The sequence below is a fragment of the Ciconia boyciana genome, chromosome 1 (assembly GCF_034638445.1).
Source record: "Ciconia boyciana chromosome 1, ASM3463844v1, whole genome shotgun sequence".
Classification (NCBI taxonomy): Eukaryota; Metazoa; Chordata; class Aves; order Ciconiiformes; family Ciconiidae; genus Ciconia; species Ciconia boyciana.
In genome coordinates, this window is record NC_132934.1 from 59,949,705 (window position 1) to 60,476,835 (window position 527,131).

A 527,131-nucleotide genomic window follows, 5' to 3' on the forward strand; every position below is an offset into this window, starting at 1 on the left:
GCAGTAGCCAGGCAGGAACTTGGAGGCTTAACGTATCTGTTTGCTGCATCATCTCCTAGGGGAGACATCCAATACCATATTATTACTATTGGACTCAACTTAAGAGGCACTTTTGTCTCTTTACAGTCAGTTATTTCTCAGAGGTGGCTTGACTTTCGCCATGTAAGAACCAATCCATACAAGACTCATTAGCATTGTAACTGCAGACAGATTGCACCTTTGTCATTCTTTGCTTAAAGATTTGTTCTGGGAAGAAGGAGGTTTGCATTTAAAAAAAAGCAACCCACCTTCACTTGGGATCATCATCTCTCCTTTACTCTAGCCAAGTCAGTAGCCAGAAAACAGAAGTTAGGTGGCCAGGCCATGCTAGTAATAGAATGGCATTTGCAGAAATATGAAAACCATGCTGAGCTCCACATCTCAGCCACTGAAACAAGGGAAGTCTCTGCTGATAGTCTGCAGTCTCAGTTAGAAATTATGGCTTAGGACCGAAGCCTCCAGGTGTGTAACCCATTGCTCAAGCTGATTTTCTGACTTGTGAGGCAGTGTGGTGTCCAGACAGGTCCTGGGTCACAAGCCTGCTGTGCTGGCAGCAGAGCTGGGGAAACGCCACAGTGCTGCACTGTGCCACTACGTGAGAATTGCAGAGAGGGTAACACAGGAGTCCACTTCCTTGCAAAACCGATCCGTCTGAAGTTGCAAGGAAATTACCTTCCTATAATAACTGGTCCAGGACTGTAGGAAGTCGGAGTCCCACCTTAGGATTTGGCATGGAAAGGATTTCAGGATATAAAGAGCTGCCCCCTGTAAGAAAGGGGAATTGTGCAGATAGCTGAAGAAGTTGGCAAGCTCCCCTTGAGCTGTTTTGGATTCAATGAGTTTGGCAGAGCTCTGGGAAGCAAGAATAATATGGGGAAGAAATATTTATAAGGAATCCACTTAGTCTTTAACTGCAATCTGGATTTCAGTTTGTTTGACTCGGATATTTGGGGGAGATGTGGAAGGAACATTAGAGTTCCCAACAGCAAAACCTGGGTACCAGAAAACATCTATGGGAAAGGCTTTCTTTTACTTTGCTACGAATCACTTGGCACAATCTTCTTTACATGCCAGCCTGAAAGAGCCTGTCTCTCATGCCTCTGATCCCAGTTTTAATTAAACTCTACTCAAAACTCAGTCTCAGTGGTCCTCACAGGAGGCAATGCAGCAGCCTGCAAAAGTGATTCAGGGGAGAGGTGAGGAGCAGGAGAGTGGTGGAAGTCTTGCTTCTATCTGGGTTATTTTTATACTGCTCTCATCAGCACAGTACCAGTATGCCTTCCGCTAGCACAACAAGCTGCACAATTAGCATCTTGTAACTGTGCCTCTTCCTCCTCCCTCCCACCCCTCTATGCACAGGGGGATTTTGTTTTTAGCTAAATACTTTATATGCAGAACTATAAGTTTATAGATCTTCAGTACCTGCTACTGAAGATGGTGGGTTGCTAGTGGCTAAGCCAGAAGCATTCCGGCAATGTGAAACATCTTCACATGTAACACTTATTTCTTCTTTGAAAAAAAAAAAAAATACTGAAAGCTGCCAGCATAGTCAGTGATGGCAGAGAAGATACAGGAGCCATTTCCTAACAGTGCTGCAGGAATAGCAGGCAACCATGTCGGTATGATAGGTGAGAGGTAAAGGCCAGGAACGTGTGTTTGATGAGTGGTGGTGGTGAGTCTGCTCCCAAGGACTCTGTGTACCCCACAGCAGCAAGGCAGACAGGGAAGTGAGGCTGAAATATAGCAAAACGAGAAGTGAGGCTACAATGTACAATTAAGGAGAGCTTTTGTCCTGGGCTGTGAATAGGGGCAATACTGTAGGCCTCGCATGCCTGCCTCCTTCGGTGCCATTTGATCTCTAATTGCTGCAGCAGCTTTGATGGGCTATGATCCCCACTGTGGCTTTGAGACAAAGTAAAATATGGGCAACGTAGGAACTCATCGATTCTGGTACATAATTCATAAAACTTCTGTGTAAAAGATCCAGTTCATGAATTCCAACTTGATGAAATATTCAAAGGATGATAAATATATTTGCAGGTATTAGACTCCCTGGCACTTAAAATCTCTCAGGACATTGTGCCGGAGAGTTCCCAGTCACTTTAATCACGCTGTGCTGTGAGTAACCCGCTGCAGAGCACGGACTCTGCCAGCTGAGGAGAGCTAGGAGAGCAGGCAGCCAGAGAGCCACGGATGGCACTGGTACCACCACGCAACGGCTACCTGGCCAGGGGCTGGGAAGGGGATGCAAAGCCTCTGAGGTAGACATGTTTGTCCTCTGAGGGTCTAGCCCCAAAAGTCACCAGGGTCTGAGGGCAGCTTGGTGCATCTTATGCACTGCTTTGTGAGAGGACATATGACAAAGTGAGAAGTCTGGGAAAGCCCCTGGAAAATGTTTCCTCTGAGTGGAGCTACTTGGCTGTGCTGGACTTCCCAGGGGCACACTGGAGTGTGTGAGCCATTGGAGACCGGGCGGACAAGGCATTAGCAAGGTCCTGAGTGGGCAGAGGAGGGCACCAGCCTCCAAGTAGGCATCTGCTGTCAGTGATCTCTCTGGTATGTTCTCACAGCCATCATCAAAGGCCCTGTGGGGAAGCTCTCTGGAAGGGTGGTGGTGGGATCTCCCCTCCCCATGCACCAGGGACCTGGGTTGGCTGCGGTCACCACTGCTCTCTCAGCACTCACATTTCCCAGCCCAGGAGAGGTGCACCTAGGTCCTGCTACCCTCAGCTCCCAAGGACATCACCTCTGACATCCCAGAGTCCCTCATGGCATCAGCACCCCACACCCCCCACAAAGCATCATCATTGAAGACACAGGTGCATACAGTTTCTCTTTTCAGGGCAACAGTCTTTAAGGCCTTGCCATGATAATCAAGTCTGGTACACCTCACTCACCAGAAGGTTGTATCAGTGTTTAGAAAGTGTCTACCTGCTGAAATATGAGGGAATTTTGAGCCAATAGAGCTTGTGACCACGTCTTGTTTGTGTTGGACTAGGCAGTCTCATTCTGTGAGCTGGGGGAGGAATGTCGTGCCCTCTTTCCAAAACTCTGGTGGGAGACCTGGCCAAACATTGTGTCTGACAGGGTCTGAGAGCTCTTTTGCATACTAGACAGGAAAGTCAGCCAGATGCAAGATGAGAGGGAAGAGCAGAGGCCATTGAGCTGCAGCCTTTGAGGAGCTAGAAAGCAATATGTCAAGAAAGTGTCTAAGGTTCAACGATCCAAGGACTTCTTGGTGTCGTTCAGTTTATGAACTACCCTATGCTCAGAGATGTAAAGGAAGGAAAAATTTAGATCTTCCTGTGCCTGGAATAAAGGTTCCTTCCCTTGTCCAATTTTTATATTTATTTTAGCCTTATAGCTCAGTTTCTCAAGATTGTGCTTATAGCTGTTTTCTGATTGCTCTTTTTGGATGGGAGTTAAAACTTAGGAATATATGACATCAAAATGCAAGGACGAGTCCCTGCACTGATGACCTCAATGCAGTAGTATCCTAATGGTTATAATAAGCATGAACTTCTTACTCAGGAGCTTAAGTGGGTGACTGAGAAAACAGGAGTCACAAAACAGAAACTATGGGGATTCAGCAACACTACAGGAGCAAAACAGTTGAAGAAAGGTTTTGCAGGAATCATCACTGATCAGTAGTTTGTCCCAATAACATTTAAGGAATTGCTTCTTTGTAGGTTCCCTAAACAGTGCTGGAAATGGCTTTCCACTGGAATTCTGGGCAGAAATCCACCGAAGTCTTGGAGAGGTGTCCATATGCTGCTAAACAGTCATAGGAGTATACATGTAACTATAAAGCTAAACCAAACAAACACATTTGGTGAGCCAAGGAAGATGTGCTCTGCCCCTAACAGCCACCCAATGCCCAGAGTGATGGGAATCAGATCACCCTTTCTTCTCCAGATCTGATACTGGCTGAACCAGCTGATATTTGGTATAGAAATGGGATGAATTTCCAATAACTTCACTGCTGATTGGGAAGATTATAACATTTCTATGAACTCTGTTTTCTACATATATTTTTTCAAGTGTGTTTTTTTAAAGTTAAAATTCTCATTAAACTTATTTTATATGTCAACCTCCTCTAATCTTCAGATTCCAGCCCTCAGGAGAGGAAAAGCTTTTATAAGGTCAAGAATCAGCTGTAACAGAATTGCAATCAATGTCTTCAGGAAGACAAAGTTGCTATTTTCTCCTCTTTCATTATTAATTCAGCTGATGGGCCTAGGGTAAAGACAAATAGGAGCAGAAAATATTGTTGCCAAACATCTTAAAAGGTTTTCATCTGGAGTACTGAGAGTTATTACATTTCCAGAGAGCACAGAATAATTTGTTTATCTCTTCAGTAGTTATAGTCTTTCATTCAATGCAGTTGCGAGTTGTTTTATATATTATACTAGTGCCAGCAGATCCATAGAGAGACTATTTACTTTCAAAATGTAGTAACCTACGTGTGTACATTAAGATATTAGCATGCAGACTGCAGGGTACTCCTAAAGGCTAATTTAGGTAAAAATAAAGGAAATCAGTCTGCTCAGCCTTTTTCCATAGTCAATGAAGGGAGAGAGTTCTAAGCAGGCCAACTCATGGCATTTAACATTAAGTATAACCATTCCCTCTCCACAGGCTATAAAGTGAGGCTGGCCCACCCATATTAGCATTATTCTTGTAAATACTCCCATGACTAGAGCGTTTGTTGACACAGTGACATTGAGGAAGGTTATATCCAGCTTTAACAACCAAGTGCATTTATAGTGGCTTAGTTAAACTGCATTAAATCCTTGCACAGCCTCTGGAAAATGGAAGTGAGTAAGCTGAACTGAATAAAGGCTGCATTTGTTCTGAAGAAGCATCCATCACCAGGTCTGAATGCAGTCAAATGGGCTTTAAAATGAAATGCGGATATTTATTTTTTCTGAGTATCACTGTATGGACAATATTCCTATAAGCGTTAGCACAAGGTAGATCACCTGCTGTAAGTTTATACACTGCTTCGCTGTGCACTACTTTTTCCACGGACAGATCTTGAGAGTCTAAAGCCTCTGCTCTGGAATTGCTAATCTGATCTCTACAAAGCCCTAGCTATTGCAGTGAAAATTGCAGAGGGATCTCAGTTGCCAGACCTTGCTGACTAGCCTAGTAAGAGCCAGAGAGGTTAATCAATTATCAAGTGAAAGTGGTCAATTTTTTTACCTCTCTTTTTACTACATTCAGAAGGAAACACAGTATCTTCTTGTTTGGCAGACTGTGCCAGGTGATGTTTGTCTGCATTTGCCTCAAGAAATGGATTTTACTTAAGCAAAACTTTTCCGTTGTTGGTCTTCATATCTGGTCTGGAATCAATCGGTAGGTGGAGACAACAGTTATCTCAATATTTCACTTGTGACTTTACAAGAATTATGGCTTTGACTAAAAATACAAAGAAACAGTATCAAAGACCACTGCAAGTGGTCCATGGAGAAAGCTGGTTTTGAAACAGACTTAAGCTGGTATAATTGCAGAGGCTTTCCCAGCTCAGAAATGTGGTGCATCATCAGAGCCATGAGGCATTGTGCAGACATGGAAAAGGAAGTGAAGTTCTGGTCACTGGCAGATTATGGTCACAGTTGCTTGCTCACAGTTTGCTTGATGGTATTCATCTCTTGTCTTTCCTTCCTTTGGCAATCTGGCTTTGGAGAAGCATACAGATGTTCACTGTAATATTTACAGAAGCAGTTTTGCTCATCTTAATCTTCTTTGAAAGCTCTCTAAATTGCTGTGGAGAGGAAAAACGCTATTCAAAAGGAAACTGATTTAGGATGCCATAAGGTAGACTTTCTTCCTAGTACATTCCACATCCCTTTATTCATCAGAAAAATGTGGTCCATGGATAAAACACAGAAAACACTCCTGCTCACAGAATGGGAGTTGATAGAACAGATTTACCTGCACAAGACTGCAAGTGGAGAGGCTCTCTTCAGAGTTGAGAAGCAGAACCCAGGAAACTTCTATAAAATTAATTTAGTGCTGTTGTCTGACTGACACTTGAGCTGGACTTAGTATTAGTGGCCAGCATCTCACCAATAGATGTGCAAAATGCAGCTCACAGCTGATCACTCACTGTTGCAGATCTGGACTTCTCCTGAACAGAGAGGGTCTCTCTGTTTTGCTTCAAGTTGTCTAATTCTATGATGGGCACAAACAAGGCTTAGGACAGAACCATCACTCTGACACAATGGGATACAGAGGAGGATTGAAGTCAACTATCTTGGGATGAACAGCTACAGCATCAAGGGCCCACACTGTATCAAGGGCCCATCTTGAAGGAGATTTTTTGAGATTAGCTAAATTTTACAAAACAGAGCACTGATCAGTTGCATGCAAATAAATAAAGCAGCAAATCTCCTTTTAAAAAATGAAACTGGTAACATGATAAAATATTCAACAAGGCAAACAGGACAAGTTTTAAAGTGAAGAGGAAAAAGCAAATTATCTCATGAATGGCACTGCACCAGCTCAGCTCTTTCACTTCCACACCAGACATGACTACCTCATTAGGAAAAGGCAGAAGATTGTATCTATACAGACTGGAGGAAAGGGTATTTAATAGGAAGTCAGGTGAGAAAAAAAAGTGTGACCTGGTTAACTATGTGGTTAGATAGAAAAATAATATTTCTGAGGAACACTAACATCAGTGGACCTAGTAGTTTAACATCTTGCCCCCCGCTATTATGGCCCAGGTCTCCATATCCTGTGTCTGACATTTTGTGGCACATCCACAAACGTGGCTGCCCAGAAATAGCTAGATTCACAGACAAAGCAGAAATTACACAAAAGGATCAAATACGGCCTTCGTTTTTGTGCCAGCCTTGATGATGTGTTTTTATTTTCATAGTGGCTTTGTTATAACCTTGGGGAATGTCATGCTGCTTCTAATTCTACACAGGATCGAGATGAGCTGTCAGTTTCCACCACAAGACACTGTGAATAGCTTTAGAGGGAAAAAGTTCCCACTGCAAATTTGGAAGACCAGCCAAGCACAAAATCTACTGTTTTATGCCTAAATACTGGGGAAGGAGACATTCTGGAGGGATTCATCTCACCTAACTTTCATTTGACTAAAGAGCAGTCTCTACAACGCAGTTGGATATATCTGACTTAATGACCTTGGCTCCCCTTCGTTGCTAATCGAGACCTAGTCAGTACAGCCAGTGGAGACTAGATAGCAATTCTTCCTCTTCCCACTTTTTCACAGAATATTTTCCAGTAGTCCCAGAAGCCTCTGCCATGAGGGGTATTGGCCATTCTGAATAGACATGTTCAGAATCATTCCTTGTCCCAGAGAATTTCTAGTTCAGTTAGTCAAGACAGAAAAAAAGTGGGAGAAAGGCATTATTATCATGTACTACAACTGTGTTATTTCTTTCCCCTTGTTCCTAAGTGATGCAAACTGCATACAAATTAAATTCAAACCAGGGAGCGTCAGGAGGATGTGAAATAGCATTATTTGGAACAGAGTTCTGAAGGAAAGTGTGCAATGCATCACTAACTGCGGAGAGATACAGCCAGACCTTCAGCTCACCTTTCTTCCAGGGGCAAACACACATCCAGCTTCTTCATGGAAAAATGCAGTGCATTTCTTTCCAGCAAAACACATTGATGGTTCATGCAAATGGTCACATTTCCACAGTGAAAAAATATTGTGGCATGGCAGATGCCATAAAGGTCCACACTTGAGCACTTAAGCTTATGGCTAATGCAGTAAAAGTAGACTGAGCTCCATCATGGTGCTGCTTTTTACATAAGGTAAGGACACACACACAGAGAGTTGCAGATGACTGACAATTCAGTAGGCCAGCAAAAGTTGATCATGTGCCTGAAAATTGAGATTTATGAGGAATCTCATTTTTCCACTCTAATCTGTGCCTATTGCCGTTACTTTGCGCAGAGTAGGTCTTACTCCATGAGTGATCCCATAAGGCTTGGGTGCAAATTTTTCCCCCATTGGAGCAAAATATGCAAAATATGAGCAGAAAAATGAAAAAAAAAAGAAAACGTTGCTCGGCCTCTGTGGAGCAAGTAAAATTGCTTACACAGAAGATAAGACAAGATGTTCTGATGATTCCTAATGGCCTTATAATCCATGAGACCTGAACATCGGAGAGGGATAAAAAAGATAAAAATCATAAAGGAATGTAGGACTTTGCTCATTAGTCTTGACAAGTTTAATTGTCTTTTATATTTGGATGACAATAACTTCCCGTGTGGCCATCAGATAACTCCCACTAACATAGTATTTTTTGCTACAGTGAAGGTTGGATGTAGCTGAGAGTATCTTGTCTGAGCTCCGGCAGTAAAAGTGTCAAACTGACATTTTTTTCAGCACTTTTGATACATCTTTCATAAAAGCCAGCAAACAGCAGTGGGAATAGAGTAAAGATGGCAATCCCACGTTCCTTTGGCCACAGCCGAAATTAATGTTTCACGAGTTTCTTGCTGATGGAGGTGAACTTAAAGAAAATAACTTTTACTATTTACATTCATAGTAATAAGCTCAAGTGCCAGAGATCTAGCATGAAAATGTTAACACCTGAAAAGGCTTATGGGTATATATTTTTAAGTATACATGTATGCGTGTGTGTGTATATATATATATATATTATTGGAATTAGGGGTACAGCTACTTTATGGAAGAGTGTAGCATTAGACCGAAACACCATACCCTTAGATGGTGTTTTTGAGAAGACTAACTCTGTGCTTATTTCTAGGATGAGTCTTTGTTACGTTCAGATGAGCTATAATTATATAAAGAATATATTAAAAGGTAGAGACAAGAGGTGCATGTCTTCACTCCTTGAATTTATGCCTTATGAATCAACTAAAACAAATCTTTTAAAAATGTTCCAGCATGCCAGCACAAACTTTATAACCTGGTTATCTTTACCAAGAGAATTCAGGAACCTCTGTTCCTTTGACACTCAATAAAGCTTAATCTCTTAAGTGCCTGTTATTTTGAGAATGGGACTTAACTCCAGATCCTCAAAGATATTTAGTCCTGTAACTTCTATTCATTTGAATGGAAATACCTTTGAGGACATGAACTCTAAATCTAAGCAAGCACATGTGAAAATGTTACTCTAAATACCTAGCATTAGGGACATATCTCCAGCTGAAAGTTAATTCAGACTAAAGTAGCACATACATTTGAACTCTAGGAAATATTCTGGAATAAATCTGTGAATGCAAGTACATGATCCACCACCAGCAACCTGTGGTAGTTTAACAAGTCACTGACTTTTGGTCAAGCCACACTAAACCTCTGGTGGGGCAGTTTGTGCTCTTGCTGCTTGTAAGGTAATGAGGCTTAATATTGAGCATCAGCTATGATATGAAAATTAGAGTTTTTCTGCCCATAACCTGTATGTGGATATGCTTACTCAGTGTCCACATATAGTGCTTTACTTCCATTCAACTAAATCCACTGTCCAAGCAGATTACATTAAAGTGAAGCAAGGGACTGTTACTCTTGAGTAGGTCTGTACCTAAGTCAGTCTTTCAGGTAAAACTAGGCAGTTCAGCTAGGCATCTAGGTTAACTTAGACTTCTTCTATAGCCTGTAAAAGTGGTGGAGAGATATAGCCATGCCCAAAGGCAGTTCATCCTGTTCTAAGACAGCATCTAAGAGAGTTGCTATTGGCTAGAGAGCAAATCTAGGCAATCAGGCTGCAGAAATCACTTACTGTTTAGAAGGCAAAGGTAAGAAAGATTAACCCTGTCTCAAATGTCCAAATACAGAGCTGTTCAGAAATTGTGGAATAGATTTTTCTGAGTAATTCCATGCACAGGGTAGCTTTAAATCTTCATAAACTAACCACAGTGATATGTGGAACACCAGATATGACATCCAGTGCCTTTTATTCTAAAATCATGAAAAGAAAAAAAAAAGGGAACTACTGTGGTGCTCTTGCCTACCATGTAATCTATCAGGAATGAAAATAACTGAAATTATTTAAAATTTGACAGTTTGGATTCTAGAGTTTATTTCCAGGAAAGTTCGACATGTCTATTATAATGCAAAGATTAGGATGGGGGAGGTGAGATGACATGTTACGTTTATCTCTCCACGATTTTCTTGCATGCCAAAACACTACATTTTGGGGTGGAGTTTCTGAAAAGGTGGCTGAAAATATCATCATACAAAATAATTTACTGATGATATTTTCTCATTTACATAGTGTTGTATTTCGTGCTTCAGGCTATGAGCCTACAAATGGATTCATATGAGTAGATTTAGTTTTCTGAAATGTCTAGTCTGTGTCATGTTTTTATCCTGGGATGATTCACACACATTTGTTACCTAACTGAAAAGTATGTCTTTCATTAACAGTTAAGAAAGGTTAAAAGCTCTAGAGCTAAGGTCTTTGTTTGAGGGGTCAAACAAATACTTAAACTCTAACTGCAATTCATTACAGCTGCTGTCTTTTTTCCACCATATGAAAAACAGAAGTCAGTTCTTTTAAATTCTGCTCATCTACAAGAAGGAATTTATGTTATTTTTATCACTAAAAAATCAGCACTGTGTAATATTATGGGACCGCACTGAATTTCACAGTGACCCGATAGCTTCTGTCACATGGTCTTGGAGCAGTTAGGAAGCAATCTAATGCATTTGGCCAGTTGCATCGTGCTGTGTATGAAAGGCCAGAACCCTTCCTGACCCTGTGCCGATGAGATTCAACCTCCTTTTTATTGGGTTAATAAAACTATAAATATTGTCAATGGCCCTAAAAACATTCATTCCTTTTTAAAGTCCACTCACTGCATTTGGTTTGATGACCTTGTCTGGGAATAAACTAGCTCTACAGATTATTAATTATTATCAGGAAACCTTTGTGTATTATTTCAAAGGTGTGAATAATGCCTCACAGACAGGAAAAACACAAGGAGAGAGATTCTGGCCCCATGATTCCTGTTCTTTTTTCTCTCCTGCCATGCTGCAGGGAATACCTGGCAGGGAGGGGGACAATATCCATGTACTCTTCACCATGTTGACTCCTGTAACTCTAGCTTTGGGAAAGCACCTGCCTCTGTGGGCATGTGTGGGGCACACACGATGACTGCTGCAATGAGGCCTGTACGCTGGCTCCCCTTGCAAGGGCAATTTAAGGCTCTCTAGCTGATACTAAGGGACAAGTGCTGGCTCGTCAGAGCACCAGAGGTGGGTGAGTAGATATGGGATGCAGCTGGCTGTGCCCACTGTTGGGGATCTACATTGGGCTGGGCTAAGTGAGAGGAGCCCCAGGAGCAACAAGCCCATGGTCTCACCCAGCAGACTTCACAGCAGCATGGAGATCGTAAGCCGCCTCTGCTGGAGACTGTGTGGAAAATTCAGCCACTTTTATAAGAGGAGGTGGGGCACATTAAAGGCCTGGGAAAGTTTAAACCTACGTGCTCCCTCCCTGCATTGAGTGGGCTCCCTGTCTAACCATACTGCAAGCTCTTCATCAGCTCCTGGGATCATGGACTTTTCCCACTAAGCAGACATGCACCAAGGGATCCTCTGGGCTAGTGGTGGTCATATGGCCTCTGCATGGCTTTTCTCTATTATCCACTCCCAAGCCAAGCTGAGGAATCCCATGGTGAAGGGCCTGACTGAGCCTCTGGTGTGCAAGGCTTTCCACTGGGGTACTGGGTACTCTGAGGTTGGGCAAGGAAGCGGCCTATGTGGCTCACACCATCTTTTGGAGCAGACCACACTGATACTATGCAGTTACCTTGAAGTCACCCTCAGCTCAAAGCAGGTCTTGAAGGCAAAAGCAAGTAAAAAGATATTTATTTACAAAATCCAAAATAGACACTACAGTTACAAAGATTTATAAAGACATGGGTGACAAAATGGAAAGAAAACTACATTTAATCTACTTATCCTGAGATTAAATCTAAAGGTTGGTCTTTTCCCTTATATCTAGCTGACAAGCTGTTAGACACTTATTTAACCCACGTGGATAGGGAATCAGTCCTCAGGGACAATCTACATCTTAACTTAACATTTGTAGATATCCTTGAGCTATAAAAGCACGTTAGATTTTATATCTAATTATTCCCTTAAGGTTTCCTTGCAGCTACGTGTAGATTCTTAACTCCGTTCCTCTCTTCATTTCCTCCCCTCAAGGATTATTGATCCTTAATTTATTTCATTTCATATAAATATGTAAAATGACACCCGCATTTTATACAAACAGACTTTTTCTGTTCCTTATTGAGCCTAGACATAAGACTACCCAATTACAGAGTGGTGATGGCAAGTCTGGATGATTGATCTCCATTTCTGTTTTTATGGGATAAGGAATAGAACCACTTTTCTTCTTCATGTATCTTCTATTGTGGTGGTTGGGCTAGAATAGCAGCACCTTTTCTTTTGTTTCAGTTTATGGGAAAAATGAGAGTTTGTGTCTAGTGTATCCCTGTTAACATGACCTACAAGTTTGTGGCCAACCACTGCATGCAGAATGAGAGCTCACCACTGCTGCTCAACCCACGGTTCCCCTCTGGTGCCCCTTTACCTTGGCTCTAGGCTGCAGTCCTCCTCAACAAATGTGAGCTTAAACACTGCAAATTACACCCTTGTTTACAGGATGGCCACATGGAATGGAAAGAGTTGTGCTTGCAGGATCATCCCTGGTTTAGATATTGAATATTATGACATGGCCTGGAGAAGAAGTTATGATTTTCCTTCCTTTCAGTGAGCTACAGTATATCGTTCCTTTGGTTTGGAGTTAGTTAGAGACATATCAGTTGCCATATGTGGAAAAGAGAGTAGGGAGGTAAAATAGCATATGCCAATTCCTTGCACAGAGGCCTCCAAACCAGCTTAAGGAGGAAAGGCTCCAGGGCTCTGTTCATTTCTCTCACTGCAGACATCTAAAGCCATCTGGGATGCCCTACAGTATTCTGCCTGGCTTTCAGCTGCTGCTTCAGGGTGTCCCGTAGGTCCTGCGCCATGTCTGCCAACCCTCTGTGAATGTTTCAGATATTCCCGGGGCATTTCAAATGTTCCTGAATGCTTATGCTCGGGGGAGTGAATGAAGTGTTCAATATCTATCATCATATGCACTCACTCAGAACAATGACCTTTTATTATCTATATGCTCCTCTCATCCCTGTTGTTCTGCTGTTAGCCAAGGACCTTCACCAAAATCAGAGCCTGTGTGTGCTGGGAGCTCTGCACAAAGCTAATGAGAAACAGTCCCTAACCCAAAAGGATGGGGAAAAAAAATGGTGACATGTCTTGCCCAAGCTTATACAAGGGAATCTCTTGCAGAAAAGAACCAAATTCACATCTTCTGAATCCAGACAGCAACTACCCAGTCCAGACTGTCCTTTTCTAAGGTCCTTTTGCAATATCTGCATTATCTTGTCTGCAAGAAATCTAACACCTTGTGACCCGGAGGGACAGTGAAGGAGGCCTGAGTCCGAGTCTGTAAAATAAAAGCTGAATTAAGACAAAATAAGTCCTGAAATGCAATTATCCCTTTTCTGTTCCTTGAAATATCTCCACTGTCCCTGCCTTTCCCTACCTTCATTTCATGCCACTTGGAGTAAGATTTATTTTCAAGCAGAAGCAGTGAATTATGGTCACGGTGCTGCAGCCTCTCAGACCCTATATATCACAGAAAGCTCTTTACCGGCGATGTATTGCTAAGAGTATTTTTGCAATAACTTCAGCTACTCCATGGGGATTTCTTTACACCACCACAACACAAGAAGCAGTTCAATGTTATGGTCCTTGTGTAGGTGTGTATATCTTCTCCTTGTTTCTGCTCGCTCTGTTCAGACTGGAGGATGTATTTTGGGGACCTAACGGGTGCCAAACGAGAGTGGATTTCTTGGTAATGACTCATAATCCCTGACAAGCAGGAATTTTGAACAGAAAGATTTTTTTCTACTCTGAGAACCATTGAGGAAACAGCCCAACCCTAAATCTCAAATAACTTTGGAGAGTCCCTCTTGGATGCCCCGATGTATCTTTGTGCCTTGGTTAAGGCAGAACTCTACTGATTCACTTCCCAGTTTCACAAGGGAAAAAAGACAACGTATGCATAAGACACTGCCCTGTTGGGCAGTTGTGACATTCACGTTTAACGCTGTGACTGTCAGGGTTGCCTACCTGCTGGCAACCACTTTGCCCTGCATCATCTGGCTTTTGTGGCACAGAAGGTCAAGCTCAAGGAATAGCAGCTCTCCGCAAGGGTCTGAGCTTACCTCACATCGGGTCAGGTACTCGGATGAACGGGCAGTGGTAGCTGAGCACTGCAGGCTAAGGGCCTTGCCCAGCAGAAACATTCCTGACACCCAAACCCATCACTCCCATCATCATGTAGCATACTACACAGATGAACCATGGGACATAGATATTTCATCTTGGTCTGTTGTTGGCTTTTCCACTGACTGCTGGATGTAAGCCTCCTGCGGGATTCCACTGACAGCAATGCTGGCCAGACAGCTGCCTGCTGTGTTTGGATGGCACACCCTTAGTGCAGCAGCAAGCCTGAGCTCTGCCCTTGTCAATGCAGAGGCTCCACGTGCTTCTGTTTTCATTTCCCTCTCAGACTACGGGCTCAGAGACACGGCCTTTGTCTTCGACTCACTCACTCATGACTGGGACATGTTCATGCACAGGTCTAGCCACCCAGCACATCCAGCCACTGCTTCCATAGTGAGAAGGAAAGAGGCTGAAAAAGAGAAGGGAAAAAAGTTATTTTATTGGGGAAATGTGGAGAAAATGCTTCAGAAAATTATAGAGGCAGGTAATGAAGGCCGAGGAAACAGGATTTTAAAGTGTGGGACACTTCTGCCCTGTATTGTGCAAACCCAGACTTTTCTTACTTTTTTGCAGGCTGCAGCAGAGTGGTAAATCATATCCTGAGTTTCTAGCTACTACCAACTAACCAAGCACCTTGCTTCACTTCAGTTTAACTAGCAGCACTTGATGAAATGTTCTGAAAGGTTCTTTTTCCCCATATTGAGAAGAAACAGGGACAGGGAATAACTTGGAGAGTAGTAATATAATGCCAAACCTTTTACCTCCACTTTGTTTTGTTTTATCACCACTTTTAACTAGCTCAGTACTGCAAAGACTAGGAATCAATGACAGTTGCACACTGGCTTGCATTGCCCTAGTCAAACTTGTAGCGGAAAGACATCCTTGCTACGAAAGACCATGATGCAGATTGCATTTCTGCTGAGTTCTCAGCAGAAAGAAGAAGCTGTTTTTGTAGCCTACTCATTCTGAGACATGGTCCGATCAATGAGATATTGCTGGGAAGTGCTGACAAAGGGATTCTTGTGCTGCATAATGGAAAGTACTCTATGGACACAGCAATTAGCCTGACATCTTCACCAGCATATGACTGCCTATAAAGCACATTTCCAAAGGAGTTTGGCTGTCTGTGCACTGTAGTGTTGTGAAGTTCTGGGTATTTGTTGTAGTGCTTCAGTGGGAAGATAACCTACTTTGGAAAAAATCTGGTCCTATAGATTTAGTCCTTTGAGTATTTGATTCTGGCTCTTGGAAATATCTGTAAGTAAAAAAAAAAAGGGGGAAGGAAAAAGGTTGTCTGATGATGCTGCATATCTGGAGAATGCCCAGCAGGGAGTCACAGAAAGATGCATATCAGATTCTTTTTAAAAAAAAACAAAACTCAAAAGAAAGATATTAATAATTGCAAATCAACCTCAAAAAGCCGAATTGAAAAATCAACCAACTGCAAATCAATTACATACAAATGGATAAAGCAGACACAGAAAGATACTGGTCGGCTGGTTGGTTTGTTTTGCTTTACTGTCTCCTGTCGCAGTGGATATGACATGCATATTAGCCCCAGATGAATTCATAATGATCAAGGAAGTCATTACATGACATGACAAATGAATTATTAATGACAGAGCACAGAGTAGAAAGCATTCCCTGAGCCAAGTGGTGGGTGAGGGGTTCAGCACGCTGCATTGCCAGGAGGAAAGAGGTTACGAGTTACCAGTCCCAGTCTCTTGCTCCCCAGAGATCAGGAGGGAGGATGACCCAGCATTGCTTGGTTACTGTCTGCAGGGAAGGCAGCTCTTGGCACCATTTAGAACAGCTTTTCTGCCTAACTGAAGACTGGCATTTTGTGGCTTCAACTAGTGTTTGCATCTTCATGATTCAGAATAATGCCTTTGAGTTGTAAAGTGTCACGTAGAGGAAAATGATGGGATAGGAGCTCTGAGCTCATTAGCAGACACTCAAGCACACCAGGAAAGACAACCCAAGCAAAGATACCTGGTATGTCAACCACAATCTTAAAGAAAAGCAGGCGTTATGAAATGAGCAGTTGGTTATCTGCTGCGGCAACCCAGGTCCTTCACCGGATGCAAGAGCTAAGGCAGCTCCCACCTGCTCTTCCAAACCAAGTCTACCACATCTCCTAAGCTGGCTGTTGCCAGTTGGATTCATGGGGCTTGAAGTTCTGCTTTCACTGATCCCTACCACCACCTGTGGTATGCAAGTATTTTTGTACTGTGAGGCTTTTAGTGGCTCTAGAGTTAGCTCAGAAAATGTTCCCAAGGGCCACCAGGCAACAAAGACAGCTCCATTTTCAAAACAAGCAAGGACTTGTAGAAGGCCAGCAGAGACAAGTCTGGGAGTTTTATACTGTCCCAGGCACCAGTGTGTCTTCTTCCTTGGATGAGATCTTCCTCCTTCCCCTTCCCAAGGGAAGAACTTAGGAGTGTTTGGAGAACAGTGGGGGCAGTTGAGTGCCTTTTAGTTGTTTCTTTGTTGAAGAAGTTTCTGCTGGGACATCCCTTCTGCTTTCAGCAGTGGTTGTATAAGGCAAGGAAAACAGAGATGCTGTCATCCCACAGCTCGCCTCCCTTGTGCGCATCGGACTTCCTAGAGCTGTGTCAGGAAACAGTTTAGGGTAATTTGTTTAATTTATATCTCATCTCCTGGTTCTCTAAGGATTCCTGAGGTTTAGGTTTCCTGAGTTCTCAGTAAGCAAATGAGTGTTCTGGCTTTTTCTCTTTTCCCATTAGATTAAAAAAAAAAAAAAAAAGATAAAGTGTCTGTAATGCATGGCTTTCAATAGGTAGGAAAGGCAGTCAGTTGAATTTGCTTTATTAGCCACAAAAAAAAGGACAATGGATGATGCTGTGCAAGGGCACTGGGATTGACCTGGGAAAATGCAAGAGAGGGGAGAAGCCCAGAGGGCTTGGGAAGGGAAGGGAAGGGAAGGGAAGGGAAGGGAAGGGAAGGGAAGGGAAGGGAAGGGAAGGGAAGGGGGGGAACTATGCCCACAGCGGGGGTGGGGGGAAGGGAAAGACAATGGCAAGGCCTGGGGGTGGGATGCAGACTGGGAACTGTGGGGGAGCAGGGCTGCGTCTATGGCTCAAAGTCCTAAATGAAGGGACTCACATGTTTCACTTAAATTGGAGAGAACAGCAGTTCTGTTGCCAGTTAGCTCGATACAGACATACTGTCAAAGGAATATTTGTGCTCATGGAAAAGCCCCAGTGACGGCTGCAGCTGCGTTTTTAAACAGGGCTCTGTTTCATCGGTGTGAAGGCTGGACTCGGCATGGAGGGATGGCATAGGCAGGGAAGATTCAGTTCAAAGGCAGTGGTGTCTCTCACTCCCTCTCTGACTTGTGCCTGGCTTAACCTGTGTGCAATGCTGTGGCCTGGGGTCACAGGCAGCTGCCCCTTTCCTCCCCCATATGGGAGTCCTGCACCCCAGAGACTTAAAGCTCAGCAAAGAGCAGCTTTGCTTTGTTTAATTTGCACCCCACTGGCATTAACAAGAGCATAATTTGCATAGAGCGTTTGCCTTGCTGGCCTCCAAACCGTCTCTGGGGCAGAGGCACATGATGTGCATGGGGAAACATGCATCAGGAGGGCAGCACACTCAGCCCAAGCAGCAGATAGATAGATTAAATCCAAACAGGGGGGGGAAAGGGCAGCACTGTTCGAGTGGAGACTTCTCTGATGTGGCTACCACTGGTGTCAGGTCAGAAGGACAGGTCTGACAAGAGATGAGAGCAGGGGGTGTGCAGCTACTCCCTTGTCTCCACACCCCCTGAGACCAGGCAACACGAATGGGGGAGACAGCTCCTCAGAAACCTTCACGACCCCCCCAAATCAGTATGGTTTCTTTTGCATGTTGAAGCAGCAGCCTAACTACTGTGATCTTTCCCCTGGCTTTTATACATCCTGTGGGTAGGCAAGAGAAATTATTAAATGCTGGGCGAGTGTGCTCCACTGTTTAACTCTTTTCTGGCTGCACTTCCACCTCCACACAGCAACAGGAAAGGCAGGGTTGGAGCAGAACTGACCAGGCAGCTTTGAGGACCAAATGCCGAGAGCTTTCCTGGGAGCCACGCGAGCGTTTACCACTGTGACGGGGTCTCGTAGCTCACATCTCACAGACAATGTATTTTTCCAAGAAGGAAGACTCCAGACACAAGCACTTACAAGATGTGCTGGGTGGCTCAGGACACTTCAGGAGATGTGAAAAGTCGCTCTTCCATTCTGTCCTTAATTCTGCTGCTGCTGTTCCTTGGTGCCACCTTGCAAGGGCCAGCTGGTTCTGGGTCAGTTGTCCTGGAAAAGGTTTGAAGGAACACACCAGGAAGGTGACAAGGACAAAATAGATGAGACCCCCTCAGTCTTTGCATGGCAGCTACAGCCCTTTCAAGTCAGGGAGGGTGAGACAGGAGCTAGGTCAGGCCCGCAATGCTCCTGGGAAAGTTCAAGGGACAATCCTGTGTCATCTTGTTCTGTCTCCAAAGCTCCTGAGAAACCTGCTGCTGCTGCAGCCGTTTTCTCCTGGCCAGACTTGGAGGAGTTAAAAGGATCCAGCAGGGCAGAGAGAGGAGTCCCACGTTACCAACAGCAGCCAATCCTGCACGCCAGGGTCGCAGGAGAAACTCGGAGTTACTGCCAGTCAGTTCAAGAGGGAGCAGCAGGCAGTCATTTTACTGCCTTTCATCTGGAGCTGTTTCGGTATTTGTGTTTGTTGCTTCACTTTCCTTATGTCTTTCTCCCTGTTAAAAAAAAAAAAGAAAAGAGGAAAAAAAAAAGAAAAGGGGATAAAAGGGAACAGCTCTTGTCTTCTGTTAAATTTGAAGGTAAGGGAATCAGGATGCAAATTAGCAATAACACATCAAAACAGAAATGATGATAACATCTAGTTAAGGCTGTTAAATTGCTCCTTCGGCTCTGACGGTAAGAGAGGAGTGTGGCAGTTTAGGAGTCTGAAAAGAAGCTAAGATTTGTATTTAACTTACAACTAAACAGCAGCAAAAATAAATACTCAGGAGACACTTAACTGTACCAGTGGAGACGTATGCTAAGGGCTTGAGCTGAGGAAGTGACAGGAGGGGCTGAGGGATACCCCAGAGGCTTCTTTCTGTGGGTGCCCCCTTTCTCCCACAGGTAGAGACAGAGGAGGGAACATGATTTTTTACTGTTCAAACTTTTAACAGTAATGGGAAAAACTCATAAATCTATCCAGGGTATTTCACCCTGCCGTGAGCTCCAATTAAGCTTCCAGCCCCTCCATCACTCTGTTGTTCACCCTGTGCAGCATGCATTGATCTGGGCTTCAGGTGCCGACAAATGATCACTCTGCCATCCCCAGCTTCTGGCTGCTGCCGGTGCCAGGGCTGTCTCATTATTGAACTCTCTTTCTAGGTGCTCAGAGATGGCTGAGTTGCCTACTGCACCATTATGAAAGCCACAAATCAAGAAAAAATATTGTGCTGAGCTAATTCCCCCTCCTTTAAGACCTATTTTCTCTCTTTGTTTCTATCTGTCATTTACTTCAGCTACTACTGAGTTGCCAGTACATTGTCTCTTCCCTGTCAAAGATAATCTGCATTCTTATTGAACTGCCTGTTTCTTTCCATTTCTCATTTATCACTTTTACAGCTGCATGGCCAGCAAGAGACATGTTTCCATGCCCAATATCTAGAGCAGCAGTTTTCAACTATTTGGCTTATGGATTCCTAGCAGTTCTCCAGTAGATGTACAAGCTGCTTTAGAAATTAAATTAATGTTAATTTCCTCCACACCTTTCTTTTAATGCCTGTGAAACAGTCTGCAGACAACAGAGATTTTGCAAAACATAGTTGAACACCACCTCTCTAGAAAAAATCAAGTCCCCTTCCAGCCTCTATGTTTCACATGTTCCCTTTTTCTCCTCATTTTCTTCCCTTTTCTCTTCTTCCTCCTTCTTCCACCCAATTCTGTTTCTTTTGACTCTCTTATACCTACTCTTTTCCATACCTACTGATATCTATCTTTTTGTTTTAGCTTCAGTGTCCAAATGGTGGAAACACTCCTCAAAAATGCGATTACTTTGCTGGTAAGTGTCTTCACTCATTGCCATGCCAGGAGTGCTCCTGCTGCTCTGAATATGTATTTTCCATGCTGCAGGGAGAGACTAGTAACATATGCTGAACCTTGTGCCTAAAGCAGCCCAGATCACACTAAGCAACACTGATCCTGGAAGGGCAATAACTTGCACCATTCAGTCCCCCATGCAGAAATGGGCCAAGCAAAAGGGTTTATCTTTGGGAGGGATTTTTAATAGGGATATTGTTTTTCCTGGTGATAATGCCAACCATTTGTGGGATTTCATTAAGCTCAAAAGTGAGACAAAGGTGTAAGAAGAAAGATTTAAAAGGAGAATCTGATTACTGCTGAAATTTCTTCTGAAAGACTCATGTACATTAATATTGCACAGTGTTCAGTTTGTCTACTTGGGTAAATGTAGGTCCGGATTGAGGTCCTCAGGGCTTTCAAGCTACGAACTTCACAGCAGCAAAGGCTAATCTAGATGCAATGTTGCCAGTCCAAAACATTCGGGAAAATCACATCAATCCCCCAAAACCATGAGGTGAACCTTAAAAAAAATCTTACATCTACACACATAATTTGCAGGTTTCTGTTCCTTTGAATTGCAAGCAGAAAGTAGGAAGAAAGCTCAGATGTCTATCCAACAGGATGCAGTCTGAATGGGAGATGCTCAGCAAATCTGCAAGTGAATTGCCTCCTATAGAGGCATGACTGGAAAGGGGATTTGGCACCCGAATCTCTACCACTGTACTCGGCTGCTCCCCCCATGTCTCGGCTAACAGTTGCGTGCAGGCTAGGTCTGCAGAGGTAGATTTATAAGTGTATTCAGGATTATACCAGGTCAAGCCCAGAGCCTTGTTAATATAGCCATGTAGTTTCCAAACTGGAGCTAGCCTGCACCCACACCTTTGGGCACAGCCAGCTCAGCTTCTCCGCATTGGTGTGTGTAGATGTGCCCAGTGATGCCTACACTCCTTCAGCCATCCCACATGAAATATTAGCAACCCTCCCTTTCCTGCCAGCCATGGGAGATGTTCTGATGTGCTTCACTCCTGCCTTCTCTCTCCTTTGTATATTTTCTGTTCATCTGTTCTGTGTATTTTTTGCCTTTTTGCCATTAGATAGAGCCTGGCATCAGAAGTGAGTATGTTCATTTCAGGGGAGCTCCCCACAGATCCAGAGGTCCCCAGCAAAGGGAATTTCACAAGGCTGCAGCACTTGGCCCGTGACTTGTCAAAGACTTACCTGTATGTATTTAACTTTAGGCACTCAGAAGGCACACTTTAGGCAGCACTGAAGGCAGCTGAACTGCTCACAGAGCACAAAGAGCAGTGCATGCTTAATACATTGCATGATTGGAGCCTGAGGCTGTAGACACTCTGGGGCAGGAATTTTCTCCTTGCAGTTATTTCTATCAGAATGATATCCCACTCAGACTATATGTGTTTCCCCAGTTCCCAAAGCACTACAGCAAAACATAGTCTTTCAGGACATAAAATGTTATTTTATTCCATGAGTGATCCAGCTCAAGAAGCAAGCCAGCAGTCTGGGATGCTGGGCCTTAGCTTTGCCGATATTACACATCATGTCACTGCAAAATGGCTTCTGTCGCTGTCAAAGCTTGGGAATGCCTGTGGTAATTAAAAAAAAAAATATTACATTAGATTTCACAAGTCTGTCCAGGAGACAAATGTTTCTTATCTGTTTTGGGTTTGGGTTTTTTTTTGGTCGTCATTGTTTTTTTTTAACTGAACAGCCCTACAGCTGCATCAAGCAAAAGGTGGTTGAATTTTCATCTGTTTTTAGAACTGCTCTACAAATTGATAACCCTTTTTCTCCCTATCCCTCCCAAAAATGATTTATATAAAATAAAATAAATGCAGGAGGCAGAGGTCCTCCCTAGAGATATAGGAATAGAGCCTGCCTTTTCCTTTGCAAGTCTGAGCAGATGGTATTATCTGAACATACAAATCAGAATTATTATGCACTTTATAAAAAGGTACATCTAGTCTATGAATAAATTTAGCATAAAATTCACTGTTCTCTTGAGACTTCAGGAATTAGTAAAAATTCACTTGCTGACTCCAAACAAATAGTTATTATAGGTTTCTAAAGTGGAGACTATGTTCTCTTGGTGAAGTGCCAGGTGAAAAAAACCCTAGCTCCTTTGTCCTGCCGCTTGGAGTCATAATATTCCTACCATACTGAAAATCTTTTTAGGAAGGAATTTGGGTGAGAATGAGAATCTAGGTATGATTTCATGTACCTTCAAGAAAAATATTTGCTGCATTGTCATGAAGTTGGTATTGCCACATTCAAGTAACCTAAAGTTTCAGGAAGCCCCAAAATCATGGATTGGATTAAAAATGCCCTGAGATTTTTAAAGGGAAAAATAATTTCGTATTTGCATTCCTTTATTTTACTGTCTAGTTATTGAGCTCTTCAGGTTTCTTTTTCAGGTTTCATCTCAGCGTATGTGACAGGTTTTTTGTACGATGGCTGGGATTCACATGTAATACAACAGTCCAGGGAGCTAGGGTTTGATGAAAAACAGCAGGCTTTTCCAAAAGTTATCATTGCTCTGTCATTTGACAAGCTTTGCCAGCAGGTTGAGGGAGGTGATCCTTCCCCTCTACTCAGCAATGGTGAGGCCACACCTGAAGTACTGTGTCCAGTTCTGTCTGAGCTGCCCAGTACAAAAGAGACATGGACATACTAGAGAGAGTCCAATGAAGGGCTGCAAAGGTGTTTAAGGGAAAGGAGCATCTCCCAGGTTGCCCAGGGAGGTTGTGGAGTTTCCATTCTTGGAGATAGTCAAAAGCCATTTAGACATCGTCCTGGGAAGCCTGCTCTAGGTGGCCCTGCTTGAGCAGGGGGGTTGGACCAGACAACCTCCAGAGATCCCTTCCAACCTCAACCAGTTTGTGATTCTGTGATTCCCCTCTATTTTTCAAGATGTGTTCAGTGGTATCTGTGCAGCACACAGGGCCTCCTTCCTCAGGCATCTTTTGTTCAGACAAGGCTCGTGCTCACAGAGGCTAAAACTGTATAATTGTCCTTTGGTGCATCCTAGAGATTGCACTGATATATTAAAAAATACTGACTCTTGTGGGTACACTTGTGCCAGGGCAGAATCTTTGTACAGGGCAGTCCTCAAGCTGCAACAAGAACAATATTTTTCTTCATAGTTTTTAAAATTGTCACTTCTCTGCCCCTTTTGTATAAAGTTAAAAGGACATGATACACACTGATTCTTCTAAGTCATTCTCAATTCTGCCAGCACTGGCAGCTCCAATTTCTTAATCAAGACAATAAGTTCCAACCAGTTTTGAAGCAACTAGAATTAATGAGAGGAGGGGAAAATAACTCTGATGTTGAAATACTACAACATTAAAAAAAAAATCATCATAGAACTACTAATAGTGAAAAACCAACATAACACCACCTAAACAGTCATGCAGTACAAGGTCTATTAGCTACAGCCTCAAACTCAATCAAACAGCTCTCAGAGAGAGACTGAGTTAACAAATAAAACCTTTTCTAGCTCTGGGTTGATGTCATTGATGACCTATTTAGTCTCATGGTCACACATCAAAAGAAAAGTACAAAATAATAAGGGGTCTGGTTTGCTCTCAGGCTAAGAGAATAACTCAGGTTTACTCAAGATTTATGCTAGTGGTGGGAAGTTGAATCTTGCTGTCTGAGCTGAGACACACTAAATTATCTGTGTCCTGGAAAATTAGACTAGTATGAAAAATTCTATAATCAATGTGTTTCCTGTGTCAATGCTCTTATAGAAAGCCCATTGCTTTCCTATGGACATGCCTGTCATTGCTGTCAGCAGACTGCAATAGGGTATCACTTTTGTGTGCCGTTCATCTACCTTTTATAACAGAGTAATTCTACCAGAGTCAACAAAGGTACCCAAGAGAATCCACGGATAGGACCGTGGTATGTGAAAATAGGACCTGCCTGTAACCTCTGCATTACGGACCTGTCTGTAATCTCTGTCCTACAGGCTTTCCCAAGAATTATGAGGACAAGCGTAACAATTACAGTACGTTGAGAAGAACTGGCAAGGGAATATTAATTTTAAAGAGGAAACCTGAAGATAGGTTTAGAAATTAATGCTGAAGCACAGACTGTTTGTGCACAGACAGTGGAGTCCATGTATGCATCACTGGCCAAAGAGGATATGGCTCAGAGGGCTTATTGGCCCTGTGAAAGGGAACTAGAAAACAGGTCCTGCTTTCCCCTTTCCTGCTTTTCCCTTCCTCCCCTACTCCAGCTTCCAACTCTAACTGAAACTATCCTAATGATGACAGAAAACTCATTGAGAAAAAAAGAAAGTAGCTACCCTTCCGTCAGTTCAGTGAGCTGAATCAGCTTGCCGATGGCTTGGAGGAGAGCTGGAGAGGGCACAAGGAAAGAAAATGGTCAGGGACAAATGGGACCATCCCTTTGGCAGAAGCCGTGGGATCACCACAGCCATTTTTGCCTACCACATCTTCATTACAAATCACTTACCTGCAATCCTGCCTGCGCTGATACCAAAGCACCATCAGTGCATATTTCTAAGGCACCCATCAGTACCTTGTGGGTGGGATTACCTATTACCTACCAATAGACAGACTCATCCTCTCACCTCCATCATTGTGCTTACTGGAAAATATTTACTTCAAGTGCCACACTCAGTGAGCAACAGGCCTATTATTGTAGCTAATTGGAAATTCCCTGCTTAGTTTACTTTTTCCTTCCTGCAGAAGAACTGCCTATTCATCAAAAATAAAACTATTATTTGAGACAGTTTAATTGCAATGAAGTTACTGTGAAACCACTAATAGGCTTCGAAACCTGCCTGAAAACTTTGCCTGGCTTCCTACCAGCCCACCTTCCCAGCTGGAGATCAAGAAGACCCACATTTTGGACTCCCCCCTGCTTGACAGTTTGCTTCCATGGCAGGCTGATGAGGGATGGAGAGCCCAGACCCTGTTAGATACCGAGCTCCCAAACTTCAAAGTCTCCAGGTCCCCAGCTCCTGGCTGTCACAAGGTGTTTAGGCTTCCATTGCTCCTGGCCTTTCGCATGCTGGGCTGCAGCTCAGCAGTGGAGCTGACAAGGAACTGGGAACCTGGAAGCCCTGAAACTGGCAGTTTCCAAACTCTGAGTCTCCTTATTCAGCAGATGTTATGAATGATTTTTTTGTTGCTTCTCCCCAGCAGAACTCAAATTCCAGTGGAAGTGGGATCATTCTGGTTCCTGATCCACTCACTCACCTCAGGAATTTGAAAACCTTTTACTTTCTATGTTTAAAATGAAAACAGCCTCCAAACCAGCATCCGAACTCTGACTTATCATTTCTGTGTAGAGCTCTACCTACTAGTATCCTATGTAACTAAACAATACAAAAATACAAACTCCCAGAGCCCCTCAGGTAGAAGTCTCCAACATGTCAGTGATTGTTTTTAGGAGTATTACAGTCCCACAATAATAATAATAATAACAATAATCATAATCATGTGTTTAAAGAAGACAGAATTCCTTTTGGAACCCACAGCTATTTTGCCAATAACTGACTCATTGTGTGTCCTGCAATGGTATTATTTTGCATTCACTTTTGTCACAGCACAACACTATTTATTGCAATTGCACAACTTAGGAAAAAAGCCACGGGCTTTCCAGTTACTTAAGGGCTTATTTTATTCTACCTTAATTTCTTTTTCTTTGATGTCACTGTGCTGTTAACAAAAATATAGTGTTATTACAGCTTAAGCAAGACTCCTCTCCACAAGTTCAGTTAACAATAGCAGACAGCTCAGATATGTCTAGAGAGTATTTTACCCTAATTACTGAAAAGCTAACCTTATATGAAAATCAAGTGGATCAGAGCTAAACATGTGCAACCTGAGCACTCCCCAGAGGGTTGTCTACCTTGAAAGATGTCATGGTATCATCTGTATTATGCAGAAACATGTTTGTTCTCTAATGGAAACTCCATTTTCAATTCTTTAATGTATCTAGAGAAAATATCTGCACCTAGAAAGGTGTAATCAGATCAACATACAATCCCAATACAAACCTATTAAAACAGCTGAAACAAGAAAGGCTTTGTTATTTCTATTCAATTCCATGCCAATAGCCCCTAAGACACCTGGATCCATGGACAACTCGAGAATTCCAGCCCAGCCAATATCACTCCTTGTGTGAGGTTGATTGATCCATATATCTTCAGAGATGGCTGCCATGAATACCAGTCATGTAGTGACAACACAAGTTATGTCTCTGACAGCAAATGCTTCAATATAGCAAAGACTGAGGCATAATGAAGCTTTTGAAAAGACTGAGTTTGAACATAGGGCTGACAGTAAAAGTTTATAATGGAAGTAAATTGCAAATCAGATTCAACACATCAGAAATGTTAGTACAGTAAGAACAGAGAAGCCTCAAAAAGTCCTTCTTCTGGGTCTGAGAATAATTTCACCTTTGCTGTCACTTCCTCTTGTAAAGAAAATTTCCCCTCCCTTCAGACTTTGCAGCGTGGGCCAGAGTAACAGATTTTTCATTCTGATGCCTTAATTCTTCTTTTTCTCATTTCTGTCTAAGCTTTGGTTTTCACTGCCATATCAACTTTATCATTTAAGAAGAAGAAGTAGGCCACATACTACCATGTAGGGACTTATTGCCCTCTGCTAAGACAGAGATTTCTGCACTGTGCTCCATTGCCTGATATATGTTAATCATCCTGGGTCCGTTAGACTGAACAGAATACCAGAAGGCAGTTGATTCAATTGACTCGGGGAGTTTGCTGGAAAGGGTGGAGACCAATCTGAGGGGCTGACAGCAGCCTCTGTAGCTAAGAGCTTGAATATGAGATGGCTGAGATCCAGCTGCAGTGTAATGAAAGTATGAATGACTGAGGTGACCAATAACATTGACCATGAGGACCAGATAGATTCTGCTACCCAGGCAGAGATATTGAAAACAAATCACAAATGTCAGTATAGGGCAGTTTAGTACCACAAGAGGCATCCAAAAATATGCCTAAATTGTTAGCTGAACTGGTCAATCATGGGTGTGCACATTCAACTCCAGTGACAGCTGCTACTGTAATTTGCTACAAACTCAGCAAAATGATCTCTTTTCTTGATTAGAGCCTGTCTTACCTGAGCCAACATGCAAAGAGCTGTTTGAAAATACAGCTAACGCTTGACCTGGGCAATGGGCAGTAGTGTAGTCATAAGTGTTAATAGTTGGAGAAATACCTGCATCCCGGTGGCACCTGAGTCTGCCCCACATGACCACCAAATTGGCTGCAGGTGGATTTGAGAAGCAACAAAGACAGTTGACACCTGTGGTATCTCTGACCACTGAGTGTGGATCTAGCAATGGAGAGAAGCACCATCTTGGCAAAATCTTGTGATACTATGTCCATCATAAAGGCCAGTAACCATTGACTAAAGATGAGGAATGAGGACCACTGGTGGCAAAGAAATGAGGCCGGATCACTTTCTGCAGCAAGTTCTGTGCTTGGAACTGTCACAAACTGTTTTGCAGAAAAACCAAGGGTTTGCAGAAAAATATTTATTTGCTGAAACAGAATTTTCCTTTGTAAGAACATCAGTATTCCTATGAAAGTTTTATCAGGAAGGTTTCCTAAGCCCAGGGTAGGATTTTAGGTCACAACCAGAGGTGGAGACAGACTCAAAAGCCAGTAGTTGAGCCCTGATGCAGATGAGGAAACAGAACGTGCATCTTTGATATTTTATGATTTTTTATGAACGAGTTTCCAACTCACTTTTCCTCATGAATTTTTAATATCTATACAAAGTGGAACACAGGAAAGTGGAACACAGTGGAACACAGTGGAACAAAGTGGAACAGGAACTGACTTCATACTGTCGTTAGCTGGGTATTTTTCTGGGTTAGTCCAGTTTCATATCCTTATTCTGAATTGGATGGAAATAGAGGACTTGACTGTTGGTGTTCTGGTTCTTGGTGTTTTGGGGAAATTCTAGTTCTCAGAATATTTTGTGAGGAGCAGCCAAAGCAGTCATGGACTGCTTTGAGCACCACCACTCTCTCCTGGATAAAACTGGAACTGCACAAATAACATCTGCAAACATAGTATTACTAATTGCAAATTAACTTTCTCCTGAGCACTTTGATCTGTGCATATCCCAAAGGTGAGCTATGAATGCTCTGAGAAGCATGGTATAATGACAATTTTTAATTCCTTAGTGGAAAACTTGCTTCATAATCCCTGTAAATGTTAGCTAATAACTATGTGAAACAGCTATAATACTATTACTGTTTAAGAGAGGACATGTACTTCTTTGTTCTGTCCTATCACATAAGCTGTACTGCTGTGAGAGAGGGACTCAAGTTACCACTCACATCCAAATGTTGGAGCAGATACAGTTTAAGAACAGTGGTCAGATCCTTAAGCTAAATCTGCTTAGCTTGACCTACATCCTCAGTCATGAATCATTTGCTCAGATACAGAAGTCTGCAGACTACAAACAGAAGGTTTTTATACTGCTTTGTCTTGTAAAATGAAGGATGAGAGAGAATAACTACGTCTCCGTCTCCAGGCAGGCAAAAATCAGGTCCCTGTTGTCACCAAGGACTGGAGATACTTGGTTCACATCATGGTACCTTAGGGTGTCCATTCCAGCTCCTCTGTGTGGTCCTCTGAGGATTGTCTAATCTGTTACACCAACAGTGCCTCTTCCCTCTGTGGAGACTTGCTCACAGGCAAATGATTTACGTTCTCACGTTCTCTTCAGCAGCTAGAGTTCATCATCCCTGCCATTTCATCCTCATTAGTATTACCTTTCGTTAACCTTGGAGATATAAATTTGATAAAGCTTCTGGAAGATGTTATGTCACAGATATGATAAAAACTTGGACAAAGCTTATCAGCTATAAAAATATTAAGTCTTCCTCATGCTGCTTGCTGTGCTCTGCACATAAAATTCACCCAGAGCTTAGCCCTCAGACTGAGAGTGAAGATGTTCTCTACTGACACCAGAGTCAACCTGTTTCATCTCATAGCTGTGGCGGCTGCCAAGAATCCTTTATTTAGATGGGTATATTTTTCTCCCCTTTGATACCTCTGGGCTGTGCCATCTTCATAAACTATGGAAGTAAAACGTGTCTTGATCCCTGGAAAAGGTTTAAAGGAGAGATTCATGAAGTGTTGCTAGTGGCTTATCTTCATTTATCATACAAAGAAAAGTTGACTCCATGGCAAGTTACTGCAGTTTGGACCGTAGCTGAGCAGAGGGATGTTAGCCATGCACAGCTCTTCTTGTGAGCATCCCTCTTCTTTCCAGATGCAGGAAGGACTGGGACCTTGCTGGAGCTGCCTCGTTTTCTCTCCTAAAAACCAAGGATGCCAGGTGAGCACGTGGCTCTCCTCTCTCTGATTCTTCTGACAGGAGGAGCTGTCATGGGTCTCTTGGTCTCTCAGTTTCTGTTCATAGGTTTCTTGGCTTTTCAGCTCTGGTTCCCTTGAAGCTTAAGCCTTCACTTTTGTGGCAAAGCAAGTATTTCCGATGAAGATTACACTTAGTGCCTTGTTAGAATAATGAATGGGGTAAACAGTGAGAGATAAGTTATGCAAAGGGGGTCGTTGTGTCAGTCTGAGGAAACCAAGGAAAACCTCAAGTGTGTTGCCCTTCAGACTAATATATCTTCAAGTCTTTTCTGTTATTATATTTAAATGCATATTATGAATTAATTTTTACCTTTCTTAGAGAGGATGTCCTTTGAAAGTCTGCACCTCTGTATATATTCCAGGAAACGGGTAACTTATGTATTATTAAGATCTTTGTATCCTATAAATACTAATTCTGTGTCATATAATGAGGTCCTGACTGGGTATTTACATAAAGCCTAGTTCTGCCTTTTGGCACCTCTACATAGTAGTTTACATTAACGGCAGTGTAAGCCCTTCACATCCATTCAAGACCTTAATATAGCCCTAGGCAGTATCACATCATTTCATGGTAAATTATTTCTGTCTTTTAAGGCACAGAGCAAATTGCAGGTAAATTATTAATAATAATACTTAGATCTGATCTTCAAAGCACTTTACTAACATTAATTAATTCCTGTGCTCCTCTGAGGTAGGTAGGTGCATTATTACTTACATTCTTTACAAAAGGAGAAATTAAGACAAAGGCAGGATGAGATCTGCCTGCAGCTGCTGCTGGCTATGGAATGCTGACTACCAGGTGGAGGCGGACGAGAGTCCAGGACCAGCTAAAATGCTTCCTGCCTCCAGCTATTTGCTATCTTTTGCTGCAGGTCACTGCTTCTTTGACAGACTGAATGACAGGGTACAATGTGAGACCCTGCCCCAGCCCCTTCTTTTTGAAGTCTGGCATCTTAAGTTACACCTGTCAGTGAAGTGTGTTGGGGGAAAGGAAGCAGTGGGTTAAGCTAAGTTTGTTGAACCTTGCTCTGAGGATGGTTATCTGCACCAGTGGAAAGGAGAAGGCAGCTGGGGCACCATAGTTTTAAACCATTACAGCCAGATTTATTGGAGGTTTCTTACCTGCAGCCTCAATTTCAAATCTGGAAGTAGAATTCAGGCCAAAAGAGGAAAAAATTGGACATTCAAAGAGAATTGTTTGGAATTTTTCCAGTATTTCTTATCTGGCTTTCAAAAATTGTTCTGAATTTTATGTAGGTTTTAAAAATTGTTTGATATTATTAACATGATATAACATTGGTTCTTACTGCTACTGGTATATCAAAGTATGACAGCAACTGGTCATTGAAATATTCTAGTATTTGTCTGTTATTTTTTTCAATTATTAAGGGCAATTACTACACCAACCTAACTAGAGTATCTTACCTCTTTTTGTGAATCAGATTGAATCCTGGTTTCATTGATATCCAACAGGTTGCTTTATTGTGCTAAAATTGAGAACATTTCAACAGTGATGTCATGAAAGAATGCATACACAGAACAGAAATATGAAAAATGCATAGAAAAGTAGTACAGATACATTTTAAAGTTTCAAACCGAAATTTTGAAATGGGATCCTAAATTCCTTTTTGTTTTAAAAATGTTTTCTCCTGCAGAAATTCCACAGAACTTGATATGATCTTCAAAAACTAAAAATGAACTTAATATAAAGACTTTTTTCTAATGAAAACTGTCTAAGAAATGTTATCTAATCAGCCTGACTACAGATAGCTGCCATGATTCTGCTCACCTCTACAGCAAGCTTTGTTCTCTTTTGCAATTACATGGCCCTGTATCACCTCTTCCCGTAATGAAACCTCTATTAAACAGCCTCAGGAAAGGAAATCTACACAGCAGTGCCCTCAGAGAATTATAGTATGCCCACAACTCAGAGCTAATCTACTGGTAGGGCTGGATTTATACCCCCAAAACTCATCCATCAGCAGGTGCAGAAGCAGAGCTGCTGTGTTCTGCAGTCAGGAATGCTGCTGCACCCGTTGCCCTCTATGATCCAGTTCACTTACATCCCAGCCATGGGCTGGAGATGCCTAGCTCTGTCCTTTGGCAATGAAAGAAGCCTTGGACAACTTTGGTGGCCCAGTTAAGTGCCTAAATTTGGGGCAGCTTTGCTGTAGTAGCTGCGCAACTGAAGCTGTTCAGCTCTTGGCTGTGACCATGGAGAGAATCTAGAAAGTCTTCCCTGAACTAGCAACGGATGTGGCCCACCTGTTTAAAGGGCTCAGAAAAGTGTTCCAGAGAGTCTAATTGCTGATAGATATCTGCTAATTAGTTATGTTTCTGAGGGTCAGCAAACTCAGCCAAAATAAATGGAGAGGTTCCCACTGGAACACCAATAATTAAGGATCTAAGGAGTAGCTTTTTTCAGATATTATTGCTTTGTGGTGTGTGATCTGCTAGTTGTTCCAGTTCTAACTAGGGAAAGCACCAAGCACCTGCCTAAATCCATCCCTCTCCAGGTCAGGCTTCAGTCCATGCCCAAAAAGTGAAGGGCTATCTGTTTGGAAGGAGGCATAATAAGCAAAGCCAGCCTGGTAGCAGCTAGGAGACATCCCTCATCTCCAGTGTCCCTGGTCCAGACAGCATCCCAGGACTGGAGACTGATCACTTTCAGCAGAGGAAATCCAGGGATCTGGGATCAGGCCAAGCCAGTCCCTGTCCCATCTACCTGCACCCCAAAAATGACCTAGTAGCAAACCAGACAGAGCTGTGCCTGATCCCTTAGCAGTTGTTCCAGTCCCTGTTTCACTGGAGTCCAGGCTGCAAGCAATGAAGAGAATACAGCCCTACTGTTATTGTAAGAATGTTATTTTCTGGGGTTTTTTTCTGTTTTTTTTTTTTATTATTATTTTACTTTTTCAGTTTTTATGCACCGGGAGACTTTCCCATACTTTTTATTCCCTCATTTTAAGGGGAGAGCATGTGACTGTGTGCCTGCATATACACTCAGTGCCTATAACTACCACTGGGAAAGAGCCAGGAATTGAAAAAAAAAAAACGACAAAGTTTTAGTTTCCTTGCACTCTCAAGCAGACTTTAAAGAGTATTTTTATATGACAGGATTTAGGACTGTTTAAAGCCATCAGCTACAGATTGTCAAACAAGGGCAGTGAAATTTCAGTTTCCCCGTGAGCCCTGCTAGGGCCTCTGTTGCAGCAGTGGGAGGGCAGCCGCCTACACAAAGCACTTTATGTCCATGTCTAGATAGGTGATTCAGACACCAAATGAACATAGTTTTGGCGTCACCATCTTCACCAGCTCTAAAGTTTAGTTTCATTACATACTTTTTGCTGGTGTCTACAGCCAATCATACCATTGTCACCCCCTCCCCTTTCCAACAGTTTTTAAGATAGGGAATATCTTGTGTTTGCTTGGTGATTGCACAAATGGGATGATTAAATACTGCTTCTAATATTGAAGCTGGATTGTTTAGCTCTGGGCTTCTCATAATAACACCAGCTGAAATGAAAATCAAGCTTGGTAATGTGTAGTCCTGAATTTATTTTTGTTTGCCCAATAGCTTTAAGACTGTGTACAAAATCCATACCGAATCATATTTACTTCTCTGTGGGTGCCGAGCCTCTGAGGAGTGTGACAGATCCCAGCCAGACAACCCAAAAGCCTGACTAGCTGTCCACCTACATACTCTCAGATTTTTACAGGGAGGAATAAAGACAGACATCCATCTATATTGAAGCTGAGGCTATGTAAAAAGCTTTATGAATCTGTGTAGCTATCCCTCAGAGTCACTTCAAATTTAGTAGTACCCGAGGTATTAAAAGCCAGATTGGTACTTTGAGTCTCAAACAAGCCAGCAAAAGATAAATTGCTGAGATGTGAATCCATATAATCTCCATTTGATGCCCAGCATGTGGGCTGCTCTTGCATGGCATTGCAAAGAGAAATAGCAGTCATGTGAGAGAGAGAGAAGTAGAGGCACATGGTACAAGGAAAGGAAAACATCCCCAACCATGCTTCAGCCTTACATTTATGTTTTGGGGGTCCATATGCATATGGGAGTAAGTTTGCCTGGAAAAGGCCCTATTCTTACCAGCCCCTTCTGTGTAGCAGCTGCCAAAAAAAGCCATGCAGAATTGGCTATTCCGCATTGCAAGCCGTGGTCAGAACTCCGATTTGTCTCCTGTTCCCAATCTCAGTCCAGGCTTGGGTGCCCTGACTCCTGCACAGGCAGCTCAGACCTCTCAGGTCAGCCCAGCTTCAGCGAATGAGGGTGTGCATGGGGAGGGAGAGGGAAGAGAGGGCAGCAAGGACAGGCTCCTGCCACACTCAGGCAGGATGCTCTGAACCGCTCCCTGGCAGCTGCGATCAGCTTGGGCAAAATAGCAGGGTGTGTGGAGCCAAAGCCCAGGGCTCAAGCCTAGGATGAAAATACAGTGTAAATATAACCATTCAGAGCTGCTGAGCATCTGGTTTGCTCGGGAAATGCCAATGGCACTGCACTGCACAGTGTACAAAATCTCTGAGTGCAAGTATTGGAAACATTTCAGGGGCATTAGCTGTGCTCATGCTGAAAAAGCAGGGAAAATTAGGTCAAGTAGAGCTCCTGCTGGAATGAGTGAACCGCTTCTGGTGTCAAAGCCAGTATAGGCACTTCTGAATTACACTATGCTGTGCTACATGGTGGTTTCAATGTTTTGTTGCCTTGTTGAAGATGCAGCCTCACACTAGCAGCCCACCAAACCTCAACAGAGCAGGGCAGCAAAGAATGTGACCCCCTGAAGCCGCCATAGGAATAGTCCTTTTCCAGTGATCCTACAGTCTACAAGACTTCCAGCACTGAGTGTTATAAAACATTCCTTCAAGTGATCAGGACAAACAGAAGCTACTCAGTGTCCATCAGCTTAGCTACATTAAAATAAGTATTTGAATATATGTGACCAGGCATCACTAGTCCTTTCCACACAAGCTTGAATCCAGTGTTTTTATCAAGGGTATTCAATACAGGCTCAAAAAAGGTAGATTATTCCCACCAGCTCCACTTTAAGGCAGGAAAATGAGACAAAGATTGATGACATGACTTGGCCCAGGTCACCCTGCAGGCCAGTAACAGAGCTGAAAGCAAAGCTGTGATCTCCTGAGTCTCAGTTGGATCTGTCAAACTACAGCATCACAATGCACAAGGCAAAGTATTCATCTTGTTTAAACTAGGAAGACAGGCTCAAGTCAAATGGCCAAACACTCTGTCTTGACAGAAAAAAAGAAGTTGCTTCAAAGCCTAGAAGAAGAGAACCATCCTATAGTAAAAAAATAATTAACTTTCCCAGAAGGCTTGTCTTTCCCAGAGTCTCTGTTTCTCTCCACTCCTTCACATGCCTGATCAAGACTACAGCCTTCCCTCCCTCTTACATCCCTTGCACTTCCATTTATATAAATATTCCTCTCAACTGTCTTACGTAAGAACTTATTTTTTAGCTCAGGCAAGTTCCTATTTTCAATCATGTCTGGGTCCTTTCACTGCCATAAAACCATTCTGATCAGAGAGACATTAATAAAGCCACCTTCCTTTGGTTTATTTGCTTTCCTCTTCTGGCTTGACAGGGTGCATTGGGCTACATGATAAACATTTACAGCCAACATTAGTAAAGAAATGAGGACTGTAATAGAGTCTCACTTTTTGTCTTTCATTCACATTTAAGACTGCAGCAAATATAATCTGGGCTGCAGGAAACAGAAACCAGGGTACTTTGGTGGATTGGGTCCCAAGCTCACCTTTACTTGGTCTCTAGCTAAGGTCAGCCCCATACTGTACCACCAGTGGTACAGAATCTCTCACCTTCATTTCCAAAGCCACACGGAGGTGGAAGAGGCCCTGTAGGCAATGAGTAAAGTGGGGGGAGACATCCAGTTCTTACCTCTGGTACATACTAACTTTATTCCTCTCTTCAGTTCATCCACCTCTATTGCACCTGCTCTTCAATTACATTCCTCAAGTTTCTGAATTGCCCTCAATTCCCAGGTTTTGTTTCACGGCACCCTCCAATGTAAAAGGGGATTAATAATGACACACCTCTGACATTTACAGCTGATGTTAACTCCTGTGTTGTAAACACTAGAGAGGACAAGCAATGACAGAAGGGAATGGTGGCAGGGGCTGGCAGGGCTTTCTGAAGAGCAGCCGGCAAAGAGTCAGTGATAGTTTTCCCAATGCTCAGTACCCATCATCACCTCCTTCTTCAGCTCCTGGTGGGTGTGAAGGGTCAGGAAATGAAGGGAGGCAGGGGAGCACAGCCAGGACAAACAGTAAAAGCAGTTTCCATAGCTTCACAATAGATTTAGCTCTGAGATGATAATGACTATGTCTAGCAGTTTATGAAGCTGGAAAAGGGAAGTGAGTAATCTCCAAGCGTGTCCCTAAGCTTTGGGAAAGAAGCTTCATTCAAGGTGGTTTCGTTTGTTTTCTTTTCTTATTGCTGTGGGATTAGGAGCCTCAGTATTTGCCGAGGAATAATGAGAATAATAGTCAAACAACAACAAAGCGATTAGATCTGACTTGGGGAAATGCAGGTGATTATGGTAGGGCAGGGAATCATCCATGATGTTGGAAAAGTATTGGAGACAAGAAATCAGACAAACAATAATGCCAAGTGAAGCTTAGAAGGGACAGTGAGCTGTGGGTGCTATCAGCATGCTGGGGCAGAGGGGGCACTTAAAACTGCTGATGGACCAAAAGGTACTCAATGGTGAAGTGGGAAAGGGCCCTCTAGTGGGACCAGGTCTGATGCTGTTAATAAATCACTTTTGCTGCCCCCCAAGGTTAGCTAGCCACCCTGCATCTCAGAAGATGCTCTAGCAATTTTTCTCTGTTTCAAAAACTGTCTCTCAATGGTGGGGTACTACTTTCACTTTTAGAGACTGTTTCCTTCACTCAATAGTAGAGTTGGAAAGGCTGTCCTGACTATGAAAGAACTATATGATATGGTGATAGCAAAAAAACCCCAAACTTCCAAAGATCTTAAAAGTAGGAAATATCTGAGAAGAGATGGAAGATCACACATAAAACTCAAGGTCTCTTTATCATTAGTGTGCCCTAGCAGAAACTGGGAAGAAATTGCACCTGGACTGAAGACCAGGGACATTATATTATGATTTTTTTTTTTCAATTATGAGGAAATGATGAGGAAAATGGTAGAAACCCTATCATTTGGAACTACTTGAATAAAGTATTAGTTAATGAACCAAGAACAATCCTACATTAGGAAGATGTACTGGGTAATTATTTAGTCTCTTACATCTGTCTTTTACAAACTGCTTGAACAGATATGTTTGTTCTTTAACCTCTTGGCTCTACAGAATCACCTCTCCACCTCTTTTAAACTGCTGTAGTATTATTGATTTCAGTGAAATTAGGCTGATTTTTACCATCTGGATTGGCCCATGACTACTTTTGAAAAAGGATTTCTTGTCTTAAAGAAAAAAAAATCCAACCCAGGATTAGTTTCCAAAAGTACTTTTCATCGTATATATATGAGGTTCATGTGCTGCTCTCACCTCGACAAAGAGCAAAGATGAGAAACAAGTCTGCATATGCACAGTTAAATCAGAGTGCTACAACCTATGGGGCAAAGTCAAGAGTGGAATAACAGCAGAATTCCATTCTGGCATAGGTAAAGACAGAGAGGGGACAAAGATACCCTTAGACCCATGGCTGTGATAGCTGCACAGTAAGAGGCTGCTCTCAGGCATATTTGCAGCTGTAGGTGATCGAATGATGAGTGAAGTATATCCATTAACTTGGAAATTGTCTTCATCTTTATTTTAATTACAACCCATCAGCTGTTCTCCACCTGTCCACTTGGTTTCTTTTAAACCCCAGTCAGCACTGAGACAAGGATGTGCAGAATTCAGGCAGAGATCAAGAGGAAGAAGGGCTCTGCAGGGCACACGTTCTGTGACACCAGAGGTAAGTGTGAGGACAGACTGCTCAGCAGCTCCCTGTACAGCAGTTCCCTGTGTTTACCCCTGAGAATGATTAAAACCCATCAGGCCCTTGGATAGCATTAAATGTACATGATTTAGGAATATGGCCTTCTTGGCACACAACATCAATGAGAAATTGAAATAAGGAGAGGCTAAAGGCATTCTTAAAGCCTTAAAGGACTATTTCAAGTCCTGAAGACAAATCCCCTATGGAGAAAAACACTTTAGGTGTTGCTCTGACATCTGTTCTAATAACTCTCCGAAATTTCCCAGTTTTCTGTAGTGAACTTGTCTTCTTGGAAAGCCTTGCTGGGAAAAGACGAGCTGCAAACAGTGCAAACCAACCCCCGCCAGCCCCAGAGAGTGCATGGGAAGCTACACCATCAGTAAGTAGCACAGCATACTTTGAGTTCCTACATACCAATCCAGCTAGCATTACCCTCTCCTCCAGAAAGCAACAGGAGGGGAAATAAATGGGAGGAAGCAGAAATAGATCTCCTTACTGAAAAAAACCCAGCATTTGAGAAGGTTTCAAAACCTCCTTAGAGACACAGAAGAACCTCTTTGAAATTTTAAAGGAGAGATGTCTCCAGGCTGGCACCTGCTATTTACATGTAGTACCTGCACATCCCATTAATGCAGATAGTGGAAATTCAGTGTATAATATTTTGTCACAAAGCAGAACAGGCAGCAGGCTTGAAATTCTTTGAGCCAGCCATAAAAGTGTAAAATTGGCAGCTGGAAATAGAGTATTTTCATAACTGCATCACTGCTTGCAAAGAATTGGTGGCTTTTCGTCCAGCACTTAGAAGACCAAAGATGATACGCACCACAGCAATCCCCACCGTTGTGGAACTGAGCCTTGTTGGGATTTTCCATGGGAATCACACAGAGCAAAGGGAACCTGCACACAGAATCAAACATGCAGGAGAAATATAAAATTGCAAAGGTAATTCAGAAGACTCTCTGCTCAGGGTCCTGTCTTCTCCCATCCGCACCTTTCCTTCCTGTGTTGCCTTGTCCAGATCATAAGAACGCCAAAGAAAAACCTGCTATTATAGCTCTCTGCAGAATTGATTCCACTGGTTTGGGGCTTCTTAAATGCAATGAGAAAATCTTTTTACTGCATCTACTTTAATAGAGAGGCCATATATTGCCTGAGCTCCAGGGATTTCATTTCCCACTTGCCCTCTGATGGGCAATGGAATAAGAGAAGACATAGGAGAAGATTTTACTATCCTCTGTAGATAAATAATTCTCCAGGGCTATTAAGACAGTACCTTTCACTGGAAGCAAATTCATGAGTTCATAAAGTTTGCTTTTTAATATCCATTTTGTAGCCACTTTTAGAAATGGTAAGACTATAGAGAGGAAGTAATTGAAATTGTGTTTTCCAAAGAAGGGCCATATTCAATCAAGCTGACATCCCAGCCTACCCTTCCCCAACATCTCAAGCTCTGAACACACTCCCAGTACTTCTGAGAGAGAAATACCCTCAGGCACACAGTCATTTTCCCACATTGTTGCAATATGAATGATTTGGACAGTGTGGTGGGTTGGGGGAAGGTCTGACAATAACAGTCAAGGAATTTCATAGCTGAGACCCTACCCCTGGGGTGGCAGAAGCAAGAAACCCTGCAGTGCCAGCACAGGGGGGGAGTCTCTCACAGGTGCCTCTCAGCAGCTTGCACATGCTCCTCAGGCCTTTGGCTCTCCTCAGCCACATGGGAGCAGATCAGCCTTGCCCTCCAAAAATTTTAAAACCTGTGCTACAAAATGTACAGTAACTGTATTATTAGGTTGTTTTGACCCTGTGAGTTTTGAGAACTTCAGTTGAGACCTGAACCCTGATGCACCTTGAGACAACTCTCCTAGGATTCATCCTTCATGTTTCTTTTCCAGGTTTTGCTGTGCAAGTTCAGATATACAAACCCATGCCAGGTCAAGCATGTGAACTCAACAATCTCACATGAGATCTCAGGTGCAACCTTTACTGTAATATGCATGTTTTTCTTATTCTCCTGCCTCCACAGTTGAAATTAATCCACCATTTAAAGTTCTCACTGAGCTTATGGCCAAACAGGCTCAAACAGCCACATTATCAGATTTAGGAGTTTCTTCTTTTTCCTCCTGGGATATTGCAAGCAGGGGATTGAGCTGACAGGTAGATACAATCTTATAAATGGTTCCCTTACCCTTTTCTTCCCTTCTGGTCAATTTTAGGTCCTTTCTGCATGGACTGAACTGTCCTCCCCCAAGTAGCCAGGACAACGTCTAGGAAGGTCAGCTTGTAACTGTGGCCGGCAGTGGAGAGGTTAAACAGACCAACAGGGAGGTGGCCAAGTCTGACTGAGACTCTGAGGCAGAAACCAGTAAGGAGGACTAGCACCAGGACTGAAGTGAAAATGAAATATATTTTAAGATGCTGTTTTTAAACTCCTATTCTTTGAACTGATGTGCATTTTAGTCAAGCTGAAATTGGTTATAAAGTTATACAGAAGGGGAAGGGGGGGAGAATTATTTACTTACTTAAATGCAAGAAAAGACACATATCTGCAGAGTTTTCTGACTCTGCACTCTGCCCTGTGGGGATTGTGTCTACAATATAATTTGTTGGGAAAGAGGGCTCCTGGAAGTGGACACAACACAGCTGTCTCCTCCACTCAGGTACAACCTGGAAGAACGGATCACCATAGTACTGTAAGCACATGTGTGTGAATACTCGGGTGCGTTGCACAGCGGTGCTTTGTGCTGTGCAATGTCGCTCTCATTCATTTTGTTCTTCTTTTATTTTAATATACGACCCTCCACTTCCTCCTAGTGAGCCGCCCATGAGGACTGAAATGGGATCTCCCATAACAAAAATAATGAGTGAATCTATTATTGAGTAGGAGTTAGCGTGCCCCTGGAGTTAACATCAATCTCTTGTTTAGGTCATCCTGTGGCGAAAGGCAAAGACCTTCCCTGTGTAGTAACACTACTGACTTACCAGCTTGTGGACCCAATTCTTCAGGCTCCTTTATGGATGCTCTTGTACAAGTAGTCCTTGCTCACTCAGTCCAATGGAAGTCAAGAGCACTGTCTGGGAAAGTGATGCGCATCCATCCACAGAAAAAGCTACAGCATCAGCCTCATCGCTGCTAATGCACCTCTGGAATCTGTTCAGCAGCCTCATCCATGTTTTACCAGTTGGGTGGGCTTTTCTCTTTGCTCTGTTCCCAACTCGTTCCCCATTCTTTCAAATGCTCCTCTCTAATCAGGAACAACAAAGCTGTACTGTGCCAGATGCTCAGTACTGCACACTGGCTGGTGGGGCAGTTAACACACCAGCCTATAATTAAACAGCTTTCAAAGCCTTGCTTTTCCTTCTGTTCCTTTCCCATCCTCCCCAATAAAACCACTCTCCCCTTTCTCACTGAGGGGGACCAGAGCTGTCCTCCAGGCATGCATTACTCCCCATTAGTGTTAGTGGGAGTCACAAGAGCGCATCAGGGGAGGAACAAATCCTTAAGGGAAAGAAACCTTTGACGAAATCCAGCCACCCCATGCTAGGGCTGTGTATGAATTCTAAGCAGTTGGATCTAAAGGAAATGAGGGCATATTTGCCCAAGAACTTTTCTGAAGTACAGAAATGTCTGTTTTAGTCTGTTGGCTCTGTATGTGATAAAAACTTCAGATAAGGCTTGCTTATGAGTAAAATGGCATCCTTATTCTACTCCTGCTAAAAACTGCACAGACTGTAAAAGATGCAGTTCGTCCCTTTCCTGGGGTTTTGTTTTATTAACAAATTTAAAAAATAGTTGAACTTCTCATCTGAACTACCTTGCAGTCTTACCTGTTCCTATGGTTACTCTAATAGGCCTTCTGGGTACTAGGCTCTATTTTCCTTCACCCAGGCAGTGATTTTTCTCTGCTATAGCCAGAATGAAGTGTCCTAGTCCCACCAAGTTAGCAAATGATAGGCTGTGGCCTTTTCTTGCTTTGGCTCCAACACCTGAAGGAGGTCAGGTCACAGAAGACTATGAAACAAGCCAGCATTGCACTAATGGAGAAATATGTATACAGTTATAGTCAAAGGAATAGTCCATTGAAATTTGTAATTCATTTTGGAATGGGAAAAAGCTGCTTAAAATGAATATATCAAGCGCACCCTCAGTAAGTTTGCAGACAACACCACGTTGGGTGGCAGTGTTGATCTGCTGGAGGGTAGAAAGGCTCTACAGTGGGATCTGGACAGGCTGGATTGATGGCCCAACTCTATGAGATTCAACAAGGTTAAGTGCTAGGTCCTGCACTTCGGTCACAACAACCCCATGCAACACTAAAGGCTTGGGAAAGAGTGTCTGGAAAGCTGCTTGGTGGAAAAGGACCTGGGGGTATTGGTCAATAGCCTGCTGAATATGAGCCAGCAGTGTGCCCAAGTAGCCAAGAAGGCCAATAGCATCCTGGCTCGTATCAGAAATAGTGTGGCCAGCAGGAGTAGGGAAGTGACTGTCCCTCTGTACTTGGCACTGGTGAGGCCGCACCTCGAATACTGTGTTCAGTTTTGGGCCCCTCACTACATGAGAGACATTGAGGTGCTGGAGCGTGTCCAGAGAAGGGCAACGAAGCTGGTGAAGGGTCTAGAGCACAAGCCTTATGAGGAGTGGCTGAGGGAACTGGGGTTGTTTAGCCTGGAGAAAAGGAGGCTGAGGGGAGACCTTATCGCTCTCTACAACTACCTGAAAGGAGGTTGTAGTGAGGTGGGTGTTGGTCTCTTCTGCCAAGTAACAAGTGATAGGACAAGAGGAAATGGCCTCAAGTTATGCCAGGGGAGGTTTAGATTGGATATTAGGAAAAAGTTCTTCACCAAAAGGGTTATCAAAGCATTGGAACAGGCTGCCCAGGGAAGTGGTTGAGTCACTTCAAATACACATCTTTTAAATACCCTGGAGGTATTTAAAAGACGTGTAGATGTGGTGCTTAGGAACATGGTTTAGTGGTGGACTTGGCAGTGTTAGGTTTACGGTTGGACTTGATGATCCTAAAGGTCTTTTCCAACCTACATGATTCTATGATTCTATGAATTAGCAAGCTGGCATATGGACCCCAAGAAGCACTGCTTATGTGTCCGTGAATTATTTTGCATCACCAAAATGATGCTGGAATTTGGAGTTGAGGTTTCAAAGCATGCTCTGAACACTTGAGCTCACTCAGGTCATCTAGCAGTACCAAAAAGGGGTCTGCAGCATGAACACACAACAAGGAGGAGGAAGAGTGGTTCAGGGCAGGGTAGCGCTGTATTTTCCCCCTTTCTTTCACAAAAAAAAGGAAACAAGCTTTATACCTTCTTATATCTACTTTATACCTTATACCTGAAGTAACTTTGTACCTAAAGAATGCCTACATTAGCAAACTTTTTGCTTAGAGGCTCCTACATGAGAAAAATAGGCCTTTCAGTTTCAAAACAATGAGGAGGAATTATCCAAGGAAGAAGCACTCAGACTTCAATCCTAAGAGACAGGAAAGCTCTCTTTTCATTGTATTTGCCATTTCTTAAATGGAAAAATCCTGTTTTTTCCCTATGGAAGACAAAGTTTAAGTTCTGCACCCTGGTGAGCAGGTTAAACATAGCCAGACTTGTGTAGGCAACAGCAGCCTAATTAACAGCCTAATTTGTGTCTGAGTGAAACATTCACTTTCTTGATTTATGTATGTTACTAACTGAACACTGAAGTAATCCCATCCCCCTAATTACTTCTGGTTCCTAATTAACAGAAGAGTAACAACCTCTGTATGGAATGACAGGGAAACAAGGGCCCCTCACTCAATACTCCATCAGGAAGGGGCCAATGATCCAAGCGAGAAAGCCTCATTAGCTAAACCACACATTAGTCGGTTTTCAGTCATGTGCAGGGTCCAAAGGGAACCAACCTCATAGCCTCTCTCCTCCCGAGAGATAGATCACACAGTACTTTGTGGGTTTCCTTACTGCATCACATCTCTGCCGTCTTGTGCCAGAGACTGGATAACTCCCTTCTTTGGAGTTCTTCCAGATTTACATCACACAACTTTGGATCTCAGTGCTCGTTTTCTGGATCAAATTGAACATCACTTCTGATATTCCTTTGTTTCTTTCATTAGAAGAGGATAGCTTTGTTGTGTAATTAACGTGCCAGTAATTAAGGATTCCAAGATGATGTACTAATTTCTCTCTCACACACACACTCTTTCAAAATTTTTATCAGCAATAATTGCATTAACATCTTTTCTTTTCCTGTTCCCTTTGGGAGTTTATTAGGCTTTCATTTAGTCTTTTTCTCATTTCACAAATATACACACATTTCCTTTGCTCCTCTGAAAATTCGCTACAGACTTGAAAACTTTGAGCAGCTTGACACCCCTGTGCAAACACAGGGGAATCTTCAGTGCCCTTCATTTTTTTCAAACTGTTTTAAACAGAAGGTGAAAACTTGCAAGTGATACTCTATTTTTTTACCATGGATACAGGTCCAGATAATTCTTGTGATAGCACGATCATTCATGTAGATACACCAAGTCAGCTGAAATTGAGATGGATTTAGGACTGTGGATTACTACCATGGAACTCTAAGAAAGTCTTAAAATCATGCTAAGGACAGTTTATTGCTTGCTGAGCACTTCTTTTTAGTGACCTCAGCTCAAGCTGTAGAGGACTGTAAAATAACCAATGGGTTTTTTCCAATGTGATGAAATGCATAAAACAGGATAAGTTAGGAGACAGCAGAGGATGGTTCATCTTAGTTTTTATTCATTTTCTGTCTATCATTCCCTTGGCTTTTAAAAATATTTTGTTCCAAGATAAAAGTTTGAGCTCTGTGGCTGAAAGTTACCATGCAGAGCTTACTCTGAGTTGCCAGTGGGTTGAAAAGCTGAACCAGAAGACTGTAATTTTTGTATTCAACCTTACAGCAGTAGTCCCCCAACCTTGGTGCCTATGCAGCAGCAATGCTGCAATGGTTATAAGTTGCAAGCAACATAGTCTTTTGCTCTCACTGTTGGTTCTAGCTTTCTCTCTTTTCCATCTGTAACACATGCCTAGGACACCTACGTTAGGGATCCAGCCCTGGTAAATCCTTGGTGGGCAGTTGGGCACCTTCCTCTAAGTTCATTAAGATGTAGCCTCACTTTGTTTCTTGCAGTTTGAATATGTGTTAGTCACTTAAAAAATAGCCCTAGCTTCTAAGCTGAAATATTAATATTTAGTGTTGCCCTACTGCCCCTGCTTTTTGCGGGGGTCAGCTGTGAAGAGTGAGGAAGAAACATGATCCAGACGTTGAATCATAATCCTGACTCAGGTATTGACCTTGACCTGCAACTTCAGCTTGTCCAAAGACAATTCCCAGTTCATGCCTGAGACTGAAAATAATAGCTACCCATTCATCACCACACCCTGACAAGAGTACTCATTCTTTTTTCCTATCCCTTCACTTTCTGCTGCATTTTATCTTTCATCTGCATTTATTAGCCTGTCTCTCTTTGTCTGGGGAAAACAAATTTGCTGAAATCTACGACCATAGTGGTAAAATCACAGTGTTTGGTTGCAAGCCAACTTGATGCTGCTTAAATGATAAAAAGGACTGGGAAAGAAACAACTAGGTTTGCAGCTCCCTTATGTGCATAAGCTTAAAAAGGAGTAAATCTGCATTTTTCCTCTTCTATGACTTAGAATCGAGCCTGAGACCACAAAAGTGATCCCTGCTTATGTTCCAGGCCAGAAGGAAGGAAGGAAGAGCATCCAAAGGCTGCTGTCACTGCCAGAGCAAACCCAGGATTCTGTTTCTGGCAAATGAGATTTTGCTGTAGGGCTGGAAGGATAAACTTGAGTCAGCTGCAGCTTTAGATCTTTGCTGAGAATGCCTACCCTGTACAATCTGGTAGAACATAGACATATCCAAGCTATTTCAGGGTTGGAAGTGGTCCAGCTGTGGTAACGTAGAGCTCCAGGCGGGCTAATGCATGCTATATGCTGTCTCTGTGCTTGAGGTAGGAAATAACTCATGCCGTGGTAAACTTGCGTTACACAAATATTTATGCAAACTATTTCAAGTGCTTGGGCGGTAATAAATTGCTATCGTTTGGTCTGTTAGAGCCTGATGAACAGCCTGTTGTTTTGTCAGGCTAGATATCTGGTGCTGATGCAAACAAGAAAAATAAACTCAAAGCTCTGCTTGCCCATGCTGCCCAATGGAGACGAATCTTTCCACTTCCACTGATAGGCTGCAATGGGAACTACATGCTAAGCTGATATTTGGTTGCTCCTTTTTCACATCGAAAAGTTTCATCTTCAGGAGCAGACTGATTTCCTTGGGAGGGTGGAAGGATGGGACAGGTAGTGTCAAAATATTATCTTAACTGAGCCACACAAGGTGCCTATAACTAGAGGAGAAGATCAGTTCTGGGTCATGGGAAAACCCAAAAACTGGTATAGAAAAGCTGGATACATCAAAGGAACACATAGTTTGTCACAGAGGATTAAGTTATTAGTCCTGTAATTTGTCTGTTGTGTATTTTATGCTGGTTATCCAGGAGTAAGACTCTCCATGGGTCCAGTCAATTGAAATAAATGCTGTATGCAGGACAGCGGGTCTCTCTGTTGAAGTAGAGAGGGAGGAGGGAGACAGTCTATGATGAGAGCATATGGAATTTTTAGTCTGAATGGAAGAGGTAAGCCATTGCCTTTGAGGCAGCCTTATTTTGTTTACTTTTATGCAAAGCACAACGTGCCGTCCATTAATGTGATAGGCATGGGAGATTTCCATGGAAACAGCAGGACTCCATTTAAACTGTGATGCCCGATTTCCTTGTCAAGCGGAAATCAATGTGTTGGTAACAGGAGAAGCGTTCAGAGTATCGCTTAGGGACGTTGCCTGTGCAAAGGTCTCTGGAGGATTGCAGTGATCTGCCCTATCCCATCACTGTTCACCTGAGCAGGATCCACCACTCCACACTTCTTCTTTCCTTCCTTTCTTCTATTTAGTCAGTACTGTCCTCAGTTTCACTGCTCACTTTCTCTGCCTGACCTCACACACAATTATTATCCTCCCTGTCTGTGGGATTATACACAGAGAGAATTGGCAGTGCCTGGGTTAGTGCTCCAGCTCTCTAATCTCCACCCAGAATCAGGGTCATTCGTGTAACCGCAAAGTGAGGCTTATTTATAAACTGAAAAGAAAAAAAGTTCTAAAAAACTGTGAAAAGCAGCCAGAATTATTTAGAGAGACACTTTTTCATGTGCAGCCAGGTGAAAAAAAAAAAAGGACAGACCACAAATTCCTTGCAGCGCATCATAGCCCAGCTCTTTTCTCAGTTTATCTTCTCACATGCCTTAAGCAACTACCTTTTTTGTCCAACAAGAACTGGTCAAGATCTTTAGGGGTCCTTCTGTGGAGCCCACTAGGTAAAGGTATACATGGTTCCCTGCGTGCTTCATCCCAGTGCACGGGCAGACTGAAAGAACATTGCTCCCACGCCTCTCCTCAGCTGTCCACCTCCCACTGAGGCACTGGAACATGACCAGTGCTCTCCACTACTTCTACCCACCTCCAGATGTCAAGGTCGAACCCCACTCGTGCTCCTCTGTCTCCAAGGTATGCTCCAAAGCTAGAAAGGGCCAGGGAAGGAATAGAGGAAGAACTAACTGTTGGTGTAAGAATGGGAAGGGGCTGTGAGACAGGTCTGATGAAGGTGTTAATATTCTACAGGGTGAAAAGGTCCCTTTAGAAAGCCCCATAGCTTTGTAAGAGGAGGCCACAGGGAGGGCATCACTGTGGGGTTGCAGGAAGACCACCACCCCAAGATTTCTTTCCTTGAAGCATTCCCTCTGATGGCAGAAGCTGGGGACACAGACTTTTAGTGATGGTTCTTCCTCCAAGGCTGTGGGTCTTAGTGTCATGTGGGGGCATAGCAGCCCCACTAGAAACTCACCTCAGTAGCTCCTGCACATGGTGCTCTCCCTCCAGCTAGATATTCCCCTGCTACCACCTCTACGCAGGCATGAACGCAACTCCTCTCCCCTTGCCTTCATACATGCTCTTCACCTACACCCATGTAGTTGCAGAAGTAGCATAGCTCTTACCAACATTTTTTAGGTGGCCGCTGGATTCTGCAAAGGTGATGCCATACAAAACAGCACCTTTTGGCCTTCAAAGCCTGCGAGGCCAAGGTTAATCACTTAGAAGGGCTTCCGGAGTGATACTGGGGTTTGATATTCAGAGTGTGAGCTTTTTCAGTAATGCAGTTTATCCAGACCTTGTCATCAGGTTTTTCTTTCTCCTTTTTCTGGGCTCTTTCCAGTCTTTAATATATTTTTAAGTGTGGTCATCAGTGGAAGGCATAAGTAATTCAGACGATGGTGGCAGAAAGGGAGCTGTTTTACTTTAGGGGTGATGGGAAAGGGGACACAGGTCTGGGAAAAGGGGAAGAGGTCTGGGAAAGGGGACACAGAAGGAGAGAGATGTATTGGGAGGCTAAAGGATACACCCTAAATTAAAGTAATTCAGTATAGATAAGTGTAGGACCCTGGAGTCTTGGATTCCTGGTCCTGGCCTTTAATCAATGCATATCCTCTCTTGTCTTAAACTTGAAGTAAATCTTAGGCTGCAGATAAAGGTTTCAAACTAATGATAAATTACTGTCAATGCTTCCCTTTGGCTGGGATAATGGCACAAGTACACACACCCTAATCTTCCTAAAGGCTTTTTTGAAAAGACACTTAATATTTAAAACTTTGTTTGTCTTCTCCGCATATGTATCTTACATCTTTCTCTGGCTGCTGGCTAGTGGAACCTCATTCTACCTGCTCTGACTGCGTACTATGGGAAAACACAGAAGTCCTCTTCTTGCATAGCTAAAACAATGGAGAAGCCAGATCAATTTATCTTTTAACATAGTTGCAAAGCAAAAAAATCAGACTGCTAGTTTATTCCTGTCAACCTCACTTCAACATTACAAATTACACTTTCTGTCTGGCCTGTCAATCAGGAGCTGTAATGCATATAGGAAGGTGCTTTCTCTTGATGAACAAACATTTCCAGGATGGGAGGAAGCGGGAGGAACCTGACCAGCCTCACAATCAGGCTGGGAAGATTTCACCCAACAAGGAAGTCATCACCTCAAGACAATGCAGTGCCAAGGACAGTCAGGAACAGAACAAACTGGAGATAATGCTGAAGAAAACTCCACAGAGACCACTGCTAGAGTCCAGCTGTGCTTTGTATTGCAGAAGGCCACTGCTTTTTGTTTACTGTGACCACCTGCAACAATGCTAGGGAAAGCCCTTTGCATGCCCTCTGCAATCCCCCCATGCCCCATCACTGCCATGTACAGCTCTCTGAGCCCGTTCCCAGCAGTGGCATTTCCTGCGCTGGGGAATGCATCTCTGAATATTTTTCCCTAGCCACTGAAACTGTCTGTGCCTGCTGCTGCCATCACATAACCACCACCCCTAAAGAAGTTTGTGTTTCCTCTGTCTTCCCAGGCAGCCACAAAAGGTGGGCAGATGTGCTAAAATACACAGGATCATCAGACCTGACGTCTGATTAATCTGGTTAAGGAAAGTTATCAATATTAAATAGGTAGTTCAAAGAAACCACTAAGTAATTTTCTGAACAATGTGCTAGCTTCCTGAAACTCTCAGAGGAAAGTCACAGAAACCATATTGCCTAAACAGAAAATGCTTTGAGGGGTTGTCTTTTTGTGATACTTTTCTTAGAAGGATGGTTCTAACATCAGTCTCAATAAAAGAGGACTTCTGACACTTGATGATCGTTGCTCTGTGTGTGTGCACGTGTGTGTGCAGATAAGCCAAGGATTTTCCTATTAATGACAGATAACTAAAAGACTCTGAACACCTAAGGCATCCCTAAACTAAACAGCCACTTTCCAGAACCATGCAAGCATGAAATTTTAGATCGGGAATGTTATGCGATTAATCCTGAAACTATTTCTCTGTACATTTCCATTTGAATTTTGCATGTAACAAGCTGCGTCATTTTGACATGCACCAAGATGTTTTTATGTGACCTCTGTTGGCAAAGCAGAGATATTGGCTACCACTGGACCATCTGTAAATTGAACAGACTATCTTAATGAACACCAGTATCACCTTTGATCTGGGAGTGACTGGCATCTTGCTATATCTGGCATTCAGATGGAATAAGATGTTTCAGCTGGTGTTGATAATGCTACGTTGCACTTACGGCTGGCAGCTAACTGCTGTCTTCCAGTGTGTTAGATAAAGCTCATAAGGTTGTTGATTTATTTATAATGGTTTAATTAACCTGATAATTAGATTGTTTTTGTTTATATCAAAGTAAATTAAAATAAATTGGGTTAATATTTATTTTATGTTATGCTTCTGCTTAATTATTTGATTTAGCAATTAAAGTGCATAAAATCGGAAAACTGGAGGACTGGAGGATGGTTTTTTTTCTCTGTGGAAATCAGGACCAGGTCTCTGAGGAATTCTGGAGTAGATAAGATCAAGCAATTGTGTGTCCCAATGACTGCAGATACATTGAATCATTGGTTACTCTAACACCTGTGACACCCACCTACAGAGGAAAAATGGGCCAGGTTTCTAAAGATGCTTTGGTACCTAACACTGCATGATGAAATTTAGTTTTATTTTTCAAAACTATGTACACTTGTCTGCATCTTTAGGCACATTTGAGGTGCAACACCTTTAAAACTCCAGACCAAATAGCTTCTAAGAATGTCAGAAAGCCTGGGACAGAAATACTGGGGAGAACAGTGTTTCCCAATTAGAGGAGGTAAAATTTATCACATTTTCAATGACATTTTTAATTTTGAAAGGGGAAAAAAATCTTTCAACTTTTCCAACCTGAAAGATTTGGCAACTACCCTTTTTTCTTTATATTTTATAGCAGTTGCCAAATAGGCTGAATTTTCAAAGTGTTAATACTTGGGGGGAAAAAAGAAGTCTGTTTATATTCTCGGCCAGCTTTGATGCAATCCCACTGGTACAAGCATGCATATCTGCTATATTTCAGATTTGTAACTTCCCCCCTCATACCGATAATGATTATCAGTATGGGGCTATATATAGAAGTATATATGCATATATAGAGACTCTTTTAGATATATAAGTATGTAGCTGTAGGTGTCTAAAAATACTTATGGATGTGTTCCACAGCCTGCACAAGGGAGATCAAAGAAAGCCCACAGAAGTGAAAGAGGAACGCTCATTCAGCAACTCCATTATACCATCTGACACACCTCACCCACCAGTGCTCACCACCCCTCAGCAGTCAGAAACGCCACTGTTGTCTGGGGCCGGGGTGACCCGAGGCACCGGAGGAGCTGATGGGATGCTACAGCCAGAGCTCGTGGCAGTGCCAAGAGCAGCGCTTGTTTTCCTGGCTCTGGGTTTGTCTCCTGACAAGGCTGTTGCACCTTCCCAAAGCTGGATAAATGATATTCCACAACAAAATGAAAACAAACCTGCAAGTGGTAAATAAATGTTGTGTGACCCTGCAGGTATATGCTCTGCTTGCTTTCCAGATATGTTCTGGTGATTTAGTTAGCACAAATGTTCTGCCAGACGGCTGCAAGGGAATATTACATAATGGTTACGAAAAGTGAATTTTGAGCTCTCTGGAGACCTTCATCCCGGAGTTATATTTGCCCAGCACAGGAACAGAAATACCCCCTGGTAACCAATCAATATTTCTGTGAGTCCCTCCGCACCACACGTGCGCAGTCGCTCCCGCAGCAGCAGGGGAAATGGCTTTGGAGAGAAACAAGAGGACATTTCATCTCCAGCTCTGTCCTGCCCTCTTGTTTGCCCCCAAGGGTAATTAGTGCCAGGTGGTGTCTGGTCCTTTGGCTGGTTTTAGAGAAACAGGGAGGCAAAGGAGGGGACTTGAGTGTGTGCCTGGCCAGTGATAGGGCTGCAGCTGGGAAGAAGTTTGAGCACATCAGGCTGAAGCCTGGGCATGAGTGTAGCCATGCCGAGACCTCAAGCTGAGCCGAAGGGTCCCAACCTGCATAGTCAGCAGTGGACAGATGTGAAGGAGCCAGAGGATTTGGGCCTCCTGGGAGGCACCAAGGCCCTGGCTTGCAGACTGGACTCCATGCAGCAAACACAGGGTGCATCTGTGTTGTGGTTTAACCCCAATGAAGCACCACACAGCCGCTCGCTCACCCTCCCCTCTCCCGGTGGGATGGGGGAGAGAATCTGAAGAGCACGAGTAAGAAAACTCATGGGCTGAAATAAGAACAGTTTAATAACTGAAATAAAATATAATAATAACAATAATGATGATGATGAAAAGGAAAATAACAAAAGAGGGAGAGGAACAAAATCCAGGGAAAAACAAAAAACAAGCAATGCAGCCACTCACCACCTGCCAACTGATGCCCAGCCAGTCCCTGAGCAGCAATTGCTGCCCCCTGGCTGACTCCCCCCAGTTTATATACTGAGCATGATGTCATATGGTATGGAATATCCCTTTGGTCAGTTTGAGACAGCTGTTCTGGCTGTGTCCCCTCCCAGCTTCTTGCGCACCTGGCAGAGCCTGGGAAGCTGAAAAGTCCTTGACAAATGTAAACATTACTTAGCAACAACTAAAACATCAGTGTGTTATCAACATTATTCTCATACTAAATCCAAAACACAGCACTATATTAGCTACTAGGAAGAAAATTAACTCTATCCCAGCTGAAACCAGGACAATCTGGCATGCAGCTTTGATTTTGAATGCTCCCCAGGGGACTGCCCAAGGATGAACTACACACGGAGCATCGCTCACAGGAAATATTCAGGGAATAATGTATGACTGCGAGGATTACTTGATTGGTTCTCAGACAGCCTGAGAATATGGAGGAGAGGAGAAATTTTGGCAAGTGAGTTATTCATCATAAAACACATTCTTCCCTCCCCCCCAACACACACCAGAGTTTATCCAGAAGGTGGCTATTGCATGTGCAAGAGAGATGGAGGCTCTAAGGCCTTTCATCAACGCAGGGCTGCCTTATTGAGTCATCCTGATGATGAATGCTTGAAGCCTGCATGAAAGTGCAGTGCAATTACTGCTGAGTAATAGCAGCAGGTGGAGCTTTTCAGCTCCAGCTGGGATGTAAGAGGCGATGGTGAATCAATCAGTGTGGAAGAGACCTTGGTTTGGGGGGGAGGAGGAATACAGGGGACAGTTTTTCCTTCAGTAGCCCCTGAATTTAGGGAAGAGAGAGCTTAAATTGGTTAAGAGTGTTATGGGTGACTGGAGTTAAATTTATTGTTCACTAAAGCTCCACCTGAAAGGAAATATATCTGAGCTCTTTGGAGCAAAGTGGTAACTATACCTGATTAAACAAGGAGGCGATAAAAGCTCTGACAGGGCAAAAGGAAGAAGTGAAAGACAGTTGAGCACAGATGCTAGAATAACCCCGAATAATTACAGCAAGTCCAGTCTGCTGATCTTTCCAAGAGCTCTGGGACTTTTGGGAAGGCTGCTTTGGGTGGCATGAGCTCTGTCAAGGTGAAGTGCCAGAGAAGGTGGAAGGCTGGGCTCTGATTTTGTTTCAGTCAGGACAGTATTGGATGTTGTGTGCTGTTTTCTGCTTGTTTTATGGAGAACATGCCTTAACTGCTTAGTCTCTGAAAGCACATCACTGTCTACAATAAAAAAAGCTTAGTTTTCAAGGCTTGGCTGGTACTTTCATGATGAAGAATTGCCCAGCTGTGACCCACACAGATGTACCAGGGAAGAAAGGCAATTAAAACACTGTAGTTTGGGGTTCAGGAAGGGATTTTTATTATATGCTTGAGCTAACCACTGAGTTCAGCCAAGGTTGTATGCAACCAAAGGAGCAGCTGAAGCCCAGCCTACAGCGGTCGGTGTGTTGAGGCTATCCATGCTCCCTTCCCACCCCACAGCCCCTACTAGAGAGCAGGAGCAGAGAAGGGCTAGGACTAGTGGGCTGAAACAACCCCTGAGCTGCTCTACCCTTCACATACTCCACTGGAAGAACTGCGTGTCCCTGCTTTGCTGGTAGCTGACGTACCGTGTGTTGGATGGGCTAGTCTGGACTGACAGAAAGCTCGTCAAAGTCAGATACTGGGGTAAAAGATAAAAACATATTCGAGGAGGGAAGGAGAGAGACTGTGGATAAAGTTGATGCCAGGCCTTATCAATCTTCTGCTTGAAAATGACAGGTGGTGCCTATGAAACCTACTCAAAGTTCCTGTGTGTCATAGGGAATATTTTTCCAGAATCTTGAAAGAAATTGGGCAATTATATATTTAAAACAGATTCTATTTCTGGTCACCTGTGTTTTAGATGTATGAGCTATGCATGTTAGATGATATGTCAGACAGAAACAGCAAATGGATTATTTATTTCCCTGCAGGGAAAAGGTTTGGCCAAAAGCAAAGGAAGCAGAGGCTCTCCACTGCTACGGTGCTGACTGGCAATGAGGAATTAAGTCCCACTTGTCGCTTTGCCTGGTGATGGGCTGCCTTAAGGAGGGTGGCTCTGTGCTCAAAGCACCAGTTTTGGAGCCTAGAGACCTGTGCCTTGGTCCTGAGTTATGCCACAGGCTATGAATGACTTTGGGAAAGTTGCTTCAATGCTCTGCAACACTGCTTTTTTGTATGTAAAAGAGGAGAACTGATAGCTAACTGCTTCAGAAGGTTATTCCAAGGTTAGGCTAGTGCTAGTGAATCACTTCAGTACCTTATGATAAAAGTTACTATAGAAATGCTTATTATCATAACCTCAGTCTTCTTCAAAGGTTAATACTAGCAGAACATAGGGAATGTGCCATCACGAATCAAGATGTTCAAATTTAGGCAGGCCTACTGAAAGATCAGGCTTGCATCTTGCATTAATTTTTCATTAATTTCCTTTTTTTCGTTCTTTTGCCAATAGGGAAAAAAATAGGAGGTGGAGGAACGAAGAAAGAAAGTCTCTTCTTTGTCCCCACTCCACTGCCCTCTTCAGTTGCTCCCCTCTTCACTGCCAGTCTGCTACCTAAGAAAAGATGTGCACAGTGACCTATTTTAGAGCATATATTCTTACTCTGGGGAAGATGCATAAGACAGCAGGAATACAGGAGCTCTCTAAAGTAATTTCAAGCAAGGCATGAAGAAGCTTATAATGGTGCAACTAGCGCATGTGGACGGAACCATTTATTAATCACTAATGTTTCTCTTTTTTTCTAGCATGTAAATAAGCCAGATATGTATTAATAAAGGGATAGGTGAGAGAACAGGCCAGATGGACAAACTGGAATTGAAATGGTTCACAGCACACCTGGCTCTGGCTGACTGGAAAGACTCCTTAGTCTTCGTGCTGACACTGAGTGAATGCAAAGCAGCTTTCTTCCTAACAAAAATGTGCTATAAAAAACCCAGAAGATTCATGGTAATGACAAAGTTAGAATTGCATGGTCTCTCTTAAAGGGAACACTGACCCTAAATCACTGCCCTTTACCTCCAACCTGGCTGGAAGGAGAATGGCTCATTCTGCCTGGCTATGATTACAGCTCTGGGATGAGAGGTCTGCAGCTGCAGAGGGAGCCTGAGAGTCTCACAGTCCGGCACTCATGTGAAATTCCCCCTGACTACTACCTTCCTGGGAAAAACAAGACCAAAAAGACACTGATCTTCAGTGCTCTTCTTGATGTGCAGTGAAAAGAAAAAAGAACAACAACAAAAAAAGTCCTCTGCAACTTTGTGTGTGTTTTGTTCCTATATTAATACCCATTGTGGGAATGGATAGAAGAGGATTAACAGTGGCTATCCTCTCTTCAATCTAATCTCCTATTGACTGAGAAACATCACATAGGGACGTCTTGGAGGAATTAACACAAATCCTTTTAAAACTCTTCAGTGTTTTCTCCCTTCTCTTCCCCCCTCCCCTTCTCTCTGTGCCCCTTGGTGTTGAATTTGTAGCGGAGGACGTGGTCAAGGAGGATCATGGGTAATCAATTAAGATGCAGACTTTTACCATTTGAGATGCATTATCATGGTCCCACTGACACATCCTGAAACACAAACTCAATCTATCACATTGCAAATGAATTCAAAGTGGAAGATTAAAGAGGCAGAGAGGCATACAGTCTCACCATAGAATTCAATTAAAAAAAAACAAGGGGAAGAAAAAACCATGAAAGCAGGAACAACAGAGAGAAAGCTGTCTCATCTGTAGCCAAACTTTACCCTCCATTCTATAATTCTTCCAATGGAGTCAGATCGGCAGGGATAGTTTGGGGTAGTCTGAACCACGGCTTGAGTGTAAATAAAGGGGGTTTTGTCAACTAGAGATGGGATGAAAGCACTTACTTACACAAAAAGATATTTCTCTGTTTTCTCTTTAGCCTCCCCAAAAGAACGTCTCAGGACCAAATGGATGGAATGCAGGTGTATTTGTTTGTTACCTGTGGTCATTCCAGGCCAGCAAAGCACCTCACCAACAGTCAGGCCAGGGTGAGCACCAGGGAACTACTAATATTCAGTTCACCTTATCTTCCATGTTCATGAGTTTCTGAAGTACAAACTGTCTACTCTTCTCCAAGGTGGGCTGGTGCTTGTCAGGACTCATCTCCCTGGCTTCAGAGAAGGTAAATCCACTGCAGGCTGAAAGCAGAGGTGAACTCTTGTACTTCAGGAAATTTCTCAGAATTAGAGTAGATGTTTTTTCTGCCTTGTTGCTTTCATTCTCATTGCCCCCTTGCCCTCCTACAAGTGTCGAGATAGGAGATCTTTCCCACTCTGTCCAGCACTCCTCAAAAAGTGCTGGCATAAAGAGTAGTAAAAAGTAGAAGAAATTTTTAATTACACAAGGCCTTTCCTTCTCCTCTCTCAATGTTTTCTGCAAGTTTTCAGAAGTCTTTGTATTTCTGATACCAGTACAGTAAAGGCATAAAGATTTGGGATGAAAACAGAATTAATTCAACTAAAAACAAAACCATGCATAGGCATGTCAATATGTAGCCAATCCACAAATAAGAGCCCACTGATCACATTCCCCATTTATATCCTTGCTCCCCAGGCCAATCCCTGGGGCACATCCAAGTTCTGGGTGTGCAAATCAAAGGCCACATAAGATTGAAGGCAGGGAATGAAGATGAAGTCATCTTTTGGATGAGCTTTTACCAACTCCAGCAAGGGCATTGACTCCTACCCTAAAAAACACTGTCTGCTAAAACCTGTCTGTCATTTCTATCTTTCTCTATAAGAAGCGTAAGGAACGGTGGTGGGTCTGCCGAGGAACTGCACTAATTACACAACTGCCAGAAACATATGTGTCCTCTTTCTTTAAAATTAAATTGTCATGTAAACCCCACCATTGGGAGCTTCCATGTGTCACAGCCTAGAGCAGTTGAGGCACCAGAGGGAAAGACGACTGCTAGATTCGCTCGCTTCCCATCTGTTTGCTCACAGAGAGCTGGTTAAGGAGCCCTTCTAGCGGAGACAGGAGACAGACGCACGTAGAAGGTAACAAGGACATGTTGTGGATTCTTTATCAGCCATGGCTCGATTTGAGATTTATTTTAGTGCTGGGATTAATTTGATGCTTATGAAAGGGACAGGCTGTCTGCACTGACAAAAGCCTGCCTGACAGCCAGGAGGCACTGGGTGAGTTTTATGTACACAGCATTTGCCTGCACCCCTCATTCATGATGTGCAGCACCACCTGCCCTGGTCTCTGCCCCACTGCCACGCAGCCAGCACCAGTCCTGACCACCACGCAGGGCAACAGGCACATCCGTGCAGCGCTCTTACTCAACTCACGGTGCCAACACAGCCTACGAGCTGGGATCAAGTTACAGATATCGTAGGGGTATCCCAAAGAAGAGGAAACAATTTGGAAAAGTCAAAGCTGAGCTACATTATTAACTCTTTTTTCATTTCCTAACATTTTCAGTAAGGAACTTGATCAACCTTTATTGATAGAAAGAGTGGAGGAGGGGGGAAAGAAATAAAAGGAAAGTGTTACACAGCCTGGAAATGAAAAGAAACAGTTCTTCTGAGCTGCCAAGGAAGTTCAGCAGTCCCAGTGCCTTCACGTGGAGTCCCCGGTTTAGTGACTGGGTGAGCTATCAGTCATTGCAGGCAGTGTAACACCATAACCAGAATTATTCTGTTTTGCTGGGGCTCTCGCTTAGAAAGTGACGCTGACTTGCTGGGACGAGACATTCTGAAAGAAGGTGCTGAGGCAAAGCGCCTACATATGTGCTGTCTGAACTATGAAGTTATTTTTGTTTCCTGCTTCTGCACTAAGTAAATATTTCTACACTGTGCAGGGCAAAACATTTTTGTTGACTTGTTGTAAAAGAAATTTCTTGTGTACAGAAAGCCTAAAATGCTTCATCAGACAGCTGTAGTTTAACCATTTTAGAGTGGTTTTAAAGAGCTTGCAACCTTCCAAAGTAAACGCAGTGCTCAAAATTAGCCTGAAATATTGTACTTCATATAATCCACTTTGGAAAGCTCACTCATTACTACAAGAAATGGCAGATTCTCGCAGCCTCTAGGGGCATATGCAAAATCTTAAACAATGCACATCATGTAATGACAAACAGCCATTTATAGAAACCTCAATCCAAACGTCAGTTCTTATTCCTCACTAGCATCCCCTCAAGGACTGATGCCTGATTTTACTACCTTTACTTGTGGAGAGGGCAGAAAAGACTCTCCCAATGAATACCCCCATCAGTAGTGACTTATGGATCAGGAACCTGTGAGGAAAGATCAAGTGTCCTCCCTTCCCTGTCCTCTCCCTGCCTTTCTGGTTCAGTCTCAGCAGGTTAAAAAGAGGAATATATAGTATTTTTCCATATTTTTTTGCTGAACTTTCACAAATATTACAGAAACACGTGGAAGATTTTCATGCACTGTGTTTTTATTTAAAAACTGTTGTCAAGCAAGACATGAAAAGGAGCTGGGGGTGTTGGTCAACAGCCGTCTGAATATGAGCCAGCAGTGTGCCCAAGTAGCCAAGAAGGCCAATAGCATCCTGGCTCATATCAGAAATAGTGTGGCCAGCAGGAGTAGGGAAGTGACTGTCCCTCTGTACTTGGCACTGGTGAGGCCGCACCTCGAATACTGTGTTCAGTTTTGGGACCCTCACTACAAGAGAGACATTGAGGTGCTGGAGCGTGTCCAGAGAAGGGCAACGAAGCTGGTGAAGGGTCTAGAGCACAAGTCTGATGAGGAGCGGCTGAGGGAACTGGGGTTGTTCAGTCTGGAGAAGCAGAGGCTGAGGGGAGACCTTATTGCTCTCTACAACTACCTGAAAGGAGGTTGTAGTGAGGTGGGTGTTGGTCTCTTCTGCCAAGTAACAAGTGATAGGACAAGAGGAAATGGCCTCAAGTTGTGCCAGGGGAGGTTTAGACTGGATATTAGGAAAAATTTATTCACCGAAAGGGTTGTCAAGCATTGGAACAGGCTGCCCAGGGAAGTGTTTGAGTCACCATCCCTGGAGGTATTTAAAAGACGTGTGGTGCTTAGGCATATGGTTTAGTGGTGGACTTGGCAGTGCCAGGTTAACGGTTGGACTTGGTAATCTTAAAGGTCTTTTCCAACCTAAAGGATTCGATGATTCTATGTTTTGTTTAATAGTCTCTTTGGTCAACAAACCCCATTATCAGTTAAAACATTAACTGTTTCTGTTAAGTACCTACTTAGGTTGATATCTGGGCTGTGAATGTTGGTGGGGGGAAGAGAAGAAAGGGGAGAATATTTTTACGCTGCCTCAGCAAAGCAGCAGAGAGGAAATCCTACTGCAAAAATACAGGCATAATCCAGCTTTTCGCATCTGCAGTGATGCATCTGAAAAATAAAGGGCTAGCAAATGAGTTTCTTTACAATGAGAGCAATTCATAAGCTGGGCCAGATGCAGCCCTGAAGTGGAGGCACTGGCTGCGTGGCAGTGCGATACCTCTCCTGTCTCGCAATCAGGAGCACACATATTTCATCAGGCAGTACTAATGAGGAAAGAGAGAGCTACATCCTATTTTTATTCTACCCCTGTGAACCTATTCCCAGGAATACTGATGACCCTCCACAACCCTGAAAGAAGCATCCTCTGGCCAACAGAGAGGAGAAAAGCATATAGGAATAAAAAACACATTAAAAACAAAATTACAAGCTTGAAATACATCAGACCCCTGCCACGCTAGCACACAAGGACATCCTGACTGCAGAGCTCTGTTTTCCTGTGATGGAAACTGCAGAGCAATGGAGTTTGGTTTTCTATCTGCTGCTGGGTGCATTTCCATTTCAAAAACAATACCCTGGCACTTTGTTTTGTTTTCTCAAGGAGGCCTTCACACACCTGAAATCCTTCCATCATCCCAGAAGTGGAGAGAGAAGAAAAAGAGTTGAAGGATACATATTTGTGTCAATCCAGGCCTGAGCATGCAGATTGGTAATTAAATAGACACAGAACTACACAATACATAAAGCTGAAAAGCACATACAGAGAAGATAGTGATGTATTCCCTTACTTTGCTCCCCCCATTCCTTATACATGTGTCTCCTGCTAGTCATATATCACATTCTGATGAAAGCAGATATGTAAGAAGGATCTTATCTCTATTGAAGCTTGTTGTATTACGTTAAGTCATCCCCAAATTTCAAAAACAATATTCCATGCTGGCTCAATCTATCATTCCCCTCAGCATGTAAAATTTTTCACTTCTTGAATACTTGGCTGCAATTTCAACTCAGAGACCAGCCTTAACACAAAAAAAAAAAAAAAGAAAAAAAGAAGAAAATGAGCTTGGAAATGCAAAACACTACAGAGATTCGAGGTGGGATTTTGAAGGAAAAAAATACCCAGAAGTAGGCCATTGGTTTCAGAAAGGCTGGGAATAATGCCAGCTGCATGCCGAAAACACACACATGCGTGTGGAAGCATCACACTGAGACATTTAGTAGTTCAGCTATTTTGAAAAGCCTGCTCCTAATTTAATTTTGAACAGAAAGTTCTTCAAACAAACTGACTTTTATAAAAATTGGAGCCACTGAGATGGGATAATTACTTTTCCTTCACAGATTTTAGACGTCGTGTATCCTGCAGAGATGACTGCAAGGTCTGCTGTGACAGATAGGTAAATAACCGTGAAAAGATGCCCCCCACACCTCCTCCCCAGCCTCTGATTCTAACTGGTCATGTATCCTCCTGCTCTTCCTTCTGTCTTTTGGCTTTCACACCCATGCCCTTTACTGCCTGGCCAAAGAAGACCCTTCCTTTAGAGTCAGCTTGACCCCCCCCCCTTGCTGCTGGACAAGTCAAGGTAGCCATAGTAACTTAAAAATAGCTACCAAGGCCTCATTTCAGATAGATAGAAGAAAACAGTCACTTAAAAAAAAAAAAAAGATTTTTAAAGCTAGAAGATCATCTAAAACCATAATAGTGTCAAGCAACTTTAACACCTTTAAAAACATTTGAGTGGTCACTTCTCAAGCCCGGGCTCCCTGAGATGCCGTGCTATCACATTTTAGATACATTTTTTTGCTGCCTGAGGAGTCATAGAGAGCATCTCACAAAGCCAGATGTCTCTCGCTGATCAGAAAACTCATCCATCCTATTTACATCTGGCAGCACAGATTTCTTTTTATGAAAAGGGTCTACCCTTTCCCTCTACCTCCTCCTGCAAAGTTATCACCTCCCTGCAGTGTTTAATGCTCCCTTTACAAAATAACATTATTTCCCAGCCTCAGCAGCCAGTCCAAAACATCAGGGTCTTGCAGGTTATTGCTGTCAGGAAAAGAAACATTTGGATTATGGAAGCCAACGCCTTTGAACACACTCTTGTAACTACAGTAGGATGCATTACAGTCCTGCTGCTGTAGAGGCAGGAGGAAGCAAACCCTCAGAGTTTATCTCTGAGTTAATGGCACCAATGCCATTCTGCTGTGCACCTTCTCAAAACCAGTCCTGCACTCCCTCTCTCTTCCCTTTCATGTTTTCTGTAGACACTTTTTGCCTGTTCTTTAGACCCATTTTTTATACAAAGAGATTGTGCTTGATCATTTCCTGTGAGTTTTCCTGAACTCTCTCTTCTTGAGCTGTTCCTCCTAATTATGCACGTGTACCTGTCCTCTCAGCAAAGCCTTTCTAACAAAAAAGTTCAAAATTCCTCAGCTGCTTTGCATTTTCCCCCACTCTGGGTGACAATGTGTGCTTGCCTTTCTGGTTTGGAGATTGCAATCATTGCCAAAGCTCCCTGCTTTCACAAGAAGGTTTAGGGATCCTCTCAAGCAAATAATTAACCAGTTAGACAAAAATTTGGTAGATGTAATGCCCAACCTGTGATAATATTTTCCATTTTAAATTTCCAGAGGATTTACTCAGCCTAAATAGGTTTCTAATCCCTGTGTCTTTCATGATCCTAAATTGAGTAGAATGTATATCTGTATGGGGAATTAATGAAACAAAAGGGCCAGCAATTGTATTGTGCTCAAAGCCTAGAAGGAATAATACCCATTTAATGGGATGTTGTGGTTTAACTTGGCAGGCAGCTAAACACCATATAGCCATTCGCTCACTCCCTGTCCTCCCAGTGGGGTAGGGGATGGAATGGGGGAAAAAAAGTAAAATTCGTGGGTTGAGATAAAGACAGTTTAATAGGACAGCAAAGGAAGGGAAAAAAAATAATAACAATAATAAAAGAATATACAAAATAAGTGATGCACAATGCAATTGCTCACCACCTGCTGACCAATGCCCAGCCAGTTCCTGAGCAGCCATCACCGCCCCCTGTCCAACTCCCCCCAGTTTATATAATGAGCATGACATCATATGGTATGGAATATCCCTTTGGCCAGTTTGGGTCAGCTGTCCTGGCTGTGCCCCCTTCCACCTTCTTGCTGTCAGGGCATGAGAAGCTGAAAAGTTCTTGACTAGTGTAAGCGCTACTTTACAAAAAATAAAACATCAGTGTGTTATCAACATTATTCTCATCCTAAATCCAAAACACAGCACTCTACCAGCTGTTACGAAAAAAAAATATATACCCCAATTGAAACAGGACAGTATCCACCCCTTATTCTGTATGATCTACGTCATGCTCGGGTCCTACACTTTCCAATGCATTCCAATTAATCACCACCAGTTTTCCTATCTTTTGATATATACACACAGATATTCCCTTGGTCTATGGGCCATCCCTCTAAAATGTCCATTGAGTTCATTTAGTCCATGACTTTGTTCTCCATCTGTCATAACAGTCCTTCAGGGCAGGAGAGATGGTGTGTGGTGTGGGATTGTTGCATGGTGAAGCCAATTCTGATTCCACTATCACTGCGCTTGTCCGGTTCTATCATCGCTGCACTTTGCTTGGTTTCATCAAAGTTCATTCTTCATTAATCCGCGTGATTCTTGCTGTAATACTGTTGATATGGCATATAGCAACCATAGAAGTGATGACATACAGTATTACATAGCAATTAACATCATACAATTCAGTTCATTGACTATTTTCACGCAAAATCAAATTCCCTTGAGGTACACATCAGACTTCCCCATTCTTCCACATCACCCACCAAGTTCACCCAGGTCCTTGAGCAAAAGCAGTCCCACAAAGGGGTGTGCCTTAGCCCGAGGCAGGAATAACCCAGACTGTGTTCCCTAGCATATTTTTTATATGTGCACTACAGGGACTTTATCCCCTTCTACAGTACGTAAGGGTTTTGATTGGGCAGGGCCAGCTCAATTGGTAGATCGCCTAGTGTTGACTAACCAGGTGGCTTTTGCTAAATGTGTATCCCAATGTTTGAACGTCCCATCATCCATTGCTCTCAGTGTAGTCTTTAGCAGTCCATTGTATCGTTCAATTTTCCCGGAGGCTGGTACACGACAGGGGATGTGATATACCCACTCAATGCCATGTTCTTTGGCCCAGGTGTCTATGAGGTTGTTTCGGAAATGAGTCCCGTTGTCTGACTCAATTCTTTCTGGGGTGCCATGCTGCCATAAGACTTGCTTTTCAAGGCCCAAGATACTGTTCTGGGTGGTGGCATGGGGCATGGGGTATGTTTCCAGCCATCTGGTGGTTGCTTCCACCTTTGTAAGCACATGGTGCTTGCCTTGGCGGGTTTGTGGGAGTGTGATATAATCGATCTGCCAGGCCTCCCCATATTTCTATTTCAGCCATCGTCCTCCATACCACAGAGGCTTTAACCGCTTGGCTTGTTTAATTGCAGCGCATGTTTCACATTCATGGATAACCTGTGCAAGAGTGTCCATGGTTAAATCCACCCCTCGATCGCAAGCCCATCTACGTGTTGCTTCTCTTCCTTGATGGCCTGAGGTGTCATGGGCCCACCGAGCTATAAATAATTCACCCTTATGTTGCCAGTCCAGATCCACCTGAGCCACTTCAGTCTTAGCAGCCTGATCCACCTGCTGGTTGTTTTGATGTTCTTCAGTGACCCGACTTTTGGATTAGTGAGCATCTGCGTGATGTACTTTTACAACCATGTTTTCTACCTGACCAGCAATATCTTGCCATAATGCGGCAGCCCAGATGGGTTTGCCTCTGCTCTGCCAGTTGTTCTGCTTCCATTGCTGCAACCACCCCCACAAGGCATTTGCCACCATCCATGAGTCAGTGTAGAGACAGAGCACTGGCCATTTTTCTCATTCAGCAATATCTAAAGCCAGCTGGATGGCCTTCACCTCTGCAAACTGACTCGATTCCCCTTCTCCTTCAGCAGTTTCTGTGACTTGTCATATAGAACTCCATACAGCAGCCTTCCATCTCCAGTGCTTTCCCACAAGATGACAGGACCCATCAGCAAACAAGGCATATTGCTTCTCATATAGTGGCAGTTTATTATACAGTGGGGCCTCTTCAGCATGCATCACCTCCTCCTCTGGTGATATTCCAAAATCTTTGCCTTCTGGTCAGTCCATGATCACTTCCAAGATTCCTGGGCAACTGGGGTTTCCTATTCAAGCCCGTTGTGTGATCAGTGCGACCCACCTACTCCACGTAGCATCAGTTGCATGATGTGTAGAGGGGACCCTCCCTTTGAACATCCAGCCCAGCACCGGCAGTCGGGGTGCCAGGAGGAGCTGTGCTTCAGTACAAATCACCTCCGAAGCAGCTTGGACCCTTTCATATGCAGCCAATATCTCTTTCTCAGTTGGAGTGTAGAGGGCCTCGGATCCTCTGTATCCCTGACTCTAAAACCCTAGGGGTCAACCTCGAGTCTTGGTGCTTTCTTCCAGAGGCTCCAGGTAGGGCCATTCTCCCTGGCTGTGGTGTAGAGCACATTTTCTACATCTTGTCCTGCCCAGACTGGCCCAAGGGCCTGTTTAATTTGTTCAAAGGCTTGTTGTTGCTCAGGGCTCCTTTTGAAATCGTTCTTCCAGGTCACTTGACAGAGAAGGCTTACAATCAGACTGTAATTTGGAATATTCAGTCTCCAAAAACCCACAACGCCTAAGAAAGCTTGTGTTTCCTTTTTGCTAGTTGGTGGAGAAATGGCTGTTATTTTGTTAATCACATGCATTGGGATCTGACAACATCCGTCTTGCCATTTTATTCCTAAAAACTGGATCTCTTGTGCAGGTCCTTTGACCTTACTTTGTTTTATGGCAAAACTGACTTTCAGCAGAATTTGATCTATTTTCTTCCCTTTCTCAAAAACTTCTGCTGTGTTGCCCCATACAATGATGTCATCAATGTATTGCAGGTGTTCTGGAGCCTCACCCTGTTCCAGTGCAGTTTGGATCAGTCCATGGCAAATGGTGGGGCTGTGTTTCCACCCCTGGGGCAATCGATTCCAGGTGTACTGGATGTCCCTCCAAGTGAAAGCAAACTGTGGCCTGCACTCTGCTGCCAAAGGGATTGAGAAAAACGCATTAGCGATATCAATTGTGGCATACCACTTGGCTGCCTTTGACTTTTAAAGTTTCCACACAGGCATGTTTTAGAAATAAAAAAGAAAAGAAACAAAACACCATTATTGAAGATCTCTACAGAAAAAAAAGTATACATTCAATTTTCAAAATTAAGATCGAATGTATTTATAAAGAAACAGATATTTTATTGCCAGATATTTATCTCCCCTTTTTCCTTCTGAAAAGCAAGAAAAATTGCAATTTCATGACCTATCTTTCTTTTTTTTTTTTTTAATGGGGCAATTTATTAAAAAAGAAAAATCCTTGTTTTGGTCCAAAAATCATTTTTCATTGGAAAAAGCTTCACAATGAAAACCCGCTAATCCCATTTACATTTTAAAACAAGTAATGTGAATATAAATCCATTATTAGTTACAGCAGACTTCTCAGGACAAACCAGTTCTCAGAGTAAAATTTAACCCTATTATGAACCATGGAATTTAATGAGGTGAACTAAAAATAAATGTGGAACTCATCTTTATTTTGCATTTTTTTAGCAGCAAGACAAATGGCATGAATCCACACCTAGCTGTCAGCAAGAGACAGACTGGAAGTGTTGAATTTTATTTTTACCTGTATTTTGTACTGAGGGGGAAAATACTCTATTTTTAATCATAATTTCTCCCACAGCGCTTCCTTTTTTCCTATTTTAGAAAGGACTGGCATTTTCCAGTGCAGCCCCTCTATCCAGGTAGCTGTAGGACACTTTAGACCAAGAGTTCAAACATGCCACAGGCTCTGCAGTGACCAGCTAAACGAATGCACACCTCCCACAGAGCCAGCACCTTTAAAAGTACATATGAAACCTCTGACAATTCAGTGCTTCAGACTGTGAGGCTTCTTCAACATTTTCAAGGCTGAGACTGTAAAAGCATCTTTTCAGAGTTTTTGCAAATAGCCTATTGACCTTTTCCCAAGTATTTTCCCAGCTTCTCTGTCACTGTGCGAAATAAAACCTTTCCTTGTAGATTCTGCAACCCCTGGCTCAGAGGGGGATTATAGAGCACGCAGATCCTCTCCGGACACAGAACTGCACGGTGCTGATGCACCAACACAAGCTGCGATAACTTATGCTTTTAAGTGCAGTGATACCCTGGTTCAATTTGCAGTGCGTTGATTGAGATGGCAGTTGTCATGACAGACAGGACTTCCCCTGGTGACACACCGATTTCGGGCAGCAACAGGGACACAGGGGTAAAGCTTTGTGTTTCAGTCCCATAATGAACACAGAATAAATAGCTTTTCTGAGCAGGGACTCGGCTTCGTTCTAGCTTCAGGCAAAGACAGGCTTTGCAGTGCCGTCTGCCTTTCCTTGCTAGTGGCTGCCCACTGGTGTCTATGATTCAGATACCACTGGACCTTTGAACCTGTCAGCATGGGACAGCAGTGTCGAAAACGTAGGGTGCCTCTATTGAATGGCAATGACTAGATACCTGCCAGCTGCAGTGCTTCCTTACAAAGTCTACTTTTTCTCATTATGTGTATTAAATAAACTAATTTTGTTTTGCTTTCCCCCTGTCATAGGAAAATTGGTCACATGAGTTACGTACCACACAGTTTCCACTGTCTTCAGAATAGGTCTTTTGAAATGTTTAAATCAAGATCTTTGGTCCCAAGAAGAGACTTCTGTCATTGAATTGTTGACAAAACAGTTGCTTTCTCCAGGGAACAGCTGCTAAATAGGGATTTGGCTCACAGGTAGTAAATTAAATGATAATTTGCTAGGCAGCAGGAGGATATTGGAGATCAGGATTCATGGGTTTACCCTGGGCATGGGAGGGAAGTATGGTGTAAAACTTACAGACAAGACTGAGAACATCACACTTGATTTGAAAGGCAGCAACCGACATTAGCTAAAGCAATCTACAAGGTGAAGGATCTACGTTGAACCCCCAACGCAGCCTGAACTGACTTTATCCATAAAATGACTTTACAAGAGAAAAAACCTAAGTAATAGGGCCTGACTGCTGGGCAGGTTCGAATGTGCAAGATTTTGGTCAACACGAAAGGCTGCAAAGGGCATGGAAATAAAAGGAGTGATCCATGCAGGTATTAACCACCCAAGACAAGACACGGTCATTACAGCATTCTGGATGGGAGCTCTCGCTGTGCTGCAATTGTAAAGCACTGCCAGCCTTACCAACGCTGCAGGATAAACAAGTTCATCAGTCAGCCTGTGGTCCCTTGGGCAAAACTGAGACACATGTGAAGGGGTTCGTTATCCAGACACTTTCCCAGCAGTTACAGGAGATTTATAAGAGCATTTGTGTAGCTGACGTACTTCTATGTCTGCGTAATGTGAATTCACACACACTACACTTACACAATTGCAACACGCACTTGATTTTGATAAGTCCCTTGAAGTCTAGAGTAATGTGGTGATGTCCCTTTAGCTAGCCTGTTTTGTCTTCCTATCACCTTTGCTGTATTTTCCATTTCAAAAGCCAACAGTCCATAGTTGTACATATGTACAGCCAGGCCCCATGCTGTTGTACACTGCAAACAAACATGGGCATTTGGCTCCCACTGTGCCCAAGAGGTTCATTCTCGTGCTTTTTGAGGGAAAGAAACAATACTCACTCCCTGGAGGAAAGCAACAATCTCTGAAAAAGCACCAAGAGCCATGGCAGGCTCGCACTGCCTGGGCAGCGAGCCCCATCCACAGGCCGTGAGGAAGCCCACTCCCATGAAGTGCTAAAATGCTTTAATTGACAGAAAGGCCCCACAAGGCAGTTTAGAAGTAATTTGGCTGTCCTCAAAATGAGCAGCCTCTCCCCGTGCTACTCTGCAAAGCCTTAGGAAAAGCAATCGCGGAGAACTGAGTGCCAGTTCTGGGCAGTGGTCGTAGGACTTTTGGTACCAGCTTCTGCCTGGAAGAGATGGTTCAGATTTATTACACATTTTTAGTTTTCTTCTCCCTGGAAAGATGACCTTACCAGCTTAGCTTGTTGAACTTTTCAGCCTTTCAAATTACATTGTGTTTTCAATATTACTCTTACCAAAAACATTTTAGCTACAAGTTCTAAGATGTATTCAGAAATAACTCAATAAGCTTCCACATATTGCAAAAGAGTTCAGTTGAGTCTTGAAAAAACAACAGGCATCAAAGAAAACAGGACTTTTTCATATTTTTCAACTATCTGCACCTTTAAGGGAAAGGTACGAGTATCAGGAAGGAAGGTCTTATTTTCTCCAAAGTAATTAACATAAAGATACAGAATGATTGGACATTGACTTAGATGAGGAGCTCTAAAGAATTTGTATGTTTAACATCAGCATGAAGGTCCTGATTTTTCAGGCATGCAATTCTTACTGCTATTGCCATTTTGCCATGGGCTAAACTATACTTCCAATGAGTTTTACTCATTAACTAGCACAGGCCTAAAATATATCCTTAACTAATAAACTGACAGGCAGTTTGGACTGCAAATTCACACAGCCTTTCCCTTGTCTTAAGAGACCAAGATTAAATACTCTACTATGAGAAAAAATAAATTGTGCGTGATATCTTCATCTGAGCTCCCTACTCACAGATAATTGATCACCAGAAAACCCCATCAAATTCTCAAATATTTGCAATATCTAAACACAGGGAACAGAGGAACACAGCTTAGCTGGTGATGAAAGGCCAGCGAGTAAAAGGAAGGCTGCTTCAGAGATGAACGCAAAAAACATCAGTTGTGTTTTATGTCTGGCAGGAACACCGATGGGCTCTGGGAGGAAGGACATAGAGGGGCCCAGTCTGAGCACATAGGTTGTCAGAAAACAGGGGAACCAACCTGTGTGCCCCAACACAGCAAGGACACAGCCTCTCAAACTGCTATGCTTCTTGCTCCCTTTAGGTCTTTTTAGGTAAAATGGACATCTTAAGGCTGCTTATCTCATTTGCTTCTGGTATGCAGAGAAAGGTGCCTCCTACTTATTTGTATGTGGCCAAATGATGGATGAGGATGATTTACACAACTGCAGGGCTACTCCTGAAATTTCTTTGCTGCCACTGTTTCCCTTCAAGAGATGTGCAATATCACATCTGTGAAGTGGTACTCGAGCTTGGGATCCAGCTCAGAACTGGGTTTTATTTTTCCCTTTCCCGCTGCTAGCCCTCTATTTTGTCATCAGTGTCTGATTACACAGGTGTTTTTGTTTTCTGTCTTTAGGTTCTTACAGCCAAGTGAGAATAATACAGTAGAGAAAGGGGTATATAGTTTTTCCAGCCGCCACAAAACTATGCTGACTTTACTCCAGGGAACTTTTTCTTTTTTTGGAGGTACTCAGTGTGGGCTGTCTTTAAATTGACAGATATTGCTCATCTGCATGACAAGTCTTTATTTCTTCAGTGTCACTGATGTTTGAGGCCTATATAAAGGAATCTTTAGCCCCTTTCTTGAATGTTTTACTGGTAAACAATGTGTGTAACTCCTTGTAATCATGTTTTTTTTCTGTATGACCTTAGGATTCATCAGCCTGGTACGTGTATCTCACCTCTGCAAACTGCCTCCTACACTGGTGAAAGACACAGGATATGTCTTGTCCTAGGCTTCTTATTCTAATAGCCATACTTACTTTCTCCAGGATTTTATCCTGAGCAGCAGTGGCAGCAGTCACAGTCTGCCTTTCATCTGCCACCAAACAGGTTTTAGGCTGCTTTCTGAAGTGAAAAAGCAACCATACTTATGCAATCACACTCTGCGTGTCGACTTTTTAATTCTCTCCATGCATCTAGTACGCCTAACTTTTGAACTCTCTGGTTGATTTCAGCTAAATTAACAGAGAATCACTCATCTGAAATATTTTAAACTCATTTCAACTGTTGTTGATAGTCCTGAAGAAGAGAAAGATACTGTTAGTATCCAGACAAGAGATAAACATGAAGAGTGTCACCTCTAAAGAGGAAGTCAATTGACCTTCGCACCTTTACAAACAGATCCACAAGGTTTCATGGGTAACCAGACCACCTTTGATCTGCTGCTTACAGAAAGACTTGCTGAAGGCAGACTTGTCTTTGTCCCCCCATGGAGCTATGGGATAGGGCCCCAAAAAAATTCAGCATCTCTGGTCCCCCTCTTCACCCTTTACATTTGCATCCCTAGTCTATTGTGCATTTATGCACAGTAGCACTCTCAAACTGGTGATGCACATAGCTAGGATAAAGATGAGTTTCCCCATGGCAACTGCCTCACCCAAGGGTCTTTCTACCTTTTGTGTCCTTGCAGGCTTGCAGGTGATGATTTCAAATGACCTGTACGTCTCACTGCGTTAGCTTTCCTCCAAGGCTAAAGGCTTGCAGAAAGCCTCCCTCTTTTCTAGTTAACTTAGGCTCTTTTGATCAGCTGTAGCCAGGAGCTCTGGCTCTCTCCAAAGTTGCCAAAGGCCCCTGGCCATACTTTTCTGCTGTTTTTCCTCAGATCTAAATGTTATCAGTATGGAACAGATTTTATTGGAGAGTCTGTTTCCCAGGGAAATGCCCTGGGTGCCCAAAACATGCCAACTGTCAGTTTGCCAAAACCATACCCTAAGGCAAGAATTAAATGTAGGCAAACGTAAGTGCCCTGAGAAATTCAGGCCAGAAACAGAGCTGACACAGCAAGCAGACAAGAAAATATTTGATGCAACCAAGAAAAAAGATCTCTGTTTCTAAGTGATGGGAAGTGTTTCCATTTTAATGGAAACTTGTTTTATGTGCAGATGTAAATCCCAAGGCTTACTCCTTCCTTGGTTGACATGTGAATATGGCCTTTCTGTCAGCACTTCTGCTCACCTGAGTTTAAAACCCTTCCAGGATCGTTTGGCTTTACAGGAGGAGAGAAAACAGTCTCAAAAGCAATAATGATGGGGCACTTGGGGTCCTTCAGCTTTAACCTATGCTCAAAGCTTCTCTGTGCCCTGAAGACATTCTCAGGTGTAACCATTCTGGCCTCCTGCCCTTGCCAGTATGATTGTTCATACATTTATCCCTGTTATTAGATAATCACCATCTGGTATCTTAACAGGAACATCATTAATTCCCATAAATTGTAAAAATAGCTCTCTGACCCTAGATCCTCTTGAGATCTTTCACCTGCATTTTGCATTTTTAAGTAAAAAATATATTTACTCATACATTTTATTTTTAACATGAGAATATGCACATCCGTATTACAGTCTCAAAATCAGCCACCTCTTCAGTTAAAGTTTTAGAAGCGTTAAATATTTGACAACAGACTATTGTCAAAAATATAGCAACCATGTAATTTTTATCAGCTTTTGCCCATCGCTTTATGTAAAGCAAAGCAGAATTCAAACATGTACCTTTCATCTACGTTCCCAGTATTTTAGCACTGTGGTGATTTTACCTGCTCCACTTCACAAAGAAGGACACACCTCCGTTTTGTTTTAGATGTGGTATTCAGAAATCCCTCGGCACCGAGCGTTTGGACAGCCACTGTTTTGGGAAAGCTCTGTGAACTGTGTACCTGTTTTTGAAGCTTAATAGATCAGCATGTCAGAACTTAAGCTTCCTCTTAAACCCAAATGCACTTTTTTCCTGCCAAAGTCCTCTTAAAGACACAGTGCCCCCATCAGGGTCATCTTTTCTCGTGCTCTTGGAAAAACTATGAAGCATTCCCCATCAGTGATACCTTTCAGTATTCCTCCTTCCTAGATAAAAGGAAGTCCTGCAAACAGTAATCCACTGACTTTCTTCAGTTTTTCAGCTAGCTCAGTAATATTTAAACGCTGTACCTCATCATTTCCAGTTCCCTGAATTAAGGGTTTTCATGCTATCTTCCAAAGTAGCAAGTAGGGAAACCTAAGGCCTTTGTCAGCGCTGGATTGTGAAGAAAGGATGTTGTCTAGAGCAACTGAAGTGTGTTTCATCATGCATTTTTCTGTCTCCCTGGACTACTTCTACCTTTTCCTTTGGTCAAGTCTTTTATCCACAATCTTATTCAATCCTTTCTGACCATCCTAACACATAGCATCTCAGGGAGCTTTTCGTTTTCCTTCCCCAAGCTCTTATGTGCCCTCTGCCCCATAGCTCTTCTAGCACTCTCCACAGTTCCTGTTTCAGGAGTGGATGTTCTCTTCCCCATGCTTCCCGTTCCCTAGCCAGCCCCACAAACAGTAGCCCACAGGGCTGTCTCCCAAGGATAGTTTCAGTTTTCCCCAGCCCACCACTACCTGGTACCATCCAGATTGTCTTCAAGGACAGGGATTTCTCTTGAAGCACCTCTCTCCGGTAATTCTCTCATTTCCCTCCACTGGACCAGATACCTAACTAAGGTAGGAATTCCCTCTAGGTGCAGCTAGATTATACCATTAGCTTCTGACAAGTCTTTCACTTACCACTCAGCTCCACAACTCACCTTGATAAAAGCCAGCAAGTACCTCTCCTTTTTTCATCACTCCAAAAGTTCAAAAACACCCAATCCAGCAGATGGACCTGTATGTCGACACCAGTGAGCTGATCCTTGACCACCCTGCCAGCAAAGCAACCATTCTGCCATTATTAGCATTGAGCAGTGAGGAGGCATCCCCCAGTTAAACACTGAAAAACTAATATTGGGCTTTCAGAAACCACTTCTTAATGATCTTTCACAACCCTCCAGAAAAATCTCATTAGCAGCAGCAGAAACCCTGGAGCTGTGCAGAACGCATCCAGCATGTGTCGAAGGAGACCATTAGTTTGCCTCCTGATGAAAGAGGCCCATGAGTCACAGTGCAGGAGTCACTTGGGGGCCAGCAGAGATTTTGAGAATAGTGGGAAAGGACATCTAAGCAATCTAAATGGAAACCCAGCAGCAACAGGGAAGTCACAAAAAGGGTAGCTGTAGACATTCTGAACTGAGAACAAACAAGCAGAGTGTCAGGTTTAATATTTTTCAGCTTTTGAGGCAGAATGCCAGTTTAAGTTAATTTGGAGGAAATATCAGCATGCAGTACAAAATGATCTCTGCTACATGAGACCTCTTCACAGAGAAGAGTTCAGCACCTTTGGTATGAACTTGGCCAGAACTTGTTCAAAGTTATTCTCTTTCTCTTTTGCAAAAGCAATGATTTTACTTTTCCAATGAGCAAAGTTCAAGCAGGAATTATTCTGCCCTCATCTCCTCAGTGCAAAACTAAAACATCCAAATGAATGGATGTTGAAATGTCTTCAGGATGTTGTAAATACTTTTCAAATTCTTCTGTCTCGGACTACATCCAAATAATGTAGCTAGAGATGCTGCACCAAGAAACTGGCTTTTACCTCTGCAAAATCACACTTGAAGTTTTGACCTAGGTGTCTTTTACATTTACATTCCTCAGGCACCCTTATTTTTAATGATGCTCAGGAACATTTAAGAGATTCAGCTGCTTGTGTGTCTCCATTCTCACCCTCTACTTCTCTGTCAGAGTCAGCCTTCATCTTCTCCAGGGAACCAATTCTTGCAAAGTGCCAGGTATGCTCAGCTGATATTTAACTGAACAGAAATAGGGGCTGCTCAGCATCCTGAAATATCTGCTCAGATCTTTTTAGGACTTGCCAGATGTACTGATCTATGATGTGGGCTAATTGGAATTGGGACAAATCCTCACACTGATTTTGTTTGAGCTAAGCTGGAACAAGAACCAAGTTCTTCAGAGATGATGGCTATCCTGAGGCTCCTTGCTACTAATTCTCCTATCAGACACGCACATTTCTCCTGGTATCTAGTTTGTTTTTTTTTACATAAAAGCTGCCTTTTCCGCAGTCAAAAGAGTGAAATTAAAGCTGAATATTGCACTGCCCAGTGTCAAGATTTTATAAAAGTCTCATATTCTGGTTTCTTGTCATCTTAGCTAGCTTTCAAACAAGAGAAGAAAAAAACAATGCTTACGAAATCTAAATGCCAGAAAGGCAAATGAAAGGAAGCCCCACCTTATTTTCATCTCAAAATTCAGTTGCAAGATGTTCAAAGAGCATTTAGGACTGGTGATATCTGCTGGCCTTCCCTAGCTGTTTCCTTGTGCAGTCTGGTCCTGTAAGTGAGCAACATTCCCACAGATCCACAGAAGTTATCCTTGGTCATTTATAAAGTGGTGTTCACCTCCCAAACTTGCCTGTTTGCAGATGCAGAAAGTGAAAGAAGAGGGTATGCACAACAGCAGCAGAATGTTAAATAAACCACAAGTCTATACCTTAGATAGTCCATGCCCTTTTCATCTGAAGAGGAAAGCATAGGACACAAACCCGATGTGTACCTTCTCCTGTTTTCATTCTGAGAAGCTATTTGAAAGTCCAAAGAAGGGCCCTAATCCTGCCAATGGTAATTAAATGTTTTCTGATCCCCATATGCATCTCTGTCTATGCCTGATGAGAAATACTGCTTACCTTAGGATGATCTTTCATATTACGAGGTTGTTGCGAACACAAGTGGAACTCTCCCTTTCACAGAGAGACTGAGGCCATGACCTCTTTTGCTCTCCACTACGTCTTTTAGCATGAGTAGGTCAGACTCCCCTGCCGTGAACACGGTAAGTTATGCACTTACCAGGCTGTCAAGAGAACAAAGGAAAGACAGAGTAAATCATTATCTCTGCAGTTGCCAGGGTTCCTTGGATGCTTTGAATGGAAGGCGGTTTATGCCTTGCTCAAGCATGGCTGACATGGCTTTCATGTGCTGGCAGGGGCTAAGGGGTGTACAATGGCACGCTGTATCAACTCTGCATGGAAGATACTTCTGCCAAATAAAATAAGGAGTCTATTATTGAAATCTGCATGATCACTGGTGCTTCCTCCATGAACTCCCTCTCTCTCTCCTTGCCACCCACGCTGGATTTCCAGGGTAAAGCTGCTGGCAGAATAATTCTACCTGATTTATCACCTCAGTCTGTTAAAACCCTAAATATGGATGGAGGCAGGCTGAGGGAGAGCAAGTATCCAGCATCAGACTATGAGGCTTCATTTTAGCCACCCACACAGCATGTGCCTGAGGAAAAACAGAGAATAATGAGCAGGGCAGCCTTGTTTTAAGGGTTTTTTGCTTCCGTAAACAGAAATTAGAAGGAAAAACAAATCCCTGTTAAATGTTGAATGTTGTACATCCCTCTGCATTTATGTTTCTGAACATCTGGAATGTCCTGTGGGAGCTTTTGTAGCTCCGCTGTAAGTGGGACAGAAAGGAAAAGGAAAAGAAAGTCACAGAAATCTCAATGCTCCAGGAATTAGATGCCAAATACTCATAAAACAGCCACAGCATCAAGGCTCAGAAGAACAGGATACAGATATTTCTTTTTCTGGATCACCTGGAAGGTCCCCATCTACTCAAGCATCTCCATCTCACCAGGTTCTGGAATATCCCCATGCTCCATCCTCTCCTCTCCGAAGTACCACAAAACCAGATGCTTCTTTCTATGCATGACATTCTGAATCAAGGACTCCTTCCCAGGGATGGGACCACTAAACTGTGAATGGAAAAGTTACAGGACCTCTATAAAACAAAGCTTCCTGTGTTGCCACTTCTTGCACTCTGTTCCTTGGGAGACTGAATTAGTGAATGTATACAAACTCTTTGGCAAATAAAAACTTACTACATGTGGCTTCTGTGTATACAAATGCTAGCTTTGTGCAGACAAGTGATAATATGTGAATGCTGAACATGTAGGGATTTGCATGATAAGAAAGGGAGAATGCTGTGCAAATACAGATGTGAGCATCTGAGTCCATGACTTCTGTGCAGTTACTGAATGTTGCAATGGTGTGGAAGAAAGCATGGGTAGGATCAAATGACAAACAGTGAGGGGACAGGCTGCTCACCAGCATGAGACAGAGCTGGACACTGAGAAGAAGAGACATGCTAACACAGAAGCTAAAGATGGGAAGCAAACCAGTCTGTCACAAAAGGGAGAAGAGGGTGCACAGTGGCACAACATTGCATAGTACTGCAGAGGTTTGTAGAGTCTGAGAAGTGACGGTGCCATTAAGGGAATGTCCTGTTTGTTGGAAGAAAGTGGAGTCTGGGTCCATTTGCCTGACATGTCTTCTGCTTCCTTACAGAATTTAGGATAGCTGTCTCCAACACAAAACTTCAGAGTACAGAATGATTTTTCTTTAAATGAGAAAATTAGCTAGGAACAGACTGAAAGGAAAAATAGAAAAATTGAAATTCATAGAAGCTGTATGAAGCCAGTTTAGAAGTATTTCATTAGAAGTACAGGAAGTCTGTGGCACACATTTAAGCAGGCAAGGGGAAAACCCGTATACACTAATGGTAAGGTATGTGAAGATACATGTAAATATATTCCAAAAACTAAACCAGACAGGACTGGCAGAATTAATGAATGGAAATTAGAGCCAGCACCAGGGGAAAGCATTGTGGTCTTGATATTACTTATATGCTGTTCAGCCATACACAGACATACCTAAGCACATGCTTAATTCTTTCAGCAAAACAAGATTAAAACATTGCCATTGTCCATTCAAAGAGAATCTATAATTAGAACTGGATGCCCAGGATAGCAGATAAGCGTGAAAAATTTTCTGTGTCTTCTTTTCCATCACACTTCTTTAAAATAAATTACTCAGATGAGTTTAATTTACATGTCACAGACAACCTGATCTACATTCAGAAAGAACATTATGTCCTCCTCAGATGTCACAATAATTTTCTCTCTCACCCTGAGTTGGAGTCAGACATAAAGGATGCAATGCATGTGGCTCCCATTAAAGTGTTAATCTGTAACACCTGCAGTTCACAGAAGTTTCTATATTTTGAAATAAACTGAAACTTTCCTTTCCTATTCCACTGGTGTGCAGTGCTTACTTGCAAATTGTTTTTCTAATTTGGCTTCCAATTTAAAAAAAAATTTGCAATTTAGACTTGCTACCTGGGAAACTTAATTCACTTTCCTGCTCCATCACAGGTTCCCTGTGTGTCTGTAAGGAAGCCACACAGGTTGATATTTAAGAGATAGGTTGGAGCTTTGCTTCCCTTGAAAATACTTTACAGATCTGGTCTTAGTCTCTATGGCTATCTATAATATATATACAATGATACGGACATACAATCCTCTTGGAAGTAGCTTGTGGTGGATTAAGATTTTTCTGCTTACCAGCTATTCATTATGGGCCCTCTCCTGTCTTTGTAACCAACCTGCATGATGAGGTTGTATGAGCATTCATAGTCCACTTAAGTACAAAATCAGCTAGTTTAGCCTGAATTGTTACTGAAGGTGGCCTGAGTTATTGGCGTAGCTCAGGGATCTGAGGGAGAAATAATGCCTGGAAGATGGTTAGTTCATTAATAAACAGTGGAAAAAAGGATGGGCCAAGTAAGAGCTTGAACAGCTATACTTCTACCTATATGCAGAGGACATCCCTGCCTTTTAGACATAGTCATAATCCTCGGTACCAGAAAGGCATAAGCAGGATGAGGGTAGACAGGTTAGGATTACAGTACACTGGAACAAAGTACAACCAAGTTGATGTCTGGCCTGGAGAAGATGGAAGATGTACCTAGCTGGCGGTGTCAAGAAGGGACACAATCAGAAGCTAGTGTGTCTGTCAGGGTGTGGGATGGAAGAAGATGAGGGCAGACAAAGCAAAAGGGCATTGCAAGAAGATAGTCAAAGGCTGGGACAAAGATGATGAAGAGGCATTTGCGATGATGAGCGGGCACCACAAGGATGAGAACCATGGCTAAGGGTACGGGTTGGGCAAACAGGTGCTGGTTAAGTGGCTTCATACAGTAGATCAGGCTTAGAGACTACTTTTCCTTTGGTGGGGCTTCAGTCCCCTGGAAGCACAGTTACTGCCAGGCACCAGCTGCAGAACTGGATTGCCCCTGCAGGGTCCAGTAGAAGGGCAGCTCAGCACTATGGCAATGAAGCCTACATAAGCACCATGCTGGAAGAGCAGTTCCTTTCACAAGAAGGAAACACATTCCTGGGAGAAAAATCACTTCTATCAAGACTCTGCAAAATAAAGACTATTTCTGAGAGATCTTCCTTGTGTTATAAGCAGCTGACTCTCTTCCCAGGCCACCCAGAACTATTTGGTAGGTATGTGACATTGGTAGATGGTGCAAAAAACATCCTTTGTGGGATTTTGTATCAACATATTAATTTTCAATCAAAGCAGCAACAAGTGTTCCATGTTAGAAAAGGGATCTATGTTAGAAAAGAAAACAACAGATACTTCCCATTCTAATACATTCTTCCCTAAATATTTTGGATATCAGGAACTCAATTTTTGATGTATCTGAGATGCCTCTTACACATTACTGGCATTTTAGTCAGTCCTTCCTCTCCTCTCCTCTCCAAATGATAAGGTGTGTTTGGAGTCACAGATTACAAGTAAGTGGCCTGCTCTTTCTGACAAATCTGACTTCCAATGAACTCTCATACTCGTAAGCTGTGTTTTCTTTAATGAGGTCGTTACACCAAGCATAGGGACTGCTTCTGAAAAGTGCTTTTAATGAGGTCACTATTACCACACAGCATTTTTTTGGCCCTGTGGGAATGTAAGAATGAGCTCTAGTGCTGCAATATTACCAAATCTCTTGGTACATATCACAAGTGTCATGGAACCTGGTGTCTCACTTCGTTCTGCAGCTCCTGGAGGTTTGTGACCATCTGGGAATTGCAATTTGCATAAAAAAGAAACCAGTTCTGGTAACAGCAGAACTAATGATGACTGGTTTTCTACTTATTTACATCCTGCATCTATTCCTCTTTCTGCCTGCTCCTACTGCAATTATCTCAGCCACGCCTCTGCACACCCCCAACTCCCTCCCATGTCCCCTACCTTCAGGGCTATAACTGTATGCTCCGTTAACAACAGTGGTTAGTTCAGCCCATCCTTATAGCTCTTGTGCCTGTGCTGAAGCTTTTGCCTCAGTGACAGTATTAATCTGAGGCTCCCTTTTTTTCACAGCTGCCAATTTTTGTGAAACTTGTCAGACCTTTGTAACTTCAAGATCTTTTGCCTTTTTGCTGACTCTGGTAGGATCAGCCAGCTTGTTCAAGAGGGTCAGGCAGGCAAAGAGACTAATGGACACAGATTTCACTCACTTTTCCTCAAAGAGCCAAGCCTTTAACGAGCCATTATGGTCATCAAAGAATGCTCATAAGATCCCTAAAGCTTAAAAATTAAGTTGCCAAAAAAGCATCTCAAACCTGTTTCATAGTATCTCATGATTAATATAGATTAATATATATCTCATATATAAGCTATATGTCTTTGTGACCTCTTTTAGTCTTTGAGACGGCTAGCTTTCTACTGGTACATATCTTTTTTGGAGAGATGTGATTGATGTCACTGAAGGCCCATTCTTGTTAATTTGCTTCAAAATTATTTTCCTAAACCAGAGGAAAAAGAACACACCTTTTGCTCTCCAATCCCATAGGCTGTACAGTGTATAATGGCTACTAGTCCCTAACTGACTAGGAAGCTGTGCAATGCAGTTTTACTCCTCTCAACAGAAGGTAAAATAAAGTAGTTTCTTTTCCTCCATGAAATTACCCTTATTCTAAGGGTTTTAATCTTCCAGGTTTAAAGGTGTTCTCCATGGCTCCCTCACTTATATTCAGCAGTGTGCATTGGTGTTTAGCTTTGTTCTCCCTGCCACTTCCATTTATGCATTAGTGCTCGCATTTGAAATAGAAAAATGACTGGGAAACTCCCCCTGAAGGGGCAGCTGATGTTTCCCACAGATACATCTAGTGCCATGCCACTCATCACCCTGCCTGCCTCTCGGGTGCTGGTGTGCATGTGAGGAGGGAGGCACAGCATCTCATCCTGCCCCAGAGGTTGCTCACATTGATGCCAGGGGCTATCTGAATCAGAACAAAGCGTGCAAGTGGCTTATAGCCACCCCACTGGGACAGCAGGAAAGGGAGCTCAAGCACTTTGCTACTACTGGAAGGAGAGCCTCCCTTAGCGCTGCCTTCACAGTTGTCTGTGCCCCCCAGGAAAGCTGCTGGCCCCCGCAATGTGTGAGAGCCTTGGGGACTGGCATACAGCCAGCCTGACACTCCCCCACACCTGCCCCTGCCCCTTCGCGCGGCATATGAACCCACAAGCGTGCCTGCGTGCATTATTTTAGCTCAATCCCAGGCTTAGTCACCAATGCGAGTTGGAAGCAGCAGAGGCAGCCCAATAAGCTTGCAAGCAAAACCTGCTCCTCTTCACCGTGACACCAGCCCGTAGCTTCGAATCCCATTGCTGCCAGCCCAATGTCTGTGATTCCTTCAGACACACTGCACCCTGTTTTTATGAATGACTTTCTCCTCTGCACTTTTGCTCTGGGAACGATCACTGCCTACCAGGAAATCAAGCACTGCAAACTAGCTCGCAACTTTGTGAGCCAAGCCCCAGGAAAACCGCAAGTGTTAGGACTCCTCTCCTGCCCAAAGAAAACAGTGACTCTGCCTGTGCAGAGTCCTGTCAGGTACATACCAGCCACAAACCAGAAACAACATCTTCTCCTGTGTCTGTAAAATCAGTCAGTTTGAGTCTCATATGCAACTTCTGTCTAACTCCAGCTGCCAGTCCTGTAAATCAAAAAATACAGGCTAAAATGACATAGTTACCTTATAAATCCTGATTTGCTTTTTACACCTTTTGAGTCGATTTAGCTTCTTGCAGTGTTTAGGGTACACTGACATTATGTTTTCCAGCTTCTCTCCGTAAAACAAAATGATGAGAAACTCTGGGCTTGCCAGTGACACTGGAGGGGCTGCCAAGGTTTCTGCTCTTGGCACAATGGGCAGCTGAGCTTCTCCTGTCATTTACAGGCACAGCCTAAAGCCTGACATTTTATGGCAAAGCAAAATCAAGCTATAAACTGCAATGGTTCGGGATAAGCTTCATGAGCACTTCAGCAGGAATAGGGGGTGGGAATATATAACCTCAGCAGCAGCCTGCGGGAAAAATTTCCTTTTCATTATCTCTTAGTTCACTAAAAGTGGGGGGGAAATCAAGTAATTGCAAAATTCAGGAGGCTGATACGAGAAGACGAAATAGCTCCAGACAGCTAAATGGTTTTAAGATTCACAATACTCTTTAAATTTGGAATCCCTTACTATGCTCATGCTCTCACCTCCCTGATGCCTGAGAACCGCCTCCAGCCACGAATCAGGATAGGGTTGTTCAGATAACACAGTGTTTGAAGTGTCACACAATGCTAGTGCCTATTGAAGATTTTCCATATGATGTCTATGCATAAACTTTCATCATTCATTTTGACCTGCGTACATGATAGGTTTGCCTTGAAAAACTAATAAAAAGAGAGGTGGGGGGTTTTGTTGACCAAAAAAGAACATCAGAAGTCAGAAGCCAGTGGAAGAGTCAGTGACTTTTCCAAAGCATTACAGCAAAAAGAGAAGAAAATTTAAAAGAAGGATTTTGCTGAAAAGCTAATGATGAGCATGTTACTCCTTGATATTCATATTCTGCCTAGTGTCATATTTTGGCTACTTAAAGAAGAGATCTCGCTTTTCCATTTTTAATATCCTATTTACCTAGAAGTGAAAAATAGATCATTAGCTGAATTTCCAATTGCCCTGAGGCTCTTTCTGTTGCCCTGGAAATAGAGACGTGTCCTCAGAAGGAGTGGAAAGGGCGTGTTTCCCTGAAAAGGCAGTGAACCCAAGGCAGAGTGGAGGCCTTGCTCTACCTGAGCATCCACAGTGATGCAAGGGGACACCTCTCCCCTCCGGTCCATGGGCCTGCTCCTACGCATCCTGCTTCTCCAAGGCTTCACTTACGCCTTCTGAACTGGGCAGGCCACAGGAAAATGGAACAGGAGCATTTCACATCACATCATGGACATGCTTGGCACTGGGGTATGAGTGCATGTGAGGGCTGCTACCTTAGTCAATATGTCTCAGGCTGTGCCAGGGAGCTTCATAGCTAAAACCAAGAGCTGGTAAAGCTGCGGTTAAGGCTTTTCAGACATAACAGATTCTTGTACAAGTCAAGTATAGTGAAGTGCAGAAGATTTAGTATCTTCCCTAGGGTTTAAAGGCCCATTAAGACTTACATGTACTGCAAATAGCTTCTACTATGCAGTGCCTGGCATCAGCTTTTTTAACAAATGAAGTATGACCTGGTGATCTATAACAAGATAACATGCTCATATCTGAGGACAGAGAGACAGGAAGATGCTGCAGGAGGTTTCCACTGGTCTTTTTGTGAAAGTTCTGTCTTTTTTCCACATTCTGCCTACAAACACCTGTGTGATATATTTTCTTGTCAAGCTCAGAGTTCCAGAGGTAATTAGGAAAACACTGCTTTATTCTGCTGTCTATAGGATATATTTTTATTTTTATTATGCTACTCTGTATTGTCACTTGATACTAACACCATAGCTGTCTCTAGCTTCTTTAATTCATATGCTAAGGCCAGGTCTGACAGCAACATAACTGGAGTTAAACAAGTACTTAACTGATCCCTCAGGAATCAGATCGTTTAACATTAAAGAAGAAAAAAAAGATGAATAATAATGATTTGAAGTTCCTCTGTTTCTCAGTGCCTTTCTTGAAATACTTAAGATAGGCTTGATTTTTTTTACTGGAGAAATTCAAACCACCAAGCATAAATTAGCACATATTTAAATCCTCACAGAACTAGGACCTAAGTAGGTTTCACTGTGGAGAAGTATTTTGTAGTAATTTAGACATGTTTCATTAAAAGTAATTAGTAATTAGCTAATATTCCATTGTGGCTTTCCTGTAACTGCTATTAGAATCTTTTGAACACAACAGAACATGAGATAACAGGCAAAAAATAATTCAGATTGGAAGATGGCAACAAAAACTGAACAGGCTAATGCAATCCACCTGAGACAATGAGGCCAAATTTCTTGCTGATAATAATTCCATATAGGAAAAACCATATGTGAAGGAAATGCAGCAGTTACAGCACAGGGCAAAGCTATTAGCAGGAGTGCAGCTGTCTCATGTTCAAAGCAGTCATTGGAAAGATAGCTTCCAATAACTGTCTAGGCATACTCAAAGAAAATAGAGCATGTGGACCCAAGATCAAGCAACTCAGCAATGAGAATTTCCCTGATGAAGGTCAAAAACTGGATTACCATTACCCAGTATTTTACAGAAGATCATTTTATCTTGCAGATGAGAAAAGGAATTACTGCTACTATTGTTGTCAGAGAGATTTTGGTGTACCGTGGAAATGGTGTCCTCATCCCTTGAAGTCAAGAGGAGTTTTATAGTTCATTCTGATAGACTCTGGGCTGGATGCTAAACCATGCCAGAGCCTGCTTGCATCCTTGTTCAGCAGAGCTTGGCAGAACACAAAAAAGTACTTGCAAAAAGTCTTGCCAAAGCCCACTTCCAAACAATTAAATGGTGATTTTATTATTATTGTTATTATTATCATCATCATCATCATCATCATCATCATCATCATCATCATCATCATTGCTACTATGAATATCCAGTGGATCTTTTGCAGATACCCTATAAGCACCTGTACTAGAAGAAATGTTGCTGAAAAATTAACATAATTTTGTGGCTTTAGTAAATTCTTAGCAGTGCAGACTTCAAGCATGTCTGTACCAGGAATTCAAGAGTAAATTTTCAGCACACAAAATCATATTGTGTGTCAAATTTAAGATGTTTCAAAGGGCCCAATTTTCCAGATGACCAGTGCTCAGCTCTTCCTCAGAAATGCTTTAGGATGTCTTATATTCACTACTCACTTCTGAAAATACAATCCCAGATTCCAAGAGTTAGGCTTGTTCAGTCAGGGATTAGAAACTATTTTAAAAGCATTTGCATTTCCCAAGTCTGAATACCTAAAGTTAAAGGCCTGGTTTACATTAATATTTCAACATCTTAGTAAGTTGCCTAGACCACAGATTGCCTAGTTCACAAAGTCTTCAAGTAGATGTGGGATGCTTCTTCCCCAAAATGAACCCAAGAGACCATGCTAGAAATCAGAACCTTCCAGTTTCTCTGTGTAATACACGTGTGACTTCAAGAGTGCATTTCATGGATGCAAATGAGAACAGAGATGTCATTTCAACTCTACAAACCTCAATGGACACATTTGTTTTGTCTCCCCTCTCCTCCACTCTTCTCCTTTTCCTTATTACTTTTCCTTCCTTCCTTTCTTTCTTTCTTTCTTGCCTTTCTTTACTTCTTTTCTTTCTCCCTTTCTGCCTTTCTTCCTTTCCTTTTCTTTCTCTCTCTCTCTCATTTTTCAGGATCTGCTCTCAGTTGAAAAGTTGCTTTGTACTCTCTGAGATGATGATTTTTTTTTTTTTTTAAAGGCAAAATATCAAGACCCTGAGGAATCTCTTAATGAATGAGACTTGAAACAGTATTTTGTCAGGCTAATTGCATACTGTAAAAGATTTCAGGTTAAATATTAAAATATATGTGGCTCGAGGTTGCAGTGTTATGGATGAAACCACTAAGAATGTCCTTCTTCATTATTACCTGGCTTATTTCTTTGAGCAAATAATAATAGTCTAATCATTGCCCTTGGATATATGCATGCAAGCCGCAACAGGACTTTTGCATACATATCCCAGGGCAAGGTTTTGCCCTATATTTTCAGTGATAAAAGAGTATTTTAAGCCTATTTGTAATTAATAGTTCACCAAGAGTTCTTTTTATTTTTTTCTTTCTTGTGGATAAACTAGTAAAAATGTCTAATGTAATAGTGGAATATGTCATTCTGGCTGGCAGCAAGGCCAGTTTAGCAAAAGTGACAGGCTATTGTTGCATTTCTTATTCATTATGAACATGACTCTGCATGCCGTTCATACAGGTTTAGCTGTATGTCATGGGCACAGTATGGTGATATCCTGTTGGAATTTCGTTTGTTCCTTGAGTATGTAACAAAACTGAAAGATTTAAGTTGTATGTAACAAATCTGTGCAAGATTTTCCTTGCTGTGCAAAGCACGCTATAATTTCATAGTAATAAGAGATTCAAAACCCCTGTTATTCACTGCATTACCTGTCTATCCTTGGAGTCTTTCCCACAGTGCATTTGCTGAGGTTTTGATAGCTTAATTTTAAATTTCCTAAGTGATAGGACATCAAGACTTCCCTTCTGCCATAACTGTTCCACAGTGTAAGTGATCCCAGTGTCAGGAACTTTCTCTGGTATAAAATAATGTATTTTTTTCTTTTCCATCGTTTAGTAACGTTACATGTATATACAATCCTGTACAACCCTATCACCTGTGTGGGTACTCTTCAAGTGCTTATAGGCTGTAACTGTACCATAACGTACCCTCAAACACAGCTTTGTATCTCATTTGAGTGCCCACCCTTGCCCATGGCCTATCCCTGACCCCTGGTTGCTGCCCAAAGCCTGGGTCTGGGGCTGCCCCCAGTGCCCTGCTCCCTGGTTGGAGCTGTGGGATGGGCCCTGTCCTGCCTTATGGCTGTGCCATCAACAGGTCTCTTCATCTCATAGGTTCAGTCCATCTCTGTATGTTCTTGTCCTGTTATTAATGCTAAGTGTAAGAGAATGGGATAATTACTATATTGGGGGTGACCTCTTACATGGGTTTGTTGGCCTGTTTTGATCTTCACATGAGATAATGAGACGACAATTGCTGTTGGACAGACTCCTGCTGTGGGTCAAAAATTACAGAAGCAGATCAGAAACCTGGATTGTCAACACTATCAGGCAATGGCAAAACAGAGAGAGACCAGGTCTGCTGTACCTGCAGCGTGCTCCCTCACACTCACAGCCCAGAGGGACATCTGCTCCTGGATGGAGGAGAGCTGCTCCAGGGCTGTGCTGCTCTGAATTTCATGAAGATAATGCAGGAACAGCTCAATTAAGAGAGAAAATTAATTAGAGTATTTGCCCGTAATTACACTTCCTGAGACAGCTGCACTCCCTTTGCATGGTTACAGCCATTCCTTCATCCTCTGGGGTGGCAGAAAAGATGGTTTTACTTCTCACATCACCTCCAAACAGGCCTTCATATCAGGTGTTGATCAAGGAACATGGGCAATGAATCAGTCCCACTGTGTTAATATTAAACACTAGGAAGAGAGGATGACCAAAGCAAACTGCAGTATTGTCTAGTGGAAGAAAATATTTCAGTGGAGATGAGGTGAGAATTTCTGAAAAGACCTATCAAACTAGAAAAATTGGCAACACAAGGGCAGATTAGATTCATTTTAGACAAGTGCAAGGTAATGAACACTGGAAGGAACAATTTAAGCTACCGATACATACTGATGGATTCAGAATTAGCTGTTATTTCTTAGGAAAAGAGTTCTAGGCATCATTACAGATCATTCAATTAAGACATCTGCTCTGCATGCAGAAGCAGCAAATAAGATGTTTGGCTGCATGGGAAAGGAGATGGTGAATAGCACCGGCAAAATGATATAATGCCATTGTATAAAACCTGCTGTAGAGCATGTCCTTACTTTGAATACTACATTTACTTTTGGTCATCTCAGCTCAAAGAGGCCATGAGAGAAATTGGAAGAGATGTTGAGAAAGGCAAGTGAAAATTATTAGAATCACAGGGGGATATTTCAAGTAGGGACAAAATATAAAAGAATCAGATCCATTAATCTGGTTAGGAGAAAAGTGAGGTGTGGTAGGAGAGAGCTCTCTAAAATACTATATGGTGTAGAAAGAAAGCAAAGCATATATTATTGCCTCAATTTTCCTATAATATGGGTATGCTTAAAGAATGGTCTGTGAAGAACAGCAGGTTCTAAAAGGACATAGTGAAATATCATTGTATACAGAGTAAAATAGCCTGTAATGCCCTCGGATGCAGGATGAAATTGCAGCAAGAGGATTCAGGCCCTTATTAGCCATTAATAATAGTGACTGTCATTTACAGGAGGGTCCCATAACCACTGCAGGAGTGCTCTGAAAGTGCCTTCCTATAAATAAGAGTAAGTCCCTTATAAGGAAAGGTGAAGAGACAGATTGGGCTAAAATTTTCTAAATTCTGATAAAATATCAAGGTCTATAATATCCACATGCCTCAGGGCACTTGCACTAACCCATTGCTGTTGACAAAAGGGAGAGAATGACACTGTGACATACAGGATCTTAGAGTTTTGTTAATGTAAAATTTTAGTCTGCAACACTGAGCATCAGCCCTCCCTGCTAGACTAGCTCCTGGATCTACACAGATATCACCAAGAAGCCGTAGCACCTCTGCCCCTCCATGAACAGTGCTCACTAATCTCTCACTGTGGGACATCCTTCCACTGAGAATCAGCTTCATGCACTGTATTTTAATCCACAACTGAATTTAGACAGTTCTCCTTCTTCCCAAAAACTGGCAAATGAGGCTGAGGACAGAGGGGAATGAATGTCTGGGACTTCACAGAAACGTGGGAGCAGAAATAAAGGAAAAGAGACATGTGCATGTGATGGGAAAGGGATAAGTCAAAGTAAAAATCCTCAAAGGAATGATATAGGGAGAAAAAGGTGAAACATTTGAGAGACAGGAAGATACAAGGAAACAAAAGAAAGGGTGAAGACAAAATGGAATAGAAAGAGACTGAAAGGAAACAGGGTGAAAGGAAAGATTATAGCACAGATTATTCAGAGGCCAAAAAGAGTAGGGAATATAAAGGCATATAAATTGGAGGGAAAAGGAAGGTAGGCATGTACAGGAGAAGAAGCAGAGAGAAGAGATACAAGGAAAGAAGACCTAAAAAGAATTTTTTTTTCTGAAAAAAAAAAACAGGAACAAGATGTGAAAGGACAACCTGAAATATGCCGTGTAATAAGTAAGAAAGACTGTTTCCATAGAAATTAAAATCTCAGCAAAGGATGCTGAAAGGCACGTAAATGACAGAAAGCAGATAGACTGAATTGAGGATGTATGGAAGGTGGAATTTGAGAGAGAAGACCATGCAGATGCACTACCAATGTACTACCAATGACTTCTAGTGCGGGACAGAGAATGAACTCTGCCCCAGCAGCTACTTCCGACTCAGAGTTTCTTCTAGGATTTCTGTGTAGGGTCAAACTGTAAGATATATGAAAATACAATACAATGAGAATATCTTAGTGGTATAAATGTTGGACAATTCATAACACAATGGAACGAAGAGCAAATTCTGCTAACCATCTTAGAAGAAATCACATATTTTCTATATACTATTGCTAATCCCAGGGGAAAATGTACATTTTGCAGAAGTACTAGAAAGAATGGACCAGCCCATTATCTGTGTTCCTCCACAAAAATGGAAAGCTAATGGCCTTGTTAAAGTAAGTTCTATTGCACTGCTAGCAGGGAAGTAAAATTATAATCAATTAATTTTAGATAACTCTCAAAATTCTTTAAAAGAGCTTTTCTGTACCTAATAATGTTCTGATTTTAGAATATGACTGTTACTCAGAACATGAGAACAAGTTCTGTAATCTCATTGGATTTCCACTCCTTCTTGACACGTGGTTTTACAATGCAGTTCCAAAACTGGATGTCATCCACTCTGGCTATTTCATACCCATAGGGGAGAGAGATTCAAAGACAAGTAAGCCTGATATCTGTCCTCCTACCATTTGCTTCAATAGGCAAGCAGGCTGGCAGGGCAACAGGTGTTAATGGGTAGATCTTGGGACTTTGGCCACATTCTTGGGAGATATCACTGACTTTTGTGACCTTTTACAATTATCAGTATCAGTGTTTCCTCCCTTGCCTTTTGTTTGCCCATTTAGATAGTAGTTTAATGCAAGGTATTCTACAGCGTACAGTGTATAAAGACTTCAGGCCATACTGTAAGGCAAGGGTAATAATCTACTAAACATAGTTACTGCACTGACCTTGGCTGTTATTTGCAATCTGCTTAGGTATTCATTGCTCTCACTACACATCCCTATCCTGGTCCAATAGAAGCACAAACATGAGATGTTAGTTATTTTTCTATGCATTTAATCTAAAAGAATAAGCATTTGGTTTTTTCCCTCATCTCTTAGTGAGCTTGTGATGGAGACTAATATTGTAAATAGGTTGTAGTTAGCAGCTTGCTACGAGTCTTTCAGCTTTTTCATTTTCCTGCAGGTTTGGTCACTGTCAAAACCTCACTTTCTAGAGATTGTCCTTTGGTTCCTGAAGATACTTCAGTCATCTCTACAATCTTTTTTATTTTGCTTCATTTAAATTTTGCAACTAATTTTCAGATTGGAACAATGAATAAACTTAGGACTGGAGGGGTGTAATAAGGGTTAAGAGGCTTTTTTATTTCTATCAGATCTCTTTTCTATTCTGATTAATTTTCAGAGGTAGCAACCCCTCTTTGAGTTTCTAGTGTTGATGAAAAAGATAAAAAAAAAGAAGGGTGGAAAAGACAAAAAGATGGAAGAGAGAGTTTGTTCAAAATGCATATTAGGAATGAAGTACTATCTATAATTTAATATTACTTAGTCTTTCTGCTCACAAATTTGGAAGAGTGATTTGGCCTAGGCAATCTCTTATAAATCTTTGCCCGTGATGTCAGAGTCAGGACTTTACTGCTTCTTGTCCATTTCATCTGGGGCTGCCTTCTATTCCCCTCCTTTTTATATCCTAGACAGTAACTCTGCATCCCGCATTCTGTCCCCACACCTTGGCAGAGCAACACTTAATGCAAATAAAAGTGATAATGGGATTTACCTCCCCTACAATATTTATTTATCCATGAGACCTACAGCCAGGCTCATCTCCCTCGGCTTCCCCTCAGTTACCCTTGACCATCTGGGTTGAACTCTTGGATTCCTGTCACAGCAGCTCTGTGTACGGTATTCAGCTTAGAAAGGGATTTCTGTTGTTGCTCTCAGCAGTGGGGTATCTGATGCCCTGTGAGTCCTGAATCATGCTTACCAGTGGGGTGGGATGCCCAGATCAAAGCAAATCCTCACTGAGAATAAATTCATATCCACTGAAGTTAGCAGAGCTGCATTAGTGCTTATAACTTCCTATCCTTTATCTGCACTCCACTCACAGCATTATTACAACTGGTTTTGTGGCTCATTTTATATATGCTTGTTTATCATACCCAGGAACAGTTTGATTTCATTCTTTTAAGACCACTCTCCTCTGGCATTTTCCCATTCAGATTAGCCATTTAGTACTCATGGCTTCAGTTCAGCAAAGCACTTAAGCGCATGCTGAAGCAAATGCATTTTAAACATGCAGTGACATATGTTGCTGATATATCATTAGGACTTAATATTTATATGGACACAGTGCCTAGCAACCCAGCCCTGTTCCAGGAGTTCTGCTGCTGCTGTGTATTGTACGGCCATACAACAAAAAGACAAACATTGTTCCCAGAACCTTCCAGTCCTGAGCTTTATATACTGTACATTCCTTGAATGCGTTACAAATATTAACCTGTGTAACCACTGCATTATGCTGAGGGTTAGATGAGCTAAGGTAGCTCCCATTTGTTGATAGGGAAAATTAAGCAGCAAAACAATTGTCAGTGTCAGCCTTTCAGCACTGGCACTGTCAGCTTATCCCATTACCCCTCATGGGCTTTATGCTAGGCCAGATGTACTTTGTATTCCTCCATTCTTCTGGATTTAGGTTTGGCAACTATACCAAAGCACTGCTTCCAGGGCTAGACACGTAAATTGAACAATTTGTCAATCAAGAAGAAAACGTATCTATATGCTATATTGATTAGATGAGCATAGAGGATTTGCAAGCTCTTAAATATGTGCAACAACAGACAATGAATCAGTATTACAAAGAAGACCAACCATTATATTAAAACACCCATTTACATCGCAGCATAGTTTTGTCTTGCATGGTTTGGTCTACTACGGATTTCTACTACCTTTTTGTCAGTTAATCAGTCTCTTCTGGGTTTGACAGTTGCTCTGGAAAGCTTGAAGTTAATTCTGTCCGAGATGGGTTGAAAAGGTCATATTTCTGTTTTGTAAATCCTCACAAACTGGGCTTTAGAGATGCAAAACTAAAATCAGTGTGTTTCATGTATGTTTCATCTTGTGCTCTCCTGACACTGAAAAGGCAGAGAAACAATTTTAGATGCAAGATGTAAGGTGGATTCCTCCTCTCGCCCTCCTTCCCAGGTTATAATCATTAAAAGGGACTGGTTCTGCAGGACCATTATTCTGGGACAGCTCTGCTCCTAATTCGCTATATCCAAACTGCCTCATACACTCCAGCATTAAGTCTGTCTGTAGTTGTTTGAAAGTAGGCTGATACCAAGAAGATATTCTGCCCACTCTGGAGACCTCCACACATCTCTCTGAGGTCATTATTAGAAGCAGATCAGCAAATTAGAAGGTTTATGGGTTTAATCCACTGTATAAGCCCCCTTATTCAATTACAAGGATTTGATTGTGACCAGTCTCATGTGATAATCTCCCATGGCCCATCTGTTGAACACCCACTAGTTGTTACTACGAAGAAGTACTTGGACTGTCAGGGCCTTTGGCTAGTTATGGTAGGGACCACACTCTGGTCCAGAGACAAAGGCAAATCTTGTTTTATCTTGACCTGCAGATATTTTTCAACAGATCTACTCAAAACCCTGCCTATATCTTTGTGTACACTGTGACACATACAAGGAAATACCTCATTAGGATACTTAAGAAGAAGACATCCTCCTGTGCCTAACTGAAGGATAGTGTTGTAGTCTCTCTGCCTCACTTTGCTTCAGGTGTACTTCAACCCTGCCAAGACAGTGACTGCTCCCAAATCTTTGCTTGCAGAACACCTAGCACGGCTTGCAGACACCGCAGCCTTCCTGCATCAGTACAGCACACACAATAAACCATAACGCTGGTTCTCAAAGGCTAGTTCACATGTGACTGGCAGGCAATTGCTTCTCTTCCACCTTCCAGGGATGAATTCCCGGCCGCGGCTGCCGCTTTCCCCGCCAGCACCATGGACAGAAGCCGTTTCTCAGGCACCCCCCTCCCCAGTCCTATCTGCTTTTGCAGATTCTGATTTTTTTTATCAAATGCCTAAACTTATAAGCAGTCTTCGGGTCTCTGCAAACGTGTGACTCAGTGGCTAAAGTCAGAAGTTAAAGCAAGACAACCACTAAGTGCAAGTAATGTTTAAACTGAATATTTTTGTCTTACCACCACCCCATGATACCTCAGGTTTGGTTCCTTTTTATCCTTTAAAAAAGGGCACCAGACACTTTTTTTTTTTTTTTAAATGCTGACACAAATGAAAGAAACTGATGGGCTGTGAAAACAGAAGCAGCAAGGAACCCTGAGAACAGAGTCTGGCATTCAACACAAAAGGGAATGTGCTATAAGAAGTGCAACAAGAGCATCCAATTCACCAGAAGACTTCTTCCCCTTTCCTTTCATCCAGAAGTAGCCAGTAAAGGCAGAATAGCAAAGAAGGCCTGGAGAAGTATACTGACCACAGCAGCCAAGAATCCCAGGGAAAGATTTTTGTCAGAAATAAAGATGAATTTGGTGTCTCCTCTTTAGCCTTTCTTTACAAAGCCTGAGCCATAGGCATTTCTCAAATGGATAATTATCTACTAACTAAAAATGCAGTTTGAAAATTACTCAAGCTGTTTGCAAATTCAGGTTGGATTTGCAGACTGCTTTAGCCAAAATGAATAAAAGGAATATGTAAGGGGGAGGGTGTGTAAAGCTGAAATGTTTCACTTCAACATTTTCCCCAAAAAAATGTTTTGGGGTTTTTTTTAATCTTGAAGACTGTTTTGAGATCAAGTGGAATAAAATTTATTTTATTTCCCCACTTTCATTTTCAGTTTAAATAAAATGATAGTTATTGAATGTTTTATCTGGATGGAGAGGAAAACTAAGAGTATGTTTTGGCAAGAACATTTTCCTTGTTAGTTTCAAGTTATCATCCTTAGTAAAGTAGTTTCCTTCCTTCTTTCAGTTACAGTATCAAAAATTGTTTGTGCTGCACTAGAGCAAACCACAAAATGGTTTTGTGCAATCAGCAACTTTGCTTGGCAGAGAGAGAGGACTAGAATAGCAAAGGTAGAGGTATTTACTGATAGAGGTCTCTGGGGTTATGTCTGGGGCTTGAACTTGGGGAGCTTCAGAAACAGTGGTACACAGAGGAGAGACACAAGACTGGCATGGCATAAGCAACTTAATATCAGATAGGGAACAGTACATTAAAACAGAGGCCAGCATAACAAAAGTGGTTCTGGCAATCAAGATTAAGATGACCTGACAAAGCTGAACCAGATCAGCTGGTATAAAACCCAGAGAAAATCAAAGGTAACTGTCTGTGGCTAAAAAAACTAACATGACAAACCTAACAGTACTTCTTTGCTTGTGACCAGAAGGTCGAGGGAAGTGATTCTTCCCCTCTGCTCTGCTCTCGCGAGACCCCACCTGGAGTACTGTGTTCAGCTCTGGGGCCCCCAAAATAAGAAGGACATGGACCTATTGGAGAGAGTCCAAAGGAGGGCCACAAAGATGATCAGAGGGCTGGAGCACTTCTCCTATGAAGACAGGCTGAGAGAGTCGGGGTTGTTCAGCCTGGACAAGAGAAGGATGTGGGGAGACCTTATAGCAGCCTTCCAGTACCTGAAGGGGGCCTGCAAGAAAGCTGGAGAGGGACTTTTTACAAGGGCATGTAGTGATAGGACAAGGGGTAGGGGGGGATAGGCAGGGGATAGGGCAACTGAAAGAAGGTAGGTTTAATTAGATATAAGGAAGAAATTCTTCATTATGAGAGTGGTGAGGCACTAACAAGTTGTCCAGAGAATTTGTGGATGTCCCATCCCTGGAAGTGTTCAAGGCCAGGTTAGATGGGGCTTTGAGCAACCTAGTCTAGTGGAAGGTGTCCCTGACCATGGTAGGGGGGTTGGAACAAGGTGATCTTTAAGGTACCTTCCAACCCAAACCATTCTATGATTCTATGATTCTTGCAGACTTGATCAAGGACCGTGCAGGTTTCATGCGATGTAGAGCTAGTGCCACCAGCTCCTTGCTTGTCTGGTACCTTAGCAAGCTTGCTTGCTCCCTGAAACCCATTGAGGTGTTAGTTGTTTGGCCCACAGCAATAGCCTCACTCCTTGTTGTGCAGTTAATAACCAGCTCCTGTGGCATCAGCATTAGCTGTCAGCGTCACAAAACAGCAATAAAATCTGGGTCTGAGAGTTGTTTCTCAACAACTACTTGTGCCCTGGCAGGAAAGGTTTCAGTCTCCACACTTTGGAGCCTCTCTGATGCATTTTATAGTTTGAGTCTTGATCTTCTCTACCTAACAGGACATGGTTTCAAAGTCTTTGTGCCCTCTTCCAGGACTTGAGGAGGAGAAGACAGAAATGACAGATGTAGCTATAGGAGTTAGAGGAAGAGAAACTCTGTGTGATACAGCAGAGACTGCTGAGGCACATATTTCCACACTTCCCAGCCACTGGCCAGCACAGCTGGGAACAGTCTGTTTCTTTGAACGTAGTGAGTAGATCATGAGCAGTACTAAGATTTCACACAGTATTGGCAATTTCAGCAGATAAACCCTTCTATGTCACTTCATGTTCAGTGCAATTCTGGGATAACTCTAGAGCTGACACATCACACCACAGTCTCTCTGTGTTCAGCAAGCGACTGGCTGTCCCCAGACTTGCACCCAGATCAGCATCTGCAGGAACAATTCTCCAGGGATAGGTGGGAAGAGCATCCTGTGAGTGAATGCACTGCATGCCCCTGCTCAGGAGTCTCAAGTCCTTGTAGGGTTTTTTTGCCCACAGTGATTGCTTTTCCAGCTTAGGCAAAGAGAAACCTCTTATGGTTAAATATTTATATGACTTCAGTGGGAAAATGTTGCTGCTCTTTGCATACATTAGGCTCATCTTTTCAATAGAGAATGGAAAAAAAAAAGTTCAAAATCCGTAAATGACTTGCCTTAATACCTTTATCCCTGTTACCACATGTAGAACATAAAGATTCAAAGATTCACTGGGCCTTTTTCAAAATACGTATAGGTTGTTCCTGAGTTTCTGTAAGAAGGACCACTCAAGAGAAAGTGTATAATAACTGCTGGGAAGTCTGTATACTTAAAAAAAAAGTAAGAAAGAAACCTTACATCTTCAGCTTAGAAGATTCACTAGCTTACCTATGTGGCTGCATTTAACACTTTGATATAAAACTTGTAATAGAATGAGTACATTAAGAAGTCAGGCTCTGTTCTACAGATCCTGTGTACCATATAGCTGTAGCTCACTGACTGTGATTTTACTTCAGATCCTTGTTGGGACACAGAAGAGGAAAGAGTGGACTTCGCGTGAGAAACAAAGAAGTGGAAAAAAGTAGAGTAGAGAAAAGGAAAGGAAGGAGGGAAAAACAGTAGAAAAGAAATGTTTGGTGCTGCATTTGCTATCTTTAATTGAGAAGGTAGAAAAGCTGTGCAAAATCACATTCTTTCCTTATCCTGAAGGGTTAGGGAAACTGAAGATGTGTTTGTAGCTGGGTAGGAGGAATATGACTCCAGCACTCTGCAGGGTTCAAGGAAAAATAAAAGACCTGCTCCGTGCAATCCAAATAGCTCCTGGTGCTGCTCAGAGCACCTCCAGCAGCAGCTCCTATATGCAGCTAAGATGCTGCTGGATTTACCACAACCCGGGATACCATTTAGGTCTTTTAGCCTAAGCTGCTGTGCTGGTGATGTACTAGTTCCAGGTCCTTCTGATCCACCCATGCAGACCACACTAGAAGCAATGGATCCTTTACATCAGCCAGCCTGTGAATTTCTCTGATTAGAAATAGTATGAAAGGCACACCATGAGAGGGAGACAGTGCCATATGAAATGTGTGTAGTTCCAGCTTTTTTTTACTCTTAATATGAACCCAGGGATTTCCCTGCATGTTTGCTTACTGTTATTGTTTTTACTGCATACTGACATTCAATTGCCAGAGTCCTATTTCAAATTTAGTAGGTGATGTTTCCTTTGCTGTTACTTTTCATCCTGTCAATAATAAGTCCAGATCAACTTGTCATTGAGAAAATGGGCTCCAGTATTTCACAACTTGTGTAATTGCTTCCCTTCCTTCCCCTTTTATCTCTGCCTTTCTACAGCATCTCCACTCTTTTGCCTTTTTGTTTTCCTTTATGGCATATCCAGGAAGAATGAAGGAGCATAAAGGAGTTGGTGAAGATAAATTAATATGTGGCTGTGGGCATGCTTGCATCTGATGATGATGAAATACAGGGAAAATCATCTACATACAGCAAATCTGACAGCAGTAGAATTCAGCTAGGCTTCCCTGAAATAATCCAGGTCTTCATTTGGCCTATCTATTACCTTTTGGCAAAGCAAGTGCATCTTTGCATTTAAATTAAGCAGGTTGAAGGGTGGAATACGAGTGGCATTTATGTGCAACACTGATGTTTAGAAAGTCAGTCTCAATGCTGGTTCATCCATGGGTGATGAAGCCCAATTTGGATTATGTTCCCATCTGGAGAATGACATCTAGGGACCCCTCCATAGTACGAGGCAGTGATTGCTAGGGAGCAGTGTTCAAATAGTCACTTAGCAGACTGGTGATGGGGCAATGTAAGTTTATAAGCCCGAGGAGACATGGAAGTGTTATTGCTCCCCACAGGAGACAGCTGGTGCCTGCTGGATGAGTGTAGGAACAGTTTTGCAGTTCAGACTACATTGTCATCCACCCCTGAGCTCTGCTTTGACTCTTTTCCTTCCCACGTGTGGTTTCCAACAGCCCACTGCCAGGCTGACATTTCTTCTCACTGCTGCTGGTGGCTGGCTTCCTTGCTGTTTGGAAACCCCAACAGGCATTATGACTGAGCCATGTCAGTGTGATTGACAGGTTTGTACACACAGTGGGCTGGGGCATCCAAGAAGCACTGATGACAGCTCACAGACATGTGAAGGCAAGAGAGCAAGTGGATTTGGCAGGCTGAGGAGCAAGCAAAACAGGCCTTGGCTTCAGCCCATGAGCTTTGGGGAGGCAGTGGGGCCAGTGCAGAGTATGAATTTGGTGCATGGGGTTACTGAGGTGCATGAAGGGAAGGTAAAGAAGGATGAACAGATGAACAGCCATGGGAAAAGAGGGACATTAGATAAGGGGGACGATACAAGGGAACAGGAAGCAGAAAAAAACCCCACAAAACAAAAAAGAAGGAATACTATATCTCCTTCATCAAAGATGCTTGCTGTGAGCCTTGCTCTTCCTTCCTACCCTGCCCCACCTCAGGAAAGAAATTACATTTGTCTTTCAAGCTGTTATCACTAGCCTCCCCATAAGGAAGAACAGCCTGTTGAGTTTGCACATTCACAGAGCAGACCAAATTTCTTTCCTGGCTCCATCAGGAGATTCCTATCACTCTTGCTAACCTTCCTAACAGAACAGATCTTATATAGGTCTTATATTTACTGCAAGCACAAACAGGAGGTCCTCTGCAGCAGTGCAAGCATCCACTGCTTTGACACTATCCCACCAAGTAAATGGATAACATGATTGACCCTGAAATCAAATCATTGTGCTGCTAATTCAGGAGGATAGGCTGAGTACCCAAGTCTGCCAAAGACTCTACGAAAGCTATTGACTCTCTTTTTTTTTTTTTTCCATTCCCCACCGTAAAATGGAAAATAGTGACACCTGCTTTATTCCTTATTTGATGGGACCACATACATCGGTAGGCCCAAGAGATGCAATCACTCCTCCTCCAGCTGGAGGAGGAAACCTGTGGAATGGAAACCAGAAATTTCAAAATGGCTGCCCAAGGGTAGCCATGAAACTAGCTCGGCCAAATGTTTCCTCTTGGTGGGAGAAAATACTGAAGGGGCAGCCCAGGCAACAGACTTTTGGTCCATCTTATCTAATCAGGCTGTAACCTCTTGGAGGAAGGGATAGGCTACCACTATGGGTTTTACATATTAAGGAATTATGATCTCAGTTTTCTCTCTCCTCCCTATTAACTTTTCCTCCTCCTTCTTGCCCCAAGAGCTACCATTGTGGATTTCACAATAGTTTCTCAGCAGCCTCTTGTTGTGGTTTAGCTTCAGTCTGCAACTAAGCACCACACAGCCACTTGCTCACCCTCCCCCCTCTTGGTGGGATGGGGAAGAGAGTTGGAAGAGCAAAAGTAAGAAAACCCATGGGTTGAGATAAGAACAGTTTAATAATTGGGAAAAAGAAAAAAAAATCATCATCGTATTGTAATGAAAAGGAAAACAAGAGAGAGAGAGGAACAAAACACAGGGGGGAAAAACCCAAACGAGTTATGCAATTGCTCACTATCTGCTGACTGATGCCCAGCCAGTCCCCGAGCAGCAATTACTACCCCCCGGCCAACTCCCCCCAGTTTATATACTGAGCATGACGTCATATGGTATGGAATATCCCTTTGGCCAGTTTGGATCAACTGCCTTGGCTGTGCCCCCTCCCAGCTTCTTGCACACCTGGCAGAGCATGGGAAGCTGAAAAGTCCTTGACTTAGTGTAAACATTACTTAACAACAACTAAAACATCAGTGTGTTATTAACATTATTCTCATACTAAATCCAAAACACAGCACTCTACCAGCTACTAGGAAGAAAATTAACTCTACCCCAGCCGAAACCGGGACACTTCTTTTGTTAGTTTTTTTGTTTGTTTTATTTTTTTTCTTTGTCATCAACAACATCTAAAGACTCACCTGGAGTTGAATATGCACCATGAAATTTTCTCACATTGAGAGCTGTCTTATGTCTGTGTTTTTAGCAAGGTCAGACCTGAGAAAGGATTGTGATTTGTCTCCTCTCATATGCAAGCTTTGTCATTTTGCCATTTGTCTGTGCTGTTCACTGAGTTTCACTGAAAACTTAAAGCTTTCTCCCACTTCTTAACAAGGAGAATGAATATGGCAAAGGAAAAATCTACTTTCTTTTCAGTTAGGTGTTTGTATCTCATTTATTTCTTTGTGTAGACCTGCTTTTGCCATCAGATTCAGCAGAGCCCTTGTAAATGCAGGCATGGGTAACATTAAACTGACTACGAGTCAGACCAGATAGGGACCCCCAAAATGATCCATCAAACTTTCTGTACTGACTTCTAGAGCACCTTCAATGCCAGCATGTGAGAAAATTCTGTGTTGGACCGAGTGATCAGATAGGGTGTCCGTGGCTAGGCTGGGAATGAAAGCATCAGCACAGCCTGGTTTATGTTGGCCTGTAGTGACATGGGATTGCAAATCAGGGCAGTGGCCACAGCACTGCACTGTGCATGCATGAAATGCTTGTGTGTCTGTGGGGATGGGAAGCAGAAGCCACTCCTTTATGGCTTGTGTTTGATCTAGCCCTGCTATACCTTGGACACTAGCCCTTCCTTGAGTGGGGTCCTGGATCAGGTGACATCCAAGAGTACCTTCTGACCTAGGCTTTTCCCTGATCCCCTTGTTATGCATGTGTGTTGGTGAGACTGTCTGTAATATGCAGAATACCAGATAGCCCTCATTCGCTCCACTACACTTTTTTACAGGGAAAGTCTAGGAGTTTCAAAAGTCAGTGACCAAAGTTTGGCTCTTACATTCCAGTCAACATAACTAAATAAATAGATCACATACAAGGGAACCATCTGTTACTGAAGAAGTGAATCAAGGCCACTTATTTATATATTTCACTTTAAGCAACCATTTTGAAAATCTTAGCATCCTTGAATACAAATGTTATCTGTTGACACAGCTGTTACTCTCTTGCTATTGTCTCTCAACCTTCTTTCAGCCCCATACAACACCACAACACAGCTGAGGGCATTGCTGGCAGTAGTGTATGAGCATTCTCAGCTCCCCTCTTTCTTCCCATGCAGTCAGAGTCCAGGTAATTGCTGTGCATGGATTTATGTTATGCTGACTGTTAGGGAACTCTGGCTAGAGAACAGGTGGGTAGATTCCCAAAGACTGTAGCATCTGCTTTAGGCTTCCTTATTTAAATGTATGCATGGATTGGAGGTAATTTTGGACCCACATCCAGATTCAAAACTCAACACACATCTTGAAGATTTACTTGGGTCCAGAGATCTCCTTTTTAAGCCATTTGGATCCAAACTAAGCTTCCTCCAAGTTTCACAGCTGTGTAGATTTATGTAATAAATAGTGAGGGAGCGGGTGTGGAAAGAGTCTGAGAGACTATAAAACGTGGAGGCAGAATTATAGTTCCAAATAGGATGTCTTTCATGGTTTAGTATGGGGCTCCTTCAGGGGTGATAAAGTTCAGATTTGTGTGTTCCAGGAGAGTCATACCTTGCTGATACTGCCAGCGATACTCCCCTTCTGCTTCCATACCCTGTGCAGCAAACCTCCATGATAAGACATTGTGTTGTCCAACTGGAAAACTACTAATGAACTTTTTATATTGAGAAAGAAGAGAGCACTGACTTGGACAACAGAAGATGAGGGGGAGAGAGAGAGAGAAGGTGGTTTCAATTTTGCAATAAAAATAGAAATAATTATGCTAAAAATGACAATTTCTTTTTTTAAAATTTTGGTTAAAAAGCACTGGAAGAGGTTTTTCTCTCTGCTCCTTGACATTTCCCTGTTCCTGCAGGAATTCCTGTTTAGCCTAATTAGGCTCTGCTTCTCCTTCATTTGGACTCCATAACTCATTAGCTTCCAGCTGGGCAACTCATGATTCTAGGATGTCTAATTACCTTCTTCTAGCAGATATCCTGATTGCCTCTGGTCAAAAAGTGCTGATCCAGTCCCTTCAGCTGATCTGAACTGATCTCAAAATGCGTTGTGTCATTAGCCTATTCTAATTTCATCCATTCTTTATACTTATTCCCTTTGGTCAAGATCAACATCACATATGACCTGATATGACAGAGAACCAAGAATATAATACAGTCATTATCTTAAAGAGGAACACTCACTAACTCTATTGGTCTGCATTCTTTTGATAATATCAAGAAGTTTGGTTTGAAGTTCCTGAGGCACACACATGGGTAAGTATCTTCATCTATTTCAGCTAACCACAGAGGCCAGCTCTGTTTCTCTTCTTTCCAAGGGTGACATTAAATCCATTTCAATCAGTTATGAGACCTTAATTCAGTTTTGACTCTTTTCTGGGACTGTATCCAAAGTTAATTTGTCACAGTCACATTCAAGTTTAGCTCAGTCAGATTCAAAGCAAAGTTGATAATATTCTTGTAAATTTGGATAAATACATCAGTGTGGACCCAGACTTTAGTAAGAGGTTCATTCCATTCTTTTTGTGGTTCAGTTTATTCAGGTTTAATTGACTGGTTTTCTTTAAAGAAAAAAAGTCTTCAGTTGCAAGGACTGACCCTGATTTAGTGGTCTACACAGATTATATTTTTTGTGTATAATAAATGCTCCAGTCACAAGACATCTGCTGCAGCAGGGAAGAATCGCACAGTTCGCATTGTTAAAACAGATCAGGACTGAAGTGTTTTGTTGATTTATTAATGACAGGTAGTTAAATGCCAGTCAGCAAAATATACGTTCAGGATATAATGTCAGCAATACAACAGATAAACTAGAAGACCAAACTCTTACAAAATGTTGTTGTACACCTACAGCTTTCTAAGCATCCTTTTACAACTAGTCCAAAACTTCTAATTCCATAGATATACACACACAGAATTAATTTTCCAAGGGTGGGCTGTGCGGGTACCTCCACACTCAACTATCAGAGAGCAACAGATTATCAGTAGTTGGGAATACATGGGTGAGATATCTACAACTTGACCTCTTATATTTGTTCTAAATTGTACTAAATTGTGTTCTCTCTTTCCAGTAGCCCCTTCCTGTCTCTCTTTCCCAAGCTTTATATTGTAATTTCACTTGGGCTGCAGGGAATTTTGAAGGCACTCCATAGAACCATTTCCTTATTTCTCATTGCTGTAGACTATTGTTTCCAGACTAAAGACTTCAGCTAAAGTGTCATTTTCCTATGTGAAAACAAGAGAGACATCCTCTCCCTAGAACAGGAGTGTATGCCTATTGTCTGTCATCAGTAAAGGCTGCTTTATTCTATTATACCCTCACTAATTACAGAAAAGTTCTGTGCTGATATTCTGCCACTTACCACCAGTATGCAACACACTGGTACTTCAGACACCTGGAAGTGATGGGTATTGTGCTTCAGCTGTAATTGAGACAGTCCTTCTAAATCACTGCTCCGTAGTAGGTCACTCTGAGTACTGAGCTGTTACCACCACCATAAAATCCTTGTTCTGACTGAGATGCTTATGGATACAAGAGGTCGAGAACATGTGTTATGTTGCCGTTACCAGAGTAGCATTAGTATTTCAGGCAGAGCTCTGCATTTATGTAGCACTGATATCTTCAGCATGTCAGGGACACAGCAGTGAATTCATGCTTGTGGTGTCACCACAAGCACATCAAATCTGCTTTTCAGCTGTGGAAGTTGATACCTGGAACGGTGACTTGCTCAAGGCCACACAAACTAGGTCAAATAAGGGATTAGACTCTGGAAAATGTGTTTAACCCAAGGGACTATGCTATTTTTCCTGTCAGGATTCTGGATTTCCAAACTGTGATACATTAAACAGATGAAGTTCAAATTAAAGCGGTGGGGCTGATGTTAATTTTTAAGGATTTCCACACTGTGGACAGTTTATTGACTTCATTTTCTCATTACTTCACCAAATATTTTGATATGCAGTTGTGAAATTGAGTTTCCTCTGAGCTGTTACATTTCCCCATGAAGTGATACTTTTTCATCTGTCATTAAAAACTGTGTCATAAAGACCCTGGCCATGGTATAGAAAGAAGATGCCATTCTGAGGATGAAATATTTTGCTTTTGCAGCAACTGTGTTGTCAAAAATCAGTTTTTTCCCTTCATAGCACTTTTGATGGAATGTTATTTCTCTTTTGCCTACTTATTATAACCTGTGCCTTATTGGTTTATTTTTAGTGGAGATGGCTAACTCCCTGGCTTAGGCATGTTGACCACTTTATGTAAGTGCACACGAGTTTGTCAGGCATGCAATGTATAAAGTATTTTTGCTGACATAGATGCAACGTTGTGCTTCTTTCCATAAATAAAATGACAGATTCTGCTGCTAAAAGGATCAGCTGATGCAACACACTTCATTATTTCAAAAGAATAATAACTTCATAAGAATAAATAATGTCTCTCTAAGAAGTTACTGCTGCCTCTTTAGGTGCATGTGAATGTGCTCCCTCCCCCTCTCACTCCAAAACTGGGTTAGCTGATATTTCGCCCTGATGTGCCAACAATAGGATAATATGATAGATTAAGCCAAGGCAGTCACAATTAATTCCTAAACAGTTTTAATTTAATTTTCCTTTTTAAATAAACCCAATTTACCTCTGTGGAGGTGTGACACGTCTGATTACACACAGAGACGCTGGGAGCAGCCATGCTTGGAGAGGGAGAGGGAGGGAGAGAGAGACAGGAGTGAGCTCTGTGCACGATGTGATAAGAGATCAAAGCTAACAGAGCTCCTCAATATTTCTATTAGCTATAATTCAAATGAACCTGCATTTCAAATGTCCCTCTGTAACTGCTTTAATTGCAGAGATAATAACTCTGAATCCTCATAAAGGAAAAGAGTCAGGGGTCAGTCCTCTAAGCAGCAGAAATTATGGAAATTAGAAAGGCTAGTTAAGGTAAATAATCCTCGTAGCCTCCTGCTTCATCCTGGTTTCAGAGTACTTGGTTTTCAGCTCATGTGAGAGTAGCTGAGCTGTGGATGGTGATGTGGGTTGGGCCTCTTGCAGGAATGTACTTGCAGGAATGTTTTAAAATATACTTTAAACTCTTCCACGGGCCTTCTGTTTTGCCTTCCTTTCATGACCTGCTATACCAGCTCCAAGAACAAACTTCCAAAGCTTTTTAAAATTTTCCTTTCCCTTGGTAGTGTAGGCTTGGTTGAGCATGTACATGTATTGATGTGCGTGTGTGTGTGCCCCTCTGAGAGCCTATTGCTTTGTAGTGATTTCTAATACTTTAAAAGCTCATGGGCCACCTTCCCAAAGCACAGTCTGTTTAAATCATTTCACTCAACTGGAATTAAATATTTCAGGAAATTGGGAGATTTAGCAGCAATGGTTCCTTTTAAAGACTTTAATGTATTTGAAGACAAGACCTTTCATTGTGACTAGGTTTACCCCATGTGAATTTTAAGCAGGTGGTAAAGCCCAGCACACCGTCTGTTCCTTGGCTGTTACAACACCCCAGAGTGAGGGTTAGAAGACAGGAGACTAACAGTCATGAGTGGCTTTAACTGTCCAAGACACATAGCCAGCACAAGGGCCTAGCATGGTGAGAGACTTTTTGCTGAAAGAGAAAAGGCTTGCACGGAAAAGTAATCACAAAAGTGACACCCAGGCAGGGATATGAAATCAGAGGCCAAATGGGAAGGTTCATCAGTGCTGGCATCCCAATAGGTGTTAGGATACAAAGACATTTTTAAGATATTGAAGAATTTAGATCCAAAAAATCAGACTTTGCAGCCCAGGTGCCTGGTTGTACATCCAAAGATAAGCCTGTGTCACACTGCAGGCTGGTTCTCACTGTACTGAATGGCTTTGACCTTCCAGGTCTCAGGTATCCAAACACACTTTCTGACAAGTACCTTGGAGCTCATATGAAGGGTTTTTGCCAGCCTGAATGCCAGGGAGTGAGGATGGCTCACTGTGAGCTCCTCTCTGTTTCTCATGGTCTCTGGGAAGGCAGAGCAGCCACAGATCTGCTCTATCACAGAGCAGAGCCTCAGGAAGCCCCTTGGTAGTTTTAGGGATATAGGGCACAGGAAATTATTTTGAAGCCATCATTGTCAAATCCCTTCCACCTTTTTTCCATATCCCACAACAGCAGGAAGGGAGACCCCTGTCCTCTCGTAGGTACCTGATTCCCATTGAAGTCAGTGGGAATAAGGCACTGAAATACCTTGGGGAATACGGCAGTGAGAATCTTGTTTCTTGGTTGCATCTGTGTGAAACGCTCACTACTAAGGTGTGCATTTCTTTGGCAAGGTCATTTCTAACACCCAGTATACTGAGTTCAAAGCTAGCTCAAGCAGCGTTACTCAGCACTCAAGTCAGTCTTGTGAACACCATGCAGACAGTGTGAATAAAATCCTGATCCCATTAAATTCCACATAGTGGCCCATACCATAGATTTTTAAAAGTCATTATCACCAGCCTAAAGTACAACACTTTGAAAGATGACAGGCACCAACCCAGAAAACCTATAGGAGCTAATGGCTATGGTCAGACTGTGCAGTTCCATGCTCAGGGCCACAGGTAATGATTTGCTGGCTTTCAATTTGGTCATTTCTGAATCCAGAAGCTACATTTAATTCTTATAATTCTCCTGTGCTTTTTATCTCTAAGCAGTAACCAGGACCAGATCAAATTAGGAATCAAGTTTTGGGTCTATTTGGCAAAGATCAAAAGCTATAGTTGTTTCTCATCTGTTCTCTTTCCAGTTATACCATCAAAATTTCTAGATGTTTTAGAGATGATTGCACTGATCCTCAGCTTTCTCTATCCAAACTCCTATGAATGCAGAGTTCAGGTTGGCTGGAGAGATCTTTCTCTCATTGATTTGATTTCTTCTACTCACACTACTGATCTAGCTTAGATCAATTTTATTAATAATACAACTAAATTTTTCTATGGTGCTTTTCATGTCGGCTGTGAGGTTAAAGTGTTAATTTGCCTGTTTTCTCACAAATTTCATGTTTCTAGACACTAAGAAAAACCTACCTTAATTGCTTCTGTGCCAAGCACTCTGTAGTTTGACTGTGTTCATTCAGTTCCATCCTTTAAATGTGTTCTGAAAAGCTGAAGGTTGAGAGATATTTAACGTAGCTTTTCCTTGAAGTGGGGTATATGATTTTTTTTTTTAAAGCCCACATGCAAGAAGAATACCAAATATTTTATCACATTTGGATTTTGCTTCACATTCGCTATTTCTATTGATGTCTCTCTGTTCAGCAACTTGGTTATCCCGTACTGTTTCTGTGTCAGTAATGTCTATCCATCATGCTTGACTGGCATTTATCACTATTCTCTCTTAGAGCCTTGCAGTTTTCATTTTATACTCCATCTTATGCACCTCTTCAGCAAAGGAGAAGTGGATTATCCTGAGACAAACAGAAAAGTGGTGACAAAAACAGGGAAATAAAAATGAAATATAGAGATGCCTACCCCATCCTAACTTCTTCTGGGCCATTTTGCAGAGCCTTGCAGAGGTAGAAAAGAATCTTTTTAGTGAATTATGATGAGCTGTAATCAAATAGGGTATTTACCTGTCTTAGGTACCTGAATTCACAGTCTGAACCCAGTTCAGAAAGTCTTCTCCAGGTCACCTTTCAGAATCTTTGCTGATTGCATTAAAGGTTTAGAAATCCATTTGAACAGTGGAAATTGTCCCCAGGAAGCAGACAACAGCCTTGTTCAATATTGCATTATTATGACATCCTACCCTTCGCCTTTCATTTAGAAGGCCAGGTTTTCTCCCGGATACCTTTCTAATGCATATTTTCTTTAACTGATGTCAGCTTTCCTAAATTCTCCCAGTAGTCCCTCCACCATGAGCATATCCAGGCATAAAATGGAATCTTAACTCATTAATCCAAGGTTTGGCTTTTCTTAATTCTGTGGCAAACGTCTACAATTGCATTCATGAGGAAATCCCAAGGGCTTGTTCTGTTCTTTTTAAGACCAACTGTAATATCTATGGCTCTAATCAATAGCATATGGTATTTAGTAGAAAGACAAATAAATGAGAAGTATATACACAGCATTTGCATCCAGAGTTCTGAATGGGAAATAAGAAAATTTAAGGTAATTAGTTGTAGGGTCCTATGCATTCTACACTTTATGAGGCTTGACTTCCTGCTCCTTTAATGAATTTGTTTGAAAATTTAGAGAAACAGTACTTGTGTTTGCCTCATGCCATGCAATGGGTAGTAGTCTTTAGTCACCAGCTCTCATGAGGAAAGAAAAGGGCACAGTTTTTTACTCAGTATATGAGTTTACTAATAGCAAGACCATCATGAATCTTAGGCTCAGAGGCTGACCTCCTGTGAAGGTAACCAAGCTGGTGATTGGAAGCTCTTAATTATAATAATTATTTCCCCATTAGGCATCGGGACCCTGCTGCCTTCAGTACTACACAGTAAGGCAGCAAGGTGACCCTTGGCTCGAAGAGCTGTCTAAGATGTCTGCAAATGGCTGCAACACGCACAAGAGGGAGCACAAGATCAAATCCAGGCTGCTATGGCTGTGTGACCAGATAAGCACAGGGCCTCCACTCAGTTTGCCGGTATTGTCCAGTGCTGCATGGCAGGCTGCTTCTGTCCCCAACTACTGAAAATCTAGTAAGTATGTGGACATGGAGTCTCAGCATGCCTCAGCACTGCTCAGCTCATTTGTTATTGCTTATAGTCATGGAGCTCCTGAGGAACACCAGAGAGAAACTGAGACACGGTGCTGCACATTGCAATATGCTCAGTAGTCTTCTTCCCCAGTCTCCATGTATTTTTGCTCCTCAGCAGCTGCCACATAAGATTTGCCACTAGTACGGCAGTGCTGCTTCCATTTCATGTTGCTACAACAGACCTAAGATGGGATATAGCAGCTGAATCTAATTTTCTACAGCCAACACCCTTAAAGGTTGGGACAGTCCCATGGAAGGAGCAGGAATTTCGTAGGTGAGACAATTCTAGTATAGGTATAAGAGCAAGAGAAATATCCCTTTGAGAGTAAAAAAGATAACTATTCACTTAAGCAGATGATACTTAATGAGTAAAAACCTAAATAAGCAAAGCACCAGCCGCTCTTTTTTTGCTGCTCCTAAACACAATGTTTTTTGCTCCCTCTGGTGGCTCTGAAATAGCAGATCAGCAACATCTGTCTGCCAAAGCAGTCTGCTAGCAGGACTGGGGCACAGTGCGCAGCTGGTGTAGCAGGGGATGGCCTGCAGGACTAGCTGCTGGCATTGTTGGCATTGTACCCTCCCTCCCCTTCAGAAAAAAAAAAAAAAAAAAGAAGAAAAACTGGAAGCACATATCTGATAACAAAGTCACAAGAAATAATGAATATAGCATTTTACAGTGTGCATCAGGCTTAAAAATTGAATCACTTCTCACTTCAAGGCAAAACTAGTGAAAAAAGAAGATGAAGTTTACTCTCAGTTCACACAGAAAATATTGTTGTGTAGCATGAAAACAGGCGTAAGAATCTCAAGTAATTAAACACTACTGCTAAAATAATTTCTCAGTTTTGGGATTTAATCTATTCAGATCTCACCATGGCCATTTCTTCACTGAGCAGTTATATCCCTGATCCAAAATAAGGAGTCAACTAATTACATTCACAGGTGATACAAAATCAGGAGGTGTTGCAAATCCCAAGGAGAACAGAGAAGTAATGTAGATTGCATTTAATTCCATGTAGCTTCTTGTACTTGCCCCGTAACTGTCAAAGCTTAGAAAGAAATAGAGTTTGAAAATAAAACAAAATTAGATTCAGCCTGGGAAAATGCACACAGGGGAAAACTCATCTGAAACTAAATTTTTTTGGAGGAAAGGGAAATACTTGAAGAGCTGACTAGTGAGAGATGGATGGTGAGAATGAATAAATGAGTTACGAGTCTGCAATGCAATGTGCTGAAGGGAAAAGCCAATGTGATTACAAGTTTCTTCCACCTGAGGTTATGCAGTCATGCAGGAAAGATTAAAAGATCTAATTTGGCAAAAATCAGGCTGTTGGTTTTGATGGGGTTCATTTTGGCCCAAATGTGTGCCCCAGCATACAGAGTTTGGTTAAACCATGGGGAAAGCAGCATCCACCAAGCATGGACAACTTTCCTGATCCTCTGCATCACATGACTCAAAGCTTCAGGTGGTCACGATCAGCAGCACATGTTCCTTGTACCTTGCAGAGCACAGGGTGGGGAAGAACTGGGAGGGGACCACAGACAGCTGGTGATAGGGTTTTCCCAGGGATCCTGTTGTGGCACTGCAAGATGGAGGATGAACGTGGACCAGGCTCCCAGATCCAGAATGAGAGGTAAATTTGAAATGCATAAGAGGTGCAGGTTGGCTACCCATGGCTAGTGTATCTTTAAGCAAAAAAAACATCCAAAAGAGAGGGAGAGCTGAATCCAAAGGGTGCGTGACTTTAAAGAAATGACAGGTAGGTGAGCATAGGATTTGAAGGACAATTCACATGTTGAAAATGTCCTAGTAGTGAGCTCTAATGGACTGTTGAATAATCCCAAGGGAAGCAATAGAAACAGTTCAGATATATAAAACTCTCCAGGTCAAAGTACTAATGAATGGAAAATAAAGGACAATCCTGCAATGGCTGCAGAGAGAAGACAAGACAAGCTGATACTGTCTCTAACTCACATTATTCTGTATCAAAACATCACTGAGCACTCAGGAAGAGGAGTGGGGCCAAATTTAGCCCTGGTAAAAGCAGATTAATCTGTTTAACAGACAGGAGATGGTATATCATGGTGATATACACTGAGCTCCTGACAAACATTATCACCCAGTAATTCCTGAATCATACACATGCATTTTAGTTCCTTTGGAGTATTGACAGAGAAATTCAGAATGCAGGATGCCCCTCAGTTGGTGGAAAATGTGTTATGTCTCTTGATAAGCTAATTCAGCGGTTAATTATCCTGATTCTTTAAAACATGCACTTTGCCTCCAGTTTGATTTTTTTCCCCTGTCTTCTAACGATTGGGCTTCGTCATGCCTTTGCTAAAGAGCCTTCAAACACTTTCCTCCCTGCATAGGCAATGCAGCCTGCAAGCTAATCTCCATGAAGTCAAATTAAGGCATTCAATCCCGAAGAGAGACGTGATTTAAAACTCATCCCTCCTGTTGTTTTCTCCTATTGGCTAATTTAAGTAGCTCCCTTCTCAGCATGCTGGCTCTAGTGAATTCTGTTCCTTAGCACCCAACCCTCCAAAGTGTTATTAAATCAGGAATGAAGGGTTTGAAAGCCAGGCACTGCAATGTTCAGTGTGGCAGTGGAAATACTCTTGTGGATTTGTGCCCCAGGCTTTGCAACTCTAAACAGAGCAAACCCTAACTATACATACAGATCCTACTATATGGATCTTGGCATGTCCACACCAATATTTCAGGAGTGCCGTATTACCTCTGCTACTCCTTTCCTCTAAATCTGAGACCTTACGCTGCGCAGCATCCCATTGCAAGTTATATAGAGGGTATTTAATGCCACTATTAACAGCTGTTCTAATAGATTACTAGATAGTAACCCATAGATCGGAGCTAATGGATTATGAAGAGAAGAGGGTAAAGTAAATTCTGACATGTTATGAATGGATGCAGTGGCATCAGGTTCATAGAAATTCAGTTTTAAATCACTGACAGGTTGGGTTTCTGAATATTTTGTGGATCCCAGTGAAGAACTGCTGTTTTGGGAATCACCACAATGTGTAGTAAGCCACCAAAAATTGACAGGGCCTGCCATGGATCTGCCAGATGGGGCAAGAGTGGGTCATTAACTGAACTAATAGCCTAGTCAAGTGGAAATACCTTAAGAGAATTATTTGACTGAAACCTGCTAGGAGGACTAGTTCCTTCATGGCTCTGCAGGGGGATGAGGCAGACAGCTGGAAAACCTCAGAAGTAAAATTAAAGAACCAGGAATTCGTGGTGGGATATATAAAGTCAAGCAATTCACAGACAGGCCAGTAAGCTTTGGGTTAGAGAGAGAAAGGAGAACTGCAGGATTTTGTAGACAAGGTTTTGATTAACTGTGGGACTAACCAAGCTCAAAAGAAGCTAGTCTGGATGCAGTTCAGAGGCACCACAGTTGGGAGGCTTAGCCAACTGGTCAGATTGATAGACAGCTCCAGGGAGTGATTCAGCCCAACTAAGATCTGATTCACCCTCTGGAAGTGCCAAGCTTTTGATTTAGATCTTAGGTAGGACTGACTCACTCCCTGAAGGTGACTTTCTCCAAAGGCTATAGAGGACCCACAGCACAGCGAGGGCTAAAAGCCAACTGGAAGAATTGGGTCTGACCACAGCTGCTTTTCATTGGAACCTGCCCCAAAGAGCTGAGCCTGAAGTCAAGTCATCCACAAGATGGGACTCTGGGAAAGGGTGTGTGCAGCTGCTGAGTGAGAGAATGTGGTGCTTTCCTGTGAGACAAATCCATGGCAAGGGAAGGTCCAGAGAAGCTGGACCCCAACAGAGGGAAGCACGTGATGGCAGTTTGCTGGTGCCTAAACACACCAGCCTGCTGAGACTCCCACTAGGAGCAGATTACAAGGAATGCATGAAAGCCAAAATCTCCATGTGCATTTGGCAATTTTACAGCTATTACTAAGCATGTGTATTTCAGCTGGCTCTGAGGAGCCAACCTGGAATAGGTCATACCTTGTTAAGTCCAAAAACAATTATAGGTATTTATTCTTCATTTAAGGAAGAACTATTTAGTTGTTTTTAACTATTTCAGAGATCAGCATTTTTTCCTTTACATATCTTTCTCTCTTGATGCTATGTTTTCTTGAAAGCTATCAGTTTAAATATGCACTGCAGGATGTGGAAACTGGATCTTCCTACTTTTCCCTGCCCTTACTATAGCAATGATTATCTATTTCTTAATGCTATTGTGAAACTTGTTTTGTTATTGCTTATGAGGTGCCACAAGACTCTTGGATGGACAACACAATGACCTTGTAAAAATTATTGTTTTGTTGATGTATAAACTATACAGATGACAGTCAAGTCCAGGGATTAAATACTGCCTTTTACCTGCTCCATGAAGAGAGTTACCACACAAAAACTATTTCCTAATTATTTCTGCAGATAAAACTCATTATGGCTTTCTCAATTCTTAATCAATACTTTAAAGGCCTTCTGTTTTATAGAACAGTTCATCAATATTTTATTTATTTTAATAATTTATCCTTTATTACAGAACCAGATGGAGCCTGCGGCACACTTGTCCTCAAGAAACCAGAGCAAAGAAGAGAAGGTGCCCAGAATCCACATCACCTGGGACTGAAGACTAGCATTTTCCTCTTTCCTGTCCATATGTCTGCTATGTCTTGGGTTCAGTCACAGGGACTAACCATACCCAGTGGCCCTGCAGCCACGATGTAACCTTGGAATGGCAGGGTTGTGGAGGGGAGGTTGTTCTGCTCTCCTTAATACTGATTCTTAACTGTGGGAGATGCCATCTGTCCCTGCTGATGGGCTCACAGCTCTCAGGAGACCCTGACATCATTTGCCAGGAGATTTCCCTGGGTGCTTTCTGGACTTGGGGGAAAGGAATTAAATGTTATGGTGAAAGGGTCCATCACATTCTTTTCTCTGGAGCTGGGAAGCAGAATTGTGAGTGACAGTCATCTCAACTGAAGGGTCTTGTGTGCATGGCTATGCAAAACTGCCCCTTGCCCTCTTTATGCATGTATTTGTAAATATATATGATCCCAATCAAGAAAAGGGATTTTTTTACCTGAGATGTAGGTCTGAACTGAGGAGTGGGTAAAACTGGTGAAGAAACTACTAAGGTACTTTTACTGAGAAACCACCAGGGTTCAACTGAGATATTATTTCATGTCATCAGATCAAGATTATATGAGGTGGTATTTCCCAGGTGTCTAGCCAGGACAATAGTAGGATTAAGGTCACTTTACTAATGCCAGTAGATGGAATATGGTTGCAGACAGTAGCTTGAGGAAAAGATTTTTCAGGATCTGGAAGAGGCATCAATCGCCTTTGTTCACATTTTTTGTACTGGTCTGGGAAAAATTGAGAGAACTTTTGGATTTATGGTTATTACTAGAAACTCAGCCAGCAGTGGTGTCTAGGAGCACTTTCTTTCACTCTGTGTCTGGCTAAGAAACATGGCCTTTCCCTCTGGAAGCAGTCTTTGCCTTGGCAGTCTGTTCTCACTTGCTTTCTAGACTGTCAGGTGATGTAGGACATGCTGGGCAGCCTGCTGCATTGCTTCAGCCACCGGGCATGCATTACACCATTCTCCCGTACATGCACATATCTGAGGCTTAACACTTTGTGGTCCTGTTTTATAGTTGATGGCTTCCTTCTCACCTCCAGTTGCAGTTCAAGTCTTTGATTTTGTTTACAAAAGTTTCTGTCTCTTGGTTTTGGTTACTTGAGTGACCATCTTTCATCCTGTGATACCATGGTAGATGGTGTTGGCTGAGTTACTTAGTCCCTATTTTTCAGTACAGGTTGGGTTGGTGGCAGGATGTCATCAGTAAAAAACACCGGATTATACAGTTCTTTCCCCAAGTTTGACTTGACAGAGCCTGCATTGGCCTTGAATATGGATGACAAAACTTGTCTCTCTTCTTCCTACCCTGGAAGATCATGCTGATGGGAGAGGATTTTTTGACATATACTTTTGCCATTGATGAAAAGTAAATTACTGTGTAAAGGGAATAGGAATAAATGCTGCTGTTCATTGATACAATAATCTAGGACAACACGATGACCAGAATGGGTACTGATTTCAGACTTGTTGACACCTGGAAAAGGTTTTCCTTTGGGTGGAGATTAAGCCAAAGAAAAGGGATCCAGATCCCTCAGGATCTGGACATGTGTGCAGACAGGGAGTTAAGCAGGAGAAAAGGGGGATAAGGATGTAAAGGAGAGAAAGAAAGCAAAGAGAGATGATAGAAGACTGACAGGAGGGAATGAAGAAGATTATCCATGTAAGAAAAATATGAAAGGTAGAAAACCACTGAAGACAGAATAGGAAGAAAGGATTAAAGATAAATAGAGCAGCAAAAGAGAGTTGGAAATAGAAAGTGCAGAAGAAAACAAAAAAAAACTAGACAGGTTGCTAGAGGTAAGATGTTGAGAGAAATATGTTCAAACAGTTTTATATCACAAAGTCAGATTAAATACAAAGACAGTAGGGTAAGGAAGAAATAGTATTGTATATAATGGGAGCAGACATAAAGAAGGAAAAAAAGTAAGGGGAAGGAAAAGAAAGACCTAAAGCAACTGAGGCAGAATAAGCACATCACTTTTGATTGTTTCACAATACAGAACAACTAATGTCGGTTCCTTGTAAAACAGGCAAATAGGCAGACAAAAGGGTAAGGTTGGACAGTTTGCTTCCCTCCCAGGCTCAGATTCATCCCACTGGTAGTTAGATGCCTGACTGTGCTCCCTAAAGCCTGGAATATCATTGCCTTAAAATCACTCTGTAATCAATGGCTAGTGAGAGAGTACCTACAGGAGGGAATTCAGACTGTCCATCTCCTGCTATTGACTGGAAGGAGTCCAGGGTGATGAGAAGCCAGGTCTCAGTCATGTGCCTATCTCTCAGGCAATCTTCTTTACTACCAGACAAGCCTTAACCTCCCTGTTCCTCAGATTATTTATGCACAGAGCTCTAATCTGCACATTCACAGAAATTTCTCATCCTCAGAGCAAAGGCTGCTGCAGAGCCCTTTGGCAGGGCACAATGGAGCTGCTCATGCTGCTGCTGCCCCTATTGAACCTTTTTTTGTGAAGAAAAATAAGAATTCAGTAGGTGGATCTGCTGATACATCTCAGTCCCAACCTAAGAGATTCCCCAGTTAGACCAATTCAAGTCTGCTCTAGAGCAGAGAAGGCCACATACACCCAACTCTGCTGCAGCAGGAGGGTTGTAATCAGGACTAGGGGAAAGCAAGTCAGCCCCCTGTGCTTTCTGAACTTGTTCAGGATTTAAGCAGTTTCCAGCAGTGAAAAAATGTAGCTGCCACCAATCCCACTAAGTTCAGGTATTGCACATATTACACATGCTTCCCCTTCAACAGCTCCATCCCTTTCAACAAATCGCTTCATTAGTTATTGAGCTTAGTGGAGCAGCAGAGTTATTCTTTCACTTGTCCTTTCCCTATCCACTGCCTGAGCCTCATAGCATTTTAAGTCACAACACATGAGACCAGTCACATAGTGACATGGTTTGACAAGCTTTGCTTCTGTGGCATCTCCTTTGTTTAAAATCCTGTCGATTACGTTTTCTTCTAAAACACAGGATGATTTCCAACTTTATGCCCACAAAATGATTCATCTGACTTCTGAATCGTCTGAAAGCTTATGAATATCCCTTCCCAGCATCCCCTCAAAGGGAGGAGGGTAAAAAGGGGGTGAACATCTTTATTTCTTTTGCTTCCAGAATTTAAGGACATACTCAAGCTTGATAAAGGCTCTCCTTGTTCTTAGTGGAGAGTTTATTAAGATGGAGTAATTGAAGTCAATGTTCAATTTAGTCTTAATAATGCAGATGTCTTCCAGTTCCCTTGAGACCTGCCATACTAGCAGCAGATGATAGCAGTGGTTTTCACAGCACCAAGGGTAAATGTATGCAAATCCCTACATCATTCAGATTAGTCCAGTGCTGAGTGGAAGCCAGATGGGTTCTTCTAGGTATAATTTTCACAGAAGCAAAGAAAAGATCCATGAAGACAAAGGTTCAGTTCTTCTAATAAGAAAAGGGCCTGGTGACCCAGCCAAGATGCACAACTAACCACCTGTTCACCCATAAGTTTACCCATTACACATAGAAAGGATTCCTTTGCTTTAGTGAAGAGGAAGCTCAGAGGAAAAGATTCATAGCCACAGAAAAGCTTGTCAAACAAGTCTATCTATAGAATATCTGATGTTTACAATATGTCTGGCTAAGGACAGTACACAGACAGAAAGGAAATCCCTGCCCCAAAGAACCTACAGTCTAATATTGGTACTTTCATGGCTAAATATTTTTTAAAAAATCTCTATGGTAACAGAATTTCACAGCTTTAAAGAACACAGTGAAAGTGTAGTGCCTAAATCTATTTATAGAGATGTGTAGGAAACACAGTTAAGGAGAGAGACAGTATATTAATGGGAATGGCTTGGCTATTGAATTTCTGAAATTCAGCACTGAAGTGAAAGAGCCTTGAGGGAGAAAAGGATCAGTAATGCAATAAGGACTGAAGAGTTCAGAGGGGCATGCAAATAGTACCTTTTACTCAAGGGTAAATTTCATCCACACCGAGACTCATCCATACCAAGACATTTCCACTCCAAAATTTCCTTCCCTAACCTTACTGTTCAAAGAGCTTCTGGAATGACACCTTATTCTGTGGTTTGGTGAGTTACACACACAAAGTGAGGAAATAACATATGCATGCAGTCTGCTGATTTTCTATAGAGCTTTAGCACTGATGGCCATTTTCAGACTATGTGCTGTAGGTATGTAACTTATGCATTACAACTACCTCAGCATCTGATTTCAAGAGAGAGATGAACAATCCAGACTTCCTATCATTACGCAGGGTTGCTGAAACATGCCTTCCTAAAGACTCAAGGAAGAACAGAAATTCTAACATCTAATTTAAGCCTTTTAAAAAACAATCTGAATGTGGGCCCAAGTCTCTGAGATGCTCTGAGCTCTCAGAACTACAGCATCGTTAGTTTTCAGGGTGTGAGTGACTTTATTTACAAACCTTGATGGTAATTCTTAGGAAGACAAGAGATAAAATCTGAATCGGAAGGAATTAGATCTATTGGCCCTAGAAAGAGAAAGATTTTCAGTCTTTGAATTCTCTTGACACTATGAAAAAAAAGGGACTTCCTGTTCCAGATGAAGATGGGACCTGTACCAGTTCATTCATGTGTTTTTTTGGCCACAATGATACTGCTCTCCTAGGATCTGGCCTGACCTAGAGGTTCACTTTCAAGGGGCACAGTAGCAGTAACATCATACGAAAATCAGCCACAACCAGAATTTCTCAACCATCAAGCACAAATGTGGCAGTATCAGTCAAGTGTGGTGAATTGGTTGATCTTGATCAATGTGCTGTTCACAAGGAGTTCAAACAGGTCTTTGCCAGGGCTATATGACATGACTAACAGGGAGAGGCAGAAGGGAGAATTACTGACTCTCTGGCTTGTGGATTATCTGAAAGGAGCATAGACAAGTAAAGCCAGTATCACTGGTCTACCTGGGATCCAGCTCACTACTCACAAAGAAATGGTGAGATGCCCTGTGAACCACCCACCTGTGAGCTGCTTTTGATGTACCCTTCTACTCCAGTCAGTCCTCTGTGAGCTGTAATGTGTGTCAGGACATAACAAAATTCTGCAGTGTAGCTTGCAAGATCAGTGAAGCTGGCCCATCTCTTGTGGTCTACTTCACAGAACAGCCTCAGACTCTACCCCCTCCTGTTTCCCTGGACATAATGCTCTTGTAGTTGGCAAAAGGAATGAAAATTAAGAGGATTTAAAGGAGAAGGGCGAGCTGCACACAAGTAGACATGACTTCAGGAGAAAAAGGGAAAAGACTAAAAGGTTACAATAAAAACAGGACCATGAGAGTCTAAGAGAAAGAAAATGAGTATCTGTGTGGTCGAAATGGAAGAAGATGCTACTGCCCGGAGCTCATCCCATACCCTCCTTGGAGTCTGGCTGTCTGGGCTTGGGGCCAGTTTTGATAAAGCAGCTCTCTGGACTTGAAGATGTGAGTGAGCTGTTTGAGAAACCTTTGTGGGGGCCTGCCATGGCCCATCGTCATGTTCTTTGTGGCCAGAAACTTACTCACAAGGTTAGAAAAGATACTTTCCCCCTTTTCCAATACAATGAGACAAATGGTTGATTTAATGATGCAATGCCATCTTCCAGGGTGGGAAAAATGGCCTCTAAGTAATGGATATGTATAGAGAAGTGTAAATTTGTAATTGAAAAAGTTTTGATAGAAAGTGCTATTTTCACTGCAGTCAGAATATTTACCTAAAGAATCACTGTTAATCAAATTCTCTTAAAAAGAAATACAAGTCAACAAGCTAATTTTTTTCATATGAATTGTCTTTTCCAGAGAAAAATGTGTTCCTTTTTTATGAAAAAGCTTTTGTTTTAGCTTGCTTCTAATACATTGTTTCCAATTTATAAACTCCCTTTCTGTAGCAGAAATTCTTATATGTCCCTAAGCACATGATGTTTTATTTTAAGGTAGTGACTGTCATCCTGTTTCTATTATTTCAGTCCTTAAGGTTAGCCACTTCTCCCTGTAGCATTGCTTTCTTCTTCTGTATATTGAAAATATTTCCCAGCTTTGTATCATCGAGAAATTTCTCCTATGAAGTAGAAATTCATCACTTGGGAACAACGGAGGATGACAAAGACCTATGTGGTAAATCAGTCACAAGGTAACCATGCCTAACAAATGTGATCCTGTGATACATCGGTTGCAGTATGCCCAGTAAGGAGATGGAAATACTTCTGCCATTGTATGCAAAAGTGCTGAGACTCCATTTATCACCTTCACTATTTTGCAGTGAGCTGCTGAAAGAAGTTAAGAGAGAGCAGACTAGCTCTACCATTAAAAGATGCAGTACTGAGTCTTCTTTACAAAAAACACCAGGACTGTATGAAAGTGGGCCAGAAAAAACAAAGGTATCAGATACAGAGGGGAAGAGAGAAAGAAAGCATGTTTTTACAACCTGTGAAAAAAATGTATGTAAAATGGAAAGAGATTTGAAGGAAGAAAAATCAGTGAAAAGGGGGAGATAAACAGAAAGAGAACAGTAAGACCTATGATGGTTTAGGATTGTATCTACTGTAACATTTTGCCACAAGAAAGAAGTGTTTGAGAGCAGCAGGGAAGAGGCAAAACGCTGCCTTGGGAGTGAAACACCTGGGGTCGGCTGGGCCTTCCAGGGAGGCTGCTGTCTGCACCTGAGGTGAGCAGTTTATAAGTAGAAAATATCTTCTTACATTGTGAGTAGGGCACAGAGGTATTTTTCATTTGCACCTTCTTTTATTTTTCCCCACTGATTCAGTTGCACTTCAATGTCTCACAAAATCACTTGAGAAAATGAATACAGAAGTAGAAAGTTGAAGCAGTGTGTCTTGGCATTTTGTGAATCAAATCTTTGATTTTTTAATTCAAAAAGTGCTTTTGTTTGGAATATTCCTTACATTTTTTCTAAAAAGGAGACAGGTTTAACTCCCAAATGTAACATTCAGCTTGATCCAAGATAAAACTTGCATTCTTAGAAAAAATGTTTGCAGGTGTTTTTGGCACCAACAGTGAACCCATAATCTGCTGCTCACACGGTCTCAGATCCACATGCTGTGTGGATAGCAACATGGCAGTGAGCGCTTGTGGGACTGCATGTCTTCTCAGAAGTGATAGCACATTTAGCAAAGAGGTATATCAGCAGCAGACAAGCCTTGTCCTCGATGCCAGGAATATGGTCCCTCTACATGAAAGCACAGGACAGAATTCTTAATATGCCACCTCCCCCATCTAGTCCCAGTTCCCTTATTTGTAACCTCTTTCCATCTCAGCACTATCTCAAGAGACTCGCGTACTTGTCTTCCTGAGACGTTTCCTTCATGCCACCCAATTTGACAGTGTAATTTTCTATACTTCCCTCACAAATATCTTCTGAGCCTGAGAAACTGAAGATAAGTGAACTGAAAGACAAGAAAACAGCGTGGGTGGCATGGACAGAGCGGGCGAGAGGCTTCAAACCCTTTCCAGTGTTCCTCAGACAAATTTAAGGTTGAGGGGCTGTTGGGTTTATTGCGTGTGTTTTTTCCCCCCTGGTGCTCTCCTTTCCCTTGTGGTAGCAGATGCTTAGTGTAGCGGGCATGTAAATTACAACTCTGTCAGGACACATTTAGGCAGGTTAAACAGGCTCTGAAATCCAAAGGGGTTACAAATGCAGATGTCAGGTGCATCTAGGCAGAAAGAAACTTTCTCCCAAGTCCCTGCGCTCTCGCCTCTCACATGGCACGCAGAGGGCCACCATGTCCCCCCACCCAGTGTGCAGACACCTTCCTTCCCAGGGAAGAGGCAGCTCCAGGCGTGTTGCCCTCCCACCCCAGCAGTCTGGCTGGCAGGATGAGACCACACCCCATAGGGCTTCCCCATCGTCTCCCTGTCTCTGCTGGCATTACCTTCACCCCAGGCCCTGGCTTCTCAAGAGGGGAGACAAAACTGCGTGTTTTTTTCAGCCCATGGATGAATTACATGGCCTGTGCCAAAACCAGACTGTTCCTGCAAAGGGACTGAGCCTGTGGCAGAAGATAATGAGGTGAGACAGAAAGCCATGGAGAAACATGCTTGGTTTCTCTGGCTGGAAAGAGTTAGGAGCAGTGGTTTACTGACCCTAGATTAGGTTGCTCCTTCTTACAACACAAACCCTTAGTCTTTCCTTTATGGCAACAGAAATGGCCAGATAGATTTGCAGATCTCTGGACTTGCTAAAACAAACAGAGGGGCCATGGGCAATAGCCATTATTATCTGTGGCTGGAAACCACCCCATGCCTCACTCTCTGCCCACATCACACACGAACAAAGAAATTTTTCTGACTCTTCCTCTCCCCAGCCTCTTCTGCGGACTTCCTCAAGGGTCAGGTGTAGTCCAGTCCTGAAAACAAAGGAAGAGATCTGTTCTCTCCTGGTCCCACTCCCTACCAATTGAGACAGTCTTGTTTCCAGGGCAAGATGAGGAAGACAGTCTGAGGACACTCAAGAGCTCCAGAGTGCTTTGCAGCATCCTGGTGCAGATTTTGCTAGGAAAGCACAGTTTCCAATAGATTTGTGAATTGCATCTGCCCTAGGCAGAGGGGGTTACCATAGAAAGGATGTTGACACAGTTGATGGGGACATGTGAACGCATTCCAAAATGGGAGGCAAAGCCACAAATGAACAAGAGGAGGATATGAGGGAGGAAGCCACATGGAAGTGGACAGCCATGTGTGAGGTATGAATGAATACAGAACAGAGAAATACAACACCTCTGTAGGAAAGGAGCTGGGAGTTACAGCAGATCACAAACTGAACATGAATCCACAGTGTCCTGCTGTTGTGAAGAAAGCAAACATCCTGCTGAGCTGTCTAAACAAAAGCATAGTTTGCCAAGCCCATGAAATAATCCTTCCACTTTGCTCAGAGTTGTCAGTGAGCCAACCTCAAGAGCTGCAGTTATGTGTACCACCTTAGGTGGCAAATTCTAATAGCGCTCTAATAATCTCCAGGACCATAGACTTTGTTTAGATATGATAAACTTCATTGAATGGCAGCTTAGTAGCAGTAATTATGTTCTTAATGCCAACAGCCTCGCCACTGATGATAAATATATTTTTGCATTATAACACTTTACATAAGCGTTAAGTATTTATTAGCTAAAAGGAGAGTTTAATACAAGGCATCTAACAAATTGTGTTCCCTGTTCAAAAGTACCATAATCACATAACATAATATTTTCTCTTGCTTAAAGCATATAGATGCTTTAAAAACTGGGAATATATATTTCAAGCAATATATTAATTCTCCTCTTCCTATTCCAAGTTTTTCCTGAAATGATGATGAATATTTTCCTCTTCTCCATGACTTGTTTGGCTAGCGCAGGTTTAAAGCTGGCACAACTCTCAGACATGGCATTCAAGTATACTTCCCTAGTTATCAGAACACTGAACTGAATTACATTTCCTAAGTCCCAGAATTGCTGGGGGTGTTGGTGACCAAGTCATCCAGCCCACATTCATTAATATCAGTTATTCACCCCTACCTTGACATACTGAGCACGAGTTCACAGTGCGGAGATCCTCACCAAAACCCTCCCTGAAGGTTTGCACACAGCGCATGCTGCATTTGTGTTGTATGGTGAAAGCTGATTTGAGTCAGTTCCATCCCTTTTGACACAAAAAAGCCTGATAATGATACTCATGGAGATCAGACACTCCGTTTTTAAAGTCAGCAAGGTTCCCTGTCACTTCCAAAGAAACTGGGTGCAAGCTTCCACACTTCTGCAGTTTCAGAAAAAAAAAAAATTCCATTGTTTATCTTTGTTCCCTTCACATAAATATTATGTCTCACAGGTTTACCTTATTTGCAAGTGTACCAAAAGTGTTGCTGCCTGGTTGGGCATGCAGACCAGCCAGTGGTCTGTGTCTATGAGCCTGAAGGATCAATGCTGCTTTACCTATACCATTGAGTCTCACTCCAGTCTGCATTCCAGTTTTCCACTGCATTTTTGAGGGAGACTGTTGTTAACCCAAGTCAGTGCAGAGGATACCCATCTTCAACACTAGTTGTACAGTCAGTACACTAACTGATTTGTACGCATCATTTGAGAAGTTAAATTTCTTCAAGGATAGATTGAAAGAATTTGGTTTATTTATTGTAAAGACGAGAGGATTGAGCAAAAACATAACTGTCTCCAGATATATAGAAAACTGCTGGAAAGAAAGGAATTAAGTTTTGTCCATGTCCATAGTGGCTACAGTGAGAAATAATGGGGAAAAACTTAAAGCAAGATAGCATCAGATTAAACATTAGGGAAACTGCTAGCAGTAAGGATAGCAAAACATTGCAATAAGTTTCCTCCTTCACTGCAAGTTTTCATTGCAATAGGTTTCCTCCTTCACTGCAAGTTTTCGTAGAATTATACTATTTTGTAAGAGATTTGGAGAGGACTTTCCCACTCCTGCAACTTTACTGAAAGGCTATGAAAATTCATAGTTAAAAGTCTTCCTTAACAACAGACCAAAGTTGGAAGACACGATTGTGTCTGATTTGGAAGCCTCTCTCTCCTTTGTGAAAGCTAAGTTCCTCATTGATATATTTTCTTTGAAAAATCACCTCCTAACCCATATCAGACAACACTGAGGGCCTTAGAGCTCTCTGTGCCTTTGAAAATTTCTTCCTCAGACAGATGGTCCTGAGGTCCTTAGCAGAACTGAGGCACTTAACTTGCTTCAGTCTCAATGAATGTGGCGTTCAGGCCTGCAGTCTCATTCAACGTCCAGAGACATTCATCTCCCAAGGTTCAAATTTCTAAAGGCATTTAGGTTTTCCAACACAGTTTTACACAATCCAAATGACTGAGGCACCTAAGGCTTAATTACAAAAATAATTTAGACCTAAAGTCCTAAAACTAAAGGACTTTGAAAGAATACCTTTTAGGCCCAGATCCTCCAAGATGAGAGGTATTTAATCTCCAATGACCTCACTGGAATGGAATGCTAAATGCCAATAATATTCTGTACCTAAGTGTCTTTCAAAAATAAGACTTTGTTTTCTAAATCACGTATGTGCTTTTGAAAATATGTCCACTGACCTTTATTTCAATGCCTTCAAAAAAATCCTCGGAGTGTTTTATTTTTATCAGTCAGCTCTGTTAAAAACCCTGGAGCTTGCAATAGCCTGTGTAGTAACTCAGAACACAACTCAGAACATGCAGAACACAACTCTAGTGTTAGCTAGAGTTTTGGTTTTTTCTTAAGCTTTGTTTGTTCTCCAGGTTTTATGGAATTTATCAGAATTTATGTTCTTCTACTTGTAAATAAACACCCTGCTGCCATGGCAGTAGATGGTCTACAAATCAGGGGAATAAATAAATAGAACAGGCCTGATTCACCAGGATGAAGGCAGCATATGAAGGTCCTGGGTGTTTCCTCTTATTTTAACATATCTTTTGGGAGCATCACTTAAAGCAGCTTACTTTGCCTTACACAGTGAGTATAAAGGGTTACAGCTATATTTATCTTTTTTTTTTTTTTTTTTTTTTTAACATTCTAGTCTTCTCATAGCTTTGGAGCATCCTGCTGGGATTGCTTGGAAACAGTAAAACTTAGAGTGGCCTCTAAGCATTCTGTTGTCAATTGCTTCTCCAGCTTAGGGAGTATCCATCAACAGGAGCACAGGTGCAGGAGCAGAAGAGCAAAGGACCTCATAAGTCTGCTGGTGCAGAGTCACTTCCAGCACAGGGTGTCCAGTGGCATCTCCATGAATGATAATGTAAATTACCATAGTCTCAATTTCAAAAAGGTTATGATTGTTTTTACCCATTGCATAACTATTTTCCTGTTCACTCCTCTGTGTTCTGTTGAATCGAGGCTTGCTGCTGCCTCCCAGCAGCTATTTGTTCCCATCTGCTCCCTTGAACCTTAGCATCCCTTCCAAATCTGGGAAACCATTAGTGTGATTGTTCAGATACTCATGCTTGCACTAAAGCAGCTGTGAAGGAAAAAGCCCTTGTAGTGTTGTTGTTGGTTTTTGTTCGGTTGGGTTTTTTTTTTAACAGATCTGATTATTAACTCTTGTGGAGGGCAGATCACATATCTTGAGTGTGGGAAGTGATTTACAGTTTCCATCTACTCATTACTGTGAAATGCTGACCTGCAAATTTTGCAGGCGTTCCCACAACCTCTGAAGAACTACTCCAGCAGGATATAAATACAGCCATTCTCTCTGCTGTTTGCGGTATTGGAGTAGCTTTTCAGCTTATCGGCAAGGAAAGCAGTGTACATGTTGGGGCACTGGGAGACCAGAGATCTCATATCTTCAAAATTATACACACTTGCATGAAAATTACCTAGACCAGGACTAAAATTTAAGGCCTGTTTCCTAGTTGGACTTCATCTATATAATCCAAGGGTTTAAATGGGATTTTGCTGAGCCTGTGCTGACTCTTTGGTGTAGAGAAACTTTCTGTGTGACTCAGCTATTACTGCTAGCAGTGATTTTGTCCTCTAGATATTGAGATTTATCTTATCCATACTGGCTCAGATACGTGTCAGATTCATAATGTGCTGGTGTTGCATCCTCATGGCGAGTCTTGAAATAATAACAACATGCTTGAGCTAATCAGAGGAATAAAACTCCCTTCAGCAGTAGCAGAGTTAAAGCGAAAAGGGCAGCATGGTAACTGTCTCTGTTCTTTCAGTGACACTGGGTTTTTTTCTGTCTATGTTACCATTTCTGATAAACACCTTTACACTTTTCCCTGCACGGCACCTTCAACTTTCAATAAGTTCTCATTAAAATCCACAGTTACCTTTACATTATTTTCCTCCAAAATCACGTTAAGACCATCAGTGCTGTGACACCCCCAAAATCCTTGACTCACGCACAGCAGCTGCTGCGTGTGCTCTGGCCGTTGTTACTGAGCTCTTCATTGCTGTCTTGCAACCCTGCACACTCAGGGTAAGAACCGTGGTTTTCTTTTGTGTTTGTACAACACTTAGCACAGTGGAGTCCTAGTTCAGAATTAGGTAGGATGGATAGATCCTCCCACGTTACAAAAAACAACTAATAATGACATTGAAAAGAAGGAAAATGTACAGCAGAAATAGCTGCATTGCCAATCGATGCAAGTCAGAAGGATGGTATTAAATTTAACCTCCTACAACATTCTAGAGTTAATTTGGGGTCCGTAGGATTTTTAAGAAGAAACACGGCCTACTTTTCTGAATAATTAGACAAAAGGATTCTTGCTAAAATGTACTAAACATGTATAAAGAAGAAAAAAATTTAAAGATTAAAATTTCCCAAAATTAAAAGCTTGAATAAGCATTTGGGAGGAGGAGAGAGAATCTCTGCTCCTCCTGAATTTGCATAAAACCTTTTAATTAAGGCTTTTAATTAAAGCCCCAAGGTAACTCCAAATATTTTCTTTGGGAGAATGAAAGAAGAAGTTAAAAGCTGAATTCTGGCTCTGTGACCATCTTTACTGAAATTAATCCTGGTTTTTATGACAGACACAGCACACACACATATGTAGTTGAGCACAAGGAAATCTGAAAGAGCTGAGAAAGACCAGGACTGCGACCTCTGAGGGCACTTCAGGGATATACCCTGCACTGGGCACCAGGGAAGCCCCTTCACTCATCCTTTGTGTCCCGGCAGGCTTTTTCTGCTGCAAAGAAGAACAGTTGGGTTTGCCCTGGGTCCTTTTTTTTCAGTTCTCTCTCCCTTTTCCCAGTGCAGGTCTGGGAAAGAGAGCTTTATCTGTAAAGTCCTTGAGTGTGAAGATCCCTGATCTGGCTTTTTGGGAACCACCCTAACTAAAACTGGTGAATGAAACTGGAGTGAGAAGGACCTCCTCCATCCTTGTGTGAGGGCCCTGCTCAAGCAGGAGGCACCGGTGGCCACGAGGGGATCCCGGGAGGATGCTGGTGAGACAAGACAGTACTTGCCAAAGGAGAGCTCCAACCTTTGGCCTCTGCCTGAATGAGGTTTAGCAGATGTGGTAAAGATGCCACATGGGCTTGTACTGTAGGGCATGAGACTGATCTAATGACTCCTACAGAGGCTGTTATTTATTGTTCCTAAATATAGGCTGTTTTCATGCTTTTCAGGCTTATACTGTGTTTTGTTTTTCTCTTTCTCACCCGAGCTTTGTGAAAAGAACTCACTGAAGCAGAAACTGAAACTCCAATTGCTCCTGGCTTCCACAACAGACAGTTATTCTTTCCCAGTGAATATTTAAATATATTTCCTTGTAAAGGAAGCAGATCCAGAAGAGGCTGTGAGGGAGTGTAATTCCTGAATACCCTGTAGCCGAGAGGTAAGGGCTGGGCTGAACATCCTGATCTGAGGAGGGAATGGAGAAAGTCCCTGAAATTAATTTCCTTTAGGAATATCCTTTTCACTGAATCGCCCTCCATGAATCCTGTTAGATCTATTCCATTTTGTAAGAAATGGGGTCCATAAATGGAGATGCAGAACACACATTCAGGCCAAGTGGAAGGAAGACATAGTCTAGCCTTACAGCTGAAACACCATAAGCTCGCATGTCTAGCTTGATAGCAAATCAAACCCATATCGCCAAAGTTTGGAGCTACAGGCAGGATGTGTAATGGCCATGGGTAGCACTCCTGCTGAACCCTCAAGAGACATACGTGCTGACGCAAGAGGTAGCTATTAAATTCCCCATGTTTAGGGCACAGAGCTCTGGCATCTGCCAGGTGAGGTCCTGAGATCTCTGCTATAAGAAACAGGGTAAATAAGCATGCTCTAAACTCTGTTTTCTGTGGCTAGACTCTTCTGCCACCCAAGCTAGTTTCCCTAGTAATGGTCATTCTGATATCTCTACCCAACACCACCAGCACACCAGTATCAGCACCGTAAACATATCTTCTGTAGCAATGTGCTTGCAGAATCACATACTATACAAACGAAAAATTCATCTTGCTTGAAGTATGGCTCTGTAACACCATATCTGCGTTCTTACGATGGCCCAAATTGCTCCCTTCTCACATAGAGACAGACATGAGAACTGTGTTCACACCAGCTCAAGTCCCTGCAACCGGATAGCCAGATGTGCCCAGCACCATTCCCAGGCTAGAGTGGCCAGCTTCTCAGCTGTCCCCAGCTCTCTTCTGCCACTTCCAAATCTGATATTGACTTGGAAAGTGCTTGCCCTGCACTCCACTGTTTTATGTACACACCTCCTGTGAAAGACAAGAAGAGAAAAAGAAGGATCTGAGCATGCAGGAAGATAAGTTGTTCCTCAAATGAAGCTTTCACTACAGCAGAGACATCAGTAACAGCTTTCTCCAGTCGATTTAACAGCTAATAAGAGAGGATGGAGGAGCCAGCACTGCTACCTTTGTGTGGTTAAAAAGCCAGTCAGCCTCTGATGGAGACTGGAAGCCAGGCTGTGGTTATCTAGTGCTCATGAAACCTTTGGCTTGCTAGAGAGCTGCTGACCAGGGGCACAGTGAGAGCTGTGAGCAGTACCACTCTAGCAAAGCAGCATCGCTTAAAATGCAAATACTGAAACCTAGCTACTGTGTCTGTAAGTACATATCCTGGGCTTTAAGAGACTCAGCAGCTTCAGGGATGGGTTCCCTGGGTTAATCCAGGGTAGGGGTTGCTGGTTTGTCTGCCAAATAATGTGGGGAAATTCCTTATAATGCTTTGCCCCGTGGTCCCAGCTGTGAGATGTGCCACTAGGGTAGGTTGGATGGAGGTGGACAAGGCAGAGTCATGGTATTTGCCCACAGAGCACTAAATTACTGCAGTATCATCATCTGACAGAAATATAAAGAGATGTTCTTCTGTTACAGCAAAGGGGGAGTGGATAATTGCACTACAGGGACACCTCTGGGATCCAGCCATTTGTAGTTCATCAGAATTATTCATCTGTTTGGTAAACTTTTATTTCTTTTATGACAAGAGGAAAAATTGACTCAGGATGCAGCCAGGAGATACAGTAAACACATCAGCCTGGGAGGCCTGTGGATGCAAGCTAAGGAGCATGCAAAGGAATCATTTAGCAAGCTTGTTTTCATGTGGAAATGCTGAGTGCAGGAAGTCTGCTGCTGCTCTTAATGTTGAGACTGGTCAATGCATCTCTCACTATATCCCTGAGATGGATTGTATTTTAATAGGCTTGGCTTCCATAGTGAGCAGCTTAATGCTCCACCTGACAGATGATGCTTCGCTGGAAGGCTGGCAGCTCCTGCCAGGGCAGCATCTTGCTGAGGTAGAAGTGTGGTGTCAGCAGCAGCGAAGAGTCCAGCTCAAGGTGTCCATCTCTCTTGTACACACACACAGAGCCTGTCTTCTGAAAGTGTTAGCAGAAGGGAGGAGGAAAGCAGCAAAGACCTACTTAAGAGGCACAGGTGGCCAGTGCTACAGCTTTAGCTCTTCACAGCCTAGCTGCTGCAGCTGGAGTTTCAACTTCAATGAGGATCATGGTGGAAACTGGCCTCCTCTGTCCACACAGGCATTTGCAGGAGTGGCTGAAATCGGGACAAAGCCAAAAGCAGAAGGGGCCCTAGAGTCTCCATCTGCCCTGCAGGACATCACAGCCGGTTACCCAGCTGGGCCCATTCTCACCTGGAACATTTTCTCTAACCTGATGGTGGAGTTCCCTCAGCAGTAATCGGCTGTATCGTGCCAGGAATAATATTTTCTCATTACCCTAGAGGGCGTCCATGGACCAAAGGGAATAAGCCTCTGCTGAGAAAGGAGGAGAGATTGTTGATCCAGCATGTGGCATTCATGACCTGCAGTGTGAATCATGGGCGTGTGAAAGACCATCCATCTCTCCTGCCTGCTGGGCAGCACGTACCCTGTTTATTTCCCCTCCCCAGAACTGAACTTCCTTGCTACAGGAGTTCGGAGGGAAATAGCAAAGAGAAATCCAAGAGTTGCCAGGTTAACTACCTTTTGTATTCTTATGATAGACAGGTTTATGAAATACTTCTAGCCATCTAAGAAGCCCAGAGCAAGGCTCTTACAAGAAGTGTTATTATGTGGAAAAAAAGTAAATTAATCTTGCTCATATAATCACAAAGACCTGCAGCCTGACTCTCAATTATTTATTTATTATCCTCATTTCCTGAGGAAACAAGCCTTATGAAATTGTCCTTCTGCCTGCTGCTTCCCCACCTCCTTCCCTGCATAGCTTTAAGTCATTGCCTAATTTCAACCAACCTTTAAGGAGGTTTCAGAGATATGAAACTCCTATGCCCTTGTAAGAATTGGGGATGGATAGAGGAAAAGGATCCAAATCAATGTCACCATAGAAGGAAAGGTTTCAAAGCGAGCTCTACAGTTATCTGCTTTGCTCAACCCGCCCATGCAGGAAGGGTTGCAAGAACATGCAAGAACAATCTTCCCTCTGCCTAGCTGCCGAATTAGGGACATGGGAGGGGGATGCGAGTCCCATAACGCAGCCAAGGGGGTGGGCAGGCTATGGAAAGTCTTGCAAGCAATGACATTGTATAGGAATTGGGAAGACAGGGAGTTAGGGGCGGATGCATAGGAGCAGGGGTATAATGCAGGCGAAACAGGGCTTTACTAATCCTGCTGCTCTCAAAGCATGATATTGCTGGTGGTGTCAGCAGCACTAGCTGCATCCCAACCATAGGAGCACAGTCTAAAAGACAGCCCCTGCCCCAAAGAACTGCCCACCAAAAGCTTGTCTGCCATTTTTGTGGAGTCATTTAGGCCTTCTTCCAATGCAAAGTTTAAGCTTATTACCGATCAAAATCATTTGAAGAAACCTATTGGCTTCAGCTGGACTGTTTCCCAAATCAGGCACAAGGTTGCATACCTTGTTGAATCAAAGACTTCCAGAGTGAAGTGAGGAGTGAGGTGGCATTGTGGTAATTACCCCGCACAGGCATAAGTGGCCATTAAACCTATTTGGATGCCTTGGGTAGCAAAGCAAGCCTGTGCAGTTAAATAGCGTGTTGATAGTTCCAGTAACAATTTAGGGAAGTACAGGGCAATATTTCAGATAATGAGGCAATCTTATCTACTTGTCAAAAGTAAAACCTGAATATTTTAAGGACCCTATTGTATTTTGCCTGAAAGAAAAACGGAGCTAGAAGAGACTTGATTGAGGTATTCATAATTATATGAGAAATAGTGAAAACTAATCAGTCTGTGCTTTTTATATTGTCACATAATGCAAGAACAAGGGGACTCTTAAAATGTAAATTAATAAGCAGTACATTTAGCGTTCAAATGTATTTAGTGAATCGTGTTACAATTACAGTATATATAAATAATCCACCAATTTCCATAAAACTATCTGATAAAATTCACCCATAACAATAGTTCATTTCCCAATTCACTTTTCATTATTCGAAAGCCTTTAGAAACCCAAGGGAAGCTGTGGGCTGGGGATTGTAAAAGGCTGTATATTTAGAACAAATCCGAAGAGCGGACTGACTTGTGCAGCATTTACTCCCCTTCAGAAATTCACAGACCTAGGAAGTTAAGGACACTAATGCAGAGGCTGGCTAAAAGGAAAGGAAAAAAGAGCCCACACTGGATAATTTTATGACCATTAGTAACATTTGTATCTATACAAGCTAAGATAATTATAATGGTAATCATATCTCATGCTTCAGAGCCTAAAGTGATTGCCTGCAGAGGCCAGGGAAGCCTTGGAGAGTTTCCATTGAAAGGAAGATTAGAAATGCCTAAGATTATTTAATTTGGTCATATTGGACATAGCAGAAAGGAGATACTTATTTCCCCTTTTAAAAGCTTTTCCCTTCTCTTTTCTGAATCAGTTTCTTCCCTGTTGGCTTGACCTGTAACCTGGTATCCCCATTGGCATCTTCACTTTTTTTTGCCTTTCCCATCTATTTTGTGCCTGAATCTTGCTGTTTTCCCCCGGATCTGTTTCCCAGTGTTTCAGCCCATTCCTCCCTTGTGCTTGTCTTGTTCATCCCCAAGGATATCACCCCTCCAGTGTGAAGAGGATATCCTTGCACCCAGTGTCCTTGACCAGACTTCATTAGCGATCCCTGCTCTGACTTTGTTGCTCCCCAAGTGGCATCAGCCTGTCTCTTCTCTTTGCATGCAAGCAGCTCCCTCCATCACAGGAGCCTTTAACAACCAGGTTCTCCAGGCTGTCAGTATTTCTGTATCCCAACCTTTCCACTAAGACCCATAGGAATTATGATACTAGTATCAAGCAGGACACTCTCGTTTTACAGATTATCCACTGTTTTAAAAACTGAAAGAAGTGAATAAAGAATCAGAAATGCCTTATGTTGCCCTTTAACCATTGCAAAAGTTGCTGTGGCATCTGATCACTTGATCTCCTCCTCCTTTCCCGTCCTGCCTTTTTGCACCTTCATTGCACAATGATCCTATGTGGGGCCAGATTCAGATAACCTCTCACAGAGAATTTTAGATGCCTCCACAAAGTGAGGTCTCCACTGATTTCAGTGAACCAACATATGTAATAACAGGTATGAGAGAATGTCAGAAATCAGCCTCAGGTGAAGATATGGTCACCCTCCACACTTATGAAGAAAGGAGATAGGAAAGAAATGGTGTCCTTTTATTACTCTGTGCCACCTGCTCACAGCAACACAGTGAAGAATAATTGACAACAAAGGGCTGCTATTTCCCTCTCCCTGCAAGGAAGATGGAAGTATGGACAGAGACTTTATTGCTTCCTGCCATACAATATCCAAGTTTTCTGAGCCTGTTACAGAAGGTGCTGTTGCAAGGAAATGCCTGCCTCTGGTTACTCCCTTGCTAGAAGCAACAACCAGGTTGTGACTTTCTGAGGTTGTGTGTGTAGAGCAAGACAAAGGAGCAGGCCATGAGCACACTGAGCCCTTTGAGCCCTTTGCTTTCTGCCTATGATAATAGCTTTTAGCTAAGGTTTCTCAAAGGATCAGCTCTGTGTTTAGGAGCAGAAGAGCTGGTGATGGGCCTGGATCATACTTCATGCACTTAAATCCCCTGAAGAGGAGCTTGGGCACACACTGAGGTGCTGAGCATGCCTGAGGCTTCTCCTCTTCAAACCGTGGTGTCAGCCTCTTCATGCAGGTCTGCAGGCGTGGATGATCGGCAATGCTGGTCTGGAAAGAGGGCAGGGGTGACAGCTTAGCTGATAGCATATACGTGCCCTGGGATGTTACCAAGCTCTTGGTCTGCTCCTGCATGCATCGCTCCTGAGCTGGAGTTTATGCCAAAGCTGTGACTGAGTCCTGAGACCAGGCGCTTAGGAGAGCTCTGAGAAATTTATTTTCCCTGTGAGTGAGGTAGTTCACTTTAGGACACTTCAGAAGAAGGAAAATAATTTGAGAACTGAAGGCAGCTACGACAAAGGTATAGAGAGTTATGAATGGCAAAAGGAAGGCCGAGAAAGCACTGCTAGCCAGCCTTTTTGGTAATAAAAAATAAATTGGCAGCCATTGAATGAAATTACAAAGCAACACATCATGAGTGGGTGAAAGGTAATGTTGTTTACAAAAGGTATAATTAAACCATGATATTCACTGCTCCAGAGATTGAGAGGGATGGCTCTCCAGGTTCAAGAAGTGATTCAGCATTTATATAAATAAGAAGAACATCTGCAAGGACACTAGCTAAATACAATTACAAAGGCTATCAATCCTCATGCTTCAGGGCATGGCTACCTGCTGAGGTCAGGAAGAAATTTCTTCATGGTATAGCACTAAAAAGTAAAATGCATTATTGGGCATTGATGGGTATTGGATACCTTATTAGATGCTCCTTTAATCTGTTCCACTATGCCATTCTTTTGTTCCTCCATATCACAAATCAGCGAAGCATTTAGGTGTGTGCTTAGATTCCATTTTGAAATCAATAGGACTTAAACATGCATAAATGTAAGTGCACAATTAAGTGCTTTCCAGAATAGATATATTAAGCAGCTACTTAAATATTTATATGTATTGAAGTGGGGTTTGCTTCTGGACTGATGTTTCAGTGCCCAAATCACACATGCAAAACCAGTAGAACTTAATGTTTCTCATATATTATCAACTGACTTTGCAGAAACTCCATACGTGTTGCCAGTTCTAAAAAATTTCAACCTTTCATCTCAAAAACCCATGAATTTGTGACTATAGCTCTACAGTTCATTCATGCAGATAATCCAATATACATATAGACATAATCACACTGGTCTAAAATAGTTAGTGTCTTCATCTTTGGGCTTCCTTTGGTGTGAATAAAATGAGCTTTGCCACCTGCTATAGTCTCCTCCCTTGTATTTGTGTCCTGCTGGTTCATCTTGCAGTTCTAGGTAGGGCAGCAGCTAGGCATTGAAGATCTCTTTGAAGATTTAAGTTTCCCTTTAAACTTTGAAGCCCCTCCCTTTTTATCTTCCTTTCTTTTTAGAGGAGATATCACTCAATCCTGACACTCTTTCAGGGTCAGTGGCAGGGCTCTAAATACAGGGGAAATGCAGTGCCAATCTGATCTCTCTACAGAGTCGGGACATAGCAGACACTCCCCATGTGGAAAGAGGTTTCATCTGGAGAAGGCCATATGGAAGTATAAACAGAAGCTTGAGTGTTATTCACAGTCCTTCTCAAATGTTGCTGGCAAGTGGTTGAAGGGTTTGACAGATACAGGAGACCAGGGCAACTGATGCGACTGAAGGACAGATGTTACCAAAACCCCAGGTTCTGGCAGCCTATAGTGTTATTCAGTTAAAAGGCTACTTAAAATATTGCCATAATAGGGGGAGAGGTTCCTCTCCTGTGGGTCTGTCTTCCCTGTTTTTCCCCTGTTTTCCAGAGGGGCTGCGGCAACTCACCGGGGGTGGCTGGGAGAGCTTCAGCGATATGCAGCCGGCAGTAATTCTTTCTTCCAGAGGCTGAGTGTTCAGCCTGAGCAGCGCTCGTAGGGACCTACACGCTGAGATCAAGGGAACATTTCCAATGACTTATGGAGGAGCTGGAACTAGGCCGTTATGGAATACTAAATAATTAAATCAGACCTCATGTAGAGGCGAAATAGATCTCTAACACTCAAGAATCAGCACTTAATAGCACACAGAAAGGCATAATTTTCAGTCTGTATAGGTAGATATTATAGATCTGTGCTAATAAGGAAAACCATAAATTGAGGGATTTTTCTTAAACAGCTCTTTTCTTCCCCTGATCGTTAAACATAAAAGTAAAGATGTTGTCTGGTGTAGTCAAACGTCTTGAATTGCTATTTGCTTCCAGCTTCATTTAAGATAAAATTTAAACTGCTTAGTTTAAATGCACAATCTTAGATACCTATAAAAGACTGACTTGCAGGAAGTGCTAAGCAGATGCTCTCTGCAAATCTGTTCTACTTAAGTCATTTCTAGTTCAGTGTTCAGAAGGTACCCAGCCTGATGCCTGACCAACCTGATAAACTTCTATGATGAAACAGCTGGCTTGGTAGATGAGGGAAGAGTAGTGGGTATTGTCTGCCTAGACTTTGGTAAGACTTTCAACACTGTCTCCCATAAGATACTTGTAGACAAGCTATTGAAGTATGGGTTGGACGAGCAGACAGTGAAGTGGATTGAAATCTGGCTGAATGGCCAGGCCCAGAGAGTGCTGATCAGTGGCACAAAGCCTAGCTGGAGGCCAGCAACTTGTGGCATACCCCAGGTGTCAATACTGGGTCTGATCCTGTTTAACATCTTCATTAATGGTCTGGATGATGGGGCAGAGTGCACCCTCAGCAAGGTTGCAGGTGACACAAAACTGGGAGGAGTGGCTGATACACCAGAGGGTTGCGCTCCCATCCAGAGCGACCTTGACAGGCTGGAGAAATGATCTGACAGGAACCTCATGAAGTACTACAAGAGACCCGAGGCACCAGTAAATGCAGGAGGAGGCCTGGCTGGAAAGCAGCATGGCAGAAAAGGACCTGGGGGTCCTGGTGGACATCAAGTTGAAAATAAGCCAGCAATGTGTCCTTGTGGCAAAGAAGGCTAATGGTATCCTGGGCTGCATTAGGAGGAGTGTTGCCAGCAGGTCGAGGGAGGTGATCCTTCCACTATACTCAGCACTGGTGAGGCCACACGTGGAGTTCTGGGTCCAGTTCTGGGCTCCTCAATACAAGAGAGACATGGACTTACTGGAGAGACGCCAGTGAAGTCCACTAAGATTATTAAGGCACTGGAGCACCTCACATATGAGGAAAGGCTGAGAGAGCTGGGACTGTTCAGCCTACAGAAGAGAAGGCTCACGGGGGGATCTCATCAATGTATATAAATACCTGAAGGGAGGGTGCAAAGAAGATGGATCCAGGCTCTTTTCAGTGGTGCCCAGTGACAGGACAAGGGGCAATGGGCACAAACTGAAACACAGGAGTGTCCCTCTGAACATCAGAAAACACTTTTTTACTGTGAGGGTGACTGAGCACTGGGACAGGTTGCCCAGGGAGATTGTGGAGTCTCCATCCTTGGAGATATTCAAAAGCCATCTGGACATGGTCCTGGGGAACCTGTTATAGGTGGCCCTGCTTGAACAGGGGCATTGGACACGATGACCTCCAGACGTCACTTCCAATCTCAGCCATTCTGTGATTCTGTGGTAACCAAAAGCCACAAGCACAATTGCATGTCTTAGCCTAGGCTCTTTGTTTAAGCCACCAAAAAGGGGGTTAAAACCCTTCTAAAGAAGTTTCCATGTACTGGATGATTCCCTTTATCCTTTGGGAAGCTCTAGGAATAGTATGTTGGGAGCTCCCTTGCACATGTAATGTTCTCTATAGTCTTTGTAATGTGTTCTGGCTCAGGATTTCCTGAACTTCTAAACCATTAGCATTTCCTACAGGATAGTATGTACACTTATGATTTCCTTTTAATATGGGATTTATAAGGACAGTATCAAAATGTGTACTCACTGCTTCTACAGTGTTCATGTTTCTGCATCTCCACTCTGTTCCCATCAGACAGAGGTCTACACCCCTTTCCTCCTCAGCTGTCATTTTGTGAGAAGGATGCAGAAGTTCAGCACTCTCTGGGTTAACGCTCAACACAAGTGAAAATCTTTATATCACAGTGTGTGGGACAAAATAGATTTTAAACAGCTACAAAGGGTCATCAATTCATCAAATGGACATAGCATGAGTCTCCCATAAACTGAAACATAGCCGATGCTGCACAGATTCATCTGGAGAGCTTATTATTAGGGAACTGGGGGTGTTTTCAAACGCAGGGATGTAATTTATCATGACTAGGTTTTGTTAGCAAGGAATTTAGACAGTTTCTGTTACTGCAACCTAATAAGTCATTTTATCAGCATATTTATTTCCTTGGCTACTGACACCTCAGCAACCCTTATACCCTCTTAGTATCACATGTCAGGAAAACAACTGACAAATAAAGAGAAATCATTGGTTGTGAACTCACTGAAATTGCATATTCTATCTGGGAAGCTTGGATAATGCAGTTCAATAATAACACAGAGTCCATTAAAGGTATGCAGGCCTCTTGCTGTCTCTCTGTGTCTCATCTTATACCGTATATAGAAAGAAGAACTTGTAACCAAGGGAATACATAATGAAATCCTACCCAGCTGCCTAGCCATAGGAGAAACAGGCAGCAGTGTTTTGGATACAGAACAGGCAAGGGTCCTAAGAGGAAGCCCACAGTAAATGACAGCAGAGCTGGGCCTCCTTGCTTTACTCCCTCCCCAAACATTGGAATACTTGCACAGATATCTACCTTACCCTAGTTAGACCTCTAGACCTCTGCATAACCTGGGGTCGCAAGCAGCTGCTTGCTCCCCTTAGAAAAATCAGCTCCAATTAGGTCTTGCAAGATCAATTTCTCCTGGTTCAGCTCATCTCTGCTATTGCTAAATAATTAACCACTTATTTGGCAAGTACTTTATATCTTTTCCTGTCCCTGCATCTCCAACCACACACACAAACAGGAGGGCAATTAAAAGTGCATTTACCTGTGACCCTCAGGGATTGCCATATGCTGTGAGAGTCAATATATTTTGCTTCTATTAGACTAGCAGAGAAGCAAATTCCAGGGTTTAAGAGCACCAAGGAAAAGTAATATCCAGCCAGAATAGCCAGATCTCCAATGTGGACGCTATATGCAGAAAAGCCCAAGCTTTTTGCAAAGGCTGTATTGAAAAAAACCAGTCTTAGGAAGGGAAACCACAGCCCACAGCTGGAAGGGCTTTGTAAATCAGAGACAACTTCTCAAATTGTTCCTAAAAGCTATGAGAAAACTGCACAAGTACAGAGGGGATCTTCCATTTCCTCTGACAACCACAATGGAGTTAGCAAGCAGCCATGCCCTATCCCAGACAGAAACAGCTTGGCAGGACAGCCATGAGGGAAGAAGAGGAAGAATACCTGTTATAAGCACAGGGCCAGATTTAGTTGGATGTGTAAGGAGGTGGTACCAGGCCACGTGGCGGACAGCCATCCTTCGTACCCCTCTCGTCGCTCCCCATGTGCTGCAGGCCCTGTCTGCAGACACCAGCTCTTCTAGGACCAGATTAAAATTTTCCACTTAAATATTTTTGTACTGGAAAAATCACAGTTTGGGTCAGTTCGGTTTATTTTAATGAAAGAAAGAGAGCGGGTAGAAAGTGAATGCTTTCCTTGAGCTTTACATTTCATAGGTCAATCAAACTCCAGGAAAACTGAAAGGCTGTCAAGGAAGGAATCAGTGAACTGGGTGAGATAATTTTGTAATTCTGATTACTAAAATGGAAAGGAAAATATTGCCAAGAGGAAGAAGAAAATTTTTTTTGTAAGTTCCTAGGAGAATCCTCATTTCTGGAAAACTTGTCTTTGGAAAGAGAACTAGAGGTACTTTTACAGCTAGCACATCTGCACCGCAGCTGTTTTATGTTCTCTCTGATCACATATGCAGACGACAAGAGGGACAAGCCTGGACAGCTGGGGAATGCCCCTGAAGGTCATTGACACCAATGATCAACTGGCTGAACGTTTCTTTGCTGCTTATTAGGAAAGAAGGAAAGGAGCTACTGAAGGACAGTCCCTGCCCATTCTTGTCAGGATCAGTCAGGACACAGCAGCAACATGGTCTCAACAAATCAGTATAGAAAAATGATCTGCCATCTTTGTTAAGAGGCACTAAATTGGACAAACCAGTGAGGTCTCAAGTACTGAAAGTTATTTTGCAAAGGGTGAAATATTTACAGAGCCCCAAAGAGCACCCCAGTCCCTCTCTTCCATCTCTCTATTCATCTTTCCCACAAAACCAAAATCCAAGGGCTGAGGGGTATGCATATGACTTCAGTATATACACACTGTGAACAGTCTAATCTGCAGGATACATCACTTTCCTAGTGTCTAAAAACTTAAAAAGAAAAGCCAGAAAGAAAGTCAGCCTGGAGAAGACATAACATCTTTCTGCTCTTGCACAGCCAGTCCTTTCATCCCCACTCTGAGGCTACTTGTTCAAAGACTAGAACTGTATTAGAAAGGTACCTGTTTCTTACAAGTAGCACCTTGGATTTCACAGCAGGTTAAGTATTTATTTCCACTGGTCAAAGCCTCACAGGGATTATGGCCATCAAGAAGTAAAACTCTTCGTAGCCTTGAAACAGCCAAAGCAAAATATTTCCAAACATTGCACCCAAGCCCTTCTTCTTGGTCTGAACATTGCTCTGCGAAAGCAATGAACAGGTGAAGTCCCCAAAGGAGCCCTTCTGGGTGGCAGACCCTCTGTGAGGCTGGGTCAGCTGGAGGGATTCTGGTTCAACACTAGACTTAACTTGTTTAGCTTCGTTGACTTCAGTGAAGTTACTGCTGGTTTTACACCAGCAAAAGCAGAGTTGGAGGCAGTGTGAAAGAATTCAGCAATAATGGGAAGTGATTACTCAATCTGCCATCCAGTGGACTTCTACCAATGAATAACAGTTGTGTGCATAGGAATGCTCTAATATAGTTAACAAAGCCATTTACTACTAATCATACAGTACTAGTTATACTGTAATATTAAGTATTAATAAATAAACAATTATTTCTTGCTGTGCTTTGCAAAAAGCTTCTTGCTTTTCCTTCCAGGTTGAAAGTTGACTGGTCAGAAATCCTTGTTTCTCGTCGTTAGGCTCTATCTGACACTCTTGGTGTCATTTCAGTTTTAAGGAAAGCATCTGTGCTGAGCTACATTGCTTAGGCTACAGGATAGCCAGAGAGAAGAGCAGGAAACAAGTGGACTGTGTAGGTTATATCCACCTGCCAATGTAAAAACTAACCCTAGGCCAGCCTTATTTGTCTTTTCAAACCACTTCATGTCAGATAGCAGGACTCAAGTCAGAGCACAAGGACTCCTGCAAGGAACAAACAGGGGAATTAATGTTCTCCATGTGGCAGGGATGGGAAAGGGTGGTATGGCATTTGTGACAGCTTCCCTCATCCCTGGGAATTCACAGCACAGTTTTATATCAGTTCAAAGTGAAAACTAAGAACAGTAGGAGAGGCAGAGCTAGAAAGAAGCCTTGGCTTTGGGTGCCCGTATCTGAAGCCAGGATATTATCCTTGCAGAGTATTTACCATGTACATAATTAAACCCCTAAGTGCCAGCTGAACTGGAAATCATGCTGTGTGGTGCCTCTCCTACCGTCTGAATGACTTAGACAGTTGGCTCTGTTTTGACACAAAAATGCGGTCCATCATAGGCCCATTCATCTGTCATCTGTTGCCTGCTTGTCTCTTTTCCCATTTAGTTGTGTACAAGATGAAATGTTTTCCTCCTGCTGCTTGTCTGTTTCTTTTACACTTCATTTTCTTTGCTGTTTTTTATGTACCCACAATGAAATAGCCACATAGAGTCACATTGCCAGCCATAATCATGGATTGAAGCTATATTGGCTTAAGAAATAAACAGCCATCTTCATATTTTTCCTTTCTCTTTCGCATTACAAAGCTGAAATGAACATATTATTAATTAGACTTCAGTCTCTGCCCCCCTCCCTTCACTTTAAATGACTAGTAGAAGAGCAGGGGGAAAGTTACCAGGCATTGTTATACATTCATTACTGTGACATATTAAGCAGAGAGCCAAAGTAATGATAGAGTAATGCAGCCAAAGAAAATTACCTGTATTATATTGTCATAGGCGATTGAGACACAGTCAGTTACATGTATACAAAACACAGGAATTGTTTAAAGAGCAAGTAATTACAGGGCCAGGGGACAGGATGTTTTACATAAATACTCTCATGAATTATTTACTGTAAGACTGTGGAAGGTTTTTTCCTGAAAATAATTGCAAAAAGTAGCCACAAATCAGGCTATTTGCTGAGCTGGTCTAAAGTAATGCATAAGTATGTATATATTTCTGTGCTGGACTGTGCCAGAACTGTCTGACCCACTCTGGCAATGACAGAAGTTTTCATTTTGTCTATTTTTACACCTCAGTGCTGAAGAAAATAAAATAAATGTTTATCCAGGAATTTAACCTCTATGTGACCCTCTTGATTTGCAAGGACAAAAAACTCCCAAACCTTGGAATATTGCCTTTTGCCCTCCTGGTGTGTTTTTACATACCACATGACAGCTCCTGAAGCCTGCCTCTTCCTATGAAACTTTCTCCTTTTCAGACAGTGAAAACGATGAAGAAATTTCTGAGAGCTCCTAGAGTACTCATGATTCATCATGAGTCATGATGCCTTAATTTTGGAGCACCCTAAACATGAAGGTTAAACTCATCTTTTGTTTCTTTAAGGAAATAGCTGGGACTGGATTTGCAAATATTTTTAGGCATCAGAAGATTCAAGAAAATGCTTAACAGGATTTTTAAAAGTTCTTGATGTAGCTAGGCACAGGATTCATATCACAGACACATAAAAATTAGGCACTTAGTTTAAGCACATCCTCCAGTTCATTTGGTCATCAATGGACCAGAGGGCTCCCTCCAGAGGAAAATTCAGTCCATCAAATGAGAGGTGAGAAGAACATCCGTGTCTCTCCAATAACAGGAGATGCCCATGTTTCTCTGAGGTTAAGTGTCCAGCTCCTGTAGGAAAATCTGCCCCTCAGCCACTCTGGCCACAGCAGCTCTGAAGCAGGGGTGCCTCTGCCCAGCTGTAAACCAGGACCATGCACTCATCCTGCACTACCACATATCACCCTGAGTGGGATCAGTTTTGGAAAGAAACAGGAAACACCCAGCTGATGTGTGTTATGGGATGCCCTTCCTTTAAAATCACTGGGCCCGGGCGCAGCTGCAGTAGTGTCAGTGCGTAGCTCCCATCTGGGTCATGGCCAAAGCCAGTCCTAAGCAAAATGTTTCTGCACAAACCAGTCTTGCCATCTCTGGTTTCCTCCCCCCCAGAACCAGTGGCATTAGAGGCCTCCATCGCAGTATCTGGGAGGCACCTGAGCAGGCAGACCTGTGGCAGGCTTCAGTGGGCACCTTGATGGGCACCTCCTGCTCCTGACAGTCACAGCCAGACATCCCTTGTGTCGTGCTCATCATGGCACATCTTCTCTTCCCTCCAGTCTCTCTATCTGCCAGTGAGATCGTACTTCTGCAAAATAACGAGAGTATCCTCTGGCAAAAATGAAGTAACTCAGTAAAAAGGGAAATAATTAGGATTGGGCACAAGCAACTCCTGCATGTTCGTTGTGCTATGGGCACGGATTTCCTGGGGGAAATCTGTATATAAAGATGAAGGTGCTATCTCTTAGAGATACTCTGATGCAAGGTTCATCAAAGCTTGAAAAACCACTACATTGCTACCAAAATTTATCAGACTGCATGCCAAACTCCCACTGGCTCTCACCCAGATTCCAAGCTACCTGAGAATTATTAGTTTAAAAGCTTCTTTAGATCTTGTCAGCTGCATCTAGCTCACCATGTGTGTAGATAAGATTCACACTTCCTGACAAAGGAGATGGGATCTGACTCCAGGGTTCCCTGTCCTCTTTTAATAATGCAAATTGTTAATGTCTGTAATGAGGGTTGGTCAGGGGTTTGTTTGCTATTAAATATATTGAACTGAAAATTATCAGAAAAGATTTTTTTATTTTTGTAACAAAAGATGCAAGCTAAAAAAAATTATTCAAGAATTTTTCAGTGAAGGAGTAGGGTCACAATACCAGGGCTACATAAGAGATAATGCAGTCAAAATCAAATACAAATATTTTAAAATTATTAAAGTGAAATATTTTTCTTTCACTTGAACTAGTTTTTGTGTATGGGGAGGGTTTCTCGCTCTGAACATTTTCAAGAGATTGATTTCTTTGGTTTTGCTTAGGTTAGGAAAAAACCTGAAATTTCAAAAAATATTATGGGATTTCAGGTGTTTCCCACTCACATCATTAAAGACAAAAAAGCAGAATTGATTTACTCATATGTAAATTGAGCAACATAAACTTCAGATACCTCTGCCTTCACTGACCAAAACACCAACACGGTGATTTTACCTGTTCTATTTCTTATGACACAGTTAAATTTTCCCAAACTGGTATTTAATGCTCTACATGGGACCTTGCTAATGGTCTTGATTAACTGTCCTCTGAGAGTTCCTTGCATGCACATTGACACTACTGGTATATGACATTTCAGGCAGTTAAAATATGTTTTTATGAAACAGCAAAAAGACAAATCTGTGACTGTGTGAAAGAACAACAAGCTTTTAACTTTCACAGATTATGAAAAATTAAAAAAAAAAAAAAAAAGAAAAACCTCTCTAGGGTTTGTCTAACAAGCCTAACTCAACAGATAAAACAAGTATTCTACAAAGGGAGCTGTGTTCATTACAGTATTAGTTCATTAGAGGTGAGGTGGCAACACTTCTGCCGCACGCAGCTGAATCACGCCCCACAGCCTCCACAGCTATCAGGCAATTGCTCACTCATCTGCCTCTTCACTGATGAAGCAGACAGACATGACATTTGAGCCTGCACATCCATTAATGAAAGCAGGGCAGCTCTGCTCCACTTGAGGATGCTGAGCCTCCCTGCAGGTTGTCTCCTTCTGCCATCCCACTCCTCCCCTGCCTGGCCCGCCCGGCCATGTTGGGTTATCCTGCTCCTGTGTTTCTACTGTAGCTCAGACCCGATCCCCCGATGGTCCACATCCTCCTGGGCCCATGGTACCTCGCAAGGGCTGCCTAGACGATTGCACGGATATTGAGCTGGAGCAAATTGGCATAGTCCCGCTTCCCCTGCTCCTGACTGCAAACCTGTCACAGAGGATCTGAGCTGCTTAAGCACTCTCTAATCCATCAGGGATGCTGGAAGCACAGGCTCAAATTCCTGTTTCTTTCCCAATTTCTGATATTTTACAAGCAGCATTAGAAACATCACTTACCAGGGTTTCCTGACACTTCCCTTCATAAGTCTTTATTTTCAACTTTTACTCAAGCTTTACCTGCACAGATATTTCCCATGTGGGATTTTTATCTCAGAATAAGCATACGCACTTTTTAAGTTTTAACAGAAATTGTTGAAAAATTCCCCAAAATGCGACTAAGGGAAGAGACAGCACTATTTTGCCATGACAGCAAGTAGGAAAAACTTTATTTTAGAAACTGTAGTGCCCCCACCCTTTAGAGGATGGACATAATATTTGGTAGAGCTCACTTTTCCCCCTTTTACTATTGCTACGGAAAACTGCTTTTACTTGGCAAGGTTGAGCATTTGAAACATTTTATTTGCGCTCATTACAGCCTTGTTAGAGCTTGGCTGATAAATGTTTAAGAGGGTTGTAGGGGCCAGCTTGGATCTGTAAGCATTGCCCTTGAGGAAGGCCTGGGCAGGCTCCCTCTGGGGCAGGAGAGGCTGAGCAGTGCTCCAGGCAGATGAGCAGGAAAGCAGAGGGCTGGAAGCCTGGTTTTCCTGCCTTCCCAGCATGGAGCCTTCTCCAGCAAGGAGAAGGAGAGAGCAGTGTGGCATACTGTGCAGGTGGGAGAGGAGTTTATGGGGCTCTAGGGGGAATAAATGCATAGACAGAGGAGCCTGAAAGCCAAAGAGAGAGGGGAGGGAAGTGGGGAAAGAAAAGGGGAAAGGAAGGTGGTTATCTTCTTCTGAGAGAAATCTCCCTGGCCCTCTTCTAGCTACTGAGAATGCTGCTGTCTTTCCTAAATGCATTATGCTTTTCTTTAGGGTGTGGAGGAAAAGTTCCAAAATGGCATAAGGTAAGGGCAAACACTTGCTTCAGAATAACAGTAATATCAAAAAACATATGCTGTGTTATGTTATCACCAATTAGCAATTGCTTCCACTGTGGCAAATGGTCTCTGAATCACCATACTTCCCGGGTAAGGAATACGTAGAAAGTAATTGTGAGTTACGTACATCTGAAGTGTTTATGTAAATGCTTATTGTTAATAATAACAACAACAATAATGACAATAGAGAATCCCCTGTTTTGCATGGTTGTGGTTGCTCAGAACAGCTGTTTTAATGAGACATCTGCCAGTGAAACAATTTAGCCTGAGGATAATGAATAACTGTTACTTAACTGAGACAGTATTAGCATAAACTCTGCTTAATGGGGACACATTTGGCCAGTGAATAGTGATTTCTTGGTACTTATCTAGGTGTTTAATAGTGAAAATTACGAGCTTGTGCCAAAAATAAATGAATGAATGAATAGTCATATACTGTGATTTTTCTGGTTGCTTTAGTTTGAAATACCTTAAAGGGATCTTGTCAGAGTGTGAATTATTCAAAACTTAGGGAACCTTTGTGGTGGGTGCTTGGAAATGCTGAAACACTGATGATCACTGAGAGTCTTGGTCTTTCTCTTTTACTACAGAAATTATTAAAATATGAAGACACAATCATTTGTATCCCTATTTTATGGCATTATTTTCTCTCATCTGAATCTTTCCATATATACATTATGCAGGTATATACACATATGCATGTTTAAGACACATTACTCTGGGTTGTTTCAAAGCTGGGTAAACCAAACATCCAGAATGGCATTTCAGGTAGGGAATTCTGTTCTGATAGACTCTGCTCAGCAGAATTCCCAATTTTTTCTAGTTCCTATATAGATGTGTTTCAGAGTGCTGAGGCAACTGCATAAAAACTTTATGCCGTGATGGGCAAGCACAGTGATATGTTGTGATCAAAGTTATAGACATGATTTTTGTAGACTACTCATTGTTCATGCAAGAGGTAAAAGCTTGCTTGCAAGTGATAACATTATTTGCTTTCAAGGGAGATGGACTCTGTGTGTGTGTGTGTGTGTGTGCGTGCGTGTGTGTTGGCTGTTATCCCCTGGCTTTAAAAAAAAAAGCTAGCAAAGACTATGTTCTTTATGGAATAAACTAGAATAATGAGGTTAAATGAGGGACCAGTGCAGTGTGATTAAATTTATTTGGCCAGACCTATGAATGAAATGAATATGAACCATGGGACCTTTGAATATTGTGAAAAGCTATCTGTTATTTCTCTTGAGGAAACTAAATGAATCCTTTCTCGGATAAGATAAGAGAGACTGTTACCATATTAGTGAAAGAATTTACCAGAATTAGAAGAATGCCAGATAGTCCTTCCTCTCATATTTATAGCTGCCTTTTCCTGGATATAAAAACTGCAGTTCCTGTCATGTGGCGAATCTAAAGGTAGAAGAGAGTCCTTGGGATCTGGAAGATGGAGAAGACTGTGGTGACCTGTAAGTAACTGATGTCTGGAGCTCTCCAGAGAAATACACACCATTTGGTGGGCAATCCTGACACTTGCCTTCGCTCTGGAACCGAGAAATAATGAAATTCCCATCTGGGAAACGTTAAGAAAAATTGACAATTATTCTGAATGTATTGAAATATCTTGTTTCATTGTATTGATTACTTGATATATTGATATAGCAACGTATATGTACTATTCCTACAGTGGGTCTAGTGTTAGAAATGTCTGGTGAGATTCATTCGTAATAGAGACATGTATGTTTGAGCAAGGCAAGTAGACTCCCTTTTAAGCAGGAATTTTAGGCTGTGATTCATTTGACCTATTTTAGACACCTACACTAAGACAAGATTAATTTGGAGAAGTGAATCATACCCATCATGTCTATACTGCTCTGGACTCTTGTTGAAACTGCAGCAGAGTTTCTGGGGGCTGCTCTAATTTCCCTAAGTTAGAGCACCCCAGTAAGATTCTCCAACAAGTAACAAGAATCAGAGCCGCCTTTGGAGTTTGCTAGCATAGCTATGTTGCTTAGAAAAGGGAAAGAGTCTTGCTGCTGACGGTTTTTCCAACAGCAGTCCTAAACTCTGTTATATTGGCAGTTTGGTGGGACAGCAACAGTGATTTTAGAAGGTAAGACAAGCCCTATAGTCAAAAGACTTCTTTACAAGGACAAGCCTTTCTTGTGTACACTTAGGGTCCATCATGAGCAGAGAACTACTATGCCTTTCAGCACCTGAGGTGAGACTGAGGAAGCTTTGAAATCTACAGGAAGGACACACTTTTGTCTGGCTGAATGTAGGTGACTGCTGTTTGTCCAAGAGCTGAGAACAACACTGACAGAGGATAGTGTCCCCGCTCCATAGCACTCCACCTCTCATCAAACAGTTGTGTGAGTGAGCTGGAGTGACATTCTTTGGTGGCCTGGCCACCTCTACCCTAACTCTAATGAATTAAGGCAGTCTGCTTTTAATTCCATTTGACATCATGCTCATTGTCATGCCTGGCTTGGGAAAAATCACAGAACACTTTAGATTGGAAAGGATCTCAGTAGGTCATCTGGTCCAACCCTCTTGCTCTAAACTGACTTCAAATTTACATCAGGTTTCTCAAGGCCTTGTCCAGTCAAGTTTTCAGTATATCTGTGGATGGAGATTTCAAGCAACAGCTCTATTCAATATAGAGACTGCAAACTTTGCTTACTTCTGTGCAGCCACAGGCTGATTTCAAGTAAAGGGCTGCTTCGTGGCCTGGTGCAAAATCACAGATGAAATACGCCAACGTACCTTTAGCATGTAACAAAGCACTAGCAAAATGATATACAACTAAAAGGTACAAGGACAAATGAAAAGAAGGTGTTGCCCTGTATAGAGAAAGCACTAGGGGAACTTGCACAATACAGCTATTTGGGGAACTGGCACTGAATTGAACTCTTACTTGCTCCAACTTCACAGACTTACTCTTGGCCAGATAGCTAAACCATTTGGCTCAATAGCATTGCAGAAACAGCCACATTTTCAAAGTGATGCAACAGGGAAATAAATTACCTCTATTATGTGAAAAGCAATGGGTGTGCAGTCTCTGAGAAGAAGGAATTTTGTGAGCAAGAGGCTGAATTTGTCTTGGAAAACTCAGATACCAATAAACACAAGTGATTGTGCATGCACTAATTATACACACAGGCTTGAGCACAAAGTTATATCCAGACTACATGAGTATTTCATTATGGCTTGAAGACTCTTTGGACAGCTTTGAATTTCTAGCTGGAATTTAAAAACTAGTGCTGTGGCTGGCTGTCTCAAAGGACAGCAAGTCAGACATAAGTTGTCAGGGTTGGTATGAAATATTTTAGCCTTAGTTATTTTAAGAACTAACTAAAAAACTTCATTTTATTGTTTCCTCTTTTGGCTAATGCCCCACAGCTCCTCTGCACCCTTCAGAAACATTGATGAGAACTGATTTCATCCAGGACATGGTTGTTCCTTTGTCATGTCCTAAGGTACATGTGCTTGAATCAGAGGGTTCACACTAATGGCTTTCACTGTCCTTGCTCTTGGAAGGACATCAAACTTTTGCGTACGCTTGTGTACATGAAGATTCTACAAGGGAGGCTGTGTTCTCAGAACCGAGCTCCCACCCATAAACCTCTTGTTCCAGTCATAGAAAGATCACACAGCCGGTGAAATTGCTTTAGCCCTCCCAACCTCTGGCTGGTGAAAGGCTCATGTACTTTGACCGTGAACACTACTGAAGTCCATTAATGGCCTGCTTTTATTACATTCTTTCTCATCTACAGAAGTAATTACCAGAGATGTGTACTTTCTCTGTGACTCTTCCCACTTGAGCTCTCCCCAGAGCCAGAAGGAGAGTGCATATTCATATTGAGGAATTAAGATCAACCTTTCATCCTCTGCATTTTCACAGGCATTTTTGGAGGTAATAGGGAGGAACCTTCTTCATAAATTTAAAAAAAACAAAAAACCTTTAGTGAGGGGTCAATAGTTTCTTATTCTGTGTCCAGCCAAGGAATATACTTATTGTGTGATCCTCTTTGTAAACTAGAAACATTTTTTTGGCCTGATAATTGCTCTGTGTAGTCTCCTGAAGAGCTGTAAGATCTCCTACTAGGGGGCAGTGTGGGATTATTTGTACAATTGCTAACAAAATGGGGTTCTGATCTAGAAGTGGGATTCTCAAGTGTGCTCATGTTACTGCTAAAACAATAAGAAAAGTCATCTAGAAGGATTGCTGGAGGTGCCTTAAAGGAGCTCTCTTTTGACACCTCTGTTTATGAGTAGAAGAGCTTCCTTTTCTAGATGCACACACACAATTTGGGGAGCATTTTCTCTTTTTTTCCCCCTCTGATTGAAGTAACCTTTCTACTATGTGTGTACTCTATAAGTCAACAATCCTTCCTGTGCTGCAGGAGCTCAATTCATTGCTTAAGGGAAGAATAAAACAGAAACACACACTGGATCAAAAAGAAACAAGACTGCAGGTCTGAGAGAGACTTGCCCTTGGCATTTCCTCTTGCCCTGCTCCCACAGGCAAGCAAGACTATAGGGGCCCTCTGTCAGTCTTATGGAAATACATTTCATCTGAAGTAAATGTTACCGCAGTCCACAGATGCCATAAAGAAAAATGTTGGTCTTCTAAAGTTTAAAGGAGTGATCTCAATTGTGGAAAAGGCAGTGGCAAGTTTGGGGAGGCTTTGTTTGACCTCTCTTGATCTGGACTTTGCTGATAAATGCACACAAAGTGGCCCAACAAAGAATCCAATTATAAAGCGATTAAGAATGCTGAACCCAACAGTCCCCTTGGCTGGCCAAATGTGTGTGCCCTGACTGTGTGAAACAGAGGGGCTCCTGCTCACACTGTGCTGTGGGTGAATGTAAAACAAGATTTTGGGGACTTCAGCTTCCACTTGGGCAAATAAGAGGCTTCTGGCAAGAGTTGTGGCCATTGTACAGTTAGTCCTTCACTCAAAGGAATCCATTTCAGGGATGAGTTTTAAACATGTCAACAAATTATAGCACCGATGTATTTTTTTTTAACATTGGTTCACCAGTTTTTCACATGCTATACATTGTCACTACAGTTTTACGATAATGGCAAATCAGAATTGAATATACAACGCTCCTTCTCCAGCAAGTCAGACTACATCTATTCGAGCTAAAGGAAAACCTGTGTAAACTACCAGTGACAGAGAACTTTAACACACATATGATCATCTTTAGTTCTGCCCACTGTTCAGTAAAGGGTGTGGACAATACACTAGAAAATATGTAAGCTTATTGAAAGTTACCTGTTTTAGCCCGTTCACTATTTACATGCAAAAGGAAATTGCTGACAGGAGCACTCACACCTAAGTTTACTGTTTTAAAAGTATTTTTAATCCAAAACACTTATTTATTTTTAGCTTTTTTTTTTCCTCAAAGATGTGTCTTTGGTAAGCAAACATAATAAAATGCTCTCCTGAATCTTCTTGAGCACCCTAACCTTGGGCATTATTGACCCAAAATTCCTCAGGCCTGGCATGCTGACACCTTTAAGATTTTTCAGAAAGGACAAGAGAGACTTGGTGAATAAGGAGAGCTCTGAAAACCCTCTTCTGACTATTTCTCCACAACAGAAACAGTGGGAAGAAAAACTTCACAGCAAATATCTCTGCCTTTCTTCTACCCTCCCACCGGTCATCACCATATGGGAAGACCCTCCTATTCCAAATGCAAATATCTCTGGAAAGCAAAATACTGCAGAAATTCCAGATTTTAATGGACAAGACACCAGATTCCCGTGTCTTAGTCAGCAACACAGCTCTAAAATCCCATAAAAGGTTACAAGAGATCTCCAAAGCTCTATGTCAGAGCAGCCAGGACTCCAGTTATGTACCAAGTACCCCAATTTCTCTGTGTGTGTTAATCCTGCCACTGCCCTGGAGCGTGCGGGCTGACAGAAGAATTTCCATGGAGGCCCACCTGGAGGTGACTGTCACATTCAGGATGTGAAAGAAACAGGCTTAAACTGAACCCGGGGAAGCATGTTCTGTTGACGGCTAAGTCCTCAGTTATTAAACAAAATATGCAATAAGCAAGAGATATACCCCCGTGCTTCCATTGCATGGGAACAGAAGGGGCAGCTCTGCTTGCCAGAGATGCTTACAGAAGTAATAGAGGCTTGCTGGCTTCCAAGGAGATGTTTAATGTAGTGTCATCATCAGTACCCTGGGGCAGGAGTGCAGCAGGAACTGTCAGCAAGACCTCTGCACAGGTAGAGGGATCAGTGCATGAAAACAAATGGAAGTGCTCAAGAATGTCAGATCTCATTTGGAAAGGAATTTTATTGTGTGGTTTCCAAGGTGTTACTACCATTCCAGTGTGCTGGTTTTGGTTGGGATAGAGTTCATTTTCTTCCTAGTAGCTAGTATGGGGCTATGTTTTGGATTTGTGCTGGAAACAGTGTTGATAACACAGGGATGTTTTCGTTACTGCTCAGCAGTGCTTACACAGAGTCAAGGCCTTTTCTGCTCCTCACCCCACCCCACCAGCGAGGAGGCTGGGGGTGCACAAGAAGTTGGGAGGGGGCACAGCTGGGACAGCTGACCCCAACTGACCAAAGGGCTATTCCCTAACATATGACGTCATGCTCAGTATATAAAGCTGGGGGAAGAAGGAAGGGGGGACGTTTGGAGTGATGGCATTTGTCTTCCCAAGTAACCATTGCACGTGATGGAGTCCTGCTTTCCTGGAGATGGCTGAACACCTGCCTGCCCATGGGAAGCAGTGAATGAATTCCTTGTTTTGCTTTGCTTGTGCACGTGGCTTTTGCTTTCCCTATTAAACTGTCTTTATCTCAACCCACGAGTTTTCTCACTTTTACTCTTCTGATTCTCTCCCCCATCCCACCAGGGATGAGTGAGCGAGCGGCTGTGTGGGGCTTAGTTGCTGGCTGGGGTTAAACCATGACATCCAGCTAAAGGAAAAATATTCTAAATTGACAGCATCCTTTTAATCCCATATCTTAATTGGTTGAGAGGAGTATCTGCCAGTGCAAAGAGGAGCAACAGACTTTTAGAGTAATAATGAAATTACCTGCCCCTACTGAGCTTTTCATCAGTAGATCTCAAAACACTTTACCAGAGGAAGTCAACTTCACTATTTCTATTTTACAGAAATAGTCCATGCAGTTGATATTACACGCTCCTGTTGTGCCTTCATACACTAGCAAAGGATTTTGTAATGGAACAAACTGTCTTTTGTAATGGGTAAATCACTAGTATTTAATTAAGCTAGCAATGGGATGATGCTCATCAGCAGTTTTAAAATATTCCTGACTCCACACCTTTGGGAATATCACTTTTATAGTCAAATAAGAGAATACACAAAATGTAAGATTTGCATGGGCGCTTTATTCTATTTCCATAACTACCACTAAAGCCTTTCCTCCTGGACAAGGAAGCATAATACCTTCAATGAAGAATGTGCAAAAGTTCAGTGAAGTGGCAGAATTATCTAATGGCTAATTTAGGGATGCATATAACCAGAGCAAAGAGGTGACAGTTCTTTATACTAGCTGAAGTTGCATTTCCTGAATTCCTCTTCGGAAGCATGGTGTGTGTCTTTGATCACGGTACTTCACTTCTCTGAATCTCTGATTCTGTTGGGGCAATGATCTGTTAAAAGTCTGAAATTTTCAAACACAGAAGAAAAGCATCTTGTTGCTAGTATTCCAAGTATTATCCTCATTTGAGAAAGTAGGCTTGATATTTTATGTGTGCATGATACTGTACAGCATGTATGGGCACTCAGAATTTACTGATCCTGAGGTGGATTTCTTGGTTTTCAGAGAGTACATTTACAAGGGGTATCTGGTACCTTGAATAGGTATCTCTCTTCTTGTAGGATGACAGCAGCTTTCTCCTTCAGTTCATAGCTGTTCAACATTAAAAAAACAAAACCAAACCCAAACCAGATACCTTCAGAAATCATCTCTGCTTTATTGTGAAACACTCTCCTTTGACATTTCTAACATTGTAATCTTGTAATTAAGAAACCTCCTGACATACTTTTATGTAAACTGTAGGTAAAAGCATACTGGAGGTGATCCCACAAGTAGTCACAGCCTCATCCACTGTTCTGCTGAGCAGGCTTTCCAAACACAGCACGTGATCTTGTGTTCTTTTCCTAATCCCCAGGGTTAATTCATTAAAACACAAAAAGAAAGAGTTTGCTTCCTTAATTCATATTATTATTAAACAATGCATTTTAAAAAATGAAAATTTAGTTTTCTCCCCTTTTGAATGCGCTATTTCTCCCACTTAGTGAGTCCTGTTGGCTCAGAGCATTACTTGCTCCACTGGAGTGGTAGGATTTCATACAGGCATACCCATGCTAGTTTTGGACTCTATCTCTCCGATACCCATAGCAGTACAGAACTCAGCCCAGAATAAATATTTGAGCTTGTGATATCTCAGGCCAGTTTTACTGTCTGCTCTAAACTTACCACTACTATTGCTATGCTGATAGAAGTTTCAATGGGTCTATATGAGCTGTAGTTAGAGCTATGACAATGGTTTAGTAAATCGTCATTTTTATTTTTTCTCAAAACTTGTTTTCATCCAGATACTTAGTTTTCCTTGATCAGGTTTTTATTTATTTTTTCCCTGTAATATTGGGGCAGAAGCAGAGCACAATCATGCTACAAACCCATATGACGTATCTTCTAGAAGAGTGTATTCTGTAATTGCTGGTGCCACTGGAAATGTTGGTGATTTCGTAGCAAGTCTATTAGTTGTCAGTGATGCTGCTGGGGAAGAAGCTCCAGAAGAGGGTGGCACAGAGCAGTAATCAGGGAGGACAGGCCAAGGCAGGCTGCTTGGACAGCGAGGTAGCTCTCCTATTCCTCTACCATATCTGCTAGGCTAATGCCAGGAAACTAATTCCTTTGGCATAGACAGTAACCTCCCAAATCCCAAGAGAGCACACGGAAGCTGTTCCAGAGCACCCTGTGCCTGCCAGCCCAGAGAAACGTGTGATGGGATATGGGATCATGAATCCAGGGTGAGAAACCGCAAGGATGTATCATTCATTACCACCACCCACAGCATGCCTGCAGATGTGGGACCTGAGAACAGAGTGCTAGTGTGGAGAATGTCAGGATGCAGAAGCGTGGTAGGCTGCCGTATGTTGGCAAGCGCAAGATTACCTAACCCATGGTTAGCATGCAGTGTAGGCAGGTTTTATTAGCAAAGTTCAGACCATGATGTGCTAATTAAAGAAGAGGTTGTCCTAGTTGCTAAGGAAATGAATGCTTTCTGTATTGCTGCTTCTGCCCCAACAAAGCATGTTCTCAGCTGTCCCTCTGGTTGCGTGTGTTTGCCAGAAAGAGGGGTCAGGGCTTGATATTGTTGCTTCTGTGATTACAGTGCTCCTGTGAGCTGATTTTCAGGTCAAGAGTCATAGGTGAAAGGGATGGCAGGGGAAAGTGGTTTAAAACACTCCTTTATCGGGTACCTGTCTAGTGACAAGCTCCTCCTAAAACTAGTGGTTTCAGGGTATATTGTTTTGTTTTTTAAGCTCAGTTCTGCTTCTTTTGGGAAAGATGCAGTCCAGACTAGGAGATTTGTATGCTTTAAAATTAGTCTAACTGTCAGCTCTTCTGTAAGGCAGAGGCTGACTGAGTGTTGGAGCCAGTCCTAGAATGAAGGAGATGTAACGGTTTGAATTTTTTATTAGTAAAGAAGCTGACTACCACCAGACAGGCATCTTGCTTAGCTTAGTCTCATGAGAAAGCATTCTGTGATTCGTTATTCCTCTACCGTAATATGCACTGTGCATAGGCAGCTGCTAGAAACATAAGGATGCATCAACATCAACAGGACTGAAAACTACATATTGTGAAGTTAGTGTGTAAGTGAAAAACTGTCTCCGTGGGGTGGTCCATTGCTGTCTGCTAGTCCCACAGCAAGTCTGTCATCCTTCATTCTCAGGGTGAGATTTACGTCAGTCCCAGCTTGAAACTTAAATGATTGTGTACACCATCTTCAAAGCATTTTTTTTTCTTTCCCCTCTGCATCCTCCATGGAAACCCTGTCACCAGCACTACAAACCTTTCTCCTCTGTCACTCTCTGGGGCAATGACTGTCTGGCTGTAACTTTGTCTCTGTGAGATCCCAGAGCCATGATCCTCCTGTGTCATGGAGATGGGCAACAATAATAAAATTCTCATTAGGAGAAAATTGTCTCTGCCTTTGGGAGACATTAACCTCCAGTTTCCAGTATGCTGGACCACTGTATTTTTTTCTTCTTATGCTTTTATTTTCTGAAGTAATGTTCCTCTAGCTGTCTATTATACCAGAACACGTTCCCTTTACTTCATCTGCTCCCCTCCTACCTCAATGCAGACATTGTAGCATCTGGCATCACCACCCCCTACCAGCTGGTTCATTGCTGCATTCTCCAAGGAATAAGCTGCCATTTTCCAAAGACCCTTGAAGTCACAGAGTTCCACTTCTAACTTTCTCTCTCTGAGGACTCTAACCCCAATGCAACATTTATTTGTCTTTCTCTTAAAAATGCTCCCTCTGCAATTTTATCAGGTCTAATTTTGCACTGCAAACTCTGCAATATCCTTTTGCTAATTCAAATGTTTCACCTGTGTTGCATTCTGCAGAAAGGGGCTGTGAAATCCTCATAACACAAAAATCTTTAGCTGAACTTCAAATTGGACTTGACAAATGAGTCAAGTGACTCTATGACTTCGAATACTTGGTAGAAAGTTCTGAGAGATGGAAAGCTAGCAACAGCTGAGCCTAAGTTCTTGCCCTGAGTTACTTTGCTTTGGTGTTTTGGTTGTTATCTGGTTGGGTTTTTTTCCAAACAATCTTTCTGTTAATAAAGCTGGAAGCAGAAAGGATGAGACCTTGGTGCTATGATGAAGGCAGCATTTTCATTTGCATTTTGATGGGGGCTTCATCAGTTTACAGGGAGAGACAAAAGCAGCTGCAAATATTCTTAGTGTCTGTTGTGTGAAGAATTGTGAGTGCCCATGTGGGAGAAACATTTGCCATAATTAGGTATAATTAGTCTCAGTGGTCAATGTTCATCAGAAGTTCATCCTGTCTGACAGAGTCTTGGTCTGTGATGAAGTCTAGTGCTTCAGTCCTTGCCAAATTAACAGGAAACCAAGATAAACAGACATCTCTAAAGACCTTTGCTGCATATAAAATGTACCAACCATTTTAAAAGCTCTTGGAACAATCTGCTTGGATAAGATGTTAATGCATTTATTGGAGATGCTGACATTTAATAGCAGAATTTACTTTCAGCATGATCCATATTGGATAGTAAAAGGGGGCCAGAGTCCTTGAAAGATGCAAAGAACTCTTAAAAAATTAGGGATTGTTCTCTACACTGCATTTATAAATCAAATATATCAGTTCCTGCTGAAATTCTAAGTTCATTGGTAGTCAGAGTGGATATTCATAAAATGCTCTCTCCTTTTTATACGAGATCAGATTGGGATAGACTCGGTCCTTTTGTCTTAACTTTTGCTTTGGTATGTTACATTTGGAGACTGACTGACTACACCCCTTTAGTGCACAAGCTCAAAGTGGGCAAGAGCCAACATAGCTGTTTTGTCATTCCCATTTAACCTCTATAGGATTATCATTATTTTACTCATTAATGTTCCGCTGCCTGTCATCACATTCACTGGTCTCTCTATTCAAGTCGGTTACTGATGGGACAGTTGGGCTCAATAGTTAATTACTTGTCAAATTAATCACTACTTCCACTTGTGAGACACATCTTTAGTGGTATAGAAAGTGTACTGCATTTCCAGGGAGGAGGTTACAAAATTAACTAAAGGTATTTTGAATGTTCCACAAATTGGATGAGATTTGTTGAGCTAGCCATTCAGCACACTGGGAAATCTGTGGGCTGCAGTTCAGAAGATGTTTTTAGTCTTCTCTGCTTCTTCTCTATGATTTTCTCCCAGATTTCATTTTAATTACTTCCTTCAGTTCTCTGAAACAGCAGTCTCTTTTTCCTTCTTCCTTTGTGTTTATTTTTGCATAGGTCTCTGGCTCCATTGTCCACCTCCACCTTTTCTTTCACCATGCTGCAATCTCTTCTCCCTGCCATACCCCTCTGCCCCCACCCCCTCTTTTTTCCCCTCACATGTTTTTAATGCTTATTTTTATTTACTCACTTTTGGGGACTTGCATTCTAAGACCATCTTCTTGCTCAAACACTTCCAACTTCCTCTGGAGGCCAGGTATCTGTCAGTGTTCCTAATCCTTCACCAACCTGTCCCTGCTTATGGCTGGAGCATTGGCTTCTTGTCATAGCTGTAGAGGAAGGAGCAACAGTGACTCTTTTACTGCTGGCAGCCATCCTTTTTTCCCTCTCATGTGCTCCTTCTCATCTAGCAATACCCATCAGTTCTGGACAATCCATGAAAAAGTCATCAGGCTAGCAATTTTACGTTTTCCAGCATGCCGTTACCACCAGCATCTTAGGAGTTGAGTTCTAAGTTAGATACCAAAGATACCAAATGCGTATTAAGATTACGTCATGTTCTAATCAGGTTGTGTCTTCTTGCTAAAGGAAAAGATCCTCTTATGGGCATTCCCTATGCTTTTTATAGAATAGCAGTGTAAAAAAAGGTTGCTAATTTTCAGTGCCTACAACAGTATGAGCATTTAAATGTATATATTCCCAGATGAGAACCACCATTAACAGCGAGTTACAGCTTTTAGACTGTAAATCCCACCAACGCAAGCCATAAAGGAAAAAAAAAAAAAGAAACCAAGAAATAAGAAGCAAAGTCTTCAGTGCCTTGTCTGTGCTCCACAGAATTGTTCTTTATTCTGGCTACCTTTTACTCCATCCCACTGCCCACATGTTTCCACTTGCACCCATGAATTACTGCTTTAACAAATCAAGGGAATCTGGAAACATATGAAGTGAATAGATCACAAATTTAGAAAAGACGTTCTTATAACTACAGAAGTACAGAAGTCAGGTTCATTTCTTTTTTCCTCTCTGAAGAGAACATGTGTCAAACTGAAAAACTAGCTCTATATCACATACAGATTACTACTTAAGAACTTATTTCCCAAAGCAGTGTTTTCACACCAGTAGTAGATTCCACCTAACTAGTTCTTCTTTACTACTGCGTCTTTTGGTCCTCTCTGAAACAATTACTTATGCAACAATCAATTCAGACTGTTTAATTCTATTTTTCAAATAAAGGGACTCGTAAGCGTAGGAATAGAGCGGATTCCTGCCAAAATCAGTGGAGAGATTCAGTGCCTGATGAGACATACCTCACGTGCATTTTTAGTGGAGACCCTGCAGTTCTGGGAGGGGATTCTGCATCACTCATTCACCAAGTCTCACAGTTCAGAACACAGTGAGACCCTTATTTTGTGTGTATGTGAATGTGAGATAAAGTTTTAAAGAATTTATGGATCTGTCTACTTGGGATGGGGGATTGTTTTGACTGTTGCTTTTAGAAGGTGGTGAGTTTAGTTGTATGGAATGTGAACAGCACTGTATGAAATTACTTATCTCATGCAGAACTACTAAGAGTAATACCTTTAGGTAGTATTTCTTGATAGAGAAAAACACAGTAAGCTTTTCCTAGAATTAAAAAAAAAGTATTTAAGTGTACAAAGATATGTAGCGATCCTACCTAATAATCTCTGGATTTCTGGTATACCTGTAAGCCCCAGTCCTGCAAAGCAGAGCCAGCTCAACACTTCTCACAACATATGCAAAATGCAATGTTTCTACTTCAAAGCAGAGGGACTAAGGATGGGGCTGCTATTGCACACGGGAAAGGAGTTGGAGAGAGACAGGCTGTAGACCATGTGGAAAGTGTCCACCTCCAGCAACTCTGAGGGTGGGTAGCATGTTGCTGGACACAGCACTGCTGGAGAGGCCTTCGAAACCCAGCAGGGGACATCACACTAGACATCCTGCCTGTTCTCTGGGTGGTGACAGCTGCAGTCACAGCAGCCAACTTGGTTTTCCACGGCCCTGGCATAGCGAAAGCAGCCTGCTGGACCACAGCTTACCTGGTCCACACCTGGGGCTAGTCTGCTGCAAAGGTTTACATATTCCTATAAAAGCCTTCTTGATTTCTCTGGGGAAACTGGCAGCATGCAGTGTTTAGCATGTCTGTACAGCTTTTTCAGAGTTGTGATCTCAGCACCCATAGACTTTGGTGACTCACCGAGACTACAGATGGGATCTTCAATCTTGTCCCAAAGAGTCTCAGACCTCCACTGAGCCACAGCACTTGCAACAAGCTCTGGAAAATTCCTGAGCTCCTGCAGCTTGACATCACAAAAACATGTAAATGTAAAGAACCTATTTGAGATAATTTGCAGTGACTGCTAAAATTCACTTGTAATTTCCTCTCCCTCTGAGTCCTGTTTATTTGGACTCATGTTACACAGCATGTTCAGAATCCCATCTAATTTCCATTTGTTTGGGGCATAGTTTTTAACATGCATCCAATTAGAAGCTATGTAATTTTTCTCATTACAGCCTTAACCAGTCAAAAAGACATTTGTGCCCACATTTCCATCAGTTACATTCCAGCCTGGTGTACTGTTGTGTTCATTTCACCTAAACTTTATAAGTACATGATGCAACTCTTTGGTTCCTTCCTCTTTGCTCACTGCCCCCTCCAAGTCCACTCTGTCAGCGTTATTTATGGTGTCTGGTTTGCTTTGATGCTGTCATCCCCCATGTTTAAATAGTCAATGTACTGCTGACATGGTTGATCAGGCACTAATACCTCGGTCTCAGGAAAGCAACAGGTTTGAGCAGCAGTACTGGAGGCAGAGCTGGTAACAGCCATAGTAGCTACAGGAAGAGGCTAAGGAATGAAGTGTACACTCTACCCATCTGCAGAATGGTTTGGTCTACTACCCATCTTAGCCTTGTCAGGCTGACAACGTTGTGTAAGGTCCCCAGGCAATTGTTGTGATTGTTTGCCCTCAAGTAGTGCTGAGAGTCATTTGGGATTTTGACACTCAAGTTGGCTGTCTGGTGTTGAAGAATGGATCCATCAGAAATATGGTAAGGTTTCAGCACCATCTGCCAACATCTGCCAGCTGAAGATTTGGTGCTCAGTACCCAGGAGACAGATGAAGTTTTGAAAGCTGAAGATGGAAATTTCTTTTTTCTCCTTCTTGCTCAGAGAGGAGTAGGTGTGAATTTAAACTGGTGGGGACAGGATATTTTTAGTATTGTATTTCTTAGTGATTTCTATTAACTACTTGTCCTCCTGCATTTACTCTTCCCACTTCATCCAATTGTAGAAAATAAGTCCATATCTTTCTGTCCCTGGTGAAATGACACACACCTAATGGAAGCATGCCTATTGCTTTCAGAGTCCTAGAATTAGCAGCCTGCTAAGAAGTTGACACATCATTTTGAGATAATCATCTTCAGTGTTCAGAGAAAGGCAGATGCCCCAGGGTCTGCAAACATTCTCTTCTGAGTTTTAAACTTTTGTTTACAAAAATAATGGAAGAAGAAGATACCAAAAAAGAAACGGTATCTATATGTTTGCATCAAAATTAATTGTCAAGTACAGAGCTATGGGGCTACTGACCTTGTTATGTAATCCTGTCATTCAAGGGATGTTAATCAGTCCAATATACATTAAGATTCTAGGGTAGAAAGTGTCACTTTCTCACTAGACTTGGTGCTGAACTGCACAACTACCTTGTGGACAGGCTGGAGACTGGGTCTACTGAAATTCTCTTCAAAGGATGCCTTTGAAGTAGCATGTTAAGTATCGGTTATATCAGAGATGTACACTATGCTGAAACTCCATTGCACTGCATATTTGTGAAGTCCCAAGCTCTCTGGCCAACCCAAATATTTTGTGACAATTGGCTTCAAGCACATCCTTCTTCTGAGGCTATTCTTTGCAGCAGAGGAAACTGAAAATTAGTATTTTCCCAAAGGCTACCTCCTTTCCTAGCAGAAGGAACATAGGTCTAGAAAATCAACTGGAACATAATATTAACTCAGCTGGTGTAATTCCTCTTTCAAATCAGCCTTCTAATGTCTTAAGACAGTATGCTCTGCTTGCACCTCTGCTGTATTTGACATTTTGTCACCTGAAGTTAGTTATATGGACATTCTGCTACAAGTTAGTGCAGGAAGGGTAGGCCACAACTTTCCTTGTTTTGTGTGTAAATCTGCTCAACAGTAGTGACAGAGATTATCAAAAGAATCATTGTGTGCACCTGATTACTAGTATATAAAGCAACTGATCTGCTGAGGTAATGGGGCAGATTGATGGAAATCAAGCAATGACAGCTGTACCTTCTAGCATCCAATTTGTCATGCAGGTGTCACTTGCATCTAAGCCTTTACCACATGTATGCTGGTGGATAGGATTGTCTTCCTGTTCATGTCCTGTTACACTGATGCTGTCAAAATATTCTTCAAAAAATGTAATTCATTAGCGCCCCAGTTTCTTCAAAAACGCTCAGAAGGGAGAATACCTGTTGTGAGTATTATTTCAGGGAGCAAACCCCAAATCTGATGGCGGAATCCTATTCTAACTGTACGACAAATACAAATGGTTTGGGCTGTCATAACATTCTGAGACCTTCAATGGCATAAAAGACATCTAGGCATCTGACTCTTATTTGTGCCTATTAGGTTTGTTTTTCTATAAATGTCATCACTAGAAAGAAACAAGGAAAAAAAGCTTCCTGTTCATATAGGCACTTGTGAGCAATGCAGTCAGTAGAAGCTTGAAGCAAAAAAAACTTCATTAAGACTCCATCTTCTCCATTCTTTTTCTGTAATATCCAGCCTTACACACAAAAGCTACATTAATAGAACATGTCTGTGGTTGCAAACTCAAGTACACAAAGTTAGGAAATGACAACTAAATTCTCATATGCAAACAGAATTTGATACCTCCTTTTTTCAGATTATGATACAATTCCTAATGACACAATTACAGTGACTTCTACCAGACCCTTACTTTATTTGATGTGCAAAAAGGTCAGGTGCAGACTTCATGGCACTCTTTAGTATCCTCATCTCTCTTAGCAACATCCGATTTCTTCATCCAGACAATCCTGGTTTTCATCTTGTATCCCAACTCCCCATCAAATCTCTTTTGTTCTCCTTCTGTCTCCTATGGAAGAAATAAACTCACCATTGTTAATTCCAGTACCCATCCCTACCTGGGCTTGAGTAGAGAGGGATAACCAGTTCAGAAAATCTCAGCTTTGTCCCTGCAGTGGTGGATAGAAAAGAAGAAGAAGACAAAAATAATTTTAAAAAAATTTGTTTCCTGTCAGGGATCAGCAGATGCAAAGCCTGGTAACAATTCAAAGGAGAGTGAGCTTTCTTAGCTGCTGTGTTAGACTAGTCAAGGAAGAAGAGGTCTGAGCTCACTTTATGGGTATAGATTCTTTAAGGATGCAGCTCTTCCCTTTTATCAACTCTCTACTAAGCACATATGGATTTTTAAAGCCTTACATAAGTAAAACCCTTTTTTTTTTTTTTTTTTAATGCTCACACACTGGTGGCATTGTTCCCTAGCAGAATTCTGAGAGGATTTCTTAATCCATCATTAGTTTTGAGGCTCCAGTTGCTGACCACCCAGTAATATGTGGCCCACCACCTCTCAAACTTGTCACAGATTATCCTGCAGAAAGAGGACTTGCAATTAGTCCTTCCTTTCAATGAGCTAATTGATAAAAACAGGGTAAGACTCCTATATTACAGCCTAGTAATTGCCATAGCAAAGCTACCACTGTATTTGACATAAAACCTCTTCTCGATGAGTGGTATCTTTTTCACCTTGATCTGGGAGAAGGTAAGGAAATACAGTACCTCCTGCTGATGATCACTTGTCTTGGCTGCATCTATGTTGCGTTTTGTTATGCTGAGTGGAATAAAGTGGGAAAAAGTTTCAAAAAGCCATTAGCACCAAGTCTGATACTGGAAAAATCTCTCAAGTTATTCCCTCTCATTGGAACTGCTGTAATATCAAGCTGGCATAGAAAAAATATGGCAGCACACTTGGAAATATTGTCAACATGGGCAAAGGGCACCATGCCAGTATAATTTCCGATTCCAGCACTGAGATCTCGTGTGTTGGTTGGAGAAGTGATGTTTAAAATTATTTTCCCTCTCCGTAGATGAAATTCTTCTTTTAACTGACTTACTTAAACACATGCTGATTTCATTGGAAACTTTGCTCAGTCTGGTCATTTATTTTAGGTGCTGCAGGAACTGTGAATTCTGATGCCATCCATGGTAGTAAAAGCTTATTCCTTTCCTCAGTACACAATTGGATACAGACTGCAATTGTAGAGTAAGTAGCAATGCCAGCACCTGTGTGGCTGCCAAGCTCAGAAATGCAAGTACACACAGAGAGTGTAAAATATCTGTTGAATTGGTTGGGCTTTTTTGTATCTGTTGCTGGATTCCTTCAATGTCACCTTCAGACTTTGAAGGACTGTCCTTTTTTGGGTCTGGCCTTGTCTGCTTGGCCTCTACTATGTCTGACAGCTTTAGTTGCACCTCAGAATCAATGGAAAAAACCCTACCGTGTCAAGATACAGTCTGAATCACAGAATATTGAAGTGTTAAAGTACTTCTCTGAAAAAGAGGTGTTTAATGTTGACAGGTTCATTGGCACTAGTACTGGTCTTGCCTTGTTGCTTGACCTTAGCATCAACTTCCCTGTAACTGCTGTTGAGACTGACAAGGATTATCCTTTTGTTACTGACAATTTCACTGCTGAGATGGGGAGACCTTTCCTATTCTTTTGCCAATGTAGCAAGTCCAGAGCATAGTTCACAACTTCTCAAATGCCAGCAAGAACACGGAAACTTTCTTTAGCATTGACAGTCTTGGCCAGAGAGCTGGATACAGCTCGCAGTTGCATCTCAGCCCCAGCAAAGGAACATTTTAGTTTATTCACAGTACACTTCTGAGATACACAACCACTTGTGGCCACTAAATGAGCTCATGTTTGTATGCTTGGCTGTTCAGACTATGCTCCCTGTTTATATTCAGAAGTATGTACATATATTGCTATTGTGCTTTTGCTGACAAGGACATGAAAGTGGACTTTCTTCTGTCAATTTTGTTAAAACACCAGAAAAGATTCATATTGGGCAGTCTTACTGTTGTGATGGCCAAAAAGCAAATAAGCCCGAGTCATTAGACAGGATCTGGGTTTTACTTTACCCTCCCTTCATTGGATAGTAGCAGCTATAATGCTTTTCTGCTTTCTAGAGAAATCCTCTAGAAAATATTTAAAAGAATAGCCCTCATTGGGAAAAAATATGGAAGTTCTAGGGTCTAACTGATAATTATGGTCATTTATTTTTGGTCAAAAATATTCCTATTTGACTCATTAGGTAGTGATTCTTATAAGTAAGTTTAGGGTAATTTCCTTCCCCACAGTGCCTATTTTTAATTCAGGGGTTTTTTATACAGATTCTAAAGGCCTGACCATTGATACAAAACTTTTTTAACAAGTCTTGATATCATGCATTAACTTGTAATAAGATCTATTGTTTTTATCATTCATCTGTCTGTTTTAATTTGGTTTACATTTTATATTTACACTAACTCTTTAGTCCTGTATAGACTTTTTTGGTCATACTTACAAGAGCTTTAATATAAAATCAGCATAAATGTGATGAAGGCCAGACGCGTTACAACAACTGACACTCTGGCTGCTTAAGGAAGCAATCCAAGCGTTCATATGGCACCCTTCAAACATGCATAACCCACCAAGTTAGGGACATTGGAGATGACAGATGATGCTGGCCATAAAGGACATTGCTTGGACTGCATGGAACTTGATGGACATCTTAACGTTGTTTACTTAATCATTATTAGGCTTACTGTTGTTGATTGTCTGAAGAGGCTATTTGACTGTGGGAATAACTCATTTGTCACAGGTATTCTCTGAGTTCATATAACTGGCAGTTATTCCTACTTTCTGGCAGAAACACTCCGTCAATGATTGAATGAGCCTTCCTGCTCTCTTAAAGAAGACACAATTCTTCAACTACTGTAAGGCCAGTTTTCCTTCTAATTAGCGTCCTGGCTCTGGGGAGGCCTGTATTGGTAACACTTTCAGCAGTTAATGAAGCTATTCTGAAAACAATTAAACCTTCCATGTATAAGACAGGTGCTTTTAATGGAAACAAAAGGTCTTGCTGTGATCAGGTAGAGTATCCTCTTTTTCACCAGAGTAGTGAAAGGTGTCCTTAGATGAATTAAAATCTAAATGTGTAAGGCTAAGAGTGGAGGAGTGATACATCCTGTGCTTTAATACTTCTAGAAAGGATAGCAGATATTAATTATACAGGTCTATAATTCATTTAAGGCTTTTCATAATCTTATTTAGCATTCATACTGCAGGGCAATAAATGGAGAAGTGTAACAAAAGAAACAGAGTAACAAGAGAGAGACACTATATCCACTATTTGCTTGGGAGTGAGGTGAAGTGGTCAAATAGAAACAATTACTAAAAAAGAACTTCAGAAAAGTGTGTGTCTATGTATATATGTGTCTATATATTTTCCCAGAACGAAGACGGGGTAGATTGAATACCCCTGAAATCAGTGCAGTTGCTCCACTGACTTGATACCTTGATTTAGGCTTATGAGTACCTGGGTCAATTTCACCTTCATAGACAGTGAAGTTTAAAATTATTTTAAAGTTTGTACAATGCTGCTTTTCTTTCCTAGAAGATTCTGTAAAGGGAATGATACATGTTAATACAGAACAGTTATGCTACTGTACATTATACAGAATTTCACTGCAAACAGCATAGGTGTGAAGATTCCTTTGTAAAAAAAAAAAAGGAAACTTCAAACACAGTACTTGTTACCTTTTTTTTAGGATGCAGTTACACATTACTAAGAGCTCTGGAAACATTGGCATTGACTTTATGGAGTATGAAATAAAGTCTTTTCTGAGTTATATAAGTTATATTAGCAAAATAGTAATCAACTATTTCTGTAAGTAGAAATACAGGATTGACTTGACCATGGTAGGTCCAAACTTAAAGAAGTACTATCAACCTGAAATCAGATTAACTTCATAAAATTAAAGTTGCACCATATTTATTCTGCATATCTTCACTAGTTTTTATGGTTTTAAAAGCATTATTCCTTAAAAAAGACCAACCAACCAAACAAACAAACAAAAAAACCCCAACTATTCTCTAAATGACTGAGTCACAACAAATAGAAAGTAGTAATTGGCAGCAATGAAAAAAAAAATCCACAGAAAGTTCTGTCAGAGATATAATGTAAACAAATAGGAAAATACCCCTTTCCTTCAAGTTTTCTTTGATATAGGGCATAATACTATCTAAGACTCTAGTACGGATGTTTACCTTTTTGCTTCTAGAAGTACAACTGAATTCTGGGAGAAACCCATATGAAAATCAAAATAAGTTAACACAGAGCAATCAGTTTATTGTCTGAAAGCTATTGTGGCATAAAAGAGAAATAATTTCTGTTTTAATAACCTAATTTCCTTTACATTCTGAAAGTTTTAGGTTTTCATGATGTTCTCTAGTTATTTAAAGGCATTCAGTTTACCAGTCTTTATTTTTTTCCAGTTGCTATAACCCCAGGGAATCTGGATCTTACTCTGACTTTCTTGGGTTTTGTTGATTTTTCTTTTTTCTGTACATGCGCAGGAAAATCTCCATTAAATATTAATTTATTTCCCATTGTGGACAACATATGTTACAGAGCTTCCACTTTACACTCAAGAACTGGGAATTTATTTTTCCAGAGTAGATTAAATTTAACTTATTTCTTCTCTGAAAGCCCTTTCCTACTACAAAAGATGTTAGGCAGCCTGTTCTGCAGTAGTCCTGTATTCATTGCAGTGGCAGATGATAACAAGAATTAATTCAAGGGTTAGGACTTGCTTCAGACTTTTGGTCTTGCTCTTCACGCTCTGATACTATTAACAGTTGTGCAATTTAGCATCTAGAAGTTAAGAGTGGCAATTTATAAACAAAGTCACAACCTTCTGTGTTGAAGTGGATCAGTTGACACAATCCAGCCAGCCTGCTAAATCGGATTTGAATTTCTGTTCCCCATAAGAACACCCTGAATAGTTGATTTTATGAAAAGTAGCTATTCCATCAACTCCACACAAAAGCAGGTCATGGAGAACTTAGCTTTGTCCATGCACATCCCATATCTTGAGTGTGACACAGCAGCATCAGCCTCACTAGGTATGTAAAATGCTGATTAACCAAAGGAGTGTGTGTGGAGGAATGGGGACAGAACACTTTCCTGATTTTTAGGAATATTTTAGCTTCTGGTGCAGCTGGCACATAATGCACTATTAGAGTAGTAAAGCACTTTTCAGTCACCCCCTGAACAAAGCACTGTCTTTTTCCTCAAAAGACCTCATAGTGGTTGAATTCAGCTAGAATAATGAAGCAACTGTAATAATGTAAAAAAGACTTCAGTGGTGTTAAATGGGAGATGAACTTCATGCACTTTTATAAGTTTGAATACTTATGGGCCTTACACCTCCCTTTCACATAAAATCGTTATATTGGAAATAATTTTGTTCTTTTCATCAAAACCCAGATAATCTGTAAGTGTTTGGGGTCTTATAAACAGACTTAATCCTATTTTACTTGCTGATGTTCTGGTGTAGTGAAAGTACCATAAGCTGTTTGAAGTTGTGTACTGTTACGCCTTTATCTCTTGTTCCAATAAGGAAAAAATGAGACCATTGTGTAGTAATTTTACATCAGTACAACTTGATCATATAACACTATCTCAAAATTGACATGTATCCTATTAAAAAAAAAAGGTCTGGTTTACATAATTTTTTAATAATATGACTGTTAAAGCTTTGAGATTTTCAACCTTATATAACTGATAATTTTTAAAAAACTATATACTTGACATTACTATAGATTTTGCTTTTTTGTTTTTTTAAATGTAAATAGACATCTCACTCCAGAACCTGTGTAGCTTCTAGAGAAAGCTTCCTTCTGGCTGAATGAAATCTGAAGTGCAAATATTTGCATCTAATTTCTTCTACCTGTCCTTGGCATAAGGATCCTTTCGCATTGCTTGTTTACTCTATGTCCAAAGCAACTGCCACTACAGGATTTTCAAGGACAAAGATTGATGGAACGATTTTATGATGAATATGAAAAGATTACTCACTTATAAACACAATTTCTGAAAAACTCTATCTTCATAGGTAGTCACTCCTCCTGTCCCTGTTAGTTTTTGTAACCTAGTGGTAATCATGCTTGGCTAGAGCCTCTGACAAGTGCTGCTCTGGGTTTGGACAACTGTTGTCCATTTTGTGAGTAGGTCACCAACCTCACAAATGCAGAGTAATTTTAAGTAAGACATTTTGTTTCACTATGAAGTTCCATCATTTGTCACGTATAGTGGTACATCAGATAATCCTAATAATCCATGCTGCTCTTAAAACCTAAGAATTTTTGTGGGTGCTGAGAGTTCCCAGCTCTAATAGCACATTAGAACATTAAGAACCGTCAGAAATTGTTCAATACTTTGTAGGATCAGACTCTGACAATTTACTAGGTTTTAAGACATAGCATGAGACTAAAAAAAGTGAAACTGCTGAGAATTCCAGTAACAGGCAGGAGACAACCTGGTTTTATTAATAATGAAGCCATATACACAATCCTGTTTCCTCCTCCATACATCCCCAGCAATTCGTTCATTGTGACTGTCACCAAAGCAGTTACAATCCTTCAACAGTGCAAGAAAACATTATTACATGAAGGCTAATCCTTTAGCTTCACTTAGGAGAATGGGCAGAATAAGTCACTTCAGTATAGCTTATTTCTGACTTTGCTCATGAAAATAACTAGCACAATGGAGACCGATCTGCATGTTACTGTAGCTTCTCCAGAAAATCATTCATATCAGAATTAAATTATTTTTACAGATATGCAGAGGGTTTTTTTTTTCCCAAAACCGCGTTCCTAGTTGTAATAATACGTCAAAATTTGCAGTTAGTAACACTTACGTGATATCACTGGCATGTTCAACTTCATGATTTACTTCAGTTCATCTGATAACCACTCTTGACTAAAGCACCAGGGGAAGTGGGCGCTGCTGGTGGCAGAATACTAAGCTTGATGGACCAATGCCTTAATCAAGTCTGGCAAATACTATCTCACCATGAATAACCTGTTCCAGAGTTCACAATATTTTGGTGCAGCATACTGCAAAACACAGTTTCTGCCCACAATAAATCAACTTCTGAATAAGTTATAGCACTTAAGCAGTTCATGTAACAAGAGAAATTAGCATCTGTGGTGTCTTTTATGGAACAACATTTTTCTCTTAAGCCATTCTGGAAGAAGAAAACAGTAAGAACTGAATAGTATCCCCATTATAGCTACTTCTGATTATTTGCATTGTTACTCAAAGCACGTGTATACTTTCCTTCCTCTTCCATTCTAAGAATGGATCAATGCCTTTTTAAAATCGGATTGTATGCACATTTGCTCCCCACCTCTAATTTCTGTTCTTGCACGCCTCTTGAAATTTCAGGCACCCTCTCCACGCATACACAGTTTATCATACGGTCCTCTTAGTATGCTAATGTATTGCAACAATCCATTTTACACCGCTAATGAAGTGAAAGAAAGATGATGAATAAAAATAACAAAGAAGAGCGTTGATGGTTGTTCTACGCCCACGGCAGGGGAGAAAAAAAGGTGTATTTATCACTTCACTCTCAGCAGTTACCAGCACGCAGGGAAACAACGCAGGGACACGCTCCGCCGCATTTAAGCGAAAAGATGTGGTATTCATTCGTGACGTGTGGTGGAAGAAAGTTGGGTCTTCCACCGCCGAGCGCTCACGTTTGAAGGTTGGGCGCCGCTTCGCCTCTCTGACGGGCACCCCGCCGCCAGGGCCTGAGGCGAGGGCCGGGCCGGCCCGGGCCGCCCCTCGCTCTCCCCTCACTTACCACAGCGCGCTCCGGCGGCTCGCCGGCCGGGACGGCGCGCTCAGGTGCGGCGCTTGCGACGACCGTTAGGAGGGCGATCGCCGGCGGCTGGGACGACCGTTAGGCTGGCGGAGGCCGGCGGGCGGGAGGCTGGCGGCGGCCCCCCCCGCGCGGAGCCGGCTCTTCCCTCACAGCCCCCTCCCGCGGGCGGGCTCGCTCTCACGGCCGCGGCGGGGCGCGGGCGGCGGCCCGGCCCCCCTCCGCCCGGGCCCAGGTGTAGCGGCCCGGGGCGCCGCGCGGCGCGGGCGGGCCGCGGTGGCGGCCGCTGCTGGTTGGGCGCTCGGCGCCTGTCGCTGGGCGGCGTGTCAGCGGGCTGGCTCCGCCTCGGCCCCGCGCCTCCGCCCGCCCATGCACAGACATGACACAGACACACAGTCACTGCAGCTGCCGCTGAGCCCGGGGTAGAGCGGCGGCGGGCACCCCGCTCCCGGCACCCGCGGCCGCCCTCCCGCCCGCCTCTGCCCGCCGGGCGCAGCGCCGGCGGCGGGCAGGCTCGGCACCGAGACCCGCAGGGGGCAGCCTGGCACCGGGCGCCGGAGGGACCCGGCGGGGGAAGGCTGGCAGCGGGGAAGGGGCGGGAGGCAAGGAAGGAAGGAAGGAAGGAAGGGGAAGGGGAAGGGGGCAGCCTGGCACTCACACTCGGAGGCGGCCGCCGGGCACCGGCACGGAGCGAGCCCGGGCGGAGCGCGGCACCCAGCGGCCGCTGAGGCCGGGCCGGCAGCAGTAGCAACGGCCGCGGCGGTGCCAGAGGGAGCTTCTCCGTGCTCGGCTCCTCGGTGCCGGTGACCTTCCCGGGGCTGGTCGGCGCCCGCCAGGCCGGGGCAGGGCCTCCTCTCCCTGCGGAGAGTGTGCACCAGGCCCCGGGGAGAGGACAGGAGGCCGGGCCGGAATCCCCCGTCGCCCCCGGGTCCTTCTGGCCGCCGACAGGGCCTGTGCGCCGCGCGGCTCGCCGCCGGGGAGAGGGGCGGGGGAAGGCGAGCGGGACGGACGGACGGGGCCGGGCTGCACCTCAGGACAGTGCGAAGCAGGGAGCGGGCAGGCCCTGGAGAGAGAGCTGGGCGGAGGAGGAGGCAGCCACCTCGCCGGCGCATCCCGGGAAGAGTGGGGACCTCCCCGCCGCCCTCCTCCTCCTCCCACCGTCAGCAGTTCCTCGTCCCGCGGAGAGTGGAGCCGCCGGTGCCGCCCCGGCTGGGACCCGCCGGCTGACACCTCCGGAGCGCCGGGCTGCGGGGACGGAGCTGGAGCTGCCCGCCTGGAGCGAAGGAGGGGGAAGGACCGCTTGCCTGGGCGGAGAGGCGGGCGCTGAGCGCCCGTCCTGGCGGCCCGGGAGCCACCCGGGGAAGGTAAGTGCCTCGTCGGGTCGCGGCTGCTTTTAGAGGCGAGGGGCGGGGGAGGGCAAGAAACAATCGGTGAGTGTCTGCCTTCCAGCAGCCCGGGGGAGGGGGCATCTGAGTCCGGGAGGGCTGGGGTGGTGGTTTTATCTCCTGGATTTTAATCCCCAGTAGATCCGGAGTTGAAGAGATGCTCCGGCGGAGGCTCGCTTGTCGCTCCCCTGGCACAAAGGGGCACATTCCCCCGTCCCCCCAGCCGAGGGAGGTTACCCCGCCTGGCTCGCACTCCGTTCCCCCCGCGAGTCCGCACTGGCGGTTGTTTACACCGCGCCCCACGCCCCTTTCCTCCGGCCGGGATGTGTTCCCGCTGCGCGGGGGCTCCAGCCGTGGGGCGGAGGGGGGACGGGGCCGCCGTCCCGCCAAGTACCGCCGGCTGCGCGGAGGAGTCCAGGAGAGCCGGGGGCTGGTGGCTGCTGCCGTGCGGGTGGAAGGGTGTCACGCCGTGGGGCGTGAACGCCTTGCCCCTCGGCGTGCCGGCTCCGGCAGGCAGCCTGCCTGAACGGGACCAGCCTGCCCGCTCGGGGCGAAGCTGGAGTTTCTCCGGGACGCTAAGGTGGGGAGGGTGGTTTCCCCATCCCCCTCCAGCCTCTCCAGCAAGCCTTCAGCCCAGGAAGCTCTCCTTTGGGCAGGCTTCTGCTATCACCTCCTGTCACCTCCTATCCGAGAATTGTGTCATTTAGATCATTAATCCCTGCTCACCAGGGGGGCAAAAATAGCAACTTGCGGCCTCTGTGGAGGTGACATGAAGTTTGACAATGCCTTATGTAACACTTTTTGGAGAGATTCCTAGCTCTTCTGCTGTGCCCAGTTTTGTTTTAGAAAGCAAGTGATTTCTCTTCTTTGTAGAGCATCAGACAAGTGATCTTTGTTTGTGTTTTCACCTGAGTACAATGTCTTCTGCTTTGTTCAACTTGGAACAGGGGTACTGTTAGACAGCAAATAAAGCCTACTTTTTTCCAAAATGCATTTTTTTAACTGAAAATTAGCCTGAGGATGCATCTGAACAGTTGTTATAAGGTCTTACCTTTTTGTGTACGTATTGCACTTGGTTTTTATAGCACTCTTAAAATTACTACAGGAAACATTTTCACAGCACTGCTTGTCGTTTATGTATTCTGGAAGGTATGGGTGTCAGGATGGAAATGACAATGAATTAAATGTCTTTTAAACATTGTTAGCTTTTTTAATACAATTTCAGTCCTAGAAGGAACAGAAAGCACCGGGCTAAACAAAGTGCTATGTTAAAACCAGACCTGGCAATTGCCAACAGGTCAGCACATTTTATTTAATGAAATCTTCTGGATACAGATTAATTTTCTTTGTACAACATTTATTTTTTGACTTGTTCAGAAATAGAAACAGCAGGAAATTAGATAAATGGATTGAAAGGTTGCCTGGTTTCCCTGCAGTTTCTGTAAGTGGCTATGTCTTCTACTAAAAAAAAAAAAAGCTACTTTCACACAAAAAGACAGGGTAGTGATTTGCCACATATTCTTTAGGCTCCTACTGCAAAGGTACACTAGGGGGACTAGTTTGGGTAGGTTTTTTTCCCCATTCAGTGGTGAAAATGCACAGACTATTGTAATAAGACCTATGAAATGAAGGCTTTTTTCCTCACCTTATAGAGCTCCATTATTATACTGTAAGCTTAGAGGAAAAATTGCATGTATAAACTCAGGCAATGAGTTCAGGGCAGGGGGAATCTTCTAACAAAGTCATACTGCTCCCTGCTGCAAATGGAGATAGGTTAGCAAAGGTTAGTTTACTTATAAGAACAGAATAAGTTAACAACCCCCCCCACCGAGTGTCCTCGCTGTGTTGCAGTTTTTTAAAATGGAGAAATGACCAAGGTGGAACAGGTATCCCTAGGCTTCTTGAAAACTGTGAATTGCTGATAAGTGTTCCAAGTTTGAAATGTGAAATTCTTATTGCTTAGGTGTCCTGTGACAGCCCTTGATCAGCAAGGCTGCAAGTCATGTAGAAGCCGCAGTAACTGCAGAGTCTCTGATGGATAATTGGATTGGTAGGTTGTTTTTGATTGGTTTTTTTTGGTCTTTTAATTGCCCGCTGTGGTAGCAGGTTCCTTTTCTCCATCCTGTTGATGTTTAATTCTCACAATTTTTGATTTATGTTGTGTGTTGCATCTTTCCTGTTAGTACATACCCCCTTCTCAGTTGCTGGTAAGGAAAGCATAGCTTGGAGGTATTTGGATGGCAGTATGTAGGAAGATTTTTTTTTCTTTTTTTTAATATGTGAAATATGCATGACAACTTTTTTTCTTCTCTGTGTATGTGACATAAAAAGATTATAAGTTTTCTCAGGTCTGGAGAAATATGCACTGGTTTTCTTTGAAGGAGCATGGAAAACAGTATTACTAATATGTTGAATTCCCTGTGCCAGCTATTCAATCTACAGGAATTCCAAAGTACGGTCCTCAGAAAGCCAAAGTGCAGAGCAGTGGTGAATGACTGCATGTCTGTTGGCAACCTTAAGATCTGTCAGAGGCTTGATCTGAAATGTCAGTGTGTAGGACTTAATATTAGCAAAAGTAGTATTCCTTCTGAATGAATTATTTTAGAAAACTAGTAAAACTAGGCATCTCCAATCTGCACTTAAATTGCTGAACTGAAATGTTCTTAAATACAATGATTTTGAAGGAACAGTCCTCCAAACTATTACTTGTGTGACTATTTCTTGCTTAAATGTGTATTTTTTGTTTTTACCTGGAATAAATGATCAGTTGTCAATAGACCCTTACTGGAATACTCTCCTCTTTCATCCTCTGTCTGATTTCTTTTTTGTATGTGTGCCTTTATAAGAGCAATCTTAAACCAAACACACTCATACACAAAACCCAAGCCATTTTGCCTGATGTTTATAAAGGCTAATAATGGGTAAAATTCACAACCTCACTACAAAGTCTTTGCACTATATGCTAAACTTGATCTACATGCAAACTCCTATCGATGTTGATGGGAGTGCTTGTCTAGATCCAGAACAGCATTCCTTTTTTTTTTTTCTTTTCTTTTTTTTTCCTGGCTTGTACGAAAGCCTATGTTAATGAGCTCTTGCCAGCTTTTATTGAAGACCTTTCATCATCTGCATTAGAATAAATTAAAAAAAAATACATTTTAAGGATATGAGATTTCTGGTGTATCTATTTTTTCCTATAACCTATGTGTGCTGATAACATTAAGATAAAGACTTGTGTGAGAAGGGGACATAATGACCAATGCAAGTTTACAGTTGGTTATTCTTCATGAGTTTGTCTCCATTCTCTCCAGAGTTAGCTGTATTGGTTATTTGCCTAATTCTGTGGCTAAAGAACTTCCTGAAAAGTAGTTTTGTATAAGGAAACCTACACACACAAGCATACGCGCTATTTTTGCTCTGTTGGTTGTCTGGGTTTGGCTCATCTTTCTTTTTGTAGTGAATGCTAGCTTTAAAAAACAATCATTGTTCATTATCCCACACTAGGCATAATTTTAGGGCTGGCGAGTCAGAACTACCATCAAGGAAGATAAATTTACTTTTCCTTTTTTTGCTCTTTCATTGGATCACTAATTTTCTCTTCCTTGTGGTACACCCACCTGAAGATAAGGGTTAAGAAATGAGCTTTGTACCTTGTAGGGATTCATGAGTCTCTTTGGTGTCACTTGGCTCAGTATTTGAAGGTCTATCCTGTGTCTTGTTAAAGCTTGTTCAATGCATGGCTGTAGAAGGGGAGTAGCAGATAACAAATTCTATTTTATATGGAAGTTGGTGGCTCAAAAATCATGGAGAAAATTGCTAGAAAGGATTATCCTGGCCTTGGCACTGACTTTGAAGCAAAACTGCCAAGGCTGGAATCCTTGTTTGAGTGCCATCTGTGTCAGAATTAGAAGCAAACTGTGTAAAATAGTTCCATTACCTGTTTTAATTTGCAGATCAGACCAGGTCTGATCTAACAATGCTTACAGTAATATCCACATCACTGTTCTTTCTGGGATATAGCTACTATTTCTACAACAATGGAGTTAACTGGGTAGAAGCTACACTTAAAATTGTCAAGAACCCCAGCAATGTCTATCCAATGCTACAGCAAAAAGCTGGATCTAATCACATAAGCCTGATGATGGAGGAAGCTGGAAATCTCAGACGGTGCAGGCAGAACGCTGTCTTTGTCGCTAACCTCCACATAAGATAGGTACGCTTGAAAATAATAAAAAGAAATAGATGACTTTTTAAGGATAGAGTTCCCTGTCCTTACACCTCCAATCTCTTGACCAGTGTTACGAGGAGATAGATGCCACCGCCACTCTACTCTTGTCCCATGCATTTTTGAGTATTGATGAGTCATTTCTGTTACTCCATGTCTATACCAGTTTTCTGTCCTCAGGGAATAGTTGCACATGTTGACCCAGACCCTATGCATGCTGCCTGAGGGGCAGCTAGTCAAGTATCACATCAATTAACAGTGGCTGACTTGACTGTTTACCCAGGTATCTGTGAAAATTATAGAAATCATAACAATTTTTGATCTGCTGCTGTTTGGCAAAACTGCAAGTAGCAGTGCTAACACCAGAACCATAGCTTTCTTAAATCAGAAGGACAACATCCATATCAGTTTAAACCTGCTTTCACATTCTGGCACTGATACACTTTTACAAGAAAACTTCTGTTCAGCAAAACCCTTCAGCAAAAAGCTTTTTAAGCACCCCCCCCGCTTCCTTCACTAGAAATTTTCCAGGGAAGTTGAGTTGCAGCTTTCAATAGTTCCTCTAAAGTTTATCACAGAATGTAATATTTACATGCAAAATGCCATCATTTCAGTTGTATCATTAGGTTTTGGATTTTATCTCCTGGTAGGCATTTGACAGCTAAGACTTAGGACGAGGAGAAAACTAGAAAACTATGTTATTGAGCAACCTTCATTTAAATACAGAGAAGAAGAATGAAGGATTTTGTTTTGGGGGGAAGGAAAAGAAGAGAAAGGGCAGAGAAGTAAAGGAAAGGAATTGTGGAATTTGATTTAAAATTTTTTTTTTTTTTTTTTAAATATGAAGCTTTTTGTTTTCTTACAATTTCCAGATGGACTTTCGTAACTGTTTAGGGACTTGGGAATGAATTTGTCTATTTGGAGAAAAGAATGCTTCTCATCCCTGAATAAAAAATGTTATTGAATGGTGAAATGGGGGGAGCAAGAAGAATTGTGAACTGTTCAAATGAGATGAAGATTCCAGCTGATATTCAGGCTTCTCAACCCAGCTCCTCCTGGCTAGGTTTCACTTTCCTCCCCTCTCCGACTCCCCTGCTGTGCCCCTGAACCTCAGTCACCTCAGTACTAAATTCCCTTGGTGATTGTTTTCCCTTCTGTCTTCAGTTAATGCTGCTGCTAATCAATACTGCAAATGGAATTTTATGTTCAGAAATTACTGGACTTCAATGTATGAATCTGCTTAATTTAATATTTTTCAGGCCGAAGGTACTAGGAATGTGTATGCCACTGGATAGAAATAAGAAATTAAAACCAATCATTCTAGCATTATTAAATCTCCAAATATATGTTCTTTAGATCATGTTGTCCTTATGAATATTAGCTTTCATTTGTTTTCTAACAGAAAGGAGTCCTAGGCTTCCTGTTTTTTATAGAAAATGAACTGACATTAACTCTGAGGCTCTGCAAGCAGTATTGAAATTTTGTATTTCTGCAGTCTTATCTTTTTTCAATCCTAAGACTGGTTCTAGAGTGTGACTCAGATTTAAACACAGGGAGGTTATCATTCATATACGGCAAGTCTTCTAAGATAAAATATTGGCTGGCATGCTTGAGAATTCTTAAATAAGATAAAGGTGGTTCCTACCATTTTAAAAGGGTACAACTGTCTGTATTTTTGGATTCTTCAATGTTGAGTGTACCGTATAACTAGATACTGTTTTATCAAAGTAGAGAATTGGAGCATTGAAGAATGAGGTCCCTGTAAAGGTGGATATTTTCTGTTGTTATTATTGGAATGCTTTATAATGTTTACGTCCTTGATCTTGGTCTTCTAGAGCTCTTTAATATCAACTACATTTATGAGAAAACTACCTCTTCAGTGACTCTTCCAAGTAGTTGAAATCAGTAGGTGATGATGCCGTAAACAATTTTTAGTACTAGGAAAGTTGCATGTTGACATTAACTTCCACAAAGCAAAAAATGATCAGTTTAAAGAAATGGTAGAGGCTTTTAGTTTGGGACATCTTCCTTCATTGAGATTTATGTTGACAAAATGCAGGATGCTACAAATGGAGAAAGAGGGAAACAAAATCAGTACTGATATTGAGTCCACTGGAAGATAGGACCCGCCAGTGGCTAAAACAAACCATTTGGTGATGTTATGTTGTTGATTTTATACCAAGCTTTTCAGACTACTATCCAGAATGCAACCAAACCAATAATTTGGATGATACTATTACCTCAGAGAGCAACAATAAAATGTACAAGCTGAGAACATTTGAGATGCAGCTGTCTTCAACTCATTGTCCAGCAATCGTCTTGAAGTTTACATGACTTTAAGAAAGAACCAATGTGTATGAGAATAAATTCACATCCTTCCATAGTTGCTCTCAGACCTCAGGTGTGAAGAGGAGAATATACCAACAGTGGCTTAAGTTACTACATTTCCTTCCAAACATTGCAGTCTGCCTCCCTTTTCTCTTGTTCTCACTATAATGCTAGTGCAGCTTCAAGGCTGCTAGATTAAAATAGTGGCTTCTAGCAAACTTCTGGCATCAAACTCACATTGTTTAGATTAGCGATGCAGATCCTTTATCACTGGAAGACATCCAGTGATGTATGAAGGCATTCCTTTGGAAATGATTTCTCCGTGGCCAAAATCAGGTCACTTTCCAGCTGGTTTGGACAGTGGAGAACCATGCACAGTACTGCTTTGCAATGTGGTTATCAATCTTGGAATTTACATCTCTATTGTTGGTACCCAGAGCCTTGCCCCTTGCTTTTGCATGGCCTGCTGCGGCAGTTGGACGTAAAATCTCAACTTGTTCATACTGCCAGTGGCCACTGCTCTCACACCAGGGCTCATACCTGGCACCTGAGGTATATCAAACTGCATCATATACTGGAAACATCTGAAATACTGTACACTAAACTTAGATCTTGATTTATGTTACAATCGCAATGTGAGTAACTGTGCACAGTTGCTGAATGGGCTCAGAAGAAATATGTTCCTAACATTTTTTTCTTCATCAAGATGAGCAAAACCAGTAATATTGTGCCACTAGTATGTAAGGAACTGAAATTGATGACAGTATTTTTCATATGCAGAATAACTTTGCCAATTCTCTAGTCTTGGGCATGTTGTGGAAATAAATCTATAGGTTCTTGAATGCTTTACAGAGCAGGTTAGAGTGAGGAAAAGGACACTGTAGAAAGATAAACTGATGCACTGTAGGTGAAGCGATTTGAGCAAAGTTGCCCAAGTGATTAGTCAAAAAGCAAAGAGCAGAACTCTGGTTTCTTGAAAGAGTCACTGTCCTGTGCTTTAAGCATGTGAAAGCACCACTGTCTTTAGCAAGAACTATTGCTTAATATAGTTGTGCCTTAGATGATGAAACCAAGTAGCTGATGATAATTCTGCATATAACAATTATTTTTATGTAAATATACAGAATATATGTGCATCTTAAAACAAACAAACAAACAAAGTTAATTGACAACTGGATAAATGACAGAATAAAGCTATCATGGTAGAATTTACAGATACTCTTTGTTAATTTAGAGGCAGTGCTCTGAGCAAAGGAAGAAAGGAGTGTGTTTTACTTCTCAAAAATAGAAAATAGTACAACATTTAAAGGAGAAGGATATAGGAGAATGCTTGAAGGAGTAAATAAATATATCTTGGTCTTTAAAGGTTGTAGGTTAGTGTTGTTTAAATGTATGGAGTTTTATCTATGGCCAGGTGGTGCTAACAACCTGGAGAGGGAAACTGGCACAGGCCACTGCTGTTTAGCAGAAGTCACCATAAATGAAAGTTAAGGAGACCAGAGTCTCCACTGAATTATTGACACATGCTAACTGCGTTAAAAATTTGGCACTTTTATTGATCACATCATTTTATATCAGTTTTGACCAGCAATAAGCAGGGGCAGGCACAGCATCTGCCTGAATAGAAGGCTACTGCCACGTTTGTATGGCTTGTATCCCACTGTGCTGCTGGGCAAATTTGTTAAGGGTGAAGGGGTGGAGAGAAATGAGGAAGAGAGAGAAACAAACAGCACTGATGTAAATCTGTATTCAGCAGGTGTCTGAAGGTGGTGTAGTGTGATACAGAACAAATTTTTCAGATGTCCTTCTTTTTGTCCTAAAGTTCTTCAAATTTTTCATAGGTGAGGTTCTTCCCTTTCTGTTCTCAGACTAAAAAAATACTGTATTATACATCAGTAATAAGGATTTCTGGACCTGCAGTTAGTATCAAGAATTCTCTGAAATATCTAATTTTGCAGCATATTTTATTTTCTGTGTTTGGGTTTTGTTCCTTAGTTTCATTTGTCCTGCAATTGGACATTGGTATATTGAGAAAGGCCCGAGTTTGGTTTTTTTAATTTTTTTTTCTTCTTTCTTTCTCTTCTTTCTTTTCCTTTTGTCCTAGGCTTTCCTATTTTAAGTTGCTATATGTGAAGGTAATATGCTTTTGGAAAAAATCTTGACTTTTCTGGTTGAAATAGTGAATTGTGAATGTAGTATAGAAAGCAGTTATTTATTCATGTTACTAAAATGCCTAGAGGCCTTGGTTGAGAGAGGGCTCCCTTCATGCTGGGTGAAGTACAAATACACAGACTTTGTGTGTACCTTAAGGGTACTTTGTGGAATAGGAAGGCTGGTATAAAACAGCAATATAAACACTGGTGCGTGGCTGCATGTTTTCTGACACAGCAGTGCTTTCAGAGAATCACAAAATGGTTAAGGTTGGAAGGGACTTCTGGAGGTCATCTGGTCCACCCCACTTGCTCAAGCAGGGCCACCTAGAGCAGGTTCTGCAAGACTGTGTCCAGATGGCTTTTGAATATCTACAAGGATGGAGACTCCACAACCTCTCTGGAAAACCTGTGCCATTGCTCAGTCACCCTCACAGTAAAAAAAGCATTTCCTGATGTTCAGAGGGACCTTCCTGTGTTTCAGTTTGTGCCCATTGCCTCTTGTCCTGCCACTGAACATCACAGAGAAGGATCTGGCTCCATCTTCTTTACACCCTCCCTTCAGATACTTATTTTTGACATCCCTCACCAGTTTCAGCTCCAGGTGGGCTCTGGCTTTCCTGACTACATTTTTGCATGCCCAGGCAGCGTCTCTGTATTCCTTTCAGGTCACCTGTCCCTGCTTCCACCTTTTGTATACATTCTTTTTGTGTTTGAGTTTTGCCAGGATCTCCTTGTTCATCCATGTAGGCCTCCTGGCATTTTTGCCTGACTTCCTGCTCATTGGGATGAATGGTTCTTAAGCTTGGACGAGGTGATCCTTGAGTATCAACCAGCTTTCTCGGACCCCTCTTCCCTCTGGGGCCCTATCCCATGGGACTCTTTCAAGCAGATCCCTGAAGAGACCAAAGGCTGCTATCCTGAAGGCCAGGGCTGTGATCTTGTGTTTTGCCCTGCTCCCTCCTCTCAGGATCCTGAATGGTTTAAGTCCCTTGAGGACCAGGGCCTGTGAATGTGAGGTTGCCTCTACCTCTCTGTAGAGGGCCTCACCCACTTGTTCTTCCTGGTCAGGTGGCCTATAGCATATGCCCACTACGGTGTCACCCATACTGGTCTGCTCTTTAATCCTTACCCATAAGCTCTCAGTTAGCTCATCAGCCGTGCCCAGGCAAAGCTCCATGCATTCCAGCTGCTCTCTCACATAAAGGGCACTTCCACCTTCTTGTCTTTCTGACATGTCCTTCCTAAAGAGCCTGTATCCCTCCATTACAGCACTCTAGTCGTGCAAGCCATCCCACCATGTCTCCGTCATCCCAACAAGATCATAGCCATGAAACTGCACGCAGATCTCTAATTCCTTGTGTTTATTATCTTTGTGCTTATTCACGCAAAAAAAAAAATCCACAAATGATGGAAGCAATTCAGATAAAAGCACTGTTTTTGCCAGTATAACTGTGACTACTGTGGCAGCTTCTGCTAGCCAAGTTACGTCAATCAACAGTCACTGTTCACACCATCAACCAACATAGCTGGGGTGTCAGAAATTCCCAAAGCGAGAAACCATTCCTGCCCAAAAGAGCTTACAAAATACAGCAGTAAGAGTGTGCTGAAGTGTTTGAAAACTGATAGTTTGTACTTTCCTTTTTTTAAATTTATTTTTAGATTGTACTGTTAATCTCAGTAATTTGTCAATTGAGTAATACTGGCTTATTTATCGATAGTTTTGTTTCCAAAATGACATTTCCAAAATGTCTTTGGGAAAAATAAAATCTGTATTCCTGTGTTGTGATCCACTGGAAGCAGCAACACGGGACAGTTCTGAGAAAATTCACTGTAGTTCTGGGACACAACTGGTTTTCTCTGTCTCAGGTTACATTGTTTTGTTAACTGATGTGGTATTTTAAATATATTTTTATATTTGACTTGAAAGTGCTAAAATAAAATATTACAATAGTATATAACACCAATTTTTGGGACTAACCAAATAGAAACCTTTAGCAGGATGGAGACAGATCCCACTGCACCTGCCATGTGATGGTAATTTATGAAGGTGAAATGCATCTAACATGGCAGGAACTGAGTCATTCATCACAGATAGCAAGAAATCCAAGTTCCCTTGTGTTTTTGTGTCTTTTTATTTACATGTATTCACCATGCATATCTGAGTTTGTGATACAACTTTTTTGATCACCAAGAACTCATTCTATTTGTTCTGTTTTGAGTCAGGTACAGCTATCATTTTTAGGACTTAGTATCTTTGATTAATCAGAGCAAAATGGAATTTCTGGTGAAGTTTTAGTGGATTGAGCACTGGTATTCTAGCAGGCCAGAGATAACATTATTAAGAGTGAGGAGCATTTTCAGGAGCTGTTTGTAATGCTGACTTCAATCTTTGTAGTGAGAAATCACTCTCTAATTGTTCAGGTTGTCTCAGGTCCATTTTCAAATCCTCTCTGCTTTTAGCCAAGGAGATGGTTAGATGATACCCTCTAATGTTTTCAGTTAGATATTCCTGTCAAATGTTGACCTGGCAGCCAAATTCCATGCTTTTTTTGCTGACTGGAACTCTTATCTTAGTTGACTGTGGTAATCTGGTGCAAATTCCCACTAGTAACCAAGCCTGCTAAACCAGGCTGAACAATGGGAGGACACGACACCTGTGCTTCTTGCTCTTAACTAGTTTCTATTCCTTTCTCTATCCCATTCAAGCCCCTAATTTTTCAAGGCCCTGCGCAAAACCCCAGTGGGAATGTTTCTGCCAGGTTCACAGGGCTTCAAGCTGGGCCCTGAATGAGCTGAACATTAAATACTGAAGTGAAAAACTTTGCCATTTCTATTTTACTTTTCCTGTGAGGTGTCTCACTGAAGTCAGTGCTGCTAATAGTGGAGTGAGTGAGGTACTGACCAATATAGATGAGGATCTGTCAGAGTCCTGCTCTGAGAGATTGGCTCTCAATCCATCAGCTACCAGTGTTTGCTGTGGTGGAATACTGGCAAGCATACAGTGATGCTTCTGGATGGCATGGAGTTCTCAGTAGAGATCCCAGCATTGATCTACATTAGTAGTATTAAACACCCCAAATGAACGTGAATGTAGCAGATAATGCTTCGTGATGAATCTTTTTGCATAAGTCTTTCCTGTTAGCTGTGGCAAAAGAGCCATAAAGCACCCTAAAAAAAGATAACGGAATTCAGCAGGGCATGTAATGGACAAACTTAAACAAATTACAGCTTTGTATCTAGCATCTTGACTGTGCTGGGCATATATGCCTTTGGAAATGCAGTAATGGGAACTGCAAAGGAAAAACACTTTATTCTCAATAAGGATATAAAACCTTTTCTTATGTTGGTATAGAATAGAAAAAATTTGCAGTCTTAATTTAAGAAAAGCAACAGGAATTTCAGTTGGAAAAGTATTAGTGTTGAAAGTAACCCAGGTCTACCAGGATCTTTCAATATACAGTAATTTTCCTTTGTAGTATTGTAGTATTCCTTTGCTGTTCTAGTACTGCAGAACCTGTTTTAATGCGTCAGTAAGGTGGGAATGAAAGTACAGTATACAAAACTGAAGTATCAGCCAGCCATCTGTCCATTTTGCTACCAAATTCTGCATCCTCTCTTCTTGCTTCCTTTCACTGAAACAATGGTTCTCTTATGTCTTGGCACGTTAATATTTGCGAACTGTTTTTGAAAGATGAAATGCACCAGAAAGGTGCTAAGTATTCTTGCTTTCATTTAGAACTAATTTTCATTCAAGATGTTCTTGTCATGGCTTACACTTGGTGTGAAAACTGGAGGGGATGCTGTGATTTTAAGAATTTTTGGGCTTGCTTGTTTTGCTGGCAGAACACAAATATAGATACGCAAGGTTTTGCTCTAATTCTGTGGCTCAGGAGTAGCTTTTTGATGCAGATGAGGATCTGTATTCTAGAAGCTGCTTTGCTAAGGGCTGGCATAGAAGTGTATCTGAAATTACTTGTTATATCTAGAATGCAGATTGGGATGCACTCAGTGCATTTAATTAATCTCTGTAAGCATCACTGAATGTCCAAGGTGCTGTCATACTTGCAGGGTTTTTTCTTTCATCTCCCTGCATGTCTGTAGCTAACAGGTAGACTGAAGTTTTGGATTCTTAGATATTTATTTCTTTAAAAACACTGAATATTCAAATAAAGGAGAGATTGTCTACCCGGGCTTGGCACAGTTAGTGCAAAATTTCTTGCCATTGTTAAACTACAGATGGGAGGAAGAAGTTCTGCAAGAACCTAATTAAAACACTGACACATCTAACTGTCTGTCCCATGTTTATATACAATAAACCAAAAATTAGTGGATGCTCTGGATCTATTAGGAAAAACTTCCTTTGGGGTGAAGATAAGTATGGAATCTTATAGTCAAAATTCTCATCTTTAAGGTCATTAACTCCTATGAAATTATTTAGAATAAATGGTGATCTGTAGAGAGTTTCTAAGGTTCTTAGTTCTTGATTTACTAGGAAATGTAGACTCAAATGTTATTTTTCCATCTGCATGTACATCTGTAAAACATTCAGGGGTTCACAAACTGAAACCACTGATTTGAAATAAAGTGTAAACTGATACAGGTCTAATTTCTGTAAATACAACTTAGGAAATTGTATTAGGCATATTGCAGAGCCATTGAGGCTTGCTCCAGCTATATAGGAATGTAATGGCATGACGCCTGTTGGCTTGAATTTTGGAACAGGACTTGAATACATGATCCTAAAAAGCTCCAAGAACTGTTTTCCTTGGCTCTGAGTGGTATTCATTACCTCTTAAGTTTTGCCTTCAGTAGTTGTCTTTATTCAAGTGCATATTTACTTACCATAAGAAGTGATGGCTTACTTCACAGGACAAATGAAAGACTTAGATGGTATTATATCTCCATGCGTCTTTTCAGTATTATGGGAAATTTCATGTCATAAGAAGCACATTTCCCCCTGTACAAATGTGAAATTATGTTGTAAATGAAATCTCTTAATTACTGCTCAGCTTTGCTAAGCTTTTTACTTGAGTCAGCAACTGCCTTGCTGAAAAGTACCATAATTTTGAAGTAGAAATTTAGGACTGAAGATTTTAAACCAATTTCTTTCTTCCTCATCATTAGGAGAATAGTGGCTAAGAGAATAGTCAGGAAGAAGAGCATTCTGGTTTTATAAACAGTATTCAAGTTGTTGTATTAGTAGATTAGAACAGCATGTTCACGTTTCTCCTCCACCTCCTCGCTGGCTCTCTCACTTCTGGTTTTGCTTCTAGTTTTTGGACCCTACCTTTCACTTTGGAGCTGCAAAACTAAACAAGTTTTGATCCACATTTTGGGTCAAATGTGTGTATGTGTCTCTGGGAAAGAGGGGTTGCCTTGAGACTAAAAGTTTGCAGTTGCTGACTGCAAAAAAGAAACTTGATGGTAAGCTAGGTGTTTGGGCATTTTTTTTTTTATTTATGCATAAAAGTATTCTGAAAAGCATTCTTAGAAACTGAAAAGTGTGTGTGTGTCGGTAGTGATGTCTGTAATTTCAACAGAGGTCAGGTGGCATGATGACTTGTATAAGATTTGTGGGCTACTTGGTGAAATCTTTTAATTGTCTGCTTAGGGTTGCACAGAGCATCAATTTCTCATTTTATCTGGAGTCCAGGTTAAAATTCTGATTTGTACTATGTGCAATCCTAATTTGTACTATGTATAAATTGAGCAATTTCCCTTAACTCTAGTCTTAATTTTGCATTAGACTGTGAGGTATTTACACACTGTAGTCTGTAATGAAAGTTCTGAATATTGTCAGTGAAACCGGTGGTGTTATTTGAAAGTGATTACTCCCTTGTTGCATCCCCAAATGTGTGATGACCGCTGATTGCTATACTTGCCCTGTTTCCTCTATGCTTCAGCTATATTTCCCTGTTTTAGCCACTTGTTTTCCTTAATCGTACCTTTGGATTGTGTGAGTACCTTGGGACAGGCATAGTTTCTTTGTTAGGTATTTGCACCATGGTTAGCACAGCAAAACCATGGGTCTTTGGTGGTGCCTGGAAACCACAGTCCATAATGCCCAGTATAGTGCTCAATAATTAAAGCATTACACAGTTGGACAAGACTGGCAGGACTCATTAAAACACACTCTCATCCTAAGGTTACTGAATGTGCCTTTAAAGTATACCCTAGATTCTCTCTTAATAAGTGAGAGGGTTTTTCTGTTTGCCATTCATAACTACACAGGACTCTAGTCTTCAGATAGCATTGGTAATAATAGCTACTATATTAAAACAAAGATGGAGGTACTAAAAGCAAAGAGGCAGGATGCAAAAACCATTCTGTAATCCTCTGGGATAATGGCCTTAAGCCACATGTCCTTGTGATTTATGCACTTATTTTTATTTGTCCTCTTCGACAGAAAGCTTTGTCACTGAAGAGATTTGATAATAGCCTGTTCAGTATAATTGTAGTCTCTTGTATTCATGTAATAAAACACATAATTTTGGACCATTTATGGGTTTAGTCATTCTTGCTGTATGCATTTCACCTCTGATTTCACCTTCAATAGCTTAGATGGAGCTAGATAAGGACTTCCTGCTCACTTAGGTCTGTCCCATGGTAATACTACATAGAAATGTCTTCCACTTTGTAAGAAAGATATGCATGTATACTTGCAATGTATACATGTGTAGTTGGTATATGCGAATATAGGATGGTAGAATTTGCAACTTTGGGTACGTTCAACAAATATTGCAACCAGTAAAGGCCTATATTAAGATAAGCAATCTAAAGCAGAGGAAAAAATCGGAAAAATAGAATTTATTTCTTTAACTTGCAAACTTTACTGCAGCCTCAGTTTTACAGTAGTGAATGTTGCAGTGATAGAATCTATAAAGGATGGAAGTGAGTTTCAGATCTTAGAAAGCTAGCTTATTCCAAGAGCCATGCACTTGAGCAGCTGAAGAGAGCATATGTGGAAGAAAGGTAACATGTTGGAGCAGGGAACTAAGAGATTAAGCCATTGCTGATCTATTTTGCTGTTTTTGAGGTGGAAAATCTATCTGAGAGGAATTTTTCTGGAAAGGAATTTCTTCTGGAAAGAAATACAAATTGTGCTTTTACCTTGCTTCTTCTGTGACTGTGCATCTTCTCACTACATTAAAACGTCACCTTTGTTTTTTATCCATAACCTTGTAATGAAAAAAGTTGTTCTAGAGCTAGTCTTTTATGTCCTCTAAACTGAGTTGGCTTCCCTGCTGTGACTTCAATAATGCATCATTTCGTAAGTTCAGAGGATTTAATGTGTTTTGGGTGAATTTGTGAGTTGCTGTTAGATGGTTAAAAAGAAAATAGCTATAATGGATTGGATGCAAAGCTGCTTCCCCAGCTTCTTTCCTATCCCACCCACTAACATGCAGAAGCATCTGTCTCTCATCTCCTTTTTGCCTGGTGCTATGTGTGAGTGCATTTTGACAAACATTTTATGAACAGAGATCTTTGGAAAACCTATGAGACGAAATAACAGTGGTGCGAAATGCAAGTCGTTCTGTCTTACTAGATAGCTACTGGTGCAATAGAGGGTGATGCTATAGCAAATAAAAATATTTCTGTAGTAAATGTTACCACAGCAAATGAACCTGTCTTCTCTAGCTCTACTGAAATATAGCATCTCTGAATTTATAACTGTTACTTACAACTTCAAAAAAATGCAGGGGATTTTGGCCTATATTCTTCCTAGAAGTTAGAAGATGCTTTTCTTTTTGTAAGGTTTCATGAATATATATTCTGTCTTTTGAGTTATCTGAATGCTGTGTAAAGGAGGAATTTTTTCAGTTAAGACACCTTCAAGATTATGATCATGTTGTGACAACTCAAATGGCTTTATTTTTTAAATTTCAGACTTTGTATATTTGCAGATAGGAATTATGACTGAAATCTTTTCCATATCTGGAGGAAAGATTGATGGTGTACAGAAATTCGTAGTAACTTAGAGTAGTTTTCCAAGCATGCATGATACATGTATTGCTTCACTTCTTGGAATATGTGTGTATGTGGTGCTTCCAGCATGGGAGGATAAAAGGGGTTTGAACTCCTACATTTTATTTTGTTATGTGAACTTGCTGCAATGATTTTACTTGTTACTTATTCTGCTGGTGTAAGGAGTTTTTTAGGTAACATTTACAACTGGAAAGAATGAAATAGCGTGCTCTGAAAACACTCCCAAACCTTTTATAAGTAATGCTACGATTTATAGCATAGATGAAGCCTTAAATGATTTTGCTAGCATCATGCAATTGGAGGATTGTACTCATTTGAATTGGATCTAATGGCTGTCTGTGTCTGGCAAGGAACTGGCAAAAAGGAGAGCCAAGCAGTACTGGGGAATTCTGGAATAATATCTAAGACATAACTAAGTTGGCCGTTGGGTGCTTAGCTTATGCATGAGTTGATGTGAAATGTATTCCTGGCCTAATAGGGTAAACCAGTATGAATTCTTACTGGTTTCTTCTGTATCCACTTGGTTTGCCTATATCTGTCCAGATTTTCATATTTTCAGCAGCTCACAGGCAAAAAAGTTTGTAAAGCTGAAGTGGGATGAGAATGCTGGGGATGTAGAAACTTTTATATAGGGTATGAGTATGTTCTGCAAGTTGCATGCTGCTCGCTTCAGAAGGGTTTTTTGAGCACGGGAAATAGTGAAACGGTAAGAGAATGGCAGCTGTGTAAAACTAAATGCTTTTTTTCGTTCCTCGATGAGTGTCCTTTTGCATTTCTATACCAGAAGTATGTTATTACTCTATTTATATTTTAAATCAACCCTTTGCTTGTTTGTACTGTTATAATTCACCTTGAGGTTGGAAAGAGGTGCTATGTAAATTCAATCACAGTTAAAACCAACCAAACAAAAGAAGTTCATGGCAATAAAACTCATCCTCTGTCAGGTACCTGGTAGACCTGTTTATTGTGAGAACTCTGTTAACTTCTTGGGAAGGTTCCCTCTGCACCAGAACCCCCCATTCAGTTTCAATCGCAACAGGCAATAGAGTTTCTAGCCACACAGCTCCTGTGGAACCAAAAGGCGTCCAAATAGATAGCTGAGCTATTCAAAGCCCAAGCATTTCATGTAACTGGCTAGGAGATCTGACTTGCAAGTTTAAAGGACTTCATTTACAAATCTGTCCAAACCCCTGTAACTTAATAAAATTACTCTCCCTTGTTTCACTGACAGGCTTGCAAGGTTCTTTAGTGTACAACTGACTCCTGGTAAGAAGAAACGTTGCCATCCTACTGAAGCCTGGGGAGAACATTTGTGGATGTCTCTAAAACGCTGTAGTAGTAGTTTGGTTTAATTGACTTCATACTTCTGTGTTAAAAAAAAAAAGATAGTTGTCTGAAGGTTTGACCACATTAATGTGATTAAACTTTGATTGTTTGAGGGGAAGAGTTGTTTGTGATTTGTGATTTTTATTTTTTGCAAATGTACTTCTTTACTATTGTGTCCATGTAAGATGCTTTTTGTTTTTATTAATTGATTTTGATACTTTTTTTTTGCATTCAGTGTTATTCAAATTGATCCACTTCTGTTTTTCTGCTTCTTACAATTGTAATATTAAAACTGACTGTTATCCGGAGTGTATTTCCTTTTGTATTGTTCATCCTTCAAAATGTTAGCCTGACAGTAAATAGTGCAGTGTGATGTTTTCCCCCAAGGGTAGTTGCAGAGATTACTAGGACAATGAAATAGTAGGGGAAAGCATCTGGAAGGTAAGACTTTCCAGATGGATATCCTATTGAGATATAATAGGGGATGTGCTTAGTATTTTTGTTTTGTTTTGTTTTTCAAGAGAGTAGGGTGCAAAAATTTTGCTCTTAATTTCTTAGTCTTTTCATTTTTCTTTTTTCATAATGAGATGTTTGCTAATGCCAGAGGAATTAATCTGATCATCTAGCCTGAGGGAGTCAGGCTGTAGAATTCCAGCAGCTATTCCTGGCTCCAGGAATTAAGAGTCCATAAATAATGGTTAAGCTATATCTAACGCTGAGATTTTCAATCTTTATTTTTAAGATTTTGACCCACTGATTGTTTTATCTTGTATTGTCTATTGTGTTTCCTGGTTTCTTCCCCAGGTATTTCTGTAGGAAGCCAATTGATCAGTACAGACTAAAAGCACAGACCATTCAGAAAATATAGTGCACAAGTGCCCAGCTGACCTTGAGAAAATATTTAAAGAGCATGAATCAAAACAAAAATTATGGGAACTCAAAAGACTGGATAGCTATACCTATACTGAGGTTAGTAGTAGCAAATCTTAAATGGCACATATGATCACGATTTTTCAAAGAAGCTTAAGAATATGGTAGCACATTTTATTAGTAGCTCTCTGAATACAGTAGGTCTGTTGGAATAAGAAAATACTTCACATTTCTCAACAAAACAAAAGATAGTGACATCCAACAGACGTTCAAAGAATGGGAGCCAACGAAAAGTTTCAAATTAACTTCTCTAGCAAGATTAAAAACTATACACTACTTGGAATTCTTCTTCCCTCCCCTGCACTTCTAAAATTCCTTGTTGCTTTTTGGCTGGCCCAAGATTTAGTATTACCAGTAAAAGAACATTATCTTGCCACAAGATTACTTATAATGGAAGGAAAAGCACAGGTGATGCTTCAATAACAGTTCTTAAAATCTCTTTATTGAGCTTTAAACTAACCTGTCCTATCTCTGGAAATAAGCAAATTCTTTTTCCCTGTAAGGCTAACCCATTTCTTCTCTAACCCAAGCAATAACCTGATATTTTTCTGAACAAAGTAAAAATCAATAACTGAACTCAGACAATCTGCTCCCTTGATAACTGGAGAGTCTGCTGTTACTTTCCTGCATTGACAGCATTAAACTGCAATACAGGTCCTTTTCTGGTTATAATAGAAGATCTTTTATAATTTCAAATGAGTTTTTGGGAGATTTTATGATAATTGATCACTTCATCTATGTGGTTGCCTGAATGATTTTTATAGGAGCACGAGATAAATGAGGGAGAGGAGAAAGAAGGAAGACTACAAGACTGGCTAGATCCCAAAGCATCTCAGACTTAAGTGTTCTGTTTTTGGGGTAGGCATCTGACTAGAGCCACCCCCAGCTGACATCTGCGGAGTGTGTGATCAGCTTTCAGCTATCCCTGAAACTCACTACTGAAGCACGGATCTAAGTCAGCATCAATCTCAGAACATCAGTACTCATGTGTTACCCTCAAGAGATTTAGTAGTAGGTAAAACTGCACTAAGGCACATTTCTGTGAAATTCTCTTCAGATCCACCGACACCATTAACTACTTCCTAGCACTGTTAAAAACTTTAAAGTATAGAGGATTAAAAAAAACACAAGTTCCTCCTTGAGCTTTTCATGGAGTGGTCTGTTATGCAAGTCTTTTCCCTGTCCATCTTCCTGACACACATGATTTTTGGTAGTGTTTGGGAGTCGTCTTCTAAACGAGCTGTGTGAGTGTTTTCTAGGAATGGCAGTGGGTGATACCCTTTAATAGAGAGGTTTTTTTCCCCAAAACTGATCTCCTTCTGATCTAAACAGTTGCACTGTTCATGTTCATAAAAAATTGTATTTAGTTGCATCTGCATGTGAATGGAAAACTGCAGTTCACATCTGCACGTGAGCTGGTTTTTGTTTTGTGTTTAAAACTTTAAAGGGCCAATGAAGGAATAAGTTTGTTTTGGAAATGGAATAACTCCTGGACCAAGCCAAAAATACTCTTTGGCACACATTTTATCGTCATATAGCGTGTGCTAGAGCCATTCCGTGTATCGCCTCTGTCATGAGAGATGGTATACTAACTTACAGAATGAGGATTACTTTGCACCTTCTCTATTAAATTTGCAAACACAAATGAGGGGGTAGGGGAGGAGATTAGTCGCTTCATCTTAAAAAGAAGTTTAGATCCTCAGTGGCTGGAAATTACCGCTTTTTTCTTTCCTTTTTTTTTTTGTTTTCTTCTTTTAATCTGATGTAGGCTTAAAAATATTTACTTAGTCCAGACTTGTGAATTCAAGAACAGACTGCTGCATTAGCATGTTTGGCCATGTTTTGCTTTCTCTGCCAAGAATTGTTTTTCTATCGTAATTGGAGCTGTCGCTGTGCATGCTGAAGTAATAGTGATTTTTACATGCAGAACCAGCATAACAATCAGTAATTAGCCACAAGTGCAAAGTTCTACCCCCTAGTGTATTGGTAAAGGTTCATGACTAAAGTACTGCCTTCATCTCATGGACTCTATTTCCATTTCAAGTTGATATTAGAAGTAGGAGATAATGCATTACTACAAGTTCCCTTGCAAGTGGATATTAGACCCAAGTTGATAAGCACCATACCTTAAAGGAAGGTGGTCTGCTGGGGTGACAGCTGGCCTGGACATTGAGTGTGTAAATATTCCTTGTGTTCCTGAGTGGGAACTTCTAAAGGATTCTTGTAAAACACAAAAGAAAGGGTATGCTTAGTTAATTGTGCATTTTTCAACTATTGATAATATAAATTTCATAAAGTTGATACCTGGTGCTGTTAAATTGTAGACTGAGTAAATTCAGTGATCCTGCTCGGATGACTGAAGTGTTGTCCTCTTGGACAAGCTATCTTTACTAATTTACTGAAAACACTGGGACTGCTGCAGGGGAAAGGCAACAGTTTGCACATGTATTTATGCCCAGAGGAAATCTGAGGACAAAGCAAAGTGGTTACTGACTTCATACACTTTAGATTAAATTATTTTAAAATCATGGTCAGACTGCCTTTATGATTATTTCAGGATTGTTAAAAACTCAGATCCATCTGTCAAGACTGATGAATATCAGTGCATGTCCAGAAAGTGATAGATAGCAGCACCCTTAGACAGACTTGACCACTGCTGCTGTAGAAGTGGAGAATTGTAAAAGAAATACTAAGATTTTATGAATGCAGTATGAGTGGAAATGCACATGTGTGTAAGCACCAGAAGAAACAGCCAAACAAAGCAAAACAGTTAAAAGCATGGCCTGTATTGATAATGAAGAACACGATTCCCAGGACAACATTCCTAGCAGTAAAACTGAGGAGTGTGGTTTTCAAGACCACAAGACCTGCACTTTGATAAAGCCAACGCACAGGTGGCTTGTCCGCAGAAGACCCTCCATCCTAGCACGAGGAAGGTGGAAAAAGGCTTTGACATACCATGTATACCATTCCTCTTCCTGTTAGGTCACAAGGAAAACAGGCATATATTCCAAGTGAGGAAAAAAACAGACAGGCGGTAGCAACTGGCCTAAGATTTTTGGAAATTGAATTTAGCAAGACTTTGAGACTGAGAACCACCTCATAACAGCTGATGATGCCTAAGTGGTGTAAAAGAGTCTGTCTGAAAGCTGGCTTGTCAGTGAAGAGGAACCTCAGAGACATAGTATGGACTCGACAGCTTTGATCTTGTCTTCTCTATGCAGACTACTTGGGCACATATATCTATCTTGGTGCTTGTGAGAATGTAGGCTTGAGCATGTAAATGAATGAAATCTATGAGAGAATGAGTGTTAGTGGGTAAACCCAACTTATTTAAAGACTTTGTAAATAAATACCACCTTCCCCTTCCATGAGTTCTTGTATTTTACAGTAATTTCTTTGTATAGAATATTCAAATTGAAAATTTCCATCATTAGAGCAGTTGTTTCGTACTGGTTTATTAGCTAAAAGAAGTTGCGGTAATTTCCAAGAAGGCAGCCTGTGCCAATGGAAGAAGAAAAATCTGCAGAACTTGACATTGCTAAAATGAGTGCTGCATTTGATAAGACTGAATTGTTATTTTTCAGACACAGAAACAACCTGTTTCTGTGGCTACTATTTTTGTCTTGAAATTCACCTTGGAAGCTTTTGCTGATTTCAGTAGAAATTTTAAAAAATAGTTAATTTCCTTTCATTTTAGAGAAATTTAAGTTTTTGTTTGTTTCCTCACTCTTGGTCATTGTAATCAATCCAACTGTTTGTGAACTCTTGACCATCCATATTATGCAAGCCAGAAAATATGGCAGACAAGGGCTTGCTGTGTTGAATAGCTTGCTTTTGTAAATTTTGTGTGTGTCGCTCAACATTTTAATCTAATCTTTGGACTTTTTGTGCTGCCAGTCACTGCTGTATGTAAACATTCTTGAGGGTGATGCATCTGTGTAATGAAGTCTGTTAAGAGTCTGTCTGGAATTTTTGTGCCTTGACCCTTCCTTGGTTTAAGAAAGGGGGGGGGGAGTCTGTTGGGTTTTTTTTTTGTCTCTCGTGTGTGTGGTTTTACATGTACAGCCCCTTTTCAGGTATCTTGGGAAGTGTTATAAAGGCAAAATCAGTGCAAACTCTTTTGGATGCCTTGTACAAAGCTGATTCCCATGAATCCCATGAATTCCTATGAATGTTTTATTCCTGGCTGTTGTTACCTTGGGTCTTTTTTTGAAATTTCCATTGGCTGGAGGAAATCCATTTTTTTGGGTAGACCATGACCAGCTCAAGGATGATGAAACAGTCAGTGGTGGAACTGTGTTTGCCCCACTGACAGTCCCACCAAGACCTTGAGGCAGCAGCAGAGGCAGGTTTGGGGGACTCTGTGAGAGACTCCCTTGCACCTGGGCTGTGAACTCACAATAGGCAAGTCTCTTGCAGGCAGGAAGGCTGATGTGTTCTGCCAAGCTGGAATAGAGATTTTGGAGAAATTGCTTCCATTTTCTGACCTAATTACAGTTAATTACGATAATTTTGCCTGGAAGTGATTGATGCAGGGACCAACGTGATGTGGCCATGTTCTCATCTGGGAGAAAAGGCTGACGTTTCCTAGTATGCTAGAGGTTGTGTAAAAGGTTTCTGACTGCTTGTGTGTTTGACTGGTATGTTCTTTAGAAATTTTTGCCCTTTCAGAACATGAGACCCGCTGCTCTAGATCATTAGTTTTTCTGCTAAATCTCTTCACACTTTCCAGTAGTTCCAGCATGCACTGTCTGAGAGTTTTCTTAGTTTATTCCTTCAGAAATGCAGACACAGATGGTGGGAGAAATACACCTATAGCAATTGTTCTTTCCTTTAGGCATTGTAAGAGAGGGCGCTGTTTGAGCCATGGGGCTATATGCAGCTCCAGGATATCTGTTCCCTCACATTTCATGTTATGTGACAGTGATGCACCCCCATGTTGCAGGAGAAAATGCATGTTCCTCAGCTTTGTATAGCAACTTTGATTCTCTCCAGATTTCTGCACAGGACACACACAGCTTGAGAGATAATGTAGGTCCATGTTACGGACCTCTGAGATCCCAGCACTGTGGCTGACAGTCTGAGCCAGAATTGTGCTCTACTGGTAGAAACTGCTATTGAAAAAACATACCGACGTCAAGCAATGAGAGAGGAAGAATCAGTTAAGTGAAAGAGGGAAATCAGTGTTGAAATTTCTTGGATATTTTTCTCTGTTTTGTGATTTTGTTATTAATATGTACTGAAATTTATACAAAATAGAGAGTAAAAATGACAATCCCCTTTTCCCTGGAGTGTTTATGTCAAATTTAGCACGGTGAAATTCTCACCTTTATTGGAACACTTTGGTGCCACTAAAAGAAAATTAGTGAAAAAATAAAACATAGGTATTTAGGAATCTAGTAGTAATAGAGGTACTGGATCTTAACTGTTGAACTGTTAAGTTGCTCAAAGATGCATCACACAGAAAACATGCAAGACCATAAAATTGAAAATGAAGCACTCTAAGAAATGGCAGAATTAAGGTTGCCTATGCAGCTGTTAGTTAAACTGGTTGTGGAGATAGGAAGCAGATATTTTACCTTACAATATGACTTGACTTGACAGCTTGAAACTTTAATGGAACACGCTGTTCTGAAGAATGTTTTGACACTTCAGAATCAACTTCCATAGTACTTCTCAATCGGAAATGTAATCTTCTATTTTACATGCCGAAATGTTTCATTTTGGGCATTTGGGTGGCTGTGACCCTAATCCATGTCTTTCCTTAAAACATCTTGAGACACCTGAAAGATAGGCATGTTGATTGACCTCATTGGTTAGATTGCATGTTGTGTGATGCGAAGTGGTCATACAAATGCTTGTTGCTCAGTGATTCATGACAGGAGATGTATAAAGCTCACTCAGTAGCAATGAAATTATACAAGTGATCCCCTTGTGCTAGATTTCAAATTGCAAAGCATGGTGTAACAACCTGAACAAAATCAACATGCAGGGAGGCAGACAGCATAGAAAACCCCTCAGATTTGAGGGTTTTGGCAGAGGTATGAATGAGTGGAAACAGGACCTTGCATTAAAGGTTGTGTGATACTTTCCAACCTAAGAGTCACCATGTGTGCTCTCTATAATTAGATAAGGAAGCTTTTATCGCTGTCTTTTGCAAAAAAAAGTTATTGTATTTATCACATTTTCTCTTCTTTCTCATTGTTTTAAACACTGTTTAAATACAGAATTAGAATACTAGCTGGTCCTGACTGATCACTCCAGACCCAAGCCTCTTCATGGGTCTGGCATAGTAGGAGAGTTTCTCTTTCTGCTAATTATACCGAGCTGTCTAAATGAACTGTAATAGTGTGCAGAGTATATCACTAACACTGGGAAAGAGCTAAGTAACCAGCTCGGTGATTCCTACATCAAAAATTTTTTCTTCTATCAGAGATATGTAAAAGTTGTTCATAACTAAACTGAAATGCTTTTTTTCTTTGGTGATGGTGTTAGTAGGGTGAATGGGAAGAGAAGGAATAATGGAAGTGGTAAAATAAAAGTTAAGGTAGCTGTTTAGGGAGGGCTAAAGCTTGTGATCATCTTGATCTACAGGGCTGCACTTGAGAGCTGAGCTGTTTTGCAGTATTAAATACACTATAGCATTTTGAGTTGTCCTGGAAGATGCATCGGTGACAGTGGGAGCCCACTGAGAGAGGAGAAGTTGAGTCCACTTGCTCCCCATATTCACGCAGTACCAAAGTATGATTATAAATACTTTTAAGTCCTACCTTGAAAATTCATTTTTCTATGTTAAAAATTTGCTTGACTTTTTTTCAAGAAGTCTGGGATGACACCCATTACTCTACAGATGTTTTTGAAGATTTTGCCCATAGTTCAAGACTGTAAAACTTCAGTGCACAAGTGGGAAAAAATGGGCCCAATACATCTACAACTTCTCAAGTCCTTGGGGTCTGTATACCAGGGATTTCTATCAGCCATGTCAGTATCTAAGTGCATGATACCAAAAAGTGGGTTCTGTTGCCAGCATTTGTGCTTTTCCCATTCGTAAGAATCAGTAGGCATCACACCATCTTTTTTCCTAGGCGGTCTTAACAGGAATTCTTTGCAGCTCTTGACAGTGTTTCTCGTAATGAGAGAATGCACCGAAAGGCTTTAGCTTACTTCCTGGAGTAGGCAGGAATGCTTCCTACATCTCCAGCAGACTATTAAAGAATTAGTGTCATCATTCCTGCCAGTTTGCCCATTTTCTGGTGGGTGATAATTGTGTTTAGTGAATAATAAACACTTTAAGTTGTGAATTTTTTTTTACTGCCCCTAACTCGGTAGACAGCTGCCAACTTCATCTATCCTTAAAGTAAGCCAAGAGAATATGCAAGCTTTAAAATGAGCCTGTATGTAAATGCTGTAAAAGAAGCTGTTTTCCTTAAAGTAAGAAGTACAAAAGCCCATAGAATTGTAAAAAAATTGCGATGGTGATAAACTTATTTTAGAGGACGACAAAATTGTTATTGCCTGAAACCCAAACACTGCCACACTGATGATATGAAAGTTAATCTGACTTGACTGAGTTTCATTATCCACCTTCAGAGACAAGCAAAGAGCAAGAAATGGACTTTTAAGATACTTTAAAAAAAATATATTTATCTTGTGAGTTGGCCTTAGATTAATAAATTTTTTTTGCAACAGATGAGTAAGTCAACCTCATCATTTTAGTTAGACAAACAAGTCAGTAGTAATGCTGATTCCGTTGTTCCTTTATGGCTTCCCGAATATAAACATAGAAGTGCTGCCCTTAAAAAAGGGAGAAGGAAACTATATACCACAATTTTGTATCGTATTTGAATATACTAACCATGACCCACATTTCCACTGTCTTTCCTGACAGCTGGTTTTCATGGCTTGAAGGGCGTATGTTTCTCTGTTCCTTTCTTGTCTCAAAAGTTCAATCCAATGTCTTTACCTTTCGTGGAATTTCAAAATCCCTTGAGTCTTAGCTCTGGGCTATAGTGCCTCTGGTATTATTCCTTCTTAACCACTGGGTTGAGCTAAGTTCTTGTACTTTGATTCTTTTCTTCAGAAATGTGTGACCAGTAGTGTATATAATGTTTTCTTAAATTAAGTACAGAACAAAAGTAGAAGGCAAAAAGCATTTTTAAATTAACTAGTAGTCTGCAAACCTATTTGTTGTTCCTAAGCATCATGTCTAGATAGATGCCAAGCTGTATGTATCTTTACCTACCAAGCTATATGTATCTTTCTGTCAACCCGGTGAGACTCCTGGAAGAGCTTTCCTAAAACTGCCTAGTCTTCCCTTCCTCCTGCAAAGCCATCTGGAAATCGCTGTAGAAATGTTGATTGTCTTGTAATCCCAGGTCTCTAGATGTCCAACAGCAAATCTTATGACTCCCTTAATGTTTATCATCGATTCTTTGAATAATTCAGGTTGGAAGGAACTGCAGGAAGTCAGCTAGTCCCACCTCTTGCTCATGGTACAGCTTACATTGAGCCAGTCAGAAAACCAGCCGTTTTGCTAATTGAGTGCTAAGTCAAGACTGCATTAGACACGAGGAACATTTTTACAGCAAAATCCCTGTAAACTTTTAAAACACATCTTAAAAAATGTTTTACTTTTCCTCTGTTGTATTTTATGGGCCTCTTTCTCTTCCCTTCCTTAATTTTCTCCCCTTTCAAGAAATGCTTTTTTGAGTGTTCTGTTTCTGTGATGGATTATTCTGTTTGCAGCGATGGAAAGTCATGCTTTTGCCTAATGACTTTTATTAAGTTGCAGGCAGCTGGAACCATGGTTGCCTTTCTCTGCCAATATTGATAAACAGGGGAGCGGGGTGCAAGACTGTGGAAAATGAAACAGAGAAGGGAGACAGGAGATATTGAACTCATGTAGCATCTTTTTGCATTGCAGTGCGTTAGGTACCTTTTCAAAATTTATTTGGGAGAATTGCATTCAGTAGTGTATGCTGGCAGAGTGTGGTAAGATTAAAGATTTAGGCTTGCAGTATTACAGCTTGAAGAAGGTAACTCTAGCAATGAGGGAAGGGGAAGTGCTGCCAGCTACAGGACACTTGGCAGCTCTCTAAAAGGTGGATTTTTTTGTTGTTGTTCGGAAGTGAAAGTTACCTGTAATGTTTTAAAGTGTGTGTGAGGAAGTCGGCCTGATGTCTTTTCACAGTGTACTTAGATTTTTCAGCACTGCTGCCTCTTTTATGAGCACTAAAACTTGCTTCTGCTTTAGAGGAAACCAAGCGAGATGTTTTAGTATTTCAATTACTAGACAAAGCAAAGTTGCCAGTATTCATAGTAAAGAAACTGCTTCCACAGAAGCCTAAAAGGAAAAAAGGAACGTGGCTCATCATCTGTGCCATTGAAGTGATGTTTGTCAGTAAAATACTTTTAAAAGATTCAGTATTTGGTCAGCTAAGCTGAAGTGAAAAGCATTACCTGTATACATAGCACTCTGTGAAGCTTTATAATAAAGCAAACAGGACCAGAAATAATTCCTAATCTTGGAGCAATATGTGACATCTAAAGGAAGGATTTAACTGGTACTGTGTGATTCATGGCAGTGGCAAAGGAAGGGAAACTAAGGAAATAATTGTGGGAAGCTTCCTGATTTTACAATGGATTCTTAAAGTAGCATGCAGTTTGTTTTAACCAGGGGAAAAAAAAAAAGTGTTTTTTCCACCGTTGGGGATGCTATGCAACCTCCCCTCTCTCTGGGGCCAAGAGATATGAAATATTGATGCAGTGGGAGATATTTCTGTAACACCTTTGACAGAGTACTGTGGGGTAGGTCCTTTCATCCCTTTTATGTCTGATGTGAGTTCTAAAGTACTGTCCTTCAGCCAGCCAAGTTGAGTTCCCTTAGGAAGTAGAACCTTCATCAAGTACTGGTGGCCATTCAGTTAAATACTCTAATTCAGGAGATTAAAAGAGGAGCTGAAGCTTTGTGAACGTTGTAGGCCTGTGTCTGATTTGAAAAGGCAAAGCTAGGCTGCTTCAATAAGCAAAAAAAGTCCCTCGCACCTCTTTCTTTCTGTTGTCTTAGGCTGCCTTTCTAGCTTCAGGGAGTGACAGTCTTACAGCAGGGCTTAGAGTATCTTTGCAACCTTATGAAGTATGTAGATGTGTATGTAAATGAAAGTTTAAGATTTGCAGAAGGCAATAAATCTTGTGTCCATTTGCCTTGCAAAATTTCTTATCCACAGTTGGTGAGTGGGAGAGCGTATTTGTTACTGGCAGAGCCTGTCAGATCTATAATACACAATTGTTTTAAAGAAAGTGATATTATAATCCAACTTTCTAGAATGTTTCCCAGTACTAAAAGTTTTAAAACAAATGCACTTAGTTTAGACTGAAGATTTTGCCAAGATCGGTTTTCCTGTCTGGGAGCTGGCAGGGTTATAGCTGTTATTAGATATTCATTATACTGACAGTATAATGCAAAGTTTTTTCAGTCACTGAAACTATTTCTTCTGATCCGTTTATGTGGAAACTTTTGATCTGCCTTTCTAGCGTGCCTGTCTTAGCAGTACATGATGTAACTTTTTTATTCAGATCAAAGACAACCTTTCTGGATTTTTTTAAATATATATTTATTATTATTTTTATATTCAGTGTCAAATTCATTTTGGGAATGTGCGGTGATCCTTGTTTTCAGGATGAGCTGTTATTCTTCCCTCCTACCTTACACCTCCAGTGTGTATGACTTGTGAGTAAGCTTCCATTTCTGCCCTCTCTTCTTCGAAGCTGGCAACCTTATCTGTGCTTCGTCCTATGCATATGTACATAGCTGCAGTGTGCGTGTGCTGTAGAAGCTGTTTACCACAACTTCTTCCAGGGGAAATTATTTATGTTGATGGTATATAACACCAAGGAATTGTCTCACAAAATGAAATTTCTTACCATATATACCTATCAAATATGATTGTCTGCAGACGATCAGACAGTCCCGTGTTGCAATTCTTTTTCATTAATGTGAAGATTTTGTATTTATTCATTGCTTCAGGAGGGCATCAGTGTGTTTTCAGTGATAAAGCTTAACTCTGTCCTGTACAGCTAGAAATGGTTCACAGAATGGTTCATTCATTCATAATGAATTAGTGATATTAATGATATTAGTATATCATTTTACCATGCCATAAGCGTCAAAAATGAAAAGGCATTTGTTTTTCTGACCTGTGATGGCTCCGTTACATCTTGGTGAGTTTTATAATTTAGTCCTATGACTAACCATAGTAGTCAGCAAATAGTTTGCCTCATTTTGATCTACTTCATTGATTCCTAGAGGAGGAAAATATAGTCAGTAATTCACCTGACTCTCAGGATTTGGAAAGGTGCCTAGCAAAATGGTTGTTCTGTACCTTGGACTACACATGTGCCTTCATAAAAGGTCATATATTGTATTTTTTCTACTCTGCTCTATTACTATTCCTTATCCTATTGTAAACAGGAGGTTTTACATCAATTGTATTTTGGCTTAAGTAACAGAGAGTTGACTTGAGTTTACTGTCCCGTTTGTAAAGGCAGTATCAACATGGAAGTTTGCTCCAGAATTTTCTTTTGATAGTGGTTTATTCCAAATGAATACTACTATTAATTCTTTGTCAATGAATCCAAGTTGCCCCATGATCTTTTCCCTTCTCCCCCCACAAAGGGATGCCTTCATTATAGAAGGGCTGGGAGCGGCTGGGGAGGGGGGGGGGATTTGTTCTTATTCTGAGAATACTCTGGAGGTCTGCATTCAGTGCAACAAGAAGAAGACAGATAAATTTAACTGTCTTTTCTCAGCCACAGGTGAATTTTGGAAGAAGGACAGCTGTTGTGCATAGGAACTGAGTGATACACCTTATTAATGTGAGCCCTTTTGGGGACGTATGTAAATGGCACATTTTTAGTAAAATGTTGATAGGAGAATGTTACTAGGACTGTTTAGGTTTTGGGGGAGTTTTCAGCCTACATTATATGTAATGCTGAAAAGTTACAACAGGTAACTCTTAACAGAAGCTCCAAAACCAGCTGTAGGTGGGAAGGATTCTTTTGGAAGAATGTTGGTATGTGCATACCTTAAACAAGTCCAATTCAAATGTATCTCCTTGTGTAACAAAGGTTTTTCTCAATCAGTTCCAGAGGCATGCAGTTCTTTACCATGTGTGGAAGGCCTGCCCTAGTAAAAGATCTGTGTTTAAACTGAGAAGATGTGTTTGCTTCTCTCACTGATTGCTTAAGCCGTGACCTGGCAGCACTGGATGGCGAGTGCCTGAACCCTAGCTCCTCTCTTCAAGAGAGATGCTGTAGCAGTAATGACACTGTCACTAAGAGCAGTCAGTGATCCAAATATGACCCTTAGTGCCTAGACTAATGCTGTCTGAACTAGATTAGTGCTCAGACGAATGTTGTTTTAGGTTCTTGCTTAAAAATCTTCACTGAAATTATGTAAAGATACTGGCCCCAGACAGGAGGCTAATTCCCAGTGACTTTCAGTAGGAAAGTCTTCAGTAGGAAATGAATTCCTGATTTATGTCTATGGCTTTGAAAATTTCCCCTGTCCAAGCTTAAAAGTGCAGTGTTTCAAGGATGAGATTTTTTTTTTTAAACTACAGAATCTAATTAAAAACCAGGATAAATCACTAAAATAGAAGTTCTTTAAAATAATGAAAGAGGATAATTAACAATCAAATAGGTAACTGTCATTCTGGTAGTTGGAAATGAAGTACATTTGAAAGAATTTCCTTGTCCTTTGTATTAATATAGAGGAAGAAAAATCAACTTGTTGGGAGGCAAATTTGATTAAACCTGCTTCTTTGCCCTCCCCTCCAATCATATATGAGTCTTGAATCCATAGTTATATTTGAGAGAAATACAGGATTCATTTGTCATCTAGACTCCATATTGTGAGGCTTGAAATCTCTCTGGGAGAAAAAAAGGTAGAACTGAAGGTGCCACTGTGATCGCCATGCTTGCAAGCACACATACATATATAAATAGATTAAACGTAAGAATGTACATGTTTTCCAGTCTTTCACATCCAAGCCAACATGTGAGAACATAATTTGGCTCTTCTGGCTGCATATGGAAATTGCTGGGCAGAGCCTTAAAGAATCTGAAACACATACAAGTAATTGCATGAGTGAAGTTATGCAAAGCCATGGCAGATATAAGCTACAGTTAGGAGGTGTGATCGCAGCTTCTGCGAATAAACAAAACCTAGATTTAACCTAGCTAGTGTAGGAACTAACAGAGTGTAGCCTGGGGGTTTCACCAGTGATGACACTGACCAGGGGTCCTTGTTCTTGTGTACTTGGCCACTAAAACCTGAATGTGCATGTGACCCATGAACATCAGTCACTTTGCTACAAGCATGTTGCATCTGTTTGCAGGGCAGTTAAGGACTGTTGCAACCCACATGGATATTTTTTTGGTGTAGGTTTTTTTTTTTCTTCTGGAGGTACAAATCTTGCTGGTGTTCTTTAGCTAAGCATGGTGGCTGGATGTGAATTTTATTCCCATTCCATGAGTTCCAATTCCATGTCCTAAATCAGTGAGCAGTAAAGTTTAGGCAATTAGCTTATGAGCATCAAATATATCTCTCTCTCTCACAATTAGAGACTCACCTGAGAGGCTTCATATAGTGGACTGCAGTTTGTTTTAATTTCCAAGCAATGAGTGAGAATTCTTCATTACTTTACTGGGTTTTATTCTGGGAGCTATAAATCAGAACTCTAGAACATGGGTTTAACAAAAAAGTATCCCCTTGAACCGAGGCTTCTATAAAGATTTTGTATGTGAAGTCAAGGATTACATACATGGAGATGCTGGAAAATTGAGCTGTATTATTAAACATGTCAATTTTAAAGGAGTTAGTTTAACTTGATTAAATCTTCTACCTGGACACTTTCTCTTCCCAATATAATTACATCAAATCAAGTAGAGCTCTCCTGATTCTGAGCAAGGGTGTTCACACAGCCTCTAAATGTAGTCTAGCTAATCTACTTGAATTCCACATGTGTAGTTAACATGGATTAATTTTCCTGAATGTCCAGTCTTACTGACTCTCATCTGTTTACTGCTGGCACTGATTCTTGGATGCCTGTCTGACAAGTACTGAGGAAAGTTAGTGTTTCTTCTGTGGACAAGGGCTGGTACAGAGTACAGAAGTTAACCAAATGAAAATCAGTTACCCTTTATCTTGCAGCTGTCAAATTTTTCTTTAATGTGGTGCTCAGCTGAGAATACCAAATTTGCTTCCATGCTCACTGACATTTCCTCATCAACTTCCCAGGATAAAAATGGGTGGTGAAAGGGTAGATGGAAGATGCAAAGTAAACTACTGCAAAGTAAATGTATCTATTGGGTAACTACTTTCTTAATGTACTTTATATAAGTGCAGGCACATGCTTTAAAAATAAACAACATGATCATGAGAGATTCTTTGAAGCACAAAGAGAAACAAAATCCTGTTTGATATATTTACAGAAGTATGATTTGCAGCCCACACAATACCTGATTGCTCTGGGACTGAAGGCCTCCCATATGGAAGTAGGGGGGAAGAACAGCACAGACTCCTTTTTGCAAATGCTGCATTTGTGTTTTTCATTAAGTTATGCCTTTTTTTTTCCCCAGTGTGGGCTTTTTCTTCTGCAGTAATTCTAAACTAGATTTTCATGGTGATATCAAGGACAGTATCTATATGTGAGCAGGAAGGAGGAGAGGATTTGAAGAAATTGTTTTATTGGTAAATATCTTCTACAAAGGCCAATTTTGAGAAAATACCCACTATTCAGTATTTGCATCTCATACATTGAAGTTTGTCAGATTAACCCTTGGGACGTTGTGCTTTTAAGGAAGGGGAAGAAGTTTGGGACTTTCTTTTGTTGTTACTATTTTTTAATTTCTGTTTATTTTATTATTTTCAAGTGCTGAACATAACACTGCTTCATCAAGGCTTCTTTGCAGTTGTGTTCTTAAACTGGTGGTTGGTTTTGTTTTTAAATTAAAAAATAGAGAATATTCTTTCTCTTCATACAGTGAGGTCAAAATAGAAATTTAGAATCAGATTTGCTTGCATAAAATTATAAAATGTGGACCCATTTATACTACATTTTCTTAAATAAAAGTGGTGAGAAGCTGAAACCCAGAACTCTACAGTGATGAATGTTGATTGTGTAGAATTGACAAGAGAACCACGAACAGTGGCAGTAATGTGTAATTGGCACTGTCCTTACTGGGCTTCATTTGTAATGCTTTCTTCAGCAGTGTAAAATAACTTTTCCCACTTTTTTCATTTCAGATTGTGTCTTTTCCTCATTCATTTGACTGTGTTTCTGTCCCTCGTTTATCAGAAATAGAACTTAATGTGGCATACAATGTGTTTATGTTTGTTTCTTTTATTTGCACGTGATGATCACCAACTATCTCAGCAAAGATCTGGGAATAGTTTTTTAGCTGCAGCTGCAGAGGAAGTAAAAAAAAAAAATGTATTTGCGTGTGTCCTATGTAAACGGGCTTTTAAAAAATTCCATTTCTCAGCATATGTTATAACAGAAGAGAATTATTTTATTTTAAAAGCAGATTTCTGGAGTCTGGAAAATTTTCCCTGCTGCAACTTTTTTACAGCTATTATTTGTGCTATTTAAAAGTGGTGCTGTTTTAACCAATGCTTCCTGTATTAGTTGTGAAAGGGAAGACTTTATCAATGACCACTATAACAAGCAGTGTTGTCAGATAAGTGCAAATGAGCAAGTGCCCAGTGCTGCAAATTTGGGGCAGAATGAGTTACAGACTTTCTGCAATTAAAGCATTGGGCATGTTTTAGTTTTTGCCTTGGTTAGATTAGTGATGGAAATGTAATTAATTTGGTAGTTCAGGAAAATACATGCTGATTGTACAGTGGTTTGCTGTAGCAGGTATTGTTCTTTGGGCTATTTCTTGGTGTGAATTCTAGGCTAGATTAGTCGAGGGTGCTACAGCAAGGCAATTGGATGCATTGATAAAGTCCTACCCTCCATATACTGCTAACTGAACTTAGAGTCTCTGTACTTTGCATTCTTCAAAGGACTGCATTCCCTTCATCCTGCTGATATGTGGACTAGTATTGGAATTGCCTTGCTAGGTTAGAGAAGGGGCATGGAGTTCATTTGATCACATGTAGATGTTGATATTTGGCTTTATTGAAGTATTCGAAATGTCCTTCGGAATGTTAGAATTAGTGTTGAAAGAATAATAGAAGAGATCAACTTTTGTGTCTTCTAAAAATAATTACATAGTTGAATCAGAAATGGTAATACATATATAGTAATATATACAATATATAGTATAAAAACAGGTGATCTCAAGTCTATGAAGTCAGCGCGTGCAGACTGTAATAAGACATTTCTCTGAACCTTTTTGTTGAGGCAGGGGCTCTCTAAACAAAATCCCATTTAAGCAGTGCTGTGCTATGTGCCAATCACCTTATTTTTAGATGCAGCTCTTCTGAAAATAGAAAGGGAAGGAGGGGGAGAATAGGAAAAAAAACCAGTAATAGTACAGATTGCTTCTTGGCTCCCCCTGTTATGAGCATTTTGCTGACAGGTGGTCACTGTGCTCTCTGTAACACAGATGAAGTTTATTGATCAAAACCAATTGTAATTATATGTGTTGTGACTTTCTTCTCAATTCCACTTCCAAATAATGTTTAGATACTGTACTATTGCAGCCACAGACTCTTTTGGATCATTATGACCACAGTCAACACTTCAGTTTACTACCAGTCTTTTAACTGTGATACACAGTTTGAAACCTGCTGATCATAACAGTCAGAAATCCCAACCCAAATCTGTGTGCTGTCCCTCTACAACCATGTCGTAAAAACAGTTCTTGCCTGGAAAAGTTAATGACTTAATAAAAAGGAAAGTTAGACCAAGAGTTAGGGGAAAGCTAGTATTATCTCATTATATAGATGGGAAACTGAAACAGTTGTGATTTGACCAAATTGTGTAGGTCTTGACCCAGAGTTATAGATAGAACTCGTATCTCCTGAGTCATAGCCCATTGCTTTTCCTGGAAAACCATCATTGTTTTTAATCTTAATCTGTCAGTTAAGAAAGTTAACGAGGAGTTTCTGTGCCACTGAAAGTTGCACTAAAGTATAATTGTAAACACTATGGAAGATCAAACCAGAGAAGGAAGTGCCATTTTAGAGCTCTTTTATTTGAATTCACTGCTTGATCATTGTAGAAATGTCTATACTTTGGTGCCCAAAGCTGTGCTTGTTCATTCACCTGGTCAAGCAAGCATTTCTATAATCATCGTTGTCCTATCTAAGTACTAGATCAAACAGTAGCGGTTTAAACCTTTTAATGTTATATTTGAAATTAATTTTGTCTTTTTTTTCATCGGTAATCCCTCCTGATTGATTACGCATTTCTGAGTGTTTTAAAGCCATGTACTAACTTGTCTGTATAAATACTTCCCATTAGAAAATGCTTTAAAAGTTCTGAATTATGTTTGTTGCCATAGCAATACTCATTTAAAGATTCATAGAATAGCTTTTTATTTTCTTCCTATCATAGGGGAATTCACAAGAGAGATTCTAAATCTATTTCAAATACAGGAGATTCAGCAGGACTGTGTGCATGGGATACTGTGAGGAGAAAGGGAAGGAAAAAAATTGTCCAGAGTTTAAATATGTTTCTGGAGCACTGAAGGTATCTACAGCAATGGGAAGGCTTATGGCTTTTGGTTGTATCCTGTATCTGGGTTCCAGGGGAGCTTGTCTAAAAGCTAAAACTGATATGGAAAAGAAGCACCTGCAGAAGAAATCAGTTTTCTTTGTCCATTCTTGTTTTACCACCTAAAATACAATGTGCTTTTCTATTTCTTCATTTGATCCCTAAGAACTTGAAATGGTGCCACTCTTCTTGGGATTATGAAAGACGAATGGGCAAAAACTAGGCTCCGAAATTGTCATTCATTGCTAATATCTCATCAGCTGTCTTCATAAATCTGTTTTGAGTAGTCCCCTGTCAATATTTAAATTTTTGTTGGAGTGTCAGCAATTGCAGCCTTAGTAAACAACGGAAACCCCACATAAAGCTAAATTTTGAATAGCTCTGATTAAGTTTAATCTGAGTTCTCTTCCCAGTTTCAAGACTAGTAGGAGGCCTTGGAAAAGTTTGTCTCGAGTGTGTTCACACTCTTTTGCTGAATATTTCTAGACTTGGCTGGTCACAGAACGCTGGACAAAAAGAGTCTTGATTAACTGTGTGTGATGTTTCATATTTTGTTATTGAATACTTAATTTGACAAGTGTGGTAATTTACAATGAGATCTCAGTATTTTTGTTTCTTCTATGGAGGATTCCACCTCTTGAAGTCTAAAAGAGCTGTTTGAATTTCATGTGGTCTCAAGAGCAGCTGTTGTTTCCACATGCCCAATGAACTGTAGTGTAATGAAGTGGGGACAGTATTGGATTTAGGGGGAAATAGCAAGTCAAGTTCAGTATTTTGTCTGTTGATTACAGAAGTGTAAAATAGTGTAATATAGGGTAATGTATGTTTTCATTTTTTTTGATTGGAAGAGGTAAAGTTTGAACAAATATCACCATAAACCACACTTGCTTTTGCTCCTGTTCTAGTGGTGTATCTTTTCTTCTTTTTTAATTGAAAAAAGAAACACAACTTCCCATTGTGCTAGGAAATTCTAGTTAAGGTTTTGCAATGTTCTGTTTATTTGAAGAGTTAACAGGGGCTGGGGGAAAATATTAAATATTACACTTCATGGAAGTTCCCCAGCTGCTATCAGAATCCATGTGCAAACTGAGAAACACGATCAGTCCTTGGAGCACACTCTTGTGTCAGTTTTAAAATCAAAAGGTTGCTAAAGAACCATAGAATTTTTAAATAGATTCTTCTTATTTACATCTGGGGTTTTGAGCTGTTATGGTTCAATTCTTCAAGCTCTTAAAGCTCTTGTGATTTGGAAGAAGAAAAACAAATATCAGGCAACTTGTAGTAATTGCAAGAGCTGCAACACTGAGATAACAAAATATTCAGAATGCAGTTCCTCTTCACTTGGGCTGTAGTTCTGCAAACACATAAACCATGCATTCACTTTAGTAAAACAAGTAATCCTGTAGAGAATGGACTACCCTTGGTGATGGAGTTAAGCATTTGCAAATGTGTTGTCAGGATCAAAGCCGTAGCTATCTAGCCTTTGGTTACAAGGGCTTGTGGGTATTTCTTTAAGATACCAACAATTTGGTGTACTCTGAACTGATGGAAGACCTCTTGTAACATAGGAAACGTGGGAAATTTGATATTTGGTTTGTGTCTTGAAAGTCCAGGAGAACTGTTAAAACAATAACCTCATTTAAGAATGTGTAAATCTACAGTAAGAAATGTGAAGAATAAATGTTGCAAAGAGCAGACAAATCCAGAAAATGACTGTAAAAGTTATATTAATGGGTTTATACTTTTTCCCTAATGAGTTCTAGAAGTTTGTTGAGCTTGGAAGTTAGTCAATGTAAAATACAGAAAAAATTCCAAGGTGGGATCTCAAAGGTCAAGCTGTGTTCTTCCTGGTTGATGTATAGCTAGATATTCTTTCAGTTTCCTGAAGTCATCAGTTGGAACCAAAGCTCCCATCCTGCTATAAACTGTCTGTGGACAATTCCACATTGCAGGAACGGAGTCTTATTTATCTCTTTGCCTTGAGTTAAGCAAAAATCCAGTTTGCTACAAAACAATTATCCCTATCACCTAAGTCTGCAGACGTAATTCTTACTGCAAGGCAGCAGTAGTCTTGATGAGCAAAAGTGTTGCATTTTTCTTTTTACAGTGTTACTGTCAATTCCAGAATCGCAGATCAGAATCGCATCCCTGCTTTGTCTCCAAAAAGCAAAGATGGGATTCAAAAGCATGGAAATAAGCACTGGGCCTTTATTATTTGCCTTCTTTTCTTAATCTTTTAAGATTCAAATTTTTATGCTTTCTTTGCTGTAGTAAAGGCTAGAAGTTATTTCTCGATAAAAGTATAGATCTTCATGCAGTGGTTTAGTGCAGTGATTTGTAGAAACTGAGTATCAGCGTTGAAAATCACCACCACCTAGGAGACTTAGGAATAATATAAATGCTTCTCTAAGTATGACACTGGAGATGTCAAATAACAATGTGATCTTTGAAGTATAGGTACTTGTTTGTTTCAATTGTAGCTCTTTCTTATGATACCAGGAAGGAGGTTTCTGATTCAGGGCCCATGCTTGAGGGCAAGAGAGGTCGAAGATGGGGAGGGAGGAATAAAGACTCTTCTGGATTCTGGTTGTTTCTGTTCTGGTCAAACCCCAGAATAAGTTGAGTTTTGACCTTTCTCAGGAATGAGAAAACGCTGTGGCTTATTAAGTACTTCTACCGGACTTGTGGACATAATCTTGGAGTGGCTGGGGGAGATCATATAAAGAAAAAGATAGGTGTAATGGGAGGTGGAGAGAAGAGGGTGAAAAAGTGACTAGACCGGGCAGCAAATGAAAACGGGAAGGAAGAAGGATAGAGAAGGGCAAATAGAAGGCACTTTTAAGTTAGCAAATGTCCCTCCTTCTGGCATCTATAAATTATTTTTGAGAAAAATATATGGTCTGCAGACCTCTCTTGTTCTTTATTCCTTTAGCCCTTGGTGCAGCTCTCATGCATTTTTCTTATGATCAGCTAGTTTAGAGGTAACACTGTTAGATTTTGCTAGGGTATGTGAACTCCTCATCAACTGTTCTATGCAGTATGCTACATCAGTAAGTTGCAAGGGTAGAACTGGTAAAGAACATGGTGAATTGAAGACTGGCATATTAAAATTCTTTTAATGAAATTTCTCCACTAACGAGTTGTTGTGAGTTTGTGGTGGTGTTTTAAGGAGGTAAATAAAACACGATGCTGGAATGGGATTCTATGTATTGTGAATCTCCTTGTTCTGAACGGTAAAGGCTTGCCCAGTCATAGGTGCTGCGTAGTGTATAAATGCTGATGACAATAAAATATTACATAGAAATTAAATTGCATAAATATTGATAAGATAACCATTTGTATCTTAAAAAATGGCTAAATTCAAACAGCATAATTCTAATGGAATGAAATGTGTGACATGGAACATCATGGAACTGATTTTGAAAGCACAAGCGGAATAAGAAAAATTTTTCAGTTTTCAAAAAGTTTTGAAAGACTGTTAAGTAGTCTCAGTAGCTATACTACCTAATTATTATAAACTTAAGCGGAATATTCTTCTGCGGATTCCGTGCAGTGTGTGCAGGTGCATGTTTGTGTGTGTGTATATATAATGTGTTTGTGTGTATGCATGTATGTACTTTCCTTTACTACAGCTCAGTTGTTAAAAAATATTATTATTGAATCACAGAAAATAAAGCTTGCTGTAGCATCCACACAAAATTTGTGCTCTTTCTGCTGGCATATTTAACAAATGTGAATTCTAGAGCGATATCACTCATAGAAATAGGTAGACATTTATTGTTCTGTGTTTGATATAATCATTTTGGTGAGCATGAATGAGGAAGTATATAAAATTGAGCTGAGTTAATTTCAATCTTTATTACAGGTACTAGGGAGAAAAATAACTTTGTCAAAAACAAAAGAATAAAATTGGAAAGAGAAATAACCACTTGTGTTTCATCCTTTAAAGCTGATTTATGAATAGTGTTTCTGAAAATCTGGACTCTTCTATTTTTGAAGCTTGTTATAGTATGCTAGTAGATGATGGGTAAGTATGGCAAGGAGTTTTGACCTATTTGCCTCAGTTGGCTGAGGCTCAGCTTCCTCAGCTGGTGACTGAGGCAGCAGTTTGTTGGCAGTTGGTGGCAGCACTTTGGATGCAACTTTGTCAATCGCATTGGGCCCTCCATCTCTGTCATGTCGCTTTCTTTTGAAGTGTACTGTGCCAAACTCCTCAAAGGCAGCCTTGCTTCCATTCACAGAAGTTTTGCAGAAATGGGAAATTTGAAGTAAGAAGGAAGGCAACACTGCAGTTCTTGGTGACGGTTCAGTTTCAGATTGGATTAAACTGATTTAAGATTGCAGCCAGTATTACCGTGATAACCATTGCAGAGGAGATTGTTTCTCTTTGCTGTACCAAGAAGGGCCTATACCTTTGGATTTCTCCCTGGTTTGTGTCGCTCTTTTCTGAGGTGGGATGCCTAGGTTTTATTTCCTACTCGAGTGGAAGTTGAACTACATATGCGAAGTAAAACAGCATCAACATGGGATACTCTGGTATATTAAATAGGTGTGTGCAACAGGAGCCGAATAGTCAGATTGTTTCAACTGAAGGAGTGAGCTGAGAGTGTCTCCAGCATCCTAGGTGAATGCACTGGCCTACTGGACAAGAGGGCTCCTTTTTTTTATCTTCTCCTACAAGTATGCAGAAGCATCAAACGTACCTTCAATTCAGTGTGACCTTTTCAAGTTTTTTTTTCTTTGATCTCAAGTGAACTTTTTTCTGAAGCTCAGATACTTAAGTAAGTATCAATTATTTACACAACTCTTGTTACCAACACCAGTTACTTAAAAAATTAAAAATAATGAGTCATACCTTACGATATCATGTGGGTTTGTTTGTTTATTTTTAAAGCAGGCTGCATTTTATTTTTCTTTTAGTTCAGAGCCCTTATGGGACATATGGGTTACATTTTCATGATATGTTCAGAGTCACACCATATAGATATTTTTAAAAGCTGAGATTGTGCATTAACCCAACTGCTTGAATTTTTTATGTTCAAGAAAATAAAAAATATTTTGAGATTTTCAATAAAGCCATGATTTCAATGATTTGTCTTGGGCATCTTCCCCTGTTTACCTCTTGGTCATCTGCCACTACCACCACCCTGCTTCAGGCCCATGCTCTGGATTTATTGAATACCCTTTCAGTATACCTGATTTATAAATCCGATTGTCCTAAAAAGAGGTGATAGAAAAAGGCAAGAAAGAAAAAATTATATTTTACAGCTGCAAAAACTGAAGTAAATAAATCCCACCTAGTATTACATGAGTTAACTCCCATCTTGGAGAGGCAAGTGCACTTGCAGACAGCAATAAGGATTTCTAGGAAAAGAGGCCAGGCCACATGATAGACCAGTTGTCAGTTGTCTTGTGTATGAAGTTGGGTGAATTATCAGCAATCCCAGAGGGAAATACAAGTTAGCAAGTCAGTAACAACACCTTATTCTGCAGTACAGGAGGTGGAAAACTTTTTGTAGGGTAGGAGTAAAGAACCCAAGTGAACACATGAAGAGCTCAACAAGAGCATAAGGAATGTTAAGAGGATCAGTTTGGTTTCCTCAGTGTTAGTCATGAATACCTGTGTCTTTTACCTTTGTTTAAAAATTTTCATCCTAGTCCTGAATTGTATCCCTGATGTTCTGTTCTTCCCAGCTGATAAATTTAGAAAAGGCAGTGCCTTAACGGACACTATTGAATTCGGTGATTCTTAGCATACCTGTAACTAACTGCCTCTGACAAAACTATTAGGCCAGCTGGACCTTGTAGGCTATGCTCAAAGCCACTTGCTTTTACTTAAAAAAATCTTTGAAGGTTTCTGTTGGCATACTTTCGAATGTAGGGAAACTGAATACTGAGTGGCATTGTATTAGTATTTGTCTATTTTAGGGGTCTGACTATATTTGGAATTGCTCAAAAATTTGGGGCAGCTGGAGGTGTGACAAGTTAGACTAGCTCATGGGGTGGCCAAACACTAATTACCATTTATCAGGAATGTGTTTCATTTTCCATATTTTAACCCTCTATGATTCATGACCCTAGGAAGGAACCTACTCTGAACTTGAAAGACTGTAAAAGAGCTGTGGAAATGCAACTTAGGTTTTGTGGTTTTTTTTTTTTAATCACCTAAAACCATTCCTGTATCCCAGCCCAAAGGAACTTTTGTAGTTGTGACAGAAAACAGGTGCATTGTTATGTGTTGGTCCTTGTACATCTATTTCTTACACATTATCTCTTATCTTGCAGAAAAAAATTGCCTGGCAGGTCAGGAAGTTTATTTCCTTACTTCACTGACATGACCTGTTCATTCCTATTTTATGCAGTGATTACATTATCTTCTTGTCTGTCATTCGCAAGGGAAAGTTTCTGGTTGACTAATTATGCCCAGGAGCATATGGTAGTAGAGCAGCTTCATGCATGTTTCTAGTATCCTAGGCTTTGAAGCAGTTAAACAGCAGTATTCCCATCTCCTGGGAACTTGTTCTGGGGAATGCACATTATTTCTTTCTGTGTTACCGGCATGAGAATGTTTTGTGTGCTCAGGAGGGCCCTTGGTTAGTCAGGTGGCAGTCTGATTCTCCCATGGTAACTATTCATGATTTTTATTTTTTTCGGTGAGAAGGAAAAGAGGAGAATTCTTTATCATGTTCATTGTTTATGAACACAAGAAAAACGCAGTGTTGAGAGTAAGAAAGATGAATCAAGAAATGAATATTTGTTCACCTGGGGCTTTCTGGAAAAGTTGGACAAACGGGCAAAATATAATTTTATCTTGTGCCTGGATGATTTTCCATTTGGAATTGTATTTCAGGATAGAAACTGGTTCTGGGAAACTACATGATTCTGGATAGCAAGGTGGGAAAATGATTGGCTGACCTATGTAAGGTCTTTCTTACTTAACAATATTTGGTTATAATACAGGAACATCTGCTTGGCATATTCGGTCCATCTAGGATTACTGGGGAAATCTGTCATTTTTCTGAATGCAGGTATGGTTTTTATTTTAACCTTAGGAGAAATAGCAATCTCTAGAAAGTCCTGCTGCCTGAATAGCTGCAAAACTAGATAGTACAGAGCTACTAAAAGAGACTATTATGCAGAACAGCAACTAGGAGCTCAGCTATATCTTGGAGTGAGAAGCAGAATTATTCTGGGAAAAAAAATTGTGGACAAGCAAAGGACTTGTCTGTGCTCATAAAATGGTAATCAACATAGTCAGTGAAGTGGGATGTAAACCACTGCGGGACATGCCTACAGTACTTTGCTTTGCATGTGATAATTTGCAAAACAGAGCTTACTTCTTTATCACCAATTCCGTCATACTGCATTTAGCAAGAGAAGGCAATTTGACTTTCTCTTATGGATTGAGTTTCCCTGCCAGATTCCGGATCCAGGAGTCCTACTTTCCTTTCAGGGGGATTTTCCAGTATGCTCTTAATTTGTTTGAAACCATCCAGCCAATTACGACTGTTGCTGTTTATTAGATCTGCTGTTTGTGTTTTTAATGAGGATAGTCAATATACCACATTTTATCCACATTTAGCACATTATCCAAATTCTTTTATAATGGGGATTGATTTTTAACCAAAAAGCTAGTCATAGGGATTTCTCGTTACTGTCAATTTATCTAGTAATATGTTGTGATATTTAAGTTTATGCTGTACTAGTTTATAAAGTCTGTAATCATTTGGTTTGTAAATACTGTTGAATCCATTATAGCATTATCAGTAATGCATAAGATAATGAGCGAAGGAGAACATTTTAAATATTGCTCCCTGTTTTCATTTACTCATACGTTTTCAGGAAAACATGTTTTGTTCTTCATTGCTTCTTACTAGGTGACATTTCTTAAAATGTTTCAGTTATGTGACTGTTTTAGTTATGTGTTGTGACTGGACAGGGTGCTAGATAACCTCATTTAGGCTCCCTTTCTGACAAAAGTTTGGACCAGATGATCTTTCAAGGTCCCTTCCAACTTGGGCTGTTCTGTGATTCTATGATGCTATGTGAGTCTTAATAAAAACATACTTTTTTCCACAGTTAAAAAGCAGAGTAGAAAGTACAATATATTTTCATCTTTTCTGTGTGGGTAACAAAGAGATGGCAGATGTTGGCATGAGGAAGATGTTGGCATGTTGGCTTGCCGAGGTCTGTGTATATAACCAAATTTGGAAAGAAGGGCTATAATAAAATAATGAAAAAAGGGAAAATAAGTTTTCCATGTTTTGTAGGCTTTCACTAAGCTTTAGTTTCTGTTTCTGTACTTTGAAGGACTTAACTTCTGTGCCTTCTAGTAAGTAGCACTTCATCACCTGGATAGTTTGCATGGAAATGTCATGAATTTCTAAAGAAAGCATAAATACAGAATACTTTAGAAGTATCCATTTAGGGTTAAACATTTATTTTTTTTTCCCCCTCTCTTTTATTCCATGAAGTGTAAGTACAAGCCACCCAAATCCAGTCAGTAGCCTTCTCCAACTCAAGATTGTTAAGGTATTGGATTTAAGAGCCCAATTTAACCTTCTTTAAGAGCATGATCATTGCACAGACTAGCTCAAAAAGTGTCTGCTCGGTGGATTGTACACCAAGAATTTTAGAACAAAAGTGAGCTTTCCAGCATACCTTGGACAGTGAGATCTGGGAAAACAGGAAAGAAAATCCCAAAGGGTGAGAAAGAAAATCCCCTTAGGGTGAACATCCTGCATATACAACCTCTCTTGTGTGGTTAACTGCTCTTTAGAATAAGCAGAGGTTTGGTTGTCTAGAACTTTGTCTTCCAACATCAGCAGGCAGGAGAAATATGCTAAATACGCTCAGTGGTGAAATTTCCGTCTCATCTGTGAGTCTGTTTTATGTGATTTACAGCAGCTTGATCCAAATGGCAGCTCATGGGCCATACTTGGCCTGTATCATGCTTCCATTCATCCTCCCACCTTCTCCTCACAGAAGATGGACAGTGACTCTTTGGGGCTTGAAAGGCAAATGACTCTCTTTGTGTCTGGGCAGCTACGTGGAGCAAGACCTGTCACCACAGCAACACTGTATAAAAAGTAATGGGAATTAAACAGTGGCATGTCTCTTGCTATCCACATCTTGGGTGTCGCAGTTGCAGCTTTCCCACTGACACAGCTCAGAACTGGGGCCTAGGAGTCTCATAGTTGTGATCTGGATGTATAGCCACAGAAGTTGGATCATGCAGATTTAAGTTATGATTCTGTAAAGTGTGGCTTGCACTAATCTAATCTGAAAGCAATAGTGATGCAGGTAAGGGAAGGAAGGTCTTTACCTGAATAAAGAATAACCATCTGGCTTTACACTGGAGGCAGTTCTGCAAGACTTTTGAACAACCTCCTACTTTCTCTTTGGATAGGTACCAGTGCGGGGAAGTGTGGTCTCAATTGAAGAGTCACTTGTGATGTCTTCTGGTTGGTTTCCACCTCATTCATATATCATTTATTTTATGCTTAACTCCAAGTCCATGAATAGTCCCACTGAGGTAAAAATAACAACTGTTTGTGTGCTGAAGTACCTTGATTATTGAGCTAATTATCCTCCATGCTCAGAGCTACCCAACCGTCATTAAGACATTTGACAGCAATACGCCAGGATGCTGGCAGTAGTCTTTGCCTGTACCTTTAGTCTCCCTTCTTCTCTCCCTCCCTGCATTGCAGCCTTATTGTAGGTTCTTCTTTCTTATTATCCTCTTTTTTCATGCTGACCCTTATGCTTAGAATTTCTCTCCTAATGCATCAGGAAGCTGTTCTTACTTTATACATATTTGCAAACAGTAACCTGTTTTTCTTGACTGAATTCCTCCTTAAAACTCACATCCTCTGCAACCCCCGTCACTGTGTGCATGAAAGAAAAGAATAATGTTACATATATTAAACTAAAATCTATCAATTTCACTGCCTGTACTGTACTGAATACCTAATTCATATTCTCTCATTTTATTGCATGTTTTAAGTTTGCTTGGACAGAGGTCACCTCTTTCAGTGGTTTGCCAAGTGTCATGTAAGTTGATTGTGCTTAGTAAATAGTAATAGGATCCTGTTAAATTTTAGCTTTTGCCTTTAATGCTATAGCTTTCTTTGGGAAGGGATCAATACAGCAATATTCAACTCCAAGAGAGGCTCCAAGTGAAAGAGTTAGGTGTTCTTATCCTGTTGGACCTCTTTTCTCAACCCCAATCTGCTGTGCTGTCTGGCATAACTGAGGACCCCTTTTCAAGGGAGATTGGTAACTTAAATGAAGAGTTATTGCACATCAGAACAGAGGTGGCTTGGCAAAGCTGGGTGCGATTAGCATACTGCAGGCTTTTTTCTTTAGCCAATGCTGCAGTTTCCTCATTTTGTGTAACTCGCAAATCAATTTAAAGATAAATAAATAAGATCTTTAAGTCTTGGTGATTACAGCATTGTTCTTAGAATAATTTTGATGAGTATTTACTGGGGATTTTGCACTGTTTTTGACCTGGTTCACTAAATTTGGGTTACATTAGCACTGCTGTATTCCTCACTGACAGTACTTCTCCTTCCCAAACAAGTAATCTTAAACAAGCAAACTTAAGCCTGTAGACAGTACATCCATTCTTCCCAGTTGCCTTCTTTGAATGGCTTCAAATTAGTCCACATGTTCCTGGGGTGTCTGCTACAGGGTGTTTGGATGACAGTGTGAAAGACATAAGAATTTTCCATAATGGTACTTTCTAGACGGTGAAAGATACTTTGGGAATGGGGAAAAAAGTTATGTTATACTGATTTTATGTAGGTTTTCTCTTGTGTTATGGGATCCCCTGAGTAATTATCCTGATAAATAGGGCACCTTTTTTTTTTTACATGCCAACTGTAGAGGTCTGAAGACTATACAATTAGTGTATAAAGCTATTATGTAAATCTTCTTTGCCCCAGTTTAAGTTAATGCTCTACATATGGCACGCCTGGTAGGGTGAAAATTCATATTCGCTCCTTACCCAAGCGATGCATAGCAGTGCTGCTCTTGGTGTGTTGCTAGAATAGGAGAGCTGGTCAAGGGGTTTATAAGTACTGAAGCAATCATTTTAGTTTTTCATGTACAGGATACAGATGACTCACTCCTTCTGTGTTTTAGCACTGACATGAGACTGTTCTGTAAATAGCACCTGTTCAGAAATAGGACACCTCCCACCCCCATTAGCTATGAAATCAAGGTAATGTAGCTATTTGATTTTAAAACAAAAAGCAGGAGCAAATTTCAGCACTAGTAGCACCTAGAATTGCATTCTGAGATAAGGGACCAAATTTATTTCTGCTTCCTGACAATAGGCCAAATTACTAGTCGTCACTTAGGAGGTAAGGGAAAATAAAGAAATAAGGATGGCTAAGACAGAATGCCAAGAAGACTGATAGTAGATGGACAGAGGGTTTTCTTTTTTATTTTTCTCTGAACAGCATTTCAAGATCTTGCAATAAAACCTGAGAGTTTCTGAAAGGGAAGAGTAAGATTGGTAAAAGTAGTCTACAGGGCAGTGCGCTGATAGCTGAAGAGTCTGAAAGAAGTGTATGAATATGCTGTATGAATGAATTATGCTGTATGAATATTTTGTATAGAATAGTCATGTTGTGACTAAGAATTCCTTGATTACAAAGTTGAGAAAGGAGGAGAGGGTCACACCTCAATCTCTCCCTTGGAAATTCTGGATTCCTACCATATTTGCCTGTGGCTCACAATCTGGATGCAGAGTGGGAAATAAGAAAGAACCCAAATCAAGAAAGAAATCAAGAAGGGAAGAATGAAAGGCAAATACAGAGTCTTTCACCTGGGATGGAATTAACCCATGCAGTAAGTACAGGCTGAGGGCAGACTGGGTAGAAAGTAGCTCTGCAGAAAAAGATCTGGGGGCCCTGCTTGACAAAAAATTGAACATCAGTCAACAGTTTGCCCTGGATGCAAAGAAGGCCAATTACATACTGGGTTGTATTAGCAAGAGTGTAGCCAGCAGGGTGAGGTAGGTGAATATTCCTCTCTATTCAGTGTTTGTGTGACCACATGTACAGTACTGTGCCCGGTTTTGGGCTCCTCAGCACAAGAAGGCCATACTTGCATGGGTCCAGCAGAGGGCTACCAAAATGGATGGGGGGGGGGCGGGGGGGAAATAACCTTCTTGTAGATTTAGAGGATTCTGATGCTTAAGCAGGTTAATATGGGTAACAAGATACCATATGCCGGCTGCCTGTGTTGATTGTCCACACACTTACCCTGATGCCATAACAGAGTATCTGTGTGATAGCTTATTCCTTTTTCAGTTGAGGGGTGAAATACCTCATACCTACTGCATTTTAGCATAGGATACAAACATGAATACTGGTTGTTTCTCAGCAGTTGGTACAAGTTAACTACCTGCCTCATGGTAGCCTGTGCATACGTCACGGTTGAGAATTAACCTATTTAGTTGTGCCTTGCAGCAACACAGCTGCTCTCTGAATCATTCAAGTTCACATGTTAGTATTTTCCTCATATATTCACTGCCATGAAAGAATGAACAAAATCTGTTAAAAGCCAGTGATGTGAAGATACAGTTTTGTGTATGAAAATATAAAATGGATTTAAAAGCTCTACAGCTACTGCACGGACCTCCTCTGTTACTTCTTTACACATGTTTTTGCTAGATCTCCATAGCCCAGTTTTCAGGTTCAAGGGTGTGCCGGTTTCACAAGTTCTTAAACTTTCTTCTCTTTTTTGAGATTAATTCAGTGATTCCCACTGGTGAATGAGATTGTTCCTATTTATAGAATATCCTTCAACACACATTCAGCGCTCAAGTTTGTCACCAATGAAGAAGAGTAGATCTCTTTTTAAAGAAAGTCAAAACACATAGTAAACAGCTTTGTAACTCTAAATATAATGAGAGGATGAGAAAGGAAAAATGAGAACACCATACAGAAATGATTGGGTGGTGATTAAAGGTAATCTGCATCTGGCCCAAAAGCTAAATGAATGCTCTGCTGTTGTTTTCAGTAAAGATTATAATGTAGGGCGTGTGGGGAAGGCCGGATAGCTCTTGGGAAGCGGTATATATAGAAATGGAAATTACCATTTCTGAGGTGGAAGCAAACCACAAAGAACCTAATGTGTTGAAAGTGAACAGACTTGATAATCCCTACCTTAGAATATTGAAGTAACCAGCACACAAAATTGTAAATCCACTGGTTAGGATTTTTTTAGAATTTATCAAATAGGAGGTTGTTTTATATGGCTGGAAAAGGGTGCCTGTGGTGTCTCGTTTTAAAAATGGGGCAGAGACATCTGCCTTACTACAAACTTGTTAGTTTGATCTCAGTGCATTAGGTTAGAACATACTTTGAGGGAGGGGATGCTTACAGGCATGGAGGTGAACAGCAAATGAGATGAAATGTGTCAGGAGTTTACCAGAGAGAGGTTGTACTACACTAACCTGCTATCTAACATTACAACTAACTTTTTAGAAAGGTGTGGGAGTCCTTATTTATCTGGATTTCAGTAAAACATGTGATGCACTGTTACCTGGGGAAATACTAGTAAAGATAAAACAGAATGAAGTTTAGAATAAGGAATGAAAGGTGGGCAAGAGAAATGGCTGCAATGAATCAATAAGTAAAGCTGAAGAGAATGCCAGATAGGAGGGAGAATAATGCTGGAGTACCTCAAAGATCAGATTTGAAAATATTTTAATGCTTTCCTGTTAAGAAAGTTGGCATGAAAAATAAGAAAGCTGAAAGTTGCTGATGATGTGGAGCACTGGAATAGTGGACAGGAGCGCTGGACAGAAAAATAAGATGCATAGTATGAAGTGATCATGCCCATAACATGCAATTGAAATGCTTTCTTTTATACATTGGAAATGCTATTGTTTGAAAATGACTGAGGAACAGAAAGAATGGGGTATGACTGTCAACGGCAAGGTGATTATGAACTGTGACTGTGATGTAATCCTAAAGGAGAGCAAATGTGATCCTGAAAAGGATCAGGAAAGGTATTTTTGCAAAATAGGGAAAGACCGAAATACCGAAACCATTGTACTTCTGTAGTGCAATACTTTCCTGCAGTGTTATACATACAGAACTCTAAATAACCTGTTTAAAAAAGGTGAATGTAATTTGGACAATAAGCAGAGGAGAGGTACTGCTTTGGCTTGTCTGGTTATTGAAATAGAGGCAGAGGAGTGGCATGCTGCTCTCTGAATGTATTGTGCAGAGAACAGGCATGGCACTGGGAAGAGCTATGTATGTTGAAAGAAAGTACAGGGCAATCCTTGAGGTCTAAAACATGTTGCCCAAAATACTTTCTTGGACTGTGAGATATTTAAATATTTGATCCTTACGATCAAAGGAACAAATTATTCTCTAAAAGATTCAAGATCATGTCTTTTAGGTCTGCTGTGAAGACTGCTGCCTTAGCGAACTCCCCAGTAAGGTTGCATGTTTTCCTAGAATGGACGAGCATTGCTCTTCTTGGAGAATAGGAGGTTTCTTATCTTTTTTCCCATCTGACCTGTTAACAGGACAAATTACAGTTACAAAGTTACGATGTTACTTGGCTAGAGATATAAAAAGTAGATGTTTAGGGCATTATCTCGATAGTTGGGTTATTTAATTTGATGTGATTAAGCTCATTTTTGTAAGGAAAATGGCATCTTCGGAGAAGGTATGAGGGAATCGGTTTTAAAACCTGAACTGTAAACAGAACTGAAAGAGTTCTTGAATCCCTTCTTCCTGACATTTGGATTTGGCATTCATTCAGGATGGCAAGGAAGCTCAGATCTCCACTTTCATAATGACACCCCTCAACTAGTTGCTTTTCAGACTGCTGTCTGATACCTCTTTACATATCTTCTGGGTTTTATATCAGTAAAGAGTTGTCATAATTCTGACTAAATTTCTCCCTCATTTTCAGTGGTTCAGTTTTCAATCTCTTCTAATGTCAAAACGCTATTTGTTCTGCTAACCACAGTGCTCAATAGCACACTGAGCATGGAATTTAAATGTAAAACAGGTTGTTTCATAAACAGCTGAACTAATGAGGACTGATTTTCTATTGAAATGTATCCTGTTATCCTAATTTACCTCTCTACAAAACATTCTCCAATCGCTCGTATCACCTACTTACTTGGCTGGAGAATTAACAACAGACAGGGTGGCTAGTGCAAACCCATTCACATGCTAAGGTGTTAGATAAAGATTGAGGTGTAATTACCTTCCTTCACTGGGAACACTCACTTTGTTCCTGTTCCTATGCTTCCTTAGTTGCTGATTTCCACAAAACTAGCAAGAATTTCATCTATTGAAACTGCTGATGCTCTGTCAAATTTAGATGAAATTAGCCAGAAGTTATGAATGGGAAATACCTAGAGAGACAAACATGCCTTTTCACAAGAAATGAAGTTAAAGACCTTCAGAGGAAACAAATCTGCAGTCACTTCAGGTCTCAATCATACCTAATAGAAAAGGTGAAAGCCTCTGTGTTTTTTCCATCACTAATAATTTAAAAAATATGGCTCTGAAAAGTCTTGCGAGGAAAAAAGGTGATGCAGAAAGCTGTGTGTTGCAGGAGAGATGATTTCTGATTATGTCTCTCCATCTCAGTCTGCATAAAAGTGGAGCTGTCCTTTTGTTTGTTTGTTTTGTGTGTTTCTTTGGAGACATTCAGGTATCCAGCTTCTTCGAATCTTATTTCAGACAATAGGAGTAAAGGACTGACAGAGTTGTAGGTGTTCCTAGACAATTGGAAACAAGCAAATGAGAAAGACTCTGGTGACTTATAAAGGACTTACTTTTTTCCTGAGTCTGAATTAAATAGTCAGGATCTGAATCTTTTCTTACTTACATTGTTACTGTGTAACACTGATTTGGCTGATTCCACTGGACCTACTCTGCATTTGGTGAAAACTAAGATAAGAATCAGGTACTGTCTTAGCATTCTGGTCAACAGAATCTCAACCGACTGATCCATCTTTCTCTAAGCTAATTGAATGATAAAACTGAATGAAAGAGGACAAATTTTGAGGTAATTGGGCTCAGGAGGCTTGCTTTCTCTTTTTTTCCCCCCAAAGTGGACAAGTTGTTGATGTACTCTTAAAAGTACTTAACAATACACAGAATACTTAATGTCTTTTGGAATTACATTTCCTGCTCTTAAAAATATACCATGTATAGTGTGTATATTTTAAAATGTCAAGCCATTTATTGACATAAGGGTGAATACAGTAGACTTACACAGGTTGTGTATTTTTTATTTAATATGAATGCAAACTGTGTATATACAGAATATGAAGTGTGTACGGTTTTCTGTATCATCTCTGTGCATAATTCTGTGATTCAGTAGGTGGGATAGATGGTGTTGGAGGCGCTAATACACAAACAAAATTTTAATTTGCGTTATGCTCCTAAATAATGGGTTGCTATTTAAAAGGTTCCTATTTTTGAAGTTCTGGATTATTTGGAAATGAAAAGATTTAAGATAAATTTTGGTTACTTGATTTTTGTAGGTTATGCAGATCGGAAATATTTCCCATATTAGTAGAAACCAGTTATAACAGCAACTAAATCCTTCTTTTCCTGCATGTTTTGAACTTACTGAAATTACCAAGTGATTTGTACTGATTTAACCAGTTTGAGTAATTTTTTTTTTTTTATTTTTTAAAGTGCTGGTTGCGGCCAGAATCAGGGAAACAGGAAAGGGGAGAGAGAGAATGTGAATAAATGTAGGCCTCATCCTTTTGACTGCATGGGAGCTGGATGTGAAACAGTTGAACAACCAGGAGAGTTCCTGGAGTCTTCCTATACTTGCCTGTAGAATTCACGTAACTAATGTTGCTGGTAATGACATTCTTTTTGGCTGTAAAGAAAATACGTGTGGTTTAGTACACCGTTTGTAGGACACAATTCTTGTTCTCCTCTTAAATTCTCACCCTGCCTCTGCTATAGATTCACTGATGATCCTAAATGATCTCTGCTTCAGGTTTCCCTTCTGTATTGGGGATGACACTACTTTGAAAATGTAATGAGCAGCAATCAGGGGAGGGTAAATGAGATGGGCCTGGGGGTAAGGAGAGAAACAATCTTCATTTCTGAGGCAACATGTATGTTGCAAGGGGAAGGAATCCGTGTTCTGTAGTCTTAGGTAAGTATAGAACAGCCGTTGCAGAAAATGAATCTTCAAAAATTCACTTGCTTGTAAGAAGCAGGCAAGACAATCAGTCTTGAATGTGGATAGCTCTAAAACAGAAGCATTGGTTAAAATCTGGACTTAGGATTTTTCTTCCGTTGACTTTGCTGATACGTGGAGAAAAGACATAGACTTTGGCTCAGGCCACTTTTTCTTTGGAAGGCTTTATTTTTATGAAGGTGTTAAATTAAACAATATATAAATATAAAGAATGCATTTACACGCATTGCATTGTGGATCTTATGTGCTTTTTCATACTTTCCCTTTTCTTTGATTTAACGGACAGCTCTGTATGAATGATACTAGGAAGAAGGACAATTAAATGGTAAAGGTGTTTCTCCATAGGAGTGCTTAAAATAGTCATTGAACTATGTATTTACTTCATGTTTCTAATGGAGAACTTCAACTGGAAAATTAAGATTGGAAATCAAATACCACTTTTGGAATAAAACTGAGAGCAAAATGCTTTTTTCAGAACAATAATTTTTCAGAGTGCTCATTATTGTTCTGTTTTCCTCGAAGTCAATAGCAAAACTGATCTTTTTCAGTGAGAGGAAAGCTAGGCTGGTACTGGGCATTTCTGGAGATCTCACTTTTATATGTTGTCTTAAGTAATATTAGGGTGGAAATGAAAGATTTTCATATAAGGATAAAACAAACAAACCCTCTACTTCTTATGTTTTTGGAAACTGGCCAAATACAATGAAGATTACTTGGATAACCTTTACTCTGTCAGTGCAGTACTGCCAGCTTCTCACATCCCACTTAGCTGATCCTTTGGACCTTGTTTTGGATAGCAATTCTCCAATGAATGGGTTTACAAAGCTTCAAATGATTTTTTGTAAGATTGCAGACATCTAAAATTGGAAAAGTCACTGTAGTTTTTGTGCACTGTATGCAGGAATTTGTACAAAATGCGTATTAGCGATATGCACGTTTTGTTTTGTTTTCAGTGTTCTTCACTACCTGCTTCACAGTGCTATTTAGTCTGTGTACCCTGAGAAGTGTGTGCAAAACTACAGAGGTACAATGTAAAGCCTTTCCTAGTATGATCTTGTCAAAATCATAGGGTAATGGTCCAAAAATTAAAAAATAAATGGCTAACTGAACCCTTTCAACAGGTAGTTTCAGAAGCAGGCAAGACCCCCCTGTAGGGATGTGCATAAGATGTTCCTCCCTCTTGGTAGCTCTTGATTTCGAATGATATGAGACTGAATCAAAGATATCTTCTTTCAAATTTGGTATAAGTTGCCCAACAGATGCAGAAGGTATTAAGGACAACAAAGAGTAATTGCACAGGCTTTGTTTCTTTAGGAAAACTAATTAAAAACACAGGTGAAGTTCAGTTTTAACAAGGTAGCAGCGTGTATTTTGCTTATGGCATGTTTTTTCTAAGAAGGATGAGAACATTGTAATACTTTCCTAAGAGTGTGATTCTAGCTCTGTTTTCTGTTTTGTGTTCTGGAAGTATTTTTTGTCTGTTTGTTTGTTGAACCTTACTCCACCACAATTCTTCCCCCCTCCTGAGAATTTAAGTTCTTTACCATTTTTACAGATAGCTAAAATTGGCTTTGTTTGTGCTAGTTCATCTTTTATTGCCTTTGTGGACTGGAATGTGTGTTGAGCTTGTAAACCCTTTGGATTACAGAGAGACCTAATTGTTTATGCAACCAGACTTTTTATTCATGACACTTATTTGGAATGAATATTTAAAAATACACACCATATATAGTCTGATGCCAGAGGCAAGCTCATGCTCACATTGTAATGTGAGAGGTGATTAATACAAAAATTATATATGTGTAATTGTATATACAAAGTATATATAATATATTTTTCTCCTTGTTAATATTGATGCTTATTCTTTTGTGCTCTTAAACTGGTTAAAATTCTTATCTACTGATAGCATAATGAGGAAATCCAATGGATATGAAATTACTTTGCCTCAGAAATTGTCAACAAAGAGCTATTCTCTCACTAGACCATGTATATCAATTTTCTTGCAAAACAGTATGATTTTTTAGTTTTTTGGTGTTTTTTCAAAATGTTGAGCACTTTTGCTGTGAAACATGAGATTTTAAGTAGGCATTGATCGTTCCACTTTGATTAGATGTAAATAATATTATTGGATTTCCCAGCAACTTAAGACTTTGTAGGCACATGAACATAATTTGGTAATGATCAGATAAATGCAAATAGCCTCCTTGATTCCCTCTTTTAAAAAAAAATGTAATAAGAATATGGATTGCATCCTCCCAGCTCCTATACTGGGAATTATACTGTTGGCTTTAGAGGATTTTACCCCTTTTATATGTAACTCCATTGTTTGAAATACATGGAAAGAAGGATTGGGAGCTAAATATGCAGCCCTTTCATTCTCCACTTAAGCCTTAGTATTTGTGTCACAAGTGCAGAGGACCGGACATACATTTGGAGGGAAGAGAGTAACTACACAGACATTCTTCTAAGCCTTTTAATATAGCATCTTTCAAGTACAGCAGCATCTCAAAGGAATCCAGATGTTTTTTATGCATACATTAACTTTTCTGAACCTTACTTCATTAGGGCTCTTTGACTTACCAATATTCAAGCTACTGTGGTAGAAACTGGTAATTGCTGTAATGAGCTATTTGTAGGAAGCATAGTAATACTGACAGGTTTGAAACCAGGTGACTGAAAGGGCAGTTGGATGGTCATTTATCTGTCCTCCACATATGGTAAACAATCTCTGTTAACCCCCAAAATAACTCTTGGGCAGCTGCTGCTCTTTCAGCTCTTCATCTGGCTGCTACAAGGGAAGCTCTGGGATTTTCAGGGAATGTTGCTCTAACCTGCAGCACCAGGTACCTCTTGCTTAGGCTAAACCCACTGTATGTCAATTCCGTCTTTGTATTTGCATGCCCCAAATCTGACTGTGGTGTAGAACAGGTTAAAATTAAAGCTATCTTTAATTAGGACAAGGTGGGGAAGGGACAAGCACAGGAATGAGCTGAAGATGGCTGTTTTACATCTCTCTGCCTTCTGTTAGCAGTGGAATGATATCATCTGAGTCAGGAAAGTTGGTCTTTTTTCCTCACCTGTTCTAGATGCTATCCTTCTGAAGGAGGATGCTCCCACCCTACCCCCCGCCACAACCTCCTCAAAAATAAGGCCTAGGAGTGTGCTGGCGTTGGGGTGTGAGAAGGAACTCTTCTATTGTGGACAAAAATACATGTATTAAAAATAAATTAAGGTTAATATATTTCCAGGCAGAAATATATAAAATAAATATAGTAAATGGTAGTAAATGTAAATATAGTATTTATATTTATTTTTAGAAGGTTTTGTAGAAATAATTGTAGCCAGGTAAGTCCCAGTCCAGAATGAATTTCCTGTCTTACAAAGCATTTTATCAATATGAATCCATGTTTTCTGACTGGAAAAAAAACTCTATGAAAAGAAAACCTGAAAAATTATCTTCTTCTCTGAGAGAGCTTCCATTTTCCCACCTCTAGCAGTTGTGCCTTACTAACATCATGGTTTTGGGACCTTATGAAAACCTGTGCCAAGCAAGCTGTGGTTTTCAGTCTTTCCAGGCTGAATACCCATGTAAACGTTTTTACAAAATAATCGCCGATAGCTTGTATCCCATTTGATCTGCTCTTTAGACAGGGAGCCGACTGCAGCAACTATTCATGTAGATAGACTCTTGGCCATTCTTGTGGCCACATATCAATGACTTATGTGACCACATACTTATGACACGTTTTCTATTTAGTAAATCAGTTTGATCTTGAAGAGTGCATGATGCTTCTTTCTACTTTCTTGAAGACTGAAAGAAACACATCTCATGAACTCTAGGTGGATTATATATATGCCCATAATCTGGTCAAGGCATCAGCACTTTGTCTCTTTTAGTTTCAGTGGATCAAAATTGTAGGCCCATCCTGAGATTTGGACCTGCTTTGTTGTAATTTTATTCTAAAAGAAGTTGCTTCTTAGTATCAGAACTGATAAGACATTGTAGAAAATGAAGAAAATAAAATTCTGGTACCTGCTAAAAACATTAGAGATATTGGGTTGGGTGTATCTGCTTCTAACTCCTGTTCTAGTATAGACAACCTTCTTAACACGGAGGAAAAAATAGTCTAGTTTTTTATTGAGGTTTGCAATCCATACAAAAAAACCCAAAATTTCAAACCATATTACAACATGGTTGTAAAAACCATGTAAAATGTCAAACATGGTTTTGGGGTAAACCATGATTTGAATTTAGCAATGTCTTCTTCCCCTGACCGTTCTCTGTCGTACGTGTGTGTGTGTGTCCCCTTTTTTTTTCTTCTCTCTTTCACTTGGCTGTAGTACAGCAGTGGAATTGCCTCAGTGGTAAGAAAGCATTTTCTCAAGGACTGCTGTCAGTCTGTAGTTGCATTGTTGGAAAGTATAGCTGTGTAGAGCCAGATCTAGTGTATTTGCAGGCTTGTTTTGATGATCCATGGGTAGTTCTGCTCTCCTCTTCTTTCAGAGCTGATGAAAAGAGCTGCATTGACAATAGGTAATACTGAGCCTTTTATTTTAGGTAGGAGATGAAGAAAACGCATGCACAGTTTTATTTGCAGGTTCAAGGCCAACACTCTGAACTGTGTTTACAATGTTTGTGAGGTAGTAACTTTTTCCACTGAAAGTTTGAACTAGAAACTGCCATAGGAGACAGATTGGATTGATTTGAAAATGCAAGATTATGGACCTCATATGGAAGATGCATCATTTATTAAAATTTTGTAGTATTTCTCCAGGGCAACGACTCTAAATACAAATGTCTCCACTGTTATTATACTGCCTGTGTTCTTGCATGTTGTGATATCATCCCCATTCGGCACACACCTATGATGCATCAACATGCCCCATAGTTTGCGCTTTATGTTCGTGCTCCCTGTCTTATCATGGAATACAGAAACAGGGTTTTCCTGTGCTCAAAGGGGTTTACTTTTCAAATGCTGTTCTATTCCCTTGACTTAAGAAGGACAGACAGCTCCATCCATGCCAGAAGTACTTTGTTTAATATATCATCTCTCCAAGACACATTTTAAAAGGGTGCAACCTTAAATATAGTGCTGTCAAGGAGAGTTATGGCTACAACATTTATTACTGCTACTTGCAAGAGCGAACGAATAAAGCACAGGAAACATGCCGTAAAGATGGACGAGCAGTTCTTCTGATACATGCTAGTGTAGCTGGAGTCACTGATTTTTGTTAGTGGAAGATGCTGCCCAGAATGTATAGGCATACCATAGTCAAAATGCTCATGTGAGGTACTCTATTGAGGTATACTATTTGAAAGCTTTGTTAAAAAGAAAAGAAAAAAAAATCATCTCAACAGCTGTTGGAACTATGGCCCTCCAGCAGTTACTGAACTGAGCTGGAAATGAGCCAAAAATTTGAGCTAAAAAGATTTGTATGCAGTTACCAGCCTTTTTTTAATCACAGTGATCTAACTTCAGTAGCCACAGAAGTCGTATCTCTGTTCTGGGATCTCCACGATGGCTGTACTGTCTGCTATCCCACACAAAACAGCAGATAATTTCTTCCAGAAGCTGCCAGCAGCAGTATGCACCATCTTCTTCTCAGCACGGAGAGCTTGTGCAGAGAAGGAGAAGAGGGATGGCAGGTGTCTTCTGCTCAATGTGGAAAGCTGCTTGCTGATCCCACTGCAGCTGGCAAAATGGGAGACAGGTACTGCAAGTTGAAAAAATTACCTGTATTACCCCTTTCTCTTCCCACCACTTAAAAAAAAAGTGGGATAAATTAAAAATAACTGTCTGGAATTCTGTGATACTAGCTGGGGCTATTTTAATGTCCATGATAAACATGATGCAGCCAGCTTTCTGAAAAATACAGATCTTGCAAGTTCACCCCATAATGTACACCTGCAATGGATAGTATTAGATGTGAATTTCCAAAATTTAATGTTAAGACTCTTGCCACCACTGCAACACAATTTTAAGTCTGCCCTTTGAGATTGTTACTGTACAGCCATCTTGCACTGTGAGACAGTATGTAATTTCTTCCTTTGCTTAGGCTAGACAGAACTGAAGGTTGAATAAGAAATGCAGGAGCTACATGTGAATGGATTGCATGCAGACACAGTAAACTCTTAGACTCATCAAAGCTTACCAAGACTAAACACTGGGAGATACTGTTGTATCATTTCTATAACACTAAAGAAGTCTGCTATGTGCCACTGCTGCCAAAGATTTCACCACTGATGTGAGGAATAGTTAATCCTTTAAGTCACTCTATAAAAGTAACAAATATGCTGGTCTGTTCCAGTGTATTCTTTCACTGTGCAGTACAGCTATGCCTATCGCAATGAACGCAGCTAGAATGGGATCATTATGGCTCTGGTCTGTCAGCGCTTCTCCATTCCTAGAGAGCTGAGCTGCCTTTGATAACGATTTCTTATTTGCTGGGACATCATAGAAGACTGTTTGAAAAGTCACGCTGTCAGTGCTTTAGCTGGCTGCAGTGCTTATGTGGCATGCCTAGGGTGCCCTTGCCCCTCAATCTCTGTACCTAAGTGCGAGTGCTGGCAAAGGACTAGAGCATTTATCCCTTTTGGTATCCTACCCTTTCGGTATCCTACTCCTCTGCAGTTCCTTCTCCATTTTCCCTTATTGCTCTCACCTGTGTCCTTCCCCTGTACCACAGGAGTTAGGAGACTCTAAAAACATTTGATTATGTCAAAAAGGAAAAAAAAAAAGGGTTGTGTATAGGGTTGTTTTTAAGCAAATGACCAGGTGGTTACAGCTTTTTCAGTCATTTTCTAACCTAACCACTAACCTTCCTAACCTTTAAATTACCTAACTGCTTGCTAGAGTACTTCATTTTCCTTTGAGTTTTCATGCAGATTTTTCAGTGATGCTTTGAAAAGAAACTTGGACTCTTCTGTTGTGTTTTAGTACCTATATGCATGATGTTCTCCAATAAATTAAATTTTGATGCAAAAACAAGGAAGCAGAGGTCAAAGAAGATACACAACGTACAGACTCAAAGTGATCAAGGATAGGGCTTAGGCTCAACATTTCATGATTGTAGTTCAGGTTTAGTGGCATAGCATGTTACAGGTGCCAGGCATCTTATATCATCAACAATGCAAGTGTTCTGCTTTGCACAGAACTCTAATTTTCTTGCGCTTGTTTTTATCCTGTCAGGCATGTGAGTTTAACTAAGCCTGATCTAGAGCTGTGAACTTTATCAGTTAGCTTACATACCATAGTGTTTTGCTAGAGATTCACTGGGTGCTGTGCTAGGTAATGAATCAGTGCAAATGTCAGAGTTTGGAGTTCATGTTTGAGATACATACAGAAGAATTCATAATCAGATTAGTTTTTAAACAGTTGCATACGAGGCACATTTATCTCAGGAAGCCTCATGTTCACGCAACTTCAGATTTGGACTAAAGTCCTTATGCTGTGTCCTTAACAGCAAACATCTGAAATGTCTTTGGCTTCACCATATCAGACTCTTGTGTCAAGTTGTGTGGTGAGCAGCCTGTCTGGTACATGTCTTCCTGTGAAAATGGAGGGCCCATGTCAGCTTACTAGAGTTGGCAGAATGGCTTCAATCCCAGGTAGCAAGTGGGCAGCGTCTCTTCTGGCAGTGTTATTCTGGGCACTGGAAGGAGACCTACCCCATGTGCAGCGCAGTGTCCAAGTTTTTTGTTTCCTTTACTAAATACAGCAGATTAAAGAACTCACCAACTGGTGATGCCTGGCACAAGTGGGAAAAGGTAAGCTGCTGTTCCACAAAAATGCCAAGTATTACTAGAACTTTGGATAATTTTTGAAAACTATTTAATATTATGAATCTATTACTTGAGACTATGAGATAAGCAGATCCGGAAGAGGCATAAAAGACGTCAAGACAATCTCATTTCCAGGTTGACCTAAACTAGCTAATTTAGAAATAGAAATCTGTCTTCTATCCTTAAAAGAACTAGTACTGCACCATAACATACTTAAATTACCATTTCTCATCCAATATGTGCTTCCTTCTCCCCCATCAAAAGACATTGCTGCTAGGGAGCCTGAAAGGGGCCTGTTTTCATGGGAGTATTGAATTCTTTTTTATGGAAGTGGGGCCTCTCACTAGGATATCTCAAGTTAGATGCTCACAAGTAATGATTCAAAAAGCCTTGTCACCTTAGGAACTGTATATCTCTCTATTATGGAACGAAGTAGCAGAAAACATTGAAGGTTAGACAGGGGTATGCTAGTTGAGGTATAATGCGTGAAGAAACACATATAATTCCTGCTTACAGAGGATTTATGCAATACCATTACACATTGCTACACAGCCATTTTCATGGATGTTAAAAATCTAACCATTATTTGAGATTAAGACAAAACAAACAAACAGGCTTAAAAACTCCAAGTAGTATGAATACGTAGAAGTTTAAAAAAATGAATAGTATTTGAAATGACTCAGTAAGTGCTATCAGGAGAACTCTGGAATAATCACAGCATAAGAAGCAAACAGAAATTACTTGTATTCATAGGCACTGTTGCTGTGTAATTATCAAAAGGCTGAGTCAAAACTGAGCAAGTCTGTCAAAAATTCAGCATGTGTCAGGAAATATTTCCTAGCTAATAAATAACATGGCAAAAATCTCCCCTGAAGAAATTACCAGCTCCTTTGCATATCTGAATGATATGTAATGGGAATAAGTGAATACAGAGTCAGCAATTGTGTGAGGAAAGAAGCCACATTACTCTTTTTATTTTTGGCTGTGCTTGAGGTCAGAAGTTCCTTTGTTCTTTCTCTACCTCCCATTAGAGCAAACATAGTCTGCTTCTTTTCTCTTAAGGCTCTTTTTTCCTGTCCAACTTTTTTTTGTTTAAATAAAATAAAAATGTCTGTCTGTGTTGCAAACTGTGACTGTTGGCTCATTATTATTATTTTCATCACTTGCATGTTAATGAAACTGTTGCCTTATCCTACATTGCAATACTTTTCAAAGGAAAAAACCCTATTTAAAGAGGCAGAGTAGTGGAGCTGTAATTTATTGAGTTAAAACTTCAAATAGTAATACTTAATGTGCGTGCTGTTGAAGTACTAACTATGCTTCAAGTATTTACAGTGTATAAGGCTACTTATATAATAACATGCTTTATTTGTCAATGCGTCCACAATTTTGCATACTACTGCTTTTCAGATACGGAAAATTGACTCCCTTTGTTTTGCCTTTCAGCTTTCAAGCTCTTTGGGGCCAGCATTATTGTTTGCATAAAAGTCATTACAGTTCCATCAAATGCAAAGGAGAATTCATCCGTTCACTGTAGGTGCTTACAGCAGGAAAAAGTCAAATAATAACATCGAGTGCATGTGTGATGTTATGTTTGTAAGCATGGTTCCTTCTGTGGAGAGTATGAACTGGAAGGGTGAGCAGAAATGTTTCTCAGATTGCTGTTAACCAGGGACTGAACTGTAACAAATCTGCGGTTGCTTCATGGTTGTCACTCTGTCGTTCACCATGACCGTATGGAATTTCACAGCGACAGCAGGGGTAGGACTTGGATCTGCATGCATCACAAATCTCGGCCTGTTGCCACTGGAGGAAGGACTCTGCCTGGTTTTGGTATTTGTGTATGGGGCTCTACTAGTGGAGACTACCATGTGTGAGAAAAGGCAATTAATTACTGCAGTAATACCAGTAATAACAGTAGAGCTGGTGGCTTTTATTGGCTCTAGGACATTAAGTTGCTTTATCCTTTCCCAGTGGTTCATTTTCTAGAAGACAGCAAGAAAAGACTTGCATGATAAGGGTGTTTATACTTGAGTGACACATAGCTCTCTTTTGCTGGTTATGAACAGATGTCCCTAATTATTAAAATCCCAGCATATAAGATGCTTAGGGATAGTTATTTGATCATGTGGCATATGTTTTCATATGAGACTACACAGTAAGCATGCATTTGTGAATGGGATCATATGATTCAGCATCCCTAACCACATCCCAAGCAAGGGACAGTACTAAGCTTATTGCTGTGACCTAAGCATCCTATGACTTTTTTCAGTGCCCTGGCCTGGGACCACAAGTGATCATAATTTTTGCAACTAGTGTAACAAAATTTAATGTGGAAGCCCTATAGAAGGGGAAGGTGATTTTGCTTTCATAAAATGCATTTTTCTTTCTCACACTCATTCTTTCACTGATTTCACTATCTTACTCACATATCCAGAAGCACCAAGATGTGTGGCCAAGTGATGGGGCTAGGATTACTTACAGAGGCAGGAAGGGTAAGAGATCCCAGCTATTAAGTCCTCATAATATCCACTGTTTTTTTCTTGATTGGTGATCACATAGTTTTTTGACTGTACCTTTTGTACTCTTTAGGAGTTGACAGTGATTGCAATCTTAGGCTTTTCATCCTGTACCATCTCTGTAAGTCAGTAGGCAACATCCTGATTTCCCCACTGTCTGCCTGCCTGCCACCTTGTCTGGGTGGTTTATAGCTCTAATCCTGTTCTTTATCTTCGTGTCACCTCTTAATGATTTGCTTTTGTCCTTTACTTTACAAAAGCGGACCTCTTGAGAAACTGCATGCATAAGTGCAGTTGATAACCAGTGTATTTGGGGGTGCCCATCAACATGTGACATCTCTTATTCCTTCTTTGACTGTTTCTTTTGGTGCTTTCACAACACATACACGTCTATTCATGCTTCATTCAAACTATTCTTCATAGTCCTATTACAGATCTCAATGCATTTAATTGATTGATGGAATGCAACAACATCCTTTGCTGAAGTACAAGCGAGTTCCGTAATCCCTTTGAATTTTCTAGTCCTTGAGAATAAGAGATAGATCATAAAAGCTGTAGGGATATGCTCTGTTTTGTTGTATCTCAGCCTGAGGAGTCACTACAGTGTTCCCCTTCTCCCCTGTCCTCCCTCCGGTTAGACAATACCACTTTAATTGTGTGGAGCATCCAATGAACTGAAGAGTCCATGTTGCCTTATGCCAAGCACTGCTCTTGAAGAAATTCTCGTGTCGTGCCTTCCATGTTTATCTTTCTGGCCCTTTTTTAATTGGAATCTTTGCCTGAAAAATAGGACCTTATGCTCCTTGTAAAAGCATCATGAACTAAGAAAAAACTAGAAGACACTGACTTCATTAGCTTATATTGCAATTAAATGATCTGAGAGACAGAGGAATAGTGTGTGTATTATATACATAATAAGCAGAGTAGATAATATATTATATAGAAAAAATAACTTTTTCTTGTAAAGGGGTTGGAGGATGTTTATTTTCCTAAGAGGCATTATCAGTGCTAGAAATGTGAGTCGTCGTACCTATTCTGCAGTAACAGCTAATCTTTTGAGAGTAGGTGGCTCAGTCATCTACAATGATGTGATTTGTTGGCTTGGCTTTTTGTTGGGGTTGTGGGTGTTCTGTATCTTTGGTAGGTTTGTGTGAGCTGGTTGATTGTTTTCCTAAATAAATTTGTGATGATAAAATGAAATAAATTGTGAATTGCTGCTTAAATTAAAAAAGGGGGGTGGGGGATCATTTAAAGTTATGTTCTTTTTTAGAGAGGATTTTTGGTTTTTGTTAATATATGTGAGTGATAGTAGATTACGTTTCTTTTCTATTTACAGAATCTTGTATATTATGATTAGCCTTTGCTTTTCTAGGGCTAAGATCACAGCTAGCAAGTGATGAAGCAACTTTTCTTTTATTGGACCCCAGGTTGGGGAAAGGTCTTTCATTTCCTTTCCCAGACTCCTGGTATTTGCCAAACAATACAGAGATGATTGAAAGTGGTGTGTGAAAAAAATACTAAAATTAAAATAAAATGGTAAAAGATATTTTTAATGCTTCTATGAGCTCTGTCTTCTTTTTTACCAAGAGAAGTGGCTCGTTGGTATGACCTTTCCCTTCTGGGGCCTATTTTTGCATTATAATTTAGGTCATAACTTTTTAGAACCTACATATCTGAAGCTAGTTGCTAATTCTAGCTGTATTAATTTTAATTCTGAATCTGAGGCATTGTAAGACCTTGTTTTACAAAAGTATTGAGTACACATAACTTCCGTGAAAGTCTCTAAATCTAGAACTTGTGGTACGTAATACAAATTGAGTATTTTTTTCATAGAATCACAGAACAGCCCAGGTTGGAAGGGACCTTGAAAGATCATCTGGTCCAACCTTTTGTTGAAAAGGGAGCCTAGGTGAGATTATCTAGCACCCTGTCCAGTCGCGTCTTACTGAGTCTTCATAAAAGTGGGTTTATTAAAAGGCAGACATCCCACAATGGCAAAGCAGATTTAAAAAAAAAAATAATTAATTTTGGACTTCAGACAACCTTTGAAAAAATAGTTCATTTTGCACCTAAACTATTATTACCACCTCCTGTTTCTGCAAAGCCAAAGAATGACAAAATGAATAGGCCTTTTTTAAGGTTTTATATTTTAGGGATTTGATAAAGGATAATGAGAAGACTGTCTTCGATAAATAACTAGTAGTCTGTCTTACATAATTTGAATGTAGATTTCCATCTTTCTTCTATTTCTTTGTTTTGGATTTCGATTTTTCTGCTGCCTTCCTAAAAAGCAGTGGGGTATCTCTCAGCCATTGCTTTCTATCTGTGAGGGATTTGAAGGTGAATGATGCACCCACTGGGTCAGATAACATTTTCATGCTGCCTAAATGTGAGAATTATGAGGGTCTAAACTACTAATCATAGTGTCAGACTTCAGTGTGAGTGGGGGAAAAGTATGAGCTGAGCGCATAAGGATGTCTCTCTGCTTTGCAGTTGCCAGTTACCAAGGAAAGCAGTGATTTTTAACAATGTGTGGGCATTACAGAGATGATCTTGTTGACTTGGCAGCAGCTTATAAGGTCATTCCTGTCAGCTTCGTTAGTGTCCTTGTTCCTTTTTCCATCACCCTATTTGGGTAATGAAAGATAGTGCTAACCTTATTCTAGTGTTTTATTTGCAAAACACCTATTCAGGCTGTAATCTCCCTTTCTGTAATTCTCTGCAGAGCAAAGTCAGACGCTATCTCAGAAAAAGTGATGTTAGCTTGACTGCTTAGGATTGTACATAGCTCTTGTATGAACTTCACTTCTTTCTCCCTCTGTGACCACAATCCCACATCACAGCTCTGTTGCTGTGTCCTAAAAACATGAGACTTTTAACCAGATAAGGTAATTTATGTGTGTATTTTCATAAGACCTAGGTTGTGAAAGTCAGCTCCATCTACTTCCATGTCTGTAAGGCAAAAATGTAAAAACAAATTGTTTTGTATTAGTTCTGTAAATTCTTCATGCACATAAACATGACACACTTGCTTGTGTTCCTATTCATATACATAATGTGTTAACTTAAATCAACCCACATAAAATTGGAAGGAAAGAACAAGATTATTATTGTAATACCAGTTTTTAAATATTATACAAGAGTGCGCTGTCTGTGAAAAGGATATGAGCAGGCAGGTAAAATCCAGGTCTGCATTGGCTTATGTAAGTAGAGTTGAGACTGACAAGAAAAGGTCAGACCTTCATGATCCTTAGGATAGAGGCTGTAGCCCTGCCTGTCCCCCAGCACAGAAAGAACATGTTTCTTTTACTTTTTTAATAACATCATACAGAGCTGTTTTGCAAGTGTTTTCTGTCCTAGAAGAATTTTTTTTTTTTTTTTACTGCAAGTATAGGATAGTGTTGGAGTTTCCTGTCTGGGATGGACTTTGACCAGCTCGTTAAAGCTGGAATTTATCCCTCAATACATCTGTAAACTGCTGTGAAAATTGTAATTTCTTTTGGAAATGGTGTTTCATTTATTTCACAGAGCTGTAATTCAGCACTAAATGCTGGGCACATGCCAGATCATAGGACTGCAAAACAGACTTTTGAAAAAAGCCTTAGACCTTCCTATGTTTTAAAATGTTTCAGAGGAAAAAAATGTAGTGACTCTTTAAGTGTGACACTGAGAACTTCCTAAAAGAATTCATCCCAAAATGGTCATCTCTTCAAAAAGTTAGTTAAATGCAAAAAAGGAGAATTATGAAAAGGTGTCTTCCCAATTGTTAATTTTTCACTCCGTATGGTGTTCAACTGTGCTGCTAAAGAACGTGTCGGTGAGGGAGAGAGCCTGAGCCTGTAGATTCTCTCGGGCGGTGAACTGGGAGAGAGGGTCTGATCACGACATGAAGAGTTCTGTGGTAATAATGTTTTTAAAGAGGAATAACTTCGAGTTAAGGTGATGGACTTGATCTTCGGAATCCATTTTTCAGCTCACGTTTCAGACTTAGTCTGATTATAGCCAAGGCATTTGATCAGTCTGCCTTGATACTCTCTGTACTATGGAAGATCAGAATATTTTCTTTCTGGGTATTTTTAGACCACAAGGTCTATAGAATCATAGAATCAGTTAGGTTGGAAGAGACCGAGTCCAACCGCAAACCAACGCTCCCAAGTCCACCACTAAACCATGTCCCTAAGTGGGGCAAGAACTTCCTGTGTTTGCACACTGCTTGTCAGACATGATCCTCCCATGATAAGGCCCATAGGCATAATTGTGCAAGAAGAAGTTTCTGCATTGTGAGGAGGAAAAAGGTAGAAATCTTGCCATTTTGACTGTTTTGTATGCACAGCATTGCTGTTATTTGCACTATGTGGGTAAGCAAGCCAGCCACTCACTTCTAGGATTCAGTGGGACTTTTTTTCCAGTGCCTGGCTACTGTATGTTTTTCTGCAACTGGCAAATGTGTGTCATTACTTTTTATTGCCTACCGTTGTCAGAGAGATTAATTCATTCTCACTCGCCTCTCCCCTTTCCTTGAAGCATCAGGGGCGACTCTTCTCTTGTAGTCATCTTGCTAAACAATGTGACATCTGCTGTCTGACTGTGGCATTGCAAAGCTTCGGTGTGCGTTGCTGAAAAATGCAAGCACTTTATGGAATTATATAGCTGACTTTCAAATGGAGCACCCTTTTAGTTGAAACTCATTTATTTTCTTAGAAGCATTTAGAACTACAACATCAGGATGTGTAATTTCAGTCTGTCTTAGTTAAAAGATGTCTCTGAAGCATTGAAAGTTAGAATACATCTGATTCCTTTCATTGCCACCTTTGAGGAAATAACTGCTTAGAATTGTAGATTTGAGGGAAAAAAAGTGTTGACATTAAATAAGTATTTTATCTTTACCTCCTTTGCCTACCGTAAGTGCAAAAGCAGGAAAATGCCCCAAATAAGCTACCTTTATCAAGTACCTAATTAGCTGAGCTCTTATGCTTCAACATAAGACAGGTTATGAATGGGATGATAAAAAAGGAATTCTTTTATAGCCTAATTTTTAGATGAAGAAAAAACTTGCATTTGATCACAGCTGTTGATTTTCCTGACAGTGCCACAGCCTGTGAATTGTTCCTCATTAATACAGCTATGTGAAACTGGGTTTTTTTCAGTTCACATCACATTTTGTGTGGCTTTGGCTTTTTCTGCAGCTTGATGTGGTACAGCTTTGTCCATGTTAGCAAATACGGAGGCCCAGTAGGAGTGGATTTGTAGAGTGTAATAGTTGGTGCCGAGGACCTGATACACAGGCTGCATTCATTCAAGGTTTTTACAGTGGGCTCCTTACAGTCTTGTCCCGGCAGCTAGGCATCCGTAGCATCCTTTAGCATACACTCTGGAATGCATCTTCTGGTTTTGTTTCATCCTAAGGGTATCCCGTTTGTGCCCTCTCAGACTCCTCAACCATGTAGCTCAGTCTAGAGTAAGCAGGAATGCTTGGGGAGTTTGTGTCAAATGGATGAAGATTTTCCTCCTCTGAATTAAAATGCTGATGTAAACTCACTCATTGACTTCTTTCTCAGTTGGACCTGAAACTGCCTGTTTCCCTGCTTTTTTCCACATCGATTCACCAAAAAGGAATGGAGGTTGAATTTCTGGGACATGTGTCATGGTAGCTGTAGGATTTCAGTTGATAATGTTACTGCTATTAGCATGCTGATTTAACTTCTTTCCCCATAAACTTTTGAAATTTTATACCTCCAAGTCTTTCATATTACTAACATAGTGAAACAATTTCAGATGCTCTTATCCAAAAATCTCTTAACCTCACAGATGGCACTAAAAACTAAACAGAAAATCCATCATGTCATTATGAAAAAAATAAATTAAAAAAAATACCCAAAATGTGTAGATCTGATTCATTAATCTTTGTTAGTGGCACTTAGACAATATTATTGAGCTACTGTGGTAAAATATTAATGAGGACTGAGGTATTGCTTAGATTAGATGTTTTCACTGCAGTGAGGTTTTTGGATGCTTCTCCTGACTTTATCATTGACTTGCTGTGTAACTAGTAAACTAATTTTTCCTTAAATTCTTAAATTTTTTACTGTAAAGACCCAAGGACTCCAGAAGACATGTAAATAATATGACATTTAATTTAGAGATCCTGGTATCTTAATATCAGGGTACGTTACAGGAATGTTAGAAATGCTAAAATAAAGTTGAGACCTTCAAATGAAGGCTGAGAACAGCTAAAAAAAACCTGTTTATACTGCTAAAGTATTTTAGTATCACAAATAGTAAAATTATATTCTCCCAAAGAACTATTTCAGTGTTTCACAATTTTTCAAGCCTTCTAAAATCCTGCTGTCATTTCTGTGCAAAAGCCAGTTTTCCTTCTGAACTGTTTTGCGTAATTATTTGCCAGCATCACTTTAAGTATTAGAAGAATGACACGTACAGTGTTTTATAATATTATTGAACATAGCTTTGAAGATGTACTGCATCTCAAGATGTATTGCACATTCAACATTACTTCTTCTGAAGTGTTTAGACACAAAAAAGACATGATTCAACCTATAAAGTTCCACCTTACTTCATACTAGTTGTTTGTAATATTAATCTGAAAAGGTCTTAACATGGACTCCTATTTCCATGTGAATACTTGGTAAGGTCTTCTCAACAGTTAAAATATTAAAGGACCTCTACCTTGACTGGATACAAACTACTCCAGGCATCTGTTTATGAAAGTTTATAAACAGTTTGTCACCACAATGTGTGTTTGGAAGACAGTGCAACATAGCAGACTCAGCTGAAGTGTATCTGCCTGAATTGGACTCAGAAATTTCAAGAGCTGCATGATAACAGCCTGAATTTGTGATCAATATCCAGTAGTGGTTTGAACTCTCTTCCAACAGGCATGTGCATTTGCAGTAATGCCTACAACAGTATTGCTAACCCCTACAATTTTCTTGCGAGCCATGAGCACATGGCATTTTATGTCAAGTTCAGTTCTTGAACCTAATATAACTTCAGCTTTCATTTAAAAAAAGGAAAAGCTCCTGGTTTTCATAGTTGCAAGTATAATTTGAGATACGAACTTTTAAAGCTTTCCAATCTGCAGGTGCTTTTTAAGAAAGTGAGAAGAGCAGCCCCTTCCTCCCCTCCCCCAGCTGGTGGGGCCTCTTTTTTCAATTCTGAGACACCTGAGGTTGTCAGGCTGCTAATGCTTGTTGTTAAAATGGCCACTTAGGCAGAAATAAGACACATTACCATAGTTTAAGGGGCATTTTACAGGAACACCATTTTCTCTAGCATATTTTTCACTCAACTATACATTTTTATAGTCTTCAGCCCTACTGTCCAATTATCTAAAGCTTCAATTTCTTATTTAAAATGGTACTTATTGTCACTTTCAATATATTTCACTGTCTGTCTCTTTCAAAATAATTTGTAAAAGTCTTTACCTGTAGAAATGAAATATAATTTTAAGGTCAGCTGTAACAATCAATATTAACAGGTTTCTTTTATCTATTCAAGTCTGTTTAAAAAGTAAAATATTCTTCTAACTACTGTATGTGAGCTAGAAACTAATACATTTCACAAGTTTTCAAATATGAAACATTACTCCATTTTCTTACACAATGCTAAGAGAGTACATAAACTTTACAAAATACAAACAATTAACATCCATATTTAGCATTTTATCAAGTGGAAACCCTTGAGGAATAAATATTTTCTTTTAAAAATTGTCTCATTTTAGAGAAATTGAATCAAATGAAGATGATTTTGCTTGGTGCCATTGAAATACAAAGTCTATGGTATGCACTTTAGAGCTAATGCATATTACTGAAAGAAACTCCTTCACATTTTTTTTCTGCTTTCACATGGTATGTTTTAGGTTAGGTAAGAGATAAGAAATACAGTTATGGCCAAAGAATCAACCACTTAGGTCATAATTTACCCTGTAATTACAAAGTTAGGTCTAAATATCAGCAAATGTAAGTTTGTGCTATTCTTAAGACTATACAAGACATTTTTAGTGTATTATAGAAGAGGTATAAATAGCCTTGTGTCATTGTGTAGGTCTGTCCCTCATCTCCAGCTTTGTCATTCTTAACACACTCAAAACATGCATTTGAGCTGCCTTCACCTGATGTACCAGAGCAATTTCTAATAACTGGAATAAATTTTAAGTTTCTTTTAATAGCAAGGTATACAAAATACAGTCACTACAGATATGCCTTGACATTTCCATAAAACAAGGTACACAAAATAAGTCTTATAGTTTTGAAGCTTTTTGGACAAATAAGGAAAATAAATTGAAAACTTAACTTCAGAACTTTCAAGACCAAATTATAAGTTGCCTATAAAATATATGCAATATATATTTTTTCCCAGCAATTAGTGGTGAAAAAAATACTCTAATTTTCTATTAACTTGTTTATCTCCAAAGTTAGCATTAGTGATGTGAACTGCAAATGATGACTTATTATCAAAGTTCAAACCATTTGATTTGAGCATGTTCTCTAAATTTTCAGATATTCTTAATGCATTATCATTGTTGTATTGGAAATAAAGGATTTACCTTCTCTTTCAGCTGTGAAATAATATGTAATCACTGAAAGTATTTTATATATCTATAGTTTTAATCCTCAGCAGCAAAAAAAGAAAAAAAAATAAGAAGAACATGCAAGCCCTTTTCACCATGTTTTTTAAATCTTTTCATCAATTGGAAAAGTAGTTAATATAATCTTGGCAGTAAACAAACTTGTCCTACCAACCTGTATCCTCATAGCTATGGGTGAATCTTGGAAAAACAATATTATGTAAATTGTTGTCAAAATCAACCAATCTGTGTGAATCACTACAGCTAATAATAATGTGGTACATTTTTGATAATACTATGGACTACTTTTGTTGCCCTTCAAATAACTGTATTGTTATGTTCTATATTTTTTGCATCTCTGTCATGGTTTAACCCCAGCTGGCAACTAAGCCCCACACAGCTGCTCCCTCACTCACCCCTGGTGGGATGGGGGAGAGAATTGGAGGAGTAAAAGTGAGAAAACTCATGGATTGAGATAAAGACAGTTTAATAGGGAAAGCAAAAGCCACACTTGCAAGCAAAGCAAAACAAAGAATTCATTCACTGCTTCCCATCAGCAGGCAGGTGTTCAGCCATCTCCAGGAAAGCAGGGCTCCATCACGCATAACGGTTACTTGGGAAGGCAAACACCATCACTCCGAACATCTCCCCCCTTCCTTCTTCTTCCCCAGCTTTATATACTGAGCATGATGTTGTATGGTATGGAATGGCCCTTTGGTCAGTTAGGGTCAGCTGTCCCAGCTGTGTCCCCTCCCAACTTCTTGTGCACCCCCAGCCTACTCGCTGGTGGGGTGGGGTGAGGAGCAGAAAAGGCCTTGACTCTGTGTCAGCACTGCTCAGCAGTAACGAAAACATCCCTGTATTATCAGCACTGTTTCCAGCACAAATCCAAAACAGAGCCCCATACTAGCTACTATGAAGAAAATTAACTCTACCTCAGCCAAAACCAGCACAATCTCCTAGCAACAAAAAAAGTTTTTAAAAGTTTTATTTTTAGAAGTGCCCTCGAATTGTTTTCACGACCATTATATTTTCATACTGTCTTACTGACAGTTCCCCATGAGCAACTGAGAAAGTTCTTCTGCATAAAATTCAGTGATCTATAGTGGTTATTGCTATCTGTTGCAATACATATTGAGGTATATCTTCCCTTGTTAGTGAAACATTTGCCTTGGGGTCAGTATCATGATCCCAGTTTCTGTACTGGTATAATTGAATTGACCCCCTTTAGTTTATGATCATTGTATCTGCTGTATACCTGCAGTTTACATGTAGATTCTAAATATTGTGCCCCATATGGTTATGATAAAAGATAATGCTTATGATACAAGAACAGGGTAGACCATCTGTAGTAACAAAATAGATGTTATAGCAGTGACACTTACACTGCCAAAGGCATTGCCTCCAGAGAGCCTATCCTGATTTGCAGGCCAAGAGGTGGAGAACAGCTGTCATTCAAAGCACTTGGCCCCTGTAGAGCGGACTGGCTGCATCCATATTGCATAACACACTTTGCTTAGATCTTCTTTGAGTCCCAAGACGTTGTTTTTCTTTCTTTTTGTGATTCAGAAAAACTGCCACAGTTCACCGAAGTCATGACATGATGCAAAGGGTATATGTTGTATTTCTTGAGGCATTGCATGATGGCAGTGCCTGAAGGCAGCAAACCTGCTGAGGCAGTGCTGGGGGATTGTTACAGTGCTCGGGGAGCAATCTCATCCATGCTGTCTTTAGGGAATGGTCCCTGTAGTGAATCTTCTTCAAAACTTCCCCTGATTCTGTGTCAGAAAGGCCTAGCTGGCTTACTCTGAAAGAAAGCCCAGGAGCCAAGAGATATGTGTAGAACCATAGTAGATCACAGATCTGGAACAAGCAAGGGAGCAAAGTTATTAAACAGTATTGGTACACATGGGGTTATTTTTACTGCAGCTCCATTGGTTAGACTATCTTTTCTTTAAAATGTATTTCTAATGTATTCCTTTGGCTTTGGTATCAGTTGAAGTTATATATGTGTGTTTGTATACAAGTGTTTGTATGAAGATATATTTAAGGATCTTTTGGTTTTAAACTATTACTAAGATCTAATATGTAGAATTGTTGCAGAAATAACTCTTCAGTATAGAAAGCTCAGATGTCTTTCAGAATTCTCTTTAAAGGTGTGAATATTCATAATATGACTTTCAGTCATTCCTACTTGATTGTCTCACTCTGGTGAAGTACTTCCATCCAGTCGACAACAGTCTCAGACTAGAGAGTGAGGAACTCCACCTTAATTCTTCTCTGAGACTCTTACCTAGCCTTTGTCCTACTCTCAGAAGACCCACTGTTGAAGTTACTAGAGGTTATCTTTACTTCTGCTCTGGATTTATAGTACTGATTTGCAGTACAACACAGAAAGAGTCAAATTGTCTTGAAAGATACTAGAATGTAGAAGCAGAGTTAGGAGAGACAGTTAAGAGGTGTTCTTCCTCTCTTTCCCTCCCCTCATCTCAAAACACCAGCCAATGCAGAGCATGCTCTTGTGTTATATGACATGTCCATGACTGCACAGTCCTCTACATCCTTTGATGATCCTCAGCATCATCATTATCCTCTTTTCCTTTTGTTAGAAAAGATATGGCAACCTCCCCTCTGCCCCAAAAATGATGAATTATAATCAAATTTAAAGTGGAAGTGTTAATTATGTGCATTTGAATAAGGTCATTCTTTTCAGTATATTCATTTTCTTTACAAGGGACTTGCTAAATATTTTATATTTATTATTTCTTCACCTTTATCTAATTGCAGAATTATAGGAACTTCAGAGAACAATGATGATAATAATGAGATCAGTAAGAGATTACAAAGACTGAAGTTATAATGCAGAGGAACAATGAAATATTCAGTGAAAATCACTACAATTTGAAGAAATGTGGGGAGAGAACATAGAAATCCTTAGCCCACTGCCCTTTTTGTCTAGGCAGACCACCCTCCCTCAGATGATAGTTTTGAAATGAAGAGTAAAAAGCTATCCAAATTACAGATTGGTTTGAAAGAACAGTATTCAGCCTACTTTGTGCAGAGGATTGGACTAGATGACCTCCAGAGGTCACTTCCAACCTAAACTATTCCATGACTCTATGATTCTATTGAAATGCTAACTCCACACATGGAAAATTTGGATTCTTTATTAAGTGCTTTTGTCAGTGTCTCCTCTTGAGGCTGGTTTCTACAGCTTTGTTCAGCTTTGATAACACCTTTCATACTCCTTTTGTAATTGCATTAAACTCACATGCCATTCTTGTCTAATACCCACATTAATCTGTGTAGTGCCAAATAAGAAGCCATGAGAAATCTGTATTTATAAATTCCAGTTTATCAAGCCCTTTTTCAGTGTTCCAATGTTCAAGAATAGTCCTATGTGAAATAACTTAAATTCACAGCTGCTTTCCCTACTTAAAAAGGTACCTGACACGAAATTATTCTGCAAGAGCTTTGCTTCTATGTCAGGTAAAAAGTATGGGGAGTAGGCACCTTTCCCATCAACTTGTGTAGAACCCACTCAGCCCTGGGAAAGCCTGGGAAATGGATAGTCCTTGTAGCCTGCCTGGATGGTGCAGTATTGAAGAACAAATCAATACTGGACCTTGACACACAAGGATTTCAGCAGGAAACTAACTAAAAAAAGTAGCTCACAACTAATGGTGCTATTTGATGTTCTATAGTAGCATCAAAGAACTATTGGGAATGTATAACGTGCTTAGTAAAGTAGTACTGTAATCATAGTGAAGGATTTGTCTTCTGCTTTCGATCATGGCCATATATATATTACTTTTTTTCCTATTTGCTGAGTCCTTGATTATTCAAATATGAAATTCCCATCAATTCTTGTAATTCTCATTGCATCATTTGTTTTATTTTTATATAAATTTGATAGAAATATTTGTGGGTTTAGTAATATTTAAGCAATATGTAGTGATGAGGTGAGAACTTTGGTGCTTATATAAAAAATTCAACTTCTTGTCCATTAATTATGACAGACTTAGTCCATATTTGTTGTGAATTGATGCAGGTTGAATTGACATTAGTGAAGGTATATTGATTTATACTAGCTAAAAGTTTAACCTGCGATTATCTGTGTGTTTCAGTATAATTGTTTATGTGCATTATTATGTATGCATATTTGAGTACATGTTAGTTGGAATTTTTGAGGATTTAAATTGAATGGCCACTATATATTTTATGACAGGGTACAAAATTGTAGAATCACGGAATCATGGAATTGAGTTTGGAAGGGACCTCTGGAGATTGTCTAGTCCAATCCCCTGCTCAAAGCAACGTCAACTAAAAAAGGTTGCTCAGGGCCATGTCCAGTTTGGTTTTGAATGTCTCCAAGGATGAAGGCTCTGCAGCCTCTTTGGTGGCATCCTTGCACTGGCAAGTCCTCTGCAGAGGACTGCAGACGTTTCTCACAAGTGATGAGTAGAGGGGAAGGATCCCAGGGAGAGCTCCATGCATTTCTGCTGCTCTCACATAGAGGAAAATTCCTCCTTGTCGTCTTGGCTAGTCCTTCCTAAAAAGCCTGTATCCATCCATTACCTGATTGACAAAGATGTTGTGAGGTTATGCAGGGAGAAAATTAGAAGGGCCAAAGCCCAGCTAGAACTTAATCTGGCTACTGCCGTAAAAGACAATAAAAAATGTTACTGTATAGTAGCAACAAAAGGAGGGCTAAGGAGAATCTCCATCCTTTATTGGGTGTGGGGGGAAACATAGTGACAAAGGATGAGGAAAAGCTGATGTACTTAATGCCTTCTTTGCCTCAGTCTTTAATAGTGAGACCAGTTGTTCTCTGGGTACCCAGCCCCCTGAGCTGGAAGACAGGGACGGGGAGCAGAATGAAGCCCCCATAATCCAAGGGGAAATGGTTAGCTGCTACACCACTTAGACACACACAGGTCTATGGGGCCAGATGGGATCCACCCAAGGGTACTGAGGGAGCTGGTGGAAGTGCTCACCAAGCCCCTTTCCATCATTTATCAGCAGTCCTGGCTAACCAGGGAGGTCCCAGCTGACTGGAGGTTAGCAAATGTGATGCCCATCTACAAGAAGGGCTGGCAGGAGGATCAGGGGAACCACAGGCCTGTCAGTCTGACCTCGGTGCCGGGGAAGGTTATGGAGCGATCATCTTGAGTGCCATCACACGGCACGTACAGGACTGGAAGAGACCTCCAAAGACCATGTAGTCCAACCCCCCTGCAATGAGCAGGTACGACCAGGTGATTGGGCCCAGTCAGCATGGGTTTATGAAAGGCAGGTCCTGCTTGACCAACCTGATCTCCTTCTGTGACAAGGTGACCCGCTTAGTGGATGAGGGAAAGGCTGTGGATGTTGTCTACCTAGACTTTAGTAAAGCCTTTGACACCGTTTCCTGTAGCATTCTCCTGGAGAAACTGGCTGCTCATGGCTTGGATGGGCGTATGCTTCACTGGGTAAAGAACTGGCTGGATGGCCGGGCCCAAACAGTGGTGGTGAATGGAGCTAAATCCAGTTGCTGGCCAGTCACAAGTGGTGTCCCCCAGGGCTCAGTATTGGGACCAGTTCTGTTTAATATCTTTATCAATGATCTAGACGAGGGGGTCAAGTGCACCCTCAGTAAGTTTGCAGATGACACCAAGTTGGGCGGGAGTGTTGATCTGCTTGAGGGAAGGAAGGCTCTGCAGAGAGATCTGGACAGGCTGGATCGATGGGCTGAGGCCAATTGTATGAGGTTCAACAAGGCCAAGTGCCAAGTCCTGCACTTCGGTCACAACAACCCCATACAACGCTACAGGCTTGGGGGAGAGTGGCTGGAAAGCTGCCTAGTGGAAAATGACCTGGGGTTATTGGTCAATAGCCGGCTGAATATGAGCCAGCAGTGTGCCCATGTGGCCAAGAAGGCCAGTAGCATCTTGGCTTGTATCAGAAATAGTGTGGCCAGCAGGACTAGGGAAGTGATTGTTCCCCCACTGGTGAGGCCACATCTTGAATACTATGTTCAGTTTTGGGCCCCTCACTACAAGAGAGACATTGAGGTGCTGGAGCGTGTCCAGAGAAGGGCAACGAAGCTGGTGCAGGGTCTAGAGCACAAGTCTGATGAGGAGCAGCTGAGGGAACTGGGGTTGTTTAGCCTGGAGAAAAGGAGGCTGAGAGGAGACGTTATGGCTCTCTACAACTACCTGAAAGGAGGTTGTAGAGAGGTGGATGTTGGTCTCTTCTGCCAAGTAACAAGCCATAAGACAAGAGGAAATGGCCTCAAGTTGTGCCAGGGGAGGTTTAGATTGGATATTAGAAAAAATGTCTTCACCGAAAGGGTTGTCAAGCAGACTGCCCAGGGAAGTGGTGTAGTCACCATTTAGAAGACGTGTAGATGTGGTTCTTAGGAATATGGTTTAGTGGTGGACTTGGCAGTGCAAGGTTAACGGTTGGACTTGATGATCTTAAAGGTCTTTTCTAACCTAAATGATTCTGTGATTCTGTGCTGCGTACAGGTATCTGCTGTCCACATCACTCAACATCCTTTCCTTGACGGCCCAATCCAGTACTTTCTCATTTCTTGTTGGGTTTTCATTTCCCTCCTTGTCATTCACAATTTAATTCCTCACTGATTTGGCCCCAGCCTATTGGAAAAGACACTTTTGCCCCATGTGGTCAGATGGATCCTGTCTCTTGTTAGCAGTCCTCCATTCTCAGATAAGGGTCCCATGCTTGTAAAATTAAAATATCTCTTATCAATACCAGCTGTGCAACCAATTTTTGACCCAGAGGATCCATCCACTCCTCCTCAGCTCCTTCGTCCTCACTGTCAGGATTGAGGGGAGAGCCACCTGGGCCCATTTCTCTCTCCTTTTATTTTTTTAATTTAATACAAGTATTTCATAAAGAGCAATTTGCAAGTACGGTGCCAATTTCTATTTCCATCTGACAAGTAAGTAGCTGCTATAAGCGTGTTACAAATCCCCATGTAAAACTAACTTGCCGTTTGAGATCTATGCAGTAAAAAACAGGGCTCTTTTTTTTTATAATAGGACTTTGCTTCATAGAGGGACATGGGTTCTTTTGTCAGGGACGAACACTTCAAGCAATAATTGTTTTCTCCTGGGCAAAACCTTCTTATGAATCTTTAATCAATTTCCTTGTTAGAGCAGCTTTGTACTTAGAGGATTCTAATGAAGGTAAACGCTGCTTTTGAAAAGCATCCAAGAACTTTAGCTGAGAAGCAAAGTATTAGCATCAAAATTCTTGAGAGTCGTTATGTATGTTGCATGTAGCGCCTTACTTCTGATTTAAAGAACATTTTGTTTTCTATGTGGTTGCATGCACACAATACCTAAGAAAGGGAATTAATGAATGGACAAAGCCATGACTCTTCAGTATTTGATTATGAAGGAGAAAGATGCCCTGGTATAGAGGCAGGAAGAGCAATGATGCAGCAACATACTGATATTCTCTTTCAGCCAAGAACAGGTAGCATGTTACTTTTTATTTTTCTTCCTGCCATTATTACAGGTGGAGAGGCCTTGATTTGGAAAGATGTGGAGCTTTATCCTTTTTTTAAGCCTGAAATTCAGATATGTAATAATGCTGTGGTCTGAGTGTAGACTGTGATTCTGGAGCAGAATTGCTTTACTATTGAAAGATTCTCTGTCACAGTTACTACTGCTGGTTGGCCGTGGTCTCTAGTATGTTTATAATTCAATGACACTGGGATCTCAAATTCTAAGGTATTTTTAATATGTATATATAGTATCTTGTTAGGCTTCTGCTGTACACAAACCAAGTCAGGCTCTGTTTCACTCTCTTTGAGTTGTGTGGAGTCCTGAGATAAATTGTGGGGAGTCAGGAAATACTGATGCTATATGCCCATATAGGTGAGGGGGTATAGTAAAGCAGAGTTTGGAGAACTCATTAAAAACTGAGGTCAGTAACTGCTTTGAAAATAAGTATCATTCTTGGGTTGCAAATGAAATGTGAATAACAGCCAAGATTGATCTTTCTGTCATGATTGTGTTTTGTTGCTGTTATCTCTTCTCAACTGATAGATTTTTTTTTTTTTTGCCCGGCATATTAACAGTGACATTTTAGTGGAGGCTTAGAAAAGATTCTTATCCTGTTGATCTTAAATTGTGTTATTCCTTGATAATTTTTAAAGTTGCAGGTTTTCCTTGTTTTGAGCAGTCTAGGCTTGAAAGGAAAAAGGAATGCCATTAAAAATGCATATATAAGTATATACATATGTACATACATAAAAAGGAATACATGGGAATGAAAAAGGAAAAATGTGGAAGTATATTATTTATTTACTTCTCACTGTCTGTGACTACTCTACCATCAGGATAGATCCCCATTCTTGTGGTGGTGTTGCTTACATCTGGAACCCTCTAGAAAACTTTGATTAACAGGACACTAATAGAATTTTCCTTGAGCCATGGCACATACTGAGTGAAGATATAAAAGAAGGTGTCAATCCTGTGTGCCCTCAGAGCAGTTAGCACAGTTCCAAGGCAGAACTCATTTGTGCTGTCAACTTACTGGCTATTTTCTCTCTTATACATAGGACTATTTTCTTGTAACTAGTTGAGAAAGAGTAAATTTGGCAGCATTTGGAAACTCTGCTGTAATCTGTTCCTTTAAAGTGGCTTCACAGAACTTCTGAGGTGGATGCTGAGTCTGAATTTACTCCAAATCCCTCTTTAAAGTCACGATATCATAGGATTAAGAAGTCTGATTCAGGGGGAAGATCTCCAGTGCCAAGAAAATCCAGAGTCTGGGAGCAAAGGGAGCCTTAGATTTGTTTCTGTAGCACGTTCTTCCATGTGGGAGAAGAAGAAGAGGTTGATGAGAGAGGAGATGGCATTTTCCTTCAAAATGCTATTTCTGTTTTAAGAACTTCAGAAGTGGAGTATATTAACAAGGGGATGTTTATTTAAATAAAGATTTACCATTTAATTCTTTCATCTTTTATTTCATAATGTTGGGTTTATTCCACACCTTTCCTTTATGGTACCAAACTGAATACCAATGTGATTAGTGTTGTGTTACATGCTTTAATATATGTGCTGCTCATACTGGTTGAGAGCTGCTTCACACTTAACTGAGGAGATAATCCTGGATTTAAAACAAAGCAACCACTCTGACACGGTAATGTAGTTAATGGAAGCATTTGACTGTATATGAAGGTAACGAAAGTAATTCTGTTCACTGTTGCCATGTGGTAAGAGGTCACGAGTAAGTCTTTGTAATGAGAAACCCAATTTATTTTAATTCCCACTGTGACCCCTCACACACCCCTCCAAGCTAGTAGGCTTTTATAGCACCATTAGCAGGAATCAAGGATTCCTGAGCTGGCCTGAGGTTGCTGTATTAATGTCTGTTGATCTGTACATGTGCAGTAGGTTTTATAAATCTTGAACTGGGTGTATTGTAGAAGCGTAGAGCATCTAACTGACAGCAAGACATACATGCATGATGTACATACAGCTAACTTTTGTGGATATTACTCATTTCATCAGATTTCTAAGATATATTTATATGATGCTCTTGGAGCACATTCAGTACATTAAAAAATCAAGACCAAGGTAGAAGAATATCCTGAAATGCATGCACCTTCTCTGGATCTGTGGCACAGGCAGAAAATCTGATTGTGTCTGGAGGAGTGAAGCTGAGACCATGTTTCAAACTGCAGACCCCTTACCAGAAACACTCCCAACGGTTCCCTTTCACTCTGGGGCTAATTTCGATCTCTTTTGCTTTGAGATAAATCCAATAAAGGTGACTAAAGTTGCAGATGTTCAGTGTGGCTCAGTTAGTGTATCTGAAAATATTAACATTGGGCAACAGATTAAGAGGAGCCACTGGCTGTTTTTTGATCGGAGTATCGTACCTAGATCCTGTGCTTAAATTGGCCAGTTACTTCCTTATCCTTTTTATTTTTCTTCCAACGTATTTCATGCTATGTATTTCTGACTACAGGTGTTTAGTTAGCACAGCTGTTAAGACTGAAAGCTATCAGGAGGAACACTGCATGGATTTGTGTAAATGAAGTGAACCATCTTATAGTGTTTGTTATTACTGAAAAGATTAATATAGCTAGCAATGTCACATCTGAAGTAGCTTCATTTTTAGCCTGTACCGTGAAACTGCCTTCTAGGACCTTTTAGGCAGATGACAGTCTGATTCAGTAGGGCTATGGCTTGAGGAGCAGTGGATGCTGGAGGAGAAGTCTGAAAGGCAATGGTGAGCTCATATGGCAGAAATATGCACAGTGCTGTCCTGTTCTGTGCTCAGCCCTTGCTCCAGCCAGTGTGGTCAGTCACTTTCATGACGGATATCAATCTGACACCTGTTGAATTGAAAGGAAAACCAAGTCAAAGAACTGCAATATCTTCTTTCAGTTTCTTTGATGATGGTAAGTTAGGTAAAATTCTTTACAAATAAAACCAATAATGAATACGTGATTGAGTCCAAAGCTTTTCCTTTAAGCTAAGCATCTTCATTACCATTCATGGACCTTTTATACAATTGCTTGTGTGGGGTTTGCACATGATGCATTATCTAGTTTGGAAAAAACTACTCAGCAGGTGTGATGATTTTATATACTGAAAATTAATATTTAAGTCTCAAGGGAAGCTATTCACAACTTTGGAGAGGTTTGGTAGAAACTTCCTTTAAAATAGTTTATGGCTCTTTCCTCTTTTAAAGCAGTATTAAAAGAAGTATCTCAACATTTCCTAGTGTGATCCATCACAAGCTGACTTGTCTGTCTAGGATTTTCCCAAATGTCTTCCTAGTTAGATAAAAGATGTGCGTGAATGTGCAGATTGATTTGGCTGTTTTGTCTGAATGATGACAATTTGTAGAAAGCTGAGTTTGCCACATTCCTAGCTTTCCTTTGTAGCTGAATTGGGAGTTCAGTGTTGCTCATTATACTTTCTTAATTTGTTAGGGTACTTTACATTCATGGAGCAGAAAAGCAGGATTTCATCCTCCATGTTGACCTATTCAGAAACTTAGCATGCCTGGATACTCAAAAAAATATATAGGAAAAAATGAAGTTTTTCTTAAATATGCAGCCCCAGGATTAATTAATCCAATAGCTGGACTGTCACCCCAAGCTTCAGAGTCTGGGTGTCATTATCCCAGAAACTGGTATCAGTGTACTTGTAACAGCATGATTTCAGAAACATGTATTGTTGACTCTTACTTCGCTACCTGTGGGTTTTACAGGTATCATTGGTAGGAGCAGTATGTATCCAATGCATGATGCATTACAAGATGTTGCTATTGGAGAATGACCCTGCTTGTGAGTTTGTTTTTTCAAAGATTCATTTTTACATGCACAGATTGATGTCAGTGGTGCACACCATGATGTTACAGGAAAAAAATAATAATATTCCTACTTAAAGTAAGTGATTATGTGCACTTTACAATATACACACATATAGCAAGTGTAAAACACATAAGCCAGGAGAATTATCTGTGTTTTTCAAGTAGGCATGTAAAGGACTCTCTTCAGAGTAGTTGTACAAGCTATGTGATGTAAGGAAAAGAAATGAAATGTAATCGTTATCCAAATACAGTGAATAAAGATAAGAGTTCTCCACAATTTATCTACCAAATATGTGTCTCTGTCTAACATAGTGACTCTAATACCACAGTTGTTAATATTAAGTCTGTCCACATGTTTTGTGCAAAATCTCTGTGGTGAGGCATTTGTTGCCTTGAAAAGCTGACACAATGGAATGCTTTTTGTGCTGGCTCTGGACAAATTATAGTCCATTTTATCAGTTCCAAGGTCAGGAGTACTATCGTGGCTCTTAAACTGTAGTGTAGTAAAGTGGGCTCTATTGAACATTCGAGGAACAGCTGTAAGTTTGCCTGATTACTGCAGCCAGGTATCTCCAGCAGCAGAGTTCTTTGTCTGAACCATTTCTCTTGTTTATAATTCTCATCTTTGCTGTAATTTGATTTCAGAATTGACTTTCACTGCAGTATACGTGGAGTTGTAGAGCTCAGACATATTTTCAAGGCACACAGTAGCCATTGTTAATACGTCAGTGTAGAAATGCTTTAATTGCTGATTTCAGCTCTAGTACTAGTTTAAACACAAGCCAAAGGGCACTGTTATTAAACACCTTGTACTGCCATAGTCTGTGTTTCTTTCCCTGACATTCTTGTAGACCAATTCTTTTTTTAAAATTAGAACACATAAGCCCTTTCACACAAAGCTTGAACTAGATATGCATGGACTTAATACCTCCCTTTCCTTCTCCAGCTTCTCTAGTCTAACACTATCCTTTCCTCCCTTTTCAAAAAAAAAAAGGCAGAAGATATGAAATATTATCTTTATGCCCTGCATGCCTGCACTGGTGTGGGAATATTAATTTTCTTGTGAATAAAAATAATCAGATTGTTTTGCCATCTTGGCCTCTCTGAAATGCAGAACAGTAATTTAAACAAATTAAGATTCTATTTTTTTTTCTCTCATAAAAACAGTGGCACTCTCCAGAATCCCTTTCTTTTCTCATAGCATGCAGTCTAAAGCTCCTGATATCCCCTTTTGTGCCTAAGGAAGCTTCCTTGCCCATTTTGCTCTTTCTCTTCTCCCCTTTTATATAGCAGTTCATCAGCATTGCTTTTTGATTAGCAAAGTGGGTCATTTTAATAATATCCCTCTGCCCCCAAACTTTACCTTTCATTTTTCTGTTCATCCTCTTGGGTTCATGACCACCTGCAGCCAGCTCATGGATTCATTGGTGTGACCTTTGCTCGTGGGAGCAGGGGAAGAAATATGGGTGGCTTTCTCTTATCTGCCCAGGGGCACCACCACATACAGGCATCAAAGAACCCAGAGTTTCTGTAGAGTAAAAGGGTGGTGAAAAAACAAATAAAGGTGATGTCTCTTCGTAAGATTAGCTCTGTGTGTGTTTAGGTGATGTGATGTGTTTTATTGACTTACTGTCGTAGTCTGACTTCTAAAACTTGCTTTATTATTAAGTACTCATGGATAATGTTGAAATGGGTACTGCTTTGCAATTGTGGTAACCCTATTTTTAGCCTTGTTCTTTTAACTCTTTAGGAACACTGGCATAGTCTACCTTTCTGTAGAGAGATAAGCTGTTGAAACATTTTTTCCTTTCCTTTTCAGGGAGTAATATGTGGGAGGCTGTGGACTATTTGCTTCCGACATAGGAACAGCACTGGGTTGGGAATCTGCGCTCCTGAGAGAATGCTGGGAATCTGCAGAGGGCGACGGAAATTCCTGGCTGCCTCTCTGACCGTCCTTTTTGTCCCAGCCATTACGTGGATTTATCTGTTTGCTGGGAGTTTTGAAGGTAGGAGGGGAATAATGGCTGAGGGTGGGGTGTTTGAATGTTTTGTATCAGGGCAGATAAATGCAGATCAGTCATCATTGATTTTATTTAAATAAATCTGGTTTGGCTTGCATAGGAAATAGTTCCCAAGGTGCACATTTCGATAAAGGGCCTTCCTTACCATGTTCTCACTGCTGAGGAGGAGGTAATTGCTGGTCCCAGTTATTTGATTTTCTTCTCACCTTTGAACTTTTAAAAAGTGTAACTTTTAAAAAAGTTTTAAAAAACTCCCACCTTACTCACTTCTTCTCTGTGTTTTCTAATTTTTAAAAGTTTATCCATCCTATCCCCTGTAAGATTTTACTTTTAATTAAAATTAACGTCTCGTTTCAGATCTGTCCTTAATATTATTTAAAAGTGTTTAAAAGGGCATCTGTTTGTGTTCTGGGCACTCTTTACACAACTCTTGTTTTTATGGATCTGTGTGTTAGACCTTATATGTATGGATGACATGGGACACTGAGTCTGATTTTGGGACACAAAGCAGGAAGTGTGTCTAGCTACGAGAGCATGGAGGGCCTACAGTACAAGTCAGGGAAATGAGTGTCTGGCATGGTTCTTTGCATTACCTGCTAGGTAATGGTCACTCAGCTGCAGACTTTCTCTTGTCCTGTGGTCCACTGTGCTGTTGCTCACTGGACCAGGGAACACACGGTGGTACCTAGTTTGTGGAAAGCTGGACAGTGGTGGGACTCTGTTCTATGAGGTGTAAATGTAGCCACAAAGAATTCTGTGAAATGTTTTATGGGCTCCTGATTTAGTTATATAAATGCCTACATGGCCCAAACCTGCAAACACATGAGGTTCTTTTCTTGCCTTTGTGTGAAGATTATTAGTTCTGGCCACTGCCTCTATGCTTATTGTGCTAGAAGGCTGAACACAGAAAATCAATGAATACCTATATAAAATCTCTTTACAGAAAATCCATTTGAATCCACATCCCTCTGCGTGGTGGTGGGTTGCTATAGCTGGAATATCTTTCTGTCCTCTTCTTTTTTCAGGTGGAGATCCTCAAGTTTATAGGTACATTGACTTGCAGCTATATAACTAGCACTTTTTATAAACAGACTTGGATTAACCACTATTTTGCCTTTTAAATTGTCTATCTGATGAACTTTTTTTCTGGCCTTGGAGGAGTTCAGCAGTGGTACTTCAGTTAGGTGAGGTTAGAAGATGCTGGATCTCCTATTTCTTGTTACTTTGTAGCTTTCTTTTCCTTCTTTTTTTTTTTTTTTTGTTTTGTTGAGATGGAACATTTTATGTCTGGCAACAGGTGTGTTATTTTGGCAAGAGTCAAAAAAGCTGTTCAGCCTTTGTAGGTGTCCGAGGTGTTTCAGTCTTTTAAAAACTATTCAAACACTAGTTTACAGTCTGATAATTTTAAAAATGCATTGTTTAAAATGTCAAGCTTCCTTTATGTAACCTTGGCTGATGAATTTGTGCTTTGTTTCAAAACAAAATTGGATGCCAAGTTAAATTACAAGTAAGAACATGTAAAGATTTTCAGTGTGTATTACATACATTTCTGAATTAGTTACATGCCAGGTACAAATATTTGCTTATGCAGATTTATTTGGTTACTTAAAATTCTGCCTTAATGGGCAGTAACTCTATGAGCTCATTCTAGGATGAAGCACGTAAGGGATTCATATTAAGTTGGACATATAAGGGGTGCTGGCTGCATACTTGAAAACTAGTGATCTGGAAGGCAGAACAGTACTGATTTTGTTTGATTTTTTAAAAGCTGAGCAAATGCAGGCCTCACCTTTTTGCTTTTAGAAGAATATTATGCTGCCTTGTCAAAATGACTGTTTTAATTGTGTCTGCAGTTGGTAATGGCATGCTGCTTTAAATTCTTGTGTGTGTAGAATCCTTTGTTTTTACAGAGAGCTCAATACAAATCTTGAAATTTGCTGCTACATGGTATTTGAAGTGACTTAAAGCTCTCAGTGTGAATTAATCTTAAATGCAAACCAGGGAGCAAAGCCCATTACCTATTAAGAAGCCTTGCACTGGAAAAGGACTGGAACTTATACAAAGTTAACAGTTCTTTCTGTTATTTTTCTGTGTCTGGTTTTTTTGTGTTTTTTGGTTTTGTTTTTTTTTTTAGTTTTTGATGGGGCATGATTTAATCTTTGTTGGTTAAAAACTAAGGTCAGTTAAAATATTTATTTAACTGAATAATAGCTAGCATTTTCCTTAACTTGTAGGTATTCCGGGCAGAGAGTTAAAGCCATTTTGTCATTTTATCTGACTTCTTGTTTTGTACTCCACTATGATTCACACAATTTACTTATGTTTTAAGCTCTCTGTGTATACTTGAGTAAAAGATGTCCCACAACAGCATTGTGCCTTGCTTTGAAACCAGCAGGAGTGGAGAGTCCTCTCTGTCTTCTGGTACTAGTTTCTTTGGTTAATCACAGGCAGTGCTGGAAGTTTTCTTTTCAGTTCATTTGGTTTAGACTTAAGTAAATGGTTCTTGTTATACTTTTCCCCACTAAGTTAAAGAAAATGTCAGTACCTGGTATCTTCATAGACTCAATTATTCAGGGTGGAAGGGACCTCAGGAATTCTCTGGTTAAACTCCTGCTCAAATCTGGGTGGGCTTTGGGGTCAGGCAAGATTTCTTAGGCCTTTATCCAGTTGTGTATTGAAAACCTGCAAGGATAGAGTCTACATGGCCTCCCTGGGCAACTTCTGCCACTGCTTGACTGTCCTTAGGTGGAAGAGTTTCTCTTTATATCTAGTTTGAACCTCCCTTGCTTCAGTTTATAGCTGATGTCACTCATCCCCTTCACCCCTTCTGTGAAGAGCCTGGCTCCGTCTTCCTGCAACTTGCTTGTTGATACTGGGGGGCTGCTGGTAAGTCCCACAGAGCCTTCTCTTCTCCAGGCTGAACAAGCCCAGGGCAAGCACTTCAGCCCCCGTACAACTTGATAGCCCTACGCTGAACTTCATCAATGTTGTTCTTATAGTTGGGACCTCAAACTGGACACAGTGTTCCAGATGTGGTCCAATGAGTACCAAGTAAAGGGGAATAGTCACTTCCCTCAGTCTATTTGCTATGTTCCTGTTGATACAGCCCAGGATGCCATTGGCTTTCATCACTGTCCAGGCATGCTGCTGGCTCATGTTTAATGTTCTGTCCACCAGGACTACAGGTTCTTCCCAGCAGGACTAGTCCACAGCCTGTGCCATTATGAGAGAGTTAGTCCTTCCCAGGTACAGGGCTTTGCTTTGTTCATTCCTCCAGCCTGCCTAGGTCCCCCTGGGTGGCACTCTTGCCTGTGAGTGTATTGACTACAACCCCCAGGCTTGGTGTCATTTGCAATCTTGATACGGGTGAATTCTGATTTCTCCTTCGAGTCATTGATAAAAATATTGAAAAGGACTGGTCACAGAATAGGTGCTGAGGAACTCCACATGAAACTAACTTCCAGACAGAGCATGAATGCGTAACCATCATGCTTTGAGCCCAACATTCCAGCTAGTTTTTCACCCATCTAGTAGTCCACCCATACAGACTGTAAAATCCCAACTTGAATACAAGAATGCTTAGGGAGACCATATTGAAAGCTGTGCTAAATTCAAGGGAGATCGCATCTACTGGTCATCTCTTATTCACAAATCTAGTAATTTCATCACAGAAGGCAGTCAGGTTGGCCAGGCATGATTTATCCTTGGTGAATCCATGCTAGTTATTCCCCTGTCAGGCCCGGGTATGTTTCCCTTTGAAGGTACTTACATATAGTAGTCGAATCACCTCTCAGTCTTTTTTTCACTAAGTTAAAAAGGCTGAGCTAGCTGAGTTGTCATAGCAAAAAATGTTCTCTTTTTTTTTTGTATTCTTTTGCAGTTTTTTGTTTGTTTGTTTGTATGTTTCAGGGCGCCAGAATCAAATATCTCTCTTTGGTACTGATATCTGCAGTGCTGTGCCCTAAAATTACGTGTTCTTGATGTAATTAGGAATTACATTACTCATCCATGTGTTTAAGAACTTAAGTTACTCATTTGCCATACCATGGCAGTGGGATCACATTTAGAAACCCTTTATGAGCTCTTTGTTAGTGAATCTGTGATATAAAATATGCCCAATGTAATCAGTTCCCATGTTCTGTTTTTTAAATAGTTTGCAATTCTATAGGACAGAATTTTGTTTCATTTTGGGTTTTGTTTCTCTTGTCAGAAAGTACACTGCAGCCTGCTACTTCACAGCTGTCACTCAGACATTGCCAGTAAGACCCTTCCCTTCGAATATTCATTGGAGGTGGCATTACCCAAGCTGTGACAGCAACAGCTACTAAAAGCCTCATTAATCATGTATAAATGTCTATTAACGTTATGAACTAGAATATTAAAGAAGATTCTGAATATTGTATAGCCTTTGAACGTACCTGGTTACTGTTGTTGTTTTTAATAATGCACAAGGACAGCATAATTTCAGTTATCAGTTACTTTGAATGAAAAACCTAATTGTTCCAACATTTCTAAATTACATTCAAAAGGCAAGGTAATAGAGTAGGAATGGTGGAGTGCATTTAAAACAGGGAAGAGGAAATAATCAAATAATATATGATGAATTTTCATTAGAAAGAAAATAGCAATTTCACTAACGAACAGTAGCTCCAGAAATAGCATCATTTTTCAAGCTATATGCAGTAGTTTCCAATCCCCTTTACTATGAAGGTCATATAAAATGGAGGCTTGGAACTGTAATTTGACACATGCTCTCTAGATTACTGATTCCTCAAAAAAGTGTCCACTGTGGCTATGTGGCCTCGGCAGATTCACAGTCACTTCCATTTGACAGGATGAAAATACACTTGAGTTATCAGTTTCTGCGTGGTGGATCCACTTGAGGTTGAAAGCCATAAAGTGTCTGTGTAGGGCTCCTGTGTAGAACATATTTCACAGGAAAGGAAGAGTCAGTAACGTAACCTTAAGATGAAAACTTGAGAAGTTGCGTGAGATCATGTAAGGAGTCTGTGAGAGAGCAGGAAGTTGACTCTGTTTTTTCTTAACTGCCAGGGTAACATGTTAAAAACAGAGCCTCCCTTCTTTCCTGGGGACTTGCTTTCCTTGATTGTCCTCTTTTCACTCCAGTGTTGGGCAACTATCATTTTCTGACAGTACATTTTAGTCCAAGTAATCTGTAGAGACATGATTGAAGCCAGAGTTGGGCAAACACCTCATAAAATACAATAAAGTGAAATGAAGGAAGGCTGCAAATATTCATCTTAGTATTTAAATGGATTCACTTTGATGCTGTTCACACTCTTTTTGTGTATGCTTTCCATAAATATTCTAGTGAATATGTTAATTGGGAAGTCTGTCTACAGAAACAATGAATATCCAGTTTTAATATTCATGGGAAGCAGATTTTGAAATCATATTTCTGAATACTTGAATCAGAAAAGTGATTCTGGGAGTTCAGCTTTATCCAGTTAAGTGCCAAAAGTTTGTCACATGATCTGTGTGCGTGATGAAAACTGCCTGAATTTTTAATGCTTGCAATGAGTTGCTCATAGGAAGAGGCAAACAAATAATTAATTGCTAAAATGTCTATCATACACTTGCAACTGATGAACAAACATCAGAAAATAATCCCTTCACAGACAATGTAATCAGAAAGGGGCAAAATCTAAAATTGCTTTTTTCATTATGATTTGCTCAGTTTGCCTGAATTTTTTCTGCTGTGTGTCTCAACAGGATTAAACAAGAAAACTTAATCCAGTGTCCATTTAAAGTAGAAGTTTCAACCTCTGTATTGATCCTGTCTTTTTAATAAAGTTCTGAGAAACTTATGCAGGGTGCCTCTGCGTATAATAAGGATGTTACTGTGATGGGTGCCTGAACAGGTTTATAGGAGATGTGTTTTAGTTAAGACTGGCTTCCTAGCAACCCCTTCGTAAAAGCTGCTTCTGTGTACATTTCCATTTTGGAGTCCATGGTGGTGGTATACTCCTCTCTCGTTATTTTTTTAAGGAGATATGCTGAGAATTGTCACTTAAGCACCTCTGTCTCAGCTGAAATCAAGATACCTTAAGTATGTCTTCAGTTTTTACTTGGGGATCCTACAAGAATAAAATCAGTCACGATAGTAAAGACCTCAGGCTTATGCCAAGTTTTGTTGCTTTATCCTGGAAAACTTGTCTTTCTGTGAAACCCTTGTGATTTGGATATACAGAGTACTGACAAAGTTTGGTTGAAGTATGCTGTTGACCAGAAGGTCCCTGCTGTGAAAACTGGGTCTGGTTCTCTGCTCGTCATGTTTAGCTTGCAAGTCAGTATCCCCACAATTAGATTTGGTTTTACAGACATGAGAACCCTTATCTGTCCATCATCTAAGAAAATAAAATTAACAAGTCAATATGAAAAAATAAAGTGTTTTACTCCCCATGATATAAAGAAACAGTCTGCTTGTGAGCAGTGGCTGGAAATTTGAAGTAGTTTCTGTGGCAAAATGAGAATGGCCTTAGATAAAGAATGTGAGCCACAATACGACATGGTCATGAGAAGCTTCTGGGAGTCAAATTGTGGAGTTAGTGAGGACCATGTTTTCTTTTTCTTCTCAACCACTCTTTCAATTAAACTAAAAACTTACAATCCTGCAATACAATTTTATCCTTAACTAATAAGGTCCACTGAATGGCTCAACACCTAACTGCTGATGTCAGTGCTGTTTCTTCCTTACCTTGCCAGGAATTCACATCCTTAAAACAATATATCATCATCTCAGGAAATGCCATGAATCTTGCAACAGCTACTACTTTTGTCAGTGTGTTGTGCCAAATGAAAGCAAGTCCACGCTGTTCTTTTGAATTCCAGTACAGGACTCACACGTTCTCTTTTGACACTCATTTTTTTAAGTACATGCTTATTCTTTTATAAAAGTAAAGTAAGCTGTAGGCTTACCTCCTCTCTATATATCTCTTGATTGGATGGAATTTTTTGTGTTTCTAAACACATGCCTACCATTTTTGTCTTGGCTTTCTTTTTGTAGTCGGTTCTTAGTTTGTAATTTCTGGCAGAAACATAAAGATAAGAATGAAAAGGAGTTCTTTGAGCAGGAATAAGTTGCCAGCTTCTTTGGAACAGCAGTTTACACTGAGTATAATCTGTGGGATTTCTCAAGGGTTTTGTTTCATCTTTGTCTTCCTCATTCTTTGAGCAAACTTCTGGGAAAAATGCAGTCTGTTAAAGCTGAATTATGCAAAGGTGAACAAATTCCTTCCAAGAAGAAGGGACATCTGGAGGTCTAAATTCTGTTAGGACTGCATGGAAAACTAGCAGTAGGAGAGCTGTTTCCTGATTATTCCTCTTTCTCTGTTTCAAAGAGAGGTACTTGCTAACTTCATAGTAAAAAAATGTTTTTCTGCAGAAAAACAGAAAAGTGAGATGAGGTCAAATGTCTTGTTTTTTTAAAAAAGCCAAACCCCCAAGAAGTAGTGCTTGGCTTTTCGAAATGTGTAGTTTATAAGTACACCAGACCCTCTTTGAGTGCTGGAACTAATGTAGCCTGACTTGCTGTGATTGATGTCATGCAGCTGATTGATGTTGAAGTTGCTTTTCCCACAATTAGGGCATTTATAAAATCTAGCTCCCATATGGGTCTCCTGGTATCTAAATAAATCTTGAGCTCATGCTGCAGTGTATTTCTCAATCTCTCATCTCTCTCTGTGCGTTCCTTACAATTGCAGAAGCTTCATTACCTCTGACTTCTTTCCCTCTTATGACGTAATTTTAAATTAGCCAATGAGCTTTGGGGGCAAACAGGCAAGCAGGTCAACAAATGTGTAAATACAGGATGAGACAAATATCTGAAATATAAATGTTTTAAAAGATTAAAATGAAAACTTAATATTTTGATTCTGGTGAACGTTTCAGCTGAGAACAATTAACTTTATTTTTGTGGAGTTTTTGTGTTTATAATTGTGGGGTTATTTCAGATCAGGAAAAAGTTTGAAATCAGAACCTTTCTTGTGGGACAGCAAATTGCATCTGTAGTGTATTCCAGTACTTTTGAAACTTATATTTTGGATATTTATATAAATGTGTATCATACCAGAAGGAGAGGGAGTCAAGTTAAAAATAAATTCGAAGAAGTACTTCACACGTCATGTATGGTCATTCTTATGTTCTGCAGATAATGCTCTGGCATGGTTTAGGAAAAGCAACTGAGTGTGAAGGTTAATATCCTGATATTGGATAGATGTGTTTTAGCTATGCTTAGCTTAAGAACACCAGTATCTTCAATACATCTCTTTATTCCCCCCTTACCCTTTTCAAATATTTTTCAGTCATGACAACCATTGAATTGTTCAGTTGAGTAGTTATTTCCCTCCCTTGAAGTTTTACCTCTCTTGTGTTGCTTTGCCTTCTGCAGTTCTTGTTTTGAGGCTTGAATCTAAGAGATTTTTTTAAAAGTATCTAGATATCCTTGGAGAATTGGGTGAAATGCACAGTTAAGTTCAAAAACATGGGCTGACAGCAGTCATCTTGGTTCACTCAACTTTGTAGATACCAACAACAGGAGGAAAAGTTGATGACCTGGAGAATGATATGTTTTTAGCCTGAGATTCTCTTTGAATTTAACAATGTTCAAGCCATTTGAGCTATTCTGCTGTAATCATTTTTTCTAACCTGTAGCATGACTGTCCTTCTCCATAGTTCTGTGAAAGATGACTCAAAGTCCAGGATGTAAACATCAAGGTTTTAAGCCTCCTTTTTTGTTCTTTATAATTCTGTTTAGCTTTTAAATTGCTAAATGTCAGAGTTTGCAGAGATCAGTAATCGGGGGGAGAACTGAATGTAGTGAAGTTAAAATTACAAAAAATGTTGGATTCATCACAATTTCCAAAGTTAAATTCACAATCCATAACAGAATATGCTTCTGTTTGGTACATTTACTTTAAAAAAAAATATGTTAAAGATAACAACTTCTGGGCCTAGTTAAAATATTTTACTGTCTAAGTAAAGTGTTTCATAATGAGATACTTTTCCAGTGAGCTTGTAATAACAGGTCTATACCTATTCTAAAGAAGAGATGCATGATCTGCTCTCTGCATACTGATTCCTGAACTTCTGTAGATGCCCAGTGAAATCATCATCACCAGCATATACTGTCAGACACCTGGAGTAGTTTACAAGATTGGATTTAACACATTAAGGTCATGAATTGGAAAACTCAAAATGTGTATCTACAAAATAAACTGAAGATGTGACCGTAGTATAGTCACAACTGTCCTACACAACACTGCTTGTGTTGGCTGTAATTGAGCGAGCACAGGTCCTGTTAAGGGTAGAGATAGGCCAGTATGAGAAGCAGAAGCCCAGTCATCTTGTACGCTGTCTTCTAGGCTGTGAAGCCTGGGCCCCTACATCTTCAACGTGATTATTGTTCTTCCTAAGTAGATTAAAACCAGTGCGTCTATGGCTGTTGGTGCTACAATAGCATCTTTGTTTGGCTCTCTAGACATGGGATTGAGGTTGTCATAGTGTAGTTTAATATTGAAGAATATTGCATAGCATTTGTGTAATATAGAGAGGATTACTTCTGGAGCTGAAATAAAGCCATAGCTAATAAGATAGAAATATTCTTATATGCTGGAAAGGGCTTGAAGAAATTGCTGGAATAAAAAATATGAAAGAGCTGTCTGTTTGTTATGTGATTAAGTAGATTAAAAGCAAATAATATCCAAAAGTAGTTGTATTCCTCCCCACCATTTTCTTCCTTTCCTATTTTTCCTATTTTATCATTCATCTTTCCTTCCTTACATGTCAGTACATCTCTCCTACAGTAGTTGCAGCAGTCTTTTGTTTAATTTGTGTTTCAGAATGGAATTGGCAGACAAATCTGTAGATTCTCCCCAAAAAATCACACAGAACAGTTACTGATGTTTTGTTAGCTTGTGAAGATTTGTAGATTTTTACAATCAGAAAGACAGTTAATCAGTGTCTCTAATATCTTGCAGAGTGCAGGCTGTATTATATTGTTGAGTTGATAGAATAATACTGGCTGGTAATTCCTGCATCTGACCCATGCCTTCTAGATACAACACAACTTTCCTTCTAGCCAGATTTCTGAACTTGATTTTAAAGCTGGTGGAGGATTCTAGCACATCTCTGAATAAGTTATTCCACCTTGTTCAAAAATACGTGCTTTAATCCTTGTCCAGATTTTTCTGGCTTCAAGGTAGGAAGTGAAAGATGAGAAGTAGATGAGGAAAAAAAAATTTAAAAGGGATCATTTTAACAGTTTCAGTTTCACGTAAAATAAGCGATCATGACTATGAGATATTGCAGTACATAAAGTGCACTGCAAGAAATATCACCTTGAGAACTATAGAAGAGAGTGCTACAGTTACCAAAACATATAGCTGTTTTAAAAAAGAGATAAATAGGATTTATAGGATAATTACTAACCTTACCATACCTAATAGAAACTAGTTATCAGTATGATCAGTTGCCATCCCAGGCCAGAAAAACTAATTTCCCAAGCAGATTCTTTGTTTTGTGCTCCAGGTTACCGTACCTTTTCAGTTGTGAAAAATAACCCTTCAGAAAGGATCAAATGAAAGACGGTTTCGGCTGCAAGTTAAAACAGTTTATTAAATTTGGTAAACAACATTTATTTGAGCACTAATTTGGCAACCCATTATTCATTACATCAAGGCTTCTAAGCTTATATTTTATCAATCTTGTAATCTCAATTCTCCAAATAAAACATAAAAAGACTGTACAGTGTTTACAAGTTACCTTTACAGCATTAAGAAATGGAAGATTTCTCTTTCATTTTTTTCATAGCATTAAGGCATTCAGTATTCTAGAATCGTATTGAACTAATACCACAGCTTTAATATTTCACAATCAGTAAATTTCCTGGCTGTCATTGGATTTTATTTAACGTAACTCAGTGATTTTGCTTGTTAACTTTAGCAGGAATAATGTTTTCAGATGAATGGGTGTTATAAAAGTCTACTTTTTATTCTCTACTAATCAAACTATTATAATGTGTATCTCAAGTGATCTACACTGACTTTAACAGAGGTTTCTTTTGGTCTGAAAATGTAATACACACAGAATATTTTCTAGGAGTATTAACTATAATGGATTTAGCTATTTCACCTCTTGCTTCAGTGCATTACAAGCCCAAGGGTTTAAGGTAAAAATCTCAACAGAGAGGTTACATTTTGTAGAATATTCTTATAGGAACCAAGTATAAAAATCTGTCTGCAAAGCTACATGTAATTATTGGTTTCCAAGGAACTCCAGCTAACTCTCTCTAAAGCTTTGCCAATATACACAGAGGTAAGTAAATCTGAAAATAACAATTATCTAACGTATTTGAGTTGGGTGAAGGTATTAGTTGCCTGTTCACGTACACTTGAATGGAGATGTGATGAATTAAGTAGTCTTCCTGTAGAATGCAAATGCCTTTAACCAAACGATTGAAATCTGCTATTTATCTCCTTTAAATTGTACAACCTTGTTTGCCCAAGAGCTGCCTCATAGTAACCTGACTTCAGAGCCGCTTATGGTGACTCTCAGCTTCATTCTGAGTTTCTTGCTTTAGGAGATTTAAGAGCAAAACGTACCTCCGTTATATCTGTCTTTTTTTCCTCTCCCCAATGTTAAACATTCTCATATGTCCCCTTTCTCTTCAGCTACCATACTTGCACCTCAGTGATTTGATATTAATAGCAAAGATTAAGCAGTTTCAGCTCATCAGAGAAGAGATATTAATCATCATCAGGCCCAATGAGAAGTTTAATTTTCCGCTTCCCTTTTTTCACTAAGCTCTGGCGGCTGTCACTCGCACCGATGTCTGTGGGACATTTAATAATCTGCTTCTGAAGATGCATTTCAGTGGTTTCTCTCCTTTTATTTCCTCTGTCAGTCTCAGTGAGTTTCATTATTGCAGGCTTTAATTGAAGACCACTGTCAGGAGATGGGGAGAAGAAGGTTCTTCCTTGAACAAAGGTAGTTCAGGGACTCACGGTTTTTATTGTATTCAGGAGGAAGATGGGTTAAATCAGGATATTGAAAACTGTGTGAAATGTTGGTTTGGTATGTGATTCACTACCTGTTCCCTTCAAAAAGTCATATCGTTCCTGTCCCCAGCTCCTGTTTGTACACATTTATTTATTTGTGCCTCAGAAGTATGGTTAGATTTGTGGTGCAATATGGGTGTGGAGCACACTCAATCAGGGGATGACAAGAAAGAATCCACATAGAAAACTTCATAAATTACACCAATACAATTATACTGGTCTGTGTCATTGTTGTGGATAGCATTATTGCAGTGTAAGAATTACTTTTGCCAGCTCAGTTAAAACAGCTTCCAAAATGACATATGTACCAATAAAAGCAGTCATGTGGGATACTATGCTAGTTGACAGCAATAGCTGTTTAAAATGGCATGTCATCTTAGACTGGCACAAGCTTATCTTATAGAGAAGCCCTAAATGTAACAAAATTATTTTCTGAGATGATGCTACTACTGTCACCTGTTAACTACTCTAAGACAGTGAAGTACTGTCTGTATAGGTGTTAAAGTGGAATTTGCGTATCCCACCTATTTGGGGGGTTGTTTTATCAGCTTCTGAGTAGCTTTAAAAGCAGAAGCTCTCCATTAGGAGCAGCATGTTACAGTTTTGTAAATCAGAGAAGAACAGATCAGACTAAGACAAAGCAACACAGGGAGCTCAAAAGCAAAATGGTTAGTCTTCTGTATGTGTCAGACCTCATTTACTAGATAGTGGATTTGTTGGTTGAACAGTGATGTAGCTGATGAATTTGTACAGCACATGCTGTGAAAGCACTTAAGTAAAATTTTAAGCAGTTCATAATTGTGGATGCTGCTGTGCTTGCTTTACCGGCTCTGGATGCCTGACTTTGAGTCAGTGTTTCTCCTGTTTGAAAAACAGGCCCCTTCAAATTTGAAGAGGCTCAAGTTGAGCACCCAAGAACTTTAACCCAGAATCAGTCATTACTTTGTAAAATCTCTGCAGAAAAGGTGACTTCCCAACCTGATGCTTTGCTGTACTGGGGGGATTGATTTATTCCCTCTTGCCAGGAAGACTCTTGTATCACTGCATTTTTTTTAGTTTCTAAAAAGGCCTCTACACTGCTCACTTGGAATGAGCCTTGTAACTGTAGCAGGCCTCTAAGTTTTCTAGTCACGGAACTTTCCTGAGCTTTATTGAAAATGGCCTTTTAAAAAGGCCATTTTTTGCTATCAATAGCCACTTTTCCACCTTGGGGACTGAAAACACAATAGGCCAGTAAATCAAGACAAAATGACATTAGCTTAGAAAAAATTGATATTACCCATTGCAATTGCTATCACTAAAGAAAGGGCAGAACCCCCTCCCCCAGCAAATCTACAACAATTAGTACTGTTTTACTTTTAATTGGCATGATAATTTATTTTGCAGGTTGACTCAAGGGAGCCAGTTCTGGAATAATATTGTCAACATGAAGCGAAGCATAATGGTATTCTTTGGGGAAAAAATGTTTAGAGCATACATTTGGATGAGGTGCTTATGGACATGGTGTAGTGGTGGACTTGGTAGTGTTAGGTTTACGGTTGGATTTGATGATCTTAAAGGTCTTTTCCAACCTATACGATTCTGTGATATCTGGTGTACAGAGGAGGATGAGACATGTCATTTCCTTTATTTTTTTTAAGGGTAAGGTATTGCCCTTGGAAACAAATTGTTTGGGAAAACATTTGCACATTTAAACAGACTTACATTTTTAATAACTAAATGATCGTTCACCTTACATATCCAGCAGTAAATTACAAGGAGTAGGAAGATATTATTTGGATATCGCTTAGAAATATTCCACTAAGGTCTTGGTGTTTTTGTTGTAGTTTGGCTGCACAGAAGTAATGGAAAAATCTGAGCCATTTCTGAACAGGGGATGTTTTTGTGCTAATTACGGTTTGGTTGTACAAAAGTACATACTTGATTTAGGAGCTGTGGTGGAATAGAGACTCTGCTTAGAGGCAAACAGGAAATGAAAAGCTTCTACTGGTAGAAAGATTATCCGTGGTAATTTTAAGTGGTGCTTCTTGGAAGAACCAGATTTTCAGCGAGTGAGAGCAGGAATCGCAAAAAGCATGGGTGAAGGTTGGGAGCTGTGTTTTTAGTGGCTCTCTCAGAACAGATGTTCTAATGGTGTGGTGAAAACTGAGGACCTGAGGGTTTAACTAGGGATGGAGGAGCTAACGAATGAGAGTGAGGAAAGAACCGTACTCAGGTGTTATTGTCACTTATCATAAACAATTTCATGGTAGGAAGCGGAATGGAGTACTGAGAGCTGCCTTTTTTGTAATAACCCGAGTGGGGAGAGAAGACAAAGGAAAAGATGTGCATGCATTGCAAGTAGTGGGATGTAGTAAAAAAGTGGATTCATATGGAAAAGAGAGGGTATTATCTTGAGGAGTCAGGAAGACACTGAGTTCCATTATGAGAGCATAATTTGCAGTATTACTAAAAGCAGCCTCACTGTGCCTCATACTAACCTCATTGTTGTATTTTAGCATCACATATGTGTGAAAGGATTCAGCATCATGGAAACAACTATGTTATTATCCATTCCAAATTATTCTTTTAGGTTTCAATCTTTTGAAATTACAGGGAATTTTTGTATCTGAAATTCACTCTGAATGTGAAAGCTACCAGTCAAACTTGCAAATGGATAATTGATACGTAGTACTCATCAAGTGTTTGTTTGTGGATTTAACTGAATCAGTGTTGTGAAGATGAAGGAAATCATTAAGAATTGTTAAGAGAGAATTTGCTGTTACAAGGAATACAGAAAACCTGCCTATTTGGTCTTCTGAAGAGCAAATACATCACTGAATGAACAATATATTGAAGAGAAAGAGGGAAGTGATCCTGCAGGTGAGGCATTTTTGGTGATGGTGGATGGTGCAAGGATTATTTAAGGCTAATTTAACTCTCTCTAGACCTCCCAGCACCTTTTTGTTATCAGTCTAGCTCAAGAGCAGAGGCTTTACATCATCAACCTCCCAGTAAGACAACTGGTGGTTATGTAATTAAAAATAATATGAAGAATAAAATAACTGAAAGACTATGACTGGAACTTGATAATGAAGTTGTATTCTGCCTCTGTATTCTAATCAACAGTTCCAGTGTATCACAAAATAATCAACTGAAGAAGTAATTAGAACACTTAAGTTTTGGGTAATTGTTTTCTATGCACATGTAAAAGGACAGGTACACTTCTGGAGGCTGACACCGAAGAAAAGCAAGAGAAGTTAAGAGACTGAACTGAAAGAGTCAACGTTGTCATTATTTCAAGATGGCTGGTTGAACACGAACATGAGATAATGTCTGTGAGAATCCAGAATACAGGCAAAACCACATTCCTACTTAATACTATTGATTATTTCTCTCCAAATAAAAGAGCGGAATGTTGTTACTAAGTTGATGGAGATGTCAGCCAAGGATACAGGAGAAAAAAGTATATGAGGAGGTCTTTGCTGCTTCTTCAGATAGCAAAAATAGGGTAAAAAAGATCAGAACTTCACAAATGCAGTAATGCGAGACATTGAAGTATTATTTCTGAAGATGTTTGTTGAGAAAGAAGTGTATCTTACTACTGTCCTAAAGCATATGGTGGAAGGTCAAAACTCTTCCCTGGCTGTTTAAAGAGGGAAAGGTTGATAAATAGTGAAATTCTCAGGAAGATGAGGACTGCACATTTGTATTCAATGCTGCAAACCGACTAGACTTTTCATTGCATACAGAAGTGGATTTGATCTGAACATAACAAGTTACAGCCTTAAATTGCAGCAATGGGGGACTTAGGTTGAGTTTGATGGGAGGGAAAGCAGCTCTAAACATAAGGAGTGTGAAATGTCCTAATAGATTGCGAACAGGAGTTGTGGAATCTCCACCATGAGATATTTTTAAAGCAGGACAATACAATGGCAAATTAAGTTCAGTGTTTGTAAGTGTAAAGTAAGGCACCTTGGGAAAGAATAATTGTAATACACTATAGTGGACTCTTAGGTGATTGTCACTGCTCTGGAACTAGATCTTGGACTTTTAATAAATATTCCTAGGAAAGCTGAATTTGACATTGGAAGATAGTAGGTAATGTATATATGTCAATAGCCACAGGCAAAATTTGATAGACCTTGCTGGTTATTAGAATGGGAGGCTTAATTGTATTTTTCTACTCCTTTACCAAATTGAGAGCTTTCTAAATACACAAGGCAGGGCAGAGCTTTTCAGATGAACAGATACTGTTAATACCAAGACAAATGGTTTTTATCAGATCAACAATACGTTTAGGATGGAAATTGGAGGAAAATATCTGTTCATCAGATCAGTACACTTCTGGCACAGCCTCTCAGTGGGATTAATGAAAGGCAAAAAGCTCTTACTAGTTCTAAGGCAAAACTCGAGCTGTTTAAGAAAGGGCTTATATGATATATCAGCATGGGACAACTGGGCCTTAGCTCAATAACTGAAAAGGTCCCTTCTAATCCTATGTGGTATCCTTGCAAATATATTCCCTTTTTGCTTCATGGAACCCTCTTGGGTTCCACTGAACAGGCAATAATCTCCTTTGCTAGAGAAGGTGTATTATTTGAAGATTATGTTTTGGCTTCTTCCTGGTTTTAAAACACCATTTTTTAAGGATTAAAGCAGCAGCAGAGCTGATTATTTAGTGGGTATTACTTGATGAGGTAATGACACTTGCCTTCTTTACTAAGTACTTTTTGATCTACTGATGAAAAACACTATATAAGCTAGGTAATATTATTGTTATTATAATAGAGTATTGGGGTCTAATTAGTCACACCAACCTTTTTAGGCAAAGGAAAAGAAGTGTTGATGGAGAAAAAGGAATCCTGTTAAGCTTTGGAAACGCTGCTTGTAAGTCTTATTTTGAGTGACAGTCTCTCTGTGTAACCTGAACTACTCAAAGCACTTATGTGGGAAAGTGGATTTCTTTCAAAGTGGGTGGTTCAGGGAATGCAATTTGTAAAGAAACACACAGCGTGTATTGAAAAAGCTCTGATCCACCCGTTATTTCTTTGCCTGGCACATTGATTTTTCTCCTGCTATACTTCCTGTCCTGAAGCATACAGAGGTGTTCTGCAAAACACAGACTTCATCCTGAGAGATGCTGAGAACCTGTAGCTCCCAATGACTTAAATTTTATTTGTGGTGAGTTGGTGTCCATCATTGTCAAACATAAAATGTCCCTTGGAAGCATTGCACAAGAAGAAAGGTTAGGGTGTGAGGAGTAACACTATAACACACTGACACAGAAGGAGGAATTTTAAAGATTAGTATAGTTATTATATTTGTATTTGACCAAAACACAGGGGCAAACAGCCCCAGTCCTGCAAAAAATGCAGTAAGATTGTTAATAAGTGGCTGTGATCTCTCTTTATAGCATGCCCAAACCCTGTTCAGTCACGGTGACTGAACATACTGTGGCTAACTGGGTCTCTCACGTAGTGCATACAGCTTTTCTTAGGTGGAATTGCATTGTGTTCTGTTTGGCCCAACTTGCATTTATAAGGTACAGGTCACCTCTCCACTGATGTAGTTTCCATATGTTTTGGTGCTTATTCAAGTCAGGTGGCCCTAAAGCCTAGACTCAGGCCCATCTTTTCTTGCATGTTTTGTGCACTCATGGTACTAATTTTAATGTTGTCCACATCTATAGATTTTTAACAGAAGGAGAAGGTAGTCTCTTCGAAATATAACTTTATATTATGTATAAAAGTGATTAGATGGAATCAACTTTCTTTTGGACTCACCTCCCTTTTTCATATGCTTTTTGTGTTGCTCACCAAATGATTTTTTTTAGCACTGCAAAGGTATTCCATGTATAGGAGAATGAGTTGGAAACTATTCTGAATTGAATATCAACAGAATTACTAGCAGCATTCTGATAGCAACTCTTTTTATTATTGCTGGAAAAAAAGGATTATTTTGTGATGCAGGTTGAGTGTTGGGTATTTCTAGTTGCTGAAACTAGTTAGTACGTAAACAAAATTGCTGAAACAATAATTGAAGATCAAAAAGCATTTATAAAAGTACATGTAAGTATGTATATGTAAAAAGTGAAGACGTGTTCCTGTTTGCCCATTTGTCTTTGAAAGAAAAGGTCACTCCCATTTAAAACTGGGATAAAGAAAATGTGATTTTAATGATCTATTTTATTATTATTTATTATATATTCTGTATGTAGTTTTTTAGAAAGCTGTTGTTGAAATCTAGTCCATGAGATCCAAATTTGAGACTGGATAAACACAAATAAGGTATTTATTCACCACGTAGTCCTTCAATAACCTTCAACATATAAATGAATCTATAGGAATCTTTTATTATAGTTTTTCAAGATTATGACACACATATGACAAATTGAATATTTTATAAAATAAATATGACTATAGAAAGGTTAAATGAAATCTGTATTTTTGAGAGTTTGAATGTTCACAGGGAGCCATCCAACCTTTTGGCTTTAATACCCTTACACTCTAATAAACTTGAGGCTGTCTTCAAAAAACCAAAACAAGCAGTTTCTCTATCATTAACCACACAAAATGAAATAGCTCACTCTTTCTTTTACTTGACATTTTACATAGGTGGAGTTTTTCTTGAAACTCTTGGAAAGCATACTAGATTAAAAAAAGGCGTCATGTAGTCTAGATATGAAAGAAAGAGTGCAGGAGATCCATCAAGGCTGTGACTAGGATAAGCAGAGTAATTTGAGCACCATAACTGTTGTTATCCAGAGAAGTAGTTGAAAACTTGTGTTTCTTTCAAGTTTCTTCTACGTGAATGGAGAAATATTTCCTGGTTTCATATTTTTATGTAACTATAGCTGTGCGGTAGAACTTTTATTTAGCCATCTCTTACAGATAGTTGTGCCAATGTCTGTAGTCCCTAATTTCTCTGCCCCTGATTCCTTGCTGAAGACTTTTTATTGTGATGCTATACATATGTTTGGCTTCACAGTAGACTGTGACAAGAACAGTTCATTACATAAGGGAGAAAACATTTAAACACTCAGCTGCACTTTTGAAGTTATTGGTTCCCCTTTCTTCCAGTTTGCTGTTTTCCAAAGGACATGCTGCATGGTCTTTCTGACCACCTCAGCTTGATGGACAAAATTGAAGGCAATTTCCAAATGTCTTGTTTATTGAGAATTCTTAGTAGTTACTGTGGCTCTTGTTTCTTTCTTACATTGCTTGCTGGTCTGTTTTCATGTAACAGTCTCTCTTCTGATAAATGATGAAGGTAAAAGTAAAAAAAAAAAAAAAAAAAATTAAAACTGTTTTCTCTCTGGTTTTCCTACTTTTGCCATCTCTTACTGCATCACAGCCTGTCACTCTGCCATGCTCTATTGCTCACTTGTATGCTCATTCATACCCTGTTTTTTTCTTTCACATTTATGCTTGGTTACTATCTATCAGTTTAAGCTTCACTCACTCAAAATCCTGTTCCTGTTTTCATCTGCACTTGCACTGGTTCACACATCCCTCACACTCTTACTCTTTCCTCAGTGTTTTCACACCTTGAGCCCTTTTAAGCCTTTTTTGTTGCACTTCTTTTTCATGCTTCATTTCACTCTCCCTCTTTTTCACACATGTTCAATTTTCTCTATTTTATCACTGATTTCTGGGGGTATATTTGAAGTGCTGCCTAGCAGGAATAAGGGCTGCTATTCTAGTATTTCTCTAATGGTCTTTATGTTCCTTGTTCGGCACCAATGATGATGTGATCAGAAAATCTTAACCACTGCTAGTTTCCCTCCACATGTACATCATTAATTTTCTTTCTCCCTCTTTTTAAAAAAATATATAATCCCATTTGCTTCCTCATTTAAAAATTGATTTTCACTAGAAAAACAAGTTTATTTTGAAGATACAAAACCAAGCAACATTGTTTGGCAAAGTTATAATGTGTTCTGTGCAAAAGTCCCAAGGAGCCTGGAAATGGAGCTAAAAGAAGAGTGTTGCATCCTCCCAGCTATAACAGACAAGATCCAATATGGCTTAGATGTTCCTTTCTATACAACAGTGACATTTGAGAATGGAGAAGTTGTGCAAATGAGTTGTGCACAGTTCACCTGTCTATTGTTTTCCTATGCTGTATATTCTACTATCTAAATACCTGCTTAGCTATGCTTAACATAAAAACTTCACTGACTGCAGTTTCTGTTACTGTATTGGGACTCGTTCTTATATAATAATTAATTATCCTCTTTATGAGTAAATTTCTCCTAACCAACTTAGCTTTCTGTTCTTTTTTTGTAACATATTCTTCAGCTGTATAGTTTTCTTGCATCTGGTTTATTTGCATAAACGTAAATGCTGGTTAGGAGCATTTATATTTAGGGCTTCCACTGAAGAAAATGTGATTTGAAATCATACAGCAGCCAAGAGTAACTAGAAAAGTACAAGATTTTCAGATAGTTGAAAATGTCTTCAAAAATCCATGCCCTGCTTCTCTCTGCTTAGTGTTCATGATTTATCATGTCAGCCTAATGCCTCCAAGAAATGGTGGTGGTGTTGGAGGGTGTTTGTACTTACAGTTAGCTAGTTGCTAGATGGTTTTAGCATTATTTCACTGTAACTGATGCAACTAGGAATAAATAAGAGGCAAGACATGATTTTCCTTTACAAAGAGAGGAAGGTCTGTCTCTTTTTCAGTCATTTATGATAGCATCCCAGGCTTGGGGAGGGCTAGGGGGAAGAGGTGCTAGGAGGGAGAAGAGATGTTTAGAAGTTTTATAGAAATAAGAAAAGCAATTCATTCTGACAGGGTAGCAAAACTCAAAGTACATCTACGTTGCATTTAAAAGCACAGTTGGAGCACTGCTGTTGTATATCCAGTGTCTTCACTGCTGTTGGTACCGTGGCAGCATGGATATTTTGGGGTTCTGTATGCAGCCCGAGCTGATACAGCCTCACTGGTGTCAGTGTCTGAACTAGTTAATAAAAACACCTCTGGTGTGTCTGCACTTCAGAGCTGCCATGACCCATCACCAAAGTTACAGACATAGTGATCAGTGTGATAGAAGTAGGGGCAAGAAGGGAGCCTAAGAGTAGAGGGACTGAAAAAAACAGTGGAGCAGAACAGAGGCCTTTCCAAGTGATCCAAGCCACTGATCCATCCAGTTATGTCCCGTCTCTCAGCCAGCACCGGCTTGCTTCCAGGGAGGTTTGGATCTGCTGCTGGTAAGCACAGAGAGGGCAATTTATCTCCTACCTCCTCATTCCCACTGTCAGAAACTTGCAAAACCTTGGGGCAAAAGATTCCATGGAACTCCCAAATTATTAATTAGTAATTATTGGGGTAATTACTGTTAGTAAATACTGGGCATTACTTTGAGTGATGGAGTTTTAAACAGATCGTCAGAGTTTGAAGCACATTTTACTTTGGGAGCAGGGGTTGAGAGGGGGGAAAATATTACTCCCCATCTCTAATGCTTTCCTTTGAGTCTTTTGTTGTTTGAATTGCAGATAAAGCCTGTGTGGCAAATGTCTATCCAGAGCAGAATTGCGTGTTACCTGAGGAGTAATGAGCAATTTGGGCTTGATAAATGGCAAGCAAAACTGTGTGCATGTTATGCCACAGCTGCAAATGGGTAGATACTATGTACAGGTAGGAAAAAACCCTTAATGTACTGTATATGAAATGGCAGAAGGATGCAGTCTCCTCCGAGCTTGAGAACTGGTTTGGTTATAGTGGGAATTCTCCCTGCCAGCTGCACAGCGGGATGTGAAAAGCAGATGCTTTACTGCAGAGCCTGACGTAGGATCCCTCTCCTTCCCACAGAACCCTGCTGGCTTTCTTCTGGGTCTCTTTCCAGGATGCTGAAGCCAAAAATAGACATGTGCCGAGACACCAGGTTGTAGAGTGAGATGACCAATATCTGTGTATTTGCAACTAAGGTTTTCACAAGTCATTATCTGTAAAAATGTAACTTACTGTGTTGTTTATTTCCGAGTCTGTAGGATCAAATGAGCGTAAAACTTCTGGAAGAGAACGAGTTATCAGCTCACTGGAGGCAAAGAAGGGAGGACAATGAGATATATTTTACCACATAAATCAAAGTGGACCTCTCAATTTTCTTGAAATTTATCAGAAAGGAAAATTCAGTACTTTTTTTTTAACAAAAACCAGTTCCATTCATTTCTTTAATGAGCATTTGAAAATCTTTAACCTTCAAGGGTAATTATTCTCTAAGTCTTATCCATTCTTTCCATTTTGTAGATATTTTTCTTCCTTTAAAAAAAGAAAAAAAACTTATTAATTATAAGAAGATGGATACTTAACTGAGCTTCAGGCTTCTTGGTGAATCCCAGCCTGAAGCTGATAAATGTTATCTCTGGCAATTTAAAGAGTTTTTTCTTTTAATTGAGTTGTTCAAAAATGGGGATATGTTAAAAAAATTGCAAGACAAGGTGATACATAACTGTCATGAATGAATTATACTCACCCATAGGAAAGCTTCATTACATACCCATTTTCAATATCAGGAAAATAAATAAACATTATATCTGTCTATCTCTGTGTGAACAGAAAACCCTTCTCTTTTCTTAGACTGTAAAACAAGAAAATCTAATACTAAAATCACAAAAATAGGCAGAAAGAGAAAAGAATGGATGTAATTCCTCAAACTTTTACATATTTTTAACACTCTCCATTTTTAAAGATTTAGTAGCATTTAATTTGACTGATGGTGTCTCTTTGGCTAGAAAAAATATTGTTTACAGTATTGCCAATCCCAAATGTCCTAATATCATGAGTTCTGGATCACAAAAATCATGACATTGAATTTTTAGTTTTGTTTCTAAAGCAACTCTACATCTGTTCTCCTAAAAATAAAAGTCCTCATTAGTTGCCATTTGGGTTATGAATTATTAGATCAGAATTTATAACTAGATAACAATTTCAAGCTTTACTTTGGCATTGTATGGAACAAGAAATCTACTTGCTATAAAAAAGAAAACCAAGACTCTTCTTTGAGTAACAGTCCACATGTGCATTCACATTAATGGAGATTGTATAATCTAAGCAGTACTCATAAGGCAGGTACATGGGCTTGTCATCTAAATAACTGCTGAATTTTCTTCTTTAAGCTGTCGTATAGTCCTAAGGAGGATTTGTTGAAGAATTATGACATCTCAAGTAGTACTTGGGATGTGCATCTTTTTTTCCTGTTCACTGTCCTTACTACATACAGCACGGGAGCGCTGAGTGCTGCATCTCTCTCTCTTTAACTCCAAAATAGACTTAGGAATCTTTAGTTTTCATATTAAAGGTCCAGGGAATGGGATCTCTTAGGAAATTCTGTGATAACCCACACCAATTGTTTGAAGTTTGAAGCACATTTTACTTTAGGAGCGGGGGTTGAGAGGGGAAAAAATGTTATTCCTTGTCTCTAAGGCTTTCTTTTGAGTCTTGGGTTGTTTGGACATGAGCTGGCAATGTGCGCTTGCAGCCCAGAAAGCCAACCATATCCTGGGCTGTATCAAAAGAAGTGTGTTCACAGGCCCAGGGAGGTGATTCTACCCCCTCTACTCCGCTCTTGTGAGACCCCCCCTGGAGTACTGCGTCCAGCTCTGGAGCCCTCAGCACAGGAAAGACATGGACCTGTTGGAGCAGGTCCAGAGGAGTGCCACAAAAATGATCAGAGGGCTGGAACACCTCTCCTATGAGGAAAGGCTGAGAGAGTTGGGGTTGTTCAGCCTGGAAAGGAGAAAGCTCCAGGGCGACCTTATTGTGGTCTTTCAGTACTTAAAGGGGGCTTATAAGAAAGATGGGGACAAACTTTTTAGTAGGGCCTGTTGCGATAGGACAAGAGGTAATGGTTTTAAACTAAAAGAGGGTAGATTTAGACTAGATATAAGGAAGACATTTTTTACGATGAGGGTGGTGAAACACTGGAACAGGTTGCCCACAGAGGTAGTAGATGCCCCATCACTGGAAACATTCAAAGTCAGGTTGGACGGGGCTCTGAGCAACCTGATCGAGTTGAAGATCATAGAATCACAGAATCATTTAGGTTGGAAAAGACCTTTAAGATCATCAAGTCCAACCGTTAACCTTGCACTGCCAAGTCCACCACTAAACCATATCCCTAAGAACCACATCTACACGTCTTCTAAATGGTGACTACACCACTTCCCTGGGCAGTCTGCTCCAATGCTTGACAACCCTTTCGGTGAAGACATTTTTCCTAATATCCAATCTAAACCTCCCCTGGCACAACTTGAGGCCATTTCGCCTTGTGCTATGGCTTGTTACTTGGCAGAAGAGACCAACATCCACCTCGCTACAGCCTCGTTTCAGGTAGTTATAGAGAGCAATAAGGTCTCCCCTCAGCCTCCTTTTCTCCAGTCTAAACAACCCCAGTTCCCTCAGCTGCTCCCCATAAGACTTGTGCTCTAGACCCTGCACCAGCTTCGTTGCCCTTCTCTGGACACACTCCAGCACCTCAATGTCTCTCTTGTAGTGAGGGGCCCAAAACTGAACACAGTATTCAAGATGTGGCCTCACCAGTGAGGGGGACGATCACTTCCCTCGTCCTGCTGGCCACACTCTTTCTGATACAAGCCAAGATGCTATTGGCCTTGGCCACATGGGCACACTGCTGGCTCATATTCAGCCGGCTATTGACCAATAACCCCAGGTCATTTTCCACTAGGCAGCTTTCCAGCCACTCTCCCCCAAGCCTGTAGTGTTGCGTGGGGTTATTGAGACCCAAGTGCAGGACCAGGTACTTAGCCTGGTTGAACCTCATACAATTGGCCTCAGCCCATCGATCCAGCCTGTCCAGATCTCTCTGCAGAGCCTTCCTTCCCTCAAGCAGATCAACACTCCCGCCCAGCTTGGTGTCATCTGCAAACTTACTGAGGGTGCACTTGACCCCCTCATCTAGATCATTGATAAAGATATTAAACAGAACTGGTCCCAATACTGAGCCCTGGGGGACACCACTTGTGACTGGCCAACAACTGGATTTAGCTCCATTCACCACCACTCTTTGGGCCCAGCCATCCAGCCAGTTTTTTACCCAGCAAAGAGTACGTCCATCCAAGCCATGAGCAGCCAGTTTCTCCAGGAGAATGCTATGGGAAACTGTGTCAAAGGCTTTACTAAAGTCTAGGTAGACAACATCCACAGCCTTTCCCTCATCCACTAAGCGGGTCACCTTGTCACAGAAGGAGATCAGGTTGGTCAAGCAGGACCTGCCTTTCATAAACCCATGCTGACTGGGCCCAATCACCTGGTCGTCCCTGCTCATTGTAGGGGGGTTGGACTACATGGCGTCTGGATGTCTTTTCCAACCCAAACTATTTTATGATTCTATGAATTTAGCATTTGCATTGCAATGTGTAGCTACCGATGCTCGTGCTGACACCTGGCAGCTCTGTAGGCTCTATGAAACTTGGCCACAGATGCTTGTGGGAATTGCCTGCTTGTTTACTTAGCAAAAAGGTTGTGAAATATCTGCTTCCTCTCTTGATAGGTTGCCTTCCAATTAAAATACGGCAAAAGAGACACTTGGGGGTGGACAGCAGGGAATATGTTAGGTTAGACCTTGCATGCAGTGGTGGTGTAGGTAGCGTAGAGCCTGATCCTGACAGCAGCAATAACTTCAATGAGGTTTGTCAGTGTGCACTTCTCAGTACCAATTATAAACCTTGATTGAAGACGTGTTCACTGAGTTCAAGGCCATTAAGGACCTCTCAGTTGTCTGAGCTGGTCTTTGTATCACATCATTGTATTTAACCCCAAAGTTTATTGTAGTGAGGCAGACTACTTAGGTTTTACTGCAGTATTGCTTTTGTGAGGCTAAAGCCTATCCTTCAGAAATGCAGTAATGATTCAAAACATAGAAAATTATCACTCACCATCGGAAGCTTGTGCAATGATTATTCATGTTCAGTGACAAAAATGTGCACGCCATTTCTAATTTGAAATTGTCCGACTATAGCTTCCAGTCACTGGTTCTTGCTTTATCATTCTCCACTAGATTAAAGAGCTCTTCAGTACCTGCTATTTTCTCCCTGTGAGGGAGCTTATACAGTTTAATCAACTCACTTCTCAGTTTTCTTTTTTATAAGCTAAACAGATTGATTTATTTCAATTGTGCGGAATTATCTCTATAGTCTTCAACTCATTTTCTGGCTCTCTTCTGAACCCTTTCCAGATTTTCAACATGCTTTTAAAAATGCACGTGACAGAAGTCATAGTGGTATGAAGTATCATTCTTGTCAGTACTACATACAGAGCTACTACATGTATTTGTCTCCTCCTACTCTTTGCTCCCCCAATTATACTTCCAAAGACCCAATTACTTATACCCCCCTTTCTTTTATAGCTTCAGCTCTTGAAGCTCTTTTTCAATTGCTTGCTTATCTACTCTGACTTTTAAGTCCCTTCCATGATCCTTGTTTTCCAAAATACATGATTCTCTTTTATAGATATGGTCTTTATTGTTTGTTCTCCCAAGTATATCTTTGCAATTGGACATACTGAACTGCATTTTGTTTGAACAGGACAGGATTGCCCTGTCTTCAGCATAATTTACAAAATTAACTTTGTGTCATATGTAAAGTTCTTTTTTTTATTTCCAAATCATCAATGAAATGTTAAATAAGAACCAGCAGAGTACTGATTCCTTTGAGGTCCCAGCAGATATTCCTGTTTTAGTAATTGACACCTGTTGCTTGCAATCTGTTTAACTAGCCAGTTTTTAGTTCATAAAATAGAATGTCCTGGTATTGTATCTTTTCAACATGAAAATTTGTTACTAGATCAGACACCTTGCAGATGCCTTAATATATTACATCTGTGCATAATGTTTATTTGCCAACTTTAAATCCGATCAAAAGATAAAAATCAGTCTCATCAGAGCAGATCAATAGTAAAAAAACCCCCCAAACCAAAACTGTGTATCTTTAATTATATTCCTATCAATTAATTATCTATCTACTGATTTCTGGATTAACATTTTCATTACTTTAAGTGCACTTAGTGCATTTGGCATCAGCGTAACAGTCCCAAGAGTCATCATGACCGTTTTGTTTCCCCTTTTTGAGTACTGGCACAGAATAAATACTCAAGTCAATAAAACAGCCTATCCTTTCTGATAGGTATTATGTAGTGTTCTTGGCTGTTCCCTGGACAAATTCCCTCCTTTATACTTGAGCACACTGTCTTCCCCTGGTTATTTAGTATGGGCCACTGGATAGAAGATATCCTGGTTTACGTTCCTGTTAACAAAAGTCAAGTTTTAAAATTGTCTGCAATGGAACTATTTATATTATGTAAAATCACAGTTCTTACTGTGTTCAAAAATTACAGATTTTCTAAAATTTCTAAATAAGGAAAAAGGTCACATTCAGTTTGACTTCAAGTACATTTAGTTTTCCAAGCATGTAGTGCTTTCCAAGACTTAGGTGTGTGATGAGTAGACATATTTCTCCTCTTTCCCCATCAGCATATTAGCTTCCTTCATTTTTTCAGTTAAGTTTTAGAAGCTTTGCTTGAGGGAATATCCTTCTAGCTTGAATCATCTGGCTTCAAGACCCCTTCTGAAATTTTGCCAAAGCCCCATTTTAAGCCTGCATTAGACCATCATGGGCTGAGTTTACACAAAGGGGTATTGCATTACAAAGAACTGAATGGGTATATCTTTGCACAATAACTCTACTTTAGTATGACTAAAATGGCACTTCCAACTATTCACCACAATGAGGCTTCACAAGGGAAAAATTATGAACTCTTTCTAATCTAACCTTCTTTGTCTTTCTAGCCCTCCATATGTCTATTTTGTTAATGCTTACCTTTAAATCTTGCAGCTATGATTGAGAACTCAATGAATTATTTATAATTTTTATAGTTCTTAAAATAAATAAACCACACAAATCTAGAAAGGAAAACTGGAAAATCTTCAAGCTATGTTACACAAACTGTTCTACCTTCTACAATATTGGAGTATATACACCTGACTCCTCTGATCGCTGTGTTGTGAGAACTCCTCTTAAAAAATGAAATGGAATACCTTTATAAGCAATAGGTGCTACTTATTGCAGTCAAGTCACTCTTTCAACACCTTCACTAGTGTCAGTCTTAGTTTTCCTTGGGACTTGGATTTTTTCACTGGAATTTAGCTTGTAAAGCCCCTTGTTCTTCTTATTCCCCACATACAGACACCATCTGGACATTGTTATGTTGTAATTGTGGAGAGCCTAATATTTTTGTTTGTTAGGATTATGGGATTAGTCTGGCTTTTAAATAAAGTGAAACAGACGTCTTCTCATTAACATTTATATTGCTTCTTTCTTTCTTTGGTTGTAGCCAATAATAGTAAAGTGTAAGGTTTGTATGATTTAGTAGATTTTTGAGACAAAACCTGGCCATTTTGGTGCCATGAGATATGGCAGCAGATTAACACAAAGTTTGGCTTTGGCTGGATTTGCAATGGGAGTGTGGTAGAACTGCATTAGTTCACCTGTCCTAAACCTTTGAATTCTCATGCTTCCAAATTCCTCTTTGAAATTTCAGAAGTGTTGTCCTCCAGGCAGGGGCTAAGGTGCAGTGGAGATCACTGAGCTCTGGGGTGCACATTCTTTAGCTCTGATAGAGCTCTCAGTCCTTCACCAAAATTACTGATATAAAGGGAATTTCTAGTATACCAAGCAAAAAGACACAGTTGCAGTCTTCTGCATGACACAGGGCACAGGATTTTTTTATTGCCTTTTACAAAAACTTGTTCTTGATTTTAAAATGTAGAGAGACAGAAAATTGGTAGTGCTAGTTATTGCTAGTTATTTCAATGCTCAATTACCTTCTCTGCACAAAATTTGTATCTTGTTTCTGCCTTGCATTTTTGAAAATTCAGTTATCAGCCACTGGTTCTTGTACCATTCTCTTACAATTGGAAGAGTCTTCTTGGAATGAATTTTAGTATTTCTCATAGGTACTTAAGGGTATGAGCAAATTGCCTATTATCTGTACTTTTGTTTATCTGAATAGATTTCTGTCCTTCAGCAGTTCATTCTGAAATACATTTTCTAGCACTTGGGCCATTCTGCAGCTCTTCTCATAATCCTTCTTATCCAGTTCCTTGTTTAATAAGGATCACCAGAACAGAGCAGTGTTCCATATTCTTCATATATGTATATTGTATAAATACACATAGGAAAATATTGAAGTGTCAAGCGTTAAGATTGTCAAAATGTTCCCATTCTAAATATCCTTTTTATAAGAGGCTTACAGTTTTTCAAAGACTGTGACTGTTATTTTTGATGAAGACCCTATGCAAGGTGTTTTTAATTATTTGAGAAAATTGCTTATTTTCCAGGAGAAGATAATTTACCTTGCAAATATTATTCAATCACTGTTTAACCGTAACAGGAAGTACTTTCATTCTTTGTCCTCATTTTTGCCAGTTTTGACTTTAAGGATGTTACCAATTGAATTGAGGTTTCTAGTCCTTCTCTGCTTAGAATTTTATTTATTTCATGGTGAGGAGGGGACAGGTACAGAGGAGTTGACTAAAATGCTGTGCAGATTGACACAGGATAGGGGATAAAACAGTATGTTAACTGCCTTGTTCTGATGTTATTTTATGTGAGTTGGTGATTTCAAAAAGGCTTAACTGGAAAACATGTGCTATGAATACAACCTTTCACAAGGGCAAGTGACCATGACATTGGAAAAAAAGACACACATTTGAGAAAACATGAGGTATGAAAATCAGATGTTGTGCAGGAGCAGCAGTAAATGACCTGCCACTGTTATTTCAGAACATACTGAGAAGGAGAGCTATTTCAGCAGGAGATCAATATGAGTGTTTTGGTTATATACCATAAAAAAAAAAATCTAGAATTGAATTTCAGTGCAAAAAAAGACTTTGGTGTATTGTTATGACTGTTAATTTAAATGCACAGAAGCCAAGAATTTTAGAGTTACAGCAGCTGTGGGAAACATAAGTTGGTAATGTTTTACATACACTTCAGGGCATAAATTTCTTAGCATAAACAGCAATGCAAAACACTACATATGTGCCAGTGGAGAGAGTAATGGATGCTGTGGGAACCATGTATGACTTTGAATTTCTGGACTTTAAATTCAGAACCCCAAGACTGCACTCACTCACAGCTGTCTTCCCACTGAATATGTAAGGTATAGAATGAATTAAGTCCTGTTCTAAAATACAAGGCCCTGATTCTGCATAAATTTAAGTGCTTCCATAAATTCAAGCATCTAAGTAACGACACTGCCTGCTGTAAATTCTTCCTCATGTGGTTAATATGCATATAAGTTTTTATCAGGCTTAGTTACTGACATCCTAGAAACAATGTAAACCAAGAAATGAAAACGAACACATTATGCAAAGAGGAAGCTGGTATATTTTCAGAATGACCCAATTTTGGATCTGACAGAGCCCTGTCAACCCTAAGTAGAGCGGAATGGCCTAACATTGAAGGTTTTTGAAATTCTGGTGCACACACAAGTTGCAACGCTGGTGTTTTGTCTGGAACTGGGTAAATGCGTCTTGAGCAGTGTGCATTCCCAGGATAACTAATTTAAGTAGCTCTGATAGTCACCCTTAGATGCGAAACTGCAAGGCGAAGAGCATGAGTCCTTGGTCCGTGGCATGGTGAGAGAAGGGGCACTGGTTTATAGCAAGATAGCTGTACAAGTGACCTCATGTGTGGGTGGAAGGAGGGAAGATCCATGGGATTAAAGACTGTCTCTGTGCTCACCAGCAAGTTCTGTTTGTGCTGCAAAGTGCAAAGATATATGCTGTCTTCCCAGTGACTTTAAGAGGCACCATACATTTTCTTGAAAGACAGTAGCCTTGCCTCCTTGCCTCTGCCCCTGCTTCTCAAGGCGCATTTTCTGACTCAAGGCAGCTAGATGAAGATTCTTGACAGTTTGTGAGTTTGGCTTCAGCTTCCTGAACTCCCCATCTTGAGCAGCAGGGGAGATCAAGGATTCTCTCTGACTGGATATTTTTGCTTTTGGCTAATAGGTAATACTGGCTAAGAATCCACTTAACTCACTTAATGCTGTCTAAGAGTCTTTACGGCCTGTAGATCATCTAGTGCTGATGTCCCTGCTGTTTCAAGTGCAAAGTGGTTGTTGGCTCTAGTCATAGTAGTTTGTAATAAAAGGTAATAGGATTTCTGGTTTTTACTCTCTCCTTAACTTACCATGCACCCCTTTGCTGCTGAGAGTATGTGTATTATAAAATAATCTGTGTCCACTTGATTGATTTATTCTCTGTTAAGTGTCAGGCTTACATACGGTTGTATTCATTTCTGACATGTTTAGAGTGCCAGTTTATAAATACACTGAATTGACTTCCGTTTTCTTCTAATCCATCAAATCAGCCTAACCAGTAAGAAATTATTTCTCCTTTTTAAAACATGTATAGTCTGAGAACAAATGAGTATTTCCTTGTCTTTTGTGACTTTTCTGCTGATGCTTGTTTTGTTGAAACCTCTAAGAACACACCAGAGTAGCAAAATATAGGGAACTTAGTCTGGCCTCTTTGCCTATTTTTAGTAAATGTGGTGATTTAAGAAGCAGCTGTGACTGCATGTTGCTCCCCCCCCATCTATTTTTGTGATTTAGCAAAGACCAAAAGAGACAGTATCTGAAAATCAGAAGTTTTACTATTGGTATCAGTGGGTTAGGACTTCTTTCAGAAAATCTTGATGGCTGATGAGGGAGAAGGTTTATTTACTCTTTTATTTTTAAAACTTTAGGGAACTACTTTTCAGTCTTTCTCTACCTTTAGCAGGGCTAAATGTATTTTTGCACTCATTTAGAACCTGAGATCCTACATAACTCCATTATGGCAGTTGTGAGAGACTGAAGAACATCAGCAAGTATTTTGAAACTCACTATACGAGTTTCATGGCAGTGTTTATAATGTCTAGATGCTTCACTGGTGTTTCCTGTTACGACAGTTCATTATAATCTGGTTCTCCTGAATGATTGACAGTGGTTGACACATGGACTGGGTATGTATCTTCCCACTCTCGACTGCACCACAAATTAAAATTTCATGGATTTGTTCCTGAAGAAGCTTTCAAGGGTCTTCTCAGCATGCTTCAAAAGGTACTGATCAAAATCCTCATTAAAAACACGAGCTAAGTTTACATTAGCTGCCTAGGTGCCTAAATTGCAACACCTAAGTTAAAGAGAGAGATGAACAGCTCAGATCACCTTCTGTCTGGGCAGCCTGACCCCAGTTTCCTGTATAGCTGCTAGAAGGAGGAATACACACTACCTAAATTCAGCAGACTATAGTTGGCAATCTGAAATAGCCTACGACTACCAGTAGCCTTTCTAGCATATCAACAAACGATAAGTACCGGAAGGGAGGCTATGCCTACTGGGCGTATTAGCACAGTTTTTCTCTGCCTTCACAGCAGCCAAGACGGATGGACAAAGCTAGGAGAGAGATGCTGCATGCTCGCCAGTATAGCCAGAATTCTGGATGAGGTCTCCCGCCTCTATGTGGCCTCTTCCTTTCTCTGACACACCAGTGGTACTTTGGCCAGGATCTAGCCTTCGGGGATTTGGGAGGAAGAAGCAATGGAGAGGAGCGATGAAGCTGGCTAGCTGTTTTATAGTGACTGTAACAGCTGTATGGCAATGCACTCTTCTTTGGCAGCTGCCAGCAGCAATGCTATTAGTTGCCAAGACAATTGGCAGCAGATGGCTTTGTCCAATTGTGCCATGAAATCCATTTAAACTAAAAAGATGGAGTATTGTACTTGTAGCTGATTCATTACAAGAAAATGAGACTCCTTGTACTCTGATTTTATTAGTGAATTTCATGCTTGCTGAGAATCCAAATATTAGGTATACCTCACCTCCACAGCCCACCACCTTGAACATGCAAAGTGAGAAAAGTTTGGTTGGTTTTTTTCAGTGATATCAAACAAAGATTTTCTATAAGTTTTACTATAGCTGCTAAGAGAACTTTTAGAAGTGGATTGCCACTGAGGAATTTTTGGACACACACTTCTTGATGTGTTTTTTTTCTCCACTTGCTCTTCCAAATCTTTATTTTGGCAGCTGACCCCACCATCAAAACAATATTACATTGCAATATCTAAGTAAAAGTATATGACATTTGTGATAATGTCTTAAATACAATTTTTGCTGCAAAATAGCATGAGCTTAATGTAGTCCCTCTTCCAGCTTTTCATCTATATAGTAACTAGAATTCTCATATGAGTTTGAACTGCTGGTCTTCACGGAACTTCTTGAGAACAAACAATAAAAGAACAGTATAGAATATGTCCAATTTATACTGTTTTAATGCTAACCTGTGTCTTACAGAATCTGGTGTCTCCATACAGTTCGTAGTTTTGTTTATAAGATAGGTTCATTTAAGTAGTAACAAGAAATGCCAGAAAGGCATGCTATTTTTCTGCAAGAACGATCTTCCTTCCTACTGTTCATGTGGCTGCCTGAAGCCAGCCAGACTATCAGTGTATACCCATTTTTTTTCTGATATTTGTTTTTTTTAAAAAAAAATACCTTCACAGATTAATATTATTGTTGGCCAATCTCTTTTTTTAACTGAAGAAAAAAATTCTAGTCCTCACACTTCCAAAAGAAAGCTTGAAGAAAATTTTCTAAAAACTCAAAAAATATTTTGCAAAATTTATAATTTGAAGAAAAAAGCAATGATTTTGGGTATCTAATAATTTTTGTAAGTGCTTGGACTAAATGCTGTTAATGGCAAAAGTATATTTCTTATGTTTTGAAATGTGTAGAAAGCTAAGCCAGCTAAACAATTTTGAATATCTTTTAAATTCATGTCAGAATTTAAATATTAACTTAAAAGCTTAATCTTGGACATCCCATTTTGAGAGTCTTGGAGACAATTTATTTTGACTAGGAATATGGTTTTCAATTGTACCTAAGTGATTTGGGAGCTAGGGAAATAGACCTACATGACTCAAAAGGCTCAAAAGTATCCGAGAGATTTAGGGAGACGAGCACAGCCTATTTGTTCTTATAACTAGTGAATGCCATTCTGAAAATCCCACTCCAACTCCCGAATTGTATATATATATATGTTAAATTGCTGGCAATTAAAAAATGCTATTTATAGAGTTGTAAAGGAAGGAAAGCAATAAAGGAATCACACAATACTGCAGTGGCCCAACCAGTGTCTTTTCTAAGAGCACTCCACCAGTATACAATCATTTGTGTTTATACTGGTAAAGCATTTCTAGCATGGAGGCAACTGTACCAGTAATAAACCTCTGTATTGATATAATAAGCTGCTTCCCAACAATGAAATGTACTGCTGGTGAACATGAGTTTTTTCTGGTGTAAATGTATGTACTTACAGTGCTTCCACAAGGATAACAGTTCAGTCAGGGATTAAACATTTTCATACTCCATTTCATGGCTCAAGAAGTGTCCTCAGAAGCTTAGGTGTACTGCCTGAAAGCCTGAAGAATCCTCTGAACAATGATTTGGTTGTTAGTTTGTTACCAAAGTAACAGGGCTTTTCATATAATAATGTCAAATCATTAGAGGTTATTGGGGTTTTGGTTTTTGGTTGGTTTTGTGTTTTTTTTAAATTTCCTAATGTCTGCTGGGAAAGAGGTACTCTTAGGACCTCCTATTGTATTTGGAGCTGGTGAAGCAAAAGGGGAATATTTTCATTTTAATTAATATGATCTTACTAAGAAGAAATTAATGAGCTGTTCTTCCAAAAATCTTTTTGTTAGTCTTCCCTATCCACATTACACATCCACATAAAGATGTTTGATGTATACAATTTTGTGAGGCTGGTTGGTATTCTTCTCTCAAATTTGGCTTAACTGCTGCATGGTGGGTTTGAATCAGTACCACAAGAAGTTCTGTTCTGATTCTGAAATTTCTGAGCACGGACAGCCTCAGAGTCACTGCGATGAACTGAGCAGCCTAAAACTAGGCTACATTTATCAAAACTCATGCTTAAGAGCTATCTGAAATGCTTTGTTCTGTTACCTGCACAAAGCCAATCATCACCATGTAGGACAAGGCAGTACCCTCTCTTGTTTATTGAAAGAGGAAGGAGACTTCAAATTTCAATTTTGGCAGCATTTTCATTATCAATATAATAAATGTAAAGCAGAAGTTAACAACATCTTCAAAGCCAAATTGTTGCACTACAACATAGAAATTAGAATTGAACATGGTCAAACCCTTTAGTAGCAGCCATTGACATACAGAGCATGTTCCAGGTTTGTGGGTTTTCTTCTCCTCCTTTAAACATCCCTTGCATTTCCTGAGGCTTATCTGCTTACAGAGCATTGGCAGGTACCTGGCTTTCAGAATGGATTTATAATTAGTCTTAGGATAGCATTTTCAAAAGAATATTAAGTCTCATATTCAAGAGCAAAGTTAGTCAGTTAGGACTTTCTTTTTAAAGTCATTTAAGCAATTTGAGTAAGGATAGATGCCTAAATGTGCACCTACCTGCATTGTACACATCTGCTTTTCTTTGAAAATCTAGTCCTCTCAAGCCTCTTAGGCTCCTCAGTGACTATTTCTTTTATGGAATGTGCTTCTAAATCAGATGAATGATCTTTAAGACCTTATTTTTGTCAAAACGGTAGAAAGACATACAAAAATCCAGAGAATAGAATTTCATTGGAAAGTATCAATATAGGTGGGGTTTTTTTAATTAAATACTCGTCTTCATCACCTAAATGAAAACAATAATTATGGGTGCTTTTCTGTCTCAGTATTCTTCCATCCCCCAGTCTACACTGGAAATAGGAATGAGAAACAGGGAAAAGTGACATTTAAAAGTTTTTGATTGCTAGACTTTTCTTGAGAGCTGGGGAATAAATTATATTCAAATTAAGATAAAAAATAGATTTGATAGAGCAAGCTGTTCTAGGAAAGAGTTCTCAGTCAACTGTCTTAATAATTTTGGCCTGCTAGATGAGTGGTGGGATTCACCCTCTCCTGAATTATAAAGGGAATCACCACTGGTTTTTTTTATTGAAGTTAGTAATTTTCTTTTGCTTTCAAAGCAAGTGCTGGTGGATATGTCACTGCTTATGGAGAATTGCTCTTATATAGATGTATACATTGGTTTAGATTTATTTCTCATACCTCTGAGTAAGTCAACAGCTTTAGGTACTAGGAACTAGTTTACTAGTTCTCTAGGATTTCATTGTCCGCTGAAACTAGGATAGATGAATTTGGTAAGAGTAATGTATGTGCTCTTTAGATTTCCCTAAAATTTAGTAGTATTAACAGTGTGTGATCTCTTTTTCTTCAACAAATTAACCAAAAGTCTACCAGATATGTTTTTCCTTAGTAAAATTTAAGTTAAGGTCAGCGTCTGGTATGCTTGTCTTAAACTTGATAGATATTTTTGACATCTTCACCTTAACAGCTCCATTTCTGGGGTTTCATTACACTTTTTTTCTGGTTCATGTGTTCTCTATTCTAAATTGGCTTTGTGCCTCTCTCTCTTTTGCTATTTTCATTTTATGGAGCAATACATGAAATGTGACCTCAAGTTAGTGATTTTCATGTTTCCTGGAGCAGCGCTTCACTGCCCTCTGCATACTCCATTGCCCTAATAGTTTAAGCTCTTTTTCCTGAAGACATATAGAAGCCCATCATTGTACCATGCCCTAGGTTCAAAATTCTCCATGCATTGAAATTCAATCCGCTAGATACACTCGTTGTGATTTATTGGTAGCTTTAATTGATAGGATAGGAGTGGTCAAAAAGGGAACAATTTGCAGTCTACCCTTTATGCTACACATGTGGCATAGGATGAAAGTGTTCATACACCACTTGAAAGTGCCATTGCCTCACCTGTCCCGACCTGCAACAGTCATGAAAATATCATGGATCGTTACTGTATTTTCAGTAATGTTGCAGCTGAACTGATAATAGTTCCAGATGGGATTTTTTTTCTCTAGAAGCCCTTAACAGACATGCATATGATGTGCATTCACCAGTCCCATACTGACCCTAACATCCCAGATGTGACTGTAGTGGATTAATTCCCTGGAGATATGCAAATCTCTAGAAGTCAATTTTTCTCAATTTTTTCATGATCCGTTTTAATGGAGATCAACTGACTGTATAAGCCTTCAGAGGGCCCACAAGTTTTAGTCCTCTGAGCAGAAGATCTTTCCATTTCCAGGTGAGACAACAGTGCTCAGTATGTGTAATAAAGGGTGGGAAATTATATTACCACAGCAAGCAGAACTCTGTTGCCCTTGCCGCCATCTTTTTGTTGAACTTACCTGTCCATAAGGATCTATGTGAGTTCTTTTTGGTTCTTGTTTTGTTGCCAGCTCATCTCAGTAGCTTCTTTTTGATCTCCCCTAAAAGTTCTTCAGTAATGAATCAAAATCCATGTGCTTCAGAATACAATTCAAACCTTGTATTTCAGAATACAATTGAAAACCTACTGTTGTCAGTAATGATTTGTGGTTCCTAGTGGCATAAATTAGCTTCACTTCTCCTCATGGATCGTATTTTCTAAGACTTCTGAGTGGTGTCTCTGCTGTGGCCATTCTCCAATGCTTCCTTCTCTTTCTTGAGCTGCAGAAATTTGAGTCTTTTGAGTATATCTTCTTTTGGTCTCGGTAAAGCCTTCGAGAGCAGCCCTGCTCAGGAAAGGTGTCTGCCACTGTTGTTGAAAGGATGTAACCGAAGGTGGATTTCCCTGAGGCCCTGGCCCAGCTGGTTTAGGAAGTTCATACTCCCTGCCTGTGCTTCTACTCTTTCTCTTAAGCAACTACTCATTCCCACTGTTCCCTTCTTGCATAAGTTTGTAACATTTGTGAGGCTGTGCTAAAACCAAGATTTAAGTGGTTTGCATTAAAAAAAGCCCGTTCTTTATGGTGGTGAGGAAAAGAGCTTCGGAGCTCCTTAAGCACGTGTATCACGATGCTGCAGTTTGTCAGGCCATTGCCTCTGCAAACTGGAACCATTGTTAGTGTTTGCATCTCAGCTGCTAGTACATGCAGCAGTGCTTTTTGCTTTGTTTTGTCCTGTACACACGTGAGGCAAATGAAGGCAGAAGTACTTCTGGTATTTCCTACTTTTTCAGTGCTTATACTTAAAATCCTTGTATTCTTTTCACATAGTACTGTTAGGTATGGTATGGTATGGTATGGTATGGTATGGTATGGTATGGTATGGTATGGTATAATTTGGCATATGTTCCTAAAGGCCCTTTCGCTCCCAGCACTTCTATCCCCAGTGCAGGAACAAGAGATGCATGCGTTCTTAGGATTTAATTTGTTCCCTTTCTGGCCCGGGATTTTGCCTGTAGGAGTAGCACAAGCTACATCCCTGTTCTCCAAACAGTAGATGTTTCTTTTCTTTCAGACATGCAGCACCAATTCTGAGCATTCCAGAACATAATGGTATTTTCCTTACCATCCGTCTTCAACTACGCATACCTTGAGAATTTGGATATATATATATATATCTCTGTTAAAGAGAAAATGAGTGAAAAGCCTGCAGAGCACTAAGAAATTATCCTGATTAGTTTTATCCATAAACACATGCTTCTTGTCAATAGAAGCTATGCAGAAATGAGTTTTGATAAGTAAGAGATTGGTTTTCACTAGGTTTTGTTACATATTTCTTCTTGTAAGTGGACTGTCATTAGTAAATTAAAAAATTGGCTGCTTCGCTGCTGCATTTAAAACCTGTAGCTGTAACTCTCAGTCATGCCTGTAGCTCAGTGCCAACTTGTTTAGATTTACTTCACCAAAGGAAAAGCAAATAGAGTAAGAAAAAAGAAATGTAAAACAAACTGAGTGTCAACAGCACCTCTGTGGTGTGTACTTTACAAGTTTTATGGTAAAAAGTATTTACTGTAATGGTTTTTTGCTGTGTTGGGTACGAAACAGACAGGATTAAGTAAGGAAACAAGCATTCCTGAGATCACACAACAGCCTGAAAAACCACAACACATACAGGAACATTTGAACAGTAACTATCTCAGAGTACGTTTGGTGATTGCTAGTAATAGCCCCTCCAGAAGACAAAAACGACTCCCACCTTCTATAGACCACTGTTTCTCTGGGCATTGTGCCCACTTGAGCAAGTACTGAATTTTGCACAATGTCTTAGAATATTTGAAAGTGAAGGCTCAAGCTGAATTTATAGATGAATTTCTATCTAATTTAGAGAATCCTCCCCTACATTAGATGCTTTATATCTTGAATACCTCTGTCACTTCATCCCCTACTTAATTACTTTCATTCTTCCCTAATTGAGTTTAGGGTAATAACTTTGATAACTCAGACACCATCTGCCATGGGAATATAGATTTCACAAGAAGAAAGCAGCAGAATTACACTTGAAGTTCAGCTATATTTTTTGTCTCTCTTTGTAAGAGAAATAGTCAAAAACAGGCATGAAAACATTGTAATTTCGCAATTTTCAAAGAAACATGCAACCATACCAAATCCAGTGATGTATAACTACAGAGTGTACCTTAGAGTTCCTCACATATACTCATTCTGTTAAATAAAATAAATAATAACATGGTTGTAGCTATGCGATTGAGGCTTGAAATGAGGCTTATTTTCACTTCTCTTGTGTGCAGCTGATAAAAGCCAGTCAGTTAGATTAGATATACCTGGGCTGCTTGGGGCTGAGTTGGGAAGGCATGAATTGATGAAAATTCATTACATAAGCATTTTACACTGGTTAATCCATACAGCAGGATCAGCATCAGCCTATTATGAGGGATTACAGTCTGCACAGCCACACAGAGGATGAATATAGAATTTGCAGAAATTTCAAAATGAAGAAGGGAATTGGGGAATGCTGGGCTCTGAAATTAAGGCATTAAGGATCATCAGGACCCGATTAAGAACCAGATCCAAAATGCTTGAACAAGAGAAGCATAAAAAGAGGGGAAAAATCAAAAAGTGAAAAGGCACAGCTGTGAAATTAAATACATAGTAATTGATATCTAACAGATTTGGAGGTTTATATTCTTGGCAGAGTTAAACTTCTCCTTTCTAAGTGCTATAGTGTGACAGAGTGGAATTGGTATCACTTTACTTTTATCTGAGCATTTTTTCCTGGGATCTGGACACCTTTTGAGTGACCAGTATGGAGAAGGAGAAACCCTGTTATGTGTACTGGGGAGATATCAGTGAAAATACCATGTTTTTCAGTACAAACCTTTGCCTGCAGAGCCTTCTCAAGGATAATTCCAACAAAAATAAACAAAAAAGCAGTAATTCAAATGATTGATGATAAATACCTGTTAATTTTGTGTATTTATTTATCTGGTATAATACTGTTGTCTTAAAAGTTCTGCTGAAGATTACCACAGGATATTTAGTGCTCCTTTAAATGCCCAACAACACTTATGATTGTCTTAGTAAGCACTGAACTGATGGCTGCACCCTAGCTATCGCAAGCTTGTCACAGGTGCTGGCCCACCCTAGCTGACGTGTCTGCTGTTACAGAATGTACCCATCATAGTAAAGCACAAGTCATTTGAACAGTAGTAATAAAAAACTGGCATTGCTAGTTCGAAGTGTTCAAAAGTCATAATTCACTATATGTAAAATTATAAGTTTTTAAGAGCTTTGTCTCCTGATTTTTTCATGGTGACAGGTCATGTTTTTTTCAGCTTTCTCCTGCAGAGATGAAAATGAGATCTTACTGCAAAGGAAACAAACAAGCAGAAAGCACTGATATTTTCTCATGTAACTCCAAGATATGACTTTCCAATAAATATAAAATATTGCAAGACTTTAAATACAATTTTAAGAACTGGAAATACTGAACACAGGCAGGAAATTCTTTGCTCACTCTTACATCTTGTGTGCTTCTTAATGTTCCAAGTTGGAACAAGATTTAATGGCTGTCACGTAATAGTAAAGTAGAATAGACCTATGTGGTCTTTAGGCAAGACTGGAATTTTACTTTCCCTGTTGATTGGATTCAGTCAGATTATTCAGGAAAAGAAAGAAAAGCATTGTCTGACGGAATTTACAATAAATATTTGTGCTCATCAAAAAAGAAACGAAACATTTCCATAGAAGGTGCTAGCTAGTATAAGGTGCTAGTATGAATTTTAAATACATACCTGGTGAACTTACAGTTTCTCAAAAGAGGAAAGGCTGTCTCTGTCTCTCAAAACATAAGAAATCACATTCAAATGTCCTGCCAAGTGGAATTTTACCGTAAGGGACAAAAGGCGCATTATATACTGATAGAAATGTAAGATTTTCTTCAGAGGAGCACATTAAGTCAGCGCTAGTATAACTCATTATCTGTGCTATTTTAATGATGGTTAAGACCAGAAGAAGGCATAATTTAAAAAGTAAACGTCATAGTAATACCACAATGAAGTATTCTTATCCTGTTGTTTGCCTCACTTTTTCATGGGCAGATGGTCAAAATTTAGAAGGGAGAAGGCCATGTTTTCTTATTTGCTGTAAGGGTATGTACTGCAGCAGCCTGTTGTTAGAGGGAAAAAAAGGGCGAAGTAAGCAATGTCCTTCTAGCATTCACTCCTCAGCCTTATCCTATGTCAGTTCTTAACAGCTCATTCCTGTGTCTATATTTGTTCAAATTAATACGGAATATGTAACTAAAAATAATTATTAAGATCCTTCCCTTTTCCTAGAACAAGATAGGAATAGATCGGAAGGGAAGCTACTTTTTTCTGCTTTTTGGTTGTTTGGTTGTTTGGTTTTTTTTCCTATTGTTGTTTCTTCTTTAGCTTGACCTTTAAAGGACTTTTACAGTTGCAGCATTTTTTTATGTTGCTGACCTATTGTTTTTTTCCGTGTCTGGTTGGTCTTTAGGCATAAGGTATGTTGATTTTGGTTTTTTTAATATGAAAAAATTTTGGTCAAGTCTCCATCTATTCCACATAGACTTTAAGATAACAAAATTGATTTCAAATGATAGAATTAATAAATCTGTAATGACACTAACAAAGGAAGATGAATAGATATTTTAATGAAAGTCTTATCAACAGAAATAAAGGGCAGTTGCAAGACTGTAATTGACCACTACACACAACCCATTTACTCCTAAACACAATACAAGAATTTTTGTAAATGCCTCCACCTTCATCTTCCCTTTACACCAACACAAAAACTTGTCATAGACATCAATTAGTTCATAGTATACGTCACTGTAGAAAGCCTATGGCCGTCAGCCCTGATCACAGGCTACCTCACAAAAGCATCATTAAAAATGCCACACTGTAGTATTTCATTTGTACTTATTAAAGAGGTCTCCCACAGTATATTTTACTTTTGAGAGAAATTCCTGGAGGTAATGAAAACTTAGAAAACAAGAGATCTACTTGAGAAAAAAAGAGAAAGTGTTTATTTAAATACATGCAGATCCCATGAATATTGACCACTGCCCTGACTGAGTAAAGCAACTTTTAGAATAGTTAGTAAGCACGTCAGTGGGGCTTAACCTCAGTGTCGTCTTACACAAGAATAGGCATATTCTTTAGGATCCTTATTTAGGATCCTAAACATACATTAAGATGTTCCTGTGCACTGAAGCAGAAATGTGAATTAGTCTCAAAGATACACCTCATCTATTACAAGACAAAATCTTAGTAGGCTGAACATCTAAATCTTGCTGTCAGTTGATTATATTTAACCTTAATAAACTTGTGGCTGCTCAAAAATGAAAAGTTTCATTTGCTTGCTGCACAGGAAGCTTGGCAGGTTTGTGATGGGGCACAGGGGATATGGCCCACATTCTGACCTACCACAGTACAGCACTGTGTACGTTTATGGTACAACATAAAAATGACTAACAATACCGTGCTGTATGCATGCAGAATATCATGAAATATTAGACCTGTGCTTGTTTTCATCTAAGTCACTGAGTTTTGCCTTTGACTCACTTGAAATAGGATTATGTTTCTGATACGCTTTCTTCATTTTTGTAACAAAACAAGAACATCATAAAGAGTAATCTCCTCATGTTTTATAGGAAACCTAGGTCACCGACTGAAATGAAATCTATATCTACCTGATATGATGTATGTGATATAAAATCAGTTCTGTACATACTTATTATCTGTACATACTTATTAATCAGTTCTTACATACTATCTTTGTAGAAGGAGCATCTCTAATATGTTAAAGCTGAATATTTTTTTAAAAGGTAAATATTAAGTAAGTTAATGCAAAAAAGAGGTTCCATGTTACATCTCAATGGAGTCTGGTCACCAAAACCAGATTGTAGTCCTGGGGTAGTATCTGGCTACACTGAAGCTAATTCTGAAACCACTGTTGATTTCCATGGGATAAAGGTACTTCCTTTGTCATGAGAATTAAGAGTATATTTTCTAGTTTGCTTGTTTTAATTTCATTACTCCCTTTTGTGTATGCTATGAGGTTTTAAGATTTTAAGTAGAAAAGTGTTATTTTATCAAACACAATATATTGGCTGGCTGTGGCTTTCTATTTGGAAAATGTGGAGAAAGTTAGAAAATGTGAAAATCTCTTTAGGATTCCACAGAACTGTATGGACAACTCGTTGCTGTGTAATGCAATTATAACTTTTGCAGATAATCTAACTAGTTGCCTTTAGCTAATTTGTGAACTGTTGCTCTAGGTTTTTTTTTATCTTATGACTTATTTTTATATCTACTATTGTAAAATGCTGTGTGTTTCATTTCTGATGTCATAGCCATGACATGTAACCTACCATCTGCATCACTGCTGTGATGTTTTTCTCTCTGCAAGGTGTGCTAGAAATTTTGCTGTATATAGTACATGACGATCTGTTATGACATTTTTCTTCACGAGGAGGACAGGAAGCTAACTCATGAGTTATTTTATCTCTTGTCATAAGTGAAGACAAATGTCATAACACTGATCAGCCTTCATGTGTTCTGAATGTGCAGTTATTTGCATTTTCCCCTCACTGTTCTTCAGGACTGAAGTGGCTGAAATGACAGGTGTAGCAAATGAAAAGTGCCAAGAATGTGTGGGGAAAATAGAAGACTCAATACTGAAAGATATTAATAACTTATGCACTGCTATGTCATCAGTGAAATAACACTGATGTTATTTCCTAACATCATATTAAACTAGAAACATAAACTTGCAATATTTCTGTCTGCATATGTAATCTTCAGATGCATTTAGAAAGAAGAGAAATAATTGTTTTGAAAATTTATTCTTTGCTACTTGCCTTTATATATATATGCTCATATCTGTTGTTGGCTAAAGCTCTGTAAGATTTGAAGGTTCTTACAGATCTGGTTCCTACTAAGGAAGAACTGGTGTGGTGCAGAATTTGGATTTTTTTATTTACTTACTTATTTATCCTTGAACAATCCTTGATGGTCAGTCAGTATTCAGACAATCTCCTTTTCCAGCAGCCTCAATCAAAATACCAGCACATAGTTCTCTGATGGCATCTCTGTGCCAAGGGAGATTAAGGGATATAACAAGCTTTCCAGCAGGTTTCAGCAGCAGCAACCAGCCTGAACTAATACTGCAGCATTTCTGTAGATACGTTGAAAATCAACTTTTGAAATTGTGTGTAACAGTGCTACCAGGTGACTGCTAGCAATACACATAAGTTTTGCTATAGCTAAATTTTAAAATACCACTTAAGAGCCTAAATGCTGGCTTTCAGAGAGGCTGACCACCTGCATTCCCTTAGACCTCCTTTTTTCAACCCATCCCCCATGTTTAAACAAAGCCAAACTCAATCATCTTTTGCTTTCCTATTCATTGCTGTCTGATAAAAAAACATTCAGGTCTGTTAATAGTGAGCCTATGACAGACTCTTAAACTGAGGTGGTACGGTAGCTATATGGGGGCAGGTAGTTGTGTTACAGATTCCATAAAGATCTTCCCAATTCTTTTCCGTGTTTCCTTATCCCTAAAGCAAATGTGCCTATGAACTCCTCTGGTATTAAGCAGATCTGGGCATGCCTTGTCTATCATATAATTATGAAAACATGGGGAATTGCACACATAAATGTAATCCACACATTGTGTGTGTATCTGTATTCTTGATACTACATTTAACTAAGAGGGCATGGCTATGAATGATGACCAAGAATCACATTCAAGGAAATGAAGTTCTGATCTGGAGGAAGTGAGATGAGAAAAGGCTAAACAGAGAACCACATAACGATATTCAATATTCCTCTGGAGGAAGGAGCCACATCTGGAGGCTACTAGGAAGTAATGGGCTGAATCTGTCCACTGGTGTTTCTGCATGCCTTTTAAGGTGACCAGGCTGTCTTGTCACAGAGCAGTTCTTACACATTTTTCATATTGTAAGGAAGCCTAGGTAAATGTTTCGAGGAATATGCAAAACTCTGTCTTATATTATTCTTATCAGAGATATTCTGGTTGAAAAGAATGGTTGTATTTTTACTGTTATGCGGGGTTAGGACTGTTTTTTGCTCTAGCTCGTAGATGTCAGTATGTGTAAGTGCATTTCTTCTGAATGGTTGGCCTGATGAGCTTAAGGAAGGATATGCAAAGCAGACTCTCTTGCTCAGGTTCCCCAAATGCAAGTGCTGTACAATCAGGAAATGCATTATAGCATCCATTGTTGCTTCAGCAGGGAAAGTGTGCTTTACATATGCAAATACTGCTCAGAAGTTTAACTTAATAATTATCAGCTGGAGTCTCTATTGATGAGCAGCTGAGGCTAATCATCAGCAACAGAATCTGAATTAACTACTACTAGGCTTTGATTGAGCATACTTGTCTCATGCTTGTGGTTACTGTGGCAATTGTAGAAACCTATAGGTATTTTTATAATTTTTCTAAGCTTATAGATATTTATTTCTTATACTTTCTGTACTCTTAAAGAACACTGTAAAATGCTGTATTTTAGACTTTTTCCCTTCCTATCTCTTCCACAGTGTTTTACTGAGCAGGAGCCAACATAGAAGAGTTTCAGTCTTTTACATCCCACTGCCATGAATGATAGTCGTAGAACTGTGTACAGCTGCAGGGATGCATTTGGGCACATGCTTTACCTTAGAGAGCCGTAATGGCTCCCTGCTGTTGATGATGTATTCTGCTATATCAGGGCCTCAGAAGTTACCTTAACACCAAGCTCACACCTGAACGTAGAAAAATCTCTGGGCGTAAGATATCCAAATGGTTAATGAAAAAAGAGATGCAGCTCTTCCACAGGAAATCTTCAGATTAACAGATCCCATTGTCTTCCCTCCCACTCCTACTGTATACCAGGGAAATTCAGCTGGCTACAAATACTTACCCTGCAGATATCATTCATATGCCTTTTCCTAAGTGTGCTTTATTATTCACATCACATTCCTACAGTCCCTCCACAGCTTCCCTTCTAATTATTCCCTGCTTGCCCATTCCTATGAATAACCAGTGGCATTCACCCACATTCTGCCATTTAAGGCAGTTAGTTGCCCATCCTACTATGAATTGGATTTCTCGTTTTCCAGGAGGTGCCACAACTTATTTAAATTCGTCCGGATTGTAACTCTGAAGATTTATAATTGAGTTGCAGAAGGTTTCAGCTTCGGGGCATAGACACCCAATAGGCAGTGGTTTGTCTCTGTCCCTATAGTAGAGGTGGTAGAGGGGAATGCTTCAGGGCAGAGGCAATATCAGGCTCGCTTAGACCAGCTCCACTGACCGCTTTAACTGAGTGGGATGCTTTGCACTGCAGGGGGTAAGAAGTGTTGCGTGAACCTTTGGGTCAGCTAAGCTGTGGGAACGGTGACCTCTAACTGAATTGGTGATAATGCCTGCAACTGATCTAAAAGGGGTCATTTATTTGTGCCCCCAAGTGACCACAGCTAATTGTGATGTGGTTGTTTATGACAAAAAGTCATTGCTAAGTGGTGGCTGGTCATTGGCTCTGTAGAGAAGTGCTTCTGCCAAAAATACTATAGGCAGCACCTCTGAGCCTGGATAGGGTGGTCAAGGACAGAACGGGTATTGACCCTCTTCAGTATACTTGCAGAGCATTGTTATGGGAGTTTTCCCTGCAGTGCCCATTTGGTGTCTGACCATTTGAGTCTTCTGAGCTGTCACACTGGCAGTCTTTACCTGCATGCAAAGCTTTTGAAAAGAAAGAGAATATCCCCCTAGCTTTGTGGAGAAAGAGCTTCCTTTTCTCCTCTTTCTCCCCCCCTTCCCCAACTGCTACAGAAGTGGTTTGCCAAAAAATCAGCATCTTTACACGAATGGAGCTTGGAGAAAATAACAATTCATCAAGAGCACAGATGGCTTATTTAGAATCTAATAGGTATTAAAACATTATTTTCCCCAAGCTTTACTCCTGATATTGATAACGTGTTATCTTTGCCAAGTTCCCCTCTTGATAACATGTTATCTTCGTCAAGCCAAGTCCCTGATAAAATCTTATTTTCACTCAGTGCTTACTCTGATAAGACATTATTTTCTTACATCTCCACTCCCAGTGGAAAGGGGGGAAACGTTATTTTTAGTCCTTTTCTTGGAAAGGCATATATTTTGCCAAGGCAAAGCAAAGCAGGGAAAGGAAGAATGAGAAGACAACTGAAGAAAGAAAAAAAAAAGTCATTGTATTATAGGCAAGGAAATGAGGAAATAATTTTAAGACTTATGGGCTGTTGTTTTAAACTTGCTAATAAGCTATAATTCATAACATTAACTAATAAGCTAATATTTCATTTGAAAAAACAAACTATTAAAAAGAGCCACATCCATTTTCAGGAAAGATGTATGATACGTTTAGATTTTCTTTCTTCCTGCATTCTGTTGCTATATGCTTTTTCTTTACCTGGAGTCTTTTACTGTTTACCATCCCTATTGTCCCTGCTAGAAGTACCAGAATTACATTCACTCAGCCAACACATAAACAGCTCTCTGCAGCTATGCAACATGATGCCATCGTTGATGTTACAATTGCTAACTCTGTCTAACACAACCCCTTCCTCATTTTGTGTGCAGAGCAAATGCAGCAATGCAGTGAGTGGTTCTTGGACCACTCTGTTTAGTTAATTAAAGAGACTGGAAGGTGTGTCGTGAACAAGGCAGGGGAGCATAGAAAGAAAAGGGACAGCTTTGTAGTTTATGAAGTTGAATCTGTCCTGGAAATTTTTTTCTGTCTGTAGCACTGAGTTCATTACATGATGTTCATAAAACAAAGCTATTACAAGTGACTGCTAACTATTTTTTTTCCCATTTTCTGGGTTTCCAGCTTACAGACTCTTGTGTTACAGAAATGTTAAGCGTATACTGTTGCATATGCCAGTGATGAGGTCTGTCCTGTGAACAAATGAAGTGCAGAAAAAGTGCTTATTTGTTGAAAAACTATATCAGAACCATCTCAATTGTGCATCCAAAACTGGTCATTTCTTTTGGTGTTAATGATTCCAAACTTCTCTACCCTGCCTGTAAAGAGGGACTGATAGTACCACCTTTCCCTCAAATAACTTCAAAAAATAAATCACTGATCCCTGTGCCACATTCAAGTATTACAGTGATGAGCATCATAGGCCAATGAGGGAATAAATAGGTCTTTTTTCGGAGCAGGGTATATGTGGTCACAAACTGAATGATGAGCTGAAACAAGCTACTGAACGGCTGAGAGCACCATCCATCCTGTGCGCGCAGTGATGCCAAGGTTCTTTGGAAATAAAGTGGTGATCATGCAATTAATGATCCTGTCATCAGACACAAGGGAATGACAGCAAAGATTGGACAGGAGACCGTCATTCTCACATTTCCAAACTTATGAGTGTCTGACTTTTGTGGTGGGTGGACCTCGGCTGGACACGAGTTGCCCACCAAGCCGCTCTATCACCACCCCCCCCTCAACTGGACAGGGGAGAGAAAATATAACAAAAGGCTCGTGGGACAAAATAAGGACAGGGAGATCACTCACCAGTTACCGTCACGGGCAAAACAGACTCAACTCAGGGAAATTAATTTAATTTATTGCCAATCAAATCAGAGTAGGTTAATGAGAAATAAAACCAAATCTTAAAACACCTTCCCCCTACCCCTCCCTTCTTCCTGGGCCCAAATTAACTCCTGATTTCTCTACCTCCTCTCCCCGAGCGGTGCAGGGGGACAGGGAATGGGGATTATGGTCAGTTCATGACACAATGTCTCTGCTGCTCCTTCCTCCTCACATCTTCCCCTGCTTCACCATGGGGTCTCTCCCACTGGAGACAGTCCTCCATGAACTTTTCCAACGTGCGTCCTTCCCATGGGCTGCAGTTCTTCATGAACTGCTCTAGCATGGGTCGCTTCCACGGGGTGCAGTCCTTCAGGAACAGACTGCTCCAGCCTGGGTCCCCCATGGGGTCACAAGTCCTGCCAGCAGACCTGCTCCAGCGTGGGCCCCTCTCTCCACGGGACCACAGGTCCTGCCAAGAGCCTGCTCCAGCGCAGGCTCTCCATGGGGTCACAGCCTCCTTTGGGCACATCCACCTACTCCAGTGTGAGGTTCTCCATGGGCTGCAGGTAGATATCTGCTCCACCATAGACTTCCATGGGCTGCAGGGGAATCTCTGCTCCGGTGCCCGGAGCACCCCCTCCCCTTCCTTCTTCACTGGCCTTGATGTCTGCAGAGTTGTTTCTCTCACATATTCTCACTCCTCTCTTCTGGCTGCTGTTGCACAGCAGTTTTTCCCCCTTCTTAAATGTGTTATCACAGAGGAACTACCACTGTCGCTGATGGACTCAGCTTTGGCCAGCAATCGGTGCGTCTTGGAGCTGGCTGGCATTGGCTCTGTCGGATATGGGGAAAGCTTCTAGCAGCTTCTCATAGAAGCCACCTCTATAGTCCCCGCCCTGCTACCAAAACCTTGCCATGCAAACCCAATATACTTTGCAAACCTGATGTTCTGTGGGTGTAGGGTTTTTGTGTATGATACATTTAATTTCTGAATCCACTGATTGTAGAGGGCTATTTTGTTCAAAGAAAGGACAGTCAAAGAGAGGACATTCCCTGTATATGAGCAGCAGGCAATAATGTGATGCTTTAAGTAAGGCTGGCCTGGAGTGGAATTGAATGGTTCAGGTTTGGGTTCAATAAAACATGTTAGCATGTGCTTAAGTACCATTAACAGCAGTGGAAGTGAACACAGCCTTAGTACTTAAAGGACATGCTGAAGCGCCTAAGTGCAATTACTATTGCCTAAGTCCAAGGCTGATGGTTGATTGGTGTCTCATGTGGAAACAGTCTCTTCTTACCAATGAACATATAATTTAGCACGTGTTGTCCATGCCAAATCCCAAGAAGGGTTTGTGCTTAAGACTGATGTGAGCATCTTTTCTATCAGAGCTGACGAGACTTGTTTGGGCAGTATGGAAAGGCTTGATTGTCGTTTCTTGTGCTGTCTCTGTCTAGTCGACATCAGCCTTCAGTGTTCTTACTGTGACACCTTTCAATGGCACAACTTTCTACCACTGAAACTTGGAAGCATAAGCTCATAATTGCTTCATGTCACGTTAGAATGAAGAAGGTCTGTGTTCACAGATCTGGAGTAAATTGCTTAGACTATTAATATTCCACTATTAAGATGGTTATTTGGGCAAGGTTTTCTACTTCCAGCTGAGATCACACTGCAGTGATTCACAAAAAGGCGTTGGAGAAAAAAATGCCTTGGTGAGTGTGAGAATAAGGCACCTTGGGATGCCTTAGCACCTACTTGTGGAGGCATATATCTTAAAGTACCAAACTGTTAACAAAAAGGACTTCATTCATAGCTGCCCATATAACCAATACCTACCAGAGCATCCAGCTGAGCAGAAGTGCATAGAGTACTAAGGTGTTAGATGATTAAAGCTGAGCTAGAGCTCCAAAAGAAAAGGGATAGTTTATCAGCTTACACAGAGCTTTTATGTCTCCATAGTCCTGACTGCAGTCTTCTTATTTTTCTTTTCCCTTAGGGTCCGTGGAGTTCTCTACAATGGTCTTTATGGGGAAAAAAATAATTGTGGAATGAACTTCAAATGATTTTGCTTGTGGCCTTAACAGGAGGAAATTCATGAGGGTGGTTGCCTGCTATCCCAGTTCTTTCTGCAAAATGTTGGCTTTTGGTTAAAATTGTTATACTGCTAGTCCTCAAAGAGTGCACTGATAATGTGAATTTTCAAATGTGAACAAACGTGAAATGGAGGAGTGGTGTTTTCTTGTATCTGTAGTCAGACAGACTGAAACATTATCTGTGAGCAGCATAACTTCCTCTTATCTCAGAGGCAGCCTAGAGTTCACTGTCGTCAGTTAATTCATTATAAAGGCATTACACGCTATTAGGCAGGGGATGAATAATAGCTAAAACACACAGAAACCTCTAGACCTTGTAAAGATGCCAAAAAACAAGTAGTTTGCACTTAAGATAGCAAAAGAAATGTAAAAAATTAAGGAAAAAAATCCCACAACATGCTATATGAATTTGCCTGCCTCGGTTAGTTTCTAACAAAATTTTAAGCATTTGAGTTCAGATCAGGGTCATCTGAGAAACTCAGGATCCCCACTTCTGTACTTGTCTTCTCCTCTGAATCAGGGTGAATTTTTCTTCCCTAAACTTTTGTTTTCCCTGTGGCTCTTTCCCCAGCAAGCTTCCAACACCACTGGTTCCTTTTCAGGACTATCACCTCTCCAAGTCTGATAACTACAAAACTAGGAACTTGATGTTAATGCTTATCCTTTAGGTTTTGTATGTAAGAAAATTCCACTGCTTCAGTCCCTCTCCTTTCAAAGAAACTATGCTGGATTACTTTATCTAGGCTTTATTTCTTCCAGTGTCTTAAAGTGCTCTGCTTAAGTAAGGTTTGATGAAATCTCTTGCCTTAAATACAAGTGACTCCACATATGCAGAAGCATTCAATAATTCATAGAATTCATAACTTGCATATTGTCCAGTTTTCTGAATTGTTCGACCTACTGTGATGATACGTCATTGACTGCTGTCAACCATGAAATAATTATTCAGGTTTGTGTTTGGGTTTTGTTTTGTGGACAGTGGAATTTTGTAGGTAATTTTTATTTCTTTGGTACAGTTGTATTAGCACAGAAAGTCTGAAGTAAAAGGCTTGACAGAGATAGAAAAAAAAATAATATTAAATCTGAGACTGCCAAGGCCCCAAAATAGAGCAATAAACCCAAATGAAGAATAAAAAATAATAGCTTTATTATTATTTATTGCACCATTCAAAAGTGTACTACTTGCTTCAGAGCACAGCAATGTTCCTTGCAATGTTCCCTGGGAGATCTTTTGTCCCAAAGTCACACAGACCTCGTTATGTGTTATGTTATTTTATTTTGATTTAGATTAGATAAAAAGCGCCTAGACATCAGCTCAGAGCACTCTGCCAGTTACTTAAAACTGTAAATTTCAAGTGCAGTGCAATCAGTTTAACTCTTCTACCAAGCAGCACACACAGTCAATCAAATATTAGTGGTCCCTTACATTAGTCCACTTACTCCTTCTTCAAAGATGAGGTGAAGCACACAGTCCTTGCATTGCCTTGAAAACTGGTAGGAAGCAGATCAGGGTAGCATGTGTTGGTGTTTACCTACTAGGCAGTAGCTCCCAAGAGGCATTTTGCCATGTCTGTATATCTACTGAAGTAAAAATACCTTCACATGTCCAGTCCGGTAATAGGACTACATCATGTAGTACCGTGCCACCAGCCTTGCTACTCTCAGATGTGCAAAAATTATGAGCTAGACCATCTCAACATTTATGACAAAAATTATTTGATTTCTAAGTCTTAAGATCAAACTCAGTTCACTTCTGATTTTATACTTTTATTTCAAATGGGTCCTGGAATTGTCATATTATCATTTGCAGCAGGGAGTTGGTGTGTTAGGAATATACCAAAAAATCAAGATACACCTGAGAAGAATCAGCAATGTTAGTAACAAAACAGGACTTGTCCAGCTGTGCGAACCCTGAGGAGATCATCCCAGAAAATGTCGTGGACTTAGCACTTCCTAACAAAATGTGGATAATTTTTCTAGTATCATACATAAATCAATACATTTCAACTAGTTATATGTTTCAGATCAAGAAGCTAGCTGGATTTATAATTCCTGACATGATTTCCTTACTGCCTTTTACATACCAGCAGAAATATGTACTACTGAGAAGATAGTAGTGGAGTTTACTGGCATTTAAAGCTAAGGCTGCATAAACACTGAGCTAGTCTCATTAGTTGCTGCAACTTCCAGTCTGAGGCAGTGAGGTGATATTTTCTTTCAGTCCCTTTCTCAGACTATGCTGTTTCTTCTAAATATGGTGTTGAAACAGTTCAGCTGTTCTCATGAATATAGCTACATTTGTTCAGATGTACAAAATGGTATCTTTTTTGTTAATTTTGGCAAAGCAACATTTATGACCTATTGATTTATGTCCATAGAATAGCTAAAGAGATGTCTAAATGTTTTCCATATTTTGAAATTTTGATTAAAGTTGTTCTGATATTTACTTCCATATCTTGCTACTTTTTCTGGTAATTATTTGAGAAGGTAGCAGAATCCAATGACAAGAATAGGAAGATATAAGTAACATCTGTGTCATACTGGATATTCATCAAGTAGGGAGTTATGATTGCCAGTGAAGTCTTTGGCTAGATTTGCATTGTAATTGTATGTCTGATGATAACACAGGTTAGTTGTTGTGTGGGTGAGTAGGGGTGTTGTTTTTTCTTTTCATCTGAGAGTTTCTACACAATACATTCTTGGTGTCCAGTAATAGGAATGCAATGTAATCACATCCAAATGAGTTTTAGTCTTCCTAGCTTGGGTATCAGCAGCTGAGAAATAACACAATTTCAGTTCCATGCCTTCCAAGCTGGATGGAGAAAGATAACTCAGTACTTTATTGCACTTCTAATTGTAGCATGGCTTTGTCCTTAATGTTGACATTTCTCTATTGTTGCAACCATGATTTCCAGGCTTTTCAAATCTGTCATTTGGTTTTTAATAACTATTTGCTTGAGCGTTCAAATTCCAAAATATCAGTGGCCAAAGTTCAGAATCTGTCTTGAGACATTTTTCAAGCTCAGAGTTATCCATAAGCTTTGCTAATGGTAAAAATAATAAATTAGAACATTTTTGCAGGAGGAAGTCTGCAAGCAAATGCAAGATACTCTGTCCAAACGGTGTATTAAAACCAGGGTAGCTATTTATATAGATAACAGGAAGTGTGTACACCAGTATAACTCAACAGTGGAAATTAGAATTGAGGTTTTGATTTCTATACCTGTTTTTTCATGAACTCAGTTTAGAGGACTGCTCACCATTCATGTAAATATGAATCAATGGAAGAGAACAAACAACGAGCAGTTCTTTATAGCAGGGAGATAGTTCTGAGTCAGAAGGTGAGAAATGTACTTGTTAAGGAGAACTGCTAAACAATAACTGCATGATTTTCATTTTCTAAACCACTCAAGCTGGTGTTTGATAAAGCCAAGAGACTCTCTGCATTGGAAAAATTATTAAATAGCAAACATTTCTTTTTAATACATGCAGGTAGAAAGTGATTTCAGAGAAATACCTTAGTATAAGATACTCACGTATCTTCACTGTAAAGGTATGTCTGGCTAATTATGACACTGTGGATAACTCTCACTGTCTTTTGCTTTGTTTCAATTTGATTTCAATTGAATATTTTTGAACAGTAGTTTAGTTTGAGGGTTTTTTACCACCTTTCAAGTACTCTATGTGTATATATATAGCTTTATTAAAGTTATGTGAAAATATGTCTCCTTTGAAAACACATCAGCTGCATCCCTATTTGCTCCCTTAAAATTTGGTGGCAATAATGTACTGGGAAGTGATGGTAGAATGTGTTGCAATTGTTGTCTTTGGTTATGGACCTTGGTTTCAGGTTAATTTATGTTTATATATAGCTTTACTTTATATATAGCTAATTTTTTAAAGATGTTTTGAACAAAGAAGATGCCTTTTGAAAATGTGAAAATGAAGTGTTTCATATTTCTGGAATATAACTTTTCAGTTAAAGGTGTTGAATTGAACCATTTTGCTTTTTTCGAAATTCCCTTGTTGTCTTTTTCAGCCAAAATACTTTCCAGAATTTGACCCACATGTATATCGAATGTTTCAGTCCTTCTAAACCTCTTACTTCTCAGCAAGCACATAATACTGTGTTGCTGAATAAAAAACATCTGCTCGTCACATGTGCATCAGCTGCGGCTACTGTTTGGCACAAAATGGTAACCAAAATACTGTAGCTTGACTGTGGAGGAAATGGGGAATAGGAGAATTATTTTGTCTTGCATACATTTCTAAAATTTATTTAACTATATATTAATTGTCTTTGAATTAAATCCTTCTGTTCTTGACTGTCTTGCCAGACTAGAGACTGGCAGGCAGCTCTGTCCAGGACAAAAGAAACACATGCTTATCTTTTAGTGTGGTTTGAAAATTAGTAGGACCTGTAGCTCATAGAACTTCAGCATTTGTCTAAGTTTACCACGCACTTAAGCATTGCCTTGAAGTGCCAACTCTGCATAAAACATGGCTGTATTTGAAACACATCCCTGCCTCATGGTGCTGACATTAAAGGAAAATGCAACTTCAAGTATATTCTAACAAAAGTGTTTTGTTTTCTTCTCTTGCAGATGGGAAGCCAGTGTCGCTGTCTCCACTTGAATCCCAGCCCCACAGTCCTCGGTACACGGCGTCAAGCCAGCGGGAGCGCGAGAGCTTGGAAATCCGCATGCGGGAGGTGGAGGAGGAGAACCGTGTGCTTCGCAAGCAGCTCAGCCTGGCACAGAGTCGCAGCCCCTCACACCACCGTGGCAATCACTCCAAAACCTACTCCATGGAAGAGGGGACAGGCGACAGCGAGAGCCTGCGGGCTGGCATTGTGGCGGGGAACAGCTCCGAGTGTGGGCAGCAACCAGCAGTGGAAAAATGTGAGGTAAATAAACAAAAGGAACCTGCCAGAAACAAAGCTTGATAGATTTGATCCTTTAAGGATATTGCGGTTCCCTATCTCCTTCCCCCTGAAACTTTCTGCTCAGAAACCGGCCTCTTAAAGGACTACTGGGCGCAACTTTTTAGATAATTTTTAATTATTCTTTTTTTTAGAAACTTTAAAACATTTAATCATCTGAATATCTTTTGAGTTTTATTTCTCAGAGTTTTTTGTCTTTTTCATTCTTGTGTCCCCGAACCTGGTGTAAAAATGAAAGCCTTGTTCCAGGCTGACTTCAATACAGCAGTGCTGATAAAGACCTGTGGCAAACTGACCCCGTGTGTTTCTAAATTAAATGAAAGCGCCACAGTGCTTTGAAAAGCCTTATTCCTTTGTTTGTGCATCTGTACTAGAACAGTTCAGGGTTTACAATTAATTAAATTGTGGCTTATGGAGCCAGCCTATGTTTTTGAGTCACTTTCAGGAGTGTACCTGTAAAATGCCACTGTGGAACCACCTGCTTTGTGTGAGCTGTGCACAAGAGGTGTGGTTAGCTGCAGGGAACAGGAGATCTGTTTCTAAGCAGGTTTTGGGAGGTTGTTTTGGTTTGGTTTTCTCCATTTTATGCCGGTAGTTTTGTGGATGTCATCCAGCTATTTAGTTGTCAGATATCTGAATGATGACAGTTCCGAATATGGATAGATCCGAAACAGAAAGTCTTGCTTAAAGGCCTTGTGCCAATCCCAGCTGGTGAAGATATCAAAAATAATTCCTCCATTTATTTCTACAAAGAGGGTAATATTGTATCACCTTTTATCTTGCTTTCTGCCTCTGGGAAGATAAAAGTTGAAAGAAAGTAAGTGGGAGAGCAAAAGAAGTCCTAATTATCTCTTCAGATAAAGTCTATTTAATGGGCAAATATCAAATATTGTTTAAAAATGAATTAGTTGCTTTCCAGTTGGACATCTTTGCGGTCACTGTGGAAAAAGGAACCAACATTATTTTAAGGAGAGGGAAAAGGAGAAATCTGTTTTTCATTTTCCCTCCTCCCAATAATGAGGGTCTGATTTTCCTCCCTGTAAGCATTTTGGCATTTCTTTTAAAAAGGGAAGGTTTAGGCCATCAATAAGCAGACCTCACTTCTCTCTTATTATCATGCCAAGCAGTGATGAGCTGAATCTCAGTTCTTGGTTGTTCAATGTACCAACCAATTTGGGACACAAAAATAGCAGCTTAAAGGAGGAATAGTTTAAGTGGCCTTGCAGTTTATAATGTGTTTTGCCAGTAAATTTACTTGCTCAGTGGGGTTTAGCATTGTGCTCTAGGCAATGGTTATATAAAATACGAAACCTCACTTTATTTGCCAACCCCCTATCTCACTGCACACTATTTTGATAATGAAATAGCTTTTTCTTCTTTTTCTTAAGGAATTCACTCAGTAATTCAGTAACAGCAATGGAAGTTAAAATTAAACTTCCTTATTATCAGATTTGCCAGAGGTCTCATCGTTTATCCTATTACTGTAGATTCTGGTTCCATGTTTGTGTGAGCGGCATCTTGACTGCATTCACCCTCTGTTTTCAGTGTTTCAGCGGTGTAAACTAAATCTTTTTTAGCCTCTGACCCTGGAATATATCACAGCACGTCAACAACTTGGGTAGAAAGAGACAAGGGTCCTGAGAAGAAGTCTGGGGCTCTGGGGGAGACAAAGAGAGCTAGGAATAGGTTATTTATTTCATCGAGGCCGTTCTTTGAGATTTACTGAAGCTGACATTTCAGAATCTAATTTGGGATAATCTTTAGTGATGATTAAAACATTTGAAAATGCAGTGACAATGAATGAACATTAAATATCTGATAAAGCATAATCTGTGTGATAATAATTGTGATCTATATAAAAAAACAGTGGGTTTGTTGCATTCCAGCCACCGCTTGCTACTCTGTTGCATCACAGGAGAGCTCTTCTGATATTATAAAATGGACCAGCATTATATCGCAAGAAAAAGTCAGAGTTCCAACCAAGGGCCTTGTCCCTGAAAGGAGCAGATCCCTGTCCTGCTTTCCCAGTAGGAGACAATTTTAACACAAACCTTGGAAATACAAGTAAGAGTAGTCCTTACACAGATGTAGGCACAAATAACAGGCTTCAGAAGAAGAACATAATGCTGATGGAAGCTAACAGAATTCTATGACTCCTTCTTATGATGTTATCCCAGTATCTTTCCAGCTTGTGCCTCCATTAACTGGGCATTTAGTTTGAATTAAGTTTGCATTTATAAATATTTTTAAAAGATATTATATATTAGAAAATGGTTAATTAGCAGTATAGCATTTAGTAGGTTAGCAGAATACTTAACATTTGAAGAATTTTTACAGGCATATTTGTATTGTTACTATTCTCAACAGTGTCGCTCAATAGGGTTAAGTGTGTAGTGCTCCAGAGCCACAAAGAACAGGCCCCCACCAACGTAAGCACTGTAAAACACAGGAAAAGCAGATGTTACCTGCCTCTGGGAAACATTTGTAGCATATTTACATTTTTGTAACATGCTTTTAATATCTCTTAACCACATTCAACAATTATTTATGAAGGATTAAGTAACTGCAATGGAAGGCCTGGCTAGTACTAGTGGAAAATTACTGAAGTATGAAATGCTTTACCAAAGATTATTTTTAGCTATAAGAACTAATTAGAGTTTGTTAAGCTCATTATTTCACCATTCCAAAAAGTAGCCTGAGGAGGAAAAAAAATAACATCTGTTTATCTAGGCACCTTATACTCCTTATCAGCGTGGGATGTAAGGCCCAGTTCTTTATGTGGTTTTGGATATTCGCTTCCCATTAATATTACCCCAGAATGGACTTATATGAAATACTGCTTTCAGAAACAGTTTTTCCTGGTCTGTAGTGGCTAAAGTAATAGTTTCTAAACCATGTTAGCATGCACCTTGGATTATTTAAAATCCCTTTCCTAAAGAAGCTTAACTTCCTTAAATGTCTTTCAGTACCTGGGCCTGAGTGCTCCCTAAACTATTTAAAATCAAAAATAATTCTGTTTGTGTCCCTGATCCCCAGCCTATAGGAATAACAGCTTGATTAACTTCCACAGTGTTTTGATTAGCTATTCATATCTGTATGTATAAGCAAAGGAAGAATTCATTGAGTCTGGAAAGCAACAGGTATCATCATTTAATCTGTTGCTGCAGTGAGTTCCATTGTCTAAAAGCAGCTCCAGTGAATGGCCTGTGTCCAGACTTCTTGCAACATCTACTAGTGATGAACATGCCTATCATTCAATTTTAAAAGAGCATTGTAGGTGGATGGACACTTTCAAGGAGCTCAGTTTAGTCCCACGGTGACTTCTGAACATCCAGGCTAGAGTTTGACAACTAGAATTATCATGGATTGTAAACAATGAGGAGCAAATGTAGCATGCAGTGCCTTGGTGTGAGATGCCTGGAGGGACTCGTTGAACCAAGCAGAGAGGCTGCCACATGTTGTGGAAGTTGGAACATTCTTGGCTTATCTGGCTTCACTTCTAGGTGTTATCTGCAGCCATCAAGTCCGGAGGTTGTGTGAATCACAGTGGCCGGTTCTGGTGGAATGGGGTTACAATCTTCTAGCCATCTGCAGACAGAAAATGAGGAGTTTGAGAGAGCTGTGATGCTGCTGACCAGTTTCATAATCTGAGAGCTGATGCCTACAGTAGTATACTCAGGAGGATGCAAGTTCTTTGAAGTGCTCCCTTCTTCTGGCCACTATTGCCCTGTCTTACCAGGATTTTGCTACAGCCAGCTGCTCTCTATCCAAACATGTATTTGGAACAAGCATGGAGAAAACTGGAAATAAAACTTTTTGCATTAGGATGCAAACATCTGCAGACAGTTCAGGTTGCTGACCTCATGTTGACTTATCAGTTTTCCCACTATTTTGTTTAACAGTGAAACAATGAGGCAGAGGAAAGTGAATCAAGAAAAGGAGGAACAGACTGAGTCTTGCAGCATGCCACAGTCAAAAACTTTGGAAAAAAAGGACTAGGTTTCTATTCTCTTTGAGGATTATTGCTCTTTCCTATAGCTGATCGCAGGCAGGAATATAAGTGATAAATAGTATCAAATGCTACAGAGAGGCTGAGCAGAAGGTATATGGATGCCTGTGTCTCTGAACTGGAGAAGGACATTCAGAAGAGCAGCAAGTGCTGTCTTCTCACTGTGCCCTGGCTGAAACAGCATGCAAGGCAACAGCACCTGCTAAAAGACACCAAGGAAAGCATACTTTTAATTTTGAAACAAAGTGATTTAGGAAAAGGAGAACAGATGCGAGAAATCCTTGACAGAGTTTATTTCTGATTTTGTGGGGATTTGAAAGGTGGAGAGAGAGGCTGTGAGGAGAGTTTTTCTGACAAGTAGAGGTAGTATAAAATGATGTTGACAGTGCTATTCTGTCAAAACCCATAAAATGTTTGTGTCTGGTCCAGTGTCTTCAGGTGAAGTGTTTAAAGCAGTCATGAAACCATTCTCAGTTAATTTGATTTTAATTGGCATTGAAGGGAAGGATCTTAGGTCTTCCAAAAGCCTGAGAAAGACCAGGTGGCAACCAGACAGGAGGCAGCGTGTGCAGTGTCAGGAATCTGTGCACCCACAGGAACCCACGCCTATAAGTATGGTACAAACCACTGCTGCAATAAAAGTTGTCAATAAGCAGCCTCTGTTCTCCCCTGTTGTTATCACAAGAGAGAAACACAATCAATTTTTGCAAAGTGCTGAGCATGCTCAACTCCCATTGACTTTAACATAAATTTAAAGTGCTGAATACCTCGCAGAGCTGTTGTCAAAATGTACTGCATTATCTTTTCTTTCTCACACCTCTCTGGACAGACAGTTGGCTTAATAATTCAAGTCCTCTTAAAACCTCAGATCTTCAATGTGCCTCAGCTTGTGAGGCACACTAGGGCTGGAGGCAGCTGTGATGTTCACGTGGGGACTGCACAATGGCACAGCCACTTGGCAATTATTTGATTCAAATTGTGCCCTGCACCAGACGATGTTAATGGATGGGGCTATGGACTCTTTAGACGTGCCCAACACATGCCACCTCTTGTGTGAATCTGCTTCTGTTACAAGCCAGACTTTGGGAATCTATGACTATGTGAGGAGGCAGAATTCCTCATTTGTTCTCTGTGTAGTGGGCTTTCTGTGGAAAATGAGAGCTGCATGTGTGAGAAACCAGCTAACCAAGCTTCAAATGGAAGCCAAATGAGGCTTCCCTGCAGTTTCACAGCTGTGTCCCCAATCGCAGCTTTGTGCTGCCAGCATGGTGAACTCTCCTTCATTTCTGCAGCCGCTAAGAAACAGAAAAATACGGAAGCTGGAGTGAAACTTGCTAAGATTAATTTTCTTTTGTCCCCAAGGAGTAGCAGTGGCTAATTTTAAAACCAGAGAAGAGTAACTTAACATCATTTTTCAAATTATTACTTACTACCTTAATAATAATGACTAGTAGCGCCTTTTCAATTTTCCCTTTCCTCTTGCAGAGATGAGTAAACCTCTGCCTCATATTAAAAGGAAGGTAAGAAGGCACAGACGAAGTGATAATTTACCAAGGTGCTGGGGTGGGGAGAATGTGTGTGTGGGGATTGTATTTAACTTCACATTAACACTGGCCAGTACAGCCCATACTGGTAGTCACAGGCAGGGAAGCGACTGCCAGCCTTCACAGCTTGTATCCTATCTTATCACTGGGATGCACCCAGCCCCTGGCAAACCAATTGCCCCACTCATGCTCATCCATGAGAGCTAGCTCTCTTTCCTTAGTAGCTGTCCTTAAGACGGAAATAATGCAAATTTTCTGAGAGCATATCTGCTTCTAATTATCAGACATAATTTTAAACTTCAGTTCAGAAGGTTAAAGTGTCTGCGTGTTTGCATACTCAGAATTTCGTGTGCTGCTAAATGGGTATGTGTGTGTGTACATACACGCACACATATGCTCTTAGCTAATAAGTGCAATTCTGGTCAGACATCTGATGTAATTTAGGGATAGTAATGACTTTGGAATGATGATGGTGTTGTAACTCAATTAAGATGTTTTTAACAAACTGCCTCAAGTGGGCTGCAAACAGCTGCAAAACACCCACTCAAATCTTTAACAATCGCCGTACTAAATAATAGCACTGTCATGTATGTGCTCTCCTTAATGAATGATAGAACACAGGAGCAGGCTTTAATTTTTATTCTTTTTGTTCCTTTTCTCCCACAGACCATCCACGTTGCCATTGTTTGTGCAGGGTACAATGCCAGTCGGGATGTTGTCACACTCGTCAAGTCTGTCTTATTTCACAGGTAAAGGTAGCTTTCTTTTCTTGTATATTGTATATCTGATTATGGCTAAATAAGCTCTTTTTCCATTTACTCTCTTACTTCAAAAGAAAGTCAGATTCCTTTCCTTGGTTGCTTTTTCTTTGGAAGGAAGGAAGCACGAAATTTATGACCACCGCAAATAGATTCACTTGTGTAAAGATTTTCATAGTCAATTAGAGGGATCAGAGATCCACCTCCTACTCCTGTTGCATTGTGGGAATAGTGACAGTTCTATCAGTACTGTAAAGCATCTGAACGCTCCTGAATGTTGTAAAATAATAATAATAGTAATAACAGCATTGTATTCATTTAGCCTATTTCTGGTATCATTTTATGGCACAGGTGTAGATGGTACTTTGAAAGCCATATACATAAATACACACTGGTTACTTGACTATCCTAGCTTCCCATTTAGACGTTTATTTTTCAAAGTAAACCTGTTACTATAGTCAGTATTATTTCATTAAAGTCAGATTATTTATTCTGGCTTTGGAAGAGTTACTTGCAGCCCCTCAGAAGGCTTGCAACCTGGTTTTAGCATATGGAGCACAGTTAGATCCCAAAATTGAGAGGCATAAATGTACAATGAAGACAAAACAACCAATTCCCTTAATAAACAGCAGCTCCAGAAAAAGAGAAATGGTGTTAAACTCTGTGTGGGCATACGTGTATATCCCTTGTCCAGTTTAGCAATGTCTCTCAGAGATGTTTTCCAACAGTGTTGCGGAAAGTGGATCAAAATAGAGACGTGAGAGGCTGATCAGACTGTTTGACTCAAACAGGACAAATAGACTAATAAAACATGCGTAGAGTATAAAGAGTTTACTAAGGAGGTAGTTTCAATACGCTGCTTTATATTGAATGATATTTTATACCAGGGAGGATGACTCTTGTTCATGTCGCGCTAATATCTTACAGCTACCTGGAGTGGGCCCTTTCAGTCCCCCACCTTGCTCCTTATGTTTGCCTCCAGTCTGCTGGAACAGTCTTAGTAATCACTCCCTTACAATGGTTTTAGTACACCATTTTAACTATTACCCATTTTTGGTAAGCTTCGTAAAAGAATGTAAATGCTCACTTTGTACAATGTGGAAAAAGACTCAGTAAACATTGTTTAAGAGGTTGGCTAGAGTGCAGGTAGAGAGGGGAAATTCTCCAAAATATAAGAGCAATTTTCACTATCAACACATAGCCTTTGCAAGTCTTTCCAGAAGTAGCATGTTCATGCTAGAAGAGGGCTAGGAGCAGGAAAAACAATGCTAAAATAAACGTAACAAAAACAAAACAACAGTAAAAACCTGTATCATGCTCTGTGCAGACTTTTTCTGAATGTTAAAATCCTGTTAAATTTTAAACTATATCTATTTCCAATTAGACTTCTGAATTATTCAGTGTAAACTGGCTTTATATTGCAAAGATGTGGGGTGTTTTGTCTATTTTGATTGTTGTTTCTAAGGGATTTCTTGCAAACACGCATTTTTATGGTGACATGAGTTATCCTAGTGGTTAGCTTCTCGGCATTTTTCTCTCTTAGTACTTGCATCCATTTTGAGAAGACTGTAATATTCTGTAGGTTTCCAAATGTGCTGTAAATAATAGGAATCTCACAGCTCAAAGGTTTAAACAGTCTGTGTTACTTCAAGGAAATGTTCCTGTTTTACATAAGCCACTTATCTGAGCAATAGCAAACTTATAAACAATTCTGCCATATAACGGCAGAATTATGTAATTTGGAAATATATTTAATTAAAACTATGGAACCAAAACAAAAGGAAGTAATATTGGTATTTCTAAGTCTGGTGGATTCTGCCCTTGTCAGGAACATATTTGCTGTTTGGCTAGCAGTACTGCTCATCTCAAAGGATTTGTCTAGCTCAGCAGAGGTGATCAAGATAAAGTCCAGTATAGCTAATGAAACTTTAGTACAGTTAGTTACATTCAAGATAACCTGTCTCGCTTGTTTGCTCAAGACATACTTAAAGACAAATCTAAGTCCATTCCTGCCTAGGACTAGCTTTTCTCACTAGGCATTAAATTGTTTGCTAGGAAGGGAAGATGTTCTCAAATAAAAGACAGAGCTTCTTACAGACATTTCTTCCTTATCTTCTAGAAAACCCAGGCTTCTTAAGCATCTGTTGATGCTGTGGCTACATGCACAGAGGTTCATGCCTCAGAAACGCTCCTTTCTTGGATCTTTATCTTTGGAGTGGCAATGGTGAAGAAGGCTGGAGAGTAAACAACAAACAAACACAAACTCAGCTGAAAATTGATTTAGAACCAAGATTCCTTGCATTGCTTGCCATGTGCAAACAATGTTATCTTGGAGACTGGTATGCACTTCAAAAATGACAATGATTGGAAAGAAGGCTTCTTTTAATTGCTAGGATCTATTTAATTGTAGGAAAAAAAGGATGGAGACAGTTCATGACACTGCACTAGGAGGAATGAGTTAGGAGAGTTGGAGGTGGTTGGTTCAGATGGTGGATGCTTCATGACATCAGTAGCAAGTTCACCATCTGACTTGAGGGCCATCAGTGAAAACAGGCATGGAAATGTCTCTTCTTCTAACCCCTAGATGTGCACCATGGAGTGCATCCTAGCTGGCATTGTCCAATAAGCCAAGCAAAACAGACATTTGAAAGGACTGTATGTTTCCACTGGATAAGAAGTTTGCTTGTTCTATCCTGATCTCTAAAGTTAGGCTACTGGTCCTTCATTTGTACGATCACCACATTCAATCTCAAATAAAGTTTTGCAAGAACAGAATGAACGTGATGAACGTGCCTCCAAACATACTGTCAAAGAGATTTTTTTTTCCTTTTTTTGAAGTTTCTGATGATCAGTGTTCAACCAAACCTGATACAGCAGGTGCAGAATTTGCCTGTAACAAGAGTGTAAGAGGGCATATTGTATAATTGAAAGACGCTTGTGTAGAAATCACAGCTCTTATTATGTAGGCAGGCACAGTGTGGGTTCTCCTTGGGCAGCTGTACCATTACACCTCAATCCTGCCCTGCAAAACCCTGAATACAATCTACCGGTTAAACAACTGGCCCCTCAAAGCAACCACACTTGATATCCTCGTCTGTTCTGCTGCACATCACTTGGTGTTTGTTGTAAGAGCACTGATTTCAGTGAATCTGCCTGGAATTCATGGAGATGTCATGTGCTTTTATTAGCATTTCCATCTAGTTTAGTAATTAAAGCATGTTTTAGCTGTGCATTTTGATACAAAAAGAGGTACCTAAATTCCCTACTTCTGTAGGGAATCCCTACTTCTCTAATAGAAAAATTCTGAGAAAAGGAGGCCGTGTCAGTCTAATATTCTTCCCTCCATGCATTAACATATTTTTTATACCCCTTACTTTGAGCTATAGTGCTAGATAGAGAGACACAAAACAGTAGGGGTACTGGGCCATTAAGAGTAAAAACTACAGGAGTTTCTATAGATGGAGTGTGCTGTTTCTTCTCTCTTGCATGAATGTATGGCAAATCCTGCATATTGAACATTTCAGCTCTCCCCGGGTCTAAAAAAGCAAGCTTCTGATTCCAGTCATTCCATATATATTGTGAGACTTAGGCAAGCTACTTGGTCAAACCATTTGAGAAACTGTATCTGTCTTGAGGTTCTAGAGAGTGGGAAGAGGAGAGGGAAGGGGTGGTGTGGTTGATTCCTTGTAAGAACACCATAGTTCAGAAATGCATTTCATTCCCAGTGGAAAAGGAGCTTGATTCCAGTTTTGTCTTTAGAAAACGTATGCTCAAGCCACAAAATCCCAGCAGCTTTTAACACCCAGTTGACATAACTGACAGTCTGTTCTCAGGAGGAGACTCAGCAGAGCTGGGATAGTGCAGGGTTTGCAGACTGTGATAAATATGCATTGGCAGTGCTGCACAGAGGGAAGCTTGTAGAATGAGTACTTAGTCCTCATCTGCAACTTTCCTGCTTTCCTCTCTTGGGCATCTAGTTCCTAATTATGACAGATTTTATAAATCTGTTGCAGTGGTGAAAAATCCTCTCTCTGAGCCAGTTTAACACAGACAAGCTCACATCCCTGTGTCCTAAGTGCAACTTAACTATAGGTTTTCCAAAGCAAAAGACTAAACATTAAAAATCAAAGATATTGGGTCAAATGGACAAAATGAAATGCAAGTGCTTTTGAAAACAGTACATATAGTAGTATGCAAAAAGCATCTGCATTTCTTTTTCAAAACTGAAGGAATGTCGTGTGGCTAATAACTCTGCTTGAAACTTTTGCAACTACTGGTCCCAGTTAAATTAGTCATTTTCAATGTTTTACTCCATTTCTGAAAACTGTAAAGCTTAGAGTGCCACAGAAAGAGCTCACAAGTTATAGTTTCATATTGCAAAGATCATTTCTGTCTCTGATTATGTAATTCTTGAATAAGAGCTAAAATGATTTTTAATGTACTCTTATCTTTTCCAAAGACATGCTAAACACCATCTTTCATCTGGGAACAAAGAAAGGCCAAAATTGCACAATTACGACCTGTTGCTGGCAGTTAGGTCAACCTGAGAATCTATGAAAAATTAACTTCTCTTTTGTGCCAGCTAACACTGCCCTTTTTTTTTCCTATGTTAGTCCCTCTTCTTTGGAGAAGTTGTGGTTACTTCTTTAGCTATGCGTTCCATCTATCCAACAGTACTAGTGACATAGTAATGGTGATGGGGTTTCATAGTGTAAACAAAACCAGTCAGCTAGACAAATGCTTTCTAATACGAAATGACTAGCCTCTTTGCTTTAAGAAGGCTGCTTATAACCTTAAAGTTAAGTGTATGTCTAAGCATTTTTAAGATTAGGATATTAAACTGTTATAGATTGCTGTATGAATAATAAGCTTTTTTTCTCAGAACAAGTAGAATAAGGCAAACCAAATGAAAATCTAAATTAAATAAAAAGAATGACATGTAATTTCCAAGTAAGAGTCACAAGTCAACACTGACTGGTAATTAAAGCTTATGTAATCTAATGGCTGTATTCCATGGAGACTGCTTTGCCTTAATGGAGTTAATTTAAGAATTTAAAACCTCTGTCATTGTTTCCAACTTTTCTAACGTGTCAGTCTATTTTGTGGGAGATTCTTCTGGCAAAAACTACAAAGAATGAACTGGTTTCTCTGATCCATATAGATGCATCAATAATACACACTTCCTTTTGTATTTTCTAGCTGTCCTAACAAAGGAGGCGTAATGGAGAAAGCAATGTTTAAAATAATCTGCCCATGAAATCTCTTATTATTTCCCAAAGTGCTTCTATAAGTTAACACAAAACAAGAAGTTCCATGAATGAGGCAGCTAGTGCATCTTTAAGATCTCTCCAGTAGTTTGGGGAGCATTTTAATCAATACTGGATGTGAAAGAGTATGAAAAATCTGTAATGATTTCCACATTAAAATTCTCCCCCATGACAGAGGGATTGTCATATGGGCATTAGGAAAAAAAAACTTCCCAAGCTGCCTTTTATAATTTCTGTTTGAAGTTCTTGTAACTATTTGTTACAGATATAAAAGGTATTACCTTGTTGTGCTTCCCTTAATAAAGTATAGGTTTTGGAAATAAACCCCCTGCGCTACTGACCTTTTTATATTCTTAGAAAATAAAATTCCTCTGTTGCAGAGAGACAACTGTGCAACTAAGCAGCTGCTTTTTGAATTGCTAACAATTGAGCTATGGAATAATACAGAAGGGAAGAGTGAGTCTCGGTTCACTACTCCCTTTTGCAATTGTAGATTTTTGTATTTAACTCTGTGGCAGTGGCTATTCAAAAAGAATGGGCCACAAATGCTTGAGCAAGCAGATCAAAACTCTGATGAAGAATAAGAAGTTTTCAAATATAAAAATAAGACATAATGATAAAAAATATATATAGAAACGTGTACCTTGGAATAGGCTCCTAAATTCATAGCCTGACTTTTAAAATTACTGACTTCTTTTCATTTTACTAAACTTTATAGAACCTCAGCAATTCTGAAAATGAGAACATTCATTTAAGCTCCTATATTTAGGCCTAAGAGCCTATATTTAAGCATCCATGCTTGAAAAACTTGGCCAGAATCTCTTTTCATTCACTTTTGAGGAAAGCAATTTAGGAAAATGAATGTATGCTCTTTACGTATGGTTTACTTTGTCAGATAGTGTTCTGATCTTAGGATAAGTGGAAATAATTTAATATACGAAGATTTGCAGTTTTCTAAATAGAGAGGTTAAAACCTTGAGTTTCCACTTGATGGGAAATACCCATATTTTGAAATGGCATTCTTCTGCATTAAGACATTAGCGCATCAGCGTTTTCCATGTAGCAGAACTGTGAAAAGTTGTAGTTGGTAAAAATTCAGATGTTCAAAGTCTTTGAGGTAAATGAGATTAAGTGATTTCTGGACCTTGGGAGAAAATCTCTGGCTGTTTCAATACCTGCTTCTATAGTGAGGAATCTGGAAGACTTGGGGCTCAGAGTCCAAGGGCTGCCTGTTCTGAAACCTGGAACACTAGAAACCTTGACTTCCAAACATACGAATTCACATGAATACTGGGAATTTTCCAAAACCTATTAATTTTGTAAGAGAATTTTATCAAAATTGTCATATATTGACCTATATTATTCCATATTTGCATATACTGTCACCATTTATGGTATAGTGCTTTCTAGCAGTACAAGATATAACCAAACTCTACCATGTGTGGTTCTTCTGCTCTCTTGATGTGCCCAGTCAAAAATGAGTTATATGGGATAACATATATGTTAAAAATAAACACAGCACACAGCTGTGCTTTGAGTTTGTTAGAGAAGTTGAAGTCAAAGGAAGTCAAAGCGCAGCAGTTCGCACAGGCAGGGCGTGTAGGGAAGGCGAAGTCACCCTACTAGCTCAAGAGGTGCGTTCATTCGGTAGTCCTCATCCTTTCAGAAGAAACTTAGCTATGGTATTCACTCATCAGAAGGCGATGCCCTCTGTGCTCGCCAGAGTGGATGTGGCTACCCAGACTGGGAGCTCCCACGAAAACATGCAGCCACCCAGGTCTCAGGCTGCAGGGAGTGCCAGGGCCTGTCACTGTTCACAGATGGCAGCTGTGAGGACAGCCGTGTGAGGTGCAACCAGGTGGATGATTTGCTCTGCATGGTGGCAGAGCTATGGGACGAGGTAGAAAGGTTAAGGAGCATCAGGGAGGCTGAGAAAGAGATAGACTGGTGGTGCCATGCTCTGCCTTCCCTGAGACAGGAACAGGAGCAGCAGCAGCCACCAGTAAAAACCCACGATCAAGGGGATCCTGTATCCCCCCCACACCGGGCTGAAGGCAGCAGCTCAAAGGAAAAGAGTGAATGGAGGCGAGTCCACGCTCGTGGCAGCAGGCATACGCCCTCCTTGCCCACCTCGCCTCCCCAGGTGCCTCTGTACAACAGGTATGAGGCCCTGGAGGTGGAAGGCCAGTCAATGGAGGATGGGGATGACAGTCTATCTACACCAGAGGTGTCGCCCAGGTCAGAAGAACGTACCTCTCGTATTAACACCACCTCCACAAGGAAGAGAAGACAGGTTATAGTTGTGGGTGACTCCCTTCTGAGGGGAACCGAGGGTCTGATACGCCGGACGGACCCTCCTCTTAGGGAAGTCTGCTGCCTCCCTGGGGCCCGGGTGAAGGATATCACTAGGATACTCCCTAGCCTGGTATGGCCCTCGGACTATTACGCTCCACTGCTCTTCCATGTGGGGGGTGATGAAGCTGCAACACATAGTCCTAGGGCAATCAAAAGAGACTTCAGGGCCTTGGGATGGATAGTAAGGGACTCCGGAGCACAGGTTATTTTCTCCTCTCTCCTTCCAGCTGTGGGCAGTGACACTAGAAGGAACAGAGGTACACAATCTATTAACTCATGGCTCTGTGGCTGCTGTCATCGCCACGGTTTTGGTTTCTTTGATAACGGGATGGCCTACACAGCACCAGGTTTGCTGGCATCTGATGGGATTCATCTTTGTCAAAGGGGAAAGAGAATCTTTGCTCAGGAGCTTGCAGGGCTCATCGACAGAGCTTTAAACTAGAGTCGAAGGGGGAAGGAGATAATATCAGGCTTGCCCAAGAGAAGCTGAGGGACAACGTGCCATGGTTAGAGGGAGCGGGTGCCAGCGAGGGCACTCAGCCTGTATCTCTGAGATGTGCAGGGTACACTGGGGCACAGTTTAAGTTGTACAGAGTTGACCTAGGGGATACTGAGATAATAGGAGCCACGAGGGAAACACCAGTGAAACACCTCAAAGCACATAAGAGGTGTTCCTCTATGAAGGAGACAGGGACGGCAGCCAGCTGAAGTGCCTCTACACCAATGCACGCAGCAGGGGCAACAAACAGGAGGAGCTGGAAGCCATTGTACACCAGGAAAACTATGATATGGTTGCCATCATGGAAACATGGTGGGATGCCTCGCACAACTGGAGTGCAGCGATGGATGGCTATAAACTCTTCAGGAGGGATAGGCAAGGCAGGAGAGGCAATGGGGTAGCCCTGTATGTTAGGGAGCGTTTGGATAGTTTAGAGTTTAATGATGGTGACAAAAGGGTGGAGTGTCTATGGGTAAGAATCAGGGGGAAGGCCAACAAGGCAGATATTGTGGTGGGAGTCTGTTACAGACCACCCAACCAGGATGATGAGGCAGATGAACTATTCTATAAGCAGCTGGGAGAAGCATCACGATCGCTAGCCCTTGTTCTTGTGGGGGACTTCAACCTGCCAGATGTCTGCTGGAAATATAATACAGCAGAGAGGAAACAGTCTAGGAGGTTCCTGGAGCGTGTGGCAGATAACTTCCTGACACAGCTGGTGAGTGAGCCAACTAGGGAAGGTGCCCCGCTGGACCTCTTGTTCACAAACAGAGAAGGACTTGTGAGCCATGTGATGGTTGGAGGCTGTCTTGCACAGAGTGATCACGAAATGATAGAGTTTTTGATACTTGGAGAAGCAACAAGGGGGGTCAGCAGAACTGCTACCTTGGACTTCCAGAGGGCAGACTTTGGCCTGTTTGGGAGACTGGTCGACAGAGTCCCCTGGGAGGCAGCCCTAAAGGGCAAAGGAGTCCAGGAAGGCTGGACATTCTTTAAGGAGGAAGTCTTCAAGGCACAAGAGCAGGCTGTCCCCAGGTACCAAAAGATGAGCCAGCGGGGAAGAAGACCGGCCTGGCTGAACAGAGAGCTTTGGCTGGAACTCAGGAAAAAGAGGAGAGTCTATGACCTTTGGAAGAAGGGGGAGGCAAGTCAAGAGGACTACAAAGGTGTAGCGAGGTTGTGCAGGGAGAAAATTAGAAGGGCCAAAGCCGAGCTAGAGCTCAATATGGCTACTGCTGTAAAAGACAACAAAAAATACTTCTTCAAATACAATAGCAGCAAAAGGAGAGCTAAGGAGAATCCCCAGCCCCTAGTAGACAGGGGAGGGAACACAGTGACAAAGGATGAGGAAAAGGCTGAGGTACTTAATGCCTTCTTTGCCTCAGTTGTTCTCCAGGTACCCAGCCCCCTGCATCGGAAGATAGGGACGGGGACCAGAATGGAGCCCCCATAATCCAGGGGGAAATGGTTAGTGACCTGCTACACCACTTAGACATTCACAAGTCTATGGGGCCCGATGAGATCCACCCCAGAGTACTGAAGGAACTGGCAGAAGTGCTCACCAAGCCCCTTTCCATCATTTACCAGCAGTCCTGGCTAACTGAGGAGGTCCCAGTTGACTGGAGATTAGCAAATGTGACACCCATCTACAAGAAGGGCCGGAAGGAGGACGCGGGGAACTACAGGCCTATCAGCCTGACCTCGGTACCAGGAAAGCTGATGGAGCAGATCATCTTGAGTGCCATCACACAGCATGTAGAGGATAACCAAGGGGTCAAGCCCAGCCAGCATGGGTTTATGAAAGGCAGGTCCTGCTTGACCAACCTGATCTCCTTCTGTGACAAGGTGACCTGCCTAGTGGATGAGGGAAAGGCTGTGGATATTGTCTATCTAGACTTTAGTAAAGCCTTTGACATGGTTTCCCACAGCATTGTCCTGGAGAAACTGGCTGCTCATGGCTTGGATGGGTGTACTCTTCACTGGGTAAAGAACTGGCTGGATGGCCGGGCCCAAAGAGTGGTGGTGAATGGAGCTAAATCCAGTTGGCGGCCGGTCACAAGTGGTGTCCCCCAGGGCTCTGTGTTGGGGCCAGTCCTGTTTAATATCTTTATCAATGATCTAGATGAGGGGATCGAGTGCACCCTCAGTAAGTTTGCAGACGACACCAAGTTGTGTGGGAGTGTTGATCTGCTTGAGGGTAGGAAGGCTCTACAGAAGGACCTGGACAGGCTGGATTGATGGGCTGAGGCCAATTGTATGAGGTTTAACAAGACTAAGTGCTGGGTCCTGCACTTGGGCCGCAACAACCCCATACAAAGCTGCAGACTTGGGGAAGAGTGGCTGGAAAGCTGCCTGGTGGAAAATTACCTGGGGTTATTGGTCAATAGCCGGCTGAATATGAGCCAGCAGTGTGCCTATGTGGCCAAGAAAGGCAATGGCATCCTGGCTTGTATCAAAAATAGTGTGGCCAGCAGGACTAGGGAAGTGATCGTCCCCCTGTACTCGGAACTGGTGAGGCCACACCTCGAATACTGTGTTCAGTTTTGGGCCCCTCACTACAAGAGAGATATTGACGTGCTGGAGCGTGTCCAGAGAAGGGCAACGAAGCTGGTGAAGGGTCTAGTGCACAAGTCTGATGAGGAGCCACTGAGGGAACTGGGGTTGTTTAGCCTGGAGGAAAGGAGGCTGAGGGGCGACCTTATTGCTCTCTACAACTACCTGAAAGGAGGTTGTAGAGAGATGGGGGTTGGTCTCTTCTCCCAGGTAACAAGTGATAGGATGAGAGGAAATGGCCTCAAGTTGTGCCAGGGGAGGTTTAGACTGGATATTAGAAAATTTCTCTTCACTGAAAGTGTTATCAACCATTGGAACAGGCTGCCCAGGCAAGTGGTTGAGTTGCTTTCCCTGGAAGTATTTAAAAGATGTTTGGATGAGGTGCTTATGGACATGGTGTAGAGGTGGTCTTAGTAGTGTTAGGTTTACGGTTGGACTTGATGATCTTAAAGGTCTTTTCCAACCTATACGATTCTGTGATTCTGTGAAGTCCACCTCACATTTGGAATGAGGGAAGAGGAGGTTTGTGTTGGTCATCACTTTCTCTGAGACCTGATTCCAGGTTCCCTTCAGCCCAAGAAAGATGTCCTGCACAGAAGTCCTGAGGCTCAGGGAATTGGAAAGAACCTGTTGGGTCATCTCATTAACTCCCCTGCTATTGCAGGAAATCACAGCATTGAAGTCCTTTTCATAACTTGATCTACCTTCACAACAGAAAGAAGTCGGGTTTTTCTTTAATCAGAGCATCATATTTTTCCAGTTTCATGCCACTCAGCTTCCACTAGCAAACTTTAATGTCTTCAGCTGCTCATTAAAATTCTTCAAAGGCCATGCCACCCTTTCTTGTTATCCAAGTGAAGGGACTCTCAAGCCTCCCTCTGTAAGACTTGGATATCTCCCAGAATTTTTAAACTGTAGCTTCTAAATGCCTGTGAAGGATAGTTCTCCACATGACTATCCCTTAACTTATCATAGGTGCAATACAGTTTTATTTCAGTTTTGTAAACCTTGTATCCCAAAATGTCTCTGTCCTAGAAAAAGACCAATCTGAAGAATAGCTTTCAGTGATACCAAATGGTACAGCAAAACATCTGTGTCTAATGAAATGTAGCTTTCAGTGGAATCCTTCACAATATCCTGATTGTCACCCCTAATTTTTACAGCCAGTAATTCAGTCACATTGGCACATAATTAAGAGGAAAGATGACATCCCTTTCTCATATCTCTTGAGAAAGATTTCTCATCTTACAGTATCTCCTCTGTATCTTTTATAATGGATGCTGGTTGATCTTTAAGCTTCTGAACTTGTTTCATAAACACTTTGAAGCAATCCATATCTTTTAGGCTTTGCATATTGCAGAGACCAGAAGTGGTAAAAGATGTCATCTGTGTGTATGCTAGTACTGTTACCTTCAGAAGGTCTTCCAGGTTTGAGTCTGTGCTCTGCTGGCTTCTAGCACCATGCTAAACCTCACATTTCACATAACTAAAATCTTAGCTGGAGTAAAATTTTCTGTGACTGGTGCACATTTAGTTGTAGATGTCAGCAGGTCACTATTCTGTTTTGGGGATGTATTTTTGTAAGTGATAATCTTCTGCTTTGCCTCTGACACATACTTTCCTTCCAGCTGAATCTTTACCATGAGGCTAACAACTTGAAAGAGATTTCTGTGTAGGAGTACAACTACTCCTTTTTTCTTTTTCCCAGTAGGAGCTGAACTAAAGAAAATGTCACCCACTTGTTCCCATTTAAGTTTCATACACTCTGGGTCATTCAGATAAGTATGAACTGCTACTGAACATCTGAGTGTCTTTGTATCAGATTTTTTCTTTTCAACTAGTATGTTTCATCTTCAAATATTTTATATCAATTCCATTTCACTAAATGATGGTTTGAAAGAAGATGTAGCTTTCTTGTTTTAAACTGATTTTTCACTCTTCTTATTCTACTTGGCAATATATAGATAAATGACCCTGAAAAAAAGGAAAAGAAATTACTAAAGAACACCAGCTGGGAAATAGTCCTACCAGATACCAGACTTAGCCCCTGCTAAGCAGAGGAACCTATGTGGAATGTGTATGTTGACATTCAACACCTACTTGCCTTGAGATATTGCTTTGCCTGTACCCAAAGCCACTGGTGTTTTGTACTTCGTTTCTCTTGGCCTTTTCTCTGCTAATGAAATTTATTTCCTGATCACTGCTATTTCCCGATTTTTTCTTGGCAAGGTGCCTGGTTACTGCGGAATCTGCATGAGCCAGGATGTCCTCTTCTTCTCTCCTGCTGGGCTGGTGAAGCAGATATAATTGCTGTGATCCCTTTAGCTTGGTAATAGGACGCCCAGCAGCTGGCAATGTATGCCTTTCCCTCTCCCCTCCTCACTCCAGGGCAAGCTGGAGATCAAAAGACCTTTGTCTTTTTGGAAAGCATGTTGTGGCTTAGTGTTTTGGATATTGTTAAACACAGATCAGCTGTGGGTTTATTCTGCCATCATCATTATCTCATATATAAGGCTTCTAACCAGCCCTTTTCTGCTTTTCCTGTAAGCACGTAATTTGATCCACAGTACCCTTGAAGCCAATACAACAGCTTCACTGACATCCCTGGGTATTGGATTGGATCTTAGGTGCGGTATTTCTAACACTGCAAAATCCAGCCATGCATTGCGTCTCACAACACCATGCATTGCGTCTCACAACAATCTCCTGTTTCTGCTGAGAGGTGTGTTATGATACTATGAACCATTGTAGGTATTTTTATGTTTTCTTGTGGACTTTGTTCAGTGAGAAACAGTATTACTCATCAAAGCAAGAAGAGTAGCATTAAAGAGAAAGACACATATTGTTCATTAATGCAGGAAATGGAGAAAGAAATAACCTTCATCTTTTGGGCTAAGCCCAAAAGTGTGATGGAAGTACATTTGCCTGAACTAACATAGATTTCCTCACTTCTCGTTCAGACAGCATAATGTACTAGCATCAGTCATCTTCCACTTTAACCAGCATCTGAAACTAAATGTTCCTCTTTTTAGATGAAAAATATTGGTTAACAAGTACACCCATTTACCTTTTTAAATTTCACAGAAATGAGACTCCACTATTCCACCCTAGGGATCGAAGAAAGGTTGAGCCAATGCTGAAGTCTAAATGAACCATCTGTTGTCTTAGTGGCTTTTGCAAACTCTGTCCTTCTCTGCTGACAAGGAAAGTTGCTAAGCTAGGGATAAACATGGAAGGCTACAAATCGTGACTAACTTCCACTGGCAAGTTTTCATACTCCTACCACAGAAGTTGAGTAAAGATCAGACTTTGTTGCTTACTGTCCCTCAAAGAGAGAAGCAAGGTTAAGGGATTTAAACATGGTATTTGTAATGTCCAAGTTCACATTACTATAGAAAAATCCATACACTTTGTCAAACCTTGCCACTCTTGCTGATACTGGCTTCACTCATCTTGTTTTGAAGCTTTTCACTTAGCCCAAGTCCTATAAGTACAGAGGTGAACCCAAATCTGGTGTTTTGAAGTAAAATATTTTCTTTGTTCCTGCTTTTCTTCAACCCTCCATCCCTCTTAGGAACAAGGACGTGGGAAGATTTACAATCTCCATTCTATTACTATGGCAGTAGCTAGAAGGCACTCATGTGAAACTTCTAATTTGGGGTTCCCATAGGACAGCTGTTGATACCCCAAGTTTGCTTTGTAGAAAAAATGTGTGTAAACTCAATGGTCCTGGAATTTCACCTCATTCAGATGATTATTTTTTAACCTTCCCTTCCCTCCCCACTTCTCCACAGACAACTGTTCTTACCACAAAGATAAATTACCAGGTTGACCTAGAAAACTGAAAGCAATCACTTTCACAGCAAAAGTCCCCAAAGGGGGATTAACTTAACTTGGCCTTCTTTTAAGGAGCCGATAGAAGGGACCAGATCCTTAAGTGTTACAAATCATCACATTCCACTGAAGTCAAAGGAACTATATTTATTTGCAGCCACCCAGAAACTGATCCAGTATTTCTATTATTGCCATGTTTATTCAAATTGTAAGTGTCTCAGCATTTTGGCCACAGAGCAGGACTCCACCAAACATGCTGTACATTTTACCTTGAGACCTTAGACATAGATAAAGCTTTGTAAGTTCTGATGTTGTCCTTTTACAATAGGAATTAGAAACCTTTGAACTAATGCATTTCTGTCCCTCCTCCTATCAGGCGAAACCCACTCCACTTCCACCTCATCGCAGATGCAATTGCCAAACAGATCCTGGCGACTCTCTTCCAGACTTGGATGGTCCCTGCTGTGCGCATAGACTTCTATGATGCAGATGAGCTTAAGGTAAAGCAAGAGAAACATAAATGTTACTCATACACTTCTGGTTTCATGTCATCCCTTTTTTATTAATCTCTTTGGATTGGAGACTTGGGGGAGAACTGCTGGCTAAAATATTCTCCCTGGCTAAAACTAATTCTAACCCACATGATTGTAACCCCAGTTATACTTAACTAGAATATACTACATGACTAAAATCAGTGCAGTTTCTCCGCTAATGGAATATGTTGTTTAGCAGGTTAGAATTTTACTTGCTATCAAGAGAATTCTGGTTGCCCAGGTTGAATTGCATCTGATCACATTATGTTTTGCTAAGGATACTTCTTTCTAGTAGCAATGGTGGAATCTTAAATATCTTGTTCAATAAGCCCAAGTCTGTTATTGGAAACACTCAACTTCCCTGCATTCCTTAAGCATGGGTGTGTAACACCGTAAGTACACACACTCTGACGAGGTATCAATATTACCTTTTGAAATAGCTACCTTTTTTATCTAGATGCCCTTTCAAAATGAATGAATATGAAGAAACGAGAGTTCCAAAGGGAAAAAAAAAAATCACTTACTCAAAGCATAAAGTAATTATCTTTTCATAGTTAGAAAGTTTAAATTAGATCACAGAGGCACACCATTTAGTTTGAGCTGCACGTTTTTTAGCTGTGGAGGTAGAATGAAGTATTTTAGCATTTGGAGTTGGTGGCAATAATTTGTATGACTTATCAGACTGTTCTGAACAGCATCCTGAAACAAGGAAAAAACAAAATTTAGCAAATTGCTGTGCTAATTAAGGGGTAAATTCAAAGCACACCATGTTGTAGAATCTTGAGTACAAAAAGTTGTAGAAAGAGATGGAAAAAATGATCCTTGAGAAAAATATTTTGTTTCTAGCTGTTTTAATTGTTTTATTGGTCCTTCTACATGAAGCTATAAGCTGATACTAACCTAATTAGCTAGAGATCTCCCTTCTGTTCTTTATAGCTTCGTATCAAGGAGGAGGTTTGTTCTTGTAAATCTTGTACGTGTCTATATTACATGTGCTTTTCTGCAAATTGTGGGATTTTACAGTGCTTAATTAGTCTCTCAGCTAGGCAAGACAGACCTCTTAGTGTTTTCCTTCTGGTCATTTGGGTATGGTCCAATCTAGTTAAGTAAATAATAACCAAGAGAGCTTACTTCAGTGATCCTCAACCTCCTGATTTATAGGCAAAACACTGTGCAGATATGAGGCTACAGAGCAAAGTCTTGTTTTGTCCCTCCCTCTTCACTCAACTTTAACTTTTATATGGCCAGTGACCTAAAGCAGCACTGGACTGTCTTGCATGTAACCCATAGGCTTTAGGTTGGGGACCACTTTCTTACTGGATGCAGGTATTGATGCATAAATACATCTTTCCAGGTCTGCTGCTCTTGCTCAGAGCTCATCATACTGCATACCAAGCAATTTCCCTGATTTCAGTAGCCAAAAACCACAGTATAAAGTAGTATTCGGCATAGGTGAATGTGACAGACACTGCCAAAGGACAGTAAAGAGTTGTAAATATAAATGGAGTTTTAAAAAGCCAGGTATGATGCTGGCTCATATCCAAATCATTCTGCAAGTTTTAGCAAAGAAGACAGAGGAGCTGTTTACAGACAGCTGTAGGAGCTCGTCTAATCTGTTTCCTACATAGCCTCTAGAGAGGATTTAATGATTGTTTTGGGTTCATGTATTTCACCTGTACTCTTGGGAGCTATATTATGCTGTCCAGTGTTAGGAAAATGTAGAGCTGATGCTGGAATGTTTACTAGAAAGTCTACCTTTCTCTAAAGTGATCTATGAATCCAGTGTTACAGTATATACTATGTTTCAGTTTTAATGACCCTCTATAGTTCTTTTTTAAACCTGTAATCAATACGAATTGCTGACATTTAAAAGGGTTTAGACTGAACAATAGCATGAGAATTTTCTGCTTAGCTTTCATTCACCAATGTTTCATTGTTTGGGAACACATTTTAGCTGCTACAGAAAACATTTCATTTCATGTTTGGTTTTTTCCCTTTGGATAAGTATGAGCTTCCCGCCTCTTACTTCTAATGCAGCAGGAGCTGGCATGTTAGCTTAAGCCCTTAAGTCCTGGGAAAAGTCTTTCTTCTGCTCCTGCTCTTGTTCCTCCTCAAACAGTGGAAGGAAGAACATAATGTTAGATCCTCCATAAATAGCATGGATGCTTTTTTCTTTTCAAGTAGCTATTTAGAATTAAGGCAACACTTTCCACTAGAGTATTACTTTTTTAAAAGGCAGAATTTGGAGACTAAAATATTTGGCAATGTTTCTTAACATATCCTGCAGTTCTTAAAATACATGCTGTTTAGCTTAGAGTTAGAGCAACCAGTGTCCTGAAGGAAGGTGTAGAAAATAAGGCTCTGCAGTAGGTGTTGTTTTCTCTCAAGTTTTACAGGAGAACTGGACGCTTCAATGCAAGAAAGGGAAGACAAGGTACCACTGATTATCCCAGAATTTCTAGGACCAGAAAACCAACATACCTACTTTGTCTGCTGCTGTGAATTAAGCATGTCAGATGTTCCTTTTAAAATTTAGGGAAGACTTATTTTTCCTTTTGCAAGGTGACACAGCTGTTCATGTTCATCCTGCACCACAAAGAGCCTACATTCTTTCTCTCCCTAGAGGTAGGTGCTGCCAAACTAACACCAGCCTGCTTGGAAGAGGGATGGAGCACAGGAAAGGATGGCCAGGGAGAGGTCTATCTTTGCTTGAGGCACATGATAGGGAATGGGGCCGAAGAGGAGGAGACTTGGCTGTGGAGCTGAGCCAAGATAACAGCATTTCCAGGAAAAGGGTCAGACACAGTTAAGATGGGAGCTTGCTTGGATATATTTCTTTCAAACAGCTAGCTCGATGATTGTAACAGCCAGTTCTACTAAGATGCTTGTAACCTCCCCCAACGTAACTTGGCCTGTCTCCTCATTGCCTTGCCAATAGCCACAAGGGAGATCTGTGCTTAAAAGCTCTCCCTCAACTTAGAAGCTGTTCAGATTGTGAATTGTACTGCCAGTGCCACTCTCTCCCATTAACTAAACTTGCTACATGCAGTTAGTAATAAGCAATAAGCATCCTTGAAGTGTGGGCAGCTGATAGTGGTGCCAGTAATTGAGCCATTCCATAGCTGCAGACTTCATTCTTGTTCTACTCAGTATGGCCCACACATAACTCTTCCAAATTTATGTGGTCACATATGGCTGTGACTACAAACTGGAAAGTTACTTGGCAATGTAGATTCACTTCGTATGATCACATTAGCTGTGTTATTCAGCTTTGGTCCTAATGCAGTAGATGTAGGTATTACAGCAATGCATACCACAAAATAACTGGAAACTGAAAATTGTCTTCTTTGAACATTAAATAAAATAAAAAAGCATACCTGTGAAACAGTGATCTAAAAGACCCATTACAGCTGTGGCTTGTAAATATCAGGCTGCAGGATATTGTGTTTTTCTCAGTCCACTCTTAAATGAAGAAACTCCATAGCTAACTATTGAAGATGTGCAACACAAGCACTTAGCTTCTACACTTCATTATTCAACATGGAATCTCATGTCACATTGGAATCTCGATCACAAGGAAGTATAGGCATTAAACCCATTGTGATCTTCATTGGCCCAGAGCAGAAGGAGCAGCTGATAAAGCAGTACTGTATGTGTGATATGTGGAATACAGATGAGGCAAGTTTGTTTTCCCAGATGTTGCCTGACAGACTGCTGACAGCATCAGGTGAACTGAGGGAAGCAGAAGGTAGAATGAGCAGCTGCCTGCTCTGCTGTGTGTGAATCTTGATGGCCCAGATAAACGTGGTCTCTTCATCACTGGTAAGGCAGAAAAGCCATGTCCTTTAACTAGTTCAGCCCACAAACATGCTGCAATTGATCTGTGAACTTGAAGGTAGGGGTGGTGAATAGGTTTTTGCAATAGATCAGCATTTGACCTGAAAGTGAAATGTGAAAAGCGCCACACTTTGCTGCATATAGGGACAATATTCCAGCTTTTACTGTTCCCAGAACCAGTAGACCACAAATCTCACTACTAGTGCTGCCCTAGGTGATTTCATATTGGAAATGTTGATGTAGTCTGCACAATCAGTCAAAAACAGTGGTGTGATCCAGAAAGCAAAACCAAGCTGAGATGAGGTGTGGCATAAATATCACCTAACTTCAGGCATTTACTTAAGCATGAGATGAGTCAGTTCTTAGCCACTTCCATCTGAACTGTGAAGGCAATTCAGTAGGTCAGACGTTGACATAATTTGGTCAGATAGATGGGCAAGGGCTATGATATTTAAACAGAAGAATAAAGTTTAATTATTTAATTATAATTGTAGTGTAGCTGGGTCTCAGGACTGTGCCTGTGTGCACTCCCAATGCACTTAAGTTACTAATTCCCAGAGTGGTCCAGGAACTCCCAGGCTAGTCATCTGCATAGATGAGATAAAGAGCTGGTCTGAGACAGCAGACCGAGTTGAAACTAGGTGATTGACTGAACTGCTGGCCATCTGCACAAGAAGTATTTGACAGATTGTTACAGGAGCTGTCCCAGTGGGAATTTCAAACAGTTCTTGAGATTTCCCAGGCAGTTCCTGCTGTGTCTAGACCAATTTGTATGCTTAAATGTGTTGATTAAAATCCTGGGTGGAGAATCTGGTTGTCCCAGAGATTCCCAAACAGTTCCTGCTGCAAAGTTAATCAATTTTACAAGGGTAAGACAATCGATAGAAACATTCCTACCTGTGCAGAAATGACTGTGTAGGACAGTCTTTTGTACATACTTAAGATAGTTAGGAAATGTTTTGTATGTAGGTTAAGGTAATCTGTAGTGATGGATTAATCATGTCTTGCAGTGGTCATGTAGGACCATGGATTATAAAAATTGGACAGAACTGTGTTTTAGGATGTCTCACCCAATGCAACTAAGATGCCCCCTGCACGGACCCCTACCATGGAGACTCCCTTCACTCATCCCTCATCCTTCACATCCAGACAGCAACCAAGTGTCTTGTTTTACAAATTGTATTGTCTATACAAGAGATACCCTAAGCCAATATCCCAATAATGTTGGCTTTTTTAACATATGGTCTGTTTGTAAGTGTCTGTGCAACAAAAGATACCAAAAGCAAATCAAATGCCATGAATGTTTTTGCTACCAGTGGAAGCTTTACCAATGAATGATAGCATTGGTGGGGCTGTATGTATCATACATTGCCATATACCAATTTTGGAACCATGTTCAAGTAGATACTTCAACAGAACTGCAGATACCACCTGCTGAACATGGGAGCGAGGGAGCTGATTGGCAGTTGGGAAGATGTGAGATGATATTTGATGAACAGATTATTAGCTCAGTGTTAGTCACATCAACTGCAGAGGGTAACAATGATGGCAGTGTTGATAAAGCCATGAACAGCAAAACTGGCCAGCATTCTCCTGCATTCCACTGGGGTTGTTTAGCCTGGAGAAAAGAAGGCTGAGGGGCGACCTTATTGCTCTCTACAGCTACCTGAAAGGAGGATGTAGAGAGGTGGGGGTCGGTCTCTTCTCCCAGGTAACAAGCGATAGGATGAGAGGAAATGGCCTCAAGTTGCGCCAGGGGAGGTTTAAACTGGATATTAGGAAATTTTACTTCACTGAAAGGGTTATCAACCATTGGAACAGGCTGCCCAGGGAAGTGGTTGAGTCACCATCCCTGGAGGTATTTAAAAGACGTTTGGATGAGGTGCTTATGGACATGGTGTAGAGGTGGTCTTGGTAGTGTTAGGTTTACGGTTGGACTTGATGATCTTAAAGGTCTTTTCCAACCTATACGATTCTGTGATTCTGTGATCTTCCTGGTCAAACAGTTCCACTGGATGTTGCAGAAGCAGCCATCCATAACCATCTATTTTCACAGGACTAGTGACTGGCTACTAACTATCACGGATTATAACAGTTAGACTATATTTGCATTGCACTGCATGCAGATTGTATATTGTTCAAGGGTAGAGCATGATTGTTTATCTGTTAAGTAGTTTACTGTATGCCTCAGAGGCAGACACACAAAGTTATAAAGCAGACGTACATTACCTTCCTTCCTTTCTTTTCCACTTCATATGCAAGATCTAATTGCTATTAATGCAATACAGGATGTGAAACACAGCATCTGTCTATGTTTACATTCATTTACACAGTGGGAGGTATTCAATTAAAGTGTTTCTACAGCACTGTGGTTTTGGTCAAATACTGTCACATCTTATGGTGGGCTTGCAATGCTCTTGTATTTCACCAGCCTTCTGTCTTTCTGTAACCTGGCCTACTGTATGTGTCAGTGAAATAATAAGCATAGATTGCTGTTTCTTCCTGCCCTTTCCCTTTCTCTTTTAAAGAATAACTTTAAAAAAAAAAATAATGCAAATTTAAGATTTTGAAAACTAAAGTCTATAATCAAAACGTACAGATTTTCATAACTTGCATGGCTTAGTTTTAGACTTGAATTCCCACATTATAATTGAGATTTTATGTGTTTGCTAATGAGTATATTGAATACTAGAGACGTGAAGTCTCAGGTGATAAAATATGCTTGTGGTTGTGACACAATGCTACCATGCTAAGAACAGGGTCTTTTATCCATGGTTTTCAGTACAGATGACTGGACATTAACAAGCCAGGTTTTGTAAACCAAGATATTTTCCTTCAGACTGCTTGGGAGGAAATGAGTATCCACCAAGAAACAGATAGCAATTGAAACTCTCCAGCACAGTGGAACCTTTGTGAAGTGGTCAGAATCTATCTGTGCAGACTGAGTATCCTAAGTAGTACTTCCGCTGCCCGGTCCCTCTTCTGTACAAAAAAAGCCACGCAACATCGCAAATTATTATTAGATGTGTTTTCCATTATTATTCAGGCCTAGAATATGAAAAAAGTAATTTTACGTAAAATCACACTGGGTCTTAAATTTCTGCCTATTCAAAACTGGAGGTGATGAAGGAAGTGCTGTGGAAACCAGTGAGGCTGGTCAGAAATTGCTCACGAGAATGGGAGTCATGGTGCTGTTACTGACTTCCAGCAGTTGTCATCTGCTCAGTGACATCTAGGTTTCATGAGCAGCCTCACCTCTGACTTTGTCTGTGGAGGGAGGCAAGATAGCAAAGGTGGAATAGCTTTTTGCAGATTTTTGTGTAATTTCTCCTTGGATTTACCAATATTGTCAGTTAATTTAAGATTTGGAACTGTAAGAATTTGGTATACTGGGATGAAGCGCAGTGTCATGCAATGTATTTCCTGGGCCTCTTTCAGTCTGCCTACTGTGATACATTGTGCAGTGTTTCTGCCGCACAGCTGGCTATTCCAAAAGAAAGCCTCTTGCCTGGCTTTATAAACCCCTTACACTTTCCTGCTGTTGCTGATGTTTTGGAAACATTGGAGTTCCTTGTTAATTTTATAACTTATCTCTAACTGCTGTGGGCTTCTCTGTAGCTCCACCTTTTTCTTGACTCTAGGGAAAAGCAGTACAGTCACTATGTACTACCTCCACCAGGAAGCCAGGGTAGCTCTTCTTTTTAACATGTGTGAAGTGAGGAATAAGGAGCCAACTCTCTTCCACTGCCGTCACCCACATTTGTATCGTAGTAGGTGACTGTGACATTTCAATAGCAAGGATGCCTGTTTGGCATTCGGCTTCTTAAACGTCACTCTTATTGCAGCAACGTGCTGCACCTCCAGGGATGGCTATTTTAGCAGAGAAGGAGAAAAAGATGAATAACTGCACATGAGATTTTCCAAAAATTATTCAGTTTGACAAAAATTATCCAATGTGCCTTGGGAAAAAAGAAATTGAAAACGCGCAGTGCCTCGAACTGACTGCTGCAAGTATTGTTTGTGCTGTGTATCCCCATTACGGCAACTGCTTTCTCAGAACTTCATCATCCATCCGTGAGAAATGAAAGCATTTTGTGTCTTAACCTTGGACATACAGAAATTATTTAACACTTTGATCTTCATAAGGGGTATAGATTGTATATCCCCTGTACTTGCTGGGGAGAGTTAATGGTCATCCTGTTTTCCAGCACAATTTCTTTTCTTGGCACTAACAGATAAAAAGCTGGAAGGACATGTAATGACTATGGTCTTAGATCTTAAAGGCTTTTCACTTGCTCATAAGGACACCTCCCTGTCATAGGGCATTCGATTACTGATAGAAGAACAGCAGTGACTGTTCAAGGCATTCCTATTCAGGATTGCTATTGATGTAAGCATCTTATAAAAATGTTTAGTGATCCTTGCTTTTAGATTTACAAAGAACTGAAGTGTATATATTTCCATGTCTGATTGATAAACTGAAAAAATGTATCAGGCTGGAAGGACTCCAAGAATATCCTTGATTCGCCACGAGGGAGCTGGAATTGTTAGAATTCATCATTTGTAAAGTACTTGGTGTTGGCTTGTTTCTGAGAAACAACTGGAATTCAGGGAAGTGTTGCACGATAGTTCAGATGTGAGCGCCTTCCCACGGAGCGGTCCAGCAGGCAGTGTAGGCAGAAAGTATTCTGAAGGACTAGGGCTGAAATGGTCGTTTTTGTGGTGAAAAATGATGTGCATCTTACCTGGGCACACCTCTTTGTATGACGCTTTTTCACAGCACTGGAAATTACAAGCCATGCTGTGCATCTGTCATAGCTGAGCACACAGTGAAGTGAAGTCACTCTTCTCATAGGTCTTCTGAAACCATCTCAGCCTGGGCAAGGGCATTCAGGCTGATTTGGAGTTTGAGTACCTGCTTGAAAGGGGAGATACATAATAAGGTTATTAATTAGATGACACTGATGGTACCTCTTTTTGAGTCAACTTGATATGAGAACATTTGAATTTCTAAATTGATAAATTGTATTTGTTAGTGGAGATATCACTTTTCAGATCAAACTGACTTAATCCTGCAAAAGTTTCATTTTTTGAGATATATAATAAGGTTACTAATTAGATGCCACTGATGGTACCTCTTTTTGAGTCAGCTTGACATGAGAACATTTGAATTTCTGAATTGTGAAATTTCATTTCTGTTAGTGGAGATATCACTTTTCAGATCAAACTGACTTAATCCTGCAATGGTTTCATTTTTTGAGGGTAAGATGATGGTGTCTAGGTCTCACCCTTTCAGCAACAAAGATGAAAACTCAGCAGTGTTTCAATCCCCTGATAATTTTCCCATATACTGTTCCATTACTTCAGGTTTGACCCCTTTCACAGTGGAATGGATTCCACAGCTTTTAGCTGATACAGTTAAAAGCCTTTCTAAAATGGTTCCAGCTGTATTGTTTTAGTCAGCCATTTAGGATCTGTGCTCACCTGTCTATCTGACTGCATTTTTATTTGATGGTCCTTAGGGTGAAACTACAAGATTACATGAAATTAGGGTGACACCAGTGGCCTTAGCCCTCACACCAAAAGTTTCAAGCAGTGTAAGCAATACATGCCTGCTACATGGACTCTTCCTTTAAACACCACTCATGCAAATTCACTGTTATGTGAAGTATTTGACCAATATTTAACCAGAACCTAGGCAAGAAGCTAGACTGGTGTCATGAACATCAAGCTCAATATTTCTTGCTTTGGAGGAGCCCAGCTTTCCCAGTTATGTCCTTATTTTCTTCAGATTGTTTCTCTAGTTAGTGCTGCATTATTTGAGAGACATCTTACCTTTTTCTAGTAACAAAGAAAAATACTTTTTCCCCCCCCTGTTGCATTCAGTGCTTCTTATACTAGGTTATTGTTAATATTGCTTGTTCATAATTGTAATACATTTTATCCTTTATTATCCTTTTTATCCCAGATGTATTCCTGGAGCATTTTAGTCTCCAGGAGTTTTGATCTATTATAATACTTACTATTGGAGAAAAGAACACTGCTTCATGTAATTTTTGTTCTCTTGAAGCAATAATTGCAATATAAGAAGTTCCCACTCACCTGGCCTCCAACCCTGCAGGATGGAGGATGATTTGTTTTCCTGCAAATTCTTTGCTTTTGCTGAAAATAAGAGAACTAATAGTTCTTTATGGGATATGGCATTTCTTCCACCAGCTGGATGTGTGTTCCACCCACTAATGGCCTGTTTCTTGGTGCAGTATTTTCAGCTGTTGAAGTTTCAGCATTCTTGCTCTGAAGGTAGAAACAGTAAAAGTTTAGGTCTGGAGAGAGGTGATTTTACTGGTGAGATGCCAGATAGTAGCTAGCGATTTCCTTCTGAATAGAAGAATGAATCCTTTTTTTTCATATGTATTTGCTATGTTTTGACCTCATATTAGGATGTCAGAGGTCTGGTGGAAGCTGCGTTCCCCCATCCTTTCCACAAATCATCATCTTCTGCAACTCTGGCTGTGGCGTTGAGGTACATTCTGTTTTGTATTGGATACAAACAGGACTAGATCTTTCAGTCTTAAAAGGGTGAGAAATCCTTTCTTCAGCATTTTTGGGTTTTGGTTGGGGGGTTTTTGCACGTGATAACTAATATTTTAGACCTGCAGTTTCCTGACAGGCATTACTTGGTTAATAATAGTCACTGTAACTGTCCTGCTACCTTCTTTCATCATCCTTAAAAAAACGACTCTTGCCCAAAATCCAATAGGGAAAAAAATCCCACTTCAGATACATTTTTGTCACTAGGCTGAAGATATTATCTATCCAACATAACATGTGTTTATGCAGGAGATGGTGTTGCTTTTTATTCTGGACAGTACGTCTTGATGATACCTGTTTAATATCCTGACGTCGTGCAAAATACAGATTGGATGCCTCTGGACTTTGACCCCAAGAGCTGCATGGAAATTTGCCAGAACATATAACGGCTGCAGCTAATATGCATGTATTTGCATAGTTACTAAAATTAAAAAGCTGGCAACGATAATATTTTCATGGATTTGTATCTTCCCTGATGGATTAGTACAAAGAGCTTGTTGATTGAGTTCACCAGCAATTAAAGCGTGCAATTAATCTTTCTTATCTTTCCATTCAGGTGAAGTGAGAAGGGCAGCCATGAGTTGCTTTTGACCACTGGCCAAATTCTAGCCAGATCTACCTGTCAGTCAGCTTTTAGCAGAAAGCTCTGGCTTCCTGCCATTTTATCTAGTCCAGATTGTGTGTCTCTTTTCACTCATTCACTGACAGGAAGGAAAAAAAAAAGGCTTTATCTTATCTTCTAGGGAAGACTTGCATTTTTGCATCTGCTGGAGAGGTAGGACTGGGAGGCTGGTGTTTGGTTTATTCTCACTGACCTCTCTCAGGATGCTCAGACTCTTGTAGGTCCTCCACCCTTGACTGCCACACTGAAAAACAGCTGGAGTTGAGGCCAGAGGCCCCAAAGGAACAAGCAGCAGCACTAACTGAGACTGGCCAGACTTTTCTGTTCTGCAGTCTCATCTTGCACAAATGAACAGAGAAAACCAAAGAGGGCACTCAGCATTTTGGAGACAGCAAAAAACAGTGGAGAAAATTAAGAATGTCTCAGATGAGAGTAAAGAAAAGGACTCAGAGTCAAATGGAAACTGGTCATTTGAGTTTGGTGGGGCTAAGCAAGGAGGGAGGAATGGAAACCTTGTGGACAAAAGCCAGCCAAAGACCTAAGGGGAGGGAGATAATCCTCAAAGATCCCAGGAGGTGAATTACTGTTTGGTCATTTCTTTTCTGAAGAAGCTGTATGGCTGAATATCTTGTTGCCTAAATGGCAGAGACAAAAAAAACATTAATTTTACTTTATGTAACAGTCTGCAGTTTCATCTGTATAAAGCATGTTGGGTCCAGACACGGAGCATGGCTTAACTCTTGGCACCCTCAGTTAATTTTGTTATAAAGGAAGTTGTTTTGAAGAAGCATTCTTGAATCAGGTTTTTCCCTCTTGTCTGCCCTTTGTGTATATGTCTGTATTGGTGAGAGATCTGGAAAGAAAGAAGAAGAAAAAAAGAAAAACAAGCATCATCATCAGTCCGACTGTGTTATGGACTTTGCTACAGAGATGAGAATTAATTTGCAGTTATTCTCCTTTGCTGTATGCTGATGCTGATTTGGGAGGTTTTGTTTGTTCTGCCTTTTTAATGTCTAATCTTCTTTCCAGTTCTGGCTTGTTCCATGGTTTCTGCATTTGCTCTACATTACCCGGGACCCAGAGGTTCAGATAATCATCCATTTCTATCTCAACCTTTTTGCTCACCGCTATTTGTATCCAGACTTGTTGCATGTATGTGTGGAAGATATCATCTGTTCATAAAGCAAGAGATGAAGCAGAATTCTATTAAAGTCACCAGTGCTTCTGTGATGAGTAAGAACAGCAGCAAAGGCCAGCAGAAATAGAAAAAGAATTTTAGCAAAAATGTATAAATTCCCATCTCCTTACAGTTGTTTTTCAATGTGAATTTTTATTATTTTTTTAAATACTCAGGCACCAGAAATTCTGAGTTTAGAAAAGTTACCCAGCTTTGCTGGATTCCTGGTTTCCTTGGCAACCATTCATATAAATAGTAAGGACCTGTTATGGGGGGGAATATCACTATAATCGAAACCTGTGAATCACCTAGGAAAAAATTAAATTCAAGGTTGAAGTTACAAGTTATCCAGCAAACATTAACAGAAGAGTCTGTTTTCGTTTAAATAAGGTTCTTCTATTAATGTTTGCTGGATACCTGATAAGGATGGAGCAAAGGCAGTGATTTTCTGAAGGTGAGATGCAAGGAGATTCCTTTTGGCATTCCTCCTGAGGAAACTATTACAGGTGACACTCACCTTCTTCCGCCCAGGCTCTTTGGTCACTTGCAATTGGTCTCTCTCTTTCATTTTTTATTCTTTTTCTTCTTATTATTTTTAAAAAAGAAATACAGTGTGTTAAAGACAGGCATGAATGTTAGCCATAGTTAATTTTAACCTGCTATTCCCCTCCTTTCTCAATGATTCAGTTAACCCAATCTCAGCAGCAAGATGTTGATATTGGTCTTCTGGAAGCAAAAGAGTGAGAAAGGGGATCAGCCGGATGTCCCTGCAAAGAGTTTAGATATTGTGAGGTATGGTCAATGTGAAATGGGAAGGATTATCCTGAAACTAACCCTCATCTGCTGCTGGAATTGTGACTCAGTTTTCATGAATGTGAGAAGAGATATGGCAAAAATTCACAGCAGGTTGAAGTTCTCCCTGTGTGAAATTGAAAAACAGTGATGAGAAAAACTCTGCATCAAGAAAAGTTCCTGTCCTGTGACAGCAATATGATATTGTTTGTTTTCCCCCTTTTTCCGCTTTGTGTTGCAAAAAAACTTAGTAATATGATGGTCGTTAAAATGGTGGCAGTATTTTTCTCCAGTTTAGAAATTACATGAAAGCCCCAGTTCTATTAGCTTTGTCTTAAATAAAGGTCACATGATTTTTTTAAAAAATTATCTCGCTACTTCTAGTGTTCATAGAAGCAGCAAAGCACTAAACAAGCAATGAAAAAGCTGTGAAAACAAGTTATATCAACTGTGTCTAGGAAGTTATTTATCCAGTTTGAGGAAATAACAATTTTTATTGTTATCTGATTCACACATCAGAATTTTCAGGGCTGTTTCCCATGCCTGGGCCATTTGTAAGGGCTGCCTGAAGACAGCAGCTACCAAATAATTTGGCTGGTCTTCCTTCACAGAGATCCCTCCAGCTTTAAGTTCTTGCACCATGTAGATTGCACTCGTTTTCAGATCAGTGTCAGATACAATTCAGAAAAATTCAGATACAGTTTGTGCAGACCTGCAACACTCTTTATGATTGTGCTGGGGCCTGGAAGTTTTGTTTTGCTTCGTTTGCTTTTTTTTAAGATCCTGAAGTTAGTTTATCACCTGACTGATACAATCATCGGGAAGATAGTGCCTATGTTGAAGTCAGTGAGGACAAGTAGACGCTGAATACTTTTGGAAATCCAGGTTTCCATCAAGTCATTCATTACAGAGCCTAATTCACATCTCTCTTTATTTCAATCAGTATATTGTAGGTGCCAGATCTTTTTAATAGCAAAACCTGGCGTGAAAGCTCTAGGAAGACAGAATTACCTACAGACTGCCCTTTCAAATTCCCCCAGCCTTTTCTGTTTTCTGACTCCTCCTATTTGCTGTTGGCTGTTTCCCCACCACAGTGAATCTCCTGCCATTAGGTCTGGGTGGCAGTGGAATTTGGGTCTATTTGACCCCGTTTAGTAGCCCACCTCTGAGAGGGGTGCATGCAAGTGGCATCTTCTGCCTCCAGACTTTGCTGTTTCTCAGCCTGGTGCATCAACCCAGCCAGTCTGACATTCAGGCTCTTTCTTGCAAGATACTGACTGTAGTGGTGCTTTTGTGAAGTCAGCTGAGCAGAAAGGGTGTCTTTTATTTGGAGTGGGGATGGGGATATTATGTCATAGCTGAGGATTATTTTGATTGATTTTTTTTCCAAGCATAAGATGGAAGATGCAGTGAATGTAGTGAGAAAATCAATACAGTATTGAAGATTGCATTTTTCCAGTGTAAAGTGTTTAAGGACATGCTGCCAGGGAAAACACTTCATCAGCCAAACTTCCCTCATCTTATCATGCTGAACAGGAAGCACTTTTTTAGCTCAGGGGGTGCTACAGTGCTATATATTTTGTGGGACAGTGAGAAATTCTGTTAAGAAAATGGAAAAAAATGTTATTTAACAGACAAGAGAGTCTGACAGGAGTCCCATGAAGTTCAACAAGGAGAAGTGCAAAAGCTTGCACCTGGGAACTACCCCATGCACCAGTATATGCTGGGGGCCATCCATCTGGAAAGCAGCTTGGCAGGCAAGGACCTGGGGGTCCTGGTGGACACCAGGCTGAACATGAGCCAGCAATGTGCCCTCGCGACAAAGAAGGCTAACGGTAACCTTGACTGCATTCGACAAAGTATTGCCAGCAGGTCGAGGGACGTGATCCTTCCCCTCTACTCAGCACTGGTAGACCATACCTGGAGTGCTGGGTGCAGTTCTGGGCTCCTCAGTACAAGAGAGACATGGGCTTACTGGAGAGAGTCCAGCCAAGGGCCACTAAGATGAAGGGACTGGAGCATCTCACATATGAGGAAAGGCTGAGAGTGCTGGGATTGTTTAGGCTGGAGAAGAGAAGGCTCAGGGGGAATCTCATCAATGTATATAAATATCTGAAGGGAGGGTGCAAAGAAGACAGAGCCAGGCTCTTTTCAGAGGTACCTAGTGACTGGACAAGGGGCAGTGAGCACAAACTGAAACACGGGAGGGTCCCTCTGAACATCAGGAGACACTTTTTACTGTGAGGGTGACTGAGCACTGGCACAGGTTGCCCAGGGGGATTGCGAAGTCTCTGTCCTTGGAGAAATTCAAAAGTCATCTGGACACGGTCCTGGGCAACCGGCTCTAGGTGGCCCTGCATGAGCAGGGGAGGTTGGACCAGGTGACCTCCAGAGATCCCTTCCAACCTCAACCATTCTGTGATTCTGTGATGCTGTATAGACTGAAACCTATTCATCAGGAAAAGTCAGGATAGATTTTCTTCTGGTATGGAGGTAGTCAGATCTGGTTAACTGGGGAAAGGCTGCATTTGGAAGGGAAATGCAGTCTCAGGTTTATGTAGTTGTCTAGCTAAAACTCTTGAGTGCTTTGTTTAATGGTACTATTATATACGCCCTCCCAATCCAAGAAGCACATAGCAAGCCAGGTTGTTAGGTTGTCTGTCAACTTCCAGTACTTAAGGGAAGATGGCAAGTAATGAGAGAAACATGTACCATCCTACAGAATCTTAGTTTGGCTTTCCTCTGCTTCTATGCTTGCTACTGTTTTTATGCTCCAGTCTGTGTATATATAAACCAGCACTAAGTAAGACAGCAAATACATTACCTCTTTTCTTGTGCTTCACCTTACTGCTCTGTTTATCATAATTTTAGTAATGTAGCAAAGAGAAAGGTGAGTGCAGCAAAATCATATTTGCAAACAAAGTATCTTAGCCTGTAAGACTGATGACCTTTAAGAGCACGAGGTTTAAATAGAAATGTGATAGTAATTGAATTTCATTAATTTGGCTTTTAGCAAATATGAAACTGTATCTCATCCTGGCACGTAACTTCAAAGTGCATTTTTCTCCTCACTCAGCTAGAGGACCTGCCCTGTTCTTTTCCACACTTATGCTCATGACTAGCACCCATCCCTGCACCCTACTTCCCACATTTATCTTTCTAAGAGCTGTTTTCTTTGTCTTTATCCCAATGAGGATCAGGTGGCAGCTGTAAATATTTGCAGAGTAAGACACATGAGAAAAAAGAATCCTAACTTTATGTGTACAGTGTTGGGTTCTGAATTAGCCACGACTACTCAGGGAAATGGGTTTACTGTTCTGGTAGTTCTGTGAAAACGAATGTGACCCAAATTAAATTGGTAGATAGCTGGGTCCAAACAAACAGGAGTTGTAAATAAGCTGTGGCACTCTTTGCTGCAGGATGTTGTCATTGCCAAAAACTTACAGGACTTCAAAAATCAACCAAATTCACAGACGAAAAATCCATCAAAAGCTGTTAATGAAAAAAATACTACCTCTAGCTCCAACATTTGGTGCATATTGCCTGAGGATGGGAGTATATTTGGGGGCAGTATCACTGTAGAATTTCCCTGTTTTTATATTCTTCAGTAGTCACCTGCCACCATCCACTATCAGAAGCTAGCTACCGAGCTCAGTGGACTTTTGATCTGACACAATACAGGTACCCATAAGTTGTTTGTCCTTTCCTGTTGGTCACTGTTCCCGTTGTCGTTCTGTTCATGTTGGTAGTGTTTTCCAGATTTGCTCTCTGCTAAGTCTGCAACACCAAGTCTCCATCCTTTTCAAAGAGGCTCAAGACACCTGCCCATGTACAGATTTCACTGACAGCTACAGAGCAATCAGTATTCACCTGGGAAGCCTAGGCAAATTTCCCCATCACCTGTTTGCGGGGGAAAAAATAGCATAGTTAGGGGAAAAAAAAGAATCACTACAATTCCCTAAAGAAGTACAGTATAAGAGTCGAAGTCTGGCTGGATATATTTGTGATTACTTGGTAGATGAGTTGTGCTCTTTGATCTCAATGTGTGGGCAACCAGACTCAGGTGTTTTTAAGAATAAAAATACCTAAATACTTGGGAATGTAGTCACTATACAGTTCATTCACAAACAGAGAAGGAGCCCCTGTTTTCCCCTCTCTCTGTCATAGAAACAGGGAAGCTTGATTTTAAGCTGGATGTCTGTATTAGGCTTCTCTCCTTAAAAAGGGCACTTCTGCTAACCTAATGAACGTTTATATAGTGGTAGCAACTGTGAGAAAGCTGAGTTAGGCCGTGTACAGCCACTGTGTTTTAGCCATCTTTTCCCAGAGGTAGTCAGAGCATAATTAGGGAAGACAACTTGCTGGTAAGTGTCACTGGACCTGGAGACTGTTGCTCCCTCTTCTCTGGCATTTACCAGAGTGATCAGTTGTGTATAGCGTGCAGACTCATGGGCACATAATTTCTATATTCATAGCCAGAAGCACCAAATAATTTAGATAATTTAGTGTATTTTCAGTCTTCAATTATAGAAAGAATAAAGATGGTTTTGATGAAAGATCTTTAGTGAGAAGATATTATTTCACTTAGCTTACTTAAGAGAATCACTGTCGGCACCAACTAAATGCCTTTCTTCACTCTCCTTTCATGAACAAAAATCCAGATCCTGAGAGCTAGACATCCAAGGTGTGCTTTTTCTGCTGAACTGAGAATTATACAAATGGCAAAGTATGTCACACTATTTTGTTTCACTTTCCTCTTTTACTAACTCTATTTTTTTCTGTTCCTGACGTATCTTCTAGGAATATTTGTTCTCTGAAGGCAACTCTGATCTAGCTTGTACAGCAAATGATTCACAAATGTTCCATATATGGGCCATTTTAACTATGCTAGAGAAAAAAAGATGTATTAATACTTACAGAAAATATTTAGACAATATTTAGACAAATGAAATGCCTCAATGTTACCAGGTATATAACAGTGGACATCTTGGAGGTTGCAGAATTTTGCAAGAGTTTGTGCTTAGGCCATCTTAATTATCTCAAACTGGCACTTCTTAACTACTAAGCACCTCTTCAACCATAGTGTTCTTGTATTTCTTTTAGTAAGACTATATGTAATATCCAGAGAGAGTGAGCCTTCACAGTGCTGTGATGTAGCGTAAGGAGTTTTCCTTGGCATGAATTTGGAACGGTTACATTATTCATGAATAGCAAAGCAGTGAAGAAATTATGCTGGGGACTAATTAGGACCCCTCTTTATGTCTTAGTCAACTCTGCATCAGAGAAGAGAAAACTGCAGATACATTGAACCGATTGACAGTTCAAGCTTCAGCGTACGCTCAAATAAAACACGTGCTAGCCAGCTGTGATGGACCATTTGGAATAGGGACTGTTCCTTTCATTTTCAAAAGCGATCCTTTCAGACATCAGGCTTCAGGATGGCAGGCTTTTGGCTTCTGTGTGCCAGATCGGAAGGAACAGCCAGGCAAGGATCTCTTCCCTGCAGTGATACACTGCAGTGGTGTTAGAATTGGGATTCTCAAGAGCAAAGAAAGTAATGGCTCCTTGCAGGTGACTTTTACTTTTCCAGCCACCTTTTACCTTCCCTGCTTGTCTCAGGCTACCCATGTGACATCTGAACCCCTGCCTTATTAGGCTTATTTGCATAAGCATATTAGAAGTTATTCCAGAGCAGTATTGCATTTGGACTAATTAAATGAAGGACATGCCATCCAAAATTAATAACATAGGGATAGGTAATAATAAAAGCAAGCTCAAGTCTGTAAAATTACTTTAACTCTTTTACTATGTCAGCATGATTAGAGGGCTGATCTCTATGGCTGGTCTAGCACAAGGAGGTCAAGTGGCAGATTCAGAATGATATGCAGAGTTTGGGGAAGCAGGGTAAATACTGCTTTGCTGACACCTTGATGTGATGGTCCATTCCTAGGGCCATCATGTGGGAGAGCTAGGACCACAAGTAACTAGGGTTTTGAGGGTGTGGATTAGAAATTATTTCTGTTACACACATAGAAGAAATTTCTGGGGAGCTTTGAGGTTATTTTTTATATAACTAGAGACTTAATATTGGCATATATCTCAGAGACAGAAACTAGATTTCTCTTCTAAGCACCATACAAATTAAAGAGAGAGCAAGGAAGAAAAAATGACATAAGAATGATGTCTCTTTAGAACCATAGATAAAACTATGCTATGTGTTACTTCACTCTCTAATTTCTTTCATAGTGGTTTCTACCAGAGTCCTAGCATTCCTTATTTGTGCTACTTCTGGTATTCTACAGTGCAAATCCTATAGAGAGCACAGGTAAATAATACATAGACATGTGTAGGTGACAATGCCAGCCAGATTGTATATGCAAGTGATTATATATGAACTATATGCATATACAAGGGAACACACAAATGTATTGCCAGGATGAGATACCTTTCAAAAAAAACAAATAAAACTTCACACTTCAGTTTGCACTTTCTGTTTTGGGGTTGTATTAAGATAACCTACTTTTCCTGCCTTTCCTCTTAAAATTTTGCCTTTCTCCTTAAAGGTTTGTTCTAGTACCCTCGGTCTTTTTAATTAATTTAGCAGTGAGGGAAAGCTCTGCACTGGTACATGAATCCTGAGAATACAGAAGGGAGTTGTGTGCCATTTTGAAGGGAAAAGAGCAGGTCAGCTTACACCGGCAGAAGCCTTGTTACTTTATATTCAAAAAGAAATGCACTGTAAGCAGCTATTATTAGCCTTTCTTCAACCACTCTTCCAACTTCCAAATAAAGTTTAGGAACCCATTCTGTTATGGGAAGGTTTTCTTGAAGGATTTGGGAGGAAATGAGCTCTTCTGTGCAAAAGCTGTTTCACATAATAAACTTTAGAATGCCAGTGAATAGATATGAGGCAGTTAAACAACAGAATAAATCTTCTCAGTTTTATGAATGCACTTAGTTTCTGCCTACTTTCTCCGAAGTATAACATGCCAGGACAAATCCTTAAATCTGTCTCACTCAGGTCCCCTATAGACAAAATACTAATTGAAGTTAATGGGAGCATGACTCAGGGGAGAACTTAAAATCTGGGAATTGTAGTGCATGCCCTTTAAAACATTAAACAAGAGGAGTTTCAGACAGGGCAATAGGAACTTTTCAAAAATTTCTGTATCCCGCTTTCAGCAGTGACTTTTGATATTTGAGAACTTGAGTCTCACAGAAAGAAAAAGAAACATAGCTCATGGAACACCCTAGTGACAGTAGCACAATGAAATACTGAGTTTAATCTCCTAACTTATTTTAGAAGCTGTAGAAATGTTTTATTTAGCCCTTACTGAAGAAATGTAAATGTTTGAGTTTGCCTCTTCAATATATAACAAACAAAAAAATGTGGTTAAAAATGTTCTCCCACTTCCTCCACTTTTGAGCATGTCTGTGTGATGTGAGTAGTTATAATGTAAAGATGTAAGGCTCAAGGAAAATCTGAGTTTTTCAGAAACAATTTTTTTTCGATTTTTTGGCCCATTGTTCCAAACGAGTGGCCTTTTGAAATTCTGACCTCCAAATCTGTAAGAAATAAAAGGAAAAAAAGTTATGTTACTTCTACTTCAGAGTCAGAAAATTCTGGGAGTGGCAAACACATAAGTTTTTGTTTCATTTGAAAATGAAAGCAACTTACAATATTTCTGAAGGTTTGGATTAAAAATATATTCCAGTTTTATCAGGATACATAGGTGTCTCAGAATGGATTGTACCAGGTTGGAAAGGCTTGACTAATTTTAATTATATTGTGTAAAGCAGTTGTGTCAAAGAACTTTTTTTTCAAGCTTTCAGAAACTTTAGCATATTTCAGAGCTTCTGAAGTTAATTTGAAAGCAGGATTTTAGATGACTCTTTCCACCTGGCATTTTATGTTGTTGTATTGCTGGTACTCAGAGATCCTCCATTATTACAAGAAACTAGTGTCAGGAAGAGTTTCTCTCTCTAATGAAGATTATTTTTTCTTCCTCTTTCCCACTTCCCATTTCCTGTCAGTCGGAAGTGTCTTGGATCCCCAACAAACACTACTCTGGGATTTACGGGCTGATGAAGTTGGTTCTGACTAAGACTCTACCTTCCAATCTTGAGCGAGTCATTGTCCTCGACACAGACATAACATTTGCCACTGACATTGCTGAGCTATGGGCCGTCTTTCACAAGTTCAAAGGTATTCTAATGATTTTTTTACTGTCTTTATTTGTGGGGGAGGGAGAATGGTAAAGCAAACAGTACAGTGGGGGTAAAAGGGCTATTTGAGATTTGTTAAATGTTTTCATTCTTTCAATCTGTGGTATTTTAATATAATTGTTCTATTTGTGAGCTCTTTCCTCAACAATGTTCTGTATAGAATGATTGACAACACTGATTATCTACGTAGTTTGTTTTACTGGTCTAATTATTTGGAACAGGTGAGAGCTTGACAATACAGTAGATGATAAAGAATTATGAGGATGCTGTAGTGACCTAACATTCAAGCACCTGTTGGTATTCAATACTTGGAAGAACTTGGTTTATATTACTTTTTATTAATAAAACCTAATTATTACTTTCAGTATAACTTTTCCATGTTACCACTGAAAATTAATGAAGTTAGGATCATACTTGGATGGGGAAGGAGGGTGAAGGGGGCAGATTTATACATGTGAATAGAAATGAGTTACTGCTTGCTTCTCTTAATGACTTGATAAAGGGTTCTGGATTTGAAGTATCCACCTAAAGTAGTTTTCTCTACCTATACCCATTTCCTACAGCTCCTTGAAAAACTCCTTGATAGTTTGACCAAGAAAGGACACTTTCATAGTAACTGTGTAAGGCAATGATCACAGAAAAGTTCCCCGCTATCCTGTCACAAACCAGAGCACTTTCCTGGCTACACACTGCTAAAACCATTTAATTCTCCCCAGCTCCAGTGTTGCTAGCTTTTCAGAGTCAGAGACATGCCTTATTGTTCTCCTCTTGCCCTCAGAATATGTATTGGAGTGCTGGTAAGGAGGCATTCCAGTATCCTGATCTGAAGATTTACAGCCCTGTAAAAGTGTAGCCTTGATGCCTATCATCAGCTCTCTTAAAATCACCTCAAGCAAAGTCAGCCTAAGCAAATGGGACTATATATTTACAGAAGCCAAAATAAACCACTCTGTTAGAAAGGTGACAGAAAAAAGAGCACATTTACTGTACTTATCCCATGCTGAAATCCACAAGGCCTTTTTGCTTTTCCCAGTACTCAGCTAACAGGCAGGAGTTATTATCTTCAGCTCTACAGCCAAGGACTGGGTTCTAGTGCCTGCTTCTCCGTGCATTTGTTTCCTTTCCCTTCTCTGGATACACTGATGTCCCTTCAGCAGGCCAGAAGCACTCACTTTCTTACTTAACTGAACTATTCACAAACTTGCTTCATTAGAAATATAAAGTTTTCCCTCCTCTTCAGGTATTGTTCAAACCTCTTCACCAAGCCTTTCCCTACACTGAACCTTGAATTTCATATAAACATGTACCTTGACAACTATAATTTACATAAATGTATGCATAGGGAGTAGTGCTGTGCTATTGTACTGTCTCACTGTGTGCTACTGTCCCATTAATAGTAATATTTTACTGAATATGGTGTATTAGCATGATGTAGCAGGTAAAGAAATGTGTATAAACTGAATTTGGGCATAGAGCACTCTATGGTCAAAGATAGCAAAATCTGAATTGAGACAATGAGGGGGATCATCTCCTTGCTTTTATTTTCTGCCATAGTTTCAATGAAGGTCCCTTGCTTTTTACTGGGGAAAGAAACCAAGCATAAAGACAGGAATATGAAGCAGAGGCAGGCCTGAGGTTGAAAAAAATACAGACAGAAAATATGGAAACATGGAGAAGGATAATTACTGGAAGTAAGAAAGTGGGTGTAAGTCAGTCTCCATAGAGCTAGGCAAGGTTGTTCAGCTGATTAGAGCTGTGAAAAGCTCTAACTTACACATGGAGGCAGAATTCCTGTGCTACTGCCAGCCCTCATAACATAAGTATAACAACTCCCAAATGTATGATTTTGTAAGTTGTCCGGTCTGTCTTTTTAATTCCAGCTGATCACCTGCTTCTCCACAATTTTTTAATCCTGGCAATAAATTAGTCAGTGTCTACATCTGCTCATCTCCCAGATGGTCATGCACAAAGAAAGAATTAATGGGACAATCCCAGGGCCCTAGGAGTCGACTAGGGTGGGAGAGGACTTTGGAAGGCACGTATGCCCAAAACAGTGATCCTAAATGTTGTGGAGGAGAGAGAAATGAAAGTGTCTGAGCGCAAGCTTGTGCTCCAGCCTGTATCATAGGGTGCAGCCCCACTAGGCAAAGACTCAGTGGACATGGATCATCCTGGAAAACAAGGGCAAGTAAGTTGGAGAGATACTGTTGCTCTTTTACTGCTTTGTAAAAGATTGGTTTAAATCATATGGTGATTCTCAATTTGTCCTCAGTGTCTTTTTATTTCTCCTGCTAGCATTACAAAAGTTTCAAAGGATGTCTCATGTCATTAGCCCCAAATATTCCTCTAAAGGATCTGGTTTTAAACTACTGTTTTAATCCCCTCCTTGTTTCTCCCTCAGAAGTCTCAAGTAAGTTTATGAAGATTTATTTGGGACAATCATCTAGTGTGTTTGTTGAAATATTACTTAAACAGAAGAGAAACAGAAGATAAAACTCCTATGAAGGGAAGTTCCACTCTCCAAAGGAACCTGAGACTATACCCAACCCCAGCTTGGAGGGCAGCTTTAGAACCATAGGCTCTCCTTCTAGAAATGTTCAAACACCAAATTGTTGGCTAGAAATAGCCATTATAAACCTGCTTGCACCAGGATGTTGTTTGAGCAAATAGAATTTTTCACATCAGTGCAGGAAAGGCAAGAACTTCCTTCTGCGCATTGCTGCAGGATAACCACTAAGACACTCCAGCACAGCCTCTTTTAATTTGCAGCCACCCAGATAAAGAGGGAAGAGGTCCTAGAGTCTGCAATTCTTTCTGTGCCCAGAAAGACTTTTCTTCCCAACAAAAATAGTGACAAAGAGAGACCAGTAGCTCAGATTCCTTTTTTCTAGGACACCACGCTTGGAAGAAACTCAGATTCAGAATTGTCTTGCAGTTTCACCAGGTCCAATTTGCTGTGTAGAAAGGCCCACAGTATGTTTTAAATAGCACCTGCAATACCCAGTATCCTTGTTCTGCAAAGGTTCTTCTTCCTGTCGTCTTAAGAGTTGCTGAAAAGATCAGACCCTTGCATAGTAACTTAATATTTTAGATGGTAAAGCTACTATTACATTCGCTCTGTAGATGGAAAAAAGGGAGTAGGATTCCTTTGTAAATTATTGCTCTTCTGCCCTTTTCTGATAAGCTCTTTGCATACGCCCTTACAGTAAATGATCCAACTATTCTGTAACTGAGTGCACAAATTAGGGCTGTACATATGTGATTTTATTTGAAAGTCTCTTCTTTGATGTGGCAACCTTAAGCTTTGGGAGAAATTCACACCTCTCTTCGGTAGCCTGAAACAGTGTCTCTCAAGCAATGTAACATTTAAAAATTTCTCTTGGCAGTTACTGTGGGTTGTATAATTATTATTCCTTTTATATGCAATCTCTATGCATAAATATGTCTTTAGGAACGAGTAACTTAAATTTCAAGAGTCAGATCCAGCTTTTCAGCTGGGATTTGGACATTTCTGCTTTAGCCTCATTCTCTCTTGCTCTCCTAAAGATAAGCAGTCTGTTTCTCTAGGACAGATATATACCTCCAAAATACTGACTTCAAAGGTGTGAATCTGCAGCCAGTGTGGTGAAGATAACCTGTCATGCATGTTTTCTGTGACTTAGTTGACACTGATTATGTTTTCTATTCATCTTTCACTGGATTTTGACAGTTCTAAACTTGAGAAAGCATCTAGCCTAAGGGCAGAAGAGTGGGACTGTAGATCATATGCATTCTTGGATGAAGTGCTGCAAAGTGTTTCAGACAGCAAGGATTAGTGTAACCAATATGCTTTTATTGCAGAAATTGTGTGAATTCTTCTGAGAAAAGAACCAGTCCAAAGCTATGCTCTCTGTCATCAATCTTAATGTTCTTTTAAAGGCCACATCAGCTAATTGTTTTATTATTCTTGCTCACCCAAACTCTTGGTACTGAAATGTGGTTTCTTTTTTCCAAACTTCTGATTTTTGCTTTAACTGTATGTTAAATATGGATTCTCAAGAGAATTCATTGTAAATGGTATTTTGAATTTATTTGGGACTGACTATAACAGTCGTTATAATTATTTGTGTTACAGGTTGCAGTTCCAGTCAGGATCACAGCCTCTTTGTGCCAGGTGCTGTACATATAAATAGCAAGAGACCATCTTTGTGCTTTACCTAGTGTCAGGTGACAATTCTTGTGTCTGTGTGGTTCCTTTAGGCCATTGCTATGTATGAGTCACAGCTGAGATCCACAAATGAGACCTGAATAATCCCTGTAGAGATCAGTGTCAAGGGACTCTGTGTTAAGTTGAATGCCACATCTAAGGGCATAATGGTATTTCTAAGTACATGTCATAACTCAGAGGCTATATTGAACAGTGATGTCCTACTACTACATGTTAGTCTCACAATCCAGCTAGCTGATATGATTAATATTTTAAGTACTTTTAAACAATAGAGACTGGATAGGACATAACTAGTGTATTTCAAATAACTACTTGTAGATCGTCATCCAGAGAATATAAGCTACAATTAGTGTTCATCTGTGCAAGTAAGTCTTCTCTGGGAAGCTGATGAAGGCAGTAAGGCAGAATCACCTACCTCTGTTAACCAAGCATCCAAGAAGGAGAAATGGCAAACTTGATAGGAAGACTGAGATTCCCATATTCATACTTTGCATTAATAAAAACATGCTATAGAAGCTGTTTGCTTTGTGTCAGGAGCTCAAACAATGATAAAAATCCATACTGACATCATAAATACCAGAAAAGGTCAACAGCGATTTTGGTGCAGGATCAAGTGCCCACAGCTGAAGAGGGATTGGCACATAGTCAATCTCAAACTTAAAATTTGCAAACACTCAGTATGTGGGTGCTTTGGCATATTGCTCTGCAGAATGCCTGAGGTAACAGTCTAGGTTCATGCTATTTTTGCAGCTTCTTCAGGAAAAAAAGCAAACAAACAAAAAAAAAATCACAACCATCACAAAATTCAACATCTTGTGTAGGTGGTTTAGTAATGATATTCCTACAAGAACTATTATGCTTAAGGTTGTAATACCAAATGCATGCATAACTTTTTATTTGTGTGTGAATTTAGTGTGCCAGAAAGTGAGATGCTGATGGCACCAGTGAGAGTCAGGCAGTCAGCAGGTGCTGTATAAATTTCCCTGAATTTGGCTCTATCAGTGAAGCCCTGGTTTAATAAACTATACCTGTCATAGACCTAGGCTCTTCTTCTGCAAAGATTGTACTTTTTATAGGTATGCTCTTCATGTGATGATGTAAAATATTCAGCTGTTGCCAAGATTAAAATTTAAAATTCATTGTCACCTATGGCTGAAGCCAGGATTTGAGCCTCAGAATTGATTCTGGGCAGGTTCTGTAGTTCAGTCTGTCAGTTTATACTGAGTAAATCATTAAAGCTTCCACGGATCATTTTGAGACAGGATCTCTGTGGGCTGACACACTGTTTGTGTTGAATCCTGCAGGGATCTTTCTGTTCCTTCTGGTCAGTAAAATAGGTTTTCTTTTCTTACTAATCAAGAGGAAGGCATTAGCAACGTGCACCTTAGTGTGTGTAAAAATCCATGGTATGAGTCAGTCTTTTTGTGAAGGAAACAGGATCACATTGTAGCAGAGTGCATTAATAAAATTGTCAGGCAGCTATTAAAATAGCTTAAAATTTTCTGAATTTTTATAGGTGTCTAAAAAGGCCGAATGGCACTTGTCTTTGCTCATAAAAGGAACATCTGTTAGTTTCTGAAAGACTTGTGTAAGTGTTTAATGGTTAGACTACAGTACATAGCTCATCCTAGGGTTATTCCACAAATGAAATACATTTTCTCTTTTAAAGGGTCCCTGTGGAGACTCTATCTGCTTAAGATTTTCTATTCCTGATTGTTATATCACAGTGTTTTCTTCTTTTCTGCTGCAGAAGCTTTGAAGCTTCATTGATAAAGAATCCTTTTTGTTAGCTATAGCTGATAGAAATGTTGGGGTGTGTCGTGCTCCTCTGTCTCATGATGCTGTTGTTATCATCTGTGTGTAAAACTACAGGAGTGAACACTGATTTATATTGGTGAAGAGCCAAAGAAAGAAAGGATTTAGGATATTCGGAAAAAAGAAAGTTTCTGACTGTGACTGAAGGTTAATTTTGCTGACTTTAATTAGGAGGGGATCAAGCAAAGAGATGGGACTTACTGATGCTGTGGGTCTAGGGAAAAACAATTCTGTCTCTCCACACTTGTTGGATAAGCTGACTGGCTGGAAGTTCTTTTTTTTTTTTTTTTTCCTAATTGCAGTTTGCTTTGCTATGGTATTCCTTTATTGAGGAGGCAGTATGTAAGAAAGTTGACCTCACTAAATGAGCTCCAGGGGAGAGAGTTTATTATATGGATCAGCATGTGCACATTCTAGTTTATGGGTTTTAATGTGACAAGGGACATAATCAGAAAATTCTGATTATGAATTGCTGCCAAAATAGAATGGCTGCAGTTTCTGAAACATCTGTAGTTCTTTTTTAGCTGAATGGTTCTTTGTCTGTTTCTGCCACCAGGCAGAAATATTTAGAGGTGAAAGGCCAACAGTGCATAGAAATTAGGTATAACTCATGGTGGGGGAAATTCTACAATAAAGTAAAATAAAAGATTTGGGTTCTTTATTTTTCCGTTTTGATTTCCAAGGGGTACCCTTTGGTCATGTTTTCAAGCTTTTTCCCATGTGGGCTAGGAATGTTTTAATTAAAAATGAAAGCTGATATTCTTTTGTCATCTTTTGATTTCACCACTAGAGTTTTCAGAATAAAATCTTACCACATACTACAAGATTTGTACTAAAATCTTGTTGGCAACACTGAAATTTTGAGGACTTTTTTCTACCTTCTCAACATCAAGCTAGTGCTTTTTCTGCATTATTTTTCTCCAGTCTTTGTTAACCTGCCAGTCATTCTACAGCTGTCTTTTTGGCTTAGATGCTATAATGTATCAAACACCCAAACTAAACATTGTATGACTCACACAGTGTTAAAGCAAAAAACAGTTTCTGTCTCCTCTGAGCTCTTCCTTCAGGATTTAAGGAGACTTTAATTCTATTAATCTCAAGTACTCCAACCGTGGAGAATGGACCTAGAGCTTTTTGAATTGCCTTGCAAATATTTATTGAGAGAAATCTGGGCAGAGCGTGGCATCAGAGGAGCAAAGTGCATATCCCCATCTCCCTTGACTAGCAGAATCTGTGACTTTCCAGAAGCTAGAAGATCCAGCTCCCAGAAGGTAGACACTAGGAGAAGGAACATTTCTGCTTTGTGTGTTTGTTCTTGGCAGAGGAAAAGTGCATTTCTGGGAATGGGTGCCAGTAGGCTGTGCTGAAATGAAAACCTATGAGAACAGTGGGAGGGAACAAACTGAGGAGGAAAATAATAATAAACCCCCATCCCAACTAAAAAGGGTAAATCAGTCAGGAGTTGCTGTCCACTGATAAATGTTTTGGGTTGATCGTTTTCTCCTACAATCTGTTTACCTTCTCGTGCAATTATAGACATGCTCCCCCTCAGATACATTTAGTACCCCTGCCCCATCACAACTTGTTTCTTTTTCTTTTTTTTTTGAGGGCTATTAAAAAAAAAAAAACAACAATGTCTGCCAGTCGTCTTGAGTTGAGCACACAAATTAAGTCCATGTGCTAATCCCTCTGGCCAGTCACTCTGTATTCCCTAGGTGACAGTAAAGCAGAGCAAGTGCATGAGCAGGCGGTGAATATGGAGGGAGTGGCAACCTGTCCATCATTCCAATTAATAATGTGTAATGATGATTCACCTCTGCATGTGTGAAAAAGCCAAGAATATGAGACACATGGGTCATTCACCTAACAAATGAAGTTTACTCTAAGGTTTGATAGTTATATTACTAGGACTAAAGAAAGAAAGATATTTAATAGATAGGTTTCCGTGCCTAAGGCCCTCATTCTAATCACATGCAATCTATCAAGCACATATGCTTTTCACAGGTCTCTGTGACATGCATTGTAATAACTTGATATTCTGTTTTCTCCCTCCCTGAACCAGGCATATTCTCTGAGCCTACCTCGTTCTGCATTAGCAATCCGTATTTTTAAGGACCTAAGGCCCCATTTCCAATTACAAAGCTCTCATACAAGGTTTCACCTTTTTGGTTTAATGCTGCAAATTATGTCTGTAGTACTGTCCTTGGCAGCACATAGATTTGCATAGGGTAAAGTGGCGTAGGGACTATCTGTCTCACAGGCTCAAGCTGGAAGGTAGAATGTGTTGCCCAGAGGTCAATGGTACGATTGTCTCATCAGCAGGATGAGTGCATGATATTGCTCTCTGCACAACCAGGGAAGAGGGAAAAGAGTGTACAAAATTAAACCAATTTATTACATAACTGAACTAAGGCTGTGTACAAATGCACCATGAGCAAAAACTGTGGGCAGTTACATGAACTAAAAGTTAGACATGTAAACAAAATGAATAATCAATCCAATTTTGTGGAAATCATAGAAACCTCACAGGTTTCGTTTTTCCAAGCAATCTAGAGAATCAGGGATGTTTGAACCCCTTATTTTAAGCCCCAAGCTAAAACAAAGAAGTAGGTATGTCTGTAATGGCCCACTCCACTCTGCGTCTCCCAAGTGTCTTTATTTAACTTAAATCTCAAGCTTGCTCTACTCCATGTTCTTTGCAGTAATTTCTAGCTTGCATTCAGCATGAGCCAAACAGTTCAATTAAATGAAGGAGCTTTTCTCCCTCTGACGCTTTCCTCAAAGTAAATCTTTTCTGTGCTTTGAGGCACTGCTAACAACAAAAAGATTTTTGTCCTAGCCCTTCCAGATACGTACCAAAAGGTGGTTGATAAACACACAGTAAAACTCAGGGACCAAGTGTGTCCACAACTTTTCTGTATTTTTATTTATTTCCTGCATTTAGTTGCAGTGGAATTAATAGTTTGGGCTTAAGCATTAAGTATGGTGATCTGCAACACCCTCCATTGCACAAGGGCTGGTCCTGAAAAGAATTTGGACCTGAAGTGCAAAATTCATAGCTGCGGTAAATGGTGTGCAAGTTCATGTTGGTAGAAGCACATTTGACGTTTTCTGCTGAAGACCCAAGCCAATTTATGTTTCCTTTGCACTGCCTGAATGCTCAAAAGGATCTCAAGATCTAAGCTGATGCTGTTGCTGCCTGGGTGTAAGATGAGCCCTGTGTCAGCTGCTTCTGGTCCTCATGGTTCTGGGACTCATTCTGGAGCAGGGACATGTCAGCAGAACAGCTTCCTGAGAGCCATTAACTACTGGCACAACTAAGTGAAACCCTGAAACTACTTACATTGTGTTTGGGTATGTGGTGGTTTTTTCTATCTGCTTAGGGACTGGAGGAACTGTCAAGTAAGTGCTATTCTGCCACACCAAGAGAATTTGTCTGATGGGAACAGAGGTGGAGGTGTATAGCAAAGAAGGTGTTATAATGTTCAGTGATGCTATTGACAAATAGGCCAGACTGTGAACCATCCCAAGGCTGAGGACCTAGCACATGCTTACTGCTTCTGCCCTGCTGAGACACTGGTAACTTTGAGCAGGACTGAAGCCCTACACTGAAGTGAGCCATCGTACTTTTTCTCATACAAAGTTGTCCTTGGCTGACTCTATGCTACCACTCTTCTGTCATCAACACAAAATGTCTGCCAGTTTATGCTCAGAGCAACTTACTGAAACACAGATCACCTCTGAAACTGGCTCAGGATCTCCTAAACTTCATTAATTCATGACATTACCATGTCTTCCTGCACATGTTATATTTAATAGACAGTAATAATATTTCCTTCCTGCATGCTTCAGGATACAATTATTGCAGGTGCCAAGTGGCATTTTGTAGAGTTGTCTACAGGGGTTTTGCCAACCTGCTTCGGAGTCATATTGGCACCAATTTTTACAGTACTTGGAGATTCAGGTGCTTTCCCATATTACTAAGAAATGATGATCTGAATATTGCTACACCAGTGTCCTAAAATCCTGAGAGTGCACAGCTCGGGTGGTATAAACTAGCTTGATAAAATATTGGAGGGAACAGGATGACGCTGACTTATATCAGTAAAGAAGTCTAGCTCCTATATTCCCTGATTTACATAAACATTCCTGCTTTGAACTTACAGCTTCTTTTATAGGCTAACTAAAAAAAGATGTGAATAGTTGGAGGAGTAATCTTTAAATATGGTCTCCTTCCAACTCTAGACCCCTGGTATGGGTCACAAGTAAAAAGAGTTGGGTGACCTCAGCCAGGTCTGACGTGCATGAAGGCTGAAGTGCATAAGCAGGGCAGCAAAGGGATATACTGCTGGGGTAGGAGTTTCAAGGCACCTTGTCAGAATTAGAAGAGGATGTTTGCACACTGTCAGTTCCATTCCATGATCATGTAATTCTTTCAAACATAATAATAGGAAGTGGACATAACTGGTAGGTAAATGAGAAAACAGTGTGGAGTTGGAAAGTGGGAGTGAATATACAGGATACTGAGCAGGAAAGAAAGAATAGGAAAAGGGAGGAGTGGAAACACATGCCAAATTAGTCAAGATTATTTATATTGAAACCTAAGATTAGCTAAAACCGTCATATATCACAGTAAATTTCTGTTAAGCTATATGGAAGCAAGTGTATGTATCTAGAAATTTTCTGCACTTCCTTGGCAGCAGCATCTGACGATAAGAAAAAACTTGCCAAGGAAATAATGAAGTACACAGTCGCATTAAGGAGCTAACCCAGCATTTAATTCAGTGTACTTTTCGCCTGTCCCTCTCATGAGGGGGGTAGTGCAGGTATCATCCCCCCTTGGCTGCAGTCAGCAATTAGTCCTACTGTCATTGTTACCATTTTTTTGTTTTGCTCTATGGTGCAAGAGCTCTGCTTGTGGACCAGCGCTTCTAGTCCTTGTTTCTAAAAGAGAGTGGTAAGAAGGCTCTGCACACCCATTGCTGTGAAGCCAAGTGGGTTTCTTCCTGTTCCTAAGGAGTTTTGATCCCTGTAACACCCAATCTAGTCTTTATGTGGGGTAGGAGGGCTGAGAATGATTTGTAAAATTGAGAAGAACAGTGATGAAGCTCCATTTTTATTATTTTTTTTGCTTTGGTTTTATGCTACTGCTTTTAAAGGTTTAGTTGCCATAACAACCCAAAGCAGTCCTCTATTACCATAGAAACGTGCTGTTGTGGGTGACAGGTTTTATGAGACTCTTTTTTTTTGTTTTTTTTCCTCTCCTCTTCATGTAGTGTCTTTAACACTGGCCTTTATGCAGGTATATCACAGTACACTACAGAGGTTCCATAAAGTGTCAGAATGACGTAAGAAACAACAAAAATGAAGCATATACTTAAATCTGGAAGAAAATCTGGGGTCATGCTTGACTGAGAACAGAGAAAGAGTAAAAGTAAATTCCTGTTGCTTAACTTGGAGGTCAGAAGTATTGAGCTTAGAGCAGGGCTGGCTAATCAGTCCACATGAGTAAATACTCAAGCAAAAACACAGCTAAACAGGAGTTAGGGTTTAGATTATGTACCAGGGAGTTAGTATAAAAACAATTTGTCATGATAGTTGTAGTTATCAAAAGACAGGATTACTTTAATGTTCTCTACATGGGGCTGCTCCTTGAGACTATTCAGAGGCTGAAGTGAGAACTGCCCTCTTATAAAACACTGCTTCATACTGAGTGCCGGTTCCAGCTGCATACTGATAGCTTGTGAGCTTCAGGGTGTTGGTTGTGACCTGGCAAGCCCTAAATTGTTGGGGATCTGTCTAGATTGAGGACTTTCCCTCTCCCTGTGTGATACGTTCAACAGCTGTGCTCTGCAAAGTCTCTTGGGTTCGTAAAGAATGGCAATAGAGCTTTTCCTTCCACAAATCTGTGTCTCCATCTACTCATTACGTGGCTCTCCTAGAGCAGTGGACCGCTGGAGCATATCAGCTCTCCTAACTTCTGATAGATTACTGTTCACCTTTACTATCAAACTTCAAATTGAAGTTATGGACCAGTTGCAGACCATTTACTCTGTCCCAGCAAACCATTGTAGTGCAGAGTACACTGTTACAGGTTCATAATTTTATGACATGCCACACAACTTATTTGGAAAGAGAATAGACAAGCATAGCCAGACAGCTGTGGAGATTGTTATTGATCAGTATTTTTATGGGGAGGCACAAGTCTATCAGTTTCCTGTAATCAGTTGCATCAATGATGAAAAAACTTTTCATTGCTGATATGCATGTTTTAAAGAACATAAAAGCTTCCAGCTAGGATCTTGCAAGAGTTCCCCTTGCCAAGGTCAAGCAGGCAGCAGGGAATGCCATGAAGTTCAGACGTGCTTTATGGTTACTTACCCCTCTGCGAGCCTAGACAAGTCTGCTATTACTTCCTCTCATTTGACCCTCAGTTCTCCAGGCTCCATTCTGGATTTCTCAGCCCTACCTGGGAGTGATGATTAGTGGGAAACAGGGTTTCCTTCCTGCTTTCTGAATGCCTCCCTCTAACCTGTTCAGAGACATGACATCCTAGGGTGCTCCTTATCCTTCATTTTTATGGTATTGGAAATCCCCTCCACGATCTTGACTTTTCCAGATGAGACCTGTTCCATCTAATCTAATCAAGATTTGCTGGACATGATTCCCTCCCTGCTCTTCTTCAACTCCTTTCTTTAGTCAAGAAGTGTCACATGAATAAGTCAAAGGTTAAAGTTAAATGTTGTTAATACTTGCTTCTCCTTTTCCTTTACATCCTGATGACATGTTGACTTCTACTCCGTGAAAAAAAGCTGTAGTCAAACTTCAGATGGACTTTTATATCACCTTGAAATTAGTTTCTGTTTCAATTAAAGTACTGAAGACTGACCACCATGCAATGTGATTTCTACTCATTAATCTTACTAACTAGCTACATTCAGTACAAATCCATTCTCTGAACAGTCCTTCCACCTCTAATGCAGAACAGGCTGCCATAGCCTCTTCTTCTTGCCAGACTTGCTGTAAACTCTGTGGTTCATAGTTGGATTTTATGGCTGGATTAGAAGATCTTAATTTTCTTAAGAGCTGGACTATGTGCAGATGCCCAAAGCTGCCATCTTTTCCACTTGTTTAGTGATTAGAAGACTCACTCTTGAACAGGACATATGTATGTGTGGGTTCTTAAAGAGCAATAATATCAAACCAAATAGTAGACATACCCTAAGCTTTTAAAAATTGCTACTACCTTAGCCAGTACTATTGCTAAGGCAGCTGTTACCCCTTATAATGAGCTTCATTTTTAATGGAGCCCTCTATATCAACAAATAATCCTTCCTTCAGTTTCATGGCTGATACTTGACTGAGATTGCTGTATGAGGCAAGCTCAGATAAAGAAGTGAGATTGCAGTCCCAGGGAGCATGTCAGGGATGGATCTAGGTCTGGAATATATACCTGTGGAGAGAGAGAATTTGTGGAGATTTCCTTTTAAAGTGAAGCAAAAGGTAAAGAAGAGCTGCAGGTTACAGTATGTTCTTTGCCAGCCTTGTAACAAAAGAGAAGTTATCCTATCCCACTGTATTCCCCTGGGAGTCTCAGTATATTGACAATACAGAACATATAAGCAGCATTAGCCTGACCTGGCCAGTACAGTCAGTACCATTTAAGCGTGGACAGCAAACACTACACTTGAATATCAGTGTGTTTCAGTGACGATAGTTCTTCATGTGCTTCAGGGCTGTTTTGTCATTGCAGATGTGACACCAATATTTGAGCTGCCTTGTTTTTCACCTTTCTTATGGTTTACAACCCTTTTCCTATCTTCCCATCACCATGTGTTTTCTATAGAGCATTGAAAACATTAGCAGCCTACACCTGAGGTCCATCTGCAGTTCCTTGCTGGAACACACTCCCTCTGAACTGGCAAGGCACACTTCACCAGATATCCAGGTCTATACTTAAACTTTCCCTAAAAGGCACAAAATTATAGGGTGCAGAAACTTATTGATGAAGGCTGTTGTTTAGTGATAGAGTAAATAAAAAACTAGAGACATTGGTACTGGATCAAAATGTCATAGACACCTAGCACTAAGTGGTAATCTGGTGTAAATTCATTTCTGTTCCAAAATATTAATGGATTAACTATTCTGAGAAACCTTACCCTGGATGAGATACCATCTGTCTTTCTATAGTAAGCTTAAAGTCAGCATAAACTCCAAATCATGTGTTCTGGCTAATGCAATAGAAATGTCATTCTGTGCCCACGTTTCATTATGTATCAGATTTGCTCTGCTGGGTGACTCAGTCATGAACAGATCCTGTATACTAATGAACATAGAGCCATCACTAGAGTGAGGCTTGGACTAACTTTGTTGAAATGTATTGCTCTAGGGTACCTTGCCATGTAGCTCTGACTTTCACGTTGAAGGCAGATGGGAATGCTAATTTCTTGGTATGAAGCTTGGAAGGCAGAATCTAAAGTAGAAGAAATTTTATTTTAGTGATCCCAAGCTATGATTAGTCTTAATTTATCCCTTGGTAGAAGAGGAAGATGTTTAATCATTTCTCTAACAATATGTAAGGTCTCCAGGTTGTCAAAATTAAGAGCTAAAGATTGGGTTAGAAATCTCTGTAAAGTGTGTTGAGACCTGGAGAGCACCTTTCATTATTTTTGTCCCCTTGTGACCAGCGCTTGAAAAAGCAATGATAAACTCTGAAGGAAGTTGCAACTAGAGTTCAAAGCAGAGACAGGAGAGCTGTGATTTAAGGCTGAGAAGTTTGGGGGAAAAAAAAGAAGTCATGCTTACATGTCCACCTCTGCAAAAATGCACTGAGGATATGCTTCTTAAGATATCCAAAACAGCTAGTACTTTTTGTTCTACTCTCCAAAGACTGCCCCTGTCTGGCCTAGCTGTCAGGCAAAACATGAGCTTGTTCCTAGGAGCTTTGTAGCTCTGATGCCTTGTTCATAGTGGGTCCATTGTCAAAGGGCAAAGAGGAGGCAAACTCTTCCAGATGAATCAGGATAAAGTACTATCACAATTGAATTATTAGCCCAAAAGCTTGAAGCACCTTTACCAATTACTGATACCTATTTCCTGCCTTGCAAGTGGAATTAGGATCTCTCAGCAATATATTGAAAGCAATTGAATATCATCCAGTGATTGCCATGAGTGAAGTTGTAAGTAATTAGTACTAATGATACTTATGAGGGAAAACAGGTGTGGTTGAATCAGGCTTTCCCCTTATAGACTTAGAATATACACAAACTGAAACTAGTTATTTAATTATATGTTAGGGTTGTTGCAGAGTTTTATCTATTTCTGGTGCTGTTGGTGAGGAAGTATATTGAGATAGCAGGATGTTGTAACCATTTCCCCTGAGATCTCACCAAAAGTTTTAATGTAATTGTGTAGAATTAATGTACTAAAAGACACCATTTTTCCCCACCAGAGGATCTTGCAAGAATGTGGTGCATTTTTCACTAAAAACCCAGTGTTACTAATAGAGATTTTAAGGGAGATATTTATGAGATTAAGCCAAGATCCTTGTTTTATTTACCATAGACTGAATCCAGAGTAACTCCATTACTTTCATTTAAGTTATCCTTGGATTTATATTGGTGAAAATGAGATGAGAATCCAGCTTTTAATTAGAAAACAGTGCATATGAGAGATGTACTGTGGGTTTTTTTTCCTAAGACAGCAGACTTCAGTGAACAGCAGAGGTCTCCCAGAAGTAATCTTACCATCTATGCTCAACATAAACCAGGAAACAGTTGATCCAGATATGTTTTTTTCTTAAAAATAAAAACCTGTGAAACTCTGTTAAAATTCAAGAAAAAATGACGAACCAAACTTTTGGAAACTGTGAAATGTAGATAAATTTGGGGATCATGAAAGAGAAGATGTGATAGCTTTCATTGAGCTCCGAATAGCATGGAATTTGTCTGCTTATGCCTGAGCGCTAGTTTAAGGGTTGCCTTTATTTATTCCATATGCTATAGCCCCTGTGACAGTGGCACAGCCCTGTTCCTGAAATGCCATTGCAGTATCAACAGCTGTTGATAATTACTTGCCAAATTGATGTGATTCCTCATGAATCACAAGATCTAGCTACAGGGTGGCAAGAGAAACAGCTAGATTTGTCTGGCTGTACCGCGCTGTTACAAGGGCATTTTAGATATCCCGTACTGTATAGGTGCTCTGCTGTGCCTGTCGACTGTCAGCACTGACCAGAGCTTTTTCTCTCCACATCACTTAAAAGTTCAAGCAAGACTCAGCATTAGAGGAAGGAGGATCAAACTCAAGCAGGGGCTCAGTGCCAGGGAGCCTCACAAGTGAGGCAAGAACCAAGCAGTTCCTGTCTCTCAGTTCCTGTGAAAAGCACAACAGATCATAGCTCTCCCTCTTTATTTTCTAATATACTGTTTCCCACCAGTTTCCACCCCATTCACTATTTCTCTCTGTTTTGGTTTCTATTCCTCAAGCTTATTAACCTGTGCTTTTTTCCAGGACGATTTTTTTTTCTTATTTCCCCACCCTCACTGTTATCCCTCTAGGTCTCTCTGTAACATTTCTGCTCTGGTGGTGTGTGCAATAGCTCTCAGTTTAATGACACCTACACTGGTAATCAGGGTGCTTTTTACCCCGCTTTCAGTACTGTTAACGTTCAATTGGGCAGCCTCAGCTGAAGAGAGTAGAGGAACTTTAACAGCCTGGTGTATCACAGGTCAGGATTTATGGACCTGGCCAGAGCTCCAAATGAGAAGCATATATGGCATCAGCACGCACTTTTTGTAGCTGTGAAATAACTGCAGGATTCTGTTTTTATTTTATATGCCATTCCTCCCTTCCTTCTCTTTTTATTTTAAGGTTTAATCCTCTCCTTAAAATTTTCCCAAGTCATGGGTTATTATTTTCATAGCCAATTCAGCCATTCCATCATGAATGGTTCTGCTTTTATGCTGAGCATCACTGGAAAGGATGAATCTGTGACCCACCTCCACTGCTCACTAAGTCAACTGCCTTTGAAGTACATGTAATAAACTTTCTCTGATGGTAAAAAGAAAAGCTTCATTAGTTCCAGCCCATATTTGGGAGGCACCTCTAATCCACACTCGTTCTGCTTCTTTCTTTTTAATGTTTAATTATTGATACATCTTACCTGACTCATGCAGTCTTACAGTGGTGAGATTTTTCCTCCATTTTCCCAACCTCCCTTAACATTTTCACTCCCTCACTCAAAGCCTGGGTCTCATTTACATGAGGGTCTGTGAAATGTCTGGCAAAAGACCATAGCAAAGAAACCCATGTGCAGTAGGTTGGGATGGCTGAACAGGGCAGGAATCTCTCCTTCCCTCCAGTAGAACCTGCAGAAAGAGAAATGTGACATAGCTCCAAAGATGGGCAGCTGCTAGCAGGGAGATGTTGCATCTGTGTAACACTGGCAGGTCTCCTGGAGAGGTCATACTGCAGCAAAACCCAAATAAAAACAAAATGTCCAAGAGAGGGTAGCTCTGATGCTCTCACCTGTTTTTTCCTTTGGATACTCTCCCATCTAAAGTGTATAACGTGACTTGGACTCCTTTGTACAACAACCTTATTTAACCTGATCTGCATATGCAAGTATTTCACCTTGCTCACACCGGGAAGTTTACTTAAAGTCTGGTCATCAATACTTGATGTTACCTGTTTGTAGTCTAAAGAAGGTGAACCCCAGCTTGCATTTGCTTGAAACCAAAAGAGTTGTTTCACACGATGCCAGTCTAGCTTTGCCTAGTGCTGTGCTTTGCATTGGTACAGTGACACTGGTGGCTGGAATTTGGGCAAATCCTTACAGTATGAAAGTATTTTTAATGGGGAAACAAACATGGTATTTACAGACAATTATCTTACCCTCTTGTAGCATTTGATATTTTCCCTCTTACAAGACACAAGGTAAGAGGAATTGGTTAAGTTACCCAATTGACAGAATGAACATTCTAGTAGCAAGCAGGTTAGTCACTCTTTTTGTTTTGCTCATGATAGTTGAGTGATTTTGGTTTGTGTGTGTTTTTTTCTTTTTTTTTTAGCATGTCAGGTTGTACTGGGCCTGGCTAGAATAAGTTTCTTCATAGCAGCCCATATGGTGCTGTGCTTTAGATTTTTGACCAAAACAGTACTGATAGCACACTAATGTTCTAGCTTTTGCTGAACAGTGGTTGCACAGCATCAAGGCCTTCTGTTTCTCACTCTGCCCACAGTAGTGAATAGACTGTGGGGTGCGCAGTAGGCTAGGAGGGGACACAACCAGGCAGATGACCCGAACTAACCAAAAAGATATCCCATACCACATAACATCATGCTTAGCAGTAAAAGGGAAAAGAGGGGGCTTTAGGGGGTTGGCCATCTTTTGCTCAGGAACTGGCTGGGCATCAGTCTACCCACAGGAGGTGGTGAGTGATTGCCTTTACATCACTTGTTTTGTTTTCTTTTCTTCCCTTCCCTCTTTTTCCAATTATCCTTCACTTATTAAACAATTGTTTGTTTGTTAGTTAGTTTGTTTTATCTTGACCCCCAAGTTTTCTTGCTTTTATTCTTCCTTTCCTCTTCTCCCATCCCACTGAGGGGGACGGGGAGTGAATGACTGACTGTGTGGTGCTTATCTGCCCACCGGGGTTAACACACAACACAGGTATAAAAAGCTCTGCCAGCTAGCTATCAGTATGGAACCAGCGTCTCTTTATCTCTATTGTATCCTGGCTGGCTGCATGAGCATTTGATGGCTACCAAGGAAATAACATTTCTGTTGCAAAATCCTGGCATCGGAAAAGATACATATAGCTGTGCCAGAGAAAGTAAAGGTATCATCATAGCCTTCTGCACACAGGAGAAAAAATCCCATGTGAGAAGGAATATATGGACCTGAAATACTGACTTTGAGAGGTTAGTTCCCGAGACCTGCCTTAACAGGGATAGCTTACCATGGTAAAACCCTCAAAGATCAGGAGACCTATTTAAAAATCATGATGAAAAAAAGAAAAGAAAAAAGAAAGTATATAGGTCTTGTTTGTTGTCTGGCTCATTAATGTTACACTTCGTTGCTTTTCATAGCAGTCATAAGAGCAAAAAGCGTACTCTTTAAAAAAAGCAGAAGAAAAGCAATTTTTTCCCATTATTAGCTGCTTCTAGAATATGCAATACTAATAAACACCCCCAAGGTATGGTGGGGCTCCTGCTGCCTAGCCCCACAGAGGAAGGAAGATATTGGACTGTAGAAACATAATTAATTTACAGGAATTTCATTTTCAAAATTCTTAGGAGTGTTTCCAGCCCCTGCCATAAAGCACAGTGTGTTCAAGAAATTTCACAGTAGGGTCAAAGTTCTTTGGCAGATATTGCAGGGACGTTTTGATCCTCTAAACCCAACTCCATTTAGCAGGGCACAAGTAAGAGCAGAAGGTACTGCAGATCTTAAAATATCTAAGAGGCAGCATTAAACAACAAAAGTAATAGTATAGTTATAATACCACTCTTTCTCCAACAAAGTACAGGAATCAGGGAATTTTTAAAATAGGGAATTATTTTCGCCTTTTAATTAGTAGTGCTCCAGAATCCTACCCAGGACACCTCATTGGAATAGGAGTTATGTGGTTTTAATATATGGGAATTATATGATAACAGATCAAATACATACCTCTGTGAACAGAATCAGCTCAAAAATAAGAATAACTGATGGCTGGCATAATCAAGCCTCTGCTACTGTGTTTTTGAAAGCTCTTGTTCCCCATTCAACACTTCTTTCCTTTTTTTTAACGTTGCATAGTAAACTCCATCCAATGATGTCAGCAACTGATCTCTTTACTCATTTGGAAGAGTCTTTTATGAGTCTAAACTGAGGAGTTTAGCATGGCCACAATGAGGTGAAGCTAAGGTAAGAAACCTTGCCTCCTCACAAGAAGTTTCTTGATTCAAATCCTCCACTAGGATTAAAGTTGAACCCAGTGCTGATAGGTACCTTTAGTTCAGGCATGTCCACTCTTCCAATTAATTATTAAAGTAGGGTCTTTTATTGATAGCGTCTTCTATCTCTGCTGTTCAAGGAAACAACTTATCTCAGCTGAAACCACCTTCTCCAACCTGCTCCCCAAGAAAAAAGAAAAGTATGTGCCCCCTTTAAGCTAGTGTGCAGAGGCATGTGGCATCAGGGAGGGTTAAACAGCCAGGTGTGCTTGGCAGGTACTCTTGTTAACCTGCGAATTGCCTAGCACGACAGGAGTAACCTGCTGACTCCCTGGAAAGGACTTGTGAAGCTACTGAGGAAAGCCAGAGATGGAACAATAAGAAGTGGTGCAAAGGGGGCATCTATTTTTCACAATATTTCCTTTAGTTTTTACCTACTATGCTTTCATACTGGTAGAATCAGCACTGGGTCTGGGCCCCTAGGAAGAAAAGCCCTTTTTCTGATATCCTGTCAAATCCCTAAATAAAGACCCCTTGCCAGGGAGAGGGAGCCAGTTTGGCCAGTTTTTCAGAAGCACTCCTATTAAAATCGGTGTGAGTTGCGGGTGTTCTGGCTCCTTTGAGAACCCAGGCTCTCTGAACAGCATTCACACTCTTTCTTCTTAGCAGGCCTCTTTTTTTTATTCTTTATCCTCTACTCACTCTCTTTCCCCAGCAATGTAACCCTCACAGGCTACGTGCAGCTGAGGAAGAGGAGGAAGGGCAAAAGGGTTAAGGTTACCAGCTCAGGAGCCATTCTCCCTTTCCGAGTCACTAGAAATGGGTAGAAAGAAGCCTTCTATTACCAGCCTGCCAAAGCTGTAGCTCCTGGTTCAAGACTAGCTTGTGCTATGATTAATGAAATGTGTTTAGCAGTCTCATTTGAGCTTTTAATGGTCTGTTATCCGCATTATGGCTTTAGCATACACTTCAGCATGATTGATAGCCTGTTTGGGAGTAGGAAGCAGGGTAGAGGGCTGCTTTGAGGTGTACACGCTGAACGGAGAGAGAAGTGAAAATAGCTTGATAGCTTCTGGAAATGCTGTGTTAATCCTTTAGGATATGTCTCTATGGAGGCCCACAAATGCACAAGTACCTGAGCTAGTTAACTGCACTAGCAAAGTACCGTGTTGAGCTGATTAGTCCTACTGAGTGGCAAAAATACACAGTGGGAAAATGCTGCATTAACACAGTTGTATGGCTTATGCTACTCAAAAAAACTGAGGTATCTCTGCACGACACGGCAGTATGCCAGGTTCATACACCTTTCCTTTTCTGTGTATCTCATCCTTTTCTGAGAGCCCTAACATGCCACTGTTCTTCCCTACATCAGCAGTAGGGTAAACACAGCTCCCTCCTGAATCAATCAATTTCCCATGTCTTAAGTTTAGTGGGAGGATTGCTGACATGCAGATTGGGATGTTATTTTGCCACTTGTTTTGCCAGCCATGAGCCTGAAGGGAATATGTTGCAGGTGAGAGAACAACCTTCAGGAGTACCTAGCAAGCATCTACAATTTAAATGTAATGACCTTATTTAGTGAAGTACTTAATCATAGGCTGAAGTGTAAAAGCTCATGAGTAGTCTTATTGACTTCAGCAAGATTGAAAATGATGATGCACTGAGATACAGCATTGAGTTAGGGCTGATAACATCTGAGCCTGTCCTGGGTAATAGATTCAGGGCCAAGTGTTGCTCTCCACTAGCATCCTCTTTTATTCCCCTCATTGAACAGTATCTGCTAAATGTGGTCTTTCCAAGTGCAGAGGAGAAGATGTGATGTACTAACTTCCTATTAGCCCTTTGATGCTGAAATTTAAGCTGAAGTTTAAGATCATTGAGTTTAGCATTGGGAAAAAGATGGAGCAGTCAGCAGAATGTCACAGGTGACCATGATGAACTGCTGCTCCCCACTGGCATGTGCTGTGGCAGTTGATGCATGCCTGAGGCTACAGAGCTCAATGATCCCTAGGAAAAAAAGCTCTTGCCCACAACTCATAAATTCTTAACACTAAAATAGTTTTGTAACTAAACTTCAGCAGGTTAAAAGTGTTTGTAGCAAGAGTGGAGCTAACTGGAAAGCTCCAGCTTCCACAGAAACTGAGTTTTAATCTGGCCTCTTTTGCCCAATTGCTGAGCTCTAACATGTCATAAACTGTTAGTATAATAATTTTGACCATTTTTCTGATGAATGTTATGAATATGTCACCTCTGTGTCCATCTGAACATGCACCTATCAATTTGCTTGACACCTGTCTACCTATTTGTATCGTGTAAAAGATGTGAGCTTTGTCATCCATTTATTCATCTTCCTTGGAATGTTCATGAATTATTCTGGTCATTTAACGCATCCTAGCTCTGCATTTTGTGGGTATCTGTTCTTGGTAGCAATAAATCTGTCAGTTTAATTGCTTCCTCTTTAGCCTCAAACTTTTTATCATTAAGTCGATGAGTAATCATCTTATATTATTAAGGATACTAGGGCGGAAAAGCTATTACTGGTTCTCTTTGAGTTCTTTTATTTAATAAAATGAACTATCTAACTAATAATCCCTCCCCACTGTTTCCTAAATGGTATTACTTCCTGTTAGGCACATGGGAGCTTCAGCCTGTTTGCTTTTTAATTAAAAGTAAGTTTTCAGCTACCTCTTTCATCATCAGAATTTTCTGTCACCTTGAAATGAAGGCTCTGGCATTGTCTTTTAAATTATTGAGCACTGGCCGACTGGGGGAGTTCAGTTTAGAGTATACATTAATCTTCTTAACTACTCTCATCAAACTGACTGTCCAGCCTGCGGTGGTTTCAGTACTCCTGTTTGCTGTCCCTCCTTTGTTTGTCTACCCACCAATACATACAAAACATGAATATAATCTTTCTGCATGCTTGCTAATTACTGAATTATATATTCTTTGTGTCCTGACATGTTACAAAACATTTCCCAAGGTCATGTCTGACATGAATAAGTTGGTGTAGAGAGCTTTTCCTTTGCCACTTGGTTAGCAGAACTTGGATTTGAAAGCAGCATTGCTGGGGAGTTACTTCAGACCCTCTGGGAAAACACTATATATCTGTCTTTTTTTTTCCTTTCAAATTCTCTGATTTGCAAAAGATCTAAAAAAATAATCCTTTAAGCAGAGCTGAACTAATTTGCAGTCTTACCTATTTGGACTCTTCTGTTGAAACAAGAAAAAAGGTTAGTGATTTATGCACATTAATGTTGTCAGTGTATTGGCAAACTTCGTTGCTCAAGAAATAAGTTGTTAAAAATCCATAGCAGAGTTGAGAACGAGAAGAGCAGTTCCACTGGGTGGAACAGCAGGGATCTGGCTCTGCTTCCCGGCTCTGCCGCGGTCATACATGGGCACCTTACTGCCTCTGCAGTCCTGGGTCCTGTTTGTGGCAGGCAAAACTATCGCTTCCTTTCTCCTTCCTATTGTCTGTCTTGCCTAGTCATTACAAGTTGTGTATTTGTACAGCACCTAGCACTGCAGAGCACTGGATAAGCTACCCCTGTACAAATAAATTGTCCATAGGAATAAATGTTTTCCACACTGAGCCCTTTTTACACTGGGAATTCACAGTTCCCTGTGATTTATCTCATGTTTAGACTCAGTGGAATAATTGTGCAAGATTTACTGTGAATATGTGAAGTTATAAGGTATCTGATTTCATTGTGGTTGCTCAGATGCTACTGTGTGCACTCTTGAATGATAACCGGCAGACACTTTAGAGGGCAAATACTATCTTCTGTGAATTTCAACATTTAGTGCCACACATGATTCTGGTACTTTCTTCTCGCAGAGTTTCTTCCCATGAAAGCATCAAATTAGATGTACTCTCAGAGCGATCAAGCAGCAATTTACACACCCTGCTATGCCATCCTGGTATCATTTAAAAAATAGTGGTTGGATCCCTTTGCATTTGGGAAAGTTGTTAGTTTTAATTTAGCTTGCCCTTCTAAGGAACTAAACTTGGGCTGCTATGGATTAGAATTCATGAAGGCTAGTTTCCGAACGGCAAAGCCTCTCCTACACAGCCGCGTGCTCTGTGGAGCGTGCCTTGGCCAGAGGATGGCTTGCCAGCAATCCTGTTCTTGGTCTGACAGCTTTCCTCACCAACTTGCCCAGAATGGGAAAGTGGGAGGTTGTTAATCAGCAGCAAAGCCAACAGTCGGTGTTTTTATGAGAAACTATATGAAAAATGCTTCATTATTCTGTAGTATAAATTTAGTGAACCAAATTCTGACCTGCTACAAGTTGGAATGGCTCTATTTGATATAAAAGGAGTCAGACCTGCTAACTGTATCTCTATTTTGACTCCTTCAAGTCAGTGTGTGTAAATGGAGGGTCTTTGTTCCCTGTTACACTTTCTCACACCCCTGAATCCATTTTATCAGGAACCACAGCAGCTGCTATTGCTGACATCAAAGACCACCCTGTTGACTGTATTTCATTCAGCTGCCCTTCAAAGCCAGCAGTGCTGTGTTTCAAGGGCTTGATGGTGCTGGTGTTCACTGGAGCACCCTTGACAGATAGCATCCAAGGACACAGGTGCCTGTGCAAGGCACGTCAAATTTTAATCCAGACCCAGATACATGCGATACAGTTTTATTGCTCAAGTATGGTCTACAGTACAAATTGAAATTGATAACTGGAAATAAACCTGAGAAGAGAGCAAATTCCTTGTGCAAAGGGACAAGGATCAGAGATTTTGTAGTGTCAAATCTAGACTGAACTTAATGATCAAAGCTGCTGCAACATGCCTATAAAGTGGCATATTCTACAGAACAGCCCACTATAAACAAAATAAAAAATCATTGAACTGTTATGTACTGAACTAAGTCCAAAGTTATGAATCAAATTAGTCAGTCTTCAAAAAAGTGATTGACATATTCTGAAAATCTCCATTACCCACAATAACCTTAAAAACTTTTTCACAAGGCTCTGTGGTTATCAGCTCCCAAGCAAATTTAACTGTACCATTTTGGACTTTTTTCTTAGACTCTGTCTTCACTTAATTACTGATTAGCGTAACCAAAGCAAGGAGGGTTGGGTTTTTTCTCCCCTTTCCAGTCAAATATGACCCACTTACCAGTCTCATTCAGGAATGTATCTCAATCTGTCACCATGGAAATCATTTGATGTCACAAATGTGAGATTGTAGAATCAGTTAATGTGTCAGGCAGGTAGACCCAGACTAATTACAGAGGAGAAAAATTAAATTTAACACACACATTTATTGACAGTAAGTAATGATGGGACAGGAAATTAAGCAGCAGCTCATGATTGTTAAGTGGTCCAGAAGAATTACATCAAACTCCTTATGAAAGCTGCTGTAGGTGTTTAAATCACTTTTGGATTATACTGTGGAAACATTTTAATATGTGCAGTATCATATACCTTGTAGCTTACTTCAAACCTCCACTCTATAATCCTTATATAGAATTCAATTAATTTCCATTAGCAGTTCCATATGCTTGTTTCCATTTGTTTTTTACGCATTGGTACATGATACAGTTGCAGGCATATTTATCATGTTAGTTTCTCTCTTATTCACAGTGACTTACTGATAGAGTATATCCAGAAATTATTAGTATTATTAAAATAGGCTGCTTTCTTTGTTACATTGTTCAGCAGTGTTCATGTAGCTTCTGCTACATATGCACATGTGCATGTGTATAGTTGTGTGATCCAAAGCTCACCGAAATTACTGAATGTTAAGTCATGGTTTTTATTGCACATATATTCACATAGACTTTCCATTTAATGACTGTTCGCATAGAACATTTGTTACCTGTTTTTGCTGTTCTTGAGAACAAAGAATACATATGCTGTTTCCCAAACAGTAGAGTTGGGAAGAAATAAGAATAATAAAAATTTATAATATTTGTTTTACCTAGCTTTCTTTTCCCCTTCAGAAAATTATTTATTTTACCTTTCATACAGCAGAGGGAATAATAAAGTTTAACTGGAGGTAGATTTTCTCTCTTAGTTGTCATTTAAAGGGACTCTGACAAGGTTTGTTAGACCTAAAAATCAATTCACAGTACTTTGTTATTTGATGCATCTGTAATGATTTTGTACAAATTATTTTTTTTTCTACTTTTTGTTACACTTGAAATTAAAAGAAAAAACCCAAAAGGATTTATTTGCTTTCTGCAATAAGAAGTAGATATCCAGTATGAAAAATGGCAACACCTTTATCTTCTGAAGGGAGATATTAAGGATTTGCATTAATAACCAACTCAGTTCTTCCCCACTGGGTTTTCTTCCAGCCAAGATACTAGTCCAAATAACAAGAAATAGCTTGAAGTCCTTCCATCCTAGTTGACAGTGGCTAGAGAATTAAGTCCAAATCCATGCATTTTATCCACCAACTATATTATTTCATTCAATTCTGCAGCCAAATGGAGGCAAACCAAGCTCAGATGTTCATTTCTCAGAACAGTTTGCTAAATGTGACTTCAAAAAAACATTTTCGTGGAAGCAAAGAAATTTCTCTCTGCTCCAGCTCAGCCATGACTTCAGATGTTCTTCAGTACAGTCCATAAAACTCTAGGTATGTCTCTGTCAGTTCTCCTGTCCTAGGCTAGCTGTGTCTCACAGTTGGTGATGTGGGCAATAAACATCATCGGCAGAGGATGTTTCGGATCTACTGACCTTAATTGAGCAACTCTATCCACAATGTTGATTCTCCCTTCTGGTACTGCAGCAAATAAATCTCAGGAGGAAGAGCTATGTCTTAAATTTGTTTTTTTTCCCCTTTGTTGTTCTCAGGGGTCAAAAAATCCTTTGTTCTACTCACTTCTTTTCTTAAATAGCAAGCCTTTCCTTACTTCCCACTATTGTTTGTGTAAAACAAAAAATTGACAATCCCTTTAGAGTCCGCTAGCAGACTGCTAAGGTTTAGTAAGAGCTCACTGAAGTGACTGACAACTTTACATTAAGGAGAATTCCTGTGTGTAAATCACTCAGACCAAGGAGGGATGCTGCCTTTCTGGTCTGGAAGCTGTCCTTGTTCCAGTAACGCATTTGCATAACATTGCAATCAGCTTGGTTGGGGGAGAAGAGTATGCAAGGAGATAACTTTCAAGGTACGTTGATTTATCCTAATGCTCTTGCTAGTGAGTCACTGCTGTTTTGATCATTTTGTTTTTTGAACTACAGACTCAATAATAGTTTTTAAGAAGCAAATGAAGGGAAGTTTTTTTCTATCTTGCAGCAATTTAAAAAATAATTTTCATGTTTCATCTACACAAAGATGATTTAATTAAATACTTTAATCCTGACCACAAATAATTTATGTAGTGGTTCAGTGAGAGAAGCCCAGCATTGTCTTGTCATAGAGCATTTACTTAATCCTGTTGTACCTGCTTGATAATTACTCGCTCAGATCTGTCCTTGCATTAGCTACAAAATTAGCTTAGAGGACTTGGAGAAAAAGAGGAGGGGAAAAATCCTTCAAATTAGTTAATAATTTATGATTGCTGTTGAGTCAGCCTTCATTCAGTCTTTCTGAGGGGGTGAACCTTCCCATCTGTCATGAAATGAAATAACATTAGTACTTTTCAGTTTCTAGAGCTGATCAGAATCTGATAATGATATAGAGAAGATCTTTTCTCCACCTCCAAAACAGATAATGATCTCTTTTTAATGCCTTAGTGTCTTAAGTCACATCTTACATAAATCTTCCTTTCCTTCAGTGCATGCATACTCACACATTTCTCGCAGCATTGATCTTACAAGCTTAAATGGGAAATTGTTTATTTTGCTTTCATGGAAAGGCAGGAGCTGAGTTCCTCTTCATGTGGTGATAACAAATGGAAGGCTGTCCCAGAATTTGATCTATGCCTTGGAGTTTGTTTCCTTATGCAATTAATGGGCTGAGCCTAAGTGACAGAATAAGAGCTTTAAATTCAGTCAGAAGGTCACATCTTATTCTAGAAGGACAGAAACTGGCATTTAACGTGTTGTAGAGGGGATGTTGTGTTCTTCTACTCTTTTTTTTTTTGTTTTGAGTATGTATGTACCGTTGAAAATGATCCCTACATTTCTTACGCCAGTTTACAAAGCACTGTTGACAATCCATATTTTACAGCATTGAACACAAGAGAAAATCATACAAATTAGAAATAAAACAATCTTGTGAAAAAGAAGTTCTTTTCTGAAAACCCTTAGGGCATGATAGGGAACAAGTGTAGGTCCAGGCTAAAAGTAGCGCTAATGTAGTGGGGAGTTAAGAAATGTCCCAGGGGGACGCTTAAGTCACTGTAATAGAAGGAGGCTGGGACTGGACGGACTAAAATAAGAGTTAATTAGGGTGCATTTGAAAAAAAATCTGTGCACAGATGATTTCACAAGAGTTATTCGAAGCCACCTACATTATCTTTTCTTTGTGAAGAGTAAATCCTAGACCGGTCTGCCTGTTTGGGACTACACAGTTGGATTTTATGAGTGAGTACAATGTTCATGCACCTCCAGTAAAGAATCCTAGAGAAAGAATATCAGTTTTGACTTTTAAAAGGGCAGACGTGGAAGGTAGAGTGAGATACTGAAGGGAGACTTTCACAAATCTACCAGGTTATAGAATCTGTCCTCAGTGCTAACAAAGGATTTACGTTTTCTAGAGATTAGAGTAGATTAACTGTAAATGTCCCATTTGCTCAATGCTTTTGGAGGCATAAACTGATGTCCTGACAATTTTGCTTGGAGTGATTTAAGAAATTATTGCCATCATCTCTTCATTACTTTTCCATGAGCTGCATTAACAGATTTTATGGGGATTCATTGTCCCTCTCACTCTCCATACAGCCATTATACAGGACCAGTGAAGAGGGCTGCAGCTAATCCAGATGGCTGTACGCTGAGATGAACTAGGTAGGCAGTATCTCCTGCTATGGGATGATAATTTCTCAAATTAGTGTGCTTGCTTCTATAGCATTTATGTGACTGAGGTCTGAATTAATTCTCGCAGTGCTAAATCCAATGGAAGCCAAGATTTAGTCACTAGCTTTAACTGAGTCTTACTGTTCTTCCCAATGCGCAGCCAAAATTGTCATCCATCTACATCACCCTTTTTTTGACTTACTGCCTTTCTGATCTGCAAATGCATATTAATTTGTTGCTATTTTTCAGTACTTGAAAGGCAATCCATTTTTAATTTGCTAAAGTATTAAATGTGTTTCTATTGTAATTTGTATTTATTATGGTGCTTAATAGATCTGCAGCATGACTGACCAAAAGGTGACATCAGTTTCCACTACATGGAACTACGAGCTAATAAAGGGTCTGTCTTGTGATCATCTGGTGGGTGAGGGATTTCTTTTTTTTCTCCCCAAGGAGGACAGAGGGTAAAGCCCTTTGTTTTGTAATACCTTTTTTTAAGCAAAAGAGGCTTATCGTACACATAGGTTGTGGATAATTTTCTTTATTTATCTCATACGTTTGTTCCCTTTTTAAGAGCAAGTACAGCATGTCATGGTAATGTCTGTGGTTATGAGGGAGTGAGTTAGCCAAGTCCATTTTACAGCTTTCATTTTATATATTTTTTTGCATCTTGTCCCTAGACAGGTGAAGAGGAAAATAATTAAAGGGAAATTCACTCATATTTAACTTGCTGTTCTTAGCCTTTTGATTACAGAATTCATTGAGATGCAAGATAGATTCCAAACTCATAACAGCATTTTACTGCTTCATAAAAGAAATGTTGCTTACACTTCATGCATTAGTAGAGATTAAGGGGATTAACTGATACCATAACTTCCTGCCCTTTGCATGCTTTCCTGCAGTGGTTGCACAGCTGGCTTACTGCATGTTGATGTCCTCAGAATTCTTAATACTTTCATGCGTCTCTCTCGTTTTATTGTGGAAGTATGGTTTATCTTATCTAGACATTTTCAGTATTTGAGCTGATCATTTTGATTCTTCTCTTTAGTATTTTTGAAGGAAAGCTTGCACCGTAAACCTTGCTATAAAAATCATGGAGAAAAAAAAGCAGTTAAATTAGGCTCAGATTAACAAAGGGACACTGTTGTTTAAATTTAAATCTAGGTGGAGTTTACACAGACAACTAACAAAGCAGTTTACAAAAGTTTTTCCAAGCTGCTGATAGGCACCTTGCTTTTAACCACAACACACAGGCACTTCAAGTTCTGCTGCTGTGCCTGCCTACAGATGCTGTCATTCTGGTCAAGCCAGACAACTGCCAGTTATTTTCAGCCTAAATCCATTTTGCATCTTGACTTTCCTGCACCTAACCTTTCAGAAGGTCCAAACAAATTGACCTCATTACAGGGGAAGAGTACACAGGAGAGTTTGTGGGGTGCTAGTGCTACATTTTACATACTAATGTAGGGGAAGCAGCACACAGCCAGAAAAGGAAGGGCCTGCTTGCAGGTTCTTTTTTAGCCTGTAAGGGTTTGAACCAACTTCTCCTATTGCTTAAAGAAGTACCTGTAACATCTGGCTGCAGGCAGCTTCTTGGTGAGGCCATGCTGCTGTGCACCAGGAATGCAAAATTAATGAAGCTAGACAGGGAGGGAGAATAAGCAGGAATGATCATAACCCAGTTATTCACTGAAGAGGATACTTCTCTAAGAGGGAAAGTTCTGGATTTTCTTCCAGAAACTGCTTTTACTTTTTGCATTTTCCTCCTCTAGTTCTTTCCAAACAGAGCAAGGTATGGAGTGCTTTTTCTCACCAACATTGTTTCAGTGTTCTCTTAGCCTCTACTAGGTGGATTTGGGAACAGGCAGGTTGTTTTGGGGTGCTTTTTGAACTCCCATACAGATGTGCGTTTCCTTGTTTATGGTGTTTGGCTTTTCTGTACATTTGTTTCTGTGACTAAAAGGAACTCTGAGCTCTTCTTGCCTCTCAGTTGATGCAACCGCTTGTAACTATTGAGTGTCAGTAAACACACTTCCGAGGTTTCTCTGATGATATTTGCTACTGAGGGTAAAGAGAACAGGCTCAGTTGAATACATATATGTATGTCCTCTCTGTTTTGTAAGCACAATGCAGAATATTTCCTTAAAACTGGATGCCAGAAAGTGTAATAGTTCATAGACTTCTCTTCTGATCTTCTCGCTTCCTATAGCAGAAAGCAGCAGTCAACACAAAAGTTGAATCCTAGCTAACAGAGAAGTTTGAGCGATGCTTTTTCACAGATGCAGATGACATGTGAGGCAGGCTGCAGTCTGACCAGGTGAAAAGCCCCTCAGCTTCCAGGAAGACAACCAAAGAGACTTTTCTAAACATTAGGACTCATAGACTTTTGTACTCTTTTTGCTTTTTACCCATATAATGTCAACGTTATCCAGAGAGCAAACTTCCAGTAATGAAGTCTGGGTCTCTCCCCATCTGTCTCACTAAATGCCACTTGGAACAAGCGCCTTTTCATTTGACAATAAAATCAATGAATGAAATATTAGAGGCTTGGATGATATGATGTGCAGAATACATTATGGGAGTTGTTGTGTTTCAGTGGACAGAAAGTCTTGCCCTTTCTTCCCGTTATCATCAACATATCTACTTAATGAAACTGACACCTTCTGCTAGTCTCTCACCTCTTTGCTTTTAGACTTTTAACTCTTTTGTAACACTTTAAAGTCTCTCTGGCTCAGGGTGGTGTAATAAAATGCTGTACTCTCTGTGTACTATTGGGCTCATATTTTTCATCTGTTTGTCTCAATTAAAGCCAGACCTGCACTAACTATATAATTAAACAACAGAGAGAGAGAAGGAGCTTAAGCTGATTTTCATAACACTTGTTTTTATCCCTTTACTCAGTTAAGACAGCCTTCTTCCTCTTTGCTCTGAGGTTCTCTTCAGAACAACAGGAATCACTCAGTGCTAAGCTAATAAACAGGAAAAAAAGGGAAATGTCAGTGCTGAGGTGAACTTCAGTTAAAACACCCTAAAACCTCTGGAACTATCCACAAAGACTGATCTGCAAAAGACTGAAGAATGATTTTTTTCTTATGGCTTTTTCCAAGCCTTACTGGATTCTCCATCAGGAGTATTAACCACTTCACTGTCATGCTAGCAAAATCTGTCATACATGCAGTAAACAGCTGAAAACTGATAAAGTAAACAGCAACTAATGCTTACTAGCAATTCTGAGACATACCGTACTATTCAACCTTGGAGCTCAAGGTACTGTGTACTGCGGCGGCTTCATAATTTTATCTTTGTGCCAGTCTTGACTCTGTAGTATTGGACAGGGTTATTACATGCTGGCAAAACTGAGTCAATGCTATATATGATTTCAAGTTGAGTTTACGAGTAGACACATTTTCAGCAAGAGAACATCTCAACCACTTTGCCCTGTAAATCCGGATGTCTCCAGGGTACAGGTTAAAAGACAGAGAAGGACATAGAGAAAGAATGGTTGTGTTCAAATTTAAGAGCAATTCTCTGCACATTTATTAGATATTTGCAGTGCTCCATCTCTTGTGGACAAAATAACTTGCAACACTGTGTCAGGATAAAATTTTCCATGCTGTTCTCCAGGTTGTTATTTTCCTCTTATATGCACACCCGCTATTTAGCCTGACTGCAGAATCATGCCCTACTTAGAGAGGCTGAAGCTCAACAAAGAGGTGACCCATCTGTGATTGCACAGCTGGTCAACATTAGAATGAGGAACAGATCCCAAGACTCTTGAGCTCATCACTAAAGCATGAGGCTTCTGGTACAACCACTGTTTTGTCGTATCAGGCAGAAGCATCTCTTATTCTGTAGGCTCAAGATGCAAAACAGCAGGTTGTTGTTTGGCATCAGAGCTCTATCATATTTCCCAATATAGGACTAATTGTGCTTAGTCATTAGATGTGAACAAATGTTTGCTGTGTCATCTTACCATCTGATACTCCTGATGTATAAATAATTCTTAGCTGTAGTGTTTGTGAGCTCTAACCTGTCATGAAGCCCATAATTGAAAGGATAAGGTGAGCTGTTTACATAAACCAATTGTCAGTATAGTAAGTGCCATTAATAGCATTGGCAAGAAGTGCTAGGCAGGTAGCAGCATCTTACTGCAATCTGTGTCTACTGAAAAGACGACTCCTGAATTTTCATCCTGAAAAATTTGCATAGGCTGGTAAAGCCACATAGCCAAAGGGAAATGCAGAGCTTGTTTATTTTTTAACAGAACTGAACCCAACAAAGGGGAAAAATAATGTCAACATAATTGGATTTCAACACCACGTACAATAACTTGGCAACTTTTTCACATTAAGTGGGTGACTACAGCCCTTTTCTACTAAATATGGCACTGTTTTTTTCTGGTTTGCTTTGGTTTTTTTACTTGTCACCAGAAAACCAATCCTTTTCATTTTGTTCATCTTGGGGTTTTTTCTGCCACTGCTTCTACATTCTGGGACTTCTCTGATGCTCAGAGAAATTACTTATGATACATACCTACTGATTTCTTGCTTACAAACAATCCTGGTGTGTCCCTCGATTTAGAAGATTTGTTCCTTTTAAATAAAAAGGAAGGGATATCTTGCTGTTTAATATCTTGCTGTTTATATATGATAACAGCCGAAAAGGATATGAAGTAGGAAGCTGTGCAGAGTTTCCATGAACAGTCTCCGGAATATTAGAAAGCTCTTACCCTCTGTCTCTAATTCATTGCTAATAAACAACAGTTTACTATTCTAACAATCTCAAACACTGATTTCTGAAACCTGATGAAGTGTAGTGAAGCAGTGGTGTTATCCTCATTTTACAGAATGAAAGTGAGGAACGAACAGCCAGCTGCTAACCTCTGTTACCCTGGTGTGAATCTGAGTTAAGTTTGTTCAGTTAACGGAGAGAGCTACAGGTTTACATCGCTACAGCTGAAGTGAGCAGCTGCCTGAACATCAAGAGGAAAGTGATGCCCGGAATCCAAGGGATGTATCCAAAGTAAATCTATGGCAGAGCAGAACATAGTGTTCAGGGATGTGGCGATAAAAACTCAGCCATCAGTGGACCCAGTAAGCTGACAGCTGTGCAAAAGACTAGCTGAGTGGGAATTTCTAAATGATTACTGAGTGGCAGTGGCAGTGACAGTTTAGGCACTAGGCTACTAAAAAGGACAGTGTCTCTCAGTAGCTAAGAGCAGTGCTCTGGGTCTCACAAGTCCTGGTACCTGTTCATAGATCACCACTCACCTCCCCAGTGACCTTAGAAATGTCACTCCGTCACCATGTGCCTCAGTCTCTCCTGCTGTAAGGAGGTCTCTCCTTCGTAAAGCGCTACTAATGACAGGCATTGCATAAGAGTTAGATTATTGATTACACATTGCAGCCTGCTGCTCAGCTCCCCTTTACTGAGATGTGTTTCACAGATGGGGTTCATGCCAACCAAAATGTGCATATTGGGACCTTATCCCCTTTATAAAATTGATACAGTTGTGATGGGCAGAGTCATGGTGCATGGACAGTTACTTTCATGCTCTTCACACACTCCTCCAAGACAGTTTTATTGCATTATCTTTGGCAGCAAAAAAGAAGGCATTTTTTGTTCAGTGATCACATATTCCTGCATAGCACAAATTCAAGCCATGGTTTTAATAGCTTGTATGTTCCTGAAGCACTGAGCATAGTCATTTAAAAATATCTTTTCTCTCAGACCAATACCTGAATATTAGAACTAGTGGATTGGAATTCACTGTGTTCACAAGGACATTTTGCTGCTTTCAGAGCAAGAAGTTTTCAATTTTATAAGAGTGTGGGTTTTTATATTGAATAAATTAAAAATTAAAAAGGAGACCATGATGAGGAAAAAGCAGTATCGGGGCACACAATCTTTAAGCGGCCATTGATGTGAATAAAAAAGTGAGGTGTGTAGTCAGAGCAACGAGTGCATCTCGCTGACCTCCCGCAGCCCGGTTAGGAGAGAATACTTACCACCTGAGAAAGGGTTCATGTCAAGTCTCCTATTGCTGTTAATTAGATGTTGGTTCTGCTGCTGGGATATTTTGTGCTATAAATAGTGACATACAAACTGAGGTGAGGAAGGACAGGCTCAGCAGCACGTGAAGCTGGTGTGGGCATCCCTTCTGGTCTAGCTTACAATTTCACAACTGTTTCAGTGGTCAGGCTCATTCTTTCCCAGACTCCATGCTAGAGCACTTTTCCTGCAATGCGTCAGGCATATCCTTTCCTGCCAGGTAGAAGACAAACAAAAACTTCTCTGTGTGTCCAAATCATAACATCTTTGACTTCTTAAGTTGCTGGCAGCACAGGAGCTCTGTTGTCATGGGCACACTAAGCCTTGCCATTGTCACAGAAAGCCTCAAAAAGTTTTGTTCCAAAGTGAAAGGTTTTTCTGCACTTAGGCTCTTGTGCTCATCTGCTGCGAATCCATTTCCCTGAAATTCTGCAGATGAAAGTGCTGCAAACATTAATGACAGATTTGCTAGCTTTGCTGTAGATTGCTGGACTCCTCACTGTCCTCTGCATTTTCTAACAAGCTCCTTGGAGGAGAGGAGAAGATGCACGAAAACCCAATATATTTTCTTCTTTTGATTGATTTAATTCTTTCATCTTTCCTTATGAAGATGAATCACAGATGTAGCTCTTTACCCCAACCTTTCTCAATCCAATTCTGTATACTTCATCCTCTTGATCACCTTTTGTGTATGTGTGCCTTTTGAATCCTCCCTCCTACCACCTACAAAACACTTGTCATGTTTCTTTCTGTACAGACTCTTGCTGAGTTATCCTTCTTCTCTGGCCCAAGCTGCTGTAACTTCTTTTGCCCTGGCCACATCACCACCTCTGAGTACATCCAGAAGTCAGCTGATAGCATTGCTTTAGATCCTTGTTCCAGTATTGCTAGTGTCTTCCTTTATTCTTTTCACTAGCTTCTTTCTCCTTCACTGAGTCAACCTTGCCCGTCTTGTCTTTCCCTGCCCTTGATGTACTGTATCCACCTCTGCTTCACATATCTACCCTCCTTTCTGATCATGTTTTCACTGCCTGTCTCCTTTCTTCCTCTCCTGGCACCAGTGTGCTATCCAATGTGATGCTTCCATGGAGCCATCCTCTCCTCTCCTGAAAGTCCTACAGTACTTTCAGAGAGCTACTCTTTGGCCTCTTTCTCATCCAAGTTGCTCCTTAATAACTGTCCATGCAGTTCTCTCTATGAGCAATTAGTCCAAGAAAGGCTAATGGCTGTTGGGAAACAGCAACATATTTGATACAAATGAGATACCAAATAAAAGTTTAAACTTGTGTGGGAGGCTTTTTTCCCTGAAACTTGATTTTTGCACATGTAAAAGATAAGTTCTTCACAGTAGAGACTGCCTTTTCCTATACCTGCCTATATACACAAACACACACACATATCAGTATATATTTATCCATGTATGTATGTGTGTGTATATGTGTATACACATGTGTATGTGTGCATGCACATATAATGCCTATATCTGTTATGTGTATGCACACCTGTGAAATACCTCTACGCACAGTAGAGGTTAAAGTGTTCAATTCTGTTGAACATAGTGTATCCTGCACTTACAAGCATATGAGAAAATGTCATCCTGTGTTTCTGGGGACAAGCATGCTTGTGTTACAGTGCAGACACAAGATTTCATGTGCATATTTTACACTGGATTCATGGTAAAATTTCTAAAACTTTCTAGAGGGAAGTGCTGAGAATTTTTGTGCTAGAAATATATTTTCAGAAGTAACAGCATTTGTTGCATGAGAAGACAGTCTTTTTTTAGGGATGAGAAAGGACATGGTAGTAGAATAGAGGACTGAGTTTGGGAGCAGGAGGAATCATGAATTGATACAGACAGTGCAAGAATTGCACAGGGCTTCAACAGTGAGGATGAAAAGCTTGAACTTGACAGTGATCTGAAGAGGTGGATGAGAGATGTGGCAGGAGAAGTGAAAGATGTTAGAAGCCACATATTTTGTATGAACTGGTGCAAGATCAGGGACTGGAAGGCCGTGGAGAAGGGGTCAGTCACTCAGGCAAGACTTAACATGAAGTGCAACACATTCAGCTGGTATCAATCAGCGTAAGTACACTGATTTCACTGAAGTCATGCAGATTTATACCAGCTAAGGATGTGGCCTCACACATTTCAGAAAGGAAGGGTGTCTTATGCAGGTGTTTAAAAGATAAAGAAATCAGGAGAAGGGGAGAAGAGGGAAAGGACATTAATGAAAGATTTTGACTCCAAGTCGTGCAGAAAATAACCCAGCTTCATTGTACCACTATAGATTCTGCTAGTCCTATGTTCATCAGACTCTGTACTGGCCAATTTAGAAATGTTCCAGCATTCAGAGTATGTACCTTTTCCCTTCTTCCCTCCTGTCACCTTTTTATTCTCTATTTCTGTGTCCCATTTTGGGAGCAGAACTGTACAGTTCTCCTGATTCCTGCCAAGCTTGAATCTTAAATTCTTGTTGAGTCCTTCTCCTGTTCTTTCAGCTTACAATGAAGACATGCATTGCTTTGGCAGTACTTGGCTGTGGCTCCAGCATTCGTGTCTGCATTAAATTCCTAATGATCTAAACCATGGCTGTTAAAGTAGTTAGAAGTAGTAAGACAGGGTTCTGCTCTGTTCTCCTTTAATAACCTCCACAGTGTAGAAATTGCTTACACTTCTTATGTTTTTAAAGGCTGAAAAATACTTTGCACTTGCTTTTCGCTTTGGAGGCCCATACCAAATGCAACTAAACCTTGTGAATGTAACAACCAGGAGAGCCACGCTGAAACAGATCTCTCCTGTGATATCAGCTCACCCTTTGGCCATGGGTGATCAAAAGGTGGCACCCCACCCCAGCCCTTCCCACCCCTCTAACATGCCTTTTTGTTTTCCCTTCCTGGAAACAGCCTCATGTCCTGAGGACCACAGAAAGTGCAACTCACCCGAAGTATTTGATGTGGGCCCATTGCTCTTACTGTGATTGCAGTGGAGTCATGTGAAAGCCACTGTAGTCTCTAAGACAAAAAAAAAAAAGAAGAAATAAAAAGAAATAAAAAGGCTTCCACTAAAGAAGATGTTGAAAGTAGTTGTAATAACTGTAATTTTTTACTACTATTATTATTGTTTGTAATAGCAAAATACCTCAAGGCAAGAGCTGAGGTTAGGGTCCTTTGTGCCAAAGACTCTAGAGAAGATAGAATTCTCTAAAACTGGGAAAAAATCACAGCAGAATAGGAAAATAATGTTCACAGGCACAAAGATTGTACTGGGCACCAAATGAAACTAGTAGATGCCAGACTCAACATAAATAAATGCTGATACTTCTTCAGATGTGTCATGTGCCACAAGTCACTGTAAGCCAGAGGACCACTATTAAGAAGCACCACTATACAGCTGCCCTGTTGTGCTCCATTACGGCACAGCTGCTACTCCCTGCTGCTGGAGACACAATACTGTGCTGGATGGAGCTTCAGCCTGGCCACATGCAGCTGCTGTTATGCTTTCAGTACAAACTAACAGTTATTACCTCAGAGCACTTACACTTGCAATATGTGAGACAGGCAAAATGGGAGAGGCATAAAAAGTTATTGTTCTCCCCATTTTTATTAAGGGAGAATTGAGCAAGAGGCTGCTATGTGACCTGTCCAGTGTCACCCAAGATACTGTAAATCAGTATCTGAGCTGGGAGCTGAGATGAGATCCCCTTCAATGCCTGAATTAGAGGACCATGCTTTCCCCTCCGTTAACCACCAAAAATCTATGAAGTGAAAACAGAATCGAAGGCATCGAGTTTTCAGGCCCAGAAGTATCTGTTTTTCCATGGAAATCTCTTCCCAGCAACAGCTAAGCTTTTGCAAGGAGAGAAGCACTTCTCATCATGCGAGAGCTGTCAGGGAGCTGTACTGTGCAAAATGCTGTAGCTGTGCAGCTGCCTTCTGGAGAAGTCTCGTCCCGCAGCCAGGCAGCATACAGCCCTGTTCCCGACAATCCAGCTGTAATTCTGCCTGCTCGATAATTTTTCACTGTGGTCATGCCAGAATCACAGCCTTGTTTTCTGTTGTCTGGCTGTTAGTGGTGATGTATGAATGAGTAAGGACGACAGCTTCATTTTCGTAAGCTAACTTGTGCCTGGAGTAACACAGAGTGAGAGGAGTGCACTTAATCATAACTGCAGGGCCGGAGCAGAAAACAATGACAGAGCTTTTGCTGCTAGTGATAGTATTTTATTATAATAACTCTTAGGAAGAAGAAACAGGCAGCTCAAAATGCTGAACAATTCAAATTCATTATGGTAGCCACCGTGTTCTGATCTGCTGGAAGAATAACTCACATCGTAACTCTTTTATGTTTGCCTTTTACAAAAGACCATGGTGGAAAGAAACTCTAGTCTTTCTCCTTAGAAAATCTGAATTCTGATTCCAGTATGATCAGAAGTGAAATGAAGCTGAAAGTTTCCGCAGAACTGCGTGCGCCTCGCAGGGGAGGCATGAAAAGTGGCAAAGGGACAGGTCGGGGCTGATGGATGGTCAGAGAACTGTGGGCAAGGAGAGTGTTCATTGCGCCTGCCCAACACCATGCATTGCTTTGGCCAGTGCTTCATTTCTGTAACTTCATAATGCATTTGAAAAAGTAAATAACTAAATGAAATAATTGGTAATGCTCAGATACATTGGACAAATATTCTCACAATGATTCATTAATATAACAAAATTTTAGTGAAAGTTTTGAGTGAAACGTTTTTAGTTGTTCAAAATTGGAAGGGCAAAACTTATGATTTTATTTTGTTTGAACTTTTAGATACATAGAATAATATGCTATATATTATGCATCTGTATTATGTGTCACATTGTTTGATGTTATTTAAAATGAGGAGGGTTGTGCATTTAGATGTGGTTATTTTGATACCTTCAGATCAAAATATTTGGGGAATTTTTTCCAGAAAATATTTCTGAATTTCTTTTTTCTATACTGATTCAGAATAAAAACATTTTTGGGAACCATTAATACTTGCTATGCAGCTGAAGTTCTGGTTTCCTGATCACTTCTGCCACAAGTCAAGATCATAGAGACAATGTAAAGGGAAATAAAAATACATTATTCTTTGGCAGAGACAGCAAAACTATTCCAGCCTAGAGAAAACAGAAATATAACTAGAGAAGATACAAAACATATCTTCATAGCCTTCTCCAAGGTGGCTTGGGAGACAAGCCATCACATCTGCCTAGTAGGTTTTCAGCCACCAGCAAGAATTACAACAGCCTGACAAGTTGCATAATGCTCTACCCTAGGACAGTACGTGAACATGTGCACATTCCCAGACCATTGCAAAAGCAAACTAAAGTGTGTTAGCTAACACATTTTACTTTGTATTTACGACAAGCTAAAAGGACATGTACAGGCAGTTATTCCAGCTCAGTTAATACACAGTAAGTCACATTATCTGATCCATGTATCTCAGCCCTAAAGCCTACATGTTAATTTCTGCCTTCATCCATGTCCCGTATCAAACCTCAAGGAATACTGGTGAGAGTAGGGTTTGTTCTGGTGTCTTCAAAAATAAAGGGAAAAAGGGGAAGGAAATGATACAGCTACAATAAATACATGCAAACATAATTTCCTAAGCCTTTTCAGTTTATCTTAGCTTGAGAAATAATAACTGAGAAATAAGTATTTCAGGGGTACATTGTCAGAACTGAGATTTGGACTGGTAGGTGGGAAAGGAAAACCATTAACAAGCAGCAAGGTTTGTTCATTTTTTATTATTCATCAGTTTGAAGGCTGAACTCTGTGGCTTGTTGGGAAATGCATGGGGCTAAAATAATGAAAGCAAATTGATGCTCCATGGTAAGGAAGTTCAGTATCTGCTTCTTGCAAATGGAATTCTAACATTTCTTTTGATGTTAGCAGTAGTATTCTGAGAAGGATCTGTGGACTGCTGAGTTGTGAAATGCACTGTTAGAATATGGGCAGGGTCACTCTCTTCCTACCAGCTGTGCCAATCCATTCAAGCCCAGCTGCACCTGCATTTTTTATTGCATTTTTTTCTCATCCTTACAAGCCATGGTAGTTTCTTATTTTGATTTATTCTACCTCAACTATAAGGGAGTGGTTATAAAGAACAGGCAGTCTTCCAGCACAGAATCAACAAATGTTGGTTTAAATTGTGCCCTTCAGCCTTTTTTGGCTATGACTTGTTTCAGCCAGTTGAGATCCCTTTCATACTTCCTCACAATATATAGCTTGTGGCACCTCATGTGCTGTCTAGTGTGTTCCATGTGTCTCACAGGTGGAGAGATGCTACAGTTGATTTGTATGAACAAATCATCAGTTGCTTAGGATGCATCTGCCTCTAACTTGTAATTTCCTTCATTCTCTTGTGCATTGCGCTCTGTTAATGTTACCAGTTTTCAGTAGCACCAACGGGGTGATAAATGTGTGGTGGTCTTTTATATGATCCTTTCTGCTCTCCCCCACATTTTTCACCTTCTTAAAAAATGCATTATGGAGTATAATGTGAAAAATTAAATATATATATTATATATAATATATAATGCAAAAGGAGAGACATCATTAGAAAATGAGGTCTGGTGAGGACTGGCATGTTGCGGTTAGGATAGAGTAGGATGATCCTGAACAGTGGTGTGGAGTGGATTTGGTAATCTCTCAGGGATGTTTCTAGATTGATTTCTGTTCACTCCTTGAATGCTTTTGTAATGTTCTGATTTATTTGTTATATGCATTGGCTACTCACTGCTGCTTACAGTCTTTGAAACGGCATTTGAGATACATGTGGGGGTTACTGACATTCCCCTGGGTTAGACATACCGCAGGAGAGTATCACAGTCATCTGACCTATCCTAACATCTTCCTAGCTGATTACAAAATAGAATTAGTCACTTCTGTCTTTATGTCTTGCTTCTCAGCCCAATCTTGTCTTGGGCCATACTGAAATTTTAGTAATACAGCTACGGTCCTACATAAGCAACATATAATGATCATTTAATGCTTTCGGTGCACTGCTGTGACCATACACCCAGTTTTATGAGCATAGCTGGGATTTGAAAATATGCCTTTAGAGCATGATGCTTAATTGCTTTCTCAAAAGGTTGCAGAATAATTTCCAATCCCAGTCTTAGCGGCCTCATTGAGTGGGTCCCTCTGTCAAAACACCATCCCCATTCCTTTCTTTGACTAGATCCAAATACAGTTTTCCCTTTCCCTCCATCCTCCATCACCAGAGCACCATTTCAATCACTTCTCCTATTTACATTTTATACAGCACGTTTCAGGATAGATAATTAAGTCCTTATCTATACAAACATTCACTTTTCAGTTGATTTTTAAGCAGTGCAAACCTTCTAGACACATTTGATTTAAAACACGTTTTACTCTAGCTGAAGCCAGCTGCTAATCAATGTAAGCCAAACCAAAATAAACCCATCTAAAACTGAAATCATAATTTCTATGCAGCATTCCACACAGGCTTATCTAAATGATTTTTAAATTACTCTCTTAAATTAAAACAGTGCAACTTTCTTATGTAGGTAAACTCTTAGAATCCAGTATTTTCCTGAGCAAAAGGGATTTCCTTTGTGACTGAGAAAAAAATCCCTGAAACTAGTTGGGGGGAGCATGGGAAGAGAATAATTTTGTTAGACTGAGCCTTATTCTTCAATTATATAATCTCCATCAGAGTATGAACAGATCTTCATATTAGATGATCATTTTACCAACAGTTACTTCTCACTAGGAGGATACTCCATCATTGTATTCCAAAATCAAGCAGCATTCAGATTTGTCTGGGTGATATATTTTTGTCAGCATGACAAAGGTTCCCACAGTGTTTAATTACTCAGACTAGCCAGGGGAGAAGGAAAGAAATGAGCCATGCTGAGTTTGCTGTGCCAGGCTTGCTGTCTGTTACATAAGCAGGCATCTTCAGAACATGTGAAAGGAAGGCAGCACCCGAACTTCTGTCTTCTCTTTCCACTGGCTGTCCCTCTCCAGATTTTGTGTTTCTTTTCCATTGATTGACTGTCTTTTGTCTCATGATCTTTTTGCAATTTGCTCATTTCCAGGGCAGCAGGTTCTTGGTTTGGTGGAGAACCAGAGTGACTGGTATTTGGGCAACCTTTGGAAGAATCATCGGCCCTGGCCAGCGCTTGGGAGGGGCTACAACACAGGTAGGCCCTGAGGGTTTTCTTTGAATTAACGTTTGCATTGAGCATCCCATCAGTCTTATGGTATCAAGAGTATTAGATGTGGTAACTTGCACCTCCCTTCCTCACCTACTGCAAAATTTGTCACTTAAAGCAGTAAAAATGATGCGGTGTGATGCATTTTGGAGTTTCTGGTCCTGTGCTACTCTGAAGAGAATATATTCCTTCTCTAAATGATCTTAAGAGAGATTGTATGGCATCCTTTGGGGAAGGACTGAGCTTTTCAGCAGTCTGACACATCCTCAGCACATCTCCTACAAGATTTCTGTCCATGATGAAGCATATGTAGGCCCAGCAAGAGGAAAGGAATAGGTATCAAGGCTCATTTTCTGTAGAGAGGTAAATGGTATCACAAAATGTTAGACCAATAAAGATATAACTCCTGCAGGACAGCAACAGGGTCATAATTGTCCTAATAAAATGCAAACTACTGGCCATCAATTTCTGCTGCCATGAGAAAGGAATAAAGGCACTAGATCAGAGAATTTATGAGGTTACAAGAGACAGGTCTTCCCATTGATTTGTGGTTAGTATGTGAGAAAACATACCAGGAGCATAAAGAACACACACATACATCTAAATCATTTCGATGCTAGGCTTTACATGCTGATGCAGTGAGTTAGGTTCCCCCTCTATTTGTAATAAAAAGGCAGAACAGATGGTGAAGCCTCCATTTAGAAATTATGAGTCCATTTAAATATCCCTGCACTATCAGGAAATTATTCACCATAATAGTGGTTTTGCTTTGCAGAAATATATTAGATTGAATTAAACAGACTAACTAGAAAAAAGATTGCACAAGTTAGGGTTGGGTCATCTATTTCTGTATTCCTTTGTATGTTTGGGGGAATTACACCAGGTTTTGTGAATTTGTATGTTAGCCTCTGCAAAGCATCTTTGTTCAGTGAAAATGTTCAAAAGAACATCCTAACAGAACACAAATAGATATGGATACAAGATTTTGGCAAAAGAGGTTTGTTTCCTGGTTCTCCGCTTGCCAGAGCAGAATTGCATATATAAAGGCTTGGGCTGTCCGCCCCTCCTCCCCACCCCACCAAAAGCATGAGACAGAGCTAAGTTTCATGGATTTGTCCTGAAACCTGAAAGCTTATGTTATACACAACTAAACTTGTTGATGTCAATTCTGTTCAGTGTTACACCACAAAGCAGTATCTTCTGTTCTACTGAGAGATGACCACCTTTTGTAGTTACTTTCTTTCTGCTGCATTTTTGCTTTTTCCTTTCTGCCATTTTAATGCTGGCAGAGAGAAATGTGTCACAACCACATAACATCAGAATAATGCAGAAATGTGTGGTGGGTAGTATGTAAAATGCAATTACGTAACTAAAAATGCTGTAAAGCTTTAATTTATATTGTCTTAACTTACTGTTCCAAATATTTTATAGGGATACCGAATGTCAGTATATCACAAAATTCTTCCACTGAAAGCAAAAATAATTAAATGTCTGCAGTCCTTCACATACATTGCATGTGTTAATTCTTGGTATGTGTTAATACATACCTACCAGGCCATGCATAATCCTGCCCATGATTTTAGTCTGCTCACTATTTCTTTCTTCAGACAACACTCACCTGTAGTTATAAAAACTTTCTTTTTTTAGAAAGAAAGCCACAAGGTAGATAATGAATGGAAGATTGACAAGTGATCATAAGAAGTGGAATGATGTTTTTTCAAGTACATGGAACAAGAGGTCACTGAGTGAAACAGTGCAACCTCTGAGAAGTAACAAACGATGTTACTGACAGAATCAGCATCATTTACTATAATTTTCTTAATTAAATTCATTGTTTGCCTTAGTAATCTAGCAGAGATTGGAGGTATAAATCTCTCAAGAAAGATGAAATACCAAGTGAAACTGGTGCTTGTTTGATGTGTTCAGTAAATTAAAATAATTGACACTGAACACAACACTGTGGCCAAGGAGGATTCAGAAAACTAAAGGTGGGGAGGGGGGGGACAGGAAAGAGAGGCAATAATTCTAAGCAAAACACTCATAAAAGACAGTGGGCCAGGAAGGGGAAGACTCAGAAATTCAGGTGCTTAGAGTACTACTTAGGAACAGTAAAAGGGCCCCCAAAACCCTAAAACTTTAATGAGCTAAACAAAGCTGTATCAGGGGGAAGCTCTCAGACAGACTTTGCTCTTGCTCTTGGGAATGTGTTTACTACAGTCCTAGGATACCACCCTAAGAAAAGAGATCTTTATGTGACCATCTTCAGCCAGATCCTGGCAGATTTGATGCAGAAGCACCCCTCAAAGTCAAAATTCTTCCACTGCTCCCTCCCAATTTCTGAAGCAAATAATTTGTCTTTCACTCCTACCTTTCTATGTCTGAGCCACTCTGGACAACAGATAGGCTGGGGGAGTCCCAGAAGGCAGATAGATTAAAGCCAAAGGTGTGTTTGTTCCTTCTCCACTAGCTCTTTAAACCCAGTAAGCATGTGTGTTCTCCTATTCCTGTGTGCCCAGGCCAAATCTCCTGACAGCCAATACAGATTTTCAAGGAAAGATTTTATTTGGTTGTTTTTCATCCTTCTTCCTCATTTGCACAGGCAGATAATCCAAGTCATACTTTAGTCCATGATAATATAATCTTAGGAAAAACAGACCAAACTCAAAAGTCAGTTCAGTGACAATTTAATTGGTGTTTAAAATGTTCTTAGGTAGAACCATTCTTTATTTGAGATAACATTCCCTTCTTCAAGCCATTTTAAACACAGTTCCTTCTGTACCACAAAGGTACCCAGGTTATTTCTGTACCTCATTGGCCGAAACTCAGTAAACTGCTTAATTGAATACTTTTTTTATGTATCATCCACTCCATTTTGCTTGTCTACACTGAGATTAACTCTTACAGACTCCTCATACATTAGTTAAAGCACACTTTTCTCTCTGTATAATCTATATTGTCTTTCACTGACTAAACTGTGGTTTTGAAAGTATTGCCTGAGCCGCACTATGATTTTTCTCTTTACAGATGTTAAACTGACAGCTCCAGAATTACACTGTATGGTTTGATGTTCATTTCTGGAGTAACAGTCATCTTAGTCCTCAGAAAAATATCTTGTCAAAGAAATTCTAAACATAAAAGCTTTTAGTACTTTGTCTGCCTTATACTTTCCATCATGGTGGAGAATAGCTTTTAAAAGCAGTTTCTGGTGACTGTTAGCATGATTTCAGGCCACTCCCTCAGCTGGTGTGAATCATCTCTGGCTTCTCTGTCTTTAGTGCAGCAGGGCCAACTTACATCAGCTGAGAATGGACCCCATGCCTTTCAAATGAAGCTTTAGGATGGATCTGTGCCTGTAATTTGGGTGCCAGGGGGACATTTGTAAAAACTTTGGCCCAGGGGATTTCAGACTTCTAGACTCCAGAAGCCCATCCTGAGGATTTGAGGCTCATCTGAAATACACTGCCTCAGTGCAACTACTAGATACTCTAAGGAGGTGTCTCAACAGCTTGAGCTGAGGATTCATACTCCCACACTGAGATGTCACATTACCAGATTTGTGGATTGAGAACAGAAGGGAACGGCTAGCACCTAACGATTACCAGGCTACGTGTGCACCATGCATTATTACTCCCATGTTTGTAATGACTGGAAGAATGCTAGAATGAATCTCTTTCCTTTATTGTTTCCCTGAAAAAAAGGACCTATGGAAGATGAATTGGAAGTGGGAAGCGTATGTTATGTCATTTTTGCATAATATTTAACCATTGTGAATAATAAAGACAAGCGTAGGGCAGACTGTTTATATGAAAATAGACTGGATCACATCTTGTGCTTCTTCATTATGATACTGTGCATCTTCAGTACAGAAAGCAAATGACTAGTAAAGCAGGGCAAAATGGGGTGGTGGTGGTCATGGAACTGCCTGTGGTCCTACTCCGGAAACATGTAACCGCTTTCATCTGAGCTCCACGGGCTTCTGCTCACAACATTATGCTAATGGATCTGATGTTAAGAAGTGCTGAGCACTTTTAATTTAATCAGACATTTCTGCTTTTTGGAAATCCTCACAACTAATGCTTTAAATAGGTATTGTTGCCTAATTCTGGATAGATCTGTTACCGAAATGCCTTTTTTTCCCTCTGGAAGAGTCAGAGTTCCATGACAGCCATCTGAATATAGCACTGATTTACAAACTATATTCCACAGATTCTGACTAAAACTAGTGCTTTTCTCCATGGTATAAAGAAAGGAGTATAGTGGTTGCTTGAGAGAGAAGATTTTTCTGAATTGTCTCAGTGAATGAAGAAGTCAGAAAACTCATGGTTTGTAGAACCTTTAAACACCCATCATCGGGGCCTGACTCTGTTTAGCCATGCCCTCTCTAAAAGCCATTGCAATATTCCTACCTCCCCTTATGTAAAACGTTAGTCACGTTTGGTACAGGAACTGGTATCATTAGGTTTGGTTGTAAGTACAGGAGCCTTTGCAAACAGAAGAAAAATACATTTTAATGATTAAAAAAAAAAAGATAAAATGAAGTCCAACACCAGTGTCAAGGCAGAAAGTAGGACTTTCTTCACCTACTCAGACTCACACTGTACCAGTTTTTTGGATTAGATTATTCCTTCTTTAAGATACTGTAAGCTCATTCAGCAAATATTGTTATCAGTGCAAAGCATACTGATACACATGTGCTTTACAATGCACATGTGTATCATTTGATGCATTTGAAGTACAGGTATCATGCACATTGTACAGGTAATAGTTTAGGAAGTGCCAACACATTGTTGCTTTTAGGCTCAACAGGAAGTGTCAGCTGTTTGTGTCAGTGGTGGGAAGCTAAAATGATAATTCTGCTTTTGATGACCACATCCCTATCTTTGTTGGCTATAATCTGTAGCTTGCACTTAAAAATAAGCTACCTTAAAGCTGACTACCCTCAAAGAATAGCTTCCTTTCCAGGCTTTCTCATGCAGTTTCTAAAGCATGTGATGTACTGAGAACTTCTTTACAGCACGCTTGACATTTCTGAAATGAGGGTCAATATGTATTTGATTTTGAAAATGGTGCCTCTAGTTTGAGAGGCCTATCCATGTAGTAATGGCATTGCTGTGGCTGAATTAGTCTACTGTTCACTGCATTCTCTGAGATACATCTTCTGCTCCTTAGCAATTGAATCTATCAAACCCTGCAATAACTGTCCTGTTTTTTAAAAACAACACCTGATTTTCTTTGAAACACGGAAAACTTTAATCTCCTAAGAAACCTGTGATAAAAAAACAATGGTGTTCAGACAGTCTATACCAGATTCTAGTTTCCATTGTATTGGAGTATGTAAAAAGTATTTCTTTTTAGTTGATTAAATTGTTGTAGTTTGGGGGTTTTTACAGGTCTGACGTGAGTTCATAACGTAAAGTTCTCTATGTAATGTACATAAATAGGACATATATATGTAGTGTTCCAATCTAATGATTTAAAGAATCATTCTGAAGTGTGGTATTTTCAGCTTGATCAAGACAGTTCTTTGTGTGAATGTACATACCTTGATGAGTAATTATGTTGTCCAGCACTTTGAAATGCCCTCTCTTTATTGTAGAGGGACCATCATTAGCAGGTTAAATTTAGATGAAAGACTTGCACATAAAAGCTTAGTAGAGGCATCCAGGTGCCTAAACTGAGAACAAAAACTTCTATTATATGACAGGAGAACCCCAGACAAATGCATAGTAATAGTAAAACCAGTACTTTTTCTTCTGAAGTGCAAGTTCACTTTCCAGTTTCTCATTGTGCTCATAAAAGTGATTGTGTAAAGACAGTTCCTTTTTGTAGATACAGAAACAGAGTTTTTAGCCATAGTCCCAAAGCAAAGAAAGATGGACTCCATCTTTGGACCCTAACAGGTAGCCTGGTGCCTGTCACAGAAAGTAGCAGAGTAACTAAGATGTCTTTCTACACCCTTGTGTCAAAGCTGTCACCTCTAAGAGAGTGCCAACAAAAAACAGTTGAATTTGGTCATAGTCAGATCACTCTCTAGGTGCTGTTGGCTACAGAAATCGCTATGCTTTAATCGTTTTAGTGTTAGGGCAAACTAGGTTCAGGACAAACCCTTCCCCTTCAAAAAAATATCAAGAGACTTTTGAGAAAGAAGAATCTGAAAAATTGAGTGGACGCTGAGATCTCAGAAGCAGCAGCTCAATTCTTTCCTTTCCACATTGTCTTTCTTCTGTCTCTATGTTCAGCTACATCCTGACTTTAATTATTCCTGCTGTAGCTCCTCAACCCTCCTTCCTCCACCGGTCTTTGTCGAACTGAGTTCAGGGGAGGACAGGAGCACTGCAATACCCTATATATACAGATAGTTTCTACACGGTTGTTCTCAAGGCCTTAGCAGAGACGGAGAAAAGAGAAGCTTTCTCAAACAGGATCATAGGATTATAGGCAATTTAGGTCAGAAAGGATCTCCAGAGGTCTTCTGGTCCTCTTCCCACTGAAAGCCAACTCAGGTTGCTCAGGGCCTTTTCCAACTGAGTTTTTAGTATCTCCAACGATACCTCTCAAGGCAGCCTGTTCCTGTATTTGGCTACTGTCTTGGTGAGAAAAGTAAAAAATAAAAGTAAAAATTCCTAATACATAATTAGAATTTCCTTTGCTGCAATTTGTGTCAGTTACCTCTCATTCTGTCTCTGTGCATCTCTTAGAAGAGTTTGGTTCCATTAAGTAGTTGTAGACAGCAATAAGAGATCCCCTTAGCCTTCTCTTCTCCGGGCTGAACAAGCCCAGTTCTCTCAGCTTCTCCTCATACATGTTCTCCAGGCCTCTGACCATTTTGGTTGCTCTCCGCTGGACTTACTCCAGCATGTCAGTGTCTTTATTTGACTGAGGAATCCAAAACAGTACTTCAGATGTGGTCTTGCAAGTGCTGAGTAAAGAGTGGTAATCACTTCCCTTGACCTAATGGGCTAATGTAGCCCAGGATGTGGTTGGCCTTTGCCACAAGGTCACACTGCTGGCTTATGTTCAACTTGCTGTCCACCAAGCCCCCTAGGACTTTGCCGGAAAAGCTCCTTTCTATCCACTTGTCTTCCAGCCTGTACTGTCAATTCAAGAATAGTCCCATGCAGGATTTTTCATTGAACTTTATGAGCTTTCTCTTAGCCCGCTCGTCCAGCCGGTCGAGGTCCCTCTGAATAGCAGCCCTATCCCTGGGGTATTGGCCACAGCCCCCAATTTGGTGTCATATGTGATGTTGCTGACTATGCATTCTATCTCATCTCCAGCTCATTAATCAGGAAGTTAAACAGTATCAGCCCCAGTATCAACTCTGTGGAACACCACTTGTAACTGGCTACCACTGAATGTTTTATTGCTGGACACAACCCTTTGAGCTTGGCAGTCCAACTTACTTTCCAGGCACCTTATAGTCCACCTATCCAAACTAAACCTCAGTTTGGCTATGAGCACGCTAAACAGCTCCACACACATTTGCTCCTTACGCAAATGCATCCCTGTATTTCTCTTGTGAACCTCATCCTGTCTCTCTGTTACTAGAAGAGAAATGGTCATGGAGGAAGGATTGACCTGTAGCTGACCTTTGGGTGAAATCATTGCGTTAAAGTACATTGTGCTTCCTTTTTTAAAAAATGCTATGGTTAATTTTTAGGCCTGTTCATTCTGTGCTGCTGCTTTCCTTCCCCTAATCCATTTCTTAGAACGTTCTATTCCTCCTGAATCTCATCCAATCAATAAACTGCCCATTAAGAGGGGAAAAAAAAGGTTGTCTGGTTGCTTCTGAATGCAAAACCCCAAACCTCTTTGTCGTCCAACTATAAAGAAATACCTGAGAGGCTGATCAGCCCACGAGCCACATTTCCTCCACTATTGCTAGGGCATTGACTGAACACCAGACCAAGAAAAGCTGTGACTGGTTCTTACTGATTGTGCCCATCCCTACAATTAGCCTTGGGGACTACTGTTAATATTAGAAGCCAGCCAAAATAATTATCCCCTGTGCAGGGTGCATTTTTCCTCTTCACGTAGTCCAAAGTGGAAACCTTGTAAAATTGTTGACATTTCAGCCCCTGTTAAATATAATGCTTTTGAGAGGATCAGAACAAAAACAAAAAAAACCCACGTAATTTAAAGCAATGTTGCCTGTTACCTTTTACTTTTTGCTGCTTTCTGAGGAAGAAAAAAACATAGATAAACATCATGGATAAGGTCCAGATCTGATATAAATGCCTGACTCTTGAGGTAAATAGACCTAAGCTGATTTACAGGAGCTGAGGATCAAGAAACAGATTTTTTTATTTTAAAGGTGGGTGATTCTTTGGTGGAGAGTCCTAGATAGATTAGTTTTGGAAGATGTACTTGCTTTCATCCGGGCAAATATTCAGCAAATTCCAGCAAACCTCCTCAGTTTTTATCCATGGAAAGAAGCTTTGTGTGATCCCTTTTTCCAAACATGCCTGGACAGGGAGGTTCAATGACTGAACCTCCTGCACAGTAACCTGGTACAGTCTATACTATTCTGTGATTCCTGTTCAGGACAGCTAGCTCAGCCAAAGTCCAGTTACTCTGGCTTGACGTAGAGTTGTGACACTCACTCACACTTCTGTGTTTTGAGGCACTGACATGTAAAATCGTACACTCAGAAAGAATGAAGAGATGCATGAGAATCAGTCCAGGATGGATAATCAGAGGAACATAAGCTCCAGGTTTAATAAGGTTGTCAAAATACTTTGTGTGATCACTGAATGTATAAACAGGAATGTTTCAAGTACAGGTTATATATTTATTTTCTGTTGGGTGTAGGCTTTTTACTCCTGACATGCTGGATGTCTACACTGTCAGATAACTTAGTTCCCTAGTTCATTCTTCACTCTTGGCTCCCTGGTCATCCACAGGGCACAGAAATTAGTTGGTACCCTGTCTTTTGTCAAGAAAAAAAAAATACTGAGTGTAATTTGTTGATAGTTACTCCAGGAAATATTTCTGGAAGGTAGTATGGATAGGACTACACTCTGTTTGGCACCTCTTTACAGTCCTTCAACACTGCATCAGAAGACTTCACACTTTGTAGTATTCCCACATGCCCTGATGGCATTCTCCAGTGCACACAACATAGACCCTCAGTTCCATGCTAAAAACTCTCCAATCTAGAAAACTGTAATATGGTTCCTCTCATAATGTCGGACACTCAGAAATGCAAATGAAATAATTGTTATGTCTAAAAACTGAAGGAACACAAACTAGACCCTCAGAGGCAAGTACTATGTAGTATGAAATGTGGCCAGCCTGCTCAATAAAGAGCTAGACCCTGAATAGTGTGTGTACAACCACTCCATAGTCCTTGATCTGGGTGCTAGGGATCACTTCTTGGAGTGGATATATTTTAAAATGTAGATTTAGCTACTTGTCCAGGTCTAATCTCCACAGGTCAAAGATGAGTACTCATAAATTAACAAAGTTCAAAGAAAATACAGGAAAATTTACCATAAAGTTGGGAAAAATGGGTCCAGGAGCTTATCTAGGAGCAAGTCAAGGGATAGTTTGATCATAGCTTATTAGTATCTCCAGGAGAAAATAACATTTCTTAATAGAGGACTCGCCAATTTAGCAAAGGTTCAGCAAGATCAAATGACTGCAAGTTCAAAGACATGTTCGAATTAGAAATAAGGGAAGTATCCTTCATCAGGGTAATTATGCATTGGAATAACTTATCAAAGTTCATGATAGATTATCCATTATTGTAAATTTTTAAATCAAGACTGAATGTTTTTCTAGAAGTTATGCTCTAGTTAAAGCACAAATTGATTTTGAAAAATCCTGTGGCCTCTGTTATGCAAGAGCTAAAAATTATCCTTTTTGACTTTATCACTTAAATGTTTATCTAACCGGGACTTTGTTTTCCTCTCAGCTAAAGTCACCTAAGCACCCAGGCAAATGAAATCACAGATAACCTGCTGTGTAAGAACTTACTGCATTTTTAGTATTGAAGAGAGGAAAAGTTCTTGAAAACTTCGTAGAAATTTTCCACATTTCCCCCACGTCACTTTTCTTTTTAAGTCTCACATTTCAAAGTGCTTTATAATAAGATGTGTACCTGACCACCTTTTTGTTAGTGTCAACTTTTGGCACCTCCATCATGACTTCCAGACGTGTACAGAGATGCACACTGAGTAGCTGTTGGGTGATACTTGCGCATAGCAGTGATGTGAGACGCATTTTTGAGACAGCTCTCCTCTGCTCCATTTAGGTTGGTCTTTGCCATTGTGCTACAGCAGAAAGAAGCTGAAACCTCCCTCCTCTCTCCCTTTGCTGGTCTGAAGTTAGATGTGGTATTTGAGGTTTACAACTTCCAATTTTTTCTGAGCAAAAACTTTCCCAATCTTTTGAATTTCAAGAGAATTTAATGATTTGCCTCTTGTGGGTTTTTTTCCCCCTCTTGGAAGCCATCTCCCTATTTCGCCAACTGAGAAGTCCCTGGAGTATTTGCTTTCCACTGCCTTTAAAATGTAATCTCTGTACCCTCTATGCTCACAAGGGTCACGGAATGCAAAGGCTATAGGAAAACTGAGGAGCTTTTTAAAACCCATGTGAGGAGCTTCTTCACAGATGATTTTCATCTCCTACAACTCTTTGCACAGGATTCAGGAAACACAGGGATTCGAGAAAGGTTACTGTCCTTACTGTCTTCCTTGACACCCAAACCAAGTAGAGCAGCTGGGAAAAACTCTAGCTTCCCTTTCTGATTTTGCTAATATTTGTCTTTTTGCACGCCATGTTGTTTTCCATTATAGGATTTAGGAAAACTTTATCAGCAATTTGGGCAGGAAAGCATATGACTTTGCACTGCTTGGAATCTGTGTAAGAGAAGGCCAGTTCCTCCAGGTCTAGAGACGGTTTTTCTTTGCTGACCTCTGAGAGATCTGCAGAATTGTTACGTCTCTCCAGAAGACTCTGGAAGGTAGGAGGGGAGAGCATTACTTAGCAGGATGGTCTTTAAGTAGCAGAGGTTTTCCTCCATAGACTTCCTAAAAGTCTTATGGCTCATGACTCCTCTCCTGCAGACATCCAGACTCCTGAATCAAGGAAATTTTTCTGTAGCAGCCTTTGGGGCTTTAAGAAAGTTGGAGAAAAGCCATTAAAGAGAAGATAACAAAGCATATGTATCTTTTTTCACATTGCTCAGGAAGTATAGCATCTAAACAATAAAGAAACAAGTAGAAAACTAGGAAATTCTGAGCTACAGTCAGTAGCTCTATAAGAAGTTAGAATCATGCTCGAGTATATCCTTCATCTTAATTCTGCCTAAGGAGAAACAGCATACTTCAGAAGAGGAGAACAAAGAAAATAAAAGTATTCCATTTCATTAAATGGTCATCAGGAAGTGTAAACAAAATGTTTATAATGCTTCAAGAGGAACCAGGCTCCCGACAGAGTGACTGCACTGCATTTCAAAATGCACTCTATCACAGCTTCGCTTTCTATACATGTGCAGAGAAAACAAGGGCTATTGCATTCTGTCACCGTGCCCGGAGGGACACCCACTTTCCATTTCAAAACAGCTTCTCAGCCCTGTTCGGTTTTCTCAGAGAAAAGTTCAAATGTGGAGTCATCGTTTATTCTCAATTAACAGATTGTGCATCCCTGCAAGTTTTTATTAGGTTTTTTTAGATTGTGAAAGGCTTTTTTGGAGAAAAAGTCTGGTGCATGTTAGTTCATAGTTTAATAATGTATCAGAATACTCCAGAAATGTGTTAGAATGACAGTCCTTTTTGGTCATACTGTGTTAAAAGCTATAGACATAAGCTATGGTTTTATTATACTAATGATACGGCTAGTAAAATTATGAGCAGCAGTTAGATGGATGGTCTATAAATCAAGTGAAATAAATGCAGTGATTTTCATCCGCACAAAGACTTCAAATGAAGATTTAAAAATGTGTGCAGTGGCTTGTTGTGGAATTGCAGCTTTAATTCAATTTTTTAATCCCTAACAGCTATACACTTGTGTTTTCTGTTTTCTCTTGATACTATGAGTGCAGAGCAGAGGCTTCAGTCAGTGGTGTGGAGGTGTGGCCCAGTGGATTCCAAATGCAGTCCTTAGCAAAACTGGTCGTTTGGGCCCTGATCCAGAAATGGCATAGTCACATTCTTAGCATTCCACACTGTGACCACTTCTGTTGATTTCAGGTACAATGAATTGGAATTAAAAGAACATGCATAAGTATTTGCTAGAGTACTAAGCCGTCAACACTATCATGGCACTTCTCCTGGGATAGCACAGCTACAAGCCCCTTCCATAGTGCCTAAAATTGAACTCAACTTTTTGGTGCCAAATCTTTCACAAAACATGGTAGCTTACTGTTGTTTGTACTGCCTTAAATCTCAGGGTCAGTTATTTATTGCAGCAAATCTCCATAATGTCAGCCCTATTAACATTCTTTCTTACAGCATCTAAGACTCAGAATTTTGGTGTATGGTCTTTGGTATGCTGGTAAGGTATTGTAAAATCCCAGTAATTTTTTTAAAACTCAGTATTGCTTTATAATAGATTTTGAAGTGTGTCTCGCCTGTCTTTCTCAGATATTGTAATGATATCTACTTACTATCTGTCTAGATGGTTCACTGTTATAGGCTTAGTTTCAAGAAGAACTTTTAAAAATCTGACAAGGATAGGCTCTGAGATGCTGCTTGCATAATATGGTATTGCCTCAACAGTTGACAAAAGCATCCTGTTCCACCTGAAAGAAACAGGCAAGGTAGTGCGTACAGAAAATGATCTCTTAGTAGCTACATTTTTTCCCCCACAGCAAAGAGTATTTTTTCAGCTGCCTTAAAACAGCCATTGTAATAAATTGATTGAGTTTGAAAGCTTGTCCAGTTTCACTATAACTTCTGTAAGTGATTCTGTTCTATCTTAAAATGTTGTTTATTACTTCCAGCCCTACTATATATTCTACTCTCTGAATTTCAGGAAAAGCCATAATCTGTGTTCCTGAAGCAAGAGGTGGGGATGCTTGGTAGCGTTCCAGAGGAAACTGCTGATGTTTCTGCAAACTTTCAATTTACTATTCAGAAAAATGAAAATAAATATTTTGTCTTGGAGCAGATTAACGGAAAAAAAATCCAGACTATTTTGCTGAGATGGCTTGAAGCATCTACTGAAACCATTGCTTAGTCAAAACATTGGAAAGACAAAAAATAGGATTCTGAATGAATCAAAAAATGGAAAAGGACAAAAAATTCAAGTGACCCCCAGAGTTTTGTTAGACCCAGAATGAAACATTTATTTCCCTTTTCAGGTCTTGTAACCATTTTCAATAAGATTTTTCATTTGTATCAATTTTGAAGTGAAAAATACTATTTTAGAGTAAGTTGGGTTTTAAAATGCGCCCCAAAAAAAAAAAAAATCAGTATTTCCCAACTGAAACGTTTGAATCCAAATATGTTAATTCAGATTTTTTGCCCTGTTTTGTTCAATCTATTCACCAAATTCCCTTTTTTTTTTTGTTTTGCTTTTGGGGCTGGGATTTTTTGTGTGTGTCCTGAAATTACATTTTTGAGAAACTCCTTTCTTTGTTTGTTTGCTTTCTTGTTTGTTTGTTTGAGGAATTCAGAATCTGTCAGATTTTGGTAGTTCAAGCAAAGTCTCATCAAGCAGGGGAAGAAAATGCCATTCAAGTAAAAACTAGACCAGGACGTGTTCCACAGGTTTAGTAATAAAGCATTATTTTTCCAAGAGCTCTTTGAGATATTTGCATCTCTGTATATGCCTGAACTATTTCCTCAGGATAAGGAAAATAGGGTGTTCTGTGGTTGATCATAATTTGTTTAACACTCATGAGACATTTGGGTTGCCACTTCTCTCTTTGTGTTTATTTGCTGCCAAGCTTTCCCTTTGTTTTTCTCAGGTAGGTTAGGGCAGGAGAATGCTGCACTCATCAAAAGATGAGAAGTCCTACTGCCTGGGGCCATATGTTCATAAAATATTCCTTTGATTTTTTTTTTCCTCCCCCAGCACAGAAGCTGAGAGTAAGTCCCTTTTCCCCTTATGTTCAGCTGTATGTCATCTTGAATCTAGTCTGAGATTTCAGTCAATTTGACTCTGAGGGAAGGGGCTCCTGAGGCAAATATTTCCCTTTCCTTATTTCAGACACTTTGCCTGCAAACTAATTGCACAGATTGGAGTTAGTTCATTTGTTATGTTTGCTTTTGGTAACAGAACAATGTAGAAGTAAAACTGAAGTGCTCTGTTCTGAAGAAAAGGTAATTTTTCCTCTGCATGAACTATTTAAAAGTTCACAACACATAGGCTTTTGCTTTGTTTTTGCACTAAGTAACACTAGTTAGGTGAACAGTATTAAATTCTCCTCTTAGTAGAAATCTCTTATTCTCACTAATACTAATGAGTAAATATTTAAACTTGCTACAAATATTCTCCAGTAGTTATTTTTATGGCAACAGTAAATTAGAATTCCACAGTGTGAGAAGCCCTGAACAGAGGCTGTACAAAGGTGTTAAACCCAAGCCTGTAGGTGAATTAAAATAGAAATCACATTGAAATTAGACTTGACGATGGAACATTAAAAGCTTGTGAATATTTTCAATAGCCGTGATTGCATCATAATTTAATACATCCTTTCTCACATATATTCCAGTTTTTCCACCCCATCTGCCTCTTCTACTCTCAGCTGCTACCATGATAGCCCCTCAGGACAGCGTAATCTCTTTAGTGGCAATGCCATGATCTGCTGCTAGCATAAGAGTGGAAGACAAAAAAATTGGAGAATACTACACATATTAAAACATTTCCCCTTTTCCTCCTCAGACTGGAGGCTTAAAGAAATTAAGAGAAAATGTTTTATTGTCTATAAATTATAAATACTATTACATTAGAGTTAACTGAATCTTACAATTAGTCTTTATTTTTCTTAATAAAGAATCTCCTCAGTTGTATTTCACTATTGAAACAAAGCTGACAGTTCTTGCCAGCTGGAAAAAATCCACTGCCAGAGAGGAGCTTATGCCACCCAGTTTATTGCTGCAGCACAAGGAATCTGCTTCACATTGATCTAGAATTTCAGACAATGCACGATGTCTCTCTTAGAAGCTAATGCACGCACACTACACACTCCAAATAGGCTTCAGTTATGCCGAGAGAAGACAAACATACTGGCAGAAATATGTTGTAGCATGTTGTGACAATACGTCCCTTTCCAATCCAACAGCTGGAAGCAGAAAGGTTGACTGAAGATGAAAGGGGATCCCTCCAGTTCAGGTTCCAGCATCCTTGGGAACCAGATGGACTGAAATGGAAAACAGAACTGAAATAGGCCACAAAATTCACTGCCAGAAGACGTTTTCTTCTTATTCATGGCAGTGCCAGATTTTACTAGAAAGAAATTTGCCATGTCATAGAAAATGAAGATAGGAATGACCTGGAACCTCCTTTGTTCTATCCCAACCATTGCAGGATTGTTCCAGGTATATTTGCAAATCTTTGTGTAGCCTGGTTTTTAAAGACTCATGAAATAAAGCATTTTATCTGCCATTTTTAGGTTATTTCACCACAAAGTGTTTAGGATAATTTTTCTTAAGTATTCAGACTACATTTCGTTTCTTATTCTCATTACTTTTAGTTTTATCATCCTAGACTCCCTCGGGCAGCTTTTCCCAGTGCCTGCTTTTTGCCATTTCATATTCTTCTGTGTAGCTGTTATGTTTCTCTACAGTTGCCATGATTTTTTTTTTGGTAAGACCTCTTGTAATGTCACTTGCAGATATCGTTACTATTCTGTTCACTTCCCCCTTCCACTAATGAAGACGTGAAACAACACAGAACCTATCATTGCTCTTACTAGGCACTTCCTGTCAACCTGCTCAGCTGCTGTTTATTGGTACTCTTCCTTTATGGTCCTTCAGTTTGCATTTATTCCCTCTGACAGTGCTCTTATCTAAGTCTTTCCAAATTAATTTTTCAAGTAAAATTTTCTGAGACACTGTAGGAAAGGTTTTGCTGATGCTTCAATCCAGCTTCATTGCTTCTGCTGTTTTCCCTTCTACACTAGGGATTTTGTCCAGACAAAAAGCAACTGAGGAATAACAATTCATGTTGAGATATCTCTTTTCCCCCTTCAAGTGTAACTTTCTGATCTGAGGATCCTGCTCTATGAATACTTTCTGCCTTAATGGCGGGCATTCTCAAAGGCTAGGCTGTAACCAGCATTGATAATCTGTTACTCAGAAAAGTTTCAGGAACTGCAATCAGATGTGTCAGGTGATTAACTTCCTACTAGGTGGAGGAAGGGCTGCAATTTCATCTTATGCAGTACATGTATTGCATCCTGTGCGGTAAGTATCAAGGGCCAGATTTCATCCCACACACACTGAGTAAAATGTTTTATATGAGTGACAACATTCTCTTTGTCTCAGGATAATCTTGATTTCAGGCCAGATAGAAATTAATTTAAACAGTGGGATTTTGGAAGAAGTAGATCTCTGTTCAGTGTGAAGATGGCAGAAATGGAGTCATATGAGATAAATCAGGATTGTCACTACCCTTTCCCTAGTAGACAGTGACTTCACAGAATATCCTCTTGGAGCCTGTAGCTTTTCAGAATAGGGAGTGGGGAGGGTCACTTCTGAGTGTTAACAGGTTCCTTCTTTATTTCTTGTAGGATATTGTCTAATTCTCTTTGGAATGATAATGACCTTTGGATTTAATCTCTGTCATGTGAATCATCTGTATTGGTTCATTTTGTAAGGAATAATCCCAGTGCTAATCATGTCATAATGAAATCAAGCTTTATCAGTTAAGGAGACAACTAGAAATACAACATCCTTCTCTTCTTCCCAGTTTCACTCCTCTTTGGCTACTTTAGCCTTCTTTCAAGCCTGTATAACCAAGCATTCGTCTGTATGCCATCTCTCCATTTCTTCTGTGCAGCCTCAGCGGTTCAGGAAAACTTTCTCTTAGTGGTATTTTGAAACCTGAAGCTTTTTTTAGTCAACCTCCTGTGTTAGCACCGGGTAAGGACAGCTGTTTCCACTGACAGATTGCAGTTCATGTCCTTGTTTTAACTGCTGAGTCAGCACATAGACAGGATGGGCATTGACAGGCATGTGACATCATGGCTTCTCTTGTTCTCTGCACTGTGTTTTCCTTCAGGGGTTATCTTGCTGCTTCTCGATAAGTTACGGAAGATGAAATGGGAGCAGATGTGGAGACTCACGGCAGAGCGGGAGTTAATGAGCATGCTGTCCACTTCACTGGCTGACCAGGTGAGTAGGATGTTGCAAACGAGTAGTACAACCACTACTCCATGGATTGAGGAAGATAAGAAAGGGAAAGGGGACGAGATGTGGGAACAGCGGGGGAAAGATATTGTGCCTGTAGTCACCATTTGTTGAATCGTTCTGGGGAAAATGTGGAAGAGAGGAATGGAGATTTACTCATGAAGTTTCTCTTACTACACTGACATTTTTACCTCCTCTGCACAGATGATTAATAAGATAGACAAATGGGGTTTTCAAGCTTTAATTTTCTGTCCTCTTTTCTTTAACATAAAACTCTCCAGACACTAGAAGTCCAAATATACTATGTCTTTTCCTACTGGTTATTGTCTAAGCAGACTTTAGTTTTAAGAGTCTCCAGATATTTCTTTACTGTTTCTGGCAGATGAGTCCCAGCAGTCTTTTAATGTACTCCTTGCCACAACACCCCTGTGAAGACAAAAGTGCTGCTGTTTCCCTGCCACAGATGGGAAACTGAGGCCAAGAGAAGAAATAGTGTGCCTATACACAGAAATGCATATTTACTCTCTTTGTGCTTCCTGCCAGCTCTCAGTTTTAAATCCAGAAACCCTGTTAATGTGGTACTGGACCTGAACCAGTAAGTCTTGCTCAACAGCTTGAGGGTATTAATTCAATACAGCATAGTATTTAGATATTTCTGCTGCTTCTGAGCTACATCTGGCTTATGACCAGTCACCACTAAGGAAGCATGCTGATTACGGTGCACATAGAGATGTGCACTTGTGTACAGTATCCTTGCAGGTTGATCCAAAAGCTACTGAAGTTCATTAAAATGATTCTTGCAACTTCACTGTGTTTTCAATCAGGTCCTAAGTTGCTAATACCTGCATGGGGCAGGATTTTGCAGGGCAGACCAAGGTTGCTTGTGTCTTGCCCTAATACCTTAACCACAAGACTGTCCTTGTAACTTCTCCAACTGGTTGGCTGCATAGAGGCAGAACACGTTCTGTCTCTCATGGTGTAGGCTGTTCTGCAGATCTGTCCTACATGCCCTTTCCATGAAATACCTAGAATACTTGTTGCAACAATAAAGTGCTAGCTAAAATCCCACATAGTAATTCACCTTGAATCAGCACAACTGCCAGGATCACTTTCATCTCCTTTATTCAAAAGTGATGCAGTACTTACTAAGAGCAGGCAGTTTGTCATTTACTACATATTACTATCCCTGGTGAACAGAAGAGGAACCACATCTCTTGCCAGCAGTACAAGATACATGTTTTGAAAACTTTGCTGGAGTCCGTTAGCTCTGTGTGTCAAGAGAGCCTGTTCCTCTTCTTCAGATCTACATGTCACCCCTTAGATTGATAGCACCCTCTACAGAAACAGAATTAAGAAGCAAGGTTTGCAGAGTTCAGTTCGCATAACCCCATGAGGGCATTTGCATTTCTCCCCATGAGGGGGAGAAGGACAGTCAGCTCAGGGAGGGGTTGAGATTACCTTACTGTAGAAACAACGTACCCAACTGTTTCTCTGGTTTTTGTCTGCTAGGATATCTTCAATGCAGTCATCAAACAAAACCCCTTCCTTGTCTACCAGCTCCCATGTTTCTGGAATGTGCAGCTGTCTGATCACACCCGTTCCGAGCAGTGCTACAGAGATGTGTCTGACCTGAAGGTATGTTTTACAGGAGGTTGGATGGGTAGTATCCTTTGCGACAGAGAATACAGAACTCTGCTGTGACAGAAGGATGAAGTCCCTTAAGTAGGGGGGAAACTAGCACATACAGTTTATGAAGACACCCAAGCAGGGGAAGCAAATGTGACTTTGGCTTTATGCATTTTAACTGCTAGAAAAGTCAAAGATGGGTGCTGCTTTGGGGTTTGGCAAGGTGTTAGAGAAGTGCTTCACCTTCTTACATTCTGTACCTGTCACCTATGCCACTGCACATTACTGCTGAGTTCCTGTTGCTGTCCCAGTTCTTAGCTCTTCCTAGCCAAAGAATACAAAACTTTTTTTTTTGTACTGGACAAGTTTGAGACTCTTTAGTCGATATCATTTAATGGAGTGAAATTCACAAAGAGAATTGGTCGGACGCTAGCTAGAAATCCATTAGCTGAAATTTAAAGACCTTGCACACTTCATAGTTAGCCTTTGTGTACACTTAACCCAGCCACACTGCCACTCATTTTTCCAGGATTTGCCCTGGAAAAAAAGGTTGAGTAGAAACCTATTAATTTAATAAAATGAAGCTACAGTATCAGTTTAATACCACATTTTTCACTATTGCCAAGTAGATTATAAAAGCAGGATGGATTTGAACAGATACGGGTACATTAACATCAGTTGTGTTGTGGTCATTTTGAAAGGCCAGACTCAAATGTAGCACGCAGAGAGTTCAGAATTGAAGCTGATTGAGATTCTACTAGGTGTAGAATAAGACTGGCTGGCTAAACAGCAGTAGATTCCATCAGAGCAGACTAGTGGCATCAGAACACAGTAAATATTAGGTAGGTTTTGGCTATTCATTTTAAGGATCACTAAGGCTATTCACTTAAGGTTCATATACTTAATTTATGTTTGAGAATGCTTTAGTAAATGAGGTTAAAAAAAAAAAAAGAACCATAGAAGAGGTTGCAAGGGACCTCTGCAGACCATCCAAACCCCACTCAAAGTAGGACCAACTTAACCTGATCTAAGTAAACCTTACACACACTTGAAAGGTTTCAGCGCCTTGTGCAGTTCAATGTCAAGTCTCCAAAGACTGAAATTCCACAACCTCCCTGGCCCCCTGTTCCAGAGTTTGACCACCCTCATGGTGCAATATATTTCCTAAATCTAACCAAATTTTCCCTTGTAACAATTTGTAGAGTAACAGCAGGAGTGTTTGGTATGAACACCAGGTACTTGATGAATATAGAAAATCAATCACCCTCGACACACTGATTTCAAAAGCTGCACTTCCCAAAAGACAGAAGATGTACTACATGGGTTAACTGACCTGCCAAAGCTGGCCAGTATCTCTTGAATTTCATACATAATGTATTCACAACCAACTATTCAGGTGTGGTCCATGGAAGACAGCTTTTAAAGTTAGATCAGTATACTGATCAGTACACTGATCACTAAATGTTTTGTGATAGATGTTTGTAGGGCAGGATCAACGCAGGGACTTAAAAGCATCATTGTTTTATGCCTTGTAACAAAGTGCTGGTAGAGATTTTAGTTCTGTGCTCATGTTGAGAATCATGTATGACACCAGTTGCAAGGCCTGAAACAAAAGGAGAGATGTAGTAGCAGAGAAAATGTTTTCTAGAAGATGAATTTTAGAAAAATGCACCTCCTACCTGGGAGATATCACAGTATTTTTCTGTGAATTAGAGGCTGACATTAATTCATATAATCTGCTGAGACAGTCAGATTGGATTCAGCACAAAGTTAAGACACATACATTTACGTGAGAAGAAGATATTGAAGCTAATAACTGATGGTCTAGGGCTTGGTTCAGTTGCCTAAACACAGTTTGAGTCACCATAGATACTCTCAGATATCCGTATGGGACTGGTAGATACAACACAGACCTAAAGGAGACAATACCCTTTTGGCAAGGCAACTGATGGGCAGGCAGGATAACCCTAAGGTGCTTTCAGTGTTGCTGTACATCTGTATTTAGGCAGCTGAACTGTGAGCAGTTTTGGAGACTGGTTAAGCTCACCTCAGAGTAGACATCTGACGACTAATCAGGCAAATCACTCTTTAGGCTCCAATGACTGTATTGACTAATCTGCTCCAGGTGTGGGACATCTAGCTCATGTAACACCTACAAGTAAGCATTTAGTAGAATTATCTTAAAAATAAATTGAATCCTTTCTTCATTGTTGATTAACAAATTTATGTTTACAAGTAGAACTTAGGCTTGATTGTTTATTACCATATATTGTATCACGCTGTCAGTTCCATTACAGCATAGGCAATGAAGTCTAATATGCGTAATATCCTCCACTAGCTTTCTGGTCTGAGATATTTAACTCAACAAGGGATGCAGACACATAAGCAATTTCTTCTGCTGAACTGGACTTATTCACACTGCTAAAATTATATCCCCTAAATGCAGAATTGGAGCTGAAATTCTTTGCTTTGAAAGAGAGACCAGAGCCTTATCTAGTGCACATAAGCCCCCTGGTTTCAATAAAGCTCTTCCAATATTCAGCAGTTAAAGAACTGGTCCTCAGGCAGCACTGTTTAAAATTCTTCATACAATTAAAAAAAAGGCATAAACCAATTAAAGTTGTGAATTTGCATTATGAAAATTAGCAAAATTCTGGTTCTGAAAAGGAACAGGCTGGTTTGGTATGTGGTCCTCTCAAAAAAGCAACAAATGTTCTTAGCCCAAGTTAGAAAATATACTGTTAAAATCACCAAAGTTAGTCAGTTCCATGGCATTTAATATAAATGGTATGACACAACATATTTGGCATATCCTGTATTTCATGGTAAGACTATAATAAGAAATGAGGTAAAAGAAACCACCAGGGTAAGAGAGGGAGACAGATAGTGAAGTTTGTACTGGAGGATTAAGAAGGATAGCATAGGAAAGAAGGAAATGCAGGGAGAGGTTTAAATTCCAAGGTAAAGCTGGCCTAGTCAAGTATTCCTCAGTCAAATCAGACTGCACTTCTCATGTCAGACTGAAAAGGCACTGATTTAATTCCATCTGGCCTCAAAGTCCATGGGACTTGAGGATTTGTCATCTCTTATACACAACATTGTGTCAAATAAACTTAGACCCACAGGGCTGGCTGCTGTTCAGGGGGGCAGGGGTGTGTGTGTGTGTATGTGTGTGTATATATATATATATACACACACACACACACTTCTTTGCTGCTTTGTTCACATTTATGCAAACATAGGATGACTGGCATACTTTTTGCAGGACTGTGGAGCACTTGAATATTTCATATTGCCTGGAGAGGATTCTAGTAACTTTTTTCTCTTTATAGTTCTCATTAAGTTGCATCTCTATCCATTTTATTGATTTTTTTTTTTTTTGGTACTGTCTTATGTTAGAGAAGGTCAGATGTTTGACTACTGCTGAACTCTACTTCCTTGCTGCAGCTGAGCAGCATATACAAATTTGGAAGGACTTGCATATGGTGATCTTTCAGAAAAGGCGTCAGAAGAACAGAAATATTTATAATCAAGTTCTGCATTGTTAGTGACCACTAATTTTATATCCATCTAAAGCAACATCAATGTAAGACTACTTTATTATTTTTATTCATCTAAATGCTTACTTACTTCCTGTGTCATACTATATAGTGCTAGAGGCCACACTGTACACAACTAGACTGAAGTCTGTGGGCTTTGTTCTGCTGTCCATGGCATATGGAACCAAAACTTATGTAAACAAATTACACTTACAGAAATCTTCCTTTCCCCGCCCCGAGGGCACCTGTATTAAGGATACTTTGCATCAGTCAAGAATGTCTTGAAATGAACAATTTTAATGGAAAACAAACAGTGGGCTAAGAGGAAGCAGACGCCCTTTAATTCTTTTTGCCAAGTGAGCCAACTGCAGTCTCTAAAGGCCAGAGGTGTTTATTTTTGCATGGCATTTGTTACTCCTTGGAGAAACACTCAGGAGTTGTTATTGAAGACTCACCAAAAGATGTGGAAGTGCTAATAGTCATTCTGTGCAGGCATCCGCTATCTTGCTTATCTCAGCTTCGCACATGGTCCCCAGTAGCGCACAATGTCAGTGGACAATCATGTATGCTATAGGACCATGCCTTGCTGGGCTTCAAAGCCTGTGGGGATCTGCCTGGAACTGAGGTTCATTTATGCATTACTTTTGCTGGGTTGGGCCTGTGTTTGCTTTCCTTTTTGGTTAATAGTTTGTTCCTGTCTGTAAGGAAATCTCAATTACTATGATTTGGCACAAACCAAATGGCAAGAAAAATCCTATGAAAGAAGGTAATGAATTGTGATGCCTCTGACAATGAATCATGACCTCATTGAATGAGTCAGTCATGAAGAGAAGTCTGGTTGTCAAGGATACAGATGCTACTTACACACAGAGAATCTGGTAATTCACAATCACAAAAATCAGATGCTGGACTCTTCAATGGGAATGTATCAAATTATTAGAATTTATTCCCCTACCTCAAAATAGGAAAATGCTTTAAAACCTGTTGATGGCTTTCCAAACTGGTTTTGAACACAGCTCATACTGAATTAGCAGATAGATAAATAATTAATCTCATAAATTCCTCATTCTGAAATTGTGTTACATGATTCATTGTGTCCTCCCTGGGAATGTCCTCCACACCAGGACGACTTTATGAGATTGCTTACAAAAGTTTAAACAGCTTGTCCATAACCCAGATACATCATTTCGGATCTGCCTTGAACATGACCTATTGCACCTCTTTCTGTCCCAGTCCCTGAGCTACCCCATGCTGTCCAAGCACCTCAGCACTGATCTGCAGCAGTTCTGGCATTTTGCCACCTTGCACCTTTTAATGCCAACCAAGGAAGAGCTACACTGAGAGGAGTAAGGGCTCAAGAGGGTTAAACATACCCCTCCCTTGAATGAACATCGGAGACAGTAAGGTGCTTCTACTCTGCCAAAAAGGGAGCACTGGTTTTAGGGGTGTTTTTGCAGGCAGGAGGCCTCTCGTTAAACATTGGTACAGGACTTGAAGGGAGAGCTGCAAATCCTTTTGAGGAAATATTGAGAACTTTGAGAAGTGCAAGACAGGGACAAGTCTGTCAGCTTACTGCCATACAGCATAGGCAGTAAGGTGGGGAGTAATCTCTGGGACCATGGGCACCAAATCAGGCAGGGCAGGGATTTGAATCCCACATCCAAAAGCAGTGCCTGGACCTCTGGGTTGCTGGCTACTCCAACGTGAGTCTCTTCCACTTATGTAGTTCAGAAATATCACTCTGAAACCTCCCTGATGGCATTTTTGTGAAGTATATGATCCTTTCTGAGGAAATTGGTTCTTTTATTAAACCATTCATTTCTGATAAAAAGCAATTTAGAAATTAAGTTTCCAGACTTCTCTAGGTATAAGTTACACGTGGTGCTTGTTTGCAGAGTGACTTAGGGCATATTTAAACTTTTCAATAATATATGTCTCAAAAAAAGCCTATGAGATGGCATTAAAGTGGCATATATAGGTGGCTTTACTGTGCAGATTTGCTGAATGTTTAACTCCTGTTGACTTCAGTGGGAACTGTCTGGTTGCCTAAACAAGGAGTCTAGTTTTTAAGCAGGAAAGCTCCCCATCTACAAAATACCACTTTTATTTATTTACCTAAATTGTGACGTGCTCATGGGCTTAATTAAAAATATCTGTTCAGTGCTTTGCAAAATTAAACTTCTTTAGGCTTAAATTTAAGCTTAATTTATTCTTACTTTGTACCCGTTCAGCCTGGAAAGTAGGTATGTAGGTATACAGGATATCCTGTATTCTCTGATTTCGTAAGGGCTGAAGCAGAGTGAGAAAGTGTTTTACCCAAAGTGTCTTTGGGTAAAAAATGGAAGAGATTGTCGTTAAGGAAACATTTGGCCAAGTACTTCTTTTGGAGAGAGAAAGTGCTTCAGGGGAAAAATGGATGAAGTTACCTATAGAAATAATGTTGTGTTGAAGCTTATCGTTTAGTGGTTTGAACATCAGATTTGAAATATTTAATCTCCCCAGGGAGGACAATGCAGCTGGTAACCTAAGGAGGTTTGCTGGGATTTTTGTTTTCAGTGTATTTCCATGCAGATAGCTGACCTTAGAGTCCTCTCCTACACTCAGCCAGCATATAACATCCTCTGTTACCTTCCATCTCAGATCCCGTTGCCAGTCTACGAGGCTCCAACTGTGTCATCATCTGAATGCTTTGGGTCAGAACCTGGTGAATAAATGGGAACTATTGGTGCAGTTAGTCTGTTTCACTAGGTCACAAGTGTATGGAAGTATTCCAGGAGGCTGGCTGAGCATAATCAGTGAGTGGTAACAGTTGCTGATTAACTAGGATGGTATCAACAGAAATGTAGATAGTACCAAGTTGCTTAATGATGACTAACCGAGTGTTAAATAGCTGTGGAATTTTAAGTTCTGATCTTTCAGTACTTAAATTGCTAAATGAAGATTAAGGAGCATATTTTTCTTAGTTCTCAGGAGGCCTTGATCTAGAGTGGGAAGGATCCGTGGGGCAGCCTGAAGGGTAGCACTGTTCCTGAGGTGTCCACCCAGATAATGGCACTGGAATTTTATATGTTCTAGCTGTTGTTTCCTCTGTAAGCCAACAGAGCTTTGGAAGAGCTTAGAAACTAGGAGGGAAAATAGAAGAAGAAATAAACACAGTATTATGGTGCTATTCAGTCTTGGAAAGGGGATGTTGTGGTAATGAGATTTTTAGTTTCTAGATTCACTTTCTCTTTTTAATGTTGAGATAACACTTGCTCAGTTTGCAAATAAAGTGGATTCTAAGTTTGACTTTTTTTTCCTTCTGATTTCCCTGTAGTCTCTTTCCAACTGATTTTTTTTTTTCTCCAATCAATTCACTGTTGCCCACAATAAAGTTTTTAATGTAATGGCCATAACTTTGCCTGTGCAGCCCATTGTCTTCATTGTGTACCTCACTGATGCCCGTGACAGGCTATGCAAGGATGTCTTGGCCTGCTGTAACTGATGGTGCAATAGACCAAATCAGACAGCTACAGTCAGAACTGAAGGTGAATTTGTGAGCTGACAGCAAAAAAAGAATATGGTCTTTGGATGTAGTGTTATTATGTCAATGGTTAGGACTCTTGTTGCTTTTTGAAACCTCCTGTTCTTCGTTATGCTTTCCTATATCACATAATATTTATCTAATCATGTTACATTTGAAAAGCAGCCTACTTTTTAGCTAGACCTGTTTTGTGGTTTTCCTACCTCAGGTCATCCAGATGGTTGCATAGTTCCTTGATGTTCTTTAGCTGCATTGGCATGTGCTGTCTTTCTTGATTAAAAAATCAGCTTTTCTGGATAGTCATCAGCTCCATTCAGCTTTCTTCAGTTCACTCCAGGCTCCCTTGACATCTGTACACATGCAGCATCCTGACACGTTTCAAATCTGATCAGATCTGAACCACCAGCTAGCCCCTTGACATTTACCAGCTTTTACACACACAACAGATTTTGAAGCACAGCAGCAAAGAGCCTCTACACTGACAACTGCAGTTGTCTGGCTTTGACATCATCCCACACACAACTGGGTAGAGGCATCAGCGCCAATACTTGGCTGTGATGTGACATAGTGTTATGTTGATGGGAAGTTCCTGCAGCACCAGGGAGCCTGTCCCGTAACAGTTACTGAGTTTATCATCATTAGCCATTTCTGTGCTCATGGTCCCCAGGGTGAGTGGTCAGAGTGCTCAGGAGGGGGATAGGATGCTCATGAAGACATCCAAAAGGAAACTCAGATGAAGTGTAGGAGTAGTAGGGAGAACACACAGAAGATTTTTCTTAGCCAGTGTTTTTTGTCCCATTTGCCAGCTTCTCAGCTTTCTTTGATCCACTCTTGAATAAGTGCAAGCTACCAGCAGACAGTTTCCATTCTATGCCTCCTTGTAAAAATGCATACTAGTACCCTGTAAAACTGTTAAGAAGCCCTTTAGGTTCCTTCTGCCCTATGCTTCTGTTACGTGTGCCTGTTTCCCTGAGGTAGGATTCCGTTGTTGAGGGGTTTTTGCATGCATTTAATGCCTTTTGCTGCAGTTAAATGCAATGGATGAAATATGTCAAGTTCTTTTCAAAGAAAGGAGATTTTGAAGATCCATTTTTCAGTGGAGGAACTCTGTCGTCTTAAGTTTATGTCCTAACCTACCTAAAGCTCCTTTTGTCTCTATGGTGTTCTGTATTTTCAGCACATGTTGCAGCAACATGTTATTGCACAGTTAAGCTACACTACCGAACTTATGGACAAATGTAAAACCAGCAAAGAATGTAGCATTACCTGGGAAAAATATCTACACCAAGTATTTTTGTCCAAATAATTTCCCAGATTTATACAGTGTATAGATGCATCATGATCTTGATTTAAAGTGTTCCTATAACTGGAAAAAGTGATTTGCCAGTTTCTGAAATGACCTTTTTCCCTACAGTTGCTTTTCTGTAACAGCACGTACGGTTTTCTGAAATCCTAGTAGCCTCAGCAGTGAAATCCCAGGAAGGAATAAAGCTTTCCCTATCAGGAGATATTTTCATTGGTGTTCGGTATGTAGAAGAGAGTGCCATAGCTTTTATGGCAGTATAAATACGCAGTGGAGAGACTATGTTGTTTGCTCAAGTTAGTACAGGAAGAATTCAAGCTACGTCCTGCTCTTTCCTCCTCCAGTCCACTCATTCGGCAAGATAGTGTGATTTCAGAGGGCATGTTCCTGTGGAGTTGTGTTGCTGACACTAAGGGAACTGCGTTCATCTGCTCTGGGCTGCTTCTGTTTGATGTGCTGTGCTTCAGCTCTGTGCATTCCCTCCCACAAATGCAATGTTCAGAGCAAAGCTTACCACGCGACCAGCTCGGCAGCTGGCATTGCAGCTCTGTGGCTGTGTGTGAGTGACACAGAGCCTTCACGCAATTAACTTAATGGATTCAGAGAACCTTCAGAACTCCTAGCTTAGAAAGATTCCCAAGGGAGAATTTTTTTAATCTCTTCAGAAGCCACAGGAATAAAACTGAATACAAAGCATTTGGTGTTTTTTTTTTCCTTATGCCTAAAATATAGCCTCTATAAAGTGAAATCATTCCTGCAAGCCACTTTTGGCTCCCTCTTAGTTTTTCCTTAGGGCCCCATTCTCATTCACACTGGCAGCAGTGCAAAGTTGCCTTGATGTAAATGAGAATCAGGTCCTTTATATCAGCATTAGAGTTAAATCTAGGCCAGTGTGAGAGTCATCTCCCATTAGCAGAGGCTAAATACCTGCTAGAAATTGGAATTCAAAGGGTGAAGCATTGTACTGCATCACTGTGTTGTGTAACGCAACTGAGATCAGTCTTGTTTAAATGTAGCAATGGCGAAAAGGAAGTCAGATTAAATTCAGTCCTTTTTGAAGGGTGTAAATGGGTATAGGAATTAATTTTAAGCTTTTTCTTCTCAATACCTAACCAGAGAAGAGTATCTGGCCTGAAACAGTGAATCAATTTCATTAGCTGAAACAGTCATGTGGAAATCTGAGATTAATGTTTAATACCTACATTCCTGTGGCCTGCGTCCTGCCACGTTCTTGAACAGAGTCCATAACCTGTCAGGTCTGGGATTAGAGTTGTGGCAGCATTTATGAGGTGCTGCATCACAAACTAGAGCAGCACACCAACTCAAACGTGCAGGTTATCCTATGGAGGAGTTTCAAAGCACATCACCTGTACGTAGAGTATGCAGTTACTTGTGAAAGACGTGGCAAAGCCTTTCTGATAAAAAGACAGAAGGAAGTCTGTGTAGTTTGGGGGTTGGTTTTTTTGTTTTTAAGAGGGCAGTGAACTGAATACACATAAAAACAGCAGATAAAGCAAATCTGTATTCTAACAGCAGGATGTGTTTTCTCTTTTTTTCCCTCTGAGGTGATTCACTGGAACTCACCAAAGAAGCTGCGAGTGAAAAACAAGCATGTGGAGTTTTTCCGCAACCTGTACCTGACATTCCTGGAATATGATGGGAATTTGCTGAGACGGGAACTCTTTGGCTGCCCCAGTGAGGCAGACGTTAACAGTGAAAATGTAAGTGGGATGGCTAGGGCTTGAAGATTTAAAGGGTGTTTCATACAAGGCACAGGCTATGTGAAGACTTGGAGCATTGGTGGTGTGGGTAGTGCAGTGCAGAGGGACTCAGGAGAATTGAGGTCAGTGCTCAGATTCCAAGAGTGACGCTGTGCAAATCATTTAATCTCTCTGTGCCTCAGTTCCTTGCCTGTAAAACTGTCGTATTAATCCTGCCTTTCCCCTGTTTTTTGTTGCTTTTTTTTGGATGCCTTGCCTTTTAAAAATCCCCAACAAGGTAAGATCACAAACTGAAAATGAGGATTTGGGCTTTTAATTCCATTAGGCAATTTTGCAAATCTCACCCTTTAGACCTAAAACTTTCCAAGGGAAGGGCTTGTTTCTTTCTGTGTGTTTGTTCAGCGTACAATGATGTCAATTTTGGCTAGTAGATACTAATGCACAAATAATGAAGAAGAAATGACAATATCAAGACTGCTGGATTTAGGTCTATGAGTTTTTGGCATGCTGCAAACTACAGAATTAGTTAATACTTGAAGGTACACATAGGCTGTGAGACCCTAGGTTTTTTCTGCACTGCCCCTAACCAAGCACAGCAGCATTTATGTGTGTCTGCGTAAAATTTGCAATCAGAACCTTTCAGATGAAACAAATCCTTTGAAAATGGTTGAAATCAAGGAAGTTTACATACAGATTTTCTTATGTGTGTGTATGCATGCCTTAGTACATATAATTCCAATGTAGAAAACTGTTAACTGAAACGTTCATACACAGATGTATATGAACTCCTTGTGTATAATATGGTCTCTGGAGATTTCTAGACCAAGTACCAATTTTCGCTACGTAGTCTGAAAGGAAATAAAAAGGAACCTGTAACATTTTATGTTATCTTAAAGAAAAAACTATTTCTAAAATACAACATTCTCTATATAAAAATCAACAAAGCAAAGCCAGTATCGTGTACACATTAGCAGTTAAGAGGTAATTGACAATCAATAGCATCATTGAGGCTTGTAGTGTTTCCATTTAGTCTGTGGATAAAATGACCACAGGAGATGCCATTCCCAATTTTTTAACTATAGCACTCAGAGATTGGATAGATATATTTTAGCCCAAGGCATGGCTTCCCAGATACTTATTTGACCATCGCACTGTCTTCTGAAAGGAGTGGGGAACGATGAGAAACTGGAGATAATCATTAACTGGGAGAGACTGAAGCAGGTATGAGAGAGAGAGAAAGCAAGCACACAGTGAGAGCAAAAGCACATGGAGAAAGAAAATCCTCCACAAGAGTGAGAGGCTTTTAGACAATCAAGTGAACTGAATGTGATAAAAGACCACTAAAAGTCTGACGGTCAGAGACATCAAGATACAATAGACAGAGTAGAGAGTAGGATAGGAAGAGAAAAGGGGAGTGAGACATTAAAAAAAAAAAGACAAGAGAACAAAACACACCTTCATCACACTTTAAGAATGCAGGTTAAAATTATACTGAATTTGCAATATGTTGTGTGGGTTCGAAGAGCATGAATGCAGTCACAGACTTGTTGCTATATTTTCCAGAGCTCTGTAAATCCTTAATAAACAGATTTATTCCAGACAAATTGCTGGGGAGCAGTGCACAGTGAATGCAAGTTCTAGCTGCTGAAAATGGCAGTCCTGAAAGTTTAAAATGGCTCATTTTACTGAACTGGTATCTAGTTGACAGACACTGGAAATGACTAACTGTTCAAGCCTGTTTCTTATTCAAGAGAAGTAGAATGCAATATGGTATATGGTATGGCTTGTGTCTGAAAAAGAAATGTAGCTCATTCTTCCATTTATAAATAAAAAAAAAAAAAGATATACTGGAAAAGAATGAGCTAGACATACAAAAATACATGAGTCCTAATTTGCCAAGAGACACCAAAAAGTTAACAGCCTTCTATCAAAATAATCAGATATAGAAAAAAATCTAACTTCAGATAGCTTAAGAGTAGTCACTTAGGAAACATTGGTTTTTGTTAGTTACCTTTGATGTAAGCTCCCCTCTAAATTTGACTATGTCCATTTTATTGTAGAATACAATAAGCAAGTTTCAGCTTTGAAGTTATGAGACCCTAAGAAAAGATTATTGTGAAAACCACTCTTTCTCTCACTCTGTCTGCTGTAGCACATACAGTATCACAGGTGTCCTATTAAAATACAGTACACTCCCATGATATATTGCAGGATAATCTTCAGAAGTGGAGCATCTTGTAAGGTGAGCAGGGAACCACTGTTTGTCATTCCTCCCAGTACAAGAACTAGGCAGCATGAAGTGGAAATAGCAATTAGCAGGTTCAAAACAAAGATAGACGTTTCACCCAGATGTAATGAAGCTTTGAGCAGGAGGTAATGTTGCTAAAAATATACATATGCTCAAAAGTGACTCTTCATGGAAAGAAAATCGATCAGGAGCTGTTAAGCTTTGGTGCAGAAAGTCCTTGAACCGCAAGTTCAGGACTAGGGGAGCATTCTGAGAAAGCATCGCTGTACACTCGCCCTGCTTTTACACTCCTCTCTAGGCAGCCAGTTCACAGCTGGAGACAGGATGCTGGGCTAGATGGACCTTTAGTCTGACAAGATGCAGCCATACATTTCCATTAGGATTCCTAAGCATATAGGAATTGCTATTTGATTTATCTTAATACCTATTATTTTTCCTTTCTTCTCTGAATTGAGACTAGCAGCCCCAAAACACAATTGGGCTTTATTATGCTAGGCATTGTATATGGGTAAAAGGTGCTCCTTCAGCTGCCTGTGCTTCTCTGCACTGTGAACCAGTGGACAAAATGTTAGAATAGCTCTGCTGGTTTTATAATCAGAGAGAAATACTTAAGCACTAAACGCACTGAGCCCTGTTGTAGAAGAAGCCATGTCTTGGTGTGAGTCTGTCACTCACAGTCTGGCTGTATCAGAATCTACCCTTAAGGTCTTGTTCCAATATGCCAGCCATTGCTTCTCTACAGTTTAATATTTGTAATGTTGTTTTATTTAGAATGCAACCTGTAATTAAGGAATCTCATTTGTAATGCAAATATCTGTAAAACGTGAAGAGCAAGTGTGGCAGTGGTACCGTTGTGCTGGTTCTGTTACTCTAAGGCCCCTTTACATTTCTCATCAGTGCTGAGATGGCATTAAAATTAATGTAAATTGTGTATCTTCCCTTTTTAAGGACTCTTTGCAGTGCCAGAGAGAGGTAAAGGGGCATTATTTTAAAAGGTAATCAGACCTTACATTAATCTGTCTCTCACTCTTTTCTCTGTGTATGCGTGCACATGCATGTATGCTTAAATATATACGTCTATATGCATATGGAAGGATTAGTACTTTTCTTTTTTTAATGTTTGCTAAGGAAGTATAATACCACAGACTGAATTTTAAGAGGTCTTAAAGGCAGTCTTTGGATCTTACACTGCATAGTTCTGATCTAGTCAGTTGTTGATGTGCACCAAACAGCACTGTTACTAGGTTCCCAAAAGTTAGAAATAGCAATAAACAGAACAGATAGGGCTCTGAAATATTGAAGGCAAAGAAATACAGACTGAAAAATTGGGAGGTACTGGGGTAATTTCTCTGTTTATGTAAAAATGCTTATATGTATGTCTATGTCTACCTACATGTTTCATCCTTTCCTTGAAATACTCAAGCTGAAAGACCCTGTGTGTTGCAGGGACAGGCTGTGGACAAGGGCCTGCCACATGCTCCTTGCCATAGAGTAGTACTATAAGTCCCCTTTATTCAGTATGTACTAAAATGAGATTACACAGAGCAGACTCTTCTCTGCAAATTGGTATTGCAATCACCCCTTTGCCTTTTGTGCAGATTCTGGATAGGAAATTGAGAATATGAACCAAATCCTCCTGTAAACACAGCCATTGACTCAAGTGGCCTTTGGAGCATGTCCTTAGTCACTCCATGCTACGTATTCCGTGCTATTTCCCCCTTCTTCTTCTTTCTTATTTTTATGCAAGGCAGAAGATTTTAGGGAAACCCATGAAGGCAATAATCTTGAATTCGAACATTTCCTATTGGTCTTTAATGCTTATGTCCAGCGTTTCATTCTAAAGGACATACTGTAAAGCCTAAAATATTTAAACAGGATCTTCTCTGTACCAGCCTATCTCTATAGTTATGCTATAAGACAGATATTCTAAGCCTGATTTTAGCACACAGGCACACACTCAACCTTTCAGCATTCTCATAAAACTTCTTTCCTGCAGACAGCTTCTCACCAGGTACTTCTGCCAAAGCATTAAATCTGAAGGTTGAATGGGGTGTCCCCTATTAGTGAAGCCTGTGTCCTGATCCAAAGCCCAGAGCAAGATCAGTGGGAAGTTTGTCACTGATTTCACTCAGTTTAAGAAAAGAACAGTAGATTCCCATTAAAGAATACTTTCAGAAAACACAGGAAAAAAATTCTCTGCAGATTTTTATTTTCAGATTTTCAAATCAACAATGCAAAGAAACAGTGTAAAAAAAAATCTAGTTCTCCCTGAAAACACTTGCTCAGGTGTATACTTACTTACTAAATGTGGTTTTACTTATTTACATTTTTGTGCAAAACCAGAGATTCTTAATATTAGCAAATGGCTGTGCATGCCATCTTGTAATATCCACAAGAAGAGCAGGAGATTCTAGCAATGTACCAAATAGTATAAACTCTACGAACAAATTTAGCAATTTTTGAATGTCTAAAAATAGCTTGCAAAGGGAGCTTCCAAGTCAGTATCAGGGTGCTGAACTTGCAGTCAGACTGATGCTTTGAGTACCCTTTGCTCCTGCAGAATTTCAGAATACTGAATCATTTGTAGGACTGGGATTTAAAGTTACTATTTTGTCATGACAGAGTCTTTCTCTAGTAATAACAGATGGTATATGGCAGTTTTGAGGTGAAATCCTGACTTCCCCAGCTGTGTTGTTTCTATTATTATAACTGTTATTGTTATTAAATGCTGAGCTGGTAGCCCATCCTGTTAGTTGCCTGAGAGTTGCCATTATACCGCTTTCAACTGCTTATAATATTGCTAGATGGGGGATCATGTGGACTGGGATATTTTTTGTCATGCTGGTATGCTCTTTTTTTCTTTTGTCTCATTTTTTAAAGTGAAACATGGGGAAAAGTTTGGGGGGGTTGCCTACACCACAAGTTCTGATGACCTCTTTATGGAAATACTCCATACCTCAGAGAAGGAACTGACTTTTGGGCCAGGAACATGTCTTTTGCCAACCTGGTGAAAACTTAGGCAAATCATAATGCTGAAAAATCATGGTTTACACATCATCAGTAGTGTTTTCTTTGACTTTAAGGAGGCTCAGATCTCTGGAGGCTCTTTCTTAGGAGTGTGCATGGATACGTCTGACCAGATTATATATATCCCACTGACACAGCAGAGTTGAGCATGCTGCAGGTAGGGGACCTGGACAAAGATTGGCATTTTCTGTGACTGTTTCTCCTGGATGCTCCATGCCATGTTCTGACTGGACAGTACAGCTGAGAGCAGGAACCTATTTGGTCTCCGTTCTGAGGGACATCCATTGCCCTCACTGATGTCCAGACAGTATGGAGGAGAAAAAATCCAGATTCACATATAAAAGGGATGAAAGCTAGATCAAAGGCAGAAAGGATAGTGTTAATTGAGACGTAGGTTCTGGAGAGAGAGTGTTTGGAGCAGGAAGAGGAAAGGACTGATGGGTGCCTGTAGGTGTAGGGAGTTGGCAGACTACTTGAATAGGGACCATGGGGCTAGAAACAGGGCTGGGACTGACTTAGACCGTGGAACTTGCCACACAAGAACGAACAGGGCTAGGAACAGTCTGGGGAAAGAAAAGCAAGGAGACCAACCTGTCAAGGCACTATGCTGCAAGGGAGGTCTGGGAACAGCTCAGCCAAGAAGGTTTGGCAGAGACATGGGGAAAGGAGATGCAGAGGACTACCAAGAACTGACATCTGCAGCTGAGATCAAGGGAAGTTGTACTTCATATATACAGAACTGTCTAAGATGTTATGCATACCTAAAAATTGGGTTCTTAATTCTGTTGAATATTTGTGGTGAAGATAAGCCATTACTTCCATTTAGCAAGAGTATTAGCTACTTTTTACATGCTGCAGCAAAATTCCTCTTGCTAGGTGGGCTTGCTCAGACACTATCCTCTTTGTCCTTAGCACAGCTTTATTTCACAGAAGGCTCAATTTGACCCATAGCAAATGTACAAAATCTTATGGCGTGGGAGGAATAAAGGTTTAATTGACGTGGGATTAGTCTGGCTTTTATTACTAATCATTGGAGAAGCCAGAAGTGCTTTATGTAGGTCATCCCAAACAAGACTCAGTGAATGCTTTTTCCTCCCTACATCATCATCTGCTTTGTTTATGCCATGCTAAAGGCAACAGTTAATTCACACACTTTGAAAGTGCTAAATGTTGCAATCCAAATTGCCTACTGGTGAGAACTGGGACAGCTACACAGGAGGAAATGAAACTGCTGCAGTTTATAACCAGATTATAGTTTCATCCTGGGCTGGTGTTAGTTTTCATCTCAGTGGCTAAGCTGAGTTGATTTTGTGCTATGAATCTTAACTGCGCACACCTGGGAGGAGGAAAGATGATCTGAAAGTTAAAAGTTTTTGTCTAAGCTGCTCAGTTCCTGTTGTGTTAGCGTGATATTAAGTGAGTGACTTAAGCCTAGTGTCATCTCACCTCACCTTAAACACTTGATGAGAGAGAGATGCCTACATTAGGGTTTTTATTCCCTTCCCCAAGATCTAAATAGCCTCTAGACACAAAACATTGTTTGCTGGTGGTTTTTTTTACATATCGCTAATCCCTAAGAAAATTCTTCTGATCCTGGATTTTGGACTGATCTCATCTGAGATAAAATCCTGTAGATTTTGGTGGGAACTAAATTGTTTCTGTGACACAGGAGTTAAAAAAAAACAAAGCCAATCACAAATTTGCTTACACAAGGAACAGCCTTAGGAAGGGAGATTTATGAGCAGACTAACCAGTTCGCTGGTGAAAGGTACATGTTGTGTGCCGTGTATCGTATGGGTCTGCCATCTATCACAGGGATAGAAAACACCACCTCATCTCTTACAAATGTATAAGTCAGACAAATAGACCTGGTAAATCATGACAATTTATGGTAGAGTTGAATACCTTCTGGCCAGCCTAGCTTCAAAGACTGCTTTTCCTGAGATGAAGTCTGATCACCTGCCACAGCTGGTTGCCCAGAGAAGTAACTTAGCATAGATTTTTTTAATGTATTTTGCTCTTTGTTTTGGCATTATGCATGTCATGGCTGCCATTTTTATTTCTGAAACAAGTAACATCATGATGCTAATGAAAGCACTTCTTGTTTCCCACTACAGTATTTCCTAAGAGAACATCTACCTTACAAAGTCTGAAAAGAATACATTTTTCAACTGTGAGAGTGTTTCCTAGAGGTGACATTTCCCAGATGCTCAGTGGCAAGTAGCCTTAGCATTGAGAATCTTGTAGAAACAGTGAATCTCATGCTAAGCAGGTACTCGCTTATGAGAATACATGCTGTCACTCTAAGGCTGAGAAGACTTTGCTATATTAGGCATAGTCGTAAGTATAATGGAGGGGTTCATAATAGGGATGCCATCTTTTATCAAATCCAGCTGATATTAAGGTCCTCATTCTGATGGTGCACTGTGTTTAAGTAAGCATCTGTTTGCATAGATCTGTCAGCATTCCTGTTATAAACACGTTATCTTTTCACGAAGGCATAATGTGGGTACAAACCTTAAACCAAGCTATAAGTTCTTTGTCTGTAAATAATGGATCCATGCAATATGCGTGCTGTAGATAAGTTTATATCATTGGAGAAATTTTATGTGGTCATGTAATTGAAAAATAATACCAGGTAACTCAGAAAAAGATAAATTTAAGGATATATATGTGACTATCTTAGGCAATTCCCTGTCTTTTGAATGTTCTGCATCTTCAACATTCTTCATTTTAAATATGTGTGTTAAAGTGGCATGTGACAGTGTGCAACATGTATTTATAGATTGTATGTGTCTCTTCATAGTAAAGAGGAAGCAGCCTGTATATATATACATACTGGGGCGTGAGTATCTGGATGTATATATTAATTGGGGGGAACAAAAAAAGTGAGCGAGGGAAAAGGGCTCTTAAACTGCATAAAACTGTGCAGCACCCAGCACGTTGGTCCTGATACTTTGTGCATGTCATACCATTAGCTTCAGTGAGATAGCTTGTGAGCTTATGGGTTTTGCTGGACCAAATCCAGAGTGCCTAGTGTGCCCAGCATTGCTTCCAGTAGGAGTTTTCATATGGATAATCATAAGCTATTATTTTCCAGTGCCTGTGGCCTCACCATTGCAGGATAGGCCCATCCTTACTGCAGACTGCTTGCCACGTATGCAGTGACAATACTGCAGGCCAAATCACAGCCTGTCCTGTGCTGGTTGTCCTCCCTGAAGGAGCACACCTTAAGTAAGCTGTGTTTGCCCAGCCTGCAGAGTATAATTCCTAAGGCTGCCTAGCAGTTTAGGCTTATGGTATGAGCAGGCACGGATTGTACAAGCATTCCTGCAAAGTGCTGATGGAGCTGCATGTCTGATCCTGCCAAGTGATGCCCACATATTAGCCAGGGGTCTCAGACAGCCTGTGCTTGGGCTTCCTCCTGGCAGCCTGCCTGCACTCGCATGGAGGGTGCTGGGGGACAGTCAGAGCACACCACGCTCGCAGTCCTTCTGGGGACTGCTCTCTCCAAGAGGTAAGGACACAGCAGTCTCATCTCTTCTCTTGGGTCCCAACACTACATACAGTACTGAGCATGAGTCATGGGAAGTCCCGGGGAGAACCTCACGGACTATCAGCATAGCCTCAGGCTCAGAAGAAGTCTGACAGCACAGAGGCAAAATCCTGACCCTAAGAAATGCAGCGGAAAGAGCAAGCTTTCCCTTTCCCTGTAGCAGGAGGGATCCTCTGCTGTTTGCTGCTCTCCTTCACCTCCATCACCAACTTTATAACTTGGTGAGTTTCACCATCAAAATACTGGGGTGTCTAAGAAGCTGTGTCTTCTCCTCTTCTCCCACGTAGATCTCTTTAGTACACAAAGCCATAATTTAGCCCCAAATGTTATTCTGTAACTCATAATTACGTATTTATATCCTCTTAGCTTGCAACCCGAATGTAATCTGATAATCATTCAGTGACTGCCTGGTTAATAGCTGCTGTGCAATGATAAACTTCTAGCCTGGTCATTGGTACATACAGCAGGATAGTAAGGTACCCCTGAAATGTGCTTTGCTATTGTTTTAACCATTTCAATTTCAGTCATCTCCTTAATAATTCTGTTGAGGGCATACTAATGTCTCTTTTCAAGGAAGAAACAGAAAGATACAATATTCTTTTTAGTCATTGTTGTAAATATTGGCTTTAATTCAAATATCGTTTGAATGTGATTTGGAAAATAAAGTACAGGCTCAGCTGAATGATGATTTGTAAAGCAGAATGAATGAAACTGCAAGAATATGTAAAAGAACTCCTGATTTCTACTCCACCAAAAGAGATCTTGATTTCAATAGAAGTTTTGCCTGAGTAAAGATTTGTCAAGATTCAGACTCTCATCTTTCTAAAAGCAGTCTCTCTTGAGGGATGTTTTAAGATCTGTGCAGAACAATAGCACAGAAGAATGAGAGCCTGATCCAAAACTCACTGAAATCAAAGGAGGTATTTCCATTATTCAAAAGAAGATTATAGAGTGATGTACAGGAAAATATCAGGAATTATTCCATCAGCCTTCACAGGAAAACATTCAGCTGTAAGCATTATTGTTGATGGCAACCATTACGCTTATAATTCAAAGAACAACATCTCTTCTTCTTAACACAGTATTAGAACAAGAAACACCTACATTTTCCATTTTTTTCTTGAAGACGGCGAAACTATTACTTTAAATCATTCCGAACAGGACAAAAAGAAGAGATTTTTAAATCTAAATGAATGTCTATAATTCAATAATCTGTTTGTTGCATTAAACAGTTTTGAAGTGCACTGTGATTTTTATCAAAACTTGTAAAATTCCTATAAAATGAATATTTTTCTTATTTACTGATAAATATGCAATCGTATTATTCTTATATGGTGCTTTTAAGAAATAAAATATAAAAACGATACCTTTATTAATAACCTACTTTTTAGAGCAACACAAATGGAACTCTATTTGACATGTTAAGACCATATATAGTTTTCATCTTCATTACATTTTGTAGTACATTTTACAGCAGGTATGACTGATTTTTCCTTTTAAATGAATGCATTTTAAATAATCTAGCCAGATGTTTGGCTTTAAAATAATATAGTTCAGGGATGGAACTGGTCAGCTGCATAGACATTTGGTCCGTTTTTCTCTTCCTCCTTTCCCCAGAGCTAAACATTTATTCTCTTAAAGCTACATGTCTATGGTGACTCAGGATTGGATTGCTTTGAGGTGCCCATTTTGACTTTGAAGGGGCTTGGTTTCCAACAGAGCCAAAAAAATACCTGTTCTCTGCCAATCTGCCATCCTTTAGATTTCTCAAACTAGGTACCCAGAAGCATAAATCCCGTTAAAAGTGTATGCTTAATTCTGGCACCTCTGCAGTTGAAAGACTATTGTCATTGCAAAATTGAACTGGTGCAGATACATAAATCTCAAGAGATGGAATAATGATCAGTTAAAGATACTACTTTTCCAGCTGTCCATGCTGCGAGCAGCAGTTACTATTCTCCAACAGAGGCAGCAGAACAGGAATTGCTCAGTCCAGCATACAAGCTTCATCTGCTGCTGTGTCTCGTCTGCTGGAGCTGTATGTCTATGAGTAGTTTGAAACACTGCTTCTAATAAGGAATGACATTATGCATCACATTGGAGCATTAAGCCTGAAACTTGGCGATTATTAAACTTGTCATTGTTCACTGTTTCATTGCTAGTCTGGATGTTGAAAGTATGTAATACAGATAATATATACAATATATAGACCATAATGCAATGGTCTGTCTGCCTTATCAATTTACTTACAAGTGCTTTCTTCTAATCTCTTGTCCAGTGACTTGCAGGAGTGAGGCTTGGGAAAACCTTGCTACTCCGTATGTTCCACTTCCACTGCCCATTGCATCATGCTGCAAGTTCCCAACCTCCTCATTCTCTCTGATTTGCTAAAATAATTATAAAGAACTTATCTTCATGTCCACTCTTTCCTTACAGCTCCAGAAACAGCTGTCAGAGCTGGACGAGGATGACTTATGCTATGAATTTCGTCGAGAACGTTTCACTGTCCATCGCACTCATTTGTATTTTCTACATTACGAATATGAGCCTGCTTCAGACAATACTGATGTAACACTGGTAGCTCAGCTTTCAATGGACAGGTAGGGAAAATCTCTTGTTCATTGGGAAGCGTGAGACAATGAATATTTTCTTACAGAGATATCCAATTATGTAATGCTTTGGGGAGAGAAAAAACTCATTTTCATAGAAACTTGAGTGTCATACTGTAAGACCTTTATTGAATTAGGAGTAGCACATGTAGATATCACACATGCATCCAGACTTCAGCTCTGCAGTACACACACAGGTGTGGGTAGAGTTCATGACAGGCTGAATACTGGAACTGCAGGGGTTGTTACTTGTCAGGATTGTCAGGCATTATTAATTTATGGAGTTTTGCGGCAACTTAGAAAAAACAGGAGGTGTTTGTAATTGACTTAGGCAAGCAGTTGTCACTGACCAAGTTTTTATTCACAGTATTTCCTCATTAGACAGTTAGTTTTGCTTTCATTGGTATTTTCCTTGCAGAAAATTTAAATTAGTGATTTTTCTTATAGTGAAAATCAAAACTAAACATTTTAATTTCAAATCAGGAAGTGGAAAATAAACCTTTTTTTTTTTAATGTGCCAGTGTGAAATGAAAAATCTCCTTTTGAGAGGAGTCATTGCATTTTTATACAAATCTTGATTTTCAGAATAACATTTCTAGTTTAACTCTTTTCAACTTTTGCTTCTGATGTAAAGTAGAATTTAAGTGCTATTTAATTTGGGAAAAAAGATCCATTTCATGACAAATTCCACCTGCACCTTTCTGATTCCCACCATTGCAATTAGTTGTCTTTTTTCAGAAGCTCTGAAAGTTCAGTCTGGATCAGCTGATCATTTGTGAAATTTTGAATTGTCAGTCTTCCTTTTTCCTCCTGCTTCTCAGTTGAAATCTAGTCCAAAGTTTGTAATTACTGCTATCAGAGTGGGTTACAGAACAGATCAGAACTCCTTGAATATTAGCCAGAAACTGATATTTCATTTAGTGGAGCACATCCAGAATACAATATGACCCGTGAATACCACCACTGCTACACCAGTGGAAGGTCAGCAGTATTCCAGGAGAATCAGGGGAATTCAGATCAACAAAACATTTACAGCTTGTTTTAAAAATAACCAGTGCCTCAGCACTGCATCCTGCACATTGTGTTATGATTTGCTATGCGCATCAGTGTCTGTTCTATTGATTTTTAATTGAGGAAACATTTCTTAAGTGTTCACAAACCTTTGAATAAGAAACTAAAGAAATAAATTAAGCCAGATCCTGAGCGAGTGCCACAGTAAATTAGTAAAGCTGGTGTGTGCACATGGTATATTTTCCCCCCAGAATTTAATTCAAAACAATGAGCTGGGGCTCAGTGCTGATTCACTGGCACTGATGCAAAGTCTGAGCATCTGTTTCTCTTTCTGGATCCTCACTGGGGCACATGTTTTTATTGATAGACAGAACCACACATTTTTATTCAGGAAGAACAGCCCTCCTGATACTGTGCAGGAAAAATCTTCCCTACTTCGTTGGTGTGTTGCTATAAATTATTGATTTGAGTTGGAAATACTTTCTTTCAGCTAAAATCAATAAATAATATCATACCAAAGAACTGTTTAGCTGCTTTGTTTTCTTTTACATCTTTCAGTTACTGCCTTATTTTTTTGTATCTTCTTTAAACCACTTTTATTAAACTCCTCCAGCGTAGCTGTAGACATTTAAGAATAGTGTCTCAGATGTAAGATGACGTACATAAACTATGTGCTATACGCTACATTCCTGCATCGTTCTTTCAAATGATCATCCAAGATGAGGAAAGACAAAAAAACAATTCCCAGTGTCTCCAATTATAGTCCTGTTGGAGTTGAGACTGACATGACTATCATGACAGGCTTATGTTTGCCTGTGCTATAGGCTTGGGGAATGGAAGAGAGGGACGCAGTTTAGGAGCTAACATTCATGTCTTTAGATAGAAGCTCTGAGACAGACTTTGTCCAGTGTTGTTCGTTATTGGTTAGTTGTCACCTTTTATATTGATGTGACATTTTCTTGGATAATGGCTTGGTTGCATCACTGTGGTTTTCATGCATGTGTTTTGGTTAGGCAGCCTTTTTAAAGGCATGGTGTGTACCTGGGGTTCAGAAATCAGAGTGGAAGTTACAAAAATGTGAGATCAGGATGTGGACAAAGAAAGACAGGATAAGCATTACACTGATTGAAGTCTGGGTGTGAATGAGTTGTAAATTGGTTGAGTATTCTTAAGAAGAAAATTGAAAACAAATAATCTCACAAAACATTGAATTCCAGCAGAATTCTCTTGACTGAAACAGACCTTTAAAAAAGTTTACCAAGTAAATGATGACCTCATTATTATGCAGTACAGGAGTATATTTATTTTCTATAGAGTCCTTAAGAGAATATGTTCCTCAAGACCGCTAACAAAACCAAAATAACTTGGTCATGTTGTGCTTAGAAACTCGTAATTCTGTTTTATGGTCAAAGGAGGCTATTGTAACAACCTACAGAGAGTAGGTTATAGAGCATCACCCAGCAGTCCCTGTATCAAACTCGTGGAAGTGGAGCCTGTCAATGAGAACGACACAGCAAAATGGAGTATTCTAAAGGGCACTAAGCTGCCCAGCTGGAAATTTATACCAGCAAAACCCAGTTCCCGCTTAACTGTCGTGAAAAGCTTTGCAGGCATTATCAGGTGTGCTGTTTAAATAAGTTATGTATGCCATTTGTCCACTGCTTGGAGTCCTTGAAAGGCATTTTGCTGCATTTCTTGCTAGACAAGTATTCAGTTTTTAAAAGGCTGCCCTAAATCTGAGTGCTGATGAATTGGAGTCTCCTGATTAATAGGTTTCCACTATGCTGGAAAAAGGCAAAAAAAAAAAAGTATTTTTCTCTATTTATTATTTGTACAATCAAAAGCCTAAAGCCTTCACATACTTTTTAGATCTTTTTTATCGATTTGTGTTTCTAATTCAGCTGTATGTTTCAGGCTGATAATAACCTTTGTTTCAATAATAGATAAAAAGAAAATAATGTACCAGGTGTAGACTAGTAAAAGTAATATCTCATACCTAAGAAAAAGTGATTATATCGTCTTGGATGTCATCATGATCATTCAGAAATGCAGGAAAAAGCTATTAATGTTAAATCAGAATGTGTGTTTGCTGGTATGAGTATATCATTCCTCTCTGCGGCAAAGCTTAGGGAGATAGTAGGAGGGGGAAATTATTTTCTCTGATTACGATGATGCAGAAAACTTTTCTTGTGTTCTGTATAAATATTAATAGGAAAAATCTAGTAATGTGGATTTGGAAGGGAGAGAAAATAATCATGTTGCATAGTCTACTCTTCCTAATTTTTAATAGAATAGCTGGCTAGGCTGCATAGGTTCATTTCCCTTTGTATTAACTCAAGAGGCTTTGTAATCAGTCCTTGCTGTATTTTTGTGTAGCATATCTTAATGTCTAAGCAATTCTCTATAAATTACCCGAAGTGCTTAAACGATTTGACCAGGCTGGGTTTGATTTGTGTTTGTGTATGAGATCTTTTGTTGTCATTTTCATCAATAGTATTGTAACTGCTGGAAGTTGTTAAAAATATAAATTGATACCACCTGTTTTAAAAATGATTTAATGAAATTTGAGATACTGCTAAAACATACACAAATTAGTACTTGAAATAATGGTTTTGTCTGAAATGTTCTTTTGATATTCCACAGAAATGCCATATCTCTCCCTCCTTCTCTTCTTACTCCATACACATAGCAAATCCCATTTCTAGCGATGTGTCATCCTTTTGCCCTTTCCCTGACCATGAGTTTTCTTCTAGTCAATGCGAATGTTCATATAAGTCAGTATTCCCTTGACCTATCACCTTTAACAGCTTTTAAGGTCTGGCTAACTGCCTTGCAAAAATTTGGGGAAGGTTTTCCTAAACAGGAGGTAAAATGATCTATGGGTCTGTACACCTTTCTCCTCCACAAGCTTGTTGAAGAGCACTGCAGTAGGTTAGTGTGTGAGAATAGCTTTAGCTGAAGTGTGAACTGGGCACTAAACACTGTTTAAGATGACGAGACTCCTATCCTGTAAGTAGATCCGCATGGACAGATCCCTGCAACTGCTCAAAGCTCCTATCAGATGAAGTCCCATCGTCCATGTGGGTTTTCCTGCAGCATCAATGCTTTAGGCAGAAAGGATGGTGTTGATTTCATCTAGCTTTAAGTATCTGAGTTGTGGATGTGTATACCTGAGCTAGGGCTGTCTTAGGCTCCCTTGTATTCCGTGGAGAGAAGTAGACATATCTAGGGTACAGTTCATCTGTCCAGAAGGAGACATCAACTTAGATGAGATGAATTGTGCTGTAGAAATATTTATTGCTTTCCACAGCATATAAAGTGACCCCAATCTGTCTCACTTAGAGACAGATATCTGCATTTGATCAGATGAACCCAAGCAAAGAGTCCCAGACAGGGAGACAGCCTTTTCTTATTCTCACCCTTCGTCTTTCAGGCTCCAGATGCTTGAAGCCATCTGCAAACACTGGGAAGGTCCAATCAGCCTGGCACTCTATCTTTCTGATGCAGAAGCCCAGCAATTTCTGCGCTACGCCCAGGGCTCAGAAGTACTTATGAGCCGCCACAATGTCGGCTACCATATCGTGTACAAGGAGGGCCAGTTCTATCCTGTGAATCTGCTAAGGAATGTGGCCATGAAGCATATCAGCACGCCATACATGTTTCTGTCTGACATTGACTTCTTGCCCATGTATGGACTCTACGAGTACCTCAGGTAAATGGACAGTGGAGGGATTCCCACTGTCACACGTGTTTTCAGCCCCTCCACACCCCACCCTTCTCACATATTCCCAAAACAATGCAGTTTGAGCAGATCTGAAAGAGGCAGCTTATAGGTGTTTAAGGAGTGACAATGCCTAGCAAGGCACAAGAGTTTTTAGGTTAGAGGAAGGGGCTGGAACTAGAAGTAAAGCAATATGGTTATGAAAGAAAAAACTCAGATCTAAATGTAAGCCCTGTTAGCCATCAGAATAATTCCCTCAGAGCAGCAGAAGAATCAATTTGAAAATTGAACTGGACTAAGTATGTGCAAGAGCATCCTGTATTAGCAAAGATGTGAACCAGATGATGTCCCTGAACATCCCTGGTTCTTAATGTCAGTGACAGAAAAAACATGCAAAGCATTACTGAACTTGTTGTCCCTGTGACACACTCTTAATCCAGTTCCATATCTTGAAAAGAGGGTAATAGACTAACCAGCTCAAAAATATGACTGCAATGCCAGCACTTGTCAAGGCAAAATAATTAGCATAAGGAAACTGGGAAGAGTAACCTCAGTGTGTATTGTATCATAACAAATGTGAGCAGATTGGGCTGAGCAAACTACAGACCTCTGATCCATTAACTGAGCTTTTTTTAATAAAGACCTTTTTCCCCTGCAGAGGCTGGTCATCTGAGGCCAAAGCATAGAGCAAGGAGGACACCCTGTGGCCAGACAGGAGGATTTCAGTTCCTTAGTCCTGACCAGTTCTGCTTTTCAGCTCTGTTCTAATTTGGTAAAAGTTGATCAAAGTGTTCCAGTGAGGGTCTGCCTGTAGGCGATCCCTTTCAGTCTGTAGGCCCGGGGTTTTGGAGTGTAAAGGGAAATACACCTTCCGGTATTGTAAACTTATGGAGAAATTCCTTTGTTTCAGGTTTAACAACTCCATAAGCATCTTCTCACTTCTTCCTCATGTGGAGAATTAATTGCCTTTTTCAATTTCTGCATCCATGTACAGGGCCAAATTCACTATGGCTTTTAAGACACTGGATTTCAATAATATCATTGAAGTTTTATCACAGTGTGTCAGCTTGTTTCCCACTTATTTTAGGGATATTTCTTTTTGATTTGTGCTTTGAGGACTCCAAAATAATTCTGTCCCTTGCACACATTAGCTGTCTCAAGATTCACGTAGGGACAGTTGTTATTAGCTTCTCTGTTCTTTGACGTTAGTGTTGCACACTGTTACATTTCTTCAGATTGATGCTGGACACAGTAATCATAGCAGCTGTTGATACTGGCATGTAATACTAAAAATGCAAGTTGTTCCTCCATGCTGCTTCGCAGTGCACTGATGGGAGCCAGCACTGAAAGGAAGAAGAGAAGAGAGAAGACAGAATGATGTACCACAACATACTTAAGATATTACAACCATAGAAATAATTCTCCTAGGGTGATAATGTATTATAGGATGCACAGTGATGCCACCCATTGGTGCTGTTTCAGAAAAAAAACAGATTCACACTGAAAGCTGTTGCATCAAAGACCTTGTGTTATTCTACCAGCCTTTTGTGAGGCCCATACCACCTTAACTCTGACTGTGAGTCTCTGTTGCCTGGGAATATCAGAATTGCTAATCTGCTGCTACCAGCTCTTTAAAAAGGGATTGAATTTTTTTGCATGTGGACTAGAGGCTTTTGTTGCTTTTTCAATAATGATTTTTCTGAGCAAAATAGCAGGGAGGTGCAGTGAGATTATTTTAAATATGGATACCCTGTATCTTTCTGCATTGACTGTTCTTAGCACCTCTGCAAGTAGCTGATTAGTGCTATCTGTCTGAATGGCAGCAGTTGTTTGTTAGAGAGACGTACAAACGTTTTCATCTTCATTTCCTCAGATTTCCATAAGCAAATAGAAATAGTGTGGTGTTTCAGGCATCGCACTGTACAGGATGAGCCAGACAAGTCCCTCTCACTGCGAGTTTGCTGATTTATATATATTGTATATTGTGTCTCGACAGACAATATATTCTCAGAAAAAAAGGAATTTTGAAAAACATTTTAAACATGTTTTGAAAGTGTTGTATGTGAAAGGTTACGGCCAGTTTTGAAGGAGAATCTGATGCAGCTGATGGTTACCTGTCCCTCTAGGTATCTGTTACTAGCACTTAGATTTGTGCTAATTGAGCTTTTTCACAGCTGCCAAGTAAGGCCATTTCAATGCTTTTAATCTCCATCAACCCCCCTTTTTGTCCTACCTTACTCTTCTGTGAAGTACAAAAGGAAAGAAATGTATCATTTAAAGATTTCCTGTTTACAAAACTCAGACACTTTCATGGTCTGTGCTGAGTCAAAGTCTTTTGTCACCTTCCCTCATTAGTTACTGAGGTCATCTTGTCATTGCCCTAGAGGTAAAGGCTCTTTCTGGCTGCTACAAGTAAGGTGTGTGGGTCATCCTAAAGGTTCTTCTGACATAAAATAACTAGACAGGCTGCTTATCTACAGCTGTCACAGCTAGCATTAAAGTTCTTTCCTGACACATTTGTGTAAAACATGCCCTTCGCTTCCAGTGACACATTTAGCATGAACTGGGACCTGGCATCCAAGCTCTGTCCACAGGTTTTATACCTGTCCCCTGCAACATGAGTTGTGAAGTATTTCTCCTTGTTCTTCAGCATCTCAGCAAGAGATGCACTTCATGTTGTGCCTATTGTTATTTATTTGTTGGATGCCTTTGTAGGCTATGCATTCATTGCTTTTGCAGAGAGGAAGAGTGTTCTAATGAATTTAACAGTGGACTGACAACTCTCCAATTCTTACCACAAACTCTGTGACTGCCAAATTCATTGATCTAGAACTAACCACTTACCGAATCCTGATGGTGGAAGCTAATTTGAATTAATGGACTCTTTTTTTCTTTTTTTTTTTTCTGAATTCAGTGCTTTAGGATTAGGTTGCTAACCTTTCTGTGTCTGACCTTCTCTATCCTCCAGAAATGGGAATGATATTACTGTCTGCCCCCATGAGGATGAGAATTCTGTGTTAATTTTTGGAAAGGACTATGGAGATGAAAAGATTGGTATCAACATGCTGGATTTCATTAAACCTGTGAGGAGACTCTTGTGATTTAAGATTCATTTCTTCCATGCTTTGCGAAAAATAGGGTTGATTAGTAGATTTAGAAATTTAACCCAACCTTCACTGTGTCAGAATGACATACATCAGGTCTGAACACAAAGATGCCTAGGAAACGGTTTCCTGGACAACATTAGCAAAGAAAAAGCTCTTCATAAAATCATATATCCTTATTTTGGGGTTTGGGGAAAAGGACAGATAAAGGAAAATGGATACTGAATTGATATTACTGAATCCAAAAAACAGCCCTCATAAGGATAGTGCAGGAATTAAACAGTTTACCCAGAGCTAGTTTGCAAAATAACTAAATGTATTCCTTACATTATATTCCACGTATCTTGCAACACCAACAGTGAAAATTTTCCTATTCCAAGTATCACAGAACTAGTCAACCAGCAAATGGCACCTCCACTCAAAACAGAAAAAAAGTCAACCCAACAGAAAAGGAAAAGCAGATTTACTTCCAGTAGGAAGAGGTTAGATTTTCAACTGGTTGTCCAAGGAGCCGACTGTCAGCCAAGTTACCAGAAGAAAATGGAAGGTGGTGTTTTCTCTACCAAATCCTCCCTGCCTTTATCACAATTCACTCAGCCTCTGTTGTCCTTTGTCACTCAGGTTCAACACCTGGATGTCAGTGAAGACATCCTTCTTCCCCTTACATTGTCCTTTATGTCATCTAGTCCACATGAAAGGCAGGCTATTCTACTCGGAGGTCAGTGCTGCTGGACTTCTTGACTGAGTGTGTCTCAACTCCCAGCTCAGTTTTGGTGGACCCCTCCACTTTGGGCTTAACAATATACACCTCAAATGCTTGCATATCTCTTGAAAATATTTCTGCAGAGATTATCCTGCTATGTTATTTCACTCTTGAAGTACCTCCACTAGTTCCTGTGTTAGACTGCATCCACTACAAGCATCTTGTTTTCAGACCTCTGTTTCTCTCCACTTACCTAACTTTTCATATTGACCTTTGACAGTGCAAGTGATTTCAGCCTGTTGTATCAGTTTGTTCACTCTGCCTTTTGGTTTTCTTCATAAAGAAGAAAAGTATTCTTTCCAACAGTTTTGACATTGACACCTGTAAGAAATTTGCAGATTACAAGAGTAGGGAATGTGCAGAAAGGATTATTGATACCCACATCATTTTTGTGCTTGTATCCCATATCTTACAAAATGAGTCACGTTCAACACTAGGTTCAACACAACTTGCTCTGTCTGACAGTCTCTGCTGTTACCCTTGCTTGATACCTATACCTATTTCAGCTTTGTTCAACTTCAGACTGTGAACTTTGTTGGGCAGGATTGTCTCCTACTTTTTGACAGTGCCAAGCACAGCAAGGCCTTGATTTTTGCCTGGGACTTTTGAGCTCTCCGTCAAAGAGATAGCAACAGCCGTAAATGGAAGCTGCTGTTTCCTTGCAGAGCCCAAAGGGTGAGCATCACTGCAAATGTTGCCTCCTCCTTCCTAGAACTGAATGCCCAAAGCTGTACCGCTCAAGGCTGATAGATTGCACAGAGTCCAGAAAGCCTGAGGTGTTGTCAGAGAAACTTTGTTAGTGTGCCCTGGTTGCAGAGAAGGTGTGAAGGGGAAGAAACATTAAGAGCATCCTAAAGAATGGATGCTGGCACTGCTCAGCAATTCTGGAAGGTTGTGGAGGCTGATTGTGAAGGAATCATCTATTTACATGCAGATATCTTAGCCATTAGTGATGGTAAGGGAGAAGTTAGTGAGAAAAGTACAAAAAAGTTATAATAAGATGCTGTTAAAATCCTTCAGTTGTGAAAAGTTCACTGGAAAGTGGCAGGGGTTCTTTAAACAATGCAAACTTTGCAGTAAGGCGCTGAGAACAGATTTCTTTTTATAGAACAGGCCTATAGGGTGGTGTGAATTCTCTAAAATTCAGATTTTATTAAAAAGCCCTGCTCTTCTTCTTTTTCTCTGATGGCAATATAAATGAATTCTAGGTATTCTGGGCCTAGAAAAGTGGTTTATTTGGTCCTTCTGTTATTATGACAGTGATCCCAATTCCTTCATCTTATAAGGCTGTAGAGAGTTGCTGCTTGTCAACATTGTCCTTGATTGCTTGTTGCAGGAACATAGAAGTCAGGACAGTGAATCCTGTTAAGGGGAACTGACTTTGACAGGGAGAGAGAGGCATATTTCTCGTATGAAATATGAAGATAATGAAAGGAAAATCGAGACAGAGTTATTTCTAATGACAAGCATAGTAAGATTCAGTTTGGGGATGGAAGAGTAACTTCTTTTTCTTTTTCTTGGGGTTTTAGTTTGTTAGGAAAGAATAGACTGAATACCTCTGTCAGGCAGTGCGTAAGGTTGCTAAGCTGTTGCTCTCCTGCGGCAGTTGTCCTAAGGCCCCTGTCTGGAGAAGGGCCCTACTGTGCAAAACGCAGTATGTGCACACACACACACACTCACACACCGAAACAGTCTCTTCACTGAGCAACTTGCAGTGAAAGAAGGCAAAAAGCAAGGTATCTCAGCACATCCAGTGCACAGCTCTTCTCTGCAGAAAACAGCCTCTTTGCCCTACGTATAGAGCCAAGCACAAATGAGCTTTGATCTCTGGGCGCTACCATGCACATGATTAACAATAGTCAAAAAAATACTGCTAATTTACAGTTTTGCTGATTTACACCACGTCCTGTTGCAGTAGATCTGTGCCTTGCCTTGAACAAAGACCGACCATCATGGCTACAGTGTTCTTGAGGGCAAATATCTGGTCCATAGTGGTGTTAAGGTAATGCTCACCTTGCAGGACACACAGAGCTCTAAAGCAGAGGTAGAAAGCACATATGAGGGCACAACGTAGCACAGAGAATAGCTAGGCTGAAATGCAACCAAACTTTCTGGCTCCTCACCTTGTAAAGTCCCACTGAGTTCTGGATAAATCCCATTTTTTTAGAACTGCCATTGACTGGGCAGCTCTTTACCACATACGTAGTAACATTCAACTATGTTTCTCTTACAGAGGTGGTCAATTGGCCATGCTCACAATGCTAGTTCAGCACTGTGCACCCCTGGACATGTAGGGCAGCATTGATCAGTCAAACACATAAGCTCTTTTTGAACTGTGATTGTTCCCCCTGCTCTTAGAGCAGCAGATTCAAAAGGAGAGGAAAATATGAAACACCCCTGGGAAAAAATATGGGCCATAGTTACATTTACAGTATCAAACTGCCCATTCTCTGCTCTTTACTTTGAAAAGCCAAGTGATTTGATCAGTTTAAATTTTTCCTGCTTGTATTTGTTGTTTCTCTTTGCCAGGAAGTCCGTCATCCAGCTAGACCTGGCTAACACCAAGAAAGCTCTGATTGTACCTGCTTTTGAGACCCTACGCTACCGCCTCTCCTTCCCCAAGTCAAAAGCAGAGCTGCTATCTATGTTGGACATGGGAACCCTCTTCACATTCAGGTAATGGAAAGTACTTTTGTTGAACCTGTGGTCATTATCTCTAAAGATTTTTTTGATGTTCTGTGAATATTTGATTTTTCTCTCCCACTGTCAGCTGGCTAGCTCCATTAAGAAGCCTATTGGAATTTTTTTTCCCTTTTCATAGAGAGGCAGTGAACAGAATCATATGTGGATATATTCCATCTGTGAGCTCAGCATTTTATCTGGTAGTATAATCCTCTACTGAAGGACTTCAGTTGTTAAATTGAATTTGTTTTATTTTCATCATTTTTTATTGCGCTACAAAATCAAGCGCGACCATTACACTCATGTGCGTGTAATTTGCTTTTTGGCTGCCAAATACTATCCGGATAGCTGTGTCTCTCACGTGACCAAAAATAATTTCTCTCTGCTCGTTGGTTTGCTTCCTTACTGACTTACTGGAAAAACAAACGCAGGCTTGTCGTGTGCTCTTTTAAAGTGTGAAACAGCTGCTTAAATAGGTAGAGTTTCTCAGTGCAGAGGTAAAAGTGTACTCTGACTAGAAGTTGAGAAGTGAAGAACACCTAAATTTGGAGCTCCTCTCTGAAGCAGACTCCTTTTGTGTCTGCGAACAAGTCACTTCTATTATCTGCCAGACTCTTCAGTTTTAAAATGCAACTACCAGGGGTTAACTGTCTCTTGGGGGTGTGTGGTAAGGTCTGATTAGCAGACATTTGTAATGCATTGCAGTGATGGGAAAAACACAATATGGCCTTCTGATATTGCACAGAGAGGGGACTTAGGAGACCTGCAGTCTCTTCTGAGCTCCACTACTGCCCTGCTGGGAGGTGGTACACAAATCAGTTCACTTTCTTACATCTCTGTTCTCCATCTCTGAAATGCAGGTAGCAATGTTCACCTCTCCTTTTTACGGTATTTTGAGATCTAGAGATAAAAACTATGAAAAAGCTAGGTAATGTCTGTGGCCAGTGGAGCTCTATATCACCTCTTCCATCTTTCCCTTACTTTAGAGCTTTCCTCACACTTCTCCCATTCTCTGTGTTACACACCTCTCGTTGCAGCAGCCAGCCTTCCGTCATGTGGCCGCATGCACATGTCGCAGCAGACAGCCTGTGTGAGCCTGGAAAACATAATTCTGACACTACCTCTACCAGTGACGGCCTTGAAATAGAAACTTGAGGTGACTGAGAGAGGCGTGCCTCTCTGGAAAATTACTTAAGGATACTGATAGAGCAAGTGCCTTTCACTCTCCCACCATTCTTTAAGAGTCAAAGACATACAAATTAACAAGAGATTTGTTGATAGAAAATAATTGTTTCTCCCACAGTTGAAAGAAAAAATCCTTCCAGTGGAAAATAACACCCTCAGGATTTTCAGATGTTACATTCCACCAACAATCAAATTTTCATCTTGCACAGCAGTGCCTTTCCACTACAGATTTCATCTTCAAGCTATACAGCATGTTGGCGTGTTATGTACACAGCCAGATTTGCAGATCCTTTCTCAAGTCTCACTCAGGCAAAAATCTCTTTAACATCAGTGGGAGTTTTGCCAGAGCAAGGTTAAATAAGAATTGAAGGACATGCGGTCTGTAGCTGGTGTACATATTAATGTAGGACACATTTTACAAATGCTTCCCCAGTTTGCTTTGGCTCATTTCATTGCTCAAATCTATCAATAGCCACAAAGCAGCTGTGATCTGGGCTGAGAATTTCCACCTCCACCTTCAAGGTGCTTTAATAACGCTGCAATTCGAGACTGAGCGGGTGGGAGTGAGCTGGGGAGGACTGCTGTGACAGTGATTGCTGAGAGTGCCTGCAGCATCCCAGTCCCTCACACCACATGGTAGATTACAATCTTTCCCTCACTGAAATTGCTTTTGTCACCTCTTTTCCAAATGGTGACCTTTTCTACCTCTGGGCAGCTAAGAAGTACAAAATGGCTCTCAATTACATCCCCCAGTCAGCACCAGAAGAAAAGAGAAGACGTGTGAGCATCGACGGCTGGCAAGGTGTGCTGTATGGAAACCCTCCGTGGCAGTGGGTTGCTCTGTGCCAGCTTGCTGGCTTTGTTTGCAAGTGCTGGCTGTGACTGTGCCTTACAAGGATGTGTCCGCTCAGTGCCTGGGTAATAGCTGATGAACCACAAATGTACTGCCGACACAGCTTTCAGGCACAAGGAATACCACAGCTGGTAGAACACGCATCCTACTGAGAAATCATAACCAGCAACAGCTGATTAACTAATTAACTGATTGCATCCACAATCCAGCAAAATGTTAAGCATCTGAGAACAGAACTGGAAAGTTTTTCTTTCACCAAATCATCTCTCTCTCTGAAACGGGAAGCTTTGAGGGACAAGGCAAGGAGGAAGAACACTCTGAGAAGAATAATTATTTCGTTTTGATAACTTTAGAAAAGTTTAATATAGTTTTGAAATTTTATTTTAAATACAAGCAATCGATAATGAAAGTAAGATGAAACATTTGACCCAAAGCAGGGGGGTGTTGTGCAGTTGTGTTTCCATGAACCGTAGGAAAGAAACTCGTCATCATTTTACGGACATCAAATTATTTGGTTTGGATTTGTCAAGATTGCCAGCATAGTGAAAAATACATTGTTCACAATTTTCACAAAGTTCTCCTGGGAGTCAGTGAGATTGAGTGCGGCCTTAAAATTCAATGTGCATTTAAATCTTGAGTGAGAAGGGCCTAAGCAGGAAAATTAGATTTATTCATTTGTCCTGTGAGACGGAAGACCAATACAGACAGTGAACCACTTCTCACAACTGCGTCACTGAGAGTAAAGTCTGTTGGAAATGACTCACTCTTTTATGGTAGCTTTCTCTATATGGATATCCATATAATGATGTCTGCATATCTTACTTTGCAGTACATTTCATGCGATGATCAGCCATTGGCCAAGACCTAGCTCCAGCAGATTATATGTGTGTATGTAGATATATATGTGTAGACCCATATATATTGTATGTATGTAATCCTGAACTCTCACAGTTTTGTTTCCAGTCTATTCCTTTATAATTAGCGTGTGCACACCTTATTTGAGCATCCTGTACTAATTTTCCTCTTTGTCCTGACCTTAGCCATCATTTTGTCTTCCTTTCGCCCTCCACTCATCAGTCACTCTGAAGAGGCAAGTACATCATCTGTGGTGTCATTTTGTTTGGTACAATCAGGTCTATTCTTTCCTTTCTGCTTTGTTTTGTCTCTCCAATCTCACTTCCATATTTTCCCTTCATTGTCTCTTCCCCTTTTTTTTTTTCCTGCTGGTCAGCTTTCTCGACTCACAGAGGTTATACCTGAGCTGCTGTAACTGCTTACACTGCTTTCCCCAAGAAGGGTGGAAAGAAATTGATGTTTTTATGGTTAGCATCATGTTCCCCCCGCCCTGTTTAGAGTGTTACTAGCATAGCAGCAGCATTTGACTGCTGCTCTGCAGGAATCTCTGAATTAACCAAAGTTTGTATGGGGCTTTGAAGATACAAATCACTTCATAAGTGTTTAGTAGTCATTATCATTATTATCATAATTAATTTCAAAATGCCAGAGGTAGGATGTTAGAAGATACAGCATCTTCCACAATCCCATATCATTTTAAACCCCACATTGTGGTTGTGCTTTTTTCCAGCAGAGGTAGCTGCCCATTAGTGACTGGGTACGTTACCAACTCATTGAGTAACGGGATAGGCTTTTTGGAGATGATTCTAAAGGGCATTAAGGATTGTAAGCATCTTTGTGAATCTGGTACTGGTTTCTAATAACCTCTAGAGAATTAATTCACTATCAGTTTCTTTAATACAGAAGGGCTTTGTTTTTCCAGGTCCCCAAGCCAGATATCTGAAAGTGATGCAACCTGTTTGCAGTTTAGAAATGCAGCCTTCAAAGGACCATACGTTACTTGGGACCCCAGTGTTATCCTAATAATTCTGTCCTCCTGCACTGCCTCTGAACAAGGAGAGCCAGCAAAGCTGAACACCTCTGTTTTTCCAGTTATAAGCCATACGAATATACAGTCAAAGTGGAAGCTCCTAGGTTGTGATTTTATGTCCCTGTTTTTAGCAATGGCTTGCAATGTTCTGAGAATTTCTGGGGTTGAAGCATTACCTCAGGTCCTAATTCTGCAAATATTTAACGCTCAAATCCCTTTACTTTAGCACATGAGTCATCCCTGTGAATTCAATGTACCTTACATTACAAACTGGCAGGATGTTTGGTTTGCCCCTTCTGTTACACATCTCAGAGCGTTGTAATACAGATGGCCTGCTATGCCTTTGTTTCATTATTTAATCTATGAGTCTGAGGAAAGAGCCTGTCTCATTGATTTTTGGAAAGGTGTAAGAAGAATAAGTAGGTGAGAGAGTCATTGACCCTAGCACTAATGGGGTGGATTCCAGCTGTGCTTGGAAGAGACCTGCTGTGACCTAAACAAGATTAACAAAGTATAAAAGGATCTTTTTCTGTAAATCAAATTGATTACCTTACTTAGGATCACATGGGTACTCCCCACAATGTAGAAAGTACAGCAGAAAGCCTTTATGTAATATTTTACTTATTAATTTAATTATGCACTTTGGCTCCTGCCATAGTAATAACGGTAATTAATAAAACAGAACATCTATCCAGAGCTGCAGGTGTCTCTCATACAAATTATAAAATTGCATATAAAACAGATCGTGAATGTCACTGTGGTGTAGAAATAGCTAATTTTAGGGACCTTGTCTGAGCTACAGAATTTCACACTGATTTTAGAGCACTGATACAGATGCTTGGTTGCTAGGAACAAGACACAGCACTTTGTAGTGCAGATGAACTGTCTGTGTACTTTGTAATTGTTTCTCACATTAGCGTTAGGTAGTGTTTTCACACTGTCCTTCACCAACTAGATGTGTTTAAGCATTGAGCACATAGAGGCTCTGGGAAGCGTGCTGGAAATAGTCCTAGAAATTGCCTCTGATATGTCCTGAAAATGATGATGTGAACTGTAAGCTAATGTCCTTATTTTTGAGCATTTCATCTAACAAGTAACATTTTGTTGCCTCGCCAAGATGCGTTCTGTCTAATTGCTTCCCCACGACTGTGACATTTATGTCTGTTTAAGGTATCACGTCTGGACAAAAGGGCATGCGCCAACGAACTTTGCCAAGTGGCGAACGGCCACCACTCCCTACCGCGTTGAGTGGGAAGCAGACTTTGAGCCATACGTTGTTGTGAGGAAGGACTGCCCAGAGTATGACAGGCGGTTTGTTGGATTTGGCTGGAACAAAGTAGCTCACATCATGGAACTGGATGCACAGGTGAGGAGACAACACCTGCATGTCTCACCCAGGGCTGGGCAGCAGGGTTTTTAAATGAAATCTGTGTTCTGTAGAAAGTCTTCAGGCTTTGCATCACCAAAGTGCTCATCTGGCCTTACTGAGCTCCTTAATGAGTGCTTCTTGAGTTGGGAACACTTACTTTAGTCCTTGTCAAGCATTAAAAGGAGAACTGAGTCTGAATTAGTTTATTTGTCAGTGCTGAGAAAGTTGTTGTCTCTTAGTGGCACAATGCTGTGTGCCTGCCTCCTGCCCAACAGCGTGCCTGAGCATTGCAGCACTCGTTGCCAGTCACCTACTAGGGGATCTGTAGACCTAGCTGGAAGTTTTTCAATTAAATAGAGGTTGGTGAGTCCCAAATGCTAATTTAGAATTCAAAAAACAATCTTAAATTGAATCCAAGGCAAGAATCTTCAATTTCTGGCCTGGATTTACAGCACATCTCTGCAAAGACAAGGACTGTACATTTTCAAAGTCTGGCTGTGCGGCAGACTCCAGAGGATCCAGGCACTTGATCCTTGGGCTACCTGCTTCTGGCATCTGTGACTTGGGATGGAGCTGCTGGGCAGAATATATAAGAATAAGGATGCAGAGAAAGCTCAAGAGACCCAGACTGGCACTAGAGCTCTCAGAGCCAAGGTCCCTGTCACCGACCTAGATCTTAGAGACTGGCAGTGAATGTGGCTCTGTGGGAGCCCGGTGCTACTGCTCACTGAAATGGCAGGGTTTGCATCTCTCTGCTGTTCTTGGATGTGAAGATAACCACTGTGCTAATCAGCAGGGTCTGGGTCATGGCATTTCTTTTTATTTGGGGTTTTTTTTAGTTTGGTTTCAGTCCCAGTTTTTGAACTAGGAGCATTTCATGCTAAGCAAAACCCATACTTTTTGGCCATCTGTATCCTCCTATGCTAGCTTCTGCTATGGATCTGGAATATAGCTGATCCTTCTCTGCCCACCTCTTACCAGGCATGCAGCAAGTTACTGGGAGATTGAGTCTCTGGGGTGTGGGCTACAGTGTATTTGTGTGCTGGCACCTATGTGGGAGGGTTATTTTCTACTTCTGCTTACAAAACCACACGGCCACCTTGGGCTGGCCAACACTTGCCCTCTGTTTGCAGAAGGACATTCCCAACAAATTAGTACCTACTTATGTTGAGAAAAAGTTATTACAGACTAGAAAAAAAATTGTCCCTTATATTATTGTTAATAATAATACTTTGCTCTGCTATAGCACTTTAATTTTCCAGTGCACTTTCCAAACACTAATCAATTAACCATCAGTTATGGAGAGTGCCAGTGTAATGATTTATTATTTGTTAATCTGGGTAACAAGGCTTATGTTCCCACTGGCAGCTCTCAGCTAGCACTCACAATTTAACTCTTCTGTTCAGAGGCATTTGCCCAGCATACAGATTCACACATGGGAAATGGGAACATTTTTCAAAGTTGATCATAGCGCAGATATTTTAAATGGCCATTGGGTTGGAACTAACTCTGGGGAATTGTTTTTCTCACTCTTCCAGCCTTAAAAACATTCTCACATTGAAAAGAAGTTTCATTTTCATCTGTAGCAACATGGGTATTGGCCTGTTCTCCCAGAAAATCAGCCTGGAGGGGACGTGGGATTGCACAGCTACCTCCCCCTATGGCATTCCTCTGCTCCGGGGTGTCCACAGATCAGGTTGCTGCCAGCTGCTTGGCTGGCTTCATTATCAGCAGGCAGAGCAGCTTCTCGATTGAATTATTTCACTGCTCCTCACAACTGCAGTGTCTGTCAAGAGAACTGTTTCAGACTCCTTAGCAAGGCCTCTGCCACTACCATCCTTCAGAGCAGCACACAGCGTGGAGATAATCATCATTATTATTTTGGGGGCATGCAGATGTCCACTGAGCTGGATGCTGTACAAACACATAGATAATGACAGTCTCCATCTAAAGAATTTATAACCTGTGATGTAGGGACAGAGGTTCCTGCAAGTGCATTGCTTTCTCAACAGACGTTTCCATGTAGTAGGGGTGGGTCATTGCGAAGCCTTTCCCTGCTCTTCCGGTGACTGTGGAACTAGACTGTGAGCAATCCTTTTTCCAGGACCCCAGCCCAGCATCTTTCAAAGGGGCTTATTAGCAGCAGACTTATAAGGTTTTGGAAGGCTTTATGTGCCTGAAGGCCTTTTGGAGGGATGGGAGCACCGCTGTGCTGAACAGTTTACACTGCAGAGCATAGACGGTCCCTGACCTGCAGGATTACAGACTTGAGATGCAAACAGAGAACAAAGAAAAGATTGTATGAGGGGGATGCATCTTCCTCTGAAGCTTCAGCCCTTAGTTTTAAGGTGCTGTAGAGACGTATTTTATAGTTTGTAGTTTATCAGCTCGCCTCACTCCATTGTGCCAGCCTTTGTTTTTGTGTTTGGTTCTCCATTAGTTATAAGCCTCTTCCAGCTAAATAAGTTCTGCCTGTGAGCTTCAGATTATTTTGCTCTTGCTGTATGTTTGTCACTCCAAACAGAAGCTCAGAGGGGTCCATTCCCATATATGACAGCATCGTAATTTGGCACAAAGATTTTCCACTTTAGCACTGTCTGATAGGGAACAGGCATTCCCATAATGAGAAAGGAGCAGCCATACAGCTGCATCTGCACCTAGCTGTCCAACACATGCTACTGTTTCATAGGTGTCTCTGGGAAGGCACTGCAGTCTTATCTGCACTTTGGGCTCACCAGTACCACTGCCTGAGTTGAGAAATGGATCCACATTGCATTCTGCTCACTTTTTTCCATTTTGTTTGGGCTTCATTTTGGGCTGTGTTGCTCAAACACTTGGTTTCTGGTAGCATGGTAGCCCAGCAGCTTTCGGTCTTTTCTGGGTTGATTATATTTTGTTAGGTGAAGAAAGATTTATAGGTGAAACACTCATGTGTATTAGCACAAGTCTGTTCTCTCCCATAAATCTCTTTCCCTAATAAAATATTTTGGAGTACTCTGCCTCTGTGCTGCAGATACTCTGTGTCTCTGCACAGACTCCTAAATCTACAAGTGACTGGACTTTGCAAACCAGGGGAAGTTGTGCACCATTTATTTTAAAGCCAGCATGCTCTGTGGCTGTTCCTTCCCTGCCCAGTGTCTTATGCAGAGATGGCTAATGAGTCAATACAGCAACAGTTGTAAATAGAAGCTGTGTGAGGACAATAGGAAATTTGCGTGTGGAGGCTTCAAAGTTTCTTTGTCATTTGCATCCCATACAACTCAGACGTTTTGAAATTCCATATGAAAAAAGAGGTAGCATCCTTGTGGTTAGGGTACTTCACTTGGCTACAGAATACTGAGGTTCACATCCCTTTTCTGCCCAGTTCCTTGCAGGAGCAGATACCTGGTTCTTGCACATCCTACAGTAGTGAACTTTCAGCTTGTCTAAGAATCGGTTTTTGTCTAGCTTTGCTCTAATGTTAATATATTTAATTATAAAAATTGAAAAAATCTAACAGGAGTAATTGAGACTTAAACGAACCATCATTTTTAAGAACAAAAATTGTCAAAGAACTTGGTCAGGTATAAATAAAGAGAATTAGTGAAGTAGTTTTAGAGGAGAGGGGGAATTAAAACAGTATCTCATACTTTGTAAGGAGAACTTAATTTGCGTAAAACCTTCTCAAAGCATATGGAATTAGCAGGTCCATTTTCACACATCGCCTATAAAAGGTATCGTATTCCCCCCTCATTTCAGGTTTATAAATAGTTTTGGACAGTTTTCTGTCTGTAAGTATCTTAGTATACAGGCAAAGCAACATTTGTATTGCAATGGCTGCCTTTGTAAATACAGCTTATTCCAGCATCCCAAACAAGAAAAATTGTAGGGGCAAAAACATGCTTTTGCATGGACACTTGAGACTCGTGCTGTGTGCAGTCACAGCTGTGTTGGTTGCAAGCACACTACTGCAAAATCTGTGCTGCAGACATGGCTTCAGGCATGCTTTTTGTACTGTTTCTCCATCATTTGGCTTACAAGGAGAAAAACATTTTAAAAGAGAAAGTAGATCTTCCATAAAACCAAGAAAAAGCAACTTTAAAAAAAGAAGGTTTATTTGGCATATCTGTATGGGTTTGTTGTTTCCGAGACCCACACTGCACTGTTACGTGATGGAGCATGTTTGACTGTGGAGGTACAGGAGAGATGCATTGCAAGAGGGCTCGGGAACACCCTCACAGCCCGTGTCTTTCTCCCCCAGGAGTATGAGTTCACGGTGCTGCCCAACGCCTACATGATCCACATGCCGCACGCCCCCAGCTTCGACATCACCAAGTTTCGCTCCAACAAGCAATACCGCATCTGTCTCAAGACCCTGAAGGAGGAGTTCCAGCAGGATATGTCACGCCACTACGGCTTTGCAGCCCTCAAATATCTCACGGCAGAGAACAACAGCTAGCACAATGGAGCCCGTGTGCGGGAAACAGGGACACCGGAGGGAGGAGCCACTCAACGTTTGGGGCCCAGTCTTCAGACTTCGAACTGAGAAATACTTTCTGTTTTTATATCATACCCGGCAGTTCTAACAGTAGAAATTTGAAGTGACATGTCTTCAGACTATGCTCATTCGTCCCTTCCCCAACTACCCCAGGCCTTTCAGCTTTAGCATTCGTGAGGTGTCAGCGAGAGGGGCGGCCACGTGCCCGCCATGCCGCCGGAGGTGGGGACTGGGCAGGGGCTGGGAACGCACACTGCTCTCCTAACTGCAGAGCAAAGACAGACCTTCAGAATATAGGATTTCATGTTGCTATTTAATAATTTGACATGCTTTTTATCTGTAAAGGAAGATCTTCGGGTCGCTGTCCTGTGAATTTCAAATCTGCACTAGTCTAAAAGGGAACTTTCACCTGTGAACTTTCACAGGGGCCCTGTTAACATGGATGACCTTGTTAATGCAGGATGAGCCAAAGGTCTGAATTAGCCTTGAAAACGAAGGGGACGCTTATACAATACTGCACTCCAGAGAAGGTGTGTTACTGGTTTAGGTGTATACATGATACCGGTTGGTCTTTTATTCTCAAATTAGTTGTTTTATCAGGAAAATCCCCTATACCCCACCCTGACTTTTCCCCAGTCCTAAATGCTGCTCCTTTCCTTGCCAAGGAAATGTCTCCCTTGTGTTTCTTTCCCATCTTCAGATCTGGTGGTCCAGTTAAGAAGATCAGTAGCACTGCCAGAAAGTGAACAAAACTTGTCAGTGTAAGGTCTGTTTTCACCAGAGCAACTTGTTCGTGTGTGTCTTGTAAAATAAAGGGCCTGGCTGTAACTCTTTATCTTTTTTAGGCAAGATTGGATTTTCCCTATAAGGCACATTGTGCAGGGGGATATTGATTTGTAGGCTCATTTCAGTGCATGCCCGTCCGTGAAGGCGTTGGGCCTTGGGCTTTAAGTGGACTTCTTTGCTGAACAGGGATTATGTATGCCATGCTGAACATGGCAACTAGTAGCCTTGGTGCTCTCCTGCTGCCTGCTGCAAGGTCTCAGAACTACTTCGTTAAAGGAGTTTATAATTAAAAGGAGCAGAACTGTTAGGAATAAACTCCCCATTCGAGGGGGAGAAAAGAATGTGTTGGGAATCTGAGTGTGAGTGTTTGCTTGAACGTGGGATGGTTAAGTTCACAACTTCGGTACACACAGGAGTATGCTGGAGGGCGGACAGGAAAGCTAACAAGTAAAATGCAGAAAACAAGACACTGGACTTTCTACCATTTTCTTTATTCTTCAGTATTAATGTTGTGTTTACATGGGATGAAGAGATGAGGTTTAATGCACTACCCCTTGCAGGGCTATTTGTAATTTCTGTTGCAATGTTAATAGAGAAAGCAGAAACAACTCAGTGAGAAATGCGTCTGTCTCCCTATCCCAGATCCCCATACAACCACACGTACCAATACCACTGCCTGAGTTGGGAATGGATCCACATTGTGTTCTGCTCACTTTTTTTCCATTTTGTTTTTCAGCCACTGGACCTTCTACTTTCCTCCTCACCTCATCCCTCTAGAGCTTGGTTTTATTTCTAACCTGACATTTTGTGAGAGCTTTCTGTTACGGTGGAAACCACGCGGTTAAACCAGACATTTAAACTACAAATATCAGTTCATCATGCTGTGTATATATAAGAAAAGCCAAAAAAGGCAACACCTTTGACAAGAAATAAAAAGGGGCGGGAGGCTATATGTAATTTTCACTTTTTCCCCTGGCGGGTTGGCTGCATAAGAATACATCACTGCATAATTTTCCAAAGTGCTTTTCTTCTGTTCTTAATGGCTTTATGTAAAGATTTACATAAAACGCTGGGAAGAGCTGGAAAGAAATGAAATGAGTGCTCAGTCCTGGCTAAGATATATTTTTTAAAAAAAACCCAAAATCTTAACTCCCCAAGTCCCATATTACTTACCATTAAGGGGCCAGGTCACTGCATTTTGAGAATAAGAACCCTGCAGCACAGAGTCCTGTTGATTAGCTAACGTGCAGAAAGATACCAAAAGCTGATCCTAAGAGAGGCTAACACTGGTTGTACCTACATAAAATCTCCAGTCAGAGCTTCAGTGTGGCTACCATTATGTTTCATATGTATTAAAAACTTTCATTTCCAGATGTACAAGTCTCCTTGGCTTAACAGTGTTGCCCAAGGATGGACTGGATTGCCCTGCAGCAGCATAACCTGTAGCACGGACCTGTGTGTTGTTTGGGTGTGCCATTATCAACAGGAACATTATTCTCTCCTCAGTGGTCGTGAGATGCAGATGGGGGAGCAGGGAGGTAATCATTTGCTACTTGGCTGTCTGTATAGCGAGTCCTGGCACCTCCCAGGTAAGCTTAGGTGTGCTGGCTGGTGTAACCAGCTCGAAGATTGGTAGTAGGTTCAAAGAGCCCCTGTTTTTCCCTTAATAGACACTGCACTGACTTGTACCTGTCATGTCATGTTTGTCTGGGCGCTTCATAATTTGGGAGGTGTGGGGCTTGGGTTTTTTTAACACATTTCAGCCAATTTACATGATAGCAAATTAGGATTACATAGCTGTCTGTAACTGCCAGGGTTCCTCCAACACCATGAAAAAAACAACAACAACAACAAAAATCCCCAACTCAGTTATAACACTGACTGTCTTCCAGTCCTCTGCTGTAGTAGGTATTTGCTAGCAACTTTGTTACTTCTCAGTTTTCTCCTGAAGTCTTCAAGAAATATCAGATAAACCTGGTGACTTAATGCCTTTGATTTATTGATTTGTTCCACCAACTTCTCTCTTGAGTCTTCAGTCTATGACCTCTCCTTATCTTTGATATTTGGAAAGTGTGAGTCTCTCATTTAGGTATCACTCCAGCACCCTCTCTGGTGAAGACTGATGCAAATAAATCATTTAGACTCTTGGCAATGTCCTTATTGTCTTTAATTGTTTCTTCTACTTACTGTTTGGGGTGGCCTACCGGTTATCTCCGGTTTTCTGCTTTTGGTGTACTGAGCAAATGTGTGTTTTCAGTTTTAACTTCATACTATTTGCTCTTCAAATTCCCTCTTTGCTTGCTCAAACTCCATCTTAACTATTACATACCCTCCTTTCAGCTTTACAAAGTTTTGATTTCCGTTCTCTGAAGGTTTCCTATTTGGCCTGAATAACTTCTAAAATTTCCAGTTTAGTCATACCAGCATTTCCTTGTCCTTGTCTTCCATTTATCTAAGGGAATACCCATATTCCATGGCTATTTATAAGCCCTTTCCGTTTTTAACCTGAGGATTTCAGTTTTTTCTTTTTATTTAGGGCCACTGATTCTTTCTTTAAAAGGAAAAAGAGGTTTTTGTTTTTAAATTTTTATATCAAATATCACCCTACTAGGTTTTGGGTGTTTGTATTTTCCTCTTTAACCTTCCTAAATGCTAACCTTTTCCTAGTCAAGGGATCAGAAATAAAATCCTACAAAATTATTTTGTTCTTCTAATTTGGGGTATTATCTTGACACATTTTGTTCTGTGTCTCCCTTTTCCCTTTCCGCTCCAAAACATTGACACATGTGAGTCACTGCAAACTTTTCAGTCCCCTAAGCCCCTTCCAGCACCAGAGCCTGAACTGTGTATTTCCCAGCACGTCCTCACATCCCACCACATTTCAGACGTAATTATTGTGCCAAATAATAATCTGCTGGCTGGCACCCAATCCTACTATTTTTGTTTTCATGCTTCTCCCTTTGATATAACAGGCTTTGCAAGTTTAAGTTTTGGGCAAAGCACTTGCCTTTATTTAATGCCTTATTGTAACCCTCTAATATGTTTCCATGATTTCTCTCTGTTGTCACAGTATATACCTTCAAACGTTTGGCTATAGTTTCCATCCTATCATTTTCTGGCTAAGGGTCATCTACCATTTGCCTACCTGGCAGACCTAGAAAATGTCTTTGTTTATCCCAAATAGTCCTTAGTATCTATCAGGTTTTTTTCCGAATCCTCCTTTCAGTAATTCCTTCCAGCCTTGCTAGTTTCCTATGTGAGCAGTCGGGTTCCACTTCATAATTTGCAATTTTTATTCTATTAGTAATCATCATCTTGGACTCAGTGACATAAAGGAATTAGCAGCTGTACCTGCAGTTCCATCACTTTTGTTAGACTGAATATCAGATATGCTTACATTATTCCTAAAGTACTGATTTTTTACCTGGTAGGCTTCATGTGGTTTGTATGTAAATCATAAACTGCGTTTTCCTTTTACTGCGACAAGTGGAGGCACTTTGTAGTGTTATTTGCAGTAGCTATTGCAGCGGAGTAAGCCCTGCGTTGGAGGGAAAAGCACAAAAACCTTGTCAGAATTGTAGCTACTGTTTCTCTCCGCAGGGGAAAATAAGGCCCTAGCACAGCTGAACAGTTTTATAAATGCCCTGCACAAAACACATTGCACATTATTTTCTGGTAGGTATAATCGTACATCGTCCAATTAAATATGAAAAATACATTTTTAATGTTCTCATTTTTACATGCAATTCTATCCAGAAGATAATGCATTTCCTTCTGCATTGTGCCAGTTTCCCCCATTACTCCAGCCTGCCTAATAGCCCCATCTGTTTTTGGCTGAGAAAGATTAATGACCAGCAGCACTAGGAGTCCTGGCAAATCAGCAGAGATATTACTCTTAGGCATTGCACAGGACATTCCTTCCTGCTCTGCCAGATACTGTATGGGTGTTCCTCAGGTTTCAGTGCAGCAACAGGGAAACACAGCAAGCTGAGCAAGTGGGGTGAGCATCATTATTTATGAACTTCAACAAGGTCTAATACATTAGATGGTGGGAGTGCAAAAAAAAGAATGTATCATTGTTAGCTGAAAAAATATTTCAATTTTAGGAAAAGCAAGCAGCTAAGTTTCTACAACTCCAGTAAGTAAGACTGGAACAAATAAGTCACTAGTAGACAATGACAGCAAATAACCAGTATTTCCACTGCAGCATTGAAAATGCAGAAGCATTGATAGCTAAATGAAGTCATTTTTACAGTAGTAATACATAATGTATGTCTAGATGGTATGTTTACATCCAAACACTTAGGTGAATTGGGGATTGTTTGAAGATTGTTACTTTGGTTCACAATATAAAATTAAGTTTGGAAAAGCTTCTGGCTGTGCACAGCAAATTATAGCTCAGGAAATGCTTACAAACCTGGTTTTAGAAATGCCTTGCTTTCACAGGAATTTGTTTTTGTCAGTAGTTATACATTCCCAAAACAAGGCACAAAGTCCTTGAGAATTTCAAAAGGATCTATGAACGTGTAAGTTGGCTGGAACATTTTCCTCTTATGAATACTTGGGATTTGGGGTTTGTTTGCTCTGCAGAGTAGAGTTGTTATGATCAGTTGAAAAAATAATCTGGGAATTAGTAAGCCAGCCAAATATTTATTTGTGTGATGGATCGTATGAATGTATTTGTCCAGACATGTTAATGGGTACTGCAATGCAAGTGTTAGCTCATTAAGAGTGTCAGGATGCAAAAGATCTTAAACCCAGGCTAAGAACTTAGTATCTTTCCAGTCATTCTGTGCTGTAGTTTCCCCCTATAGGATGAGAACAGCTGCCTGTCTCCCAGCTAATTACTGTTTCTGTAGGGTTAAAATGTCCTAAACCTCTGCAACATGGACTCATGGGAAGTCACTGTGCACGTGACAAAAGCTTCATTTGAGCTCCATGGTCCTTTGCCATGAGATAAAAGATTTCAATCCAAAAGAAATAGTTCTAACCTGGTGGTAATTGTCCAATCAGGCGTGTAGACATCACTCTCACCAAATATATTCGAGAAGAGGTCCCCAAACATGTGAGGCCAAGTAATTCAAGCCAAGCTAAGCCTATTCCTCAGTATTACGGCAACATAATTCTCAGACAATGGACGTGTGAATTTTCAACATTAACCAACATATCACAAGACTCCTGCTAAGGCTGCAAAATCAGTCATGTGAAAGTTAGAGGATCTGAAATGTCAAGTTGCTGGTGGAGCCAGTGATTTGCTCATACAACTTCTTTCTGTCCCCTGGTACATATGTAATAGGACATAGTCTCTACACAATCATTTCCTGGGGTTTTGGGTTTTTTTTTGAGGACTCCTCTTTCATTCTGTGCACAGAGTGGATGGTACTCAGGGAATGAAGCAGCTGGGCGATACTTCTTTTTAACTTTTGCTCTCATTGAGCTTTTCATAATATGATAGCTGCCTTGATTCTGAGCAAAGCCAGACTTTTTTTTTCTTTTTTTCCAAAGCATAGGTTTAAACTGTGATTTAGGAAAATCAATTATCCCCTGTGCTCTCAGGCTTTCTGAGCAGAATGCCTGCAGTTCTGTTCTACAGGCTTTTCTTCTGTGGAGGGAACCTACGGAGCTGATGGAAATAACACACTCGGAGGCCTTGTAGCACTCACCCACAATCTATGAATGCTAACAGCTGAACATGCAAGACTGATGAATCCCAGCTCTGTCCAAGCATGTCTGCTCCCCCTTTGGGAGCACTCTAAAGGCTATTGGCACAGTCTGTCAGGAAAGCAGTGAAAAGATGGAGTAAATAATTGGGGGGCATGAGGGGTTTGTTTTAAGTAGCCAAATTTCCAGAGGAATGAGAAAGGCAAAAGCATTCTGAGGTCCCTCAGAAGATCTGTTTGTAGGATCTGTGGGTTGAACTAAGCTCATTCTGGATCTGTGGCATTTCCTATCCAACACTGGCCAATGTGGCCCACCTGTAGTAAATTCTGTGGGTTGTAAAATTCATGAAAGTCAGCACTGAGATTAAACCATTCTCAGCTCAAATATGTTTAATTTGTTTCAATTCTTTGGATTCCCACATTGCTCTTTTGCTGCTCATAAGAAAAGAAGAAAAAAAAAAGATAATAGCAGCTTGATAACAGTAGGAGTCTGACTACCCAGCCTTTTTTAAATTGTCAGCAGTGGGGTCAATGGTTGGGGCAAAGCTGGAGTTAGCAAGGTTCGCAGAATTTCTTCTTTTGATCTGCCTGTGGATCTGTTGTTCCAGCGGTGCTCTCCAGCGATGCTATAAGGAAGGGAAAAGCTGCCTAATGCTGATTGATCCATGAACTCTTCATCCAGTCGGAACTAACCACCAGCAGCAGGAAGGAAGCTGCACCACTGTCTGCTTTGAGTTTTTTAGATGGCAATAGTGAGTTCAGTATGAAATCTATTATTCTGATAGACTTTGCTGAGCTTTTCTGCATTTTAGATGTATACTCGCTGTGAGTGACAGAGGCCCCTTGGGGTTAGGGAGAGATGGGACTCAGCAGTTTGCTGGTTCAGAAAGAGAACAAGACGTGTATATTTTCCCTCGACACCTTGCCCAGTGTTTACTAATTATATTAGCACCAATTAATCCAGCTGGCCTGAGACTCGGTGTTCAGGCTGGGCAGTAAGCTTCTGCTCTCTGTGTTGATAACAGAACAAACAGATGAACAAAATGATGCTTTCTGTCCATAACATCAATTAATATTGCCATACAGGTTCACATGGCTCATGGAGAGCTTACATCTTTTACTTTTCACTGTTAGGGTTTATTCAAAGAACAGCAAAGGCAATCCAAAAAAAGCAGTGAGTTCTGTAAGGGACCCACAAGGATTAACATACATGAAGATTCATCAATGCAAAATATCCACCAGGTTAACCTGCCAGCTTTTGTCATGAAAGCAGAGAACACAGACACTGTCGTCTTCTTTCTGATTACACTTCACAGAGCAAAACAAGTGCATGTAATAAAAACAACTCTGAATCAGATCACCGAAGACCCAAACATTTTATAATTTTTGTTGCTTTCATTTCCATTTTCATATGTGAAACTAACAGTTTGCAAAACTTCTTTATTTTCTTAGGCTGATACAGCTTTCTTCCCCATCAATAAGACTTGCAAATATTACAGCATTGTCTGGGGTGAAGAATAGAACTGAGGGGTCATTCAGATGTCCTCAGCACCACTTTAGCACAGAGCCTGGAGAATTTTCTTTGCTTTGTGCTATCACAGGTTTTATTTCTATCTTAGTAATGTCTCTTCCAGTAAGTATGAAAGACCACTGGCTTGTGCTGTACCACTGCATGAGTTCATTACTAAGGCAATATCAACGCACTATGTTTCTGGCATGGCACCTGGGCCTCCACACAAATTTATTCTGCAGGGTTTTCTTCCAATTTTAATCTTCAAGCCTACACGTGAGAGAAAAATTCATCAATTTGAAGCTGTAAGAATGGGATCACTATGTTTTGTTTTATTTTTAACATATGCATATTGTTCAAACTTTTCTGTCCACTACAACTATATATCTTCCAGAAAAATATTGTTTTGAGAGGAAGAGAGTCATTGCAAGGAATCCAATGGGGATGAAATCAGCAGCATTTGTAAAGATAAGTAACTTAAACTGTAAGTTTTAGCACAAGTTTCTACAATTTACAAATTTGCTACGATTTTTGTAGGGCTCAATTTCAGGATCCTTCCTCAGCCAGCCCATTCTAGGGTTTTGCCATTTTTCTCCACATTCCCAATCTGCTATACACCTAAATCCATGTTTATACCAGCCTTCGGTAGGTGTTGGCAGGTATTTCAATGACAGTATAGACACTTTCCACAGTGTCAAGGTCTGGATATGACTATTACATAGAAAAAGACATCTCTCTATTGCTGGCTCCCTTAAACCAGCAAGAACTCATTTTAAAAATAAGAGAAAAACAAACACTTGGGCTGCTGGGGAAGAGGAGAGAGAGAGAGACTTAGGCCTTTAATAGTTAATGCCAAAATAAGATCAGGTCGCTTAGGACCTGACACATTACTACAACTTGGTCGCCATGCGTAAGACAGCAATGGTGACTCTGTGTGGCTCTGGAAGAAACAATGACTTTAGAAGACTTGACATAGATCATTTGGTCTGAGGCCACAGGTTTTGTTTTTCCTATACACTTGAATTGCCTTTCACAAAGCCGTCTCCCATTAGCATCATTCCCAATGGGCCAGCACTAACTAGCATAACAAGTCTATAAACACTTCCTTTCCTTCCAAATTCACTATAGATCATGTTGGCATCACTTATGTTGGCATGTAGGTTTCTCCGCCCTACAGCAGAGGGTCCAAAACCTGAAGAAAGGTAGCACCAAAGTGATCTAAATACCAAATGTACCTTGCAGTGCCAGAATCCCTAGGCTTTTAGGTGCCCAGCTGGAAGCATTCAGGCCCAGATTCATGCCATGCAACTTGGCAGCTGTCTGAGCCCCACGATGTTGGAGTTGGTCCATTGGTTTCCTTTGATAGTCAATGGAGTGAGTGGGACTTCTGCAGAGGGCATTTCTGTTCACCTAAGCCCTACGTCGCCCTTTGCTCTCTGACTAGCAGAAAAGGTTACAGTGCTGATGGTCCCCACGCAGGTGCCTCAGATGTAACCTGCCCGAAGTAACATGGGACAGATCTGGACCAGTGAGCATCAGTTTTAGAGCTTACCACCTACTCATTTAAGATTGCAGGTGTCGAAATCCCCTGGAAGCTAAGCAGTAAGTGCTACAAGGCCATATACTCAATATTAGCTGACAAACTTGAAAATAACAATCTATATGATGGAAAACATGTGGGCAGATCAGCCACGGGAGGGGGGTGATCTGTGGACTCCAGAGATTGTGTTACGCATTGTGACAGCCAGCTTGTGCTAACAGCCAGGAAAGCGCTCATTTTCAGCACGAAGCTGTGGGCTTCATGATGATGGTTAAAATATTACCCCTGGCATTGCTGGTCAAGTTATGCAACGTTTCTGTATTATCACTGTGTAGCTCTGCCGAGAGCAGCGGCAGCATTTGCAATGTCTCAGCCAGCACTTTTCCAAAAGAGCAGGTAAGAAATCTGTGAGAAAGAAGGAAAAAAAAAAATACCAACAGCCTTTCACGTGTCTTTCTTCTTATGAGTCAAACCTCATTCCTTTCCTGACATGACCAAGGTGATTCTACATTCTCCAGGGGAAAACTGGGATATCGCAACCTTTAAGGTGAACCATGCATGAAACAAGTCTTGTCATTTTCTTGCAAGGCTTGTGGCACTGAAGGGTTTTGAATCTTCAACTCACCACCCTGTCAGTACATTATCTGACTGGCTGGCCTTCTGCTTGAACTAGTACTGAACCCTTTTTGTTTCTTTCCCTGGGTTGGGGAAAGATCCTTGAGTAACATTTCAGGAAAGAGAAACAAAAAAATGTGGGTTTTTTCCTACTGTTGCCCCATCTCCCAAGAGCCTCCCCCTCCAGGGTTAAACTGAGGCAACTTGCATTGGGCACAAACCACTTAGTTTACATGTATGCTTCAGTCCATGTGTAAGTTTTCTAGGTGACAATTTTATTGGGGAAAATGCTGTTTAGATTGTGTGTGCAAAATAAATGGCTTGTAAATATTTAAAAAAAGGTTAATTTTCGGTTGTGCAATAAAATTGTGAAATAATCCTCTCAATTCCTTCCAGTGTCTGACTTGACGTGCTGGTTTCAGAAGCATACCAGCTGTTGTTTCTTCAGATGGAAACAAAAAAAGAGAGGTCGTGGACTGTTTTGTTTTCATCTTTTAGCTTTTTGTTACTTTTTAATTTTGCATTCTCCTTCCCTTTAATCTGGTTTATTCCTCCAACCCTGGTTCAATCAGACACATTAGTACAAGGCTGTTCCCACTGAAGACAGGTGAGTCATTATCTGCTCAGAGTTAATCATATGTTTATCTTCTTTAGTTGACCTTGACCTACTTCCTGCTGTTGTCTTTCTGTAATCAAAGACAAGACTTTGGCAGATGGGGGGAGTTCATTCAGTTCATATTTAAGTAATACAACAAGCAGATGGATACGCTACAATGAATGACAGCTCACCGCCACCATGGAAGCAAACCCAGATAACAGGTTAGTATTGCAAATGCTTCACCTGCTAGGAGGATGCAGGATTTTCCATTATGTGGAAGCCCTTCTCTTGATAATAGAAAAACTATGCAAAAAACAGAAGCCTTCACTTTTCTATTAATTAACCCTTGCTGATAGGTTTTTCAGGTGCTCAGATCTGCAATTGCACCTCCCATAATCTCACTTACAGCTGGTACATCCTTTAGCACTAATAAGTAAAACCACAGGACTACAGCTCTCTCCCTCCTTCCTGGCTGCTCGGTGGCCTGAGGCTTTTCTACAGAACTTCATTATCAAGAAAGGCGATGGGGGCAAGAGTGGGAAGACAGGTCAGCTGCATAATCCTTTGTGGTTTGTTTTGGGTTGTTTGGTTGTTGTTTTTTTTTTAACCAACATTAAAAGTGGAGTCTGCTATAAAAGTGTGTTTGCCAGGGATGTCAGCACAGAATTTACATTTGTAGGGACATCATAAAGAACAGAATGTCCCTGGATGTAGGGTATGGAGCCTCTCTCAAAGACTGAATAGAATATGAACAAAAACTAGTGTAAGTTGGGAAGCTAGATGAATTTCTTGTTTTTCAAATGATTACAGAACCAGATGAATTTTGTGTGGTGCAGGAAACAGACTGGGAGTCCAACAAGAGTTAGAAGGAGAGAGCTTTTGTATTCATTATCAGAAACATAAATACTTGGAAAAGTATATATACATATAAATAGGTAGAAAAAGAATTCACAAAAAGGAAGTTGAAGGGCTGGAAATGTACAAGTCGGAGTTTTATAAGCTGAACTCTGCAATCATTGGAGAGAAAGATAAAACCTGCAGGTGTAACTCCCTTAAATTCCCTGACTTTGCAGCGGGGTAAAGCTGGCTTGCACTGGGAAACGAATGATTGAGCAGGTGCAAGAAGTGAATGGCATTAACTGTGTAAATAGCAGCTGATTTTCAATAATCAGGCTCTCAGAAGGGATCCTCTGCCTATGCCATTTCCATATTACCCACATCCCTTCCTATCCATCCACCTCTGACAAATCGGTAATAAAGAACAGAGCTTCCTTTAGGATTTATGTCAAATATTAATGCTCCAGGACAGATGTAGTAGGGTAGATTACAATATATCTACCCTGGGGTCAGAAGTTATGTTTCATCAAAAGGGGGCAAGTTGAGTTCCCAAGACTGAAGTACTGATGGGGCATTACCCACTTTGGTATCAACTCTCCTCCAGGCTCTTTGCGTGATTCCCAGTGGTCTTTGTGTAGCCACATTCACCTTTAAGCTGCTTTAAAAGAAGAGTTAGCTAGTGACCGGATTGTATGAGCAGATGTGGGATATGTGTGTGTTTGCTGCCTCGGGGTATGTTACACAACTCAAGAGCCAGGTGTTAGTCAGGCTGGGGATGCTGATGAGAGTTCTGCCACAGATTTAGCCATTAAAATGGCATAAAAGAGGGTTATCTATCTCCCTAGTTTGCCACTTGAGTTTCTGTCTCAGGCTTCCACAGAATACTCCTTTCTCCTCCCGCTCAAATTATACCTCAGGAATAACTCTTGTGTGATGGTAGCATGAATCACATGCCCCTGTATGGTCAATGTAGCTGTAAGGTACCCAATGTCTGTGGGGAAAAGAAAAATCAAAATCTAATTCACATGTCAAAATTTGGGTTTCATAGCCCAGGCACCAGGAGATTCTGAAAACTTTGGTCTTGGTAATTTTGTATTTGAACATAAATAAAAGCATAGCATGTTCATAGCAAAGCCAAAAAGGGGGTGGCACGTTCACTGCCTGTGGTGAAACCTGTAGCATCAGCTGGTCACTAAATAGCCTTTATATGCCAGGAGAGAAATAGCATTTTTCTGACATTCACTCCCCAGTTTGGCTCCAGAGCTGGCAATTTCAGATGGTAAATGGCAATAACCTCTCAGAGCTCTCGTTTCAGGCTTTTGCTGATACAGCATCTTCATTTATGTTGTGTTCTGATTTTGAAGGTTAATTTCCAATTATAAGTGCTGTACCCATTTTTTTAAACAAAAAACAGTATTTTGAAGTGGCCACCAGGGAGAAAGATGAACAACTCTAATGGGTTCAATTCATCCTCTTGCTTCAGGGCATAACAACAGTTCTTAGAAGCAATTGTTCCTCTTTCCTGAACTGCATAGGCAAGTGTGAGACATCCATATACAGTTGCCTTTCCTTTATCATGCCCTTGAATTATTCTTTCACTTGAGGACTCCCATGTATTTCTTGCAGAGAATCGCTCTTTCATGTTGTTTTCAGGGAGCAGCCCACCTGTTACCACCCTGTTAGTCTCAGCACTGCTCCTGGAGAGACCCAAGTCCTTGTCCCTTCTTCAGCTGATTAAACTCTTTCTCAGTGCTGGGGGAGTACCTGTGCACACCCACATACCTGCTCATTACCTGCTCAGCTTAAGCAACCTTTGCAGCAAGTGGGAAACCTGTACTTAGGTTTGTGGTAAAGAAATCAGGAGATCTGTACTACTGCTCCATCTTACTGATGTGTTGTTTTGTAATAATCCAGGGGAATTTTGTAAAGTCAGGCTTGTCCATCATGTTTACCTGGACAAACCATTAGGAAGCTTTAAGGAACAAAGCAGCATCCAGAGACTCGCAGGCAAACCCTTTATTCAGATTGCAGGCTCATCATAGGTGTCTGTTAATTACCCAGAATGTTGTTTGCCTTACATATTTGATAACAGCACCTCAGCGAGTTTAATATCCTGTAACTAATTCTTTGATTAATGTCATATTTCCCTAAATAGGGTACTTGCCTCCTGGCATGCATGAAACATTAGTTGCAAGAACTTTAGGAGTTGTCCATGTTAAGGCAGTTAGGTTTTTTTAGCAGCACTTAGCAGGTTGCTCAGTGTGGCTGTATCTCAGGGGGCAGGGATGTGGATGTGTGGTGGTCTCCTGTAAGAGCACATGGGCCCTGGTTACAACATGTTGTATGTCAGCTGAGTTGCAAGGCACCCAGCAATTACATGTTTGTTTTCCTTTGGCCCAAGACCAAGGGGATCCTTTAGGCTTTAGTCTTGCCAGCAATCCTTTGCTGAGAAAACCTATGTAGCTCAAGAAGTTTTGTTGTGTCTCTTCGGGCATCACCCGGATGGTCCTATACTGACGTCTGCAGAGGCTTCTGCAAGGAAACTCACTCCTCAAAGGCTCAGCTAAAGGAAAGAAAACATGAGATGCTCCACTAACATCTATCACTCAGCTTGGTTCCAAAATGACTTTAATAGGGGAATAAGCATCACAGCTCAGAAGACTGCCACACTGCTCCATCAAACAGCAGAGACAGCTTTCAAGGACCAGAAATGTCACTTCATAATGATAGCCTTTACTTATCTATTAAGACTCTTTAAAAAAACTCAACACTGCCTGTTCTCAAGCCTTCAGTAACATTCCCCTTTGGATCTCAGCTCTTGTTTTAGTGATGCTGTCTTCAGCCTTTCTTCACTTCTCTTTGTATTTTTCCATGATGCAGTGGCTCTCCAGGTACCGAGGCTGTGTGTTTTCATATGGGAAGGCTGGAAGCCTGCAAACCACAGGACGTTTCAAGCACGGGGAGAAGAACTACCATGGCAAATTCCTCTATGTGCTACTGCCCTCACAGAGAAGATTTTTGCACAATGTCCCTCTGAGGTGCTGCAGGCTGACAGAGAGTATGGGAAATCTCAGGTTGTTTCAGTGAGGCTCAGTGGTTTCCTTAGGGTTACTAAAAAGGGAGGAAGCAGAGGCACAAATCTGTGTCACTATGTCCCCATGCAGTGAACCCATTAACACAGCGTCATCGTGCTTTTGCTTTGCAGCATAGCAGGGGTGTTTGGTACTGTACGTTGAAGCAGTTTATGGATGAGAGCTTTCTTCTCTAACAGGGAATCGCATGATATAGGAATGTCTGCCTGTGCATGGTCTGGCTTAATTTTGTTGTGTTCCCCCTGCAGAGAGGATAGGTTTATTCTGAGCAATGGAAGCAATCCACCAGCTCTGCTCATTCCATTTAAGCGTGAGGCACAGGACCTAACTTTAAATGTCCCTTAAAATAACAACAATTAAAAAAATTTTTAATTTTCAGTTGGAGCCTGCAAAAGTCCTTCTGCTGCAGTGCTACGCCTACTCCCCTCAACTACAACAAAATACATCAGAGGCCTGGCAGTTTATCTGCCCTTCCCAACACAGCAAGGAGCAGCCACAGCCCTCACCCTGAGCTGGGTGACTGCTCCCTTCATGTCTCTGGCTGTCAGGGAAGGCAGGAACCATGAGCTGGGGGCCCCTTTCAGCTCAGTGTCTCAAGTTTGGTGGTTATTTATCGCACCTGAATCTTTGAAATGTTTGTTTCATGAGAAACAGATTTAAATTGGATGGTTCATTGATTTGATTAAGAGAAGTGATTAGTATGGCAGTGAAAACTTGTTAGTCAAAGATTTTTAACCCAGCTGTTCCTGGGGAAAAAAAAAAAATCAGATGGTATTTTACTGCTGATTCCAGCACTCAGTACAGTTTGCTTTTCAAGCTGTTGCAAAGCTAAAGGCACAGGAGCTGGAGCATTTGGTTATTGGAAAGGAAAATATTTCAGCCTGTGTCACATCTCTGCTTGACTTTGACTAGAAGAGAAAGGTGTAGGGCTATATATGTGCAGGTATTGAGATGAGGTGAGAAATGTGTGACTGGATTCCTCCTTTTGGGGCAAAGCTGCTGTGCAAAATTTTCTGGTTCTCTTTGATTGAGGGCAAATGAGGAAGCAGCAGTCTGCTGGCTTCCAGGATAGCAGTACTGTGGGGCTCATTTTCATAGATGAATGAGAGGCCTTTGTAGGTATTTTCATTCTTGTACCTATCCCAACTGTGGAGTTCAGGAGGTGGGATCAAGATGAGAAGGTTGTGGATGGATGCCCTGCACTGAAGGCTGTAATATGTAGTGTCCCCTGAATGTCCACCCTCCATGTATGTACAGCCCTGTAGGAAAGGGGGCTTAGGCCATTTTAGAACTGAGTTATCTGAAGTAGGTTGAGGTTAACTGGCTTGTAAGTGTGGCGGTAACGCATTAAAAAAAAAAAACAACAGCTGAAATGCCTCAGTTATACTAAAATCCATATTTGACATGTGTTAAGGGGTCCTAAATGGTATAATCTCCAGGCTGTTCTACAGAAAAAAGAAAAAAAAAAACAGGCTTTACCAATTAATTATGAAGCTCCTTCAGCCTGGTTGCTTTCTCTTCACTGTACAGAAGAGACTGGGGAGAAAGGTAAGGAAATGTGAGGAAGGAAACTGGTAAGGGGCTTGTCCTGCATCCTTGCCAGACACCTGGGGGTAGGAAGTCCCTGTTCCTGTGTGCCAGCCTCTACTGAGAGGCTGGTGCAATGAAGTGGTTAATGGATTGTACTTCACCTGGAGGCCAGAAACAAGTGGAGTAATGCAGGGGTCTTCCCTGGCACTGCCCTGTTTAACTTCTTTATCAGTGACTTGGAGGAGGTGACAAGGTGCGTATTCATCATGTTCGCTGGTGATGGCAGCTGGGCAGGTCAATACAATGATGGGCAGGGTGGCCATCCAGCAGGACCAGGACAGGCTGAGGGCATGGGCTAACAAAAAACTATTATGAAATTCAACAAGAACAAGTGCCAAGTGCTGCAGCTGGGAAGGAAGAGCCTGGTGCAGCAACCCAGGCTGGGACTGCCTGCCTGGGGAGCAGCTCTGCTGAAAAGACCCTGGGGGTCCTGGTGAGCAGCGAGCTGAGCGTAAACCAGCAGCAACCTTGGCAGCAGGGATGGCCACCAGCCTTCTGGGCTGTATCAACAGCAGCACAGCCAACATGGTCAAGGGAAGGTATTATCCCACTTTACACAGCACTCATGAAGCCACATCTGAAATGCTGCATCCTGTTTTGGGCCTGGCCATTGATAAACTGGAGTGAGTTCAGGGGAGGGCCCTCAAGCTGGAGCTCTTGCTCTGTGAGGAGCAGATGAGGAAGCTGGGCTTGGTCAGTCTGGAGAAGGGAAGGCTTTAGGAAGACCTAACCACAGCCCCCTTGTGTCTAGGAGGAGGTTATAAAGAAGATGGAGCCAGGCTCTTCACAGTAGTGCATAGCCTCTACCAAGGTTATGCAAACTCATCCAACCCAAAAATAAATTCCTGCAACCACCCACCCATCACAGCCCTGCTCTGCCCGAGCACCTGCCTGAATTGCTTGCCTGTTGGCACCTCAGTCCCAACCCTTTCTGGGAGCCCAGCAAGCCCAGGCACTCTCCTGCTCTTCCACGTGCTCTCCCTGCACACCAGCCCTCATCTGTTAGCTATGCTCTGCTCCTGTTACTGCATAAACCAGTCTGTATCTCCATGGCCTGAAGTTTATGTTCATAGACAAGCAATTTTTTAATTATCATTTAATTTATGAAAACTCTTGCAACAGTTCAAAACTTGACTGCTTTACTTTTGGAAACCAGTGATGGGAGAGGCAATAGCCTAAAAGAATGACCCAGGACTGTAGCTGCCGGGTAGGTAAGTTAGAACCCACCTCTCTCCTGGGCCCTGTTACGCTAGACTGAAGTTCTGCTTGGCATCTCTTTGAAGGCACTAATAATATCAAGCTGCACAGTCCAGTGCCAAAGGCTTAACTAGGCATACTCTAAAAATACAGAGAAATCATGCAGCACAAAACTGCTTATCATTTACCTGCCTCAGAGCTGAAAGCTGGTGGATAATAACTCAGACCATTGTGCATAGCAGGTGATTCAGGAAAGCCAATTGCACGGGCTGCAAGACTGATAAGAAAAAAAAAAGGTGTCTGTATTGAATGGGTCAGACAGGTGTCTTACAGGTCCCAGTTTCCCCACACCATGGCACATAGAGCTGTTTAGGGCTGGATCAGTGAAAGTAAGAGCACAATCAGGACTAGAGTGTCACAAGTCTGCAAACAAGAAATATCCTACTTAACTGACAGTTTTCAGACAGCGTGGGGACAGAGGCTGGCAGACAGGGCCACCCCCGATTGCTTTTGCATCATGAAGCAGCATGTACGGGGACTGGCATTGCCCTCTGCTGGCTGGCGCTCCGGGTGGGTGATGCTGGGCACACGGGGTGCGCAGGGCTTTTCGGGGCCTTGCCAGGTTTCTTGCCATGCTCATCACAGTCTCTCCTTCCCTCTGTATGACATGTAGTCCAGCGGCGGTTCTGCTTTCCTGCTCCTCTGGCGGCAGCTGGGCAGGGTCCAACTTCACCCTTCTGTATTTGACGCTTCGTTCCACTTATTTTTCTCCTGTGGGTGTAGTTTTGGCCTCGTCTTCCTCTTCTCTCTCTCAGTACAAAAGTTATTGCCCCTCTGTGTAAGGGACATCATTGCCCACTGTGCTAGCAACTGTGTGGAAATGCTAGCTAGTGTTTTTAACTAGTCAGCTAGCAAATTTTAACTATTGCGGTGTAAAATGCTGAATAAACAGGGCAGGATCCCTTTGGAGGGAGTCAGGAAGCTGAAAGAGCTTTATCTCAGTTTTATTTACTTTCAGTGTACTGGTTAATGACTTACTTTCTGCTCTTGCCTAGGTTTCTGGGGCACTATTTCCTGATGTGTACAGACCCATTGCTTTTAGTATCATTGCATTAAAAAAGAACAAAGTTCACAGCCCCAACAGCCCTAAGAAGAGTCTTTAGTGCTCTCCCCATATTGCATTACAAACATTGCATTTTGCAGTCTTGCCCTTGGAAAGCTGGTATCTTCCCAGGAGGATATGGATCTCTCTAACAAGATACAGGAGTGAAGTGAAGTGTAAGCCAAATTTCAGGGGTGCAGAATGGAAATAGAGAGATTTTTATGAGTTGTTCCCATCTCAGAGAGCAACAACAGCCAGACTAGTCCCAGGGACTGAATTCTTCTTTACCCTTGCCTGGCACTGTGTCCCTCCACTAGCAGGACTCATGCTGCTGTCTGATGGTTTGCACAGGCTTTTTTGCTGGAGCCAATGAACTTAAGAAAGAGCACAGAGGAAAGGCTGGTTAGAAGTTATTTCCTGCCATATCAGTGACTCACACTCAGAGCCAGATAACTAGTATTACTAGCTATGGTTTTCCTTCTTTGAGTTGACTTACAGTCTCCCCAATGAAACATTGCAGACACCTCTGGCTTGCAGAGTGACTAAACACTGGGAGAAGGTAAGAGTAGCCATGAAAACAGAGTGAACATCACTCATATCAAATGCAACCAATTGATACTGTTGATATCAACAGTGCTCAACTCCCAGTGGGGCTGGCACAATAGGCATAGCAATTAGCACCAAAATATACGCGCTTAGCAGTGACAGCCTATAAAACTGGGCCAAGAAGCAAAGACCTGGGAGAGGAGCAGGGGATGAAAAGAAGCTGAAAAAGGTCTGAAAAGACTGATTGCAAAGGATTGTGAACGATGCTCAACAGGGAAAGAACCACTGCAGGTGAAGATCCTTGCTGTCTGGGACTGAGGACCTAGATCTAATCCAGATCAATGCCACTGACAGATGATCTGTATCAGCACAGTCCAGGATAATGGAGTTGGACAGACATGAGGACAAAGTCACTGTTATGTACCTCAGCCCAGAGGATTATCATGAAACACTGAAATGAAACCCAGGTCAGTCACCTTAATGAGCTGGGATGAGGTGGCCCCCCCTACATTCTCCAGTTATAAGGAGAATCCTGCAAAGGGAGGCAGAACCCCTAATGTGGGCATGAAACCACCTGCCTTCCATATCTGGCACTGCAGTAGCCTTGGATAATCTACTACATCTCTTAGTGTCTGTGCTTAGCTTTACAGAAAAACAAGACACTCTTGCAATTGCTTTACAATCTGATAACAAGTTGTCTGTTAGGGTGATACATTCGTGCTGTGATTGATGGTGGTGCTCCTGTGGTGAAGCAAACTTCAAAACTAGTGTCATGGAGAACAGCCTAACAGCCTACATTGGGGCTTTATTTCATGCAATAATATTGCTGGTTGGTGGCTTGAATCCTGCTCCTGCCAGCTGAGCAGGAGGGAGAAGATCAGTTGATCTCTTCTCCCAAGTATTTAGGACAATATCCTCTGCTGGACATAAGCTGATGGTCCTTGGAGATGCAAGAGCAACAAAAAACATGGCCCATAATCTCAAATTCCCCTAGTTAAGATGTACTGCTCTCAGCTCAGCACCTCTCTTCGATGGCTCTCTGGATGACATGGATGCATGGAGAATCAGGTGGAAGATCCCCCTCATGACTAATGTTGAACAGGAATCCATGGTTTGCTCAGTATTGTTTTGCACTCAGGATGATTGGCAACAACAACAAAAATACGGATGATAAATCATGTAGAACTTGAGAAGCTGCTGCCCTGAAACTTTACTCTGAAGGGTCATCAGTAGAGTGATGCTAATCTAGTCTGAAAACAGCTGCTCCTCGGGGAGCAGAAAATAATTCTGTTGTATAATCATGAGTATAATGATTTTCTGTTTTTATCTGAAACTTTATCTGCCTGTTTCCTGCTACATTTTGGGTTGGTTTTCATTTTTGGTTTCAGCAAAGACAGCAGTTTCATCCAGAGGGCCACCCACTTCTGATGTGCATTGTTCCCTGTGCTCTGTGAGTGAGAGTGAGGGGGAGAAGGAAGAAAAGCAAGTTATGGTTAATTATAGCCACTGTTCTGCCACTAGAGACTCCTGGAAAATAACAGTCACCTTCCTCAGTACCTCATAGCAGCTACAACAGGTTTAACAACCCAAACAAGGTGAAAGTCTGTATCAGGTAGGGAGAAATCTCTCAGGATGCATTGGAAACACTTGAAGGAGGGTAAGTAATATGTCAGGCTGACATTATGGTTGGAGCTAAGGTTAACCAAGAGGCGTTCTTAGCAAAGGACCCAAGGACTGAACAGCTGTTCCCCTGGGAGTGTGGGCCTGCTTTCTCTCAAGTGACTGGTAACTCGGGAAGCCCAGTCCGGAGCATGGAGATGGCCAAATGAACTTCGGAACTTGTATGCTTATGTGCCACAGTACATAGAGCATAATATTTCATCCACTTCCCTTATACTCATGCCAGAGGATATACATTCTCCTGATGTTAAGCACTTTCTGAGAGTTGTACCCACCAGGGGATGGCAGTCCTGTACCTGTCGCCTTCAGAAGGTTCTACGCCAGGATGAGGAGGACATTTCTGGGACGAGGTACCCAGGGGAGTTTGTGCTGCTGCTGCTTGTGTGGTGGAAGCAAAGAGAGAAAATCAAGTTTTGCCAGTCAAGTCCTTTGACAACAACTAGCCCAGAGCGGGGTTTTTTTGTGGGAGTTAGGGAGCACTTAGGGAAGAACAGGGTTCAGGATGCGTTGACATGTGTCAAGATGCAAGGTTGCTGTTTATGGACTGGGCAAGTTCCAGGGAAGTCTTTGCTGGGCCTTTTCTCAGTTTCCTCCCTCTGAAAAAGGGGGTCAGGCTCAGTCCCTGTGTGCCTGTCTCCCTTACATGCATCGTGGCACAGGGACAGCACACCTCTTCAGATCAGGGTGTCCCAAGCTCTTTATATCATTTACATCCAGGGTGATTGGATTATCTGCAGACACCATAAAGCCGCAGGTACTTTAAGGGGTGATTGCAACATGTTTTACGCAGGTTATTGCGGTAATGCTCCAAGGGGATCTGAGTCAGTCGGAATTCTCAACAAGCCAAATAAACTAATTCCTGTCCATACAGCCAGCCCAAAGAAAACTGTATTATAGCACGGCCAGGTTATCTGGTACAATTGACAGAAATTTTACATGCTTGGAATAAAAGAGAAGAAGAGTTCTGCAATGGGCTTGGCTGAAGGGCATATAAGCCTGGAAGTGTAAATATGCTTTGTGATGCTCTCTAGTGACTTGCGTGCCTTAAGTAAGTTGAGGTAAGATAGGCTGTGAATCTAAATTGCAGTTGTTGTTCCTGGATAATTCTGTGGGTGGCCCAATGTAATCAATGTTTTATCTCAGACCCAGTCTGATTTCTCAGCCTGCAAAAAAGCCAATACTCTTCAATGAGACAAAAAAAGGAATGTTTAATCCTATGCGAAACAACCTGATGTTTTTAACTGAGGTTTCCACTTCATTTATCACAGTGGGCTCTATTCCTCTGTCCTGGGAATGCACATCACTTCAGGAAGCCAAAGAAAAAGTTGTCTTAGGAAGCTATGTCCTTTTGCTCCAAATGTTATAGTTAGCTAAATGTCACCTCTAGAAACATTGTAATTCAAGTTAGTGGGCTATATGGGAATATTTCTGAGAATTTGATTTGCTTAAATCTGTCTTTGTGCCCATAATCTCAGATCCTAGCATTGCCCTTTCAAAATGCCAAATGCAACAGCTTGGATCATTAACACACTTTGAATTCTGTTATTTGGGTCGTGCAAATGTGACTCCTGTCCTTTAGACAGACACTTTCATGCTGTAGGAAGAGCAGGGCGAGGAAGGGGGGATAATATTTAAAACACCATAGGACAATTCTGATGTCATGTATAGTGTTGTAACTCCAATGAAACCTAATAGACCTACCCCAAGCTTAACTGACACGAAAAATTCGCCCAGGTGCGAGAGGTTTATCATTAACCCATTTCCCTCTTTGAAATTTCATTTCCCCTGCAATATTTCTTATCAAGTTTGCTCACTACACACTTGACTTTGAATTGTCTTTCTTCTCTAAGAGCCTAACTTTCTCCTGGGTGATTCCATACAGAAATCCTATTGGGGAGGAAGAAGAGGCAGAGCTTTGGGCAGCTTCCTTCCAGTTTGCACAGGCTGCCACCCGGCCATTCAGGCTACAAAACTGCCAGGGTTGCAGGAGGATGCTTCATTGAGCTCTGTGGTATTCACAAACCCTCCTGGCCTCTGCTATCTGTTGGGTTTTCTCTCTTATTTTGGATCTCTTCTCAATTCCACAGTGCAGTTTGTAATCAAAGTGATGCTAATCTGTTGCCACAATTCTTGCCAGAGAAATTGTGTTTTATCTGAAGGCGTTGGGCTGGGGAAGTGGAAGGGCATAAATGAGGCTCTAGCAGAGATGACAGTAAAATAACACAGTAAGATTAAATGGAAGTGAGGAAAAGAGAGGAGGAAGACTGGGTTTTGAGGAAGACCTGGAAGTGTGTGTGAGGAAAAAGCAAAGAGGAAAAGGAGGAAGGACAATCAGAAGGGATGAAGGGAGGAGGAACAAAAGAAGATATATAGAAATTGAAAAGCAGCAGTACGGGATGCCACAGACATGACAAAAAAGTGATCAAATAGAAGGAAAAGCGACACCAGAATGAGTTACTTAAATTGTAACAAAAAGTTGAATGCCAAAGTGCTACCAATCACTGTCAATAACACTGCTGTATGTTGTGTTGCTTTCCATTGGTGTAACATACATGAGGATGGATACTTTCAGCATCATGTTTTATCATACACCTTTAAATACTTACTTCTTTATCAGTAGAAAACTTTTGGGCACATGGCTATTTAGGCTTTTGGCCAACTCCACTCACATCCCCACAAGGGAGTCTGTCGCCTTTGTATGTATATATCACCTTCTATGTATATGTTGACAGCATTTTTTCTGCAGCTGCCATATACTCTCCTGAAATGACATGTCATAATTGCAATGTACCTTGTAACACATGCAAACAGAGAAGCCACGCTAAGATTTCACTGACGACCTCAATTTTGGTATTTCCCAGCTTTTAAATGATTGAGTTTGCAACCTTGATGTTTTTAACATAATTTTTTTTCTCTGCAATTATAAACAATACTTTGCATTTCTCTGATGTATTCTGCCTGAGAATTTGATAGTGTTCTATAAACATTTTTGTGATTAGTCATGACAACAGCCTTTTGAAGTAAGTAACTACTACCATTATTTCAGCTTTTGAAAAGAATACATGCAGAGATCATGCTTTACTGAGAGTCACACATGGTGTTGGCAGATCAGAAGTGACAGTCTCTAACTTCTGCATCCTGACCTGTGTTTTGACCTTCATCCACACTTCTTTTTCAGCTAAAAAAGTATTTTTTAAGATCACAGAATTGCATTTGTGACTCTGCCTAAGGCCACCTCTCACCCACAGTAAGTCTGAAGGGGATGCTCATTAACCAGTAGCATCCCCGGTCAGCATGGGGTTCACTGCAAAGGGCCACATGAATACTTTATGAATAATAAAATGGACTGGAAAAGTTTGGATAATGCAGGTGAGGTCTTCTGTAAGAGCTATCTGAATTACCAATGACAGAGCATCATTACATTCTTGTTAGCCGAGTTTAAATTTGACCTTCTTGAAATAGTTTCTTATGTGTCCATCAGTAAAGGTCTTCTGTGCATCATGTTTCCTTTTGATAGTCTCTGTCTGTTGGTAAGCTAATTACTTATGTTTTCATCCTGCCTGGTAAACTGATCTCCCCTTGTTCTTAACGCAGTTCACGCCTCACTTGTTTTCTGGTAGACTGCTTTAATTCTTCTGTCAAGCTATAAAGGCCTCTTCTTCCAAGGCAAGAAATAATAAGCTTTAAAACCAAGTCTGGACTGAAACTTTATAGTCCTTTGGCTCTGTACAGGCAAAATACTTCATGAATTCAAAGCAAACAAATCTTTACTCTGCCTGCACTCACCTTTTCACTCTGTTACTCTCCCTGTGGCCTCACATCTTACTTTTACTGGTTCCCATTTCCTAAGAGGTATCTATAGTGTTTCCATCTCTAAATACCCTCACAGAGCTTTTCCAGATCATCTTCCTTGGCTGTCTCCCAGAACAGATCTTTCTCCTCTCTAGACCCAGCCAGCTTGGCTGGGTACTATCCCTGGAACACAGGACAGTATTTGAAGCTGCTCTGAGGAGCCAGTGGCAGTGGCAGCAGCAGCAGCAAAAGGAGCTGGGATGCATGTCCTATGGTTTTGTCTAGCATGAAGAATAGGAGTGTGTGTCACCTCAGCCCCCAACCAGCAGTGGCCCTGCTCCACAGTTACAAACCATTTTGTGAAAATCGCTCCTCCCTGACACCTCTTCTGAAACAGGCTTTCCTGGACATCCAGTCTCCTCCCTCCTGTTTGCCTCCTCCATCATGTGAATTGGACTGATGGATAGGCTGATAGTGTAACGCAGCCTTTGCTGAAAAAAGGGGTAGACTGAGGTGTAAAACCTGGTGTCGGGATCATATTTCTACCTGTGTGCTTTGGAGCTTCTGACTTTTCTCCACTTGGTGATGAATGATAGGAGGGGAGGAAAGGAGGTGTGGGAAGCCCCCCTGCTTTCATTAGGGGAAGCATGCTTAGTGTGCAGTAAATTTCTCATATTTCCAACCCATTCTGGAGCACATTTGCCAAGATTTAAGAGTTATAGGCCCATAAGTCAAACACCTTGCAAAATAGGTGCCATTATTTTCCCATTTTTCACTTGAGCTTGTAAGTAGGCCCCATATATCTTTAGGTCACTCTGCAGCGCAGATTTCTTCCATGTTCTGTTCTGTTCCCTTATGTCAATTAAACTCTAGCAGGGAGATGATGTATGAATGTGTTTCATCAAAATAATCATGCCCAAAGCCTGGCGATGGTGCTCCAACAAAAGCAGTGTCACAGATACAGCAAGCCAGGAGGTGACATCAGAACTTATTCTGCTTGTACCCAGCGGCTCCTACAGGGCAGTACTGCGACTGCTTCACCACATCAGCATCTATCATGTTAGACACATGGCCCACACCCTGCCATTGCTCCAGTGTCCAGGTGCTTCACAGCATGCCTCTCCCCTTGTAGCCACACTGGGAAGAAGAGAAATATTTCCACTGCTGTTTTGTGGTGAGAGAACTGAGATACCACCAGGCTAATTCACTTACCCAGGGGGCTCTTTTTGAGGATTAAGGATGACTAGGAAGAGAAAGGATCCACCTGACAAATAGGGATGAAGAAAAAGCAGAGGCATTCAATGGTTTTTTTTGCCTCAATCTGTAATAATATTGATAGACCTTGGGCTGCCCAGTCCTCTGAGTTGGAGGACCATGACTGTGGGAATAGTGACATTAGGAAATATTTCTTTACCAAGAGGGTGGTCAAACACTGGAAGAGGCTTCCTACAGAGGTAGTTGATGCCCCAAGCCTGTCAGTGTTTAAGGGGCATTTGGACAATGCCCTTAATAACATGCTTTAACTTTTGGTCAGCCCTGAAGTGGTCAGGCAGTTGGAATAGATGATCATTGTAGGTCCCTTCCAATGGAAATATTCTATTCTATGCTATTCTACTTTTTCATTGTGAGGGCGGTTGACCACTGGAACAGATTGCCCAGAGAGGTTGTAGAGTCTCTACCCTTCAAGACACTCAAAACCCAACCAAGCATGGCCCTGAGCAACTTTTCTGCTCTAGGCGACCCCAGTCTGAGCAGGAGGGCTGAACAAGACCATCTCCAGAGGTGCCTTCCAAACTCAACAGCTTTGCCATTCTGTGCCTCTGTGGGTCATGTGGAGCTCTTGGGCTAGGGCCTGGCTGCAGATTTCTTCCATTATGTGCTAGTGATGAAATAACCTTAAAACTGCTTTCATTTTCTTAGAAATGGGAGGCAGCAGTGTTGTCCCTCAGCACAGACTTTGCTTACTTTAGACATTTTTGGGGGCTTAGTGTTAGATGAAAGCTTATGGCCCAGTGTATGCACTCATCTGCCGATTCTTAGTAAAGTTGCTGGTGGGGAAATACCCGTCTTCACTGGCATGGTGTGCTTCTCTGAGCTTTGTACCTGACACCAGGTCACATAAAGAGGGAGAATGCTCAGTCAGGTCTTCTACATGTTCACTGGCTTTTTGGCAGGTTGTGAAGTGAATATCAAGCTAGTTCCCGCTGTTCTCTCTGCTATTACCCCAAAACAGCACCACAGTCTTTACTAGGTGCAGTGACTTTTTCAGATGCCTTTTAGCATTTTTCCCCTGTACCAGCTCTCTGACACAGAGGTGAAACAGCTTCATGACTCAGACACTGAAAAAGAAGTGCTCACGTTACCATAGGACTGTATGTCTATAGGACTGTTACCATAGGACTGTATGAGACATCTTGTCTCATCTGGTAGCCTTCAGCTGACAGGTAGTACCACTTGATCAGCTGGTTAAATGCTCTTTACTAAGCCTACACTATCCAAAGCGAGTTGTTAAAATGACCAAAGCCTTGCAGAAGAAAGGGCCTGATGCCTGTTGTACTGAGGTTGGTGGGGGCCTTTCCCCTAGTCACCACCCACAGCCCATCTCAGGATCAGCCCTGTCCCACGCTTGCTCTGCAGAGTCATCACTGCTGGTTCCTGCAGCCCTGAGGAGGAGGAGGAGAAGAGACAGCCAAAGGCTCTCCATATCCAGGGCCCATAGGGACAGAGGCTGCAGCTAAGGAGACCTCAGTGATTTCCACCAGGACACAGAGGATCTTGTCAGCAGCAAGGATGTATGGGCAGAGCACTGCCTTCCCCAGCAGTGGGGAGGAGGAGGGTGATATTGCAGCAAACCCTGAATGAAGGCAGCCACCAGGCAGGCCTAGTACATGTGCTCAAGCTCCATGGCCAGCTACTCCCTTAATACTACTAGGGGAGTCCATGGCACCTCTTCACGTGGCTGTCCCACCTCAGCAGCTGCAATGCTTGGACCTCTTCAGACAGCCAGGCTGGTACATCAGCTGTCTGAGTTCACTCTTGCACCTTGATTATGGGGATGCTGGGGAGTTTGCATCTGATGGGATGCTTGCCCATGTGATGCACCCTCAGCAGAGGTAGCAGCCAACCCAGCAGTGGTAAATGAGGAAGGTAGAAGAGCTACAAGACATCTGGGCCAGCTTAGCCCTTTGCAGGATATTTGAGCATTGTGGAGTTTTCTTTTTGGATCTTTAACTTTTTTCCTTTTCCAATTTTGGCGTATATGAGGTAAGGATCCTTGTCTACATTGTATTATGGACATCTCAGAAGGCACAGTAACATCTGCCCATGCCCTTTCTTTGGTACACTTCTACTCAGTTTGGATCAATCTTTTATGGGAGACAGCAAGAGAGTGTGCAAGTAATCCTGTCACCTTTCTGGGTAGGGACGCAGACAGAATAGAAAGTAAGGTAATGGGCACTGGCTCCTGGGTCAGGGTTGCCATGAACAGAAGAGGTCAGCTGAGAAGTCATTCTCAGGGCAAATCTTGGTTTTTGGAATGTTTCCCTGTCCATCTACTGCTTCACATTCCACAGGGCACTTGACACACCTGCAATTTCCCTACTATCTCCTAACTCACCCCTCATGGATGTAAAAGATGGCTGCAGCATGCCGATTAGAAGAAGTCTAGGCAGAAATGACAAGCCAATGTGTAGCATGTCTGTGGCAGGAACTTGCAGAGGATCCTGTTCCTCCTAGCACAGATCCTTATGGGGAAATCCTCCCATCACCATACAGCTAAGGGTGTGCATATGTCCCCGGGAACTGTATTTGATAATGAGTTTTCCAAGTGATGGCAGTGGTGTGGAGGAAGATTGCTAGCACTGATCTTCCCTCCTGTTGTAGAAGATAATGAAGTGCCCATAAAAAAGTGTTTTAGTTTGGTTTTTTTCTCTCTCAAATTAAGGTTGGTGACCTCCAGCATGGGCTGTTCAGCATGGCTAAACTGCTGCTTGTTGAAATGGCAATAGAGGGAGCAGTCAGCTATCTGCAGAGTGGGAAAGTGGGGAGAGGAAGGGAAAATCGCCTGAAGGAGGAAAGATCTTGTGTTTGGCAATGGAAGATAGGCAGCAGGGGATGCAAGTAGGCATCCTTGGTGCCAATGTCACATGTCAAGAAGACAAAACTCTCTTGTCCTGCATGGAGTTTACAGTAGAGCTCTTAAGGAGGTAAAAGTCCTGCACATCACCAGAATGTCCCATGAAGCAACACTCCTACCAGTTACAGCTAATCATGGGCTCTCTTTGTGGGTATGAGCCTTGCCTTCTGCCCTGGTGAACTGCTGCCTGGAGTAGTATACTAAAGCAGTGAGAGCTGTGTGTATGGCAAAATGTGGGTAGGTTTCCTAATGCGAGACAGCAGGGTAGTAACTGGGGCTGTGAGTGGGGCAGAGCAGTGAGAGACAGGACAAGCTTAGAGCATTCTTGTGGGGGTGCTGCAGGGGCGGGTGGGGAGCCAGGGTCACCCTGTGCCTGGTGGATGGGCCTTAGGCACTTGCACAGGGACAGCCCTCAGTAATGGCCAGAGGACAATGCAGTTAGTTACGTGCCTACAATTTCTCCTCAGCATTAATGCACGCAGGATGTTGGCCTTTGGTTGGAAATGTTCCTAAGAAGGGGCTGACTACAGTCGCAGCACTAAAAGCTGATAATTAACAATATTTCACATCCTTCACTCAAACTAATCCTGGGAAAGAGAAACAGATATAATAAAAAAATGGCTAGAGAAAGCACAATTGCAAATAAGTTAAGGATTTTACGGGAGGAGAAATAAGTAACTTTCATTAACATGTACAAAAAGTTCATTAAAATGAGACAGCAGGAAATAACAGGCCAATGTTTCAGGCTTTTCTAACTCTGTTGTTCCTCATTCAACTAACACCTGTAGTAGACACTAAAAGAAGTGCTTTTTTTCTTTCAAATGAGTATGCACTCCAATATTTTTCCTTTCTGAAATACTTCATGAGTACCTGCATTAAATTCCACACTTATTTTAGCTTTGGCCAGTAGTTAGAGAAATTAAAGTTACATATATGGTCATAATCAGTAATTTGTTAGATTTATGTGGCTAGTAGGGAACTTCTGGTAGTTCACAGAAGGGATTTTTTTAGTGTCTCTAGAAACTTAAGTCATCTAGATAAACAACAGTTTTTGCTAGTGTCGTGGTTTAGCCCCAGCAGGCAGCTAAGCACCACGCAGCCGCTCGCTCACTCCCCCCCCGGTGGGATGGGGGAGAGAATCGGAAGAGCAAAAGTAAGAAAACTCGTGGGTTGAGATAAGAACAGTTTAATAATTGGAACAAAATAATAGTAATAAAAATAATTAATGATAATGAGAAGGAAAACAACGAGAGAGAGAGAGAGGGGAACAAAACCCAAGGGAGGGAAAAAGGGGGGGGGGTGATAATAATAATAATTTAAAAAAAAAATGATACAACCACTCACCACCCACCAACCGACGCCCAGCCAGTCCCTGAGCAGCAATCGCTACCCCCCAGCCAACTCCCCCAGTTTATATACTGGGCATGACATCATATGGTATGGAATAGCCCTTTGGTCAGTTTGGATCAACTATCCTGGCTGTGCCCCCTCCCATTTCTTGGGCACCTGGCAGAGCATGGGGAGCTGAAGGAAAGAAAAAAAAAAAAGTCCTTGACCAATGTAAACACTGCTTAGCGACAGCCAAAACATCAGTGTGTTATCAATATTATTCTCATACTAAAATCCAAAGCACAGCACTATACCAGCTACTAGGAAGAAAATTAACTCTATCCCAGCCGAAACCAGGACAGTATCCACCCCTTATTCTATACCATTTATGTCATGCCCAGGTTCTACCCTTTCTAATACAATTAATCACCACCACTTTTCCTGTCTCTTGATATATATATATATATATGTATATGTACACACAGTTATCATTCCCTTGGTCTATGGGCCATCCTTCTAAAATGTTTATTAAGTTCATTTAGTCCATGACTTTGGGCTCCATCTGTCATACTAGTCCCTCATGGCAGAAGAGATGGTCTGTGGTGTTGGATTGTTGCATGCTGAAGCCAGTTCTGGTTCCACCACCACTGCACTTTGCTTGCTTTCATCGAAGTTCATTCTTCACTAATGTGGGTGATCCTTATTGAAATACCATTGATAGGGTGTATAGTAACCATAAAAGTGATGACACACAGTATTATATAGCAGTTAACATCATACCATTTAGTTCATTGGCTATTCTCACCCAAAATCAAATTCCCTTGAGGTACACATCGGACTTCCCCATCCTTTCACATTACCCACCAAGTGCACCCGGGTCCTTGAGCAAAAGCAATCCCACGAATGGGCTTGCCTTTGCCTGAGGCAGGAGTAACCCAGACTGTCTTCCCTAGCACGTTTTTTATGCGTACTACAGGGACCTTATCCCCTTCTACAGTGCGTAAAAGTTTTGATTGGGCAGGGCCAGCTCGATTGACAGATCCTCTAGTGTTGACTAACCAGGTGGCCTTTGCTAAATATGTATCCCAATGTCTGAATGTCCCACCACCCATTGCTCTCAGTGTAGTCTTTAGCAGTCCATTGTATCATTCAATTTTCCCAGAGGCTGGTGCATGATAGGGGATGTGATACACCCACTCAATGCCATGCTCTTTGGCCCAGGTGTCTATGAGGTTGTTTCGAAAATGTGTTCCGTTGTCTGACTCAGTTCTCTCTGGGGTGCCATGTCACCATAGGACTTGTTTTTCAAGGCCCAGGATAGTGTTCCGGGCAGTGGCATGGGGTACAGGGTATGTTTCCAGCCATCTGGTGGTTGCTTCCACCATTGTAAGCACATAACGCTTGCCTTGGTGGGTTTGTGGGAGCGTGATATAATCAATCTGCCAGGCCTCCCCATATTTCTATTTCAGCCATTGTCCTCCATACCACAGAGGCTTTAACCGCTTGGCTTGTTTGATTGCAGCACATGTTTCACATTCATGGATAACCTGTGCAAGAGTGTCCATGGTTAAATCCACCCCTCGATCGCAAGCCCATCTACGTGTTGCTTCTCTTCCTTGATGGCCTGAGGTGTCATGGGCCCACCGAGCTATAAATAATTCACCCTTATGTTGCCAGTCCAGATCCACCTGAGCCACTTCAATCTTAGCAGCCTGATCCACCTGCTGGTTGTTTTGATGTTCTTCAGTGGCCCGACTCTTGGGTACGTGAGCATCTACGTGACGTACTTTTACAACCAGGTTCTCTACTCAGGCAGCAATATCTTGCCACAATGCTGCAGCCCAGATGGGTTTACCTCTGCGCTGCCAGTTGTTCTGCTTCCATTGCTGTAACCACCCCCACAGGGCATTTGCCACCATCCATGAGTCAGTATAGAGACAGAGCACTGGCCACTTTTCTCATTCAGCAATATCTAAAGCCAGCTGAATGGCTTTTACTTCTGCAAATTGGCTCGATTCACCATCTCCTTCAGCAGTTTCTACCACTTGTCATATAGGACTCCATACAGCAGCCTTCCACCTCCGATGCTTTCCTACAATACGACAGGACCCATCAGTGAATAGTGCATATTGCTTCTCATTTTCTGGTAATTTATTGTACAGTGGGGCCTCCTCAGCACGTGTCACCTCCTCCTCTGGCGATATTCCAAAATCTTTGCCTTCTGGCCAGTCCATAATTACTTCCAAGATTCCTGGGTGATTGGGGTTTCCTATCCGAGCCTGTTGTGTGATCAGTGCAACCCACTCCACGTAGCATCAGTTGCATGATGTGTAGAGGGGACCCTCCCTTTGAACATCCAGCCCAGCACCGGCAGTCGAGGTGCCAAGAGGAGTTGTGCTTCAGTACCAACCACTTCTGAAGCAGCTCGAACCCCTTCATATGCTGCCAATATCTCTTTTTCAGTTGGAGTATAGCGGGCCTCGGATCCTCTGTATCCCCGGCTCCAAAACCCTAGGGGTTGACCTCGAGTCTCCCCTGGTGCTTTCTGCCAGAGGCTCCAGGTAGGGCCATTCTCCCTGGCTGTGGTGTAGAGCACATTTTTTACGTCTTGCCCTGCCCGGACTGGCCCAAGGGCTACTGCATGAACTATCTTCCCTTTAATTTGTTCAAAGGCTTGTCGTTGCTCAGGGCCCCATTTGAAATCGTTCTTCTTCCAGGTCACTTGGTAGAGAGGGCTTACAATCAGATTGTAATTTGGAATATGCATTCTCCAAAAACCCACAACGCCTAAGAAAGCTTGTGTTTCCTTTTTGCTAGTTGGTGAAGACATGGCTGTTATTTTGTTAATCACATCCATTGGGATCTGACGATGTCCATCTTGCCATTTTATTCCTAAAAACTGGATGTCCTGTGCAGGTCCCTTGACCTTACTTTGTTTTATGGCAAAACCGGCTTTCAGGAGAATCTGGACTATTTTCTTCCCTTTCTCAAAAACTTCCTCTGCTGTATTGCCCCACACAATAATGTCATCAATGTATTGCAGATGTTCTGAAGCTTCGCCCTGTTCCAGTGCAGTCTGAATCAGTCCATGGCAAATGGTGGGGCTGTGTTTCCACCCCTGGGGCAGTCGATCCCAGGTGTACTGAATGCCCCTCCAAGTGAAAGCAAACTGTGGCCTGCACTCTGCTGCCAAAGGGATTGAGAAAAACACATTAGCAATATCAATTGTAGCATACTATTTGGCTGCCTTTGACTCCAGTTTGTATTGCAGTTCCAGCATGTCCGGCACGGCAGCACTCAGCGGTGGCGTGACTTCATTCAGGCCACGATAGTCTACTGTCAGTCTCCGTTCTCCATTAGACTTTCTCACTGGCCATATGGGACTGTTAAAGGGTGAGTGAGTCTTGCTGATCACTCCTTGGCTCTCCGGTCGATGAATCAGCTCATGGATAGGAATCAGGGAGTCTCGGTTGGTACGATATTGCCTCCGGTGCACCGTTAGCACCGCTTAGCGACAGCCAAAACATCAGCGTGTTATCAATATTATTCTCATACTAAAATCCAAAGCACAGCACTACATCAGCTACTAGGAAGAAAATTAACCCTATCCCAGCCGAAACCAGGACAGCTAGGGAGGCTAACAGTGAGATGAAGAAACAGGACAAGACTTTGCCTCTTGTCTGTTATCTGTTAAGTGTACCTGGAGCTAACGAACTCATGTTTATCAGAGCGTTGAATGACAGATTAAATCCATCCCTGGTTTGTTTGATAGTGTAGACTCAGTACTTCGCCACACACAAGCAAAGTCAAGGAGGGTGGCTTAGTGCCCTGTCACCAGGCGTAGCAGGAGACACATGCTTGCACTGCAGTTCAAGTGTTCTTGATCATGGTAACAAAACCCAATTTGGTGCTGGAGCTGGGCAAAAGGGTTTTTTTGGGAAAGGTGCCATGACCCTGTACCTCAGATTGCATTAAATACCTCCTAGGAGTGGACTTGGCCAAGCTGACATGGACACAGAGCAAAGACTGAGATGTGCCCAAGCCCACCTGGCCACCATAGCTCTCCCTCTGCTTTCCCGAGCGGTGGTCTTTAAGTCTCGATGCCATTTTACTCTCACTAGTTTGGCAATATGTCACTTCTTGTATCGACTCCCCAAGGCACTTTCAGGCCAGCATCCCAGCTGGGGATAGGCAGGCACAAACATGTTTCAGCCAGACTTTCCCTTTGCCCACATCTGTAAATGCAGTGCCAAGGGCGATGTGTGGTATGCACAGGAGCCACCTTTGCCAACACACACCTTCTGGGTCTTCCCTATTGAGGGTTTAAAGAGCGGGGCTGAAAACATGCCCTGAAATACTGGCTGTGTTTCTTTACTTCCAAAAAAGGTCACAATTATCACTCAGACATAAGAGTCTGAGGAGCACTTTTCTAGGGCCATGGTATCCAAAAATGGCTGCCTAAAGTCAAGCTTCTCAGAGTGTGCTTAGGCATCTAAAAAAGGGCCTTTTTAAAAAAAAAATGTAGAATATCTAACTTGATGTTTTCACAAACCAGGCATCAGAATGAAAAATAAGTGTCGAAATGACACCATGGTTTGTAAAGCTCTCTTACAGGCTGAGGTGAAAAAAATAAATTGAGGTTAACAAGAGAAGTCAGGAAAGTGGAGAGGCAGGAAATTAAACCTTACTGTTCTCAGCACTTATTCAGAGAAAAAAATTAATAGCATTTTGTTTTGTAGCGAACATTTTTCACAATGGTTCCTAGCAAATATCAGCCACTGATATATTGCTTTATCAGAAAGCTGGCAAGTGACAGCACAAAAAGCACAGATGGGAATGCAGAGACGGAAAAATAAGCAAAAAGTATTCTGGCTTGTATCTTAAGTATGTATAAGGTACTACCCTGGTATCTAATTATAGGCTGTGCAGGAAGTAACAGCTATAGTTAAGGTTTCTTGACATTCTTATCTGCATGTCTTCTCTTGCTTTCAACGTCAACAGATTGTGTAAGCTGCTGTTTTCCATGGTGGGTATCTGCCTCTGGCTGAATATATTCCAGACAGAATCAGCCCAACAGTTTCAACTGTTTTGCAGGAAAAGAGTAGGGGAGGCAATCCTGGAACTTTACCCATCCTAAAGAAACATTTGCAGCTTTTTTTTGCAATCTGCATTTAAAGATATACCCCTGTAAAGCTTTATATTGTTGTTGACACGCACAGTTACTGAAACGGTCCTGCTTTTGGCCACAGCTTAATACTAAAAGAGAGCTCCCAGCATAACCATGGTCCAGGCTCATGATCCCCGTTAGTGCCGAGGTGAGACCCATATCTGTTAAGAAGCCAAGGACAGAGCCATAGGCTCCCACCCCATAGTCTGGCTTCCTCCTGTCTGCAGTTTGGACCCAGTCGCTGGGCTCAGCTCTCACACTGGCACCCCCCGGGATCTCCGTCCTCTTCCCGCTCTGACTGCACTGTGATCCTGCACTTGCTGACCAAAATGGCTTTCACTGCAGTGCACCAGTGACTTTTGGAAGGTTTCTTGACAAAAACCTGATTAACCTGAGAGTGCTTCTAGTGCAGTATCTGCAGAGGACGCTGAAAAGAAAAAAAAAAGTTATATTCATAGTTACAGGTGAGGAAATTCCAATTATTTTTATAGTTCTTAAATAAATATTTCTACAGAATGAAAACTGTCTTTGGAGAGGCTGTATAAACAGTAAAGGAGCTGCTTTCTTCTTTGTATGGAGAGTAAGGGCCGGAGTAACTGTGCTGGTAGCTAACTATACAAAATATCAATGCCACAAAAGGGTAAAACACTGATAAGTGAAAAGTGAGAGAGAACACTCGGAGACATACGCAGAACCAGCTCAGCCCTGCACTGGGAGGCAAAGTGAGGCAAACGCCTGCAAGAAAACTCTTAACCCTTTTTCAGGCTCAAGCATTACTGAAAGAAGCTGGACATTGTTGTCCTTGGATGATGTGAAAACCACAAGTAAACAAATAGTGTGAAAACTTTATTGTTTCCCATATTTGCAGGGTTACAAAATTATAGAGCAATATGTTTTCTTCTGCTTAAGAAAGCTTATATGTAAAATACCCACAGCTATAAAGGCAAATGCAATGGGAACTAACAAGACTGTCATGTGGAGTGCTATGGATGGCAGAAAAAATGTTAGTGAAGAAAGAGAAGGAAATAACTGCAATGTTTAAAGCATATTTTTTTTTCCTGGTAAAACTTAGGATAAGGTGCACCTTATCTTGGATGGACAACAGCCTCATGGATCTGGTTTTTGGCTTATAATAACCAGAGCCCCGCAAAAAGTGATTGAGCCACATCTTGCCTCCAGATAATTCCCAGCCTCCCCCTCTCTGCAGGGCTCTCAGGTGGCATTGAAAAAACCCATCAACAGGCACCTCTCAGTATCCCCCTGGGTTTACATCAGCTTACCCTCTGGAAAAGACCGGAGAAGATGCCAAGAGATACTTTACCCATGATCTTATTCTAACTGAGCACAAATGGATCACTCCTGAACAGCTATTCAGTCCTCACAAAAAACTGGCTGTGGTGACATAGCAACGAGCATCTTCTGACCAAAGTGCCTTAGACTTCAGCCAGCACCACCTGGTACCCACCAAGTCCTGCGAGGTGAAAGGGTGGCATCATCCTGGCTTGTCCATGGGGAAATGAGGCAAGGGCAATTTCTGATGAAAAAGATCTGTTTCTCTGGGTGCTGTGTTTTCATCTCTGATTATGCAATGTTTGGGTTTCAGTTTGTTTGAGGGTGGGGTTTTTTCTGACTATGGAACTTAAGGCTGCATTGCGGAGGTTCAGTGTCTGCACAGATATCACTGTCTGGTACATGTAGAAAAAAGGTAAACTGTTTTTGCCCAGTTTCACCACAAATGCAGACTTCTGACAGGATAAAATTTCACCTGTGCTCCCTTGTAATCCAGGAGGATTTAATAATCCCTCTTTACCTTTGATCCTTGTTTTCCCAGAGGGCCCATTTTTTTCTGGCCAGGGCTGAATTATCTTAATATATACATTCAAAGCAATTCTGGATTACCCATCTCCCAACACTGGGCACAGAGAGACTCTTCCACCTGTCATGGTTCATCTGGGGGTACCCAGAATTAACTCCACTGTAGCCATCTACTTGCAGGGCTGATACTCCTCTCCTTCTAGTTTTACAGCAGTGGGATTCTGCTGACAACACAAGTTTGCTTCAGATTTCCAGCCCAAGGAGGGGAGCCCCAGCCAGGATTGAGAGCCTCAGCCCACCTAACAGTGATGTGACATGGGGCGAGTTTTCTGGCTTTCTCCTGCTGTCCCAGGAGGCAGGAACAAGCCCCTCCAGTAACCTCTCTGCAGATGCTGTGGCTTCTCCCCGCTGCCCTGCCACACTGCAGGACCTCCGCAACCACAGAGGTGGCTGAGTGGCTTTTTCTAATCAGTGCTTCTTACCACAGTCCTGCCTTTCCCAGGACCCACCAACTTTCTCTAACCAACAAACTAGTTTGCCAGATTCCTATTGCCTCATTACATCCAGATTGCCCCAAAACATCTTTGTTTCTCTCCACTGCTTTCCCTGACTCTTAAGGATAATAACGCGGTTTATCTGATAATGGCTACAACAAAAAGCTTGCTGTAATTACTGTATATGTGTACTAAGCCAAATGCAGCCCTGGCAAGCTTGCATTGAAATTAATGTGGTTGTGCTAAGAGTGCATTTGTTCCATTTCCTTCATTGCTCTGCCAGCAACCATTGTCTGATAAGCTTTGGTACGTGGAAGGTGAAACAAAAGGGTACCAGGGAAAAACAAAGCGGTTTCATCATCTGAGGAACAGGTTATTGTTTGGCAATGCCAAGACCTGCATACATCTAAACGTTTTAATTCAATGCATAGTCCTGTTTGACCTGTGAGCTTTATTCATTTTGCAGGAGAAGAAAAGAAAAAAAACAAAAGTGAAATACAAGAAAAATAGTTGATGAAACCTTGTTCCATCACTTTGCACTGAGGTCCTTTGCGTTGTTTGCCTTTTATTAATTCTAAGAGATACTCCATCTGTGTCATAACCAGACCACAGAGAAAGCACCAGTTAATAATGCTACCACTGCTGCTATCATAGCTCTTTCATAGTCCTTTTCATTTATAGCTCTTATGAGTCAGTGCAAGTCCATGAAAGATAACAGTGAAGTTAAAAACCCATCCCTACTTTGGAGACTACACACAACTTCATGCTTCCCTTGGCTGACATGTTGGCAGCTGCAGCCCAGCAGCAAATCTGTTTTCAGTTAGGGTTTGATAATGCACCTTGAAACACTCTTTTCTAAAAGCTGAAGGTTTCCTACGCCTTTAAAAAGCCTGGTGAGTCTGTGGGCAAGTGCTACCTCCTGTGTCATGAGTTCTCACTTAGTTAGCTCTCATCTTGCTTAGAGTGGGTGAGAAGTAATTTGGACTGCAAAGTGCTTGAAGGATATAAAACTATTTGGGACCTGCAGTAATTTTTATGCGACAAGGTGAGTGATTACAGGCCTGTGACAAAGGAATTAACCTCATCCATGTCCAAATTCTGGGGTACTGATTCCTTTGCTTTTGAAACATGCCCCAAGAGAACCGGCCCTCAATGTTGTTCCCACAGTGGGATTTTCCCCACTTAAAAACCAATTGCTGCCCAGCATCACTGATGGGCATTGTGCCCAGCCGTGCCTGCGTTGTATCACCTGGGCAACCAATCAGCTGACTCATGCTGGTGGGAGTGGTGGATGTCTCTCAAAATCCAGAAGGGATCTCCTACCCCTGTTTGGTTAGAGGTTATGTTGGTTTAGCAAAAGTGTTGAAGGAGGTCACAGCATTGTGAGAAGTTCTGAGGTTCTTCGGGGAGGGCTGATTAGATGTTTGGAGAGATGGATGTATGGCAAAAACTGAGCAAATGCTTACTGAGGGGCTTTGGCCTAAAGGAGGTTTCCAGGGAAGCTGCCTTGCTGGGTGTCCTCTTGGAGATGGGCGAGGTGAAGTGACCTTAAAGGATGGATATGCTGATATGCTTCTGGGAGGTAAGAAAGGTTGGAAACTTACACTGTGCCATATAAGAGTACTAAATGCTGTGCATAGACTGCTAGCCAAAAGCTTGTGAAGGTAGCTCATTACTCTTTTCCTGAACATCAAAAAATCCTATATTTACCATGGGACAAGAATTTATGTGTGTTATCATGGAATAACTGAAGCTCATTAAGTTCACAGCATACTTGTCTCCAAGCTACTTGTTGGAGTGCATGGAACTAAAGACAGACTGCAAATGCTAAGTCCTAGGCAAGGTCTGTTTCTTAGTTTGTATCAGTGTTTGCTTTTTTGGCTTTCCTGAAGAAGGATAAGGGAGAAGAATACAAGTAGCTGTCAAAGGGAAAAGCTGAGGGAACGGTAAGCTTTAAAAAACTCTGGGAGTCTTATTGTCCTCATACTGAATTTTGCATTAGATGGCCACGTTATCAAAAAAGAGTTGCTCCCTTTGAAAAAGCTGCCTGGTTTTCAGGGTCAGGCTTTGGTGTAAGGACCCCATTTTTTGCAAGCCCTTGTCTTGACAAGGGAGATCTTGGGTCTGGGAAGCACCATCTGTGGCTCTGGAAGCCTGAATGTCCCAGGGCAGGGTCCAGGGATAACACCCCTGTGCTCTGCTCCCCGCAATGGGTGTTGTGCACTAACACCCAGTTCAGTCTTTTTATGCAGCTTAATTCAGTCTAGAGCCTGTCCAGGACTCCGGCGACCAATTGCTTGTCATACCTGTTTCTGCAGGGCTGTCCTGCCTACTCTGTGTTAGGTTTCCTTCCCTGTCTGGAAGCGGGTAGGGGCTGCACACTTAGAACATAGCACAAACTGTTTCTGTAAGTCTCAGAACCTGTAACTAAATGAAAAAGTGAGTTTTCTAGGCACCACTAGATGGTGCCTCCTGATCGCTGTTGCTGGGAAATTGCTGGGAAATCCTGGTGGCTGCTCATCCAGGGAACCAAACAGCAGGGAAGGCGAGGGGGGATGGATTGTGCAGCTGATAGCGGGAGCGGGACGGCCCAGACCCGGCCTGGGGGTGCGTGGGCAGGCGGTAACCGCCGACACGGGCGGGCAGAGCTGTCCCTCAGAAATCCTTGACAGCCAGCCTCTGCAAGCACACCGACCCCAAGTCTGCAAGTGCAAGTTGGTTTGTTTCTTTTTTAAAAGGCACTGAGCAAGGGAAGCATTAACCTCTGTGTTAGGTGAGCTCCCCCCACTACCCCTTGATCAGAAAAGATGCTTAGAGGGAAGAGAGAACTTTTGACTCTGCGTCAACTGTGGTTACTTTTCTTTCAGCATGGAAGGAAATTCAGTAGCTTATACTTGAAATAAGTCTATGCAATTAGATTAATCACAGGTGCGGAAGTGATCCCTGGATCCTGTGGCCTGTTAGTGATCTGAAGGACTTGTGTTATCTGATTAATAAGCCAAGCGTGGAGAAAAAATATCCAAAGGGGATGGGGTTAAGGTATGTTTGAAGTAGCAATATTAACTAAAACAAAGTAAGCAGAATATTAGGAGTATCCCCCCTCATCAGAAAAATGAAATAAAAATGTTGACTTCTGAGCATCTTAAACATCGTCATACATATTTTTAGATTTTAAAGTAATATTTTTATTTCCTTCATGCATAAGCTTCATGTCTGTCATATTTTCAGTTTTTCTTTAAAAAATGTAAGGCCTAGAATCCTCATTTGTTAAAACAAACAATAAAAATTAGGTTAGAATAGCCCAGACTTGTGGCTTAGATGCCTGTTACAAGTCTGGCCTTCTGGCTGCACTCGACCATGCGGAGTGGACACTGCTGAAGGCAACAATATCGAATGATACAGGCCCAAGAGATTGACTCACACATAGATTTACCAGAAGGGCCATGATGAGTTCACTCTTCTCCTGTCACCATCCCCTGGTCCTCTGTTGCAGCAATGCCAGCTCACGATGTCTTTGGTAACAGAGGCACCAGGGCGCGGATGAGGGCACAGGAGGGGAAGAGCTGCAATGCCCTCTGCTTTGCCGTTCACATCAGGTCTGTGTCTGCCTGAGGGTTGGTGTACTGTCAGAAATCCCCTTCTAAGAGAGGGTTCTTCTGAAATGCTCAGGGCCAGATTCTGGCTTGTGTAAGTCTGGGGTTGCCTACATCAATGAGTTTATTCAAGGACTGTGAATGAAGTCAGACTGGTGTCTGTCGCTTGTCTGAATGACAAGTACATCTGCAAAACAGATAAATATTTGACTGTGTTCTCACTGCACTAAGGTTCAGCTCTGTTCTTGATCTTGACTTGTTTTTTTCTCCCCTTTTTCCTGTTAATCCAGTGCTTACTCTTCTGCTATTGTAATCATACTGCTAAAATAAGCATGCTTTCTGCTAGGGGATGAAAGCCTCGGTTCCAAGGCACATCATTCTCTGCCACCGTGTTTCAGTGCTGTGGTTTATGCCAGGGCTGGTGGGGAGGAGAAGCTGGGTCTAGAAGCCCTCAAGGGAAGGGTGTGCGCTTTCCTGCAGTACAAATGCAAAGACAGGATGTTGCTATGTTTAGCTTGGGTTCCTCTTGGTAATAAAACATTTTCCATAAAATATCTTCCATAAACTCCAGGTGGATCTTTGAAATCCCATCCAGAATACTACGATTCCAATAAAAACCACAGTGAAAAATCAAGATACTGTGTAGCACGTTAGGAACATATGATGTGAAAATATATAAAGCTCTGAAAATCAATTGGTTTGGGTAGTAAAAGGCAACCTTGCAATTAACAAGTCAGTAAAATGATAACCTATAAAATAGTAATACTCAGGGGTTTAATAAGGGGTGACAGTACTTTTATTTCATCAGTCTATGGTGCCTACATTTCCAAAAGGATAATTGGTGGTGAGAGAAATCTGGAAAGGTTTAGAAAATGTTTATGAGGCTAAATCAGGAAAATGTATGTAGCAAAAAATTCATGCTTAGTTTGCTTATATGAAAGATGGTTGTGATTCATGTGCTATAGGAGCCTACAAAGTGCTGAATCTACTGCTAGATGGCTCTCTAACCTAAGACAAAATTCTGATACAGAGTGCTTGGCACCTAAAGTGAGACAAAGTCTGAATAAAAATTGAGTTCCAGCTCCCAGCAGTGAGGATAATTGGTTAATGGGATGACTAATTGCAGGGAGGACATGAGGACTATGTGACTTAAATCTTGATTAAAAACTTGGCTCTCATTCTCAAAATGCTTTATATTCCAAAGATGGGTTCTGAGCTCAATACAGAAATTTCAACAGAAATTTTAGGTCTGCTCTGTGGAGGGCAGACTTCAGCCTCTGAAATAAAGCAATTATAGAAGAAAAATTTCTGAGTTGGTAAGAACTACAACTGTGTGGACCACTTAGTAGGAATAAGGGATTTTGTTATGTAACATGAGGTGAGGCTGAGATCAGGCAAATGAGCTTTGCACAGTGACAGCAGTCACTAGAAAGCATGTGCACATGGGTGTTCACTGGAGGCAAGTAGTGCAGAGGAGGCAGCGCCAGACTTCTGTGCATTGCTGGTTTTACACTAGCATACTCTCACTGCGAGAGGTCACCCTAAGGTACCCAATACGGGTTACAGGGTTACACTATCTCTGGCTCTGGTCTTTCATGAAATGTGAAGTACTAAAAGGAGCTGTTGTCATCTTTGTTCTTAACTTACAGCTTGGGACTATTCTCTCTCCACTGTGGTGGCAAGTATTATCTTGTGAGCTCACTGGTTTGGATACCTATGTGTGGCAGCACACTTGCCTTTCTCCATGTACCTCGAGGGCTGTGTTGATGCTCAGTCCTACGTGACTGTATTCAGTGGTCTGTTTTCTTCCACCTTTCCTTCCTCTTTGGAGTTCAGAGCCCCTCTTTTGCCTCAAGTGCATATTAGTAGCTGAGTTTGCAAACACCTGTTTGCACAGCTGTGAGTATAAATAAATGTAGTGGCATAGCCCAGAGAGGCTGCCTTGGCTTGCAAATAATGTTGGGATTTACTGATAAGACTTCGTTGTATAGCTGCTTCCCTCAGACTAGAAAAGGAGGCAGCATTTCTCATGCAGAGCTGTTGTGGTGACTGGAAAAATCAGCTGGGGTGAAAGGGAACCATCTCTGTCTATGCCACTTTGAGGGACATCTTCTGAGGTTCCCAGCTGTGCTGGTAGCACTTCAGAGCAGCTCTTCTCTGCCTGCAGAAGAGGCCTCTGTCTGGCTTGCTTGAAGAAACTTACTGTGTCTCTCCAGACCGTTCTCTGTTACACTCTCTGTGGCTAAAACAGACAACTTTTGTAGGGAAATTTGGGGTCTATGAATGCATCCATGTAGGATGTTACTCTGAAGAACACCGGGTTCAGAGAAGAACAGAAGGGGTGACTTTGAAAGGTGCAGGTCCTACCTTCAGTTAACTTGTGGTTGCATGGTGCTTCCATTGAATAGGACCCTATAATTCTTGCAGGAGAGCTCTGCTCTGTGGTCATAAGCAAGAGACATGATGCCAAAGCATACTTCCAGACTTCTTTAAAATTCATACTCACAAAATAGCCTCTGAGATGTTTTGTTTGCAGGTGTACTACCTTGATTGCCCTCTGTATGATTTTCAGAAACCTGAGCAGCTCCTCCAGCTGTTGATGGTCAGAGGAGCACAGCTGTTAGTGTTCCTTGAGAGACATAGCAAAGAGGTGCAGCTGTCTGCTGAAGTTGCTCTGAAGACTAGCTGGGGTCTTTGGAGAAACTGAGATTCCCTGGCCCTTCATTTAAGCAGAAGTGAGCACAAAAGGCCTGTTGTGATGCAGCAACCACTATGTTAAAAGGATTTTCTCAGTACTGCTGTGTCCTGCAGAATAACAGGTACAATGATGAGACACCTGAAATGGAAACTTCACTGCTTCCTCCTGCTGATGGTTGAAAATTTACCTCAATGATGTTTCTAAGCCTCTGTAGCTTCCAGATGATGTAAGCCTTATCTATTGACTCACAGGAACACTCAATGGATTTTCATATTTAAATCTCGCACACACACACTCTCTTCATTGAGTTTATGAACAAGCCCAGCTTCTGAACCATTTGTAGGCTTCATCCATCTGCAGAAACATCTCATTGCAGAGACTCTGCTCACTCCATGGTATGAATAATGCAGAAGAATTGCTCTGTTGAAGCTGGCTTCGTTGTCAGTTTAAGCTGAACATGAATAATTGAACACATTTTCTTTTCAGGGATAAGAACAGCTGCCATCTAAGCTGTTTAACCCTATTTGCCTTCTCACGTTTCTCCTTAAACTTGCTAAAGCCCCTGTGCTTAGCCATGCCATGTAGGAATGCATCAAATTCATTTGAGGTTTTTCACTTGCTTAAGGTTGTGTCACAAATAATCTGCTATGCTCCTTAAGGAGGAGGCCTAAAGGAGGGCTAGTTACAATTATTGTGTGTACACCTTTTGTCTCCAGCTTTAACTCTTTGGTCGCTGTCTCCCTGCAGGACTCTACTGGGACTTCAACAGCAGGGTGTTGGGCAGCTAGTAAGTGCTTTCACAAAGCTAAACCTTCAGCAGTGAGGAATATCATTAAGACGTGTCAAGAGATTAAATATTGAAGCAGTTGGTGTGGAAACTATGGAATTAATAGCCTGTCAGTTAAGCCTTCAAAGCTATAACTGACTTCCTCATGGAGCTTGGGCACTGTTAGTACCATTAGGTGAGGGAAGGAAACCTGTGATGTCTATTTCCTGTGTATTTTTTTAAAATGGAGCATGTCTCTCTGAATTCATGGGAGCTGGCCTGCAAAACTGAACGTGTTCATTGAGAAATTGTTTATACTTATCTATTCTTAAACAATTTTTTTTTATGCAGGGAGAGCATGTGTAGCAGATATTCTAATTAAATGGGAGGTCCATGATGGGAAAACCTGAAGGGAGGAGGGATTTTTTTGTGAAGCCTGGTATGGGATTATTAGGAAATCATGATTCAAAATCTTCATTCAAAGAACAGTGCAAGAGCATTTAGAGTAACTGTATGATAAAACTTCAGTCCTTCAAAATGTTCTCACTTGTAATTGCCCAATTATATTCCTTTTGATATAGTCATTTCATCTATATCCTTGCAAGTGTTATATATTACAAGTGTCCATAATCTTGGGAGTGTACTACACATTATAATGAGCATATCTTAAAATGTGTTTGTATTTCCTAGATTTTTCCTTAGAAATCTTGTTCCTTCTTGGTTAGTAAGTCCCTCTTTACATGCTGTTTCTGAAGCATGTGAACACAACTTTCCTCTTTATTTTTTTAACAAGCCAGCACTGATGTTTTCTACTTCCAACACATTTCTCTCCATGGTAGAGGCTTTGTGCAGCAAGAAATGAACTACATTATTAGTGAGTGAGTAAGTAAATTCATAAAACAAGTAGGATTTGAGTAATGAAAGTTGTACTTAGTGATGGAGCTGTTCCGCATGTTATATATGCTGACTGAATTACCCTCTGTTTTTCACATACTTAAAGCAATGGAGTATGATAAGCAAGTAGCTATTACAGATATTAAGCTGTCTCTGAAAATAGTTTTCTTGAAGGGAGCGAGGGAAGCTGGGTGTGGGAGTGTCTTCATCCTTCCAGAAATATACTTCTAGAAATAAAATGTTTCGTATTTTAGATACCATGATGAAATTGTTTGGATTCTGTGGAACTGCTGGCTTATATCATGGCAGGGGGTGGACTGTCCTGTGGTGTTATGGGAAGCAGAAAAACAGAGTTCTGTGCAGCTGGCTGTACAGTGGCTGTTGGAGGAAAGCTGTAATGACTCACAACCTGCATGATCCTTACGTCTTACGGTACTCTTCAGAATTGCAGAGTCTTTTGCCAAAACTTCCTTTCCCTGCAGCTGTAAAGTTGGGTCTCTGTAAAGATGGGTCTTCCAACTTCCAGATTGGATGTGTTTTAGTGGTGTCATGGCTTTGACCCTGTGAAATTAGTAGTATAACATGAGATTTCTACAAAAAAAAATCTGAACTGCTGAACAAGTGTGTTTCAGGATAAGAACTAGGAAACAGGAGCAGGAGAACTGGAATGATCTGAGACCGAGCCACTGTTACTGCACCAAAATAGCTGGGGACTGAACCTTCTGCATTTGATGACCTGTGTCTTGCAGGTAGCCTGGCCATGGTGAATGGGGATACTGCTGAGTTACCTGGTCTTTACCGAGGTTGACTACAAACATGCAGAAGAGACCCTGCATGTTATGTTCACTTTATGCTGAACAGGGCTCTGGTGAGAGCGGCCAAGCTCACAGCCTCCTTCTCAGGATGCTCCAAAGGACCGTGGCTCCCACCAGTAATATTTTTGAGAGGAATCTGGAAAAGGCTCACTTTCCCAGCCCTCCTACTACAGAAAGAATTTTTTTTTTCTCCAATGAGGAAGCATCACAAAAACCTTGAAATCTGATTGAGCCATTTATTAAACATACTGATTTAAAGCTTTTTTTTAAAGAGACATCTTCCCAAAGCCTTTTCTGTGCAGAAAGCCTTATCCTGACTTAGCAATTTCAGCTAGTTTCAAGCAGCCCATTTACTGAAAGCAGTAAACTAGCTGAGCAAAAGGCACTTAAGGAAGTTAGTGAGAGAAATAAAACTTAAACATGAGTTCTTCAGTCCTAACCTCTGAGTAGTAAACAAACCTGAAGAGACCAGGGCAATCTGCCTCTTCAGCAGCCATGCCAGTGAGGTGGAGAGAGAAGTGTAATTCAGCTGGGCATGCTGCAGGTCCAAAAGCGATTTGCAGCCCACACAGGCTGAGCTGTCTCTCTAACTCTTGCTGAAAGGTCCCTCTTTGCCCCCCCCCCCCCCCCTTTTTTTTTTAAGTGGTAGTAGGCAATACAGAAATGTGTTTTTGCTGGCTTTCAGGAAGTGCTCAAGTTGTTAATTTCTAGTCAATAAGTTGGTGGGAAGTGAATGAAGCAGTAGAAGTCATCTCACAAAATATAAAAAGATGGATTCCCAAAGCACAAGATATGCAGTGATTGCTATGAGGCAGGATATGAGGAAAGTTCTTTCCATGGCTGTTTCCTTGCTTTCTTTCTGATATGAGGTTATGCTTTTTTGACATATCATGTCTGTTTCTACTCTTCAGCTTTGGTTTGTGTTTAACAGACTAAATTCAGGTCAGCTGGGGGGAAGCCACCAGAAAGGCATTGCTGTTGCTGCAGGTTGGATAACATTGGGTACCCTTCAGTTTACTGCTCTTTTCCAGTACATGGTAAAATCCCAGAAGGTCTGCTCTGCTAGAAGGATCAGAGATAACAGTTGGGCTGTCGCATTCTTCAGCAAGAGAAATTCTTGAGTTTTGAATGTGGTCTTTCAGACAAAGTAGGAATAAAAATGGCATGTTCATTTTGCACATCTTGCAAAATGGTTCAGTGGTTTAGTGTTTGCTTGGCTGTACAGCAGATCTGAAGATGTGACCAGTGCTAATGTGTGGTAGCTAGAATTGCTAGAAGGGGATATCACATCTTGAAAGCATAAATATCCAGTGATATTTTGAAGGCGTTCAAGTCCTCTTTAATCTTTCTGATTGGATAAGAACAATGTTTCACAGCAAGAAAACCGTAGTGTTTCTTATGGCAAGCCTTTGTTCTTTTCTTTCGCATCCTTCTAGGTTGAGCTGTGCTCTAGCAGGGAGGCAGCAGTGTGCAGTGAAACATGCTAATGCTATGCTTGTTAGCCAAGTGAAATAATCTGTTTGCAGCTGAGTTTATTCCTTCAAAAGAAAGTCCTATCAAGACTCATGAATGCAGTAACAGAGTATATCACTTCACAGGCCTCTCAAATACATAAGGTGGGCTCTAAGAAGCAATGTAGAAAGCAAACTGGGCACTAAGATGGCATATGTCATGAACAGGCTTTCTATTTCCAGAGCTGCCTTTTAAAGCTATAGTATACTTGGAAGGGGACACAAAGCGAGCAGCAGGGCCTCCAGATCTGCTGTACTGAAAGCTGCAATGAACTGCTTGGTATCAGCTGCAAAGCTCCCACATACTAATCTGACACCACTCTCCCATGGCAGGCTCAATTTCGGGAGTGGAAGATGATGCTAATCAGCCCCTTCACCCCGATACTGCCTGGACCACCACTTGAAGTGTGGACACTTGTCCAGGAAAAGTTTGATAAGAGCTCAGCTCAAACTCCTAAGGCCAGACAGAATTCTTGCATCATTTAGTCTGAAATCCTGTTCCTTACAGGCTGTCCAGCTTCACCACTCTAAGCTTGGACTACCCATTGAATGACCATGGTAACTACTGAAACCAGTTTTTATGAGCTACTTTGAGCTACTCAGCTCCATAAACAATAGGTTTTACACTTCGATCTGGGGACAGGATTACCAGGGAACTGCTTTGTCTTACCCTTGCTTTCAGTAGCTGTTCCATGAGGCTGTTTTCCTTTTATCTGGAAGGGCTGGGTTGCAAAGATGACAGTATCTTTTTGAAGGCTATGCCTCCAATGTTTCTTTTTTTTTCCCCTCCCACCCTCCTCTGCAAATTGGTGGAACAAAGTCTGCAGATGTGTTTAAATACGTGCTTTAACGCAAAGTACGTGAGCACTCTGTGTCAAGACAGAGACTTTGCTAATGAGGTCTTTCACACTGACCCAAGTCTGAGTCAGAGTTCACCATGTGCCAAATTTTTCCTGAAATTGATGGAAGTCATCTAGAAACAGCAGAAGCAAACCAGGCTGCTGAAACCAAAATATAACATGTCATCTGTTTCTTATGAATAAGGGGGGGAGGTGGAGAAATTTAGTACTGAAATTATTATTCACCTGACCGCGTGGCTCCTAATGACAGCTACCTCTAGCTGCAGCAAATTTCTGTGGTTTTGTGACATGCAGCAGCTCCTTCCTTATGGCAGTAGCAAGCTCTGACTATCATGGTGTTGGTAGGAAGGAAGCAGATCTGTGAAGTCTGCTGAGTGCTAATTTAATGAGGTGCAGCTCAGTAGTGCAGTACAGGCCTTCAATCATAGTGAAAGGCGAGGAATTCCCTGCAGGCAAGCTGGAATAGTTTGGCTCTGACAACAGCTTACTTCCAGCTAGGAGATTAATTTTCTCTGATGGGTTCCATGGAGACAAATGAACCAAAATGAGTAAACATATATTGCCCGTTTGGCAACACATTTATCAATAGATGTGATTTCCATTGCAAACCCAATGAGAGAAAGACTAGAATCTGTCTTCCACCCTGCTCCCCTTTTCCTGTCTGACACTATCTGGTGGTACCAAAGTATCGTGTCCAGGGTGGGGAGAGAGGAGTTATCAATTTCCTTCCTGTCATTCTTTTGAAAAGTCAGGTACAGAAAGATCAGAATTCCTCTTGACAGTGATATTTAAACAGTTGCTTTGGTTAAAGTATGTAGGTTGTCCATTTGTAGCCGCTCTGCCTGGGTGCATCTGTAGAACACTAATCTCTTCCACTCTGGTCTCGTTATGCATATGCTCCTCAATATGCGTAAAACTCTCCCCACTACAACGAAATCATCTCTTCCAAGTGTAGAGTGTCCTACTGGAAACAGATTCATGGCTACCATGAATAGAAGAGGTCATTACAGTAACATAATCCTGTCCACGTAACAAGAGCCAGACAACCTCAAACTGTGATTCCTGTATCGAAGCAGTTGCGGATGCCCCATCCCTGGATGTAGGCATACTCTTTTCTTCCCCTTCCCAGCAAGACCTAGTGCTCCACACACCCCACTCCTCCCTGGCTAGCTTGGCTCTGGTATACATGAAGTAGGCAGCAGCTCTGTCTCCATTCTGCTATCCTGGCATATTTGCTGGCCTGTCCCACCAGTGGTAGGCAAAATGCATTCAACCTGCACATAGTGTCTAAAAATGTGGTATTGCATGACATGCGATGTTCATCCTTGTCATCAATAGTTAATATTTGTATTCCTATAGTGCTATAAGTTACCACCCAGAACTGTAAACATGCAGTCAATGTGACAGGACAGTGTAAGCTGAGGAGAGGAGCTGATGCGCCTCTGGCCTCCAAGGGTGGCTTCAGAAGGCAACTGCCCAAAGCCAAAGTTGTATCCTGAAGTCTGTTACTCTGTAGAGTGCTGTAGCCAACTAAAGGTCACTCCTCAGGCATGCGGATGCATGTCCTGCTGTCTTACTGTGCTGAGAGGAGTTCTCGCTGCTTGAAGATGTATACTTCAGGCGAGCAGGCTGGTGTTTGATTTCTCCTCCAGGAACTCAGTGTGGGAATTGATGAAGGGGGAAAAGGAGAGGACATTGAGAATCTGACCTCTCATTTGAAGGACATGGAAGCATATAGTGACTCAGAAGTGATAATGAGTCTAACTAAAGTCAAGCTGAAGTTTAGCATTTTAGTTTTTATGTCTAATTTATTTGAGATCCATGGAAATGTAACTTAGTGTCTGACACTTGGAGAGTGATTGAGGTTGTTGAGCAATTTTTGAAAATGTGAGAAATACATTCTCTTTTTTTTTACCTGTTCTGTTTATCTGCTGTTCACACCTCTTTCAAGGAACTTGATCAGCAGCTTTATAATAAGTTTGTAAAGCTCAAAGCAGAGGAGGTACCTGGCACTGATGTGGTCTGCAGCTCCCTCTGAAAAGGGAGTTACTAAACAACATCTTTTGGAGGAGCTTTAGTTTCAGGAAAAGGTATAGCACGTTATTCTGAGTTGTAAAAATGGCAGTAGAGAAAAAGTTAACTGCAGTCTTAAAACCTTCTACTGCCCCCCAAAATTTTCTACTTTGTTTCATTACAGCAAATTTTTCACTCGTGTTAAATAATCTGAGTATAGTTCACACCTAGCTGTTGTATTTAAACCAAGATAAACTGATCTGGATGATCTAGATAATCTGACTGATCTACAGCTTCAGTCACTCATTTGAAGATCCCTTTGGTTCAATATTTCTTAGTCCTTGCTGTAGATTTTTAAGTTTTTATTAATATGTCACTTCAGAGAGAGAGTGCTCTAGGTGATATTTCCTCACCTAGCTATGGGAGTTGAGTATGCAGATCTCAGTCTGGACACTTTTGTACACCCCCTCTAACAAGAGAAAGTAATTAAAATTCCTCATAGTAATTGAGTTAGGCCAGGATTCAGTCTTTTAGTCAAACTGGTACCCTATCCATGTCCACAGGGTCCCTCAGAATGCACTAATGCAGTATTTTCTTCAGTTTCTTCCTCATTAATAGCAATATCAAACATATGCTGAAACATTTCTGCCCTGTATCATATTTCAGAATGATAACAGAAGTTTAGAAAATATTAAGTGAAAATACAGAAAATATTCCAACCTTTACCCTGTGGGAATAACTGTCTAGTCTGTGGAATTGATTTTTCTACTTAAAATTGAAATGTAGCCAACTTCCTTCAGGTTCTTCGCAATTTAAATTTATATATATGTGTGTGTGAGTGCCCCCACATGAGCTCTATTTTTCTGTCTTTTGGGCAGCTTACTATTGACGTTTCTGCAAAGATAATATTAGTCTCTCTAAATATAGCTCTGAAATGGAACACTAATACATTCTGCTGTGATAGCAGCTTTGTTTCCTCTCTCAGGGAAGGTAAAAATGCATTCACCTGAATTCAAAATTCAATGTGTATCTTATTAGATCTCCTTCTGACACAAAATTCCTCAAGGTTTTGTATGCAACTGTTGTTAATCTTCTGTAAAAGTCTTGCAAATAAACAGATATGGAATTTTTTTCAAACTTCCCCTGATTGTGGCATAACATTGTTGGTAAGTGCTGCTCTAAGACTAGGCAAAAAAACCCCAGTCTGAGCCTTCTTAAAGACATGCACATTGACAGCATGAACTGATTTCCTGAGCAACGTAAATGTCTTCACTGATCCCTGCAGTAAATACAGCTCTTCTCAACTGTGGTAAGGTCCTTTTGGAGAGTGCCCAGACTAGCTGTGCTGATGAAACTCAAACTTGCACTCTAGATATTAGCTAAGCTGTCAGTATTTCTTGGCAAGTAAGTTATAGTAAATTGCCATGGGACTGAAGGCATTTGTCAGATCTCTGATCCCATTTGCTTAATTACATTACTTGACCATATTGCTTTACAGGTTAATAGAAAGGTATGTAGTCTGAAAGCAGTTCTTCAGAAAAGTTATATCTTTTAGAATTACTTTGGACTGAAGTTCTTTACTTCAGTGGACACCTGAACTTTTGTTGAAGTTCTTACTTATTCCAGCTTATTGTGATATGTTGCAATATGTAAGTAGGAGGCTATTCTTGTGGCTAGACTGGTGTGATCAGTTCAGCAGGCACCCTCAATTAATATGTCTTTCTATTTTAATAGATATCTTCATTAGTCTGTTCAAGAGCTTAAAAGATTTGTGTAGTTTAACTTCAGACTGCACATCACTCATTCTATGTCGTTCCTTAAGTATATGAGTTCGTACTTGTGCTGGAAGGTTAATTGTGTCTCTCTAGTGAATAAGCTGAGGTTTATAAATAAGGGACAGACTGACAAAACAACTGGGGCTTTGGTTTTCTTGAAGCATGCTATCAAAAATGAAAGAGATTGAGACACCTAGGACATCCTAGAGCATTTCAGTGTACTCTTTACCTGTGTTCTCTTTTTTCCCCGAGAATTCATTGAGTCTTAAGCCCTTTTATGACTTGGATATCTCCCATCCACTGAGTTTATCATGTTAGTTGCTTTCCTTTTTTTTTTAAAAAAAAAAACCTCACATGCTATCACCATGTACTATTATGCTGTGCTATCACCAGTTGCGGAAGTAGTAACTCTATGACTACACATAGCTTAATTTTCATCTTTTTTCTACTTCTGGGGTTTTTTTGTGTTTTTGGTTTTTTTCCATATTGCTTATCCTTGGGTGGACTTAAAATGTTGGGAACAGTATACAGCTGTGGTGGTTAAGAAGTATTCCTCACCTCACTGCTTCTACGTTGCAGCTACTGCAGGGTCTCACTAAACCTGTCAGTAATGCAGGTAATTTGGAGATAGTGTTCATATTTCATCCCCTTTTTCTCTCTGTACTTATTCCCTAACATCCTTATTGCTAGTGTCAAAACTCCAGGACTTCTTGGAGTCTTCCTGACCCAGAAAGCCTCACGGTTTGCGCTTTCTTGGGAAGAAGCACCACTCGGTTCTTGCATGTGCTCATACGTGGGAAGGCGGCTGCTCTCCGAGGACCGTGGGCTCACCTTTGTTCCCCTGTCCAAGGTGCTGAGTCAGGAGCTGCTTCATGGGTCCTTACCTGAAATGGAGCCAAGTCCTCATTCCGTTTCCCTCGGGTTTGGGAGTCCTCTGCCCTACCTTGTCTTAACATTATCCATGGATATTTAAGATGTTGAGAGAATGATATCAAAGGTCTCGGAAAAACTGCAGTTTTCTGTAGCGTGAGCTTCACTCAGGACTGTAACAGCTCAATTTGGGGTTCAGTGCTACCAGCTGCAGGTAACTGCAGCTAATGGGGTTCTAAACCTATTTCTGAAGAGTTTGATCATTGCTAGGGTGAGCAAGATAGGTGAAGAGTCCCTTTAAGACAACTACATTTTTATGGTCTTCAGTATGGATGAAGCCCTGCCACGTGAAATAATATGTAAGATTCAAAGCTGGTTATAAAAATGGAGTAGAGGATTTCAGAGAGAACTTCAATAAAAATGATAACAAGCCCCTTTAATGTTTTTTACTTGGCATTTCATCATACCCAAAACCCTTGTCCATTGAAAACTTTAACAGGAAAAAGTTATTCAACGTCAAATTGATCCAAAATAAAATTTTGGTTATTTTAATGGAAATATTTTTCTTCAGGGCATCTGAATTTATCTGAAATCCAGAGGTGCCTTATGGAAGTGGCAAAAAAGGTGTTTCATGACAACCTATCTCTTCAGTGGATTGAGTGTCTTGGCCAAATTTATCCAGTGAGGCATGCTAAAGAGTTCCTACTCTGAGGAAGTGTTGAGGTTGTTCCTTTTGACAGGGAATATACTGGGGCTAGATCCTGAATCAATTATCTTGGATTTCTTTATTGGCCAAGCAGTCTATACAGTTGGCAGGACTCTTTGCAGAGGTTGAGCAAAACTCTTTAAAATAACATCCACGAGTTGATTCTGATCCAAGAGAAGAAAGTACAATATATGTCATATTAAAACTGACTTAATGCAAATTGTGTAGATTTGTCACTACTTCTGATCTCAGCCTACAGAATTAGTCAGCCCTACAGCATCAGTCAAAAGGAATTTGCTGTAGAATATATCTATATGTTTTAATAACAAATTAAGGAACATAGCCAAACTGTGCTTTTCCTCTTCCCTGAATATCATGGATAGAGAGGGTGGGGGCAATATCCTTTATTCTTCCAGCCAAACAGTTTTGATTTTACAGTTGAGGCTGCATCACATATCTTGTGCCAACTTCATGCTGTGCTAATGTAATTTACCAAGCACACAATGCTAAGAAAGAACAACACGATCCAGAAGGAAATCAGCTCCTTTCTAGTTTCTGCAAAAGGAGTTACAAAGCACAGTTTATTTAAAAATGAAATTAAAAGTCATTAAGTTTTGTTCCTTCAAGCAACAAATTAATTGCTGGAGAAGGAGGTAGTTGCACAACAGGATTACCCTTTGCTTCTGTAGACAGAAGAGCAGCAAATCAGGGTGACAAATGCTGTGAGGAAAATGGTAGGGGAGGCAGCAGGTGACCTTTTTTCCTACCGATGCATTTGCATCAGAGTAATCTCATAATTCCCTATTGGTGGCTGGAGTTACGACACACAGAATATTGGCCTGGGCTATGTTCACTGCTTCCCTCTAAGAAAGATGGGGAATTGCCTCAGGCACATAACAGTGTAAGAGCTAACTTCCTGCAGTAACTGTATGGCCCTTCTTACTTGGTTATTAGACCTGAATACCTCAAAGAAAGGCATGCAATTTACACGGTGTGTTTCATACACTATACTTCAAGGGAAGATGTTTTAGCCTAATTCTAGGTCGTGGGTCATTTTCTTAAGTAAAGAATGGAAAATAATAGCTTCTGCAATTTTATCCTTCCTAGTGTTGTTAGAAAGACTGTCTTGTCAGTGACAGGGCTTGAACCAAGGTCATTGGAGCCCTGCAGACTCTAGTTGTTTTGCTGGGGCACTGGAAGACCTTTAAGATGTAACAAGTGACCTATTCGACCTAATATCTTTCTCACAATAGGGATCTACACTGGTTAATCAGGATTTATACAGATCTTTTTTAAAAAACAACTGTAAAATAATTGAGACCATCTGGTCAATGAGGTCTTGTTTCAAGTGAGAGCAGTGTCTGTTAAATACCCACACATCCTACATGCACAGTACAAATGGCATAATCCACCTCATCTCTGGTGCCCAGCTAACACTGCATGTTGTCTTCTAGTACATTATGGACTGCTTTTCTATTACAGTACTTTAGAATTGATGTATCCAGATGGCCCAGAACAGTAGGAGTCAGCCTTATGGAGACTTTCTGAGGGTAGGAGCAGGAGAGTTAAGTTATCTGTACACATGCCTGAACAACGAACAGCCAAGACGTTGTTTCCTGCGGGATGCTTTCTCTCCACGGGAGAGTGGATCTCGTGACCTATTAAGGGCAATGCTGCCTTCATGAAAGAACAGGATGGTCAGGGAAGGGGCAGTTGCTGTTTAGGCAGGCTGCATTCCCTTCTAGCCACAACCTGCTAACCAAGAGTTGGTAGTGTACCAGGGCACTTCACTGACAGGTCTGAAATATGCCTTCACTTCAGACATGATGCTGTGGCTTTCTTTGACTTAACATTCAGTAGTCCCTAGCCAGACCTAAAGACTTCCATAAGGATAGTCTCCCTGCTCAGGTCTGCCCTTTAATGAGAAACCTTAACTGTTTCCCCACCTGTGAAGGGGAAAAAGGGCAGAAAATTGCTGTCCTCCTTTTTTATAATATTGCCTGTGTCCATTTCAATCTCCAAACCTAAATGTGTTAAATGTTTTAGGCTAATTGAAATAGCTGTAGAACTTGTTCAATGTGTGTACCTGAATGCTTACCTCCCATCAGTGTGTATGTGTGACTAAATCTTGGCTAAATCTCAGCATTTTCAGCAAACTGTTAGGCATATTTTATAATCTTTAAATGATTGTTAGAAAAAAATCATCATGCTGCAGAAATACCAGCTTATTACATGCATATCAGCTGGTAGTCCACCTTCCAGTTCTTTCCTTACCTGTGGATTAGACATTTGGTACGCAGCAACAGGGACTTTCTGAATGGTGTGTCAGAATTAACGGCTGCCTGGCATCCTGCTGTAATCTCTGCTCTGGAAAAATTACCAACTGTTCTGCTCTGCTGACATGAAAAATACATCCTTTCACCTTTAACAGCTATAAACTGGAGCTGTCCTGGTGTCAAGCAGGTTCAGGCTCAAGAGCTGGTGGCAGGACAGAGTTGATAGGGGTGGCAACCATCTTGCCATCTCTCATTTCTGATGTAAACTCTCTCTGTTTGGTGTCAGCCCTATGCGATGCTAAACAACACAAGCAAAGAGCAGAATTGGGCTGGCTTCATTCTGTGTGTCTGAGAGGCGGTTTCAAAGCTCTTTCCCACCACAAAGACCAAGTGGCACATAATGTATTCAGTAGAGCTGGTCCAGAAATAGAGCTTTCATCCCTGGAAAGCTTAAACATTTCAAAGTTAGCTTCTCCTCTCGTCCATAGAGACAGAAATGTACTCAAAGAAAAGACTTTCTGAAAGGCTTCAAATCAGAGATGCTGAATTCTTTTGATCAGAAATTACATCTTTCATTCTGACAAAGGAAAATGAAAGGGTTGACACTTTAAATCTTCTCAAATACAAGACTGAAAAACTGTATTTTCAAACTCTTCTGAGAACTTGCTGTAGTTTTTAATGCAAGACTGTTGCTTCTATCCAGGCTTCCCCTTAAATTTCAGTTGTTAAAAATCTCTAAGTTCCTAATGTTTTGCCATATTGTATGTGAAAATTGAGAAATAATTTAGGATCAAGGTTAGGACTGTTGCTAGGAAGAAGTAGAAAGACTTTGCTGTTGGTGGTGGGTTTTGGTGGCTTATGCTCTATGAAGTGGACTGGGGAGCAGGGGGATTTCTTTTGGTATGTGCTGTAATAATGATTATAGTGAGCCAATTAGAGATTCACTGTGAATTAAGTTTTGGGTTACCTGTGTGTGTTCACAATATTGTTTCTACCTTTATTTCTCTGGAATTGCCACTCATTTAGTATAGCTGATAATATCAAGTCAGGAAAAGTTGTTAGATAATTCCAGGGGAAAGGGTTAGCATCCTTCTTTTCAGGGCTGAAGTGTGATTTTAAAAGTTAATAGGAGCCCCAGAGCTAGAATACCAATAACAAACTGAAGATTCTGACGTTCATGAAAATCCCTGCATTATTTACAAATAAGGATAGAGCTCCTTTCCTGGAATGAGATGGAAAACTGCCAGATCCTGTGGTGTATGTCTGAGTAAGCTGTGGAAGATCCTAGGAAAGGAAAAGGATATAAAGGTGAAAATTTGACCCTTGCATCCTTGAGAGTCTGAGCTGGTCAGTGTGCTGCAGCTCAGTATCACGGGAAGAAACCTCACCACTCTCTTCAGTCTCCACACCAGAAATGTTGCGTGACGAGTTGCAGACAAGAACAGCAATGGCTGATTGTTTCAACAGTTGCCTGATCTTATCTGTTAGCTTTGCAACGATATTATACATTTGTAATCCAAACTAATACAGAAAAGCCTCATTAATACAGTTTAAAAAATGTTATATAGAAAATTGTGTGTGCATGAGAGGGGAAGGGTCTGATGAGCTGCCAGAGTCCTGAGGCTTTCCCCAGGAGGGCTGTGCTGTTCATAGTAGGTATTTGTTCCTCTTTTTTGCTGGTAGGTGCATCATGTTGATAACTGTTTCTCCCTCAGTCTTAGGCTCCTCTTGGGTTTATTTTTTACACTTAATCTATCTACTTGCATACTCTCTTTTAACTGTTCCCAGCTGATCAGTTTTTCTATTCTGTTATCTCTAATACTGCTCTTACCTGGAAAATGGGAGCTCACACATCTACAGCAGCCCTGCAATGTTCATCCCGATTTGTGTTTACACATGCCCCCCTCTGAGTTTCTTTCTGAGTTTGCCCCCCTCGTGAGTTTTTTCCTCCTATCTCGTGCCCCCACTCCTCCCTCCCTCCACACCCCTGTATTCCATGCCACCCCCCCATAACCCCTCTGCCTCTGGACCCCTGGGGTGCTGCCTGCACCCCCCTCACCTGCCCATTGCCCCCAAACTCCAACACTCCCCCCACTTCCCTGCACCCCACTCCCACCCCACTGTCCCTCCTATGTTTCGGATTTGTGCTGGAAACAGTGTTGATAATACAGGGATGTTTTAGTTATTGCTGAGCACGGAGTCAAGGCCTTTTCTGCTTCTCACCCCACCTCACCAGCGAGTAGGCTGGGGGTGCACAAGAAGTTGGGAGGGGACACAGCTGGGACAGCTGACCCCAAGTGACCAAAGGGATATTCCATACCATATGATGTCATGCTCAGCAATAAAACTAGGGGGGAGGTTGGTGGGGCGGGTGTGACTCAGGGACTGGCTGGGCATCAGTTGGTTAGTGGTGAGCAATTGTTTTAATTTGCATCACTTGTCTTTCTGGGGTTTTATTTCTCTCTCTTTGTTATTTTTTTTTCCTCTCTTCCTTACAAGTTGTTGTGGTGGTTGTTGTTTCTTTTCAATTAGTAAACTCTTTATCTCAACCCACAAGTTTTCTCACTTTTGCCCTTCTGATTCTCTCCCCCATCCCACCGGGGGGAGTGAGTGAGCGGCTGTGTAGTGCTTAGTTGCTGGCTGGGCTTAAACCACGACACAAAGTTAGTTGCAAGCCTTGCCTGGCTAATGCTTTAGGCTCTCCATGTTATTCCTACCATCTTGATAGGCCATCCTTGTTCTTCATTGCTGCTTTATAGTGCCTTTTGCTCCATGTGCAGCAGTACTCATGCCGTGCAAATGTACCTGTCTCCCAACCTCTGGGAAGTAACTCTGCCAAAGACAGAGCGTGAAACAGCCACAGCACAATCTACAGCAATTCTGCCTCTCAAGGCACCCAGCAGGCCCCTTTCTCTCACCTCTTACTCTGTCTAGGCTGGAAAGTACAGTTGTTGCAGAAACTGCTACGCCCTGTGTCTCCTTCTCAGGTTGTTAGCTTTGCCTTGTATATAGGCTGCTGAGGTCATCGACTCTGCACGGGACACAGGCAGCCTGGAGAGCTTTACACCAAGTCATTCCTTTCTCCTTTGGGCAGCAGTGGTTCCTGCCACTGCTACAGGCAGCCACTTTCTCAAGGGCAAGGGGCTGGGATGACAACAGGCTGCTGCACGTTCCAGTCAGACTCAGCCGCTGTTCTCTGGGGACCCAGTGCAGGGAAAGCTGAGATGTATTCTGCACTGCCAATGGCTCTTCACAAGGGAACTGTGCCCTGATTTTAGCAGAAAAAGGTGTCAGTCACAGGCAGCCATATATCACTGCACACAGCTATTTGGCAGGTGTCTTGCTTGCTCAAGTAGAGGCATATGTCTTGCCTTGTAGTCTTGATACCAAAACAATCGGGCTCAAGTTACAAAAGCCTTTTGACATCAAAGCAAGATGACAGCTCGATTCCTACCAGCACTGTATTTCAGCTGCACTGCTAGCTGAAAATGGCTTGCAGGCCAGGACATATTTAGAGGGGCCTGAATGAAAGAAACCAAGTGTTGAAGTGTTTGTTTTAAGGAGGCAAATTAAGCAGCCAAAGGAACGGAGCTGCTCACGTGACACATTGGCAGAACAGCCCATCCAGCCTACCAAGTATTGGGTGTTGCAGGCAGCAAAGTGCAACTGCTGGCAGGAACAGCAAGGAGTGCAGAGCTACGCTCCTGCACAGAGCAAAGATGGAACCTCCAGGGCTCCATGATCATCTGCTAAGGACATCTAATATACCAACCTGCCCCTGTTTCCCTGCTTCATGTCTAATTACTTTGCACACTGCAAGGCAGGGTGGTAAGTAATAGCGTGCGGTGCCTCTTATCTAAGTGACAAGCCCTGCACAGGAAGCCTTGTGTGTATGCAGGATTAGGAGAGCAGATTACTGATAGCACAGAGGTGAGGAAATGTGCAAACACCACAACTATTTGTTACCAGTCTAAACTAAAAACAAATTTAAGCAACTGTTTCCTTGTTGCTAGAACAACCTAAAATAAGCTCACACTGGGACAAGCCCAGACAATTCCTGAGACCCTGTGCGGCCAGATCAATACCAAGTCTTCAGCCTCTAAGTCATACTAGGAAAAATCAAATTTATTGGGTGACAGAACAAATCTTGGAGGCAAGGGGGGAAAAAAATCCCATGTGATGTATACTGATCAGTGTCCATGTTGCTCTCTAATGGGACCATCTCTGTAATCTAGTCAAACAGGCTTAGTATGTTTCTTTTATATCAACTCACTTGGGCCTCATTACTTCTGCTTACAAAAATCTCCCAAACAAGAATGTAAGAGTGTCTTCTATGTTTGCACACCCCATTTGCAATTGCTTTATTACACCCACTCATTTTTTCCTTTTTTCTAACATTGGCTGTGCTGCAGCTTGTATGGCAGGAGAATGAATGTCTTGCAAAAGCTTAGGTGCACATCAAAATTGCTTTCTGAACCACAGCAGACCTTCAATTCTATCAAATCCCTCTTCTTGTATGCTGGGGGCACTCCAAATAAAAGGACTAATCCTTTTTCACCAACAATTCTCATGCTGAATGGCAAAATGATGTTGCATTGCAGGAACTGTTAATGAGAGAGCTTTGTGCAATACAAAGAGAAGTGAGTACTTTGTGCATTCTGCTCAGCCCAACGTTGACTGCATCCACACAACAAAGCCAATCCAAAGATTTGAGGACTAGTGAGGTTTGAAGTGCTGGCACCTTCATGCCTGGAAGCTTGGCTAGGGAAAACCTCAGCATTTGAAATCAGGCAGGAGGCTGGTTGGATGCACAATCTGAGTTGGTTCATGACAAACAGAATATCTGTTTCATTAACCAGTAATGAGACTTCTAAAGCATCCCTGGTCATTGCTGTGATAAACATTTGGTAATCCTGAAACTATTAGCGTTTGAGGAAACAGTGGGTGAGAACCCATGTGGCTGTGCTTAGGGCTGTGTGGCTCCCAGCAGGCTCTGCTGCCTGAAGAAGGGATGCACAACACCGAAGGAACAGAAAATGCTCTGTTCAGTGTGAGTGGTGGGTGGAACAGCAGTTCAATTCCCAAGGAAGAGAACTACAGTAGTTTGAAATCTACATGGAAAAGGAGACTAACCAGCAGCTTGGGCTGCAAGAACTAGGTTTAGTAACTCACAGGATCAAACATCTGTGTCACTGTAGATAACATGCTTAGCCTTCTTGTTCTTCTGTTAGATTTTGCTTTCCTTTTTGTTTTTCTGTCTGTCTTAGGGCCTGGGAGAGGCAGGAACTACCACAATTTCATGTGGACATTTAAATGCTTCTGCTAGGCAACATACAAAGTGGTGGTGTCACTGGCACAGGAGAGATGGTGTTCAGTAAAAGGAATTGAGATTTGTCCCAGCACCTCTGCCCATCTGACTTCCCCATGCTCGCTTGCCAGCAGGCAGAGACCTGTGGCCTCAGAGTTGTCAAGAAATTCCCCCACTCGCACATCCTCAACAGATCAATAGAACCTCAGCATAAAGCAATTAAAGCAAAGTGGAAGAAGAAAAAACCCTGCCAGTGAGTCAGCAACAGTTGGGAGTGGGGGAGAAGGAAATCCAAGTTATAAAGTATAGCAAGGGGGTGGCATGGGGTTGCCCAGAAGGTTGTTTCTGCGTACTGATATTGCACATAACAAATGCTAATAGGGCTGGAGAGCATTGCTTTGGGTACTGATGTGATTGGGTTTGAATGCTTGGAATAACCCTACAGCAATTGTCTCAGAATGGTTTCCCGAGGCCCTGCTCTGTAAACACAACTTAAACTGCTCAGAGGAGCCTTCTGGTTGACACTGAAAGTTGTTGATATTTTAGCGTGTCTTTATTGCAGTAAATAGTCCTACATATTTCCAGGTTTTTTGTTAACAATAAATAGTACTGCACAAAAAACTTCTTTTCATGATCCCATGGCTAAATTCCCAATTCAACAAAACGCTGTTACACTCTGAAGCGTTTGGCCAAGTCTCAACTTCAACTGGGCTGGAAGAGCATGAGTCCAAAGCAGTCAAGAATCCCATCATGCAGCTTTGGGCTTAGGAGATTGAACTCATTGATTGATTGATCATTGTGTGACTGATGGACCAAAACATGACTGAGCTGAGTTCATGCTTCCCTGTTGAATCTTGAAGGATTATTCAGTTTGCCTTTGTTACAGCTACCTTCTTTGAATGCACTTTTTCTGCTGTAGTGTGAAAAGAAGAGTTATGGACTGGCTTCATGGCAAAAGCCACATCTCAATTACACGTGGCAGGGACCCAATAAAAGAGAAGATGATTAGTAGGTGCATTATAGACACAATAGTCTAAGTTTTGTGGTGATGAAGAAACCATCCTAGAAGGGAGGTATATACACTGCATGTTACATGTAATGGAAACAGGGAATGTTGTAATTCTTCCTTTTTCTTCTCAGACTGCTGAAGCTTTTATCTGAGAGACATGTAATGAAAACACATTTCTTAAGTTTCCTTTGTCTGTGCTACCTTGACAGTCTAGCATCACTGATGACAAATGGAAGCAAAGTGGCGTTTGCGTTAGTAAGAGATTTAATTAAATAGGTTCTGATGTCTGAAGACAGTACCTTAAATTACTTTGTCATGTGGGGTTTTTTCCCTCATTCCTCTTTGCTGACTTTTTCTCTGCAAGACTTGCCTTGATAAACTGGTAAATTGCTGCTTGGAAGCCCATTGGCTCCTGCTGCTCATTCTCCTGACATAAAATTGAAATAGAGCTTTTGCTCTATTTGTGCTAAACATCAGACAGGTCTGATTTTTCCTCTCTCACCAGCTTTCCCCCCACTGCAACTCTGTTGATTTACAACTCAGTTACCTTAATTCACAGCATGAGAGAGAAGCTTTTGAAACCACAGATTAAATTCTGGACTTGGTTGACTTATCCATTCTTTCCAAATAGCTGTTTTCAGTTGCATGTAGTTTTCTGCAAGGTCATTTCGGTTCAGGCTTTCTGAAAAACAGCAAAACCTCTGAAAGTCTGGCAGTACTTGTGTAGCAGTCAAAGACAGCATTGTTGCTTCAATTAAAACAGCACAGACCCCAGTGGCCTTTACCAATGACTTCTTTCTCTGTGCTGTTCTTGCGGTATCCATTGAATGTCACTATAAATCAAAAGGTGACTGCACTTTGTTATTGCTACAGAACCTACCAAGCAAAATTTTGATTGAAAGACTTAATGTAAAACATTGCTGTTCTTTATTAATGATGCTACAACAGTAGCTTTGCTGATAATGTCCCTAACAGTGGTTTGTCAGCTAGTGTGAAAAACTGCAGGGGCTGGGTAAGCGTATGTATATTCTCATCTGCATTTTATTTTGGTGATGGTGGTAACTGCAATAGAAGCTTTATCAATGATAACTGCAGCTGCATTCCAGCGGCAACATTTTGGCACGCTAATGAAAAGGTCACTGGGGCCAGCAAAACTGAGATGCCTGTGTGTGTACTTGTAGCACAGTTACATCTAGTCTAATAAATTCTACATGTCCAGGAGTGTCCTTGGGTACTGAGGTCAAGTGGCACGGAGTGGCCTATTTCTGTGACAGTAAATACTGCTGGACTACAAAACAGTATGGCTTGTACAGGCTGCCTATTGGGAACACTCCCAGCAATACCCTCATCACTGAACCAGGTGTAGGGATGGTTGGTGAGTGTCCTAGGGCAGTTTGCAAGCAAGAGGTACATACAAATGTCCTCCCCTCAGGTCAGAAAGGTCCTGCCCATGTCCCACTTACGTCATCGCAACTGACCTGCGCTGTCTGAATATGGAAGATTTGCAGAATGCTACTCACGCTTCCACTGCAGACTTGAAAATAGTGCTCCCAAATGTTTGTGACTGTACTGAACTGCACCTATTTCTTGAGATGAAAAAGCTGCATTCATTTTGATAAATTATATGCTGTGAATTGTTTTCTCAGTCTAGTTAAAAATTTAAAACAAGAGAAGGAAAAAGCACAATGTGATGTAACTGGCATAAATACACAGAGAACTGAATGGTGTTGCCCAAAATATATCCTGCTTGAACGAAGAACAGAGAATAGGGGACGCTAGGAACCGGGCTCTGGAATATCTTGCTTTCTTCTGCATTTGGCGTTATTCCCCCTTTGTGTGACAAAACCTAGTGTCTGTATAAGCTAGCACACTCCCAGCGAGTGAAAAATCCACTCCCCCTGCCATCTGCTCTCCTGCATGAATAATTAGGAGGAGGAAACAGGCCCAGCTCAGGAAGAGAGAGAAACAGAGAGCAGGCCAATGTGGGGAGAAAAACATCGCATCAAAACTAGCAGCAGGCTGGGAGGAGGGAGAAGGGGGGAGATGGATTTCCAGCCCTAGGCAAGTGCAGCATGCAGTGAATGAGGCTGTTCACAAAACAACCAGCAGTGCTTGGAGTGGGAGAGCTGCAATGGGAGGGAGCAGCACTCCAATTCCAGGAAACACCGGCCTCGTAAACACGCTTGGGCAAGCACTGCCAAGTACACTGGATTTCTTTAAGCTGTTACTGCAGCTCATAACTTGTGTGTGATCTCTGAGGTGTTCCGCATCAGCTGAGCGGAAGGACTGAAGATGTGGTCCCCTTCAGAGCAAACCTCCTCTGGAAGTGCCTTGTTTCTGTCCTCTGAGTATCTCAGTCTTGCATTCAGTCAATCCATTTCCTTTTGCAGTTAATAGCCTCATCCTTTATTTCTTAGAGCAAGAGGTTTGCATTCCATGTGGCCTTGTGGAATACCCAGAAAAAAGTGCCAAAGACGTCCCCCACAGCATGATTCTTTCTATCTAACATTGACTGTTCACACAGAGGGAAATGTTAGTAGCATTGCAGGAAATCTGAGCTTCCACCTGTATCTCCGGCTTATAATCTGTGGGTTCATGGCTAAATGAATAATCTTTATCACCCACATCTCTTACTGATTGTAGAGCCATATTTCTTTTGAGAAAACCTAGAACCACAGAAATACAAGGCAGACCACAAATGCTCATCTCGTGCTTCCAGTGAAAAGATTTGCAGACCACCTTAGAAGGCAATTGCTGTCTCAACATTTGACGCAGCACAATTCTTCAAGCTAGCTAATCCAGCAAGTTTATAGTCATTCATTTTATACCCCATACTCAGTATTGTGGCTTTTTCCCAGTAAACCTTTAAATGAAAATGTGGAAAGTGGCACTGAGTCACTTCTTCCTGGCCATCAGCAAGGGCAGGGCATCAGCACAGCTACCAAGACTTGTTAGTGACATTGTACATAGTACATCATATACATAGTACATACCATGCAATACTGTGTTCTGGTCTCAGAGCTGTGGCAACAAGCAGTAAATGCAAGACTGAAAATGCTAGGCTCTGGGTAAGATGATTGTTATCCCTTCTTTGAGTGGAGACTTTTTATTTGATTGGAGATAAGTGACGAACACTGGGACACCTGGATGTGCGGGAGGCAGTTCCCTGCTGCTTTGCCTCTAGGAGGTATTCCAATATGCACTGCAAAAGAAGAACCTCAACTCCATTTGTGCATGCATGGGCATACAAATGGTTGTATTCACATTTCATCCTGTAGTAATGACATTTTCACCACTTCCCTCAGTTGTATAACTTCTGCAAGTATTTAAACACACACATACCCTGCCCGTGCGTGCACACACATTTTTACAACACACAATTTGAAAGCCTTGTTTCAGGGGGAAAAGTTTCATAGTTTTTTGTGTATTTTTTTAATTCCCCCTTGTGGCAAAACTTTCCTCCGAGTCTCCAGCTGCCTTTTCAACGTGTGACATATCTGTCTCAGAACAAGCTGTGCAATTCTGTATGCCTATCCACTCACTCTTGTTAGCCACGGTTGATTTGACTTTAATTTTATTTTGCTCCCTCTGTGTAAGGTTGGAGCAGTTGTTTATCAAAAGGAAAGTCTTCTAGAAGTTCCCTCAATATAATTCCTTTCTTCTGCAATAATAAACTCCAGCTGTACTTCTTATATTTTTGTTTGGTAGTAATGTGGCCTTTTTTTGCCCATCACCAAAGTAGAATGTGCATATTTTATCTCCTCTCACCCTTGTGGTTCCTGCTGATTATTTGAACTTTTATTTCATGCAGTAATTAATGTGTTGTAATAAATTAATTCTTGGCTTTCTTTCCTCTTTCATTAATGCAGGAAATTCTTTGGTGTTCAAAAAGGTTATATGTCTGCCAGATTTCACACAACTCATTAAAAAGGAGCTTTAGATTATG

General features: G+C 40.8%; 1 protein-coding gene and 1 long non-coding RNA gene across 5 annotated transcripts; one reads left to right on the forward strand and one right to left on the reverse strand.

Annotated features, from left to right (window-relative positions):
- Positions 1 to 152,169: 152,169 nt before the first annotated feature.
- LOC140655579 (uncharacterized) lies at positions 152,170 to 170,079 on the reverse strand. 2 transcript variants are annotated; one of them, XR_012043805.1, is made up of 4 exons: positions 169,792 to 170,079; positions 161,792 to 161,947; positions 156,974 to 157,112; positions 152,170 to 152,419 (listed from the first exon to the last, which is right to left on the reverse strand). It is a non-coding gene; the product is annotated as an uncharacterized lncRNA (long non-coding RNA). The 2 variants fall into 2 exon arrangements; XR_012043804.1 differs by lacking the exon at positions 152,170 to 152,419 and adding an exon at positions 152,460 to 152,946.
- Positions 170,080 to 170,180: 101 nt separating this feature from the next.
- Positions 170,181 to 471,064, forward strand: LARGE1 (LARGE xylosyl- and glucuronyltransferase 1). Of its 3 annotated transcripts, none has more exons than XM_072870284.1 (16): positions 170,181 to 171,173; positions 173,158 to 173,244; positions 257,149 to 257,335; positions 313,038 to 313,339; positions 319,595 to 319,677; positions 334,571 to 334,694; positions 355,781 to 355,952; positions 398,988 to 399,092; positions 416,277 to 416,389; positions 417,914 to 418,039; positions 427,961 to 428,116; positions 439,384 to 439,547; positions 444,001 to 444,279; positions 450,685 to 450,831; positions 455,931 to 456,126; positions 460,370 to 471,064. In XM_072870284.1, exons 3-16 carry the CDS (start codon positions 257,230 to 257,232, stop codon positions 460,565 to 460,567), a joined length of 2,271 nt encoding a protein of 756 aa, XP_072726385.1. In that variant the 5' UTR covers positions 170,181 to 171,173; positions 173,158 to 173,244; positions 257,149 to 257,229; the 3' UTR covers positions 460,568 to 471,064. The 3 variants fall into 3 exon arrangements, 2 of the variants coding, with proteins under 2 accessions (XP_072726385.1, XP_072726374.1); XR_012043802.1 differs by lacking the exon at positions 173,158 to 173,244 and having other exon boundaries at positions 170,547 to 171,173; positions 460,370 to 461,136; positions 462,129 to 471,064; XM_072870273.1 differs by lacking the exon at positions 173,158 to 173,244 and having other exon boundaries at positions 170,547 to 171,173.
- Positions 471,065 to 527,131: the final 56,067 nt, after the last annotated feature.

Excerpts from the sequence above, each read along its gene's own strand:
- LARGE1 (XM_072870284.1), top strand. The coding sequence starts at position 257,230 with ATGCTGGGAATCTGCAGAGGGCGACGGAAATTCCTGGCTGCCTCTCTG. Across the intron at positions 428,117-439,383 it reads CAGACGTTAACAGTGAAAAT|CTCCAGAAACAGCTGTCAGA; the intron begins GTAAGTGGGATG and ends CTTTCCTTACAG. Across the intron at positions 450,832-455,930 it reads GGAACCCTCTTCACATTCAG|GTATCACGTCTGGACAAAAG; the intron begins GTAATGGAAAGT and ends TGTCTGTTTAAG.